General features: G+C 44.5%; 2 protein-coding genes, 1 long non-coding RNA gene and 1 pseudogene across 5 annotated transcripts; 3 read left to right on the top strand and 1 right to left on the bottom strand.

Moving 5' to 3' along the window:
* Positions 1 to 44,303: 44,303 nt before the first annotated feature.
* On the top strand, positions 44,304 to 284,513 carry palm2akap2 (palm2 and akap2 fusion). The gene is made up of 7 exons (XM_041186767.1): positions 44,304 to 44,409; positions 134,168 to 134,213; positions 170,703 to 170,783; positions 175,960 to 176,090; positions 263,540 to 263,654; positions 271,911 to 271,932; positions 283,744 to 284,513. Exons 1-7 carry the CDS (start codon positions 44,372 to 44,374, stop codon positions 284,511 to 284,513), a joined length of 1,203 nt encoding a protein of 400 aa, XP_041042701.1. The 5' UTR covers positions 44,304 to 44,371.
* A 44,416-nt stretch (positions 284,514 to 328,929) lies between these two features.
* On the top strand, positions 328,930 to 495,567 carry LOC121277372 (A-kinase anchor protein 2). Of its 3 annotated transcripts, none has more exons than XM_041186758.1 (4): positions 328,930 to 329,240; positions 461,633 to 464,183; positions 487,109 to 487,296; positions 495,074 to 495,567. In XM_041186758.1, exons 2-4 carry the CDS (start codon positions 461,741 to 461,743, stop codon positions 495,260 to 495,262), a joined length of 2,820 nt encoding a protein of 939 aa, XP_041042692.1. In that variant the 5' UTR covers positions 328,930 to 329,240; positions 461,633 to 461,740; the 3' UTR covers positions 495,263 to 495,567. The 3 variants fall into 3 exon arrangements, with proteins under 3 accessions (XP_041042692.1, XP_041042694.1, XP_041042693.1); XM_041186760.1 differs by lacking the exon at positions 328,930 to 329,240 and adding an exon at positions 356,986 to 357,028 and having other exon boundaries at positions 495,074 to 495,566; XM_041186759.1 differs by lacking the exon at positions 328,930 to 329,240 and adding an exon at positions 421,050 to 421,155 and having other exon boundaries at positions 495,074 to 495,566.
* Positions 472,271 to 506,644, bottom strand: LOC121277377. The gene is made up of 3 exons (XR_005942868.1): positions 506,443 to 506,644; positions 506,192 to 506,346; positions 472,271 to 472,698 (listed from the first exon to the last, which is right to left on the bottom strand). It is a non-coding gene; the product is annotated as an uncharacterized LOC121277377 (long non-coding RNA).
* A 284-nt stretch (positions 506,645 to 506,928) lies between these two features.
* LOC121276772 lies at positions 506,929 to 513,738 on the top strand (annotated as a pseudogene).
* The last annotated feature ends 16,009 nt before the right edge of the window (positions 513,739 to 529,747 follow it).

The raw sequence follows: 529,747 nt of genomic DNA on the forward strand, positions 1-529,747 counted from the left end.
TAATTTATTATAACTGAAGTGCTTTAGGATATTCTGAAAGACTAATAAGATGCAATGTAAATGAAAGCCTTTCTTTGTCTCCTTTTATTCAGATCGATCTCCCTGCTGTAATGATGGTTAGACGTTATAAAAGTACCATTCAATTAAACAGATTGATTGCATTTGAGTTTCAATTTTACCACTAATAAGGTGGTTAGCGGAATACAACTGTGTGTTGTCTTTACCCCTGCTTTAGTCCCCCAGCCATGGCTCAGTTGGTAGTACTCCTGCCTTGAAATCAGAAGGCTATGGATCCCACTCCAGAAACTGAAGTGCACAACTGAAACTGCCACTCCCAGTGCAGCACTGATGGGGTGCTGCATTATCAGAGATGCCTTCTTTTGGATGAATTGTTAAACAGCGGTCCCATCTTCTCTCTCAGGTGGATTTTAAAAATCCCATTAAACTATTTTGAAGATGATAGGGTGGAGTTCTTGCCAGTGTCTTGGCTAAAATTTATCCCTAAACCAAACACCTAGAAATAAATTTTCAGGCCATTTATCTCATTGCTGTTTATAGAAGCTGTTTGATGGATCTTGCTGTGTGCAAATTGGCAGCTGCTTTTCCTACATTACAGCAGTGACTACATGTGGTACCTTCACTAGAGCCTTACAGATGTTGTTCCTCTGTCCTTGAAATCTGCTTTCTTTAATCCCCTCTTCAAAAAAAACAACTCTTGATCCCACCATCTTTGCAAACTACTGTCCCATCTCCAACTTCCCTTTCCTCTCCTAAGTCGTTGAACACTCTGCCGCCTCCCAAATTAGTGCCCATCTTTCCTGGAGTTCCATGTTCAAATCCCTCCAATTAGGTTTCTGCCCCTACCACAGCACCAAAACAGCTTTCCTCAATGTCACAAATGCCATTCCCTGTTACTGTGACAAAGATACGCTATTCCTCCTTGTTCTTCTCAATAGATTTTACCATCAATGTCCTTAACCCCTTAAGCCCAACCAGAAGCTTGCATGCAGAATGGGTGAAATTAAGCAAGACTGAGCTCATTCTGATTTTTTTGGCCCCAGTGTACATTCTATTCCAATTCTAAGAGCAACAGTAACCAGAAAAGTGAAAATGTGTTGGAACATTACAACCAATTATAATAAGGAACTGTGAGTAATTTTACACACTAGGCACCCATCCACTAAAATCTAAATGGAAGCTGGCTATTAGAATAATTTTCCCCACCATCAAAGACATATTACTTAGTTTATCTCTTTGAACTAAAGTAGAGTTATTGGAACTGGCTCAGATTCCTGTGCAAAAGCATAGTGTGGGAGGGACACAAGGGAAAATTAGGAGCTGGGTCTGGATGGTGTTTGCCAATAACTGCACAGTTCAGATAACACAGTAGGTCAGAGGCTGGAAATTCGCTGGTGAGTAACTCACCTCCTGGCTCCCCAAAGCCTGTCCACCATCTACAAGTCAGAAGTGTGATGGAATACCCTTCACTTGCCTGGATGAGTGCAGCTCCAACAACACGATACAATCCAGGCCAAAACTGGTGGGCATCCCATCCACCACCTTAAACATTCAGTCCCTCCCCACAAATGCACAGTAGTAGCAATGTGTATCATCTACAACATACACTGCAGCAACAGACTAAGGTTCCTTTGACAGCATCTTCCAATTCTACAACTTAAGAGGACAAGGGCAACAGATACATGGAAACACCACCACCTGTAAGTTTCCCTCCAAGCAGCACATCTTCCTGACTTGGAAATATATCGCCATTCCTTCACTGTTGCTGGGTCAGAATCCAGGAATTTCCTCCCTAACAGCACTGTGGGTGTACCTACACCATATGGACTGCAGCGATTCAGGGGAGGAGGGTCACCACCATCTTCTCAAGGAGAATTTGGGATAAGCAACAAATGTTGCCCTTGCTAGCCATGTGTAATTTTTTGCCCAGCCTACCCCAGATTACCCTGGAAGGGTAAGGTGCCTCAGAAATTTGAGCAACAGGTGAAGCTAGCTGTTTCACACTGCTACTATGCAGTGGCAACGCAAGTAGTATGCTCCACAAACAGGATGCTGCCGACAAGCCAAAAAGACATTTTGCCTACCATACAAATGAGGTATATGATGTGGTATATGAATTTCAGTACTGGTGTGATGCCTGGCATGTAGGCCATGCATCCCAAAGACTGCTGGATTGTATCAAATGGTACGTCCCTTTGGCTGTTCACAACAGGTAAAATACAGACTGTACTCAACCAGCCTGTGCTTACAAAACTCAGAACATAGTGCCAATGTTAGATGCGATCCTGCGATTGGAAAACGCTTACTCAACAATCCGATTGTGCTAAGGATTACGCTATCAACCAATTTAAGTTTATCAGTCAGGCTCGCAGTGTGGCTCCCTTATGTGTGCTAGAAGCTACATATATTCCCACACACAGCCCTGTTCCTTGCAAACAAAAAGAACATGTCCGCCGATTGTGCCTTTTACATCTAAACAAAAGCTTGGGGAACAGCCATTCCCCAATTCATTACCTTTGGTAATGCCTTGACCAATCAAAGTCAACTTGCCTGCTTTGAATTTAAACAAAAGCTTGGCAGTTAACTGTTCCCTGCTGCATTTTCTATGGCAATGCTTCTACCAAAGCCCACTTGCCAACCAATCAGTACCTTCTTCTTATGCAATATAATTGTTTTTTGCCTTGAAATTTGGTATTCTTGCATCTGTCCTGATGAGTGCAAGATGAAAATCTTGATAGCATGTCTCTTTTTTCAGCAATGTTCAAGTTATCAAAGTGTTGAAGAGGGGGAGAAAAAGCTGTTTGACTGAGAGTCAATATTCAACCGATCTGGAAAGAAAAAGCCCAATCGTTTTCCAATTTTGTGGAACGTTTAAGGATAGACATGTCATACAATCAATGTAGGAGGCAGAAGAGGCAGGGGTGGGGTTAGAAGTGAGTTGAAACCTCCAGGACTATGACCAGAGTTGGCAGTCATGGATAAGCAAGCTACAGATGTACATGTAGAGAAAGGTTGCAATGTTAAGCCTCTGTCACTAGATGACAGTGCAGTGAAAATGTTAAGGTTATTTCTAAAGCACATTGGAGACTAGTGAATGATAAGAATTTGATTGAACTATGAACCTCCTTGTCTTTCTGTACTGGGCTGTTTCAATCAGTTCAATCAGAAAGCAAGATATATAGGGCAGGATTTTCAGGCCGTCAGATGGGTGGGCCTGGGAGCTGTCGGGAAATAGTCCGCCGCTTGCAATCGGCACCCGACCACAATTTCATGCTGGTTGGCTAATTAACAACCAGCCAGCCTGAAACGCGCGCTGAAAGGCTCAGCACTGCCAGGATGGGAGGAGGGTGACTGCTGAACACTGCGCTGGTGCGGGGGAGTGCTCAATGAAAGGTCCCTGAAGGCAGAGAACTGCCCCAGGGAGCTGAATAAGTTTAAATGCAAAAAGAGAGATTTTGAAATTCTGAAAAAAAAATGTCCCCACACAGGACTCACTCACCTGAACATATAGATTGTAAAAACTCTGTGAAAACATTTCTTAAAATTACTTTTGGAAACCCTTACCCGCCCGTGGATGAGGTTTCCTCAAAAATGCAAAGGCAGCCTGGCTGATTCACCCACCCGCCAACCGTAACATTGGACGGGCAGTGAAAAATCGCTCTTAATTAATTCTTAATTGTCGGCAGGCGCACTGCCGACTCTCACACGCACCCGCCGACCAAAATATTGCGCGAGTGCGCGATGAAGTTGGAACACTCGCCTGATGTCATCGCGTGCTATTTTACGCCCGATCAGTTCAGACGCATGCCCGTCTGCAGCACATAAAATTCTGCCCATAATAAACCCATTGGTTTATTTAACCTCTTTAGTATCTTTGGATCCTTTCATAAATGCTTTGGAATAACCCAGGCAGTGCTGCAAGGGTTTTTATGTATTGTTACCAAATATGTGGTTGCTTCTTCATGATAGAGGTCAGAGGTATCCTTTTGGAGAGCAGCAACATCAACAATAAGTTACAATTATATAAAGCCTTTAACATAGTAGAACATCCCAAAGTACTTCACATGAGTGTTATTGGTCACAATTTCACACCAAAAATAGGTATTAGCGCAGGTGGCCAAAAGCTATAGTCAAAAAGGTAAATTTTAAGGAGCAGTCTCAAGGAGGACAGAGGGATAGAGAATTAGGGAGGGAATTCCAGACCCTGGGGCCTAGGGAGCTGGAGGCCCGATTATGAAAACCAGAGATACGCAAGAGGCCATAGTTGGAGGAACGCAGAGATCTAGGAGGGTTATAGGAAGAGGCGGTTATGGAGATAGAGGGGCAAGCAGGCCATGGAAGGAGTTGAACATGAGGATGAGTAAGTTAAATGTGAGGCTTTGCTGTACATTTTGAAGAACTTCATCATATATTAGTGAAACCTGACGCAGCTGACATTCTGACCCTTAATGCTGCTGCACTTAGTAAGTGGTTGATGGAGCGAAATAAGCGAAAAGTTTCAAGTGCTCCCAGAAGAACTTCATGAAGAACTTTATTTTCTTTTCTCTGTTTTATTTCCCAGCGTGGTTAGTTTTGGTAGACTTTAGGTAACATGGCGCTAATGAATGTCCATTGAAATTCTGATCGGGGGAATTGAAACAAAAGTCTTTTCACTTCTTCTTAATTTTCTTTCTTCAGCCCTCTCTCTATCTCTGGGTCAGACATCCTGTTGAGCCAAGAAGCAGAGTTAGTGAATTTATTAGAGGTTAATTTTGGCAGGAAAAATATGGGCCTGAACCACTCCCAGGCATGCGATCGGCAGACCCGGGAGCTGTTGGGAAACAGGCTGCCAACTGCGATCGGCCTACAATTGTGGTTTCATGCTGGCTGCCCAATTAAGGCCCACCCGGCGTGAAACGCATCTTCTGGATGGTTGGCTGGGCAGGGGGCCTGTTTGGCACCAGGTCCAATGGCGACCCGGCAGCCGGTTTAAAATCGGCAGAGGCAGCTCCCTGATAGCTGCCAAGGGAGAACCTTCTGCAGTCTGGAGACTGGAGCAATGGTCTCAACAGTGTCTGGAGACGTCAGGCGGAAGGGCAGATTGAGTGGGCCCTCCACCCCCTGCCTCGCGGTCCTCATGGAGGAGGTGGGTGTCAGGTGGGACACCCTCATTCCCAGGAATGAGATGAGGAGGCCACCACACCAGACCAATAAAACTTGGGAGGAAGTGGCAGCCGAGGTCAGCAGCCACAACATCGTGAGGTGCATATGGGTGCAGTGCCGCAAAATGTTCAAAGACCTGCTGCGCTTGACAAGGGTGAGTACCGTGTTGGCATGGATCAGTGTGAAGACGTTTTATGGGCTGGTTGTCCCCCCCATGGAGCTGAGGTGTGTTAGAGTCAGAGTGCCAACTGTCAATGACGCTGGATCTGGTCAAACGGGTGAGCTCTGGCTGCTTGGACTGAGTGCCTTGCGGCTCAAGGGCCATGGCTCAGATGTGTCCTGCAAGGCGTTCCTCAGCTGTGGTTGGCTGGGCTGCAATGGCACTGCAGGTAGAGAGTGGACTAATCAATGCTCCTCTGTCCTTTCAGGAGGAGAGGAGCCATAACAACGTCGAGAGGTCAAGGACACACCAAGGCTTCCTAGAACCTCCTAATCATGATGAGGTTTGAAATGGATGCTTTGGAGCTGGTCTACCACCCGCCATCCACTTCAGTCAGCCGGTCGTGGAGAGGCAGGGGTCTCTGACGAAGGTAAGCAGGCAGTGCACAGAGAGTGAGACTGTCAGATTGTGCAAACATTCTTGTGTAATCTTATTAGTAAGGGGAGCCTCAAAACTGGATTCCCCATTGATCATTGAAAGACAATAGCCCCATGATGCAGATCTCCATTGTCTCCCCAGGGCGACTGGCATGCACAGTGACAGTGTGATGACTTAAACTAATGACATATCATTGTTCTCCCTTAGATTCACCATCACGCACTCATATGCAGGACCCCAAAGAGCCACACTTGACCCCAGAGGACTGTCAGGTTTCAGATGTTCCTGCATCACACATCCTCTCTGCACCAAGCACCAGCGCAGATACCAGCTCCTCAATGGGCATTAGATTGTCAGCTAGAATGCACAGCAGTGAGGGTACTTCACGCTTCATTGAGGAGCAGGCGGAGACATAGTGCTCAGGACTGCTGGAGACCAGGACAATGCTGATTCGAAGGCAGGTGATGAGCCTCTAGAGCCGTCCATTAGGCTGCTGATGCTGGATGTCCAGCAGGATGTGCGGAAGGATCTGGTGGAGATCCATGAGGGTATGCGTGCCATAATCTCTGTTGTGAAGAAGTCCATGCAGTGCATGACCACTGCAGTGACCCTCATCACTGAGTGCACTACCTCCTCCGTTGAGAGAGTGCTGACTCTCATGGAGAGGCAACTCCAGGGGAAGAATCAGGTGTTCCAGGGATTGCAATCGGACTGCAAGCCCTCATACAGGGAATGACGTTAGATGGTCAGTGTCAGTATGGGAGACAGATGAGGCACCCAGTATCCCAGCTAGGTGCCTGTCCATCAATAGTGAGCAGGGAGGTCCAGAGTGAACTTATGTCGGCGCACGAGCTGCTTGTCATCTCCGCTGGCTCCTCTCAGGGTGCTCTGGATGACGGCAGCAGCTCCTCCGCCCCTCTGCCAGTAATTGTGTCATCTGATGAGGCTGCGATGACTGAGGAGATGCCAGCTGTGGCATTGGCTGCTCCCTTCCAGGTGGGGCCAGCACAGGCCAGAGGATGACTGCCAAGGTTATCAACGCCAGCAAGACACCAGAGCCAGCAGGCTGCCTCCAATGTTGGTGCCAGCGAGGGGACGCACCAAGATGCAGCATTTGTAAACTTAAGGTTAAGGCACCATGAGCATAGGAAGGACTGTTCACGGGTGATCTTCAGTTCTGCCATCTTTTGTTTAGATGTTTACTGGTGTGCCCATTAATACCAGATATAGTTCTGTTCATTTGCTGGGAGTGTCAAAATTATACAAATTTTGCTTTTGTCTCAATGGCCTGAGTATGCTTCACTATTTTTTTGGTGCGGAGTACGCCAGTCTCTCATGCTGGACATGAGTGGCTCTAAGGTTATTGCACAGGCATTGAGTGGACTTTATGTTCAAATGACGGGGTCATTTCAGACATCCGGGGTGGAGGAGGCAGCCCTGGCATGAGGTGGAAGCAGATCTTTGGCAGCCGAGCTGAAGGAGCATTGGATCAAGGCGTACCTAATTTTTTCTGCCTCCCTGAAGGGTGAAGAGGTCTGACTCCATGTCTTCAGCATTCTCCTCACCATGCTGCTCTTTTGACTTACTACTGGATTCATCCTTTATGGCCTGGAGAGCTGCCTCAGGATCCGCTTCCTCCAGTGGGTACCCCCTTGCCAGTGCCAGATTGTGGAGAGCGCAGCATGCAACCACTATTAGTGACACCCACTCTGGGGGATATTGGAGTGCTCCCCCTGAATGGTCCAGTCACCGGAAGCGCATCTTCTGAAACCTATGGTCCTCTCTATCACCGCGCTTGTGGAGGCGTGACTCCTATTTGTAACGTTGCTCTGCTTCTGTTTTTGGGTGGTGGAGAGGCGTCATAAGACACCTTTTCAATACCTAACCCTTGTCACCCAGCAGCCATCCATCCAGTCGTGCTGGAGCATTGAACAGCCTTGGCACCTGGGAGTGACTGAGGATATAAACATAATGGAGCTGCCAGGGTACCTTGCACAGACTTGCAGAATCTGCGTCTTGTGGTCACACACTATCTGGACATTCATCGAATGGCAGTCCTTCCTGTTGATGAAGGCAACCGGCTAAATCGCTGGTGCCACGTGGGTGCAGTCAATTTCACCCTGGACATGGGGGAACCCAGCAATTGCTGCAAAGCTTCTGGCTCGCTCAGCCTGGCTGGCCTCGTCTGTACAGAAATGAATAACTGTCATTATCCACCTGAACAGAGCTGTCACCAGCTTGACGCAACTATGGACAGCTGATTGCAAAGATCCCCCACTGACCCCTGGAAAGAGCCGGGGGCATAGAAGTTGAGCGCCACTGTGACCTTCAGAGCCACTGGCATGGGGTGTCTACCCACACAGTCGGATCTGATCTCAGGCCCAATCATTTGACAAATGAAGGTCACTATCTCCTTTGAGAGGTGAAGCCTCCTTCAGCATTGCACCTCAGACATATTGAGATAGCTGCATCACTGCCTGTAAATTCTGGCAGCAGGATAGTGGTGTCTTCTGTGGCCTCTTCCACCTTGGACTACCTGTTGGCCCTGTGCCCCTTGTGCCTGAGCCTCTCCTCCCACAGTTCGCTCCCCTGGAAGCTGCATTGGGACACCTGGCCTCCTCTCCCTTCTGCCCCTCTCTTCCTTCTCAGAGGAGGTGCCACTAGTTGAGAGCACAGTCCCCATTACTAGGGTAATAGAAGGCTGTCTGATACCTGGAAGGGTCCACACGGTCAAAATCCTCCAGGGGCCTTGGAGACACCAGTGAGCCCTGAAATGAAGTCTGGAATTGATAAGAATGAAGCTTAGAACAGAGATGAAGCTGTCAAGTTCAAATAAGCCACCGACAACAAACTATCTCCTAAACACCTCACTATTCACACTGGCAATGCTGCTGACCCTTTTTATCCCACCCTTGGATGAGGTTTTGTAAAAAGTCGCACGGGCAACGTAAAATCATGAACAATTGCTTTTTTAATGGCCCAAAGTGGCCTTTTAATTGATGATGGACACAGCTTCAACATCCGCATGAGCCCGGTGACCTGAAGATTGATCACGTGCAGGATGACATTGGGACACTCACCCGACATCATCGAGCCTGATTTTAGGCCAGGTCCGGCTGGGTGCACGCTCACCCACACAACGTAAAATTCTTCCCATGGTGAGACAGTATAAAATAAAGAGAAGAACCACTAAAGTAGGTGCAAGAACAGAGGGATCTCGACGTGAACATACATAGGTCTTTGAAGGCGGCAGGGCATGTTGAGACAGCCGTTAATGAAGCATATAGTATCTTAGGCTTTATTAATAGGGGCATTGAGTACAGGAGTAAGGATGTCATGTTGAACTTTTATAAGACACTAGTTAGGCCTCATCTGGTGTACTGCATCCAGTTCTGGGCACCATACTTGAGGAAGGATATGAAGGCTTTGGAGAAAGTACAGAGGAGATTCACAAGAATGATTCCAGGGTTAAAGAACTGCAGCAATGAGGATAGTTTGGAGAGGTTGGGACTGTTTTCCTTGGAGGAAAGAAGGCTGAGAGGAGACTTATTAGAGGTATTCAGGAGGGGTATGGACAGTGTGAATAGTGAGAAACTGTACCCACTCAAGAAAGCATCAAGAACTAGAGGGCACAGATTCAAAATAATTAGCAAAAGGAGTAAACATGATGTGAGGGAAAAATTTTTCACCCAGAGGGTGGTTGGAGTCTGGGACAAACTTCCTGAAAGGGTGGTGGAGGCGGGTTCGATTGAGGTATTCAAAAGGGAATTGGATTGCTACCTGAAAAGAGAAAATGTGCAAGGTTATGGGGATAAGGCAGGGGAGTGGGACTAGCTGGAATGCTCTTTCAGAGAGCTAGTCAAGACTCGATGAGCTGAATGGCCCCCTTTTGCACTGTGTCAGGAAGATATAATAATAATGTTATTGGAATTTATTAGAAAATAGTCGTGTCTGTATTTATATATGTCTGTGTGTGTGAAAGAGAGATTTAATTTGATTAAAGGCAGCTGGTCTGAAGGCTTTGATGTAACGACAGATGAGCTAGGCTTGAAATGTTAAGTAGGTAAACATGGGGGAAGTTTAGAATGTAAAGTGTAAAAGGACACTTGCATTTTTAAATAAACCAGACTGGATTGTTTTCATATGAGGGGTGAAATGTATCTCCTAGCCTGGTGAATTTCAGAAACATTGTGTTTATTTTTCCCAAAGATTACTGATAAAATTGGTACTATGATAAGTTTTTATGATCAGGGAGATAAAGTCCAAAGACATAGTGAAACAATGGGTCTTTGCATTCAAAGGGGAAAATATATATAAAGGAGCCAAGGTTGTGTGTAAGAGTAGACAGTCTAAGATCTAACAAGTGTGAAACACCTTCAGCATCTACGCCTCAAGCTACTGTCTACAATGAACTGACGTTAAGAAAACTCACTTTGAATTGGATTGTTCAGGGTGTAATGTTTCTTTGCCTGGGTCTTTTAAAATCCATATGTCTTACTGTTGCCTTAACGAAAGTGTAACTGGGAGTTAGATTAATTAGGGGATTTAGAAGTTATCATGGTAATAATTTGTAGTCATTTGCATTTGCTTAAAATCATTTACCTTATTAATAAATATTTAATGTAGTTTTGTAAAAACCTGTAAGGCTTGGTGGTCTTATTACTATTGAATTCAAAGCCCGCATCTAGAAATTTATATAAATTGCAAATCAAGTTGTGGCAGTTGTCTCAAGTTTCCCTCTGGGATTTGACAACTCAGCATTTACCGTCAGCTGTGCCATAACAACTGTAAAGATAATGTGATACTCTAATTGTCCCTCTGCTTCTGCTACCGTGTAAAGTTGCTGCAAGGAGAGGGCCAGGGATCTTTCGCATCCAAATCTGTTTTCCTCTTCTTTAAGTGCCCTGCCCTGCTTAGCTCCCGCTGGGATCACTATCTCACTAAATAAGGAATCCTTGCACTAAAAATGATTGCCAATAAAATCCATATTGAAAAGTGCCACTGTTGTAATGTAGCAAAGCTCCCATGAACAGCAATGTGATAATGACCAGATAATATGTTTTTTAGTGATGTTGGTCAAGGGATAAATATTGGCTGGGACACAAGGGAGAACTCCCGATCTCTTTTCCGAAATAGTGTCCTGGAATTTTTTACCTGAAAGGGCAGAAGGAGCTCTGTTTAAAGTCTCATCTGAAAGACAGCACTTCTGACAGTGCAACACTCCCTTATTACTGCACTGGGAGTATCAACATAGATTTTGTGCTCAAGTCACACTACAGGAACCTGAACCCACATCTTCCCTCTCCGGTGGACACCAACGATCCGATAGCACTATTTCGAAGAAGGCCAGGGCCAGGACTTTTCCCTCGTCGGGCAGGCTCAGCGAGGGTGGGGGGACGGCAGGAGCAGTCGGGAAGCCGGATGCCGCCCGCAATCGGGGCTGGACCGCGATTTGACAAATAAGGCCCGCCCAGTGTGAAACGGGTGCTGCAGCGCTCAGCGCTGCCTGTGTGAGGGTGCGGGGAGGAGGACAAGCGCGCAACTTTGCACATTCACGCGGGTGCTCACTGGAAAAGCTCCAAACAGCTTTGAAAATGAAAAATAAAGAATTGTAAAGTATTTTTAAAAATGTGCCCTCATGTGACTCCAACATGTTATTAACGAAAGGTTAAAATTTTTATTTAATTTTTAATAGCTGTTGGAAACCTCATCCTGCCCGTGGGTGAGGTTTCCTCAAAAATCCAAAGGCTGCTTGGCCTTTTCGCCTGCCCACCTACAGTAAGGTTGGATGGGCAGCGAAAATTATCTTTCACTTGTGACTTTAATGGCCTTAGTAGGCCTTTTAATTGTCAGCAGGCGCACTGCCCACTCCCACGCATTGCTGACCAAAATATAGCACGAGTGTGTGATGACATCAGGACACCCGCCCAAAGTCAGCGCGCGCCATTTTATGCTTGTTCACGTCAGGTGCACGATCGCCCGACCAGCGTAATATTCTGGCCCAGGAGAGTTCGCCATGATATAAAAACAGAAAATGCTGGAAAAAACTCAGCAGGTCTGGCAGCATCTGTAAACAGAGAGAAACAGAGTTGACAGAAGAAGAGTTGTGTTAACTCGAACCCTTAACTCTGTTTCTCTTTCCACAGATGCTGTCAGACCTGCTGAGTTTTTCCAGCATTTTCTGTTTTTATTTTCTATTTCTAGCACCGGCAGTATTTTGCTTTTATGTTAGAGTTCTCCATGATGTCTGGCCAATGTTTAGCCCTTGAGAAATATCCCTAAAGCGGATTATTGGGTGCTTATCACATTGCTGTTTGTGGGAGTTTGCCATGCACAAATTGGTTGCTTCATTTCCCACATTAACCCTTCAAAAAGTACTTAATTGGTTGTAAAGTACATTGAGGTGTCCAGAAAGATGTTACATAAATCGAATTTTTTCTTTACTGCAGGCAAGTTAGCAAATCATGATAATTTACTGTGTCGGTCCAACAGCCTGAACATCAATGGTTGATAATCTTGTTAAAGACTCTTTGTTTATCTTCCTCAATCCTTAAGAATCATTTTATTAATGGAATACAATTTCATGCACAATACAATCCAGAGTAAAACCTATTGAGGCAATTGGTTCAAAAGCCCAAAGGTGAAATGAGGAGAGTACTGCTTACACAGCAAATTCCTTTCCTGAAGCTTTAAGATGACATGGTTTTCGTTTTGAAAAGCTGCATTGCAGTTGTCTTTAAATCAATGTGCAAAATACAAACATCTACTTTTTTCCCCCCACCTTCAATGGCCGGTTTAAATAACTCTTTCTTCTCTGGTCTAGTGTGTGGGAGGTATGTTGGAAGAGTTTCCCTTCAGTTTTTACTCTAGGTGTTGGCTTAGGTTTTTAGGACAAGATTAAGAATAATTTGTCATGAAAGAAGTAATTTTAAGACAGCTGGAACAATGGCAACAGGGGTTAACCTGTCAAGTATTTCACAGATGGAACAATTTAAAGGGAAATTGGATAGCCATGAGCATGGCCTTGGTGAGAGGTCACACAATGACAACTTGTTTGGAAATATACTGCGTCAGTATCACATGATGAAGGCAATGACAATTGATTAAGCAAAGTTTTCAAGACCAGAATTCCAAAGGTGTATAAAATAAGCAGCAAGGTGCCCGGTTAAAAGTCATACTGGCAAAAATGACTTTGTTCAGAAAGTTCAAGCTGTTGAAGAGTTTGAGGATTACTGCACCTCTAGAAAGTAATAACATCAATGCATGATTGATCACTTTTCTTAACTGTAGGGTGAACAAGATCGAATTTCTAATGAGGAGAGGCGGACTGAGATTAAGACAGTTGTATAGGATAGGGAGAAGCTTAGTAATACAAAAAAGACTTCCAATTATATGGTGCCTTTCATGACGACAGGATATCCCAAAGTGATTTAGAACCATTGAAGTACTTTTGAAGTGTAGTTACTGTTGTGCTGTAGAAAACCTTGTAGCTAATATACACACAGCAAGATCCCACAAACAGTAATGTGGTGAAGACCTGGTTATCCATTTTTAGGGAAATTAGCTGAAGAAAGAAATAGTAAAACCTGGAAATGAAGGGTACCAGTAAATCTTGCCCGTTCTGCTCTTGCATACCTCAGAATGGAACTCCAGTATTGCTAATTTTTGGGATTACTGGGATTTGACAATTTTGAACTGGCTTTTCCTTCAATGGAGAGAACTCCCCTGCTTTTCTTCAAAATAGTGCCACAGGAATTTTAAGCCCACATAAGAGGGCAGATAGGCGCTTCGACTTAATGTCTTCTCTGATTGGTAGCAGCTCCAGCAGTGCAGCACTCCCTGCTTTGGGGGTGTGAACCTAGATTTAATGCTCAAGTCACTGGAGTGGGATTTGAACCCATAACCTTTTGAGTCAGCAGTGAGAGTGCTACCCACTGAGTCACAGCTACAACACAGTAATTCACCAACCCCCACCCCCAGGGATGCTGAGGTTATACTAAGATGTACAGAGCTCCTATTCGTGTTCAATGAATTGAAAACACGATACTGGAGGGTATAAAGCATTATGTCAATCATAATAAGGTAAAACAAAGGAAAAGGGTTTGCTAAAAGAGATCATTGAGATCAGAGTTATTGAGGGATAAGTCAACACAGAAGCACAGAGGTTACCTTTCTCTTGAGAAGAGCTATCAACTGTCACATTTGGATAGGAGGCAGAGTATATTGGGTGATTCACATATTACAAGTTATAGCTTTGGCAAGACGTCAAAAGGAATGAGTACTGGAGGGACAGGAATTCAGCAAATGATGCTTTGCTTTAATAGAATAACAATCATTAGCTCTAATGTTGGAAGTACGTGAGGTTCAAGGAGAGATGGAGTCCAGATGCAAGAGGCAGAACTTTTATGAGACAGCAAACAGGAGATAGAGTGAAACAAGATGTAGACCTAACAGATGAGGCATGATTTAAGTGTGAAACTTTCCATGCAAACTAGAATAACATCAGTTCCACCCATCAGCAAAGGTAAAAGGATCAGGAGAGGGAAAATCCAAGAAACATCCAGGGAAAACAGCAATTCATGAACACCACCTCGGATGACCAACTTACAGCGTTAAGGAGGACAGGACCGATTTGCAGAATCCGATTTGTCACAGCTTATTCTGAAAGAGGCAGGAATAAGATATTGCACATTGTGCTTACGGCTGAGAAACAGCCCATTCAGCCCTTCAAATTGGTGTTTATGCTCCACACAAGCCCTCTCCTACTTCTTCATCTAACTCTGTCAACGCATCCTTCTATTCCTTTCTCCCTCATGGCCTGAATTTCACACTAGGCCTGCATGCCAAGTCGGCAGGAGCAGAAGTGGACAGCACAGTAAGCAAGCTGCCTCCTATGCCGCTGCCAGTGGTGGTTGAGGGCGGGGGAGCAAGAGTTTAAGACACTGTGAGCACAAGAGGGACAGTTCATGGGTGATCTTCTGTTCTGCCATGTTTTGTTAATCTGTTTACTGGTGTGACCATCAATGCCATATATTGTTATGTTCATTTGATGTGAGTGCCAACAATGATATAAATTTTGCTTTTGCCTTAATGGTCTGAGTATGCTTCACTTGTTTTGTAGGGTGCAGGGCACACCAGCATCTTATGCTGGACGTGAGTGGCTCTAAACTTTATTGCACAGGCCCTGAGTGGACTTTGGGCTCAAAGGAAAGAGTCATTTCAGACACCTGGGTTGGAGGCGGCAGCCCTGGCTTGAGGTGGAAGCAGATCTTTGGCAGCCTAGCTGAAGGAGTGTTGGATCAAGGCGTCCCCAGTGGCTCTGACACAATGAAGGATCCAGAGGTCTGTCTCCACATCCTCACCATGCTGCTCGCTGGACTCCTCTTCTGACTCATCACTGAATTTATCCTCTGTGGCCTGTGCAGCTGCCTCATGATACTCTTGCTCCAGTGGGTCCCACCTTGCCAGTGCCAGATTGTGGAGAACGCAGCATGCAACCACTATCAGTGACACCCGCTCTGGAGGAGTATTATAGTGCTTCCTCTGAATGGTCCAGGTATCGGAAGTGCATCTTCAGAAGGCCTATGGTCATCTCTATCACTGCCCTTGTGGAGGCATGGCTCCTATTTTAATGCTGCTGTGCCTCTGTTCTGGGGATAGCCCTTGTCACCCAGCAGCCATCCATCCAGTCGGGCTGGAGCAGTGAACAACCTTGTCACCTGTGAGTGACTGAGGATGAAAGCATCATGGGAGCTGCCTGGGTACCTTGCACAGACTTGCAGAATCTGTGTCTTGTGATCACACACTATCTGCACGTTCCTGAGTGGAAGCCCTTCCTGTTGACGAAGGCACCGGGCTGACCCGCTGGCGCCTTGATGGTCACATGTGTGCAGCCTATAGCACCCTGGACGTGGGGGAACCCAGCAATCGCTGCAAAGCCTCTGGCTTGCTCAGCCTGGCTGGCCTTGTTTGTACGGAAATGAATAAATGTCAGTACCCTCCTGAACAGAGCTTCTGTCACCAGCTTGATGCAACTGTAGACAGCTGATTGGGACACTCCACACAGATCCCCCACTGACCCCTAGAAAGAACTGGAGGCATTGAAGTTGAGGGCCACTGTGACCTTCAGAGCCACTGGCATGAGGTGTCCACCTGCACAATTGGACGTGATCTCAGGCCCAATCACATGACAGATGGAGGTCACAGTCTCCCTGGAGAGGTGGAGACTCCTTCGGCATTGCACCTCGGATATTTTGAGGTAGCTGCATCGCTGCCTGTAAACCCTGGCAACAGGATAGTGGTGTCTTCTGCAGCCTCTTCCACCTTGGGCTACCTGCTGGCCCTGCGTCCCTTGTGCCTGTGCCTCTCCTCCCACAGGTCCCTCCCTTGGAAGCTGCATTGAGACACCTGGCCTCCTTTCCCTTCTGCCCCTCTCTTCCTTCTCAGAGGAGGTGCCACCAGCGGAGACCACAATCCCCATTACCAGGGTAACGGAAAGCTGTCTGGTGGCTGGAAAGGTCCACACCGTCAAAATCCTCCAGGGGCCTTAGAGATACCAATGAGTCCTGAAATGAAGCCTAGAAATGCTAAGACTGAAGCTCAGAACAGAGATGAAGCTGTCAAGTTTAAATAAGCAGCCAGCAGCAAACTATCTCCTAAACTCCTCATTATTCACACTGGTAATTCTACTGACCCTTTTTATCCAGCCCTTGGATGAGGTTTTGCAAAAGGTGGGCTGCCCTCCTGCCCGTTTTGCCCGTGCGACGAGTGTGAAATCGCACGGGCAACATAAAATCAGAATCAGTTGCCTTTTTAATGGCTTTAAGTGGCCTTTTAATTGATGGCGGGCCCAGCTCCGACTCCCACACATGCCCGCCGACCTGAAGATTGGTCGTGTGCGGGATGAAGTCAGGACCCTCGCCCAACGTCATCTTGTGCTATTTCCAGTCCATTTGATTCAGGCGCGTGCCCGCCCATGGGACGTAACATTCTGGCCCATGTCTTTATCTAGTCCTCGCTTCAATGTATGTCCACCTCAACAACACCTTTTGGCAGCGAGTTTCACATTCCAACCACTCTCCGGAGAAAACAGTTTGCCCTGAATTCCCTATTGGATCTATTAGTGACTATCTAGGATTTATGGTTTTAGCTGTAACAGTGGTCAGGTGTGCCTGGAAGTGAGGAGGCAGACATATTGGGCTGGATTTTATACCCGCGAATTGGGCATGACGACATTTGGTCGGCATTGCAACCTCCGAAATGACAGAAGGTGAGCGGGTGCAGAAATGGGCAGCCTGTCTGCCATTTTGAAGTGTCTCATCAACAAGCTATTGAGCTTGTTAACGAACTAATAGTCAGCACTTTTACGTTGCCTGCTACGTTTTTCAGGCATCAGGCATGAAAATGTTTTTGAGTGTGTTCCGGCAGGTATGAGGCAGCACAAGGCGGCAAGTAAAGGCCTGGGATGAGGGGCCATAGCTGCATGTAGCAGCAGATCCTGCTGGCCAACAGAGGCAGTGTTTGTATGATTTCTTATCTCCTTTTTTTTTACTTTTTGAAGCCTACCGTAAGAGATTCAGAAAGATTCATAGAGCAAGGATATGTATCCTGTAATCTTTGCTATCTCAGCTTTCATTCAAGTGGGCATATTTGTTGCCACTTTGGTTCCAAACCGATTACTTCCACCTCACTTTTCCTGCCCTATAACCTGTCCTGCGCACGTTCTGCCATCCAGTCCTGCCACATTTCATTTGTCCTGCCTTGTAAATGTAAGCCTTCACATCCCTACCCCTACCTCTCCAACCCTCTTAATTTCCTCTCACCCTTCAAGTCTTGAATTTCCCCGTTTGCAACCAGCAGCTTAGCTCCTGTGCAACTCTCACCATTCTTTGAAGGACCCAAGAAGGCTCCCATAGTTTCTTGATTATGAACAGCGATGCCACATGCCTCATCCTTGTCCCCAGTCAACCCTCCTGCCCAGCATGCCTCACAGGCCTCCCTCCCCTCCCACGGGCCCTACATATCACTATCGCTTCAGATTCTGCCCAACAGTTCTGGTTGTTGTATTGTGAATTTGGAAGGAGTCAAACTGGAATAAGCTTTCCCTATGGGCTGGTTCCTCAAGCAAGGTATGAACCTGAGCCCCTCGTTACCTCCAAAAGAACTTGTATATCCTTTCAAAACTCGAGCCAAGGACCCAATCCACGGTGGGGGTCGGGGGCAGGAGGCAGCAGGAGGAGTGGGGTGGGGTGTTAGTACTTTAGTATTTTCATTTTAGGTTTATGGTCCTCTCTACAAAAGACACCCTTGATACTGATGGAATAATCTATCTATTCAAGAACTATTTAATCGCATTGATTTTGGGTTTGCTGAGAAAATGCCTATTTTCCAGCAGTCTGTTTAATTAGTAATCGTGATATGGTGCCACATCGTTGAAACCTCTTGCATGGCAATAAAAATAGTTTTTTTTATTCAGTTACTGATTCCGGTGTCTAACTGAGATCGAGGCGGGAAGGAGGGGTGCGCTAAGGGTGCTTGAAGAAAGCTGAATAAACACAGTGCAAAGCATCCAAACTACTCATTCCCCAAAAGATTTATGTTGTCTCTTCACTTTTCTCCATGTACATAAATGACTTTGGTATGAACATAAATGAACTAATATCAAGATTGGTTGATGTAAAACTTAGAAGAACCTATAAGGGAAGCATAGTTGGTTGGAAGATAACACATCAGCAGGTTAAGGGAATGATGGATATGTGTCCAAAATGCAGTTCAGCACAGAATCATGGAATGGTTACAGAATAAAAAGAGGCCATTTGGCCCTTCTTGTCTGTACCAGCTCTCTGCTAGATCAACTCACTCAGTTCTGGCCCCTGCCTTTTCTCCATTGCCCTGCATTTCTTTTCTCTTCAGATAATGGTCCAATTCTCTTTTGATTGCCGCAATTGAACCTGCCTCCATTACGCTCTCAGGTAATGCAATCCAGGTCCTAACCAATAACTGCATCAAATCTTTTTTCCTCATGTCACCATTGCTCCTTTTACCATGAATGAATGAATGAATAGTGCATTTTGGGAAAACAGAAGAGATTGGATATAGGTTAGCTGTTAAAATTCTCATGAGGAGCAAGAAACAGAAAAGCAGATCTTTCAAAGCAAGATTGCAAATAGAAGAAGCCTTAAAAAAGGACAATTTGGATCCCGCATCTTACATAGGATATTGACTACAAAATCAAGGAGAGTAATCTGTAGAAATATATTGGTTAGGCCAGTGGTAAGAGTACAATATACTGTATTCATCAGAAAAGGCTCATGCTAGGGAGGCAGGGGTGCGATGAGGGGGGTATAGTAGGGGTATCCAAAGATTTGGAAGGGTTCAAGAGGGTAAATAATGAAAGATCATTCCACTGGTCAGTGAAGTTAAAGTTAGGATTAGTTCCAAAAGCATAAAAGTTTTGAATTTATTTGTGATTCAGAATCATTAGAATACAAAACAGATTATTATAGGTAGCTATTGTTGCGAACTCAATCACAATGTTTGAGAGGGAATTAGGTAAAACACTGAAAAGAGAAAAATAAACATTAAAGACAAGGGAAATGGGGTTAGGGTAGATAGTTCCAAGAAGAAGTTTAGAATGTTTATTGATTTATTGGCACCACTATATCTACTAATGAGCTAGCGACTGAGTGGGATTTATGGCAAACGTGTAAAAAAAGCGTATTTAAACAGTGCACTGCAACAAACAGTCTACAAAGTCTATTTAAGTGGTAAACTACAGCAAACAGTCTACAGCGTCTATTGAAAAAGAGTTTCTATGAACATCTTCTGACAAAAGCAGTCTGTTTCCAGGTGTGACCAACACAGGAGTTACCCAATTATCTCTATTCTGGCCAAAAAATATTGGTGTCACTACACAAAGTTGCACTGGCACCAATCATCTGATGGCATTTTGCACGCAGGTTTCTCTGATTTTGTTGTCACAATGCAATAAACCAGTTTGTTTAGCTCAAAGGGACCATACTGTTAATTAACTCCAGGAAACAAACTAATTGTAACTTTTGATCAAATATGCAACCTAATCTTTTTTGTGTAAGCATTCAAACTTTGCTGTTAAGTCAAGAAAGCCTGGCATGTGAAGTGGAACACTTTCAAACTGTAATTATTATCCATTTGACTGTTTAAGCATTTCCTTGTGTAACAATTTTGGCTGATAAAGTTTGAAATAAATAGGTCTTTCCATTAAAGAAAGAAGGGCTTGTATTTGTATAGCACCCTCCCTGAACTCCAAGACATCCCCTAATGCTTTACAGCCAATGAAGTGCTTTTGAAGTGTAGCAATGTAGGAAATGCAGCAGCAAGCTTGCCCATCACAAGCTCCCACGAACAACAACCTGATAATAGCTGAGGGATAAGTATTGGCCAGGACACCAACGATAGCTCCCCTTCTTCGCAATAGTGCAACAGGATCTTTCATGTCCACCAGAGAGAACAGACAGGGCCTCAGTTTAACATCTCTTTCAAAAGATGACACCTCCAGCACTGGAGTGTTAACATAAACATTTGTGCTCAAGTCTCTGGAGTGGGACTTCAACCCACGATCTCCTGATGCGGACACGGAAGTGCTACCAATTGAACCACGTGGTTAGACATTTATTGGATTATTATTTCATTTCCAGCAGTCTCCAGCTGCCAGGAAATTAAAGGTTCTCTTTTTATCACCTCATGCAACCCGATCATCAATAAGTCTCAGTCTTTGTGGGACACTAAAAATCCAAAGGCATATTTTGGATCCTATTGTGACCCATTATCTTTCTGTCCTGGGGGTTGAGGACTGCTCATATATTCTAAGATGTGTCAAACAGCTCCCAAGATACGGTTACAATTTACATGGAAGCAATTGTCAAACTGAAGTAACATTTAGCATTCTGACCAGTTGTGTTGGTTGAATAATGTACGATTTCACCTCCACCCAGAACTGATCAAACAGACATATTCCATTTATAATCTTAGGATCGGACAGCACAGAAAGAGGCCACTCAGCCCATGGTGTCCATGCCACCTCTTTGAAAGAGGTATTCAATTAATCCCCTTTCCACATTCTTTCTGCATAGTCCTACAAATGTTTCTTTTCCTGTATAAATCTAATTCCCTTTTGAATGTTATTGAATCTGCTCTCACCACCCTTTCAGGTAGTGCATTCCAATTTGGAACAACTTTCTGCATGAAAAAATGAACTCAGCTCCTTCTTTGCTACACCATATATTAAAGGTCCAGCTCCTGATATGGAGGCTGGTCTCTCAAGTGATTGCTTCCTACATTATAACAGCAACAACACTTCAAAAGTGCTTCATTAGCTGTAAGGCACTTTTGGACATCCTAACACCATGAAAGGCACTATATAAATGCAAATCTTTTGTTTCTTTGTCGCTTGACTGGTAGGATAAGGTTTGTGTTCCTACAATACTAGCTGATAGTTGAGATGGGGTTGCTACATGTTACTGAGCCATATAAGCCAGAAAGATTGCAAGTTTGATGCTCTGTTTCAAGGCCAGACTAATATACATGCTTTGTGGGGACATTATTAAGGTACAATGGGAATAACTGATCAAAGAAAATCAAAAGATAGAAGGTTAAAACAACATTATGCATTTGCCTACATTGGAAAGTTTAATAAGGGAAAGAATTATCAGCATCACACAAGACAGTCACTACACCATGAATTTTGGGTAAATCATTAATGCTTTTTTCAATAATTGATCGTGAAATTCGTGAGTTGTTAACTTATGAAGTGAGTCTTTGTGAGTGTAGGCATTCTGATCAGCAGTAAATTTTCTTTACTTGATTCCTAAGCAACTAAGCCCAATAGTATCTTCCCATTTTTCAGTCTTCTCAATGCAATCTCTACATTTTTGGTTGAAAGTGCTTTGGCCCAAACAATTGGTTTGAAAGATCCGATCCATTGTTTGCTTACCAGTTTAAAATCAGGAAAGAATCCTTGCTTTATGATTCAAATGATTGTTTCTTGCAAAGGAATGGAGGGAATTAAATTGTTTCTGAATTCCATTTAAGTCCACTTGTGCTGAAAGATTTTTTCTTTGAAAATGGCATGAAGTGATTACTTTGGTGCCTTGATACCTACCTGGGAATCTTAGTCAAAGAGGATGGTTCGATATGCACAGCCTCAACTTTATGGCTTGCTATGGGCCAAGAGGGCATCCAATTCCAGGTCTACTGGGTCTGCACTCACTTAACTGATCTCAGCCAAGTGAGACAGCAGAAATGCTACAATTTCCCTAAGTGTCTTTGAAGTAGCAAGAAAGAAAAATTAGCTGGCATTCTTGTGCCTGATCCCTGTCAAATGGCCTGGCAACATTAGGCTCATACTTCAAGACTGATCACTTAGGGAAAGAACAACACAGCTTCATATTAGCGAGACGTATGCTCTTGGTCATTGGTGGTGAGGATAACTGTCAAATCCCATTTTCCCCAGCTGGATTCCAGATCTCGAGTAGATTATCCACCAACATTGATAACAGATGTGGAGAGGGCCATTAAATGAGAGCATGTAGCATTTAGGTGTACAGAGCAATTACATATGAATGAAATTTTTTGATTAAAAATCTCAATACTATTTAGAACTGAATGTATTATTGATAAAATGGGGCCTTTAGGAAGATGGATTTGGTACACTCTTTAACGATTTGAGCACATTTGAGCACCTTGTGTATTTAAGGCCCTGGTGTTGTTGCAGAGCAGACTTACAAGAATGGTACGAAGGACCTTTTTCCTTTTACGGGATGTGGTTGCCACTGGCAAGGCCATCATTTGTTGTCTGTCCTTAAATGCCGTTGAACTGAGTGGCTTGCTAGGAGTCACATGACCAGGTAAGGACAGTCATATTTCCTTCCCTAAAGGACATTAGTGAACCAAATGGGTTTTTACAACAATCAAATATCATTATCATGGTTACCATTACTGAGATGAGTTTTAAAGAATCATAGAAAATTATGGCACAGAAGAAGGCTATTCAGCCCATCGTGCCTGTGCTGGCCAAAAAGGAGCTGTCCGGCCTAATCTCGCTTATTAACTCTTAGTCGTAGCCTTCTAAGCTACGGCACTTGAGGTGCATATCCAAATGCTTTTTAATTGCGATGAGGGTTTCTGCCTCTACCACACTTTCAGAAAATATTTCTCTTCAACCTCCCTCTAAGTCTTCTACTAATTACTTTAAATCTATGCTCCCTTGGTTATTGACATCTTTGTTAAGATAAAAATAGTTCCTGTACACTTTATATAAGACCTTCATTATTTTATAAAGCTCAATTAAAATCTTCCCTCAGTCTCCTCTGTTCCACAGAAAACAACCCCAGCCTAACCAATCTTTCCTTATAACTGAAATTTTCCAGACAGGGCAGCATACTCGTAAATCTCCTCTGTGCCCCTCTAGTGCGATCACATCTTTTCTGTAATGTAATGACAAAAACTGTACATGGTTCTGTAACATATTCCAGATTTGTTAATTCCACCAGCTACTATGGTGGGTTTTGATCTCACGTCCTTAAGTATTAGCCTGAGCTTCAGGGTTATGAGTCCAGTGACATTTTCACTACACCACCATTTCCCCATAACTTCAGCTATGTGGAAAGTCCAGATAAAGTGGGATTGTACTCCGAGCATAGAAGGTTAAGAGGAAATTTTATCGATGTGTTCAAAATAATGAGGGATTTTGATGGAGTGGATAGAGAGAAACCATCTTCAGCAGCAGGAGGGCTGGTAGCCAAAGGACACATGTTTAAGATAATTGGCAAAGTAGCCAGGTAGAGTGGGGAGGGCTGATCTGGAGAATTCTTTGTACAAAATGAGTTGTTATGACCTGGAAATCACAATCTGAAAATTGGTCCTCATTGTCACACATTGCCATTGAAATATTTATTGATAAGCCAGTCACAGGATATACTGCTGAATATTTATTAAATTATTAATTTAGTATCCAAGTGTATATCAATAGTAATTATCACACACATTGTGTAAAATTATGCTCCTCCTTCATGTACCATGCCCTAAGAGGGCGTTGGTAACCATCGACTTCTATTAGATTGGTCCATGATTATACTTGGCAAAGTACTGCACTGGTTTGCTATTCCTTTCTGCAGTATGACTGACCAGGAAACTCTCTCACTCTTTACCACCTGCTATCAGGTATGTTGGAAGCATTTACAGGCTAATAATCAATCTGTTTGGCCCCATTATGAGCACAACTTCAACGACCATCAAGTCCTGAAGTGGGACTTGAACCCAGAAGTAGGGATGTTACTACTGCACTGCTAGACCTCCATTAAAATTATGCCAAGTGATATTAATACCTGAACGCTCAATGTGTTTGTATACTATTCCTTTGTCTTCCTTTTAATGGGGAATAATGCGGAAACAGCTAATAAGGGAAACTTATACAAATCCATTGAGCATTTGTATCATAATATCGTACAGGGCAATTTTACTCTAACTATTCACAACTCACTTCACTTTTCTTACAAATTCTTAATGAGAAAGGCAAACTCTCCTGAAAGATTTGACTCTAATTTTTAGACTAAGCCCTCCCCCAGTCCTAGACTCTCCAACCAACAGGAATACTTTCCCTCTACCAATACTATCTGTTCCCTAAGTAACTTGAAAACTTTGATCCAATCACAATTTAAGGGCAGGATCTTCGTGGAATAGGTTTGACTCCGCAGATCTTTAAAAATGGTGGGTGGTAAACTGATGCTAACGCAAATCCACATTTCTGACTTACCCAATTTTTGCTGGCAGGGAGAAGGGGGTGGGGCATGAATCACACAGGTGGGAAACCTGAACTCAGCAGGGCCATTTTGACTTATCCAAGGGCCCATGTTAATTCCACCCCTGTGTCTCCAGAGCAAAAACAGTATCTAATGGAGCCCTTGAAACCCAAGTGAGTCTGCCAGGTTGGGAAATTTTCAGCGGCGGAGAAAATCCAGCCCTAAGCTTTTAAATTCCAGGGAATACAAGCCTGGTTTGTGTAATTCCTTCCCATAATTTAACCTTTGGAACCCAAGTATCATTCTCTCAATCTGCACTGTACTCCCTCCACTGGCAATATACCCTTACTAAGGTGTGGTGCCCAGAATTGCTCACTGTACTCCAGGTGTGGTCTAACTATAACTTTGTGTAACTTCAGCCCTTTTGAATTATAGCCCTCCAGATGTAATGGTCAGCATTCTGTTAGCTTTTTTGATTACTTTCTAAATCTGTTCGTGAGGCACATTCATAACCAAGAACTATGGCAAGAGTCCACAGATCGTGGGGACTGGCCAAAACATTTTACATGGCTGGTCCACTTAAGTTTCTGGTCAATTGTTAACCCCAGATGTTGACAGTGGGCAATTCAGCGATGGTAATGCCATTGGATGTCAAGGGGAGGGGGTTAGATTCTCTCTTGTTGGAGATGACCATTTTCTGGCACTTGTGCAGCACAAATGTTATTTGCCACTTTGCTGCATTTGGTTCCATGTGCCAAGCAATTGTTCACTGCTTCTCTGACATTGGGATTGGGAGCAAGGGTGTTTTATCAAGTAAAAAAAAGTCCTCTTTGTCAGAGACCCAAGCCATTTCCCTTACATCTACCCACTGGCAGCCATTTTTTGCCCATCTGGAAGCTGGATTCACTCAGCGCAGACATACCGGATCATGACTAAACCAGGAAAATAAGGAGATCCCTATAGGGAGACCCCGTCCCTGGTTCTGCTCCATAACAACAGCTGTCTTAGAAAAGAAAGAAAGGCTTGCATTTATATACTGCCTTTCACAACCTCAGAATGTACCAAAGCAATTTACAGCCAATTAAATAATTTGTTTAAGTGTAGTCACTGTTGTAATGTAAAAAAAAACAGCCAATTTGCACACAGCAAGCTCCCACAAATAGCATTGTGATAATGGCCAGATAATTTGTTTTCATGGATGTTGATTGAGGGATAAATTTTGACCAGAACACCATCATGAACACTCCTGTTCTTCTTTGAAACAATGCCAAGGGATCTTTCATATTCGCCTGTGAGGGCAGACATCTTGGTTTGACATCTCATCTGAAAGATAGTACCTCAGACAGCGCAGCACTCCCTCAGTAGTGCATTGAGAATGTCACCCTTGATCAGTGTTCAACCCTCTCGAGTAGGTCTTGGGCACATAGCCCTCTGCTTTAGAGGTAAGAATACTACATAGTGAAGTGAAGAAGTAACTTCATGAAGCTTTATCCTTAATTAAGGATAGTCAATCCATTTTCAAAAAGAGGTCATTCCTTCATCCTGACATAAGAACAGAAAATGTTGGAAAAACTCAGCAGGTCTGGCAGCATCTGTGGAGAGAGAAACAGCGTTAATGTTTCAAGTCTATATGACCCTTCTTCAGAACTCGTTAACCCTGTTTCTCTCTCCACAGATGCTGCCAGCCCTGCAGAGTTTTTCCAGCACTTTCTGCTTTTATTTCAGATTTCTAGCATCTGCAGTATTTTACTTTTATTTTAGTGCTTCATCCTGTCAAGTGCCCAAAGGCCACTTTTATGATGTGGCACTGACCGCCTTTTAGCAAGTTGTGCCAGATAGTTGGTATAATCTACCACTTAGAATGTCAGCGGACAATTACAAGAACCACTGTCACTGTTTTAACCAAGACCTAAAACTGATGTTGCATGATGCTACTGACCAATAATCAGAGTAATCAATTTTGGCTAAGAAGAACATTGCATGAACTAATGAAGTATAATTGGACAAATCTCCCAAAGAACAACTTTAAGCTCTTCTTTAATTGTTCTTGTCAATGGGATGGAAGAAAATTGGCTTGCTATAGATTACAGTTCCAAACACAGTGGCTGTTCTTTTGTATTTTCCCCTTTATTCATGTATGATCAGTCTCAGCCATCTACTTGACCACATGAAGTATGCTTATCTAATCTACAGCTACACACGCTTCCCAGGCAGGTCAATGGTCAATGACCAGAATCAGGAACATTTGCCTATTTTATTTCCCGCTTAACCCTAGGGCTCACTGAGCTCTGTTGTGCAATCCCTTCAACAATACCCAGCTGAAAGCAACTAACACAGCATACATTGGGTTCAAACCTTGAGATTTTCTTAGGGTACACTCTGCCAGGCATTGATGGATCCCAAGCTTGTTTATTTTTTTAAAAGCTCAGAAGTTCGTACTTATGGATTTCAACAGAACTGGAAAAGCCATTGATGTGCAGAACCCTGAATAATGAATAGAAATTGCATGCTCAGAATTTCAATTTACCCTCGATACACTCAAACGTGCATAAAGCAGATCAGCTATAGCATTATTTTAAGTCTTAATTGCCTGGAATCTGTATAGGTTATGAGTGTATACAGATGGATTTGACTAGAATGATTCCCTAATCAGATCCTGCTGCTCCTTTACTAGCACATGGCACCATAATGAGAATAGACTGTGGTTTGAAAAATGCTGAAGTCCGTTTTCATTTAGCTGTCCATTGCTGAGCCAAGAATGAATGAAACTTTCCATCCAGAGGCAGTAATTTACTTCAGGATCTGGACTGGAGATATTAGAAATGGAAAAGAAAATCAGACAATGTCAATTTGATTTAAAATCAAAGGCAAAATCTCATAGATTAGATCGTGTAATAACTTCAATGACAGTATTTTGTTTAGGCCTTGGACATAACTGAAGTCTAAGAAGGTTAGCTTTGGACACCATGTAGGGTAGGATTCATCATTACTTAGCTCTCTCCTTCCACGTGCTGACATCAAGGGCGGGATTTTACACCAGTGGGATTTTATGGTCCCGCCGAAATCAATGGAATTTTGAATGGCTCGCTGCATTTTACAACCCCGCCCCCGGCTATGACAGGGCCGTAAATTCCACCCCAGGTGCTAATTGTTACCACTAGCTCAGAGTCTATCGACGCTCTGCTTTTAATCATCCTTGTGGTTGTTGGAGACAAGACATTGGCAAGCAGAGAAATGGGGTGGCTTAATGGGCTTCACTTCCTGCCCCCCTCCCGGACCCCACATCTGGCCTTCACCCATGATGGGTGGGGAAGAGACGACTGGTGGGTTAGGAGGGATGGTAATTGAGTTTGGAGTGGGGGAACAAAATAGGCCTCGTTATTGCCCTGAGCTCAGACACAGAACAGAAAAGAAATTCAGTCCTTGTGTGGGACATAGATCTTTTCAGATGCGCATTAAGGGAAAGTTTCTGATGTCAAAACTTTCAGTCAGTTAGAGTAGATGGAGCATTGCTCTGCATCCAGCCCTTGCTATCCCATACCTTGGTGAGCTTAAAATTAACTTTGGACACAAAAAGTGGGAATATAATCCATTCCTCAGTTGTCTTAAGGAGCACAATGGAAAACAGAGCCTTTCATGTTTGGACTCTGGGATATGAAGTGATGACTTTCAATATTCAGAGTTGAAATTACCATTTTGATCTATTCTTCTCATCTGATGTAGATCATCTATTTTCAAGTCAATTAAATGCAAAGCAAAATTTCTATCTCATGTGACAATCAGATAATGCACCACTTGTAAATATTACACTGATCAGCCACTTCTGCTTAAACCCTGAATCTTCACATCCTTAGGGATGAATTCTGAAGTCTTGTAAGTTATGTAGTTAGACTCCATGTGGCATACTGCACCTCAGGAAGGATATTATGACCTTGGAATGGGCACAGTGTTGATTCATCAGAACGACACCGAGGCCAAAATTGGGTTATGTTCTGAAGACTGGCAGCATCGGCCAAGCTCGTATTCCCTGGAGTAATAAAGATTAAGGTGTATTCTAATTGAGGTGTTTAAGATGGTTAAACAGGCTTGTCCAAGCTTTTTGCATTGGGGGGGGCCACATTTCAAAATTGTTCTCATTCAAAGGAGCCAATGAGCAAATTTCAAAAAGATCAGTTTTGTTGCAACCTTAAACATGAATTTCAAAAAAAAATGCTGAGATATGAAAGGAAAAGCTTGGGCTCCCTTGCACTGCACTCGGGCTCCTATGGGCCCCTCTCCAGCTTCCTCGCATCCCGCTCCGGCCTCCAGGTTCCCCCCTCCGGCTCCCTCACGGTGCACTCCGGCTTCCGGGCTCCCTTCCAGCTCCCTCCCAGCCTGCTCCGGCCCCCTGGTACTGCACTCCAGCTTCCGGGCTCTCCCCTCCTGCTCCCTTGGATCCTGTTCCAGCCCCCTGGTGCCCCGCTCTGGCTTCCTGGCTCCCTCCTCCACCTCCCTCGCATCCCGCTCCGGCCCCCAGGTGCCTCCCTTCCGACTCCCTCAAGCCACACTCTGGCTCACCTGGCTCTCCCGCACATCCTGTTCTGGCCTCCTGGTGCCCTGCTCGGGCTCCCTGGCTCCCGGCTCCGGCTCCCTTGGATTCTGTCCCAGCTCCCTCAGGCCCCACTCAGGCTCCCTCCCCACAGCCCCTCCTGCACCAACCCCGCGTCCCCCCAACTCACCAGCTCACCTGAGCCCCAGACCTGCTCCCTCACACCCCACTTCGGCTCCTTCGTTCTCCGCTCCCCGCTCTTGCTCTCCAGGCCCTGGAACTTACGTTAAAAACTTACCTTGCCACTGTCTGCTGCTCGTCCAATCACTAGTGAGCCTATCAGCAGCAAATGCAGGGAGGAACCAACCTGTGACTAGCCGATCAGCTTTGCAGCATTTTTCAAATATAAGTCAGTTGAATCTCCAACACATTTGGTGAGCCAAGGCCAAAGACCTCGGGGGACACAATGACGTCCACAAGCAGTGAGTTGGATAAGCCTGATGATTAAAGGAATTGATAAAGTAGGTAGACAGAAACTATTTCCACTGGCAGCGGGGAGTCCAAAATAAGGGAGAGTTAGCTTAAAATTAGAGCTAAGACATTCAGGGTGATGTTAGGAAGCGCTTCTTCACACAAAGGGAAAGCTGGAACTCATTCCACTTTCCCCCATCACCCCGCCCCCCGCCCCCCCAACACCCCGCCCCCCACCCACCCCACCCCCCCATCAAAAAGTTGAAAATTTCAGAAGCGAGATTAATGGATTTTTGTTAGATAAAGAGTATTAAGAGTTATGGAGCCGAGATGGAGTTAAGTTGCAGATCGGCCTTGATCTAACTGAACGGAAAATCAGGCTCAAGAGGCTGAATGGCCTCCTTCTGTTCCAAGTTCCTTAAATAGTTCTGTTGGCTCTTATGGATTTGGGCAGCAGTTGTTTGACTTTTGACAGCTGCACAGCCATATGACAGCAGCAATTTGCATCAAGCTATTTGAGGCCAGAATGTGGAGTAGCTGCTCTCATTTGCTGCTGTCACTCCTGAACGTGTGGCATGTGGCCAGAACGATAATACACCAGCAGCAAGCATCGACTTTGCCACTGCCTGGCCATTGAAGACCCCCACTCTCATTAAATGCCGTGAGGATACATGACAGTGAGGAATGGATTATTTAAAATATCCCATTGAGCAACTTCAGATCAGCTCTTTGAGCAAAGGCAACTGTTGCTGAGTCGGTAACACACTCCAAGTCAGAAGGCTGTCAGGTCCAGCTTTAGAGTATTAATTACATAGTTTAGATTGAGACCTAATGCTGAGGGAACACTGGACCATTAGAGGTGCCGTCTTTCAGCTAAGATATTAAACTGAGGCTCTATTGCCCTTTTAAATGGATGTAAAAGATACCATGGTACTATTTTGAAGAAGAGCTATCCTCGTGTCCTGGCCAATATTTATCTCTCAGCCAACATCTAAAAACAGATTATCTGCTCATTTATTTCATTGCTGTTTTTGGGGGCATAATTGCCTTCTGAATTTCCCTATGTTACAACAGTAACCACACTTCGAAAGCACTTCATTGGCTGCAAAGTGTTTTGGGGATGTCCTATGATTGAAAGGTGCAAGGGCAGAATTTTGCCCTTGGCGGGGGTGCTCAGTGCTGCCCACGATCAGCACCCCACCGCGATTTCATGCTGGCGGGCCATTTAAGGCCTGCCCAGCTTGAAACTTTAGTGGCAGCGCTGAGTGCTGCCTGTGCGGTGGGGGGAGGGGGGGAGGAGGGTGAGCAGGCCGAGCATGGACTTTGCACATGTGTGCGAGTGAGCTCTTCGTAAACTCCTTGAGGCAGCTCTGATGAAAAGATACTTTTAACAAATGTAATGAAACATTTCCCCCCATGTGACTCTGTCACACAAGCAGGGACATGTTATTCATATAAATTAAAGTTGTTACTTGTTTTTGGAAACCTCATCCCACCTGTGGATGAGGTTTCCAAAAAACGCAAAGGCCGCTTGGCATTTTCACCTGCCCAACAACCATCAGGTCGGCCGGGCAGCGAAAATTTTAATTTAATTGATTACTTAATGGCCTTAACAGGCCTTTTAATTGTCGGTGGGCCCCCTGCCAGCTCAGGTGCACGCCCGCCGACCAAACTATCACGCGACTGCACATTGACGTCAGCACACCCAGCTGATGTCATTTGGCGCTCAAGCGGTCGGACGCGGACTCACCCGGTGAGCGGAAATTTCTGCCCCAAATTCTTCTTTCTCTTTCTTAATGGCAAGAGGGGACAAATCTTATATGTCAAAATAACCTGTGACTTGGATTTTTATTCCATAGGAGCATAGGATTTAGCAGCAGAAGTAGGCCACTTGGCCATTCGAACCTGCTCCACCGTTCAATAAGGTAATGGCTGATCTGATTGTGATCTCAGCTCCATATTCCTGCTTGCTGACCCCGCCACCGCTCCCCACCCATCACCCCCATAACCATCAAAAATCAAAGCCTTGAATAAATTCAGTGACCCAGCCTCGGCTGCTTCCTGGGAAGAGAATCCCAAACACTGATGACCTTCTGAGAGAAAAAAAAATCTTCATCTCCATCTTCAAAGGGAAACGTCTTATTTTTAAACTGTGTCCCCTAGATCTAGTCTCTCCCATAAGAGGAAACATCCTCCCAGCGTCCAGTCTATCAAATCCCCCCAGGATCTTATATATTTCAGTAAGATCATTTCTCATTGTTCTAAACTCCAATGGGTATCGACCTAATCTGTTCAGCCTTTCTGCTTGAATCACTACACACACAACCTTGTGAAATTTGGCAAATGTCACATTGTATTCCTCACAATCACAGCTGATTTCATCCACCCAATATTTTGCTAAAGTCACTCTAATTAATATCCATTAATTTATAGCTAGGCCAGACTTTTCTCTGCAACATGACTCGGGTCTTCGTCGAATCTAAGTCACGTTCAAGGTTTGTAATAGGTTTCTTGACCTTCAAGCTGGGCGAGACACTAACTCTGGAGGCCAGTTGTGAGGTCAGGTGATGCTTCAATGGTTGCTGTGGCCAGAAAGGTGTTCCTCATTGGGAATGACAACATTGATTTGGTTATTGTATTCCTGCATGCTCTTGTCTTCATTTCAGTGTTTACTTGCAAAACATTTAGGACCTATTATAAAAGCAAAAAACTACAGATGCTGGAAAACTGAAATAAAAACAGAAAATGCTGGAAAAACTCAGCAGGTCTTTCAGCATATGTGGAGAGAGAAACAGTAAGAGTCATATGGACTCAAAACGTTAAATCTGTTTCTCTCTCCACAGATGCTGCCAGACCTGGTGAGTTTTTTCAGTATTTTCTGTTTTTATTTATGATCTATTGTTTTGCAAATTCCATTCTAGCTTTCTGCTGAGTTCAGTTCTTTGAGTGCAATTGCTTTTCCTATGGCAATGTCCACTCTGTCTAATTGGAGATGAGCAATATTAATTAGTTCTACTATTATAATTACCGAGATAGATAGGTTCTTGATTGGTAAGGGGATCAAAGGTTACAGGGGGAAGGCGGGAGAATGGGGTTGAGAAACTCATCAGCCATGATTGAATGGCGGAGCAGACTCAATGGGCCGAATGGCCTAATTTCTGCTCTTATGCCTTATGGTCTAATGGTCTACAATGCCATTACATTAGTCTTGGACAGGTCAGTCTGATTCCCCTTTGAAGTACTGTATCCACCTCTTGTTTGTCTTGTAGTGCCTTGAGTAGAGAATTATCTTCGGCTTTGACTAAGCCTCTGATGTTTTGTATCACATCAGACCTTCCTTCAGTACTTCTAACTGTCACAATCATTAGTCAATCCCCTTGTATTGAAAAAGAATAAAAGGCTACATATATGCTCGAGTAATGGTCATTCTTGCGATCCCCGAATTTTGGCCAAAAGATCCGAACACTTTGTATTTAATATCCTCTCGCCGCTGAAGTCAAACTCACCCAGGAGCAAACTTGTTCATTCATAGAATCGTAGAACAGAATTGAAGGTGGCTGATCAATTACTGCACACATCTCACGTGAGAGCTTGGCTGCAAATTTGGCGTGCTGTCAAGGCTAGCACTGCACTGGTCCACGCTGCGTTCCTGCCAATCTTGCGCTCTAATATGGGAACATAGCATCAAGAAGGAACGGCAACCCAGCTCAAACTTAAAGTCACTGAGTTGACAGGAGCTGACAAATAATTGTGCAGCAGCTGGAAAACTCAAGATAAGGGGGAGCGCATTGGATTAGAGGAAGCTCTCTGCACAGCTTAGCCAGATAACAAAGAATAGATGTGCAAACAGAGGAAAGCCTATATGTGGCAGCAGTTGGAAAATGAAGTTGCAAAATACATCAATAAATATTGCCAGAATTAACTCTGTTTCTCGATGATCAATCCAAATTTTTGCCCTGAAAATTAAGCATTGTAGATTTCAAAGTCAGCCCTGGATGGTGTACCAGGTTTATGAAGAGAAGCAATTTTGTACTGAGACAGAAGACCAAGATTTCAGTGTCTCCCAGCAGGACTTGATGACAGGCTTATTGCATTTTAGTCGTTTATAATCAGACACAAACAAAAGAACAGATACAGGTTGGCCTGCATTGGGAACATGGATGAGACTCCTGTGAATTTTGACATGCCAGTCAAATGGTGAGTAAAGTTGGAGAGAAAACAGTGTTGGTGAAGACATCTGGCCATGAAAAAAACTGAATGAAATTATATAAATTTGTATATATGGCTTTTGTTTGATGAATTTAGTATACCCTGTCTCCATGGAGGTTATTGTTTATTTATAAATAAAAATGCATTAATAGAAATACTTTTTGGCTCCTTTTGTGCTATTTTGGGGGGGGTGATTGGCGGGAACAGTCTCCAACCTGGCAGCTCTGCATTAGTGAGATGATGGGAGAGGTTGGGTTTGAAAATATTCCTCCTATATAAGTCGACCCCCTACTTTTTGGCTAAAAATTTAGTCTTTAAAAATTGACTTTTACAAGAGTTTATACATACTTGAGTAAATTGCCATTCAAATACCATCACAATCAAATGAGATTTCATTTCAGTACTTTTTTTTCTTTTTCCGGCTGGATTTTCAAAAACTGGGATCCTACACAGATAATTGAAAAACTGCCCAAACTGCTGCAATACATACAATTTCACAATCCACCAAATGGATGAAAACAGGCACTCAACCTATCAGGGGCTGTGAAAGACCCCCACCTCCTGTCGATTCATACAAGCATACAGGGGAGAATTTTCTGCATGTCAGGAGCGGGTGTGGGTGGGCATGGAGCCGATCGCCACCCGTGATCAGCCGCGCGCTGGCATTTTACACAAGCGAGCCAATTAAGGCCCAACCAGCATGACGCATGGCCGATGGTGCAGCGCTACCTGTGAGGGCAGAGGGGGAGATAGAGTTGGGACCTGCTGGAGGGGGCTGTGCACCTGCCGAACTGTCAAAGGCCTAGTAAAGCCATGAGGGAAGTAGCTTAGATTATTAACAGTGCTGTCCTTCCAACCTTAAGGTTGCCGGGCAGGCGAAGAGCCCAAGCGGCCTTCGCACTTTTCGGGAAGACTCACCCACAGGCAGGATGAGGTTTCCTGAAGGTTTTATTAAATAAATAAATAAGCTTTTCACAATTCATAAACATATCCCAGCTCATGCGACACTGTCACATGAGGGGATATGTCTAAATAATTTTTAAATTTATTATTTATGAACTTTTATTCTGTATTTCATCTCCCTGAGGCATGATGTGGCACCTTATCAAATGCCTTCTGTAAATCCAAGTACAATACATCTACAGGCTCCTCTTTAATCACAGCGCATATTATTCCTTCAAAAAACTCCAATAAATTTGTTAAAATGATTTCCTTTCATAAAACCATGCTGACTCTTCCGGATTACCTTGAGTTTCTCTAACCACCCAGCTATAACCTCCTTAATGATGATTCTAACACCTCCCCCATGACAGACGTCAAGCTAGCTGGCCTATAGTTTTCTGTTTTCTGCCTCCCTCCTTTTTTGAATAGAGGGATTATATTTGCTACTTTCCAGTCTGATGGAACCGTTCCAGAATTTAGAAAACTTTGGAAAATTAACACCAACTCATCTACTATCTTATTAGCCACCTCTTTTAAGATCCTAGGATGAAGTCCATCAGGACCCAAAGACTTGTCAGCCCACAGCTCCATCAGTTTGCTCAGTACCACTTCCATAGTGATTTTAATTGCAGCAAGTTCCCCTCTCCCTTCCACTTCCTGATTTACAGCTATGACTGGAATGTTTTTTGTATCCTCTATAGTGAAGACAGAAGCAAAATATTTATTCATTTCATCCGCCATTCCCTTATTATCTACTATTAACTCCCCATCATCATTCTCTAGAGGACCACATTCACTTTACTAACTCTATTCCTTTTTAAATACCTGTAGAAACACCACCCTGAGACTTTTCAAATGTTTCAGAGGTGAGACATCAAAGTACAATTGTGTGTGTGTGTGTGTGTATATGTGTGTGTGCATGCGTGTGTTTCAATAAACTTATCTTGTTCGTTGTTTAACCTAAGAAAATCTGTCTGAATGCTTCTTTACAATCTCAAAGCATAAATAGTGGGACTCTTAAAGAATTGACAAAGCACATCCTCTCTAAATTCTCTAAAAGCCCCTGTTACAATCAAACCTGGAATGAGAGAATAGGGGAGTTACCCCTTTTCACTTTGTCATAATAGTTGGGAATACAAATGCAAAAAATTTGCAGCCAATTCTTCTCCTTGCATATGTCCTTGATTGGAATCGTATGTAAAGCTGTAAAATCTTTTAATTAAAGCTCTAGTATTATATGCAAATTCAATATCTGTTAAAGATGTTTTCTGATGTTAATTACTGATTACTGTCAACTTTGGTCTCAAGATCGCATATCACAAAACCATCAATAATTCATCCCCAATTGTCAGTCTGACTCAATGGCTGGTATGAGGAGTGTGAGTGTTGTGCCAAGGTGTTACTGTAAAGATTCTCATCTCATCTTAAGATGCCTTGCTGGGATGGTGCACAGTGGGGCAATAATGATAAACTCTCATGTGGGATTTAAACCTGCTGTTTGTGGGGTCAGGGCAACTCCAGCAAGGAGAATTGTGACATTCCTGACCTCGATGACTATGGGACCTAGGCAGAGGAGGGAGTCATCCAGCCCCTCAAGCCATTTCCAACTTTCAGTTAGATTATGGCAGATCTGTACCTTAGCTCCATCTAATCACCTTGGACCCATAACACTTAATATCCTGAGTCAACAAAAACCTTTCAATTTCAGTTTTGAAACATTCAAATGACTGTGTTTAAGGGAGAGGTCTCCCGATCCCTTTGTGTGATGAAGTGACATCATCCCTGAAGAGCCTGTCTTTAATTTTAAGATTTTAGTCCCTTGTTTTGGATTCCTTCAACAGAGGAAATAGTCTCACTCAAACTACCCTATTATATTCTTCTCAAACACCTCAATTAGATCACCTCTTAATTTTCTAAACTCAAGGGAATTGTAATGACCATGTCAAAGGCATTTCCTTAAAATGGTCTGAGAGCTAAGAATTGAGATGTGTGTATGTAGCCCCCCTCCCTTTTAATTCATGAGTCATCCAGTTTAAACATAGCTCAGCAGAGACATGCTTTAGTCTTAAAATAAATAGGTTAATTTAACAATTTATTACAAAACTACTAATAAACGTTACTTAAGTAAAAGTGATAAAGTTATTAACTAAAATACAGATAAAAAGATTAAAATGCTGATGAAGGAAGAAGATGCCTCAAGATGAGATTTCAACTCACACTCTATGAGATATCATTGTGGGCCCCTTGCTTGAGTTCCTTCTTTCCAAAGTGAAGGGGTTGAAACTTGAGGCTCGGTTTAGCAGCTGTGATGGATTCTGCATTCGGCCAGTCGATGTTTGCCTTTTTCAGGTGGACTCAGCAGGTTTTATTTGGAAGCAAGGGAAGCTTTTCTATTCCTCACTAATTTTAAAGTTATGACACTTGCAGATAACCCGGACTCTTTCAACAGGACAACAATTGATTTCTTAGTACCTTTGTCTTTGTCTTCCCTTGGCCAAGAACCCTCTCTAATGTTATTTCTCAGAGTTCTTCCTGAGGTTCTACACAGAACTGCCTCCCAAGATGCCTTCTTACAGCCTCCTTTATACAGTTCAAAAAATACAAAAATGGCTATGTTAATTTTCAAGGAGTAATTGTTTCACCAGGCAATGAAATTAATTATGTTGTGGTCTTTTGAAGTCCCTTCCTGTCTCCTGTTCTCTCAGAAACCAAAGTATTTCCACATCTTCTAGAAGACTCAATGGACATCCCAAAAGGGGTCTTTACATTTTATTGATTCATCATAGCCAGCTCTAGAGATATGAGTCCAGTTAAGTTGTCTGTCCATACTTCCATTTTGAAAAAGGCTTTAAACTCAATGCAAAGGTTTGTAAACAGAAATGTGCCTTTAAAGCAGTGGTCCTTAAAATCTGTAACATCATTATTACACACTCATGGCAAAATACAAGTCTTGTCAATGCCACATGCCTACATAATTTCATTCCTTTCATCCAGATATCATTCTGGAGAACGACATACCCCCTACAAAGCCAAAATACCATTCTTGAGATAAGGCACCCAGAACTGAGTGTAGTGCTCTAAATGAGGCCTGACCAGAAACTTATACTTGCCTTTGTCACCTCTAGATTTGATTATTCTAACATGATCCTGGCTGGTCTCCCATGTTCCATCCTCCATATATTTGAGGTCATCCAAAACTCTGCTGCCTATCTCTTAACTCACACCAAATCCCATTCACTTATCACTCATGTATTTGCTGACCTACATGAACACCCAATTAAGCAAAACCCTGATTTTAAAATTCTCATCCTTATTTTTAAATTCCTTCATGGCCTTGCCTCTTCCAATCTCTGTGGTCTCCTTCAGCTCCACAACCCTGAAAGATCTCTGTGCTTACCTAATTGTGGCCTCTTGATCCTCTCCAGTTGTAATCACTCCAGCATTGGCAGCCGTGATTTCCGCTGCCAATGCCCTGAAGTCTGGAATTCACTCCTTAAGCCTCTCTACCTCCCTACCTTTCTTTCCTCATTGAAGAGGCTGTTTAAAACTAGTGCCTTTGAAGAAGCATTTGTCACCTGACCTAATATCACTTTATCTTGCTTGGTGTCACATTTTGTTTTACAACACATCTGTGAAGTGCCTTGAGATGTTTTATTCTGTTTAAGGTGCTATATAATTGCAAGTTTTTATTATTGTAACATAACTTTCATCCCTATGGGATAAAGTTGGGAATAAATAGCTTCAGGGTTTAAGGAGAAGTTGCTGCTCAGAGCAATATTTTAAAAATATTATCTAATCATTGCATGAGATAGAAATTTTGATTTTCATTAAGTTGGCTTGAAAATCAGTCATCTAAATCAGATGGGAGGAATTGATCAGTATGATAATTTCATCTCTGAGTTCCGAGAGTCATCAGTTCATATCCCAGAGTCCACATATGGAGGGTTCTGGAATTTATGCTCATTAAGGCAATAGAGAGCAGCATTGAAGAATGGAATATATTCCCACTTTTTGTTTCCACGTCCCATTGCAAGCATATCCAAGTATGGTACAACATGGGCCAGAAGCAGAGCAAGACTCCATCTACTCTGCCAGTGATATGCTCCAACCTCGGAAATATTCGCAAAATGCAACCTGACCTTTCCACATCAGTGGATGGATTTTCTTTGCTTCTCTACACCTGAGCTCTTGGAGATGGGATGTGTCCCCTCCCAAACTCAATTTCCCTCCTAACTCCTAACCTGCCAGTCATCTCTTCCACACCCATCACGTTTAATTTCAGCAGGGAAGTGAAGCTGATTAAGCCATTCCATTTCCCTACTCACCAGTGTCTCGTCTCCAACAGCCAAAGAGGCAATAAGGTGCAGGGTGTTCATATTATCATAGTTGCTTGCAGTAAACTCCTGATGTCAGTGCCTGTAGGGAGGGAGCCAGTAGCAGTCACTTCTACTTCTGATGGGTCCTCAACACTAACGTTCTTGGACCTCAATCCTTCCCAAAGCCTAAATAAAATATGGCCATTTTCTTAGAACCATAGAGCCATGGAAAAGTAACATCACAGGAAAAGGCCATTCAGCCCATTATGTCTGCACCGGCTGAAAAATAAAAAAACATTTTAAAAAGCTGCCCATTCTAATCCCACTTTCCTGCGCCTGGTCTGTAGCCTTGCAGGCTACACCACTTCAGGTGCTGATCCAGGTACATTTTAAATGAGTTGAGCGTTTCTGCCTCCAACCCCAAGCCAGAAACCCACCACCCTCTGGGTGAAGAAGTTTTCCTTCATGTCCCCTCTAATCCTCCTCCCAGCCCCCTCAAATCTGTGTCCCCACGGTAATTGACCTCTCCGCTAGGGGAAACAGGACTTTCCTGTCTACCCTATATAGGCATCTCATAATTTTATACACCTCAATTAAGTCACCACTCAGCCTCCTCTGTTCTAAGGAAAACAGCCCTAGACTATCCGATCTTTCCTCATGCCTGCAATTTTCAAGCCCTGGCAACATCCTAGAAATTCTCTTTGGGGTTCTTACTTCTCCTTTAAGTTTGTGGCTGTCTCTTTGATACCCAAGGGTTCTTCTGGATAGGTGAGAGTTCCATCTGGCTAACAGGAGGGCCCATCTCTATCAAATTAGCCCCATCCCATGAAAATTGGTCAGGGTTATGCCAGGTTCACAGCTCCAGGTGTAAGCCATGCCAAGAAGAGGAGAACCCAGCCCCAGATGTCTTCATAGCCTCTTCTGTGGACAAGATTGGTCCTTTTTCTCAATTTTTATAGAATAGTTTGAAGCTTTAGTCAGTCAGAACTAGGCTGGGACTCTCCAAACTCATTTCATGTAAGACCCTTATTAAGTGTTTCTTTTCAGGGTCACTCACTCTGTTATCATGGTTGTGGGTCTTTGATGTGGTAGTCGTGGATCTGGATCTACAAATAAGACTGGATTGTTGGCAAACTCTACCTCTTATTGAACATTACACTATGTGCAATACAGACTCAACAAAAGGACCTACATAGAACTAAAACAAAAACAGAAATGCCTTGAAAAACTCAGCAGGTCTGGCAGCATCGGCGGAGAAGAACAAAGTTGATGTTTTAAGTCCTCATGACCCTTCAACAGAACTAAGTAGAAATGTGAAAGGGGTGAAATATAAGCTGGTTTAAGGCGGGGGGGGGGGGTGGTGGGGGAGAAGGGGGGGCTTGTTGGGACAAGCAAGCAGAGATAGGTGGAGATAACCAAAAGATGTCACAGACAAAAGAACAAAGAGGTGTTGAAGCTGGTGATATTATCTAAAAGAATGTGCTAATTAAGAGTGGAGAGCAGGACGAGAAAGGTAGCTCTAGTGGGGGTGGGGTGAAATAAACCATGGGTGTAATACCTTTAAAGATAATGGAAATAGGTGGGAAAAGAAAAATATATATAAATTATTGGAAAAAACAAAAGGGAGGGGGAGGAATGGAAAGGGGGTGGGGATGGAGGAGGGAGTTCATGATCTAAAGTTGTTGAACTCAATTTTCGTCAACTTTGTTCTTCTCCGCCGATGCTGCCAGACCTGCTGAGTTTTTCCAAGTATTTCTGTTTTTGTTTTGGATTTCCAGCGTCTGCACATTTTTGTTTTTACCTACATAGAACTATCTCTCTCCATGTTCCATTATCATGTGATCTTCCATCACTGATGATATAGTCTATATGAGCTGAATAATATGCGGTGGGGGGAGAGCTGCAGGCAGTTTGCTCCCCCCCACCCCCGACCCTGGAGGTAAAGTCACATGGAGCCGACATGCTCCACGCCAACCCAAACCAAAGCCATAACGGGCTGCAGATCGTTTAAACAAGGGCTAAATGGTACTTCCGCCCGTCACTGGGAAGGAAGTCCTGCCTTCTGGAGCATTTTGTTATTAATTTCCAGGATGTGGGCCAATTAGGCCAGCATTTGTTGCCCATCCCTAATTGCCCTTGAGAAGGTGGTGGTGATCTCCTTCTTGAACCACTGCAGTCCCTGTGGTGTAGGTACACCCACAGTGCTGTTAGGAAGGGAGTCCTGGGATTTCGGCCCAGTGACAGTGAAGCAACGGTGATATATTTCCAAGTCAGAATGGTGAGTGGCTTGGAAGGGAACTTCTAGGTGGTGGTGTTCCCATGAATCTGCCACCCTTGTCCTTCTGGATGGTAGTGGTCATGGGTTTGGTGAGTTTCTGAAGTGCATCTTGTAGATGGTACACACTACTGCCACTGTGTGTCGGTGGTGGAGGGAGTGAATGTTTGTGGATGGGGTGCCAATCAAGTGGGTTGCTTTGTCCTGGATGGTGTCAAGTTTCTTGAATGTTGTAGGAGCTGCATTCATCCAGGCAAGTGGAGAGTATTCCATCACACTCTTGCCATGTGCCTTGTAGATGGTGGACAGGGTTTGGGAATCAGGATGTGAGTTAATCGCCACAGAATTCCCAGCCTCTGACCTGCTCTTGTAACCACTGTATTAATGTGGTTAGTGCAGTTCAGTTTCTGGTCAATTGACTCTATCAGCTGCCCGGATTGCAGGAGAAGAAAGAAGAAGGTCCATGGATCCCAAGAGCAGGCAAGTTCATTGTCTTCTGCAGGGAGTGTTTGGGTAGGTCAGGGAGGGGGGAACAGGGTGGGAGGGAAGGGGTGGGTTTAAGGCTGCAGGCAGGTAGGAAGAAAGGGGGGGGGTTCGATCTTACTGGGGTTGTCCCATGATCAGCAAAGGGAAACCTCCGAAGAGTGAACCCCTCCTTCCTTCCCACCCTTTGAAGAAGTTCCTTAAAACGGGCTGACCGTTCTTGCCCAGCAGCCCACGGCAATCTTTTTATGGCGTAGGCAGTATATTATCAGGATCAATTGGCTTGATAACAAGCCTAATTGACCCTTGATCACTTATTTGAATATGGCGGGAGGGCTGCTGATTTTGGTATTATGGGCTTGAGCTCACAGGTGGGCAGAAAGGTGGCAGGGTGGGCAGCTGCCTTACTTTACGTGTCACTCCCCGCCCAAAACACACCGGCACGGACACGTAAAATACAGCCCTATATTTTTAAGGCTGAATGCGATAGAATCTTGATTGACAAGGGAGTCAAAGTGAATTGGGAAAGTAGAGTTGAGACCACAAACAGTTCAGCCACGATCTGATTGAATGGCGGAGCAGGCTCGAAGAGCGGAATGGCATACTCCTGTTCCTGCTGCTTGGGGGTTCTGCAATGCTTCTTGTAGATAGAAACTATGGGCAGAATTTTTAGGTTGGTGGGCAGGCGTGATTGGCGGGCCCAGGACCAGCCAATTAACGGCCAACCGGTGTGCAGCTCGTGCTGAAAGGCTCAGCGCTGCTGGGTTGGGGGCGGGAAAAGGGCGGGCGCTGATGGCAGCATGGGCATGCGCTGAATGAAAGCCCACAGATGGCAGAGAGACACCATCCAGGACAAAGCAGCCCACTTGATTGGCACCCCATCCACAAACATTCACTCCCTCCCCTACTGACAAACAGTAGCAACAATGTATACCATCTGCAAGATGCTCTTCAGAAACTCACCAAGCCTCCTTAGACAGCACCCTCCAAACCCATGACCACTCCCATCTAGAAGGACAAGGGCAGCAAATAGATGGGAACACCACCACCTGGAAGTTCCCCTCCAAGTCACTCACCATTCTGACTTGGAAATATATCGCCGTTCCTTCACTGTCGCTGGGTCAAAATCCTGGAACTCCCTTCCTAACAGCACTGCAGGTGTACCTACACCCCATGGACTGCAGCAGTTCATGAAGGCAGCACCTTCTCAAGGGCAACTAGGGATGGGCAATAAATGCTGGCCCACATCCCGTGAATGAGTAAAAAAAAATCCCCCAGCAGACTGACTGGGAACACTGCAGATGAAATTAAGAACTTTTTTGGAAGGTAACAGATAAACAAATTGACTCACGGCTTGTTAACAAAAAGACTTCACCTTAATTTTTCAACCCTTAGGATATAATATTAAGATAGCAGCATGAAAGGATGTAACTTCACATCAATTATATCACATAATTTGGAAGACTCCAACACTCTTCAGCCAAATCATTTCCGTTACTTGTGTATCAGCTGTAGCTCAGTGGGTTGCACTCTTGCCTCTGGGTTGTAAGGTTTTGGGTTCAAGTCCCACACCAGGGGTTGTTCCCCAAAATGAGGATTGAAGCTCCAGTAGAACACTGACTGAGTGCTGCCCTGTCAGAGATGCTGTCTTTTGGCTGAAATGTTAAACTGAGGCTCCATCTGTCTGCTTGAGTGTGTGCAGGAGATTCCCGTGCCACTACTCTGAAGAAGAGTGGGGGAGTTATTTCCGGTGTTCTGATTATTATTTAACCTTCAAACATCAGTCAAAAACAAAAACAGATCATTATTACATTGCTGTTTGCGGAAGCTTACTGTGTGAAAAATGGTTGCTGTGTTTTCTACATTACAACAGTGACTATACTTCATTGGCTGTAAATTGTTTTGGAATGTCCGGTGGTGCTGAAAAGCGCTATATAAGTGCAAGTCTTTCTTTTTTTTAATCTGTACCAGCTCGGCATAGTTCATAGAGCAAATGAATTGTTCTTCAGTGCAAACAAGAGAATGATGATGCAAGGCTTCGAGAATGCTATCAATGTACTCTCTATTCAAGAGAATTACACACTGAGCGTGTTTTCATGTATTGACACTCTATTGATCAGCGAGAGGGCTGGCATTATTTTCACACTCTGTCAGGAACAGATCAGCATTTCTGTGAATTTGCGTGTGCGATGGACCGATTATACAGAGTGCGGCTGAGATGGAGCCAGTGACTCTTAACTTGGGGCATCGGGTTGGAGAAAGAGAATGCCCTAGCAGAGTACAGGGAGGAACTGTGGCACAACATACAGGAGAAGCTGTGATAATTGAGATGTAAGTGATGTAAGTCCAAAGCTCTGGCCGACAGCCGGGGAGTTTGGGCTTAGGCAGCTATATACTGTATTCCAAGGGAAGGGGGTGGGGGTGGTTCTGGGGCACTGCGGTGTCCCCTGTGCCAATAATAAGGCAAATTCAAACTGCCACCTTCTCTCCCAGGCATAGCTAAGTGAAGCTTAGTGAAAACCCACAGCCGTCCCTGTGGACGAAGGAAGCAGAAAGCTGCAATTAAAAAGGCTTTGTCAAGGCAACGGCAAATTAGCACCGGCAGCCACCAGAATGAACACCCGTCTGAGGAGAAAATCGCCACCACTGGAGTAAGTCCTGTTATTGTTCACTTTCTATCATGGCTTGCAGCTCGTGCCGCAGCCACCTTATGTTTTTAGCATTTGTTGCCAGGTTTAAATTGTTCTCGGTTGGCTGTGAGTGGTTTTAAAACCATCATGCCTAAATCATCCAGGTGTGGCCGATTGCAGCACCCAGTACTGTAATAACAAAACTCCTCTGGTGAATGTAAGACTAACAAAATCAGAGATATACAAAGACGAATTAATCAGCGGGTTAAGAAGAAAACAAAGTTCAATTTTTCAATCTGTCTTCCACTTCATAAATATGCAGGGGAATCGTATTACTGTGGCAGTTAAATTATCCTGAAGGTAAAATGTGTTGATTATTTGATAAGTGACCAAGGTCAGCCATTTGTCAGTCACTAATAAAATAAGCATTATTTCCCTGGCCATTCTGCTACTTGTCCTGACCGATAATCCCTGGTATTCCAGACAGAACTGTGAGATTATGTTGAATTTGTCAAACAACACCTTACAGGGATCTCTGATTGCTCAGTCAGCGCCAACATGTTCTCAAGGGACTGGGGCAAGATCGGAGGATCGGAGAATCATTTGGCACAGAAGGAGGCCATTCAGCCCATCGCTCCTGCACCAGCTCTTTGAATAATCTATCCAATTAATCCAACTCCTCTGTCCTTTCCCTACAGCCTTGAAACTTTTCTATTTCCCCTTCAAGTAGATATTCAATCCTCTTCAGAAAGTTATTGTTGAATCTGCTTCCACCACCCTTTCAGGCAATGGATGTCAGGTCATAACAACTCACTGCATGAAATGGAACAAATTCTCTTCACCTCCCCCTCTGGCTCTTTTGCCAACTAATTTAGTTGTGTGTTCCTTGGATGCCGACCCTCCTGCCAGTGGAAACAGTTTCTCCTTATTCTGTCTGTTAAAGCCTTTCGTTATTTTATTTAAGGCTTTTGGAATAACGGATGAAGTGATGAAAATTGAGGAATTTTGCTCACACTGTTTCCATGATTATTTAATAACGGATTATGATCCGATGAAGATTGAATGTCCACACAGTGTCAACTTAGCTGTACTGAATCCAAATCCAGCAAGTCACCAAGGCCGTTAAAACTCTTATGATTACCCGGGTTCCCATGTACGATTGTGTGGAATTGTCAAAGTTTGAGGATTAGCAAAGTGGATTTCAGAGGTTACCTGAGCATCTTAAACTCTAGGGGCTGAATTTTACGAGCCCCCAGTGGCCGCATTTCCCCACTACCTTCCCATCCATCCCATAATAAGAGGGGGGTGGGCGGGCACTGAAACAGGCAGTCCGCCCACCATATTTAAATGAATAACCAAGAGCCAATTAGGCTTGTTATCAAGCCAATTGGCACTGATAATACGCTGCCCACGCCATAAAATGTTTGGCACGAGCAGCCGGGCAGGATCGGGCAGTCCAATTTTTTCACTGAGATGTTTAAAGGGCAGGAAGGAAGTGGGGGTGGGTGGGTGGGGGGGTGTGTCATTCTTTGGGGGTTGCTCAATCCCGAACACAGGGCAGCTCCCCCTAAGGTCAAATCCCCCCCTTTCCTTCCTACCTGCTCCTTCCTCCCTTAAACCTACTCCCTCTCTCTCTCGCCACCCCTCTACCTAACCTACCCAAAGCCTCCCGGCCCAAGACCCTGAACTTACCTGCTTCGGAGAACCATGAGCCTTGGTTTTCGTCTTCTTCTGCCAACCTGGCAGCAGCCACCAGCGGTTGGGACTTCCTCCCCAGGGCCGCACTCGGTCCTGGTTAATCTGCCCCACGGTGCTTCCTGGCTGCGGGGCAGGTCGGTGTGGAGCGTGTCGACTCCACGCTGATGTTGTTTCCGGGGGTTGGGTGGCGGCGGGGGTGGGGCATGCCAACCCCACCCTATGCATTAAACTGTGTCTCTGTCGCAGATTATTCAACATCAATTATGTCAAGATTATCAATATTTCAGGCAGTTGCGTCTTCCTTAGTTTATATGTGAAACATCAATCCAAATCCAATCTTACGTGTGGAAAATCCCTGTTACACTAGCCTAGAAAATTTTCCCAAGCTCCATTATTCTTATGAAGTATGAGGTGATCTCTTCACTGTTGTCAAAACTTGCCTGGTGCTACTTATCATGCCAGAACTGCTGCTTCAGGGAACGTTGGAAAAGAATGGAGGCCATTTAGCAACTCAAGGTATAAAAAGAAAGAAAGAATTGCATTTATATAGCACTTTTCATAACCACCAGATGCCTCATAGCGCTTCACAGCCAGTGAGGTACTTTTTGAAGTGTAGTCACTGTTGTGATGTAGGAAACACAGCAGCCAGTTGGCACACAGCAAACTCCCACTCCTGTAAAGCGATAATGACCAGATGATCTGTTTTTTGTGATGTTGAGTGGTGGATAAATATTGGCCTGGACACTAGAGATAACTCACCTGTACTTTTTCGAAACTGTGGCATGGGATCTTTTACATGCTCCCAAGGAGGCAGATGGGACTTCAGTTTAACATCTTATCCAAAAAAAAAAGGCACCTCTGACAGTGTAGTGTTCCCTCAGTGCCACACTGGGGTATCAGCCTTGATTTTTGTGCTCAAACTCTGAACTGGGGCTTGAACCTGGAACCCAGTGATTCAGGCATGAGTGTGCTATTAACTGACCCGTGAATTTCCACCATTTCCACCACTCAGTTAGATCATAGCAGATCTGTATCTACAAACAATTATTCAGAATAGAATTAATAGTCACATGGAAAAATGTGGATTGATTTTGAAGAGTCAGCATGGATTTGTTAAAGGAAAATCATGTCCAACTAACATGCTGGAGTTTTTTGAAGAGGTAACAGAGATGGTTGATCAGGACAAGTCTGTTGATGTGGTGTATATGAACTTCCATAAGGTGTTTGACACAGTGTCACACAACAGACTTGTGAGGAAAGTTATAGGTCATGGAATAGAAGGGGCAGTAGCAACATGGATACAAAATTGGCTGAGAGATAGGAAACAGGGAGTAATGGCTAATGGGTATTTTTCAGGCTGGAAGCAAGTTTGTAGTGGAGTTCCCCAAGGGTCGGTATTAGGACCCTTGCTTTTCCTGATATATATAAATGATCTAGATCTTGGTGTGTAGGGAACAATTTCAAAGTTTGCAGATGACACAAACCTTGGGAGAATTGTAAGCTGTGAGGAGGACAGTATAGAACATCAAAAGAACATTGACACATTGGTGGAGTGGGCAGACAGGTGGCAGATGAAGTTCAATGAGGAGAAGTGTGAGGTAATGCACTTTGGTACAAAGAACATAGAGAGACAGTATAAAATAAAGGATACTATTCTAAAGGGTGTGCAGGAGGCAGAGAGACCTGGGTGTATATGTACATAGGTTTTAAAGGTGGCAGGACAGGTAGAGAGAGTTGTTTCTAAAGCATACAGTATTCTAGGCTTCATTAATAGGAGCAGAGAGTACAAGAGCAGGGAGATTATGATGAACTTATATAAGACAATGGTTAGACCTCAGCTGGAGTATTGTGTACAGTTCTGGGCGACACACTATAGGAAGGATGTGAATGCATTAGAGAGAGAGCAGAAGAGGTTTACGAGAATGGTCTCAGGGATGAGACAATTCAGATATGAGGAAAGATTGGAGAAGTTGGGACTGTTTTCTTTGGAGAGGAGAAGGCTAAGAGGAGACTTGATAGAAGTTTACAAAATCATAAGGGGTGTGGACAGAGTAGATAGGGAGAAACGGTTCCTGCTCAAATGGATCGAGAACCAGAGGACACAGTTTTAAAGTGTTTTGCAAAAGAAGCAAATGCGGGGTGAGAAAAAACATTTCCACACAGTGAGTAGTGAGGGTTTGAAATGCACTACCTGGAAGTGTAAAGGAGGCAGGTTCAATTGAGGCATTCAAGAGGGCATTGGATGATTATTTAAATAGAAACAATCGAAAAAGGGTTACATGGAAAAAGCAGGAGATTGGCACTAAGTTAAAATGCTCAGAGTGCCAGTGCGGACACGATGGGCCGAATGGCCTGCTTCCACAATGTAACAATTCTGTGAACTCCAACCACCTGCCATGGATCCATAATAATTAATACCCCAGGCAACAAAAACCTATCAATTTCAGTTTTGAAATTTTCAGTTGACCCCCCAGCCTTAACAGCTTTTAGGAGGAGAGAGTTCTGGATTTCCACTAGGGTTTGTGTGAAGAAGTACTCCCAGACATTTCCCCTGAATGGCCAGGGCTCTGAGGCACAGGTTAATACCCCCTTGCTCTGGACTGCCCCCTGCTGGAAGAAACAGCCTCTCCCTAAGCTACCCTATCAAATCCCTTCTTCATCTTGAATACCTCAATGAGAGTATCCCTTAATCTTCCGTACTGGAGGGAATACAAGCCCCGTCTATGCCCACCTGTCCTTATAATTTAACCCTTTTATCCCAGATGTCATTCTGGTGGATTTGTGCAGCACTCCCTTTCTCTCGCTTTTGCTGTTATACTGGGGGTCCTCAAGTTGGCGTACTTTCTGAAAGAACTGTTCCATCCACTATCTCATCATCCCAGATAAATCTATGCTGCAAATGATGTTATATAAACTAAAACAACAAGGAGTTGCATTTATATAGCACCTTTCAGAAAGTAAAACATCCCAGGGTGCTTCACAGGAGCATTGTCAAACAAAATTTGACACCAAGCCACATGAGGCGACATTAGATACAGGTGTCCGAAAGTTTGGTCAAAGGGGAAGGTTTTAACAGGCAGAGCGGGAACTCCAGAGCTTAAGGCCCCAAGCAGCTGAAGGCACAGCTGCCAGTGATGGAACATTGAGAATCAGGGATACGCGAGAGGCGAAAATTGGAGGAGCGCAGAGGTCCCCATAGGGATGGAGGAGGTTTCCGAGATAGAATAAGACGAGGCCATGGAGCAATTTGAAAAGAAGGCTGAGCATCTTTAATTGGGGATGGGAACATGAATGGGATTTGAACCCATCACCTTCTGACTGAGAAGGGAGTTATACACACAGAGCCACGGCTGACACTTTAAGCTATACAGTAATTGTAACAATGCTTTAATTACACTTGCACCGTGGTTTGTTCACTTCATGCAACCTCCATCCCCTCCACACACTCTGCTGCAAATGTAGCACCTGGCAACGTTCCAACCACAGCCTCTGCAACCCAAGCAACGTGAAGTAAACCCTTCAGTTATGAATGAATTGAATGTGGTCTGCTGCAGGTCAACAAGAGAAAAAAAGCACTTATGTGTAGCCTGTCTGGAGTCTTTACAAAACAGCATTCCATCTCCAAACAAAGGAGTGTAAGATTGCTTGTATTTTAGAAGCACTTGACTTCCCAAAAGGAATGGAATCTTGTCAGCTTAAGACCTGAAAAATAATGTCCCACATACCACAGACTGCGGCCCACTAACCTCTGATATTGTTATCACCTTGACTCAATCAGTAGCACTTGTGACTCCAATTAGAGGCTGCAGATTCAAGCCTCACTTCAGTGCTGTACTGAGTGAGTGCAGGCCACAAGAGGTGCTGTCTAGGGTTAACAACTCTGATTAAATATATTCCTGGAGGTTCCATCACATGACTTGTCCCCACGCTCCGGACATTAGTCGGTCAACACGTCCATCCTTATGACGCACTGTCTTACTACGCCAATTGGAAAGCAAAAAGTCTCATTAACCAATTGGATGATGCTTGACTCTCAGCCAAACAGCCTTTTTCCCCCCATTTTCAATAGTTTCATATCTGGTAAAGAGAAATGTTCAAAGAAAGTGGTAAAGAAAAATCTTTTTTTAATGTCCTTATGATTTTTCTCCAGGGTTGCACGCTGCAGTGTCCTGGAGATTGATCTTTAGATCCTGGAGACTGCAGGCTAATCCTGGAGGATTGGCAAGCCTAGCGCTGCTGTCCCTCAGATAATATCTTACATAGAAGGAATGTTGGCAGCTTGTCTCGCCAGCAGAGGCCCGAAAGTGAGCCTCCAATCGCAGCAGACAAAGCATTGGAAAGCCATATGACCAATCTGGAGTCAGGATGAGCACACATGCTCCTCCAGGCTCCACAGGAACGTTTTTTTTTTAAATTGTATTAAGAATACAGACCTTAGTGGGTACCTGCTGGTTATAGACCGCAGCGGTTGCTAATGAAGACATCCTGACTGGGACAGGCCTAAAGCCTGCCCAGACCAACACCCGGTGAAAAATGTAAGGGACACTTTGACATCGACGTGAATCTGTGAGAGCGAGAAGTGGGAGAGTCGGCGGGGTGGGGGGAGATGGGGGGCATGGGGAGAGGTGGAGAGAGGTGGGGGGAGGTGGGAGGGGGATGGGGGGAGATGGGGGGAGGTGGTTGTGGCCACAGCTGTGAGAGATGGTGGAAGGGGGAGTGGCTTCCAGAGCTATGACAGCAGGACGCCGCCAGATCCTCTCAGGCCACCGGAGAGAAGATCGAAGAGGAGAGCGCAGTGCACGTGTGCAGGTGCATACTGTACATAACGCAAAGCTCCAACATTGCAAATATGGGAAAAACAGCACCCCAGCCTCAGCAACCCAGGATATAGGACAACCAGCCCAACTACTGGGCGATCCCATAAAATCCAGGATGGTTGCTCACCTTGTGCCCTGTGTCCATGAAGAACCCTAAATCAGGCCCCATGCCTCTCAATTAAATATGTCAGAAACTGCTGAAAAATGCGACGTTCTTGGGAATCAATGCCCTAATTTGGGCCTTGTGGCACCTGTTTTAGGCTGTAAAGCAGACACAATGGCGTTCAATTTCTAACTCCATATTCTCTAGCCTGTGTTCAAAATGTACAAACATTACACTTGTAAAGGATATGACTGCCATTTTGGATCATGAAAAAGACCTCACAGTGAACAGCAGTGTGCCGTGGGATTAACCTAGCTCATGTGAAAAGACCAACTGGATACCGAGGTTACTCACATTCCCGCATAGCTAGTTACCTAACTTCCTGTTATCTGGATATTTCATCTTCACATCTGTATATCTTCAATCATTTGGTGCATAGGCTTTGAACGTGAGTCACAGGAACAGAATTCTGAGCATGTTGTTGTCTAGCTTATGATTTCATTCAAGAATGCATGGGAAATGGACTTAGCATGGCAATCATATAAGAATGTCTGAACTGCCTCAGAGATAAATAACCTATCCGCTGCTCAGTTCACAAAGCAGCAAATCACCGCAATGATATGGAATGTGTAGCTGGACTTGCATTCTGTTCAAACAAATAGTGGTTCTGTTGCTCTGCTCTTGAGTCCTGATTGGTCTAGATGTGGTTTCCTATTGCAAAACACAATAGTCTGGAGCCTTTCTGCTCTTAGTTTTGTCATATAGTATTTGTATAATACAGTATTAATTAATAATATTGCAGCATTAAAATAAAGAAAGAAGGGTGTACATTTATATACTGCCTTTCACATCTTCAGGACATCCCAAAGTGCTTTACAGCCGATGAAGGACTTTTTCAAATGTCTTCACTGTTCAAATGTAGAAAGAGTGGCAGGCAATTTATGCATAGCAAGGTCCCACAAACAACAATGGGATAATGACCAGAGAATCTATTTGTTAACGGAGAGATAATGGTTGGCCATAGCACTGGAGAGCACTCCCCTGGCATCCTTCGAAATTGGATCATGGGATCTTTTACATGTAGCCGAGGGGACAGGCAAGGCCTCGGTTTAATGTCGTGAAGTTTTTATTATTCATTCATGGGATGTGGGTGTCACTGGCTGGACCAGCATTTGTTTCCCATCCCTAGTTGCCCTTGAGAAGGTGGTGGTGAGCTGCCTTCTTCAACCACTGCAGCCCATGTGGTGTAGGTATACCCACAGTGCTGTTAAGAAGGGAATTCCAGGATTTTGACCCAAAGACAGTGAACGAATGGCGATATTTTTCCAAGTCAGGGTGGAGAGTGGCTTGGAAAGGAACTTCCAGATGGTGGTGTTCCCATGTGTCTGCTGCCATTGTCCTTCTAGATGGTAGCAGTCATGGGTTTGGAAGTTGCTGACTAAGGAGTGGGGGATTCAGCGATGGTAATGCCATTGAATATCAAGGGGCGAAGGTAAGATTCTGTCTTGTTGAAGATGGTCATTGCCTGGCACTTGTGTGGTACAAATGTTGCTTGCCATTTGTCAGCCCAAGCCTGGATATTGTCCAGGTCTTGTTGCATTTGGACATGGACTGCTTCAGTGTCTGAGGAATTGCAAATGGTGCTGAACATTGTGCAATCATCAGTGAACATCCCCACTTCTGACCTTATGATGGAAGGAAGGTCATTGATGAAGTAGCTGAAGATGGTTGGGCCAAGGACACTACCCTGAGGAACTCCTGCAGTGATGTCCTGGAGCTGAGATGACTGACCTCCAACAACCGCAACCATCTTTCTTTGTGTCAGGTAAGGTTCCAACCAGCGGAGAATTTTTCCCCTTATTCCCATTTTTACTAGGGCTCCTTGATGCCACACTCGGTCAAATGCTGCCTTGATGTCAAGGGCAGTCACTCTCACCTCACCTCGGGAGTTCAGCTCTTTTGTCCATGTTTGAACCAAGGCTGGAATGAGGTCAGGAGCTGAGTGTCCCTGGCAGAACACAAACTGGGCATCAGTGAGCAGGTTATTGCTAAGCAAGTGCCACTTGATAGCACTGTTGATGACCCCTTCCATTACTTTACTGATGATCAAGTGTAGACTGATGGGCTGGTAATTGGCCTGGTTGGATTTGTCCTGCTTTTTGTGTACAGGAAATACCTCAGTAATTTTCCACATTGCTGGGTAGATGCCAGTGTTGTTGGCTAGGGGCACTGCAAGTTCTGGAGCACAAATCTTCAGTACTATTGCCGGAATGTTGTCAGGGCACATAGCCTTTGCAGTATCCAGTCTCTTCAGCCATTTCTTGATATCACGTATCGTTAGTTGAATTGTCATCTGTGATGCTGAAGACCTCAGGAGGAGGCCAAGATGGATCATCCACTTGGCACTTCTGGCTGAAGATTGTTGCAAATATTCAGCCTTGGCTTTGGCAATATGTCAATCATTTCTTTGGCTACTAAGCCAGTGGAAAATAAATCCCAATCTATATATAGAAAATCAAGTCTCAACTCATCAGTGCACTAAGTGCAGGATTGGAGAGGACTTCAAACAAATAAAGACTCGAGTTCAACCATCTGTATGGGTACCTATAATAATGCAACTAACCTCAACAGGAACAAAAACCAAAAATGCTGGAAAAACTCAGCAGTCTGGCATCTGTGGAGAGAGAAACAGAGCTGTCTTTAGCTCTGAAGAAGTGTCATATGGACTTGAAACATTAACTCTGTTTCTCTCTCCACAGATGCTGTCAGACCTGCTGAGTTTTTCCAGCATTTTCTGTTTTCACTTCAGATTTTCAGCATCCACAGTATTTTGCTTTTACCCTTACCAGGAGCTAGATTTTGAAGACTTCCTGCATCTAGAGACACATGATTGAGGCAGACGAAGCACATGCTTACATCTAAGATAAAGACAAAACACTGCGGATGTTGGAAATCTCAAACAAAAACAAAAAGTGCTGGAAAAACCCAGCAGGTCTGACAGCATCTGTGGAGAGAAAGGCAGAGTTAACATTTCAAGTCCATAGCATACAGACTCGAAACATTAACTCTGGGCTGAATTTTGTCATTGGTGAGCAGGGGGCGGGACCTGCTCGCCGACACACAAAATGACATGGGATGACGTCAGGTGGAACCCCCAACATCATCCCACCCCATTTAAATTTTCAGGAAGGCAGGGGCACAACCAAATCAGCTGTGCTCCCACGGACCTGTCAATGGCTAATTGAAGCCATTGACAGGATCATTAAAACAATTAAAGGATCTGCCCATCCAACCTTAAGGTTGGCGGACAAGCCAGGAGCCCCGGCGGAGAATAGAAAAAACATAAAACCTCATCCACCAGCGGGATGAGGTTTCATGTAGGGTTTAAAAAAGTGTAATAAGGTTTTTGTGATATTTAACATGTCCCACCTCGTGTGACATTGTTACATAAGGGGGACATGTTAAGGATTTTTTTTTTCTATTTTTAATGTTTGTACAACTTTCAGCAATTTCCCTGAGGCAGCACTTAGCCTCAGGGAGATGTGCGCTTTATTGTGCGCATGGGCGAAAGAGCCCACTCTCGCGTTTGGGGAATCCCCCCCGCCCGCACAGGAGGCGCATAGCGGGGATCAGCTCCCCACTCGCTGGAGATTGGGTTGGGCCCTCCCGCCCATTAGGCAGAAATTTCCACCCTCTGTCTTTGTCTCCGTAGGCTTTGTCAGACCTGTTGAATTTTTCCAGCATTTTTTGTTCTGGTTGTTGTACATGCTTATGTCTGTTTTCTTTTGTGAAACAGGTTGCTAAGCCTGAAGCTAGAGGCACAGCACTTCATATTAAGCATGGCTGACCAGGAGTCTACCACCTGGCATCAGCATGTTGGAAGGATTTACAAGTTAATAATCATTCTGTTTGGTCATGTTATGAACACATCTTCCATGGCCATCAAGTCCCAGAGTGGGGCTCAAAACCAGTACTCCTGGCTCAAGGGTAGGGACATTGTCCACTGCACTACAAACCCCAACAGGAGTTAAGGAAGAGAAAAATGTCACCGAATTCCCACTGGTGTTCTTTCAGTACTTAAAAAAACAATATCTCCTTCTTGGCTGGATGGCACAAAGATATACTAAAATGCGTACAGATTTGATCTGAGGTGTTTGTAAGGGAAGGTACAGATTGATAGAGAGCTGTGTTAAAATACATGTGATTAAAGTCTCAGATTCAAGTTGGCCACGCGGTTAATTTTTGGAATGTGCATTTGGATTCAAAGATATGTAATTCCTAAGTTGTTACAGTTTCAACACAACTGAGAAGAATTCAAAACAAACAATGACGTTTAAATTCCTGGTTTTCAACAGAAAATAAAAGACTAAATGACAGAAATTCTTAATTATGAGCCAGCAGAAAGCAGAAAAATCTGCTTTGTGAACAAAAGATACAAAATTCGTTCTTTGAAGCTTGCATTTTAACGTATGCAAGTGAATTCCCCATAGTGTTGCTCATGGTAAGTCAAAGAATATGATCATTCTTTTATCTGTTTCTAAGGTTGCTGTATTGCTGTTTCTCACCATCTCTTCCTTTGTTCTTTCCTTTTGTGTGGGAGAATGTGAGTGGTATGATGTTATGTAGCAGAGAAAGAAGCCACCAATTGAGTTTGGGTTTTACTTTGGGTTTTTTCACAGAAATGTATTTTATTCATGAAAACATATAAAATTGCATTCCATAACAGGACCCTTCTTTTGAATTGACAATTAGAGGGGTAGGTGGCCCTCAATGGCTATTTTCTCATGCCCTTCCCTATTCACTCATCCTTCCTCCACCAAAACCTCTCATTCTCATTGTTTCCCTTGCCTTTTCACCTTTCCACTAAGCATTCCCTCTCCAATCACTCCTGCACTCACATTATTACTCATACCACTTCTTCTTTGAACTGCTTACTCAACCCCTTTATCCTCCCTTCCCACCTGTTCAACTTTCACCCACCTCACCCTTCAGCACTTTGAGACATCCCGTGGTTGTGAAAAGCGCTATGTAAATGCAAGTCTTTCTCTCTTCCTGTAGTAATTATGGTTTTATTTAGTGTGTAATGTACCTTTAACAATAATAATTGTTAGGAGAGATCACAGGATCTGTAGTAACTAATAGGAGAGTGGTGCGGGCTACCTCCACAGTCAGTGTAGAGTTAGAGTTGGAGTTGAAAGCACACGTGTAGCTGCTGCTGAGTGTATTGCAAATAAACTTTAAGTTTCCACCCAAGAAGTATCTGCAGATCAACTCTATTACTAACAGTACAACTCGGCCACCCTACAAAACTTCATTTTTAACCAACCATCCCATGCCCTCCACTCCCACTTGATTCCTCTTCACTCTCAAAGAGTTTCCTTCCTATCTTTCTATCTGCTTCCCTCAAAGAGGATTTGCTTGTTTTCAAAATTCAACTCTTGTTCTCTTATCCCAATCTCGCTTTCTCTGTCTCTCACGTCCTCAGCTTAATATGCTTTCCAAAGTTTTTGGAACACAAAAGAAAAAATTTAAACAGTTGTGCAATCAGAACGCTAATTTATCCCCCTCTCTTTCACTCGCATGCCAACATGCACCCAGCCTCAATGTAGTTTTAAAAGAAAAAATAAGAATTTGCACTTATATGGCACCTTTCACAATCTCAGAATATCCCAAAGTACTTCACAGCTAAGGAAGCATGATTGAAATGTACTCACTGTTGTAATATATGAACTACAGCGGCCAATTTGTGCACAGCAATTTCCCACAAACAGAGATAAGATAAAGACCAGCTAATCTGTCTTATTGATGTTAGTTGGGGGATAAATACCGGCCAGGACACCAGAGAGAAACCCCGAGCTCTTCTTCAAAATAGTGCCGTGGGATCTTTTGAGTCCTCCAGGGTTGCAGTAAAACTTTCAGACTTCATATTTAATCAAAGCTATTGAGCAGAAAGTTCTAAAACCCCAAGAAAAATATTTCATCAATAACTGCTTGTTTAAAGACATTAATGCATTCTGGGAAATTAGGTACACTGTGCACGCTAAGACAACAGAATCCAAATTATCCTACAATCCACTTCATGCAGTAACAGCTCTGGAAGACAAATCAAATTGAAGCAAGGATTCCAGGAGGCCTTCAAATAAAAGTCCTATGATTTTCATGGAGGAGGCTCCTCTAAAAAAGATCCCAGCCCAGCATTTTTTACAGGGTTTCTGAGTCGGCTTGATTCAGTGAAAATCCTGGCCAAGAGCTTTAGTCACAAGAGAAATGGCGGACGAAAAAGGAATCATAAAGCAGTTTGAGCTAATTATGACAACTCAGCAGCCAGGTTGTGTGGTAACAGCATTGAGCCCAGACAGGCTCGATCTGTTATAAATGTGGACATAGGAATTTATAATGTCACAGAAAATGTGACACAAACATGGCAACAGGAAGCTAATTATGCAGACAGGAAGTATACTCAGAGGTAAGATATTTTAATACATAATTGATAGATAATATATGATATCATGTCAGAATAATGGGCCCTCAAACCAATGTGAACAGTTTGCTCTTGTCTCATAGTTTAATTGATTTGCCTTTTCCATTCCAACACAAAACTCAGTAGATCGTTCACATCAAGGACCATTATTTTTTTCAGGGAGGACATTGTTTGTCAATCCTTTTCCATGTTTGTTGTATATAGTGACAGAAATCCTACAAAAATAATTGGCAATGATACCATCGTGCTCCAATCGCTGCACAGCTCTCCTGTTGTTTGTCCCTCTATAGGTAGTTATCACAATGACATTTTCGTGTGTTCCCATTCAGTCTGTCCATCATTTTTGCTATACGACAACAGCTACAAGCATTTCTGCAGTTGCTTTAACATAAGATGCATTTAAGTGGAAGCTAGATAAATAGATGAGGGAAAGAGGAATAGAAGGCTACGTTAACAGGGGGAGATAAAGTAAATAGAGGGAAGGCATAGACCAGTTGTGCTGAAAGGCCTCTTTCTGTTCTGTAAATTCCATGTAATTCAATGTAATAATACATCCCGAGACATTTTAGCTAGGAGAGTTGACCCGATGCTAATAGCAGGAATGGGGAGTGGTAACCGGATGTGGAATTTATAGGGTGAGAATTACTGTAACAATGTTGATGGGTTTCAGGAGGAGATGCAAAGGATAGGACAGAGCAGCTGAGCGAGAAGCACTAGCCTTAATCGGAGGACCATATGATATTGGCAGGGAAAGGATTACAGGGTAGAAATAAATCCGATCCCCCCCTTTTTTTCCCAATAATTTATATAGATTTTTCTTTTCGCACCTATTTCCATTATTTTTAAATGTATTTCCATCCATTGTTTTATCTCTACCTTTTAGCCTTTTTTGATTCCTTCACTCCACTCCACTCCCACTAGGGCTACCTGTACCTTACTTGTCCTGCTTTCTACCCTTAATTAGCACATTCCTTAGATAATATCACCACCTTCAATACCTCTTTGTCCTTTTGTCTGTGACATCTTTTGGTCATCTCCACCTATCACTGCCCTCTATCCAGCTCTATGTATCACCCCCGCACCCCCCCCCCCCCCCCCCCCCCCCACCCCCCCCCCCCCCCCCGCCCAAACCAGCTTATATTTCACCTCTCTTCTATTTTTACTTAGTTCTGTTGCGGGGTCATTCGGTCTTGAAACGTTAACTGTGCTCCTCTCTGCAAATGCTGCCAGACCTGCTGAGTTTTTCCAGGTATTTTTGTTTTTGTTTAGGAATAAATCCAGCTATGGAAGGATTTATAACAAGGACGATCCTTTTGAATTTAGATTGCTGGGGGAAATCATAATGTGTCAAGGCTGACTTAGACTGCAATAGTTCAAGATGGTGGCTCACCACCACCTTGATCTCATGAGGTAACTAGGGATGCTCAAAAGATGCTGGCCTTGCCAGCAACTCCCTTATCCCATGGGAAAATTTTCAACAATGTGCCAGACACCCAGCTAACTAAAGAAAGTATAGCCCCAGGGAGCACTGATGTCGAGTGTAGCAGTCCACCCTCATCTTTGCTGAGATCCATTAACTCAGAACAGGCTGGGTGACCAAACCAGAAATGTACATCGTCTGCATTATTGGAAACATAGAATGATACAGCACAGAAGGAGGCTGATCTGCCCATCGCCAGCTGATTTAATGGGCTCTCCAATCCCACTCCCACTCCCCCACAGCCCTGTAATTTTCTTTTCCCCCTTCAAAGTATTTACCCAATTCCCTTTTGAAAGTCGCCGTTGAATCTGCTTCCACTACCCTTTCAAGTAACACATTCCTGATCACAACAACTCACTTGGTAAAATTTTTTTCCTTGCGCTGCTTCTTTTGCTTATCAGTGCATTGTTCAACTCCAGACTGAATTTCCAGTGCGTTTACTAGGGAGCTATTAAGGGAGCCAGGGCCAGATATTGCTTTACCCCTTCACAGCTCTGCGTGCTGTGAGTTCAATTATAAGTACACTATGCTATTGTGCACATAGACTCCAGGCAACTAAATAAGGCCCACTGGGACCTCATTGAGACTTTCCGTCACCAGCCCCTTTACAATTGCTTACTCCTGACATGCCCAACATATTTGTTTAACTTCCAGCAGGATCGAGAAATTAATGGCTACAGACAACATTGTGCCCCTGTGCTACATCAAAAACCTTACTTATCGTAAATACCTTTAACTATAAAATGTTTTGGGCCTCTACGAAACCCTGGAGACAGCTTGCAAGCTAAAATAAGTGTGCTGACTGATGGCCTCAGTATCTGTTTTTATGTTATTCAAATGGTTTTGGAAAATGCTAGCAGTGCAGGGGTTTAGATTACGAAGAATGTCCAGACACAGCACATCCAATCACTTCAGCTAAGAGGTGGATTTCTGCCTGCCTTGTGAAATTAACTTCCAAATCAATACAGCTATTCCTCGTTTAGCACTTGTGATGTGTTTCGAAAACCAGCGTGCTAAACACAAATCTCTTTCCCATAAGAAAACATGTAATAAAGAGTGTGTTAGGTTCCTGACCAGTAATTTGTACATTGGCCGTGTTATGACCAGGTGACCAGGGATAAACTGGTTTCCCTCTGTTCCCACTCCCCGTTCGGTTAGAGGAGAGGTTTGCATTTTGAAAAAGGATGTTGTATTGCCAATTCAAGATGCACTGCCAGAACTCACCAAGCCTACTTAGGCAGCACCTTCCAAACCCATGACCATTACCACCTAGAAGAACAAGGGCAGCAGATACCTGGGAACACCACCATCTGCAAGTTCGCCTCCCAGCCACACACCATCCTGACTTGGAATTATATTGCCATTCCTTCACTGTCACTGGATCAAAATCCTGGAAGTCTGTCCCTAAAAACACTATGGGTGTACCTGCACCACATGGACTGCAGCGGTTCAAGGAGGCAGCTCATCACCACCTTGTCAAGGGTAATTAGGGATGGGCAATAAATGCTGGCCTAGCCAGCGACACCCTCATCCCATGAACAAATAAGAGAATTTTTTTTTGACTGTGTGCAGTTTGTAAGAATTAAGCCAGACAGGTATTCTCCAATTAAATACAAAAGGGGTTAGTTTTATTGTACTCAAACCAACCAGGCAAAAATATTTTTTAAAACTGTTAAAAATGTACAAATATATCCTACTTTCCACTAAGGCTTGCAAATACATACTCAAACCTCATGCATGAAGAAAAGATACAAGTTCACAGAGTCTCAAATATTAAACTTGAGCAAGTTAAAATGCAGACTAAAAAAAGGAAAGTCAATAAAGATTCACTGATTGTATCCGGAGGCATTGGTTCTTCAGCTGGAGTCGTTGGTTTAAAGTCATGCCTGGTATCTCCGTTTTCTCCTGGAAATACTGTTGTATAACTCCAATGTAGTAGGAGTCCCTGTCTGCTGTAGGAATGTAGATACACTTTCAACTCAGCAAAACAGGGTTCAAAGCTATATGGACTGTTGTAGAGAGAGCAGCTCTCTCCAGCAGCTAGAATATCTCTGCCAAATCCTAAATCCAAGCATCCACACAAGAGATTGGATCACGTGACCTCTCTCCATTTCAGTTGCACATTCTAGGTTGATCAGCTTATGTCTGGCACAGCCCCTCTTAGCCATTGTGATAGCCAAGATGGTTCATTTTTAATGTTCCAGCAGTTAACTCCCGAATTGTTATTTTTTTCCATTTGGATGAGACAGGAAGGAAGCTTTTCACACCTCCAGGGAGGTCCTTGCCTCTGTCGGGGCCTCTATAAGCCAATGTTGCCATGAAATGGAATGTGGCTACAGAGATGCAAACTGGCAGCCATTTTAAATCAATGTCTTTGCGTTCCAGTGAAATGTCCTTTTTAAAAAGTTTAATATGTGAAATCAGTCCATGAGTTATCAAATTAATCCCATATTGCACATCTTAGTGACAGCCGCCTTGAAGCTAACATGCCCAAAAATCCTCTTACTAATTCATGATAACCTATCTCCGAATCACAGCATCCCCCAACCCTTCCACCCGTCTTTTCCCTCCCTGACCCTCCCGCTTGACATTTCCGTCCCCCGAACCTCCTGCCCACCATTTCTCTGCTCCGAACCGCCAGCTCACCACTTAGGTCCTACTTGCCATTTCCCTTCCCCAAACCTCCGGTTTGCTACTTCCCTCCCCATTCACTTCCTCCCTCTCATCATCCCTCTCTGAGGGCTCAGGAGTCGGTCAGTGAGCGGGAAGCAACGAGGGTCTGGGAAGAGAAATGGCGGCTCATTTTTAAAAAGGACTGAGCAGGTGCAGTAACCCCGCTAAAATGAAAATGGAGGCAGCGCTATTTGGAGAATTTCCCTAATTTACAAACCATGCTAAACAAAAGCATGCTGCTGAAAATACCTGCACGAAATATTCAAAGTCAGAAATGGCTGTGCCTGAGAACAGCAGACAAACACAGCAGAGGGGGCTGTGACTGTGCGATAATGTAAATCAGATGATATCGATTCAGCTGCACATTATACACCTTCCCGATTTTCACTCCCATTGCCTTTAATGAGAACGGAAATTGGGAGAGAGATGTGCAACAAGTGCCGGAATAAATATTGCATGTTGTATCTTATCGGTCAGTCCAAGAGTGGGATTTTCTGGCCCTGCCCACTGCCAGGTTCACCCAGTCCCGCCGAATTGTCAATGGGCCACTGCCTAAGCCACGGATCTCGCCCACAGCAGGGCCGGAAAACCCTGGCCATAATTCCTCCCGATGCATTCAAATGAATTCCTTTGTCTGTTACTTTTATAAAGCTGTTATAATCCAGGTAAGATTCCCTAATTCCCGCAGTGACTACATTTCAAACATTATGTTATAGAACATTAACTATTTTGAGGTATCCTGAGGTTGTGAAAGGCGCTATATAAATGCAAGTTCCCTCTACCATCTGCCTACCTGGGACAGGTTAGTGCCTCCTGTTAAAACAAATGTCCCATGAACTCTTCATGCAACTGCATGAAGCAGCAATTATTTCTCATCGTATATGCTTCAATCATTCTTTCTCTGACAAGTGATTCCCTTTTATTAGGCCTTTCAATATGCTCTTGCACTGTTACTTTGGGATGTGCAATATGGTCTTTGATGCTAAGGGCAGGGTACATTCGCCATTTGCTGAGACAATAGATCACATGACTGACATTGGGTAAAAATATTACATTCCATTACTGATGCTGCAAGGTCCAGGCATCACCACAACAGCATTTGGAAAGCTATCACATTACAAAACTTACATGCTACCCGCATGTGCTAATCTTCTTTGCTCTAAGGAGAACAATGCAAGCTTTTCTACTCTCTCTACATGGCCATCTTGTAGACACAGGGAGAAATGTAGAAACAGGGCTAAATTCTATCGTCGGCAAGCGGGGCTGCAGGGCCCGCTTGCCGACATGTAAAGTGACTTGCGGTGACATTGGGCGTGCGTCCTGACGTCACTATGTGTCATCTAGATAGTAAGTTTGGCGAGCGCACAGCTGACTGGGCTGCACGCCTGCTGAACTGTCAAAGGCCTATTAAGACCATTAACAAAGTAATTAAAGTTATTAAGAATGCTGCCCATCCAACCTTAAGATTGGCGGGAAGGCAAAGAGCCCAGGCAGCCTTCACATTTTTCATGAAACCTCATCCATGGGCAGGATGAGGTTTCATGAAGGGTTTTTTAATTAAATAAAAACTTATGAAAAATTAATGGACACGTTCCAGCTCATGTGACAGTTTCACATGAGGGGACATGTCCTTACAGTTTTTTTCCACCTTCATTAAACTTTCCAACTCCAATCGCTCTTGCATCCTATCTCTCTTGGTCCTGGGTGAGATACACAAAGCTGTGTGCCCTCACAAAGATGGCATCCATGATCTCATGGATGCAGTTGTGGGTGGAGGCTTGTGATATTCCCCAATGTCACCTGTGGAGCTCCAAAAGGAGCCACTGGCATAGAAATTGAGCACCACGGTCATTTTTACAGCCACTGGCAGTGGATGCCCTCCATGTGTCCGTGGCACCAAATCCTGCAGAAACTGGCAAATGTGAGCGGCCAGTTCCCTAGACATTCGCAGTCTTTGGCGACACTGGTTCTCAGTCATCTGCAGGAATGAAAGGCGGGGTCTATAGACCCTAGGTCTACCTAGGTGCCAACCAATGATGGCTCGCTGTGGCTCTTGCAGTGTGTGCCCCTTCTTTTTGAGGGTGCTGCTCCTCCCTCTGCACAGCCCGGTGCCTCCATCTCTCTCTCTCTCTTCTTCATCGCCTCCACTCTCTGTAAACCACCAGGCAAGCAGGTAGTTCGCCCGGCTCCATGTTCCTGATGGACTCCTCCTGCAGGATGAAAGACAGATGCATGGGTTAGCATGGGTGTACAAAGAACCTCTCTTGGTTAAGTCTGAAGGCCCCTTAGCGCATGCTGGATTAGTGTTGGTCACCACTAGGATGGCCAGAGTTTACTGCACTGCATGGTGTTACCTGAGTGGGCAAATAAGCTAGAAGCCTGTCTCCACACATGTCAATGTGGCTGCACCTGAACTGTCTCAGCTGCAGAGGAATGGTCACCTTATGCAAGGTTTCCTTAATGCACTGCCGCTTCCCTCTCCCACCACCCACATGTGCTTGTGCACTACCTTCAACCACAGGGCAGCCCTTGCCCCCACCCCTAAGTCACCTCAACCACAGGGCAGCCCTTGCCCCCGCCCCAAGTCACCTCAACCGCGGGGCAGCCCTTGCTCCCACACCTCCAACGCGCTTCAACCTTGAAGTCCAGCAGGCAACCTGGGCAAAGCACTGCGCAAGGTTATTGTGTGCTCACCTCCGAGTTCCCCTCAAAGTGCAGATGCCAAGTGCACACCTTATATATGACGTTGTGAAATAAGTTGGCGGGGCTAGGGGGTGGGGTTGTTTCTGGGGTGCAGGCCCAGTAATGATATGCTGATGCATTACAATGAGGCTCCCGACATCCGATGTTGGGGAATGCGGCCCACCATCAAAGGGCTGGGCGGGCGATCACAAACTGGTTCCACAACGTCGCGAAACCGATTTCTGGCTTCTCACCATATTGTCTACTCACACCACCGAACACACCCGACACCAGCAGACATGGACGATTCCACCCTTGGAAAATTACAGCTCAGAGGAGGCTATTCAGCCCATCGTGTCAGTGCTGGTCGAAAAAGAGCCATCCAACCAAGTCCCATTTTCCAGCTCTCGGTCCATAGCCCCTGTAAGTTACAGCACGTCAAATGAATATCCAAGAATGTTTTAAAATGTGATCAGGGTTTCTGCCACCCTTTCAGGCAGTGAGTTCCAGACCCCCACCACCTTCTGGGTGAAATAATTTCTCCTCAACCCCCACCAATCCTTCTAACAATTACTTTATATCTATGCTCCCTGGTTATTGACCTCTCTACTGAGGGGAATAGCTCCTCCCTATCCACACTATCTAGGCACTTCACAATTTTGTAGACCTTAATTAAATCTTCTCTGTTCCAAAGAATCATTTCACCAAAGAGATTTCACTTACTTCAACCCTGGGTTTGGGAGGGGGGAAGGAATAGCCCTCAGTGTAGCTGCAGGGTAATTGAGGGCACCATAGGCAGGTTTCAAAGTGAGTATAGTGGCTATGGTACTGGACTAGTAATTCAGAGACCTGGACTAATGATCTGAAGATATGAGTTCAAATCCCACCATGGTAGCTGGGGAATTTGAGTTTAGTTAATTAAAGAAATCAAGAATAAAAAAACTAACATTGGTAATAGCAACCATGAAATAATGAATTGCCTTCAAAATCCATCTGGTTCACTAATGTCTTTTAAGGAAGGAAATCTGCCATCCTTACCTGGTCTGGCTTTCATGCGACTCCAGACCCGCAGCAACGTGGTTAACTCTGAACTGCTCTCTACAATGGCCTAGCAATCAAATGAGTTGTCTCAAGGGCAATTACAGATGGGCAATAAATGCTGGCCTTGCCACTGAGGTCCTCGACCTGTGAATGAATTTGTTTTTAAATCGAAGGGCTACTCATTTCATGCTGGTGTTACCAACAGCACCATCCAGATTCCACAATGTTGACCCCAAGTTTACTGAATGACTAAAGCACCTACGATATCTATCATAGCCCTTAACAGTTTTGCTATGCCCTTCACCCTTTTGAAATTCTTGACTTATAGTTTATCTCCTTAATTAATAGTTTGATTATTTTTTCAAACATTATTACACCATGGGCACAATTTTCAGCTCAGCAGGCGGGCGCGTGCCCAGCCCGCTCGAGTCTGAAATGACGCGCATTGACATCGGGCAAGTGTCATGAAGTCGACGCACAGTCTCGCGATAGTTTGGTCGGCAGGCGTGTGCCGGAGTCAGTAGCATGCCTGCTGACGATTAAAAGGCCAGTCAAGGCAATTAAGGAATCAATTAAGTTAAATTTGTCACTGCCTTGGGCGGGATGAGGTTTCCAAAAGAAAATAAAAACAAAATAAAAGTTTTAAAATTTAATTAATAACATGTCCCTCCTCATGTGACAGAGTCACATAAGGGGATATGTTTTATTACATTTTTCATGTCTTTATTTTTTTTAGACTTTCTTCACTTCCCTGAGGCAGCTCTGAGCCTCAGGGAGATTCTCAAGTGCGCACTCACGTGCATGCGCAAAGTTCACGCTCGCCCCGCTTGCAATCGTCTGCAATCCCCCCCCCCACCCCCGGCCTTGATCCCTGGGGGCGGTCAGCTTCCCACCCACCCTTGCCAAGTCCGCCCGACAAGAGTGAAATTCTGCCCCTTATATGTGCATTCACAAAAAACAATATTGGAAACTTCTGCCATCACAACTTTTCTTGTCTCGTAAAATATTCCAATCACCAGCACAAATGGTGCTGAGGATCTGAAAAACAATTACCTAACAAACTTGCATTTATATAACACCATTCACAAACGCGGTATGTCCCAAAGTGCTTTACAGCTAATGAAGTATTTTAGACCAATGTTGTAATGCAGGGAAACGCTGCAGCTAATTTGTGCACAGCAAGCTCCCACAAGTCGCCATGTGATATTTACCATCTCGGCAACTGAGTCTTTTGGTTGTGATTTTAAACCAAGACGTTACTGCCCTCTCAGGTGGATATGAAAGATCCTGTGGCTCTATTCAAAGAATAACAGAGGAGTTTCCCTTGGTGTTGTGGTCAATATTTATCTCCCAACCAACCTCACCATAGCAAATTTTCTGATCGTTATGCCATTGTTGTTTGAGGGACCCTACCGTGCACAAATTGGCTACCATGTTTTCTTTATATGTTCATGGGAAGTGAGCATCGCTGGGAAGGCAAGCATTTGTTGCCCATCCCTAAGTGCCCTTGAGAAAGTGGTGATGAGCTGCCTTCTTGACCCGCTGCAGTCCATTTGGACATTCCTTACACCACAACGGTCAAAAGCGCTTCATTTGCTGATGTCAGGGCACCCGGAAATCATGAAAGGTTATATATGAACGCAGACCTTTCCTTTCTATAAATAAATTAGGATGTCGTAATGGGGTATTGTCAAGCTTTGATTTTAGAAGTTTGCTGATTGTATGATGATGCAACGATTGAACAGTTATAAGGAATTGCACAACTGTGCAGTCTGAGGAAAGAATAGGTTACAGTAAGAGGCTGCATACTGAAAATATGCAATAGGATTATTACTGTCCGCATCCACTGGCAAATGGAATTTTTTTTTAATATCTAGCCAAAGGACAACACCACCAATAATAATAATAATAACGGGTGTATGTGGACAAATCATTGAAGGTGGTAGAGCAGGTAGGGAAAATCGTTAAAAAGGCATATGGGATCCTGGGCTTTATAAGTAGAGAAATAGAGTACAAAAGCAAAGAAGTTATGATGAACCTTTATAGGACCCTGGGCGGAATTTTACGGCCCTGTTGCAATGTGGGTAGGGCCAAAAAATGCGGTGAGACATTCAAAAGTCCACTATCTTCAGCAGGACTGGAAAATCCCACCGGCCAAAGGGGCCATAAAATTCCACCCCCTGTTTCAGCTGCACCTGGAGTATTGTGTCCAACTCTGAGCACCAAACTTTAGCAACAAAGTGACAGCATTAGAGAGGGTGCAGAAAATGATTTGCAAGAATGGGTCCAAAGATGAGGGAGTTCAGTCATGTGGATAGAATGGAGAAACTAGGATTGGTCACCTTTGAGAAGGGATGGTTGAGAGGAGATTTCATAGAGGTGCTCAAAATCATGAGGGGTCTGGACAGAGTGGGTAGAGAGAAGCTGTTCCCAATTGGCAGAAGGGGCGAGAACCAGAGGACACTGATTAAAATGGAATGGTAGAAGAACAAAAGATGCTATGAGGAAAAGCTTTTTTACACGGTATGAGGTTAGAATCTGGAATGCACCGGCTGAGGGTATTGTGATGCATCTTCAGTTGTGGCTTTCAGGAGGGAATTGGATGATTATTTAAATAGAAACAATGAGCAGGGTTATGGAGAAAAGGCAGGAGATTGGCACTAAGTTTAAATGCTCAGAGAGCCGTTGCAGACACGATGAGCCAAAAGGCCACCTTCTACACCGTAACAATTCTGTGACTCTGTGATTCTGTGATAATTATTTGAATAGAAAATATTTGCAGGGGCTGTTAGGAAGACAAGGTAGCAGGACTAGCTGAGTTGCTCCTGGAGAGAGCTGGCAAGGACATGACGGGCAGAATGGCCTCCTCCTGTGCTGTAACCATTCAATGATTCTATGGCCAGGATTTTCTCGCCCTGCCTGATGCTGGGACCTTCTGGTCCTGCCGAAAGTTAATGGACTTTTGGCTGGCCCACGTAGAATAATACTTTAGTGCTCCAGTACTTAAGTATCAGTCTCGATAATGCATTTGAGTCCACTCCAGGACTGAGAGCCCAACCATCTAACTAAATTGGCACTTTGAGAAACAATAACTATAATATTACTGACAAAGTAGAGAAAGACTGAACATGATTATGATGCAGAGATAGAGGCTGAAGCTGAAAAAAATCCACTGTTATTGTTTTGTATCATGTCCAGGGGTGAGGGAGAATTTTTAAAGGGCTTCTCAGGTATGAGATCAGTAATGATGTTTTGAACAGCCTTAGGCTTTATAGAAAGCTCGGAGTTGTTAGAAGTGAGAATTAATGTTTGGCACAAAATGGGAAACTAATCCCCATGGACTTGGAATTGAACCAGTAAGGATCAATCCCATAAAGTTACCAAATTGTATTTTCTTTCAGATAAAGATCTTTTCTTGCATTTAGCCATTCAAATTAATTGTAAAGAATACAAGAGTCAGGGTCAAGAAATAATTCTTTCACATTGTGCTAAATAGTTTAATTCCAGTCAGTTTTCTAATCATAGTGAGAATAGTTAGGTGGCATGGAACAAACTGCTTTCTTTGTTTTTTTTATACTTAAGGTTAATTCTCCTGGTAATGGTAAAATATGTGCACTCATGAAAACTTGGGGAAACCAGGCCACTTGTGCTCACAATATATGTGCTTTCAATGCAGCAATAATGTGATAATTCTGAGCACCTCATGTGGAAGGAAATCCTGTTAACTAGAATTTAAAATGCCTCCAGCATTCAAGAGGTGAAGCACAATATTAATCATTGTTTCAACTTACGGTGGTGATTTTCAGGTATAAAATGTCAGCGTTCAACATGAGGGTTGAGTGAAAAGCCACCCATTAAACTCACACCCGTACATCTCAGGCCAATGTCGGTTAAGCTGAGGCTAAATAACGATGATTAAAATTACTTTGCCATCCTGCAGCTAAATGTCCAAATGAAAGCTTGGCTCCGTTTCAGCCTTCTACTTCACCTAATTACATGGGACCATCTTCTCAAAATTGTCTTAATTGCCACAGACGAACAAGATTCAGTTCAGTCTGAATTGTAGGAAGTATGGCTCCGAGCTGATGTACCAATGTACGTACAAACATATGAATTAAAGAGTACGAGTAGGCCACTCAGCACCTTGATCCTGCTCTGCCATTCAATAAGATTATGGGCTGATCTGATTGCAACCTTAACTCCACATTCCCGCTTACCCTTGATATTGCTTCATTCCCTTGCTTATCAAGAACCTATCTAGCTCTGCCTTAAAAATATTCAGACTCTGCTGCCTTTTGAGTAAGAGCATTCCAAAGACTCACCACCCTCTGAGAGAAAAAATTTCTCCTCATCTCTGCCCTAAGTGGGCGACCCCTTATACTTAAACAGTGACCCCCAGTTCAAGATTCTCCCACAACAGGAAACATCCGCTCCACATCCACTCTGTCAAGACCCCTCAGGATCTTAAAGGTTTCAATCAAGTTCTAAACTCCAATGGCTACATTCCTAGCCTGTCCAACCTTTTCCTCATGAGACAACCCATCCGTTTCAGGCAATAGTCTAGTAAACCTTCTCTGAACTGCTTCAAATGCATTTGCATCGTTCCTTAAAAAAGGAGCTCAATACTGTACAAAGTATTCCGTATGTGGTCTCACAATTGGGCTAAAAGTGTTAGATTATGAAGATGGGTTGCATAGACTAGTCTTTTATTCCCTTGATTATAGAGGATTAAATGATGATCTAATTGAGATGTTTAAGATGATTAAAGCATTTGATAGGGCAGACAGAGAGGAAATATTTCCTCTGTTGGGAGAGTCCAGAAGAAGGGATTATAACTTTAAAATTAGAGCTAAGTTGTTCGGGAGTGATGTTGAAAGAACTTCTTCACAGAAGAGGGCAGTGGAAATCTAGAACTCTTTCTCCCAAAAAGCAGATTCACCTGGGGTCTATTGAAAATGTCAAAACTGAAATTGATATGTTTTCATTAAGCAAGGATATTGAGGGTGACCGAGTGAAGGCAGTTAGATGGAGTTAAGTTAAAGAACAACTCTCTCTCTCTCTGGTAGTCCCTCGATGTGAGAAGGACACTTGCCATGGAGTGCAACCATGGCAAAAACCTGTGCATGGAGTCTTTTTCCCTGGGAATGCTGTTGTACTGCAGCTACCACACTTACTTCTCACCATTGACCATAAGATGTAGGAGCAGAAGCAGGCCATTCAGCCCATTGAGTCTGCTCCACCATTCAATGAGATCATGGCTGATCTGATAATCCTCAACTCCACTTTTCTGCCTTTACCCCTTGATTCCCTTACTGATTAAAAACCTGTTTAGCTCAGCCTTGAATACACTTAACGACCCAGCCTCTACAGCCCTCTGTGGTAAAGCATTCCACAGATTCATTACCCTCTGAGAGAAGAAATTCCTCCTCATCTCTGTTTTAAATGGGCGTCCCCCCCCTTACTCTGAGATTATGCCCTCTGGTCCTAGACCCTCCCACAAGGGGAAACAATCTCTCAGCATCTATCCTGTCAAGCCCCCTAAGAATCTGATATGTTTTAATAAGGTTGCTTCTCATTCTTCTAAACTCCAATGAGTACAGGCCCAACCTACTCAGCCTCTCCTCATAAGAAAATCCCTCCATCCCCAGGATCAGCCTAGTGAACCTTCCCTGGAATGCCTCTAATGCCAGTATATCTAGACATACCTGAATGATTTGTAAGTTAATAATTAAACTGTTTGGCTGCATTATGAATGCACTTTCCATAGCCATCAAGTCCTGAAGTGGGACTTGAACCCAGAGCTTCTGGCCCAGAGGGTAGGGACACTACCACTGTGCAACAAGACCTCCTCATTAACCACAGTCTAATTGAATGGTGGAATAGGTTCGAGGGGCTGAATGGCATCCTTATGTTTCTTTGCTGATCAAATCTGATTATCCGCACCCTGCATTTAATTGATGGAAAACTTAACATTGATAAATTGTGAACAATCATTTCTTTTCTTCATATTATTTGAAGTGATCTACACTGATTTCATTGTGTTTTGTCTTGGAGCTAGCAAAATTTGCATATGACCATATGAACCAAGAGCAGGAGTAAGCCACTCGGTCCTTCAAGCCTGTTCCGCCATTCAATAAGATAATGGCTGATCTGATTGTAGCATCCCACTTATCCCAATAGCCTTTCACCTCCCCCCCTTGTTAATCAAGAGTCTATCCAGTTCTGCCTTAAAAATATTCAAAGATCCTACTTCCACTGCGTTTAGAGGAGCCACATGTCTTAATCCACTCATCCACAGCACTCTTCAGAAGATGTAAATTCCATGGTTGGATTTAGTGCCAAGACACAAGCGTTAAATGACTATCACACCAGACAGCTACAAGATTCGTCTTCACATCATATGGAGTTTTCATCAGAAGGTATGAGATTGAGGATTAAATATTTTATATCCACTTGGCCCTCTTTTATCTCCAGCAATCTTTGGTGGTTTAACTCATAAACGAGCAAGGAAACAGAAAAAAATAAATTTTTGTAGGCAGTACATAATAGTTACTGTGAATTAAAGGTGCAACATTGAACAATACTTTACAATAACAGTCTAATTTATTTTGTTCAGAGTCAGAGTGTCTTACGACAGCAGCTTACATTTATGTTATATCCTTAATGAAGGAAAACATTCCAAGGGTTTCCGCGGGAGTATTATAATTCAAAATTTAACACTGAGCCACATAAGGACATATTGGGGACAGGTGACCAAAAACCTGCTCGAAGAGGTAAATTCTAAAGAATGTCTTGAAGGACTGAAAGAGATAGAGAGATGGAGAGGTTTAGGGAGAGAATTCCAGAGCGTAGGTCTTAGGCAACTGAAGGTGTGGATCTTTGTAAAATTCATAAAAAATTAAAGGTTACTCAGTGCATTTTACTTTCTGCTTCTCCGTCTGTGAGAATTCTTCAATGTGATTGGCTGCTTACCTTGTTTTGTGACATCACTGCTGTTGGACACCTGGAGATCTCCTTGGCCCGACACCAGATTCAAACTAACACTGGGAAAGAGGAAATCTACACCAAAGGAATCATTAGATCTTTGTAAGCAGCTTTCTTTAAGGTCAGCAGTGAGTAGCATCACTCCCTGCTGACTACGAAATTTAGGCCATTGTCTTTTGTCCCTCCCTGCCAACAGTCTGAGGCTGGACCAGACTGCCCTAACTTTGGTGTTATATTTGACCCCCAAGATGGCTTTCTGACCACATATCCACACCATCACTAAGACAGCCTATCTCCAGCTCTGTAACATCATCCAGCTATGCCCCTGCTTCAGCTCATCTACTGCTGAAACATTCATGTTTTTTTTACCTCTAGATTTGACTATTCCAATCTAGTCCTGTTGGCCTCCCATATTCTACCCTCCATAAACTTGAAGTCAACCAAAACTCTGGTATCCGCATCCCTATTCGCACCTCATTTGGTTCATCTGTTACTCTTCTGCGCACTGACTTACTTTGGTGCCCAGTCAGGCAATCCTTGTTTTCAAGTCCCTCCATAGGGTAGAATTTTACATCCCACGGGCCCGACCTGATCGGGCGTAAAACAGTGTACGATGAGTCAGCCGAGCATCCTGACGTCATCACGCACTCACACGATATTTCGGTCAGCGGGCACTGCGAGAGTCGGCAGAGTGCCTGCCGACAATTAAGAGGCCTCACAAGGCCATTGAAGTATTAATTAAGAGAGATTTTTCACTGCCCATCCAACCCTGCAGGCAGCCTTTGCATTTTTGAGGAAACCTCATCCATGGGCAGGATGAGGTTTCCAACATTATTTTTTTTTAAATTAAAATGTTTTAACATAATATTAATATGTATATGCTCATGTGAATGAGTCCAATGTGGAGACATTTTTATAGAATTTCCACGTCTTAATTTTTGATTTTAAAATTCTTCAGCTCCCTGAGGCAGCTCTCTGCCTTCAGGAAGCTTTCATATGCGCGCTCCAATGCGCCCGTGCTGACTTCAACACTCATATTCCTCCCGTCCCCACCCCAGCAGCGCTGAGGCTTTTCAGCCCTCGTTTAATGCTGGCTGGCTGGTAATCGGCCAGCCAGCATGAAATTGCGGTCGGGGGTCGATCACGGGCAGTGGACCATTTCCTGGCTGCTCCCAGAACCACCTGCTCGACGACCCGAAAATCCTGCCCGTGGTCTCATCCCTTCCTGTCTCTGTAATTTCTTCAAACCCCATAACCCTCTGAGATATCTGTACTTATTTAATTCTGGCCCCTTGAGCAACCCTAATTTTAATTTTCCTGCCATTGGCAGCTGTGCCTTTAGTTGCCTGAGCCCTAAGCTCTGGAATTCACTCCCTAAGCCTCTCTACCACTCTTTCCTCCTTTAGGACGCTCATTAAACCCTACCACTTTGACCTCGCTGGCTGTTCACCCTAAAATCATTGTTCAATTTTGCTTCATAAACACTTGTGAAATACCTTGGGATACTTTGTTATGTCAAAGACACTATATAATTACAGGTTGTTGTTGCAGCTCTCCCTCAGTGCTGCACTGGAGTGTCAACCTAAATTTTCTGCTCAGGCATGGGAGATGAACCCACAACAGTCTGACTCAAGGCAGGGTTCTACCCGCTGAGTCACAACAGACACTTAGAACAAATGTTGATTTGCACACAGCGGGGCCCCATAAACAGAAGTGGGATAAATGACATATTAACCGGTTTTGAAGTGACGTTCGCTGAGGGATAAATGTTGGTCAAGGCACCAGAGAAAACCACACTAATCTTTCTCATCACTGACTTGGAGGTGTATGATTTGACACTGACAGCCAGAAATGGAGAAAATAATGTTCCCATTGTTGGAGGGGAGGGGTCCACAAAGGAGTGCTTATTTTTCTTTATTCTTTCAAGGGATGTGGGCGTCACTGGCAAGGCCACCATTTGTTGCCCATCCCTAATTGCCCTTGAACTGAGTGGCTTCCTGGACCATTTCAGAGGGCAGTTAAGAGTCAGCCACATTGCTATGGGTCTGGAATCACATGTAGGCCAGATCAGGTAAGGATGGCACATTTCCTACCCTAAAAGGCATAAGTGAACCACATGGGATTTTACAACAATCAGTGATAGTTTCATGGTCACCATTACTGAGACTAGCTTTTCAATTCCAGATTTATTAATTGGATTTAAATTCCACTAGCTGCTATGGTGGGATCTGAACCCATGGCTCCAGAGGAACATAGGGGCCAGGAGGAGGCCATTTGGCCCTTTGAGCCTGCTCCATCATTCATTAAGATCATGGCTGATCTGGTTGTGGTCTCAGCTCTACTTTCTTGACTGCCTCCCCATAACCCTAGGCTCCCTTGCTGAACAAAAATCTGTCTAACTCAGCCTTGAATAAATTCAAAGACCCAACTTCTACTACTTTCTGGGTAAAGGAATTCAACACACCAATGACCCTTTGGGAGAAAAAAATTCTCCTCATCTCTGTCTTAAAAGGGAGGTCTCTTATTTTGAAACTATGTCCCCTAGCTTTAGATTCCCCTACAAGAGGAAACATCCTCCAGGTATCCACCCTATCCAGTACCCTCAGGACCCAGAGCATTAGCATGAGTCTCTGAATTACTAGTTCAGTGGCTATACAACTATGCCACCATCTCCCTATTTTATGGCTTGGCCTAACCAATTGATAACAGACCTATATATATAATAGGGTTATATTGGGGACTGTATCTCTTTGAACAGGTTCAGTGCTGGATGTGACATAGTTCCATTAATATTCAGAATAAGTTTCCAGTGCTTGCGTATTGACTTTTTTTTTCAATCCCACCAGGATGGATCATGAAGGCTAAAGGATTGTTAGTGCAAAGCTTGGTTTATAAAGTGAAACTAATCTGATGGTTGAAACAGCCACTCAGTTCAAAGTTCCTTAATCCCTTCAAAAGACCTCTGTACTTGGCAAAAAAGATTTGACTAGAGCAGTATCTGAACAAACAGCAGTCCTTTCTTGGAACGATAGTTGGAAATCCTTGATCCCTGGTTCTTTAAACTTGGGCTCGTTCACAAAGCCTTCATTATCTATATGAAATTACTTCATGGTGATGAAGGGAAAGCACTTCCTACTGCCTGACATCACCCCTTCAGTTCCTGCTACTGACACATATGGTTTGTATAAAGCCCAGGGACTGAATTAAGTAGACCTCCTGCTGCAACATTTTGATTGCTATGCACTCAGGTACAATTATCAAACTGATAATTTAGCAACTCATTTCTCTCCTTCCCCCTCAATGTTTCACCTTCATTATATTATGTTACGTTTATCCGATCTAGCTTTCAGTTCCATGTTACATTGTCGACATTTGTGAATTGAAATCTAAACTCTGAAGCCATCTGGAGGCAATAAAAATCAAACTGGTTCACTGTTGCCTTGCAAGGTTGTAATGGAAATGACACAGGCCAGATGTCAAGTGTTGAAGTAATATTAGAAACCCTGGTACGCACGCAGCCATAATTTGTTGAGTCTTTCTTAAAGTCTAACTTCATACTAAATTCAGTTATCTAAGCCGAGAAAATTAATGGCTTACATTTATATGACATTCCTCTGCCCACTATTTTGACAGAAATGCGAATAAAAGAAAGGTCTTGCATTTATATAACGCTTTTCCAAAGGTCAGAGCATCCCAAAGTGCTGGTCAGCCAGTGGAGTGCTTTGAAAGTGTAGTCACTTCTCTAATGTAGGAAATACAACAGCCAATATGCAGATAGCAAGCTCCTACAAACTGCAATGTGATAATGACCCGTTGGACTGGATTTTGCGCTTTGGTTCCTGGAGTGGGATTGCAACTCACTTCTGTCTTGGAGGCAACTGAGCCATGGTTAATCCAATTTACCCATTGATATTTAATACAAAATGGGGAGCTTGACCACATAACCTAGGCCGACACTGCAGTGCAGAATCAAGGGAGCGTGCTGTCGGTGTAATACTAAATTGAGGCTTTGATGGTCCGAGTGAATGTTTAAGATCTTGTGGGGTGGAACTTGCAGCCAGGGAGATATAAAGCAAACACCTGGCATAGAAAATCAAGCAAACTCCATTGCATGTGTGTTTTGCACATAACGCTAAAACCAATTTCCTCATTCTCTTCTGCTCTCTCTGAACCGAATCCATTTCAGCTCATCCCAGGCTAAAGATCTGTACATGCAAATGTTCTGCTGGTTCAAAACAGGTGTAAAATGAAGCCCAAAATCCCAAGCACAGCAGGCAATTTCCCTGGTGTTTTAATTGGGATTTTGAAGCTGTTTTCTGATCATTTATCTTCACTGGGACCTGCTCTGTATTTTCTGTTTCATTTTATGGTATCAGTATGAGCCATCAAAAGATGAAAAGTTTCTATATTAGCATATCCTTAAACTGTGTCAGATCCATGATTGCAGCTTTAATTTTCATGCATTAAGAAGGAACATATTGTGCAATTTCTATGCTTTCCTCTGGCAAATGTTGACCTGAATCTTCCCAAGACTACTTGTACTTATCTGTTCCACGACCGAGCTTCACATTCCTGACTGGGTCTCCCCCAATCCCAGGTCCTTCAGAAATGCTGAGCAGTCTTCCATCGAACTGCTTTCTCATAGCTCTTGGATCGCCAGGGGGAAGACAAGCCGCTCCCCCTTTTTTGCAGCGCCAGCTGCCGTATTCTGGTAAGTGTTCACTAACACACGGTAAAGCTTTGGGTCATTTAAACAGCTTTTGAGTGTGTTAATGCATAATTGAATTGAGTAAGTGGGTAAGTGGTTAAGGTGGGTGCGGTAAGTGGGTAGGGTGGCAGCTGGGTAGGATGGGTAGGTGGGTCAGGGGATAGTTGGGTCGGGTTGGGAGGGGTTGTCAGGCCGGGGCCTAGTCAGGTCATGTTGGGGAGTAGTCGGAAGGTCGGGGGCATTGGGGGTGGGAAGGGGAAGTCAGGGATGTCAGTTATATAGTTATCCAGAAGCTAGACTAGGATTTTTCTGTCTAACATTTCCTGGGTAACTGTTCAGGTAAGTAATTTGGAACCAAAGCCCCTGACACTAACTCCAAATCGGAGACTTTCCCAAGGGTCGCGGGGAGCAGGGGAATTGCCTGTCGGAAGTTCAAACTACCCAGCAATTCCCACGGAGTCATTGTATTAGACTTCCATTGTGAATCTTGTGGGGTACATCCGATTTCTGGTGATCCAGGGGATCTGGGCAGCTGATTTCTGCTCGCTAATGCAGATTTTTACATTCCAGAGTATGTTGATGAGTTTAGCAGGAAATTTAGGTGTAAATAAAGATGGGCAAATTGGATGCCAGTGAATGAAAGATTGGGTGTAATTTCCTGAGTTAGTCTCCACATGAGTGGAGTAACAAATAACAAAAGCACTTAACAGCCCTATAACAAAGCCCTTTGGCGATTTTTATATGTGGACCTAGATTGAATCATAGAATAGTAAAGCACAGAAGGACTCCATTCAGCCTATTGACTCTGTGGTGGCTCTTTCATCGTGCGATCCAGTTAGTCTGCAATCTGTTCTTTCCCCACATTCCTGCAACTTTTTATCCTTCAAGTTTTTATCTAAGCCCCTTTCATAAGCTACTATTGAATCTTTATTTCATCACTTTATCAGGCAGTGAATTCCAAAACTCTAACCACTTCTTGTGTAAAAAGCATTTTCCTTCTGCTGGCCCTGATTCTTTTGCTGATCACTTTATAATTGTGTCTTCTAGTTATCCATCCTTCAGTCATTGGAAACAGTTTCTCTTTAATTACTCTATCTTAACACTCCATGATTTTGATACCAGAAAGCCTTAGATTGCAGGGTGATATAGATGGGCTAGTCAGATGGGCAGAGAAGTGGCAAATGGAATTTAATCCTGAGATGTGTGAGGTGATGCATTTTGGGAGGACTCACACAACAAGGGGGTACACAATGAATGGTAGGACTCTAGGAAGTACAGAGGATCAGAGGGACCTTGGTGTACATGTCCATAGATCCCTGAAGGTGGCAGCACAGGTAGATAAGGTGGTTAAGAAGGCATATGGGGTACTTATGTTTATTAGCCGAGACATAGAATACAGGGCAGGGAGGTAATATTGAAGCTGTATAAAATGCTAGCGAGGCCAAAGCTGGAGTATAGTGTGCAGTTCTGGTCACCACAATATAGGAAGAATGTGATTGCACTGGAGAGGGTGCAGAGCAGATTCACCAGGGTGTTGCCTGGGCTGGAGCGTTTCAGCTATGAAGAAAGACTGGATAGTCTAGGGTTGTTTTCCTTAGAGCAGAGAAGGCTGAGGGGGGACCTGACAGAGGTATACAAAATTATGAGCGGCATAGATAGGGTAGATAGGAAGAAACTTTTAGCGGAGGTGTCAATAACCAGGTAAAGGGCAGGAGGTTTAGAGGGAATTTGAGATAACATTTTTTCACCCAGAGGGTGTTTGAAACTGGAACTCACTGCCTGAGGGGGTGGTAGAGGCAGGAACCCTCACAACATTTGACAAGTATTTAGATGAGCACTTGAAATGCCATAGCATACAGGGCTACAGGCCAAGTGCTGGAAAATGGGATTAGAATAGATGGGTTCTTGATAGCCAGCATGGACACGATGGGCCGAAGGGCATGTTTCTGTGCTGTATAACTCTATGCTCTAAATGTTTGGGCATACACATCAGGAAAGGTTTGAGAGACTGGGGCCAGGATTTTGCCCTCGGCGATTTGGGGGCGGGGCCCACTTGCCGAGGGGGAAATGATGTGGGATGACATCAGGAGGAACCCCCAATGTCATCCCGAGCCATTTAAATTTTTAGGAAGGCGGGCGAACAGCGAAATCAGCTGTCCGCCCGCCTACTTGTCAATGGCCAATTGAGGCCATTGACAGGCTAGTTAAAGTACTTAAAGACCTGCCCGTCCAACCTTAAGGCTGGCGGGCAGGCCAGGAACCCCAGCGGGTTCCTGATTATTCATGTAACTTCATCCACTGGCAGGATGAAGTTTCATGTCCGTATTTTTAAAAATTAATAAAGTTGATGTGGTTTTTATTAACATGCCCCATCTCATGTGACATTGTCACATGAGGGGGACATATTAATAATTTTTTAATGTTTCTATTTTTAAAGTTTTTCGGAGTGTTACTGGTCTGCCTGAGACAGCACTTAGTCTTAGGGAGCAGTGAGCTCTTTCTTGCGCATGCGCAAAAGAGCGCACGTTGACAGCTTGGGGATTCCTTCCCCCCACCCCCCTGCACAGAAGCGCATAGCGCTTCCCATCGGGAAAGCCACTGGGTGGGACTTAACTGGCCCGCCCACTCCCGCCGTTTCAGTGGCGGGAGTCAGCTGCCCGCCCGCCACCGAGCTGGTGGGACCTGCGCCCCCTCCAAGGGCAAGGTTCTGCCCCCTGGGTCTCTTTCCTCTTGCAAGTAAAGAAGACTGAGGGTTAACCCTAATAGAGACCTTTAAATTTATGAAAGGTTTTGATAGAATGGACATGGAGAGAATGTTTCCTCTTGTGGGGAAGAGATTAACTAGAGGCCATCAATATAAGATAGTCACCAAGAAATCCATTAGAGAATTCAGAAGAAACCTCTTTACCTAAAGTGTTTTGAGAATGTGGAACTCAATGCCACAGGGAATGGTTAAGTCAAATGGTATAGCATTTAAGGGGAAGCTAGATAAGCACAAGAGGCAGAAGGGAATAGATGGTCACACTGGTAAATTTAGATGAGAAAAGATGGGAAAAGGCTCGAGTTGTGTATTAACACTGGCATGGACAGGTTGGGCCGAATGGCCTGTTTCTGTGCCACATATCCATGGGCAGAACTTTTTTCTTGTCGTTCAGGCACGTGCCCAACCCGAACAAGAGAAAAATAGTCCGTGATGACATCAGGTGAGCGTCCCGACGTTATCACGCACTTGCGCCATACTTCAGTCTGCAGGCCCGCATGGAAGTCAGCAGCGCCCGCTGACAATTAAGAGGGCTGTTAAGCCCATTAATTAATTAATTAATTGGATTGAATTTGTCACTGCCTATCCAACCTTACGGTTGGCGGGTGGGCGAAAAGGCCGAGCAGCCTTTACATTTTTTGCAAAACCTCATCCACAGGCAGGATGAAGTTTCGACCAGTGATTAAAAAAAATAAAAACTTTTAAAACTCATTTTTGACATGTTCCTGCTCATGTGACAGAGTCACATGAGGGGACATGTTTTTCTTATTTTTCAATTATTTATTTTTGATGTTACCAATCTTCAGCTCCCTGAGGCAGCTCTGTGCCTTCAGGGAGCTTTCACTGAGCAGGCCCCTGCGTGCATACACTGACTTCCGAGCTTGTCCTCCTCCCCCCCTCCTCCCCTCCTCCCCCAACCCAGGCAGCGCTGAGTGTCTCAGTGTGTGATTCACACTGACTGGCCAGTAATTAGCACCCGACGAGGTAAAAATCTAGCCCTATGTAATGAGAGCCTCTCTCAAACCTCCTCTCTGCTTTAAAGAGCACAACCCCCAGTCCCCACTCTATCCACATGACTTTAACTCCACAATCCTGGAATCAGTCTAGAAATCTCTATGTTCCTCAGCTTTCCAGAGCTTCATGTCCTTCCTGAACTGTGGTGCCCAGAATTGGACGCTGTAGTCCAGCTGGGGCCAAACTAGCGTTTCATATTGGTTAAGTGGAACTTCCTGACTTTTGTATTCTGTGCCTCTGTTTGTAAAGCCCTGGATCTTATGTTTTCATGACTCCTCTGTTAACCAGTTTAAAGATTTGTAAACCAGCACCCCCATTTTTCTCTCTTATTACACCCCCTTCAAAATTGTACCATTTGGTATGTATTCTGTCTCCTCATTCTTCCGACAAAAATGTATCACCTCACACTTTCAACCGCCATGTGTACACTGTTGTTAGGGTGTTTCGTGTCTCATTAAGAGGTCTGGAGGCTTGTGTGGTTGAACACAAACTGTTTATTATTAACACACAGTTAAATACATATCTCCAAGGTATAGCCCTATCTAGGTGCTATCTTCATGCTGACTTCTCTCAGACTCCACAGCACACAGTCTACTATCATGTGACCCTGTACATCACCAAATGGGCGGTTCTGTTCTCCAGTCCCACATTTACCCTTGCTATGCCGAACACCTTTATACTACACACAGCCATTCCACCAATCAGTCCATATTCACTTTACTAACTTCCTTACTACACATCTGAGTTTTGTGTCCTCTGTGAATTTTGAACTTGTGCCCTGTTCCCCTTACCACCTAAGTCCACGTCATCAATCAACAACAGCACTGGTCCTCATACTAAAACGTCACTGTGTTTATCTACCTATAGCTTGAAAAAAAAGCCATTGACCACTGACCCACACTATTCCCCAGGGCAAGATCCTGCATTGTCTCCTTTCTAGTAGGACAGGCGTGAGGGGCCAAATGGCCTGTTGCTGTCCTTATTTCTTATGCTCTTAACTTTAAGATTAGAAAAGTAAAATGTTAAAGTGTTTCCAAATGGCAGACAGAGCTTAATTTCTGGGGGGAGAAAAAGAATCTGATGCCTCTCCCCAGGAAACTACTAATGGTCAAAGCAGTTCCACTTACAGATGAGGAAATACCAAAGCCAGAGTTGTTAAATGGCATATTATTCAGGGTAAGAAGAGCAAAGTCAATGATGGGAAGGTGTTGGAAGCTAATCAGTGTATTGTTTGAGAATCCATTTCCACAGTCACAGAGGAGTCAGAGGCAACAGCTTTGCTGAGATTACTGCATTAACATGATCTGACCAGCCCGTTGACATTGAGTTTGAGATTGCAGTGATGTTTGAAAAGCTTTCCTCTCTCTTCAGACTCATGGACTAATGTGCACTCTGGCTCTTACCAGGCATCGAGGAAACAAAAATGTTTAAGATCTCTGACGGATGAAACATCTTGTGGCATACAGCTTTTTTAATAGGTCTGCTAGAAATGCACGACGTTGCTGTGCATGGTATTTCTTTGATACACAACAGAGTATAGTATAGAACAAAAACAAAAACAGAATTACCTGGAAAAACTCAGCAGGTCTGGCAGCATCAGCGGAGAAGAAAAGAGTTGACGTTTCGAGTCCTCATGACCCTTCAGCAGAACTGGGTGAATCCAAGGAGAGGGATGAAATATAAACTGGTTTAAGGTGATGTGGTGGGTTGGAGGGGGGGTGGGGTTGGGTGGGGGGAGAGAAGTGGAGGGGGTGGTCTGGTTGTAGGGACAAGCAAGCAGTGATAGGAGCAGATAATAAAAAGATGTCACAGACAAAAGAACAAAAGAACAAAAGAACAGAGAGGTGTTGAAGTTGGTGATATTATCTAAACGAATGTGCTAATTAAAATTGATGGTAGGGCACTCAAGGTACATCTCTAGTGGGGGTGGGGGGGGCATAAAAGATTTAAAAATAATGGAAATAGGTGGGAAAAGAAAAATCTACATAAATTATTGGAAAAAACAAAAGGAAGGGGGAAGAAACAGAAAGGAGGTGGGGATGGAGGAGGGAGATCAAGACCTAAGGTTGTTGAATTCAATATTCAGTCCGGAAGGCTGTAAAGTGCCTAGTGGAAGATGAGGTGCTGTTCCTCCAGTTTGCGTTGGGCTTCACTGGAACAATGCAGCATGCCAAGGACAGACATGTGGGCAAGAGAGCAGGGTGGAGTGTTAAAATGGCAAGCGACAGGGAGGTTTGGGTCATTCTTGCGGACAGACCGCAGGTGTTCTGCAAAGCAGTCGCCCAGTTTACGTTTGGTCTCTCCAATGTAGAGGAGACCGCATTGGGAGCAATGAATGCAGTAGACTAAGTTGGGGGAAATGCAAGTGAAATGCTGCTTCACTTGAAAAGAGTGTTTGGGCCCTTGGACGGTGAGGAGAGAGGAAGTGAAGGGGCAGGTGTTGCGTCTTTTGCATGGGCCTGGGGAGGTGCCATAGGTGGGGGGTTGAGGAGTAGGGGGTGATGGAGGAGTGGACCAGGGTGTCCTGGAGGGAACGATCCCTACGGAATGCCACCGGGGTGGGGGGGGCGGGGGGTGAAGGGAAGATGTGTTTGGTGGTGGCATCATGCTGGAGTTGGCGGAAATGGCGGAGGATGATCCTTTGAATGCAGAGGCTGGTGGGGTGATAAGTGAGGACAAGGGGGACCCTATCATGTTTCTGGGAGGGAGGAGAAGGCATGAGGGCGGATGCGCGGGAGATGGGCTGGACACGGTTGAGGGCCCTGTCAACGAACGTGGGTGGAAAACCTCAGTTAAGGAAAAAGGAGGACATGTCAGAGGAACTGTTTTTGAAGGTAGCATCATCAGAACAAATGTGACGGGGGCGAAGGAACTGAGAGAATGGGATGGAGTCCTTACAGGAAGCAGGGTGTGAGGAGCTGTAGTCAAGGTAGCTGTTGGAGTCGGTAGGCATGTAATGGATATTGGTGGACAGTCTATCACCAGAGATTGGGACAGAGAGGTCAAGGAAGGGAAAGGAAGTGTCAGAGATGGCCCACGTGAAAATGATGGAGGGGTGGAGATTGGAAGCAAAATTAATAAATTTTTCCAAGTCCCGACGAGAGCATGAAGCAGCACCGAAGTAATCATCGATGTACCGGAGAAAGAGTTGTGGAAGGGGGCCGGAGTAGGACTGGAACAAGGAATGTTCCACATACCCCAGAAAGAGACAGGCATAGCTGGGGCCCATGAGGGTACCCATAGCCACACCTTTTATTTGGAGGAAGTGAGAGGAGTTGAAGGAGGAATATAGTATAGCCTCGTCAAGTATACATAAGAATATGTATTTTCTTTCACCCCTGTACCATCATCTGACTCCACCCTTGCTTCAGCTCATCTGCTGCTGAAGCCCTCATCCATGCCTTTGTTACCTCCTGATTAGACTATTCAGGCCAGCCTCTCACCTTGCGCCCTCAATGAACTTGAGATCATCCAAAGCTCTGCTGCCGTATCCTAACTTGCACCAAGTTCCATTCACCATTCAACTCTTCTGCTCGCTGACCTACATTGGACCGCAGTCTATTGATACCTCAATTTAAAATACTCAGCACTGTTTGCAGAGCCCTCCATGGCCTCATCCTTCCCCACCTATGTAATCTCCACCACCCCTCCAAGGTCTCTGTGGTCCTCCAATTCTGGCCTCTTGAGCACCCATGATTTTAATCACTTCACCATTGCAGTCGTGCCTTCAGCTGCCTAGACCTTGAGCTCTGAAATCCCTCTCTAAACATCTCTGCCTTTCTACCTCTCTCTTCTCCTTTAAGATGCTTCATGAAGCTACCTCCCTGACCAAGCTTTTGTTTGCCTACTATGTTACCATCTTTGTGCCTTTTTGCCAAATTTTGTTTGATAATGCTCCTGTGAAGCATCTTGGGATATTTTACAGTGTTAAAGATGCTAAATAAATGCAAGATGTTGTTGTCAAAGTTGCTTCCTGCAAGCATGTGACCAAGCTCTGTTAACAAATTTATACCTCCCATTTCTGTGTATTAATAAATGATTTTAATTTGGTAGTACAGAACTTGAGTATTGCTGAAAAAAGAGACATATTTAAGCTTTTCATCTTGCAGTCTTCAAGAATACCAATATAAGGGAGAAAACAATTTATACTGCATGTGAAGAGAGTGCTGATTGGCTGGTAAGTGGTGTTGCCACAGAGAATGCACCACTGATGGTGACTGACAGTTAACTACCAAGCATTGTTTGGAGTTTAAGCCAGGCAGCTTAACTCTAATTGGTCAAGACATTGCCCTGAGGAATGAGTCAGCGAATGGCTGTCACTTATTTCGTTCAGCTGAAACAGGCACAAAGTATGCATATGTTCTTTCTGTCTGCAAAAAGACATGGGCCGGGATTTTCCAGCCCCATTGCGGGTGGGACCTGCCGTGGGCGATGTGATGCCCTAGCCAGATGTCCATTGACTTGCGGCGGGACCAGAAGACCATGACAGCGGGCGGGTGCGGAAAATCCCGCCCATGGGCTATGAGGTAGTGAAAGCTCTTGTGTTTCTACTCTACTTCAGTGTGCAATCATTGAATCAAACATAAGGAGACCATTCTGGCCATCATACCCATGCTGGCTCTGTGAAAGAGTGCCCCAATTAGTCTCACTCACCTGCTTTTGCCCTTCAATTTTTTTTCTTTTCAAGTATTTATTTAATTCCCTTTTGAAAGTTATCATCAAATCTGCTTGCATTATGCTTTCAGACAGTGCATTCCAGACCACAGCCAACTGTTTTGTAAAATATTTTCCTCATCTCTCCCCTGATTCATTTGCCCAACTACCTTAAATCTGTTTTTTTGGTTACTGCCCCCTCGGCCAGTGGAAACAGTTTCTCCCTGTCCACACTTTTAAAACACCACATAATTTTTGAACACTTCTATTAAATCTCCCCTTAACCTTCTCTGCTCTAAAGAGAACAATTCAGTTTTCTATGCGTCCTCCACATGGCTGAAGTCCCTCATCCCTGCGCCGTTCTGATAAATCTCCTCTGCACCCTCTCCAAGTCCTTGATATCGAGCAGAAGTTTCCCGTTGGCGTGTGGGGGCGGGACCCACATGCCGACGCATAAAATAATGCGCGGTGATGTCAGGCAAGCATCCCGATGTCACTGCGCCCCATCGCGATATTTCGTTGGGCAGGCGCATGATGATATCTGATGCGTGCCCGCTATTAATTGACAAGCCAAGTAAGGCCCTTGAGGCATCAATCAACTGCAATTTTTCAGCGCTTGTGCAATCTTCGGGTCGGCGCACGGGCACAACAGGCAGTGGGGTAGGACACACTTGTATAAACCTCATCCACAGGCAGGATAAGAGGGCTCAGTGGGGTCGCGAGTGTGCTTTGTCAAATATTGACTTTTCAAAGTTACTGATACTTGCCTGTGTGATCTGCAACACTTCAAAACGCATTTCAGCTGCTTGGACTGGACTCACAACCTTCAGGTCAGCACTCTGCAGTGAGGAATCTTTTTTGGACCTGCAGGTTTCAGGAAGCCTTCCCTTAGTCTGGGAATGGGAGCTGAACTCTCCACTGGAGGTACCTCCTCTGAGGAGGAAGGGAGGGCCAGAAGCGGGAGGAGGCCAGGAGTACACATTCAGCCTCCAGGGGAGCCAACTTTGTCAGGACAGGCACAAGCATAAGGGATGCAGGGCCAGGAGGTAGCCCAAGGCAGAAGGGGCTGCAGAAGATGCCACTATCCTGCTGCCAGGGTATACAGGCGGTGAAGCAGCTACCTCAATATGTCCGAGGTGCAGTGCCAAAGGAGAGTCCGTCTCTCAAGGGAGGAAGTCAACTATATCTGTCAGATGATTGCGCCTGAGATCTCCGCTAACTGTGTGGGTGGACACCCCATGCCAGTGGCTCTAAAGGTCACAGCTGCCCTCAACGTCTATGCCTCTGGCTCCTTCCAGGGGTCGGTGGGTGATCTTTGCGGTGTCTCCCAATCAGCTGTCCACACTTGTGTCAAGCAGGTTACAGACGCTCTGTTCAAGCATGCATTGACCTTCATCCACTTCTGCTGGGACCAGGCAGACACAGCGAGCCAGAGGCTTCACGGCGATTGCTGGCTCCCCCCAAATCTAGGGCTTCCTGCTCAAAGTGGCTGAGAATCACTAACTGGGCCGACCCTCCACCAGTCCTTGCCTGCTCAGCGGTATTACGTGAGTTCTTCTCCTGAAAAGGAGAGAAGAGCATTGATTAGTGCTACTTGTACCTAGATTCTCTCCACAGACAGCCCACCCCAGCCAGAGTGGGACACTGCAGGACTCCAGTGCCCTCCTCATCCGGCTGCTGCCGAACACTCACACAAAGATGCTAGGCCTGTCCCCAACACCACCACCCACCGCCCCCCCCCAACCCCAAACCCACCCTCTTGGCCAAATGCTGCCTACATCACATTTGGCACCTTACAGTCTAACCTTCCATAGCAAGGAGATGCAAGCACATGGAGTGCAGAGACCACCTTGAAGCTCCCCTCCCAGCATCATCACCCTGACCTTGACATGTCCTGGAGTTCCAGCACTGCGCCTGGGTGCAGTTCCTGCCCCCAAAACAGTCATGTGGGTCTCAGTGTACCACATGCTGCAGGGGCAGAACCCATCTCTTCACCACCCTCTCAGGGTGACCTCAGCATGGGCAATATCTGCTGGCCCCACCCAGCGAAGGACACATGCTGTCAATGATTCAATGCAGTCACTACACTCAGATTTGGTTGGGGGGGGGGGGGGGGGGGGGGGGGGGGGGGGCGCCAGAGGGGAAAGTCTACCTGCTGGGTTAAATGACCAATGCCAACATGGCTCATTGAACGGGTCATTGAAGCACTTGCGACACTGGATCCAGGTGCACCGCACCACGTCACAGGAGCTCACGATCTCCGTCACCTCCTCCCAGGACGTTTGGTCATGTGGGGGGGCCTCTTCCTCCCGTCCTGGGGTACAAGGAACTCCCGCCATGCTGCCACCTCCTTCAGGAGGGCAACAAGGCAATCATCCAAAAAACGAGGGACACGGTGCCCCTCCTGCCCCACCCTCCTGCCCGGCCTGCTCACCAATAGCGCTCTGTGGAGCCCTTCCACTGGCCGTGATTCACAGCCTTGGAAAGGCTGCAGCAACTTTTTAAAACAGGCCGCTGGGTCGCCATTGGACCTGGTGGTCATTGCAGTCCCGCCACTGCCCACTCCCACTGTCCTGGGGAGCCGCGATTCACGCTCGGTGGGCCTTAATTGTCTGCCCGTGTAAAATGGCGGCACGGGCCCGATTACGCATTGCGGGCCCAACAGGCTGAAAATTCTGCCCTTCCTTCCTAAAGTGTGGTGCTGAGAATTGTATTTTTCTAAGTGTTACAATGAAATAATAATCAACTAATTTCACTATGTTAAACAAGTAAGTAATGTTTTAATTTAATATTAAACAATGTCACTATTCCAGTGTTGATTTATTTTACGGTGTATTATATACAAAGCCAAAATAGTTCAAGATGTCCAGAACAAGTCAAACCCATTTCCAACCTTCCCAGTGAAGTGCAAGATGACCGAACATCTGTTAGTGATTTGTATTTGATGCTTGACTGTTTGAGGTCACTATATAGTGATAACAGTATAGCTTTGATCAGGCAATAAGCACTTTTTGGTATCTTGAAATCAAGCAGAAATCTTTGCACCTCTCAGCTGACAGCTAACAAGAAAAAAAAGTCCAGACTTCAAATTGGTTAAGCTTCAAAGTATTGCATTCCTTTGTGCTTTTCCAATTATAGATGACTTAAGATTAAATGTGCCAAGATCCTTCCACTCACTCCTTTTTGCACAGAGTGTACCACTGATCAAAGCATGCATTGCTGAGATTTTCTCACTCATTGGAGCGACATAGCTAACTGTTCCTTGTGCAGGTTTCAGTTTGCACAAGGTGTTGCGCAGGGAGGTTCAAAGTGACTTGGAGTCCAGGTGTACAGATCATTAAAATGTCATGAACAAGTACAGGAAATAATCAAAAAAGCGAATGGAATGCTGGCTTTTATGTCCAGAGGAACAGAATACAAGGGGGGTAGATTGAGCTGTTCATAGCACTGGTTAGACCACACCTGGAGGACGGAGAGCAGCGAGTTCTGAGTAGCATACGTTCAGAAGGTTATTTTGGCCTATGGTGCACTGTAGATATACCAGAGTGATAACTGGGGCTGGATTTAATGCAGCCTGTTGCAACAGGAACCATGGCAATGGGGCCTACTTAATCATAGGAGAGGCCCTGCGTCGTGTCTCCCGGCAATGGCAAAACCCCCTCTGATTAATTCAGAACACGGAAGGGGTTGACGTGGGATTCCCAACCACTGGCATCAGGATGTCAGCCCAGCTTATTAATGAGCCAATTGACAAGCATTACCCCTGAGCTCACCGCAATTCAGTGGTGGCTCAGAGGTTAAATGGGAGCCGCATGACATTCCCATGCCTCCTGAAGACCGCCCAGCGAAGCCTTTCGGGTCTGCCTGCAACCTTCCAGGGAGCGTCTCTCATTATCAGGCCTAATCGAGGGACCCAGAATCGGGAATGGAGGTGGTGGCACTGAAAGCCAATCGCCTGCTCCCATCCTGCTACCCCCCCACTCATGTTTTGCCTGGGGTCCCTTGGGATCTTGGGCCTCTGGGGGGTGCATTGCCAGCAGCTGCCATTGCTCCTGGTGGCGCTGACGCAATTGAGAGTTGTTGGCCTTAGATTGGCTGGCAGTTCTCGATGAACAGGACTTCTGCTGCTCGGGTCCTGAATCCCAGAGAAGGCCCGACAGTGGCCATTTAAGTGCTTGAAGGGCACATAGTACCGCCTGGCCTCCCCCATCGAATTGATGGGGCTTCCCTGTTGGTTCTCCGACCGATGGGCAAGACCCCCATCAATCAGGTCAACCAAATCCAGCCCCTGGACACCAAGGCTTAAGGCACGAGGAGAGATGAAACAAAAACTAGGATTATATTCCTGAGAATCCAGAAGGCTGAGAAGTGATTTGAAGATTTCAAGTTACTAAGGGGGACAGATTGTGTAGAGTGGGAGAAACTAAAAACAACCAAGAATACTGCGGATGCTGGCAATCTGAAACAAAAACAGAAAATGCTGTAAATACTCAGCCGGTCAGGCAGCATCTGCGGAGAGAGAAGCACAGTTAACGTTTCAGGTCTGTGACATTTCATCAGAACTGATGCCTCCTGACATGCTAACTATCTCCAGCGTTTTCTGTTTTTACGTAGGAGAAATGATTTCCGCTGTTTGGGGAATTGAAGCCTGGGGGGCATTGTCAGAAAATTAGAAACAGACCTTTCAGGAGTGAAATTGGGAAACACTTCTATGCACAAAATGTGGTAGAAGTTTAGAATTCTCTTTTGCAAAAGGCAATTAATGCTAGATCAATTGTGAATTATAAAACTGAGTTTGATCAGCTTTTGTTAGCCAAAGGTATTAATGGATATGAGGCAAAGGCGGATATATGGGTTTAGGTCACAGATCAGCCATGAACTCATTGAATGGTGGAACAGCCTTGAGGGGCTGAATAGCCTCCTCCTGTTCCTCCGATACAATGTTCCTCAGTTCTGATTGATATTCAGCTACAGGGCTGCGAGATATTACGAATGAATGCTTCTTAACAAGTTGCAGACCCAAATCCTCATCTAGATGTGAATGGTTTCTCGTGACTCTACAGAGCAAACATTCAATATTTCAGCATTTATCTTCTTTGGGACAGGGTCACTCTCAATGAATGTGATGCATTTATGGGGAAGGTAGATAAACATGAAAGAAACAGAAGAAAATCTGACTGGATAGGTTGAAGAGTTAGGAGTGGGAGGAGGATCAGGTGGAGCATAATCACCAGCACAGACCAATTGGGCCAAATGACCTGTGTTTGTGCTGTACAGTCTACATAATATTGAGAGGGTGATAAAGTATCAGCCTGAATACTCAGGTGGATGTTTATTATGAATTTAGTGTTTTTGACTCAGCAAAATTATCCTTTCAAAAAAATGTTTAGCTATTATGCAGAAAGCAAATGGAATATTATTAGCGGGAACAAGGGATCACAGGACGCAGGAGCAGGAGCAGACCATTTGGCCCTTCAAGCCTGCTCCATGATTCAACGAGATCATGACTGACCTGGTTCTGGTCGCAGCTCCACTTTCCTGTCTGCCCCCCACCCAGAACCCTTGACTCCCTTGTCTATCAAATATCTGTCCCATTCTGCCTTGAATAAATTCAATGACACAGCCTCCACTGCTTTCTGAGGAAGAGAATTCCACAGACTAGCAACCCTCTGAAAGAAAAGAATTCTCCTCATCTCCGTCTTAAATGGTAAACCTTCTGATCTTAAATTGCGTCCCCTATTTCTAGTCTCTCCCACAAGGGGAAACATCCTCCCAGTATCCACCTTATCAAACCCCCTCAGGATCTTATACACTGCCGTAAGATCACTGCTTATTCTTCTGGGGTTGAGTGCATCCACAAAGTGAACACTGCTTGTCCTTTGACATTCTTATCATAGGTCTTCCAGAGAAATCAGAAATTACTTTGGCTTCAAGCTCTCTCCCTAAACCTCTCCATCTCTCTATCTTTCGCCTTTATTTTAAGAATCCTATTTAAAACCATGCTTGTGATTCATTTTTGAAAAAATTCCAAAACACTGTGATTGTAAAAGTTACATCTCAGCCCTGCATCTGCTGCCCTGTTGGCATTTGATATACAACAACAACTTTACATAGCACCTTTACTGTAGTAAAACATGACGGCACTTCACAATAACGTTATCCAAAATTTGACACCGAGTCTACATGAGATAATAAGACAAAGCGAGCAGTTTTAAATAGGATTCTTAAAAAAAAGGAGAAAGATAGAGAGGTGGAGAGGTTTAGGGAGGGAGCTTGGAGCTAAGGCCACCATTGGTGGAGAGATTAAAATCACAGATGCACAAGAGGCCGGAATTAGATGAGCGCCGATATCTCTGAAGATGGTAAGGCTGGAAGAGGTTACAGAGATAGAGAAAAGGTTGAGGCCATGCAGGGATTTGAAATCAAGGGTGAGAATTTTAAAATCTGGATGAACACGAGTTTCTGATCTACAAAAAATAAACTCCTGATAATATTCAAAGGATGAGTGCCAAATTCAGACTAGTTTGAATCTATGTATTTGATAAAACCTCTGAGTTTAAGTCCAATTTGTATAATAGTCAGGTTCGAGAATCTAATCCCTTCAGGAACTAACACTGCATTTCCACTAAGGCATTCATTTTGTGAACACACAACTCTTTTTCAAAGTTCTTTATCTAGGTTTGCCCTCTCGTGGATCCCTGATTTTCATCACTCCAACACTGGTGGCCATTCCTTCAGCTGCCTGGGCCCTAAGCTCTAGAGTTCTCTCCCTAAACCCCTCCACTTCTCTATCCCTCTATGTTATTTTAAAATGCTCCGAAAAACCTATCTCTTTCCTGAAGCTTTTGGCCACTCAAACCTGATTGCTCCCTATGTGGGCCTGGCGTCAAATTTTACTTGGTAACTCTCCTGAGAAGCCCTGTTTACTGAGTTAAGAGCAGTATGTGAATGCAGGTGGTTGTTGTTTCAAGGTCAGGTAGATTTCAGCTGCTAGGGAAGGGTTCAGTCCGCTGAGGAGAAGGGGAATTCATCCAAGTTCCCATGAAGCTGTGTTGATGAAGTCATTTGTGCATCTTCCCACTCAATAACTGACTCTCAACAGCAATCTGTTCCAGCGGCAAGGTCAGGGGCAGAGTCGGAGAAAACTCATGGAAACTATTTTGTTTGCCAATCTAAACACAAATTAGCAGAGTAATGGAGTGACCTAACATTAAGGGAACTGGAAGAAAAAGATTCAGTGTGGGAAATTCAGGATTTCATTATCACAACAATGTGCATGGAACAATGAAGCCGATGTGTAAATGCTTGGGAAAGCCAGTGGACTGCAAATCTCGGAATGTACTGGCAAATCCTGATCGTTACAGTCTGCTGCACATAGGGAGGTATCTGATTGCAGTAATCAAGCCTTGTGCTTTTCCACCCTTCGGTCCATCATACTTGAAACTTCCAGCGTCAAAGATTTTCTCAGCCTCCTTCAATCGTCAAGTCTGACTCCAGGACTTGAGCACAAAAATCTACACCAACGCTCCAATATGCTACTGGGGGAGTGCTGCACTGTTGGAGCTGCCATCTTTCAAATGGGACATTAAACCAAGTCAGCTCTCTCAAGCGGACGTAAAAGATCCAACGGAGCTATTCTGAACAAGTGCAGGGGAGTTGTTCCTGGGGTCTTGGTCAATATTTATCCCTCAGTCATCAAGACTAACACAGAATATCTAGTCATGATCACATTGCTGGGAATTTACTGTGTGCATAATTTGACGGCTGCATTTCGTGTTCTACAACAGCGACTACACTTCAAAAGTACTTCACTGGCTGTAAAGTGCTTTTAGACATCCTGTGATCATGAAAGACACCATGTAAATTTAAGTCTTTCTTTCTATGTAGCCTTCTCTCTTTTACACCTTACCTCTTCATACTAACAATGCGTGGACTCCAAACAGATAGCTGATGATCCTTAAAATAAAAAACAACAAATAAATAAGCAAAAATTTAAATCAACATTACAGAGTAAAATATACAGCTTGATGTTAACTGTTATACCATTGAATTGCAGGGACAAAAGGTAATTTTGTTCATTATTAAACTTGAGGAAATAACTTTTATTCCCACACAATCAAACTTTTATAATTCATTTATTGGGCTCATTGTGCCAAAAATATGCTCCAGGCAGAAACCATGGTTTGATCAAAAGATCATTTATGTCATGCCAGAAAAATAGAGACCGAGAATTAATCTATCTACAGTTTGTGCACAATTAGGAGTTTGGAAAGTTCAATATGTTATTTCTTGCTTTAATGAGAAAAGCTAGCTTTCTCAAACAAAAATGCAAACCCTTTATCAAGGAAGGAGGCCTTACCACAGTAAAGAAGGGTTTGAGTGTACTCAGGGTTGGCTCGGACTATGAGGCCCATTCTGGCCTTGTTGGTGTCTCAGAGCCCAAAAATAATACAATGGCACTTGTTCTCACTTCAAGGCCAGGAGGGAGCTGGTAGGCAGGGCGGAGAGAAGGAGCTCCCGTCACGTAGTCGTTTTATAATCCTTTTAGTTTTGTGGGGGGTTGGGGGGCTTCTTTTCCACTTGTTGGACTCTTTTTCTGGTTCTGAACCCCATTAAGGCCAGGATTTTACATTGGTCGGGCAGGCTTGGCGGGAACGGGCGGGGGGGTGGTTGCGGAGCCGAAAGGTGCCCATGATCGGCTCCACACCGTGATTTCAGGCGGGTGGGCCAATTAAGGCCCACCCTGCGTGGATCGCAAGTGGTAGCGCTGAGCTACCTGTGCAGGCGGGGGGAGGATCGAGAGTCATGTCCAGCGCTCTTTCGTGCATGCGCGCGAAAGAGTGCTTCAATATCCCTAAGGCACAGAGCTGTCTCTGGGAGATTGAAGTGATTTTAAAAAATATATATAAGGATAGTAAAAACTTAATGAAACATGTCGCCTCATGTGACTGTGTCGCATGAGTTGGGACATGTTTTTATTTTTCAAAGGAAGTTTTTATTTAATTTGTAATAGCTTTCGGAAGCCTCACCTCGCTCGCAGATGAGGTTTCCTAAAAAAAACATAAAGGCCGCTTGGCCTTTTCACCTGCCTGCCAACCGTTAGGTTGGACGGGCAGCATAAATTTAAAGTTAATTAGTTCATTAATGGCCTTAATAGGCCTTTCAATTATCTGTGGGCGCGCAGCTGACTCCAACGCCCGCCCGCTGAACAAAATATTGTGACGCACACCCAACATCATCGCGCAACATATTATATTCTGGCGTGTTGGGCTGCACCCGCACGCTGAATGTAAAATTCTGCACTAGGTGTCCAGGTGGACAAATCACTCGAGCATAGGGGCAGAATTTTCTTCCCGTTGGGCATGCTTGGGCGGGAGCAGGCGCAGGCAGGCATGCAGCCGATCGCGCCCGTGATTGGCTGTGTGCCACCATTTTACGTGGGTGGGCCAATTATGGCTCGCCCAGCGTGACGTGCACCTGAAGGCGCATACGTGCGGAAGAGCGCAGGAATCTCGCTGAGGCAGCTCCGTGCCTCAGGGTGATTGATTTCATTCTCAAATATTGAAAGAAAGAGTAAATAAAATTATTCAGACATGTCCTCTCAGTGCGGGCACAGAACTGAAGACCGGAATGATGCACGGTGACATCAGGACGCATGCCTGCTGTCACCACGCATCATTTTACATATCAGCGTGCGGGGACCAGAGGATTCTGGCCCAGACATGAGAAGTAATTAAAAAGGCTAATGCTACGATTACTTTTTATGTCTAAGGGATGGGAAGACAAGGCAATGGGGGAGGAAATTTTGAGGGGGCTATGGTGGTTATGTTACTGGAATAGTAATCCAGAGACCCAGCCTAACGATCCAGAAATATGAGCTCAAATCCCACCATGGCAGCCAGGGAATTTAAATTCAATTAATTAAATAAATCTGCAATTAAAAAAAACTAGTATCAGTGATGGTAATCGTGAAGCTGCTTAATTGTAAAAATGCATCGGCAAGAGAGTCAAGGGCTATGGGGAGGCAGACAAGAAAGTGGAGCTGAAACCACAACCAGATCAGCCATGATCTTATTGAATGGTAGAAACAGGCTCCAAGGGTCAAATGACTTACTCCTGCTCCTATGCCCCTCTAGACATGGGTTCAGATCCCACCATGGCAGCTGGTGGAATTTGAATTCAATTAATAAACATGAGGCAGAATTTTGCCCTCGGATGACGGGCCGGCCCCACTGGCTCGGCGGCAGGCGGACAGCCAACCCCCGCCACCGAAACGGGCCCGCCGCCATTTTAAGTGGAGGGCCAATTAAGGCCTGCCTAGCGGCATCCCCAACAGGAAGTGCTCTGCGCTTTCTGTGAGGGCAGGGAAGGGAATCCCCATCTGTCAAAGTGCGCACTTTTGCACACGTGCACGAAAGAGCGCACTGCTCCCTGAGACTAAGTGCTGTCTCAGGGAGATTAGTGACAGTCCAGAAAATGTTAAAAATAGAAAAATTAAAAAATTATTAACATGTCCCCCTCATGTGACAATGTCACATGAGATGGGACATGTTAATAAATATCACATAAAATGTATTAAAGTTTTTAAAAACAGACATGAAACCTCATCCCGCCAGTATTATTTCATGTATTATCAGAAGCCCGCTGGGGCTCCTGGCCTGTCCGCCAGCCTTAAGGTTGGACGGGCAAGGCATTTAATTATCTTAATTACTCTGTCAATGGCCTTAATTGGACATTGACAGGTCGGTGGGCGGACAGCTGATTTCAAAACAAAAACAGGATTACCTGGGAAAACTCAGCAGGTCTGGCAGCATTGGATGAGAAGAAAAGAGTTGACGTTTCGAGTCCTCATGACCCTTCAGCAGAACTGGGTGAATCCAAGGAGAGGGGTGAAATATAAGCTGGTTTAAGGTTGGGGGGGGTGTTGGGTGGGGGGAGAGAAGTGGAGGGGGGTGCTGTGGTTGTAGGGACAAGCAAGCAGTGATAGGAGCATATAATAAAAAGATGTCACAGACAAAAGAACAAAAGAACACAGAGTTGTTGAAGTTGGTGATATTATCTAAATGAATGTGCTAAATGAAATGGATGGTAGGGCACTCAAGGTATAGCTCTAGTGGGGGTGGGGGGGCATAAAAGATTTAAAAATACTGGAAATAGGTGGGAAAAGAAAAATCTATATAAAATATTGGAAAAAACAAAAGGAAGGGGGAAGAAACAGAAAAGGGGTGGGGATGGAGGAGGGAGTTCAAGATCTAAAGTTGTTGAATTCAATAGTCAGTCCGGAAGGCTGTAAAGTGTCTAGTCGGAAGATGAGGTGCTGTTCCTCCAGTTTGCGTTGGGCTTCACTGGAACAATGCAGCATGCCAAGGACAGACATGTGGGCAAGAGAGCAAGGTGGAGTGTTAAAATGGCAAGTGACAGGGAGGTTTGGGTCATTCTTGAAGACAGACCGCAGGTGTTCTGCAAAGCGGTCACCCAATTTACATTTAGTCTCTCCAATGTAGAGGAGACCGCATTGGGAGCAACGAATGCAGTAAAGTTGGGGGAAATGCAAGTGAAATGCTGCTTCACTTGAAAGGAGTGTTTGGGCCCTTGGACGGTGAGGAGAGAGGAAGTGAAGGGGCAGGTGTTGCATCTTTTGCGTGGGCATGGGGAGATGCCATAGGTGGGGGTTGAGGAGTAGGGGGTGATGGAGGAGAGGATCAAGGTGTCCCGGAGGGAACGATCCCTACGGGATGCCGCCGGGGGGGGTGAAGGGAAGATGTGTTTGGTGGTGGCATCATGCTGGAGTTGGCGGAAATGGCGGAGGACGATCCTTTGAATGCGGAGGCTGGTGGGGTGATAAGTGAGGACAAGGGGGACCCTATCATGTTTCTGGGAGGGAGGAGAAGGCATGAGGGCGGATGCGCGGGAGATGGGCCGGACATGGTTGAGTGCCATGTCAATGACCGTGGGTGGAAAACCTCGGTTAAGGAAGAAGGAGGACATGTCAGAGGAACTGTTTTTGAAGGTAGCATCATCAGGACAGATGCGACGGAGGCAAAGGAACTGAGAGAATGGGATGGAGTCCTTACAGGAAGCAGGGTGTGAGGAGCTGTAGTCGAGGTAGCTGTTGGAGTCAGTAGGCTTGTAATGGATATTGGTGGACAGTCTATCACCAGAGATTGAGACAGAGAGGTCAAGGAAGGGAAAGGAAGTGTCAGAGATGGACCACGTGAAAATGATGGAGGGGTGGAGATTGGAAGCAAAATTAATAAATTTTTCCAAGTCCCGACGAGAGCATGAAGCAGCACCGAAGTAATCATCGATGTACTGGAGAAAGAGCTGTGGAAGGGGGCCGGAGTAGGACTGGAACAAGGAATGTTCCACATACTCCATAAAGAGACAGGCATAGCTGGGGCCCATGCGGATACCCATAGCCACACCTTTTATTTGGAGGAAGTGAGAGGAGTTGAAGGAGAAATTGTTCAGTGTGAGAACAAGTTCAGCCAGATGGAGGAGAGTAGTGGTGGATGGGGATTGTTCGGGCCTCTGTTCGAGGAAGAAGCTAAGGGCCCTCAGACCATCCTGGTGGGGATGGAGGTGTAGAGGGACTGGACGTCCATGGTGAAGAGGAAGCAGTTGGGGCCAGATTTCGCTGTGCCCGCGCCTTCCTAAAAATTTAAAGGGACCGGGATAACGTTGGGGGTTCCTCACGATGTCATCCCGCATCATTTTGCCCTCGGCGAGCAGGCCCCACCCCCAAATCACCGACGGGAAAATTCAGGCCATGGAGTTGAAAGCTAATCTCATCAACTATCAGTGATTTGTTGTACAAACCCATCTGGTTCATTAATGTCCTTTAGGGAAGGAAATCTGCCATCCTTACCTGATCTGGCCTACATGTGACTCCAGGCCCACAGCAACGTGATTGACTCTTAACTGACCTTTGAAGTGGTCTAGCCAGTCTCTCATTTGTATAGGACTGGACAATGAACGCTGGCCTTGCCAGTGAAACTTATATTCCATGAATGAAGAGTTGCACAGAGGCTTGGTCAGATTCCACCTGTTAGGGTACTGTACATCTTTGACATGTTATATTATTCCAATATGATTGAGGAACTATATGTTCATGCAAATGTATACATAAGCACCCAGAATGCCACACCACCTACAACTGCACTATCGCCAGGTTACCAAGCAACAATGTATCAGTCCGGAGCACGTGGTGCGATCTGAGAAATACATTCGCTAGAGCTCCAGAATTTGTGTTTAAAAGGCTGGTTATTCCAAACTTCTGGGAACCATAAGACATAATAGATAGAAGGGTGCACAGTGCAGATTTGCCAGCATGAAACCAGGCCTTAAAGGGTTCAAAGATGAGGAGAGTTTGGCAAAACTTGGCTTCATTCACTTGACTTTTGAAGGGTGAGGGATGATATAATCAAGATGTTTAACATGCCAAAAGGTAGATGCAGAGGAATTATTTCCTCTATAGGAGGATCTAGTTTCAAAATTAAAGCTTGGTCATTTACCAGTGAAATCAGGTGACGGTTTCTCATATAAAGATTAGAGGGAAAGTGGAATTCTCTCCACAAAAGGCTGCACATGCCTGTGAAATTGTCAAGAGCGCCTCAGATAGAGTCCCGATAGAATGACAAAGCTTTATTCGCAGTTTAGCTCAGTTGGTAGCACTCATACCTCAAAATATTCACCCCATTTCAGATTGATGATCCCTCCTCAGTTTTTTATTTCAGGTCGACAACATCTGCCCTATTTTGCTTTTGTGTTATGATTTTCAACACCTCGTTTAAATCTCCCCTTAACCTTCTCTGCTCTAAGAAGAATATTCCCAGCTTCTCCAGTCTCTCCACGTAACTGAAAACCCTCAACCCTGGTAGTTTGCTACTGCAGCCTTGCAGCTTAGCAACCCCATTCACTTAACAGCTTGTACAGTTTGATTGAGTGGAGCTTTCACCCCACCCACTCACTCTCTTAATAATCACAGCTGGAACGCTGAGGAGAATAAAACATTATCAAAGTTAATCAGCAGGTATCAAACCAGTGCTTGAAATTAAATTGACAAGAGTGCAAAAATATAATGCTAATGTGGGGTTTTATTTAAAAATAAGTCAATCCAGAATTGGCAACCACAAAGAGCTTCTATTTTAGATCCTAGTGACTTCATATTCTCATTCCCTTGAGCTTAATGATTGAAGTTGCCTTGGTTTCACCAGTTCCCAGGAGTGCTGTTGTCAGAACTGCTGCACACAGAGGAAGGAGCAGAGAGAGAGGAATAAGCTCATCACAAATTATTAAGCGGGGAGAAGGTACGATGCTTGGGCACAGAGCGAAACGGTGAACACAGAAAGTGAAATAATGCTGGAAATCTGAAACAAAAACAGAAAATGCTGGAAGTACTCTGCAGGCCAGGCAGCGTCTATAGAGAGAGAAAAACAGAGTTAATGTTTCAGGTGGCTTGAAAGGCCATCGACCCGAAACGTTATCCTGTTTTCCTCTTCCCAGATGCTGCCTGACCTGCTGAGCGCCACAAAGAGTGTTGTTATATGGCACCAGTTTGCATTTCTGTGAGGTGTTTCATGTTCCACAGCAGAGCTAGAAGGTATTGCAGCTGAAAAAACAGAAAACCTTGGAAGTGCTCAGCAGGTCAGACAGCATCTGAAGAGAGAGAAACAGAGTTAATGTTTCAGCATTTCCTGTTTTTCAGCTCTGAAGAAGAGTCATATGGACATGAAATGTTAACTCTGTTTCCCTCTCCACAGATGCTGCCAGACCTGCTGAGTTTTTCGAGCATTTTCTGTTCTTATTTCATGATTGCCGTTAACACTTCCTCAAGACACATCTTTTGTTTCTTTATTTATAGCATCTCTGCTTTGCCTCTCTTTTGTCATTTAATCTTCCCTTTCTTCCGTCTTATTACAGAGCTTCCCTTTTGCCCTTTGCCTCCCTGTCAAGAAGATATATTATTTGCAAAATGTTATTGGAATTTATTATAAAATACAGTGATAGTGGGATGTTTATATGTGTCTGTATGTGTCTGTGTGTGTGTGAGATTTAATTGAATTAGAGGCAGCTAGTCTGGGTGCTTTGATCTAAGAAGAGAGGTTAGGTTTGAAATGTTAATTAGATAAACATGGGGAAGTTTAGAAACATAGATGTCAAGGGAACATTTGCATTTTGCAATAGACCAGACTAGATTGTTTTTGAAGGAGGGGTGAAATGTGTCACCTAGCCAGGTGAAGTTTAGAAATGGTGTGTTCATCTTTCCCAAAGATTACTGATAAAACTTAGTGCTATGAGAAGGTTTTATTATCAGGAAGATAAAGTCCAAAGACATAGTGAAACAATGGGTATTTGCATTCAAAGAGAAAAATATGTATAAAGAAGGAGCAAGGGCTATGAGTAAGGAAAGGTATTTTTAATATCTTACAAGTGTGTGAAAAGCCTTTAGCATTTATGCTTCAAGCTGCTGTCTTCAAAGGTCTGAAGCTTAGAAAACTCGCTTGGAAGTCGACTTGTTCAGGGTTTCTTTGCCTGGGTCTTTTAAAATCTATGGGCAATGTTTGATTAGAGGCTTTAGAAGTTATCATGTGCCAAAGAGGGCATGGGAGGGCATGTTCCCGATCGGCACCCCCAGCCACTTTACATGAGCGGGCCAATTAAGGCCCGCCCAGTGTGACATCTGCCAGGATATGCACTCCCTGTGCAAGCAGGCGGGGAGGGATTCCCTGAACCAGGAATGCGCTCTTTTGCGTATGTGCAAGAAAGAGCGCACAGATCTCCCTGAGGCAAAGTGCTGCCTCAGGGAGATCGGTTCAGATTTGAAACTTCAAATACACATGAGCAAAAAATTTCGCTGCCATGTCCACTCATGTGACACTGTCACGTGAGTTGATACATGACCATAACTTTTATTTTGAAATATTCTGAGATTTTTAAATCACTCTTGAAACTTCATGCTGCCCGTGGATGAGGTTTCATGCTTTTTCAGAAGCCCGCCAGAGCTACTGGCCTGTCCGCCAACCTTAAGGTTGGACGGGCAGGTTCGTTAATGATTTCAATTAGTTTTTTAATGGCCTTAATAACCCACCAGCCTGAATATCTAAATGACTTATGGTGACATCGGGACGCACACCCGCGTCACCCGGCATCATTTTACACATCAGCGAAGATTCTGCCCTATGTGTCTTACTGTTGCCTTAACAGAAGTGTAACTGGGAGTGAAATTGATTAGGGGATTTAGAAGTTATAGTAGTAATTTGTAGATCTATGAATGTAGTTAAAGTAATTTTTCTATTAATAAATGTTTAATCTAGTTTTGTAAAAACCTATAAGACCTGGTGGTCTTCTTACTACTGAATTTAGGGCACGAATCTCAAACTTTATACAAATTGCAAAACAAGTTGTGGCAGTTGTTTCAAGTTTCCCTTTGGGATTTGTAAAGCTCAGCATTTACCATCAGCTGTGCATAACATAGTTGGGGGCTCTTTGCGGGATGTATTTGAAATTCCTTGATTGAGTTGGAGTTAGTGAATCTTAAGTTTATGAGTAAGAGAAGCACTTTGAATTCAGGAGTTGGTGTGAGGTTTATTTTGTGGTGGTGAGGCTGCAATTTGGCTTTGGCAGTTGCTCAGACTTGTTTGGAAGTTAAAGTTATAACTTTGGCTGGTTTTCGAAAGGTAACTAAAGTTAAGTTACTGGAATTGGTGGATAAATTGCAACTGGGGTTACCTGCAGGGGCTAGGAAAGCAGATATAATTGAAGGTATTTAAATTTTGAAGTGATACCTGACACTAGTGAATCACAGCTGGAGGTAGTGAGACTTCAGTTAGAAATGAAGAGGCTTGAATTTGAACACGCAAAGGAACTGAGAAAACTTGAATTGGAGGCAAATGAAAAGGAACAAGAATTGGAAACGAAAAAACTGGAACTAGAGGCAGCAGAAAAAGAAAGGGAAAAAGAGAGGTTATTTCAAAAAGAAATTGCTATGTGAAAACTTGATCTCCAGAGGGAAAAGTTAGCAATGGAAGAGAGTATGAAGGAAAGAGACAGGGAATATCAGTCTAAAAGGCTGGAAGTTAAAAAAAGAGACCTCAGATCCTGAGGAAAGTTCTGAAGATGAAAAAACCATAAACCTAAAACCCACTGGGAGGATGTCTAAATTTGTACAAGCTCTTCCAAAGTTTGAGGAAAAGCATTCTTTATTTCATTGGAGAAGATAGCTAAACAGATGAAATGGCCACAAGAAAATTGGACATTGTTGTTACAATCCAGGTTGGTGGGTAGAGCACATGAGGTTTATGCTTCGCTGTCTGCAGAAATGTCAGTGAATTATGATGTGGTAAAAAAGACTATTTTGAGTGCATATGAGTTGGTTTCTGGAGCACGCAGGCAGAAATTTAGGAATATGAGAAAACAGCCTGGGAAAACTTAGATTGAGTTTGAAAGTGTAAAACAAAGTAATTTTGATCGGTGGATATGGGCATTAAAAACAGACAAAACATATGCAACTCTTGGAAGAACTTAAAGATGCAATCCCTTCGGTAGTGAGAACTCATGTGGAGGGTTGATTCTGTAAGACAAGCAGCAGAGGTAGCTGCAGGAGCAGGCGGGTGGGTTCCTGATTGGTGCCCCCCCCCACGCACCGCCCCCCCCCCCCTCCCCCCCCCCACCCCCCACCCCGGTCGGGGGCATGCCGCCATTTTATGTGGGCAGGCCAATTAAGGCATGCCTAACATGACGTCCGCCAGGAAGTACTGTGCACTCCCTGTGCGAGTGGGGGGGATTCCCTGAGCCAGGAGTATGCTCTTTCTTGCACATGCATGAAAGAGTGCACAGATCTCCCTGAGGCAAATCGCTGCCTCAGGGAGATCGGCTCGGGTTTGAAACATTGAATAAAGATTAGAAAAAAAATTATTGACATGTCCCCTCATGTGCCACTGTCACATGAGCTGGGACATGTCAATTTCTTTTATTTAGACATTTAATACAAATTTTAAAACACTCACGAAACCTCATCCCATCTGTGGATGAGGTTTCATGTTTTTTCGGAAACCCGCCTGGGCTCCCGGCCTACCCGCCACCCTTAAGGTTGGACGGGCAAGTCCATTGATTGATTCAATTATTAATGGCCTTAAGTGGCTGTTGACAGGTCAGCAGGCACGCAGAAAATGTAAATGACGCAAGGTGACATCTGGACGCCTGCCCGACGTCACCCCGCGTCATTTTATGCATCGGCGAGCAGGCCCCACGCCCCCGCTCACCGACCAGAAGATGCAGCCCTATGAGTTAACTCATGGAGCTAAAAATTTTTTCACCACCCTTTCAAAAGGATAGAAAGTGAGAAGGTGAAAGGAAGTTGGGTAGTCAGGGAAGAAAAGGAGTAGGTGGAAATTTGCAGGAAGTTTATTTCTCGGAATAAAAAGGAAGGTGCTGAGGGTAGAAATGGCATTCGAAAATTGAGGTATTTTCATTGCAATAAAGTTGGGCACACAATGTCAGTGTGCTGGAAATTGCAGGGAAAATCTGTTGGAATTATAGGGGTACAGGAAAGCTCTGGAAGTAAAAGTACTGTGGGTTCTGATGTTCAGGCACAGGAAGAACAAATAGTTTGTGTACGGATAAAACATGAAGAATCAGTGATAGGTAAAGATGTGGGAATGTGTTCACAATTTACCCAAGGGAGTTTGGAGGAGCAGGTTGCAGAAATGTTTAGAGATTTTGTATGTGAAGGGAAAGTCTTTCCATGTGTACAGACTGGAGTAGGTGAGGATGTTAAAATTTTAAGAGACCCAGTCAATGCTTAATGTTGTGGGATAGTGATATTTGTTGCTCAGAGGGAGTATCGCAGAAACAGGTGAGAATTAGTGGGGTTCATAGAGATGCTAAACCTATTCCATTGTGGAAGGTAAATTCAAAGGGTAAGTGAAAACCAGGCGAAGTGACTGTTGGAGTAATGGAAAAATTGCCCATTGCAGGGGTTCACTTTATTCTGAGTAATGATGTAACTGGATCACAAATGTGAGTGATGCCTATGGTAGTTGAGCAGCCTGTAGAGATGTCTTCAACAGAAGTGTTACAGAGAGAGCATCCTGGATTGTTTCCAGATTGTGTGAGAATGAGATCACAGGCACATAGGTTGAAACAAGAAAAACAGGAAGGACAGGCAGTTTAAAGGCAGGAAGAAGGTGTTGAAATCCAATTAGCTGACATTGTGTTTGATAACATTGTTCAGGAAGACAGAGCAGAGGACAATTCAGGTGAAGTGTTTAACTCAAGGAAGTTAGTGGAGTTGCAGAAAAAAGATTTGCAAATACAACATTTATATCAGACAGCTTACTCAGAAACAGAGACAAAATGTATTCTGGAATGTTATTACCTTAAGGGTAATATTTTAATAAGAAAATGATGGCTGTATCATGTTTTAGCAAATGAAAGCTGGAGGGAGGTACAGCAGATTGTTATCCCATTTGGGTGTAGAAATGAGATTCTGAGGGTATCACATAAAATTCCAATGGGGGGACATTTAGGAATTAAAAAGACCCAGGCAAAGATACAGGAACATTTTTATTGGCCTGGATTGTATAGGAATGTAGTCAAATTCTGCAGAACATGTCACAAGTGTCAGGTGATAGGAAACCACAAGCAGTAATTAAGCCAGCGCCTTTAATTCCATTTCCAGCATCTGAGGAGCCTTTCACTAGGGTCATAACTGATTGTGTAAGGTCCTTCCCTAAGACGAAAAGTGGAAATAAGTGTTTACTGACGATAATGGATGTGTCTACCAGATTTCCTGAAGCAATACCTTTGAGAAACATTACAATGAAAGAGATTGTGGAAGAGTTAACTACATTTTTTTAAAAGATATGGTTTACCTAAGGAAATACAATCAGATCAGCGTGCCAATTTTATGTCACAGCTGTTTAAGGAAGTAATGAACAGTTTGGGGGTAAAACAATTTAAGTCAACAGCTTATCATCCTGAGTCACAAGGGGCTTTGGAAAGGTGGCATCCAACTTTTAAAAGCATGATAAGAGTGTACAGTCAGGATTATCCATATGATTGAGATACAGGAATTCCATTCTTGTTGTTTGCTATTATGGATGCTCCTAATGCATCGACTGATTTTAGTCCTTTTGAACTAGTCTATGGTCATGAGGAAATTGATTTATGAGAAATTTATGAGAAATTGGTGTGTCAAAATTCAGAAACTACTCTCCTGGATTACATATCAAACTTCATAGAGAGATTAGACAGAGCATATGAGTTGGCTGGGGAACATTTAAAGATATCACAGCAAGTGATGACAGTGAAAGCAAACAGGAAGGCTACAGCTCGGAATTTTGTTGCTGGAAAGAAAGCGTTAGTTCTGTTGCCAATACCTCATTGAAGGTAAGGTTTAGTGGGCCTTACAGGATTGAAAAGAATCTGAGTGAAGTAAATTATTTAATAAATACTCCAGGTAGAAGAAAAAAACAGAGGGTTTGTCATGTAAGTATGCTTTAAAAGTACTCTGACAGGAAGGAGGACAAAAAGGAGGTATTAGTGGTAGTAGATAAAGATAGAGGTAGAAACGTAGGATTCTGAAATTGATTTTCCTCTAATCAAATTGGATAATGAGGGGGCACTTGAAAATTTAAGTGTAATATTGAGTTACCTTCCAGACAAGTGTCAATGTGATTTGGAAAAGCTATTCCAGTCACACAAAGGTATATGTGGAAATAAGTTGGGGAGGACAGATTTAGCTATACATGATGTGACTGTAGAAGTTGCATCTTCAGTAAGGCAACATCCTTATAGATTAAATCTGGCAAAGTTATCACAAGTACAGTAGGAAATTGACTCCATGTTTCAAAATGATATCATTGAGTCTAGTTCCACTAACTGGAGTTCACCTATTGTACTGGTACCGAAACCGGATGGAACACAAAGACTGTGTGTGGACTATCGAAAGGTGAATGCGGTGACAAAAGCAGATTCATATCCTATACCACAGTTGGGGGATTGCATTGAGGAAGTGGGACAAGCAAAATTTATCACAAAGATTGACTTGCTAAAAGGATATTGGCAAGAACCTTTATTGGAGAGAGCAAAGGAGATATCAGTTCAGTTTAAACTCATGCCATTTGGTATGAAGAATGCACCTGCGGCATTTCAAAGATTGACGAACAAAGTAATTGCAGGTTTAAGCAATTTTGCTGTTTATATTGATGACTTGATAATTTTCAGTCCTACGTCAGAGGAGCATTTACAACATCTTGAACAATTATTCACTCGATTACAAGAAGCTAATTTGCTAATGAACTTGGCTAAAATTGAATTTGCAAAAGTGCAAGTTACCTATCTAGACCATACCATTGGACATGGTAAGGTGGCTCCAAGAGATATGAAAGTTAAGGCTATCGTGGATTTCTCAGTGCCTACAACAAACAAGAAGTTCTGAGATTTCTGGGCAGAAGTGGGTTTTATCAGAAATTGGTACCAAATTTTAGCTGCGTGGTTGCTCCACTGACTGAACTATTAAAAAAGAGCAAGAAGTTTCAATGGACACTAGAGTGTCAGAAGGCATCTGACAGTTTGGAAACTGTATTAACTACAACACCAGTTTTGGCAGTACCCAATTACGCCAAGCAATTTAAGTTGGCCATTGATGGAATGATATAGGAATTGGGGCTGTACTGTTACAAGAAGATGACACTGGAATTGAAAAACCGATGGGATATTTTTCACGGAAGTTGAATGTGCAACAGAGAAGATATTCAACGATTGAAAAGGAGATGTTGGTTTGGTGTTCATATTGCGGCATTTTGAAAACTATGAAGCAAATGATTCGTCAGGAACAATTGTTTATACAGACCACAATCCTTCAAAGTTTCTGGACATATTTCGAGACAAAAGTGCAAGGCTATTCAGATGGAGTTTATTACTGCAACCATTTAATCTACAGAGTCTACATGTCACTGGACAAGAGAATCTGATGGCAGATGCTTTGTCAAGAGTTTGAAGCTTAAAGGGAAAATTGGACATGTAAAAACTGTGCCAGAATCTGCTGTTCAGCATGCGGGAGCAGGCCCCACTCACCAATATGTAAAATGATGTGCGTGCGGTGATGTCGGGCATGCGTCCTGACATCACTGCGCATCATTCCAATCCTCAATTCAGTGACCGTGCACCAGAGTCGGCTGCATGCCCGCTGAACTGTCAAAGACTTATTAAGACCATTTAAAAACTGATTAAAGTGATTAACTGAGCTACCCGACCACCCTTAAGGTTGCCGGGCAGGCGAAGAGCCCAGGCCGCCTTCGCATTTAACATGAAACCTCATCCACAGGCAGGATGAGGTTTCATGAAGGGTTTCAAACTTCAATAAAAATTTTTAATAAAATTCATAGACATGTCCCAGCTCATGTCACATGAGGGGACATGTTTTAAAAAGATTTTCTTTATTTATTTAAATTTTAAAAAATCAAACTAACCTCCCTAAGGCAGCTGTGTGCCTCAGGGAGGTTTCTGCACTCTTTTGTACACATGCGCAGGCTCCGACTCAGCCTCCTCCCCCTGCCCGCACAGGGACCGATCAGCGCTTCCGGGTGCGCGTCACGCTAAGCGGGCCTTAATTGGCCAGCCCACATAAAATGGTGGTGAGCAGCCGATTGCATCCCCTCCCACTCAGCTCCCCCGCACCCCCCTAACCCCCACCGATGGGAAGAAAATTCTCCCCATACATGTCAAGGGAACATTTGCATTTTGAAATAGACCAGACTAGATTGTTTTTGAAGGAGGGGTGAAATGTGTCACCAAGCCAGATGAAGTTCAGAAACGGTGTGTTTATTTTTCCCAAAGATTACTGATAAAACTTAGTGCTATGAGTGGGTTTTATTATCAGGGAGATAAAGTCCAAAGACATAGTGAAACTTTGGGCAGCAATTAAGGCCCGCCCAGCGCACCCAGAAGCGCAGAGCACTCCCTGTGCGGGCGGGGGGAATAAGCTGAGTCAGGGGGCGCGCTCTTTCGCACATATACCTCTGTGCCTCAGGGAGATTAGTTTCATGTATAAAACGTTGAATAAAGGGAGAAAAAAAATTGAAGGACATGTCCTCTCATGTGAAACTGTCACATGAGCTGAGACATGTCCATTAATGTTAATTAAAAAATTTCCAACACTTTAAAACATTCATGAAATCTCATCCCGTCTGTGGATGAGGTTCCATGAAGAATGCGAAGGCCTCCTGGGCTCTTCATCTGCCCGCCAACCTTAAGATTGGACGGGCAGCTCAGGTCAATGATTTAATTGATTGTTAAAACGCCTTAATAGGCCTTTGACGGTTCGGCTGCGTGCCTGCCGAACTGAAAATCTGAATGACACGCGGTGAAGTTGGGATGCACGCCCGATGTCACCCCATGTCATTTTATGCCTTGGCGAGCGAGCCTCGCCCTTGCTGACCGAGCCGAAGATTCTACCCTATGTGTCTTACTGTTGGCTTAATGAAAGTGTAACTGGGAGTTAGATTGATTAGGGGATTTAGAATTTATCACAGTAGCAATTTGTAGATCTACGTATGTATTTAAATGCATTTCTTCTATTAATAAATATTTAATGTAGCTTTGTAAAAACCGATAAGACTTGGCCAGAAAATTAGGAGGGCCTTAAATTGAACGAATCATGGCACAATTTGAGAGTCTTGCAATTTTAGCGCTTTTGTATATAAAGCTCAGGTAAAGTATTTGTCATTCACAAATTTAGCATCCTGACAAACCCACTGTATTTTGTCAGCAGTTTTGCCTAACCTCTTTATTTGCAGGGCATTAGGAACTCTTGAAAAGTGAAGGCAGAGATTGTGAGATTTAGCTCTATTTTAGCATTGGGTATTGTGGATTGAAGCACAGAGAGGCAAAGCTAGTGAGGAGGGTCGCACAATGGCCACAGAATCTGGCAGTGTTTCCTATGAAATGAATGGAGGGGAAAGCGAGCAGCTTTTGCAATCAATGTGCGATCCCACACACCTAAATTTCCTCTCTGCATTCAACTGAGGCTCTGCTTACTTAACACCCTGCCAGGCAAGACAAAAAACTATTCCTTACCTTTCTCAGGACAGAGACATGCTGAAAAGGGTCAAAGGATTCAAATGGGGGAGCAGGCTGGAGGGGCTGAATGGCCTCCTCCTGCTCCCATTTCTTATGATCTCATATAATTTCCTGAAGAAGAGGCTTCTTTTTGAAGATTGTCTTTACTAAACAGTGTCCGAGCAAACAGGATATCAAACTCATTGCCGAGGAAACGTATTTCTTATTGATGTTAACACCCCGCCAGCTTGATTGGTTTTTGACGCTGTGTGAGAAAGCAAATTACATTTTTGGACTGCTGTGACCAAGATGCATTCACTGCAGAGGAGCCCATGTAAACATGTAATGGGTTATGTTTTAGTCAGTCAGCCGTGTGTTTGACAAGCGATAAGAATCCATTCTAGGAGTGGCATTCTCATTGAATAAATTGACAAGGATAATTACCATGCCGCCAACCACATCAACTGGCCACCTGCATATTAATTATCAAGACAAAATCTCTCAAAGACCTGCCAGAGAGACAGTGGGCTGATGTTCTTTTTAACTTGAATTATCTTAATCTAACATCATGTAAAACAAAAGCAGAAGCACCTGTGCCCATCAAAGCAGACCAGTCCGTCAACATCGTTGACATAAAGGTTCAGGGCTTATGTAGAGATGGAAATCATGGCCAAATGTCTGCAGTAAAAATAAAAATGACTTAGGCTGAATTTTCTGGCCCCGTTGACATCGGACGCCATGGCAGGCCTGGGGGGGACAATATGGGGAGAAGGCCAAAAGTCGGTTTTACACTGTCGTGAAACCAGTTTGTGATCGTCTGTTCCGTCCCTCAGTGGCGTTTCCCACATTTACATCTAATTGTCAGCCCTGCGTGCCGGAATCATCCCCTCCACATCAAATTTACCATCCACATTGGCGTGACTTCAGAACGGCCTGCTTCATGGCTACCTTTAAATGGCATACGTCTGGTGACCTGAACTTCAAGGGGAACTCGGAGGTGGGTGCACACAACCTTGCGCAGCGCTCGCGAGCATCGCCCATAGGACATCGAGGAAGAGACACGGCACATTCGCGGGGGGCACAGGCAAGTCACTTTTTCCCAGCTGGCTTTCAGTGCGGTGCCAGGGCAAGGGCAAGTGCAAATCAGGCCAGAGGGGTTGGGGGCAAGGCAGCACAGGCTGAAGGAAATACTCAAGCAAATGCCAAGAGTGAGGGGAGGAGGGGAGCTGAGGGAAGAGGTCACGCACTTGGAAAAGTTTGTCAAAAGTGAGCACTCTTCCACAGCTGAGACCATTCAGCAGCTCCATTGACACGCTTGGAGTCGGGCCCCTGAAGCTTTTCTGCCCACCGAGACAACACAAAAGCATGAAGGTGTCACAAAATTATCCAGAACCTTTCACCCCTTGGGCGCAGACTGCAAATTATTGTGTGTTTTATGAGGCAGCAGAACAATTGGCCGACTGGACATGTACAATCCCCTTGCCATGGGGCAGTCACTACTGGAGGTGCTCACAGCCCCTTGCAATGTCTTTATTCAGGTTTGGACCAGTATCCCTCATGGTTGAAGCTAACAGTGCAGCCTTACAGTGTGGGTTTAGGAGAATGCCTGTGCCTGAGCTGAGAGCACAGCATGCAGTCCAGTGGGCAAAGCTGCCGTCAATCGATCCAGTTGAGAGGGATGGAGGTGGGTTGGGTTTTGGACAGCCAATGACGGCAATACACACTGGCCAACCAAGTGGTGGCCAGCACTCTCTTGCATGCGTGAAGGGGCCTTCAGACTTAACCAAGAGAGGTTCTTAGTACATCTATGCTAACCCACATATCTCTCTTTTTGATCCTATGGGAGGAGAACATTAGGATCATGGAGCCTGGTGATTTAGCGGTTTGCCTCATGACTTACAGGGACCAGAGAAGAAGAAGAAGAGAGCGGTGGAGGCGCCTGACTCGGCAATGGGAGGAGCGCTTCAGTCAACATGAATGTGTGGCAGGGCCCGCTGCGCACGCAACTGAGGATCCACAGGATCACCTGTTAGGTGCCATAGACCCAGGGTCTATAGACAGTGACTGTCGTTCCTGCGGGATGACCAACAACCAGTGTCGCCGAAGACCGCACACATTTAGGGAACTGGTCAGTCACATCTGCCAGCTGCTGCAGGATTTGAAGCCACAGGGTCCTGGAGGGAATCCACTGCCAGCGGCTGTGAAAGTGACTGCGGCGCTCAGTTTTTATGCCAGTGGCTCCTTCCAGGGCTCCACAGGTGACCTGTTTGGGATCTCACAAGCCTCCATATGCAAGTGTTTCCAGGAGGTCATGGACACCATCTTCGTGAAGGGACAGAGCTTTGTGATTTTGCCCAGGATCAGGAAAGCCAGGAAGCAATAGCACTGGGATTTGCGCAGATCTCTGGTTTCCCACAGGTGCAGGGTGCCATCGATTGCCCTCACGTGACACTTAGATCTCCATGGCAACAAGCAGTCAACTACGTCAACAACAAGGGCTTCCACTCGCTGAATGTTCAGCTGGTCTTTGACCACAACAAATGCATCCTACAGGTCTGCACATGATACCCAGGGAGCATCCATGACTCCTACATCCTTAGCAGGCCTCAGATCCCTGATATCTTCCAGGGTCCAGAGAGGCTGTAGGGTTGGTTCCTCAGGGACAAGAGCTACCCACAGAGGACGTAGCTGATGGCGCCTTTGCAACGACCTGGGACAGCAGCAGAGCGACGGTGCAACAAGGTTCATGCTGCAACCCGGACTTTGGTGGAGCAAACCATTGGCTTTTTGAAAATGAGGTTCTGGTGCCTCAACAAATCAGGTGGAGACTGCAATACAGCCCCCAGTGGGTGTCACACATCATCATCGCCTGCTGCGCACTCCACAAGCTGGCACTGTAATGGGGAGAGGACCTGGGTGAGGAGAAGATAGAGGAGCTTCACATATCCTCTATTGAGAAGGACATCAAAGAGGATGACAATGACGTGGTCCTCAAAGGTGAGGATGCCGGCGATGAGGCCATCGCACTGACCAGATGAGGCAGGGGTGCTCGGGAGGCCCTCATAGCTGCAAGATTCATGGAGGATGATGACAAGATGCAGTAAGGACAATCCTGACATCTTCACCTTGTATCTGTGAACATTTGACTCCTGTGTGGCTGATGGCAGCGCACATACCCTCAGTGCTCAGGCTCATGTTATGGAGACGCAGCAGAGGCCCTAATAGTTGCTAGATTCCAGGAGGATGATGACAACATGCAGTGAGGACACTCCAAAGATCCTCACATTTCCTCTATGAATGTCTGACTCCTGTCTGGTTCAGGGCAGCTAGCTTGTACTCTGATATCAGGGTCATATCATGGGCACCTGCCCATGACATTCTGGCAACAATGACAAGCACATTGAGATGCAGGCATCACTAATGTGTCCAGTGAGTGTGATGCTGGACCATCACTTTGGTCTGAAGGTTACAAAAAGCACAGGGAAGAGGCCCTGGACAGAGAGACCTGCCTTTATCTTGTGCGGGAACCAAGGTTTCACATCTAAATGACACAAACATTGCTCATCACAACAAGGAGCCATACACAAAGACATTCTTGTGAACATTAAGTACAAGTTATTAACACCCATGCCCAGGCTGTACATCTACATCTTCTTAACATTCCTAATCCTGCAGCTATGTCTTGGTGCTTCCCCAATATCCACAGTGGAGGTGGAGGCAGCCTGCTGACTGCTACGTCCTGTCTGTGATGACCTTGGTGGGAAACCTCTGGAGAGCCAAGACCTGGAGGGCCCTGGCCTGCTTTCGGGGCCCTGCTGTGAGGCAGTGGCACCTTCCTCAGCCTGTGGAGCTGGGGCTGCTGGGGTCACAGGAAGAGGGGATTCAGATGGACTGGACACTCCTGGAGTCACCTGGGTGTATGGCTCCCGGGTGCACACCTGCTGATCCTCCTCCCTTTAGGTGCCTGAGGACCCCTAGCTGACTCCTTGAGGAAAAGGCATAGCTAGAGCAAGATCAAGCTGCACCACACCCCTCTTGCGTTGACAGTGTTGGAGGACAACAATGGCATCAGCTCACGCAGCAGTGCAGGACCGATGTCCTGGACCAAGATCTCCATTGTGGCTGAAGCCTACCACTGTTGATCCCAGTGCGTTGGCATGCCGGCGTTATCACCTCAGACTGAAGGCGGACGGACTCCTCCATTGTGCCTTGTAATCTGAGGAGTGCAGCGGACATCCCTGCCTGATGTTCCCGAGCTTGCCTTTGCAGCTCCAGCAACTGAGGTATGACTGAGACCTGATCTAACTCAGACTCAGTAGATAGCTGGCCTCCAGCAGTCCTCCGAGTGCTGGAGACCTGGGCAGTTCCTGCCACCGCCTGCTGTGGATTAGACAGTGTGATATATTCACCAGATTATGACTCCTAGGCTACTCTAGAACTAGGTCCCACTGAGGTGTGTGTCTCTGCGCTGGTGCAGGGTGTGGGTTGGTGCTGTGACGGGTCTTCAATTAAGGTGTCATCAGATTCTTCTTCCGAGGTGTCTTCGGGGCTTAAGTTGAGGACCTGGCTTGTGGACCCCCTTGGCTGCTTCACAGATGTGCCTGCAAGAGCAAGGAGGGATAATTAGTGCATGGTAGGGGACTGCGGAGCAGGGGAACTGACTCACAGCAGGGTAGCCTGATGGATGTTACACTACTGGTTCCTTACTTGGTTGAGCATCGCCCACATCACTGTCAGCACAGGAATGGCCCAGATCCTCACCGGCCAGCTGGATGACTCTATTTTAAAAGTCTGTGAGGGCTTTGATGTCAGGCATTCCTCCACCAGTCTGCAATCTCTCCCTTTTGTTGTGTGCCAGCTTGGCCTGCATGAAGGCAGATGGAGAGAGTGTAAGCAGGACACCTGCCAGGGCAGATGAAAAGGATAAAAGCAAAATACTGTGGATGCTGGAAATCTGAAACAAAAACTGAAAATGTTGGAAAAACTCAGCAGGTCCAACAGCATCTGTGGAGAGAGAAAAAACAGAGTTAATGTTTCGAGTCCGTAGGACTCTTCTTCTTGGCTCTGAAGAAGAGTCAAACGGATTCGAAACACTAACTCTGTTTTTTTTCTCTCCAGAGATCCTGTTAGACCTGCTGGGTTTTTCCAGATGATCAGGATGCCTGGCATGTGTGGGTGGTCAGTGGTGCCATGGACAGGATGAGGACACGACCCTGCAGGGCAGATGAAGGTGTGTGTGAGAGACTGAATGGTGGTGTTCCTTGAACTGATAGTGAGTGTGATCCCTGTGGGTGTGTGATGGGTTTGTGAGTGTGTGAGTTGAGAGTGATGAGAAGAGTGACTTACCCTGGCAGAATGGAGGAGATCATTCATCCTCTTTCGGCATTGGGTGGCTGTCCTCTTTTGCAAGGCATTGGCGCTGACCACCGCTGCCACTGCCTCCCATGTTGACCTTGCTTGCTGGTCTTCACCCCAGAGTGGGGGTAGGGGACTTCACGGCAGGCCACTACTACATCCAGTAGGCACCTGAGGGAGGCATCACTAAATTTGGGGGCAGCATGTTTCCTCCCTTTGGCAGCTTTGACTTTGCAGCAGTTTCTGATCCTTTAGAGAGTGCTAGCTCTGTGCAGAGGCACTCTTTAAACATGGTGCCCAGTTTACTGAAGGTGTGAGGTGATGGCGGACTCTGATTCACCTGCCCCGCCAGCAATCTGGCATGTTTCCCAGGAATGCATTATTAATGAGGCAGGCCATGCCAGGAATGGGACAATATGGCACTATAACCTGCCATTGCAGCCAATGGGTAAAATGTCCTCTTTCCCACCCACTACCGCACTTTGTGCAAATCTGGGACAATTCTGCCCTTGGTAACAGAAATTCAAAATGGATGATGTGTGTGGGATTAAGCATGACTGTGCTTTCAAAGAGTCAGCATAGGCATGAAGGGCCAAGTAGCCTGATAAGTTTCTTTAATTCTATGGTGGATAGAAAAGGCTTTACCTGGGTGTGGGGACTGTGGCTGATGGATTTCCACCATGATCTGTAGCTGGTTTCCTGATCAACAAACTATTCTTAAGCACAATGAGGTGGATATACTTCTGGTGATGGTAATACTAGCTATGGCATCAAGTTTTTTGTATAATAGGTATACAATGGAATGGTTTCCATCAGCAAAGTTGGACATCTAAATAGATGCTTCTAAATGACTGGTTTCTCATTGTTAGGCCATATTTCAATTATTGTATACCATTTTCATACCATCCCCCATACTCCCACACCAACACCACTATCCTCCCCAGTCTCCCTCCCCCTCCTCCCCACCACTTAACCTCACTTTCAAAAGGACATTGAGGGGATTCAGAGAAAATTCCAGAACTCTTAGTTCGGAAGGGTGTCTAGAAGAGCTGGGGCTTGTTTTCAAGGGGGAGAGCAGACACAATTCAGTTTTTTCTTAAATGCTGGAAAGCCAAGGTGTGCATAGGTTGGTGAAATTAAATTGTGATCACAGAACTAGAGAGCACAGACACAGAATTAAGTCAATAGTCTGATGAGAGGGGTTAGAAACACATGCTACTTCTCTATAGAGTAGCCGCTTTGTGGACTCCCAGCATAGAAGTTAATCAGCTACATGGCTAGGAACGTGACTGAACATTATAAAGGTTGGATTACTCTGTGCAGATCATCACAACATTTATGAGACAACATAACAGATATACAATAGTCAAGCAGCGTAATACTGGCGAAAGATTGCTGCCTCTGCTGCATGGAAATGTACAGGGATGTCATTTTAACTGTACATGTGTAAGTTGAAATGTTAGAAAAATTATCTCACTTCAGTAACTTCCTTTGTTCAGAGAAACCATTCAGGATGGTTTAAGATATTCACCTTTCAGTTAGCTTGTGAGCCTCTCCTGCCAAGTGTCAGATGTGGCTCAGTGAGAAACATGCTTACCTGTGAGTTGGAAGGTTGTGAGTTCAAATTCAACCCCCATCACTGGGCACAACATAAAGATAAAAACAAAAAACTGCGGTTACTGGAAATCCAAAACAAAAACAGACTTAGAGGACTTGAAACGTCAACTCTTTTCTTCTCTACCGATGTTGCCAGACCTGCTGAGTTTTTCCAGGTAATTCTGTTTTTGTTCTGGGCACAACAGGTCAGCTGATGCTCTCAGTGCAATAGTTTCGCAAAGCTGTGCTGTCAGGGGTTTTGTCTTTCACATGTGATATTAAACTGAGTTCCAAGTTAAAACCTTGTGACCTTCCCTTGTGGTGGCAGGGGGTCACCTCCAGGTTAGGGAAGGCCTTTGGATGGTATTCACCCAGGGGTCGATGGGGAGCACACCAAGTAGGGACCATGATATGCTCACCCTGGCATGTTTGCTTGCCGGCTCCTGGGGGCTGCCCCATGTTCAAAGGCACTTAAAAAACCTAGTATTAGAAAGAAGGGGCCCAGCAGAGAGCCACCCACCTGCCCTTGCTGCTGGTCCCCTGTCAGTCCCTTCCCAAGAGCACCCCCCACACACTCTCCCCTTCCCCTATCCTCACAAAAGAAACAAACATTTTTTTTTGCCCTTTGAAATAAATACTGAGTCCTTTCTAAATTCACCATATCTTTACTCACTCCCTGCTCTCTATCTCCAATAGGGGGGGTGGTGGGCCTCAATATCTCCAAGGCAGCGGGCACACCCTTCACTAGGCATTCCCATTCTCCTGAACGCCAACAGGCACAGTTTGGTTGTGGTGACTGTCAAATCGATCCCAAGCCAGTTGGTAAAGTGTGAAACCAGACACTAATACTATTTTCTTGATAACAGATTTCTTTACAGAATGTAGCATTACAGATGTCTGTTTCCTACCTACCACCCCCTACGTCCCAGCAGTCTCTCTTTATAAATGCTCTAAGTACTTAATTAAACAATGCCTTTCACCTATGTGTCTTAACAATATAATTAAGATACCATTAACAGTGATGGGAGCTTGACAAGTCATTGATTAGTGTATGTCATTGAGGAGTGCGGCTGGCACTCATGGTGGTAGCCATGATGATAAGAAGCAGTACCAAAATGCCAGTTATGTTGGAGCTCTGTTAAGAGCCTATTTAGAGAACTGTGTTCAGTTCTAGGCACCACACTTCAGGAAGGATATACTGGCCTTGGAGAGAGTTCAGCACAGATGCACCAGACTGATTCCTAAGCTAAAAGGATTAAGTTATGAGAACAGGTTGCGTAGACTAGCCTTGTATTCCTTGAGCATTGAAGATTAAGGCGTGATCCAATCGAGGTGTTCAAGGTGATTAAAGAGTAGATAGCGTCGATAGAAAGAAACTATTTCCTCTGGTGGGAGTGTCCAGAACATGGGGCCATAACCTTAAAATTTAGAGCTTGGCTGTTCAGGGGCAATGTCAGGAAGCATCTGGATGTCTGAACTCTGACCTCTAAAAAGCTGTTGAGACTGGGGGGCAGTAGGGTGGTGGTCAGTAAAACAAATCCAAAACTTTGTTAGACAAGGATATTAAGGGTTGTGGAACCAAGATGGGTAAATGGAGTTAAAATACAGATGAGCCATGATCTAACTGAATGGTAGAATAAGATAATGGAGCTGAATGGCCTTCTCCTGTTCCTATGTTCTAAGCCAGCATTGCCAACATTTAGGACCATATTAAATTCAGGAGCAGGTTTAAATGAAAGAATAAAGGAAGTGTGGCTTCTGTGGAATTGGCCGTGAAAGCTGAACATTTAAAGCTACAAAGCCGATATTGTTTCAGCATGAGAGTTCTGTAAAATATGCTACCTCTTTGCCAGGAGCCTGCAATGAATTCCCAGTGGAGCTCCAGCACTGTGAAACACTTCAGTCTGCCCAGCAATCCTCTCAAGCTTTCCCTTATAAGGTAATTTAGTTCCTCCACAGTAAAAACGACAGCAAGATAAAGTGTCAATTCTACCAGCAACAGACGGGTGCAACAATTTACTCCACATGAGGCTTCGCTATTTACCACTAACGACTGAAGAAGCTCACATTAATAATTGCACAGCAACATCATAAACTGCTGCACAGCATATTTTCAGTTTGTACTATTCTTGCATATTAGTGTGTGGAAAGGAGTGATCTTTCCAAGGGGAAAAGTTATTTTTCATATGAATAGGTAAAGGTTGGTAAGGGGAGGAGTGGGGTTGATTTGAAACCAATGGATTTACACAGGGAGGCAGGGGGCATGGCTGAGGTATTAAATGAGTACTTTGCATCTGTCTTTACCAAGGAAGGAGAAGCCGCCCAGGCCAGGGTGAAAGAGGAGGTAATTCAGACACTTCAATGGTTGATGAGGAGGAATTGGATAGGCTGCCTGTACTTCAAGTTGATAAGGCACCAGGGCCGGATGAGACTTGCATCCAAGGATACTGAAGGAAGTGAGAATGGAAATTGTGGAGGTGCCAGCCATGATTTTCCAACCTCCCTTAGACTCAAGGCTCTTGGCAGAGTAGCAAATGTTACACGCTGTTCAAAGAAAAGGATGTAAAGAGATGCCCAGCAAAATTACAGGCCAGTCGGTTTAACCTTGGTCGTGGGGAAGCTTTGGAAATGATAATTCAGTTCAAGAATATTAGTCACTTGGGCAAATGCATGTTAATTAAGGAAAACCAGCAGGAATTGGTTAAGGGCAAATCATATTTAACTAGCTTGCTTGAGTTTTTTGATGAGGTAACAGTGGGCTTTGATGAGGGCAATGCTATATAGTACATTCCAAAAGGCAATTGATAAAGTGTTGCACAACAGACTTGTGAGCAAAGTTATATCTCAGGGAATAAACGGGACAAAGCAACATGGATACAAGACTGGCTGAGTGACAGGAAACAACGAGTAGTGGTGAATGGTGCAGATTGGAGGAAGGCTTATCATGGAGTACCCCAGGGATCAGTGTTAGGATCCCTGCTCTTCCTGATATATATTAATAGCCTAGACCGTGGTGTACAGGGCACACTTTCAAAATTTGCAAATCATATGAAATGTGGAAGTATTGTGAACCATGAGGAGGATGGTGTAGAACTTCAAAAGGACATAGACAGGTTGGTGGAATGGGTGGACAATTGACAGATTAAATTTAATACAGAGAAGTATGAAATGATTCAATCTGGTCGGAATAATGAGAGACAATATAAAATGAAGGGTACAATCCTAAACAAGGGTGCAGAAGTCGAGGGACCTGGGTTTAAAAGCGCATAAATCATTGAAGTTGGCAGGACAGGTTGAGGGAGCTGTTAATAAAGTATACAGCATCCTGGGCTTTATTAATGGGGGCATAGAATATAAAAGCAAAGAAGTTATGTTAAACCTGTATGAAACACTGGTTAGGCCTCAACTGGAAAATTGCATCTGGGCACTCCACTTTAGGAAGGATGTGAAGGCATTAGCGAGAGTACAGAAAATATTCACGAAAATGGTTCCAGGGATTAGGAACTTCAGTTGTGTAGAATGATTGGAGAAGCTGGGACTGTTCTCCTTGGAGAAGAGAAGACTGGGAGGAGATTTGATAGAGGTGTTCAAAATCATGAGGGGTCTGGACAGAGTAGATATGGAGAAACCATTCCCACTGGTCGAAGGATCAAGAATGAGAGGGCTCAGATTTAAGGCAATTGGCAAAACAAGCAATGATGACATGAGGGCAATTTTTTCACACAGCGGGTTGTTAGGACCTGGAAGGCACTGCCTGAGAGTGTGGTGGAGGTAGGGTCAATCGAGGCTTTCAAAAGGGAACTGGATCACTATCTGAAAAAGGAAAAATGTGCAGGCCTACAGTGGAAAGGCAGAAGAGGAGCAATAGGTGAATTGCTCCTTCAGTGTACAGCACAGATACAATGGACAGAATGGCCTCCTTCTGTGCTGTAACCATTCTATGATTGTTTAATATTTAATACATACTGCATATATATCATACTGAAAAATCTTTGCATTATACAGCACTTTACAGCAATGAAGAGCTTTTAAAGTATGGTCACTGTTGTAATGCAGGAAACACAACAGTCAATTTGTACAAAGTAGATTCCCACAAGCAGCAATGTGGCAATGACCGGATAACCTGTTTTTTGTGACGTTGACTGAGCGGAAAATATTCACCACGATGCGGACATAATGCCCCCGCTCTTTTTCAAAATAGCACCGTGCAATCTTTTATGTCCACCTAAGAGGGCAGACAGGGCCTTGGTTTAACATCACATCTGAAAGACAGTGTAGCACTCCCTCAGTGTTGCACTGAAGTGTCAATCTTCATGTTTGCATTCATTGAGTCCTGGAGTGGACTTGACCCTAGCACCATCTGACTTACAGGCAAATATGCTGACACACTGATGGAGCAATGCACTTTTAGAAGGCATGACTTTTGCATGTGGTATTCAACCAAGATCCCATCTGCCCTTTCAGGTGGGTGTAAAAGATCCCAGAGCATTATTTCAAAAAAGAGAAGGGGAGTTCTCACTAGTGTCCTGGTCAATATTTATCCCTCAACCAACATCACTAAAGTGTATCTGGTCATTATCAGATTGCTTTTGTGGGAGTTTGCTATGTACAAATTGGCTGCTGCATTTTTGCATTATAACAGTGACTACACTTCAAAAAGTAAAGCAGTAAGGACTTCAGGATGCCTTGGGGCTGTGAAAGGCACTATATAAATGTAAATCTTTCTTTCTTTACTATGTATTCTATTTAGGGAACATAAATTTGCCCAAAGCAAAAATACACTATATTGAATGAATCTGTGCCATCTTAATCTAGTTTTCAGTACATATTGACCCACAACTCTCAAATACCCAAAGATTGTACAATTTATACTACCATGGCAATTTCAGTCAGCGAGGCCCATGGGTGATGGGGATTTGAACCAGATGTTCCAAAGATAAAAGGACAACATACACCATAGGACATCACCCAAATTCCTTTCAAAAAATTAAACTTCTTATATAATGATATATTACGATAATCAGTTATGCTGGGGCTAGTCGCTTTGATGTTGAACGTCATGTACTACCTCATGTTGGCAGTCAATCCAATCTCTTCATCAGTACCACACATACTGCTTTCCCCTGGCTCAATACAGGAAGATTATTCAGGAACAGAACCTAGGCTTTTGTTCCCACTAAGAGACACTGATATCCAACCTTCTTGTCCCTATTGCTGTTTTGACACACGAACAAGGCTGTAGCTCAGTGATTGGCACTGCCAACTCTGTGTCACAAAGTTGTTGTTTCACAGTCCCACATTTCAGAGACTTGAGCACCTGAACTAGGCTGACACTCCAACACCAGTATGGAAGAAACGCTGCACTGCCAGAGATGCCATCTTTCAGGTGATATGTTAAAGCATAGTCCTGCTTACCTAACCACAACCCAATTAAGCAAAGTCATGTATGAATTTCATGCCGGTGTGATGCCAGAAGCCAGCGACTGGCTCATCAAATCAAACGTCATGTTCATTTCGTTGTTTATAATAGGCAAAGTACAGACCCCACTCAACCAGCCCACGCTTGCAAAACCCAAAACAAAATTGTCTACTGTCAGATGTGATTCCACAATTGGGCAGCACTTGCTAAACAATCCTGAGTGTGCTAATAGCTATACTAACAACTAATTTAAGATAATCAGTGTACTTTGTAACGTGGCTCATTTACGCTTGTTAGAAGCAACATACATTCATACACAGGGGCCCATTCTCTGCAAACGAAAGGAATATGTTCAAGCCTTGCGCCTCTTGGAATTACCCAGGAGCTTGAGGAGCCTATAGATCCCTATTGCTTTCTCCATGGAAATGGCCTGGCCAATCAGAGTTGACATGCCAACCAATCAGCATCCTTTTCTCCTGTAGTATAAATTGTGATGTTTGAATTTGGCATTCTTGCATTTGACCTGATAAGTGCAAGACGAAGAGCTTTGGCAACATGCCTCCCGTTTCAGCAATATTCAAGGTCCTATTTGCCCTCTTGGCTGAATGTAAAAGATCCCATAGGGCTGTTTTGAAGAAAAGCAGGGGCAGTTCTCTACAACATCTTCGTCAACATCCCTAAAACAAATGATCACATTGCTGTTTGTGGAGCCTTTTTTTCTTTATTCTTTCATAGGATGTGGGCATCACTGACAAGGCCAGCATTTGTCACCCATCCCTAATTACCCTTGAACTGAGTGGCTTGCAAGGCCATTTTACAATCAAACAGATTGCTGTGGGTCTGGAGCCACATGTAGGCCAGAAGATTTCCTTCCCTAAATTACACTAGTGAACCAGATGGGTTTTTATAGTTCATGGTTATCATTACTGAGATTAACCTTACATTCCATATTTATTAACTGAACTTAAATTCCACCAGCTGCCACAATGGGATTTTAACACATGTCCCAAGGGCCAGGGGCTCTAGATTACAAGTCCAGTGACATTACCACTACACCACCATCTCCTCTGTTGATGTGGTTATTGGCACATTTCCTACAGTGACTTCAGAAAGCATTTGATTGGTTGTAAAGCACTTTGGGATGGTTGAGGTTATGAGAAGCGATGCAGTGATGCAAATCTTTTTTGCTTTTCTTTTCAAATCAATGGCCTTCTGGTCTGTCTGGTTCAATCCCACTTCAGGAAGTACCTGCCAAATAAACCATCATTAGCAGAGCTTTTTATATTTTTGAGGGTTGTTTAGGACCTGTCTTATATTGATAGATTGAAGTGGTTAACACCCTGGTTGCTGATGCACTCCATCCAATGGACATGTGATTTTCCTCCTTATGAAGATTTATTGATTGCAATATATTCACAGCAAGTTAATCGAGTTATTTTTCTCATAAACAGACTGGTGTGATTTAAAGGTTGCCTTAGGATAGTTGTATTCTTAAGAGTTCATTTTTCTGTGAGGGATGAACTGGAACACATAAAGCTGCTTAGGGATTTGGTTTGCTTCTTCGGTAGATGGTCAGTCATCGGGTGGTGTCGCTTTGCACATTCAAAATCCAATTGGGTGAAGTTTCCCCGGCAAAATCTGTGCATTTTTGAAGCATTAATGGCAGTACATCTGTTAGATTTTAGCCAAACAACAACAAAAACTTGCTTTAATTTGCAGCTTTAACAGAATAAAACATCCCAAGGCAGTCCACAGCAGCATTATCAAATTAAGTTCGTTACCAGGTTACATAAGGAGACACTAGGACAGGAAATGTGCAGAGTGAAGAGATCATGATGTCAGTCAATGTGGAATTGATGCTGGACCTGCCTTTTTTGGGCCTCGCTGCTCCTGATAACGTCCTCTCTTAAATACAGGGAATCTCCGCCAACATTATCTGAAGGTGTCATCACTCAGTTGTGCTTTTGACCCATGACTTGCTGTTGTAGAGTTAGCAGTTGCACTGTGTGCTGGAGGAGTTGTGGGGAGTTGTCTAAGTCAAAAAAGGAGGGGTGCTGGATGTGTAGAAGGAGCTGAACCCCTCTGAGTACACCACATGCTCCAGTCATGGGGGCTAGGGTTGCCATTCCCCTCGGGCTGCAGCATCAGGGAGGGATGGAGCAGAGACAGGCTGTTTGCAGAGAGAAGAAGAGGAGGGCTCTCAGCAGGAGACCTTACCCGCCGAGAACTTCAGGAAATGCTTCTCCTTGCATCTAAGCTAGAAGCAGTGTTTTCAGTGGCTGCACTTCACCATGGAGGTGCAGTCACAGAATTGTGCCACCTCTTGGAGCCAGCCATGAGGCCACAGAGCAGAGCGAGGACTGCACTGCCAGTGGTCACCAAGATGACTGTGAACCTGAACATTTATGCTACCAGATCCTTCCAGCTTGGAACTGATGTCATTGTCAACACATCACAGTTCACCAGCCAGCACTGCATCCAGGAGGTCACAGGCTCTGTATGGCAGGAGAGGGGACTTCAATATCTTCTCCCTAAACAGAGAGAAGCAGACAAGCAAGTATGTGGCTCTGTCAGGATAGCAGGCTTCCCCTTGGTGCATGCATGTGGCCTTTTTTGCACTGCATATCAATGGGGGCCAATCTGAATTACAAAGGGTACCACTCACTTAATGTCCAGTTCATGTGCTACCACTTCCAGAACATCATGGCAGCAGTCATAATGTGTTCATCCTGCACCTGTCAGGTACTCCAGCCATCTTTGAGCCACCATGTCAAACCAGAGCGTGGCTGCTTAGCAATAAGTGCCATCCGCTCTATATGTGGCTAATGATTCCCTTCCATGGCACCACTACACTTAACCAACACTGATACAATGAGAACCATGCTGCAACGATGAATAGTGTCGAGCAGACCGTCGGTGCTCTGAAGCAACAGTTCCACTGGCTGGACCATTTAGGATCAGGCCTCCGGTACTTATCAGAGTGTGTCTCCTGGTTCATGGTACTCTACTGAATCCTCTACAACCTGGCCATCATCAGGGCACAGCCTTTACCAGCACTTAAGGGGCTGGAGGATAGGAGGAGTCAACAGGGACACCATTGTTCTGGGTGGACTGCCCATGAGCATCTCATCAGATCCCAGTTCCCCGAATGAATTCCCAGATCCCCATTGTTCAACTCCTCCCTCCCATTTCCCTGGTACAGATCTTCTCAGCAGCTCACAATCCTGAAATAAAAGCCACAGTGAAACAACCATTGCTTAGCAATGTTATCCAATAACACCATCCAATACACCGTACAATACTCAACTAACTGCCCTTGTACACCTCCTTAGTGCCTGCCTTGCGAGTGCCTTTGCCTGTGCTTGTGCTCATAGGCATCATGGCTGGTGGAACAGCTGACTTTCAGTGGAAGCGATTAGAGGTGACCATGCAGAACCCCCTTGAGCAACTGCAGCCCTACAAGGCCTGGCTTCAGACTGCACCTCCTCAACTTGGGTGGCAGCAGTCTGAGCTGGCTGGCTGACAGGCAACATTAAAGGCATTGCTGGAGTGGCAGTGGTGGAAGGACAAATGCTGTCATCCTGAGCAGCAGGTTTGTGCACCACACCATCTCCTCCATAAAGGGGTCAGCATTTCCCCCCCGCCTCCCACTTTGCTGCTGCTCCCATTACACATGGGCCACCTTGTCCAGCTGCAACAGAGAGGGAAGAGTGTCAATGAGTTTGTTGCTTAGTTTTTGGGAGATGGGCTTGTCATAGCTGAACAGCTGGCAGTATGTGGAAGCTGTGAGGTGTGGATGTGAGGCTTGCAGCAGTTGTAAGCATGTGAGGGTAAGTCTATGACTGTCTGGCGTGATCGTTGGAGATTCTTGAGTGATGCTTTTCATGTCATGCAGCTTTCGGTTTGTGGGAGAGCCGGTCAGTTTTCGGGAGCTGAACACAAACAGACAGTGCTGGGGGAAAACGTGAATTACAATCAGAACTTGGAGCTTTAGATCAATCAGTAAATAAGTATTGACTCAGGTTTGAAATTACTCATTATAAGTAACAAGTAAAAGGGAGGGGAATTCTAAGGGGAAAACAAAAACAGAATAATACAAATACTAGAAACCTGAAGTAAAAACCAAAAATTCTGAAATATAATCAGCAGGTCAGGTACCATGGGGGAGCTTATGGTGGCCCTCAGGAGAAGGTTGCGAGGCCACAGGGAGGCCAGATAATTGGGAGGAAAGATAGTGGGGGGGTGCCTGTTGCCTTCCCACTTCAGAGGCCAATTAAGGCTCTTGATTGGCTAATTAAGCACCTCTCAAGGGCCTCTTCCTGGCGCTGTTGGCATTCTGTCAGCAAGGTGTGAGGGGGTGGTAGCACCACTGCTTGGGAGGGCAGCCCTTGGGACCACGCTACAGCTTCAGGATCAGGGGTGGAGTTTTCTTGATCAGACACCCTGTGGCCCACAGAGGTCATCCACAGCTGTAAGGACTGCCCCAACAGTAAAACCACCTACTTCCCTCACCAGCTACCAACCACTCGCCAGGCCTGCCTGAGTGACCCCAACCCCACTTAACTTGGTCCAAGGCCAGTGTCCATGATGTTGTTCCTGGTTGGGAGCAGTCTTAGCAGTGGCCACCACTCCCAGTGGCGCTGCTAGGACTGAAGAGCCACTGGCACTCCGATTGCCTGGCAGCTCTTGGAGGCAGGATCTCATCCCTTAAAGGGACGGGAGCCCCAACGCCAGGCAGATAATTTGCCGAAAAATGGGATCGGGGTCCCCGAAACGGCCGAGGCAGGGTTATCCATGGCTTTCCAGCCTACCGTCAGGACCATCACGATACCATCAAAATTCAGTCCCACTGCGGAGAGAGAAACAGCATTAACATTTCAGGTCAATGAAACACCTGGCAAAACTTCTAACGAAAGCCTGAAATGTTAACTCTCTCCCTACAGAGGCTGCCTGACCTGCTGAGTATTTCCAGCATTCTAAAGGGGTGATTTTCACCCACGTCACTCGCTGCATTAAGGTTGAGTGATTTAACTAGAGCCGAAAAAAGATCATTTCTAACCGACTTGGCTGGGTCATTTGCAAAATCAGTCAGGATTTTGAATGTTCAAGTGCGATTTGGTAATATTATAATTGCTTGATATGTGTAGAACAGCACAAGCAATTCATCATTTTTATATCATTTATCCTTGTTTCTGCTAGGAAAATGGCCGGTGAATTAATCAATCACTTGTTTGAAAATGGCAGGGCTTCTGGGTACTTAAGAGCTCACAGTGTGCCATAGCAACAGCCTGTGCTTGATTCCGAGTTACTTAGCATAAGTCAGCCACTGCTAGGCACCTCCCTGTCTTCAGGGAAGTGAATACCAGATGGCAGCTACCACTTTCCGGGCATGAGTATAAAACAGAGCAGGTTTCTTATCTGTGGGCCATACAATCGCAGTGACATGTTTTCCCTTTCCCACTTCATGTCCCCTGTTCATGCTGCAATGGGACTTGTCAGGTCAGATATTTCTCTAAAGGATTTCAATAATTCCGGAGCAAATGCGATACGCAGTGGAGGGAGCAGTATGTCTCCAGTGGTTAAGCACACCAAACTGATAATCACTAGGTTATCAAGAGATGTAGAAATTCTCCTTCCACTCTCTTCCCCCTCTCCCGCAACCCCACCTCCTCGCCCCACCCCTCCCTCAGTGTAAACTGAGCACACATTAGCCAAATCCGTCTTCGGAATTAAATTCGGAACATCGTTAAATGGGATTTCTGAAACAGGGACCGGGAAATTGAATTCCTTCATCGTCTTTCAAGATTCTTCATTTTTTGGGGCCATCAAAACCAGCATACAGAAACTCAAAGCTGTGCAAAGCGACAAGAAGGGTTTAAATTTCAGATAAACCCTGAGTGGAAAGATTTGGTTCAATTCAAATAAATCTGAGGTTCCTCATTTGGATTTAACCAGGCTGCTTGCTGGTAAATATTCTTGGATGAATTGATGTCTGCCATCATTGTAAATGGACCTATTGCAAATTCCTTGTCAATAGCCTTCACTATTAAACCTGTTTTGCAGTATTGTTCCTCTCCTGTTTTAGTTTATTTTCAGATTTTCTGATCCTTCTTTAACGTTTCTTCCTATATTCCAGCTTTGCAATTTAAAAAGAGAGTATTCCTTCACTCTTTCTAATGCTGACATAGTAATTCCTCGGTGAGGAAGGTCACAATTTAGTGTGTGGGACTGAGGCCAATCGCTGGGCTCTGTCAAGCCCATGGATCTCAATTGAAGTGACAGAAGCAGCTGGATTTAACGGCTGCTAATTGGACCGACCCCTGCGCCACGCGAACACAATATGACATCAGGTCGGCAGTATGATGTAATCATGCCTGTCTCCCAAATTAAGGAAGACAAGCGTGCGCGGAAATCAGCAGCCTGCCTGCCATTTTGAAATTACTAATTAACAAGCTATTGAGTTTTTTAACAATCCAATTGTTGGCCATTTTTCCTTGCCCACTGCATTTCACAGGCACCATACATACAAACAAATGAATTAGGAGCAGGAGTAGGCCATTCAGCCCCTTAAGCCTGCCCTGCCTTACAATAAGACCATGGCTGATCTCATTGTGGCCTCGACTCCACATTTCGCCTAGCCCACTCCCAATGCCCTTTGACTCCCTTGTTAGTCAAGAACCAACTACCTCTGCCTTAAAAATATTCAATGACCCTGCCTCCACCGCTCTCCGGGGAAGAGAACTCCGCAGACTCGCGACCCTCTGAGAGAAGAAATTTCTCCTCATCTCCGTCTCCAATGGGAGGCCTCTTTAGAGGTGAAAACGTTTGGGAGTGTTTTACGGCAGCTGTGATGAGGCAACACAAGGATGCAAGCTGCTACCAGGACCATGGCTGAATGTAGTAGCAGAGTCTGCTGGTGCAAGTGGCAGCATCTGTATGATTTTTTTATTGCAAAGTTTTAAGCCTGCCATTTGAAATTAAGAAAGATTCAGAGAGCAGAGGGGCCTTTACAATTCTAGCCATGACCAACTTTCTGTTCACGACATTACCCCTCTGCTACATGACACCCTGGCAGACAATCACGATTGGATGTGAAGCTACCCCCTTTGCACCTCTAATTGGCCTCACTCACACTGGACGGCCACTAGTTAGCCTACAGATGCTTTATTCAGTGTGCTGAGATAGTGGGAATGCAAGCAAGTGAACTGCTCAGTTCCTGCTCCACCTTCCTGCACCCCACAGAGAGATGGAATATCCAGCCATCAACACTGTCACTGCCTCAGTATCCTCAGGTTTGAGAGGAAGAAGAAACAGCCTGCGTTCCCGTTCCCACTAACTATGTCCGTCAGCAGTGTTCAGTGGATAGGAGTCTCACCCCCTGAGTCAGAGGGTTGTGGGTTCCACTCCAGGGTCATGGGTACCAAGTCTAAGCCGACACTTCAGTTGCACTATTGAGGCAGTGCTGCATTATCGGAGATACCGTCTTTTGGGTGAAGTGTTAAACTGAGTCCCTAAATGCCCTATCAGCTGGACGTAAAATTTCCTGTGGTCCTATTTTGAAGAAGAACAGGGGAGTTCTCCCTGGTATCCTAACCAACATTTATCCCTCAACCAACAAGACAGATAATTTGGTCATTTACATTATTGCTCTTTGTGGGAGCTTGCTGTGCTCAAATTGGCTACCATATTTCCTACATTACAACAATGGGCTGAAGGGCCTCTTTCTGTGCTGTAAAATTCTATAACTATAATGACTATGCTTTAAAAGTACCTCATTGGCTGTAAAGCACTTTGAGACACCCTGGAGTCATGAAACACTATGAAATGCAAGTCTTTTTTTCTTCTTCCTGTACCAAGAATTCAGAAATGTTGATTACAAAGACAGTCAGAAGTCTACTTTGCAGGTGAAATGAACTCTGACCCAGAGGGCCCTTGGAGTGCACATGTTCACAGCTCCCTGAAAGTGGCTGGACAGGTAGAAAAGGTGGTTAAGAAGACATATGGGACACTTGCCTATATTAGCCAAGGCACAAAACATAAGAGCTGGAAGGTTTTGCTGCAACTGTGTAAAACACTGGTTAGGCCAAAGCTGGAATGCTGGGTGCAACTCTGGTCATCGCACTATATGAAAGATGAGGGACTAGAGTGGGTAGAGCAGCAATTTACAAGGATGTTCCCTGGAGTGGAGAATTTTAATTATGAGGAAAGATTGGATAGGCTGGCATTGTTTTCTTTGGAACACAGGAGAATAAAGCCAAGACCTAATTGAAGAAAAAATTCACGAGGGGCCTAGAGAGTGGATAAGATGGAACTACTCCTGCCGGTTGAGGGGTGCATAACACAGGATCTAGGGCAAAAAGTAAGAATTTTAGAGGGGATTCAAGGGGAATTTTTTCACTCACAGGTGATGGGGATCTGGAACTCACACACTGAAAGAGTGGTTGAGACAGAAGCTCTCATGATGTTTAAAAAGTACTTGGATATGCACTTGAAGTGCCATAACCTACAAGGCTTTGGACCAAGAGTTGGGAAGTGGGGATAAACTGGATGGTTCCTTGTTGGCTGGTGCAGACACAATGGGCTGAATGGCCTCCTTCTGTGCTGTAAATCTCAATGATTCCATGAGGTGGAAGTCTCAACCCAAACCATCGGCAATGGCAAAATGACCCAAGTGAAAAATGCTGTCCTTAGTGTTTCCATTTTCCTGATTTCTCACACTCTAAATATTAACAGGAATATAAATAAATGTTATCAGTGCTGGTATGTAGCCTTAGCAGTGCTTTCTCTCTAGCTTCCCTTTCACAATATATTTATATTTGCACTGTTAACATGCCACAGATAAATACTGAGGCATCTCTGGTGAATATATGGAGCAAGAAAGTATTCCTGAGCAAGTTATGGAAATGATGGTCCATTGCATTACCAGAATATGTTCCTGAAGTTGGTCCTCACCCCTTAGAAAGGAAAGGGGGATTACAAGTGTGTTGTAATCTTTAAGAAATGCAGCAGCCAATTTGTGCACAGCACTAGCAGTGAAACTAGACAACCTGTTTAGTGATGTTGGCTAAGGGATAAATATTGGGCTTCAGTTGAATGTCTCAACCATAAGACAGCACCTCAGTGCTCCTTCAGTACTGCATTGAAATGTCACCTTGGATTATGCACTCAGGTCTTTGGAGTGGAACTTGAACTCACAGTTATCATGCTCAAAGACAAGAGAGTGAGGATGTAAATGCATTGGAAGCAGTTCAGTGAAGGTTTACTAAACTAATACCTGATAAAAGTAAAGAACTGCAGATGCTGGAAATCCAAAACAAAAACAAAAATAAAAATACCTGGAAAAACTCAGCAGGTCTGGCAGCATCGGTGGAGAAGAGCACAGTTGACGTTTCGAGTCCTCATGACCCTTCAACAGAACTAAGTAAAAATAGGAATGGGGTGAAATATAAGCTGGTTTAAGGTGGGGGGAGGGGGGGTTGAGATAAGAAGAGCTAGGTAAAGGGCCAGTGATAGGTGGAGATAACCAAAAGATGTCACAGACAAAAGGACAAAGAGGTGTTGAAGGTGGTGATATTATCTAAAGGAATGTGCTAATTAAGGGTAGACAGCAGGACAAACAAAGTACAGATAGCTCTAGTGGGGGTGGGGTGGGGTGAAGGAATCTAAAAAGGCTAAAAGGTAGAGATGAAACAATGGATGGAAATACATTTAAAAATAATGGAAATAGGTGGGAAAAGAAAAATCTATATAAATTATTGGAAAAAAACAAAAAGTTGGGCGGGTTGTCTTATGAGGAAAGGCTGGACAGGCTAGGCTTGTATCCGATGGAGTTTAGAAGAGTAAGAAGCAACTTGATTGAAACATATAAGATCCTGAGTAGTGTTAACAAGGTAGACGTGGAAAGGATGTTTCCCCTTGTGGGAGAATCTAGAACTAGAGGTCACTGTTTAAAAATAAGAGGTCACCCATTTAAGACAGAGATGAGGAGAATTTTTTTTCTCTCAGAGGGTCGTGAGTCTTTGGAACCCTCTTCCTCAAATGGTGATGCAAGCAGAGCCTTTGAATATTTTTAAGCAGAAGTAAATAGATTCTTGATAAGCAAGGGAGTGAAAGGATATCAGGGTTAAGCAGGAATGTGAAGTCGAGGTTACAATCAGGACAGCCATGATCTTCTTGAATGGCGAAGTAGGCTCGAGAGGCCGAGTGTCCTACCACTGCTCCTAGTACGTATTATGTATGTAAGAGTGCTACTGTGTGACAAGTTAGAGGCAATCACATTAGCTTCCTAGCTGTCTGCCATCATATCCCTCCCTGCTTTGCCCCAGCTCCTCCCCTCTCTCATTCCCAGTAAGTGTTACCACCTTTTGAAACATCCCAACTATCCACCGATAGCTGTTACTGGCAGAGTAAGTGTTGGGCAAAGCTAAATTTAACAAATAACTTCAAACATGTGAAGAAATTATCCTAACTGCTGGGGGACTGGGCATCAAGAAGAAAACTAAAAAACAATACGCCACACATTTATGAAAGATTGTCATTTAATGCATAATTATTACATATCTTGCATTGTTTCCTTCACTAAATTTCCTACACAAATCTTTACAAACTGATTTCTGATCCATAAATGAGACAAACTATCTAGTTTGCCTATTGAATTTACTTAGATTAGGAAGGTTAAGGGGAGATTTAGTAGAGGCGTTCAAAAATGTGAAGCGCTTTGATGAGTCAATGCTGTTTCCACTGGCTGGAAGGTTGGGAAACAGACGGGAACTGAGAATTTTTTATGCTGCAAGTTGTTACAATGTGGAATGCACTGCCTGAAAAGTTGGTGGAAGCATATTCAGTGCTAATTTTCAAAAAGGAAAAGTGTGCGGAGCAATGGAGAAAGACGAGAAGAGTGGGACTAATTGGATAGATCTTTCAAAGAACCAGCAGAGGCATGATGGACTGAATGGCCTCCTTCTGCACTGTGTGATTCTACTTTCTACAATAATCCTCAGTGTGCTGAGAATTACGCTGACAACCAATTGAAGATTGTCAGTTGGGTTCGCAGTTTGACACATTTGCGTGTACTGGAAGCTACATATCTTAATAAACAGGGCCCTGTCCTTTGCAAACAGAAAAAACACGTACACACATTGTGCCTGTTTCAGCTAAACAAAATAAGTGACAGCCATTCACTGGTTCATTCCTCAGGGCAATGCCTTGACCAATCAGAGTCAAGCTGGCTGGTTTAAATTTCAAACAATGCTTGGCAGTTAACTGTCAGTCATCATCAACTGGTGTATTCTCCATGGCAATGGTTCTACCAATCAGATTCCACTTATCAACCAATCAGCACTCTCTTCTCACACAGTGTAAATTGTTGTTCCCTTTACATTTGGTATCCGTGCGAATTGTCCTGATGATTGCAAAACAAAAATCTTCGGCAAAAAAAATATTTTTTCAACAATACTGATTCTATTTTTCACAATTCTGAGGCTTGTTCAATAATTTATATTTTTTATTACGATATTTACAAAAAGGCATAATAACAGATATAACAAAAAGGCATGACAGATTATTTTAGGCTCTTGAACTCAGCGAGTGATGTCAACAGTAGGAGCTTGTCACGTCCAGAAAGGAGTTACCGACTTATAATCACACAGAAGGAGTTCTAACAAAGTGGAAGTTGGCAACAGATCTGGAAAATGAGCAGAAAAGATAAAGGGCTGACTGAATTATTTTTAGAGTGATTCCTCATGGGTGTTCATGTTCCCTCCCTTTCTCTTTTTCATACAAACTATAGCTGCAATCTCTTGCCTGCCATACATACTGTGGCACATTCCCACACGCGGGTCATTGCTACACACCTCCCAACGGCGAGGCCCCCTCTGCCATAACCCTAATCTAGGAGGAGCAAACACCCAGAGGCACGTCAAAGCAGAAAAATGATAGACATGCCAGCTATCCCTCGGCTCAGCTCCTTTTCATTGCACATACAAGGCTTGTGACAGCAGTGTGGAGAAAATGCCGTTACATTACAACTGAAGCAAGCATTGACCCAGTGATTGAAATGAGTCTTTACAGTACATCTAATCGGCAGTAACACCCAGCAGAAAGAACTCCTACCCAGCTCCCACACTCGCCCCCCTTCCCCTCCCCAACCCCCCACCCCCGCCTCCCACCTCCACCTCCCCTTTTTTCAATCTACCTGAGTGCTATAGCTACGGTCTGTTTTGTGACTACACTGTTCTGTATCCCTCTTCTAGGATGGCAGAGGCTGAACTGCAGAAGCAAAGACTCCAAGCCATAGCAGTAAGTCAATTCTCTCTTTCTCCTTTCTGGCAGATTTGTAACTTTTCAGCTCATTCAGCCCATGTGGCAAGTGCCTACCTTTTTGGGAGACAGAGCTGGGAGGAGGCAGGGCATTAAAAGAAGCCAGCTGGGACGTGAATGTGCCTGTATCAGGCACCTTCATTGGTAGGCCATAAGAATCTCTAACAATCTTTGTGTTAAAATGTTCTCTCGTCTGGCATGGTGAGCAGAAGCAGGTCGTGACTATTATTTGAGTGTTGCTGTTTGACTGCTCCTGCCTAGTTGTTGTTTTATTCTATATTAACGTTCCTTGCCCAGAGGTAATCAGAGCCTTTTCTTTGAAAGAGTTGTAAAAGTAAGCTCGAATCTGAGGAAACTCTTGTCACAAATTAAAGAAAAGAGATTAAGGCAGGGGCTCAAATTTTGAGCTGGATTGCTGTGTGTGAGCGACATTTCCGAACAGCATTTACCCTGCTGAGAACAGAGCTTTAAACTTCAGACTTAGCTGCTGAGTTTAACCCTTTGAGCGCACATCAGCAGCTTTCACTGCACTAATGACCTATCACAGAAAATCAGCAACAGTCAAACTAGGATTCATTTATTAGTTCTAAATATCAAAGACTTACAGGAGCTGCGTTAAACTTTAGACCCTGGATAAGTTTTACAAAATTGTAAGCCAGTTTTGTTTTATGTCCTACATTGATTTTTCCTTTATTCCACATTTTTGATTGGAGTGCTGTCATTTAAAACATGATTATCAAAGGGCAGTTCTTAGTTCACTGCACTTTCAGAATAAAGTATAAACTGTCATTTAGAACCTGGTTGTTAAAATCATCTTGGAAAATGATTTACTGCTACATGCCAATTGTCTCTAAATAATTTTATTACTCACTTTTTTTACAGTTTTAAGTTGTGCTGTGCTATTGTACATTTGTGTACATCGGTATGCAAAAGGTTCCTTTTGTTTGAGCACTATTGCAATGCTGAAACTGGAAACTATGGTTTATGGGGATTTTCAGGAAGGAACAAGGAAAGATAATAGTCCAAAAGTCGGAAAATCGAATGTTATCCACCAATGTTGGGCGGTTTCTTTATCAGCACTTGCTGTTTCTCCAAGATCCCTGCTCTCTGACCTCTTGCATATCGCCAATTTTAATCACTCCTCCATTAGTGGCTGTGCCATTAGAGGCCCAGGCCTTAAGCTCCGGAATTCCCTCAATTCGCCTCACTGCCTCGTGACCTCTCTCTCCTTCCAGACGTTGCTTAAAATCTACCTTTTAAACCAAGCTTCTGCTCATTTGTCCTAATATCTACTTATGCGGATTGGAGCTTGATGTTTTTCAGTATTGGCCCCGTGAAGCGCTATATAAATGCAAAGTAGTTGGTGCTGCTTTGGCTACAATTGGAAAGGCGCCGGTTTTGTTTCCCTTCAGCCGAGTTCTCATTGTGAGTCTGCAGTAAGCCTGTAGTTTGTAGGTGATAAGTGCTTTGAAGACAAAGGTTAACACTTCGCGTCCAAAATGATAGGCCTTGCTGGAGCTACCAGCCCTCCCCATTGAGAAGGGGCTAGAATCATTGTGAACTGGACCGAGCAGCGATCACTGAGGGATTGGACACTGGGGTAATTTCTCTTATGGTTCTTCGCCAGAAGAGAGAGCAGCCTGATTTTGATCTCCATCCTGAGATGTTGACACAGGTGATCTTAATTAAAAGCACAGCTACTTTGCGAGGATGAATAATCTCACTACAGAGAGAACGGGTTGGGTGGGAGGAGCCTTTGGGAATGTTTAATAATAGCAGCTTCTGTGATTGGGACAACTAGTTAGCAGGGGTGGAGGTCGAGGGCGAACGGGGCTGTAAAGTTGAGAGTCTTACCAAATGTCCTCAAGCTTCAGCTGTGTGACATTTGCAAGGCCTGTAGATGTGGTATCCCATGTCTCTAAGAATTCAGTTCTTGGGGCAAAGGTTTCCTGCAAAAACAGTCGATTGGAGGCCATGTGAAATTCCTTTGACATACAAATGTGGAAGCAGCGTTAGAGTATTTTTAACTAGGCTCAATTTTGACTTGTGTACAAAGTTGTCCTGAACTGTAAGAATCCAGCTGTTTCCAATCTTCAATGAAAAACAATAATGGCCTAATCACGCATCTCAACACCAAGCTGCCCAATATTCAATTAATATTTTGTTTTATAACACTCAACTCAAACTTAATGAAATTTTCATGATTTATTATAATAGATGATGTTGTCTCTTGAACTATCATTAGTATTTTCATGGCAGATGTACAACAAAATGGAAATGTATTTTGAAAAAAGTTGCACTTCAATTCTTACAAGGTTGTTGAAAACTAGATGTGTGATGACATTGTAGGCTAGAGGTTGTTGGCAATATAATCAAATGGTTAAAATATTCCTATGATTTTGCTGTGTTCAAGGACAATGTTGGGATTGTGTAACCCGTGCTAATACATGGGTTATGCCAACTAATCAATGATCCTGAGTGGATCCAAAGTGCTTATTTATATGAAGCAAAACAAATCATACAGCACAGAAAGGGAGGCCATTCAACCCATCTGGTTTCTGCCAGCTCTTTGGCAATGATAAAAAATAAAATATAAAATAGATAATGCACGAATCTCAGTAGTTTGCATTAATAAAAGTTCTGACACTGTAATACTCATCCGTATTATGGAGTAAATTGGGATGCAAATCCCATGCATGCACAATTAAAGATGGCTATCGGGAGGTTGCTGCCCCAAGTTGTGCTGCTCTTCCACAAGCATTACTCATCAATATCTTGCCGAGAGACTAGGGTTTGAAATCTTTATAAGGGCTTTAAGTTGCAGTACTTACCCAATAAACACACTAGAAAAAGTTAGGGCTCATCCCTTCAAGTTTAAGTTCATTTTTAATGGCATTGTAAGTCTTAATAACTGCCAAACAACCTCTCTTGCCCTGAAAATGTACTTTGGCAAGTGTGGAATTTTATTCTTTCCTATTTGAATTACTGGTAGGGATTTTAAAACATTTTTTTTATTTTCTCTCTCTTTTATCTCTCCCTCTTAATCTGATCTTTCCTTCCCTCTCTTCATTTAGCTTTCTTTAAATGATTTCACATTGAATTAAATATTTAAACTTACACTCCCTGGTTCAGGCTCTGCAAGCCTCAGCAAATTTGATCACTTGAGGAGAGCTGCATGGCTTGCACAGTTCATATGAGTCCCAGATCATCTGTAGAAGATGCTACACTATTTTGATTCTGTGTGTCAAGTTGCAGTGTAAAATCCCAAAGAAAGTCTGTAGTTTAAGTGTAACGAACGTTGAGTGACATTTGGTTCACATCTGGCCACTAAATCTGGCCACGTGTCAGAAAGAAGTAATCACTCACTAGTCCTGACAGTAGTCAGTAGATCACATAGTTTTGGGTGAGGTAGGGGGTGTACATATTGTGTAATGCAGATGGTAGCACAACTGAGCAACAGCCGACTGGTTAGGCCAGGGAGTCTTTTCCTGTCTGTCATCACTTGGATGTTTGTAAAGCTGTCCTCTTTTAATTATGCTTAAATTTCTGCTGGGGTTTCAGAAATTCAGTGCCCCTCTCCCTCCCCCCCTCTTTGCATTCCAGCCTCACTCTCAATTGTAAACAGTGCATGCTCTAACTGCACGTTCCTGAGCTTAATATTCTCGGATTTAAATTTGTTATCCCACTCGCTTTTAGGATAGAGAAGGTCCTTTCTTTGATGCCAAACGTTTCCCAAAGGAAAATTCCAAGAGGCCAGTTATATCTTATTAATTAAAACAGTTTCATGCCATAAATGTAGTGGGTTGCGTTGATGAACTTACTGTTGCCTCTGACCTGTGAATGATTGAAACAGATCCTGCTTGGTCTATAACATTGTGTTGATGACACACGCCATGATTAATGTGAAAATCAGATAGCAGCTCAGAGACATGTCTTGAGTTATGCATGCCTGGAACTTGCTGATCTATTCACACCTCTATGCTTCAGCAAATGGTATTTCACCCTTATCCTCATTATTTTTAAGAACTTGCTGGATTTGCATATTAATTGTCCATTTAACGCATCGCAGAAAATAAGGCCAATACTTAATAGCATTCACGTACCCTTTAAATTATGTCATCATTGTTAATACATTGTTGAAAAAAGAGACATGTTGTCAAAACTTCTACAGCATGCCTCTTTTTTCAGCAATGTTAATGTTAGGCTGCTTGCTGCCAATGCCACACATGTGAGTTGTATGTACGTCCACCATCTTTATAGGGGGCAATGTGCAGCCGGGCACATGCATGGCCGCCATCTTTATAGGGGGCAATGTGCAGCAAGGCCATCACTGGCCCTAGAATTACAAATATTGTAATGCTAGCAGAATCAAGTTAACACTTTTAACAATCCCCTCCATCAACAGCTCATCCCGAACCTCTCAGACAGGGCTGGAAAGAGCAAGGAGATGAAATGTGGGGTGAGAGAGAGAGAAAGCAGGAGAGACAGAGACAGGGAAGTGACTGCACCCCCGAGTGCTCGCCACCCCCATGGGGCTCAGGAAGCATGGTATTAGTTGAAATTTCAGACCAGCCATTTAATGAGTTCAGCGGATGGACTACCTGGCTGCATCTTTTTTTTTTGAGTGGCAAAAATCATTTTGGGGATACATGGGTAATGAAGTAAGATTCATTATTACAAGCTTGAAGCCTGCCGAAAAGAAGCTGTCACCATTTATAAGGGTGGATTTCTGTCTCCTGCAAATGATGTTATTGAATTCTGCGCATGCACTGACAAGTGCGCATGACCAGACAGGCATCAGTGGTCATCTTGCACTGCCATCTTGCTCTGGCAGGAGATACAATGTTAATGTAACTTTCCCGGTCCAGAAAAGGAACAAGCTAAGCTGCAATTGCTTTCCTGAATGGAGTAAATTTTGGAGATTTGTAAAATATCTAATTTGGTAATGCAGAACTTGAGTATTGCCAATTCCCTTTTGAAACTTGCTGTTGAATCTTCTTCCATTGTTCTTTCAGACAGGGCATTCCAGAACACAGCAAATAATTGGCATAGGAAGTTAACACAGATAAATGTGAGATAGTACATTTTGGCAGGAAGAATAGGGAGATCACTTATTACTTGGAAGGCATAAGTCTAGGTGGGGTAGAGGAACAAAGGGATCATGGAGTACAAATACATCAATCATTAAAAATTGTGCCACAGGTTAGGAAATCTATTAAAAATAGCAAACCAAGCACCAGGTTTTATTTCCAGAGGGACAGAATCGAAAAGTAGGGAAGTTGTGCTAGACCTATTGAACCTTGATTAGACCAGACTGAAATGTACTGTGTGCAGTTCTGGTAGCCATGTTATTAAAAGGGTGTAGAGGCACTGGAGACAGTGCAGAGATGATTTACAAAAGCAATACCAGAAATGCATAGGTATACATATCAGGAAAGGATGAACAGTTGGGTCTCTTTTCTCTTGAAAAAAGAAGGCTGGGGAAATGGCTTGATCATGGTCTTTAAAGCCGGAGCAAAAGCATAACTCGAGGTCGTCAAACATAAGATAGTCACCAAGAAATCCAATAGCGAGTTCAGAAAAAACTCTGTTACCCAATAAGTGGTAAGAATGTGGAACTTGCTATTACAGGGAGGGTTATGGCAAATAGTATCGATGCTCTTAAGGTAAAGCTAGTCAAGCACATGAGAAAAAAGGGAATAGATCATTACAATGATAGATTTGGATGATGAAAATCAGGAAGAGGCATGAGTGGAGCATAAATACTAGTATGGGCTGAGTGGGCTGAATGGCCTGTTTCAGTGCTGTATATCCTATGTAAACATGCAGTGTAAAAATGAATGTTGTGGGGGGAACATTTTTCCTGGCATCACCTTTGATTCTTTTACAAATCATTTTCAAAATGTCTTTATTTTAAACAAAAGTCTGGCAAATAAACAGGTGAAAAAGCACAGAACAGCTGATATAGGTACCGGATTAAGTCAGTCGTATCAAGTATCTTTGCATGGCAAAACAAACAGGTCTCAAACTGAACCTTTGCATGGGGCCCTCTGCAAGACAAATGCCACCCATATGTCTCTGTCAGCTAGTCCGACTGAAGTGTTCATCTCTCCCCCAGAATAGCAGACAAACGAATGTCCTACAGAGGAGTTTGTTGTTTTGTCGGCTAATACTGCTGATAGCAAATTTCAGCTGTACATTTCTAATACTGCAGAATATTTTGGTCATAGCTGTTCAAGGTCGAGGCCTAATTAATAAGTGTAATGGCAAAAATATCTCACTGAGGTACATTGCCTTAAGAAGCACCGAGGTTGGAAAGGAGCCGTGTAGGTTTCAGAGGGACTATCAGGGAATCCTTTTTTCCATCTTTCCATGATGGATTTATGCTCCATTGACCTTGAAGCAACTAAAGCAACATAAGCAACTAAATAAAGCCGCTCCAGCCATTTCTCTAGGGTTTACAGCTGGAGAGTAGGAAGGCCCTATAGAAATAAGACCATAAGACCATAAAACCATAAGAATAGGAGCAGAAATTAGGCCATTCGGCCCATTGAGTCTGCTCCGCCATTCAATCATGGCTGATAAGTTTCGCAACCCCATTCTCCCGCCTTCTCCCCGTAACCTTTGATGTCCTATCCTATCCAAAAATAATCTTGGCCACTGCCGCCCTGGGAAACCTCTGCCCTTGATCAAGCCCTACCACCCTGTGGTAAATATGATTTTATCTAACGTGTAATATACTTTTAAGAAGAATGCTGTTAAGGAAGATCACATGATCTTGAGTAACGAATAGAAATGTAGCGTGAGCTACCTCTGTAGTTAATAATCAATAGTATGGAGATAGGGTTTGAAGTGAAAGCACACATGTAGTTGCTGCTGAGTACCTTTGTAAATAAATATAACATTTTGCACCTAAGAATTGTCTGCTGATCCACTCTATCTATAGTACCAACTTGGCCACCACTTACAACAAGCGTGCGGCTAGGATCTACAAGATCCCACAAACTGGCGATGAGGATAAAGTGAGGATAAAACAAGTTAACGGAAGAAATCAAGAGAAATGAAACCAGGCTGTACCTCGCACAGTAATTGTAAGTAGGTTCCATTCAAATCGATGAAATAACCCCTCTCAGAATACCGCAATTCAGAAGAATTGATTCTTTCGATCCAGCCACGGACGATTGGTCTCATTACATAGAACACCTCACCTTTTTCCAAGCGAACGAGGTTACAGGGGAAGAGAAGAGGCGGGTGATCCTAAGTTTGACAGCACTCAGTGTCCCAGATTTGAAAAGTTTTGACTGGTGGACCTCGTGAAGGGTCATTGTCAGCCAAAGCCTTCAGTAATGATGCAACAGCTCCAGTTTAACTCAAGAAATAGAGCCCCGGGTGGACAGTTGCTTGTTGTGTGACAAGTTTGAAGTAATGGACGGAACATTGTGAGTTTGCTACATCTCTAAACGACATTGTCAGAGATCGTTTAGTGTGCAGCATGGATGAGGACACAATTCAGAGGAGATTATTGTCCGAAACAAGTTTGGATTGTAAGAAGGCACTATAGATAGCACTGGCCCATTGAAAGTGCAGTAAGAGATTCAAAAGCAACACAGGGGACACAAAATGGTGCCGTCCTCCACAATAAGCAGGAAACCTCAGCCAAAAAGGGCGCGAAAATGCAAGTCTCATCGAAGCAGCAGGAAACAGCCCCCACTAGCAAGAAAATTAGGAAAGATAAGTTAGCAGTGAAAACAAGGAATAATTTCAATAGAGGTGGAAACAAGCAGAATTTTAACAATTGGCAATTTAAAAAAATCGAATTTTTTATTGTCATAAAAATGGACAGATAATGAGACAGTGCAAGGAAAGAGTCAAGCAGACTTTCAAACAAAGGAAAACACCCCAGTGAGATCTCCAGTGTAGAAGAGCCTGAAACAACAAATTCAGATATTTATTCGTTGTTCAATTTGAAGGTTGGAAAGACAGAACCAATATATGTAACAGCAAAAGAAAATGGCAGCCATGTTAGAATGCAAGTGGACACAGGAGCTTCCACTACAGTAATTGGAGAACATACGTTCAGATGTCTGAATTATGCTGAACGTCAATTAAATTTAGAAGAAACTACTACCCAATTAAAAACATACACATTTAAGTCAAAGGCATAAGTAGGGTAACTGTCCATTACGGAAGTGAATCAGCAAAGATACCAGTGTTGGTATTCAGGCAGAGGACCAAGCCTTCTGGGGCGAAACTGGCTCAGGGAAATCAACCTTGATTGGCCACCAAGATTCCGAAAGGAAGCTGGAAATGTTCCTGTTTTTGAAGAGAAGTGTGTAAGCACTCAACAACCTTTAGAAAAGCAGGCTATCTTAATCCAAAACATGGTAGAACAGCAGGAGAAACTCAAAGAAACCCTGTTTGATGACAGAGTTCGAGACGAGGTGAGCAACCTTCGAAAGGAAAAAGAAAACCTGCTGAAAGACCTGCACACATGACAAGATTCCCTCAGGTCTAAATTTGGCTGGGGAAATAGGAAAAGAAACAGGAAGAATTCAGTACTTCTCTGAATAAACTGAAGGGTGAGTTGGCAGAGAAGACACAACGATGCTCAGTTTTCCAGGAGGCAGCAAAAAAATACAAAAAAAGAGATGGAAGAGCTGAAGAATCAGCTACGTGAAGCCAAAAAGGCTTTGGAGGCAAAAGTTGCAAAATTTTCTAAGAAGCAGACAGATGATGGAATTTTGGGTGACCCAACCATCGAGTTCACTCAAGTCGAGCTCGCAGCTGAGAGTAGTCTGACCAATATTGAAGTTGAAAAGAAGGATTTTCCGGTCAGCACTAGAAAGGAGACACAGAAACACAAAATAAGGCTTTAATCCTGGCAGCATACAAGTACACTTTTGTACATAGGCCTGGAAATCAAATTGCAAACGCCGATGCACTTAATCATTTGCCTTTACAAGGAAATGACGAGGATGTCCCAGTTCCACAAGAACTTGTTTTACTGTTAAATTTCTTATATCCCTCGCCGGTATGTGCTCGATAGATCAGGGACCGGACCAGTCAGGACACAGTCCTAGCTCAAGTATGAGAACAAGTGCTTCACGGTTGGTCACAAGAGCCCATATCTAATGAAATGAATCTATATTTCATCAGAAGACATGAAATAACCAGTCAGGATGGCATCTTATTCTGGGGAGCACAAGTGATAGTTCCTTCAAAGGGAAGAAAGCCATTGTTAATTGAACTATGCAGTGCACATCCAGGAATTTCCCGAATGAAGAGAATAGCACGCAGCTATCTGTGGTGGCCTGGGATGGATGGCGAAATAAAGATTTTAGTGAACAATTGTGTGCAATGTCAGCAACTGCAAAAGTTACCTTCAACCATTCTGTTACACCCTTGGGAGTGGCCAGGAGGGCTATGGGTACAATTACACATTGGCTATGTGGGATCTTTTATAGGAACAATGTTTCTGCCCATTGTTGATGCCAAGTCAAAATGAATGGACATATAGGAGGTGAAGTCACCACAATTCAGCTACAATTGAGAAGCTACATCAAAGTTTTGTTATTCATGGACTACGTCATTTCTAATAGTGGCACAGCATTTACAAGTGCTAAATTTCAACAGTTCAATAGCATCAATGGTATCGCTCATGTAAAAACTGCACCGTACCACCCTTCCTCAAACCGACTGGCTGAAATGGCGGTTCAAACGTTCAAGGCTGGCATGAATAAGTTAACTGGAGGTTCCTTAGCAACCAAGCTAGCATGCTTTCTTTTTCATTGTAGGACCACCCTTCACACAACAAGTGGCACACCTGCGGGATTATTGATGAAGCACTGTCTCAGGATGAGATTGAGTTTAAGAAGGCTGAATTTAGGGGGGAAGGTAGAAAGGAGTCAGGGAAATCAGAAAACTGGTCACAACTGGCATAGTATTAAGAGGAAGTTTACCGTGGGAGAGACAGCATACACAAAGAACTTTGGAAAAGGACCAAAGCGGTTACTGGGTGAAATAAGTGCACATGTTATGACATGGAGATAGAAGGCCGAGTCATACGGAGACATGTGGGTCACCTAAGGAAAAAATGAATCGCCAAGAAATGATTCCACCAGTGTTCACGGCAGGACCAACGTTTCCTGTTGAGAGAACTCAACCCAGTACAGACATGTCTGATGTGTCTGATGTACCTACAAGAGTTAAGGATATAGATCTGCAGGTGCCCACCAAAGCACCTGATGTTCAGGCAACTCTGGAAAAGGAGGTTCCTGACAAAACACCTGAAGTTGTAGAGCTGAGACATTCTACATGCATAAGGAAACCCCAAGGAAGAATGAATGTGTAAATTACTTAATAGTGTAAATAATTTGTTATCTTGAGAAAACTGTACTTGTAAATATAAAATGTATTTCTGAGTAAAGGGGGAGGGATGTGGTAATTATGGTTTATCTATTGTGTAATATGCCTTTAAGAAGAATGCTGTTAAGGAAGGTCACATGATCTTGAGTAACCAATAGAAGAGTAGCGTGGGCTACGTTTGTCATTAGTAGTCAATAGTATGGAGATAGGGTTTGAACTGAAAGCACACAAATAGTTGCTGCTGAGTACCTTTGTAAATAAACATGTTTTCCACCCTCCACCTAGGAGGTGTCTGCTGATCAACTCTATCTATAGTATGGGCCACCACTTACAATAAGTGTGCGATGAGGATCCACAAGATCCAACACACCTCAACCAACTTGCCTTGCTGTTGGCCCAATATTGGCCCATTTTATTCTGGCAGGCTCTCGCTTGGCATCCTTTACTTCATGGGCTCAGTGCAGTTAACGTATTCAGTAGGTTCAGGCCTAAGCACACGTAGAGATCTGAATACTGGTCCTCAGACCTCACTGCATTTAAGCCGAAATGGAGGGCAAAGATGAAGAGACATCTCCGGACATGTTTGAGTCTCACAAGGCCGAATTTAGTGGGGGAAGGTAGAGAAGTCAGGAGACCCAGAAAAATGGACACGATTACCACATCCATGAAAGAAACTTCACTGTTAGAGGCACAGTTTTTGCAAAAACCTTTGGAAATGGGCCCAAATGGCTATCAGGTGAAGTTGGTGCAGTGGTAGAACCTCTTTCCTATCACTTATTGGTTGAAGGTCGGATAATTAGGAGACCACCTCAGAAAAAGGGAAACAAATCTACAAGAAAGGATGCGCCAAGCACTCCCGATGGAGCCTACACCACATGTGAAAGGAACTCCACTTCGTTTCTAAAGGGGGAGGGCAAACAGACAGAGATTGTGGTACATATTGGTACTAGTGACATAGGTAGAAAGAGGGATATGAGGAGGATAGCCTTAGATTACAGGAGGATATAAACAGGCTGGTCAGATGGGTTGATCAGTGGCAAATGAAATTTAATCCGGGTAAGTGTGAAGTGATGCACTTGGGCAGGACAAACAAGGCATGGGAATGAATGGTAGGACTCTGGGGAGTACCAAGGATCAGAGGGAGCTTGGTGTGCATGTCCACCGGTCCCTTAAGGTAGTAGGACAGGAAGATAAGGTGGTTAAGAAGGCATATGGGATATTTACCTTTATCAGCTGAAGCATAGAATATAAGAGCAGGGAGGTTATGCTGGAACTGCATAAACCACTGGTTAGGCTACAGCTAAAGTACTGTGTGCAGTTCTGGAATCTGCATTATAGGAAGGATGTGATTGCACTAGAGAGAGTGCAGAGGAGATTTACCAGGATGTTGCCTGGGCTGGAGAGTTTTAGTTATGAGGAGAGATTGGATAGACTGGGGTTATTTTCCCTGGAGCAGAGGATTTTGAGGGGGGACATGATTGAGGTGTATAAAATTCTGATGGGCATAGATAGGGTAGACAGGAAGGAACTTTTCTCCTTGGTGAAGGAATCAATAACCAGGGCGCATAGATGTAAAGTAAGGGGATGTGAGGAAGAATTTTTTCACCCAGAGGGTGGTGGGAATCTGGAACTCACTGCCCGAAAGGGTGGTAGAGACAGAAACCCTCATAACATTAAAGAAGTATTTGGATGTGCACTTGCGATGCCATGGCATACAGGGCTATGGGCCTAGTGCTGGAAAATGGGATTAGAATAGTTCGGTGCTTGTTTGACTGGCGCAGACTCGATGGGCCAAAGGGCCTTTTTCTGTGCTGTAGACCTCTATGACTCTAAAATCCTGCAGTCCTGCCGGTAATGGGAAGCTTGCCAGATGGATTTGGAGTGAGGCCAAAAATCAATTTCCCGAAGGTGGGATGAACTTTAGCAATTATGTTCCTGGGACTTTAAAGGTGAGTCAAGCTTCCCGACAAACAATGTCGGGAAGCTCGTTAAAAGGCCACCTCACCGGAATTAAGTTTCCCACCAGCGAGAAATTAGAAAATTCACTTTTGCAATTGCACGTAAGTGGAATGCACCTGGCGAGGTAGACTTCTTCCATGATTAACAGTGAGCTGTCATCGCATTGTCCTCTTTGGGGAGTGTCTGTAAGTGCCAGCGTGTGTTTGAGCCTGGGTGGTGGCAGTGCAAGTTGCTTGGAGGATTACCAAGGAAGGGAGGAGGGGTTAGAGGGGAAGGGTGGAGCAGTGGCCGGGGAAAGGTGGAAGGGATAAGGCAGGCTGTCAGGGTGCCCTTTAATTATGGCACCTGGACATCCGACCCCGTGACTTAACAGCAGGAGCGGCCACTTCCTGCCTGCCCCCCGCCATGAGAATCGGTAGCTCCTCACAGATACATGTGCGATGAGCTGAACAACACAAGATCACACGTGGTCAGCCATCCTGACCCCTGTGAAAATCACTCCCACTTCCACTAAGGTCACAGAACGTAGATTCCAGAACAGATGATTTCGGCCACAGTGTGACAAACGGGTGATTTGTGGACTGATTTCAAGGCCTATTTAAATGCTTGTCCCACCTTGTCAATCCAGTTATCTTCCTTCTTCTCTTGAAAGTACATTTTGCAGGCACCTGTCACGTGAGCTGAGACTCATTATATTCAAACACAAGGAATTCATATCTACACAAGTGCATTTTCCAGGAGGTGTCAGTTAGGAATGGGATAATGGGATGAGTTTCCTCCTCCCTATCCCCTGGGCTCAAAGGTTAATTACAACATAACATCTTCCGCTAGGGTTGCCAACTCTCATTGGACATATTCCTGGTGGTTTCACCACATGACCGCCTTCCCCAAACTGCCCCGCCCCCACACTCCTGCCATTGGTCACTCAACATGCCCATTCACACGTCACCCCTCCTTCCCACACCAATTGGAAATTCATAGCCAAAGAATGGACAGAATCAGAGTATGGTTACAGCACAGAAGGGGGCCAGTCGGCCCATCAATTCCCTCTTGATGCCTCGATTGAACCTGTCTCCACCACATTCTCAGTCAGCGCATTCCAGGTCCTAATCACCTGCTGTGTGAAAAAAAATTTCCTCATATCGACATTGCTTCCTTTGCCAACTACACTAAACATTTCCCCTCTTGTTATTGATCTTCTCACCAATGAGAACAGTTTTTCCCTATTTACTCTGTCCCACCCCTCTTGAGTTTGAAATCCTCAATCTAATCTCCACTCAACCTTCTCTTATCCAAGGAGAACAGTCCCAACTTCTCCAATCTATCATTATAACTGAAGTTGCTCAAGCCTGGAAATATTCTCATGATATGGACGAAAGGGATTTGTATTTTTCAGAGCAGTACAATTTCCCATTTGCACTGATCTGGTGATTAATCTTCAATTCCAGGACAATCCTGGATTATTATCAATCCTACCCTCTTCAGCTTAGATCAGCTAACGTGAGACAGGCCAAGGATCAAACAGGGCCCTTGTCCTACACCTTACAGTTCAGGCCATAAATGGGCAGTGCATTTACACTTTGGACGTCCCAGAGGCAATGGACAGAGCCGGGGTTGAGGAGGCCCCTTCGTCGTGTTGAGTGGCACAGGCAGTCGAACACTGAAGTCTATTGCAGCCCCAGCTGAGTTAGAAGAATCCTGCTGGTGGGCCTAGTTCTCCCATCTTAACTCCTCCAACTCATGCATCCTCACTCATGTACAGAATAAATAAAGCAGCCATGATATGATAGTCACTGACAGTCACTTAGTTTTAGATCTGAACAGCCCCTCTTTATATCAGATAATGGAAAAGGCCACAGGATCATAAATTACCTGATAATTATAACCTCCTTGCTTGTCAGGGGAGTGCGAACCTGAGGGGTGGCCAAAACTAGAAGTAAGTAAAGTTAGTAACAGGAAGTAGTAGTGAGACTAGAAGGCAGGAGAAGCAAAGCAGAGCATTGAGTATGCTTCCAATGTGGAATGATGTCAAAAAGACAAAGTTAAGGGCACTCTACCTGAATGCATGCAGCATTTGCAATAAGGTAGATGATCTAAAGGCATAAATGGAGGTAAAAGGGTGTGATATAATTGCCATTACGGGAACATGGCTGCACGGTGACCAAGACTGGGAATTGAATATTCAAGGATATTCAATGTTTAGGAAGGACAGACAAGAAGGGAAAGAAGGTGGAGTTGCGCTGATAACAAGGGATGGGATCAGGGCATTAGTAAGGGAGGATCTCAGATCAGAAGAACAATGTGTGGGATCTATTTGGGTGGAGCTAAGAAACAGCAAAGGACAGCAGACATTGGTTGGAGTTGTTTATAGGCCACCAAATAGTAACGGTAATGTGGGGCATGGTATTAATCAGGAGATGAGAGAAGCATCTAGCATGGGCATTACAGTAATCATGGGTGATTTCAATCTGCATATAGACTGGGTAAACCAAATGAGCACTAATGCTGTGGAAGATGAGTTTCTGCAGTGTGTTAGGGATGGTTTTCTAGAGCTGTATGTCGAGGAGCCCACGAGGACAGACTATTTTAGATCTAGTATTATGTAATGATAAAGGGCTAATTAATAATCTTGTTGTAAAATCATCTTTAGGGTCAGTGACCACAATATGATAGAATTTTACATTATGTTTGAAAGTGAGGTGGTTCACTCTGAAGCAAGAGTAAAGGAAATTATGATGGCATGAGGGACAAATTGGCTGAGGTGGATTGGGAAAATACATTAAAAGATATGACTGTACATAGGCAATGGATAGTCTTCAAGGAACAATTACATAGCTTACAGTGCTTATACATTCCTTCAAGGTGCAAAAACCCAAAAAAGTCAGACAACCGTGGCTGACAAAGGAAGTTAAGGATTGTATATGATTAAAAGAAAAAGCTTATAAAGTTGCCAGAAGTAGTAGTAAACCTGAGGATTAGGAGGTTTTTAGAATACAGTAAAGGAAGACCAAGAAACTGGTAAAGAAAGGGAGAATAGAATATGAATACAATCAAGTAAAAAACATAAAAACTGACTGTAAAAGCTTCTATCGGTATGTAAAAAGGAAGCATTTGGCTAAGACAAATGTGGGTCCATTACAGGCAGAGTCAGGAGAATTCATAATGGGGAATAGAGAAATGGCAGAGAAGCTAAATAATTACTTTGTGTCTGTTTTCACTGAGGAATATACAGGAAATCTCCCAGATTTAGAGATCCAAGGGACTAGGGAGAATGAGGAGTTGAAGGAAATCAGTATGAGTAAGAAGGTTATATTGGAGAAATTAATGGGACTGAAAGTTGCTAAGTCCCCGGGACCTGATATTTGCATCCCAGAGTGTTGAAAGAGGTTGCTGTAGAGATAATGGATGCATTGGCGATCATCTTCCAAAATTCTACAGATTCTGGAATGGTTCCTGCAGATTGGAAGGTAGCAAATGTCACCCCACTATTTAAGAAAGGATGGAGAGAAAAAACAGAGAACTACAGACCTAAAAACAAAAACAAAAAACTGCGGAGGCTGGAAATCCAAAACAAAAGCAGAATTACCTGGAAAAACTCAGCTGGTCTGGCAGCATCGGTGGAGAAGAAAAGAGTTGATGTTTCGAGTCCTCATGACCCTTCAACAGAACTGTTTGAATATTAGGAGAGGGGTGAAATATAAGCTGGTTTAAGGTGGGGGTGGGAGGGGGGTGGTGGAGGGAGAGAAGTGGGGAGGTGGGGTGTAGTTGTAGGGACAAGCAAGCAGTGATAGGAGCAGATAATCAAAAGATGTCACAGACAAAGGAATAAAGAAGTGTTGAAGGTGGTGATATTATCTAAACGAATGTGCTAATTAAGAATGGATGGCAGGGCACTCAAGGTACAGCTCTAGTGGGGGTGGGGTGGAAAGAGTAGCAGGGCATACAAGATTTAAAACTAATGGAAATAGGTGGGAAAAAAAATCTATATAAATTATTGGAAAAACCAAAAGGAAGAGGGAAGAAACGGAAAGGGGGTGGGGATGGAGGAGGGAGGTCAAGATCTAAAGTTGTTGAATTCAATAGTCAGTCCAGAAGGCTGTAAAGTGCCTAGTCGGAAGATGAGGTGCTGTTCTTCCAGTTTGCGTTGGGCTTCACTGCAACAATGCAGCAAGCCAAGGACAGACATGAGGGCAAGAGAGCAGGATGAAGTGTTAAAATGGCAAGCCACAAGGAGGTTGGGTCTTTCTTGCGGACAGACCGCAGGTGTTCTGCAAAGCGGTCGTCCAGTTTACGTTTGGTCTCGCCAATGTAGAGGAGACCGCATTTGGAGCAACGAATGCAGTAGACTAAGTTGGGGGAAATGCAAGTGAAATGCTGCTTCACTTGAAAGGAGTGTTTGGGCCCTCTCCTCACCGTCCAAGGGCCCAAACACTCCTTGCTTGTCCCTACAACTACACCCCACCTCCCCACTTTTCTCCCCCCAACTGGGCACCCCCCCCCCACCTTAAACCAGTTTATATTTCACCTCTTTCCTAATATTCAAACAGTTCTGTTGAAGGGTCATGAGGACTCGAAACGTCAACTCTTTTCTTCTCCGCCGATGCTGCCAGACCTGCTGAGTTTTTCCAGGTAATTCTGTTTTTGAACTACAGACCTGTTGGCCTTACATCAGTCGTAGGGAAAATGCTAGAATCTATTATTAAGGATATGATAAATGGATACTTGGATAATCATGATCTGATTGGGCATAGTCAGCATGGATTTGCGAATGAGAAATCATGTTTGACAAACTTGTTGGAGTTTTTTGAGGATGTTACTAACAAAATTGATAAAGGAGAGTTGATGGATGTAGTATACTTGGATTTTAAGAAGGCTTTTGATAAAGTCCCTCACCGAAGATTAATTAGCAAAATAAAAGCCCACGGGATGGGAGGCAGTATACTGGTATGGATTAAGGATTGGCTAACAGACAGAAAGCAGAGAGTAGGAATAAATGGGTCATTCTCACATTGGCAGGCTGTGACTAGTGGGATACCACAAGGATCAGTAATGGACCTCAGCTGTTCACAAAATATATCAATGATTTGGATGTGCGGCCCAAATGTAATATTTCCAAGTTCACAGATGATACAAAGCTAGGCAGGAATGTGTGTTGTGAGGAAGATGTAAAGTGACTACAGGAGGATTCGGACAGACTTAGTGAGTGGGTAAGAACATGGCAGTTGGAATATAATGAGGAAAACTGTGAGGTTGGTAGAAGGAACAGATATGCAGAGTGTTTCCTAAATGGTAAGAGATTAAAAGTGTACATGTACAAAAGGACCTGGGTGTCCTTTTCCATAAGTCACTGAAGGCTAACATGCAGGTGTAGCAGGCAATTAGGAAGCCTAGTGGAATGTTAGCCTTTATCGCAAGAGTAGTGAAGTCTTGCTTCAATTGTATAAAAGCTTGGTTAAAGCAGTTTTGGTCCCCTTACCTGAGAAAGGATATTATTGTCATAGAGGGAGTGCAACAAAGGTTCACCAGACTTGTTCCAGGGATGGCGGGACTGTCCAATGACGAGAGATTGGGGAAAATGGGCCTGTATTCTCTACAGTTTCAAAGAATGAGAGGTGATCACATTGAAACTTACAAAATACTTAAAGGAATAGACAGGATAGATGCAGATAAGATGTGTCCCCAGGTTGGGGAGTCTAGAACCAGGGGACACAATTTCAAAATAAGAGGGAAGCCACTTAGGACCGAGATGAGGAGAAATTTCTTTACTCAGAGGGTTGTGAATGTATGGAATTCTCTACCCCAGAGGGCCGCGGAAGCTCAGTCATTGAGTCTGTTTAAGGTAGAGATTGATAGATTTCTGATTAACAATAACGTAAAGGGTTATGGGGATAGTGTGGGTAAAAGACATTGAAGTGTTCGATCAGCCATGATCGTATTGATTGGCGGAGCAGGCTCGATGTGCTGCATGGCCTTTTCCTGTTCCTATGTTCCAGAACATGCAGAAGCCAAAGGTCAACAACAACCATTGTCTACACACCACGCACTCATAAAAAGGAACTTAAAATACAATTTTACTTAAACAAAGAAAGTAAAAGAGAAATAATCAATGATATTTATTTTTTATGTGATAATGCATAATGAAAAATAGTGACTTGATGGTAAGTTTTACATCTTTCTCCATTTTTATTTTGGTTGAAGATAAGAGCTACCTCAAGGAGTTAAAAGGTTCTCTTCTCTCACCTGTTGCTACAGGCATGAACTCAGTCACAAATTAGTCACGAAGAACATCTGATATAGGAGCTACAGGGGGCTATTTGGCCCTACAAACCTATTCGGCCATTTCATGCAAACATATTCAGGAGTCACATCTAACAGTAAACAGTCCTGAGTGCACTAATATCTTCACTATCAAACAATTTTTAAAAATCAATCAAACTCATAATGTGGCTCATTTGTACCTGCTAGAAGACATATGCATTCATACACAGGGACCCGTTCTTTTCAAACAAAAGCAATATGTTCTAACCTTGTGCCTTTTTGAATTACCCGGGAGCTTAGCAGTAGTTGTCTTCTCTATGACAATGCTTCAGTCTATCAGAATTGACTTGCTTATCAATCAGCACCATATTCTCCTGTAATATAAATTGTGGTTGTTTGAAATTTGGCATTCTTGTATTTGTCCTGATGAATGTAAGGTAAAATGCTTGTGCAACATGCCTTTCTTTTCAAGTTCTGTGCTCTCAAGCGACTGTTTGCATTTCTGTTTGTCCCTACTTTCCTCTTGTGTGGTGGGAGTAAGGTTGCCAACTCTGGTTGGACATATTCCTGGATATTTCTTCACATGAGCACCTGCTGCCAAATCTCATGCTCCCTCCCCACCCCCATACACCCCTGCCATTGGTCACTGAACATGCCCATCCTCGTGATATACTATCGCCCTATGCCAATCGGAAAGTAAATAGACTCTTCAATACTCAATCGGATGATACGTCACTGTCAGTCAATAGCCCTGTTCTCCTACAAGTCTAAACTAAAGCAAAAGAGACACACCTTTTCGGAAAGCCCTTGTGATTTACTCACAGAAGCAGCCCAGAGAGTAATCATTAATTCCTGGAGGCTCCAGGGCAATCCTGGAGCGTCGGGAACACTTTAGGGCAGAGGGAACTGGATCTGTAAATATCTGAGAGAATCCAAATAGGATGCTAAGATCTTTGGTATGTGGAGTGTTCAACCTTGAAGAACAGTTTCATGTTCAGCAGCTCATTAAAGGTTAAGTAAAAGCTCCGGGGACAGTGGGGTGCTGAAAGTTGAATTTGTGTGCCACATATGGAATACATAAGCATTGCAAGAAATGTTAGATATCTTGCGAGCCACTTCATTAGCAAGCAATGTCCCTTTAAGCAGCAATAACTGGCATACGCTCTCTCAGCTGATTTATTGACATTTTTTTCTGCCCTAAAGCCTTGTATGATGGGGTCTCTCTCCCCCAAGACAATGCCTCAGGAGCCAGGAAAACTCCCAGACAGCTGTCAGCCCAGTTTCCAAGACAGCACGTAGCTATGCTACTCAGACAAACGTGTTAGCAATATATCACTCCTTTCAGTTGAACCTGAAGAAATATTGCAAGGGTGATCTCAGCCTTAAACACTCTCTATAAAGAATGATTTATGTGACCTAAACCTGTGTAACTTTTACAGTAAGGGTAAAGCCAGAAGATAGTTTTTGTTGCTGCCAGGTTGCTAAACCCATCACTTTAAACCTTGCAAACTGAGAGACAGCAACATTGGCGTCCAGGTTTAACACAAGCATTAACTAGATTTGTTTGAATGGGTTAACATCTCTGCTAAAATTGCATATGAAATGCATAGTGAATCCATCAGCACAAGGTACAAAGAAGGACAAGGAGGAGAGGATACTGCGGAACTTTGGAGTTGAAGGACAGAATGAAGGTATGAACCATCAACTGCAGCCGATATGGTGTGAAAGAAAACTATATAATGACATAGGAGTGCGTCGTATTTACTGCACAGGAACAGTCCATTCGGCCCAACTAGTCCATGCTGGCATTTATGTTCCACATGAGGCTCCTCCCACCCTACTTCATCTAGCCCTATCAGCATATCCTTCTATTCTTTTCTCCTTCATGTACTTAACTGGCCTCCCTTTAAAGGCATCGATACCATTCACCCCAACTCCTCCCTTTGGTAGCAAGTTACACATTCCAATCATTGTTGAGAAGTTTCTGCTGAATTTCCAGTTGGATTTATTGGTGACTGTCTTGTAATTATGTTTTGTTATGTAGATAGTTGTGAATATAGTTTTGGTGGGATGTTAATTTGTTTTGAAGTGCATTATATCTGTTGTCTAAGACAGTGATCGATTCTTCACCAGTGTTCCAGTGCAAAGACACCATGGGGAAGATTTGGGTTGGTGCCCCGATGTTGGGATCATTTGCGGGTCACAGCCCCCGTACAGTGTGAGTGCAACAAGTCCATAGAGATTTATGAGTAATAGCCTGAGGGTGCACTCAGCATCGAATTAAAGATGACAGGCAGGCTCCCTATAGCGAAGGCCCAATAGGAAACCCTCCAGCACCAAGTGAGTGACAGCCTCCCAATGCAGGCAAGGGAGAGAGAGAGAGGGCCCCTCAAGATGGAGACGTCCTCTTAACATTCTTAAAATCTTTGAGAATAACAGTGGCCACAGTTGCCTGAGCGTTTATTGTGGAGGGTAAACTCTTTTATGTTGCAGCCTGCGGCCATAACCATGGCCAATTTCCTGCTTCAACAGAGGTGGGGTGGAGGGAGGGGTTCTAAAGTGCCTCAAGAACACTTGCGCTTGCACCGCCGCCCACACATGACCCTCTGCTACTGGGAGGCTGCCTTCTTTCACTGGCTGTGTTTCGGCCACCATAGGGGGCCCACAGGCCCAACTGGAAAATTCCAGTCGCTGTGGCAAAGGGGTCTTTATAGGCTGGTCGTGGTCTCAATTTGTTATCTGCCGCTTACGGCCAGGTGGCTGTCTCACCCCTGACCTGGGCTCCTTAAACTGGCCAGTGATGGAATATTCTGGGCCCATCTACCTCCATCCCTGCCTCCAGGGGCTTCCCAAATTCTGGCCACAATATGTAGGCAACACGGTCACTAGTAAACAGTCAAACCAACTACTAGACTGGTGGTCAGGGATTACATGAGAACTTGGAAGTTGATGGATAATTTGAGTGTTAACTGCAACTTCCATAATTTGATAAAAAAAGCAGTGCTTTCAGGGAGCCCTGCAACATAGAAGGAGGCCATTTGGCCCTTCATCCTCACGCAGGGTCTTTGAGAGAGCTGTCTAATTAGACCCACTCTCCTGCTATTTCCTCCTATCACTGCAAGCTCTTCCTTTACTAATATGGATTGAATTCCCTTTTTGAATCCGCTCCCACCACCCATTCAGATCCTAACCATCGCGTAAAACTTTTCCTCTTCTCCCCATCTGGTTCGTCTGCCAATTACCAGAAATCTGTGTCCTCTGGTTACCATACTCCCTGCCAGTGGGAACAGCTTCCTCATCCTTGTGAAAATATCAAATGTTAAGATCTTAAAAAGTCAGTGAAGATTACCACCAGCAGAAGATTAATCACAGGCAAGAACCTAGTGCTAAGAGCATTAGTTAAACATTGTATTTGGCAGTATGCTAAGTAATGGACTAAGTATGTCACTATTTTATATTACTATCAACGTATATACATCTAAACCACTGTTGGGTATTAAGGAAATGTTGCAGATACCGGAAATCTGAAATTTAACACAACACAGGCAACGCCAAATAGGATCTAGAACCAAAGCATTCCACTTCCTTTTCCTCAAAGCACATGCTTTTTCATTCTTTCTTGTACATGGACATCGCTGGCCAGGCCAGTACTTATTGCTGATCCCTGGTTTCCCCTGAGAAGGTGGTGGCAAGCCACCTCCTGAACTGTTACAGCCTGTGTGGTGGGGGTACATCCATGATGCTGTTCAGGTGGGAGTTTCGGGATCTTGATTTAGCCACAATGTAGGGTGGAATTTATCAGCAACCCACCCCCTCCCCCCACACACCCCGTGGCGGGTTTAATGATGGGCAGGGGTGGGGGGAGGGCGCAATGCAGCAGGAACCAAAAAGCCAGTTTCCTGCCGGCATAAAATGATGGTGGGAGCGTTAGCTCCAGCCCATCATGGCAGGTCGCCAATCCCGCCAAAGGCTGCTGTGAGGCTGTTCTGCTTCCCATTATTAGGATACAGATGAAGGCCTGGCTAGAATCGTAAGCAGCCCCACTGCCACCACCCCCACCTCCGCCGTCCAATCATCCACGCCACCAGCGGGTTTTCATGCCAGTCCTGAACACGTCTGGGCCAATGCGGCATGCACATGTCGGCACTCACCTGAAGAAGGCCTGGGGCAGCCTGTGGAGATCGAGATTGAGGTTTCCAGTGACTGTAGGCCCCAGAACACCATGAGCAGCAGCTGGGGTGGGTGGAGCATGAACCACGTGGATCCTCCAGCAGCAGCTTCTCCCGGGAGGCGGATCGTCAAGCTGCAGGTGGACAGCTGCAGGGGATACTGTTGGGCGGCAATGATCTAGAAGGGGTGGGGTGGGGGCGATTAGACAAGGAGGAGAGGAATGAAGAGGTGGGTGGGGTGGGTGAGGAGGCCTAGATGTGGGCAGTGGAGGTTGGGGGTAGTAGGGGAAAGAGAGAGATGCTGCAGGGTTTGTGGAATGGGTGAGCTGGTATGGAGTGGGAGGGCGGGAAGGGCTGTGGTGAGCGCAGGCAGGGTGGGGACTGTGCAGGTGTGGGCATGGAGGGCCAAGAGGGGAAATGGGTTCAGAGGCAGGGGTCTGTAGTGTCAATTGATGAGTCCTGGGAGGCATACTGAGGGAACTGGTGATAGGAAGGGATGGTTAGGGTTAAAGGGGGCAGTGGGAGCCGGTAGGGTGAGAGGGTTCAAGTTCGACAATGGCAAGTGAAGTGGCGCTGAGGTTGTTGGTGGGGAGACAGAAGGAGAAGTGGATTCTGAGGGTTGTCAGAATGAGGGGGGGCAGATCCAAAGTCAAGGATGTGGGCTTTTTGGGAAGGTAGAAGATGCAACATTCACCTGCACAGAGCTGAGGGTTGAAGAGTAACTATCGGAAGGCCAAATGTTACAACTGTGGGGATCAATGGTTATGGGGGCGAGGGGGGTGTGGATGATTGGGGGAGGGGTAAAGGTATTTGAATCAACATGAAAAATCACACCAACCAAAAAAATCACGCTGCTCCAAACTATGCAAAGCCTCGTGACGGAGCTCTCGAGACGCTGTATGGGAGTTGGGACATCGGGAGGTGGGCGGAGATGCAGGTCATCTCAACTGGACAACTGAAGAGAAACCCCAGCATGTAGTATGTACAATGCTAGCAAGTTGGAACAGATAAGCATGTGAAGAGCAAAGGCTCAGTGTGCCTGGGAGATTTCTAGCACACAGCTCGCAAGGACCCTGGCAAATACCTGCACATGCATGATTCCGAGGGTCATAGACCCAGCCTGGGGTGTCCCTCTGAAGATGGGACTGTCAGAGAGGGAGGGGGTTTGGAGGGGTGCAGTTGAGGGTGGTTGTTGTGGTGCACAAAGGCTTAAGGATTACAAATCGCAATTAAAGTGCAAGTGGACGATATTTACAAAAGTGTCACGAGATTTACAATCACATGTGAAATCAAAACTTCTTAATCCTGCATTCCCCACCACTTCTTCATGATATTCCCTGACTTCCACAGCAGGGCTGGAGGCAGCCTGCTGACCAGTTTGCCCTGTTGCCTTGGATGACCTTGGCAGCGTCCTCTGTAGACCCGAGACCTGGAAGGCCCCGGCTTACTTTGACTGTCCTGCTGTGGGGTGGCAGCTCCCTCTGTGCTCACAGAGGACGAAGCTGTATGGGTCACAGGCAAGGGGGATTCGGAAGGGCCAGACACCCTCAGAGTCCTCAGTGGAGGACCCAGGAGTGACCAACAACCACTCCCCCCTCCCTTTAGGTGCCTGAGGGCCCCTGTCTGACTCCTTGAGGGGAAGGGGCAACTGGGGAGAGGTCGAGATATCCCACCCCCTCTTGCATAGCCACTGCAAAGGCTCACCCATAGCTACAGCAATGGAGTTCAGGTTTGTGCAAACCTCCAGTAGCAACTGGGCATTCTGCTGGACCATGTCCTCCATGGCGTCCACCACTCTCCCCATGGAGACCTCGGTGCAGGCACATGTTGGCACCACTTCATCAGACAACAGATAGACAGACTCCTCCACCTCATGTGCCACTCTGTTGAGGGCCTCCAACACCACTGACTGAAGATCCCCCATCTCTCGCAGCATCTCCAGCCTCACAAGCAGAGCCCATCCCAGAGGCTCATCATCCAACTCGGATGTCACCGATGCCTCTTCCCCAGCAGCCCTCTGGGTGCCGGTGGGCTTGGCTGACATTGCCTCCTCCAGCTGTGTGGTGACCACCAGAACGTGAGGCCCGGCCTGAACTCCATCTAGTACCCACCGAGGTGTGTGTATCTGCGCAGGTAGAGGGTACAGGTGACTGCTCTTATGCCTCTGCAGGTGCACTTTCCTCCTCCTCCCCAATGCCCTCAGTCCTCTGTGGGCTGGATGAACTGCTGGAGAGGACCTCTCTCTGCCCTCTTCCTGCTAGCACCCATTAATGAGAGAGGACAGCACGAGTGACCGCACTAGCTGCTCCAACATGGAGGAACGCATGACCCTTAGGTTTCTATGGAACACGCATTGATCCTTACCCGATGGAGGCCGCCCGCCAACCTCTCCATCTCTGCAAGCTTGGTCTGCTTCCTCCCCAGCCAGCTGGACTGCCTATTCCTCAAAGTTGGTGAGGTTCTTGAGGTCAGGCCAGCCCCCTCCCATCTTCTCGCTCTCCTATTGTGCTTCAATAGAGAGAAGAATGAGGTTGGGAGCAATTGAGTTTCATGTATCTTGCTCATGCTTCCAGTCTTACATATGACCCAGAGGGTTAAAAGCCATCCAATTGAGGCACTGCAGGTCACCCAGAGTGGTGAGCCCATGCAGATAGAAGGATTAGGCTCACAAAGGTATGTCATTCCCAGTGCTTGCTGGTGCCCGTGATGCCTTACGCTTCTCCCCCCACCAACTACCATCGCAAACCCCTCACCCTAACACCACCCCCCACTCCCAGACAGCATCTGGACTCTCCGAGTGGAAGGCTCAGGGGCCCACAGTGGCCTCTCAACCTGCAGACTAGATGGACTTCAGTGGAGCTGAGGCATCACCTTATCACGTTGAGTAGCACTTTTTATGCATGGGCCACATGGATGGTGCCCTTGTCACTGAGGCCCATGTCCCCTCTACCATTCAGTGAGGTGGGAGCGAGCAGTTGAGGGTTCACTTACCCTGGTGACCTGGATGAGGTCACCCATGCGTTTGTGACACTGCAGGGTAGCTCTCTGTTGGAGGTCCTGGGTACTGACCTCCCTGGAGACTTCCTCCCATGACGGGTTGGCCTGATGGCTCGGCCTCCTCCTTCCACCCTCTGGGTAGAGGATGGCCCTCCAGGCCCCCACCGAATTGAGAAGGACCTCCAAGGGCGCATCACTGAATCTGGAGGCCGAGGCTCCCTGTGATCGGTGGGCCATCTCCTCTTTCAACGGGTAAGCGTGCTGCCTGGAAGCCTTTTAAATATAGCGCCCGGATATGACAGTGGGGTGCACGCATAATTAATGAGGGCAGAATTGCACGATACGGCTTGAATACCCACAGGCGTCTATGGCGGGAAACATTCCCTGTTCCTGCCTACGCCACGATACTTCATCCCGGAATGGAAGATTCCGGCAAAGTAACAGCTGTTCTAAGTCCAAATCGGGATTGGGTGTGTGTGACTTGGAGAGGAACTTGGCAGTGGCAGTGTTCCTGTGCGTCTGCTTTCTTCTAAAGGGCGGAGGTGGTGGGTCTGGGGGGTGCTCAAGAGGCACTGGTCGATTCCCAACTTTTTCTGGCATTCAAATAAATACAAGTCTGAGAATTATCCGTGGTATGTGATCTATTTCTAAACCAGTTCCAGAATGAAATTCGTAACGTGACACTTTTCAGATTTTGGCTGATGCAGCATAACGTGCACCTGTGCATTCAAAAGGGAAAGTGCTGGAACGCTGAGCTCTGACATATTAAAAATGATGAACAGCCAAAAAAAAACAGTCCCAAAAATAATGACAATCTATATATTGGCTGTACAGAGCTCAGTGAAGTTCATCATTGTTCTTATATCACTCCACAGGCACATTGTACATAAAACTTGAACCATAATTTCCTGATTAATTCTAAATGGTCCCTTGCCAAGGACATGGTTGCACTGTGGATTAGATCGATGTTTTTCTAACTTTTCAGTACCTGGGTTCAAATCTAACCCAAATTGGTGATTTAATTATCAAGTAGAGGCCTGAGGGATAACATGCCTGAGAAATGAATTAATCACACAAGCATTTATACAACACAGGTAACAACCTCCACATGTCCCAAAGCACTTTACTGTCTATGGAATACTTTTGAAGTGTAATCGTTGTTCTAATGTAGAGAACACAACAGCCAATTTGCACACAGCAAGTTTCCACAATCAGCAATGTGATGACAACCATACCGATTATACTTTAGTGTCGTCAGTTGAGGGATAAATGTTGGGCCAGGACACTGAGGAGAACTTCCCTGAACTCTCCGAAATATCAGCAAGGGATTGGCTTGAGAGGGCAAATGGGGCCATGGTTTAATGTCTCATCTGAAAGAAAGTGCCTCTGGCAGTGCAGCACTCCCTCAGTACCTCACCAGAAGTGTCAGTTTAGATTTTGTGGTCAAGCCTCTTGAATGAGATTCTGACTCAGATGGGCCTGATTTTAACTCTGCATAAGTGAATAGGTTTTGAGTGGGTTAAAACTGGCCTGAGCAGATGAGTCAGTTGAAACTGGCACCTCCTGAGATTCTCTCTGGTACAAATTTGAGGCAACTTTGGGAAGGGTGGTGCGGAGTGGGTCAGGGCATTCCTCTTCTCAGTATCTTAACCAAAATAAACTGCTGCGTGTCTGAAATACTGATTTCTTTCCGTAAAATTATCGACTGAAGAAAATTTCACTGTCTTTGGGAGGGTCAAACATGCCTAACGTTCTTTATAGGAACATTGTAATATCAGGAAGCCACTCAGCGACTCGAGCCTGTTCCAACATTCAATTAAATTATGACTGATCATAACTCCATCCACTCGCCTTGGCTCCATAACCTTTAGTACCCTTGGCTAACCAAAATACTGCTCTTTTTTCATCGATACTGAGAGCACAGCAGGCTTTCAGCAGCTGGCACTTGCCCAACCGAGCAACAATAAAGTGAGACACCAGTCTGCAATGTTGTCTAACCTGAGGAACAGGATTCAAATTCCGTTCAAAGGAGATCCCTTTTTAACTGACATTTTAAGGTTTCTAACTGTTATCCTTCTATCTTTTACACTGTTTTATATTGTGCCTTAATGGTCAATAATCTATATGGTTTATCTTCAAGCTCTAATGTTTAAAAAGTGTGGGGTTTTTTTAGTTATTTGTTCATGGCATATGGGCATTGCTGGCAAGGTCAGGATTTATTGCTTTTATCACTAATTTACCTTGAGAAGGTGCTGGGGAGCCACCTTCTTGAACCCACTGTGATTCGTGTAGTGAGGGTTTTCCCACACTGCTGTTAGGTCGGGACTTCCGGGATTTTTCGAACTGCCTAACACCTACTTCAAACATGATTCTTGCTGACATTTTCCCAATATGGCGGGCGGTGCACTTCCTGCCAAGTGCATGTGCCCTCTTCCTGCCCGCCAATTTGGGCACACGGAGGCCATGGAGCACCTGAAAATCGGTCGCTACGTCACCCAATTTCTAAGCCAAGAAGCTGAACACCGCAAGTCTGGTCTTACAGTATATATATTTGTAAAGAGAGAGAGGGTGCTTGAAATGCTGTCTGAGGTATTGAGTGGTGTCACACTGAGTGAAGAACTTATAATGTCTGCAATTATGAATGATGTGAAGTAAATCACTAAAATAATGTAAAATTTGAAAAGATGTATCATCTTGCCAAAATATTTTGTCCTATAATTCTCTTATGGATATCTGCATTTGTCATATCCACTTTTTAAATACTTTTTAAATCATTCTCGAAAGGTGAGAATCTCCAGCAAGGCCAGCATTTATTGTCTATCTCTAATTGCCCTTCAGAAAGCGGTGTGAGTCACCATTTTGAATCACTGCTGTTTGTGCGGTGAAGATGCTCTCACAGTGCTGTTCGGGAGCGAGTTCCAGAATCTTTACCCAGCAATGATGAAGGAACAGCTGGACATAGGTTCAAGTCAACATAGCCTGTGAGGGGAACCTGGAAGCAATACCGTTCCCATAGCCCCCACTGTCCTTGTCCCTCTAGGCAGCAGAGGCCACAGGAACAGGAGTAAGCCATTTCATCCTTCCAAACTGTTCTGCCATTCAATGAGAACATGGCTGATACGTCACCTAACTCCAAACACATGCCTTTGCCCCTTATCCCTTAATACCTTTGGTTAACAAAACTATCAAATTCAGATTCTAAAATAATAACTGACCGAGCATCAATTGCCATTTGCGAAAGAAAATTCCAAACTTTTACCACCCTGTATTTTGTTTCCTAATTTCACACCAAAAAGGCCTAGAAACTGTGCCCCAAAATGTTTCTCTCTATCCTCCCAGTTCCCTTTAATATCTTGAAAGCTTTGATCAAATCGCTCCTGAACCATTTACATTCCAGGGAATACAAGCCTACTTTTTGTGATCTCTCCTCGTAGCTTAGACCTTGCAGTGCAAGTATCATCGTGTTAAAGTCACGCTGCACTCCCTCCAAGGTGTGGTGCCCAGAACTGCTCACTAATTATGGTCTGACCAGGGCTGTGTGTGGCTGGAGCATGACTTCTACTCTTTTGTATTCTAGTGCTCCCAATATAAAGGTCACACGTTACCTGAAAACATGGGTACCACGAATGCTAGACCTGGCCAAATCGTATGTTATTCTGGCTGCCATATGCTTAACAGGGTGTGTGATATTATTTATTACCCTGAAGATTAATTCATAGCGAAAGGAAATTCAACTTCAGAATGAAAAAACTTGGCTTAAAGGTCTTTTTGCAAGCCCACCTTTCGAAGTTGAATTTAACCCCCACTGAGTCAAATATTCATAGAGATCCTAAACAAACTAGAACCGAGGAACAAAAATGAAAAGGCAAAGTGGACACTGCTTGAAGAAAGTTCCAAACAGGACAGAGGCTCGGGGCCAGATTTTTGCAACTGAGGTGGTAGCTTGAGTTGGGGAATTTACTGGCTCACCCAGACCCACCTCAGTAAAATTATGTGTTTTTTGCTCTCGGGGGACAAGTGCAGGGCGGAGTCAGGCCCATCAGCCCCAGCGGCCATGGCAGTGGGCAAATGCTGAGGCAAGCTGATTAGAAAGCCGCCTCCGATCACTTTGACTTTGTCCCAGTTGTTTCAGGAGCTGTTAGGCTCTCTAAGCCCTCACCCTTCACGCTCCCTCACCCTCCCACTCACCCCCCACAACCCCCCTCCTGGTTTGGCCCCTCCTACTCTCCATGCCAACTCTATAGTCACTCACTCAGTGTACACCATGGGCAGACCTCAGCAGCCATGTGAAAAAAATCTTCTAACAATCTAATATAGCTCTCACTCACACTTGATTGTGAGAACAACTTCTATTCATAGAACTCATTCAAAGCTTTCAAATCTCGTGTTAATCTCCTACAAAAACAAACCTCTAGACTCTACATCAAAGACAGCTAATCCTTTAGTAGCCTCTTTAAACTGTCAGTCATACAGTGTGAACTCAGAACCCCTTGCTGAAATAATTGTAGTTTTTGAATCTCAGCCAAGCATCCATAATGACATAAGAAGAATAACAATAACCCTTGAGACATGTCAACAAAGAACTCTATTGAAACTGCATGACCAGGTGCTATTGGTTTTTCTTACCTTCAGCAGATGGCCTATCAATCAAAACAGTCAGCAGAGGGTTTTTTTAAAAATACTCTCAGTGATGGTTGTAGCCTTTTTTAAAATTTAAAGATCGGGGGATTTTAAAAAAAATTCAGGTCATCACCATTATAAAGACCTTATCTGACCTTCAAGATCATTAATGTCTACTGCATAAATTTGTGACTCCGACACTACTGGTTAAGGCCCTTGCAGCAACCAAAATGGGATTCATTCAAACTCAGCACAGAGTTAAAATGGCCCTGCTGAGTTTCAGTTGCTCACTTGTGTAAACCCTGCCCCCATTCACTACTGGCAAAAATTGGATTTGTTGGAAATGGGGGTGAGACTTCCACATACGGGCACCACTCCCCATTTTTAAAGGCCCACAGAGTCTTCCCGACTCAGCAAAACATCCCGCCCTTGGCATGACCAGGTCCTGCTCCCAAAGTCCGGCTGCTGCCCACTTCAATTTTCTCCCCAGTCAACATGAAAGGCGGCCGACGTTGAGGGTCATTGTCCCAATCCATTTCCAGTGACCCTTAACTGGGATGTTAGTTGGTAATGGTGCCAATTCTGTCTGGTTTATAGAACATCTCCTCCCTGTTAATCAAACTTATACTAAACCTTTTGAAAACATTTCATCGGCCTTGGCTGGAGTATTGTATTCAGATCTGGGCACCGCATTTGGATCAAGGCCTTGGAATGGTTGCATAGACTTACTGGAAGTGTACCGAGGATGAGAGGCGTCAGTGACATGGACAGACTGGAAAAACGGGGCTGAATGTTACCAACCCTTTGGGGGCAGGGTGGAAGGGGGAAGGCTGTAAATTGGCATGCAAAGGCATTGGGTGTCATGCCTGATGCCTTCCTACTGCCTCGCCATTCCACGAGTAGTGGAAATGGTAACAGGCAGCCTGCCCACCCGAAGACAAATTGAACCACCTCCGCATTCATCGTCCTATGAACAATCACAGGCAGGCTCTCAAGTCTGGGAGGCCAACAGGACAGCCGCCTCCAGCAGTGAAAGATCATCAGCTCCACAGTCAGAGATGGGCACTGCCCAGCTATTCAGGGATGTACAAGGGCGCCTCCATTCCTGGCGTCAGCCACAAATGGGGGAATATAAGAAAGGCCTAAAAGGAAGTTCAGGATTGTCAGACAAGAGGGGTAAAGCACTCCTCCTCCCCCCTCCCACCCCCCGCAGTAACGGGCACTGATGCACTGATGCAGTTGCAGCCATTTATTAACACAACACCTTCCATACCTCCTGAGCTGCCACATAGCAACTGCCTGCATTAAGCTGGTGGCCTCCACGTGCAGCATGGGGGCGCTTCACTGACAGCAAAATGCCAACGCATGTTATATGGCCCATAATTGGGGCCTTAAATATGCAAACTGACTGCCTGCCTCCACAGTGCGGATGGCCAGAATGTTTCCCCAAGCCACCCCTGGAAACATTCCCCAGTAATGGGAACTGTGTTGGGGAGTTGTCCTGTCACAGATCCTTGCTATTTTCCTGTGACCCCTCTCCCACCCCATCCTCCTACCCACCACCCCAGGGCCAAGAAAATTCAGCCATAGGTTTGTAGAGTAAAGCTTCCATGGAGGTCGTCACACCAAACTCTGTGTGGATTTGTGAATTAAGGTTAACGAGAACAAGGCAAGTTAGGTTGTTGTGGGGAGCTTTTAACACATTCTGTGACACTCTCATGCTGTAGAATAGATGGAGCATTCATGTAAAGAATTCTTTAGTTTTTAGTCGTTCGGTAGTACAGAACTTGAGTATTGCTGAAAAAAGAGACATGTCTCAGCTTTTCACCTTGCACTCATCAGGAAATTCATTGAACCTGGTTCAGCTAAACAAAATAAATGACAGCCATTTGCTGACTCATTCCTCAGGGCAATGCCTTGACCAATCAGGGTCAAGCTGCCTGGTTTAAATTTCAAACAATGTTTGGCAGTTAACTGATAGTCACCATCAGTGGTGCATTCTCCATGGCAACCCCGCTTGCCAACCAATCAGCACTCTCTTCACATACAGTATAAATTGTTGTTTTCCCCTTATAGTGGTATTCTTGCAAGTGCCCTGATGATTGCAAGACGAAAAGCTTAGATAAGGCTTTTTTTTCAGCAATATTCTTTTGTTTTTCTTTCTTTCAGGCTGGGAAAGCAATAACTAGAGCACTTTCTATCAGATTCATGACTGACTTGGCAACAGAAATAATCATCTAAGATAATATTGGCTCCAATTTTAACTGTAGGCAGCTTGTGGGTAGATGGGTAACAACTTGCATTTAATTAGCACCTTTAATGTAGTAAAACATCCCAAGGTGCTTCTCGGGAGAGTTATCAGACAAAATTTGACACCAAGTCACATACAGAGGTATTAGGCAGGTGACCAAAAGGCTTGGTCAGAGAGGTAGCTTTTAAGGAATTTCTTAAAGCAGGGGAGAGATAGAAAGGCAGAGGGGTTTAGTGAGGGAATTCCAGTGTTTCAGATCTTGGCAGTTGGTTAAACAGCTACCAATGGAGGGGTGATGGAAATTGGGGATGTTCAAAGAGAAAGGAGGAGTGCAGATAACTCAGAGGGTTGTAGTTCTGGAGGAGGTTACAGAGATCAGGACAGGCAAAGTATGGAAGGATTTGAAAACAAGCAGGAGAATTTTAAAATGGAGGAATTGTCTGACTGGGACCCAATGAAGGTCAGTGAGCCCAGGAGCGATGGGTGAATGGAACTTGGTACAAGTTGGGATCTGGGAACAGGAGTATTGCATGAGCTCAAGATTATCAAGAATGTAAGGTTCGAGATAGATATGCAGAAGCACTTTAACTCTCAGGCCTTATTCCCCCTGGTCCACTTCCTGCCCAGAGGATAGGCGGTGTATTGTTCAATTGTTCTGTATTTGATTTTGTGAGGCTGGTTGCTGATCTATGCTCACTGTGCTTGATTGGTTAAGCCTGGGTGTGGACTCAGAGCAAAGTAAACACACACCACAGAAGCTTCTAGAAGCTGAGCCGTAAGCATGGGTACAGGCGTTTTGTGATTGCAGAGATATTTTAAAACTCTTGTAAATAAACCTGTTGCAGACATAGAAACTAGTGTCATCTCTGCAATGCTTTGAGGTAAACCAAATACATAACGGACGGGAGGTGGGCAGGAAGCCTCGGACGATTCAAGCCACAAGCACCGACGTTGGTTGGGGCAAGAAGTTCCCAAGTGCTTCTCATAGGTGGGAAGGGCAGAAAGCCAGGGCCAGGGAGAAGACAATGTTCCTTGTAGGACCCACAAAAGCATTCCCATGTCCTCATGGCCTCACAAAGTTTGGGGACCTCGTCAACTTCCCAGCAAGGCACTGACGCTCCTTGATTTGACAAGAAAGGTATAGCAGCAGACAGAGCCTGATGATGTCATTAGTCCCAATCTCCACATTTAAAGAAGGACCCCAATGGCTATTGGAGGATGGGATAGCCGCCTGTTCAGAAATCTGAGTAAAAATCAGTCTGCGCTATTTGGCCAACTTTTCCGCAGATCGGGGGAGTTTTTACTGGCCACCTACCCAGTTCTTGCCAGGTGTCTGGTGTTAAAATTGCTCCCTTACTGTCTTTAATAATATGCTTTAAAACCCGACATTATTTACTGCCTTCAACTAATTGATCGCCTGTATCTCCAAGCCTCAGGACTCTGTAAGGTCTCTATACAAAGGGAATGGAAATCTGGACAGTGTTTTGACATTGCTTCTTCTTCATAATGTAAACATTGGCAAGTGATGGGGTGGGCTGCAGGGTTAGTTTATTTTAAGATCTACATTCTGCAATTTTCTGTTCTGCTCTTTATCAGAGATTTATCGGGTGTTTTGCTGTGACCTTTTATTCTTGAACTCAGATGGATTATTTACTCACTAAAAAAATTGTTGCTGGCACTTTAAAGGCTGCTAAAGGAACTTACAAATGGCATTTTCACAATCCAGAAATATCTATTTTTTTTTTACACTTTGACGGGATGTGATCATTGTTGACTGTAGGCCAGCATTTATTGCTCATCCCCAATTGTCCTTGTGAAGGTGGTGGCGAACTGCACCCGCAATCCTGTTAGGGAGGGGGTAGGCTCCAGGTTTTTCCTGTGTCAGTGAAGGAATGGTGAAATAGTTTCAAGTCAGGCTGGTGACTGGCCTAAGAGGAACTTGGAGGCGGCGGTTCCCTTGCGTCCATTGCTCTTGTCCTTCTAGGTGGTGGAGGTTGTAGATTTGGAAGTGGATTCCTCCAAGGTGGTCTTACCCACAACTTGGAGGCTCACATGGCACAAAACAAGTTATAAATCTTTGCACTTCAGACATCACCCTTTCCCTTGGCTTCCTTACCCTCCAGTGAGAGGATGCTCAGTAATGTCCCATGCCAAACATAATGAAAGGAGGTAATATTTGTTCGCAAAATTTCAGACTTTAAATTTTAGCAGAAGTCAATGTTTATTTTGATGAATGACTGTGTTAAAAATAGTGATTTTTTTTTTGTACATTCTCGGGATGTAGGCTTTCCTGTCTGGGCCAGCATTTATTGCCCATTCCTAATTCCCTTGAGAAGGTGGTGGTGAGCTGCCTTCTTGAACCGCTGCAGTCCATGTAGTGTAGGTACACCCACAGTGTTGTTAGGGAGGGAATTCCAGAATTTTGACCCAGCAACAGCAAAGGAACGGCAACATATTTCCAAATCAGGACGGTGAGTGGCTTGGAGGGGAACTTCCAGGCAGTGGTATTCTCATTTATCTGCTGCCCTTGGCCTTCTAGATGGTAGCGGTTCTGAGTTTGAAAGGTGCTGTCCAAGGAGCCTTGGTGAATTCCTACAGTGCACCTTGCCGATAGTGCACACTGCTGCTATTGTGCGACAGTTGTGGAGGGAGTGAAGGAAGTTATTTTGTATTTTGAAGTCTTGCTTTAAATGGTGGGATAGTATAAAATGGACAAATTGGCAGCTTGTTTTGTATCGCTTCGCCATGTTACTTCTGGGGACTTTGGTTCACAAAGTAAAGCTCTAGCCTATTTCACATTTGTCTGCCTCTCAGCCCTATTTCAGTGAGTAGCACTCTCCTCTGAGTCAGAAGGCTGTGGGTTCAAGTCCCACTTCACAGCTTGAACATAAAATCTAGGCTGACACTTCGGTGTGGTGCTGAGGGCGTGCTCCCTGTCAGATGCGCTACTTTTTCCGATGAGCCATAAAACCAAGGCCCTCTCAGGTGGGCATGAAAGGTTCATTTGGCACTATTCTGAAAAAGCAGGGGAGATTTCCCTGATGTCATGGCCAATATTTAGCTCCCAACCAAAGTTAAACAAAAGCAGTTCATTATCATATTGTTGTTCATGGGAGCTTGCTGTGCACAAAATGGCTGTCACATTTCCAATTGTGACTACACTTCAAAAAGTACTTGGCTGGCTGTAAAGCACTTTGGGATATCCTGAGGTTGTGAAAAGTCTTATAAGGATACAATTATTTCTTTCTTGCTCACAGCATAGCTTGAAGACAGTTTATTCTTTGATGGGATGTGGGTGTCAGTGGCAGGATCAGCATTTGTTATCATACCTAACTGCCCTTGGCTTGCTCAGCCCTTTCAGAGTCAACCACATTGCTGTGGATCTGAGTCCCATGTAGGCCAGACCAGGTAAAGATGGAAGATTTCCTTCTCTAAAGGACAGTAGTGAACCAGATGGGTTTTTACAACAATCACTGATATTTTACAGGCTAGCTTTCAATTCTGGATTTTATTAATTGAATTTAAATTCCATCAGTTACTGTGGTGGGATTTGAACTCACGTCCCCGGAGCATTAACCAGGATTTCTAGTCTAGTGACATTACCACAACACCAAAGTCTCCAAAGTTGTTTGTAGCATGGCTGGTACAATTTAATGTTCTTACCACAACGTTGCACTATTGAATTCTGCTCGTCATATTCCTTGATGATGCACATCGAAGGGAAAATAGAAGTATTTTGAAATAATTTTCTTTATAGATTTCTATTGGTTCACGCAGAGATGAACACAAAGAACTGGAAGCAGTCAACCTCCGACCTGTTTAATACATTCTTCCTTTCTCTCTTTGAAGGAGAAAAGGCGGAGACAGACAGAAATAGAAGACAAGAGACACCAGCTTGAGGATAAGATACTTCAGCTTCAGCATCATAAGGTAGGAATGCTGATATCAGAACCATGCGGCATAAACTCTTTCACAAACCCAACACAATTATGTTCATTCATTGCACGTGTGGCTGCTTGTTTTGTGTCATTAAATACTGGCAAAGTCCTCAGCCTAGTTCACATTGCAAATGTTGTTATGAAATCCCGCGTTGTTTCCTCTGTTGAATAGTTGCTTTATTCTGGGGCTTGGATTAGACTAATTTGGTGTTTCAATGTCAGAAATGGCAGTCTTCCAAAAATGAAGCTTTTTTTTACCCAGTTTGACTACAAAACACTTCTCGGTCTAGTGAGTACAGAAGTAGGCTCTCTCTCCACAATACTCTAACAATGTGCTTCAGCCCCAGGGGCTTCTCAACTCCATACAGCATCAACAGAGACTTTCCATTTCCCCGAGCAGACATCTTTGCAGTCTATTCGAGGTCTCCAATCCTGGCTTCTTGCACACCCCAGGATTCCTTCATCTTACAATTGGCATTTGTGCCTTCAGCTACCTGGGCCCTAGGCTCTGGAATTCTCTCCCTAAATCTCTCTACCTCCCTAACCACTGTTTTCTTGAACTATATCTTCTCCTTCAGGCTGTTCCTTAAAACCACCCTCATTGACCAAGCTTTTGATCACCTACCCATATCTCCTTAGTGGCATGGTATCCAATTTTATTTCATCTCCTTTGAAGTGCCTTGTAACATTTTACCATGGTAAGGCATTATATAAATACAAGGTTTTTTTTGCTGTATATCAATAAGATTTGCAAATTTAAGGCACATTTCGGATGAAATATGAACAGTTTTGAGCCAACAACGGGAAACTGGAATAAAATTACTCCTTTTCGCTGGAGCATTACCTTTACAACCAAAGGAGAGTGGACCTATTAGTCTACGATGAATATAGGAACCCAGAGGGGAAAGAGCAGAGGCTCTATTTTTAAAACAGTCAAAAAAAAATCCAGTGCAATATATCATGTATTGTAGAATCAGCCATGATCTCATTGAATGGCAGAGCAGGCTCGAGGGGCCATGTGACCTACTCCTGCTCCTGTTTCTTGTGTTCTTCATCCTTAACTAGTTCCACATGGCATTTTTGTTTTTCAAATACTTATATCAACTTCTTTACGGCAATATTTCACAGGCAACAGGAGGAGAACGTGACTACCAAACAAATATGTTACAAAATACTGCAAAATATGGATTTAATTCAAGTCCAATGAACACTCCAATAAATCTGTTGAGTGGAATGTTTGTGCATGCCAGCTGATGACATTTTGTATCTATAATTATTAACCAATGACCATTCAGGCGACGAAAGGAATCATTCTGCTGTAAAGCAGGGCCTAGCGCTGGTCTGGAAAAAGCCTTTTCAGGCCAGAGTCAGATCACAGGAGCAATGGCGATCGAGCTGTCAATGGCAGTTGTCGCTAACCTCAGAAATGTTGCTCGTATCAAACACTCATTAGCAACTCCTCGGGAAACTTTTACACTAACTGCTAAATTCAGACGGAGGAGAATTTTGATACCCTCCTGTTGTTGTCAACAAAATGGTTCCCTTAATGCAATCGCCACCCTGCTCATTGCCAGCAGTTACCTATAACGGGCGAACGGTGCCAGCATTTCACACAAGCATAGGCGCCAATTACAAAGGCACCACTAAGGTCGTATTGAGAGGGCCTGCTGTTTCGAGCAGTTTGAGCAGCTGTTCAGGTGGTTGGGGATTGTGGGGGGGGGGGGGGAGGTGGGGGGAAGCACAGGGTGGGGGTAGGGGGGTGGGGTGTTCACTTTCCATCCCGATCCACGTTCACCACTGTTAGCCCTGTGGTGCTGTGTTAATACATTTGGATCACCCCTTTACTGAGTTAAAATTTCTGAAAGATATTTAAACATGTGCAGTTGGGGCTGGTTCGGGAACCTTGACATTGATGGTTAGTATAGGCGGCAACTGGCTTTCAGTGAGAGAAGTAAGTGATTAAGCAGGCAGACAAATGGAGGTGAATTCAGCAAGCTTTGATTATTATTTCAGACCAGCATGTAAAGGTGCATGAGTCCACTGTGCAGACTTTTTTTCTGGATTTTTAACACCTTTAATTTTGTTTTTAAGAATCTTCAGCTCCCTGAGGCAACTCTGTCCCTTCAGCTCCCCAACGCATGCGTAGACTTCAGTGCTCGTGCTCCTCAGGCCCCCACTCCAGCAGCATCGAGGCTCCCAGCACGCGTTTCATGCTGGTTGGCCAATTAACAGCCAGCCAACGTGAAGTCACGGTTGGGGCCCAATCGCGGGTGGCGGGCCGTTTCCTGGCCGCTCCTGGACATGCCCACTGCGCCTGCCCGAGGGCAAAATCCTCCCCTATGGCATTTCTCCAGGGTGGCTCACAGCAGTGTCCTGGAGATTGATCTTCAATTCCTGGGGACTCCAGGCCAATCCTGAAGGCTTGACATGCCTAGCCTCACCTCACCCTACGTCATCTAGCCCCATCAGCAGAAGCTTCTATTCCTTTCTCCCTTGTGTACATTTTAAAATCTATTTGTTCACTGGATGTGGGAGTCACTAGCTAGGCCAGCATTTATTGTCCATCCCTAACTGCTCTTGAGAAGGTGGTGGTGAGCTGCCTTTGCATTAAATGCATCAGAAAAATTGTGTTCACTGACTGGGTATCAAACCCAGGCTGCAAACAGTGAAAGCACCAACATTTAACCACCACAACAACAGGGAATTGTATCAAGTGGTGCTACTGGGTGGAATTAAGATCCTGATGCATACTAGTGACTACGTTAGGACGAAGAGAGAGCAGCAACTCAATCTTTTCTCTTTGGGGCTTTCCCCTCCTCAAGACTGTTATTAGGGAGCCCGATGGATTAGCCATCTAGCACACACAGCAAGCAAACTGCATAGGCGCAAATGCACCCACTATACATTGTGCGGTCTGTACCATGGATTAGTAAAGATTCAGAAATGACATCCACATACAGTGGTTTGAATAAGATCACAACCTCCGAAGTTGCCATCCAAAAATAATTTATGCATCCCGGTGCTTTCGGAACCGCGAGGCTGTCGACCCACCCGGGCAACCCCTGAGTCACCGGGCGGGATTTTGTGCACCCACCCACTGCCGGGATCTTCCGGTCCCACCGCAAGTCAATGGATTCTGGCTGGGGCACCGCCTCACCCGCGGGGGTCCCACCCACAACAGGGCTGGAAAATCCCAGCCACTGTCAACGCCATGAATCACAGCCCAAGCGAGGAGGACAGCTTAGCCGTCACTGTCAGTAGATCGTCATCAGAATTCCGCAAATAAGTCAGGATACTGACTTTTTCCATTGTAGCTTGTGCCTTGTTTCTGCCTCCAACACTTTCTCGACTAAGCAAACATTTGAGTAAAATGCTGGGCAGGGAACATAAGAGCAGGAGCAGGCCATTCAGCCCCTCAAGCCTGTTTGGCCATTCAGTTAGACCATGGCTGATCTGTACCTCAACTCCATTTCTCTGCCTGTTTGATACCCCCAATTCCTGACAAAAATCTGTATCCGTGTTGAATTTTTCAACTGAATCCCAGCCTCGATAGCTTTTTGAGGAAGACAGTTCCGGATTCCCATTACCCCTTTTATGAAGAAGTGTTTCTGACCATCAACCTGGAGTGAGCCATTTTTAATTTTAAGGTTTTGACCTCTTGTTCCGAACTCCTCCACCAGATTCTCTGGGCCAGGTTTTCATGGGTCAATGAGGGTGGGATCAGAGGTGGGGAGGGGGGTGGGGGTGGGTCACGGTGCCAGCTGGTGTGCCTGTTTGCCAGCACCATCCTGCCCCTGTACCATATTCCCAAAGGCCAGGTCAGGGGAGGAATGGTGACCCACCATCAGGCAGCAGGCGACTAATCACTGTCAGCTATCAGAGGGTGACTGGAATTTTTTCAGTTGGTCTGCAAGGTCTCTTGTGACACTGGCTTTGAGACTCCACACCCCCTGCCTTCCCACCTGCCACCACAATGGTGGCCTCAACAGCTGTGGCCATTGTTTAACTCAAAAGGTTTAAAAATACCTAGAGGGCATCTCAAGATGGAGGTGCCCCTGCACCCCCCAACCACACACACACTCCTCCTCTCTCCCTCTCTCTTTTACTTGAAATGGCAGGCTGCAGTTCCTTCAAGTGCTGAAGGGCCTTCTATTTGGCCTCCAGCTTTCAGAACCCAGCTGTCATCCTTATTTGGATGGCAAGAGTACCCTCTGGCCACAAATCTAGGCAAAATCAACGTCGGGTGACTGCTCCCAACATAGCACGGGGTCAGGATCTGCTGTTGATGTCGGCGTTAGGGTCCCGACCCAAAACACAAAACCCTGTCCTCAATTGTTGTCTTTTAGAACGTTTCAACGCTGTAAAAGTTGCTGCATCAATGCGAGTTGCTGTTGTTGGTTGTTCCTCGTTTTATTTAGCCTGATCAGTGACCATTAAACAACCAAGTTGACAATAGTTGCGTCTGAGTGGAGTGTGCGGCATTCGCACTGCCAATGATATTTGACAGGGAACTTCACCTCTGATTCACGATAAAATAAGACACACGAGAGCGGGTTGTGGAAACGTTTGCAGATGTGCCGTGTGCTAAAGTGCAAAGTTGCAAAGGCATCCCTCCTGCAGAGTGACTTTCACAACTGGCGTCTCTTTCCCGTTCTGCCCAGAAAACTCCCAAATATAGGAATGTTGCCTGGTTAAAGCACCAGCGTCACGCCGAGCAGTGGACGGAACCACAGGACCATTCAGATCCATTCCTTAGCCCGTTTGAAAACCTGAAACCAGTCTCAGCTCGAGAAATTATATTCCCCGTGTGACTGAACCGTTGCAGAATTACAACAACGATGACGTGCATTCATGTAACCCCCTTTAGCGTAGTAGCATATCCCATGCGTCTCACAGGAAAGTCATCAGACAAACTTTCACACTCAAACCACATAAAGAGATATTAGGACAGGTGACCAGAAGCTTGGCCGAAGAGAAAGGAGCATCTCAAAGGAGGGGGAGAGGTGGAGGGGTTTAGGGAGGGAGTCCCAGAGTTCGGGGTCCAGGTGGTTGAAGGCATGGCCGCCAGCGGTGGAGATGTGGAAATTAATGATTGACACCACTGGTTTTTAACTTGTCTATTTTGCGGAGTAAAGTTTTCATCAGGTCTTTCTTCCCTTCCCACCCAGTCCAAAGCCATGAGAGAGAGATGGCTGCTGCAAGGAATCCCTGCTATGTCAGCCGAAGAAGAAGACGCCAGGAGTAAGCAGCTCCAGTCGGATGAGAACAAGGCAAAGAAGCTGGAGGAAGCCATCGGCAGGTCAGACGGGCAAGAACTAATAAAAGCCATTATCGTTTAATGATCCGCTTTGCCCCCTTAAAACAACAAACCAGGATCTCAAAGCTGGAGCAAGGGAGTGTGCATCACGAAGGGTGTACTCACATGAGAGATACATATCAGAAGTAAAAATGCTTCCCTACCTACACCCCCATGGGTCAGCTGATAAGGAACTCCCCACCCCCACACCCCACCCCTCCCAGTATTGAACCGATCCAAAGAGACAAGTGGCAGGATTTTCCAGCCCTGACATCGGCTGGCATCATTGCGGGCGGGCCAGGAAAATTTGGAGAACTGTGAATGAAAAGTCAGTGGGTGCCCACGACGATGCCAGCCGGTGGTAGGGCCAGAAAACTCCTGCCAAGGAAGGTGCCCAGGCGTAAAGCAGAGTACCATGGCGGTTGGAAACCTGAAATAAAAACAGGAAATGCTGGAAGCACTCAGCAGGTCAGGCAGCTTCTGGGGAGAGAGGAGCAAAGTTAACGTCATCAGCACTAGGAAAAGTTAGAGGCGTAACAGGTTTTGAGCAGGGCTTGGGTTGGACAAGGACAAAAGGTAAGTCCCTGGTTTGATCACCAGCCTATGCCAGGCTATTGGTAGAAAGGTTAAAATTGTCCTGTTTTAGAGAGGTCACCAGGATTCTGTAGCAAAGTGCAACCATGAAACCCTCCAAAGACAACAGTTGGCTGCTTTGCATTGCATTGCAATGGAGTTTAAAACCCTTTGACTGGGGGAAGTTAATATCAGCCAGGTCTTCCCCTCTCCTCACCGTTCTGGTGGAGATTGGATCAGTGCAGATTCATCAATGATTGGTCATGGCCATGGGATGCCCCGTCTCACCCAATGGAATCATCTGCCAACAACTGTGGTCCAGGTCAACTGCAAAGACCAGCCATTTGGCCACAGGACTCAGGGTGTTGAGTATGTGTAGAACCAAATTCCAGAAGGAGTCCGTTAATTTGGCAGAGGAAAGAAGGGGCAAAAAGTGGAGGTCTTAACACAAGAAGCTGGCTGTGAAAGAAAAGTCGTTGATTTTTTTTCCATTCATTCATGGGATGTGGGCATCGCTGGCTAGGCCAGCATTTATTGCCCATCCCTAATTGCCCTTGAAAAGGTGGTGATGAGCTGCCTTCTTGAAACACTGCAGTCCATGTGGTGTAGGTTCACCCACAGTGCTGTTAGGGAGGGAGTTCCAGGATTGAATGAAAGGTTTCTGATGACACAAACCCTAAGTGTAAAACCTGAATATCTAATATCAGAACCTTATGGCTGAAATACCTGTCTTTTATTTGAGGGTCAATTTCTGTTCTCCAAATTGCTGTTGGCAACTGAAAATTGGTTTAAGTTTTGAATTTGAGCGACGTGTCACTTCTGCTCAGACAGTGACCACAGTCTCACCACAATTACTTTAAATACTTTTCTTAAATTGATATCTGGGTCAGGTGTGCTCTCTAGCAACAACAGCTATGCAGTTAATGGAGATATTCTAACAAGAACTATTACCAAAACAATCCCATTTGTACAAGTAAGTTGGAGAAACTCCATATAAATCCATGTATGTATGCTCATACGTTCTAAATACAAAACTTCGGTTTTTGCAAAGTTATTCAAAAATCTTATCAAAAACATATTTCATCCCTAATTCTATCCTGGTGGTTGACGTTGAATTAGTGGTTTAGGTCCAAGACTATAGTGGACAGAGACACAAAAGCTAGCAACAAAGGCAGGAAACTAAAGGCCTGACTGTAATTCACATCCACCTGTCCAATACAGGGTCAGGACAATTGAATTGGAGAGGAGTTCACTTAAGTTAAGGAAAAACACTGTTAAAAAGAGCCCTTATTTTTCTTTTTGCAATCTCTGTCCTTTGACACTGTAAAATGGAGGGAATGTATTCCCAAACACACTGAGAATGAATTGGTGCTTTTCTTCTGATAAATGAGTCCTCATTGAAAATATATATGATTGCAAACAATGCGATTGTGGATAGCGTGAGGTGCTTTGCTGGGTTTCAATTCGAAGGGAAGTATCGCAATTCTGCTTTCAAAAGTAATTTGCTTCAGAAAATGGCAATCTTGGGTTTCCATGGGCTAAGTAAGGAGAAACTGTTTCCACTGGCCAAAGAGTCAATAATCAAGGGATACGGATTGAAGAATTGGCAAAGGCGAATGAGGAGAATTTGTTTTTATTACACACAGCGAGTTGTTATCATCTGGAATTCACAGTCTGAGAGGGCTTTTTTATCCATTCACGGGACCTGGACATCACTGGCTGGGCCAGCATTTACTGCCCATCCCTAGTTGCCCTTAAGAAGGTGGTGGTGAGATGCCTTCTTGAACCGCTGCAGTCCATGCGCTGTAGGTACACCCATAGTGCTGTTAGGGAGGGAATTTCAGGACTTTGACCCAGCGACAGTGAAGGAACGGCGATATATTTCCAAGTGACTTGGAGGGGAATTTCCATCTATCTGCTGACCTTGTCCTTCTAGATGGTAGTGGTCGCGAGTTTGGAAGGTATTGTCAAAGGAGCCTTGATGAGTTCCTGCAGTGCATCTTGTAGATGGTACATACTGCTGCCACTGTGTATCAGTGGTGGAGAGAATGTTAATGGATGTGGTGCCAATCAAGCGGGCTGCCTTATGCTAGATGGCATTTAGCTCCTTGTGGGAGCTGCACTCATCCAGGCAATTGGGAAGTATTCCATCACACTCCTGACTTGTGCCTTGTAAATGGTGGACAGGCTTTGGAGGGTCAGGAGGTGAGTTACTCATGCAGGATTCCTAGCCTCTGACCTGCTCTTGTAGCCGCAGTATTTATATGGATATTCCAGTTCAGTTTCTGATCAATGGTAACCCCCAGGATGTTGATAGTGGGGGCTTCAGCAATGGTAATGTCATTCAATGTCAAAGGGTGATGGTTAGATTCTGTCTTGTTGGAGATGGTCATTGCCTGGCACTTGTGTGGTACAAATGTTACTTGCCACTTGGCAGCCCAAGCCTAGATATTGTCCAAGTCTTGCTGCATTTGGACATGGAATGCTTCAGTATCTGAGGACTCGCCAATGGTACTGAACATTGTACAAATATCAGCGAACGTCCCCACTTCTGACCTTATATTGGAAGGAAGGTAATTGATGAAGGAGCTGAAGATGGTTGGGCCTAGGACGCTACCCTGAGGAACACCTGCAGTGATGTCCTGGAGCTGAGATGACTGACATCCAACAACCACAACCATCTTCCTTTGTGCTAGGTATGACTCCAACCAGCGGAGAGTTTTCCCCCTGATTACCCATGAATCTAGTTTTGCTAGGACACCTTGATGCCACACTCGGTCAAATGCAGCCTTGATGTCAAGGGCTGTCACTTTCATCTCACCTCTGGAGTTCAGCTCCTTTGTCCATGTTTGGACTAAGGCTGTAATGAGGTCAGGAGCTGAGTGGCCCTTACAGAACCCAAACTGGGTGTCAGTGAGCAGGTTATTGCTAAGCAAGTGCTGCTTGATAGCACTGTTAATGACCCCTTCCATTACTTTCCTGATGATCAAAAGTAGACTGATGGGGTGGTAATTGGTCAGGTTGGATTTGTCCAATTTGGACATCTCTTCCAAAGAGCCGGCACAGGCAAAATGGCCCTAATGGCCTCTTTCTTTGCTGTACGATTCTTTGATGTACCTTCACACAATTATATGCACACATGAATGGAGCTTGTCTTGTGAGATTCCATCAGGGGAATCATCTACTGATTACCTTTGATGGTAGCCTGACCACAATGGAAAAGGAAACAGCGGGATGGAGAGAGTCTATAGCTGGAGTTGATTAATGATTCATAAAACCCATAAGGCTTGCAACATTTCAGATTCTATAAGTGAGACAGGATAGGCCTGACTGTTCAGATGGTGTGTTTACATAAGTCAGAAGAACTGAAAATAATTCCAATCCATTATATGCCCTATTAAAGATGGTGTTGGATACATGGAATTGGTTTAAATAAATTATCTTAATTTATTTGGATTAGGAGTAGCAACAGCAAGTTTAATGCAATCTAATAGTGGCAGCAATGGAGAGGGAAAGAGTTTTGGGCCATTTCTTGCACAAGCTAACCAGATGAACTGTTTCATCTATTGAATGCCTGCATAAGAAGACTGACAAATAAAATGATTTAGCTTTAAGGTTAAACATCAATACATAAAGAATGGAAAAGGTAGTCTACTCAGAAGATCCATTACCCCCCTTCCAAAAGTCATGTACCATCTGCTCGACCATGAAGTCCGCTCCTTGTTTAATCATCAGGAAGAAAATGGAGAAGGAACAAACTTGCATTACTGTAGCACCTTTCACAGCCTCAGGACACTCCAAAATGCTTAACAACCAATGAAGTGTTTTTAAAGTGTAATCACTGTTGTGGCAGCCAATTTGTGCACAGCAAGCTCCCATAAACAGTAGTGAAATAAATGACCAGATCATTCATGTGCTAGTTGAAGGGTAAATGTTGGCCAGGACACCAGGAGAACTTTCCTGCTCTTCTTCAAACAGTGCCGTGGGATCCTTTAATTCCAGTCAAGAAGGCAGCAAGGGCCTTAATTTAACATCTCATCCAACACTCCTTTAGTACTGCAGTGGTACAACAACCTAGGTTACGTTCTCAAGTCTCAGGGTTGGAAAACGAACCTATGACCATCTGATCCAGAGGCGAGAGCATTACCCACGAAGCTGCAGCTGACACCTCACTGGGAACATTCAATAAACCTTCTCCTTTTCGCCAAAAGACAGGCAAGGAAAGTTCCATAATATATAGGGTAATTTGAGCTCCTGTTGGGGAGTGTGGTCAGAGAATCAGTGCCACAGTGTTCTAGACCCATTTCTGACCTAGGCTGCTTTCCACAGGTGACATTTCTATGGTCCCAGCAGCACAAAAACCACTCGGTTCCAAGAATTATTTTATCATGCCTAGCTAAACAGAAAAGAAATCTTGTGCAGTGGGTAATGTCCCTGCCTCTGAGCCAGAAGCTCTGAGGTTAAGTCCCACCCCAGGACTTCTTGGCCAAGGAAGGTGCGTTCATAGTGCGACCAAATAGGTTGAGTGTCAACCTGCAAATCCTTCCAACACGCATGCCAATGACAGGCGGTAAGAGCGGGAGAGATTCCTGGTCAGCCATGTGATGGAAAGAAAGTTGGAGCCTCTACCATCACTATCCATAGCTCCGGACCACAACATGCATGGAAAAGTATATGTTGCCATAGCAACTCGGACTCCCCGAGTGAACTGCAGCACCACCACCACCATCTAGGTTAATAAAAATACATCTTTCTCTGCTTAACCGCAGGCGTGTCCAGTTCTTCAAGCAGCCAATCCAAGCGATAGCAGCTACTTTTACCAAACAAGAATCCCACATATCTTTTAGGCTGCTCACTAAACTGAGTTTAGGCATCAGTATTGATATAATTCACATTGCGTCTTGCTCTGTCAAAAATGGAGTTGACCTTGTTTTGACACGGCAGCATGGAAATGCATCTCATAAAATGACATAGCATTACAGCCCAGGAACTGGCCATTCAGCCAAACAGGTCTATACAGGCGTTTATGCTCCATACATATCTCTTCCCACACCTCTTCATCTGACCCTATCAGTATATACTCTCCCATTCCTTTCTCCCTCAGATGTTTAGCCAGTATTTCCTCAAGTGCACCTATGTTTTTCACCACAATCACTTCATGTGGTAGCGGGTTCCTCATTCTCACCACTCTCTGAATAAAGAAGTTTCTTTTGAATCCCTTAATGGATTTATTAGCGATGATTTTATATTCATGGCCTCTAGTTTTGGAATCGCCCACAGTTGGAAACATCTCTCACTACTTTATCACGTAAAAAGGTCTAAAATGGGTGTAATACAGCTTGAGTATTGCTATCTGAAACCCTCAGGGCTGATTGCATTTTGGATTTCAGATAATTTCAGTTTTCGGATAGCGCAAATAAAGTTACATTACAATAGCCTAAGCCTGGGCTAGGTTTAGTCTAAAGTAAAGAAAATGGCTGGAAAAGTGAAATGTATCACTGAACAATAAATACAGGGTACCTGTAATAAGTTTCTTTTCGACATGTTTACCACAAAAATCACAAGGTAAACAGTGCAGACAAACCATGAGACTTCCCGCACTAAAGGTTGATGAGATTCAAAAAATGTATGGTTTTTGGACGTGTCTGTTTTTCAGATTTACCTATAAAGGATACGCAATCTGTACCCTATGATTATTTTCCACAGAGTTTACCTTGACACCTTTCCTATTTGACCTGCATTGTTTGACTTATTTTTATTTCTATGTCAGAAAGAGCCTAAATAAAACTCAAATGTTGAAAGCAAAATACTGCGGATGCTGGAAATCCGAAATTAAAACATAAAATGCTGGAAAAGCTCAGCAGGTCTGGTAGCATCTGTGGAGATAGAGGAGCTCTAACCTGAAACGTTAACTCCGTTTTTCTCTCCACAGATGCTGAAAGACTCAAATGTTGTTCATTTATGTGAAATGAATAGTTTGCACAGTGAGTTGTTACAATCTGGAATGAAAGCCTGAAAGGGCGGTGGCAGCAGAGTTGGTAGTCACTTTCAAAAGGGACTTGAGTAGATGATTGAAAAGGAAAGGTTTACTTGGCTATGGGGAATGAGCAGGGGAAGTGGAGTCAGGTCAGTTGATGGCAGGGGGCCAACATAACAAAACTTCCAGGGATCAGCCCAATCAGATTCATTTGTCACAGACTGCATCACTCCAGCCCAAACCATATCTGACCCAACAGATGTGCACAATGTAGCAAAGAATACCATCTTACCAGCTTGTATGGGGCATTTATAGAATTGTTTGTCAGCACCTCATTACTTCCATTGCAGGAAACCAGTGGTCATGGGTCTATGAAAAGACTTGCCAAAGATAGTTACTGAATATAGCATGATTCCAGTAAACAGTGCCGTGTAACAGTTATAGCCCAATAATGAGATTTAACCTCTTCTGGTGCATGGCTGACAGACAACACAATGCTATCATCTGATTTAGAGCCACAATTTGTGAGGAATTTGAGTGAGGTTTCATGGTTACTGTAAGTGCACTAGAAAGTAATAGATCTGCTGGAATAGGCAGCAATGGAATCAGAACAGCATATAAAACTGTCTGTGAAGAGATCTGTTGAGATTTCAACCATCTGACTTCAGTCATGTATTTTGACTAGATGCCTGTCAGCTTCCTGATGAAGGGAATGTTGGTTTGATGCCCTAAGGGGATAATTAGGGATAAGTTGGATGTGGTTCATTGGTATCAATAAAGATTTGAAAGCACTACATGACACCAGACCAGCATATTGGCTGTAGGTCAGAAGGAATGGGTTACACTAGCTGAGAGAGGCCATTCTGCAGGCACATCCTCAGGAATTGATAATAATATCAGCCAAAACAGGTGTAATTCTTTTCAGAAAGTAACGTGCTATACATATCAAACTTGGGGGACAAGCACAACTGGAGATGGATGACATTTTTTGTGTATAGATATCCCACAATCATGGAAAGTTTTGCAAAGAAACAGAAAGACTTGTATTTATTTATCACCTTTTATGACCTCAGGATGCTCAAATGCACTTTAGAGCCAATTGAATATTTTAGAGCACAAAATCTAGGCTGACACGCCAGTACAGTACTGAGGGAGTGTTCTATGTTGTAATGTAGGAAACACAGCAGTCAATTTACACATAGAAAGCTCCCAGAAATAACAATGTGATAAGGACCAGATAATCTGGTTCAGTGATGTTGGTTGGAGGATAAATAGTGAGAACTCACCCACTCATTTTTGAAATAGTATCATGAGAGCTTTTACACCTGCCTCAGTTTAATGTCCTATCCGAAAGACAGTGCAACACTCCCTCAGTACTGCACTGGTGTGTCAGCCTAGATTTTGTGCTCAAGTCACGGGAGTCGGATTGAACCCATAAACCTCTGACCTCATGTCAAGACTGCGGCCAACACAGTAAACAGATTACTTGCAGGTAGGAAAGGCAGTTGGCTGGGCCAGGGGTGGGTGCGGGTGCATGGAAGAATACAGCTGGCACTTGGCCAGTTTCTAACTAGTCCAGCATAAGTTTAATATTTACCACCGGTTGCTGGTTGATCATGGAATCATGGAATAATACAGCAGAGGAGGAAGCCTTGCACCAGCACTTTTATTGAAAAGTAATGCAATTAGTCCCACACACCACTCTTTCTCCATATCCCTAGTCTTAAGCAGCAATACAGTGACCATATTCTTGATATTGCACAGGAAAGATAACATAAAAAAAACACTATTGCTGGTTAAAGCTATCAGCTAGCAGCCAGTGGTGATTTGAAACACTAGTCAGGATGGTGGTAAACTAGCCAAGGCTGGCGACTTACTTTGTCAGGATGGTGAAAGCTAGTCAGGATAGTTAAAAAGCAACTAGTCAGGAGGGTGAAAAACTAGCCAGTGCAGTGAGTAAGGATGGCAAAAAAATTAGTCAGTGTGGTGATTTACTAGTCAGAATGGTGAAAAACTAGTCAATGTGGTGAGTAACTAGTCAGTGTGACAACACACTAATAGAAAGTAAATACCTAAAAATAGCGACTGCTAAAGTTAACAATGAAACAGGATTACAGACTAAATGGAGAAATGAAAAGCAATCGAAACAGTTCAGTTCTATTTTTAAGTTGTAAACTTTTCTCTATGCATTTGTGGTTTGATTAAATATTTTGCTCAAGGTCATTTAATGACATCGACAATGCATTCTTAGTCTGAGGACAATGCCTTTGCTTAATTGAAGCATTCTATTTTTAGTAGTATAATGGCTTGCAGATTGGTAAGGAATTGGAAACAAAAAAAAAAGAAGCAAAGTTATGGAAAAGCAGGATGCATACTCCAGCTCCATGAAGGCAGATTCGGTGACGTATTTAGTTTTTTACAGGGCTTAAGTGTAATTCAATATATGTTTTCCCTTCCATTCTCTAACCAAAAACCTTGCTGTGGATCTGTGTACCAACTCTCTGCTAAGAGTTGCCTAGATCAAAATGACTGACTTCCTCTCCGTTCTGAAGCACACTCATGATGCAAAGGGTCTAAATAACTTTAAATAGCAGCTTTGAAGCATTAAGAAACAAAGTACTTATAACATGCTTGCTAGCTTATTTTTTATTTTTGTTTGCCTGTCTTATTTTTACGCGGGGACTTCAATCCAAGAGTAATTTAATGTACATGTATTTAAATAGAATTATTTGGCTATTTTGCCCAATTGCGTTGGCCTTTATTGTCCATGGGAGCAAGGTAGTTCTAATTTACATCTACCCACTATGTTCTGAGATTTTTTATCCCTTTCACATCAGCCACTGATCCAATCTAACCTTGAATGTTGGAACATTTTCTGCCAAAGCCATTAACCCTGGAAGTGAATCACAACTCCCTGTGTACAGAAGGACTGCTTGTTCTGTTTCAATTCTCTTATATTTAATCTATGGACCCCTCGAGGTACAGAAAACGATCTACATCTTTCTATCCTCTCGCGCATTAATAACTTTAAATGCTTCTATTGTATCAGCCCGTAGTGTGTGTTCTGATAAAGAAAATGCCTCAGTTGATTTCAAATGATATTGGGCTGAGGACGAGAAAATTGGTGCCTCGTGGTTCTTGCTTTCTTTCTTCAGAATAGGAATGGAAAATAAAAAGTCATCCAGCAAGGTCAGTAAGAATGTAAAGTATGGTGTACTTGTGGCAAAAATGAGAATGGCTCTTACCTCTTTGAAAATAATCTGTGATGAGGAAGAGCTATACCGCAAATTACTGTACAATTTGCTGATTAATGACAGCCAATGCCACTAAACCCATTGCCATTAGCTTCACAAAGACAGCAACTTGCCTACGATTCTCCCTGTGAGATTCATAGAGCTGCTACATTTGCACGTTAATTGCCAACTAAACTAAGCAGAAAGTTTGGGGCAAGATTATCAGCCCATGTACCCTATTAATGAGGTGATTTATGTTCCTGCATTTTAAACTTTGAATTAAAAATTTATCTTACTTTTTCATGCTATCTGTTTCTTCTCTCTTTCCCAATCAAATCTTATTTTCCCTCTCTTTATTTCTCTTGCCATACCTGATTTGACATAGGGGTCTTGGGGCACAAGTGGGTAGCATCCCTTCCTCTGAGCAGAAGCTCCACGTTTGAGTCCCACTCCAGGACTTGATGGCCAAGGAAGGTGCATTCATAATAACATGGCCAAACAGGTTGAGTATCAACCTGCAAACCCTTCCAACACACGCCAATGACAGGCGGTAAGAGCGGAAGAGATTCCTGGTCAGCCATGTGATGGAAAGAACTTCGGAGCCTCTATCATCACTATCCATAGGCTCCAGGCCACAACATGTAAAAGTGTATGTTGCCATAGCGACTTGGACTCCCTGAGTGATCACCTGATTTGTATCTAATTCACCCTATTTCCTCCTCCGTTTATTCCTTTATTTTTAAATCTCCTTGGTTAAGGAAATAGACTGTTGACCCCATCATTCACTGAGGTCCCAGAAGCCCTGGTGCCCTCATGGCACTGCATCGGTTCCCACTTCCAGTAAGTTATAGCACCAAGAAACACAATGCTGAAAGGCGATGGCAAAAGTCTTGATGAAGAGAGAATAGCACAAGATGCTTCCAAAATGGAAAGCCTCGACTTTCTTCGATGAATTCAGGAGGAGCGGTGGGGGGGGGTGGGCTGGGGGGCAGGGGTGGACGCAATTTTAGTGGTGAGGAGCTGGCCAACTTGCTAAACAGCTCCGAGTTCTGATCAAATTAGGACAGCAGTTAACTCAATTGTGATCCTTCCCTTGGCTTTCACTGCTGAGGCTCAGCTATGACGGCAGATACCAGAGATTTGCTGTGGTCACCGACTGGCGTGAATCAGGAATTACAATCCGGAGTGAAGAACAGAATTTGAAGGAGAAAAAATTTCTCAGTTGGCCGCCCTCAGTTGGCAAACCTTTACTGAGGGAAGAAACGCCTCCCGAGGGACTGGATTCCTCAGCTCTCTGGACTGAGCGAAAAAGCTGCCGGAAAGCAGACTGAGGGCTGCAAGTCATTTCCAGAGCCTGTTCCTGCACCCTGAGCTGACAATAAGTGCATCAAACAGCAGAAACAAACAGTGGAGCATACGTAGTCTGCACAGCAGAACGCATGATGGCAAGCTTCCTGCCGGCCCTGAGATGTTGTTTAACAAACCTGTCTTAAAAAGACAATAAGCTGGCTGACTACAATTTCCTCAGGGGCTGAGGCCTCCTTTTGAAACCTATTACACTTTTTCAGCAGGTTGAATTCCACTGCAGAATGATGTTCCACAAATGATTCCAAACAGACACATGCCTGATTCAAGCATAAAATTCCTTTGGATTGAATCACTTTCCTGGTCACTTCCGCTGTCTGGAATTCCTGGCCAAAGCTTAAGACATTCCTTAATCCGCTCCCTAGCTTTTGACTCCATCCCTCCCTCTGACATTAAGCCAGTCTGTTTGCAACCTTGGTATGACAGTTGACCCCGAGATAAGCTTCCAACCTCATCTTCGCATCACCGCAAAACCATCTATTTCCACCTCCGCAACATCACACCTGTCTCAGCTCATCCACTGCTGAAACCCCTATCCATGCCTTTGTTACCTCTGGACTTGATGATATTCCAATACATTTTTGGCCAATCTCTCACATTCTTCCTTCCATAATCTAAAGGTCATCCAAAAACTCTGCCACCCGCGTCTTAATTTGCACCAAATCCTGTTCCCCTATCACTCCTGCATTTGCTGACCTACATTGGCTCCCAGTCAAACAATTTCTTGATTTTAAAATTCTCACCCTTGTTTTCAAATCCATCCATGGCCTCACCCTTCCCCATCTCTGTAATCTTGTCCAGTCTCATAAGCCTCCAAGACCTCTGCACCATTCTAATTCTGGCCTCTTGTGCATGCCCAATTTTAATTGCTCGATCATTGGTGGCTCTGCCTTCTGCTGCCTAGGCCCCTAGCTCTGGAATGCCCTCCCTACACCTCTCCACCTCACTTTCCTCCTTTAAGATACTCCTTAAAACCTCCCTCTTTTACCAAATTGTTGATCATCTGACCTAGCATCTCCTTATGTGACTTGGTGGCATACTTAGTTTTAAAATGCTCCTGCGAAGTGCCTTGGGTCATTTCATTACTTTAAAGCTGCTATATAAATATAAGTTGTTGTTGTTTTGTACTTCAAACGTTGTAAAATTTGATGCACTAAATTTGACTTGGAATCTTCTTAACGTGTAAAATTCCAATTTTTCTTCCAAATCAGTTTTGTCTGTCATTTGAAATGGACAAAACTGGTGATGGTTTAATGGGCCGTGGTGCAAAGATTTACAAATTTACTATTTTAATCTGCAATTTGTACAATTTCTCATGCCTCATATTATTTCTCAGAAAGCTTGATCAGCCTTTAGCTATGCATCAAACAACCCGAGTCAACCCATCAGCTGGCTGGTGTACCTGCATTAGAGTTCCTCCTACTTCTTAAATCAGTCCAGATTCCCCAGTGAGTTAAGTGAGCTACATAGGGAGCGAGCCCTTGTACACTGCACCAGGAAACTTTAAACCCCCCTACTTGGGAAGGGGGGTTTGGAGTGGTATGACTTGTGGGAGAAAGATTCTATTCCAGTTGTCTTCTCGTCCCTGGCCTTGGGCAGTTTCCCAATTAGCTTCCGTTGGCGTAAACATCACATTGCTGATGATTTACTTCTCACTACTTTGCAAGTGCTCCGTGCAAGTGGTAAAATGCTGCATTAATTGAGCCGCCCAGCGGGTAATGTCATCCCTTTATTTTGGACTGTGTGGCTCGTGTAATCCTGCTGCACAGAAAGGTATTTTCCCAAGAAGCAGGAGGAGTTTATGCGGTTGCTCATAAATGGGTCTGAGGCTTGGCAGAACATTACGATGGTGGAAGCTCGAAGTATTCATACAAAATCAAACCTCGCGGTTAGGAGCTGAATTGATGTAGCAGAGGTAAAGGCTAAATGTATTTAATGCAGCTCTGAGCAAAAAGGATGCGTGTCTTGTGGGGTTTTTAATTCTATCCTGCTTGAAGATTAATTATCTTCTGGTATTTAACTTCAGCGGCACGTGCATAAAGATAGAGCTGATAATAGATGTCCTTAATGCCTTAGGTGTCAGTGTGGATTCAGTGGGTAGCATTCTCACCCTGAGGCAGAACGATTTGGGGTTCAATCCCACTCCAGAGACTTGTCCATATAATCTAACCTATTACTCATGGTGGGGGAGTGCTGCTTTGTTGGAGATGTGGAATTTCAGATGAGGTGTTAAGCTGAAACCCTGTGTGCTCTGTTGGTTGGACCTAAAAGATTCCATAGCATTATATTGAAGAAGAGCAGGGGAGTTATCGCAGTATCCTGGCTAACGTTCATTCCTCAACTAGCATGACTAAAATAGATGACCTGGTCATTATCGTATTTCTGTTTATGGGAGCTTGCTGTGCTGAAATTGGCTGCCACGTTTCCTACATTACAACAGTGAGTACACTTCACAAAGTGTTTTGGAATGTCCTCAGGTCATGAAGAGAGCTATGTAAATGTGATTCTTTCATTACACACTGCAAGTAAAATGAATTATCACTATAAACTCCTGATCTCCCAAATGAATGAACACACAGGAGCACAAGGCCCGTGGAGCGTGCTCCACCGTTCAGTACATGACTGATGGGCTTCAACTCCATTTTCCTGCCCACTCCCCATGTCCCTTAATTCCCTGAGAGACCAAAAATCTGTCTATCCCAGCCTTAAATGTATTCAAAAATTGAGCATCTACAACCCTCTGGATAGAGAATTCCAAAGATTCACAACTCTTTAAGTGAAGTAATTTCCCCTCATCTCAGTCCTAAATGATCAGCCCCTTATCCTGAGACTGTGCCCCCGTGTTTTAGATTCCCCGACCAGTGGAAACAACCTCTCGGGCATCCACCCTATCAAGCCCCTTCAGAATCTTGTAGGTTTCATTGAGATTGCCTCTCATTCTACTAAATTCCAGCGAATATAGGCCAAATTTACTCAGCCTCTCATCATAAGGCTGACAGGCTGTACTCATAGACTTCTAACTGCAAATCGGGGTTATTAGGAGATAAAATTAAATCAAAGCAAGAGTAAACCACAGGTTTCGCCAGAAATTTAATTCACACATACTCTTGTTTCAAAACAACAATATATCTTTAAGGTCAGCCTTAAACTTCTGCTCTGGATGCAAAGTTTAACATGAAACCAAACTCCCACTGACTCTCTAATTAAATCCTGGCACAACACTGTGAAGGGAACTGGAAAATAGCTCTACCCAGAAGGAAAAAACAGTTCAGACCAGTGTTCTTATTTCCCAGTTTTTACTGGCATTCCATTTTAAGGTATACAAGACCAGTTTGGACCAGTATTCTTATTTCCTAGTTTTTACTATTTTTTTTACCTTCTGGGCACTATTAATTTTGTTATCAGACAGGGTCCCTGTTTTGAAATGCCAGTCCACACCAGCATCAGACACCCTGGATGTAATGCCTGCTAGAACAGACTCAACAATCTCAAGCAATTAGTCTAACATTTCTTCAGGTTTTACACCTTTCTCAACAGAGGGATCATGAATGTGTTTAGTCTTCTATTGACAGATGAAACAGCCTGGCTGGCTGCTTGCGTCTATCATTCCCTTAGAAACAACAAAGCTAAAATGTTCCACCTGCCATGCCCTTTCCGTGGCCGGCATCCGAAATGTAATTAAAGATCATCGGAGGGGAGAAGGAACTCAGCTCTCTATGGACAATAAACAATGGAGTTAACTCTGTGTATCGTACGGAATCAGCCTGAATGCAGTACTCCAGTTAAAGTGATCACAAAACAGACCAGGCACAAACGCGTATAGAGAATTATTAAAAACCTGGGGCGGGATTTCCACTCCCGCCCGTGTCAGACTTTTGGCTGCTGCCCAAATTTTCCCATCCCGCCCACGACAATGCCCACCGCTGGCAGGGCCGGAACATCATGCCCCTCAGCGTCTTTATTGGCTTGAAACAAGGGGCCGAATTCTTGCTTCGGGGGCAGTAAACAGGAATCGGGACTGTTTCCGGTTCCCCAACCGGCTGCCAGGGGTGGGGTTTGGGGAGGGGGGATGTTGGGAAACTGTCACACATTGGGATTTTGTGCCCCATTGCTTGACATGGGGACAGATTCCCTAACCAACTGGGGATAGCCGACGGTCTTTTGAAGCTGGAGGGCCAATCAGAGGCCTTCCAACTTGAGAGGAGCAGCAGTCTGCAATAGAGGGCAAGTGACTGAGAGGCCCTTTAGGCATCCTCTTACCAACTTATTTAAAAATTCCAGCAAAAGACAGAAATTTAATTATGAAGCAAAAAATGCAGCTAAGCCACAACCGCGGAGGTGGGGAGTTGGAGGAATCCCCTTCCACAGCAGCCTTTGGCAGAACCCATACCCAGGCAGGCAGGGGAGGGCCTGTCAGCTAACCTGGAGCACTGACCGCTCCCCCCGCCCCCCCACCCCCGGACCCAGCATTGAGGTCTCCCCACCCCCAACCCCTCCCCCACCTTACCCCCACCAGGCCTACTTTACCCCCCGATTAACAAGGCACTTAATGAGCATTACTGACGCCCTGCCTCGTGGGTAGGGCGGGGGGGGGGGGGGGGGGGGGGTGGTGGGGGAGTGTGTGTGTGTGTGGGGGGGGCTGGGGGAGAGACCTGAACCCTCCTCAGGCCAAGCTGGGAATACAGTCAGGAAACCGGCACACCGGCTACTGCGGCATTTTCAGGCCCCATCTGCCTCTGATCCCAACCTTCATGAGGCCCGAAACGTCTGTCCAAGGCCCCCAATCCATCAGGCTGCTACCCATCCTTATGATTTAACGCTCAGTAGATTGTTCTACTAAGAGCAGAGAGACTGGAGAAGCAGTTGTTCTCCGTTGAGCATAGAAGATTTAGTAGAGGCATTCAATATCATGAAGGGCTTTGATAGTGAAGAAGGGGAAACTGGCAGGAGGGTCAGTAACCAGAGGACACAGACTTAAGGCCATTGGCAAGAGAACCAAATGGAGATAAGGTGAGTTTTCTTTGCGCAACGAGTCATTGTGATCTGGAATGGTGGAACACATGAACATATTAATTAGGCACAGGAGTAGGCCATTAGGCCCCTCAAGTCTGCTCCACGATTCAATAAGATCATGGCTGATCTGAATGAAACCTCAACTCAGCTACCGCCCCCCCCCTCCCCCGCAATAACCTTTCGCTCCCCCCTCCTTGCTCATCCGGCAAATTCAATAGTAAAATGGAATCAGATAAATACTTGGAAGGGGAAAGAATTGCAGGGCAAGGGAAGGATCAGGGCAGCAGAATTAATTGGGCAGGATCTTTCATAGAGCTGGTACAGGCGCGAAGGTCCCTCCTTATGTGCGGCATGATTCTATAGGCAGGATTTTCCTGCCCTGCCAGCAGCGGGTATTGTCGGGAAAATTTGGACAAGGGACAAATGCCAATTGACTGTCAGCTGCTCTCCAAACGCCTGCCACTGGCGGGGCCAGAAAATCCCGGTCTGTGTTCATTGTTTCTGGTTTGCAGACGAGAACTCAACCAGAAAGGAAAAAAATACTTTTAACTCCGGTGATGCAATGTTAACCATATCGCACTGTAGGATACCTTCAGAGCTTAGTGTGCTTTTCAGATGGCTGAAGCCAAAAATTTAGCATTTAATTTTCCTTGAAATGAGGAACTTTCCATTCAGTGCAGCTTCCCGACTCACAAGTTTGCAGAAGTCAAAATTACCCCAACAAAAATTGGTGTAAAATATCAAGGAAATCTTATTTAGGCTATTGTGACTGGGAAAACGACTTCAGTGTTTATGGTTGTAACCTCTTTAACTATAAACTTCTGCAGCCTTCCCTCGAGGGGTAATTAGTTAAAAAGACTATTTTTCTGTAGCTGGGATTGAGTTACATGCAGCACGTCTATTGAACAATCACATCTCTAACTTAATTAGTTTGGGACAGTTTTTTTTTTAACATCCAAAGATAATTGCCCTGAAAATCATTGACGTCTTACAGTGTATTCCTCTCGCCAAAGTTGTAACTCATTCTCTGGATGTGGGCATGACTAATGAGGCTGGTGTTTATTGCCCGCAATGAGATGCCCAAGTTGCCAGGGTTTGAGATAGCTGAGTGGTGTGAAACGCCAATTTTTGTTTTATTATCCACTCATGGGGCAGAATTTCACGACAGCGGGGTTTTACGTTCCCGCTGTCGTCAATGGGATTTATCATGGCCCGCTACATTTTACCGCCCCCTCCCTGCCGAAACGGGCTGTAAAATTCTGCCCACGGGTCACAGGCGATGCCCAATGGCTCATCTGGTTTTATCCTTATTTGATCTTTCCGTAACAATTGGATACAACTGCTTGGCTTGCTCAGCCGTTTCTGAGGGTGCTTAAGAATCAAACATGTATTGTGGTGGGCCTGGAGCCACACATAGGCCAGACCGGATAAGGGTGGCAAATTTCCTTTCCTCAACAGCATTAGTGAAGCAGATGGATTCTTACAGAAATCCAGTTATTTCATGGTGGCCATTACTGATACCAACTTGCTGTTCCAGCTTTATTTAATTAATTGAATTTAAATTCCCCAGTCGCCATGATAGAATTTGGATTCGTGTCTCCAGATCATTCATTACTCCAAGCCTCAAGGTAACCGTCCAATAACAAAACCATTATGCTACCATAACCCTGAGTAAGTACCTCATAAGAGCTGGTCTGGGGGTGAAGTCTCACGTTTTTTTCCAAAAATTACTCTATTCATAAAATTAATAAGAGTACATTACTAAACATCTCAACTTGAAAAATTACAGAAAGTGCAATAAAGTTCAACATGCCTCCATACAGCTTGTTCCACTTTGAGGTGCCACAATACAATTTTTAATACTCTTGATATTTACAATATACATTCCATGTCAGACGTACAGCCAGAGGGCAAACCATTACAAATTGATAATTACAAAAAAATGCAATAAAATTCTACTTGCCTCCATTCATGTTGTTCCTTTCTAGACGTCTCAATGCTATAGGTCAGATCAGGTACGGGTGGAAGGTTTCCTTCTCCAAAGGACATGAGTTAACCAATTAAGGGCTTTGCAACAGTCCGACTGACACGATGGGCCGAAGAGCCTCTTTCTGTGCTGTAAAAACTACTTCTGGTTGCTATTATCTATCCTACCCTCCATGATTACCCTGGAGACTCCAGGAATTAATCTCCTGGACATTGCTTCAGGCAACCCAGAAAAAATATGAGGAGCATTAAACAACATAGTGTTTTTACATTACGTTTTATTTTGACACTTCTATTAATTATTAAAATATTAAAGATTTACGCAGCGGGGTGGTGAAGTTTTGACCAGACGGACCAGTTGGAGGAAGGAAGTGATGTGATATAACCTTGAAGTATATATTCAACCAAGCTGGTGGCCCTACATCAACTCTCCCCACCATTTCTCCCCGCACCCCACCCCCGCACCTTTGCTTCCCAGCCTGACACACTTGAGTTGAAATTTACACTCTCTTCAGTGTAATGACGGGAGCGAATGCCCCAGATGTGCCCCTTGTCTGCCTAAGGCACATCAACATTGAATCTCCCCTAACCGCATGACGTTTGGTCATCAACTGTTGGGGGGGGGTGGGAGCATGGGACAAGCACATCTGGGCACTCAGCCCTCCCCAAGCCACACCACCCTGCATCTTTATGGCACCATGGTGAATCATAGAAACTTACAGCACAGAAGGAGGCCTTTCGGCCCATCGTGCCTGTGCAGCTCTTTGAAACAATTAGCTAACGAGTCCCACTCCCCAACCCTTTCCCCTAGCCTTTTAAATTTCTCCCCTTATGGTATTTATCCAATTCCCATTTGAAGGTCACGAATGAATCTGCTTTGTTGCTTAGAAATAAAATTCACCTCAGAAGAGAGACACACGACATGAAACATTAACTCTGTCTCTCTCCCTACGTGGATGCTGCCAGACCCAGCACTTTCTGTCTTTATTTCACCTCATCTCCCTTTTGGTTCTTTTGCTAACTACCTTTAATCTGTGTCCTCTGGTTACTGACCCTCCTGCTAGTGGAAACAGTTTCCCTTTCTGTGCCATCACATCCCTTTGCGATTCAGAACCCCTCCATTAAATCTCCCTTAGATTTAAATTTTGAGGTACTTCTGTTGTTTCAAAGCAATTATGCCGTTTTGAGTTTTTAAAAATGTAATTAATTTTCTGGGGAGTGCTCAGGCCCTCAGTTTGTTTTTGAAGGCCCCAACTGAAAACTTCAATAAAGCGGGCTAAAAATGTCCCAGTCAATGTTTATTTCTCATGATAGTTTGTGGTAATTACTAAAATGAAGTACTTGTTCATGTTTCAAAAGGTTGTGCTGTTGGCTTTGCTTAAATCCTTTAAATTGAATGTCATTTTAGCTCCAAATAAAAATAATCATGAATGGGTTGTTTACTCGTTTTAGTTCCCCTCGACATCACCAATCTGTTCTTTGATACAATCAAAAGCATTGTGCTGTGCTCGACTTGCAACTGCCTGGGGTAAACTGGTCATTTGCTGTGCCGAGACTCAAATAATCATCCTCCTTGGAGAAAATGCAGACTTTTCTGAAACGGCCAAGAAAACGAGAGTCTCAGATCTCATTATTTCTGGAGCTGACATAAGTCACAACAGTGCAATTTGTTGGGAGTCTCGCTGGCAATCCTTAACACTTGGGTCCTCTCAAACAAAAGAGGGAACCCTTTCAGCACAGTTTGCTTTGTTGTGGGCTTTAGCAAGTTTTGCCAAACACACAGATTAAGCCCTATACAAAAAGACCATTGTTTATCCTTGCGAGTTTCTCTTCTTTTTCCCTTTAGCGAAACAAGAATGAGGGCTGTGGTTACCGGAGAAAGATTGTTTCTATTTTTAAAAAGAAAACAACTGGCAGGATTTTTATAAAAGCAAAAAACTGCAGATGCTGGAAATCCAAAACAAAAACAAAAATACCTGGAAAAACTCAGCAGGTCTGACAGCATCTGTGGAGAGGAACACAGTTAACATTTCAAATCCGTATGACTCTTCAACAGAACTAAGAAAAAATAGAAAAGAGGTGAAATATAAGCTGGTTTAAGGGGGGGGCGGTGGGACAAGAAGAGCTGGATAGAGGGCCAGTGATAGGTGGAGATAACCAAAAGATGTCACAGACAAAGAGGTGTTGAAAGTGGTGATATATCTAAAGGAATGTGCTAATTAAGGGTAGAAAGCAGGATGAGCAAGGTACAGATAGCCCGAGTGGGGTTGGGGTGGGGTGAAGGAATCGAAAAAGGCTAAAAAGTAGAGATAAAACAATGGATGGAAATACATTTAAAAATAATGAAAATAGGTGGGAAAAGAAAAATCTATATATATTATTGGAAAAAAACAAAAAGGAGGGGGAAAATCGGAAAGGGGGTGGGATGGAGGAGAGAGTTCAAATCTCTCACAGAGAGATGCCACTTTCAAAAACAGTTCCTCTGACATGTCTTCCTTCTTCCTTAACCAAGGTTTTCCACCCACGGTGGTTGACAGGGCCCTCAACCGTGTCCGGCCCATCTCCCATGCATCCACCCTCACACCTTCTTCTCCCTCCCAAAAACATGATAGGATCCCCCTTGTCCTCACTTATCACCCCACCAGCCTTCAAAGGATCATCCTCCACCATTTCCGCCAACTCCAGTGTGATGCTACCACCAAACACATCTTCCCTTCACCCCCCCGGTAGCATTCCATAGGGATCGTTCCCTCCGTGACACCCTGGTCCACTCCTCCATCAGCCCCTACACCTCACCCCCTCCCACGGCACCATCCCATGCAACCGCAGAAGGTGCAACACTTGCCCCTTTACTTCCCCTCTCCTCACCATCCAAGGGCCCAAACACTCCTTTCAAGTGAAGCAGCATTTCACTTGCACTTCCCTCAACTTAGTCTACTGCATTCGTTGCTCCCAATGCGGTTTCCTCTACATTGGAGAGACCAAACGCAGACTGGGTGACCGCTTTGCAGAACACCTTCGGTCTGTCCACAAACATTACCCAGACCTTCCTGTCGCTTGCCATTTCAACACTCCACTCTGCTCTCATGCCCACATGTCCGTCCTTGGCTTGCTGCATTGTTCCAGTGAAGCTCAACGCAAACTGGAGGAACAGCACCTCATCTTCCGACTAGGCACTTTACAACCTTCTGGACTGAATATTGAATTCAACAACTTTAGATCATGAACTCTCTCCTCCATCCCCACCCCCTTTCCGATTATCCCCCTCCTTTTTGTTTTTTTCCAATAATTTATATAGATTTTTCTTTTCCCACCTATTTCCATTATTTTTAAATGTATTTCCATTCATTGTTTTATCTCTAACTTTTAGCCTTTTTTGATTCCTTCACCCCACCCCACCCCCCACTAGGGCTATCTGTACCTTGCTCATCCTGCTTTCTACCCTTAATTATCACATTCCTTTAGATAATATCACCACCTTCAACACCTCTTTGTCCTTTTGTCTGTGACATCTTTTGGTTATCTCCACCTATTTCTGTTGAAGAATCATAAGGAATCAAAACGTTAACTGTGTTCCTCTCCGCAGATGCTGTCAGACCTGCTGTTTTTGTTTGGGCAGGATTTTTCGTTTGGCGGGCGCTCACAATCGGCTGGCCCAGGAACGGACCCCCGCCTGCGATCGGCCCCCGGCCGTGATTTCACGCCAATTTACGGCCAGCCCAGCGTGAAAGGCTGCCAGGGTGGGGGCGAGCGCTGAAGTCAGCTCACGGAAAGCTCCCCGATGGCAGAGGGCTGCTTCAGGGGACTGAACAATTTGAATGCCAACAATAAAAACTGTAAAAACTGGGAAAAAAATGCTCACTTAACCAGAATCAGTCACCGGGGCATATGCCAGATGAAAATTCTGCGCAAACATTTTTATTTTTTAAAATTTATGTCGGAAACCTCATCCCCACCCTTGGATGAGGTTTCCTCAAAAAGTCAAAGGCCACCTGGCCAATTTGCCCAGCCGCCAGCCATAAAATTGGACAGGCAGCGAAAAGTCCCGGTTGGTTAATACATTAATGGCCTCTTAATTGTCAGCGGGCACGCTGCCGACACTTGCACGCGCCCACCGGCCGATGTATCGCACAAGCGCGCGATGACGTCGGGATGCTCACCCTACGGTCTATTTCACGTTCACGCGTGTCGTGTGCATGCCCGCACGCTGAGAGAAAAATTCTGCCCAACAAATTCCATGAATGTTATTGAAAAAAAACTCCCATAAGTAAGACACTTTTCATAGGACATCCCAAATCACTCTACAGGCAATAAACAGTACTTGTTGAAGCATAGTCACTGTTGTAGTGCGGCCAATTTACGCAGAGCGAGGTCCCACAAAAAGCAATGAAATAAACAAGATAATCTGCTTCAGTGATGTTGATTGAGCGAAAAATAATGGCCAGGACAACTCTCCTGTGCTTGAATATTACTAAAAAGGGAGATGTGTTGCCGACGTACCAGCTGATCAATGCCCTTTCTCCTGCAGCATAAATTCTGATTGTTTGAAATTTGATATTCTTGTGTTTGTCCTGGTGAGTGCACGATGAAAGGTTCAGCAACCTGTCTTTCTTTTCAGCAATATTTAGGTTCTGTACTACCAAGCAACATTTTCCCCTGCTCCTCTTCAAAATAGCACTAGGGGATCTTTTATATCCACCTGAGAGGACACACAGGACCTTAGTTTGATATCTCAGCTGAAAGACAGCATTCCCTCAGTACTGCACTGGAGTGTCAACCTTGATTTTTATGTTCAGACCCTGAAGTGCTGATCAAGCCAAAACTTCCAACTCAGAGGCTAGACTGCTACCCACTGAACCACGCCCACTATCAAGTTGCAAGGCCCAAGTTACATACGAGTTTATGAAATGGAGGCTGCTGGAAGTCATTACAGCAACTTGCTCACTCTCACAGGTCAGGAATGATGTATTCATTATGGCAGAAACTAACCATGAAATATGTTTTTTAAAGATACTACACTGGAAGAAAGATTATTTTGGAATTTTCAAGGACAGGAAACATTTTAGTGACACTTAGATGTGATTCCACGATTGGGAAGCACCTGATGAACAATCCTGAGTGCGCTAATAGCTATGCTAACAACCAATTTAAGATAAGCAGTGAAGCTCGTAATGTGGCTCATTTACTCTAACTAGGAGCGACATACACAGGGACCTGTTCTCTGAAAACAAAAGGAATATGTTCAAGTCTTGTGCCTTTTTTGAATTACCTGGGAGTTCAGGGAGCCTATGATTCTAAGTTTCTTTCTCCATGGCAACACCTCAGCCAATCAATGTCAACTTGACAACAAATTAGCACCCTTTTGTTTTGCAGTATAAATTGTTGTGATCATTTGGAATTTCATGTTCTTGTGTTTATCCTGATGAGGGCAAGGCAAAAAGCTTCAACAACATGTCTCTCTTTTCAGCAATATGAGCAAAACTTCTTTACCCAAAGAGGAGTGAGAATGTGGAACTCACTACCACATGGAGTGATTGAGGTGAATAGCATAGATAAATTTAAGGGGAAGCTAGGTAGGTATGTGAGGGAAAAAGGAAGAGAAGTACATGTTGATAGAGTGAAATGAAGAACATGGAAAGAAGCTGCTGTGGATCATGCAGAGCTGTTGGGCTGAATGGCCTGTTAGGGTGCTGCCAAATTCCAGGCATAGTAATTCTATGTTTAATAAAAGATTTTTGGATCGGGTCAGCTCAGGATCAAGCTCAGCTGCAGAATAGCAACCATACATAAAGAACAGCCAGTTGCAGAACTGCCTGTTAGTGGGCAAAACTATGGCAGACAGGGTTCAATGTGGCTAAGTGTGGGATGGCTTTGAGAAAGATAAATTGAAATATTTTCTTTCTGGCAAGAGACTTGGGGGTAGGAACATAGGGGTTTAGATAGAATTACCTGGAAAAACTCAGCAGGTCTGGCAGCATCGGCGGAGAAGAAAAGAGTTGACGTTTCGAGTCCTCAAGACCCTTCAACAGAACGAGGCGAATCCCAGGAAGGGGTGAAATATAAGCTGGTTTAAGGTGGTGGGTTGGGGGGGAGGCGGTGGGGTTGGGTGGGGGGAGAGAAGTGGAGGGGGGGTGGTGTGGTTGTAGGCAAAAGCAGTGATAGAAGCAGATCATCAAAAGATGTCACAGACAGCAAAACAAAAGAACATAGGTGTCAAAGTTGGTGATATTATCTAAACGAACGTGCTAATTAAGAATAGATGGTAGGGCACTCAAGGTATAGCTCTAGTGGGGGTGGGGGGAGCATAAAAGATTTAAAAATATTTTAAAATAATGGAAATAGGTGGGAAAAAGAAAAATCTATATAATTTATTGGAAAAAAACAAAAGGAAGGGGGAAGAAACAGAAAGAGGGTGGGGACGGAGGGGGGAGGTCAAGACCTAAAGTTTTTGAATTCAATATTCAGTCCAGAAGGCTGTAAAGTGCCTAGTCGGAAGATGAGGTGTTGTTCCTCCAGTTTGCGTTGGGCTTCACTGGAACAATGCAGCAAGCCAAGGACAGACATGTGGGCAAGAGAGCAGGGTGGAGTGTTGAAATGGCAAGCGACAGGGAGGTTTGGATCATTCTTGTGGACAGACCGCAGGTGTTCTGCAAAGCGGTCACCCAGTTTACGTTTGGTCTCTCCAATGTAGAGGAGACCGCATTGGGAGCAACGAATGCAGTAGAATAAGTTGGGAGAAATGCAAGTGAAATGTTGCTTCACTTGAAAGGAGTGTTTGGGCCCTTGGACAGTGAGGAGAGTGGAAGTGAAGGGGCAGGTGTTACATCTTTTGCATGGGCATGGGGTGGTGCCATGGGTGGGGGTTGAGGAGTAGGGGGTGATGGAGGAGTGGACCAGGGTGTCCCGGAGGGAACGATCCCTACGGAATGCCGACGGGGGGGGTGAAGGGAAGATGTGTTTGGTAGTGGCATCATGCTGGAGTTGGTGGAAATGGCGGAGGATGATCCTTTGAATGCGGAGGCTGGTGGGGTGATAAGTGAGGACAAGGGGGACCCTATCATGTTTCTGGGAGGGAGGAGAAGGCATGAGGGTGGATGCGCGGGAGATGGGCCGGACACGGTTGAGGGCCCTGTCAACGACCGTGGGTGGAAAACCTCAGTTAAGGAAGAAGGAGGACATGTCAGAGGAACTGTTTTTGAAGGTAGCATCATCGGAACAGATGCGACGGAGGCGAAGGAACTGAGAGAATGGGATGGAGTCCTTACAGGAAGTGGGGTGTGAGGAGCTGTAGTCAAGTTAGCTGTGGGAGTCAGTAGGCTTGTAATGGATATTGGTGGACAGTCTATCACCAGAGATTGAGACTGCGAGGTCAAGGAAGGGAAGGGAAGTGTCAGAGATGGACCACGTTTTTTTCCAATAAATTATATAGATTTCTCTTTTTTCCACCTATTTCCATTATTTTAAAATATTTTTAAATCTTTTATGCTCCCCCCACCCCCACTAGAGCTATACCTTGAGTGCCCTACCATCCATTCTTAATTAGCACATTCATTTAGATAATATCACCAACTTCGACACCTATGTGTTCTTTTGTTTTGCTGTCTGTGACATCTTTTGATGATCTGCTTCTATCACCGCTTTTGCCTACAACCACACCACCCCCCTCCACTTCTCTCCCCCCAACCAACCCCACCGCCCCCCGCACCACCTTAAACCAGCTTATATTTCACCCCTTCCTGGGATTCGCCTAGTTCTGTCGAAGGGTCATGAGGACTCGAAACGTCAACTCTTTTCTTCTCTGCCGATGCTGCCAGACCTGCTGATGTTTTCCAGGTAATTCTGTTTTTGTTTTGGATTTCCAGCATCCGCAGTTTTTTGTTTTTTATTTTTATAGGGGTTTAGATGTCCAGGTACACATTTCACTCGCCGTGCATAAGTAGAAAAAGTAATCAAAATGGCTGATGGAAATTAGCTGTTCAGCAAATACCCTACCTCAAAATGAACCCCAAGGTATCAATGACATAGGACCATTGTTCCATCTACTTGTGATTGTAGGAAGGTATTGTCCCACAGCTATCAGGCACACTACCCAATAGGTGAACGCCAATGAATTTGCATTCCATGAACATTAGGGTATCAAACCACCTTTCTGTTCATCAGGAACAGACCTCAGATGCATGGTAATGATTTTTTGTCTGAACCATAATGTGTATGCCATTGGCTTAAAAGAAAACAGTTGGCATTAACTGACTTTAACCCAGATGTGCTGACCAGCATGCACATGTTCAATGTGCGTCAGCCAAGGCTGGGTACCTCTCTTCCCGTTAGGCCACAGGGCTTTGTGTAAAAGTCCCACCCCAGAGACTTGAGCACAAAATCTAGGTCACTCCAGTGCAGGACTGAGGGAGCATTGGAAACGCCATCTTTTGGGGAGATGTCAAACTGAGGCCCTGTCTGCCCTCTCAGGCAGATGTGAAAGACACCCTGCCGCTATTTTGAAGAAGAGCAGCAAGGTGTTCTCACCAACAGCTCTTACGAGACCTTGCAAGTTGCTGTGTTTCCTACATTATAACAGTGACAACACTGCAAAAATACCTCATTGGCTGTAAAGCCCTGTGGAAGGGCCTCAGGCTGTGGAAGGTGATATGTAAGTGCAAGGGAGCAGCAGACGTAAATGCTTCCTTTTTGGGCAATCAGCAAGGAGCCTTCCAGCTGATCTAAGGCCTGGGTACAATCGGGGTTTCTTCAAAAAAATTCCCTCCATCCTGAACACTCACCTCCACCACCCCCACCCTGCCCGCCCTATCGCTATCCCAGGCAAGACAGCTCTGGAGGAGCCTGCAGTTTAATCTCCCATCTCCACTCAAATCCAGATTGGGAAGCAGAGGAGAATGGGGTGGGGGGGGAGGGGAAGTTTGGTCATATTCCAAAGCACCCGCATTATAGAATACACAGTGGCAGAGGTGCTGAGTAATAAAGTGAGCTGACCGGATACCTGCGAATGCTTGTAAATCAGCGATCTTCACACTCAGATGGCATCAGCCGACACGAGAGGGAAGCTCAAGCTGTTAAATTCTCATTCCAGCCCTGTGGCTTGGATTGCTGCCTTGAAATCTGGTTTTCAAAATAAATCACATGTATGGTACTGCTAACCTAATGCAATGGTTTTATTTGCTTTTGTATCTCTCTGCTGACAGCTACGATCTCCTGGCAATGATGCTCATGCCGAGGGATTACCATTCGGCAAAACCTTTACTCCAATCTCATTGGGCCATCACTTACAACTGGTTGTGGGAAACTTCCATAGACACCCAGCATTTGCTCATTTTTTTCATGTGTTCCTCACCAGCCACGGCCCATGTACACACATCCTTGACTTCAGATAGCAACAGAGCCATAAAAAGCATGTTGAATTAAGTTCAATAGGAGATCCTGCCTGTGACCGTTAACCCCACAGATTTCTGCACATTCCCTACTAAATAATGGTCCAGATTTTGCCACCAAATTAATGGGGAGTTTATCATGTAAACCATCCCTAGCAAGGAAGATTGCAAATCGCCACAAGTTGTTGGACAATTTGCACCCACTCCTCCCTTAAGTTCGCAAAATAAACAGTTCACCCTTGCCCTCACCTTCACCCTTGCTGCGCCCATGAGTTTTAGAAAATTGCTGCAGTTGATCATTAATTGCCAATTAAACCCTTAATTTCTTAACCATTTGTAACTCCTCCCAACATTTAGCGACCACATTCGAAAATTTCTCCTTTTCTTTACATTCATTAAGCTTTATTTGATCCGATCCAGGCTCAGAGAGAATGGTGGTAAGAACCGATGTGTGTTAGAAATGCATCAACCAGCAATGACTTTAACACCATCTCGCCATTTACTTCAATCTTGACGAGAGCCTTAAGCACAGAATTGCTACAAACATCCTGTGCAATTGTGTAGTTTTTCTTTTAAGTGGTATGTTCAGCCATGTAATAGGAACATGAGTGAGCCATTGAAGCCTGCTCTCCCATTCAATTGGATCAAAGCTGGACTCCATTTACCTGCCTTAGCTCCATGTCCTTTGATCCCCTTATGTATTAAAGGGCAGTGCAGATTCAGCAGAATGAGACTGGTCCTAAAAGAGTTAAATTATATGGACAGGTTGTGTAGACATGGCTGGTATTCCCTTGACTATCGAAGATTAAGGGATAAATTAATTGAGTGCTTAACAGGATTAAAAGAGTCGGTAGGATAGATAGAGAGAAATGATTTCTTCTGATGGAAGAGCACAGAACAAAGGGGAATGGACTATGAAAATTCAAGCGAAGCCATTCAGGGGTGATGTCAGGAAACACTGCTTCACACAAAGAGCAGTGGAAATCGGGAACTCTCTCCCCACAAAAAGCTGTTAAGGCTGGGAGTGTTAAGGTGGTGGTGGGAGGTGAAGAGGGGGGTGAATCAATTGAAAATTTCAAAATTGAGATTAATAGATATTTGTTAGTCATGGGTATTGAGGGCAACAATACCAAGGTGGGTGGATGGAATTAACATACAGACCTGCCAGGAACTAATTGCATGGCAGAACAGACTTGAGGGGCTGAATGGTCTACTCTGTTCATAGCTTCCAGTGTACTAGCCTCACATGTAAAGAATGTTCATTTGAACAAGATCAGTGCCAGCAGAAACACATCACAGTACGCAGCACTGCATTCAGAACAGAGAGAACACTGAATGCTTTGTTACATCTAGACTTGACTATTTAAACGCACCACTGGCTGGCCTCCCACATTTTACCATCTGAAAAATTGAGGCCATCCAAAACTCTGCTGCCTGTGTCCTAGCTTACACCAATTCCCAATCACCCATTACCGCTCTGTTTGCTGAACTACATTGGCTCGCAGTTTTAAACAGCTCCAGTATAAAATTCTCATCCTTGTCTTCAAATCCTTCCATTGTCTCACTCCTCCCTACCTCTGTAATCTGCTCCTGCCCCATAACCCTCCAAAATGTCTGCACTCCTCTAACTCCACCCTCATTTTAATCTCTCTGCCATAGTGGCTGTTCTTTCAGCTGCCTGGACCCTACGCTCTGGAATCCCGTCTCCAATGCTTTTCACATCTCTACCTCTCTTTCTCCCTTTAAGCCACTCCAGAAAACCTACCTCTTTGACTAAGCTTTCTGGTCACCTGTCCTGGTATTTTTTTATGTGGCTCAGTATCACATTTGGCTTTATAAGTCTCCTGTGAAGCACCTTGGGACATAGGGGCCTGTAAACTCCGAGCTCCAGTGTGTCGTAACTGGTTGGGGAGAGGGTTTGCCGGGGGGAGTGTGAAATACCCCAAAGATGTGTTGGGGAGCCCCACCCTCTGGAAGTCCCCAGGTAAGGATTGCACAGCAATTGCCTAGGATGTTCAGACTTCCTGCAATGGAGGGGGGGAAACATCCAAAACCCCGATTCAAGTCGCAAACTTTGGATTCAAAATTCTCATCCATGTTTTCAAATCACCACCTGCATCAGGCGTTCTTAGTGATGACTTCTTTTCCTTGGACTCCTTTTGACCAAAAATGCCTGAGTGCCAGAATTTTACCAGAATAGTTACCCAGAAGAAGTTAGAAGAATTAAAACCACTTCTAACTCCTAGGTAACTAGAGTACTGGCACCACTCCACCCTCACCAACCACCCCTGCCCACAGGTTCCCCCCCCGACTAACTGATTACCCCATCCCGAACACCCCCCCCCCCCAACGGGGCTCTCCCCAGCCTCCTGATCCCCCCTTGGGACCCCCCCCCCCACTCCCACGGGACCCCCCATGACTACCTCCCATCACCCTCCCATGAACTCCCCCCTCCCCACCCACCCTGGACCCACATACACCAGCTTTGATTGCCGCTCTGCAGAAATTACGGGCCATTATATGTTAAAGGTGCTCTATAATTGCAAGTTGTTGTTGTTGAAAGATAACAAGAAATGCGCAGCGCTAACAATGCCCCGGATAAAGCTGTTCCAGTCTCAGCAACGTCACTGTGATCAGTGCAAAGAGGTGACTTGCCAGCTGGCCCAAATTAGACTAAACTTTAATACCCATTGACACGTTCCAAGAGGCACTGACTGGATCAGTATCAGAAGCTTCCCAGTGGTGGGGCTGCATCTTAATTCAGCCGGAGGGCCAATTTCACGCTGCACAAGGACAAAATAAAAGATTAGCGGCCAGTGAACCTTACCCAGCTCTGGATCTTCCTCTTTTATTTAAGTGCCATTTGGCGGTGCCCTGGACGTTGGAAGATAATAACTTAGGAACTCTGCGCGTTGGTTTATGGTACAATAACCTCAGATTAAAATGGAATGAACAGTGAATGCCAACTTTACAGTGATGAACTCTTTTGAAGGGGGCACTCAGGCATTTTTAGTTGAAAGAAGTCTGAGAAAAAGAAGTCATCACTAAAACCGTCCGATGGCAGGTGGCGATGTGAAAACGTGGATGAGAATTTTCAAATTGAGGCGTTGCAGGACCGGGAATCAACATAGATCAATTGGTCCAGGGATGATGTGTGAATGGGTCTCGGTGCGAGTTAGGATTCGGCTGGCAGAGTTTTGGATGATCTCTCGTTTACGGCGAATGGAAGGTGAAAGGCCGGCCAGGAGAGCAATGGCATAGCCAAGTATAGTCAGAAAGAGTATCAGAGACATGGAGCAGCATTGATGATAAAGTGGGGAAGGGAGTGGAATAAAATGAGTAGAAGGATGGGCAGAAAGGGAAAGAGAACGGACGGGAATAGAAGAAAGGATACTCGAGGCTGAAAAACGAGATGCAATCGAAAACTATCGGACACTTTTTCATGAGCCCTTTCAAAAACATCTGACAAATCAACAGGAAATCAAGAATAATCTTTCACATTTTAAAATAAACCTTGCATTTGATTGAAAATGCATCAAGGGAAGTAGGGGAACTGGTAACTTTTCATCTCTTAGTACAGTGGTTGGCAACTTTTTTGACCTGACAAACCTTTTCAAAAAGAAATACCTAACATAAAAACTATGTTGGGTGTCACAAAAAATCTGGCATTTCCAAACCAAACACATCTCTGGGTCAGAGCATGTTTTGCGTATATAATAAATAAAATACATGTATTGAATTCCCTCCGTTGGGAGGGCCCGGGAGGGGTTGGGAAAAGCTCCGCCGTCCGCCATCGGCCCCCGACTGCAAATTCCCACTGGCGGGCCAATTAACAGCCAACCAGCGTGAAAGGTGCACTGAGGATCTCAGCAGTGCTGGCCTGGGGGTGCAAGGAGGGTGAGTGCTGAAGTCTGTGCGTGCGCGGAGCGGGGGGTAGAGTGTGCTGAAGGCTCGCTGAGAGCACATAGCCGCCTCAGGGAGCTGAAGAATTGTGCGCAAAAAAAAGAGATTTTACAAATGGATGTAAATGATATAACAACTCGGTCACACGGAGAGGGGCGTGTAAAGAAGGATGTTCTAAAATTTTTACCTTTTTCTCGTAACCGTTGGAAACCCCTATCCCGCCTGTGGTTGAGGTTTCATAAAAAATGCAAAGGCCGCCTGGCCTGTTCGCCCAGGCAGTGAAAAATTCAATTTAATTATTTGCTTAAGGGCCTTAATAGACCTCTTAATTGTCAGTGGGCGCGCCGCCGACTCTCGGGCACACCCGCGGACGGAAATTTGCACGAGTGCGCGATGACATCGGAAACTTGCCCAACACCGTCACACACTATTTTACCCCGCGCTCCCCCCCGCCCCCCCCGATCGGGTCTGGCACATGCCTGCCCGTAGGACAAAAAATTCTACACCAAGTATCAAAGGAATAATCAAAATCAAAATTGACCCGATTGAATTATCGCATATTTTTACTTTTTTCAAAACCATAATTTTGTCACTACAGTCACCTTTAAAACAAATTTTAACTTAAGATGCATAGAATTAAGACAGTTTTTGAGCTCGGGATGTAAATAGCTTCTTACATGCATACAAACTAGGGGCAGGAGTAGACCATTCGGCCCCTCAAGCCTGCTCCACCATTCAATAAGATCATGGCTGATCTGATTGTAACTTCCCACCTACCCCCGATAACCTTTCACCCCCTCGTTAATCAAGAATCTGTCTAGCTTTGCCTTAAAATATTCCACTGCTTCCACTGTCTTTTAAGGAAGAGCGTTCCAAAGACTCAGGACCGTCTGAGAGAAAGAATTTCTCCTCATCTCTGTCTTAAACAAGCGACCCCTTATTTTTAAACAGTGACCTCTAGTTCTAGAGGAACACAAGAGGAAACATCCTCTCCACATCCACCCTGTCAAGACCCCTCAGGATCTTAAAGGTCTTATAGCACATTAAGAATCACTTATCATCTCCGCTATAATAGAAACAATAATGGCCACAAACATAATACCTATTGCTCATACCAAAGGCATTATCTATAACCATGACGTGGTAATGCCACTCGAACAGGTTTATTAAGAGCATGATTAAGTTTTGAGTTAAAATAATTATTTGAAACGGTAAAGTGCGGCATAAAGATGAGCATTTTATTCCCACGATAAAAACACAACTCTTACTTTTGGTGAGTTAAATTTTTGAGGCTACTTTCATGTTAATGCAAACCAACTGGAAAAGATTGGGAAAGCCGCAAATGAGATGTTAAAGAGCCGTGTGTGGCCCCAGAGCCACAGGTTGCTGATCCTTGGTTTAGCACACTTGCAGTCACTTGTAAACCCAGGGAATAAGCAAGTGGAATTTTATGCAGAATACTGATGAGGGAAAAAAAATCCTGGAATATTATGGATTCAAATTGGTGGAGGGGCTGGGGTGTGGGTGGTGGGGGAGTAGGGACACAAAGAATTTAAAAGCGTCAGTGCTTAAATGATAATGGAAGGCAGATTATCGGGATAGCCTGATCCACTTACCTGGATAAGTAGCCATTAGCATTGCAGGAAAAGCCTTAAATCCATTCAAATGTTACAGCTGCTTTGCAAATTAATTTAATCCATCCACCAGTGGGCGGAATGGAGATTCGAACCTGAAGGAGTGGATCAAAGTGAATCGTACGTAGCTGAATGTCTCAGCCCTCATTTCAGCATGAGGTGGCACATTGCCTGAATACTCATTGTAATTCAGTGAGAAGTTAACAATGAGATGACATACTGAACATAAATACGAATCTTATGAATTGGACCATACATTGAAAAAAGTACAATAGAGATGAGTAAGTTCCACCTTTTTTAAAGTCTCAAAATGCCTGCCCTGAGAAAAACAAAGCCATTTTACACACCTTTTCTTATGGCAATAACAACAACTTGCATTTAGGTAGCAACTTTAACGTCGATAAATGAAGCAAGGTACTTCACAGGAGTGTATTCAAACAAAAGCAGGCATGGAGTCATGTAAGGAGATATTCAGGTAGGCAAAAAGAATGTTGGTTAAAGAGGTAAGTCTTAAGGACGTCTTAAAGGAGGAGAGAGAAAAGAAAAGGCTTTTAGTGAGGAAATTATAGCGTTTAGGGGCCCAGGCAGCCACATGACCACCAATGGTAGTGATGAGGCAAACAGGGATGCACGAGAGGCCAGAAGTGGAGGAACACAGAGTTTTTAGGATGGTCACAGAGATAGGGAGGGGTGAGACCACTGAGGGATTTCAACAGGAGGATGAGGATTTTAAATTCAGGGTGTTGGCGGACTGGAAACCAACGTAGGTCAATGAATGCAGTGATGAAGGGCAAACGGGCCTTGGTACCAGTTAGGTTACTGTGCTCTGTACATCTCCAATTAACACTTATTCCCGGTTGCGGAACATTTAAAAATAACCTGCCAGTGCTTTCCAACAGACAGTACCACTAAGTATTCAGTTAGTGAACATTTTAAATCTCAAGTTGCTTCAGTCTGAATATATTGAAAGAATGTTGATTTGAGAAGGCTATTGCAATTTTCATTACATGTTCAGAAAATAACAAGAGCCAAAACATATGTTTTTATGAGCTCCAAATTGCTTATTTTTTAGAAGAATTTCACTCCCCAGTAGACTGTGTAACTTTTCTGTGATATATGCATTAACATTACACTGTTTGACTAGTGCACAATCTTAAACACCATCCAACACATTACAGTTAAGCTGTACACTTGTCATAATTGCAAAGTCGTTTGGGCGTTGCCTGAAAGGATGGTGGAAAGAGATTCAATAGTAGCTTTCAAAAAGCGAATTGGATTAATAAAGGGAAAAAATGTCATATAACTACAGTCAAGCCAGCACAAATCCATGTTTATGCCTAAATTTAAGAGTGTGGTCTCAGGCATTTTCAGCTTCATGTTGACTACAGTTTGGCAGCAGCTGACGCAAAGCTAACTTTTCAAAATTTAGGATGAGCATTTTAAATTGAAGACTTATGACAGATTAAATAGGGAGAAACTTTGTCCATTGGCAGGGAGGATCATTAGCCAAAACAAAAACAGAATTACCTGGAAAAACTCAGCAGGTCTGGCAGCATCGGCGGAGAAGAAAAGAGTTGACGTTTCGAGCCCTCGTGACCCTTCAACAGACTCGAAACGCCAACTCTTTTCTTCTCCGCCAATGCTGCCAGACCTGCTGAGTTTTTCCAGGTAATTCTGTTTTTGTTTTGGATTTCCAGCATCCGCAGTTTTTTGTTTTTATTTTTAGGATCATTAGCCAGGCGATTTAGATTTAAGATAATTGGCAAAAGAGCCAGAGGGGTGATGGAGAGTTTTATTTTATGCCACAAATTGTCCTGATCGGGAAAGAATGGTGGAAACAGATTCAGTAGTAACTTCCAAAAAGTGAATTGGGTTGATAAAGGGAAAAAGTGTTAGGCTATGGGGTGGGGGTGGGGTAAGGGAAGGCAGTAGAGTGGGATTAATTGGATAGCTCTTTCAAAGAGCTGGCACAGGCATGATGGGCTGAATGGCCTCACTGTGCTTTATGATTCAATGATTTGAAAAGTTAGCAAACCACACTGCGTTGCATTTTCAATGTCAGTGACAGAATCAATCATGCAGTCAATTAATTTCTAATTCTCATTTCTTGAAAATGTCACTGGTGTTTGGACAATGGTTAGCAGAATACGTCACGTATGATTAAACACAAAAACTAAGAGCTCTATTTCCCTTTGATTTGAGAGCGATGCTGTGCAGGGCTGACGGTATAACAGATGCTCCTCATGCTAATCTAAAAGTGGACACTTTATTGATTCTATTCAACAGCAGATGCAAGGTTTCTCAATGACCTGCAGACCCAAGACTCCATTGCATCAGCCTTGGCACATTGGTTTCCATTTGTGCATCTAAATCAGATGTTGATAGATTCAAGTGCCACTCAGAGACTTGCAGCACAAGATCCAGACTGATATGGTGGGAATGCTGCACTGTTGGAGGCGTTATCTTTTATGTACATACATACATACATACACCATTCAGCCCCTTGAGTCTGCTCCACCTTGTGATAAGATCATGGCTGACCTGACTGTGGCCTCAGCTCTACTGTCCTGTCTAACCCCTAAAACAAAACAGGCTTTCGGCTCGGTGTGGGGGTGGGGGCACATTTGCATTTTTTTTTCACTGAAGGGACCAATGAGCTAATTTCAGAAAGATCAGGTTTAGCACAACAATAAACTATTTAAAAAAAAAAGCTAAGGTATTAAGGAAAGAAATAATTGCTGAGCAAAAGTACAGCAATGTCATATAAGTAAATGGTTAAGCTATAAAAGAGTAATTAATAAAAATGACCAGTGTGAAAGGGTGAGTGGGTGTGTGTCTGGCTCACTCCCAGTCTCAGGGTGCTCACTCACTCACCCTCACCCACTGTGAGTGGATGTGTGTACGTGTTGGTGTGTGGTGGTAAGAATGAGTGAGAAACCTGAGACTGGGAGTTAGGCAGACACTCATTCTCTCACTTGCCCCTTCCCCACCCACCTACTCACTCTCTCACTACCCCCTCACCCACACTCTCACTCTCTCACACACCCCCACCCACCCACTCACTCTCTCACTACTCCCGCACCCACAATCTCACTCTCTCACACACCCCCACCCACTCACTCACTCTCTCACTAACCCCGCACCCAAACTCTCACTCTCTCACACACCCTCACCCACCCACTCACTCTCTCACTAACCCCGCACCCACACTCTCACTCTCTCACACACCTTCACCCACCCACTCACTCTCTCACTACCCCTGTATACACACTCACACTCTCTCACACATCCCCACCCACCCATTCACTCTCTCACTACCCCCGCACCACACTCTCACTCTCTCACACACCCCCACCCACCCACTCACTCTCTCACTACTCCTGCATCCACAATCTCACTCTCTCACACACCCCCACCCACTCACTCACTCTCTCACTACCCCCGCACCACACTCTCACTCTCTCACTTCCCCCCACCCACCCACCCATTCACTCTCTCACTTCCCCCTACCCACCCACTCCCAGTTAATCAAGAATCAGGTAGTATTGAGGAGGCGGGGAAGCTGCAGAAGGATTTGGACAGGTTAGGAGAATGGGCAAAGAAGTGGCAGATGGAATACAACGTGGGGAAGTGTGAGGTCATGCACTTTGGTAGGAAGAATAAAGGCATAGACTATTTTCTAAATGGGGTTAGAATTCAGAAATCTGGAGTGCAAAGGGACTTGGGAGTCCTAGTTCAGGATTTTCTTAGGGTTAACTTGCAGGTTGAGTCAGTAGTTAGGAAGGCAAATGCAATGCTGGCATTTATTTCGAGAGGACTAGAATATAAAAGCAGGGATGTGCTGCTGAGGCTTTATAAGGCTCTGGTCAGACCACATTTAGAATATTATGAGCAATTTTGGGCCCCGTATCTCAGGAAGGATGTGCTGGCCCTGGAGAGGGTCCAGAGGAGGTTCATGAGAATGATCCCAGGAATGAAAGGCCTAACATATGAGGAACGTTTGAGGACTCTGGGTCTATACTCATTGGATTTTAGAAGGATGAGGGGGGATCTGATTGAAGCTTACAGAATACTGAAAGACCTGGATAGAGTGGACGTGGGGAAGATGTTTCCATTAGTAGGAGAGACTAGGACCCGAGGGCACAGCCTCAGAGTAAAGGGAAGACCTTTGAGAACAGAAATGAGGAGAAACTTCGTTAGCCAGAGAGTGGTGAATCTATGGAATTCATTACCACAGAAGGCTGTGGAGGCCAGGTCACTGAGTGTATTTAAGACCGAGATAGATAGGTTCTTGATTGGGAAGGGGATCAAAGGTTACAGGGAGAAGGCAGGAAAATGGGGTTGAGAAACTTATCAGCCATGATTGAATGGCGGAGCAGACTCGATGAGCCGAATGGCCTAATTTCTGTTCCTATGTCTTATGGTCTTATGGTCTTAATCTATCTAGCTCAGCCTTAATGATTTTCAATGACCCATCATCCGCTGCTCACTGGGAAAGAGAATTCCACATACAGAACAGAAAGTCTCATCTCCTTCTTAAATGGGAGGCCCCTCATTTTTAAACTGTGCACCCAGTTCTAGTCTCTCCCATAAGGGCAAACATCGTCTCAGCATCCGCCCTGTCAAGTCCCCTTATATATTTCAATAAGGTCACCTCTCATTCGGATACAGGCCCGGTTTGCCCAACCTTTCCTCATGAGATAATCCTTTCATCCCAGGAATCAGTCAAGTGAACTCTCTCTGAACTGCTTCTCATGCAATCATATCCTTTCTTCAGTAAGGAGATGAAGATTGTATATAATACTCCAGATGTGGTCTCACCAACAACCTGTACAACAGTAACAGAATTTCCTTATGGTTATATTCCATTTCCCTTGCAACAAACAACATTTCCATTTGCCATCCTAATCCTTGCTCTACCCACATACTAGCATTTTGTGATTCACATAACAGGACACCATGATCCCTCAGCGCCTCAGAGTTCTGCAGTCTCTCCCCAATTAAGTAGTATACTGCTTTTCAATTCTTCCTGCCAAACTGGACAAGTGCACATTTTTCCACATTCTACTCCATCTGCCAATTTTTTTCCCGCCTCACTTGTCTATTTGCAAACTGCTTATGTCCTTTTCACAACTTACTCTCCTACCTATCTTTGTGTCATCGGCAAATTTAACAACCACACATTCTGTCCCTTCATCCAAGTCATTGATATAGATTGTAAACAGTTGAGGCCCCAGCACAGATACCTGTGGCACACCACTAGTAACAGCTTGCCAACCTGAAAATGACCCTTTTATCCCGACTCTCTGCTTCCTGTTGGCTAACCAATACTTTATCCATTTTAATATGTTACCCCCTACACCATGAGTTCTTATTTTGTGTGGAACCTTTGATGTGACACCTTATGAAATGCCTTTTGGAAATCTGAGTTTACCACATCTATAGCATCCCCTTTATTCACATTGCTTGTTTCTTCCACAACAAACTCGAATAAACTAGTCAAACATGATTTACCTTTCACAAAATCATGTTGACTCTGCCTGATTGCACTAAGATTTTCTAGGTGCCCTGCTTTGATCTCCTTAATAATAAATTCTAGCATTTTCCCTATGATAGATCAATTATCTCAAAGATTCCATTGTACCATTTAAAAAAGAGCAGACCGGAGCTCCCAGCTCAACATTTATCCTTAAACCAGCATCCCCAAAACTAGATTATCTTGTCACTTACCAAACTGCTGTTTGTGGGATCTAGCTGTGCACAAGATGGCTGTCACATTTTCCTATATCACAACCATCACTAAATGTCAGAAGTACTTCATTGGCTGTAAAGCACTTGCGACATCCTGAGGTTGTGAAAGATGCTATATAAAGGCAAGTCTTTCTTTGTACTCACTTCATAACACATCTCAATTTTCTTTTTTGTTTTAAAGTTATTTTCAGTTAATAGGTTAATAGGCTTCAGACACAGTGAGCATTGGTATTTCTTTGCAATGGAAAATGGTGGAAGTGGGGGGAGTGCTTTTCCTGAAAAAGCGGCCAACAGTCAGCCAGCATTTATTTTCCTGTCTGTCAATGGAACAGTGTGTAGTGACTTGTTTCAAACAGGATTATATACAAAGTTTGAAACCTGAACCTTTTATTGTGATTTCACTTAAACCATGACCTGAAGTTGTGTTATTCTTCCAGGAAACAATTACACGATGCATTAATCATGACCTTCATTGACTACTGATCCTTGCAATACCTCAAATTTAAAATGATCATCCTTGTATTCAAATTCCTCCATGGCTTCAACCCCTCTCCTGAAAGCCTCCTCCAGCCCTACAACCCTCCAAGAACTCTGCACTCTTCCAATTCCAGGCTCTGGTTGGTACATGTCTGATTTCCGTTGTACTGCCATTGGTGGCTGTGCCTTCAGCAGCCTTGACCTAAGCTCTGACATTCTTTCCTTAAACATCTCCACCTCTCTCTTCTTCTTTAAGACATTCCTTAAACCCAACATCTTTGACCAAGGTTTTGGACACCTTTCGTAATATCTCATTACGTGACTCGGTGCCAAATTTTGTCTGATAATCTTTCCTGTGAAGCACCTTAGGACATTTTGCTGCATTAAAGGCACTTTATAAACTCAAGTTGTTCTCCGTAGGACCATCCACTCAAGTGAATTAACACCATGGGCAGGATTTCTCCGGTGGCAGGGTTTCCCATCCTTGCTACCCGAAGAGCCAGCGGGGAATGCATCCCGACCCAGCACATTGGCCCCACAACCAATTATCGCTCCGAGGAGCACTCAGGCGGGGGGTCCCACCTCAGAAAGCTGCCAGTCAATCTGACTGGCCAGCAGCTCTGCAGTCCCAGCAGGGCCAGTGGCAACAGTGGCCACGACTGGGACTACAAGCAGTCTCCAGATTCTTTTATTGTGATTTCACTTAAACCATGACCTGAAGTTGTGTTATTCTTCCAGGAAACAATTACACGATGCATTAATCATGACCTTCATTGACTACTGATCCTTGCAATACCTCAAATTTAAAATGATCATCCTTGTATTCAAATTCCTCCATGGCTTCAACCCCTCTCCTGAAAGCCTCCTCCAGCCCTACAACCCTCCAAGAACTCTGCACTCTTCCAACTCCAGGCTCTGGTTGGGACAAGCAGTCCTAGAGTCCGTAGAACCGTCTAAGTGTTGGGCGGGGGGGGGGGGGGGGGTTGTTTTGATAGTGGGGAGGGGAGATGAGGCCCAGGGATGTGGGAGGGGTGGTGGATTTTGATGGGGTTACGTGTCTTGATGGAGAAGCCAGGGGAAAGGGGGCACCCTTGGGGGGAGACCTTGGTGTGGGGGTGGGGGGGCAGATGATTTGCAAAGGGGGTCCTTGAGGGAAGCGACCCTCATCCCAAACATTCCCACCTGCGCCCGAGCAGGGTGACCTGCCAGTCTTGCCCTCTGACCCTGAATCCCTCCCACCGGCCTCAAAATTGAGGCCACTTAATAATTTGCCTAAGTGCCACAATTGGGGCAAAGTCAGGCAACCCACCCAGGTTTTGCCTGCCCGACATAAAATTGCAGACAGGTTGGGGGGCAGCAGATGGGCAGTGGGAAGGACACCCAGGGAATTTTATGGGGCCCTTTAACCTGCACACCCGCCAATGGGGTCCATAAAATTTTTCCCACCATTTAGACCAAACTAATAACAATAACCAGCTTCCAACGGGGCTTGATTTGCATTGGGATGTATCACAAATTCTGCCAGCACCGCTCACATACCCGACAGGTAAAATGCAAACAATACGGAACTCCATGTTAGTGCAGAAATGGAAACTGTTGTACAGCTCAAAGGACTAGATACCACCAATGATCGGAGAGCCAGGATTATACTGGCTGACCAAAAGTGGCTGTTCTGTTGATGTAGCGAGCAGAACAGCGGAAAGCAAACTTTGAAGCAAATTGTTTCGTACACTGTATTGTCTACATGTTATGTCATGGTGAGGATTACTTTAGCTCCATAGTATTAAATGAGTCGGGATGTTTTCACTCTAGTGGCAGTGGTTCAAGTACAGTATGGAACAAACGTAGCTCATGTTTCAGTGACATTTTAGGGCTTGTGTCTATTTTAAGTTTAATTGGCCTCTCAATGCTGACAGAGTGGCTCATGGGTCTAAAAACTCACTTGGCAGCCACTGGCCGAGGCTCCTTCAATAGCACCTTCCAAATCCACAACTTCAACCACCTAGAAGGTCAAGGACATCAAGGAACACCACCTCCTGGAAGTTCACTTCCACATCATACACCATCCTGTCTTGGAAATATATAACCGTTTCTTCACTGGCAGTAGGTCAGAATTCTTCAGCTCCCTTCCTAAAAGCACTGTGGGTGCACCTACACCACATGGAGATTTTTTTTATTATTCTTTCACGGGATGTGGGCATCGCTGGCTAGGCCAGCATTTATTGCCCACCCCTAATTGCCCTTGAGGAGGTGGCAGTGAACCTTCTTGAACTGCTGCAGACCATGTGGTGTAGGTACACCCAAGGTGCTGTTAGGGAGGGAGTTCCAGGATTTTGAACCAGCAACAGAGAGAAGGAATGGTGATAAGTTCCAAATCAGGATGGTGTGTGGCTCGAAGGGAAATTTGCAGGTCGTGGTGTTCCCATGCTGCCCTTGACCTTCTAGGTGGTAGAGGCTGTGGATTTGGAGGATGCTGTCAAAGAATCACAGAATTGTTACGGTGCAGAAGGAGGCCATTCAGCCCATCATGCCTGCACCAGCTCTCCAAATGAGTATTATGACTTAGTGTCATTCTCCTGACTTTTCCCAATACCCTTGCACATTGTTTCTATTCAAATAATCACTTGAATGCCTCCACCACACTTCCAGGCAGTGCATTCCAGACCTGAACCACTAGCTGTGTGAAAAAGGTTTCTCCTCCCATTGCATTTGCTTCTTTGTCAAATCACTTTAAATCTGTGCCTTCTTGTTCCCAATCCTTTTACGAGCGAGAACAGTTTCTCCCTATCTGCTCTATCCAGCCCCCTCATGATTTTGAATACTTCTATCAAATCTCCACTTAGCCTTCTCTACTTCAAGGAGAACAGTCCCAACCTCTTTTCACAACTGAAGTTTATCATCCCTGGAACCATTCTTGTAAACCTCTTCTGCACTCTCTCCAATGTGTTCATCCTTCCTATAGTGTGGCACCCAGAAGCTTTTTTTAATTTATTCATTCTTGGGATGTGGGTATCGCTGGCCAGGCCAGCATTTTTTGCCCATCCCGTTGCCCTTGAGGGCATTTAAGAGTCAACCAAAATGGTGTGGGTATGGACTCACATATAGGCCAGAAGATTTCCTTCCCTAAAGGACATTAGTGAATCAGATGGGTTTTTAACAATGATTTCATGGTCTCTACAAGACTTTTAATTTCAGGTTTTTATTGAATTCAAATTCTACCATCAGCTGTAGTGGGATTTGAACCCTGGTCCCCAGAGCATTGCGCTGGGTCTCTGGATTACCCATCTAGTGACAATACCACTACACCACCACCTCCCCATATGCCACTTCCTCCCCATGCACAATATTGTACACAATACTCCAGCTGAGGTCTAATTCGTGCCTTATATAAGCTCAGCATAACCTCCATGCTCTTGTACTCTATGCTCCTGTCAAAAAAGCCAAGGAAACAATATGCTTTATTAACTCAGAGATAAAAGCAAAGAACTGCAGAAGCTGGAAATCCAAAACAAAGACAGAAACAGAAATACCTAGAAAAACTCAGCAGGTCTGGCAGCATCAGCGGAGAAATGCACAGTTGATGTTTCAAGTCCTCATTGTTTTATCTCTACCTTTTAGCCTTTTTAGTATTCCTTCACCCCACCCCACCCCCACTAGAGCTATCTGTACCTTGTTTGACTGCTTTCTACCCTTAATTAGCACATTCCTTTAGATAATATCACCACCTTCAACACCTCTTTGTGCTTTTGTCTGTGACACCTTTTGGTTATCTCCACCTATTATTGGCTTCTTGTCCCAACAACCACCCCTCCCCCCTTACACCAGCTTATAATTCATCCTTTTCCTATTTTTACTTAGTTCTGTTGAAGGGTCATGAGGACTCGAAATGTCAACTGTGCTCTTCTCCACCGATACTGCCAGACCTGCTGAGTTATTCCAGGTATTTCTGTTTCTGTTTCTGTTTTTGCTTTATTAACTGCTCTGTCCACCTGTCCTGCCACCTTTAATGATCTATGCACATATACACCTAGGTCCCTCTGATCTTGCACCCCCTTAAGAATTGCACCCCTTGTTTTATATTGTCTGTCCATGTTCTTCCTACCAAAATGCATCACGCCACATTTCTCCCCATTGAACTTCATCTGCCACCTAAGTGTCCACTCCATCAACTTGTCTATGTCCTTGGTGAGATGGCCTTGGAGAGTTGCTGCAATGCATCTTGTAGGTGGTACACACTTCTGCCACTGTGTCACTGGTGGAGCTAATGGATGTTGAAGATGGTGGATGCGGTGCCAATCAAGCAGGCTGCTTTGTCCTGGATGGTGTCGAGCTTCTTGAGTGTTGTTGGAGCTGCACTCATCCAGACAAGTGGAGAGTATTCCATTACACTCCTGACTTGTGCCTTGCAGATGGTGGACAGGCTTTGAAGAGTCAGGAGGTGAGTTACTCACCGCAAAATTCCCAGCCTCTGACTTGCTTTTGTAACCACAGTTTTTATATGGCTGCTCCAGTTCAGTTTCCGGTCAATGGTAACCCCCAGGATATTGAGTGCAGCAGTTCAAGAAGGTGGCTCACCATCATCTTAGAGCAATTAGGAATGAGTAATAAATACACCCACAAATATCCCAAGAACAAATTTGAAAAAAGTCTCTTGTTAGCGTTTCTACCATTTTAAAATCTGTACAAGCAAGATTTGTTGGGCATGGCTCCACATTAAGGAAGTCCTTAATGCAAAGGGAATCCAGGTTTGATATAGTTCCTACATCATGCTCCTTGCTCATTAGATAACACTACCAATGTAGTATCCTATTACACTACTATCCTAAAAAGCAGTGCTTAGTTTAGGAATCCTGTGGTATTTGGGTATCCCCTGCCCTGCCTTTACGAAATGGCAGTATTTCCTCATTCACCACAGTTAAGTTCGGTAAAGTTCACCTGAGGAGCACTGTGTAAACAGACTTGGGGGGGGGGGGGGTGAGGGTGTTGCCAGCTCATTTTTATATGGGTACTGAATTCCTCCAAATTCAATTTATCTTGTGGATATAAATGTTTCCTGGGCTGCTGCAATCCAGTTCAGAGCCTGCAGAGACAGCAGGGACTGAGTGAATCTTGCAGCGGATCTTTGCTAAACTATTAGTCATAAGTCACATTGAAAGAAACAACTATTTTCAGACTGGGATTGCTCCCCAGTTACTGAAAGCATCTCCACTCCATTTTCACTTGGTTAGGAATCTCAAAGCTGAGATTTATGACCTGCAGACTTGCAACGTGTCCTGGGCATTGCTTCAAATGAATGCCATCCTGGAATGTCACAGTAAGAGCTTTATTGTAGTTCAGGCATTACAATTTATTACAGCATTTTAACCAACACTCAGGCCCATAACTAAAACATCAATAAATCCTATAAAGAACTAAGATGAAATATCTTTACCCAGAAAGTGGTTAGAATGTGGAGCTCACTGACATGTGGAGTAGTTGAGGAAAACAATATAGATGTATTTAAGGGGAAGTTGCATGATGGAGGTAGGAATAGACAGAAGTGCTGATAGAATGAAATGAAGTCGGGTGGGTGGAGGCTCATGTGAAGCATAGGCACCGTCATGGGTCAGTTGGGCTAAATGGCCTGCTTCTGTGCTGTAAATTCTATGTAATTCAACCTAATCAGCTTTACAATGACTGAGGAAAACTCTTCTGTTTTTACGATGATGGAATTTTACCAGTATTTGAGGAATCGCATTCCATGAAAACATTGAACCAGCTGCTTGAATATGACTCTTTGCTTTCAACAATCTTCATACTCAAGCACTTGTAGCTAGCAGCTTGGGGTAAATTCACCAATGCCCCCAGTCACAGCGGAGCCCCATGTTGAAAAGGAGCGTAGGTCTTTGTAATGCCAATTCTCTGATCCCTGTTTCCCTTGAGCAAGGGATCAATGCCTTTCCATATAGACTGATGAGGCCATTGCCAAACTCCCATGTACTGCTGCAGTTGTGTTAATTGTTTTACGTGTTTTGAATGTTGGTCCCCTATTGTCTACCCTCCCATACCAGTCTAACTCCCACTTGACTCCAGTGCAGTACTGGGGGAGCGCCCCACTGACAGAGATGCCATCTTTCAGATGTCAAGTTAAACCTCAGCCCCCATCTCAAGTGGGCATAAGAGGTTCCGTAGTCACCGTTTCGAAGATTAGGGGGAATTCTCCACTAAAATAAAAGCAAAATACTGCGGATGCTGGAAATCTGAACGGAAAACAGAAAATGCTGGAAAATTTCAGCAGATCTGGCAGCATCTGTAAAGAGAGAAACAGAGGTAACGTTTCAAGTCTGTATGCCTCTTCTTCAGAGCTAAAGAGAGGTAGAAATGTGATGCATTTCATACTGTTGAAGAGAAGGGATGGAGCAGGTGGAGCAAAATAGGAGGTCAGGGAAAGGTGGGAGCTCAGGAGAGATTTGATGGAGATGTCATGGACACAAGACAAAGGGGGTGTTAATAGTAGTGTTAAAGGCTAAAGAAGGTGCTGATAGTGGCATAAGGTAAGATAGCAGAATGTGTTAATAGCAGAACAAGGGTCAGTGATCTGTGAGAGCAAAACATAAGAACAAGTGACAGATGGCTCTGTGAGAGGATGGGAGGAATGTTGGGGAAAGGAAAAAACATGGATTAAAAAAAGGGGTCAAGATGGAGGAGAGAGTTCATGGTCTGAATTTGTTGAACGCAATGTTACGTCCAGAAGTGTCTAATTGGAAGATGAGCTGCTCTTCCTCTAGTTTGCATTGGGGCTTCATTAGAACATTACAGCAGGCCAAGGATGGACATGTGGGCATGGGAGCAAGATGGTGTGTAGAGGTGGCAAGCGACAGAAAAGGCTGGGTCATGCTTGCGGACTGAACGAAGGTGTTCCCCAAAGTGGTCACTCAGTCTGCGTTTGGTCTCCCCAATATAGAGGAGGTCAAATTGGGAGCAGCAAATACAGTGGAACAAATTGAAGGAGGTGCAAGTGAAGCGCTACTTCACCTGAAAGGAGTGTTTGGGGCCTTAGATGGTGAGGAGGGAGGAAGTAGAGGAGCAGGTGTTGCACTTTCTGCGATTGCATAGGAAGGTGCTGTGCGAAGGGGGTAATGAGTTGGGGGTGATGGAGGAGTGGACCAGGGTGTCACAGGGGGAACACTCCCTATGGAATGCTGATGGTGGGGGGCCAGTGGAGAGAGGTGAGGAGAAGACATATTTGGTGGTGGAATCATGCTGGAGTTGGTGGAAATGGCAGAGGATGATTCTTTGAATGCCCAGGCTGGTGGGATGAAAAGTGAGAACAAGAGGGACCCTATCGTGGTTCTGGGAGGGAAGGGAAAGGGTGAGGGCAGAGGTGCAGGAGATGGGTCGGACATAGTTGAGGGCCTTATCAACCACAGTGGTGGGGGGGGGGGGGGCCGCCTTGATTCAGGAAAAAGGAGGAGGTGTCAGGAGTGCCGTTTGTCACTTGTTCTTATGTTGTGCTTTCACAGAGCACTGTCCCTTCTTCTGCTATTAACACATTCTGTTATCTTACCCTTATGCCACTATCAGAACCTTCTTTAGTCTTTAACACAACCATAAACACTCCCTTTGTCTTGTGTCCAAGACATCTTCGTCAAATCTCTCCTGATCTCCTACCTTATATTTTGATCCACCTGCTCCAATCCCTCTTAAACAATATAAAATCCATCCCATTTCTACCTCTCTTCAGCTCTGAAGAAGAGTCATACCAACTCAAAACATTAACTCTGGTTCCCTCTCTACAGATGCTGCCAGATCTGCTGACTTTTTCCAGCATCTTCTGTTTTCATTAGGGGGAATTCTCCCCTGTATTCTGGTCAATATTTATTTCTCAACCAACATCACTAAAATAGGTAATCTGATCTTCATCACATTGCTGTTTGTGGGAGTTTGCTGTGTACAAATTGGCTGCCACATTTCCTACATCACAACAATTACAATACTTCAAAAAGTATTTTATTGACTGTAAAGCATTTCAGGATATCCTGGCATTGTGAAGGGTGCTTCATAAATGCAAGTCTTTCTGTTCTTTTTTTTTCTATGATCTAGGAAGGTTGTAGTAAATAAATATTTTTCTTCACACTGCACAGTGCAATATCATTTATCCAATTATTAATCGAGTTATTTTTGATTTAAATATCCACTCATTGATTATATCAGTGATGGCTGGCTTCCGGAGCTACGCAGTATCTATCAGCAGCTTCAGCAAGACATGATAAGGTGCTATATAAATACAACTTTCTTTTCAATTTTCTTCCAATATTTAAGAAGAAAAAGATCCTGCATGAAAAGCAGAGACTGATTGTTTCTCTTATGGAGGTTCTTCCTGCACTAGTGAATATTAATTATAGTCAAGATGGTTAAAGCGGTTATTTTCAAACCATGGCTAGTCCACGATTTCTTAAAGCATCTCCAAATGCACATGAACTTCATTAGGAATTAAAGTGGAGAATTATAACCTACTGACTTGTGATATGTCTCAGGCACTTCTTTAGATTAATACAATATTTTTTCTCTTCTTCACCTCCCATGTCACTCCAACAAAGTGAAGGTTTTTTTTGTCAATACCTATTTTTCTGGTAAGTTCTTGTCATGTTTTGGGATTTCTGATGAGGCCTCCATGAGGGCTTTGGTGAAATGCAGGCTACAATGTTGCTAATCTTAGCTGACAAAAGATTAAAGTCAGAGGACTGGGACATGTTGATTATGGTTCAAGCTGGGCTGTCTGAACCAACTTGCTGCAGACAATGATCATTCGCAGGCTTACAAACATATGAATTAAGAGCGGGAATAGGCCACTCAGCCCCTCGAGCCTGCTCCGCCATTCAATAAGATCATGGCTGATCTGATTTTAACCTCAACCCTAAGTACCTGCCTGCCCCTGATAACCTTTCACCCCCTTGTTAATCAAGAATCTATCCATCTCTGCCTTAAAAATATTCAAAGACTCTGCTTCCACCGCCTTTTGAGGAAGAGAGTTCCAAAGACTCAAGACCCTCTGAGAGAAAAAAATTCTCCTCAGCTCTGCCTTAAATGAGCAACCCCTTATTTTTAAACAGTGACCCCTAGTTCTAGATTTTCCCTCTGCAGCTGAATTCAGAGACCATTGTCAATTTAGGCTACTGGATTCTATTTTGGGTAGTGGGATCATCACTATGCCTATAGGTTGACATTGGACCAAGGGTTTTTTGGAAACAGGACAGCTGAGAGGGCAGTGAGCTTGGCTAGAGAGAAAGCAATGATGGCTTTGGCAGATTGGAGCAAGCTAGGTTAGAGTTGCTTGAGGATTGTTGGAAATTGTTCTGCTTAAATCATGTAAAAGGAGCCTCTGATGTGAATGAGTGTTATCAAACCCCTCCATGGCCTTAGTCCTCCCTATCCCTGTAACCGCCTACAGCCCTACAAGATCTCTGCACTACTCCAGTTCTGGCCTCTTGCACACCAGGCATGAGTATGGGGGTAGGGAGGTTGACAACAAGATGTCCTGTGACCAAACCTCCAAGTGTCCAACCAGAGCTGGCAATCCTAGAGTCTTCTGATCACATACCCATGAGCAGGTCCTATACTGAAGGTTGTGTGGCCTACTGCTAGAGACTCATCTTGCCTACTGCCTGCTGCTCCCTGTTAAACCAGGCTGCTCTGGTCTGCTGCCTTTCCCGTCATGAACTCCCAACTTTTCTAACAGATCAGTCAGTGGCCTGTTCCCCAATGTAGATTGCCTAACCCCAGGAAAAGGATTAAGGTTAAAGGGCACAGCCAACATGCAAACTGAATCCATGCTCAAAAAAACATTGCCAAGAATTTCTAGGTTCCTATTAAAGACTAGAGGGACTGTTGACACCACCCAAGGAGTTAGAGCTAGGGTAGGACTTACAGCAAACAATCCAATTAAACAGTGCACGGCAGCTAACAGTCTACAGAGTCTATTTAAAAAGTGTCTCTACAAACTACAGCAGATAGAACTCTTAACCAGAACTGCAGCAACATCTCCCAATAAAAGCATGGTGATTTCTTCAGCAAAATTCACTGATTGGAAGACAGTATCATGAAAAAATTATGTGCATAAAAGCAATACCAGTCACGTACAGCAATGCAGTCTCCAAGGTGTGATTCATGGGAATTATGCAATAATTTCTGTCCTGGCCATGAATCATATCAAGATTATGCAGTCATAAATGATACAGTCCAGAAAGAATGAATTAAAGGCCCACTCTACAGATTTGAATGTAAAATTCAGGCTGACACTCCCAATGAAGCACTGAGGGAGTGCTGCACTGTCAGAGGCTCAGTCCCTCAGATGAGACAGCAAACTGAGTCCCTGTCTGTCCTCCCAGGTGGGCGTAAAAATCCAACTGCAATACTTAAAGAGGAGGAGGGGAATTCTCCCCAGTGTTCCGGCCAAAATTTATCCTTTGACCAACATCACACAAACAGATTATAAGGTGAGTGTCACATTGCAGTTTGTGGGAGTTTGCTGTGCACAAATTAGCTGTCGTATTTCCCCACATTATAACAATGACTGCTCTTCAAAAAAATACTTCATCAGCTCTAAAGCCCTTTGGGCTGTCCTGAGATTGTGAAAGGTGCTATATAAATGCACTATTTTAAGACATAGTCCTCACTGCCAGTCAAGGCCTCATCTAACAGCAGCAGGTGTGGTGAATTCTGACATGCAGACCAGATAGTTCCCTAGTTGTTAAAATAAATGGTTTGGACCAGCTTTTCGTTACAAACAAAAGGCAAAGTGTTAAGAGCAAAAAACTGCGGATGCTGGAAATCCAAAACAAAAACAAAAATACCTGGAAAAACTCAGCAGGTCTGACAGCATCTGCGGAGAAGAACACAGTTAACATTTTGAGTCCATATGACTCTTCAACAGAACTAAGGAAAAATAGAAAAGAGGTAAAATATAAGCTGGTTTAAAGGGGTGTGGGACAGGTAGAGCTGGATAGAGGGCCAGTGATGGATGGAGATTACCAAAAGATGTCATAGACAAAAGGACAAAGAGGTATTGAAGGTGGTGATATTATCTAAGATATGTGCTAATGGTGACATTAGGGGTAGAAAACAGGACGAGCAAGGTACAGATAGCCCTAGTGGGGGTGGGGTGGCGGGAAGGGATCGAAATAGGCTAAAAGGTAGAGATAAAATAATGGATGGAAATACATTTAGAAATAATGCAAATAGGTGGGAAAAGAAAAATCTATATAAATTATTGGAAAAGGGGGGAATCGGAAAGGGGGTGGGGATGGAGGAGAGAGTTCATGATCTAAAATTGTTGAACTCAATATTCAGTCTGGAAGGCTGTCAAGTGCCTAGTTAGAAGATGAGGTGCTGTTCCTCCAGTTTGCTTTGAGCTTCACTGGAACATTGCAGCAGGCCAAGGACGGACATGTGGGCATGAGAGCAGGGTGGAGTGTTGAAATGGGCAAAGTGTTGTTGGGTTTAAGTAGTCCAAACTTTTACAGAATCAACAAGCGAGCATATTCCATATTAACTTTCAAGAGAAAATTGAATAAATTCTTGAAGGCAGAAAATTTGCTGGGCTATGGGAAAAGAGGAGAGTGGAACTAATTGGATAGCTCCACCAAAGAGCCGACATGGGGACGATGGGCTGAGTGGCTTCCTTCTGTGCTGTATGATTCTATGGCTGGAATTTTCTAGCAAAACCCCGCCCCCCCCCCACCACCCCGGGATTCTAACATACAGATTGGAGGGTGTGAAGACAAACGTGAACAAGATGAAATGGAGCATGTGTGCCAGCATTACATACAGGTTTTGAGAGATGTGTATCTAAGTGCTGATCTCTGACCTGAGCACTGAAACATTTTTCTTTGCGACAGCAGTGGTCTTGCAGACTGATGGTGACGAGATTGGCAGAAGATTTAAAAAAATAATCTCACTAAATGTCATCAGCCAACATTGCATTTTAATAGTTTTACACTAGAATCAATTTCAGTGGGTATTTGAGTGAAGCTCTTCATTTAACTGAGTGCTGTTGACTTAATTAACAGCAATTGTGGTCAATTCTGTTTAAAGTAATTTGGTGAATTAAACAGCAAAGGAATGAGAATGAAAATTGGTTTTCCTGCTGTTTGGGGAAGTATAAAACTAGGACTATAAATATAGGAGATTGGCCAGTAAGCTCAATGAGGAATTTAGGAGGAATTTCTTTGTCCAGAGAGTGGTGAGAATGTGGAGCCGCTATCAAAGAAGTGGTTGAGGGGAATAACATTGAAGCATTTAAGGGAAAGCTAGATAAGTACATGTGGAAGAAGGAAATAGAAGGATATGCCAATAGGATTGGATTAAATAAATTGGGAAGGGGCTCATAGGGAGTATAAACATCAGCATGGATCAGCTGGCCTGTTTCCACGCTGGAAAATTCTATATGATGCGATTTGGAGTTTATCCACTTTAGGTTTTTTCAAATTTGGTCTTCAAACTTTGGGGATGAACTTCAGGGAATTTCTTCACATATCCACTGTAATTTCAGCGGTGGTGTCACAGAGACCTCAGGAATACAATTATGTTGACAGGCAATTGGGACCTCCTGATTTTCAATCGCCACCAACTAGAAGGCTTTGATCTTAAAGGCTCCACGTGCAAAAACTTTTAGTTTCTTTATTCGGAGGATGTGGACATCGCCGGCAAAACCGGCATTTATAACCATCCCGAACCACCCATGAGATGGTGGCAGTGAGCCACCTCCTTGAACCAGTGTGTACTAGTGTAGGTGCATCCACAGTGCAGTTAGGAAGGGAGTTCCAGGATTTTGACCCAGCCACTGTGACAGAACAGTGATACAGTTGCAAATCAGGACAATGTGTAATTTGAGAGTGAACTTGGAGATGGTGGTGTTCCCACATGCCTGCTGCCACTGCCCTTTGAGGCGGCAGAGGTCACGGGTTTGGAAGGTGCTGTCAATGGAGCCTTGGTGAATTGCTACAGTGGATCTTGTAGATGGTACACAGTATTGCCCTGGAGTCTCCAGGAATTAGAGACTCTTCTCCAGGATACTGATGCGAGCAAAACAAAAGCCATAGGGGCATTAAAAATCTATCATGTCTTTCTCAAATTTTCTTTGAACACTTGTAACAAAATATTGGAGATAATAATAGGTTTGTTTTGTGACAGCCAATATTCATCCAGTCAGCTAATGGAGAGTGAGTTTGTTTTCCAGTTGGGATGGGAAGGTGAGGCATCACGAGGATGGGCATGTTCAGAGACCAATGGCAGGAGTGTGGGGGTGGGGCAGTTGAAGGCAGGAGGTTATATGATGGCACCTCCAGGAATATATTTGGCAACCCTGCCAAAAGGAAATCAGATGCTGTTCTGAGTCAATGCAATATGGCAACATAGAGGGAGGAGGCTGCAGAGGCTGGCACAACTCCAGATAGAGGTGGATATGGAGTGGAGGAATAGGGGTACGGAACCTGGGGAGCCAACAACGTTCATTATTCTCTAGGAGCCCAGAGGAACATTAGTGTTTCTCCTGCCCCCTGCCAAAATAATTCTTGCACTCAGCCAGAAGGGGTTTTACTGAACAGATGTTCCAAGGTGGTTGGCCCACCCAGTTGGCAGTTAAAGTGACACATGTACATCATGGAACACCGATTTGCATACTTACATCCTCAGATGTAAACCTGCTGGTTCCAGTAATTTGTCCATTTTCAGTTTGCGTAACTTCCTTTGTACCTTTACTCTTGGAATAGGGATCACTGTCACCTCTTCCACTCCGATTTCTGATCGTTCCTACAATCCCATTTGCCACCTCCACAATGAAAAACTCAGGAAGAGTAATTATTTAGCATCTCTCTCATTCCATCACCTCCCCTCCAGGCTTCCCTCCATCCCCCAGACACCCCATCTCCAACATTAACAATTCTCTTCCAACTAGCATACTCATAGCGATTGCTAAATTTCCCATTATTTAGTTCCAAACTTGCTCCAATTGATCCATGGAATCCCACCTTTGAAACTCGCTTTTTTCCTGTCTCGGAAATATCCTTAAGTTGGCCCCTTTTACATTTCCATTTGCTGTTTAAATATTTCCTATTGCTGATCTGTGATTTTATTAGTTATATGTACCTTCCGTTCAATCAGGACAAAGTCATCATTTACTCACATTATAATTTCCTGTGTTTCAGTCAAGTATTCTGGTTCTTTGCCTTTTTTTTCCTGTGCTTTTCTTACCTTGCACCAAATAATATCGTTGCTCTTTCCCAAATATTCCCTTACTGATAGACCACCTTCTTGCTCTACTTCATTGCCTGGTCAAGTCTCCTGATTTGTTGCTAAGTGTGAGGTTATCTACTTTGGTAGGAGGAACGAAGGCGCAGAGTATTTCTTAAACAATGAGAGATTGGGAAGTGTTGATGTCCAACGGGACCTGTGTGTCCTTGCTCATGAGTCATGGAAAGCTAACATACTGATGCAGCACGCAATTAAGAAGGCAAATAGTATGTTGGCCTTTATCACAAAAGGTTTTAAGTAAGGAATAAAGATGTCTTGCTCCAATTATATAGAGCCTTGGGTGAAACCTCACCTGGAGAATTGTGCACAGTTTTAGTCCGCTAACCCAAGAAGAATATACTTACCATCGAGACAGTGCAGCAGGGGTTCATCAGATTAATTATTGGGATGGCGGGAATGTTCTATGAAGAGAGATTGAGGAGACCAGGAATGTATTCTGTAGGATTTAGAGGAACGAGAGCTGATCTCATTGAAAGTTAGAAAAGTATTAAGGGGCTAGACAGGGTATATGCAGAAAGGATGGTCCCCCCGGCTGGTGAGTCTAGAACCAGGGTACACCATCTCAGAATAAGGGGTAAGCAGTTTGAGACTGAGATGAGGAGAAATTTCTTCACTCAGAGAATGGTGAATCTTTGGAATTTTCTACCCCAGAGAGCTGTGGAGGCTCAGTCATTAAGTATGTTCAGGACAGAGATCAATAGATCTCTAGATATGAATGATATCAAGGGAAATGGGGATAGCACAAGAAAATGGTGCTGAGGTAGACGATCAGCCATGATCTAGACCAAGGGCAGAACATGCTCAAGGGGTTGAATGGCTTACCCCTTAATTTGTAGTTTATAGTTCCTATAACTGGAGAAGATAGAGATTTGCTGGAGCATTGAATCCGTTTATTGCTTCAAACACCTCAATCAGGTCAAGCTTCTGAACCCAATGGAATATAGGTCACGTTTTATTCAACCTGTTCTTGTAATTTAACCTGTTAAGCCCTGTTGTAGTTCACTGGTTTGTTGTACATGTTATATATCCCAGGGCAAGGCAGAGATGACACTAGTTTTTAAACATGCAACAGGTTTTCTTTGCAAGAATTTTAAATCTCTGCAATCGCAAAATGTCTGTGTTCATGCTTACAGCTCAGCTTCTGTGCTGTCTATTCAGTTTGCTCTGAGTCTACACCCAGGCTTAACCAATCAAGCACAGTGAGTATAGATAAGTTACCAGCGTCACATAATCAAACACAGAACAATTGAACACCACAAGCCATGGTATCATTCTGATAAATTTTCACTGTATCCCTTTGATGGCCAATATATCCTCCCTAAGGTGCATTGCACAGAACTGAATGCAGGACTCTGGATGGGATTTGACCAAAGCTCCATACACCTAAAAATTAACTTCCTTCACTTTGCACTCCTGCTCCCTTGAGATAAAGTCCAACAGCCATTTGGCCTTCTTCATTACAGGACAGATAGGGCCTTGGCGTAATGTTTCATCTAAAATACAGCACCTCCAACAGTACAGCTCTCCCTTAGTCCTGCACTGAAGTATCAGCATAGATTTTGTTTTCAAGCTTCTGGTGTAGGGTTAATGAGCCCACAACCTTCATATTCAGAGGCGAGAGTGCTACCAACTATCCCACAGTTAACACTTCTGTAGTCAGTGTTGCTATGGCATCAATGATGAGAAGTACATCATCTTTTGGACAAGATATTAAACTGAGACCCCATTTGCCCTCTCAGATACATACGAATTAGGAGCAGGAGAAGGCCACTCAGCCCCTCAAGCCTGCTCCATCATTCAATAAGATCATGGCCAGAATTTTCCAGCCCCTCGCGCTAGCAGGATCTTCCAATCCCACTGATGTGAACGGAGATTTCAAAGGCTTGCCAGCCCCGCTGCGGGGGAGCCCACCCCGGGGCCCCAGTGGCGGGGCGGTGGGTGGGGGGTGGGGGGGGGGGGGCGGTGGTTGTGAGGGGTGCTGGGAAATTTCGGCCTATGGCTGATCTGATCCTAACGTCAACTCCACATTTATGCCCACCCCCGATAACCTTTCACCCCCATGCTTATCGAGAATTTGCCTTAAAAGTATTCAAAGACTCTGCTTCCACCGCTTTTGAGGAAGGGAATTCCAAAGACTCATGACCCTCCAAGAGAACAAATTTCTCTCGTCTCTGCCTTAAATGGGTGACCTCTTATGGACAAAAAAGGTTCCAAGGCACTGTATGATAAAAGAGCAGAGGCATTCTCCCTGGTCTCCTGGCAAATATTTATCCCTCAATCAACATCACAAGAAAAGATTATCTGGTCATTATTGCATTGCTGTTTTTGAGAGCTTGCTTTGTGCAAGTTGGCTGCCACATTTCCTACATTACAACAATGACTACCCATCAAAAAGCACTTCATAGGCGCTTAAGCGATTTGGGATGTCTGGGTGGTAGTGAAAGGTGCTATATAAATACAAGACTTTTTTTTCTCTTTATATTTAAAGAGAGATGTTAACCTCTCTCTTGATAGAAAATTCTGGAAAGGCTCAGTGAAGTTTTTGGAGTTAGTGGAACCACTCCCACACAGATTCCCCACCCCATCTTCTAAAGTTACAATGAAAACCTGGTATTGTTTCTGCTGAAAATTGTCCCGAGCCCCCCAGTCCAAAATATCACATTATATACAAGTGAGACCTGACTGATGAATAATGCATGGTTTGAATGGTCTACTTCAACTTATAATTATTTGATTTCAGATGCTTCCCCAGAAGCTCGAATAGTCTTCATATCGACTGGAATCTTTTGTGATTGGCCAGTCGTTACACCCACATCCTTTTCCCTTTCCACCTTTCTTAATGGTGACTATTCATTGTGTGCACATAGCTCATATTTCCTGTTCCACTTTGTGAAGCATCTTGCAAAGCCATATTAGAAGCAGTTACCATTCCTCATGCTAGTTATTCGCTTTTTTGGAATTTCTTTGATTGGGAATGAACAGATTCAGAGAATAAATCCAAATTACTCGTGGGCAGAGAGCAGACGAAGACACCTGCAAACCTTTGTTGCCCTTATATGTAATCATTCACTGAAATAAAATTGCTTCCTAGAAAATAAGAACCCAACAGAAAATAGTGTTAGTCAGAAAGCCTGAGTCTTTGTATCAACGCAGACATGGAAATAATGGTGGCAAAGTTGTTATACATGTTACCTACATTAAAATGGTGGCTACTTTACAAAATGTGCTTAATTGGCTGTAAAGTACTTTGGCATGCTCTGAGCTTGTGAAAGGTGCTATATAAATGTAAGTCTACCTTTCTTTGTGGGAAACATTGGTTGTCGGATTCAGTGGGCCCTAGATGCCAAGTCATTTTATGATTAGCCAACATTTTGCCAACAATATCCTTGGCATCTCAAAAATTAGCCAACGATTGCAAATGCAATAAAATGACCATCGGCCTATTTTGACTGCAAGATTCATCTAAGTTTAGTCACATTGTCAGCCTTGTGCAGATAGGATCTCATGGGAAATCCTCAACCAAATCACTGGGGTTGAAGGCACCCAGTCCATGAGCAGGTCCAGGACAAATGTTGAGTGTCAACATGGAACTATATCATTCAAATTGGATCATCTGTCCATCACTGAATGGTATTTTTATATTTCGCTCCATAACAGTTGAAGAATGGCCCATGTATCACAGAATCACAGAATCACAGAATCACAGAATCACAGAATCACAGAATCACAGAATCACAGAATCACAGAATCACAGAATCACAGAATCACACAGTGCAGAAGAGGCCCTTCGGTCCATCGAGTCTGCACCAACACATGAGAAACACCTGACCTACCTACCTAATCCCATTTACCAGCCTTGAATGTTATGATGTGCCAAGTGCTCAACCAGGTACTTTTTAAAGAATGTGAGGCAACCCGCCTCCACCACCCTTCCAGACAGTGCATTTCAGACCATCACCACGCTTTGGGTAAAAACATTTTTCCTCACATTCCCCCTAAACCTCCTGCCTCTCACCTTGAGCTTATGTCCCTTTGTGACTGACCCTTCAACTAAGGGGAGCAGCTGCTCCCTATCCACCCTGTCCATGCCCCTCATAATCTTGTACACCTCGATCAGGTCACCCCTCAGTCTTCTCTGCTCCAATGAAAACAGATCAATTCTATCCAACCACTCTTCATAACTTGAATGTTTCATCCCAGGCAACATCCTGGTGAATCTCCTCTGCACCCCCTCCAGCGCAATCACATCCTTCCTATAATGTGGCAACTAGAACTGCACACAGTATTCCAGCTGTGGCCTCACCAAGGTTCTATACAACGCCTACATGACCTCCCTACTTTTGTAATCTATGCCTCGATTGATAAAGGCAAGTGTTCCATATGCTTTTTTCACCACCTCACTAACATGCCCCTCCGCCTTCAGAGATCTATGGACACACAAGCCAAGGTCCCTTTGTTCCTCAGAACTTCCTAGTGTAGAACTTCCTCCGTGTCTCATGGATAAAAGAAATTACTATTTCTGTCAGGTAACTCCCAGTCAGTGCTATGTTAAGTGACCAGAACCCAGAGCAAGACCACTTCAGTTGGCTTCAATACCCTTGGGAAGGGAAATCCACCACACTGGCCCACTCCTGCCCACTGGACAGCTGATCCAACGGACCCTGCCCATGTGGACACCAAGTGAAGCTAGGTTTGAGTTCAGTACTGGTGCCTTCTATGTTCAGTTTGTCTGCCAGAACTCACCAACCAGCATCATGCATGAATACAACAGCAACAACACCAACTTGCATTTATATAGCACATTTAATGTAGTGAGCCTAGGTCCTCGACAGGGGAGTTAAACAAATGTTGACACAAAGCCATGTAAGAAAACATTAGGACAGGTGACCAAAAACTTGATCAAACAGGTTTTAAGGGCCATCTTAAAGGAGGAAGGAGAGAGGTGGAGAAGCTTAGGAAGGGAATTCTAGAGAATAGGGCATTGTCAGATATGCATGAAACCAAAATTGGAGGAGCACAGAGATCTCAGAGGGTTATTGAGCTGGAAGAAGTTACACGGATAGAGAGGAACGAGGCAATTGAAAACAAGGATGTTAATTCAAAACAGAGGACCTGGAGCTAACTTAGGTCAGCAAGCAGGTGGGTGAATGGGACGTTGTGCAAATTAGGATATGGACAATAGAGATTTCCTCTGAAAGCTTCAGTTGTAAACGATTTCAGAAAGTAACTGTCATCCGGAAAACCATATCCCACAGGCCCCAACTTCACGTAATGAAGGAGGGGAGGAGATTGGATGAAAAAAGAATTAAAAACATATCTTTGCAGTGGTCTGTTGAAAAAAGAACAATCAGCTGTGTATGTTCTAGACCTCCTGTTATCTCATGCCCTCAGGATACTAGTCTTGATGAATGATAAGGCAGAACAAGCGATTCTGTGTTGGCTCAATTAAAAGACCCACCCGGAATAATATTTAGATAAACTTTCACATCCAAAATCATCTCATTAATAGTCTCAAAAAGATGGGCATTACTGATTTAAAAAAAAACATGAAGCCAAACTGAGGAAATGGTAGTTGGGCACTTGGCAGGGAATGTGGATCCATCTCTGGTCTTTTATTCTGAGCTCGTCACATTATTGTCGGAAGGGACCCTGTCAGAGGTGGGAAACAGGGAAGCCTTAAAACCTCGCTTTCCATTCTAAAGAGCACCCACATTATACAAAAGTGATAAAACACATCAGCTTTGTGGTTGTAATTTATTTTAGGTGATCAGTTGCCTTGCTACCAGAAGGCAAATGAGTTCTGTCTGCTCTTGCATCTGCAGAATGATTCCTGCCTAACACATCACAGCATCTCTGTGACCTGCCCCTACCCAAGACAGGAACAATTCTATAGTTGCCAGGCCAACAGGATGATAAGTGGTGGAGTTAAATGGAGGAACCTTTTAAAGGTGTGTTTCCATGGTAAAGTTCCTTCCAACAACACTTCCACACCATCCTATTCAATAAGGGTGTGATTTTATTCTAACACTTACACATATTTACACAGTGACCTGAACCAACAACAACAACTTGCATTTATATGTCACCTTTAATGCAACAAAATGTGCATCATAGTGCATCATGAAATCTGATTTGACACCGAGCCACGTGGGGAGATATTTGGGCAGAAAGAGGTAGGTTTTAAGGAGTGTTTTAAAAGAGGAAAGAGAGGCAGAGAAAGGGCAAAGTTTAGAGAGGAGATTCCAGAGCTTCAGCCCCAGGCAGCTCCTCCCGCCAGCCAGATCCTGCATTCCCACCAAAGTCAATGGAGTTTTGAATGGCTCGCCGCATTCTACAGTCCCACCCCCACTCTGGCCGGGCCATGAAATTCCACCCATTGGCTGCCAACATTGGAGTAACATAGGAAAGATATTGTCACTAGACTAATAATCCAGAGGCCCAGGGTCATGCTCTGGGAACCTGGGTTCAAATCCCACCACAGCAGAGGGTGGAATTTGAATTCAATGAAAAATATCTAATGACGACCATGAAACCATGTCGATTGTCATAAAAACTGGTTCACTCCTTTAGGGAAGGAAATCTGCCATCCTTACCTGGTCTGGCCTACATGTGTCCAGACCCACAGCAATGCGGTTGACCCTTAAATGCCCTCAGAAATGGCCTAGCAAGCCACTCAGCTGTATCAAACCGCTAAAACAAGTCAAGACGCACCACCCGGCATCGACCCAGGCACCAACCGTGCCAACGGCAACCTCAGCACTGCAACGTCCTCCTTACTTAGATCAGGGGGTTTGTGCCAAAATTGGGAGAACTGTCTCACACACCAGTCAAGCAATAGCCTGACACAGTCATACTCACTGAATCATACAGACAATCTCCCAGACACCATCATCACCATCCCTGGTTATGTCCTGTCCCACTGGCAGGATAGACCCAGCAGAGGTAGCCGCACTGTGGTATACAGTCAGGAGGGAGTTGCCTGGGAGACTTCAACATCAACTCCGGACCCCTGAAGTTTCACGACACCAAGTTAAACATGGGCAAGGAAACATTTTACTGATTACCACATACCACCTCCTCCTCAGCTGATGAATCAGTGCTCCTCCATGTTGAACACCACTTGGAGAAAGCACTGAGGGTGGCAAGCATGCAGAATGCACTCTGGGTGTGGGACATCAAAGTCCATCACCAAGAGTGGCTCAGTAGCATCACTACAGACCCAGTGGCTAGATTGGGTCTGCGGCAGTAGATGAGGGAACCAACAAGAGGGAAAAACCTACTTGACCTCATCCTCACCAACCTGCCTACCTGAGATGCATCTGTCCACGACGGTATCGGTTGGAGTTGGACCACCGCACAGTCCTTGTGGAGACAAAGGCCCATCTTCCATTGAGGATCCTCTCCATTGTGTTGTGTGGCACCACCATCATGCTAAATGGGATAGGTTTTGAACAGATCTAGCAACTCAAAACTAGGCAACCATGAGGTGCTGTAGGCCATCAGCAGCAGCAGAATTGTACTCGAACACAATCTGTAACCTCATGGCCCAGCATATCCCCCACTCTACCATTACTGTCAATCCAGGGGTTCAATGAAGAATGCAGGAGGACATGCCAGGAGCAGCACCCAACATACCTAAAAAGAGCTGTCAACCTGGTGAAGCTACAACACAGGACTACTTGCATGGCAAACAGGGGAAGCAGGAAGCACTAAACTGGCCTTGTCCAACACACGGCCCACAGCCATAACCCGGTCCGCCAGGCCTCTCTATCTGGCCCACGGCCCCCGTGTTCAAATTGTCAGTAAGTGAATTAGAAGATTCTTCAAACAACTGCTCCACCAATCACAAGCCATTTCTCTTACGCATGTGCTGTTGATAGGATCACGAGTGAGCCAATCAGCAGCAAAAATGGAAGAGAACCAGTATCTGATGGAGGGGCAGTGTTCTTCAGCCTAAGGCCTGAAAATATGACATGATGGCAGTGGCGATTCTGCTAGGGAGGGAAGGAGCTTTTCAGGGAGGGAGGAACGAGTCAAAGTGGTTGCCAAGTGGGGGGAAAGTGGTTGCTGGGCGGGCGGAGAGTGGCTGCCGGGCAGGGGGGAGAGTGTAACTACCTGGCTGGGAGAAGAGACTGGCTGCTGATGGAGGGGAGAAACTGGCTGCTGGGGTGTGAGAGTGAGAGAGAGCAAGAGCGTGTGTCTTTATGTGTGAGTGCATATGTGCATGTTTGTGAGTGTGAGTGTTTGTGAGCGTGTGCGTGTGTGTGTGTATGTGTGTGTGTGCACGAGTGAGTGGGTGTCTGTGAACGAGAGAGAGAGGCCGCGATTTTCTGTGCCTGCCGGCATCAGGCATGTTCAGTGACGCAATCGGACAATATGGCAAGAAGGCCAAAACTCAGTCTGTGTGAGCTGTTTGTAAGATCACGTAAATAGCGCTATCTCAGCCAGAAGCAGGTCCATTTTACGCCCACTTCTGGCTGTGCCGATCTCGGGCGCACCCCAAGGGCAAAATTCAGGCCCAGAAGCTTGACACCAACTTGGAAAAAGCAGTCGGCTTGATTGGCACCCCATTCACAAACATTCACTCTCTCCACAATCAACGCAGTGGCAGCAGTGTGTACCATCTACAAGATGCACTGTGGGAACTCACCAAGGTTCCTTCGACAGCACCTTCCAAACCCACGACCACTACCATCTAGAAGGACAAGGGCAGCAGATAGACGGGAACACCACCACCTGGAGGTTCCCCTCCAATTCACTCACCATCCTGACTTGGAAATATATCTCTGTTCCTTCATCGTCACTGGGTCAAAACCCTTCCTAACAGCACTGTGGGTGTACCTACACCACATGGACTGCAGTGGTTCAAGAAGGCAGCTCACTGCAACCTTCTCATGGGCAGTTAGGGATGGGCAATAAATGCTGGCCCAGTCAGTGACGTCCACATCCCATAAGTAAATGATAAAAAAGCTCAAGGAATCTTCTCTCCTTTCCTATGTTACCCCAGTGTTGACAGCCATGTCTTCAGCTGCCTGTGCCCGGGGTTCTAGATTTCCCTATCTAAACCTCACCACCTCTCTATCTCCCTTTCTTCCATTAAAATGTTCCTTAAAACCCAGATCTTCCCGCCGAAATATCTCCCCATGTGGCTCAGCGTCAAATGGTATTCCATTCCGCACTGTAAAGTGCAACGGGATATCTTATTGCAATAAAGGCAATAAATGAATGCAAGTTGTTGTTGTTGCTGTCAGGGCTCAAAATGCCAGTTCATGCCGCCATGTAAATATGTGCAAGTACTTCCAGAGTATCAGAAGGACAATAACCTCTGTGCAAAGTATTGGCCCTTCTGTCTTAGCCTCTTTTACAGAGACATGGGGGTGATACCAAGCATTGCAGTTCATGGGAATGTTAGGTATCTCCTCAAATGGTTCCTCCAGGTGGACCAGGCAAACTCGATGGATGATGAACAAACTGAGATGGGGTGAAAATTGGTCATGCTCCATTTTGGGTCCAAGACCAGCCATCGACCAACAGCCTGCTCTTAGAAGACCCATGGCCAGCCCAAAATCGGCTACATATTTTTAAAAATTTCTGTGAACTGCTGACACCCGCCACACCTCCGCAGGCAGCTTGTGCATCACAGGCAGTATCCTGATGGTGGGAACCGAGGGTGGGGAGAAGAGTCGGAGCAAGGGTTGAGGCAAAGGGTTCAGCTCGAGGGATGGGAGTGAGGGGTAGAGACAAGGGGAGGGGATGGGGATGAGGGACGAGGTCCGATCGGTGCCAACCATGAGGATTGTGGAGTTCCGGGGGGGAAAGAGAGCTCCAAACGAAGCTGGCCATAACCACTGGTCTGAGGCCACAGGTGCCATTTTGAGATCATTAACATCCCACTAGCGCCAGACACTACTCCGCATGGACCCTATAATCATATAAAGAAATAACTGACTGACAGCCACCACTCCGAATGGGGAGAGTAGCTCAATGTGCACAGCCGTTGAAAAGATTGCTCAACACAGGAAACCATGACTAAACCTTGGCTTCATTGAGTGAAGACTCGCTGTCTGCCTTAGCACTCACTGCGTCCAGATTTATGGTGTCAGCATCATCCCAAACCACTTCAGAACGTTGGCCCACTGAAAAATTCCTCAGCTCTTATTCTGCCTCTTGTGGTTTTCGTTGGACAGCCCACCCCTTCAAGGATGTTTCAGATAAGAAAACTAAAATGATGGCCAATAAATAAACAGCTGCAGCAAAATTGGGTTTCTCTTTGAGAAAATTTTGCCAATTTTCTTCCCTCCTTTCCCTGGCTGGCTGCAGTATGGTCACACTGGTGCCAAACATCTCCTCGTGACTCACCAGCGATAGCCAGCTTTTGCATGAAGAACCTTCAGCAAAATCTTTCGATGTTTATTTACAACATTGCATCAGTAATGTCAAGAAAGCCTCCTCCACCCATTGTGGTACAGATTTGCGACACCAATTTTCAAGATGGCAGTTGCCCTGTGGCTCAGTGAGTTCATCCTCCAAGACCAAGGATCACCTCAAGTTCAGTTGCTCGTCCTTTCAGGGCAGTTATAGGAGCCCTGCATTGATGTCACAGGACCCCCCCCCCGCCGGGTTGTAGAGAGGGGAGAAACCAACCAAGAATCCTTGCTCCCAGCTGCTGCCCAGGGTCTCAAATTGTGGTTGCCAACTCTGGTTGGACACATTCCTGGACTTTTCAACACATGACCTCCTGGCGTCAGACCGCCTCTCCCAGTCGAACAGCCTATTTCTCCCCATCTCCAAAATTTTTACATCTAACAAACAGACGTGTTTTGATGAACATTTTTAAAACCCACAATTTTTGATGCACCAATGGTTTTTTTTTCTTGGGTGTTGCTCACAGCAGTGTCTTGGAGATCAGTCTTCAGCCACTGGTGACGCCAGGGCAATCCTGGAGGGTTGGCAACCCAGGTGTATGTGAGTATTGGGTCTGGGTGGGGGCAGAATGGGCTGTTGGCTATAAATTTTCCCTCGAGGCAATTGCATTGCCTACAACAGCAAGACCGGTGGGTGTATATGCTGCAGGGCCCCCTCTGAAGTGCTAAAAGGGCGGAATCTTCCTCCCAGATGGGCACAGAAGTCTCGCCCTTCTCCAATTAATGCCCCGCCGAACATTAAATGGCTGTGGGAAATCCTGCCATCTGAAAAATCCTGCCCAGTTGCGTGTAATGTATTGTTGTGTATTAATCATCATTATATCTTGTATAAATCAAGGTTGATGAAGAATAGCACCATCCAATTCCATGGGCAGAAATGTCCCCCCCACCTCGGGGAGGTTGTGTGGGGGTGGGCAGGGGTGGGCGCGAAACTGATTGGCGCCCCCGATCAGGGCTGCGCCGCCATTTTACATTGGCAGGGTAATTAAGGCCCTCCCAGCATGACACACACCCGGAAGCGCTGTGGGCTCCCTGTGCGGGCGGGGGGCCTGGAGATTCCCTGAGTTGGGGCCTGCTCTCTTTCACGTATGCGAAATCTCCCTGAGGCTCGGAGGGACATGTCCATTAATTTTTTCAAAAATTTTTATTTAATCAATAAACCATTCATAAAACCTCATCCTGCCCGTGGATGAGGTTTCATGATAAATGCAAAGGCCACCTGGGCTCTTCACCTGCCCCCCGCCAACCTTAAGGTTGGACGGGCAGCATTCTTAACAACTTTAATTACTTTCTTGATGGCCTCAATAGGCCTTTGACAGTTTGGCAGCCTGCTCAGCTGCGCGCCCGCCAAACTGACAATCTAAATGACGCGTAGTGATGTCAGGACACACGCCTGACATCATCGCGCGTCATTTTATGCGTCAGTGAGCGGGCCCCACCCCCGCTCACCGACCCGAAAATTCTTCCCCATGCTGCACTTGATGGTGGCCTGGCCAACATCAAACCCTCCACCAACATCACATTGCTGCTTGGTAGCTTGCTGTGCGCAAATTGGCTGCCGTGTTTCCAACCTTACAACTGTGACCGCGCTTCACAAGTGCTTCATTGCCTGTGGAGCACTTTGGGGTGCCTGAGGTCTTGGAAGGCGCTACATAAATGCAAGACTCTTCTTTTTCATTTTAGTGCTGGTTGTCTGAATAGAGCCTGCACAGCCTATTGCTGCCACTTGATGTCTCACTCAAGCCATATGTTAGTGAAGAATGTGAATTCCAGATACCTGGGAGAATGGCAACAGAACATATAGGATTAAGCACAGGCCACAAGTACATGCCTTTAGAGAGGAGAAAATGGCGACGACAATGAAGGGAAATAATTCCTTAAATTCCACTCCTGTCTTCAAAGAAAACAAAACATTCTGCCGAAAAACAGGCACACAAATGGAGAAAAGCCATTTAATTGCCTGCAGAGCCTAAAAGTAGCAGAGAGTGGACCAAAGTGTCAAATAAATTTCTTTATAAAAATTAAGTAATTGGTGAAAAAGAACCAGGAAAAATATTGTGCAGTGATTTGTTACGATCAAGAATGCACTCCCTGATACGGTAGTGAGAGCAGATTCAACAGTAACTTGGCAATTGACGGGGGTGTAACATTTTGCAGGGTTGTGGGAAAGGACAGGAGAGTCAGACTAATTGAATAGCTCTGTTAAGGAGCCCGCACAGGCACGATGGGAGGAATGGCCTCCCTCTGTGCTGCATTGTTTTACGGTTCTTTGATAAAATTGTATTTTGCTACAATGCGCTTGTTTTCTACAAGCTGATTTGGGTGCATAATTCTTACCCCCAACCCCCCCCGCCCTAAATGTTAGTCAATGGTGCTGTGTAACAAGTCACTCAGAGGGGAGCATAAATAGTTTGGTCTTTCAGCTCGTTCTTGTGGAGAATCCATTGGCCTCCCCCTTCCAACCCCCCCTACCCACCCCTATGAAGCAAAATCTTAAATTTCTGTATCTCCTGCAGAAAGCTGTTTCAAAGCATTTCAAATGGGAGAGGAAAAACTGACTGAGCAAGAGGAAAATGGGGTAATTGTGGGCTGGACTTTCCCAGCCCCATGATAGTGGCCTCAGAGGACATGGGGGAGAGAGGGGGGAAGGGAGGGAGGGGGGAGGGGTTGGCGGGTGCTGCCAGGAAAATGGAGGAAGCCATGTTGGAACTGCTCCCCAATGCATTCCTGTCACCAGGGAACTTTCCGATGGGGGTGAGCCACGATGTGAATTGGCTGTTCACATCACGGGGAGAGGCCAATTAGCATAATTAAGGGTTGATTTTGTGGCCTCGCCAGCTTTTTCCAGCCATCAAACCAGCCTTGTCACCCTCTACATTAATGTTGCAAATGCTGTGACAATTGAGTGCATGATTAAGAGCAGCTGATACGAATGGGGGAAGGTTAGGGCACATATGTGTGGGGGAACAATGTGGAAGGGGAAAGTAGTCTGCACTTGGGTTTATTTACAAAACCTGTGCAACCTATGTTGAAGACAGGCTGACCCCAACGTCTTCCTTTGCCATGTGGATGTTCGCCAAGTTAACACCCCTGTCATCTGTGGAGGTTGCCAGCTCAACAGGGAGGTGGCCTCCCTGCGCCAGTCTGAGCGGGTGCCATTGGACCCAGTGGCACCATCCATTAATGAGGGGGCTGTGGGCTGGAAAGGCCACACCCGCAGCCCAAGCGTTTCTACCTGAGGATTTCCCCTCCACCCGGAAAAGCCTAACGGCGTCAACCCTGATCATTTTTTATTTGCATCCATACCTTCCATGTTGGGGCGTCCTCGTGGTCTGCGACCTGCCTCAGCAGCACCCACCTCCAGAGGGCCGGAAGCATCGGGAACCCATCCGCCACCCTTAATAGGATGGCCAGCTGCGGAGGCAACCAATCGTGAGGCCAACGCCCAGAAGACTGTGCCACCAGTCTCAGGATCCCCAGGTGGTCCCAGCCTCAGGGTCCCAAAGCCTGTGGGAAAATCCAGCCCAGAGTGTCGGGACTACAAATTAAGGACTTTTCAAAACAGAGCTGGTATGGCGGAGATGTGACGGGTGTTCTCATAGGGCAGGGGCATAGTGAAGTGGCTTCCAATACTGGAATGGAGACATCGAGGGTAAGCAGTCAAGTGTGGTATGTTGGCTAGTCCAGCTTCCATAACTGGGTGTTACACTGCAGAAGCCATGAACATCCTCACCCCGCCTCTCCTAGTCATGTGTTCTCTTACATCATCATTATGGGAGGTGCTATTTATACCATCCCACACATTAACCTAATACTGCATAAAGCATTTTTGCGGGGGTGGGTTGTGGTGATGGAGGGCGCATGCAGGAATATGGGCCACAATTTTACACCCCCACCCCCTCCCCCCCCACCCCCGGCAGGCTCTGAGTCCGGCGGGGGAACCTGAAATTGTATGGATGGGATTCCCTACAGGTTCTCGCCCGCCCTGTCCTGGTACCGACTTTACGCTGGGGCAGGCAGGGCCTCAGATTAGAAGGCCACCCTTGCCCCAGTTGAGACCCTTAAATGGACACCTGATGGCCACATAAAGGCCTTTTCCTGCCCACCCTCAATTTTTAGGTTGGCAGGTGGATGGCAGCTCAGGAGGGGAAACGCAAAAATAAAGTAAGTTCAATCTCGGGCGGGAAGGGGGGTGGTGCCCATCTGACTGGGAGCACCTTCCCCTTAAGGCCTAGTGACCTCTAGACCTCCCTCCCCATCCCTCCCCCTACTCCTCGGCCTATTCCCCAAGATATCAAATCGCGACCCCCCAGGCCTTCCCTACCCTCCCCGCCCTGGGACCCCTGCCACTTACCTGTCCTCCGGTTTCCAGGGCACAGCGCCAGGCAGCTACCTGCTGTGCCTCTTCCGGCCACTGCAGCGCTGTGTCTGATCAGCCAGCAGCTCTCTAAGGCGGGACTTCCTCTTGAGTGTGGTGCGGAAGTCCCGCCTTATGTCAATCAATGCTCATTGGGGCTGGAGTCGGTGGGGATGTGCTCCCAATTGACTCTTCAGGTGGGCTCGGCCCCCACCAAATTGAAAATTCAGGCCAGAGACTTCAAGGGGACGACTGAGATAGTTTGGTGGGAGGATGGAGAGTTGAACCATAGAGAGAATTGAAAGTGAGAGCAGGGAACTGTGCAGCAAATGTAGACAAGTCTCTTTAAGGCCCCACGACCCACTTAACTGGGGCCTCCTCTCCATAGGATGGCTGAGTTGCCTGAGCAAAGCCTTCAGTTTTTCCATTCCTATTGGAAATATGCACTGAAAAGGGACATTTTGGTGTGATTGAACAATTTATTTTTCCTGGCTGAACCTAACCTTTCTGTAGAACCAGCCAGATTCCCAACAGGTACAGGACTTGACCTCAAAACATCTCTGCTGCATTGGCATCACACTGCTTCCCAATGAAAGGCTTCGGTGCAACATTTTAAGAGTTGGCCAAACTTCCTATGCTCCCAGCTCAACATGATAGCACCTTAACATTAACACAATCAAATGACCTGATCTCATATCATTGCACATCATCAACTCATTTGGGACAGTGTGCAACAACGTGCTGTCTTATGCTGCCAGATGTGATCCAGAATAGAAAGAAATTTCCCTCATTAAATGTAATACATCCAGACAGGAATTGGTTATTCTTTGCTCCCAAGCCATGACAACAGTGTAACCCTTGATGCAATAAGGTCACCCTAAACATCCTTGCTACTGAGTCATAAGTTGTGGGTTCAAGCCCCACTTCAAAAATGTGAGTATGGCATCTAGACTGTGTAGAATCCTGGGAGCGCTGCACTGTCATAGGTATCAAATGAGAAGGTAAACATCTTTAATCGATGTAAAAGATCCCATGGCCCAATTTGCAGAAGAGCTAGGGAGTTCTCCCCGGCGTCCTGGCCAATATTTACCCCTCAACCAACATCAAAAGCAGATTACCTTGTCATTATCACATTGCTGTTAGTGGGAACTTGCTGTGTGCAAAATGGCTGCTGTGATTTTTATATTATGGGAAGGTTTTTCTGGTTGGTGAGCAGGAGCGGGGCCTGCTCACTGACACGTAAAATGACGCAGGGATACATTGGGCGTGCGTCCCGACATCACCCCGCATCATTCAGATTTTCAGCTGCGCGCCCACCAAACTGTCAATGGTCTATTAAGGCCATTAAAAACAAATGAACATGGTTAATGGACCTGCCTGTCCAACCTTAAAGTTGGTGGGCAGGCCGGGAGCCCAGGTGGGCTTCAGAGAAAGCCTGAAACCTCATCCATGGGCGGGATGCGGTTTCGTGAGGGTTTTTAAAATTTTAACAAATGTTTCAATAAAAGTGATGGACATGTCTCAACTCATGTGACAGTGTCACATGAGGGCAGATGGCAGGGAAATTTTTTTATTACCTGAAATTCAACTTTTTCATTGCAGCCGATCTCCCTTTGCCTCAGAGAGATGAGTGTGCTCTTTCGCTCGCATGTGTGAAAGAGGGCACTTCCAGCTCAGGGAATTCCCCCCCCCACCCCCAACTGCCTGCACAGGGAGCGCATAGCGCTTCCTGGCAGATGTCATGCAGGGCGGACCTTAACTGACCCGCCCATGTAAAATGGCAGTGTGCCCCCAACTGGGGGCGCCAATCGGAGACCCGCTCGCCCGCGCCTGCACTTCCCCCACCCTCCACCAATGGGGGGCAAGTGTTGGCCCAAGACATTACTCATTATGCACTTCAAAAATACTCTCTTGGCTCTGAATGTGAGTCTTTCTTTAAAACACGCTGAATTAGGCTAAAATTTAGACATTCTGAAAAAAAAGTTTTAAATTTTGGCCTCTGTAAATGTGAATTTTCATCTTTGTCAGAGATAGTCTGACAGGAAAGGTAAGGGTCTTCGGAAGAGTAATGTGCTGCAGTACGGAGAGGCAGGATGAAGCTGTGTGAATCTGACATTCCACAACGTGTAGCTTTAGGGATTTCCCACTGTCATCCCAGCTCCTAACCTCTTTTTCAGTCCTGTGCAAAACTTTCTTCATCTTTGCGGCATTGGAAGGTTTGACTTCCTCAATGTTCTCTTTTAAGACCCATCCTCAAATTTTAAATAGAACGTATGGGCCCGGGATCCTCATTCACACACTGTCTGGACTCTCCTCGCCCCTCAGAAATGGAAAGATCATTCCCTGTTATTTCGACTGATGGCATTTCTACATTTTAGGCCAATTTTGTGGAGTCAGTGCTGTTCACTAAGGAACGAACCTTGACCGCTGGCTACACTTATTGGAATGGTACAAGCACTTTTCCCACCACAAGCCATAGATGTGCAGACAGAATAATTACTTTAACCCCACTGCAATTTCCTAACTGACACATCCAGTGCTGGAAGTGGCAATTCGGAAAATTGCCCCCATATCTTTTAATTTAAATCGTAGCTGGGCCAGGGCACTAGAAGTTTCAAAAAAATGGCCACACTTTTCCTTTGTTTTTAAAAAGAGGCTTGCATTTGTATAGCGCCGCTCATGACCTCAGGACTCGCCAAAAAAGCTTTCCAGCCAATTAATTGCATTTTTGAATTGTAGTCATGTTGTAATGCATGCAGTGTGGCAGCCAATTCACACACAGCAAACTCCCACAAAGTGTAATGTGAAATACCCAATGTTGTTTAAAGGATAAATATTAGTCAGGAGACCAGGGATAACCACTTTCTCTTCTTCAAAATACAGCCAGGGGATCTTTTATGTCTACTCTAGAGGGGAGAGATGAGACATTGGTTTCACACCTTAACTGAAAGACAGCACCACTGGCAGTGCAGCATTCCCTTAGTACTTTACTGGTGCCAGCCTGGATTAAGTGCTCAATGCTTTGGAGTCAGACTATGAGCCCCTGACCTTCTGACTCAGAGGCAAGCGAGCGCTAGCCACTAAGCCACAGTTTTAAACCCAACACCACCAACATCCTTCCTCCCCACCTCCCACACACACAAACACATGCACAGAATCACTTCTGCTTACTGGTAGAATAAGTTAACGCATGTAATTACTTATTTACACTTTTGCAGATCACTGAGGAACTAGCACTGGATGTCCAGCAAACTGGACACAGCCCCCTCTGAGTGATCTCCAGCTTCAAGCACGGAGATTGTTTCTGAGGCAGTCACATCGTCCTGAGCACTGCTATAAGGATTGTGCTCAGATTGCTGCTGAATCCCCAGCTGAGCCCAGATCCTGACACCTGGGTATCTGGAGAATTTAACGCACTCACTCTGCCTTCGCTGACCCTGAACAGATTCTGTAGAAATGCAACAAAGCAGAAAGGAGTGAATGAGATTATGTGGGGTTGGGATTTCTCTCTTGGTTTGCACCAGGTTGCATTTTAAAACCAAAAAGCCAGCCAGTCGGAAGAAAGGCTTTGAGGAGAATAGTAGAAGGTAAGAAGGAACCATTGATATTGTATGAGTGGGTATTTTTTGGGGGAGATGGGCTTCAGGATTGATTTAAAATGAAGTGGTTTCTCCAGAACTGCAAAAACAAAAGAGCAAATAATGTTAAATTCCTTTTCTGTGCAGCTTCTGTTAGTAAGACGGCACTGTACAGTGGGCGAGGAAAGTAATTGTTTCAGTGAAATACATGAAGAATAATGGATGTCTGATCGATCCATTCAGGGTGTTCAGTGGAAGATCTGTACCAGGGAGATTAAGCACGAGTTGTATGTAAATACCGTTTGAACCCTCGAATTGAGCTAGTCTAGAAATTATTCTCTGCTGATTCTTACTGTTTCTGATATAGATGGTTTCATTTGATAAGGGCAGTTATTGCATTTCTGGTTGATCTTTAAGCTGCAAGTCAGTGCTAACAGCAGCTACTGGCACACTCCATGTCCTTGATGAACAATAATGTACAGACTAGAGGGTCTATGATAGGGACATCATTTTTGTAGATTTATCAAGAACACTCTTCATGTCCTTATTGGGAAATCATTCAGCTAGTGCATGTGTGATGAAGAAAATCTGGTTCTTTGGTGACTGGAATCCATTATTTAAAATATATTTCAGTGCAGAAATTCCTCGCTCCGTTAAAGAAAAAAATATTTCCTTCCTATTTGTCTCCTTTCTGACCTTGTCCTGGGTCTTATCCCAAATTGACTTTCAGCCTCCTTCCAAAGAGTTGGCTAGGACAAGGAAGGTTGGAGCTGCCCACACCCCTTGAATGGTATCTCTGAATCAACTTCAAGTGGGGAGATTTGCTCTCTGCACTCTGTGGGTGGGATTTTCACTGCCCCTGGGTGGTGGGCTGGGAGGCAGGGGGCCAGGAAAATAGCGGGGGAGTGAGAGTACCCCAATGGCCAGGTCGGATGTGGAGCGGCTGCCCGTCGAACAGAGGAGGGCAGCCAGTTTCAATAAATAAAGGCCTATTAAGGGGGAAATTTCTGGGCTGTCAACCATTTTGCTGGTATACAGAGTGGCCCCTGCCTCCCCCCACTCGCGAGGGCGGTGGGGGTTGGCGGGGGGTGTGTGGTTGGTGCTGCCAGTTTCATGGCCTGCCTGCAGTCACCCCTGGAGCCATTGGAGTGGGAGGCTCCAAGCACCAAAATAGGGGCTGCAAGCAAGGAGGGGCCATTCAAAGGGGACAGGTTCAAGTCCCATTCCAGATTCTTGAGCACTAAACCACATTCTAGTGCAGTTCTGAGGGAGTGCTGCCTTGCCAGAAGTACGGTCTTATGGACAAGATGGTAAACCAAGGCCTCCATCTGTCCTCTCAGATGGGCATAAAAGGTCCCATGGCACTATTTCAAAGCAGATCAAGGGAGTGATCTTCGATAGCCTGCCCAATATTTATCCTTCAATTAGCATCACTAATCTTTGGAGTTCTCTACCCAGAGAGCCATGGAGGCTCAGTCATTGAGTATGCTCAACACAGATGTCGATAGATTTCTAGCTGCCAATGACATCAAGGGATACTGTGAAAGTGTACGAAGATGGTGTTGAGGTAAAAGATCAACCATGATCTATTTAAATGGCAGAACCGACACAAGGGGCTGAATGGCCTACTCCTGCTCCTGTGTTCCTATATTCCTAAAACAGATGATCTGGTCCTGATCACATCACAGTGGGAGTTTGCTGTGCACAAATTGACCACCCTGCTTTTCTACGATACAACAGTGACTATACTTTAAAACTACATAATTGACTGTAAAGTACTTTGGGACGTCCTGTGGTTGTGAAAGATGCTACATCAATGCCAAGCCTTGCTTTTTTTAAATAAGTTTTGACTTTCTTTCCATGTGAATGCAATATCTAAGTCTATATCAAGGCCATTGAAGCTGTTCAAATGTCCATCTCAGATTCGGTCCCACATTTAAGCATAAAGACATTGGGCCTGCAGACTGGCAGCCCCTCTGATGTGCTTTAGCCTTACTTTCAGGGCAAGTGATGTAAAAAGGATGGAGGCCAGGTCTGAACCCAGATACACAGGCCCTGAATAGCATCAAAGTGCCAATGATGGCCTGTTATGTCTGGGGATCTGCCCACTCAACAGCAGAAAGTGGGCCCGAGTGTAGGGGTGAGGGCAAGGATCCCTAACTTGGGAGTTTGGCTCTCAAAGGGACTTGGCATAGCGTTGGCACACATAAGCCTGATGAAGACAGAATGTCTGCTGGTCAGAGAACCAGTGGGGAACTCCTGTCAGTTCAGTGAGATAGGCATGATGGAATCCAATACCCTTCAGGCACTTAATCAGCTGCCATCGGGCATTCCCCATGATTGAGGTCCCTGGCGGGAGACACCCACCCGCCAAGAGCTGCTGGCCAATCGGAGGCCAGCACCAGTGGGAGATGGTGGCTCTGCACCTATCCAAGGCCCAGGATCGAGGAAGGACCCCCAGGCCACAGGTGAATAAGGATGGGATGGGGCACATGGTGGGGAGTGGGGTCAGAAGTAAGGGCACCCCCTCTGGCCACCTCTGCCCAATGCCGGACCCCTTGATATGGCAATCCCAACAGGTTTTAGTGGGTGGCCTTCTGAGGTCGTGGGAACGATGTGCAGCCTCCAGTTAATCCCTGAGCCACCACTAAATTGTCGTGGGGTCAGAGATAACGTATATCAATTGGCTCATTAATGAACCTAATTGACATTCCACCACCAGTCCGGAATCTGGCCTCAGTCCTCTCCACCCTCTGACTTAATTGGGATGACAGGGAAGATTTTCCCGTTGCTGGGAGACTGATGTGAAGCCCTTCCTGTGATTAGGCAGATCTGCCCGCCGTAGTTCCCTCCACAGGCTGCATAAAATCCAGCCCATTGTGCCAAGCGGCCACTCCTGCCATGGTGGCTAGTGGAGGGACTTTCAAAAGGTTTCCATGGAAACCTCAGCAACACCTTCTCCCCAACACAGCCTTCTGCAGTAATCTGTGTTCTGCTGGGGAAGACTAGCACAAGCACAGAGGGCCGAATGGCCGTCTCTTTGACTGGATTCCTATGATTTAATGAACACTGAATGCTGAGCCAATGTTACGTCACGCTCTGCCCCCACATTCCAGGAAAGAATGAATGAACAAAAGGTTGGAATTGTCAATTTATCACAATGAATTCACATGAAAATGGGTGAAGGGGGAAATCCGCAGGGAGTTCCAAAGTTAATTACACTTAAAATTTCCTGGGACTTGGAAATTTTGGAGGCTAGAATCAATTCTTTTCTTGGAAGATTCAGGATAAATTCAAGACTTTGTATGGGAAATGTCAATGACCAATTAGTTAGGGGTGGGGTAAGGGGGAGTTTATGCAATGTTGCCTTTTGTTCGGTTAACTGTTGCAAGAACAGAGTACCTCGATGTTATCATTCATATTAAACAGTCTGATTGAAAACAAAAGTCTTCTTTTTGCGGGAGCTGGCCATGGAATGGGACCTAAACAATAGCAGGAAATTCTCGAGAGAGGCGGCAATGAAATAGGAACAGCCTCAAGTTTGGCAGCTTCCTGATTTTCTGACTGGGAACGTTCATGAATTTCTTTCTGAAGTGTCAAATTCGTCAAATTAACCTGAACCATATCTTGACAATGGAAGTGTTGTAAACCTTTAGATGTTAGTGCGATCAGTCGCATAATCGCCCCCATAAAGTGATAAGTTTATTTAAAAAAAGCACTGAGATAAAGTCAAATTTATTCTTTAGCCTCATCATATGGAATATGATCCCCAGCAATCAAAGCCAGCTTCTGAAGTCCTAATAGCATTTCCATAGCCTCTTTCTCCACAGGTGCTGGGTCATTCTCAGGTAGCCTCTTTCTCCACTAGCGATGGCCACTCTCAATTGTTTTTTCTTTGAGTATTTATCTGAGCAATGAATGTCAGTCAGCTATTCATCCACCTGGCGCATCACAGCGGTGTTTCATCAAAACCATGCAAGCTTGTACCACCTTTCGCATGGTAAATTGCCCCAAGATATTTTACAAGAGTATTATCAGTGAAAAATTGTCCTCAACAAATGCAGTGTTAGGACAGTGAGCAAAGATTTGCTCAACAAGTCAGGTTTTAGGCCACATCTTAAAGGAGAGGAGACAGAAAGGTTGATGGAGTGAGACTTGGTCCTATAGGCAGCTGAAGGCTGCTGCCAATGGTGGACTGAAGGAAATGGTAGATGTACAAGAGGCCAGAGTTAGAGAAAATGTTAGAGAAAAGAGCTCCTGGGGTTGCGCTATCCTTTGATGGGACGTAGGTGATGCTGGCAAGGGCAGTATTTGTTGCCCCTCCCTAATTGCCTTTGAACTGAGTGGCTTACTTGGCCATTTCAGAGGGCATTTAAGAGTCACCCACGTTGCTGTGGGTCTGGAGTCACATGAAAGCCAAACCAAGTAAGGATGGCAGATTTCCTTCCCTGAAGAACATTAGTGAACCAGATGGATTTTTACCGCAATCAACGATAGTTTCATGGTCACTATTACTGAGACTAGCTTTCAATACCAGATTTTATTAATTGAATTTAAATTCCACCAGCTGCCAAGGTGGGATTAGAATCCAAGGTGCCAAAGCAATAGGCTGGGCTTCTGGATTACTAGTCTAGGCATTACCACGATGCCATTGTATCCTGAAGGTAGTTATAAGGAGACGGATGCACAGATGTCATCTCCAAAGACGACCTCTTTCTGGTTGGGGTCACTTTCTTGTGATCAGTGACCCTGTTTTAAGATGAAACAATGGTCAACACAGGCCAGGGTTTAAATTTGCAACATCCCTACTCTGTATAGCTCCATTCAACTCAAATAACCGGTGCTTTTAGTCACTGAGTAATTGAGAAGGAAGCTACATTTTTTAAACCTAATGAACAACGCTTTATTTGAAACTGGTGATAAATATTGTGGTTGAAACTAACGGGGCCTGTGTTGTGAGATATTGAACATTAAGTCCAAGGACAATCTGTGCTGTTCAGCATAGTGACGATGGCTATATCACACCTGCTCCGCAGGGTACAAGACAGAAAGATTTTGTACTATATATGGCAGCTCTTACAATTTCAGGACATCCCAAAGGGCTTTGCAGCCACTGAAGTGCTTTCGAAGTGTAGCCACAACTGTAATGCTAGAAATGTGGCAGCCAATTTGTGCACAGCAAGATCCCACCAACAGCAATGTGCTAATGACCAGATAATCTATTTTTTTCTTATACTGATGTTGATTGAGGGATAAATGTTGACCTGCAGGATACTGGGAAGAACTCCACAGCTCTTTTTCCAAAATTAGTGCCGTGGGAGAGGACAGACAGGGACTGAGTTTGACATATCATCCAAAAGACAGCACCTCTGACAGTGCAGCACTCCATTAGCAGTGACAGTCTGGGCTTACTCTCTGGAGTGCGACTTGAATCTTACAGACTCAATGTCAGGAACTGGTATGCACTCAACTATGGCAACACTTATGCAGACAGACATCAGCACACTGGGCTGCTTGCTGTAACCTGTTCAAATACAATTCTGCCTCTTTTAAACTTAGTAGAATTCCCACATCTAGAGACACATGAGGCAGACAGAGCCCATGTTTACATCTGTTTTCCATAGCTTGTTTTTCCTGGAACAGGCTGCTAGCCAGAAACCAGAGTCTAAAGCTTGAGGGGCACCATTCTGCATCAAGCATGGCTGACCAGGAATCTCTCTCACTATTACTACCTTTCTTTGGTGTTGTTGGAAGGACTTACAATTTGACACTCAACCTGCTTTTTTTTATTCATTGATGAGATGTGGGTGTCACTGGCCAGACCAACATTTATTGCCTGTCCCTAATTGCCCTTGAGAAGGCGGTGGTGAGCTGCCTTCTTGAACTGCTGCAGTCCATATGGTATAACTACACCACAGTGCTGTTAGGGAGGGAGTTCCAGGATTTTGACAATGAAGGAATGGCAATATATTTCCAAGTCAGGATGGTGACTGGCGTAGAGGGGAACTTGCTGGTGGTGGTCTTCCCATCTGCCTGCTGCCCTTGTCCTTCTAGATGGTAGTGGTCATGGGTTTGGAGGGGGCTGTCTAAGGAGGAGCTGTCTAAGGAGGCTTGGTGAGTTCCTGCAGTGCATCTTGTAGATGGTACGCACTGCTATCACTGTGTGTTGGTGGTGGATGGAGCAGCAAATAGGGTAAAAGGGGGAAAAATGGTAAGGAGGCAAAATTAATGGCTCTTTACTTAACTGCGTATAGTATTTGGAACAAGGTAAATTAATTAATGGCACAAATAGAGATTAATGGGTATGATCTTACAGCCATTACGGAGACATAGTTACAAGGAGACCAAAACTGGGAACAAAATATTCAGGGGTACGTGACTTTTCGAAAGGATGGACGGGAAGGAAGGAGTGGTGGGGTAGCTTTGTTAGTACGAGTTGGAATTAGTACGATAGGAAGAAATTATCTTGGATCATAAGACGTAGAATCCATATGGGTGGAGGTAAGAAATAACAAGGGGAAGATGACATTGTTGGGAGTAGTCTTTAGGCCTGCTAACAGTAGCTATACTGTAGGACAGTAAATAAATCAGGAGATAATGAGGACATATAAAAAAGGCAGTACATTAATCATGGGTGACTTTAATCTTCATGTAGATTAGGAAAATCAAATTGGCAGAGGTAGCCATATGCAAGAATTCATTGAGTGTATTTGGGACAGTTTCCCAGAACAATATGTTGTGAATCCAATGAAGGATCTGGCTATTTTGGATCTGATAATGTGTAATGAGGCAGGTTTAATAAATTATCTCAGAGTTAAAGGTCCCCTAGGCAACAGTGACCATAACATGGTAGAATTTTGCATTCAGTTGGAGTGTGAAAAACTTGGATCAGAAACAACTGTGCTAAACTTAAATAAGGGTAATTACAAAGGCATAAGGGCAGATTTGGCTGGAGGGGACTGGGAAAGGAGTTTAGCAGAAAAGACGGTTGACGAACAATGGTAGATGTTTAAGAAAATAGTTCATGACTCACAACAAAAATATATCCCAATGAGGAAAAAGGATTCTAGGAAGGGGATAAACTAACCATGGTTAACCAAGCAAGTTAAGGATAGTATCAAATTTAAAGAAAAAACATATAATGTGGCAAAGATTAGTGGTAAGCCAGGGGATCGGGAGAGTTTTAAAAACCAACAAAAGATGACCAAATAAAAATAAAGAGGGAGGAAATAAACTTTGATTTATTTTACTTTAGCAAGTAATATAAAAATGGATAGTAAGAGCTTCTTTAAATGTATAAAAAGGAAGAGAGAGGCCAAAGTGAACATAGACCCCTTAAAGAATGAGGCTCGGGAAATAATAATGGGGAACCAGGAAATGGCGGAGGAGCTGAATTAATACTTTGCATCAGCCTTCATGGTAGAAGACACTAAAAGCATTCCAAAAATACTAAATAACCAAGGGGCAAAAGTGGGGGAGGAAATAAATACAATAACTATCAGTAGAGAAAAAGTACTAGGGAAATTAATGGGACTAAAGGCCAATAAGTCCCCCGGACCTGATGGGTTGCATCCTAGGACTTAAAGTAAGTAGCTACAGAGATAGTGCATGCACTAATAGCATTTTTTCAAGAATCCATAGATTCTGGAAAAGTCCCAGAGGATTGGAAAACTGCAATGTAACACCCTTATTCAAAGAGGGAGGGAGACAAAAACAGGTAACTGTAGGCCAGTTAGCTTAACATCTGTCATTGAGAAAATGTTAGAGTCTCTTATTAAGGATGTAATAGCAGAGCATTTAGAAATGCATAATATAATCAAGCAGAGCCAGCATGGCTACATGAAGGAGAAATCTTGCCTGACAAATTTATTGGAATTCTTTGGAGTTAACAAGCAGGATGGATAAAGGGGGACTGGTAGATGTAATGTATTTGGATTTCTAAAAGGCATTTGATAACGTACCGCACACAAGACTGCTTAATAAGGTAAGAGCCCATGGTGTTGGGGGTAGTATATCAGCATGGATAGAGGATTGGCTAACTAATAGAAGACAGAGAGGTGGGATAAAGGGGATATTTTCAGGATGGAAACTTGTAACTAGTTGAGTGCCACAGGGATCAGTGCTGGAGCCACAATTGTTTATAATATATATTAATAACTTGGATGAGGGAAGTGAATGTACTATCGCCAAGTTTGCGGACAACACAAAAGTAGGTGGGAAGGCAAGTGTTGAGGATGACACAAAGAGTCTACAGAGGGATATAGACAGGTTAAATGATTGAGCAAAAACTTGGCAGATGGAATATAACATGGGAAAATGTGAGATTATGCACTTTGGCAGGAAGAATAGAGGAGCTGAATATTATTTAAATGGAGAAAACTGCAGCACAGAGGGATTTGGGGGTCCTCGTGCATGAATCACAAAAAGCTAACATACAAGTTCAGCAGGTAATAGGGAAGGCATATGGAATGTTGGACATTATCTCAAAGGGAATGGAGTATAAAAATAGGGAAGTCTTGCAAAAACCATACAAGGCACTAGTTTGACCTCACCTAAAATACTGTGAACAGTTTTAGTCTCCGTATCTAAGGAAAGATATACTGGCAATGGAAATGTCTCACTCCCTCTGCACTGCCTTCCCCAACTCTACCTCCATATTAATTAATCTGAGTGACAATAATTATATAATTTAAATAAATACCTTCTAGTTTACCCAGACTATTAATTTGCACACAAATTCCATTGATAATGTCCCCATTCTTTTGCTATTGTTATTGTCTCAATAACATTGGAGAAGGTTCACTAGGTTGATCCCGGGTATGCGAGGATTTTCTTATGAGGTGATGTTGAGTAGGTTGGGCCTGTACTCATTGGAGTTTAGAAAAATGAGAGGAGACCTGAAACATATAAGATTTTTAGGGAACTTGACAAGGTAGATGTTGAGAGGTTGTTTCCCCTTGTAGGACAGTGTAGGACCAGGGGGAATAATCTCAGAGTAAGGGGTCACCCATTTAAGACAGAGATGAGGAGGAATTTCCTCTCTCAGAGGGTAGAAAATCCGTGGAATTCTTTACTGCAGAGGGCTGTAGAAGTTGGGTCGTTAAGTATATTCAGGGCTGAGATAGACAGATTTTTAATCAGTAAGGGATCAATGCTGATGGGGAAAAGGCAGGAAAGTGGAGTTGAGGATTATCAGATCAGCCATGACCTCATTGAATGGCAGAGCAGACTCAATGGGCCGAATGGCTTACTTCTGCTGCTACATCTTATGGTCTTATGGGAGTGAATGCAGTGGCCACATTATGAACACACCTTCCTCAGTCATCAAGTCCTGGAGTCCTGAGCTTCTAGCTCAGAGGCAGGGACACTACCCACTACACCACAAGAGCACCACAAGAAAACAGAAAAATCACACCTCGTCTTTCCCTGGCCCCCTACTCCTAAATGCCATACATAGATTAAAACAATTACAAAGGTAATGCAAACTTCAGGTGAGGGAACAATAACGTAAATGTTATGTTACTGGACGACTAATCCAGAAACCTGAACTAGCAATCGTGTGTCATGAGTTCAAATCCTGCCACGACAGCTGGGCAATTTAAATTCAGTTAATTAAATAAGTCTGGAATAAAAAGCTAGTCTCAGTAATGGTGACCATGTGACTGCTGGGCTGTCATAAAAACTGAGCTGCTATGTTAAAATGTCCTTCAGGGAAGGAAATCTGCTGTCCTTAACCCCTCTTAGCTGCCAACTGCCCCCGTGAAATGGCCTAGCATACCTCTCAGTTGTATTTAAGAAGGTAGCTCACACCACCTTCTTAAAGGTACCTGGGGAGGTGCGGTGGGGGCAATAAATGCTGGCCTTGCCAGCAACAGCCAAAGGTCGTGAATAAATAAGAAAAATTGCAGCTCGTTCTGCCTCTTTGAACATATTGAAGCATTGTTATTCTTTGATTGTTCTGCTCTCAGTACATCAGGCTAACTGTTTCTGTAGAAGGAGAAATGTCTCATCCCCTCCACACCCCCTCCCCAACCCCACCTCCATTTTAATTGATCTGAGTGAAAATAATTATATAATTTGAATAAATACCTTCTAGTTTACCTAGACTATTAATTTGCATACATATTCCGTTGATGAAGTCCCCATTCCTTTGCTATTGCTATTGCCTCAATAACATCCCTTGCACTGAAATAATCACTCACCCTGTAGCCATAATCTGCTTCACAAAGCACTTTTAGAAGGAGGTGAATTGCAAACATGGTTTTACATCAAATTGTACAGAATCTTACAGGACAGAAACCAGCCATTCAGCTCAACTGGTCTGATTTGGTGTTTATGCTCCTCACAAGCCTCATCCCAGCCTTCTCAATCCAACCTTATAACCTTAATCCTTCTATTCCCCTCTTTCTTGTGTGCTTTATCTCGCTTCCCCTAAATACCTTCATGTTATTTGCTTTACTTACTCCTTGTGGTAGAAAATTTACACTTCTGAAAGAAAATCTCAGATTGCATCAATTAAAATGGCAAAGTACAGTATAAAGCCTAGTGACTGGGTGAGCTGGTCTTGCGGAGAGCCAGCACAGATACTAGGGGCCAAATGTCCTCCATCTGAGCTGTAACTATTTTATGATTCTAATTGGGAACACATGTTATGAAAATTAAATAGACCCAAAAAATATTTGACCAAATTAGAACTTATACCAATTAACAAGTACAGGCTCTGTCATTCTGACCTGCTTAAAACCCTTCCCTTCAATAAGGTTATTTAGCAAATGCTGTTTTATTAGGATAGCTTTGGGGGACCTGTTCCTAGTTAACTCCCAAATATGATATGAATAGCAAACACATAGAGGGAAGACGAACAAGATTTGACATGCCCAGGACTGGCACAATTACTGAGCTGCTTCCATTGGATGCGGTTGGGTAGCATCAAAGGCTATAAATTTACATTGCTCAGGCATTCAGGATGAAACGAGATGACACCACATGCACAATTGACTCAAGCTGCTCAGTGACCAATTTAACTGTGATATTGAATGATCGGTACACCAATCTACCATGAAGGGTTTCGGAAATGTACCAAAACTTGTCTACACCTGACAGATGCTCATTTTCGAGTAGGGTTTACAAGCCGTGCATTTGACCCTTGGTGTGGCAGGAAGAAATTCAGCCTTTGTTTCTTATTCTAATCTAGATTGAGTTGTTTTACACAAGACAGATGCAGCGAAACATTCTGGAGCTTCATTGTCTCGTATAAAAATGCTGACGTATCTGGATATAATTTGCTGCTGTATTCAGTATTGAGTTACAGCACAGAAGGAGGCCATTTTGCCCATTGTGTCTGTGCTGGCTCTCTGTAGGAGCAGCTCAGTTAGTCTCACTCCACCACCTCTTCTCTCTATCCCTGCAATTTTTTTTTTCTTTAGCTAATTATCCAATTTCCTTTTAAAAGCCACAATTGAATCTACCCCCACTTCACTCTCAGACAGTGCATTCCACATCCTAACCAACCCCAACAAAAAAAGGTTTTTCCTCGTGTCGTCTCTGGCTGTTTTATCAATCACCTTAAAGCGATGCCCTGTGGTTCTTGACCCTGCTGTCAATGGGAACTTCTCCCCAACTTTTTTTTTAACTCATTTATTCATGGGATGTGGACTTTGCTGGCAAGGCCAACATTTGTTGCCCATTCCTAATTGCCCTTGAGAAGGTGGTGGCGAGCTCCCTTCTTGAACTGCTGCAGTCCTTGTGCAGTCCACAGTGCTGTTAGGAAGGGAGTTCCAGGATTTTGACCCAGCGACAGTGAAGGAAAGGCGATATATTTCCAAGTCAGGATGGTGAGTGGCTTGGAGGGGAACTTCCAGGTGACCATGTTCCTATGTATCTTCTGCCCTTGTCCTTCTAGGTGGGAGTTGTCATGGATTTGGAAGGTACTGTCTAAGGAGGTTTGGTGAATTCCTGCAGTGCACTTTCTGGATGGTACACACTGCTGCCACTATTTGTCGGTGTTGGAGGGAATGAATACTTGTGGATGGGATGCCAATCAAGCTGGCTGCTTTGCCCTGGATGGTGTCAAGTTCCTTGAATGTTGTTGGAGCTGCATTCAGCCAGGCAAGTGGGGAGTATTCCATCACACTCCTGACTTGTGCTTGTAGATGCCGGACAGGCTTTCGGGAGTCAGGAGGTGAGTTACTCGCCACAGGATTCCTAGCCTCTAACTTGCTCTTGTAACCACAGCATTTAAATGGCTAGTTCAGTTCAGTTTCTAGTCAATGGTAACCCCCAGGATGTTGATAACTACTCTGCCAAGACCCCTAATGATTTTGAACACCTCTAGCAAATCTTCTCTTAACTTTTTCTCCAAAGAGTGCAGCCCCAGTTTTGCCAATCTATCAACATAACTGAGGTCTCTCATCCCAAGAACCATTCCCGTAAATCTTTTCTGCCATTTCTGCTTTTGGGTTGCATGTGTTCTAGCTCGAGGTTAGGAATTATCAGCCGGCCATTTTGCCATTGTTTCTTTGTGTACTGAATGGCAGGAGGCTTTAAATGTTGGCCACAGTGGGTGTTGTAAGTATAGTTTATCATTTACTCCCTTCCTCAACTAGGGTCAGACACCCATCTAGAGCATTGGCCAAATGGTCATTCTTCATATGTGAGCCAATCATTGTGTATCATTTACCAGGTAGTGCATCGCAACTGAACCAAAACTTGTCTTCACCAAACATCTAGAGATATTCGCTTTTTAGCAGGGTTTGATGGTTTGATCACTCAGGGAGTCCGAGTTGCTATTGCATCCTGCACTTTTACATGCATGTTGTGGTCTGGAGCGATCATGAGGGTAGAGGGTCCAGCTTTCTTTCCAGCACATTGCTGACCAGGAATCTCTCCCGCTCTCACCGCCTGCCATTTGCATGTGTTGGAAGGAATTACAGGTTGGTACTCAACCTGTCTGGCCACATTATGAACACACCTTCTATAGCCATCAAGTCCTGGGGGTGAGAATAGAACCCAGAGGTTCTGGCTCAGATGCAGGGATACGATTCATTATACCAGAAGATCTCCCTAACAGGGTTTATAGGTCTGCAGTTGTCCTGAAGTAACCCTTGGTGCCTTATTCTCCAGATGACTGCCTTGTTTTTGCCAAGACAGATGGAAAAGCACTGACTTTGTCCTTCACCTCATGGAAAATGGTAGTTCCCACACAGCATGGACACTAAAGGCTGAATGGCTCCCTTCTGGGCTGTAACTATTCTACAAATACCAGGCTCCTTGGGAATGCAGTTGAATCTGATTATCATATTAATACAGGTGAAGGAGTGGTCTAGATTTCTATATAAAGCCGTTACTCCACCTAAGCAGAGGTGATTTCTGTTTAGTCAGCTTTGTTTGTGGAGGTTAGAACATGGGATGCCGGTCAGTATTGCATTGGAATGGTTAAATCTGAAGGTGACAAAGGCTGAATAAATGAATTCAATAGGGAATTCAGAAAGAATACCTTTATCAGAGAATAATGTGAATATGGAACTTGCTACCAAATGGAGTAGTTTAGGTGAATAGCATAGATGCATTTAATAGAAAACTTGAAAAATACATGAGAAAGGAATAGACAGTTAAGCTGAAAGGGTGAGGTGAAATAGTGTGCAAGGAAGCTCAAGTGGAGCATGAACACCAACATAGACCAGATGGACCAAATGGCCTGTTTCTATCCTGTATACTTTATGTGATGAAAATTGGGTGAGGGCATGATGAAGGTCAGCTGTGAACATCATCAAGTGACCTGTCTAAACTCAATTCAAATCCTAGAGCCAGCCATTTACTTTTAGAAAGCTTTAGTGGAGGAAATTGTGAACAAGAACCACCAGTTCCAAACTTTATCATTGTCACTGATGAGACACAAAAAGGCTTAGACTTAAACTGGTTTCAATAAAGTGATCACTGAATTATAGGATATGTCTCCCAAATAACCCCACTGTATATCAACATGTGTCATATTATTTAGTTATAATTTGGGCTTCTCCCATGTTCTGCACCTCGCACCAACTGTACTCTGTATCATTTTCACTCAACTGTAATGTAGTTTTTATATGTTTGTCGATGTGGGTGTTGCTGACATGGCCAGCATTTATTGCTTATCTTTAATTGCCCTTGAGAAGATGGTGGTGGATTGCTGAAGTCCATATACTGTTAAGGAGGGAATTCCAGGCTTTGACCCAGCGACAGTGACGGAACGGTGATTCAGCTCCAAGTCAGGATGGTGTGTGACTTGGAGGGGAGTCTGCAGGTGGTGGTGTTCCACCCATGTCCCCCATGCCAAGCTCTGCTCCTTCACCCACTCCCCATGGCTCCTCATACCCCCAATGCTAAGCTATGGCATGTCCATGCTCATTTACCCAATATACCAATTAACCTGACAATTGGATATATTAAAAAAGCTTTCAAAAATTCATTCATTCCTGAATATTGTTGAAGAGACAAAAAAGATGAAAAGCTTCAACAAAAAAAGTCTCTATTTTCAGTAATATTGAAGTTCTATACTACCAATCAACTATTCATTTATTCATAAAACTTGCTTTCACTATGGCCAAATGATATTGTCAATCATCTATACCCTTTAAAGTATCATTAACAGAAACTGCAAGCACTTGAAACCTCTTTATCTTGTGTAAATAAACATTGTGAAATTGACTGAAGTGATCAAAGAGCCAGAGATGTCAATATAACAATGTTCTCCCTGGGGTGCAGCTGTTTCAACACTATGATGAATGCCTGGGCTCTCAAATCAACTATCATAGAAGGGAAAATAGCTTGGCATGTTCGGTATGAGAGGCCATGGGGGGGTGCGGTGGGGGGGGGCAATTGAAGAGGTTTAGCATGGCATGGAAGATATGAGGGACAATGATGGATGTGTGGATGGGACATGAGGTGACATGGATAGGGCATGGGAATGTGAGGAGGTTTGGGTGAGTTGGTGTGAGGGTTAGACGATCTTACAGTTTTTATTGTAACTGGGGAAAAGTCCCAGAGCTTCAAGGTGGGAATTTTATTAGCCCACCTCGACACCCTGAAGCCCCTTTGGCTGCTTCCAAATTCTTTCAGGGTTGGCAGCGGGCCTGATTCCAAAACGCACCTGGCGTCCAACCCATCAAGCCCCTTCAGAATTTTATAGGCTTTAATGAGATCACCTCTCATTCTTCTAAACTCCAGAGAATATTAGCCCAATTTACAGTTTTGTGCTTGGGGAGATTGCAATAGAGTAGTTAGGATATGGCTGTGGCTATAAGTGCTATAAGAAGAGGTGTACGCCACTGGTAAAGAGATGTAAACATTGGGAGGGAGCTAGCCATGGGGAAAATATGGAGAGCAGAGGAGAACTGAGCCACATCGTGCCTATGATGGAGTGTTGGCTGCAATGCTGTCAGCCTTTACTTTGTGAAGGACAGGAATGTTCTTGTGGCCAAGAATGGACTGGAAAAATGCACACAATGACACATTTCTTTGGTTTCTTTCAGGCTCGAGGTGGAAATAGAACAACTGGAGAGAGAAGAATCCCAAATTGCTGCCAAGGAGCAAATCCTTCGGGAAAAGCTGCAGGAAGCTGAGAAATCTATCGAGGACTTGCAGAAGGTAAACATCAAGGAAACAGAGCATTATTTACTGGATAGTTTGGACATGCATTTGGCAGCTGATAGTCGCAATCGAAACCAAAACTCTGAAAAGTTACAATTGTAATAGAAAGTAAGAAATCTCGAAAAAGGAAATAATAGGATAACAAGACACTACTTACTTTAAAAAATATACAGGAGTATTTCTGTTTCAAAGGCCTTCATTATTGCTTGTACAAGAAAGTGTTGGGGTTCCACAGATGACACAGCATTACCCTGATATCCAGTCCCATCATTTTCCTGAGCCATATTCTTGGCTTCTGATGATAATATAGTTCCAGTCCCCACAACCCAGAGAAAGACTGGTGGGACAAATTTAAAAAATGGAAATGGAGACCAAAGATCCCAGGAAGAAAGAAGGGATAACTTGTTCATTATTTTACAGCAAGAGTGGTTTTTAAAGCTTGTGAACTTGCAATCATAGAATCTTAATATGATACAATGCAGAAGGAGGCCATTCAACCCATCGTGCTTTTTAAAAGAGCTATCCACTCCCCAGTCCTTTCCCCTTGGCACTATAATTATTTTCCCCATTCAGATATATATCCACCCTTTCAAAATTGCTAATGAATCTGTTTCCAGCAGCTTTTCAAGCATTCCAGATTACAATAACTCATCACTTTATCGATGCCAAGCCAATGAATGCAGGCCTAGCCAGTGACACCCATATCACGTGAACGAATTTAAAAATGTTGGTGAAGTATGAAACCAGATACTAATAATAATATTGATAATGGGTTTATTCATAGAGTGCAGCATTACATTTATCTGATTCCTACCTACCAACTCGGTGTCCCAGCAGTCTCTCTTTATAAGTGCTCTAAGTACTTAATTAAACAGTGCCCTTCATCTGTGTATTTAATAATATAATTAACATTCCATTAACACTTGCTACATTAAAAATATCTCCTCATCTCACCTCCGGTTCTTTTGTCAATTACTTTAAAACCCAGGTTAACTCCCTGGAAGGCCCCTTTGCAGTTACTAATCATAATAATGTGTAATCACATTCCCTGACTTCCACTCATCATGTGGATAAGGGAGGTCCTGCCTGAGTTGCACTCGATGCAGGATCCAGATGTCAACAGCCTTCTCCGTGAAAGCTGGGTTCAAGGAGGCCCAGCTGCTTCCAGACATCATCTTCAGCTGGAAAAAAGAGGTGAGGAATGGCCTGACATAGGTCTTTATGAGCAGAAAAGGCTAATAGGTGATTTGAAAGAGGCTTTTAAAGTCATGGAAGGTTTAGACAGAGTGAATAAATTGAAACTGTTTTGAATGGCTGAGTGGTCGATAACCACAGATTTAAGATGACTGGCGAAAGAATCAGAAGCGGAAAAATGTGGAAAAACCTAGCCCAGAAGAAGAGTCATATGGACTCTAAACATTAACTGTCTCTTTCTCTCCACAGATGCTGTCAGACCTGCTGAGTTTTTCCAGCATTTTTTATTTTTGTTTCAGATTTCCAGCATCTGCAGTATTTTACCTTTATCTTAGTGAGGAGAAACTTTGTTTTGCTATGTGTGCTTAGGATATGGACTCCGTTGGCTGTTAGGGTGATGGATAATGGATACAAATTGAACATTAACCTTTAAAAGGGAATTGGACAAATGTTTAAAGGAGACAAAATTGCTGGCATTTGGGGAAAGAACTGGGGAGTGGGACTAACTGAATTGCTCTTTGAAAGAGGCGGTTCAGACGCATAGGCCGAAGGCTCTTCCTCATTGAATGTACTATTCCATGATTATAGAATCCTATGATAGGGTTTGATGCAGTCGACATAGACATGTTTCCACTTAGGGGGAGACCAAAACCAGGGGCCTTAAATATGAGATAGCCACTAATAAATCCAATAAGGAATCCCGGAGAAGCATGTTTACCCAGAGGGTGATAAGAATGTGGAACCTGATACATCACAAAGATTGGTTGAGGTAAATAGCATAGTGCATTTAAGGGAAAGCTAGATAAGCACGAGGGAGAAAGGAATGCAAGGCTACGCTGATAGGATGAAATGAAAAGCATTGGGAGGAGACGCACATGCATGCATAAATATCAGTAAGAAGAAAATACCATTCCAGATTTGCACACACAGATGCCAAGACCCCTCTGATCGAACACCAAGATGAGGAGAATTTTTTCTCTCAGAGGGTTGTGGGTCTTTGGAACTCCCTTCTTCAGAAGGCGGTGGAAGCAGAGTCTTTGAATATTTTTAAGGCAGAGCTAGTTAGATTCTTGATTAACAAGGTGGTGGAAGGTTATCGGGGCTAGGCAGGTATGTGGGGTTGAGGTTACATTCAGACCAGCCATGATCTTATTGAATGGTGGAGCAGGCCCAAGGGGCCGAGTGGCCCACTCCTGCTCCTAATTTGTATGTATGTTCGTACATAAGTCAGAGTCATAAATCTGAACCCAGGTATACAGCCAGATTCAGTGAAGTCCATGTCAGGTGGATGCAAACCGCTGGAGGCGATCAGGAAGGTTACTCATTGCCTGTGTGCTTTCCATAAAAACGGATTACATTGTAAATTTGAAACAATATCGCAACCATTCCAACTCGTCACCATTTCCAATACAGATCTCAGTGGTCCAGATCCCCACTACCTGCATATACTTGGAAAATTACCCTCCACAAATTAACAATGACATAATGGAATCAGGGGCCATATTTTTCAACCTTTTACAAAGAACACCTTTGTAATAAATCCCTCTGTGCACTTTTGCATACAGGTATTAACAGATACATATTTTAAACAGCTTAGCACATTTTTTAAAAAGTGCAGAGAACCTTATACAAATGCATTCAAAAACAACATTCTGCATTTATATGGTGTCTTTAGGATATTCCTTAAAACTTATCTCTTTGTCTTTATCCATGTATGGTTCGGGGTTACATTTTGTTTTACAATTCACTTGTAAAGCACCTTGGGACATTAAAGGAACTATATTAATATAAATTGTTGCTGATGTTGTATCAAAATGTCACAAGACACTTCATAGGAGTAGTCGTCAGAGAGGAATATGATGCCGAGCCACATCAGCAGATATTAGGAAAGGTGACCGAAAGCTTGGTCAAGGCCATCGTTTTTAAGGAACATCTCAAAGGTGGAAAGGAGGGAGAGAGGTGGAGAGGTTTATATAGGGTAAAGGGTTAACATCAGAAGCATACATGATGCTGATGTAATAATGATGTGCAATCACTTGATGGAAGAATAAGAGAGATCTTGAAGAGAACACAAGCTCTTACCTCGTGTGAGGTCCAAATATGTAAATACATATGCAATGTATGCAAATGTTCAATGTTTGCAAATAAATAGTTCTGATTGTTATGACATGGCAGATGATGTGTGCCAGGTGGATCAAATCCATAAGGGAAACTTGGTCGCTCTATCACAACGGTTTTGCAATTTCTATTTATTACAAGATGTGTGCACTGAATTCAGAACTAATAAGTCCATCAATACCTTTAGAGATTTTAAAGATTAAATTAACGTATTTATTAACAAAATATAAAAGATTTCAAGGACATACATAAGACTACAATTACTTACTACTATAATAACTCCTAAAATTCCTAATTAACCTGACCCCCAGTTACACTCCCTTTACGGCAACGGTCCAAAATAGATTTTAGATTTAAAACAGAATCAACAAGTTAACACAATACCCATTTGACAGTGGAATTCCAAATGGCTTTTCCCCAACGTCAGTTTCATTATATAGCAGACTTATGCACACATGCTGGAGGCTTCATTAAGGCTACTTCATACACATCTGTTAGATCGTACATGACTTTCTGGCACATAACCTTTCATTCTTCTTTATATATGTTTCTCTCTTTTTAAGATGTAAATTTTATTGTTCTATACGCCTTTGAAACTGTATCTTCCTTATCATATAGAAACTTTAATGTTACCAATATTGTCAGTAACCTTTGTGAAAAATAAACACATCCTTTAGCCTTGCTTATCTGGCTAGTTGTAAAAATCCAAATTTATCTAAAAATGCAAATTCCCTTCACACCTTACATGCTAAGCCAGCATCCATGTTTTACTCATTAGCATGTCAAGTGCCTAGCTTCTTTTGATGATTTCAAACTTGCAGTCTACTTGAATCTAAATGAAATTAAATCACACACACAGACACAACTATACTTACCCACATAAACCTACTTCACAATAAACCAGAGAAATATTATGAAAATTATACTTTCATCACATGATTAAAAAGACAATGAACTTGAGCAACATATTTCTGGGAGACTAGACAACCCCCAAACCCCATCTAAACCCCTAACACACAGCAAAACAGCTTATGGAGGGAATTCCAGAGCCTGGTCCCCAGGCAGCTGAAGGCATGGCTGCCAATGGTGGAGCAGAGGAAATCGTGGATGCACAAGAAACCAGAATTGGAGGAACCCAGTGATCTTGGAGGCATGTGGGAGAGAAGGAGGAGGTTACAGAGATGGGAAAGAGCGAGGCCATTTGTAACAGAATATTGCTTCTTGTCAGGTTCACCCTCATAATCATCACACCTCCTTCTGAGGTATTGACTCCTGCTGAGATGCAGTCCTGTCATGGTCACCAACTTTGGTTGGATGAATTCCTGGACATGGCCACCCTCTTCTTTCTTTTCCCATCTCCAATACTTTTTATAACTAAAACACAAAGAACAGGAAAATAAAGCATTTTTTAATGCTCTATTGATTTTTCACTTGGGCTTTGCTCACAGCAGATGATTCATTTTTCATTGCTAGAGGATGCAGGACAATCCTGGGGCAGTTGGCAACCCTAAGTCACATGAGCATCAGCAGATCCTTGGTAGCACTCTGAGTCAGCCTTCAATGCATGTAAGGTCAGACAATAATCGGCAGAGGGCTGGACCACCTTGTGAGGTCACAGTGGAGTCTGCCCAATGTTCCTTCGCACATACCTAGTGGCAGGAAAATGTGGCAAACTGCATTAAAGCCAACTGGCCCTCCTCGTCTGATGTTCCTCTCTGCAATACAGCCAGGAGATGCTCCATGCTCAAAACATGCTCGGAGAAGGTGCAGAAGAGATTCACCAAAATGACACCAGGGGGTTGTGGGACCTCAGTTACATGGAGAGATTGGAGACACTGGGGTCATCCTCCTTAGAGAGGAGAAGGTAGTGGAAGCATTAACTTTCAAAAGGGAACTGGATAAAAACTTGAAGGAAACATTTTGCAGCGATATGGGGAGAGGGCACAGGAGTAGGAATAATGGTGGCTCTTTCAAAGACCCTGCACAGATAAAGTGGGCCACATGGTCTCTTCCTGTGCTGTATCATTCAATGATTCTATGAACCAGGTTACTTTTAGGGAGAAATTCATTATTATTTATTGAAATAACATCTGGAATAAATAGTTAGGTATAGTCTCATTAATGGTGACCATGGAGCAACCCTATTTAAGGAAAGATGTAAATGTGTTTGAGGAGGTTTACTAGATTGATACCTGGAATGAGCGAGCAGATTGTCTTATGAGGAAAAGTTGGGCAGACTGAGCTTGTTTCCACTGGAGTGTAGAAGAGTGAGGGGTGACTTGACTGAAGTATACAAGACCCTGAACAGTTTTGACAAGGTGGATGTGGAAAGGATGTTTCCTCCTGTGGGTGAGTCCAAAACTAGGGGGCACTGTTTTGAAATTAGGGGTCACCCTTTTAGGACAGAGATGAGGAGGAACATTTTCTCTCAGAGAGACATGCAACTTTGGAACTCTCTGCCTCAGAGGCAGTGGTGGTGGGGTCACTGAATATTCTTAAGACGAAGGTAGATAGTTTGTTGTTAGGCAAGGGAATCAAAGGTTACTGAGGGTAAATGGGAATGTGGAATTCAAAACATAAACAGAATAGCCATGATCTATTGAATGGTGGGCCAGGTTCGAAGGGCTGAATGGCCTAGTTATTATCCTAGTTCGTATATTTGTAACCAGTTTGTTGTAAAAGCTCATTTGGTTCACTAATATCCTTTAGAGACATTCCCTGGCTCCATCCAGCTCCTTGGCCATTAAGGTGGGAAGGGGGTGGGGAGGGGGTAGGGGGGTGGGTGGAGGGATGGTGAGAATAGCTGATACATTTTGTTACGGGATTATTAAAGCCAATTAAATTTCCAGTCAGCCTCCTGGTTCCCAGCAGCAGTGGTGGGAGCCATTTAGGGGCCAGAAGGCTGCCTCCAGGTGGCAGACTGGAGGTGGAGGGAAGGGTGACCAATGCTCTAGGCAGGCAGGCCTAGAGGCCTTCCCTGCCTTTCCAGGAGTTGCAGCAGCCACAAATACCTGATGGGGAGGGGTGTCCCTCCTCCCTCCCCCCAATGGCAGCTCACACAAAGCCCATTTTCTAATTTAAACTTTAAATAAATTGGAGAGAGGGCACCTCCATTTTGATGCACCCTCTCCCTCACTTAAATAAAAGTGAAATAATGCAGATGCTGGCAATCCGAAATAAAAACTGAAAGTGCTGGAAAAACGTAGCAAGTCTGAAAGCATCTGTGGAGAGAGAAAGAGAGTTAACGTTTCGAGTCCAATATGGCTCTTCTTTGGAGTTTCTGGAGGACTAAGCATCTACTGTTGAAATGGAGACAAGCTAATTGTTAGCACAGCCTAACTGTATAATCGCATGTGACCCTATCTCTGTAATCTCCTCCAGCCCTGCTACCCTCCGAGATTCCTGTGCTCCTCCAGTACTAGCCTCTTGTGCATTCCCAATTTTTATCACTCCACCATTGGTTGCCCTTCTCCCAATTGCTCTGTCCTAAGCTGTGAAATTTCCTCCGTATACCCCTCTCCCTCTCCATGCTTCCCTCCTCCTTTAAGACGCTTCTTAAGACCCAACTCCTTAACCCGGCTTTTAGTCAGCTTATCTCCTTGTGTGGTCCAGTGTCAAATTTTATTTGACATGAGGTTGATCAAAATGCATTTTAGTCCCCACTGAAAAACAACAACGTCTTGCATTTATATAGTACCTTTAACATAGTAAAACCTGTGCACTTCACAGGATCGTTATCAAACAATTTCAGGAAGTAGCAATTGTTCCAAAAAGTAGACTGGGCTTTGGTGCTGAAGTGTAGGAACGTCGGAACAGCAGGGGGCCATTCAGCTCCTTGAACCTGTTCCGCTATTCAATTAGATTATGGATGATCTGTTTCTTAACTTGCACCTACCTGCTTGGCTCCATAACCCATTGTATTCTTGCCTAATAAAGATCTATCAATCTCAGTTTTAAATTTTTCAATTGAGCCCCAGCCTTTTGGGGAGAGAGTTCCAGATTTTCACTTCCCTTTGGAAAGAACTGCTTCCTGGCATCACCTGTGAATGGCCTGGCTCTAATTTTAAGGTTGTTTCTTGTTCCCCTACCCGAAGAAATAGCTTCTTTCCATCATCCACTCCTTTGATCATCTTAAACGACTCAGTTAAATCATTCCTTGAATCTATTATATGCAAGGAATATAAAGCTACTCATAAGTTAACCCTTTTAGACCTGGTGCTACACCCGCCAGCGACCCCCCCCCCCCTCCCCCCTCCCCCCCATTCCGAGACCAGTATATCTTTCCTGAGGTGCAGCCGCCAAAACTCAATGCAGTTCTCCGGATGGGGTTTGACCACAATTCTGTACAGCAGCAGCATAACTTCCACCCTCTTTGTATTTAAGCCCTTGTGTTTAAGGATCTTGTTAACAGCTATTGGCATGGCATTGTTGTAGCAGAGAATGTCCCTGGAGCTCAAGGATGACCTTTCGTCCTCACTAAGTGGGCCCCACCAAAATACAATTGTGTTAGCTTTCCCGGCAGGAATGAAAACAAATGTGTGACATTTCTTTCAAAGCTACACGTCACACAAATTTGTGTTAAATGTCAATTGATGGATCGAGGCCACCATCGTTTCAGAATTGTTGCATTCCCATTTATCATTTTATGTAAAAAAAAAAGCATTCAATCTTCGCTCCCTTTTAAAAGCAGCAGAGTGCTTGTCATTCATAGTGATAATGTGCAATCATGTGACTTTTACGCACTGATGCTCCACTGCTTAGGTCTGTATAAAGAGTGCTGTTATCGTGCTTTATGATATTTGCAAGGGAAACCTAGAAATTCTTCAATCTCGGCAGTTACACAGATTTCAGTATTATAGCCAGGGTCTATGCCTTAAATCATTGTGTCCTAAAACTGCATTAGCATATTTATTATACTTCCGTTTTCTTTTCTCTTCACAGGGTTTCTCCACTCCTGATGGAGGTAAGTACGCATTTCATACAGGCTTTAAGATAGACTGGTTAGCAAGGCTGTAAGCTTGTCTGTGGCATAGATGGGGACTGCAGTTGTATGCGCCACCTTCACTGAGTGAGCACTCTTGTACATCACTGCTCTTAAAGGGAAATGGTCTGCCTCAAACAGATCAGCGGATTAACCCTTAAAATTGTGCATTGGTGTTTCCAAAATCAAAAAAAAAGAAATGCTATAGGATTATTCCAAGTATACTTCAAAATAAAGGAATAATCTTTAACTTTTTTGTAATGTCTTAATATTGTAATATAACCAGAGGCTGGTGAATCTTTGGAATTCTCTGTCCCAGGGAGCAGTGGATGCCCAGTTATTGAGTACTTTCAAGACTGAGATTGATAGGTGTGGGACACTAAGGAAATAAAGAGACATGGGAATAGGGCAGGAAAGTGCAGTTGAGGTAGAAGATCAGCCATGGTCTTATTGATTGGTGGAGCAGGCTTGAGGGTTTGAATGGCCTACATCTTCTTGTTCTTTATGCTCTACATGTTCTTATAGAATAATATATTGTGATTATTCCAGGGTTGGTGGCAGGGCATTCATAGTGATAATGTGCAATCATGTGACTTCATGTGCAATCAGGGCATTCAGTCGCCTCTTCACTACCCCATTTAGAGAATTACCCTCTGTCCTGGCGATCACTTCTTGTCTTCAAAAGCTTCATCATAAACTCTCCCAATTGATCTTGTCAACCACCCTTATATGTTTTCTATATTCACTGCAGCCCTTCCACTGTAAAGTATATTTGAGCCATTTCAGCTTTCAAACTGTATTTCCTGAACAGTTGCTTTAGTGTTGCTGTGGAATTTGCCCTGTACTATAAACTGGGCAGAAACAGTTCCTCAATATAAATGTTAAAAAAATAAAAGCGTAGTAATTGTAGCTTTAAGGAATATAATGACTGTAGCTTTAAGACTTAGTGTGATATATAATATGTGACAGTGTGAACGAATCAGCTCTAAGCGTGGGGAACCTTGGGGGGGGTTCTCCTTCTAGTTGTGGAGCTTGATGGAAACATGTAACTGCTGCTGCAGCCTGTAAATAATGAGAAATCTGCCTGGAAAATTAAGTCCATAACGAAAAGACAACAAAAATCTTCCGTGCTTTTGTTACCTTCCCCCCCATAACCCCCAGACTTGACTCTCTTGGCCAGCCTCCCATGTTCCAAATTCCACGAGCTTCAGTTCATCCAAACTTTCGTTGCCTGTATCCTAAATTGCAGCAAGCCCCATTACCCATTGTACCTCTGCTCACCAACCTACATCAGATCTCAGTCCGGCAATACCACAATTTTGAAATTCTTATGCTTGTTTCCAATTCCCTACATGAGCTTATTCCTCCTATCTGTTCAAACTCATCCAGCCCTACAACACTCTGAGGGCTCTGCAAGTTCTGGCCTCTTGTGCATCCCCAGTTTCCTTCACTCCACCATTAGTGGCCATGCCTTCAGCTAGGCCACTAAATGCTGAATTTGCTGTCTAAATCTTTCCACCTCTCTTTAATATGCTACTTAAAATATACCTCTTTGATCAGGCATTTTTCCTCATATCCCCTTATGTGGCTTGGTGTCAAATTTTGTTGGATTCTCCTGCGAAGTGAGGTTTTACTACAATAAGGTCGCTATATACATGCATATTATTGTTTGTGGGACCTTGCTATGCGTAGATATGGTGAGGTTCTAAAGAAGGCTCGCCATCAACTTCTCAAGAACAACTAAGTATGCACAATAAATGCTGGCCTTACTAGAGATGCCCATACCCAATGAATGAATTACGAGGAGGAGGTGGCTTAGTGGTAATGTCACCGGACTTGTAATCCAGAGGCCCAGGCTAATTTAAGATGAGTAAAAATCCATCTGCTTCACCCATATCCTTTAGGGAAGGACATTTGCTGTCCTTACCTGGCCCGGCCAACATGTGATTGCAGATCCACAGTAATGTGGTTGACTCTTAAATGGCCTAGAAAGCCATTCAGTTCAAGGGCAATTAGGGATGGTCAACAACAAATGCTGGTCTTGCCAGTGACACCCACATCCCATGAAAGAATAAAGAAGATATGTTTCAGCATAACAAACAGCATTTGTAATAGAGGGATAACATAAAAATTATGCATACATATATATGTACAATATATATATAATACAATAGATATAATCAGTGAGGACACAATTCTTTAGAGCACAGTGGTTTAAGCACATGGGACTAAAGAGTTTGGAATATAAGTATCTAATTTTTTTTAGTTGCCTTTTTTTATACTCAAGCAGTCAAAAGATCTAAAAAGCAATCTCACTCAAAGAGCCTATTTAAAGGGTTTGAGCAGTTTAAAGACCATAACTATTACAGTCAATTGCTGTTGATATTATGTTTTGGCATTTAAAGGAGAGATGATCCTTCATATGTCAGATCCTTACCCTGGGTGATGTAACTCATTTTGGTTTTCTAACAAATTTGCAAGACTTCCCAACTAGTTTGGGAGTAGCTAACCAATTTATGTAGTAATAATGGCAAGTATAGAATACTATAGCCAATAGCTCCAAGCTTTTTTGTCTGTACATAACAAAGGGGTGCAGGTTTTGTGGGCCTGCCTTTTTGCCAGAAACTCTTGTGTTCAAGTCCAACTCCAGGACTTGATGACCTAGGAAGGTGCGTTCATAACATGGCCAAACAGGTTGAGTGTCAACTTGTAAATCCTTCCAACACACATCAATGGCCAGCAGTAAGAGTGAGAGAGATTCCAGGTCAACCATATGATGGAAAGAAATTGGGACCTCCACAATCACTATCCATAGCTTCAGGCTACAACAATACACATGTAAAATTGTATGTTACCACAACAACTCGGACTGCTTGGGGGACCAGTTGGCTGGATGGCTGGTATGAATCAGATCGGCGCCAACAGAACAGGGTTACTGTTCTGGCCTGGGTGGATTCAGGATCTGCTTCTTTGCTCCAACCGTGATGGAGGTCATGATGTCAAGAGTTGAACCCCCTTCATTCAGAGAACTGAAGAGCAAATAGCCCTACCATGACTCCTTAGGGCCACATCTAAGGTTTACATCCAGCTTCTTGTTAATTAGTGGTGTCCTCGGCCCAACCATCTTCAACTGCTTCATCAATGACCTTCCTTCCAATATTAAGGTCAGAAGTGGGGATGTTCGCTGGTGATTGCACAATGTTCAGCACCATTCGCAACTCCCCAGATACTGAAACAGTCCACGTCCAATTGCAGCAAGACCTGGACAATATCCAGGCTTGGGCTGAAAAGTGGCAAGTAACATTCGCGCCACACAAGTGCCAGGCAATGATCATCTCCAGCAAGAGAGAATCTAACCATCGCCCCTTGATGTTCAATAGCATTACCATCACTGAATCCCCCACTATCAACATCCTGAGGGTTACCATGGACCAGAAACTGAACTGGACTAGCCATATAAATACTGTGGCTACAAGAGCAGGTCAGAGGCTAGGAATCATGCAACGAGTAACTCAACTCCTGACTCCCCAAAGCCTGTCCACCATCTACAAGGCACAATTCAGGAGAGTAATAGAATATTCCCCATTTGCCTGGATTAGTGCAGCTCCCACAGCACTACAAGAAGCTTGACACCATCCAGGACAAAGAAACCAGCTTGGTTGGCACCGCACCCACAAACGTTTACTCCCTCCACCACTGACAACACAGTAGCAGCAGTGTGTACCATTTACAAGATGCACTTCAGGAATTCATCAGGGCTACTTAAACATCGCCTTCCAAACCCATGACCACTACCATCTAGAAGGACAAGGGCAGCAGATAGATGGTCACACCACCACCTGGAAATTCCCCTCCAAGTCACTCACCATCCTGACTTGGAAATATATCGTTGTTCCTTCACTGTTGTTGGGTCAAAATCCTGCAACTCCCTTCCTAACAGCACTGTGGGTGTGCCTACACCACATGGATTGCAGCGGTTCAAGAAAGCAGCTCACCACCACCTTCTCAAGGGCAACCAGGGATGGGCAATAAATGCTGGCCCAGCCAGCGAAGTCTATGTTCTGTGAATGAATTTTTTAAAAATCTCGAGTGGTTGATCTTGGCTACTGGCCTGGAGTTTATCCACCAATGAGAAAGCAACGTTTGACCTTTTCAAACCAGTAGGTTCACAAAATCCAAATAACACAAACCAGGAAACAAGAGTTGTTGTCTGTGGCTTAGTATAGTACTCTTGCCTATGTATCAGGAGGTTGTGGGTTCAAGCTACTCCAGACACTTGAGTGGCAAATGCTCCCAGGCCACACTGTTGCAGGAGTTGACTTTTGGGTGAGATATATCAATGCAAGTGTTTCTTTCTCACAGCTGTGGTGGAGCTCAAAACTGTGAAAAAGACTCCTTCATAGATCCCATGAAATTTCAGTCAGTGGCTACCTGAATTCCATGAGTTCAGGTGCGTGCACCCAGTTCATGCCAGTTCCCTTTGTTATTCTGACAAATTTAGCCTGAGTTCCCAAAGAGTGTTTCCACTTGATATTCAGGTGCAAGCATGACATGCCAGGGTACCAAAGAGAGAACCCACTTCAGAGGATTTTGACAGCTGCCACTATCCTGCTCCTACAAAAGCAGCAGAATAACTCAATGTAAGATGGAGACAAAAATTAGCTAGGAACAACACACTGAGACCATATGAGAAACTACTCGTGTGCAGATGTCAAGTGAGAACAGAATCAGCCATGGCTCTGTTTCTGTGATCAGTTGTATTTCTTAACTCTGCACTCCTCCACTTTGCCCATCTTTGAGTCCCTTTGATGCACAATTGGGGGCTGTTCCTCTAGTTGCCAAGGCCCCAAGCTCCAGAATTTCCCCCCTAAACCTATCCACCTTTCTCCTCCTTTAATATGCTCCTTACAACCTACCTCTTTGACCAAGCTTTCATCTTTTTGTGGCTCGATGTCAAATTTTGCCTGATATCACTCCCATGAACTTCCTCAGGGTGTTTTACTCATTTGAATTGCCATTGGCACCATCGTCAACAACACTTGCTGTCCAGGCTGGCACATGGGAACCTGAACTAGATAGGACACGGCTGTTGGTGCTGTTAGACCTTACCTCTACAGGCATCAGCACCTTGTGAAAAGCATTAAGAGCATTGGTGATAAGATCATGCAACTGCATTAAGAGGAGAACTATACATACATTGCTGCATTACATATACTCTCAAAAAACAGTGGCAGGAAATACAAGCATTCCACAACACTAAAATTAATTCATTGTTTTGGAATGATGTCAGAGCCAATTATTTTCTAGCACAATTGTAACTGAGTCACATTGGGGAAAATGTTTTGTATGACGTTGATATGCACCAAAAGCTGACAGTGAGCAGCAGGTCAGGTGACCAAAACAGCTGCACGATTGGCATGATAAAAATTTAGAAGGAATAAACGAAAACTGTTGAGATGCAAGATGAATTATAAAAACGAGTTATAACTCGCACCATTTTCTGTGGTGATCTGGGGACTTTGCACTTTGAGATCACAGTGCACTCTCTTTCAATTAGCGTTGCTGCTGTCATCAGTGACCTACGATCTATGACAATGTTAGAAATAGAGTGAACCAGGACAAGCTTCAGAGTGAATTGAGAGCAGGTGATGCTCATTGAAGCCTGGACTTAAGAGCTGGGCTCCCTTGCAGTGGTGGGTTTTTGCTTCTAGATAGGGAGAGGATCCAGAAGGGAAACTGGTATTTGTATTAAATGATGGTTTACCGATTATAACAGTTGTAATTCACAAAACGTCTTCTGCTGCCTGATTTGGTAAATGGGTATCCACCTATTGAACAATGTGGGTGTGGCAGGGAGTCCTTTCAAAATCTTGAAACCCCGATTGAATTAAATTTTCAGCTGCTGGTAGGCGAGCCTCAATATTTCCTGCCTCAGCTACTCTGTTTAACACCAATCATGAGATTGCGAGGCTGCTCATTGTTCCCCCTGATCCAGCTGTTCAGTGCAGAAAAGCCTGGTGCTGGTGCTGCTTTTTATTGTTCTGGTTTAATACAGCATTCCCGGGAACTCTGCTGTATCAGCAGTGAGTCTCATAGTGCTACCAGTCATTTTGTTTTCCCATTTCCCACCACCAACAGTGAATTACAGTTTTTCTCAGATACCCGACCTTGCGACTCTCTGCTCACAAAGGACAGAGGCGATGATAGGGCAGGACGGCAGGGAGAAGGTGCAGGGTAAGTGACAGGGGTGTGTCAATGTAAAATAAATGGTACGATTTGAAAGAGGGTGTTGGAGCAGTGAGACTTGGGGATGTATGAATACAGAAGTCCTTGAAGGTGGCAGGACAAGTTGAGAATGTTGTTTTTTTTAAGAAGAAGTGTCCGGGCTCCTTAACTTTTTACTAATGGAGCAATCGAGTGCAAAAGCAAGGAAGTTATGCCAAACCTTTATAAAATATGGGTTAGGCCTCAGTTGTAATGTGGTGTCTGCCAGCTTTAGGAAGGATGTTAAGGCCTTGAGGTGGGTGCAGAGGTGAATTACTAGAACGGCACCAGGGATGTGGGACTTCAGTGACTTGGAGAGACAAAGCCGGGATTGTTCTCCTTAGAGCAGTGATGTTTAAGGGGGGATTTAATAGAGGTGTTAAACGTCATAAAGGGTTTTGATAGAAGAAGAAATGGTTTCCAGAGGCAGGAGGGTCAGTAACCAGAAGACATAGTTTTTGGCAAAAGAACCAGAGGCAAGTAAGGAGAGGGTGTTTTTATTTTTTTACACAGTGAGTTATTATGATCCAGCATGCCTGCCTGAAAAGGTTGAAGCAGATTCAATAATGACTTTCTAAAGGGAATTGGATGGGTGCTTGAAGGGGAAACATTTGCAGGGCTACGGGGAAGAGCAGGGGCAGTGGGACTAATAAGGTAGCTCATTCAAAGAGCCAGCATAGGCAAGGTGGGTTGAATGGCCTCCTTCCATGCTATACAATTGTAAAACTTACAAAGTCCTGATGGACCAGATATATGCAGCTGTTTTATCCACCCCCTCCAAATGTCTCCACTCTTCCAATTAACCATTGTCTACTGGTGAGCCTAAGACAGTAAGTGCCAGCCACAGTATCAATTCTGACCTAAGCCCCTGTTTCTTGACCAGGAATGATAGCTTAATTTTGTTTGCCCCTCTTTTGCCCTGTTGCTACAACCAATATTATCCTCCTGCAATTGCACTCCCACTGAGGTTAGCCACATTGACCAGGCATTGGACCTGGGATCCTCTGATCAGCAATGCAAAAGTGAAAAAAGACTACATTTATGTAGTGCCTTTCACAACCACCAGATGCCTCTAAGCACTTTACAGCCAATGAAGTACTTTTGAAGTGCTTTTATTCGTGGAATGTAGGAACCACAGCAACAAGTTTGCACACAGCAAGCTCCCACAAACAACAATATGGTAATGACCATATAATCTGTTTTTGTAATGTTGATTGAGGGATAAGTATTGGCTGGGATATTCGGGGTAACTCCCCCAGCTCATCTTTGACATGGTGCCATTGGACCTTTACGTCCACCTGAGGAGGCAGATGGGGCCTCAGCTTGGCATCTCATACAAAAGTTGGCACCTCCAACAGCGCAGCTCTCTCATTCCTTCACTGCTTTGATGCTTATGCTCAAGTTCTAGAGTCGGAATTGAACCTACAAGCTTCTCAGTTGGAGGCAAGAGTGCTACTCACTGAGCCACAGCTGCATACAGAAATTTTAATTCTTCCATTTTAAAAGAATATTCTGCTGCTGAGCCAATGTCTTAAGTGGGCCTTACTATCAGTCTGTGGTTCCATACGTTTGGTCACAATGAGTGCTCATCAAGTGCAAGAACACCGTACATTGAAGACAAGGTACAGCTTTTTGGAACAGTTGATATATAAATAACATAAAGCACTGAACAGACCCCTGCCTGCTGAGGCTTGCCCCTTTTTAGTATTCTAACTATCTCAGTCTAACATTCAAACAGCCTTTTAAAAGCTTGTCTTTCTACTACCTTGCTTGTCAGATAATTCCAATTTATCAACTTTTGAGTGAAGTTCATTTTAATCTAAATTTGAATGAGGGCTTGGGGGGTGGGGATGGAGGTGGTGGTGGTGGGGTTGGTGGGGGGGAACCTTATGTGCAGCACAAATGCCAAAATGGATTCATTGGGCCAAACAGCCAGTTTCGGTGTTGCAGACTCAACATAATTTCACTTGTTTAACCTTAACAAACTCTCATTTTTGTATCCTGTCTGATTTAAAAGTATTGTTCAGGATTTATATGATTTAAGTGTACAAGTGTGCTATATTGCAATATTTATTATGCCATTAGTTATCATTCAACATGCCTTCCCCATAGGGTGCAGTGATAAATCTTTTAACCTTTCTTGATAGGTCATCGATCTTTCACTTGAAATCATTCTTGCTACTTATCTCTGCACTCTCATTCCTTAAATTAAATAATCATAGATTCTGCCACCCAGATTAACGTTTAAAAAAATGTACATTTGTTCAACACCTTCCACAGCCTCAGGACATTAAAAAACACTTTTACAGCCCATGAAGTGCTTCTTTTGAAGTGTGGTCACTGTTATTATGCAGGAAACAGCCAATTTGCACACGGCAAACTCCCACAAACAGCAGTGTAAGAATAGCCAGGTATTTCCTTTTAGTGGTGTTGAGGGATAAATATTGCACAGGATGCTGGAGAGAAATCTCCGAGAGCATTTACATCCACTTTAGAGGGCAGGAGGCCTTAGTTTATCATCTGGCCTGAAAGACAGTATCTCCAAAGCACTCCCTCAATGCTGTACCTGCAGTGTCCACCTACATTTTGTGCTCAGGTTCCTGGAAGAAGAGGATTTGAACTCACTATCATCATGACTCAGAATTGAGAGAACTATCTACCGAGATACAGCCTAACCTTCATGCTGTTCAATTCATTTTTTTTGTTTGTTTATGGGATGTGGGGGACCCTGGCTAGGTCAGCATTTATTGCCCATCCCGAGTTGTCCTTGAGAAGGTGGCAGTGAACTGCCTTCTTGAACCGCTGCAGTCCATGTGGTGTAGGTACCCCAGAGTGCTGTTAGCAAGGAAGTTCCAACATTTTGACCAAGAGACAGTGAAGGAATTAAAGCTACAGATATGCAAATTTTATAAAACTCTTATCAGAATTTGAATGCCCAATTTAGCTCAGTTATGCACTGGCAGAATATTCTTCCCAGTGGCAAGGTGGATTAAAGCACCATGTGGTGTAGTATTGAAGACTCCACTTGGGCTGAGGCCACATTTATTTGCTCTTCCATCTTCCAGCTCCTCTGAGCTTCAGCTCATTTAAAACACTAACTTATGCCAAGTCCCCTTCATCCATTGCTCCCCTGCTTCCTAGCCTACTTTGCTCCTGGCCCACAATACCTCAGTTTCAAAATTCTCCTCCTTGTGTTCAAATCCCTCCACGGCCTCACCTTTCACCATCTCTGTAATCTCCTACAGACCTACATACCTCTGAGATAGCTGTCCTCCTCCAATTCTGGCTCAATTTCCTTAATTACACCATTGGTGGCTGTGCCTTCAGCTGCCGAGGGCCTAAGCTCTGGAATTCCCTCCCCTTCTCCTTTAAGACACTACTTAAAACCTATTTTTTGGTCACCCCCAACCTCTCCCCCGACCCCCCCCCCCCCCCCCCCCCCCCCCCCCAAAAACCCCGTATCACCTTACGTGGCTCAGTGTGCAATTTTGTTTGATAAAGTTCCTGTGAAGTGCCCTTGAAAGACCAGCACATCTGAATGTTGTAAAATTAGCCTGAGTCAGCACACCAATAGCCAACTGTTCATCCATGCTGAAAAATGTATGGCTGTCAGAATGAGGACAGTTTGTTGCTCAGCTATGATGCCCTACACAGTTAAATGCCTACTATCCAAACCCACACCATGATGAAATGCCACAAAGGTGAGCTGCTAATGGGAAAGAGCATTGTAGTAGAAAGATCTACTTGAAGAACCAGCTCGGAAAAAAACAATAAAACTTGGAAATGAAGGTTCCAGTTAAACTTGTCTGAACTGATTTTGTATACCTTAAAATGGAACTCCAGTATTACTGGTGTCAGTATTACTGATTTTTACTGGGATTTGAAAAACTTGAACTGGTTTTTCCTTCAACAGCCCAGGCACAATGGGACATAGAATTCAGTTTGTAATATGACTGCTATGGCACATCTTAAACTTGATATACCCATCTCAACCCGTTCTAACACTGGATACTTTTTTTTTATTATTTCATGGGATGTGGGCTTCACTGGCAAGGCCAGCATTTATTGCCCATCCCTATTTTCCCTTGAGAGGTTGAACCGCTGCAGTCCATGTGGTGTAGGTACACCCACAGAGCTGTTAGGGAGGGAGTTCCAGGATTTTGACCCAGTGACAGTGAAGGAACAGTGATATATTTCCAAGTCAGGATGGTGAGTGACTTGGAGAGGAACTTCCAGGTGTTGTTGTTCCCATCTGCTGCCCTTGTCCTTCTAGATTGTAGTGATCGTGAGTTTGGAAGGTGCTGTCTAAGGAGGCTTGGTGAGTTTCTGCAGTGAACCCTGAAGGTGGTACACACTGTTGCTACTACTGTGCATTGGCAGTGGAGGGAGTGAATGTTTGTGGATGGGGTGCCAATCAAGCAGGCTGCTTTGTCCTGGATGGTGCCGAGCTTCTTCAGTGTTGTTAGAGCTGCACTCGTCCAGGCAATGGAGAGTATCCCATCACGCTCCTGACTTGTGCCTTATAGATTGTGGACAGGCTTTGGGGGGTTCAGGAGGTGAGTTACTCACCAGAGGATTCCTTGGCTCTGACCTCCTCTTGTATCCACAGTATCCCTTTAATTTAGTATCTTTTGCCACTGTTTAAACTAGGAATTTCCATGAGACTGTATAGAATTTTTTTTTAAAGTTATGTAATAAAAAGTCTGGGTCAGGAGTTTCCACTTGCTTGCATTGGTTATTTTTCTGCATAATTCGCCCAAATTAATCCAAACCCGCACAGAAATCACAGGATGTTAAGTGTAAATTACAATTCGACTTTCCACGATCTCCTGCACCGGTTTGAAAAGCATTGTGCAATGAAAGTGGCCCCACCCACAAAACTGGCCACGTCCCAGGATCAGATTAATCGCCATGGCGAGGTTCCGCTAATTGCGCCCGTTTGCAGTTTTTGAACCTACTCCAAAAAAATTAAGCCAGTTCTTTCAGACACGAGGATATTAGGAGGAGCATTTTAAAAGCTTTCCAACAGATTTCTTTAAAATTTACTAAAGAAGCGATTACTGTACATAAGTGTTACATACATGTACATAAATGCAACAGTATGGTTGTTTTGTTTGTCATTTTCAGCTATTTAAAGTTGGATTACTCAGGTGGTGGATCTGACGCTGCTCCAGATGTTTATTTTTCTGATAAATCCATTTTCAGGCGCATTAGTCAAATCTCACCACTCTTAAATAGATCAAGGCATATTTTTTAAAGCAAAACAAAAGTTATGTTCTGAAACACCATCTGATTGCACTGGTTTGTGGCAGGTTTTGCGTTTAGCAGTATGCAAATTAGTTTGAGCAGAAACTCAGAGAAACAAAACTTCTTAAAACTAGCACAGCTTTGAGCAGAACTTGTGCCTGGATTGCGCCCAAAGTGGAAAACCCTACCCCTAGATTTGTAAGAACATTTAAGCTATTAAATCCTTGATTGGTTATAGTAAGACTATCAGCTCCTTTAACATGCATGTTTTTGATATTCCAGCAATGTATGCCATGGAATTCAACGTACAGAAGGACAAACTGACAGGAGAAACGAAGATCCTCTCCACAGCTCCCTTGAGTCCTGAGGAAGTTCACCACAGAGGGGTTAAGGTGTATGATGATGGCAGCAAGGTTGTATATGAGGTATGTTCTGGAGGTACAGTGGTGGAGAATGGAGTTCATCACTTAAGCACATCTGAAGTGGACCAGTTGATACACAAAGCGGGGAGAATAAATGTGAGTGGTAACAAGTGTTTGTCAGAATCACTGACTGTATCGGAGAGTAGTGCATCCCCTGACAACACAAGGAGCCCCGGAGATAGTGGACATAAGAAAGACATGGTCCACAAGGAAGCTAAGCTGGAAATGGTCCCTAAAGCTCATCATCCAGGTCACGTGGGGAAAACAATCCATCAGATTCCTACCGGAGCGGCTCCCAAGGCCAGTGCTGAGCATCCGGTGACAATGATCTTCATGGGGTATCAGAATGTGGAGGACGAGGAGGAAACAAACAAATTGCTGGGCTACGAGGGTGCCATCCAAGCAGAGCTGGTGCTGATCGATGAAGACGATGAGAAGTCACTACGAGAGAAGACGGTGACGGACATCTCGACGGTAGATGGCAACGCAGCCGAACTGGTGGCTGGCAAGTCCATGACCGAGGCTTCGGAGACACTCTCAGCGGAAGAGAATGAAGGGACGGACACTGGAACAGAGCCAGTCACAGGTACAGACAAGAAAAAGCGTTGTAAGTGCTGTACTATCATGTGACCGCCTCTCCAGCCTTTACGGTCATGCTATCTCTTACTGACTTTAACCTCATTTTCCTAATCACACTGCCAGTACTGTGAACTGGGAGGGACTGTCTTGTCTCTCCTTCCTTCCTTCACTAGAAATCCTCACTTTACTGCTCGACTAACTATGGCATAATCACCACCCAGGACAACATTACTATTTAGCCCTGTTTGAGTTTTACATAAAGTTTTACATCATGGAAACAGGCCATTCAGCCCAACAGGTCCATTCTGGTGTTTATGCTCCACATGAGTCTCTGCTCACCCTATTTCATCTAACCTTATCTACACTACCTTCTATTCCTTTCTCCCTTTTGTTTATCAAGCCTCCTCTTAAAGGCACCTGTACTATTTGCCTCAATGGCTCCATGTGGTTGCAAATTCCACATTCTAACCACACTCTGGGTAGAGATATTTCGCTTAATTTTTTTTATTGGATTCATTTGTGACCATCTTATATTTATGGCCCTTGTTTCTTTGATAAGCGAATATGACTTCAGCAGTATAAAGTATAAGTATTTAGAGAATTGCCATTGAGAAGGATAGAAGAGCAATAGCTAGTTAACAATACTCCTACATCATGACAAGACACAAGAATATTGCTTAATTTTGCAATCAGCAAGATCTGGGATTCAATACTTTCTGTGCTCACCTTGTCAGAATCCGATTCCAGCAAATACTGATTCATACCATCTCTGTCATTCACACTCCCTGCCTAATTCAAACTTTCTTTTCCTGGAGGCCAGATTCATTTTATTCCTTCCTGTTGAAATTTTTCCTATAAGAAAGTTAAATGCAAAAGAATTCTCAATTTCCTTTAAATGTCATGAGAAATTCTAAAAATAAATATTCATTCTGCGCCCTGCTGCCTCCTCCCACTTTTGCCATTGATGAAGTCATGTTGGTACATTGAGCATGTTTCCAACATAACAAAAGCACCGTGGGGTGGGTGGAATGAAAAACGAAGGTTCGTTCTTCATGTCACTATCCTCCATGGATGAGTATGTAGCTGACACGACACTGAGCTTACAGATAAGAGGGTTGCAGATATCAATGACTAGTCGGTGCGGAGCTGTCCGATCTCAAGCACCACTGTTTTGGTATGCTACAGTTGCGAGGCATCAGCCAGAATTACTACACCTGCTTGCTCTCAAGTGACCCTGCTGGGAAGTGCACAGGTGTGATAGGGCTCAGACCCATATGGACATTTCAAGTGGTTGTAAAGTGGGTGAGAGTGAGTCAGCGGCCAGTGGGAGTAAAAATCAGGAGAGATGTACGGGCTGTTGACTCTTTATCATGCATCTTACACTATTACAGAAAGGCCAGGCCCCATCCCACTGACTGAGGGTGACATGGTAACGCATGATGTATGAACTGTTGCCCAGCAGCGGCAGTTTATTGGCAACCCTTCATTTCTGAAAAGTCCTTAAACTAAATGAGACGTATTTTCTATTGGCCAATGATCATGTTTTTTTAATGTACAAAAAAAAGTGTGTTGCAAATAAGGGAGCATCATCAGGCACTAATTACACTGGATACATTTAACATAAGCAGGAGGGAAGAATCCATTCCTAAATCTCTTCTTGCAACAGACACATGAGTGAGTGACATATGCTGCAAATCTGTACCTATTATCAAAGAAAGCGTTCAGGTAAAATCCCAGGAAAATGAACATTTTGTTATAAGGTCTTTATGGATAATTACTGAACAGTTAATATATTCATCAGCAACTTAATAAAAATGCCACAAGCGGTCCTATATTTAATCAAGGTTTCATCCTTAAGGGCCACTAGATGGATATCTGCTTTCATATACAATACCAGAAAGGTACGAGCTAAAACTTTTTACAAGTTGTACTGTTTAAATTACATTCTTAACATGCTTTTCTGTAGAATTACATCGAATTTCAATGTGTTCAGAGACCACAAACAAAGGGCGGGGAAGAAGACGATTAAAAAGTGGGTTAGATTCTCATTCAATGTGCAGTTAGGACTTGATCAGTGTCATAGCAACTGAATAGGCAGAGTTTTGAGGAGGAAGGGATTCAAATTGGTGACCTGGACTTGAATTTTGAGTGAATAGGCAAAGAGCGGACAACAAAATGACTGGGGTAGCACTTATGCACAGAGATGTCTTTATGGTTATGGTTAAACTGGTCAATAAACTCTCCAGCCACAAACCTATGCCATTAAGGATAGTTGCAGCCCAGTGTAAAGTCATGGTGGACCATCTTGTAAAACCGGTGAAACCAAATCAGCTGTTGAATTCGTTGAAATAAAAATGGGGAGAGATGTCAAACAGACCACTTTACGCTCTGGCATAAAGTCAAAATCTACCCTCCAGCCCCCATCCCACCCCCAACCATTGCTATCTCAATGTACTCTGGTCGATTGGGTTCCTAGGATACCAGCTACCCATCCATTCTATGCAAGCTGCCAGATCCTAAAGGGTCTTTTTGTGTTTTCTAAAAGAATATTAATTTTCAGAAACTTGTTTTTTTTTCTTTTTGGATTACATTTAATAATTTGTGAATCAGCCTTGTACTTTTGTAGGGTTTTTCTATTGATAAGAAGTGGGGGGGAAAAAAAAGTCCAACTTTTAGAATCCCAGTGCCTTTCTCCAACAACCTCAATTGTGCCAACTGGTGTGCAGTGCTTTGCAGTGTGATTCCCAGGGGCCTGGATCAGTGAGAATGGATCAGCTGCCTATGTGGTTGGGATGGGTTTAAGTCTGCTTAAATCTGGCACCTTGTACAATCTGGTTGCTCTCCTTACCCCCGCACCCCCTCTCCCCCACCCCCCGCATCCCCTTCCCAGTTCACAGCACCTGGATTACAGAAGCTTTTACCAAGCACAATTGAGGAAGAACTAACAGTGAGAAGCGGCCATTGATTTTCTGTGATGCCTTTTAGTAACTGTGCCTATTTTCTTTCCCCCCCCCCCACCCCACACACAAAATGGATTTTGCCAAGTTTCAATTTTATTAAGGTAACCACTGTATTTGAATGTACAATTATATGACATAAAATGGTTGTTGACTAATATCTTGTTGAACAGATGGGTTTTTCCCCATCTTCACCTCTCTAAAAGTTGTGAATTTCCTACTTTAAAACACAATCCTGATTCAATTGTACGATTTTTTTTCTGGAGCATATTTGCATAGCGACTAACATGGTTGTTTTATCTAAAGGGTGTCTTTGAAGTGACCATTTTGTACCTTGTTCTATTGCAGTTTATATGATATTTCTACTTTCCATTTCTTTCCATTTTTTTAAGAAAGCATTATATTCCAGAGCATAACATAGTAACTATTGCTGTTTCTAAAAATTCAACGCAATGTGCAGTTATTGTCCTCTATGCTCTCTTCCTTTAGTGCCAATGCCAAGGAGCTCTTTTACATACACTCAGCCTTAATGCCACCCAGCCACCCACTGCAGCTCACAAGAACATCCCATCCTGTTCAATGACACCAATGAGGACTTAAAAGCAGCACCTCCCCCCCACCCCCAACCCTCCGCCAACTCAAATAATTAACCTTCAGAGCACTGCCTGAATTCACACATTCTCAAGGTTTGGCTTTTAATGTAAAATGTCATTTTGAACTGAGCACATTTTTAAAACTTGTATTTTTTTCTTTTACTCATGGGATGGAGGCATCATTGGCAATTAAGGCAAGCATCTATTGTCCATCCCTATTTGCCCTTGAGAAGGTGGTGATGAGTTGCTTGCTAGGCCATTTCAGAGGGCATTTATCATATAGGTCAGAAAGAACAGGTTTCCTTCTTTAAAGGACATTAATGAACCAATTGTGTTTCTTGCATTAACCCAGTAGTTTCATGGTCACCATTACTAGCTTGGTGTTCCAGATTTAGTGAATTAATTGGATTCAAATCTGCTGCAATGGGATTTGAACTTGTGTCACCAGACTTTTAATCCAACCCTGCTAGATTACAAGTCTACACAATGCTACCATATACTTCTGTAATGCAGAACTGAAGAAAACCCTGGAACCCTAACTTCAATATATACACCTGCATGCATGCGCAAACGCACACACACACATACATACACAGTCCTACACACACACACCCTACAAACTTTCTATCTGGGTACAGAAGTGTTAGTGCAGTCCTTGCAAAAGTTACTATAAGCAGTTAAAATTACTATCTTCACAAAGCTCTCCTGCCTTTAATGAGCACTAAAAGCCTTCAACTGAAATACATTATGAACACCCCATCAAAGATTAAATTTATAATATCTCATTGAATTTTATCCGAGTCTCTTCCATGTCAGCATTGGACCTCGTCCAAGTTGCACCTATCAAAATTTATCACCAGTCTTTGATGCCTTTTTAAAAAGAAAAGACATGCATTTCTATTGCCTCTGTCGCGGTGTCAGAACATCGCAAAACATTTTATAGTCAATTAATTACTTTTTTTGAAGTGCGGTCACTGTTGTAATGTATGAAGTGCAGCAGCCAATTTTCCCACAGCAAGCTTCCACAAACTGCAATGTCATAATAATCTGTTTTGGTGATGTCAATTGATGGATAGATATTGGCTAGAACACCAGGGATAACTCCCCTGCCTGTTTTCCAAGCAATGTCATTGGAATTTTTATGTCTGCCTCAAAGAGTAAAATGGTCTGTAGTTTAATGCCTCAACCAAAAGATGGCATTTCCGACTGTGCAGCGCTCCCTTAGTACAGCACTGGGAGTGTCAGCCTAGGTTTTGTGCTCAAGTCTCTGGAGTGGGACTTGAACCCACGATCTTCTGAATTAAGATACCCTGGACAAAATAGTATCCCAAACCTACCCCAACTTATGAAGTATTGGCTGGCATTGGGAAGAATTCCAGTTATCTTTAAAAGCCACTGTAAAACACTTGTGATTTTCCTCTGGGTATCTGCCTCCATTTGGCTAAAGCTGAGGTCTCCTGTTTAATGCCACCAATTTGAAGTATTCAATTGATTGACAAGGATTTAACTTTTGGAAAATGTCTTCACTCAGCCTTTATGACTCCAAATGACCAATATTGGCAAGTTTCTAGGCACACAGCAGACAGCTATGATTGTTCATTAGCTGGCTACTCTGGTGTTGCTCTGAGGAAAGCTACTCAGACATAATTGTGATCAAAATTAGGACAAGCAATAACACATTTTTATCTATAGAATCATGGAATCTTAAAGGAGAGAAGGAGGCCATTTGTTTTATCCTGCCTGTGCCAGCAATTTGAAAGAGCTATTCAATTAGTCTTACTTGCAAGCTCTTTCCCTGCATAAATTTTCCTTTTCAAGCATATATCCAACTCCCTTCAGAAAGTTACTGATGAATCTGTTTCCACCACCTTTTCAGGCAGTGCATTCAGATGTGCACTATGCACTTTCCCTTGCAAATTATAATGCCTTTGAAAAGAATGAAGGTACTATGGGCTGGAACAACGAAACCTCAATGGTCTGAAATTGAGTTCAAACCTCAGTCTGCGCTGAAGTTCACAAATTGGCCTACCAGGAGAGAAAAGTTGTGCCAGTTTTAGCCTGAGTCATTTACATGGGGGAGAATAAATAATTAACTGGGGGAATTTTTTCCCAGGTGCGCAAGCACACCTCCAACATGTCAACTAAAGAGCATTTTCCCTCTAGACTAGAGACATAGCGTGGGGGTTATCCTGAGGTGGAAAAGAGGAGAAAAGGACTGAATTCATGAAACTTTAGGAAGAATTTTACTTTGTGAATCGCTCCCATCAATAATAAACATGAAGTCATATTGCCATATATGATGACAGAGGAATTTATGAGATACAAAATATTGATTTATTGGGCCATGTTAATTGGTGGGAGCCATGAATATTAAAATATTCTGATGAAAAAAAATGTTGTAAGTGGAAAGACATAGGCAAACATATTTGTCAGTTCCTGTGTACAAGTGGAAAGGATAGTGATCATAGAGAATATACACATCAGGAGAAACCACAAACAGACATGAATTGACTTCACTTGATATGACTAATTCCAAATTCCATATGTACACATGGATTACCACAAGTGATTTATTTTTGGCTAGCCACTAGATTTAAGTCATCTGTCCAATTGTTGTACTAAAAATATGGGGGGTAGGTATTCCTGCTCTTTGATCCACCATCTGTAGTAGAAATAACTTTGTTGAACTATTTGAACTAAAAGGCTTTTCCTGTTGATCCCAAGGGAACTCCCAAACCATAGAAATGGAGACAGGTGCATTCTTCAAATAGCTTGGGGCTTAATTTTTTTGCCTGATGATCCTACCAAGCCTTATGTAACATGTGTTCTCAACATCACTATGTTGCCTTTATGGAGCTTAAGTTGACTTGCAAGACACACTGAGGTTTGTCAATTGACTAAAGCACCATGATGTCACTATATCACCAGTCGGGCGATACGTTTTTATTTAAACTTGATAAAAGTAAAATTTGGATTAAAAACTTTGCAAACCAAAATCCAAGGGCCATTTTTTGCAAAGGCAGGATCGGTTAGGGTGTGGAGCAGCAGAGCTACACACCCACATGTGGCAGGGGTCAGCCTTGGGTGTCTTGAGGTAGCCTCCCACTGTCAAACCTCAAGAGGCCAGCATTTCCATCAGGCCAAGAGGCCACCCTTGTCCTGCCTGGGTGCAGGAGCAGCCATAGGTTGGCTATAGACATCTCCCAAAGTGATAGCCTGGCTTCAAACGCCATTTTTTAATTTAAATTTCAAATAGTTGGAGAGAGGGTACCTCTATCTTGAAGCACCCCTCTCTCTCTCTCTCTCTCACACTTACCCTCTATTGCAACCTCTGCCTCCTTTCAAGCTGGAAGATTTCTGCCTAGCCCTCCACATCTGCAAGCCCAACCACTAGCTATCCATTATCGGACACGAACCTGTCTCCATGCCAATTAAGGGGAAAATTATATTGAGTGTCTCCCCTCACCGGGCATGAGTTCGGCACCTGAAAAGTGTCCTAACCTCTGTTTCATGCACTCGGAGCCAAAGTCCAGCCCCAAGCGTGTGTGCCTGCAGTGCAAATCCCATTTGCTGGCTAATGCAGGTAAAATTTGACTGTGTTTATGGAATCTCTCAAATGAAGGTCCTGGCACTCCTTTAAAGGTGCTTTTGTTGTTTAGTATCAGATTACTGGTGAAAATTATACAGAGGCACCCAGTTGCATCAAAATTGATCTTGGCTATTGTGACTAAATTAAAGAAGACTCAAGAGCACTAGATTTCAAATGCTGAGTGATTGCAAATATTTCCTAAAACCCCACTAATGGCAGTTGTATGAAAATTGGGGAGACGATGGCATAGTGGCATTGTCAATAGACTAATATTCCAGAGAATCAGCATAATGATCTGGGGAATCCCATGGCAAATGGTAAAATTAACAGCCTGATGATGACCATGAAACCATTGCCAATTGTCATTAAAAACCCTCTGGTTCACTAATGCCCTTTAGGGAAAGAAATCTGCCGTCCTTACCTGGTCTGGTCTAGATGTGACTCCAGACCCACAGCAATGCGGTTGACTCTTAAATGCCCCCTAAACAAGGGCAATTAGGGATGGGCTATAAATGCTGGCCTAGTAATGCCCACATATCCTGAACAAATTTAAAAAAAAAAATTTCCATCCAACTTTTACTAATGTACTCATTCGTGAGCAGAACACAGAATTTGCTTTACAGAAAGTTGTTCACCAAAAAAATAATGTTTAGAGTTCATGTTGCTGGGATATTTTCAGATGTAAGTTTGCAGTTGGGATTAGCGTGTGAGAGATGGTCCCAGGTTTTGCTTATATAACCCAGTTCAATATCCTCTAGGTACAATAGCTGAAAGATCTGAAAGTCCTCTTATTAGAATATAATCAGAAAGAGTAATCAGCTGGAAAGTAAGATTTCCACTAACATTATTTGAGATGTTATCAACTAGTGGACGGGCGGGGGGTAGAGTTTCATTTCTATGGCGCAAGTACCAGTGCCCTTAATATAATGGGCATTTCTAACACTGCCCCACTCAGGTGCGCTTGGAATGAACCATATTGCCATGCTACATTCAGTAAAATGAACATTATAGTTAACAAACAGAAACCCATGGCCAAATGCTTGAAAATTTGAGAAGCGCTTTGCAAAGATGAGACGTATCAAATTGCTTGCCAGCTCAATTTACTTAAACTGGAGTGAATCTCGATTTTCCACAGCTGACTAACATTTATTTAGTCAGGAGTGTAGGTATGTAAGTGAGTGTTTACTTACCTTAATTTTCTGCTTTATAGAAGCCACTGCACTTTAAAGTACTCCATTGCTGTAAAGTGCTTTGGGATGGACTGAGGTCATGTAAGGCGCTGTATAAATGCAAGTCCTTTCTTTTTAAGCTTGGTGAATCCTTAAAATTTTGTGGTTTTATTCATAATCAGATTTGGACCTTTTTTGCGAAGTAACTTTTTTTTATCCTAATGACCATAGTCAAAAAATTAATGACATCAATACACATGCCTTGCTCCCTACCTCTATTTTCTCCTGATCTCTTCTGCTGAAGCCTTGACGATCAACTGCCTCTTTGCTTAATTTTCCTTTGCCAGGTGCTTTACCGTGACCAGCATGTACAACATCAGTAACAGGTGCGGGTCCTTCAGGACTTTATGTGTAGAACAAAGGGGCTTTAGGAGGTGGGATTTATTACATGGAGGTGGGGGCTAAAGGTAGTGGATGGGGCTGAATATGTATTAGGTGGAGGTAAAGTGGTAATGGGTGGGGCTAGAGCAGTAGTTAGTGCAGTGAAAGATGTCATAGGCGGAGCTAATGCTGTAGTAGGTGGGGCTAAGGCCGGAGTGCTGGGGCTAAGGTTATAGTGGGTGAAGCTAACAGCAGAATCGGTGGAGCTAAAGCTGTAGCTGCCATGGTTTTCAGACTATTTCACATTTTGTTGTTAATTTATATAGTTAAAACATTAGACCCTTATTTGTTAATGCCAGAAGTCTGGTAAATACATATTTATTTACATGCTTGATTTATCCCTATTTTACAAGGACTCGATTTCATACCTTTTTAATGATTTTTATTTATTTATTTGACCCAAATAGCGGTAAAGAGTCTTCAGCCTTTAAAACAATTACAAAGTTAAATATAAGAAAACGAACAAAAGACTTGCATATTTATTGCATCTTTCACAACCTCCGGGCATCCCAAAAGGCTTTACAACCAATGAAGTACTTTTGAAGTGTTGTCACCATTGTAATGTAGGAAACATGGCAGCCAATTTGTACACAGTAAGCTCCCACAAACTGCAATAATTTGTTTTAGTGATGTTGATTGAGGGATAAATATTGACGGAGACAATGGTGAAAACTCTCCTATTCTTCTTTGAAATAGTGTCATGGGATCTCTTATGGCCACCTTAGAGGGCAGATGGGGCCTTGATTAGCATAGTATCCAAAAGACGACACCTCTGATAGCGCAGTACTCACTCAATACTGCATTGGGAGTGTTGTCCTAGATTATAATCTAGCTGGTAGCTCAGATGGGGATGTTTGTTAATGGTACAGGGTTGAGACAGACAGACCAGGAGGCCAGTAATCTCAATCAAGGAAACAGTAGAGGTTCTAGAGTGGGCAAGGACAACAAACACTCAGGGTCCCAGTTTCTTGATCATGTTCCATGGAGTCTTGCTGGAAAGGTCAGATGTGTACATGTCAGGTGAGAACAGGATTGGGCTCATCTGTGATCACCTGGAATAGTCCACCCTAACTCACCAATGAGGCCCACCCCTGAAGGATGGCAATTTGGCTAGCTATCGCAAGGCAGCTGACAGAAGGAGAGAATAAGAGGAAAAGGAAAGGAAGGTCAATGTCTTCTCAGGTCACTGAGAAGCAAACATTCCCTAGCCATACACCATCCTGTCTCCTTATGGGGAACATTGAAAATAAACTTGGTACCGATGTACGACACATCAGTTTAAATCGCCCCATTTGTTCAACCAATAATTAGCACAACATAGATTTCCATAGACAAGAAAAGCCTAGTCTTTTGCATGGCATGATATGTGTAATTATGCTAATAATAGCCAGATAATAGCTTTGAGCTCTACAGTCAGCATGATGGGATACCATCCGCTAATATTATAAGAACATAAGAAATAGGCACAGGGGTAGGCCATTTGGCCCCCCCGAGCCAGCTCGCAATTCAGTACGGTCGTGGCTGATCATCAGCCTCAACTCCACTCTTCCGTCATTCCCCATACCCCTTGATTCCCTGAAAGGTCAAAAATCTGTCTATCCCAGACTTAAATGTATTCACCAATGGAGCATCCACAACCTCTGGGTTAGAGAATTCCAAAGGTTCACAATCCTCGGAATGAAGAAATTTCTCATCTGCCTCCTCAGTCCTAAATAATCGACCCCTGATCCTGAGGCTGTGCCCCTGTCTTCTAGATTCCCCAGCCAGGGGAAACAATCTCTCGCTGCCTAACCTGTCAAGCCGCTTCAGAATGTTCATTAATATTTGGACCACAGATCTTAAGGCAGTACCATGAAACTTCTGAAAGATGCCAGTGCTAAGGAGAGCGAGTTGACTCCCTTTTCACCATTTCACACACCGCGTGTCCCTCCAGTGAAACTAAATCTTATGTAATAAGAGGATAGCATCAGAAGAAAAGTTCCACATTATTTTTCCAGCAAAATAATGCGGGAGCAGCACTTGGTACAAGACTACAAAAAAGCTGCAACTTGTTGATACTTCATGAAAGTTTTTTTTTTCAGTCATTCTACAATTCCACATATAATCAGGATTAAATCGACAAGTTAGTAGCATGTACACTAATTGTCCCTGACTGTCTCCTCCCATTATATCATCTAACATATAACCTGAGACACCTCTCTGATTAACAATGCTAAACGACGCAAAGCAAAATTGGAACATTTCTTTAATTTTCATCTACTACTCACTCTAAAAATAATTCCTACTGCAACCTCCCCCTGCCCCCCTCCTGTGAAATTGGATAATGCAGTGTCCGACTGTGTTTAAACAGTTTTCATATATATATCTTTTAAGTCATTTAACTGAGGGTTCACTTATTGAAGTTAGCTCCAAGGGAAATTTTAATGTGTAAACTGTCGGGTAAACGATTTAAGACCTGTAAGCAAATTTAAAAACTGTTGTCCAAAGGAGGGAGGAGAAAGGTTGACTGGGGGAGGAAGGCAATCACTGTGGCTTCATTAACAAGTGCTACGTCCAAACAAATGTAAAAGAGCTCGGTGATTGGGAATAGTGCTGTGCTAACACTAGAAAGGACTTGCTGCATTTTCTTCTGTACTCTGTAACCTGAAGTGTACTTGCGCTGTACTGTTCTGAGAAACTGCCACTGGCCAAGCTGTAAGCTGAGCTGCTCTTCTGTACAGAATTAATATGAATAAACTGGCTCTCCACAATGTCTACACAAGACAGTCTCTGCTACTTTTCTTTCTAACTCTCACTTTATCACTCCAGACTCCAAAAAAGGAGAGGCACATCACTCTGATATCACAGCTGTCACTAAAAGGTTACTAACCTTCTTAATTTCCACTCTGTCAACTGTTATCACTGCTTCTATCACAGCAACAGCCTTCATTATGAGCCTGTTTTACTTAGATTTTTGGGATGTTGATCTATATGGTGTTTATTCAGAGAAAGTGAAGAGCGGGTCATTAAAAAGGAAGAATATAACACCTTTTACAACTTCAGAATGCCCCAAAGCACTTAACACCCAATGAAGCACAGTTACTGTTATAATGTAGCAGCCAATTTGCACACAGTAAGGAGCCACAAACAGCAATATGATAATGACCAGATAAGCGGTGTTGGCAATGTTGGTTGGTCAAGGACATCAAGAAGAAACCCCCTGCTCTTCTCGTGCTCGGGGATCTTTTACATCCACCTGAGAGGGCAGACAGGGACAAGCTTTAATGCCAAATCTGAAAGACGGCACCTCTGTGTGTGGCCTTCCCTCAGTACTGCACTAATAGACCAGCCTAGATGGAGTCAAAGAGTCATTACAGTGCAGAAGACCATTCAGCCCTTTGAGTCAATGCTGGTTCTCTATAGATCATCTAAGTCAGTCCCATTCCACTCTATCCCCGTAGCCCTACAAGTTTATTTCCTTCAAGCACCTCAGGATTTATGTGCTCACATCTCGAGTGGGGCTCAAAACCCACAGCCTTCTAACTCAGAGCTGAGCATGCAACCCATTGAGCCACAGTCGACACTAGAAGAGTCCACTGTTGTCCGAATGCTGGCCTCGCATCGCTATCGTGTCGGACCCAAATTCTTTTACTTTGGCAGTCGCTCCCATCGTACAGCCAGGGTGGGGTCCCTCAGAATGGGACACCCCATATTCAAACAGAAGTGGGAAATCCAAACAAGTAAAATCACAAACAGTCTGCAGCACAGAAACATCCCAACAGGTCTATCCAGGTGTTTAGGCTCCATGCCAGCCTCCTCCCACCTTTCTTCATCTCCCCCTTTCAGCACGAGTAGAAATTAAAAAACAGGAAAAAATGAATGTACTATATTTAGAATAACTTTAGTCTCATGCTCAGGAGCAAGGTCATGATCAAGATCAAGTACAATGTTTAACTGAGGGCTAGGGTAATATAACAATTATATTACTGGACAAACAACCCAGAGATATGAGTTCAAATCCCACCATGGCAGCTTGGAAATTTAAGTATAGTTAATTGTATCAAAAGCTACTGTCAGTAATGATGACCATGAAACAGCAGGTTGTTGTAAAAAAGCCCATCTAAGCCCTCGTCTTTTAGGGAGCAAAATCCACCATCCTTATCCAGTTCTGGCCTTTTAAGTTACTCCAGACCACAGCAATGTGCTTAACTCTTGAATGCCATCTGAAACAGCCTAGCAATCCATTCAGTTGTGTTCAAGAGGACAGCTCACCACCACCTTCTCAAGGGCAATTTGGGATGAGCAACGTATGCTGATAATACCAGCAATGCCCAAGCCCATGAATGAAAGCTGAGGCATTGGGGTACCAGCAGTCAGCGAGCTCAGGATAGGTGAGCAGGACTTGGTGCGTGACAGAAAATAGGGAGGCAGAAGGTTGGGGTGAGCTGGATTTACAGAGGCTGGAAAATGGGAGGTTGGGCAGTGAACTATTAGAAGTGTCAAGTCTGGAGGTGACAAAGTATTTTTCGAAGATTGTAGATGAGCTGAGGGAGGGGGACGAAGTCCAACAATGTTATGAAGTTAAAAGTAGAGGTCTTGGTAAAGGAGAGGATAGACAATTGGAAGCTCAACTCGGAGTCAAATGGGATGCTGGGTTTGCAAACACTCTGGTTCAACCTAATATAGCGGCCAAAGAGAGCGAGAGATTGAGTGGGTTGATTAGTACGAAGCTTATGACAGGGGGAATAGACACTGGGCTGCATTTTATGGAACCAGGGCTCGGGTGCAGACAGCTCAGGAGGAAGTCCTGCCCTTGGGTGCTACCAGCCAACCCAATTGGCTGGCAGCTCCAAGAGTCCCAGCAGCGCCAAGAACTCAGTAGTGGGCATTGTTAGGACTGCGATCAGTCCCAAGAAGGAGGCCCAATGGATCCCGTCGTGATGTAAGTCCAGGATATTGGGGACAGGGCGTAAGGTGAAGAGAGGGTTCAGCCAGCTGAGGGAGGAAGAGGGCTGCAGGGGAGGTTTTGGAGAGCAAGTGGGTAAGAAGGAAGTGGATACTATCTTAGCGGGGGCTACCGAAGCACAAAGGACATGACCCCACCCCCCAAAGATAGCATCTCCCTTTCCTTCCCACCCTTTTAAAAGCTATTCTTTCAAAACGGGCTGTCCAGTCCCACCCGCCTGCTCACACCAGTCGTGTTATGGCGTGGGCTGTATATTATTGGGGTCAATTAGCTTGTTAACAAGCTCAATTGACCCTTAATCATTTATTTACGTATGGTGAGCAGGCTGCTGATTTCGGCACCCGCCCACCTATCATGTTATGGGGTGAGCTCAGGGTTGGGACAGGCTGGACACCTGCCCTATTTTACGTGCCGAAAACACACACCAGCTGGGGCACATAAAATTCAGCCCACTGACCTCCCAGCATTTGACTGGAAGAAATTGCAGCTCATCTGACATCAATCACCAAATTAAAGAAACACTACATAGCATCCAAAAATTCAGTTGTGTTATTTTGGCTCCTGGAGTTTATGCACAACAGCGCAAGTAGCAATGGAACAGCTACAAGCATCCCAGAGAAGTGGGGTGGGAGCTGGAGGGGCACCATGAAGAAAACATTTGCTTCAGTAAATTTCGATAACTGTTTGGGAAGTTGAACCAATAAAGTAAACAATGCCTGTGACATCAAATGACCTAGTAAGAATGGATGGTCATACATCATGGTCATACAGGCATGTACCAGATGTCAAGGAGTATTGTGGTTATTTGATTTTACATTTTTTAGCATATAACTCAACTCTCATCCCAGTTTTGTTTAGCCATCAACTCCACGAGCTTGCAAATAGCCCATTCCCAGGCTTCCGCCAATCCCCCAAGCCACTCAGTAGGAAATTTGGACAACAGTCACCTTGCAAGTGAATTGGTCTCCGCCCAATCCCTCTCAACAACAAGGATTCCATCACATGTTAGTGAAAATCGCACATCACACGATTAATGATTGAGGCAATTACTCTTTGACTGTTGAGCAAAAAAGCACTGGCGTAACCCTACGCAGTTACAAGAAGATACCAGGAAGTCATATATTATAAATATTAAGTCATCTGGAGTGCATATCAGAAAGAATGTGCAGTCAAATCCTTAAGGAAAGAGAGGAAATTGGGGAGGCTCTTCCAGGGAATTCTGTAAATGCCATGGCTGTACTGGAAGAGTGGATTGCAACCTTCATTCAAAGAAAGGGATGAGTTGGTAACTTAGGAAACAAAGACTGATGTGGCCCGTATTGGTAGTGAAAGAAATGCTCATTCGTGTTTGCTGAGGCATTAATTGGCCACCTAAAGGCCTCGATTAGCAATGGGGTTGTAAGGCCACCCATGGCCCCGATTAACAGGGAGGAGGCGGAAAAGCAGCAGGGTTCCCCATGCCACCAAACCCACCATAGGTTGGGCACAAGATTTTGTTTTTAATACATTCATGGACTGTGGATGTCGTTGGCTAGACCAACATTTATCGCCTTCCTTAATTGCTCTTAAGAAGGTGGTAGTGAGCTGCCCTCTTGAACTGCTGCAGTCCATGTGATGTAGAAACACCCACAGTGCTGTTAGGACTTTGACCCAGCGACAGTGAAGGAACAGAGATATATTTCCAAGTCAGGATGGTGAGCGGCTTAGAAAGGAACTTGGAGGTGGTGGTGCTCCCATCTGTCTGCTGCCCTTGCCCTGCTAGATGGCAGTGGTCGTGGACTTGGAAAGTGTTGTCTAAGGAGGCTTGGTGGTTCCTACTGTGCATCTTGTAGATGGTACACACTGCTGCCACAGTGCGTCGGTGGTGGAGGGAGTGAATGTTTGTGGATGGGGTACCAATCAAACCAGCTGCTTCATCTTGGATGGTGTCAAGCTTCTTCAGTGTTGTTGGAACTGTACTCATCCAGGCAAGTGGAGAGTATTCCATCACACACCTGATTTGTGCCTTGTAGATGGTGGACTGGCTTTGGGAAGTCATAAGGTGAGTTACTCGCCACAGGATTCCTATCCTTTGACCTGTTCTTTTCGTCACAGTGTTTATTTGGCTAGTCCAGTTCAGTGTCTGGTCAATAGTAGCCCCCAGGATGTTGATAGTGGGGGATTTAGCAATGGTAATACAATTGAATGTCAAGGGGGCAATAGTAAGATTCTGCCCTATGTCTCTGCATTATTAGTCTAAATCTCTGGATTATAATCAAGCAGCAGAAACATTATGCTACTCTAACCCCAATTTAGCAACTTTACCAATGGACATGCAAATCAGCTGACCCATGAAACTCTGATATAAACAGTTCTGTAATCCAATGGCAACAAATCTCATCTCCCACTGGCACAAGTCACTGTGTGGGCATTCTGGGCACTTACCTCAGATAAACATCTTGATAACAGCGTTAATGTAATAATAGGATGAAGAGTTTCAGAAGAAGAAGGACCTGCATTTGTATTGTGACTTTCATTCCAAAATTCTTTGCAGTCAATGAAGACCTTTCAAAAAGTAATTATCCTTGTCATCCAGGCAATATGGCAGCCAATTTGCACAACAGCAAAACACCAGAAGCAACAGTGGGACAATGATTATAAATGTTTTTTCGGATTGCAAGCTGATTGCTAAATATTGGCCAAGAAATCAGGAAGAACTCACCTGAAAAAAGAAAGAAAGACTTGCATTTATCTAACACTTTTCTCAGCCATTGGCCGCTCAAAATGCTTCACAGCCTATGAATTACCAGTGTTGCAATGTAGGAAACGTGGCAGCCAATACGCACATAGCAAGCTCCCACAAACAGCAATGTGACAATGATCAGAGAACCTGTTTTTGTGATGTTGATTGAGGGATAAACATTGGCCCAGGACACCAGGGAGAATTCCCCTGTTCTCCTTGGAAACAGTGCCATGGGATCTATTACACCCATCCAAATAAGCTAATGGGCCCTTAGTTTAACATCTCATCCAGAAGACGGCACCGCTGACAGTGCAGCACTCCCTCAGCTCTACACTGGGGGTGAAATTTAATATCACACCCCCTGCCCCCGGCCCAACCCTCAGATGAGGTCAGAGGCGGAGGGTGCTTGACGGCATGTGGGAATGTGAAGGGAGGAGATCCCACTGCCTTCCCACTTTCCCCCAATTAAGTCCGGGCAGGAAGGCTTGCAGGCAGCCCTCCCAACTTCAGGCCAATTGAGGCCCTTAAGTAGCCACTTAAAGGCCATTGAAGGACCTCATCATCCCACCATTGATGTTCAACCAACAACAAAGGAGTTTTGCCACAAACCCAGTTGGGTTTGCCTGCAGTTTTCTGAGGAGGTGGGATTCCTCTTTCAAAGGCACTTTGTGCCCAATCGAAGGACCTGGCATCAGGAAGAGGGTCCCGCAAGAAGCCAGACCCCTGCCTGTGCTGTCAGCCTTTCCTGAACTTGGCGCCCCCACCCCCCTCTCTGGGAACCCCACTCCAACCATTCTCCCCCTACTTGTCTCTGGAGGATCCATTGCCAATCCTCTGTGTAGGGCACAGTGCAATACTAGCAGTGGCCACCACTCCCAGTGGCGCTGCCACTGCTACATAGCTGCCGGCTTCTGATTGGCCAGCAGCTTTCTGCAACGGAATATCCATCTGACAGTGGGAGGTGCAGACATTTAATGAGCCGAGGGGAGCTGTGAGTCCTGGAGTGGGACTGGAACCTTGTGACTCAGAGATGAGAGTGCTACCAATTGAACCATGGCTGACACTATATCCCACTCTTTTTGAAAATAGTGTTGTGGGGTCTTTTATGTCCATCTGATAGATCAGAATCAGGCCTTGCTTTGACATCCCATTCAAAAGAAGGCACCTCCAAGAGTGTAACACCCTTTCAGAGGACAGCAGTAGGAGTGTCAACCTAGAACTTGTGTTTAAATCTTTGAAACAGGACTCCAAACCACAACTTTCTGATTCAGAGGCAATATAATCTTTCTTTAATAAGAATATAAGCAACCATCTGGGCTATAATGTTGCAGTGTGGATATTGGGGGATATTGAAGGCACATCGCCCCACTTGACCGTTTACTTCTCATTGAGAAATAAAATGATAAAATTCATTTTGATTTAGCATGATCCAATTCCCTACAAGACATATTTCCCTAATCTTTTGTGGATGTCATAGTCATACAGCACAGAAACAGGCCCTTCAGCCCATCTTGTCCATGCCGGCCATCAAGCACCTATCTATTCTAATCCCATTTTCCAGCACTTGGCCCTAGCCCTGTATGTTATGTTGTTTTAAGTGCTCATCTAAGTACTTCTTAAATGGTGTGATGTATTCTGTACTAGTTATAAATGAGCACCAGGCCACTGGCTAATGCTGTTTTACCAAATTAGAAACATCCTGGGCTCGTATTTAAGGCCTGCTGAGGCAGTAATCAGAGACAGGGGGACCCTTAAAATAGGACCACCGGCTGGGTTGCCGATCCCCTGGCTCAAACTCATCCTTGGACTATTTTTGAGGAGACAGGATGGGAGTTGGGGGAGGCGGCAGAACTGCCTGCCCACATGCAACAGGTAGTTGATTAAAGTTGTTAACGGCTACTGCAGGCCGATTAAAGAAGGTCAACTGGGATTGTCCAGTTGGCCTCCAGATTCCTGCGGGCAGGGGGTCCAGTTTAGGTGCCCGCTCCCAGCGGCTGACCGGGGGAGCGAGCACTCCAGGCCTGCTTACCTGCCTGGGCATTGCAGCTCCTGTAGAGGAGATTCCCACAAACCCCTCCCACCCCAAGTCCCCTTCCCCCTGCACCCCACCCACCCCCCATCCCCCCATCAACACAGTTGAGGCATGCTTGCAAAATCCATTTTAAACTTGAAAAAAGTTGGTGAGAGGGTGCCTCCATTTTGAAGTGTCCTCTCTCACACTTACCTCTATGGCATCCTGCAGCTGCTTTCAAGCCGGAAGGTCTCTGATTGGCATTGTAGCTTCCAGAGCCAACCCACCATCCTTAATTGGATGGCAAGCCTGGCCTTGGGCCAATGGGGCACCCTGGGAAAAATCACAATGAGTGACTGCTTTCCACACGGTGTAGGCTTCTGACCCATGTTCCAACCTCGGCAGGACTCGGAAGCCTGCAGGGAAAACCCTGCCCTCTAAGCTGTCGTTCGCGGGCAAATATGGCTCTTTTTCTACTGCAGCTGTCAGACCTGAACTCTTTATGTTTGTTTCCAGCCCTGGGGAAACCTTCAAACCGTTTTCATTGCTTATGCTATGTACATTTAAATCTATGTCAATACTGAATGCCATGTTCATTGAATCATACTGGACTGAAGAGGCCACTCAGCCCATTGTTACTGTGCCAGCTCTTTGAAAGAACTATCCAATTAGTCCCACTCATCTGCGCTTTCACTATTGCCCTGCAAAATTTTCCCACTCAAGTATTTTCCATTTTCCTTTTTGTAAGTTAGATTGAATCCACTTCCACCTTTCCAGGCTGTGCATTCCAGATCACAACAACTCACTGTGTAAAAAAAAAAATTTCCTCAACTCTGCTCTGGCTTTTTTGCCAATTATTTTAAACCTGTGTCGCTGCTTACCAACCCTCCTGCCAATGAAAACAGTTTCTCTTAATTTACTCTATCAAAAATCCTTCATAACTTCGAACACCTCGATTAAATCTCCCCTGAAACTCCGCTGCTCCAAGGAGAACATCCCAGCTTCTCTCATTTTTGTCCACGTCTTTACCATCCTAGTAACTCTGAGCTTGAGGGGGAGTTTTGACTTGTGAACAAGCAAGTGGGCCGAGTGAGAAGCAGCAGAGGCAACTGAACAGTAGGTCTCAATCTTATTGACAAAAGAAACTCATGAGATCATTCTTCTTTTTGGAGGTGAAGGTGGGTTCTCGAGGGGGGATTTACCATTTTGTTGCTTCTGTACGATAATATCACAATACAGTATTATTCCCTTCACAATACAGCTTCAATCCTCCATAATATGCAGAGATTCCCTGGGGTCAATCAGGGCTCTGGGATACAGCTTAAAATGGGCAAAAATGGGTCTGGAAGCCCGTGTTACATCATTCTCATTGACTTCAATGGAAAAAGATGTCAAACAGGCTCCCGGCCCGTTACCACTCACTTACACTACCACGCAAATTCAAGATCTACTCCATAGAGTTTGGAGGAGGAAGTTGTAATCTCCATTAAGACTTCCAGAAAAGAGCAATATCACATCCTCATGCAACTTGTTCTCATTGCTCAGACTGACTATCCCCCCTGTCCACATTGAACAGGCTGCATGGGCTCTTTTCTGTACAAAAGAGAAGACTGAGGGAATGATTTGGCAGAAGTTTTTAAAATTTTGGGTGGTTCAGTTAGGTAGACATAGACGAAACATTTTCACTTGGCAGGTTTGCAAGGGTGTGCAGGTGGGGAAGTCCAAAACTAAGGTCCATTAATTTCAGAAAATGACTAATAAATCCAATGGGGAATGCAGGAGAGACTTATTCACCCATATTGTTAAAATGTAGAACTCACTACCACAGGGAGTAATTGAGGTATGGATGCATTTAAGGGGAAGCCAGATAAGCACATGATGGAGAAACGAATAGAGGGATATGCTGAAAGGATTTGATGATGAAGAGAACTGGAGGTTTGTGTGGAGCATAAATACCAGCAGGTATCAGTTGGGCTGAATGGCCTGCTTCTGAACTGTAAATACTATGTTAAATCTATTTAATTCAATGTTACGTTTTCCTAAGCTCTAGCCCAGTTTAGATGCAAGAGTCTAGTTTGATCCTGGCAGACAACATGCAACCAATGTACTGATATAGCTAACACAAGTACAAAGATCCCAGGGCAGGTATTAACCAGCTTCAGCATTCAGACAAAACAAAAAGGGCCTCTGTTCGCTTCGGTGCACATCATTCATCTTGAGAGATCTCCACCTTTAGTTAACAGATGGTACAGGATTCTGCTTACAGCTCTGCTGTTCTGTAATGAGGGTGGGAGGTAAGTGTTGAGTAACAACATCCTGGGGAGGGATTAATAAGAGCAGGTGTTACGCCCGCCCCATCTGCTTACTTCTCCAAGAGCTGCTGGTACTAGATGAGGTCAAAGTGGATGACACAGCTCTAATTCACCATCTCTCCCTCCCTCTCTCTCAATCTCCACTTTTCCAGGGAAACCAGGAACTCAAATCTCTTCAGGTTACACATTTTCCATTCCTGTATCCCCTCTCTCCCAAAGCTGTTGAGTGGAAGAGATTCACTTGATTTTTCACACATCTACCTTCATTCAGTTGATGAATTTGGAACTCACAATTTCTCAAAAATCTCTTCCCAAATTCACATCCTGAGAGACAATTTCAAATCCTGTAAATTTTCTCAAAGTGTGAATGATTACTGCAAAAGACAGAACAGTAAATAACCAGAGGGTGATAACACGAATAAATACAAACCTGAAAGAAAGATTTAAGTTTCTATAGTGCCATTCAGGTCATCGCAAAGTGCTCCACTGCCAACCCAATACTTTTGAAGTGCAGTCCCCTGTTTTAATGTAGGAAATGCAGCAGTCGATTTGTCCCACAAACAGCACTGTGATAATGATTAGCTTAGGTGTTGATTGAGGAGTACATGTTCTACCAGTCAGTCTACAACAGACCCAGACATGACATGAGGAAAATCTCAGATGTAGAGTGTTTCGGAGCCCCAGGTCATATTGTGCCGCTATTACTCATGTGGTGGTGATATGTTACAGTTCATTCAGGGAGTCCCAGTTGCTGTGACAACTTATACTTTTTTACATGCATGTTGTAGCCTGGAACTATGGATAGTGATGGCAGAGGCTCCAATGTTCTTTCCAACACATGGCTGACCAGGAATCTCTCCCACTCTTACCACCTACCATTAGTGTGTGCTGGAAGGATTTACAGGTTGATGATCAACTTGTTTGGCCATCTTACGGGCGCACCTTCCTTGGCCATCAATTCCTGGGGTGGGACTTGAACCTGAAGTTTCTGGCTCAGAGGCAGGGACACTACCCCTGTACAATGATCTCCATCATGTATCATATCCTGAAATGTAATTTTCTATAAGAACTTCCAGGATGGGTAGGGAGTCAGAACCCTAGGCAATTCCTAGGACATTGGGGATGACTACCCTATTCTTCTTCAAAATAATGCTGGAGGATCTTCTACACCCACCTGAGGAGACAGACAGGGCTTTATTTCATGTCTCATCCAAAAGATGGCATCACCAACAATGCAGCCGTGTGCCAGCCTAGATGTTATACTCAATATTCATAATGGTTTAGGGAGGAGGAAATTGCCTGGGGTTCCGACTCCCTATCCATCCTGGAAATTCTTTCAGAAAATTACATTTCAGGATATGATGCATGAGTAATTATGTAGAGGTCTTGTGGTATGGCAGGTAGCGACCCTGGCTTTGAGCCAGGAGCTCCACATTCACCTCCCACCCCAGGACTTGATGGCCATGGATGGTGTGGTCATAACACAGCCAAACAAGTTGAATATTGACCTGTAAATCCTTCCAACACACGCCAATGGCAGAAGGTAAGGGTGAGAAAGATTCCTGGTCAGCCACACGATGGAAAGAACGTTGGTGTCTCTAACATCACGATCCATAGCTCCAGACGACAACATGCTTGTAACCATAGCAACTCAGATTCCTTGAGTAATCTGTAACACAGACTGCACCACCATGTGAGTAATTTGTGGCAAATATGACATTTGGCTCCTAAAACTCTCCACCACTGGAATCTTCCTCACGTCATGTCTGTGTCTGTTGTAGACTGGTGGATCGAATTCATTGGTATGATTGGTCAACAGCTCCATTATCATCATAACATGCGAGGAAATTATGAAGAACAGGATCAGGCTCATTAAGGCTCTCTCCTGCAATTAAACCACCTGCCAGCATTCACAGCAAAAGATCCAACATGAATAATGAACACTTATGCGACATGATGGCAAATCTCCTGGCCAGTGGGTTGGGGTATCAGTAGTCAACACATAGGGAGGTGGGCCACAGATTGAGACCCTGAGTCTACTGAGTCCGAAACATAGGAAGGAAAATTTAGCAGGTGGGCCAGCTCTAGTTTTTCTCCTCAAGAGTTTTGTTCCCACTTGCCTTCTTAAATGCAGGGAGAAAATTGAAGCCAGGGAGCTATAAATGACCTATAGATATTTTTTTTTAATTCTGACACGGGATGTGGGTGTCGCTGGCTAAGCCAACATTTATTGCCCATCCCTAATTGCCCTTGAGAAGGTGGTGGTGAGCTGCCTTCTTGAACCGCTGCAGTTCATGTGCTTTAGGTATACCCAGAGTGCTGTTAGGGAGGGAGTTCCATGATTTTGACCCAGCAACAGTGAAGGAACAGCAATATAGTTCCAAGTCAGGGTGGCGTGTGACTTGGAGGGAAACCTGCAGGTGGTGGTGTTCCCACGCATCCTCTGCCCTTGTCCTTTCGGTGGTAGAGGTCGCAGGTTTAAAAGGTCCTGTCGAAGGAGCCTTGGTGAGTTGCCACAGTGCATTTAGTTGATGGTATGCACTGCGGCCACTGTGCATCAGTGATGGGGGAAAGTGAACGTTTAAGGTGATGGATGGGGTGCCAGACAAGTAAGCTGCTTTGTCCTGGATGGTGTTGAGCTCCTTGAGTGTTGCTGGAGCTACACTCATCCAGGCAAGTGGAGACTATCCCATCACACTCTTGGTTTAAGTCTTGGACAGGCTTTGGGGAGTCAGGAGGTGAGTTATTCACCACAGAATTCCCAGTGCCTGACCTGCTCTTGTACCCACAATATTTATATGACTAGTTCAGATCAGTTTTTGGTCAATGGTAACCCCAGGATGTTGATAGTGGGGGATTCAACGATGGTAATGCCATTGAATGTCAAGGGGAAATGGTTAGATTTTCTCTTTTTGGAGATGGTTATTGCTTAGTGCTTGGGTAGCACGAATGTTATTCCTCAGAACCAGCAGAAAAAAACAAATGACTTGATTTGTGCCACCAGCAGCGATGTATTTTAGTTTGTAAGTTCTAATTGTTGCCTTATAGGGGAAGAAATAGACATCACATCCAAACCCAGAGAGCCAATTCAATTGACCGTGTGCGGCATCGCTGGAACAGAGCACACCACAGTGGTAAGTAACTTCCTGCCCAATACACTACCTGAAAATCTTTACAGCTAAAAACGCTGCCTGGGCAAAGGGAGATGGCTTATTTGGCATGACTTTTAGCATTTGTGTCCAGTCTAGCTGATCACAGTTGCTGAATGACAAATATAACAGAGAGCAGATATATCTACATTGGAACAGTAGAAGAGGAAAGTCCTTGTCCCATGCTTGGGAGTATTGAAAAAGTTCTATTTTAATTGTGAGATGCTGTCATCATAAGAACATAAAAGATAGGGACAGGTGCAGGTTCATTCAGCCCCTCGAGCCTATTCCACCAGTCAATAAAACCATTGCTGAATTTCTACCTCATCTCCATTCTCCCACCTGATCCTCTTAATTACCTTAGTGTTCAAAAATCAGTGGAATATATTCAACAACTGAGTATCCACAGCCCTCTGGGGTAGAAAATTCCAATGATTCACAACCATCTGAGTGTAGAAAATTCTCATTATCTCAGGCCTAAATGGTCAACCTCTTATCCTAAGGCTGGGCCCCTGAATTCTATACTCTCCAGTCAGGGGAAACAACCTCTCTGCATCTAACCTGTCAAACCCCACCAAAACTTTTATACTTTCCAATGAGATCACCTCTCATTCTTCCCAACTCCAAAGAGTATAGGCCCATTCTACTCAATTGCTCGTCACAGGTCATTACCTAGGACATCTCTCGGCCTGTGGAAGAAGTTAGTAGATTTTTTCTTGTATGTGACAGAATTCCAAACATGGGCCACTGAATTCCATTTGCCAAATTACTTAGCAAATCTAAAACAAAGCACCTCGCCTGCTTGTAAATATGTATGCTTCCCTGTCCATCACCAATCTTTCATCCAAAAGCAAAATACTGCAGCTGCCAGAAACCTGAGATAAAACAGACAAAATGCTGGGAACATTCAGGAGGTCTGGAGAAACCTTTCTGTCTGCTGCAGTGTTCCAGTGAAGCTCTACGCAAGCTCAGGGAACAATACCTAATCTTTCGACTCGGCACTCTACAGCCTTCTGGACTCAACATTGACTTCAACAACTTTAGATAATAACCTCTGCCTTCACTTTGTTCTATGTGCTTTATATTCATTTTTTTTGTGCGTTTTGCTGGGTCGGCCTTTGTCTTGTTTCTTTCTTTGTCCCGTCATGTTGCATTCAGATGTTTTTATGTAGCAATTCGCACCTCATTTAGACACAACCTTTGTTTCTTCACTATATCCATTACCACTCTCTTTTGGCTGTTGCATCATGAAACCTTTTGCTCTTTAATCTCCCCTGCCCTCCGCCCCTGTCACAGACGTTCTCCTCTGCTCTTCCTGCCCTCTTCCCACTTCCACAGGTCTAAAATCTCTTGCATTTCTATCTTTCTTCAGTTCTGATGAAAGGTCATCAACCTGAAACGTTAAGTCTGTTTCCCTCTCCACAGATGCTGCCCAGCCCGCTAAGTATTTCCAGCGTTTTATTTTAAAATTCTGATTTGTGGAGAGAGGGAAAGAGAGTTAAACATTTCAGGTCGATGATCCCTCCAGTCTTCCCTCACTCAATTTGTTGCCTTTCTGCAGTCTGACCCTACATCTAATCCCATGTTTAGAGATTTTCTCTACCTAATGGTTATTCTCCTTCCAATACCACCCATGAATTGTATTCCTTTTTAGGACTTGTATCTTCTGATTAAAAATCGAGTCAACATTTTTTTTTGTTGGCATGCCAACATTAGGTAATATTTAAAAAGAAACATTTCCTGTGGAAGATTTGCCCTCTATGCCCTGTACAATAAAATCATAACCTATTTGTAAAGAATAGGCTTGACATTTCATTACTTAATACTACATGGAGCCAATATTTCATGCTGCTGAATGGGAGCTTTAAAACCTTTACCCCTTAAAACCTTACAGCAGAGAAGATTAAGGGGAGATTTATAGAGATGTTTACAGTTATGAAGGATTGGTGACGGAGGAGTAGGGATCAACTGTTTCCACCTGCAGGAAGGTTGGTAACCATTGGACACAGATTTAAGATCATCGGCAAAAAAAACAATAGGGCAGATGAACAGAAGTTTTTTTCAGTCACCGACTTGTAGTGATCTGGCAGGCGCTGCCTGAAAGGGCAGTGGAAGCAGATTCAGCCATAACTTGCAAAAGGGAATTGGATGCCTAATAAACAATAAACAGTAATAATTTTCCTTAATAAAGGAAAATTTTACAGGGTCACGTGGAAAGAGCAGGAGAATATTTCAATAGCTCTTTCTGAGAGCAGCCACAACCATGATGGACCAAATGGCCTCCCTAACTGCGTTCTGCATGATTCTAACCTTCCATTCAAAGAGGCTATCTCTAACAGACAGCTGCTCTGGATACGATTTTATATCTGGTGCAGCAGCACATACTTTTCCAAAAGAACGATTGAACAATTTAATCCCAGCTTTTATTAAAATTATATGGAACAAAATGAATCAAATTGGAGCACTGCATGTAATATTATTTAATTTTAATTCAATAATAAGCCATTTACTGACTAATTCAGCAGCACTTGGTACAACTGATGGGGACTGATCTTTATTTCACCAATCTGAATCAAGGTTGCCAGCTGGCTTGAGCATAGAAGCATATCGTCCTTTTAAGTCATCTCACAGCTTAGCCTTTTAATCTTTGAACACCGCAAGAGCTAATAGAATTCAAGCATAATATGACAATTCAATGTACTTGAGATAAGCAATAGAAGCCATTGGGACACTAAAAATACCAACACACACAAATGATGCTGTATGAAATAGGTTAGATTGGATAACCTTTCAAATTAAGTTGTTTGTGCTCAGACCAACATGTAACAGATTTGAATATACCTGATAGTCAATGAAGTATAACTACTGTGGAAATGTGATATAAAGAAATCTATTTTTTTTACATCAAATGTATATCCAATTAGATTTCCTTACCTATTAAATGTGATCTCTTATTAAAACATTAATAACTCCTGCAAATTGTGTGTGAATAATGGTTTACTTTTATAAAAGATTAATTCCTGGGATATGGGCACCACTGGCAAGAGCAGCATTTATTGCCCACCCCTCCCCTAGTTGCCCTTGAGAAGGTGGTGGCAAGCCACCATCTTGAACCGCTGCAGTCTATGTGGTGTAGGTGCTCCCACAGTGCTGCCAAGGTGGGAAATACAGGATTTTGACCCAACGACGATGACAGCACAGTGATATATTTCGAAAATGATGGCATGTGACTTGAAGGTGTGGATTGATGATACTCCCAGGTGCCTGCTGCCCTCCTCCTTTCAGGTGGCAGAGGTCACCATGGTGTGGTCTGGCCCTCACTGTTCTTTCCACCAACAATTCTGCAATCATTAAATCATTTCAATTTTGTAGTTAAATTCTTTAGTATGCAAGAGAAAAAATTTTACAAGATGGAAAATTATTTAAATGTGTTTAGAGAACTTAAGTTACTTCTGCCAATTGAACATGGCTCACATAAATGACTGCAATCGATCCCTAGCTAACCATATGGCAGTGATTCTCCAGCATTGGGAACATATGAAGAGGAGGCCATTCAGCCCCACAAGCCTGCTCCACCATTCAGTTAGATCGTGGTTGATCTGAACCTTAACTCCATCCACCCATTTGGTTCTGTAACCCTTGCTACACCTGTCTGCATAGATTACATAAGATTACATAAATATTTGCAGGGGTATTAGACTTAATATCCTTGCCTCCTGATAGATATTTCCCTAAGCCTCCATGTAGATATTTGTGTTATTTAGTGAAATGTTGATTTCAGCAACCTTAGCATTAGAACCTCTGTGCATCCTCCTGTAAGCCTGTTGAGAAAGCTGGGACCTAACTATCACCAAGAGAATTATTGATTTATTTTGTGACCGTTGGGTGTTGTCCCTTTTTAATTGTCTGAAGTGAAGAGTGACACTAGGGTCCTCAATTCTGGATTTCATCCAGTTTGGTGATATCGCTTTAATATTATATCACCACTGGTGAGGTGGGCAGTGTCAGAACACTTGAGATTGTTTCATTCAGCTTCAAGGACCAGGCATTTGAAGAACAATACAGATATGGAAGATTCTTGCTATAGTTCCCCAAAGGGCTGTAGGCATCTGTCCATTAGAGAGAGAGACATCATTTAGGCTACACATGGCTTGAGGGACCCCACTCCACAAGAGTGGGGCAAGGTGAGGAGGCAGGGCCTCCATGAATTACCACAGCTGGTACAAGGATTGAACCCACACTGTTGGGGTCATTCTGGGTAACCCTGTAGCCAGCTGAGCTAACCAGCCCCCAAATGTAGAATTAAGACAATTTGAAATACATAGGGGCAGGATGTTATAACTGCAGGTTTAGGGATGTTATGTCTCAAGTCAAAGCCAATGCTAGAAACACTAGATATCGTTTCCAACCTGTATTACTCATCATAGATTCATCAGCAAAAGGTCTTTCAGCCTGTTGAGCCTACTCTTTGAAAGAGCTATCCAATTGTCCCAGTCACCTGCCCTTCCTGCAATTATTTTTTTCCTTTTTGAGTATTATGTCCAGAAGTTAAGATTGAATCTGCTTCCAGCACTTTTTTTAGGCAGTGCATTCCAGAGAATAATAACTTGCTGCATAACAATGGTATCTCAACTCTTTTAAGGGATGTGGGTGTTGTTGGCAAGGCCAACATTCGTTGCCCATCCATAACTGCCCTTGAACTGAGTCACTTGCTAGGCCATTTCAGAATTGACCATATATGCTGTGAGGTCTGGGGTCACCCACAGGCCAGATCAGGATTAGAATGGCAAATTTCCTTCCCTTATGGGAAACAGATGGGTTTTTACAATAACAGGTTCATGATCATCATTACTGAGCCTAGTTTTCAATTCTAGATTTATTAATTGAATTTAAATTCCCCCAGCTGATATGGTGGGATTTGAACCCATATCCCTCAAGCATTACCCTGGGCCTCTAGATTACTAGTCTAGTGACATTACTACTATGCCACAGTCTCCCCAGCAGATTGTGTAAATTTTCAAGCTAAATGCCATTTCTGATCCTTGCACCAGTCCATGATGCAGAGTTAGTCATGTATAGGGATGGGGAGTACATAGAGAATTGTAAAAGTTAAACAACAGCAAATGCTTTGACAGTGCAGGAAAAATTGGATAAATGACAGCTGATCGAGATCCACATCCAACTTACAACCCCACAAGATCGAATATGGCTAGAAGTCCGTTTAAACTTTAATGAGGTGAATCACTTTGCAACCAGTGCAGGAAGCTGATAATCTCAGATCCTAACCTGAGCTCTTCATTAACCCCAAGACAAAATCAGCATTAAAGTCACTTTGTACTCATGTAGCCTTGGAATATACTTTATGGTGAGACAGTGCTTTAATAGCCAGAACCATTTTCATGTTTATTCTCACCTCTGAGTCAAGCCTCACTCCAGGACCTGAGTCTGTGATTAAGTTAACCCTTCAGTGCACTGCTGATATAGAGCTGACCTGTCAGCGATGCCACCTTTCGGAGGGAATGCTTAGTGAAGACACCAGTTGCCTGTACAGGTGGTTTCGGTAGACATTAAAGATCTTATTAAAGACTGTGGAATTTTACCCCCACCACCAAAAATGTAATTAGTCATTTGCTGCTGATGGGATCTTTTCTTGGCACAAACTGCCTGTTGCATTTGCTTACATAACAATGCCAACTTGCAGTTATACAGCACCTTTACAGAAGCCCCAACATGCTTCACAGGAACATTATCAGACAAAATTTTGACACCAAGCCGCCTAAGATATTAAGATATGTGAAGTCATTTGATATGGAAAATAAACAAAAATAATCATTTTTGAATGGTGAGAGACTGGGATATGTTTGTATTCGGAGGGACCCAGATGTCCTTATACATGAACCACAAATAGTGTTGCCAACTACGATTAAATGTATTCCTGGAGGTTTCGTCACATGGCTTGCCCCCACACTCCAGCCATTAGTCAGCCAACACATCCATCCTTGTGACTTACTGCCTTCCGACACCAACTGGAAAGCAAAAAGGCTCATTACCCAATTGGATGATGTTTGACTGTCAACCAAACAGCCTTTTTTGCCCCCATTTTCAATATTTTTATATCTGATAAAGAGAAATATTCAAAGAAAATTAAGAAAAAAGCTATCTTTTTTTAAGTTCCTGTGATATTTCTCCAGAGCTGCACGCAGCAGTATCCTGAAGTTTGATCTTCATCTCCTGGAGTCTCCACACCAATCCTGGAGGGTTGGCAGTCCTAATCACAAAAAGTTAATATACAGGTACAACAAGCAATTAGGAAAGCAAATGGTCAAAGGAACTGGAGTATAAGGGTAAAGAAGTCATACAACAATTATACAGGGCATTGGTGAGGCTACACTTAAAGTACTGGATGTAGTTTTGGTTTCCTTATCACAGGGTAGACATACTTGCCCAAGAGGGAGTGCAATGAAAGTTCACTAGACTGGTTCCTAGGATGAAGGGATTGTCCGGTAAGGAAAGAGTGAGTAGATAAGGCCTTTCTTCCCTGAAGTTAGAAGATTGAGGAGTGACCTCAGTGAAACATGTAAAATTCCTAAGGGGCTTGACAGGGTAGATGCTGAGAAAATGTTTCTTCTGGCTGAGGAATCTGGAACACAGGGTCACAGTCTCAAAATAAGCGTCAACCATTTAAGACTGAGCTGAGGAAAAGTTTCTTGACTCAAAGGATTGTGATTTTTGTGTAATTCACTACCCCAGGCCGCTGTGGCTGCTCAGACATTGAGCATATTCAAGGCTGAAGCCAATAGATTTGTGGGTATTGAAAATACGGAATAGGTGTACAGTGTGAGAAGATAGAGTTAAGGTAGAGGATCAGCCACGATATTGTCGAATGGGTCAGTTCGAAGAGCTGAATGGCCTCCTCCAGCACCTATTTCATCTGTGTTTATGACAGGTGACCAAAGGTTTGGTCATAGAGGGATGCCTTGAGGATGTGATAAGATGCCATATAAATACAAGTTCTTTCATTCAACTTATTCACAAATATGGAGAATTTATTCTCTACTGCCTATTATAAATGAAGTTCCAAAGTATAGAATAGAGTGTCATCAACAGCAGCTGTGGTATTCACTCATCACCCTTTACTCCGCTCACACAAACACTGAAAAGTCTAATCAGGATGTTTGGAACAGGACCTGGAAAGTGTCGTCTTGGAAACCTTTCAGCAAGGTGGATCAAACCGGTGACATTAGCACTGCCAAGGAACACAACAAGCATTCATTGGACATTCCCGTGGCAATCAATCATGAGGGGGACTGAAAAGGTTGGCTTGAATGACATTTTGCTGTTGGGATTACCAGGTGACTTGTGACCCAGGGTGGTTTTACCTCACACTAAGTGATTTGTCCTAGCAGACGCCCAATAGGTGATCAAGACTGGTGCTTAATACTGGCTCAGCAGTTCCTCTGAGTGTTGGTGAAGCTTCCAGTCCAGGGTATTGAATAAGGTCACATCTTTAGACTGTGTAGTCTCGTAGTTGGCAGGTGTACCCTACAAATGTAGCTAACAGTATATTGCCCGGGTGAAGCTGCCAGCTGATATTCATGGCTATGGAAAACACAAATGAGTACTTCCTTCAGGACATTGCATTTGACAAACTAATGCTTTTGGAAAAATGGCAGTGAATTTACAGCACGGAAACAGTCCGTACAGCCCAGCTGGTCTATGCCAGTCTTTCTGCTCCATGTAAGCCTTCTTCCAACATTCTTTAATTCACCCCATCAGCACCTCTTCTATTCCTTACTCCCTCATGTACTTATCTAACTTCCCCATAAAGGCATCTATGCTATTGACCTCAGACACTCTATGTGATAGCGAGTTCTGGGCTCTCTCAGCTAAGCAGCAGCTGGGGCTCAGTGGGTAGCATTCTCACTTCTAAGGCAAGAGGATTTTTTTAATATTTGTTCATGGGATGTGGGCATCGCTGGCTGGGCCAACATTTATTGCCCATCCCTAATTGCCCTTGTTCAGAGAGCATTTAAGAGTCAACCACATTGCTGTGGGTCTAGAGTCACATGTAGGCCAGACCAGATAAGGACGGCACATTTCCTTCCCGAAAGTGCATTAGTGAACCAGATAGGTTTTTACAACAATTGATAATGGTTTTGTGGTCATCGTCATTATTGAATTCAAATTTCACCGTCTGCCGTGGTGGGATTCTGGGTCTCTGGAATGCCAGTCCAATGACAATACTACTACGCCACCACCTCCATTGCAGTTCTGAGGGGTACTCTACTGTTAAATGTGTTGCCTTTGGTATGAGATATTAAACTGAGATCCAGTCTGTCCGCTCAGGTGAATGTAAAAGATCCATTGGCACTATTTCGAAGAAGGGCAGGGAAAACAGCAAGCGCTAGGCAGAGCTAAGCGATCCCACAACCAACGGATCAAATCTAAACTCTTTAGTCCTACCACATCCAATCGTGAATGGTGGTGGACAATTAAACAACTCACTGGAGGAGGAGGCTCCACAAATATCCCCATCCTCAATGATGGGGGAGCCCAACACATCAGTCCAAGAGACAAGACTGCATCATTTGCAACAATATTCAGCTAAAAGTGCCAAGTGGATGATCCATCTCGGCCTCCTCCAGAGGTCCCCAGCATCACAGATGCCAGTCTTCAACCAATTTGATTCACTCCATGTGATATAAAGCAATGGCTGAAAGCATTGGATACTGCAAAGGCTATGGGAACTGACAACATTCCAGCAATAGTACTGAAGACTTGTGCTCCAGAACTTGCTGCACCCCTAGCCAAGCTGTTCCAGTACAACAAAACACTGGCACCTACCCGGCTCTGTGGAAAATTGCCAGTTATGTTCTGTACACAAAAAGCAGGACAAATCCAACCTGGCCAATTACTGCCCCATCAGTCTGCTCTCAATCATCAGTAAAGTGATGGGAAGGGGTGTTGATAGTGCTATCAACCGGCACTTACACAGCAATAACCTGCTCACTGACACTCAGTTTAGGTTCTGCCAGAGCCACTCAGCACCTTACAGCCTTGGTCCAAACATGGACAAAAGAGCTGAACTCAAGAAGTGAGGTAAGAGTGACTGCCTTTGACATCAGGGCTGCATTTGACATAGTGTGGCATTAAGGAGCCCTAGCAAAACTGGGGTCAATGGGAATCAGCGGAAAGTTCTCCACTGGTTGGAGTCATAACTAGCACAAAGGAAGATGGTTGTGGTCGTTGGAGATCAATCATCTCAATTCCAGAACATCACTGCAGTAGTTCCTCAGGATAGTGTCCTGGACCCAATCATCTTCAGCTGCTTCACAAGATCAGGAGTGGGAATGTTCACTGATGATTGCACAATGTTCAGCACCATTTGTGACTCCTCAGAAACTGAACCAGCCCATATGCAGTAAGACCTGGATAATATCCAGGCTTGGGCTAACAACTGGCAAGTAACATTCGCACCACACAAGTGCCAGGCAATGATCATCTCCAACAAGAGAGAATATAACCATCATCCCTTGATATTCAATGGCATTACCATTGCTGAATACTCCACCATCAACATCCTGTCAGTTACCATTGACAAGAACCAGAATTGGAGCAACCATATAAATACTGTGGCTACGAGAGCAGGTCAGAGGCTAGGAATCCTGCGGCTAGTAACTCATCTTCTGACTTCCAAAGCCTGTCCACCATCAATAAGGCACAAGTCATGAGTGTGATGGAATACTCTCCACTTGCCTGGATGAATGCTGCTCCAACGACACTCAAGAATCTTGACATATCCAGAATAAAGCAGCCCCTTGATTGGCACCCTATCCACAAATATTGACTCCCACCACCACCAATGTATAGTGGCAGCATTGTGTACCATCTACAAGATGCATAGCAGTAACTCACCGAGGCTGCTCAGACAACACCTTCCAAACCCATGACTGCTACCACCTGAAGGACAATGGCAGCAGATACATGGGAACATCAACACCTGCAAGTTCCCTTCCAAGCACACTCACCATCCTGACATAGAAATGTATCACCCTTCCTTCACTGTCGCTGGGTCAAAATCCTGGAATTCCCTTCCTAACAGCACTGCGGGTGTGCCTACACCACATGGACTTCAGTGGTTCAAGTAGGCAACTCACCACCACCTTCTCAAGGGCAATTAGGGATGTGCAATAAATGCTAGTCTAGCCAGCAATGCCCACATATCCTAAAATAATCAAAAAAGTGTTCTCCCTGGTGTGCTGGCCAATATTTACCCCCCAGTCAATGTCACAAAACAGATCGACTGGTCATTATTACATTGTAGTTGTGGGATCTTGCTGTGCATAAATTGGCTGCCATGTTTCTGACATTACAGGAAATAATGGCTGCACTTTGAAAGTATTTCATTGGTTGTAAAGTGCTTGGGAGTCTTCTGTGGTTATGAAAGGTGATATATAAACATAACTCTTCCCTTTTTTTTAACATGCTGGTTTGCCCTAAATTCCTCACTGGATTTTACAGTGATGAATATTGATGGTCCCTGGTTTTGGACTCCCCACAAGTGCAAATATCTGGCTGAATTTTCCCAGCACCTTGGAAATCGGGTTGGAGGGGACGGTGCCAGGAAAATAGTAGGGAACAACATTGGGACAGCCACCTGCTGCATTCCACCTCCCAGAGCCCCTCCCAGAGGCCCCTGTTCAGGGAATAGGACCAGCTGCCTGCTCCATGGAAGCAGGCGGCTAATTAGTGCAGCTAAGGCTCGCTTAAGGGACATTTTGTGATGATACCAGCAGTTTCCTGACATTGGAGCCCACTCCCATCCCCCCACCCATAACCCCCCAGCCATCTGCAGAGTTTCGGCTCATCGGGGGATGGCCTACCAGCAGCAGGCTGGGGGTTTCCGTTAGGGCCAGAGGCTCCATATGCCAATGACGGGGCCGCAGGGATCAAAGGGTGCAACCTTTGTCCAAAAGGAATCCTAAGAGAGGGGTGTCCCCTCCACGTTGATTGCCCTACTGGCTTCAGGCACCTCTCTTTGCCGAATTTTCTGCAGGCCCTCCTGTTCGCCTTTCTGCCCCAGCAGCGCCCACCTCTCCCAGTGGGGCTGCCAGCTGCCCTGTGCTTTGGGCCCTCCGACTGGGCCTCCAGCCTCAGGAACAAGTCTGCTGTCCCTAATAGGGTGGAAAGCAGGGAAGCGGCCAGTTAAGGAGGCCGCCTCCCAGAAGATTGTGCCAGCAGGCACGCTGACGACCCATGGGGGCCCGGGGTCATGGTCCTCACGTTCACAGGAAAATTCAACCCATCCTCTCCATGTCTACCCTATTGAATCCCTTCAATAATCTTAAAGGCCTCAACTTAGTTACCCTTCATCCTCCACTTTTATCATTTTCAGTGTATTTAGTTCATGAACTAATGTACTTGACCCAATTTGTGCAATTGCATTGTGCCAACACTTCCAAGACACTTTGTGAAGAAGACAAAGAAAAGGCCATATAATGCCTTTAACCACAGTATGCTTCATAAACATAAACCTACATGTTCCATTCTTGGCAAACTTTGCTGCACCAGGAAACAGAAGTTTTGCTGAAAAGAGAGACATGTCACCAAAGCTTTTCATCTTGCACTCATCAGGACAAATTCAAGAGTGCCAAATTTCAAATGCTCACAATTTATACTACACGAGAAAAGGGTGCTGATTCGTTGGTAAGCCAACTCTGATTGGCCAGGGCATCGCCAAGGAAAAAGCATTGAGAAACTATGGGGCCCCCAAGCAGTCGAAGTCGGAATATGGCTCAGTTACACTTGCTAGAAGCAACATTCTTTCAGAAACAGGGACCCGTTCTCCACAATCAAGAGGAATATGTTCAAACCTTGTCCCTTTTCTGAATTATCCAGGACCTTGGGGAGCCTAGAGTTCCCAACTGCTTTCTCCAAGGCAATGCATCGGCCAGTCAGAGCCAACTTGCCAACCAATCATCATCCTCTTCTCCTGTAGTATGAATTGTCGTGATCGTTTGAAATTTGGCATTCTTGTGTTTGTCCTGTGTTCTTGTGTTTGTCCTGATGAGTGCAAGATGAAAAACTTCAGCAACATGTCTCTCTTTTCAGCAATGTTCAAGTTCTCTAGCGACTTAATTGGAAGTGCTTGAGTTTTCAGATGACAGCACATTCGATACTAAAACTTTCAGAACATTTTATACAATTAAATGGCACCACCAATAATTTGAAAATATAAGCACTAGGCTGAGTTCAGTTAAAGTTCAGTGGCACTGATGTGTACTGAGTGCATCTCATCATAAAATGAAATTAATATTATTTATTCATTCCTTTCCTGCCAAAAAGCCTGCTGATTTCTTCTGAAATATTTATGATGTCAGCTGGTGCTGACACCCACAGCCTGTTCTTGAGGTAGCAATATTGGAAACATTGACCCAGCATCGTAACAGTTTTAGAAATATCTGTCAGTGAGATAAGCACTCAGACTTATCCTACGTGAAAGTAGGCCTGCAGGGAGATTGATACAGGGTTCAACAGGGGTAAGACGTAAACCAAGTGGAAAAGCTGGGACTTCCCAAGAATTCCTGAATAAAACTGAAACTACAAACAAACTGCCGGGTCAAAGTAAAGCTGTGCAAAATGCACATCAAAACTGGAACCCCACAAAATGAAAGCTCTACATAATGTGTGCAATAAAATTTTAATTGTGCACAATTGTCAGAATAATACCAGAACTGTAATCGGCAGAATAACACCGGAATTGTACACAACCTGTAGAATAAAAAGAGAAGTGTGCATAAACTGTACAATTATAAAGGAGTTACTTAATAGTACCGCACAGGAACAGGCCATTCGGCCTGTTGAGCCTGCACCAGGCTTTTCAAAGAGCAGTCATGTTAATCCCACTACTCTGCCCTTTCCCTGGATCACTGTCATTTTTTTTCCTTCAAGTATTTATCCAATTCCCTTCTGAAAGTGATTATTCAATCTGTTTCCACAACCCTATCAGGCAGTGCATTCCAGAATCTAACCACTTAAGCAAAATAAAGTTTTTCCTCAAGTCGCCTCTGATGCTTTTGCCAATCATCTTAAATCTGTGTTCTGCGGCTATCGACCCTTCACCCATTGGAAACAATTTCTCTTTATTCACCCTGTCTAAAAGCTTCATGATTTTAAATTCGTTTATCAAAGCTTCTCCTGGTTGTCTTTGCTCTAAGGAGAACAATCCCAGCCTCTCCGGTAATGCCTCATCCCTGGAATCACTCCAGAAAAATCACTTCTGTACCATCTCCATAGCCTTCAGGCCGTTCTTTAAATGTGGTGCCCAGAATGGCCACAATACTCCAGCTGCAGCCAAACTAGTGTCTCATGTGGGTTTATAAACCCAGTTTTTATGCTCTAGTAAGATTCTATTAGCATCAATATTTGTCCACTTAGTAGGCCGACCTGAATGATACTCTCGTCACTGACCGTACTCCCTCTCACTGTGCCTACTGTTTGAGTCTGAACCAGATTGTCAGCATTCTCAGCATCTTGTTAGACCCCAAGGCAAATGCTGCTAAATGTAATGTTTGGCTGTTTCATGACCCTTCTTTCAAGGAAGGCATGAGAAGCATTATAACTTGGATGCATTTAACAAGAAGCTCGATAAGCACGAGAGGGTGAAAGGAATAAAAGGGTATGCTTATAGGTTTGGATGAAATGGGGTGCGAGAATTCTCATGGGGAATTTAAATACCTGTATGGACCTGTAAGAATGTAAGAACATAAGAAATATGAGCAGGTGTAAGCCTGCCCCACCATTCAGAAAGATCATGGCTGATCTGCCCCAGGCCTCAACTCCTCTTTCATGCCAGTTCCTCATAGGCCTCAACTCCCCGATATTTCAAAATTCTATCTACTTCCTCTTTAAATACTTTCAGTGATCTAGGCTCCACGACTCTCTAAGGTAGAGATTTCCAGACATTCACTATCCTCTGAGAGAAGAAATTCCTTTGCATCTCAGTTTTAAATGAGTGTCCCCTTATTCTGTAACTATATCCCCTAGTTCAAGATTCCCCAACTAGTGGAAACATCTTCTCAACCCTGTCAAGCCCCCTCAGAATCTTGTACGTTTCAATAAGATCACCCCTCACTCTTCTAAACTCTAATGAATAAAGGCCTAGCCAGTTTAGCCGTTCTTGATCAGTCACCCCCCCTTCATCCCGGGAATCAGCCTAGTGAATCTATTTTGAACTGCCTCCAATGCCAATATATCCTTTCTTAAATATGGGGACCAAAACTGTATACAGTACTCCAGGTGTGGCCTCACCAACATCCTGTACAGTTGTAACAAACTTCCCTATTTTTAAACTCCAACCTCTCAACAATACCGGCCAAAATTCCATTTGCCTTCTTTAATTACTTGCTGCACCAGCAAGCTAAAATTTTGTGTTTCATGCACAATATCACCCAGATCTCTCTATGCTGCACTTTTTTGGAGTGTCTCTCTACTTAAATAATAGTCTGCCTTTTGACTCTTCCTATCAAAGTGCATGATCTCACACTTTCCTACATTAAACTCCATCTGCAAGTTTTTGCCCACTCACTCAACCTATCTATATCCCCTTGCAGATTCCTTATGTCCTCATCACAACATGCCCTCCCACCTACTTTTGTATTGTCAGCAAATTTGGATACATCACACTCTGTCCCCTCCTCCAAGTCATTAATAGACAGTAATAATTGAGGCCCTAGGAGTTATCCTTGTAGCACTCCACTAGTTAAGCCTTTCCAACTTGAAAAAAACCAATTAATCTCAACTCTCTGTCTTTTGTGTGTTAACCAATCCTCATCCATGCTAATACATTACCCTCAATGCTGTGAGCTCTTATCTTGTGCAATAACCTTTTATGTGGCACCTTATCGAATGCCTTCAGAAAATCCAAATACACTGCAACCACTGGTTCCCCTTTTTCAATTCTTCTTATTATATCCTCAAAGAACTCAAGCAAATTTGTCAAACATGATTTCCCTTTCACAAAACCATATTGACTTTGTTTGATTGTGTAAGCTTTTCTAAGTGTCCTGCTATTTCTTCCTTAGCAATGGACTCTAGCATTTTCTCAATGACAGATGTTAGGCTGACTGGCCTCTAGTTTCCTGCTTTTTGTCTCCCCCCTCTTCTTGAACAGGAACGCCACATTAGCGGTTTTTACAAATCACTGGGTCCCTCCAGGAATCCAGTGAGTTCTGGAATATTTCAACCAATATCTGCACTATCTCTGCAGCCACTTCCTTTAAAATCCTTGGATGCAGGCCATCAGGTCCTGGCAACTTGCCTACCTTTAGTCCCATTAGTTTCTCAAATACTTTGTCCCTCGTGATAGAGACTGTTACAAGATCTTTCCTCCCATTAGTTCCTTGTTTATCTGATATATTTGGGATGTTTATAGTGTCTACACCGTGAAGACCAATGCAAAATATTGGTTTAAGTTATCTGCCATTTCCCTGTTCCCAGTTATCAATTCTCCAGTTGCATCCTCCAAGCATCCCATGCTCACTTTAGCTACTCTCTTTCTTTTTATATACCCGTAGAAGCTCTTGCTACTTGTTTTTATATTTCTTGCCAATTCACTTTCATAATCAATTTTCTCCCTCTTTATTAGCTTTTTAGTCATCCGCTGCTGGTTCCTCAAAAATTCCCAATCCTCTAGCCTACTACTTGTTATCACTGTTGGGACTGAAGACCTCTTTCTGCATTGTATGGGGAAATGGCAGGGCAGTGGCACTAGATCATAATGCTCATTTGGAGAGCTGGCGCAGGCATAATGGGCCGAATGGTGGCCTCCTGTGCTGTTAAAATTCTGTGATATTCTATGTAAAGCAATGTTCACCTTGACCTGGTATTTCGTTAATGGCCCACAAGATGTACAGGAAATAAAATTTGTAGCTATGTGGCCACAGAATGATCAACATTAACATGCTCTGTAAGTCAAAGAACTGAGGGAACAATTAAAGCAGATGAATTGGGGAAGGCTTCAATCCGAGAAATTTTGGACTATTGTCAGAAAATTCTTCACAGGAAGTGGGATCTATGGAGAAGAGAGGCTTCCAGGTTGTGTAAAGCAAGTGAAAACCCTGAAATGATTTAAGGAATAATTGCCTTCTGCAATTGGGAAACTTTAGCATTTCTCTAAAAGGAGGGCTGAGTTAATATGGAGGAAATGGTAAGCTGTTTTTGTGATTATCTGAGTAAGGCACTACGGTCAGTCTTGATTTCAACACAGCAAGTGTGCCCCACAGGGAGGAGGAATTGCATTGAACATGGTGATTAGAGCATAGAGAGACGAGAGAGGAAAGTTCAGACAAATAGCATACATGACAGTGTCGACAAAACAGAACAAGGTTAAAAAACCTGGAATGCTCCACCCTGAAAAGCTTTTATAGCTCAGGGTTCAGCTGAAGATTTCAAAACTGAGACTTATAAATTTTTGTTCGGCAAAGTTATCAAGGGTTACAGAATCAAGGAGTGCAGATAGATTTAAGATATACAGGTCAGCAATGTTCTAATTGAATAGTGGAACAGGCTCATGGGGCTGAATGGCCTCTTCCTGTTTCTATCCGGAAGAGTAAGACCGGGGTCTGAATTTTACCTTTGGCAGGTGCACGCAATTGGCGGGCCCAGGATTGGCTGGGAAACGGACCGCGATTTCACGCTGCCTGGCCAATTAACGGCCAGCCAGAGTGAAACGTGCGCTGAAAAGCTCAGCGCTGCCGGGGTGAGGGCGGGAAGAGGGCGGGGGATGACATTCCCATGGGTGCGGGTGTGCGCTGCGAGAGAGCTCCTTGAAGGCAGACAGCTGCTTCAGGGAGCTGCAGACCTCCAGATGATCAAATAAAGGTTTAAAAAGCTGCAAAAAAATGTCCATGCATCACAATCAAGCACCTGAAAGCATAGTTCATAAAAATGCTGTCCACAGATATTTATTTTAATTTTATTTCATAACAGAGATTTCATCCCGCCCTTGGATGAGGTTCGATGAAAAATGTAAAGGCGGCCTGGCCGATTTGCCTGTCCACCAACCATAAGGTTGGATGGCCCACGAAAAATCGGAGACAATTGCGACATCAATGGGCTTAACTGCCCAAGCAAAATGTCGCGTGAGTGCACGATGACATTGGGACACTCGCCCGACGTCTTCTTGTGTGATTTTACGCCCGATTGGGTGGGGCGTGTGCCTGCCCACAGAGCGTAAAAGTCAGCCCTGGGTGTTTGAAAAGGATCACCTACTGGAGTTGAAGGCTTCAATTTCCTACAGTGAAGAAGCTGTTTACACAGCCTCAACATATCTCAGTATAGTATGCCGTTGGGATTTATTTCATCTGAACCAAGGAGTGAAAAGAGTAACTAATAGCCTTCAGAGCCAGTTTGCACAGGGAGGTCCCTTGAAAAAGATTCATTACCTGTTCACCTTTTTCACTGTTACATTAACATGCATTTTATAGCAAGTATGACTGGTTTTTGAATTGTTATGGTGTGAAATGTCAATATTCAATGATATTGACATTCAATGACAATACCATTGCTAAATCCCTCACAATCAACATCCTGGGGGTTACCATTGGCCAGAAAGTGAACTCAGCCAGCCATATAAATACTTTGGCTACAAAAGCAGGTCAGAGGCTGAGATCCTGAGACAAGTAACTCACATCCTGACTTCCCAAAGCCTGTCCACCTGTGCCTGTTCTACAAGGCACAAGTCAGGAGTGTGATGGAATACTCTCCCCTTGTTTGGATGAGTGCAGCTCCCACTTAAGAGCTCAACACCATCCAGGACAAAACAGTCTGCTTGATAGGCACCCCATCCACCACCTTAAACATTCACTCCCTCCACTACCGACACACAGTGGCAGCTGTGTATTATCTACAAGATGCACTGCACCAACTTACCAAGGCTCCTTTGGTAGTACCTTCCAAATCTGCAATTGCCACCGAGAAGGATCAGGACAGCAGATGTATGGCATCACCACCAGCTGCAGGTTCAGGTTCCCCTCCAAGCCACACACCATCCTGACTGAGAAATATATCGCCATTCCTTCACTGTGGCTGGGTCAAAATCCTGGAACTCCCTCCCTAACAGCACTGTGCGTGTACTTACAGCACAGGGACTGCAGCGACTCAAGCAGGCAGCTCACCATCACCTTCTCAAGGGCAGCTAGGGATGGGCAATAAATGCTGGCCCAGCCAGTGGCACACACATCCCATTAAAGAATATTAAAAAATAGCTGGAACAAAACCATACAAGATCCATCCGTCTTCTGCAGTGTGTTCCTAACTTATCTCTGTGAAAGATTGACTAGGCCTGAGCTCCTTTCTCTATAACAGAGGAAGCTTCATGGTGAGTTACCGGAGACCTTTAAAATAAGGAATAGGCTTGAATTAAAGAAGATGTTTCCACTTGGGGTGGTGGAGACTGAAACTAGAGATCATAAATATGAGATAGTCACTAATAAATCCAATAGGGAATTTAGGAAAAACCCAGAGAGTGGTGAGAATGTGGAACTCACTATCACATGGGGTAATTGAAGGGTCAATAGCATAAATGGATTTAAGTGGGAGTTAGCTGAGTACATGATGGAGGAAGTCAACAACACCACAATTGTAAAGTTCTCATCCTTGTTTTCAAATCGCTCCTCCCTGTCACTGTAATCTCCTCCAGCCCCACAATCTTCAGAGGTCTTTTTTTATTCATTCATGGGAAGTGGACTTCACTGGCTGGGCCAGCATTAATTGTCCATCCCTAAATGCCCTTGAGAAGGCGATGTTGAGCTGCCTTCTTGAACCTCTATAGTCCATGTGGTGTAGGTGCACCCACAGTGCTGTTAGGGAGGGAGTTCCAGGATTTTGACCCAGCGACAGTGAAGGAACGGTGATATATTTCCAAGTCAGGATGGTGAATGACATGTAGGGGAACTTACAGGTGGTGGTGTAACCATCTATCTGCTGCCCTTGTCCTTCTGGATGGTAGTGGTTGTGTGTTTGGAAGATGCTGTTGAAGGAGCCTTGGTGTATTCCTGTAATGCATCTTGTACACACTGCTGCTACTGTGCATCGGTGGTGGAGGGAGTGAATGTTTGTGAATGTGGTGCCAATCGAGTGGGCTGCTTTGTCCTGGATGGTGTTGAACTTCTTGAGCATTGTGGGAGCTGCACTCATCCAGGCAAGTGGGGAGTACTCCATCGCACTCCGGACTTGTTCCTGACTTGCTGACTCCTGACAGATATCTGTGCTCGTCTAATTCTGACCATCCCCAATCTCCATCGCTCCACCATTGGCGGCTGTGCCTTCAGCTGCCTGGGCCCCAAGCTCTGGAATTCCCTCCATAAACCTCTCTGCCTCTCTATCTTACTGTCCTTCTCTTAGACACTCCAATTGACCAAGCTTTTGATCATCTGCCCTTATATCTCTTTCTGTGGCTCAGTGTCACATTTATAATGCTCCTATGAAGCGGCTTGAGACTTTTTAACTAGCGGTAAGCTAAAAGTGCTATGTCCAAGTCGAGTGGAATGCCTCAGGTGGCAGCTGCAGCTAAGGCCCAGCAAGATGTCGAAGCAGCCACTGACAAATGTCACCAAGAAGCCGCCTGAGAAGTGGAGGAAATCTTGCAAGCGGAGCTATTCCATGTTCGTGTACAGGGCGCTGACCCAGATCCACCCTTCCACCAGGATCTTCTCCAAGGCCATGAGTGTTATGAATTCCTTCGTGGTCGACATTTTCGAGTGCATCGCCTCCGAGGCCTCGCACCTCATTCACTACAACAAGCGCCACACTATCTCGGCCGGGGAGATTGAGAGAGCCGTCCGCCACTTGCTGCCAGGGGAACTAGCCAAACACGCCGTCTCCGAAGGCACCAAAGCGGCACCAAATACACCAACTCCGGTTAGGTCAATCATTATAAAAATTATAAATCTTTAGTCCATCATCTACAGGGCATAAATCAGGAGTGTAATGGAATACTCTCCCCTTGCCTTAATGCATGAGTGCAGCTCCAACAACACTCAAGAAGCTTGACATCATCCAGGACAAAGCAGCCCGCTTGATTGGCACCCCATCCACAAACATTCATTCCCTCCACCACTGACGCACAGTAGCAGCAGTGTGTCCCATCCACAAGATGCACTGCAGGAATTCACCAAGGCTCCTTTGACAGCACCTTCCAAACCTACAACTTCTACCGTCTAGAAGGACAAGGGCAACAGACACACTGGAACACCACCTGCAAGTTCCCCTCCACTTCACCCAATTGACAACAATAGCTTGGGTGAAGTGGAGTGAGAGGAGCCTGATTTGGGTGTAAACAGCACAGGCCAGTTGGGCCAAATGGCCTTTCTCTGGTCTGTCAGATCTTATGTCCTTTGAACCTCGAATCCACATGGAGGGGAAGGGAGAGAGAAGGCGTTAACTGAAATTCCTAAAGCATGACATGCTTTTTAAAAATTTGGGCAGAGTTTTGATTGGCCGGGTGCTTTGAACTGGGTCCCTGCACAGGACAATAGGAGGGATGGGTGTTTGAAGTGACTGAACCGCAGTGAGTCAAGCTGACGACACAGACTCTGCGAGGCAGTTTCTTCCCCTTGTTCCTGCTGTGCATTGGGAGGCTTCAGAGGACCGAGAGGGAAGGAAACCATACGTTCGCGCACGCTGCCTGGAATTCATTCATTATTCAAAGGGGAAAGCGACACACACACACACAAGGATCGGAAATACAGTGGAGTGGTCAATTTCCTTCTCTCACTCGAGCTCTGCATTTGGCAACAAGACGTTTCGAGACATCAACAAACTTCACTGCATCGTCCCCACCACCACCGAGTACCAGGAGCTGGGAGTAAAGTTGCCTGGACACAACCAGGTAAGTGTGCGGGGTTCAAATGGGGCACAGAGGATGGACTAACTGCTTCGGATGAAGGGCTGAGGTGGGTCTATTAATGGGGCTTCACTAAATATCAAATGTAAATTAAAATGCAGCCTGCAGAGTCTCTTCTCCCACCCCCCCACCCACTGCAGTTAAGTATTAGGTTTCTGGAGGAGCCGCTACTGCAGCAGGCTGGGGCGTTTAGGTTTGACGTGCCCCCCTCCCCCCCATAGCAAGGACAAGAGGCAGCAAGACTCCAGATGACCACCCCCCGCCCGCAGATACTCTCAGACAGACACGAGGAGAGTGAAATGGGCACACGCACAGTGCTGGGCTCCGGCTCTATCCTGCCTCCTTTTTGATCAAGAAGGTGAGGGGGAGGGGGGTGGTTTTGGTGATGGGATGTGGATGGGCTGAAGTGAATGGATGAGAAGGTGGTCGATCACAGGAGGTGTATATTTTACGAGGGGTTTACAATGTTCAGCGGTTTGGACTGAAATGTGATCCTGGGCTCTGGAGGAGAGTTTCGTTGTCTTAGGGCTTCGCTGGAATAAGGTTAGATAATTAGCACAGCATCCGCGAAAATTAAAATCTGCGTGTGTATATATTGTGTGTGTGTATATGTGTGTATGGGCATTTAATATATTTATATACATATATATCATGGAATCACACAACATAAGAGTCTATTCGGCCCATCATGCCTGTGCTAGCTTTTAAAAATATTCATTCATTGAATGTGAATGTCGCTGGCTAGGCCAGCATTTATTGCCCATCCCTAATTGCCTTAGGGAAGGTGGTGGTGAGCACCTTGATTCGCTGCAGTCCATGCGTTATAGGCACACAATGCCGTTAGAGAGGGAGTTCTAGAGTTTTAGGCCCAGCGACAGTGAAGGAACGGCAATATAGTTCCAAGTCAGGATGGTGAGAAGCCTGGAGAGCAACTTGCAGGTGATGGTGTTCCCATGTGTCTGCTGCCCTTGTCCTGCTAGATAGTAGAGGTTGCAAGTTTTGAAGGTGCTGTCGAAGGAGGCTCAGTGAATTGCTACAGTACATTTTATGGATGGGACAGACTGTGCCACTGTGCACCGTGGTGAAGGGAGTGAATGTTTAAGGTGGTGGATGGGTGCCAATCAAGCGGACTGCTTTGACCTGGATGGTGTTGAGCTTCTTGAGTGTTGTTGGAGCTGCACACATCCAAGCAAGCGGAGAATATTTCATCACACTCCTGGCATGTGGCTTGTAGATGGTTGACAGGCTTTAGGGGTCAAGAGATAGAGTTACTTGGCCGCAGAGTTCCCAGCCTCTGACTTGCTCTTGTAGCCACAGTATTTATATGGCTGGTCCGTTTCTGGTCAGTGGCAACCCCCAGGAGATTGATATTGGGGAATTCAGTGATGGCAATCCTGTTTTATGTCAAGGGGAGAGGTTTAGATTCTCCCCAGTTGGAGATGGTTACTGCCTGGCACTTGTGTGGCAGGAATTTTACTCGTTACCTAGCAGCCCACACCTGAATGTTGTTCGGGTTTTGCTGCATTGTTCTTTGAAAGAACCATCCAATTAGACCCACCCTCCAACTCTTTCATCATTGCCCTGCAAATTATCCCTTTTCAGTATATATCCAACTCCCCTCTGAAAGTTGCTATTGAATATGATTCCTTTTCAAGCTTTACATTCCGTGTCTTAAAAACTTGTGTGAAAAAACATCTCCTCAGCTGTCCTTCTAGTTTTTTGCCAATTACCTTAAATCTTTGTCTTTCAGTTACCAACCCTGTGGCTGGTGGAAACAGTTTCCCCTGTTTACTCAATCAAAATTCTTCATTATTTCAAATATCTTTTGTTAAATATCCCTTTTACTTTCTCTGGTCTAAGGAGAACAACAACTTGTATTTATATAGCACCTTTCATGCTGTGAAACATCTCATGGTGCTTCACTGAAGTAATTATTTATGCATCCACCCTTGAATCCCTGACAATCAGGTATTGAACCAATGAAAAGTTGTGGCTATTCAGATTTTTTATGTCCTTTGGAGAAGATGTGCATTGTCTGTCTTCATTGATGAAATAATACTTGATATGAGAAAGCAAGTGATCACAGAATTTTAACAGCACAGAAGGGGGCCAGTAGCCTCATCATGTCTGCTCCGGCTCTCCAAATGAGCATTATGACCTAATACCATTGCCCTGCCTTTTCCCCGGACCCTTGCACATTGTTTCTATTTAAATAATCATCTAATGCCCTCTTGAATGCCTCGATTGAACCTGCCTCCATCACACTTCCAGGCAGCGCATCCCAGACCCGAACCACTTGTTGTGTGAAAAAGTTTTTTCTCACATCACATTTGCTTCTTTTGCAAATCTCTTTAAATCTGTGCCTCCTCGTTCTTGATCCTTTTAGAAGCAGGAACAGCTTCTCCCAATCTACTCTGTCTAGACCCCTCATGATTTTGAACACCTCTACCAAATCTCCTTTTAGCCTTCTTCTCTCCAAGGAGAACAGTCCCAACCTCTCCAATCTATCCTCATAGCTGAAGTTTCTCATCCTTGGAACCATTCTTGTAAACCTCTTCCGTACTCTCTGCAATGTGTCCACATCCTTCTTATAGTGTGGTGCCCAGAGCTATACACAATATTCGAGCTGAGGTCTAACAAGTGTCACATATAAATTCAGCATAACTGCTTTTGTACTCTATGCCCCTATTAATAAAATCCAGGATACGATATGCTTTATTAACCGCTCACACCTATCCTGCCACTTTCAATGATCTATGCACATATACACCAAGGCCTTTCTGTTCCTGCACCCCTTCAAAATTTCACCCCTTATTTTATATTGTCTGTCCATGTTCTTCCTATCAAAATATATCACCTCACACTTCTCTGCATTGAACTTCATCTGCCACCTATCTGCCCACTCCACCAACTTGTCTATGTCCTCTTGAAGTTCCACACCATCCTCCTCACAGTTCACAACACTCCCAAGCTTCGTATCGTTCGCAAACTTTTAAATTGTCCCCTACACACCAAGATCTAGATCATTAATATATATCAAGAAAAGCAAGGGTCCCAATACTGACTCCTGGGGAACTCCACTATGAACCTCCCAACAGCCCAAAAATATCCATTGACCATTACTCTCTACTTCCTATTTTTCAGCCATGTTGCTACTGTCCCTTTTAGTCCATGAGCAATAGCTTTTCTCACAAGTTTTTTGTGTGGCACTTTGTCAAACGCCTTTTGGAAGTCCAGATTTACCACATCAACAGCATTACCCTCTTCAACCTTTTCTGTTACCACTTCAAAAACCTCCAGCAAGTTAGTTAAACATAATTTCCCCTTTAGAAATTGATGCTAGTTCTCCCTTATCAACCCATGTTTTTCCTTGTGACTACTAATTCTATCACAAATAATTGTTTCTAGAATCTTGCCCACCACTGAAGTTAAATTGACTGGTTTGTAATTGCTGGGCTTATCCTTGCAACCTTTTTTGAACAAGAGCATAAAGTTTGCAATTCTCCAGTCCTCTGGCACCACCCCTGAGTCCAGGAAAAACCAAAAGATTATGGCCAACGCCCTGCAATTTCTACTCTCACTTTCTTCAATATCCTTGGATGCATCTCATCCAGTCCCGGTGCCTTGTCAACTTTAAGTACCGACAGCCTATTCAACACTTCCTCCTTAATAATTTTGAATCCTTCTAGTGACAGAGTTTCCTTGTCTGTCACCATGGCCTGGGTGGCATCTACCTCCTTGGTAAAATATTCATTTAATACCTGACCCATGGCCCTTTCATCCATATGTAAATTCCCTTTTCGGTCCCTAATCAGTCCTACTCCTTTTACCACCCTTTTACCATTTATATGCCAATAGAAGACTTTGAGATTCTCCTTTATATTGGCTGCCAGTCTTTTCACATAATCCTTCTTTGCTTCTCTTATGTGCTTTTTCATCTACTCTCTGAACCTTCTGTATTACTCTTGGTTCTCAATTGTAATTTCTACCTGACACCTGTCATAAACGCACTTTCTCTTCTTTATCTTAATTTCTATCTATAGGATGTGACTAAGTACTAGAGAAAGAAACCCCTTCCACTAGCTTAGTAGCTTTGGCAACAAATCCATCCACTCTCCCAAGCTGCTATCTCTAGTTGAACCAGACTGTTTGCAATCTTGCTGGATTGTTTGACCCCCGACCTCATCTTCCCTCTTCATATCCTCTCCATCACAAAGATTGGCTACTTCTATGCTTGTAACACTGTCCGTCCCTGCCCATCTCAGCTTATGGGTGACCATGAAACTATAATCGGCTGTCATAAAAACCCATCTGGTTCACCAATATCCTTTAGGGAAGGAAATCTGCCGTCCTTACACGGTCTGGCCTACATGTGACTCCAGACCCACAGCATGAGTGGTTGACTCTTAATTGCCCCTCTGTGAAATGGCTGAGCAAGCCATTCAGTTCAAGGGCAATTGGGGATAGCCAACAAATGCTGGCCTTGCCAGCAATGCCTGCATGCCCTGAAAGAATAAAAAAAACTTATCTGTTGCTGAAACCCTCACCCAAACCTAGACTCGATTATTTCAATGTTCTCCTGGCCGAACCTCCATCTACCACCTTCCATATCATTCAGCTCATTCTAAAAAGTTGCTGCCTGTATTATATCCATACTGTTCATCAATTACCTCCTATGTTCGGTGATGTATGTTGGTTCTTGATCCTGCAACTCCACATATCCACAAATTTGAAGTTTTCATCATTATATTTATCTTCATGTCCTCGCCACCCTATATTACTGCAACTTTCTCTAGCCTTACAATGTCAAGAATACACTCTTCCTCCAAATCTGCCCTCTTGCCTTCCTTCACCCTGCCATTAATGGTCCATGTCTTCGGCTGTTCATATATTCTTGAATTTCCACCTGATTTCTTCCTTAAAAAGCAATTCTCCACCCAATCTTTTAGTCATTGCTCCTAATACCTTCACCTTTGGTTGCACTTTTGCAGCTTTAGGGTGGCTATCTTGGCCTTTGAGAGGGTACAGTGCAGATTCACCAAAATGTATGATGGTTAAATAATGAGGACAGACTGCAGAGACTAGTTTTGAATTGCTTGAGTATAGAAGATTAAGGGGCAATTTAATTGAGCTGTTTGAGATGTGTGAAGGTTTCAGTAGGGTAGATAGAGGGAAGCAACTTCCTCCGATGAGGGAGTCCAGAGAAAAGGGGCATAACCATAACCTTAAAATTAGAGCTCAGCCATTCCGGGTGATGGCAGGAAGCACTTCTTCACACAAAGGGCAGTGGAAATCTGGAACTCTCTCCCCCAAAAAACTATTTAGGCTGCAGGGTCATTTGAAAATTTAAAAATGAGGATTGACTTTTGTCCAAAAATGATATTAAGAGTTACAGACACAAGGCAGGTGGATAAAATACAGATCGACAATGATCTAATCAAATGGCAGAAGAAGCTCGGGGGGGGGCGATGCTGAATGGCCTACTTATGTTCCAATGTCTGATTGTGCTTCTGTGATATTTTCCTACGTTAAAGTGCTACATAAATGCAAGGCATTGTTGTTGCTTCACTGATCTCCAAGCTGAAGTTGTGACATGGAATCAGCAGAATCCAAATTCAGGATCCTGCTACTGTTGATGGCATTGAAACATGCTTCAATCACAGATGAAGAAATAAATAAAAGGGCTTTGTAATTGTGATCCGTCATGAGCCGTGAATAAAGTAGGCTCTCCTATTCTAATATGATACGCTAGCTTTTGTATGTATTAGAGTTTATTGGAAAGGATGATTGTATTAAAAAGGACCAGAGTACCTGAAGGAGTTTGTGTTTCACGTAGACTGTAATACAAGATCGCAGTCGAACAATATATAGAGAAGGATCGTCCACAGTTGCAAGTTCATTTATTATTGTTTCTGTTAATTGCCTCTTCACACATATATGTCACTCCTGGTCTGTGAGAAACGATAGAGTGGTCACTCCTCCTTCCCTCCGTAAATTTCAATTTCTGTACATATATAAAAACAATTATCAGCATTGCACCTTGCACTATTTGGATTTTGCTTGTGCGAATTGCACCAGGAATTTTCTTGTAAGGGGTTCTTCCAATCGGCCGCCTTAACTCTAATTTACAGTACAGTAACAGGCTATTCGGCCTGGCTAGTTTGAGTCAGGAATAGAAGGAATTACTGATAGGCCGAATTAGAGTAAAGTGGGAGCTGACTTCTGTGCAGCATAAACACCAGGATGGAGCAGTTGGACCGAATGGCCTGTTTCTGTGCTGTAGCCTCAAAGCAACTTTGGGGCTCGCCATTAAGAGACTGACATCGGGATTTCTGTCAATCTTCTGCTGCAGTCACGCAGCCAATTGGCCAAAACCCCATGGAAATCTCCAAGGTGAGTTTAATTCTCAAACTAAGGAGAGTAATTATGGTAATTAATTCATAAATTGAGTTGCGCATGCATTAATTCAGAAAACTATTCAATTGTAAAGTCATTAATTTTTTTTAACAAGGAACAATCTGTGCTGATGGAGCATGAACCCAGAAAGGAATTGAAATCTCCAACACAGTTGAATAAAAAATAATAGACAAAGGATAGGGGAGTAAAATGAAGCTGATATCAGTGTGGACAAATGCGTGGGGTCTCTGCACCATAAAGATTCTAGCTTTGGTCAAGTGTGTTTGCTTCCAGGAAGGGATCCACAGTTGGCTACAAGGTTCTTAGGTGAGGAAAGAGGTTGATAGGCTAAGGCGCCCTCAACCTCTTCTAGATCTAGTGAACCCTACTGGTAAATTTGTGTGTGTACAGCAGGGGAGAACAGGTTTAAGACCAACTGTGACAATCCCACAGTCAAATCCTGCTGGCACTGTAGCCCAATGCAGGAAAACTTAGACCAAGATACCAGAGAATTTCCAACTTGCATGTAGCCATGAATCACTGATTAACTGAGGAGAAAATTAGTCAATAATTTTATTTATATTTGACTCATTTTCTTTCATTCTCATTTTCTTTTTTACAATTTCTGGATTGTCATTCATGTCTCAGTGGGTGGCACATTGCCACAGAGTAAGAAGGTTGTGGGTTCAAGAGCTCTCCAGGATCTTGAGCACAAACTCTAGGCTGGCATGGCAGTATGGGTCTAAATGAGTGCTGCACTGCCTTCTGGATGAGATATAAAACTGAGGTCCTGTCTTTCCTCTCAAGTTGGCATAAAGGATCCCATGGCGCTATTCAAAGGTGAGGAAGGGAGTTCTCCTTAAACGTCCTGTCCAATATTTATCCCTGAACTAACGTCTATAGTTGCAGATTCTGTGGCCATTATCACTGTTTGTCTAATCTTGCTGGAGACATATTGCCTGATCCATCTCCCTACATCACAGCAGTGACTACTCATCAAAAATGCGCGATCGGATATAAAGTGCTTTGGGATGTCATGAGGTTGTGAAAGGCACTATATAAATGCAAGTGTTTTCGTTCTTCGAATAGAAACATGAGAGAGTTTATAAAAAGTAGCAGATATACATATCTGTGTATGTGTGAGTATTGATGCGCCGCACCATCAAATCACATAAATAGATATGAATTTAGTATACATGTGAAGGCAGAAATCTATAATTAATGCCAATGATTGTATTAAAAAGGACCAGAGTAGCTGAAGGAGTTTGTGTTTCACGTAGGCTATAATACAAGATCGCAGTCGAACAATATATAGAGAAGGATCGTCCACAGTAGCAAGTTCATTTATTATTGTTTCTGTTAATTGCCTCTTCACACATGTATATCACTCCTGGTCTGTGAGAAACGATAGAGTGGTCACTCCTCCTTCCCTCCGTAAAGTTCAATTTCTGTACATATATAAAAACAATTATCAGCATTGCGCCTTGCACTATTTGGATTTTGCTTGTGCGAATTGCACCAAGAATTTTCTTGTAAGGGATTCTTCCAATCGGCCGCCTTAACTCTAATTTACAGTACTGTAACAGGCCATTCGGCCCGGCTAGTTTGAGTCAGGAATAGAAAGAATTACTGATAGGCCGAATTAGAGTGAAGTTGGAGCTGGCTCCTGTGCAGCATAAACACCAGCATGGAGCAGTTGTTATTGTAAGTGGTACATTACCCGGTATTTGAAGGCAGTTTTTCCTCATTGACCTGAGTTTCCTGGCAGATTCATTCAGTGCATTTTCAATCTAAAATATGAGTCGCAAGAAAGATCTATTAATTTGGCTGCTAGACACATGAGGGCTTGTGTCACTTTAACGATGTGTAGAACACGCGAGATGAAAAAAGCTGCCTATTATATACCTGTCCAACCTTCCCTTCCACTAGAGTCATTGGAAGGGAAAATTGTCAGGAATGAGCACTGAAGGGGCCATTCGGCCCAACCTGTTGGTGCTGGCTCTTTAGTAGAGCTGTCAAATTAATTCTACTCCCCTGCTCTTTTCCCCAGAGCCCTCCCAAAAATCTTCTCTTTCAAGTAGTTAGCCAATTCCTTTTTGAAAGTTAGTTTTGAATTTGTTTCCACCACACTTTCAGGCTGTGCATTCCAGATCACAACAACTTATTATATTTAGAAATGTTTCCCCATATTATCTCCAGCTCTTTTGCCAATCATCTTAGCTCTGTGACCTCTGGTGACTGTCCTTTCTGCCAATGGAGACAATTTCTCATTACTTATTCTATCAAAATCTTTCAAGATTTTTAGCACCTCTATGATATCTCATCCTAGCCTTCCCTGCTCTAAGGAGAACAAGCCCAGCTTCTGCAGTCTCTCCACATATCTGAAGTCCCTCATTCCCTAGTCTTATTCTGGTAAATCTCCTTGACACACCCTCTAAGTCCTTGACATCCTTCCTAAAGTTTAGTGCCTCATTTTTAGTCCCTGGAACTGTTGCTGGCATTTTACTCTATGCTGTTCATTGATCCCCTGGCTTGATGGTAATGTTAGAGTGAGGACATAAGGCTACAAGCTGTGGTTAAATGCAATTCTGCTGCTGCTGATGGCCCAAAGCGCCTCATGGATGCCCAATTTGGAGCTGCTCAATCTGTTTAGCATGGTGGTGGTGCCACACAACAACGATGGAGGGTGTCCTCAATGTGAAGATGGGACATCATCCCCACAAGGACTGTGCAGTGGTCATTCCTACCAATAAAGCTGTGGACAGACGCATTTGTGACTTGTAGATTCAGGACTATGAAGCCAAGTAGATTCTTTGATTGTGTTGGTTCTTGTTGCACTGTCACAGGCTCAGACTAGGAACTATGTCCTTCAGTCAGTTCGGTCAGTAGTGATGCTACTGTGCCACTCTTGGTGATGGACTCTTGGTGAAGTCCCCATCCGGAGTACATTCCTTGTAATGCTCAGTGCTTCCTCCAATGGAGGAGCACTGATTTATCATGGAAGGAGTGTGGTAGGTAATAATCAGCAGGAGGTTTGCTTACCCTCTTTTGAGCTACTTGCCCACATTTGGCTTGAAGATGATGACGTTCCCAGATGCAAGCTGCCTTTGCTCTTCTTTGTGGTAGAGGTCGTGGGTTTGGGAGGTGCCATTTTGTGTCTATATTTGCCTACCTAACAAACCAACTGGACAATATCATTTAGTCTGCAAAGTGCTCTGGAATGTTCTGAGAAGAGTGGACACTGTATAAACACAAGCTCCTCTCTAGGTGATGATCTCTGGATGCAGCAAATTAGGCAGAGAGGAAAGGAGTGGCCTGTTCTGCTGAATTCTAAATGAAGCCACTATAAGACAGTCCCCATTGGAAACAGTGTGTAAAATACTTTTGCCATTTCTATGTACGTGCAAATATTTTGGATTGTTACAGGATGTTAGGGTGCAGCTACCATAGATACTGAATTCTTGGCAGAAACATTACAGGATTGAAACACAAGGGGTGTGTGAACCACTTCCTAACTTCCTGTAACTACCCAAAACATCAGTAATGATTGTATGTTATTTAGTTTTTCAAATATTCGCAGAACTGCTCCCTTAATGTAGGAAAATATTCCAAGGTGCTTCACAGGAACATTAGAATACAACATTCAACACAGAGAGACATAAGGAGATATTGGGCCAAAAGTTTGATCAAAGAAGTAGGGTTTCAGAAGTGTCTTAAAGGAAGAAAGTGAGGTAGAGCAGTTTAGAGAGGGAATTTCAGGGCGTAGAGCCAAAGTAGCTGAAGATGCAGCCACCAATGGTGGAGTGATTTAAATCGGGGATACGCAAGAGGACAGAATTAGAGGAGTGCAGGTAACTCAGAGGGTTGTGGGGCTGGAGAAAGGAGGGGCAAGGCTATGGGAGAAATTGAAAACAATGATGAGAATTTTAAAATTGAGGACTGTTATAGCCTCTATCTATCTCTTTCTCTTTTTTCTGCATCTCTAAAAATATATCATTGTTTCCATCTCTATATATCTCTCACTCTCTACATTTCTCTATCTTTCTATCTCTCTCGCTATATATATTACTATTACGCTAAACAATGATTATGCTTCAAAAAGACTTTATTGGCTGTAAAGCGCTTTGGAACTTCCTGAGGTTGTGAAAGGTGCTATGTAAATTCATGTTCTTTCTTTTACGATTTCCTTTCACTCAGCAGTGATGAGGTTGAATGAATTCATTCCATTGTTGTCACTTCTGAACCAGCCTGGCTGCTTCAGTCATCTGTATCCCTTGCTGTAACAAGTCACTTAATATTGTCTACCTAGCACTTCCACTGCCTACATACCTCTGTATGCAGTGTTCTGAACAGCATTTGAACCATTTCCATTCTTGGGGACATGCTCCAAACCATCACAATCACCTATATTCAAACTTTAGTATAGGCCTGTTTAAGCCATGTTCTTATTATACCTATTCTTGATTCCTTGCATCCTCCCTAATCCTAGTATTCTTCCCATCCCATTCCACGTGTGCTTTGTCCAAAGGCAGTTCCCTGGCTCATCATCTGATGATGCTCCATCCTGAGCTGTTTTCTTGGCAGTTTGTCAATGATGGTGTAGCACTGACTTCCACTCTCGGGCAAGACGAGGAGGCAGGTCCCAAGTCTACCTCAGCCAGAACGGAAATTGAACCCACACTTGTTGGTTTTATTCTGAACCACACACCAGCCATCTACCAACTGAGCTAATCTGCCTCCCTCTTATTCCTCCCAGCCAACTCAGATTTTAGAATCTTTTGCCCCTCAACTCTTCTCATGCTCTGATACTCAGACCCATACAATAGGAAGCTATGAAACTGTGTTCATAAAGTTTGGCCCACTCTGCATTAAAGCACTGTTAGAAGGTTTGAAGCAATTATTACTAAAATTGAGGAACTGGCATAAAACCTGCCTTTAATAAGCATCATTGGGGATTCCTCCGGCAGATCGATGAATGATGTTGAATGACACTGAGTCACACAGGTTAAAGAGGTTTGAGTTACGATTCCTGTTTTGTACTGAGGGCAGTAGCGAAGAGCAGTAAAGTTTGGTGCCCCTAGGTAAGGGCATGAGGAAACCTCCCGCACTGCCAACTCCCGATTGGAGATGGGGCAGAAAAGATTTACGAGAATGGTTCCCAGGACGAGGGACTTCAGTTACATGGACAAGATGGCAAAGCTGAGGTTGCTCTTCTTCGGGAAGGGAAGGTTGAGAGGAGAAACAATGGTGTTCAAAATCGTGAGGTGTCGAGACAGAGTAGCTGGAGAGAAACTGTTCTCGCTGGTGGAAGGATTGAGAACCAGAGGGCAATGATGTAAGGTGAATGGTGAAAAGACCCAAAGGCAACATGTGGAAAACCCTTTTTTACACAGTGATTGGTTAGGGTTTGGAATGCACTGGCTGAGACAATGGTGGAGGCAAATTCAATTGTGGCTTTCAAAAGGGAATTGGATAAGCAATTGAAGGGAAAAAAATGCAGTTCTGCTATGAGGAAACGCTTGGGGAATTGGTCTAGTTAAATTGCCCTCGCAGAGAGCTGGCATGGACTCGATGGGCTGAATAGCCTCCTTCAGTGCTATAATCATTCTACGATACTATGGTTTTATGATCCAGTGACCTCCTTGCTGGAAAGGGTTGTCAGTTGAGGACATGTTTAGGCTCTGTTGAAATGCCCCGCCTACCCCCGACTGCTGAAAAACCCACAAACATTTCTGTGGGCAGAATGGCCATTTAGGAGAGTTATCAATGAGATTGGAACTGGACACAGTGTGAATCAGCACCACTGAAAGGGAGAGTTCGGGATAAAACTGGAGAGGGGTGTAACTAGCCATGAAGTGTTTGCTTGCAGCATATTTCACGGAAAATCTTTTTGTTTTTGGCTGATTCTGCTTTTTACAGCATCAGTCAAGGTGACCCCATTACTGATTCAATTTAGCCTTCACTGCATTCAGACCAGCCAACTCTAGTCAGCAAATTAACTGCAAATACAAACACATTCTTACAGCGGCCTCTGGAAGCTGATGGAAGTCTGTGTTTGGCTGTTTACCATTCCACTCGTGATGTGTGTTATTGTTGCACAGGGTGTGAGTGGTATTGTCAGCTCTGGCTCAGCGGGCAGCAATATTGCCTCTAAGTCAGAAGGTTGCAGGTTGAAATTCCATCTTTCAGAGACTTGATTACAATATCAAAGCTCAGACTTCCAGTGCAGTGTTGAGGGAGTTCCAGTGCCACAATTACACAGTGATTCTTTGTGTATATGTTGATCTTCTAATACTTAGCTCCAAGACCCAACATTCAGTTTGGATTATGTGTAGGCTGCCTTATTTTTGGAATTTATTTATGTTTCCCTGAAGACGGGCTAGAGAAAGATAGCGCATTTATAATGCACCTTTCACAACCTCAAGATGTGCCAAAGCACTTTACAACTAATGAAGTATGTCATGAAATCCATTGATCTGTGTGTCCCTGGGTGCTAAATTAGCCATAGGGAATTGGATAAGCAATTGAAGGGGAAAAAAATGCAGTTCTGCAATGAGGAAACACTTGGGGAATTGGTCTAGATAAATTGTGGAGATTGTAACATTTAAGGTACAGGATGTTCCAATGCTTGTTGCATTGGTTCCTGCCTAGCAACAAGGGTGGGACCCTCTGGGAGTGTTTTAATAGATCGTCAGAAGAGTTCAAGGGTTAGTGAACAACTCTTCTTGAGGCAGTCAGTTTTGAGGGAGTCAGCCAGAAGTATCACAGACACAGGGACAGGAATAGGTCCTGTTAAGTTAAAGAAAGAGTTCTGGGGAGTAGACTTTAAGTAAAGAGGGCCACTGGGGAAAAGGTACCCCTTTGGAGTAGTGGTGTTCTGCTTGGCATGGCCATAGATCTAAAAGTGTGCTTGTGAGCTAGTATTTGAATGTATTCGGGAATTCAGGGAAAAGGAATCTCAGAAGACAAGATTGAAACCCAGTGATGTGGGCCATTGTTAAGGCCAAATGAGTGGTAGTGACTTTTGGAAAGAATTCCAAGGAGAGATCTTCGAAGGTGAAGCTGAGAATCCCCCATGAGACAGAGTTTCAATGAGATTGTTTGACTTGGTGTTTACTGACATCTGGGTGGGTTCTTGAGAATCCATGGGCTCGTTGGTTGCATCTGCTGTTTACCTCTGTCGTGTCATGTGTTCGACTACAGTACGTCTAATTCACACGTGCTTCATCCTTATCCTAAATATTAGAGTATAAGATGCATATTGTAAATTGCTTTATCTTTCTGAACTTGGATGGTAAATTTTGTTTTTGTTTATCCAAAACCCGTGGAATCTTGTTTTATTTCAAATGCAGGTGCATTGAACCTCAAACTTTAACCAAAACGTTATTGATCCCTAACTAGATCTCCCCCCACATCCCGGGGTCTGGCCAAGGATCACAACAAGTACTTTTGAAGTGTAGTCACTGTTTATATAGGAAACATGGCAGCCAATTTGTGCACAGCATATCACCCAACAGCAACAAGACAATGATCTAATGTAATAATGTTAATTGAGGGATAAATATTGGGCAGGACACTGGAGAGAACTCCCCTGCTCTTCAGAGCAATTCCATTGGATCTTTTACTCCCCACTGCTCCTCTTCAATATAGTGGCCGTAGGTTATTTTACCCCCATCTGAGAGTGCAGACTGTTTAACATCGCATATGAGAGACAGTGCAGCATTCCCTTACACCAAGGTAGGCCAAGTGACCTCTCCTGTGTTGTTAAGGTTTAATGATTTTAAACTCTTCTGTATTCCATCATCTCCCATAAGATTTTTTTTTTATTCATTGGATGTGGGCATCACTGGCTAGGCCAGCATTTATTGCCCATCCCTAATTGCCCTTGTCCAGAGGTCAGTTAAGAGCCAACCACATTGCTGTGGATCTGGAGTCACATGTAGGCCAGACCTGGTAAGGACGGCAGATTTCCTTCCCTAAAGGGGACCAGATGGGTTTTTACAACAATCATGGCTATCATCAGGCTTTTAATTCCAATTTATTTTTATTGAATTCAAATTTCATCATCTGCCACGGTGGGATTCAAACCCAGGTTCCCAGAGCATTACCCTGGGGTCTTTGGAATGCCAGTTCCAGGGACAATACTACCATGCCACCGCCTTCCCACTGGGGAGATTGACACCAGTTGCCACCACCAAGCTTAAACGATCATTATATGGAGTTGGTTAGGAGGAGGGTCATGCGGAACATAAGCAGTGGCACAAAGCAGATGGGCCGAATGGTTTGTTGTAATGGTGGTGTAAATGCTATGTAAAGTTTTGGGGGATAATCATTGGATTTGACCCAGTTCTATCCAGAAATCAGAAAGATTTAGCCATCCTGTCATCCCTGCGGGGCTGTTGAAGGTGCACTAGAGTGGAGTCAGTTTCCTTTGCACTGGCGATGCTGATACACGTGTGAGGGAAAATCAGGACAAGCTGCAACCTACATACTTACAACCTGCAGCCTGAAATGTTCCATCAAATTTTCACCAAAGGAAAATTAAGAGCTGAGATGAACCAGTTCCTCAGTTGAGCTTCCACATCGTACTTACGGCAGCTCTGATTGTTGTGCCGAGCCTTTGGGATAAATGGACAGGTCTTGCTGCTTAAAGAGGAGTTTCTGCTGGTACAGCCAGAATCAGCAGCACTGACCCTCCGCACCCCGCTCCCCACCCCACACCCCCAACCCCCCAACAACAATACAAACATGGTCCCCAGATGGAGAGTCAATTGCTTTCCTCAGTGGGTAGTTGAGGGTACAGCCTCTCTGTGTCGAACGACATTGTGAATTTCTAGCTGCTGGTCCCAAATGACTGTCACTTGTGGCTTTGTGGGCAGCACCCTCACTTCTGTGTCATTATCAGTTCTAGAGACTTGAACACAAAATCCAGCCTGACACTCCCAGGGCCACACTGAGGGAGTGCTGCACTGTCAGTTGCTTGGTCCTTCGGGTAAGATATTAAACCAAGGCACTAAAGGTTTTGTCTGATAATGCTCCAGTGAAGCACCTTAGAATACTTTGCAACAGCTTTGTCCAGCTAACGGCTGGGTGCAGCCCCTGAAGCCAGTTTTCAACATGCTGGCCAAAAAGGTAAGTTTGAATGGAAGATCCTGCATGGAGCTGCTCCTCCAATCACAGGCCATGTTTCTCCCATGTTTGCTGCTGATAATGAGCCTGTCAGCAGCAAATGCGGGAAAGAAACGGTCTGCCATTGGAGGAGCAGAGACCTCCAGCAGCAGTGAGTTCTGGGCCCAATGAGCCCAGGGCTAGGGAGCCAAGGTGCCGGGGAACGGGGCCCAGGGAGCGGAGGAGCCAGGGAATGGGGCCCAGGGAGCGAAGGTGCTGGGGAACGGGGCCCAGGGAGCGGAGGAGCCAGGGAATGGGGCCCAGGGAGCGAAGGTGCTGGGGAACGGGGCCCAGGGAGCGGAGGAGCCAGGGAATGGGGCCCAGGGAGCGAAGGTGCTGGGGAACGGGGCCCAGGGAGCGGAGGAGCCAGGGAATGGGGCCCAGGGAGCGAAGGTGCTGGGGAACGGGGCCCCAGGCATGCCAGAGCAGGGCACAAGGCAGCAGGAGCAGGGTCCACTGGCGTCTGAGCAAGTGAGTGATTGAAGACTGTGTGTGAGAGAGAGAGTGTGAGGGGGGTGGTTGAGAGATTGTGCGGGGGGGTTGTTGAGAGATTTTGCGGGGGGGGGGGGTGTTGAGAGAGTGTGCGGGGGCTGTTGAGAGAGTGTGCGGGGGCTGTTGAGAGAGTGTGCAGGGGGGTGTTGAGAGAGTGTGAGGAGAGGGGAGTTGAGAGAGTGTGAGGGGAGGGGAGTTGAGAGAGTGTGAGGGGAGGGGAGTTGAGAGAGTGTGTAGGGGGGTGTTGAGAGTGTGCGGGGGTTGTTGAGAGAGTGTGCGGGGGGTGTGTTGAGAGAGTGTGCAGGTGGGGTGTTGAGAGAGTGTGCGGGGGGGGTGTTGAGAGAGTGTGCGGGGGGAGTGTTGAGAGAGTGTGCAGGTGGGGTGTTGAGAGAGTGTTCGGGGGCTGTTGAGAGAGTGTGCAGGTGGGGTGTTGAGAGAGTGTGCGGGGGGAGTGTTGAGAGAGTGTGCGGGGGGGTGTTGAGAGAGTGTGCGGGGGGGGTGTTGAGAGAATGTGCGGGGGGTGTGTTGAGAGAGTGTGCGGGGGTGGGATGTTGAGAGAGTGTGCAGGGGGAGTGTTGAGAGAGTGTGCAGGTGGGGTGTTGAGAGAGTGTGCGGGGGGGGTGTTGAGAGAGTGTGCGGGAGGTGTGTTGAGAGAGTGTGCGGGGGGAGTGTTGAGAAAGTGTGCGGGAGGGTTGTTGAGAGAGTGTGCAGATGGGGTGTTGAGAGAGTGTGCGGAAGGGTTGTTGAGAGAGTGTGCGGGGGGAGTGTTGAGAGTGTGCAGGTGGGGTGTTGAGAGAGTGTGCGGGGGCTGTTGAGAGAGTGTGCAGGTGGGGTGTTGAGAGAGTGTGCGGGGGGAGTGTTGAGAGAGTGTGCAGGTGGGGTGTTGAGAGAGTGTGCGGGGGGGGTGTTGAGAGAGTGTGCGGGGGGTGTTGAAATAGTGTGACTGAGGGTGTTGAGAGAGTGTGCGGGGGCTGTTGAGAAAGTGTGCGGGGGGAGTGTTGAGAGAGTGTGCAGGTGGGGTGTTGAGAGAGTGTGCGGGGGGAGTGTTGAGAGAGTGTGCAGGTGGGGTGTTGAGAGAGTGTGCGGGGGGGGGTGTTGAGAGAGTGTGCGGGGGGGTTGTTGAGAGAGTGTGCAGGTGGGGTGTTGAGAGAGTGTGCGGGGGGAATGTTGAGAGAGTGTGCAGGTGGAGTGTTGAGAGAGTGTGCGGGGGCGGGGTGTTGAGAGAGTGTGCAGGTGGGGTGTTGAGAGAGTGTGCGGGGGGGTGTTGAGAGAGTGTGCGGGGGGGTTGTTGAGAGAGTGTGCGGCAGGGGTGTTGAGAGAGTGTGGGGGGGGTGTTGAGAGAGTGTGCGAGGGGTGTTGAAATAGTGTGACTGAGGGTGTTGAGAGAGTGTGAGTGGGGGATGTTGAGATAGTGTGACGGGTGTTGTTGAGAGAGTGTGAGATAGCAGAGTCTGCCCATAAGTCTGGCTCACTCCCAGGAGCAGGGTTCCCATTCACCCTCAGCCACACACACCATCATGCCCTCTCATCCACCCTCACAGCGGGTGAGGTTAAGTGAGTGAGAACCGTGAGACTGGGAGTGAGCCAGAGACACACACGCTGATCCTATTGCACTCTAATACTCGTCATTATTTATTTCTCATTGATTATTTTGCTCAGCAAGTGGTTCCTTTTCATACCTCAGTGTTTTTTTTTTAATTCATGTTTAATGTTTACCTTTCTGAAATTCATTTACTGGCCCCTTGAGTGAAAAAAATTTTGAAATGTGGGCCCCCCCCAGAAGTGGAAAGGTTGGAGAACCCTTTTTACAACATTGAAGTTGCTATATGACTGCAAGTTGTTATTAAATCTACCTCTATGACTGAGGCTTTTCTTTCCCATCCCCACCCACAACATTTCTCACTTAGACTCAGCATCAGTGTATATCCCGTTATGCTTCTTGATAATCATTTTTCCAAAATTAAATGTGCCATATAAATGCAAGTTCTTGTCCCTAACAATAGGAGAGCGTGCTCTGCTGTACCAGTCTGACTCACCCATCGACGTAATAGCTAAACATCCCATCACACAATATTAACAATCACTACTCACCCTGATTACTCACAATACAATCGACATCCACACCACCCGCTCCCCCCATCTTATTAAAAGCTGGTAATGGAGGTGCTCATTTCCACTTGTCTGATTGTTTGCCTGTTTTACTGATTTATTCAGGATTCACTCCATATTCCTCGCCCCTATTTTCTAGGGTCCAGGGGGCTTGAATCATGGGGAATTCTCTGATTGTTTCCACTAAATGCTCAGACAGATGTTAGGTGCAATGTGTTTGCCCACTGATTCAAAGATGAAGTCATGAGAGGCCAGCATTCCATAAAAAGCAAAAGGAACTGTTCAGAATTCCATCTCGAACCCAAGGCCAGAAGAAATACAGGAAACACTGCCGGATGGACCTAAAGCTGGGTGGGAGAGTCGATGAGAAAGGAACAGTCAGGAAAACACTAAGAACATTTTTGAGGAGTGGGAGAAGAAGTTGGCACCCGAGCTAATTATTTTGTATTAACCCTCAAGAGCTGTCTTGTTTATAAATGCCACCATACCACTAAGTTCAAACTTAATGAAGAGAAGATCAATTTAGGGAAAGTGGCTGATGTGAAGACAATCCCAACACACTTGTCAACATTGGCTGTTGCCTTATGGCCCAATCACAACCAATCAAGGCTTTTCTGTTCAAAATTCCAGTTCAGAAAAGGACCCATTTGAGCCAATTAAACCTTGCTGCCGAGCTCCAGTAGAGATTAAAAAGTAATTTTAACTGATCCTGAAAGATTAACCAGGTTGGAGCATTTTTCTTTTGTAAATAAAACATTGAAAGGATACCCGATTAGAGGTTTTTAAAATTACGAATGGACTGGGAAGGGATGATGTGGAGTAAATGTTTCCACTTGTGGGAGGATACAAAACTAGAGACCATCAGCACAAAATAGTTATTAATAAATTCAGTGGGGAAATAAGGAGACATTTCTTTATCCGGAGAGTGGTTAGAATGAGAATCTCACTACCACAGTGTGTGGCTGAGGCCAATAGCTTGGATGCTTTCAAAAGGAAATTGGACAAGTACATGAGAGAGAAGGGAATAGGAAGATATGCTGAGATAGGCTAGATAGAATGGGAGGAGACTCATGGAGTGCAAACTAGTTGGGCAGAATGGCCTATATCTGTGCAGTATATTCTATGTGATTCTAAATGCATTGGGTGCAGGTTACATTCCTGCAGAATTCTACATTCACATTATTCAGCTGTTATGAGCCAATTATTAGCCTGCTGTGTAGCTGCCACTTTTTATCTTCCTATTTAAAGCCGCTAAACATAGACAACAATCCTTGTACAGATTTGATATTTTTCCTCTATTTTCATTTTCTTTCAAGAGCATGGGTCAAATTTCAAGGGCCAACGGGAAACCAATTTCAACAGCATCATCTCCCTCAAATGATGACTAGTAATTATGGACAATGCGCTGAGTCAATCGGCAGCATGTGTTAGACTCCATTTAATTTTTTGTTTCATTGTCTTTAGCGGGAATAAAAATTATGTGGGATATAACATGGGCTGACAATCCACTAGGCCTGTGAAACTGAAGTTTTGTCCTTACTGAAATGATGCCCCTACACCTGGTCGTAATGTTTCATCAGAACTGGGCTGCAATGGTTCTGACTGTTCAGATATAACTATTTTAACAAAGTATGGCAAAGACTTGGCATGGAGTATCCAGAGAGTCAATTAAGGCTGATAACATCCGTCATTTCAAAAGTGTCGAACAAGCATTTGGTGAGAAAATCAGTATCGCGATATAGACATTGAGCTTTCTTTATCTGCCAGATGGGCTGAATTGGTCATTCATCCTCATGTAGTTAAAAAAAATCATTTCCTGTTGCCATTACAGGCCAAATGCTTTATTTTCCAAAAGCTTCTCGCTATGAAATATATAAATAAAAATTATAATATTATAATAAATATATAAATATTAATCTAAGAACTGTATTAATGAAGTTAGTGGAGTCCAGGGCATTCAGAAATGTCCTTATATTTGTCCACCGCCAGCGGGATTTTCCGGTCCCGCCAAAGTCAATGGACTTCTGAACAACTCACTGCATTTTCTAGCCCCACCCTTGCTGAGACGGGACTGTAAAATTCTGCCCCATGCTTCCCACATTATAACAGTGCCTACACTTCAAAGTATTTAATTGGCTGTGATATCCTGAGGCCATAAAATAATGACCAGACAATTTGTTTTTGCGATGTCGGTTGTGGAATATCCATTGGCCAAGACATGGAGAAGAACTCTCCTGCTCTTTCTCCCTGTTTCAAACTATGAAAAAAATTGTAAAGATTCATTCTACCCACTTTGGGATATAGCTTCATCAGTTAGCGGAGGCTTGGCACAATGACATCATTGCTACATACTCATGGTTCTAACACTGTTGAATCAAGAAAAATGAAGTTGGGAGGTTATGTTTCAGCTGTGCAGGGCACTGGTGAGACCACGTCTGGAGTACTGTGTACAGCATTGGTCTCCTTTTTTAAGGGAATTTGTAAATGCATTAGAAATGCATCAGTTCAGAGAAGGTTCACTAGGCCAATACCAGGAATGGGTGGATTGTCTTATGAGGAAAGGCTGGGCAGGTTAGGCTTGTATTCATTGTAGTTTAGAAGGGCAAGAGGTGATGATCAAAACCTTTAAGAACCTGAGAGGTCTTGACAGGGTGGATGTGGAGAGGATATTTCCTTTTGTGGGAGAATCTGGAACTAGGGAGTCACAATTTAAAAATGATTCATTCATTTAAGATAAAGAGGAGGTGAATTTTTTTCTCTGAGAGTCATGAGTCTTTGGAACTCTCTTCCTCAAAAGGCTGTGGAAACAGGGTCTTTGAATATTTTTAAGGCAGAGCTACATAGATTCTTGATTAACAAGGGGGTTAAAGTTTATTGGGGGTAGATAGGAGGTTAAAGTCAGATCAGCCATGATCTTATTGCATGGATGAGCAGGCTTGAGGGGGTAAGTGGCCTACTCCCTCTCCTAGTTTGTATGTTTGTATCCCGTTTTGTGTAGAAATCTTTCCAGGTGGTCAACTTCCGCTGAGAGGTCAGTCTGAAAAAAGTTAATGACACAGGCTGTACTGCCTAATGCTCATGAGTTAATTCACCACAATTGTGGAGGTCTGAAGTAAAATTTCATTCACTTCAATGGATGCCAGCACAGCCAGTGTTTCTTTCCTCTTGTATTCTTGGAAATTCCACAATGGTGTTCCTTTTTGACATTTCCTTGTCAGATCCCTAACCTCCCTATCTGTAGCACTTGGCTATTTAAGAATTTCAGCCTGGTTCCCACCAGTACTCCAATTAGAGTTTATTTCCATCAGTCACGTTTGTATAGTTTGAACACAGAGAGATGGACAGACATAAATGAATTGTGATGTGTCACCCAAAATGAAACAGTCTGTTTAATTTATCTTGTGAAGCATACAGTGGTATGAAAAGGATCATCATAATTGTTTTAAAATCTTAATGGCGGATTTCAAGGCATCTTTTTAAATGCTGATGTGTTGATAGAGTTGGCGAGAGAATTTTTTTGAGGGGAATGCTTTAAGTATAATATACTCCTCCACACTTCTTTAATTCTTCCAGTGTGAAGTTTTCTTTAACTTACTGTTCAGATTCCAAGAGCCTTGTGAGAGTTTTGTGTATATATTTCACATGAAGCTTTCTGCATGGTTCCAAGAGGCTATTTTAGTTCAGATCTTTCGGGTGTGACGTTAAACTGAGGCCCCATCTGTGCTCTCAAGTGGTTGTAAAGGATCCCATGCCACTATTCTGAAAGTGTACGGGGGAGTTCTCCCCTGTGTCCTGGCCAATATTTATCCCTCAACCAACACCACTAAACCAGATGATCTGGTCATGATCTCACTTCTATTTGTGAGAGCTTGCTGTGCACAAATTGGCTGCCGCATTTCCTATGGGACAACAGTGGCCATCTTCAAAAAGTACTCCCTTGGCCGTGAAGCACTTTGGAACATCCTGAGGTTGTGAGACTGTTCTAATTTTAGAGAGAAGGGCTGCTGACAGCTTTGAAGGAGACATCTGTATTCGATGGTTTACTTCAAAGTATTTGCATTCTCAATTTAAAGTATAGTTGACTTGTACTTTGCAGCTTAATATTTTTTCTTTTCTATATTTGAAGGTCAATAAGATAGATAAATAGTTTTAGCTTGTAGGTTTAATGTGTGATATATTCTGCGATGTGAATAACTAGTGGGACTCTGACATCAATTCCAGTGCGCTTTATACCATAACCAGTTGTGGTCGGCCCAAGCTACACTTTCTCCAAAAAGGGCAGAGAGCCAAATGATAACAGCACATTGCTACAGGCCGTTCAGCCCATCATGCCTGTGCCGGCTCTTTGAATGTGGCGCCCAGTTAGTTCCACTCCCCTGATCTATACCCATGCCCCTGCAATTTTTCCCCTGTCAAGTATATATGCAATTCGTGAGTGAAACTGTTCCAAAACCATTCAGTCAGTGCATTCCAGATCATAACAACAAGTTTCCATTTTCACATCGTGAGGGGAACAGAACGCTTATTGAAACCATCGACAAAGTTTGAACGCAAAAACCCTACCTGTTTTCAGTGTCTCTTTCAGCAGCCAAAACCCCCTGTAAACCTTTCTGTTCATTTTTTGGAGACCTGCACTTCACACTGCATGTTACCAGAAACCAACCTGCTCAGCTGAAATCCTCCACTGGCACAAATGGTGAGAGGCTGAGCAGCCACAAGAAGTGGTTTAATTCAGGACTAACATCAGCAGAGGAGCCATGGAAGCCATGGGAACTTTTCCCTGGTCTATGTGAGCCTTCCCCCAATAGTACGACCCACGAGCAGGAGCAGGAGCTCCGGTTGCCCACGGCCATGGATGTTGGATGAGTCTCGAGGACCCAGCAATGAGTTATCACCATGTGGACATGGTCAAAGCCAGTGCATCCTTTCTGAAAGGGAGCATCACAAATCCCGCCTCAATCTGGCATGAAAAGCCTGAATGGTTTAACGGAGGGTCTTCCCCAGGTCAAAGGCAAAGTGCCCCCAAATCAAGGCTCAGTGAGTAATACTCTTGTGCCTCTAAGAACTAGGAGCAGGAGTAGGCCATTTGGTCCCTCGAGCCTGCACCACCATTCGATAAGTTCATAGCTGATCTGGTTGTGACCTCAACTCCAGTTTCCTGCCTGCCCCCATAAATCTTGACTCCCTTGTTGATCAAAAATCTACTTGAATATATTCAATGACCCAGCCTCCACTGCTATTTGGGGAAGAGAATTCCACAGACTGACAACCCTCTGAGAGAAAGAAATTCTCATTGCCATCTTAAATGGGAGGCCTTTAATTTTTAAACTCTGTAGCCTAGTTCTAAACCCGTCCACAAGGGAAAACATCATCTCAGCATCCACCCTCTCAAGTCCCCTCAGGATCTTATATGTTTTAATCAGATCACTTCTCATTCTTCTTAAACTCCAATGGATATAGGCCCAAACTGCTCAATCTTTCCTCATAAGATAAACTCTTCATTCCAGGAATCAGCCAGGTGAACCTTTGCTGAACTGCTTCTAGTGCAGTTATATCCTTTCTTAAGTAAGGAGACAAAAACTGCACACTGTACTCCATTGGTTTGAGCACAAGATCTCAACTGATGTTCCCATTACAGTACTGAGGGAGTGCTCCACTGTTGGAGGTGCCATCTTTCAGATGTTATGTTAAACTGAAGTTCTGTCTGCCCTCTCAGGTGGGCATAAAACATCTCATAGAACTATTTTGAGGAAGTGCAGGAGAGTTCATCCCTCTCTAGGCCAACATTATTCCTCAACCAACATGTAAAATAATGACCTTCTCTTGGTTTCACAACCTCTGGACATCCCAATAAAACTCATCTGAAGTGTAGTCACTGTTGTAATGTCAGAAACATGGCAGCCAATTTGCACAGAGTAAGATCCCACAAACAGCAGTTAAACTAAAGACCAATCCGAGAAGAGAGACACACTGTCAAAGCTTTTTGTCTTGTACTCAACTTGGCAGAATCAGAAGAATGCCAAATCTCAAAGAGTACAACAATTTATACTGCATGGGAAGAGGGCAGAGATTGTTTGCAAGTGGACTCTGATTGGCAGAGGTGATGCCATGGAGAATGCACCAGGGAACAGTTAACTGCTAAGCTTTCATTTAAATTCAAACCAGGCAAGTTGACTCTGATTGGTCAAGGCATTGCCATGGGGAATAAACCGCAGAATGGCTCTCCCCCAAGTTTTTGTTTAGTTGAAAAAGGTGTAATGTGTGGACATGTTCTTTCAGTTTGCAAAGAAAAGAGCCCTGTGTGTGAATACATGTAGCTTCTAGCACCTCCTGACAGTACAGCACTCTCTCAGTACTGCCCTGAAATGTCGACCATGATTTTTCCTCTCCTCTCCTGGGGCGGGACTTGAAGTCACAACTCTGAGGTGAGAGTTCCATTGCAGTGAGAGGAAGAAAATGATGTAATTGCCTGGGAACATTTTCCTTAAGCTTCGATTAACTTGTTCACTACAAGATTTTTTTTTAATGAATATTAATTCTGGTCTTCTGCTGCAAATGTACAAAGTATACTGAGAGGGCAGACTCATGGCCTACTCCTGGGCCTTTGGAACATTGCTTCAAGCCAACCACATGGAGGCTTCCAGGCCCAGCAAAGGGTAACTCCTCCTCTGATAATTCTCGGCTATACTTGCTGCCCTGCACCGTTCCCACTGTGATGTGGCTGCAATTAGGCATTCGACAGAATTGGCAACTTATATTATCCACTACCCCAGCAAGGGGAAGTAGAAACCTTGCACATGCCCCTCCAGTGTGTGGCAACTGCTAAAGATCCAATCTGTGTAAAATTGGAAGTGATGTGGTCTTGCAGAAAATGGCAAAGCATTCAAATTGGGAGTGTCAGCTGTGGCCCAGAGCTCAGAAGAAACAAGAGGCCCAGTACTGAGAGGGTGCTGTGCTGTCAGAGGTGCTGTCTTTCAGATAGGACATTAAGTGCAGGCCTCATCTGCCCTCTCAGGCGTATGTAAAATGTCCCACGGTATTATTTTGAAGATTACCCAAGGGAGTTCTCCCCGATATCCTGTCTTATATTTACACATGAACCCACATCACTAAAGCAGGTCATCTGGTCACTTACCACAGCGGAAAAGCTATAACTGGCTGAGAAGAGGGCCCAGAGAAAACAGAGGCTAGCGAACCCTGTACCTTCTCAGTCCACGGTCTTCCTCTGCAGCAAATGCCATGCCAGAGTGGGGCTCCTTGAGCCACACCAGGCAATTTATTGCCCGCTAAGATAAAAGCAAAAAACTGCAGATGCTGGAAATCCAAAACAAAAATAAAAATACCTGGAAAATCTCAGCAGGTCTGGCAGCATCTGCGGAGAGGAACACAGTTAATGTTTCGAGTCCGTATGACCCTTCAAAAGAACTAAGGGAAAATAGAAGAGAGGTGATATATAAGCTGGTTTAAGGGGGGGTGGGACAAGTAGAGCTGGATAGAGGGCCAGTGATAGGTGGAGATTGCCAAAAGATGTCATAGACAAAAGGACAAAGAGGTGTTGAAGGTGGTGATATTATCTAAGGAATGTGCTAATAGGTGACATTAAGGGTAGAAAGCAGGACGAGCAAGGTACAGATAGCCCTAGTGGGGGTGGGGTGAGGGGAAGGGATCGAAATAAGCTAAAAGGTAGAGATAAAACAATGGGTGGAAATACATTTAAAAATAATGGAAATAGGTGGGAAAAGAAAAATCTATATAAATTATTGGAAAAAAGAGAGTGGGGATTTATTGCCTGCCCCTTTTATCCCATGAACTGAGTGGCTTGTGAGGCCATACCAGAGGGCAGTTAAGAGCCAATCACTTTGCTATGGGTCTGGAGTCACATGTAGGCCAGACCAGGTAAGGATGGCAGATTTCTTTCCCTAAAGGACACTAGTAAGGCTTTTTTTTTTTTAAACACAACAATTGATGATAGTTTCATGGTTACCATTACTGAGATGAGCTTTTTTTTTAATTCCAGATTTATTTATTGATTGAATTCAAATTCTACCAGCTGCCGTGATGGAATTTGAACCTGTGTCCTCAGACCCTTAGCCTCTGGACTACAAGTCCAGTGCTGTTACCATTATGCCACCATCTCCTCCTACATTGCCATAGAAATACTGAATATGGAAGCTCCATTTTGATTTTTACTGCTTCGTGACCAATCGAACATAACTGTATTTCCAGCAAAAATCATGTGCTTGTGCTGGCAACTCCCCTTAAGCCCTGAAACTTGTTCAAATGTAGTCATTAATTTCTGGTATTCTAAGGGTTAAGGCAAGCCAATCTTTTTTAAAAGCTCAAACTTTAAGTCTCACAAAACAACATTGTCAATGACAATTCAACAAAGATAGGTGGTGAAACACTGGCAATTGACGTGGCATCATCAGCAAGTTCAGGCCAATTAAAACAGTAACACCTTGTGAAAAATCACTGGCGTAGACTCAGCACATGTTCAAGTGAGATATTTTGTGGAAGAACATTCTCACTGAATTTGAGTGAGACAGAGCAGGTTTTGTCATTGTGGAGGGGTGATTACCATGTGTCAATGACTCATCTTATCAGGAACTGTTGGGGTCTGTTGTCACCAGGATAGTGGCAACAACAACTTGCATTTATAAAGCGTCTTTAATGTAGTACAACATTCAAGGGGCTTCACAGGATTGATTTACCAAAAAAAATGTGATGCCACAAGAACACAAGAAACAGGAGCAGGAGTGGACCACACGGCCTGTTGAGCCTGCTCCGCCATTCAATACATTCATGGCTGACCTTGGGTTTCAGCTCCACTTTCCTGCCCACTCCCCATTTCCCTCGATTCTCTGAGACACCAAAAATCTGTCCATCACAGCCTTAAAATGTATTCAACGATGGGTCTTCCACAGCTCTCTGGGGTAGAGAATTCCAAAGATTCACAACCCTTTGAGTGAAGAAATTTCTCCTCATCTCAGTCCTAAATGACCGACCCCTCATCCTGAGACTGTGCCCCCGTGTTTTAGATTCCCCGACCAATGGAAACAATTTCTCGGCGTTCTCCCTATCAAACCTGTTCAGAATCTTGTATGTTTCAATGAAATTGCCTCTCGTTCTTCTAAACTCCGAACCACATAAAACGATATTGAGACAGGTGGCCAGATTCTTCAACGATAGGATAAGTTTTAAAGGGCATCTTGAAGGGGGAGAGGTTTAGGGAGGGAATTCCAGAGGTTAGGCAGCTGAACACACACCACCAATGAAATAAAAGAGTAATGGTGTGTACTGACTTATGGTATGATATTGCTGTGTAGTATTGCTGTATTTGACTATGTTGAGCTTCTTTAACTATGAGCTACAGTTCTGTAGATCACGGAGTGCCAAGCAGCTGCCAGGACCAACTTGTGTCGCTAGTTCCTCATTTCACAATTGCAAGCCACAGAGCTTGGTTAGCAGCAGCAGCATGCTGATTTGCAGGTTGCTAGACTGAAGCAGAAAACAGTTCTGAAGATCTTCTTCAAACTGAACCTACTCCACGTGTGCAAAAATCAAGTGATTGATATTTTCCACTCTGGAGCATTTTTGAAGCATTTCAGGTGAGCAATGTATTGGAGATGTACTTAACTAACTGTTAAATGTGTAGTTTCACTTGTCTGTCGTTTTTTGCCTCAGAGGAAGCTATTTACTTCAGCGACCTATTGCAGTCTGAAGCCTCTGCTATGCTCCTGTCAGTTATCTAGTAAAAAAACAGGCTTCCCCAGTTCTCCTGTTTCAATGATTCCTCCCCATCTCCATAACTTCCTCCAGTCCCACACCCCTCTGAATATTCCCACTCCTCTAATCCTGATCTCCTGTGCACCCACGATTTTTTTTTGATTCCTCCACCCTTGGCAGCCTTGCATTCAGCTGCCTAGGCCCTCAGCCCTGAAATTCCCCCTCCAACTCTCTACCCCTGACTCCCGGGAGTGGGGTTTGACAGGGTGGACACTAAGAGATTGTTTCTATTGGTCGGGAAATCTAAAACACAGGAGCATAGTCTCGGGATAAGGGGCCAATCATTTAGGACTGAGATGAGGAGAAATCTCTTCACTCAAAAGGGTTGTAAGTCTTTGGAATTCTCTATCCCAGAGGGTTGTGGATGCTCCATCATTGAATACATTTAAGGCTGGGATAGACAGATTTTTGGTCTCTCAGGGAATTAAGGGGTATGAGGAAAGTGGGTAGGAAGATGCAGTTGAAGCCCAAGATCAGCCATGATCATATTGAATGACGGAGCAGGCTCGATGAGACATGCAATGTACTTTTGCTTCTGTTTCTTATTTTCTTATAAGACGTTCCTTCTAACCGTCTCTTTGCCCAAGCTATTGGTCACCTGTCCTAATATCTTCTCATGTGGCTCAGTATCAAATTTTGTTGAATGATGCTCCTATGAAGCACCTTGGGATGTTTTGTTACATTCAAGAGGCTATATAAGTGCAAGTTGTTGTTTCTGATGGATCCCAGATCATTTATTTGTGATCTGGTTTGCTTCATCCCTGTCATACTTCGCCTCAGGAACAATGTTCCAGTCCCCTGTGTCAGCTGAGCTTTTTCCTCTTGTCTCCCTTCATGCATCAACATTATTTGAATTGGATTTTGCGATACAGTAATTTCCAGCTGTTCTGAATAACCGATTAACCTCCAAATTTGTGATGTTCATTCAGTGATTGGTTGGTAAATGCCATTCAAATGTGCAACCTGACAGTTTTTACTTCAGCACTTGGCTTATCAGGGGAAGGTGAAAGGTCGTGACAACTTTCCTTTCAATGTGCGCAATCTGATGTAAAAAACAGACACTGCTGGAAAACCTCAGCAGCTCTGGAAGCCTCAGTGGAGAGAGAAACAGAGTTAATGTTTCAAGTTCAATATGACTCTTTCTTCAGAACTATCTGATAGGTCGCCTGCACTGTTCGAGCAATGTATTGAACCTAGTGAGTGACCCAGTTCTGATTTAGGTCCAATATGAGGTTAAGTACAAAGTGCTCACTAGGAGTACAATTTATTCACTCTTATGTTCCCCCTCCTTCAAGGAAGAGCTAGCATCACCTATTTATGATTGCACAGCTTCGCTTTGTTAATCAGTCAATAAAACTACCAACTCAAGTCATTGAAGTGGCTAAGACTGACCTCCTCACAATCTACAAAACAATAAAAGCACTTTTCACGACCAGCAGATATCTCAAAGCACTTTGCAGCCAATTAAGTACTTTTGAAATATAGTCACTGTTGTAATGTAGGAAACACAGCATCCAATTAGTGCACAGCAAGCTCCCACAAACAGCAATGGGATAATGACCAGGTAATCTGTTTTTTGTGATGTTGGTTGAGGGATAAATATTAACCAGGACATTCAGAGAGGTAAGACCACTGTTCTTCTTCAAAATATTGCCACGGGATCTTTTACATCCACCCAAGCTAACAGAAGGCCCCTCGGTTTAAGGTCTTACCTGAGAGATGGCACCTCTGACAGTGCAGTGCACGCTCAGTATGTCAAGCTAGATTTTTGTGTGGATTCAATCCTGGGTGTGGGACTCAAATCTGGAGCCTTGTGACTCAGAGATGAGCCTCAAGCTGACACTGTTTGTTGCTGGCAGTGTGAGAGAAATGCGATGCGTTAGTGGAAGAATTGTCACAAAGCAAAATAAGTTGTGTCGAGATCTTAGTCAGCAGCTGTATGCGCGTCTCATTTCTGCACTGGATCATGATGGGCTATGAATGACCGCCTGCCACTTGAATAAGAAAGAAAGAAAGAAATTCTTGCACTTTTCACGACCTAAGGTCATCCCAAAATGCTTTGCAACCAATGAATTCTGAAGTGTAGTCACTGTTGTAATGAAGGAAACAGGGCAACCAATTTGTGCACAGCAAGCTCCCAGAAATAGCAATCAGATAATGACCGGATCAGCAGTTTTGTTGCCGGTTGAGTGATAAATATAGACCAGGATACCAAGGAGAACTTCACCACTCTTTCTCAAGATAGTGCCATCGATCTCTGGAGAGGGCAGACAGATTTAGTTTAACACCTTGGCCAAAAGATGTCACCTCCACATTTTGTACTGGGAATGCTAGTATAGATACTTGTGATCAAGCATCTGAAGTAGGGCTTGAACTGATGACCTTGTGATACAGAGACAAGAATGCTAGCCACTGAGCCAGCCCAGACAACATTCCATGCCCACTATTAAAGTTCACATGATGCATAATGGTTACTTGGTTGAGGCCCTGGAAGCTTTTCGATAGAGCTGTACTCCAGCAGGCATTCAGAGGACAAAAAAAGGAGCACAAAAGAGATTGTCCTGCTGTACATATCTCCGTTTCACCCCACATTGGATAGCTCTGAGCAGCAGGATTGTGTAGTCCCGGCCATACACGGTGGACTGGGCAGCTTCCCCAGACACTGTCGCAACATTCAATTGTCTTCCAGCTGCTGGGCTTTTTCTAATCTTTTACAATCTCCAGGGCTAGCTGCTGAGAATAAAGATACCAGCTGGACGGCTTTGTCAGTCCAGGTCATGACCCCGATCTGACAGGCTTCTGCAACTGGAGTTGACCAGAAGTTGACGGGAAGAGTGAAACGCCCTTAACCCGTTAACTGAAGGGTGCGTGGCATTTACACACTAAGCTCAGGTGAGAAGAGCCCCGATTCCAGCTTAATTCTGTCACCATGCGCTGAATTTTAGCAGCACTGTGTGGACAGGCTAAGAAGTGGTGGGCCTGGAACATGGCGAGGGAAGGTCCTGTTGTCACCATGCCATTTTTACAAGCAGTGGGGAAGGTGCAGGATGACACCCCTGCCGAGAGGCCAATTGAGCCACTTAAGTGGGTAGATAAGGCCCTTTTCCTGCCACTGGTGGCGCTTTACCAATGGCGGGTGGATCGACATAGGGAGACCGCATTGGGAACCCTGGCAGCCTCCCTGCAGGCCCTGGGTGGGAGTGGGGCCCTTCTATTTTGGCATTCTTTGGGCACTTACCCACAGATGGCTTCCCCCCCACCCCGGTGGCTACCCCTGCAGCAATTGCATTGCCTACCCTTATCAACCCCACCCCCCCTCCCTAACTGACCCCGACAGCCGCTAGATCCCGCCTACCTGGGTGGGAGGGCAGTGCCCTTCCACAGCAACCCCTTCTTCCAGGTGCAATCTCAGCATTGGCCACCACTCTTGATGGCGTTGTTGAGCTGCCAGCCCTCTCTTTTAAAGGAATAGCAGCCCTGAGGGCAACCAGTTAGTTGCCTGACCCCCATCAAATGCACTAGGGATCCTGCAAAGAACCAAGGTGGGGTCACCAACGGGCCCATCAATGGAACCCCCACAACAAGAATAAAATTCAGCCCAGTGTCCTAGCGTCATTATTTAATGTAAATCAAACCGCAGTGGATTTGCACTTTCTGATTTGTTATGAACAGGATTGCACTGTCTGAAAGTGTGGTGGAGGGAAATTCGATAATGGCTTTCAAAAGGGAACTGGATAAATATGTCAATGGGTGAAAATTTGGTGGGATATACAGAAAGAGCAGAGCAGAGAGACGAATTGGACAGCTCTTCCAAAGAGCTGACATAAGCAGTAAGAGCTGAATGGCCTCATTCTTTGATCAAATATGCTATAGCCTGAAGTTTTAGGATGACGGGGGCTCATCTCCACATCCCCACTGACTCCAGCTGCCTTGCTGAAAATTTACGCTCCAATGAGCATTGATTGGCAGCAGGCAGAGTTCCACCCCTCACTTGTGGTTGGGGGGGAAGCTCAGAGAAAGCTGCCAGCCAATCGGATTGACCAGCAGCTTTCCAGTCCCTGCAGCAATAGCACTGCAGTGGACGGAGGAGGAACTTCATGAGGAGGCCTGAGACCAATTCCAGGAACCTCAGTGTCCGGGGTCCCAGGGCGAGGAGGGTAGGGAAGCCCTGAGGGGCCACAAGGGTGGTGACTGGGGTCTCAGGAGTGAGGCTGGTGGGTGGAGGGAGGTCCTGAGGTCACCATGTCTTAAGAGGGGGGTGTCCCCAGTCAGAAGGGGGCATCTAATGGAGGGTGCCACCCTCCCCCTTCCCATCCAAGATCCAAGTTTGTCTATTTGCGGCCTTCCCCCACAGATGTGCAATGGGCCCGCCAGCTTAAAAATTGAGGCTGGACAGGAAACAACCCTTAAGGCGACCAAATTAATGGTCCCTTATTTGTAAAAAGATATAATTGTGTTAGAAGCAGTTCAGAGAAGGTTCACTCAACTCATTCCTGGGATGAGGGCTTATCTTATGAAGAAGGGGTGAACAGGTTGGGCCTATGCCCATTGGAGTTTATAAGAATGAGAGGTAATCTTACAGAAACATATATGATCCTGAGTAGACTTGATAGGGTAGATACGGTGAGGATGTTTCCACTTGTGGGGGTGACTAGAACCAGGGGATACAGCTTAAGAATAAAAAGAGGTCCACCATTTAAGATAGAAACTATGAGAATTCTTTTTCTCTCAAAGGGTTGTTAGTCTTTGGAATTCTCTTCCCCAGAAAGCAGAGGAGGCTGGGTCATTGAATTTATTTCGAGGCAGAGGTAGACAGTTTTTGATAGACAAGGGAATCAAGGGTTATTGGGGGGCACATGGCAAAATGGAGATGATACACAACTAGATCAGCCATAATCTTGTTGAATGGCAGAGCAGGCTCGAAGGGCTGAATGGCCTATTCCTACCCCTAAGTCCTATGTTCCTAATTGCCCTTGAAAGTAGTTTAGAGTCAACCATGTTGCTGTGAGTCTGGAGTTACTTGTAGGCCAGACTAGGTAAGGATGGCAGATTTCCTTCCCTAAACGACATTAAGTGAACCAGATGGGTTTTTACGACAATGGGTGATGATAGTTTCATCGTCACCATTATTGAGACTAGCTTTATATTCCAGATTTATTAATTAATTGAATTTAATTCCACCAGCTGCCCCATTTGAGCCCTCCGATGCCCCCTCTTAAGACTGACCTCTGGACCTCCCTCCCCCCCTACGACCTCTCCCCTGAGGCCCCAATCACCACCCTTGTGACCCCCAGGGCTTCCCTACCCTCCCCACCCTGGGACCCCTGACACTGAGGTTCCTGGAATTGGTCTCAGGCCTCCTCATGAAGTTCCTCCTCCGTCCACCGCAGTGCTGTTGCTGCAGGGACTGGAGAGCTGCTGGCCAATCTGATTGGCTGGCAGCTCTCTAAGGCGGGACTTCTCCCTGAGTGAGGAGTGGAACCCTGCCTGCTGCCAATCAATGCTCATTGGAAAGTAACTTCAGCAAGGCAGCTGGAGTCGGTGGGGATGTGGAGATGAGCCCATTTGAACCAGTTGCATAAAATCCAACTAAGTTCACTGAGGCATTGAACCTAGGCCCTGAATGAGAGGATAATGAGAATATGACAGATTGGGGAATAGTAGGCCCTCTGAGACATCCCAAAGACTTCCAAACACACTTGCTTCACGTTCTGCTCAGCGCCACCCTCGCACCTATCCACATCAGTCAGTATTAAGGGCAGAAAAAGCCAATAAATATGAGCAAGACATTGGTGTAAAGCCGCTTTATATTTCGATCTGAAAAATGGGCAGGAAAATTACCATTGGCCCCTGCGGAACCTCTAAACACTTAACCCTGATCCTACTGACTAATTCAGTGTTCTTTCTCACAGAGTTAGGAATGACAGATCTTTCCACAGAATTACCCAAGATTACATTTTTGTTGCTGGGATTTATTGTTAATCATTTTTCTTGATTACATCTTTACTTGAAAGACTGTTTCCTCCAACGCAGTTCGAAAAGCAAAGTGTTGGGTCTAAAGGTTCAAAACATGCAACGTCTCAAAGACAAAGTGACAGCCTTCCATGTAAGAGCCAACTCAATGTTTGACTTGGCTGTCTTAAATGAGAAAAAAAACAAAATATCTACTTTGTAAAATGAGTTACATAAGGGGCAGTCCACAGTTTCACCTCCTGACTTAATGATGACCTCTATTTGGGAAATGAGTGTGAAGCCATCCCATCTAATGTGATTAGATTGGAGTGAAAAACAACCTTTCTACAGGAATGCTAATTAAAAAGTGTCCGACAGTCACTCTCGGGTGGAATTTTCCAGTCCCGCCAGCAGTGGGAAGCGTGGCGGACGAGGGAAAAAGATTTGGCGGGAGGCCAAGAAACAGTTTCCCAATGGTGGCAAATTAGTTTGGAATCTTGTTCCCCTGACTTTCGTGGTGACTTAAAGCGGGTCGAGTGTCCCACAAAGCTATGTCGGGAACCCCCTTTGCATCTCATGAATGCTCGTTACCAGGCCAACACACCGGAACCTTGCTCCCCTTCCAAGTTAAGGAATTCCAGCAGGAATTTAGAACGTGCACTTTCACGGCTGTACATAAGTGGCGTCCACCTGGCAAGGTAGACCTCTTCTTGGGCTTTCAGGTCAATAGACATTGTTTCCGCCTTCCTTTCACACTATCACTGAGAGATGTCAGCTGCCTGTCGTCCAGGCCATGTCAAGGCTGGGCACGTGGGAGGGGGAGGGTTTTTTTTTTAATTCATTTATAGGATGTGGGTGTTGCTGGCTAGGCCAGCATTTATTGCCCATCCCTAATTGCCCTTGAGAAGGCAGTGGTGAGCTACTGCCTTGAACGGGGTGAGACTGGGGGAGGACTAGGGGGAGGGGGGGGCGGTGTCAAGAAGCAGAGTGGAAGAGTGAATGGCTGTACGGATACCGTCCAAATATGGTATCCAGACATCAGAGCCTATGAGGTGATGGCAGGGCAGGCTACTCCCTGACCACCCCGCCACGAGATTCATCATTCTCCTTGCGGATGCATAATTAATGAGCTGAAAAGCACAAAATCTCGCCTGTTCAGCCATCCCACTCCAGCAGAAGTCACTTCAACCTCCGCTCCCGCCACCGGACTTAGTCCCTGGAACAGAAAATGCTGCCCTCTTATGGAGTCTCACAGTGAGTAGTGGATCTCCAGCATCCAGTAACAGTCAAGCAGACTAGGCAGCCAAACATATTGAAGAATTCTCACAGACAGCAAACCAGGGAGTAACAGGCAGGTTTTGTCATTCACATTTCATAAGTTTACAGGGAGCAAAATATAAAATGGAAAATACATATGTTATTAAGGTTGAAGCTGAAATATCATAAGCATACAAAATTCTTTAAAAATCTGTGGAAATTTTTACTTGGAATGGCGAAATTTGACATTCCACAATTGTAAATACATTTTTCAGGGCCAGAGGCAGTGTTCAGCAGTAATTGTGATTTACACCACTAAAAACCTAATTATGCTTCATTCAATAAGGCTTAACTTTTTCAAGGGTTTTTATAGTGAGACTAATAGCCTATACATTAAAAATTCATGTTAAATCAGTGATTTCCAATTGAGTTCCACCTGCAAGGACTTCAGCAATGCAGCCTGTGGAGGGGCAGGAAATCACTGACAGCAAGTTCTGGGGTCCACATTTAATTGTGCATGTGCAGATGGCAGGAGTTGCAAGCTGTTTCACAGGGAAAATGCAAACAATGCTGACCATTTTGCTGTCATTACGGCTGCAAAATCCAGGACCATGCATAACTGGGGATCCACCCTCTGCTGCCCCGTAAAGGCATCTAAAAATAGTTTAGTGTTAAGATAAAGAATGGGATTTGAGGCTTTGTGTTGGGACACAGACATTGAGGTCAAATAGGAGTACCGTCCCCGCACTGTATCAGGAGCAGTCACCCAGACTTTCCCTAAATTGGCCAGTTAGCAAGCAGAGCACATGCTTTCTGTCCCATTAAAGATGGCAGGAAGGCTCTCCAAGCTGAAGGGTCAGTAAGAGGCCCTGCAGCTTGGAAGGAGCTGGAGACTGCCATTGTAGGTAAGGGAGGGAGAGGGCTCCTCCATCTTGAGGTGCCCTCTCGGCAACTTTTGAAACTTTCGAATTGAAAAAAATGGACACAGCTGCAGGACCACCACTGTGGCTGTAGCTATGGCCAAGAAGGTTGGGGGGGAGTGGATGGAGGGATGGCCCCAAAGCCTGTCTGGAGTGCTGGCCCCTCAATCTGCCACTGGGAAGTCATCTGCAGGCAGCTAGGCTGACCCCAAAGCCACAGGGGGGCCCGTGCAAGTGGCTCTAGAGACTAGAAAATTCCAGTCAACCTCTAACCTTTTAACTTACCGTAATTGCAGGCTGGTATCTCTCCTCCTCCAGTCCCACCACTGGGAAAATGGCCCTATCGGGATGAAAATTCAGTCCAAGGCCAAAAAGGCGGGTAAAGGAGGAAAAAAATAGAACTTCTCAAACATGACAAGGCACCCACAGGGTCTGGCACGTGCGTGTATCACCTTTTCTGTGGAAATACTGAAAGTTGTTCTCACACGGAAAAGATAACTCAGAAGAAAAGGAGCACAGGGCTGTCCGTTGTTTTGATGGACAGGACTTTATGTCCTGCAGGTGGGCGTGCACCCGACCCGATCGGGCGTAAAAACAGTGAGTGATGATGTCGGGCGAGCGCCCCAACGTCATCGCGCTCTCACATGATATTTCAGTCGGCAGCGCACCCACTGAACGAGAAAGTGGATATTTCAACAGTCCATGGCAATGGGAGAAGATCAAATGCAATTGTACCCATATCATTCAGTTTGGTTCAACTGCTGACCCTTTACCCCCGTTGTCTGAACACCAGGAAGTAGCAGATGGTCTTCAGGCAGAACTCCACAAATTCACAAACCGAGGGCATTTTCAAGATGAAAAATTTCCTGAATTAGTAACTGTTGTTTTCAAGATAAGGAAAGCACCTGGATAATCAGAAACCTTTTCATTCATGGGTTGATTAAATTCAATTAACGGGCCTATTAAGGCCCTTAACCAATTAATTGAAAGCTATTTTTCACTGCCCGTCCAACCTTACAGTCGGCCGGCGGGAGACTTGGCCAGGCGGCCTTTCAACGTTTTAGCAAACCTCATCCACGGGCGGGATGAGGTTTCCACAATTAAACAAAAAAAATGTAAATTTTTGGGCAGAATTTTTATTCTGCTTATGTTACTGTGAGTTAGTCCCATTTTTTTCCGATTTTAAAAATCTTTTATTTTTGATTTTAAAATTGTTCAGCTCCCTAAGGCAGCCCCCTGCGTCCAGGGAGCTTTCAGTGCACACTCCCAAACTCATGCGCAGGCTTTTGCACTCGCCCTCCTCCCAACCCCATCCCAGCAGCGCTGAGGCTTTCAGCGCGTCTTTCATGCTGGCTGGCCATTAATTGGCCCACCGGCACGAAATCACAGTGAGGGGGGCCAATCACAGGCTGCAGACCATTTCCCGGCCGCTCCCGGGCCCGCCCGCCCAACGACCCGAAAATCCTGCCCAATGTTACGTTTAATATCAAGAAAGCCAGAAGACAGAAGAGGAGAATTCTTCTTCATTCGACAGCTTGTTATGATCTGGGGTGAACTCTCTGAAAGGTGGAAGCAGGTTCAATATTAACTTTTGAACTGGAATTGAACATGTATTTGGAAAGAGGAAAAAAAATTCAAAGCCAAGGGGAAAGAGCAGAGAGAATGGGACTAAATTGGATAGTCCTTTCAAAAAGCTAGCACAGGACTGATGGGCAGAATGGCCTCCTTTTGTGTTGTATGATTCTATGATTTCTATTTTGTTGCAGATGGCATTCTAGTCAAAGCTTGCAAGGAAAAGACAGAATTATGTTAAAAGCGTTGTACAGATCTTTTTCCTGGATCAAGAGTGTGGTTTGTATTTTTCTCACAGTGCACAGTTGTCCTTTATAAATTGGGCTCTGTAGCCTGTCGCAGAGATCAGTGACAGTCCAGCTGGGAGTATATAAAGTGGAATTGCGATTAATTGTTTAAAAAGTGGCTGCTAGAAGCTTATATTTTCATTCATTTTATCCAGGAGTTTAAAAGAGTTTACACAACAGTGTCCGGGCCAGTAAAGGAGACTAGGCCCCCTTGGAATACTTCAAAAAGAATGAGTAGAGTTGCTGGAGTAGGGAATTTCTGGACCGGGCCCAAAGCCAAATATAGACTCCTCTCCTAACTGCTCTGAGCCTGACGTTTTGACAGCCAGTAACACACAATACACAGCCTAATTTAGAAGGTCAGCAGCTACAGAAGGTCAAAGGCATATTTGAGTGAAATATAAATGCTTTTTAATATTTTGAAAGATTTAACCAGCTCAAACTGCTGCCACCATTTTCCTTTACATAACACATAACCCAGTACTGACTAGTACTTCATCTTAGCATTATTTAGCCTTTCTCCTTACAAAGCCTAATTTTATCAGGTCAAAGGCCAGGAAATCCCACAGCCTAGTCTCTCCCACCATAGCCCCCAGGAAACTTTGCAGGAATTTCCTGATTGCTTTTCAAGTGGAGGAACCTCCACTTGTCACTTTAAGGAGGTAAAAAATGACCAAGGTCAGAGGTGGCGGTTGGCCTATGCCTGGAGCACCTGCTCCTTAGGCCAGATGGAAACCTGGCCTAAGCTGGTAGCTAACTGAGTGCAGGGGTAAGGGGGCCACATCAGGGTCCCAAAAATTTGGTCTAGGCTCAACGAGTGGCATGGGCCCATCCAAAGAAAGGTATCTTCCACGAGGATATGGGGATGGAGTGCAGTGGTAGGGGGCAGCTGGAAGATGAACAAGGGGCGTTTTCCTACTCCATGGTAACTCGATACTCTCCCACCAACCTCTTAACCTCCAGCCACAAAATTTACAACTTTCTATGTGGCCATGTTCACAGCGCCTATTGGGATGAAAATCCCCTGTGACTGTAACACTGCTGAAATCCTAGAGCGGAAAGAGTTTGCAGCAAGAATGTTCTGCACAATTTTACTTATGCCTGAGGGTAATAAATTATTCCAAGTGATTTTTTTTTTAAATCCTATTTATTCTATCTGGCGCATTTTCTTTTTCTCTCTTTCTTCATCTAAATTTTGTTTCTTTCTGCATGTGATTTGACTTTAATTCCCTCACTTTCCTTCTGTTTTGTTGTTCTCAACCCTTAACGCTCATTGGTTAAGGAGATACACTATTGGTCCAATCATTCACTAAGGTCCCAGATGCCCGATTGACCTCATTCTGATACAGCATCTCTGTTGACTGAGACACTGTGAGGACTGTTGACCCCAGTCATTGTCTGACAGGTGGAACCTCACCATCTAGTATGATTGGTGGAATCTCGTTGGGTGCAACCATCCAATTGATGATCACCCTGGCAATGTCTCGCATTTAAAATCCTCATCCTTGTTTTCAAGTTGTTCTGTGATCTCACCCCTTCCTTATCTCTGTAACCACCTCCAGACTTAGAAATGAATCATAGAATGGTTACAGCATGAAAGGGAACCATTTGGCCCATCGAGTCCGTGTGGGCTTTCTATAAGAGCAGTTTAGTTAGTTCCATTTCCCTGCCTTTTCTCCCTAGCCCTGCAATTTTATTTCCTTTAGGGTTTGTCCACCATAGAATCTCCCTCCCTCACAATCTCAGGCAATGCATTCCAGGTCCTAGCCACTTGTTGCGTGTGAACGTTTTCTCTCATGAGGCTTTTCGTTCTTTTGCCAACCACCTTAAATCTGCATTCTCTGGTTCTTGATCCTTCCGTCAATGGGAACATAAGAAATAGGAGCAGGAATAGGCCATTCAGCCCCTCGAGCCTGCTCCGCCATTCAATAAGGTTACGGCAGATCTGATTGTGGCCTTAACTCCACTTTCCTGCCTACCCTGACTCCCTTTGTAGATCAAAAACTGTCTGACTCAGCCTTGAATATATTCAATGACCCAGCCTCCTCTGATCTCTGTGGAAAAGAATTCCAAAGAATAAATGACCCTCTGAGAGGAGAAATTCCTCCTCCTCTCCAACCTAAGTAGGAGACCCCTTATTTTTAAACTGCCCACTTGTTCTAAATTCCCCCTCAATTGCAAACATCCTCTCAGCATCTGCCATGGCAAGCCCCCTCAGAATCTTATATGTTTCAATAAGATCAACTCTCAGTCTTCTAAACTTAGTACAGGCCTAACCTGCTCAATCTTTCTGCATAAGACAATCCCGTTAACCCAGGATTCAGCCAAGTGAGCCTTCTCTGAACTGCCCCAATGCATGTAGTACTTCATTAAGTAAGGAGACCAAAACAGTACACAGTACTCCAGGCGCAGTCTCACCAATTCCCTGTACAGCTCTAGCATGACTTCCCTACTTTTGTATTCCATTCCTCTTGAAACAAATGCCAACATTCCATTTGCCTTCCTAATCACTTGCTGTACTTGCATGCTAATTCTCTGTGGTTCATGTACAAAGAAACCCAGATCCCTCTGTATTGCAGCATTCTGCAGTCTCTCTCCATTTAAACAATAGTCTGCTTTTGTGTTCACCCTGCCAAAGTGGACAACCTCAAATTTTCTTGATCTCCTCTCTCCAGACCCCTGATATCAGTTTTGGAACCTGCCAACAACAGCAGCGCTGAACTTCGAGCAACCAAGATCTCTACGCCAGTGCCCCCAATACTGGCCTTTTGTGCTACCCGAGTTTTCATTGTTCCACCATTGGCTGCCATACCATCAGCTGCCTGGGCCTCAAGCTCTGAATTTATCTCCCTAAATCTCTCTGCCTCTCTCACTCCTTCTTTAAGATGCTGCTTAAACCCTGCAGCCGGAATTTTCCACCCCCACTGGTGTCGGGCATTACGGCGGGTGTGAGCGGCCAATATGGCAAGAAGGGCAAAAATCGGTTTTGCACCATTGTGAAACCAGTTTGCAACTGTCCACTCTACCTGTCAACAGCAGGCTGCATTTCCGCTGTCACACTTCGGGAATGTCATTTTAATACATTTGCATCTAATTAGAAGCCCTGCTGATCGGAATCATCCCCCCCCACTCTGGATCATGTGGGCATCACGCCAACATGTTTCACGACTGTACATAAGCGATGTGCACCTGGTGGGCTGCACTTCGCTCGGGACTTTGAGGTTTGTTTGCCAACCTTGCTTCGTGCAGCACTCGCATTCATCAGCGCCAGGCTTCACAGACAGCATCACACATCACTGTGGCTTGCTTAGGAAAGGGGGAGAAGTGGCCTCAGGCAAGGGAAGAGGCTGCAAGGCGAGAGCTGTACTGGGGAAGGGTGTGTGTGGGGAGCACATGTTGATCTTGCAAGTGGCCTCAAGATGATGAGAGCTGAGCAGGCAATCTCCAGAGGAGATGTGAGGGTGTGTGTGATAGAGTGAGTTATGATGTCCCTTGAGCTGGCGGTAAGTGAGATGCCAGTGAATGTGTGATGGATTTGTGAGTGTTTGAGTTTAGAGAGATGAGATGGTTGTTTTACCCTGGTGGCACGGATGAGATCATTCATCCGTTTTCTGCACTGGATGGCCGACCTCTTCTGTGCAGCGTTGGTACTGACCACCTCTGCCACCGCCTCCCAAGCCCAAGTGGTGAGACTGATGGGCCTCCTGCGGCCAGAGCGAGGGTAAAGGACATCGCGTGGGCCTCCAAGGCATCCAGAAGGCATCCCAGGGATGGGTCACTGAATCGGGGGGTGGGCTGCATTCCTCTCGGTTTTTGGGGTCATGTCTTCACCGATACCCTCCTGGGCTGCAAGCATTGAGAAGTCTGTGCACAGCTGCAGTTTAAAGATGGCGGCCTGGCTGTGGTAGCAATGAGGTACCGCCAAGGTGAGCAAATCAGCGGCTGCCGACCAGTGAGCGTGTTTCCTGCAGCTGCATAATTTGAGAGATGGGAATGGGATGATACGGCCCGAAAAGCCGCCATTGCGGCCGGTGGGTAAAACAACTTTTTCCCGCCGATATTGCACATAGTGCAAATCTGGGATGATTCCTCCCTACATCTTTAAGTCACTTGTCTCAATGTCTCCTTATGTAGCTTGGTATCAGATTCCTTCTGATAAGATTCCTGTAAAGCAATTTGGGATGTTTAACCACATTAAAGGCCCTCTACATAGAAGCAAGTTGTTGCTGTTATAAATGCTTCAGAATTCTGTGGGGTTTTGTTGTAAACCAGTTGTGGAGTGGGGTATTATTTTCCATTGGTGGATGAGCTGGTAACTGGTGTGTTGTACATCACTCAGGGAGTTCAAGTTGCTGTGGCAAAATGCAAGTTTACATGCACGTTGTAGCCTGGAGCTATGGATAGTGATGGTACAGGCTCCAACTCTCCCTCCATCACATGGTTGACCAGGAATCTCTCCCACTCTTACCACCTGCCATTGGCATGTGTTGGAAGGATTTGCAAGTTGATACTCACCTTGTTTGGCTGCATTAAGTACACACCTTCCTTGACCAGTTGGTTCTGGATTGGGACTTGAACCTAGAGCTTCTGACTCAGAGGCAGGGACGCTACCCACTGCACCACGAGACCTCCAGGAGTTGCTAAGTAGAGGGCATCAATTTAAGACCATTAGCAGAAGGGAGAGGTAAGGAGACATTTTTTAAGCAGAGAGTTGTACATTTACGAAATTCCTGACTAGCAATAGTGGATGATAGCAGAATCCAAAATAGCTGTTACTAAGGAGCAAGGAAAAATATTCGATAAAGAAGCATTTTAACAACTATTGGGCAAAAGCAGTGGGGTGGGATCAGGTGGAGAACTTTTTCTAAAAGCCAGTATAGACATGATGGGACAAATGGCCTCCCCCTGTACTGTAAAGTTCTATGACTGTGTTGACACCATGACAGCACTGTGGATATACCTACCCCACATGGATTGCAGCAGCTCACCACCACCTTCTCAAGGGCAACTAGGGATGGGCAATAAATGCTGGCCCAGCCAGCGCAGCCTACACCCCATGAATGAATTTTTTAAAAATGATATGGACGCATGGCTTACTCCAAAAAAGACATGCGGAACACTTCGTTGGTGCATTTCTGCAATAACAATTTAACCGTTCAACAGCATTGAGCAATTTTTCCTTCTGGAGGATAGGGGTAGAGGTTGGGGGAAGGTACAATAAGATACATAAGGCAGTGACAATGGTGCAGATTAAGGAAGTACAAAAAACATACCATAGGTTGCATAACATGAAAAACTGAGTCAACTTTGGCAGGCTTGTTGAACCGTTAAAATCATAGTTAGAAAACCTAGAGTTTCTTTTTATTTATTCACAGGATGCAGAGATTGCTGGCAAGGCCAGCACTTACTGCCCATCCCTAATTGCCCATGAGAAGGTGGCAGTGAGCCTCCTTCTTGAACTACTGTGTGATGTAGGTGCACCCATAGTGCCATTAGGAAGGGAGTTCCAGAATTTTGACACAGCGACTGTGAAGAAATGGTGATATAGTTCCAAGTCAGGATTGTGCCTGGCGTGGAGGGGAACTTGGAGGTAATGGTGTTCCAATGCATCTGCAGCCCTTGTTCTTCCAGGTGGTCACGGGTTTTGAAGGTGCTGTCGAAGGAACCTTGGTGAGTTGCCACTGTGCATCTTGTAGATGATACACACTGCAGCCACTGTGCACCGGTGGCACATGGAGTGAATGTTGAAGGTGGTGGATGAGATACCGATCCAGCGGGCTGTTTTGTCCTGGATCGTTTTGAGCTTCTTAAGCATTGTTGGAGTTGCACTCATCCAGGCAAGTGGAGAGTGTTCCATCAAATTCCTGACTTGTGCCTTGTAGATGATGGACAGATGTTGGGGAGTCAAGAGTTTCACCACAGAATTCCCAGCCTCTGATCTGTTCTTGTAGCCGCAGTATTTAAATGGCTGGTACAGTTCAGTTTCTGGTCAACGGTAACCTCCAGGGTGTTGATAATGGGGGATTCAGCAATGATGTTGCTGCTGAATGTCATGGAAGATGGTTAGATTCGCTTTTGTTGCAAATCATCATTGCCTGGCATTTGTGTGACACAAGTTACCCGACTTCAGAATTAAGAATAATGCCAAGTGATCGGCAATCTCCTGAGGCATTGCTCATTGGTGGATTGATGGCAGGGCCACAGGTGTGATGTTTAGCTGCTAAGTGAGAATTTTTTTCACAGCTGGGGTCTGTCCATTTAAGGCCTGTGCTGAAGTCTCCCCAGGGGAACAGCTGGAGCCAAGATGCCATCATATACCCAAGAAAGACAAAGATTAAATTCTGCTAGGCCCCCACAGTACTTATTTTTTTAAAATCTATTCATGGGATGTGGGCGTCTCTGGCTGGGCCAGCATTTACTGCCCATCGCTAATTGCCTTTGAGAAGGTGGTGGTGAGTTGCCTTCTTGAACCGCTCCCATGTGGTGTAGGTACACCCACAGTGCTGTTAGGGAGCTGGGGTTCCAGGATTTTGACTCAGTGACGGTGAAGGAACCGCAATATATTTCCAAGTCAGGATGGCGAGTGACTTGGAGGAGAATTTGCAGTGGTGGTGTTTTGATACAGCAGTTGGTAAAGGCTGAGTTGTCTAAATCCCAGAGGAAAACTTGAAACAACTATCGTATCCAATATTTTCAATTGGTATGTTTGAGATGCAGCTCTGATTCCAGAATAAGACCACTGAGCCTCAAGAGGTTTCTTATATAAAACTAAATTAAGTATTTATTAATTTACAACAAATTAAACACTTACACATGTCTCCAAATTACTACCATAATGACTTAACCTAATGCCCAAATTAACCACTCTCAGGTAAATCTCCACCAAGGCAACAGTAACCCATAGACTTTAAAAAGCACCAGGCAAAGCACGTTTGACCTTACAAATTCAAAATGAGGTTCCTTGCAATTTGGTTCCTTTGCAGACACAGCTGGAGGTTTACAGACTGCTTAGATCATAAATGCCTCTGCCTTACACACATAAACTCCTTTAAGTTTATACCTAGCTTTTCCTTTGAATGTAAGTTTTCCATAGTATCACTAGGCTTTAAACGTTACATCTTCCAACAATAATACCCTTTCATTCCACCAATTTCATTAACAAGCTGAAAAAAATAAACACATTGCTTGTCGTCTTCTAGAAAAGTGCAAGATTTCATCCATTCTTTTGAATGGTTTATTTAAAAATGCTAATTGCCCTCTTAACACCTATGTTTCTAAATTTCCCCATGTTTATCTAATTACCATTTCAAACCTACTTCTTTCTATACATCAAAGCCTCTTTTAATCCAGTTAAGACACGCAGACATAGTCCCCACTAGAACTCTATTTTCAAAAAAATAATTTCCAGTAACATTATAGACATTAATCTCTTCATGACAGTGGTGTTCCCATGTATCTGCTGCCCTTGTCCTTCTGGATGGTAGTGGTCGTGGGTTTGGAAGATGCTGTCTAGGGAGGCTTGGTGAGTTTCAGCAGTGCATCTTGTAGATGGTACTGCTGCCACTGTGCGTTGGTGATGGAGGGAGTGAATGTTTGTGGATAGGGTGTCAATCAAGTGGGCTGCTTTGCCCTGGATGGTGTCAAGCTTATTGAGTGTTGTTGGAGCTATACTCATCCAGGCAAGTGGTGAATATTCCATCGCACTCCTAATTTGTGCCTTGTAGATGGTGGACAGGCCTTAGGGAGACAGGAGGTGAGTTACTTGCCACAGGGGTCCTAGCCTCTGACCTGCTCTTGTAGCCTCTGTAGTTATATGGCTGGTCCAGTTCAATTTCTGGTCAATGGTAACCCCCAGGATGTTGGTAGTGGGGAATTCAGTGATGGTAATGCCATTGAATATCAAGGGGTGATGGTTAGATTCTCTCTTGTTGAAGATGATCATTGCCCGGCACTTGTGTGACACGAATGTTACTTTCCACTTGTCAGCCCAAGCTTGGATATTGTCCAAGTCTTGCTGCAATTGGGCATGGGACTACTTAATGAAACTTAATGAGACCTCGCAATACACATCGCACTTTTCTAATGCGCAGTGCTGGCTTCACATGATGCCAGTGGGGTGAAAGCTTCATGGCTTTTGTCAGAGAAATTTAGATGAGTGTCAGCAACCCAGGTCCCACTACACTTTGCATGATACCAGTACAGAACATCTAACTTTTAATTTGAACTAATACATGTTCATGTCCGTATGATTCTGTCTCCAATCAGTTGCACCAAAATTGCTGAAAGCTCAACTATCCTCCAACACGATGGGTGTCCAACTGCACCAATTACCAGAGAGACTTTGAGTCAGAAGGTTGGGGCTTCAAGCCCCACTACAGAGACTTGAGCGCAGAATCCAGGCTGACTCTCCCAGTTCAGTATTGAGGGAGTCCTATGGTTGTGAAGGGCGCTATATAAATGCAAGTCTTTCTTTTGTTCTTGCGCGTGAGCATTTTTGTTCTCAGGACTGTACATGATTCGGGAGTAATTATCAAAAGGGGCAGATATCTAAAACCCGACTGACAGTTTGCTTTTGTTTAGCTTTCGTTCGTCTTTCCCATGCCCAGTCTGTGTATGTGGCTCTGCGGCTCGGGGAACCAGTTGAAGCAGGAATGTATCCCGAGATATAAAGCATCAAGGTCATGTTAGGGGATAACATTACAATGCAAATGAGCGGGAGGTGTTTGTTTTTAAGTAAGCAGCCTCACCTCTGCACAGGGTTGCTGACTTTAGGAAAGCATATGACTGATTGGAAGCAAGCGCTTGGCTGGAGTCTTGGGGGAGTGAGAGTGGAGGTTACCTGGCCCACAAGCTCAGGAGAGGCAGAAGGGGTGCTGCAGTCAATCCCTACAGTCTTTGGAGTTCTTTTGCCACCTGAAAATAAAAACACATTTAAAAAAAAAAGTTTGTTTGGAGTGGGATTCTTTTCCACAGGAATTGACAACAAGAGAAAGGAAGAAAGCAATTACTTGCAAGATTTATTGGACAGACAAAGCATTGTCCTTCATTTTGACACTTCTGGGGGAACTAGACACCATGATTTCTTGGTTGCTCCTGTGCTCCTTGCTCTCGGTATGTATGTTGTAGATTGATTCAAGACACTCTACAAGATCGTTTAACGGGTTGTAATGAAATGAATGTACTTGTGTATATTTTATTTTAAACCGTGCTAAGTGTCTGAATGTCCTAGAAGAGAAATAATAAGATTTGAAGCGTGTTTACATAATTAACGCTAAAAACCCTCACTGATTGAAAAGCTAATTTTATATTTGCAGGTTATCAAATTTCTCCATTATGATAAAGCTACTTTTAAAGCTACTTTTATCATACTTTTATGATAAAAGTACTTTTGAAGTAGATTTTATGCAGTAAAGTTTGTTTATATTGGTATTTTAGCTTCTATCTAAATCCATACTTAATCACTTAGTTCGCTCTCTATAAATTTATGTAAACTTGAAAGATAGTCTTCGGTGCATTTTGATTATTAGTTTGCTGTCTGTCAGGCTACTTCAATGTGATTGGCTGCTTACTGCTGTGTCCTGGAGAATTTAGAACAAGGAGGCACAATCTCAGGATAAGGGGGCACTTATTTAGGACCGAGATGGGGAGAAATTTCTTCACTGAAAAGGGTTGTGAATCTTTGGAATTCTGTACTCAAGAGGGCTGTGGGTGCTCCGTCACTGAATATATTGAACGCTGGGATAGATTGGCTTTTGATCCCTGAGGAAATCAAGAACATCGCAAGCAAGAGGAGTTGAGGCAAGAGGTCAGCCATTATCTTACTGAACGAACAGACAAGAGGGGCCGAATGGCTTACTCCTGCTTCCATTTCTTATGTTCTCCCATCACTGCTCCTGCACACTTGACTTGGCACCAGATTTAAGTTGCTGTCAAGAAAGAGGAACTCTATCACAGAGATGATTACATCTTTGAGGTCAGCAGTGAGTGATGTTGCTTTGCTGCTAACAACAAAAGCCAGCCTAGTTACAGCACAGAAACAGGCCATTCGACCCAATGGGTCCATGCCTGTGTGTACAAAATAATCAGCAAATATGGCAAAGCATTGCCCATGTGGAAAAGCATTTTGGCCTTAAAAATATGTCCTGGAAAGCACTTGACTGCTTGCACAGTGAGGGAGTTGGTTCTGTCAAAGTTGCTTTATGTGTGTGGATACTTCCTGTTGGAGTCAGGTGATGCTCGACTGCTGAAGTGTGCACAAGGGCAGTGGAGCAACTCTTTGGTTTATTGCAGGGCGTGACAACGATGTCAGCTCCTGAGTGTGTCAACTTGGTTCAGGTGATTCAGGAGGTTGTAGGTTCAAGCCCCACACCAGTAGGGGAGTGTACAGTGGTGCAAGTTGTGCTCCAGTTGTGTAAAGTCCTGTTTAGACCACATCTGGAGCACTGCATCCAGTTCTGGGCACCACAGTATCGCTTTCCCCACTTTGAACACCTCAGTATAATTTGAGTTACATTGCTGGTGCTTACTGACGGCTGTTCATTTGCATAACATCCAAATTGAGACACAATGAAAATGCTTTCATTGGATACACGTTTAAAGATTAACTGCTTAAATTAGGAAAAGGTACTTGAGATCTCAGGAGCAGCCACAACATAGCCTCACCACATTCCCATTTCCATCTGGGGTGTTTGAGGCTGATCTGAAAGTCACTGACCACAAGACAAGTTTCACATTTTTGGTGTCTTTCACCGACATTATTTTCATTGGCACAACAGCCAGGAGTTGGGTGAGTGTGAACAAGGAAGTGGGGCAGCCAATTGCCTCATTGCCATTAATTTCATCTCCTGACCTACTTTTTGTTTGAGATAATGGATAATCACTTCTCTCCCCCACACATTGTGCATGTATCCAGCATGCCTTTACAATACCCATTGAAATTTGGGATTTTTGGCTAGAACTCACACAGGACAGGATTTCCATCTATTACAGTGTGATATTAATGGAAAACTGGCTCGTGTCTTACCTCACAAGAGAGGCTATATTTAAACGGTACTTCATTGGCTGTAAAGCACTTTGGGACATCCTGAGCTTGTGAAATGCTCCCTATTAACATGAGTCTTCCCCTTTTCTCCCCCAATTCAAAGGAGCAGAAGGGAAAACAAAAAGTTGTCATTAATTCAGCTTGAGTCACTGGCAGCATTCTGTACAAAGGAGCTAAATGCAGAAAATTACAAGCAGAATGCAATGCTGCATGTCTGACAATACGTGGGTTTATTTTAATGAAATCTACACACGGAGCATGAATACAATACAGCCTCCAACTTTACTAGCCAAGGATTTACTTAGCATGACTTTACTGTGATTGGAATTTTTCAACTTTCCTTTGCTTTGCAATCTCCACTTTCCTGACCTACTTGTGTATATATTTGTGCATTGGCCCCAAGAGTGAGATGAGCCGGTGGAACCTTTAATTTTCCTGAATGGTTTAAAAAGAACATAAACATGACTTGGTTGAACCTAAAGAATGGTAGTCAAAACTACTTCAAGTACTCTATGTGCTAAGACACAGAATGATCTCTTCTAATGATGCTTTGTTTGTATCATTGCTCCACTTCAGATAGGAATAAAAGAACTTTCCTCTTTGGCGCAGATTGACTTCATTGTCTCCTAGGTCACGCGAGGCAGATGCTTCCTTCTTTTGAAAATGTTCCCATCCCTTTCAGAAGTGGGAGGTTGCAATTGCTGCTGCCTGTCAGCTAACCCTCTAATGACAAAGTCGGCAAATTTGCAAAGGCCCCTGTGAAGTTATTCTTACCCATTCTCTGCTGCTATGTTTAATACCACAGACACAAGAACAAAACCACACACTGTGACCACACACTCATACAAATTTATCGTCACCTCTTTAGGCAGCACTTAGTCAGTAGTTCGTTCACCTCTGAGCCCAGAGATTGTTAACTGTATAAATTGAGGGTAAGGATAAACAGATGGAGGACATTCATTGTTTGAGTACATAGAAAGAGATGCATCCTCCTTGTTAACCTACTCCGGGGCCTGGCCAAGGTAGCCTTGAACTAGGTTCAGGCTGCAGGCAGTTGAGGGGGTTGTCCAACCCAACTGTATGCCCCTCTTCCGTGGCTACGTTCATTCCCAGGAGAGGGAGCATGCGGTGTTCACTGGTACGCTTGGGGCCTTTTGTGACCAGTGGACACCACGGGGGCTAGTGTGCAGCATCACCCCCGGGAACACCATTTTGATTTGACAAGTTTTCTTTGAAAGCTTTGTTTTTTGTTACAATGGCCCTTTTAAGAGGCTGTCAATTTTATTAGTTTATTTCTTTATTTTGTTTAATTGGTTTCAAAAGAGCATATGAAGAGATGTTTCCAACTGTCTGCCTCTCTCCTGCGGCTACCTTCACATCTGGGCGTCCCTGGAGAGGGAGCACGCAGTGTCCACTGGTCTGCTTGAGGTCTTCCACCACCAGTGGGCACCACAAGGGCTGGAGTGCATCATCAGCTCCTGAAACACTACTTCAATTTAATTAGATAAGTTTCCTTTGAAGTTTTGTCACTTGCTACAATGCTCCTTTAAAAGGCTGTCAATTTGTTAATTAGCTTATTTGATTTTATTCATATACTCAGAAGAGTATAGAAAGGCACTCATTGACACTGGGTGATGAGAAGGGGTTACGAGCTATACACTTGTAATGTTTCACTTTGTGAATAAATCTAAACTGAGTAAGGATTGACTTCTGGTCACCTTCGCCAAGTGGCTGACAGAGATTGTGCGTTCACATCCCACACCAGAGACTTCAGCGCAAAATCCAAGTTCACACTCCCAGGGCATTACTGAGAGAGTGCTGCACTGCTGAAGGTGCCATCTGTCAGGTGAGGCATTAAACCCAGGCCTTGCCTGTCTTCTCAGTTGGAAGGAAAAGATCCCACAGCACTATTTGTAAAAGGGCAGGGGAGTTCAGCCTGGTGCCCTGGCAAATATTTATCCCTCCGCCAACACTTAAAAACAGATTATCTGGAGGTTACCTCATTGCTGTTTGTGGGATCTTGCTGTGCAAAAATTGGCTGCCTCACTTCCTACATTCCAATAATGACTACGCTTCAAAAAGTACTTATTTGGCCTTGGGACATTCTGAGGCCTTGAAAGTTCTTTCTTACTTGTCTTTGCTCTTGTGTTTGATGCCCCCCCACTCTATAAATGACACTGTGCGGGAGGTGTCTCCCCTTCCCTAGTTGTCTCCCCTCTATGCCTGAAGGTACTGATAGTATCTGAGGAACAATTCCTTGGTACAAGTCCAGGTAAGCAGTCTTCATGTCCACACATGTTATTTTAAAGCCCACAAGAAGGGAAACCTTTGTTTCTTCCCAGCTGAGTGGTCGAGGCCAATTGTGATGCTGCAGCAGTTGTTTGTGTGAGTCTGCTAGCTCAGCAAGTACAGGGACTCAAAGCAGGGAACCTCTGTCAGTATAGGTTGGTACCATGCCACACAGTGGAATTCTCCATTAAACCATTGGAAGAGCTGGTGTATCCATGTTTAATGTCAGCTGACACAAAGCCATTCTATTTAAAGTTTTCAGGCCTGAGTTAATTGGATTTTGTGCTGACTGGTATGAGATGTTTCTGTCTAATACCAGCTCCTGTGATGAACCTGTACTGTCAGCTGGTTCACTGGGCAGAATCTTGTGCCCTCCGCCTCAGCAAGTTTGGTGGCTGGGGGGCATTTAATCAGGCAGGAGAGTGGCGGGTGGGGACCTCACTTCTACCTGATTATGTCGGAGTGGGAAGGCCATGGATGGCCTTCCCGCACCACTGCCAATTGAGGCCCTCAAGTGGGCAATTAACGCACACTTAAGGGCCTCATGCCCCGCCATGGGTACTACCTCAGCGGTGAGCAAGGGGGCTTATCATGCGGCGAGCATAACAAGCAAACCTTAATGTGTTTGCTTGCAGGCTCCCAGGTGGGGGAGGGGGGTCCCTTATTCAAAGGCACACAGTGCCTGAATGAGGGTCCCAGCACCGAGAAGTGGGAGGAGCCAAGAGCCGACCCCCTCCCGCCATTCCACACTCATGGCCCCCTTCCCGCGATCACTCAACAGTGCCTGGGCCCCTCCTTGATGTGAGACCTCAAGTGGGTGTAGTACTGGCAGCAGCCACTGCCTCCCTGGTGGTGTTGCTAATTGCAGAAGAGCTGATTGGCTGGCAGCTCTCAGCAGGCGGGGCTTCAACCCCTGGTGTCCTTGATCCCGGGGCAAGGCCTGCTGCTGGCCTATTATGTGCCTGGGTGGCTCAAAATGTGGCAGGCCTTCCCAAAGAGAGGCAAAGTGGAGGTTTTGCTGACTCTCCAGTCTTCAGCCAAGATCCGTGTTGCCTCCATAAGATTCCAGTCAATATCTCAAATGTCATATAATATGATATATATTTCTGTTTAATACTAGCAGGTGCAAGATATCTTTATTTGATATCAGCTTGCACAATACATTTCCATTTAATGCCAATTTATCACAATTACAAATACCAACTTATCACGTAGTTATGATACGTCACCATTTAATGCCAACTTATCACATAGTTACGATTCATCTGCGTTTAATGAAACTTATCACAAAATCATTTTTGAGCATGTGTTGAGCTAAACTCTTTACATTCATTTGTCCTTCAGTCGCTTCAACTCTGGATTAAATCAATGCGTGGGCATTGTCTGAACTTGTTTTCTTTTTCTCACACGCTACACCTGAACCAAGATTGACTCCCAGGCCTACCTATTCCTGGCATGTGGCCAATAGTGACTTCTGCTGCCAAGTTTCCACAGATCCCTCCTCTCCACCCACCCACCCCACCCTGGTTGTGGATCAATTCTCCCAAATGCCTTAGCCTGAAATATGGGAACCAAATATGTGGAGGATGACAGCACATAACCAGCCTATTCCTACATGATATCCTGTTGGTGGCTTCGGGGTGGGGTGGTGAAGAGTAGGTGTGGGGGGAGGGGGAGCGAGGGGGGAAGGGGGAGCAAGGGGGGTGGGAGAGCAAGGGGAGGGAGAGCGGGGGGTGGGGGTGGTAAATTAGTGTACCCGGCCACACAAAATCATCTCATTATCTTCTGGTTAGCTGAAGTAGGCCAGGAAGTAGATTTTGTATTAAAACATACCCAAATTCAATAGGAAGTTGCGTTAGTTCCTTACGTGTCCCTGTCTTTGGACTCTTGCGCATTCCTAATTTTAATCACTCCATTCTAAGCAGCTATACCATCAGCTGCCGAGACCTTAACTCTGGAATTCTGTCCTTAACTCTCTCTACCTCTCCTCTACTCCTAAGATGCTCCTTAAGGCTTACCTCTTTGACCAAGCTTTTGGTCATCTGGCTCTCCTTATCCTTCCTGGTGTCAAGTTTTGTTTGATAACTGCTCCTGTGAACTGCATTGGGTTGTTGTACTATGTTGAAGGTGCTTTTATAAGTAAAAGCTGATTGTTGCTGTTTCCTTCTCTTCCTCTCACTGATATTCAACTGCCAATGTACATCCAAACTAGTCTACATTGTCTACCTGTCAACCGGCGTATATCTAAACTAGTCCACATTCTCTACTAGTCTACCAACGTACACCTAAACTAGGCCACATTGTCTACTATTCTACAAGCATATATCTAAGCTAGCCCACATTGTCTACTAGTCCACAATGTCTACTAGTCTACCGGCTTATATCTAAACTAGTCCACATTGTCTACTAGTTTACGAGTATATATCTAAGCTAGTCTATATCGTAACCCTTTGCACGAATGAGTTAGTTGAAATTAAAGGGTCTGTAAATTTATCAGCCAGCTGGATGGGGAGTACTCACAATCTGACAGCTGCCTGGGATTTACAGAGGAGTCCTCCTACAAGAGTTCAGCAGGATTCCAGAGAAACGGTGTACATGGCTTAATAAACATCAGTTTCCGGCATTCCCCTGGAGATTCTGCTGAAATAATGCTGGGAGATCCAGAAAGCCCAATGGAAATTCAGCACCCAAATATCAATGGCAGTACTCCTCCCAATTGGTATGCCAAGGTTAATCACTTTCAAATAAAGTCTTCATGATTTATTATTGAGGTCCTCATTATCATTATTGGCCACTATCTGACAAACATGTCTGCACAAAGTATAAGCAGCTAGAGGATTTCTGGATCAGCATTATTGACCTGGAAGCCCAACTGCAGACACTTTGCAACATAAGGGAGGGGGAGAAATACCTGGACAATTTATTCCAGAAGACAGTCACGCCTCTTAGAATAGGGGCGTCTGTTTTGGTCAGCAGTGAGGGACAGGAGGATGCAATTGTCAGTGAGGCAGGTAATGGGATCGAGCAGGCAGTTGGGGAGGAGCCTCAGACTTTGCAATTGTCAAACAGATTTGAGGTGCTCACAACCTATGTGGATGAAAGCAAGGTCTGCAAGGTGGATGAGCTGGCTGGCCATGGCACTGCAGTACAGGAAGCCGTTTAAGCAGGGGAAGCAAACAGGTAGTAGGGGACAGTATATTGAGAGGGATTGACACTTTTCTCTGTAGCAAAGAGCAAGCTTCCAGAAGGCTGTGTTGCCTGCCTGGTGCCAGGGTTCAGGACATCTGCTCAGGGCTGGATAGGAACTTGCAGTGTGAGGGGAAGGATCCAGTTGTCGTGATCCATGTAGGTACCAACAACATAGACAGGACAAGGAAGGAGGTTCTGCATAGCCAGCATGAGAAGCTAGGCACTAAATTAAGAAGCAGAACCTCAAAGGTAATATTCTGGACTATTACCTGAGCCATGTGCATAGGGCAAATAAGATTAGAGGGATGAATGTGTGGCTCAAAGACTGGTGTGGGAGAAGTGGATTCCAGTTTGTGGGGCACTGGCACCAGTATTGGGGAACACGGGGGCTGTAACGTTCGCATTGACTACACCTGAACTGTGCTGGGATGCGTGTTCTTATGAATCGCATAACTAGGGAAGTAGAGAGGGTTTGAAAATAAACGAGGAGGGGAAAGGGATCAAGCTTGGGTAGGTGTGGCAAATCAAGGGGTTGATTCAAGGCAAGATACCATAACAGTAATATGGGAAATGAGGGTCGTAGAATAGCAGGAAGAGACAGAGAGATAAAACCTAAGAATACACCAATAGTCAAGACTGGATGTTACAAAGATAACAAAATGACAAAACTAAAGGCTCTGTATCTGAATGTGCATAGCATTCACATCAAAGTAAATGAATTGATAGTGCACATTGAAGTCAATAAATATAATCTAATAGCCATTACGGAGATGTGGCTGCAGGATGACAAGGATTGGGTCCTGAATATTGGGGGATATAAACTATTCAAGGAGAATAGGAAGCTAGGTAAAGGTAGAGGGGTAGCACTGTTGATCAAGGATGACATTGGTGCAATAGTTAAGAGATGACTTTAGTTCAGGAGATCAGGATATAGAATTGGTTTGGGTGGAGATGCAGAATAGTAGGGGAACAGTCTTCAATCCCCCTAACAGTAACCACAATGTAAGACAAAGTATACAAGAGGAAATATTGGGTGCTTGTGATAAAGGGACGGCAATAATCATGGGTGGTTTTAATCTACATATAAACTGGAAAATCAGACTGGCCATTGTAGCTGGATGGGGAATTCATAGAATGCTTTCGAGATAGTTTCTTAGAGCAGCACCTTCTGGAACCAACCAGAGAGCAGGTTATATTAGATTTGGTATTATGTCATGTGACAGGATTAATTAATGACCTCAGAGAGAAGGCACCACTAGGTAGCAACAACCACAATTTGATTGAATTTTTCATCCAGTTTGGAAGGGAGAAGAGTGGGTCTAATACTTGTATTTTAAACTTAAATAAGGGCAACTATGTGGGCATGAAAGCTGAGCTAGCTGAAGTGAATTGGGATACTAGGCTAGGGGATAGCTCAATAGAGAAGCAGTGGTAGATATTTCATGGGATTTTCAGAATACTCAGAATAATTATATTCCTACTACAAAGAAAAATTCTAGGGGAGGACCCACCATCCGTGGTTAACTAAAGAAGTTAAGGAAAGCATCAGACTTAAGGAATAAGCATGTAACTGTGCAAAGATGAGTGGTAGGTCAGATGATTAGTCAGAATATAAAGAATGGCAGAGAGATCAAAAGGTTAATCAGGAGAAAGAAATTTGAGTATGAAAGGAAGCTAGCTGGAGAAATGTAAAAGTAGATAGCAAGAGTTTCAACAGGTACGTAAAAAGGAAAAGAGTAAGTAAAGTGAGTGTTGGTCCTCTAGAGAGTGACAGTGGGGAGTTAATACTAGATACTAAGGAAATGGCAGAAGAAATAAACAAATATTTTGCTTCTGCCTTCACTATAGAGGATACAAAAACATTCCAGTTTAATAGCTATAAATCAGCAGGTGGAAGGGAGAGGAGAACGTGCTGAAATTACAATCACTATGGAAGCAGTACTGTGCAAACTGATGGAGCTGTGGGCTGACAAGTCTTTGGGTCCTGATAGGCTTCATCCTAGAGTCTCAAAAGAGGCGGCTAATGAGGTAGTAGATGTGTTGATGTTAATTTTCCAAAATTCTCTAGATTCTGGAAAGGTTCCATCAGACTGGAAAGTAGCAAATACCCCTCTATTCAAGGAGGGAGGGAGGCAGAAAACAGGAGGCTATAGGCCAGTAAACTTGACATCTGTTGTGGGGAAGGTGTTAGGATCGATCATTAAGGAAGTTATAGCTGGGCACTTAGAGAAACTCAAGGTAATTGGGAAGAGTCAGCATGGTTTTTGTTAAAAGGAAATCATATTTAACCAATTTATTGGAGTTCTTTGAAGGAGTAACATGCACTGTGGATAAATAGGAGCCTGTAGACATATTGTACTTGGATTTCCAGAAGGCATTTGATAAAGTGCCACATCAAAGGTTATTGCGGAAAATAAAAGCTCATGGTGTAAGGGGTAACATATCAAAATGGATAGAAGATTGGCTGGCTGGCAGAAAACAGAGAGTATGCATAAATGGGTCTTTTTCTGGATGGCAGAATGTGACGCGTGGAGTCCCACAGGGGCCTGTGCTGGGGCCTCAGCTTGTTACAATTTGCATCAATGACTCAGATGAGGGGAGTGAAGGTAGCTAAATTTGCAAATGACACAAAGATGGCTAGGAAAGTATGTTGTAACGTGGACTTAAGGAGGCTGCAGACGGATATAGATAGGGTGAGTGGGTGGGCAAAAATCTGGCAGATGGAATATAATGTAGGAAAATGTGAAGTTGTTCACTTTGGCAGGAAGAATAAAAAAGCAGAGCATTACTTAAATGAAGAATGGCTGCAGAATTCCAAGGTGCAGAAGGATTTAGGTGTTCCAGTGCATGAGTCACAAAAAGTTAGTATACAGATACAGCAAGTATTTAAGAAGATGATGGAATGCTATCCTTTAATTATAAGAGGAATCGAACATAAAAGTGAGGACGTTATGCTTTAGTTAGACCACATCTCAAATATTGTGTGCAGTTTTGGTCTCCTTAATTAAGGAAGGATGTAAATGCATTGGAGGCAGTTCGGAGAAGGTTTACTGGAATGAGCGGGTTGCCTTATGAAGAAAGGTTAGACAGAGTGGGCTTGTTTCCACTGGACTTTAGAAGAGTGATTGTTGATCTGAATGAAGTATATAAGAACCTGAATGGTATTGGCAAGTTGGACATGGAAAGGATGTTTCCCCTTATGGGTGAGTCCAGAACTAGGGGGCACTGTTTTAAAATTAGGCTACCCTTTTAGGACAGATGAGGAGAAATGTTTTTCTCCAAAGGTTGTGTGACTTTGGAACCCTTTGCCTCCGAAGACGATGGAGGCGGGGTCATTGAACATTTTTATGGCGGAGATAGATTCCTCTTAGTCAAGGGAATCAAAGGTAATCAGAGGTAGATGAGAATGTGGAATGTGAAACACAAACAAATCGGCCATGATCTTATTGAATGGCGGAGGAGGCTCGAGGGGCTGAATGGCCCACTCCTGCCCCTATTTCGTATGTTAAAGCCACATTCAACCATCTGTCTATCTGACTTATTTGGTTCTAGCATTCCTCTCAATTGGCACTATTCTTAAGTTGATGCACTTTGCTGGAATGTAGGCTAATAATAGCTGTGAAACAGTTAGGCAAGGATTTGAGGTATTGACTGTCTCTGCTAAATGCGGTCTTCATGAATTGTTCCTATTGATGTGTTATGCCCTGACAAGGCAAATGAGACAGAGACAGAAAAGTTTTTCAACCCAATTTTTATATTTATGAATTATATAGAAATTAATTGATCTCCACAAGGGATCACTTGGGTATGAATTAATACGTTGCAGAGAGATGAGTGCATAACTAGAAGTGGTTGTGGGGAGTCTGTTAAGAGTGAGTTACAAATAACCTGGACCCCCAATAGAGGAACCAAAGAAATTCGGGGATGCGCAAGAGGCCAGCATTCAGAGGGTTGCAGAACCAAAGGATATTACTGAGATAGGAAGGGATAGGGATCACAGAGTTGTTACAGTGCAGATGGAGGCCATTTGGCCCATTGTGTCTGTACCAGCTCTGCAAATGAACTTTCACCTAGTGCCATTCTCCTGCCTTCTCCCCGTAACCCTGCAGATTGTTTCTTTTCAAACAGTCATCTACTTCTATCTTGAATGCCTCAATTGAATCTGCCTCCACCACTCTTTCAGGCAGTGCATTCCACACCTGAACTATGTGAAGAAGTATTTCCTCATATCACTTCTGCTTCTTTTGCCAGTTGCTTTAAATCTGTGCCGTCTTGTTCTTGACCCTTTCACGAGTGGGAACAGTTTCTCCCTATCCACTCTGTTCAGACCCCTCATGATATTGAACCAGATCTCTTCCCAGCCTTCTTTTCTCCAAGGAAAAGTCCCAGCTTTTCAAATCCATCTTCATAACCAGAGTTCCTCATCCCTGGAACCATTATGTAGATATGTTGTCCTTTGCAGATGGAAGTGCAGGGCCACAGTTGAAGAACTCGACTCTAAAAGAAGGTTATTAAAATGATGGAAAGGATCAAATGAAGAATCACTATGGTGATACCAGGAATGTAGAAAGTTTCACACAATGATGGCTTTTCCATTGGAACAAGGACAGTAATAGAGGTCTCCAATAGATGTTCTCAAAGTTGTATGAGGTGTTGAGGTGAAAGATTATTTCCCTTAGGATCCTAGAATGATACAGCATAGAAGGGGCTATTGGGCCCATCCTAGCTATGCCAGCTCTTTAAAAGAGTTACCCAATTAGTCCTACTGCCCTGCTCTTGCCACATTGTGCTGTAAATCTTTTCAATGACTGATTCAATTCCCTTTTAAAATTACTGATGAATCTGCTTCTACCACCCTTTCAAGCAGGTGTATTCCAAATGATTGCATTAAAAAAAAGAGATTCTCCTCTTCTCCCCTCTGTGTCTTGTCGAATATTGACATCCTGCCTCCGCCAATGGAGACAGTTTCTCCTCATCTCTCTCACAATTAACTATTTGAGAGAGAAGGATAGAGGGAATTTGAGTAGATCACTCCAGTTAAGCCACTGGAACAAGCTCCATGGAATGAATGCCCTCCTGTGCTATGAAACCTATGGTTTTGTGACTGTTCCTGTGTTTGATGCTGTGCACTTAATTCTGCAGGGCTGTTGTCCAATGTAGTCCCTCAAGGCTAAAGCCACTGTACAGAATGAATCTTTGTAGTTTGCAATCAATTGTAATTATTGCCATTGTCAATTAACTATCTCTTGATAGACCCAAGCATCACAGAGATACATTGATTTTGAGTGTTGACAATACTGGACTATTTGTGTTGTAGTCATCAATGAGATGAGTAAAATTGATCAACAAAATTGCGAGTTTTCTCAATTTTTTGAATACCACATTGTGGGTGCTTACTTGCCACAGAATTAATATGTGTTCGTTGCAGCTGGTCGTGTTGTATGTGACTGTAACATGCTCTGTGTGGTAAATGCTAATATATTGTGAAAACCGTTATTACTATAGTAACAGTCATAAATGCATGATTATATTCATTATTGTCCTATTATAATTTCATCAACTTCACATAGCTGCTACCGTGATCACTGTTCCTGCTGCACAATATGAAAATAATTGACAGAAAAAATTAATAAATAGCCAAGAGTCAACTGAATGCAATAATTCAGTCTTAATGTCCTGCTGATGCTCATAATGATGCTTCATCTTCACTCTGATAGTTTAATGAGCCTTTCAACTGAATTATGGCCCACTCACTGCAGATCGTCCACTTTTCCATAATTGCATATAGTTCCAGTGGAGGACCATCAGGATCTTTCGTTATTTGGTCCATTCTGTCCAATACTAAGGGAGTGCTACGCTGTAGGAGGTGCCATCTTATCAATGAAATGTGAAACCAGAGCCCTCCGTTCTCTCAGGTGAATTTAAAAGATCCCATGGCACTATTTGAAGGATAGCTGGGGAGTTCTCCACAGTGTCCGAATCAACATATCTCTCAACCAACCTGCTTAAAAGAAATTATCTGGTCATTAGCAAATTGTTTTTAGTGGGAACTTGCTGTGCACAAATTGGCTGCTGCATTTCCTACAACAGTGACTGCACATCACAAGTACTTCATTGGCTGGAAATCTCTTTAGGACATGCAGAGGTTGTGAAAGGTGTTCCTTTCTTTTTTTCTAATCAGATAGTACAGCACAGAAGGAGGCCATTTGGCCCATTGTTGGTTTTATTTGTAAAGCATCAATTTCCCTTTAATCATTTGCTTGTGCTCTGTGCAGAGTTGCCATCTCTGGTTGGATGTATTTGTGAACAACCTCACACCTCCAACCACCCCACCCAATCAAACAGCCTTTTAATCCCATCCCCAATATCTTTAGGAACATAGGAAACGTAGGGCAGAATTTTACCCCGGCAGGCAGGATTTTACAGTCCCGCCAAAGAAAATGGACCTCTGATTGGCTCGCTGCATTTTATGGCCCCACCCTCTGCCACAACAGTCATAGAAACACAGGAGCAGGAGTAGGCCATTCAGCCCTTCGAGCCTGCTCCACCATTCAACTAATCATGGCTGATCATCTACCTCACTGCCACTTTCCTGCTTTATCCCTATATCCCTTGATGCCATTAGTATTTGGAAATCTGCCAATCCCTGTCTTGAAAATGCTCAATGATTGAGCTTCCACAGCCCTCTGGAGCAAAGAATTCCAAAGATTGACCACCCTCTGGGTGAAGAAATTCCTCCTCACCTCAGTCCTAAATGGCTTGCCCCTTATTCTGAGACTGTGCCCCCGGTTCTAGATCGCAACCACCCCCCTCTGCAGCCAGGGGAAACATCCTTTCTTCATCTACCCTGTCTAGCCCCTTAAGAACTTTGTAAGTTTTAATGAGATCACTTTTCATTCTTCTAAATCCTAGAGAATACAGACCCAATCTCCTCAATCTTTCCTTATAGGACAGTCCCACCATCCCAGGAATCAGCCTGGTGAACTCCCTCTATGGCAAGTATATCCTTCCTTAGGTTAGGAGACCAAAACTGTACACAATGCTCCAAGTGCAATCTAACAGAGGTTCTATACAATTGAAGCAAATCTTCTTTACTCCTGTGCTCAAATCCACTGGCAATAAAGACTAACATACCATCTGCCTTCCTGATTCCTTGCTACACCTGCACGTTAGCCTTCAGTGACTCACAAACAAAGACACCCAGGTTCCTTTGGACATCAGCACTTCCCATCTCCCACTATTTAAAAAATATTCTGCACCTCCATCCCTCCTACCTAGGTGGATAATCTCACACTTATCCACATTATATTCCATCTGCCATGCTCTTGCCCGTTCACTGAGCCTGTCCAAATCCCCTTGAAGCCCTTTGCATCCTCCTCACAACTCACATTCCCACCTAGCTTTGTGTCATCCACAAACCTGAAAACCTGGAAATATTACATTTAGCCCCCACATCCAGGTCATTGAAGTAGACTGAGAATAGCTGGCCCAGGTACCTACCGATCCTGGCAGTCCCTATGACTTAGAAACAGAAATGTTCAAAGAAAATTAAGAGAAAAGAAAACACAAGATGTTTTTCGTGCCCCTACAAGTTTTCGTTGGTGGGTTGCCTCAAGATTGGTCTTTAATTGCTGGAGTCTTCAGGACAATTCAGGAGGGTTGGGATCCCCTGCTGTGTATCATGTGATGGTAAGAGGTGGTACCTTATCCCACCAAATACTGAAAGATAAACAAACTCACTTTACTTAGCGTTAGTCAAACACCAGGATGTGTGGATTTGGGCTTGGTAGCTCTTGTCATTTTGGCTGATCGGGGACCAAAATGGCATCCACTGCATAAGCAATGGTCAGCTTTGCCTCCCCCATGGAGGTCAGGACAAACTGACAAACCCTCTCCGATTAGCTCCTTCCTCCAGTTGTACACCACCTTGTCCTATAAGAGAGAGAGAGAGAGAAAGACAAGTGTGTTAGTGAGTGTTGTGCAATCTGTGAAGTTGATGTGGAAGTCATGGAGTAATTGCTGGGAATGTGTGAAACCTGTGAGATGCAGGTGTGAGTCTTGTAGCAGTCCTAACTCTGCAATGATGAGGTGAAGCATATGAATGTCAGATATGAGTCCTGATTAACAGAAATTGCTGGTAGGCGAGTGATGGTGGTGTGGTGAATTGAGCAGTACCTGAGGTTAGTGGTGCAATTGGTAGTATGTGGTATTTGAAGATGTATTCCCCAGTCTTGACCACTCGTGTGAGGTCATTGAACTTTTTGTGGCACTGCATCCAGATCCTCAGGGTGTGTGACTCCTGGCATTAACTTCCACGGCAGCCTGCCCCCACTGCCTTCTAAGCATGTGTCTAGAAGGCATGTGGCTACTGGACATTGCTCCTCTTTTCCACCTCCTCCACCAACTTCTCTAGTGCAGCATCTGGAACCCTTGAAGCCCACTCTTTCCTATGTTGATTAATAATGTAAAGGCTTATGAGGATAGTGTGGGTAAAAGGCATTGAAGTGTTCGATCAGCCATGATCATATTGAATGACGGAGCAGGCTCGATGGGCTGAATGGTCTTCTCCTCTTCCTATGTTCCTATCAGCAGGCAACATGAAGCTGCCTGCATTCCAATTAACAAACACGGGTTAATAGCGCATGAATCTCCCTGCAGTTTTCAGGGGTCTGGAGGGGGGGTGGGGGCACGGGTTGGTGCTGTCCAGTTTAGTTCTGCGGGAGTCAATCAGACATCAGTATTAGTGGTGTAAACGCTAGGGAGTCTTTCAGACACCAAGATTAGAGGTTCAACTGCTCTGATTTTTGTGCAGTGTATCACCTTGCTTGGGAATGTTAAAAAAAATCCAATAATTTTGAAAAGAGGACAGCAGAACTACATAACTTGGCGCAGTGCTGCATGAAGGTCAACAAAAGGAGTGGAAAGTATGTCAATATCTCTCGGAGGAAATAAAGTCGAGCCTGACAAGGACATTTTGTGCTATTAATTTTCTCTCCACCTTCCCACATGCTTGCCTTGGGGCTGCTGCTACTTTGTCCAATTATACAGAGACATGTTACAAAGAGCTTAGTGGCAGGGGCAGGGGATGTTTCTGCAGCTTGTCCATTACCTCAGCTTTTTAAAAACAGATGCCACTTCACCATCACAGCCCCAACAACCAGCCCAAGAAAATTACTGTTGCAGTAATAACAGCACTTTCTGCATAGCCGGGTAGTTGCCAGTGTTGTAGCTGGACTGGAACAGCTTGGCTAGGGGTGCAGCAAGTTCTGGAGCACAAGTCTTCAGTACTACTGCCAGAATATTGCCAGGGCCCCTAGCCTTTGCGCTCACCAGTGCCTTCAGGCATTTCTTGATATCACGTGGAGTGAATCAAATCTGTGATGCTGGGGACCTCCGGAGGAGGGTGAGATGGATCATCCACTCAGCATTTCTGGCTAAGGATTGTAGCAAATCTATCAGCCTTATCCTTTACACTGATGTGCTGGGCTCCCCCATCATTGAGGATGGGGATATTTGTGGAGCCTTTTCTTCCTGTTAGCTGTTTAATTGTCCACCACTAATCACAAATGGCTGTGGCAGGACTGCAGAGCTTAGATCTGATCCTTTGGTTGTGGGATCGCTTAACCCTGTCTCTCATTTGCTGCTTATGTTGTTTGGTATGCAAGTAGTCCTGTGTTGTAGCTTCACCAGGTTGACACCTTATTTTTAGGTGTGCCTGGTGCTGTTCCTGGCATGTCCTCCTGCACTCTTCATTGAACCAGGGTTGATCCCCTGGCTTGACGGTAATGATAGGGTGGGGAAATATGCTGGGCCATGAGGTTACAGATTGTGTGCGAGTGCAACTCTGCTGCTGCTGATGGCCCACAGCGTCTCATGGATGCCCAGTTTTGAGCTGCGAGATCTGTTCTGAATCCATCCCATTTAGCACAGTGGTAGTGCCACACAACACAATGGAGGGATGCTCAGTGTCTCCACGGGGACTGTGCAGTGGTCACTCCTATTTATATAGTCATGGACAGATGCATCTGTGACAGGTGTTTGGTGAGGATGAGGCCTAGTATGTTTTTCCCTCTTCTTGGTCCCCTCACCACCTGCCGCAGACCCAGTCTAGCAGCTTTGTTCTTTAAGACATGGCCAACTTGGTCAGTAGTAGTGCTACCGAGCCAATCTCAGTGATGGACATTGAAGCCTCCCACCCAGAGTACATTCTGTGCCCTTGCCATCCTCAGTGCTTCCTCCAAGTGGTGTTCAACATGGACAAGCACTGATTCATCAGCTGTGGCGTGGGCAGTATGTAGTAATCAGTATTAGGTTTCCTTTATGCCACTATCAGCCACTATGCCACTACCTTCTTTAATCTTCACCACTACCATTAAGACTCCCTTTGTCTTGTGTCCATGACATCTTTGTTAATCTCTCCTTAGCCCCCAAATATTGCTGACCTTCAATCCAACTTCACCTGCTCCACCCCCTTACACAACATAAATTCCATCACATTTCTATTTCGCTTTAGCTCTGAAGAAGAGTCACACGGACTCGAAATATTGACTCTGTTTCTCTCTTCACAGATGCTCCCAGACCTGCTGAGTTTTTCCAGCGTTTTCTGTTCTTCTTTGAGGGTTCCTTGCTCATTTTTAACCTGATGCCATGAGACTTCATGGGGTCTGGAGTCAATGTTGAGGACTCCCAGGGCAACTCCTTCCCAACTATATACCACTGTGCTGCCACCTCTGCTGGGCCTGTCCTGCCGGTGGGACAGGATACACCCAGAGATAGTGATGGTGGTTATAAAGACAGAAAATGCTGGAAGTACCAGTTCAGGCAGCATCTGTGGAGAGAGAAACAAAGTTAACATTTCTGCTCAATGTGCTTTCATCAGGCTGTAAGGTATGATTCCATGAGTATGACTATGTCTGGCTGTCGCTTGATCAGCTCCCCCAATTTTGGCACAAGGCCCTCAGATGTTAGTGAGGAGGAGTTTGCAGGGTCCACAGAGGTGTGCTGTTGTCATGCCCAGTGCCTAGGTCGATGCCAGGTGGCCCATCCGGTTTGATTACTTTTTGACTTTTCTGTAGTGGCTTGGTTCAACCGAGTGGCTTGCTGGGCCATTTCAGAGGGAACATAAGAGCCAACCACATTGCTGTGGGTCTAGAGTCATAGGTAGGCCAGACCAGATAGGAATGGCAGATTTCCTCTGCTGAAGGACATTAATGAACTCAATTGGTTTTTACAGCAATCAATGCTAGTTTCATGCAACCATTACTGAGGCTAGCTTTCAATTCCAGATTTTTTTATTAATCAATTGAATTAATTAATTGAATTTAAATTCCACCAGATTTGAACTCATGTTTTAGCCTGGGCCTCTGGTTGATAGACCAGCACCATTACCACTACCATTACCACCATCTCTCCTGATGTCACTATTAGGTGCTGTATTGTAACATGGACGTGTTTTTAATGCAGTGATTCATCATCAGCACCTGCCCAGCAAAAGCAAGTTGACCCTTACATTGAGGTTTAGGGGGCCTTTAAACAATGCTGGGAGCTGGGCTTCTGCATTGGAGAACAAGGCGAGCCTTCTCACCAGCCCGCCTCTGCACCCACGCTCCTCACGCACTCCATTGCAGCCCACAAAATGCCCTGTGACCCCAACCCCTGTATGAAAGGGCGAAAGTCCCCGGCAAAGTCACAGCTGGGTTAGGTGTGCACTCTGGAAGGCGCAGAAGAACGCAAGCCAAGTTTTCCCGAGCTCATGGGAAAACCCAGCCCAAAGTATTTTTTTAACTGAAGTTCCATCGTCGTAGATTAAAGCACTCTGGCATTTTTTGGTGACATACTTTTTTGAGTTAAGAACGAGACACAGTAGAAAAGATGACAGCGTTCATTAATTCCTTAGTGTGGGCGAAGAGCACCATCTTTTTATAGCTTGGTGTCTGTTGGGAATCTCAAAGTTCTTTCAGAAGGAGTGTGTGAAGAAAGGATCAGACAGAATTGGCTGCAGCGTTTCTGACATTACAACAATGAATGCACTCACTTCAATGGCTGTAAAACGCTTTAGGACATCTTGAGATCGTGACAGGTGCTACAGAAATGCAAGTTCATTTGTTTCTGTTCTTTGTGAATTTACTTTTTTTTTCTTTTGGCACATCCTCTTTTTAAGGATGTGAAAGATCTGACTGTATTTCCCAATGCTCGGATGGAGAGGCAATAGTGTAGTGGTGTTGCTGCTGAACTAGTAAACCAGGGTAATGATCTGGGGACCTGGGTTTGATTCCTGCCACAGCAGATAGTGGAATTTGAATGCACTAAAAGTCTGATGATGAGCCATTGTTGAAAACCCACCTGGCTCACTAATGTCCTTTAGGGAAGGAAACCTGCTGTCCTTACCTAGTCTGGCTTACATCTGACTCCAGACCCATAGCACTGTGGTTGACTCTTAAATGCCCTCTGAATGAGAGCTATTAGAGATGGGCAATAAATGCTGGCCTAGCATCCCATGAAGGTATTTTAAAAAACGGATGGTGGGTACTGATTCAAGAATAAATGGCCAAAGGTGGAAAATATTGCAGGAATAGGGGGAAACAGCCAACGAGTGGGGGCTAACTGGATTGCTCTTTGAAAGGGCAGTGCAGACTCAATGGGCTGTTTTGTACTTATTATTTCATTTCCCGGGGCACTCCCTATGCAGCCAATTCTGTTGCCACAGAGCATCTTGTCTCCCTGTCTTGTGCAAATGACTGGTTTCTGCTTTGCGACTTTGCACAGAGTTACCATCTCACGAATGCAGCTGTGCGCAGTGTAAGGAAATGGCAGTTATATAGGGCAGGGAGTTGCAAAATAGCTTGTGTTTAGCCTGCCTGTTAACTGCTGGGTCAGCAGTTGAAACCGTGACAGTTGACCAGAGCCTGCTGGGCTAAGGAGAGAGAAAACGAAAAGCCATCAAGGCTTCCGAATCCTAATTGGTATTCCAGTGGTTTTAACATGCTGTAAAAATGTATGGCTGATGTCTATGCTGACATACACAGTGGCTCTGTGGGTAACACGCTCATCTCTGAGTCAGAAGGCTGTGAGGTCGTATCCACGACAGGGACTTGAACACAGAATCCAAAGTCACAGCCCAGTGCAGAGCTGAGGGTGTCGGAGATGCTGTATTTTGGATGAAAGGCCCTGTCTACCCTGTCAAGTGGATGTAAAAGATACCACGACACTATTCTGAAAAATAGCTGGTGGAGTGCGGGGAGCTGGGGGGGGTGGGTGGGGAGGTGGGGGGGATAGAGGGGGGGTGGGGGTGGGGGTGGTGGGGTGTTCCTCCCGGTGCCCAGGCCAAAACCTATTCCTCCATCACCTTACTTGAAAAGATTCTGGTCATTATCCTATTGCATTTATGGAAGCTTCCTGTGTGCATATTGACTGCCACATTTCCTGCAATACAACAGTGACTATGCTTAAAAAAACACCACTTCATTGGCTGTAAAGTGCTTTGGAATAGCCTGAAACCATGAAAGGCGCTATATAAATGCAAGTCCTTCTTTCTAAACAGCGTTTAAATGTACAAAGAGGCTCAGCATACACATTTTTTTTTCAGTCCACATAAATGCAATGTTGACATGAATCGGCTGTGAATCGGACCATGTCTATTATTCTTATGTATCACCAGGTGATGTGTCCCCTGCGTGAAGCAAACAAAGCCTCAGCTCAGCTCCGACAACGCCTGCCGTGGAATAGTCTTTCAGGCTGCACTGTTAGGTTACAAGTGAGGAATGGTTGTAAAGAGGGACAGGACGGCAGCGGGGTTGGACAGGGAGAGGAATTGAAGCGGTGGGGGGAAAGAAAATGTAAGCTCATCCACTCTGTGCCAGCTTTTCTTTTCAGCACTGTATCACTTTTACGGTGTAGTTAAGTCAGGCATGCCTTGCAACAATCCCCTGTTTCATCAAACACATTGTGCACAGATGGTGCAACACCACAGGCAGTGATATGCAAACTTGCTTTCCAGACATTCTGTAAACTGTGTTGATTTCTTTTATATTAAAAAAGAACCCAAACAGCATATCCATATTTGGTTTTTTCTCTCTTCTGGCATCACCCTTGCCTACATCCTCAGCTGTGCTCTATCCTACAGGAAAAAATTATTTCTGTACAATTATTGATTTGCATCGGCTGTTTGACAAACACCCAATTAAGATTTGGCTGAAAAAGCGCAGTATACGATGTCAAGGAAGGATTCGATAGGATCAACGTAGGGAAGATGTTTCTACTTGTGTGATACCCCCCAACTGATGGTCATTCATATAAAATAGTCACCGATAAATTCTATCGGGGATTCAGGAGAAATGTCTTTATTCGAGAGTGGTTAGAATGCGAAACTCTCTGCCATATGAAGTAGTTGAGGTGAATAACGTAGATGCATTGAAGGAGAAGTCAAAAATGTACACGGGGGAGAAAAGAACAGAAGGGTATGTTAAAAAGGAAAGAAAGACTTGCATTTACCTAGCACTACCACCAGACGTCTCAAAGTGCTTTGCAGCCGTAGAAGTATTTTTGAATTGTAGTCGCTGTTGTAATGTAGGAAACGGAGCAGCCAAATAGCGTGCAGCAAGCTGCCACAAGCAAAAATGTGATAATGACCAGATAATCTGTTTTAGTCATGTTGGTTGGGGGAGAAATATTGTCCAGGACACCGGGGAGAAATCCCCTGCCCTTCTCCGAAATAGTGCCCTGGGACTTTTCTGCATCCACCTGAGCAAACAGACGAGCACTCAGTCTAAAATCTCATCCGAAAGACGGAACCTCCAACAGTGCAGCACTCCCTCAGTAGCACACTGGAATGTCAGCCTGGATTTTTGTGTTCAAGCTATTGATAGGATTAGGTGAAATACGATGGGAGGGGGTGGGAGGAGGCTCATGTGGAGCACAAACACTGGCATAGACCAGTTGGGTCAAATGGCCTGTTTCTGTGCTGTAAAATTCTGCTTTTGTAAAACTAAAACTTTTGTAAAACTATATAAATCCATTGACTTTTTGATGTCTGCCTTTTAATAAGTTTTTTTTTTCTGTGACTCACAGAACCATACAGACCAGGAAAGCTTTGATTCTTTGGTCTATGTTGATGAAAGATCCACACCCATAACCTTAGCCCATTCGTTCTCTTCCACTGATGATCCCTGACCTGCTGAGCCTTTCTAGCATTTTCTGTTTTTGTTCCACACTGTCTTGACTGAGGCGTGTGCTTCCATTCCATCATAGTCCCCAGGGTCAATATCCTGGAATTCCCTCCACCATAGGAGCACCATCAATAGGTGCAACTTTACTGCCTTCAAGTGCCAGGTAACAGGGATAGAGCAGGGGAATGTGGCTGACTGTACTGCTCTACAAAAAGTAAGCATGGACTCAACCGACTGAATGGCCTCTTTCTGTGCTGTAATGACTTTATGAATTCAGAGGCTCAATTTGAAGTCCCACCACGACCTTCTGAGGATCACTGATGTTAACTATATTGTTAGGACGCATAGGTGAAGGGCATTGTTTCAATAAGTACTTTGAGTACATTTAAATAGGGGACAGCTGGGACACTGGGTTGTGTGGGAAGAGAACTGTGTGACTGAACAAAGTCAATAAATTCTCTTTATAAAGAAAAGCTCTTGTGTCTTGGTTTCAACTGAGGATGAGCAATGGCACAGAGTTTTTCTTTATAAAGAGAGTTTATTGACTTTGTTCAGTCACACAGTTCTCTTTCCACACAACCCAGTGTCCCAGCTGTCCCCTATTTAAATGTACTCAAAGTACTTATTGAAACAATGCCCTTCACCTATGTGTCCGAACAATATAGTTAACCTCAGTGATGCCCAGAAGGTCATGGAAGGGCTTCAAATTGAGCCTCTGAATTCATAGAATCATTACAGCACAGAGAGAGGCCATTCAGTCCATTGAGTCCATGCTTACTTTTTGTAGAGCAGTGCAGTCAGCCGCATTCCCCTGTTCTATCGCCATTGTCTGGCACTTGAGGGATGAGCTGCCATCATACTGAGCACAAATGAAGGAAAAAATGAGGAAAGGGACATTTGCTTCATCATGAATCATGAATCAGATACCATCAGAGCGTCCAGGTGTTCCTTCACAGGTTCTAGGGATTTTTCCCTCAACCTTGTCCAGCCACTTAGTTTGATTATTGATCACTCTTCATTGTGAATAGGTGTACCTTAATGCCAATCCAATGATTTGCCTTCCAGTTTGAAACTCTGTCCACTTGGCTTACTGTCACCATTTATGCTGAAGTAGCATTGCGGGTTTTACTTTCCCATACCTTTCATGATGTTACCTGCCTCTGGGAGAGTTTCTCTTCATTGTCCCTTTCTCGGTGGAAAGTCCAGGTTTTTTCAAATTTTCACGATAATGTCGGCGCTCTGAACGCTGGGAATCAGCCCTTTGATTCTTCTCCATGCAATTATTTTGTGACTTAGTTGACTAGTACATTTTGTAGGAAATAAATTAAATGAAGGGTTGTTGGTGAGAACACAAATATTCTCGGTCGAAAACTACCCAACCAATTGGGCCAGTTCTCATGCATTCAGGCTTCATCTTCGAAATGGAGGAGCTATGACTGAGTCTTTTCAGTTGGTGCTCAGAAGAAGAGCAGGAGGAGAAGGAACAGCATTGAATCCAGGCATTGACAACATTCCCCAACTAAGTGGGCAAGGGAAAAGGGGATAAGGGAAAGACACAAAAAAACTGCAGGAGACCAAACAAAGAAAGTACAGAGCAAAGATAAAATCTTCCCCTCTCGGCTAATTCATGGAACCTTCTGCTTCCTGTGCCCTGCCATGGTACATTTTCACCATCTAAGAGGACGGACTGCCAGTGTCATTCCATAGATGGCCACTAGAGGAAGCGTTGCACCAGGCAATGTGACAACAATATCCGCGCCAAGGTACATCATTGGCTACGATGCACTTTTGGATGTCCTGAGGTCATGAAAGGCGCTGTACAAATGCAAACCTTGCCTTTTCTCTTTAGCGTGATAGGTGGCCGTCTAATGTGCTCCCCTCCCGCTTAAATTCAGAGGTGCCAGGCTCATCGTAGAGACGTAAGGTCTGCGTCTAGCTAATCTGGAGAGAGTTTGTTGGAGCATCAGTAAAATTGGGGCTTGAGTAAAGCAGGATTTGTAACTACTGTCCTCAAAAATAAAAAATGTTAGTTATTGTTCGCAGCAAATATATGAGTGAGGAGGAGACTGTGTGCTGAGGTACTGCCTGTGGCAGGATCCAGATTTACACAGAGAACATGTTGTTGGCCTCTATAAGCAACCACAGACGGCTAATCACCACCATCACCAAAGGGAATGGTAAAGCAGTGAATGGAGACCTGCTTGCCAAACAAATGGAAAGGCCCATTTTTGTTGTGCTTTTCCGGACCAGCTTCCAGCAGTTTCCTGAATGGAAGTGTTGTAGAAGAATTTATTGTGATTCACTGTAATGGTTCCCAGACTGAAGCCAGCTGCAGGTGCAGGGGAAATGACCCAATGCAAATGCAAATCATTTTGCTACTCTCCTCTACTGAAAAAAACAAGAGGCATCTTCTGGCCTGGGAATCCATACCATGTGTCGCTTCAGTGGAATCCATGTGGAAGACCATCATAAGTGTTGGCGTAGTTCACTCAGTTTGAATATTTCTCTACAGGCTTGGCGTCACGTTGTAGGAACGGCAGCATTTTAGAAATTTGCTGCTTCCATATTTTGGCATTGAGTCTATTGGCAACTGAACTCAGTTAAGGTCGTTTTCTGATTCTTCTTGTGTCCAGTGGGTAGCACCTGCCCCTCGAGACCAGAAAGTTGTGACTTCAAGCCCTACTCCAGAGATGTGAGCACAAACTCTAGAGACTGGCTTTCCCAGTGCGGCACTCAGGGAGTGCTACACTGGCAGAAATGCCACCTTTCAGATGAGGCATTAAGCTGAGGCTGCGTCTGCTCTCTTGGGTAGATCCAGTGGTACTATTTGAAGAAGAGCAGGTGAGCTCTCCCCTATTTCCAGCATGGTTATTCATCGCTCAGCCAATAGATTAGTATGCAGGTACAGCAAGTAATTAGAAAAGCTAATAGAATGTTATCATTTATTGTGGGGGGAATTGTTTACAAAAGCAGGGAGGTTATGCTTCAGTTGTACAGGGCTCAAAGAACCTGGCATCAGAAGGCAGAGGGTCACAGAAAACCACCCCCACTTCCGCCCACCGCCCTTGCATTTGACCCTCCTCCCCAATCACCGGCACCCTCTCCTGCTGAACCCCATTCCACCCACACTCAACTCTCACTGGGGGGGTCCAGCGACGATCCCTGGTGAAGGCCTGGGTGCAATACCAAAAGTGGCCACTGCTCCCAGTGGCGCTACCTGTACTGGAGAGCTGTCAGCCTGTAATTGGCCTGCAGCTCTCGGTGGCGGGATTTCCTCCCTGCTCAGCGGGAAGCCCAGCACTGCCTGGGTGAGTGCCTAACCATCTTAACGTAGCGTCGAGCCTCCCAATAAAATGTGACATGGGGTTCCCACCAGTTTTCCAGCCAGTGGGCGGCTCCCTGCTGCCAACATGAACTTCACCCAAGGGCTTGGTAGCAGAGAGGGAAAGCCACAGAAATAATGAACAGAAGGAATCTCGGCTTCAACAACAGCAAAACTGTTATACATTCTGTGAGCTTTCAACGCAGCCAATCCGATAATTAGTTAATTGTGCAAAAGCTGCCAAAGGTGATAGTCGCTGTGCTTTGATCTATTGATAGAGATCATGTCTACCAAAAAGAATTAACAATGGCAATGTAATCACTGAAAACTATTGATAAGTAATTTACATTTAATGAATAAACTATAATAACACGGTCAACATTTTTTTAAATTTATTTTTTTATTCATTCATGGGATGTGGGCTTCACTGGCTGGGTCAGCATTTATTGCCCATCCCTCGTTGCCCTTGAGAAGGTGGTGGTGAGCTGCCTTCTTGAACCACTGCAGTCCATGTGGTGTAGCTACCCCCACAGTGCTGTTAGGAAGGCAGTTCCAGGGTTTTGATATCTTGTTTGTAATATGTATTACAAACTGAGGGAATTGAGCTGTGAGCCGCACCCTGTGATAAGGCAACTTGCATTTATTTAGCAGCTCAATTCTAGTAAGAAAAATCTCAAGTTGCCTCACAGGAGTGCTATCAGGCACAGTTTGATGCTGAGCCACATGAGGAGATATTAGGATGGGTGACCAATAGCTTGACCAGAGGCAGATTTTAAGGAGCATCTTAAAGGAGGAGAGAGAGAAAGAGGGGCAGAGAGGTTTAGGGAGGGAATTCCAGAGGGAGCTGATGTCCCTTTCCCAGCTAATCCTCCTCGAGGGCTTATTATAGTGCCATCTGAATGTATGGTTCAAGGATCTTCTCCATTCTATCTGAACAGTGGCATCCCATGCACCATTAATCCAATATCTTTCATCAATTTGTTAAGCGAACAAACATTAAGGGCAGCAGAACTACAGCCGCTGGCAACCAGAAGCTACATTTTGTTGTACAATAAAAGGTCTTGGCCTGCTGCACTTATGCTTCAATGATTGGGCTCAATCCATTGGGGTAAGTGATGAACACACGGAGAAAGGCTATATTCATTATTAGCACTGAGGAGCAGGCAGGGTCAAAGGTTCTCATTCTATAAAAACGACAAAGAAGCTCCAGAGAAAAGATTTACTAGAAAGATACCAGATTGAACGATTACAGACTTCGGGTAAGAATGAACAGGGTTGGGCTCTTTTCTATAGAAAAGCAAAAACATGATGGAGTCTTTCAAAACGATGAAGGGGCTGGACAGGGTAGATGCAGAGAGAATGTTTCCATGTGCAGAGGGAGTCCAACAAGATGCACCATAGATTCAAGATGGTTACTAACAAATCTGACAAGGAAAGCACCAGTAATTCTTTTACTCAGACAGTGGAACTTGCTACCACAGGAAGTAGTTGGGGCAAATAGCTTTCAAAAGGAAACTAGACAAGTATGTGAGAGCAAAGGGAACGGAAAGAAATATGGAAAGGTTGAGATGAGGTCAGTGGATTTTTTTTTATTCATTAGTGGGATGTGGGTGTCGCTGGCTAGGCCATTTATTACCCATCCCTTCAGAAAGTGCTGGTGAGCTGCCTTCTTGAGCCACTGCAGTCCATGTGTTGTATTTATGCCCATAGTGCCTTTGGGGAGGGAGTTCCAGGATTTTGACCCAGTGACAATGAAGGAACGGCAATATAGTTCCAAGTCTGGATGGTGTGCGACTTGGAGGGGAACTGACAGATGGCACTGTTCCCATATGTCCGCTGCCCTTGCCCTTCTCAGTAATAGATTTTGTGGGTTTGGAAGGTGCTGTCAAAGGAGGCTTGGTGAGTTACTGCAGTGTATCTTGTAGATGGTACACACTGCTGCCACTGTGCATCGATGGCGGGGGATTGAATGTGTAAGGGGATGGATGGAGTGCCAATCAAGCAGGCTGCTTTGTCCTGGATGTGAGGATTATAAACACCAGCAGAGACTAGCTGGGCCAAATAGTTTGTTTCTTTGCTGTACATTCTATGTAATTCTATGCTCACCTAATTGAGTTTGATGTAAGGCTTATCCCTAGTGAAAGAAAGCTTCTTACAGGCAGCTTTGGTCGGATTTTCATTGTGCCTAAGTACATTGGCTGTACACAGAACCCCTTTGGGTAGCAGATACCAATAGTCAGTCTTGAATGCTTTGTGAATCTATTGGAAGTAAAAGCCTTGACACAGGGATTTCTTCAGAGTTCATTGTTGCCGATGATGTTTAGATACACATCACCATGGCAGGTGCTTTGCCATTCAATGGAGCAAGAATCCAGGGTAAGAGAGCTAATACATTTATTAACTCATAAATAGCCGTTAAAGAAATTGTCGTGGATAATGGAAACCTATTGGTGTTGTAATTAGAAACTAAACTCATTATCAGTACACTGTGATCTGTTTACCTTAGTGCAGGCTTCTCAAATGCCAATTTTGCATTTCTGTCAAATTCACATTGAACATATCAAAGTAAATGTCGAAATTTAGTAGGAAGGACCAATTGGTCATGGTGTTGCTTGTGTTCCAATCACCCGCTGTGATCGCTGGAAACACCATGCATGTTTGAAAAAGCGGGGGGCGGGGGGGTGGGGGGGTGCCCTTTTGTGCAGAGGTGGTCTGTTAGCAGCAACACAAACCAACCAGCACAAATCAAAACAGAAACTGCTGGAAAATACTCAGCAAGTCTGAGAGTATCCGTGGAGAGAGAAACAGAGTTAACGTGGCAGGTCAGTGACCTGTCTTCAGAACTGAATGAAGCTAGAGCTTGGGCAGTGACAGGGAAAAACAATCGAGCGGCGAGGGGGCAGAGTGGGAAGGGGAGTTGAGGAAAGAACAAAAGGAAAATTCCGTGGTTGTAATGTGGAATATAATGGAGATAGCAGGGTGGAATCCGGGTGGAATAAATCAGAGCCGGAGACAGTTGTGGAGGAAGTAGATGTGGCTGTGAAAGTGAGTTCTGACCAAACCTCAGAACAGAAACTGAAAGCAGTGACAAACGGAAACCCTTGTCGGAGAAAAGAGCAGAATCTCTTCAGTTCCTGGAAGAAAAATGGCAGTGAATTAAACATTGAAACTAAATGCCAACTGACTAGCCTTGATGGCCAATTAGTTTACCTGTTGACCGGTCATTTTGCTAACGCATTTCTATAACTAGCCCATACAACTTGTCACATGGTAAATGATGATTATCTTTTGCCGCTGTGAATGTAAATCATTGTTTCACTGCATTATTCACTAATTATTCATTGTTTCACTGCAATATTTCACTGCAATATTCCCTCATTATTCATGCTGGTCACAAAACCCTTGTTTTCAGCTTTCTTTTGTGATTCATAACCATTATTCAGGATGTACATGTAATTAAGTAACAAAGCACAAAATAGATGAGGAAGTGGTTGCCACCCTACCATGTTGTAGCATGGCTGGTATAATGTGGGTATGCGTGCTCGCTATCTCTCTCTCCCTCGTGAGTCTCCACTCTCAACATGTTTGGAGTGGGTGTGATTGGAGAAAGAAGCCAAAATAAAATGCAGTTTGTTTTAAAAAGAAGTGCCTTCAGCAATATGGTTTTGGAGTTCCCTCCCTTAACCTCTCTGCCTCGCTACCTCTCTTTTTTCCCTTCAAGACACTCCTTGAAACCTATCTCTTTATCCAAGCTTTTGGTCGCCGCTCCTGATATCTGCCTATTTGGTTCAATGACAAGCTCTTTCACTGGTCACGCTCCCTGTGAAGTGCTTTGGGGTGTTTTTGCTCCATTCAAATGTGCTGAATCAGCGCAAGTTTATTCGTTGTTGTGCGAATGATCCCTTGATGAGAAAGGATGGCTTTGTGTCATTCAGCAGTCACTGGAAGTGGCAGGGAGGCACTAGACAAGGAAGGTAGGCCGCAGAAGCACTCCAGGAATAATCCAGGTTGGAAGGCAAACTAAGGAAACACAGTCTGTCTCCTCCACCTCCTCCCCAGCGTACCTGTAAGAAGCACAGAAGCACTCAGCTCCTAAACGCTGTGGTCATTCTCACTTGTCACCAGTTGAGAAGGAACTCTGGAAGTTGGCAGTTTCTGAATTTTCCTGATGCACATTTAACACCGAAGCATCGAACCACATCGAAAACCTTTCCAATAAAGCCAACCTTAAAGCTTGTAGCGCTGCAGTCATTGTCTACCCCTCATATAGACGCATTTTTACATACTCGCCTTTAATCCTTTGAGTGCCAGATATCTTTTCTATCTTTTAAGAGCTGTACCCTGTTGAAATATTGTAATCGTCATTTGTTTCCCAGCAAACAGAATCCTTTAAGCAGTCCTGGGGGCACAGCTATCATGTGAAATTAAGAAGGGCTATTTGCAGCATTCCCAATTATTACCATAGGATGTCTCTCTCTTCTAATTCATTCCAGGTAATATAACATCTATAGACAAACTGGCCTTGTGCTTCCCCTAGCTATGCATAGAAAAATGGTTTAACACAGAAGGTGGCCATTCAGCCCTTAGTGTCTATGCTGGCTCTCTGCAAGAGTGATTCAGCTAGTCTTACTCTCCCCTGCCCTTTCTGTATAGCCCTGCAAATGTTCCCCCTAGGGGTGTGTAGGCAAGTCCCTTTTGAAAAGCCACAATTGAAATCTGCCTCCACCACCCTCCAGCAATTGGCCAGTCATGCCCCACACTGTGCTGCTCAGGTGAGGTTCCCTCCAGGTTTTCATACAATTGTAAAGCTCAATGTTAAAATCTCCCATTAATTATCGTAATCAAGCAACATAACCAATTTGCAACTTTCATAGCTTCACTTGGATGATGGATTCATATAGCCTGAAGGAGGCCATTCGAAAAAGGTTTACTAGATTAATACCAGGAATGGGCAGATTGTCTTATAAGAAGAGGTTGGACAGGCTCGGCTTTTGTCCACTTGAGTTTAGAAGAGTAAGATGCAACTTAATTGAAACCTTTAACATCCTGAGGGTCTTGACACGGTGGATGTGGAGAGGATGTTTCCTCTTGTGGGGGAATCTAGGACTAGGGGGTCACTGTTTAAAAATAAGGTGTCACTCATTTAAGACAGAGATGAAGAGAAATTTTTTCTCAGAGGGTTGTGAGTCTTTGGAACTCTCTTCCTCAAAAGGCGGTGGAAGCTAAGTCTTTGAACATTTTTAACGCAGAGATAGATAGATTCTTGATAAGCAAGGGGGTGAAATGTTATTGGGTATAGGCAGGAATGTAGAGTTGAAGTTAAAATCAGATCAGCTGTGAAGCAGGCTTGAAGGGCCGAGTGGCCTACTCCTGCTCCTAATTCATATGTTCGTAAGTATGTCTGGCCCATTTTCTCTGTGCTGGCTCTGTGAAAGAACTATCCAACTGGAGCCACTCCCCCTGCTCTTTACCCATAGCCAATCAAATTTCTCTTTTTCAAATATATATCCAATTCCTTTTTACATTGAATTACGCAGAATGTAAATCGCAGCCACAGGCCATTTGGTCCAGCTGGTCTATCCCGTGTGGATAACACTGCAATCCTAGCAGTGTGTGCTGATAGGGCTCGATGATGGAGGGTGGGAGGAGGCTGGTGCGGAGCATGGAGCAGCTGGGCTGAATGGCCTGTTCCTGTGCCAGGAAATGAGCCATTCTTTAACATTTTCAATTCAGTTGACTGCTACTTACAATTAGCTAACGAATAGGGTACTCCTGCTTCGTCTTTTGAGAAACGTTGTGTAAATTTCTGCAGAACTCTACCACATCAATAAAACAGACAACCCCTTTCGCAATGGTGATATAGTCTCTGCTTCGGTCACCAAATCTGGGAGTAGATTCCGTATTTTCACAATTCTTTGTGGAAGCCAATTGTTTTTCCTGCTGTCTGTCCTAAATCTAACGCACTTAATCTTGTGTCCATGTGTCCCCACCCCACCCCAGTGGTCTGGAGGGACAAATTGGTTAGCACCCAACTATGGGCACAAAATGGGCAGCAACACTGCAAAGCCCATCAAAGACACCAGCTTTAATTTCTCCTGAAATTGGACCTTGCTGTCAAATGGTGCTCGAACATTATCATTATCAACCCTTAGACTCTATAAGGGTAAGCAATAGCTCATAGTGTTGAGCTGCACCTGTTCTCTGAAAATGTACCTCACTCATGTTAAGCAGCCTCTTGCAGTGCCATTGTGCTGCAGAGCCTGAGAAAACTACTCAGGAGTTTAGAAGCACGAGCTCCCCAACCATTTTAACCAATTTCAGAATGTGATCTTCAAATAGCCTTCAAGCTCCACAATAACATACGCACGGGGCCTTAATGGATGTTTCAGGTGACTGCCAGGAACGCCTGAATACCGCTTAAGTCACTACAGTGTCAGATGCATTTCAGCCAAGATTAGTCATTTTTACCTAAGTTTTACGCCCAAAAAAAGGATGAAACGAGGTCCGATTCCATCACCCCCTCCCAGTTTTTATCTAGTGTATCACATCCCTTCATAATTTTAAACACTTAGATTAAATTAGCCCATTACCTTGTCCGTTGAAACAAAGCAGCCCCAGTTTGGAGATTTTTTCTTTGCGTTTGTATTTCTACATACCAGGCAGTACCCTAGTGAATCTGTGCTGCACCTGCTTTGATGTCTCAGCATCCTTCCCATCGCCTGGATCCCAAAACTGCACACAGTACTCCAACATTAAGGCTTGATACAGGTTCACCATTAATTTTATATTCCTTACCTCTTGCCATTAAAACTCAGTGTTCTATTAGATTTCTTTATGACCTTATCCATTTAAAGTATTACTTTTAATGAGCCTCCAAATCACTTTTGCTCTTCCACATGACCCAGCTTCCTCACATCCTTAACGAAAGCATAATTATTACCTTTGAACCAACATGTACCATCTCACATTTATTGATGTTGCATTCCATCGGTCAATCTTTTGCCTATCATACAGCTTTAGCAATATTTCTTTACAGCACCTTTTAGCCACCGGGATTATTTACTGTGTGAAGGTTTGGATCTCATGCCTTTAGACCAATACTGAAATTATGAAATGCATGGTAATTAGAAGCAAGTGTCGAAACTGATATTTGTCCACAAGAGTTACAAACTACATTCGTGATTCTGTTTCCTATTTCTCTTAAGTACTATTCCACATGCCTATAACATCAATATTTGCCAATGTTTTTTTGCCAACCTGTTTCACATTTCAGAATGACCCAATTAAACAGTGCAAGAAACAAGCAGTGAATTCTGAACATGCACAATTGGTCAAGCCGTGTTACATTCACTCACATTTTCACAGGGTTTTGGATTTGCACCATCTTGAATTGCTTTTACCTCCATTAGAATGGAGTGCTACAGAGCACAGAAACAGGCCATTCGGCCCAACATGTCTGCATCAGTGTTTACACTCCACATGGACCTCCTCCCACCTACTTCATCTCACCCTACCTCTATGTCATTTGTTATATACGACTATTCCAATGCTCTCCTGGCTGTTCTCTCTCTTTTCTCCTCTAAACTTGAGTGAACTCCTTTAAAGCTCTGTTGTCCATATCCCAACTCGCACCAAGTCCCATTTGTCTTTTACCCTTGCGTTTGCTGACCAGTATTGACTCCTGATCCAGCAATACCACGATTTTAAAATTCACATCCTTGTACTCGAGTCCTTCCAAGGCCTCACCACTCCCAATCTCTGTAACATCCTCCAGCACTACAACCCTTCGAGACCTCTGCATTCTTCCAATTCTAGTCCCTTGTGCAACCCCCATTTTCACTGCTCCATTATTGGTGGCCATGCCTTCAGCTGCCTGGTCCCTAACCCCAAAAGTCACTTCCTAAAAGTCACTTCATAAACCCACAACTCTCCTAATATCTCTTTATATGGCTCCGTGTCAAACTTTAGAAACATAGAAACTAGGAGCAGGAGTAGGCCATTCGGCCCTTCGAGCCTGCTCCACCATTCATTATTATCATGGCTGATCATCCAACTCAATAGCCTGCTCCTGCTTTCTCCCCAAACCCTTTGATCCCTTTTACCCCAAGAGCTATGTCTAACTCCTCCTTGAAAGCATACAATGTTTTGGTTAATAACACTCTTGTGCAGTGCCTTGGGTGGTTTTACGATGATAAAGACACTGGATAAATCCAAGTTGTTGTTTTTGATGTGCAAAATATCGCTCACTTTTTAAAATATACTGATGATCAGTACTTGGCTTAATAAAATAGACACATTTTGAAATTGGACAATGTGGGGGGGTAACATTCTCCAGATTTCTCTTGATATTTCAAATCCTGAGTGCGTGCTGATGATCAACACTGGAGGACCAAATGCGAAAGAGTTAATGGCTCCAATATTGGCTGGAAATGTGGGTGGGGAGTGGGGGGTGGTTGCTCTGGGGGCAAGAAGTTTAGTTTTAACTTTGCAGCCTGTGCCTTTTTTACAGCAATTTTCCTGCCTGGAAGCCAGATTGACAGGCTTGGTTCCCTGTTTGGCAGTGAATGCCCTAGGGGAGATCTCAGTCCTAGGAGCTGCTGGGGAGCCTGAAGCTGTGTTAGTATGTGTTTGTTGGGGAAGGGACCATATTTTAATAAATGATTATCCCTGTGCCATGGGTGGGGAGTTGGTTCCGATCACCGATGCAAGGACTGTCAGATCCCAAGAGGCTTTCCACTCCATATCCCAAGGGAAGGGAGGAGAACAAATCCCAGATCTTGTCAATGGATGTAGGGGAGGTGGGGTAGTTGAGGGGTTCTGAGGGCAAGCATGTTAAATAGATCCCAAGCCAGATGATGAAGTAATAATCTAGATGCTAATCCTTTCCTTGTTAATAGGTTTATTTACAGAGTGTTCATACATATGCCTGCCTTTTATCTGCCATCCCAGTGTCTCAGCAGTCTCTCTTTATAAGTGGTCTAGTTAATTGATTAAATATTGCCCTTCGCCTATACATCTTAACAATATAATTAACATATTATTAACAGGCAAAGAAGGCAAGCTGGGTAGATTGGGGTGAAGCACTCCTGCTCCTCTTGGCCCATAAGCAGTGCTGTAAAGGCACTTACCTTTTCCAGGCAGAAGTCCTTGCCTGATTCTGCTGACCGGTTTCCCAAGGCCTCAGAAACCTGGCTGGTCAGGGTTAAACCTGGAAGGCAGGTTAAACCTGAGACATACAGCTTCATTGTCAACCTGCTTCCTGAGAGCAGTTTGGTTGTCCATTTCTGTTAAACATGGAAGCGGGAGAGTTGGAGGCAGGCTGGGGTCAAGTTTGAGATTTTTAAAGTTTTGTGATTAAAATCATCGCCAGTAAGTTTGTTCCATACAAAGATTCCTAGCATTACAATTGTGTACATTTTAATTTGGCTCCACCCCACCATCAGGATGACTAACTGCTGGTAGTCAATTGTACTGATGAGCTCAGCGTAGCATTCTTTTAAGGTATGCAAATTTGTATAAATTATGTATAAATCAGTCCAAGTAAACAGGAAATCAGGCAGATAATACTAATCATAGTTCTTTTCAAGTGTGTGATTTTTAAAAACATTATGAGGCTCCCTCTTTGTTAATGCAAAACTCTCGGTTTTATCAAGTTCATTTTTGATATTATTTCTTTGGCCAACACTTCCTGACTACTACAGAGATAAGGGATGAGGTGAGTCTCCATTAACACTGGAGCAATTTAATGGGATACGTATCATTCCTGTCATTCTGCCTTTTGGTATGTCATCTGAGGGTGAGTTACCAGGTTTGAGTTTTCGGTTAATGGGTTTACACTAGCCACTCAAGGCAGTCTCTGCAGGAGTCTACTGATCTACCTCTCTCCCCCTTTAAGACCCTCCTTAAAACCTACCTCTTTGACCAAGCTTTGGATCGTCAGCCCTACTAACCCCTTAACATGGCTCGGCATCAATTCTTGTTAGCTGCTCCTGTGAAACACCTTGAGGCATTAAAAGGTGCTTTGCAAATGCAACTCGTTGTGCACAGGAGTTTTTGCAAATACAAAAACCCTCTGATTTGGTTTGTCCTGCCATTATGAAGGTTAAAAAGGGAGCTTCGCTGGACCAGTTCCATCTGGAACCCATTACAAATGATCCTGTCTGCCTTGCACCATGTAGCTATTCATACTGAGGTACATCTGAGGGCAGCCTGAAGTTTTGGTCCCTCGGTGTTGGTCATGTGGAGCTTATGCCAACTGCAGTTTAGAAATTTCCTGCTGGCCCAATTAAGCCCTGGACAGTAATTCAGCACCAGAAATTAGAAAAGGATTTGGGCCAGCATGCTCCTTGTGCTTCTTGACCAATGCTGTAGCTGTCCTAGGTCATGTGCTCAGATCAGGTGACTCATGACCATGGGGTCAAAGTGAGCTTTCAAACGCATTCTACGTTGACGTTTATTTGAGCAAGATAAATATACCATATTTTTCCTTGAAGAGAAAAACTAGCTAGAATCTAATGAGATGGCTAAAGCTCTCTGTAACAAACCATTGAGAAACATTTCAGGATTGTACTCAGGAATTCCAGCCAAGCAGCACTAACTAAAAAACAAGAGCATGAAAAGACACTGGCCCCCATTGTTTTCTTCCATATGCTAGAATGGAAAAATAAGTCAAAGGTCAGGAATCAAAGCTACACATATGCATTTCAATAAGGTTCAGCCCTCATACGAGAGGTGAGCTGAAGGCTTGATTGCTTGGATCCCCTGTGTGCACAGTCTCTTTATGCCTGAAGTTAAACGCGATGACACACTTTCCACAGGTTCCTGTTGGACTGTCCTGTGTGCATCAACCTCATTATAAAATGTAGAGGTGACACTATGCTATAGCATCCATAGGAGCTTTGTACCTCTGTAAAATGTGGTGTGTTATTTCTCAATGATACCTCTGGCTGGTGATGTTATTTTTTCAAGGTGTGCTGGGGGAGGGCACATGGTGGTACAGTGGGCTAACACACCATCCTTTCATTGATGGGGGTCTAGGTTTGGAGCCAGTATGGATGGAATGAAAACCTCCTTTTTCTGCAAACACCAAGGCTTCTATGTGCAATGACTTTGGACAGCCTTGACACTATTCTGAGAGTGATTCCAATCAGAAGCACTCAGCCAGCGAGGGAATAATGTTTGCTGGGATGGAAAGTGAGAGAAAATAATGTTGACGGAGTTGCAAAATTCTACTCAAGTTGTATTAGACGCACATCTCACCAGTCATTTTAGACGGAACTTTACCCTTCAGCTGCTTTAGATTGTCCAATATCATTGAACTTAGATCATTCAGAGCCAGTAGTGAGACATCCAAGATTCAAAGTCATGTGTCATGTGGTGAAGAGACAGTATTGCTTGTTAAGATTCCAGAAAGCCAAGTGGTGAAGGATCAAATTAGACTCTAATTTTTTTCCACCTTTAAAAACATTTATTTACAGAGATAAACATTACAAACATGCACCTCCTAACAACCACTGTTGTTTTGTCTGTTCCTATTTACAGGGGCATAAGTGAATCCCCAGTTAATGCCCACCAATTAAATATAACATTGCTAACCCAATTCTCCACTCAAATTCTTTCTTTCCTTGAGGGAGATTATAGGGCTGCACTAATACTGGGGATCAGGTCAATTCATTCAACCCTTATTCCTTCAGAATAGAGTGATGAAAAGAGACTGAAGGAAGTGCAGCAGAAATAGAAGAAAGGGAAAAGCCAACAGTATTGCTTTGCTCTATATATAATGAATCTGCGTCATGTATCCTGGATTTGCAATCAGCAGCGAAGCAACAGTACTTGCCACTAACCTTAAAGAAAGTTACCTACAAAGATCTAGAGATCTCTGTGGCATGGATTTCCCCTTTTCCTGATGTTAATTTGAATCTGATACTGGAATAGGGGGATCTCCAGGCATCCTGCAGCAGTGATGTCATCAAGCATGGTAAGCAGCCAATCACATTGAAGTATTCCCACAGACAGGAAACCATGAAGTAAAATACACTGATTTTCCTTCAACTTTTAATAAATTTTACGGGGAGCAAAATAAAAATTGGGACATACACATTGGAAGCTAAAATATCATAAGCATTAAAGAAATAGCAAAAAGGCTATAGAATTTTCACCATAATGGAAAAATTTGACAGTACACAAATATAAAATTAGTTTTCCAGGTTGGGAGAGGTTCCTCAGCAGTAATTATGATTTAGTATGCCGCTAAAAACCCCATTACACCTCAATAACAAGACGTAACTTTTTGGAGGGTGGGTAACGCCTCTATAAGAGGTAAAAATGGAAGTTCTCGTCAGTTCAGTGATTTCTACTTGATTGCAGTCTACAGAGGCTTCAACAATACACCCTCTGGGAAGTGTAGAATCACTGACATAAGCTTTTGGCTCTCCGCATTTAACTGCATATGTGTGGCCTCCAGAAATTGCTGTCTGTTTCAGAGTTGTAATGACCGTGAATGCTGACAGTTTTGCCATCATTACCATCGTGAAGTCAGAACCTTTGTATTTTTCAGTCTGAGTAATTCTCCAAAGTGCACAATATACAATAAAACTGAGGGCAGTTCCTAACATAATATATCAGACTGCCTTGTTATTTTTTATGCATTAACATTATTACCCTGTTGGCTCAAGCGTATTTAGATTTATAGATTGTATTGGTTGAAAATTCTGAAAATGTCCCCTGATAATTTTTTTGATATTAAGCACAGCTGATGCACTAATAGTTACTACATCACAGTGATCACATCTCACCTTCTGCAGCTGAACTACATTGTATCTTTATATAGGACAATTGGGAGGTCTTGTGGTGCAGCGGGTAGCGCCCCTGCCTCTGAGCCAGATGCTCTGGGTTTGAGTCCCACCCAAGGACTTGATGGCCAAGGACGGTGCGTCCATAACATGACCAAACAGGTTGATTATCAACCTGTAAATCCTTCTGACACATGCCAATGGTAGGTGATAAGAGCGGGAGAGATTCCTGGTCAGCCATGTGATGCAAAGGACGTTGGAGCCTCTGCCAATACTACCCATAGCTCCAGACTACAACATGCATGGAAAGGTGTACATTGCTGCAGCAACTCAGACTCCTTGGGTAAACTATAAAATACCACAACCACAGTAAGATGAATAATATGCAAACACTGAACAATTGGACATTTCGCAATGAATTTTTGCCACATCTTGAAGCGGCAGGTATCAATGCTGGAGAAGGGAACCATTCGTCGAACCAATTTCTATATCAAACACATGGGTCAGCTAAAGCACAGTGAAACGCAGAAGAAAGATGTGCATTTATATAGTGCCTTTCCCCACCTTGTTTTGACTCAGAGCACTTTGCAGCTATAGAAATAGTTTCAAAGTGTAGCCGCTGTTGTAATGTAGGGAAAAACAGCAGCCAAATTGCATACCGCAAGGTCCCAGAAATAGCAACGTGATGACAAGATCATTTGTTTTTTTATCGATGTGTATTGAGGGATAAATGTTGGCCAAGACACTGGGAATATTCCCCTGATCTTCTTTTGTGTCCACCTGAGAGCGTAGGCGGGGCATTGGTTTAAACCTCTCATCTGTAAGATGCCACCTCAAACAGTGCTTAGCACTGGAGATGGGTGCCAGCTAAGATTATGTGATCAAGTCTTTGGAGTGGAATGCAGAGTACATTTTCTTTAATCCTGTCCCCCAAACCCCATGTAGAAGAACAAGGATAAAATGGCAACAACAGGAGAACAGAGTCTGAGAGGTTGGGGGCCTTTGGAGGTGCATTTATAGGATGTGCTGCTACCCAAGGCAGCGTAAATATGTTCTCCATGCTTTCATTACCTCCAAACTTGACTGTTGCGATGCTCTCCTGGCTGGAGAGCATCCCCCTCTATCCCCCTCCATAAATTGCAGCCCATCCAAGATTCTGCTGCCCATGTCCCAGCTTGCACCAAGTCATGTTCACTCATCAACCCTATGTTCACTGACTTACTTTGGCTCCCAACCTAGCAACTGTTCAAATTTAAAACTCGTGTCCTTGTGTTCAACTCCTGCCAAGGCCTCACCCCTCCCTAACTTTATAACCTCCTACATCCCTCCAAGATATCCTCCAATTCTGGCCTCTTGCGCAGCCCAATATCCTTTGTACCATGCCTTCAGCTGCCTCAGCCCTAACTTTCAGAATTCCCTCCCTAAACCTCTCTACCTCTCTCCTCCTTTAAGATGCTCCTTAAAATTTGTCATATGAGGAGAGATTGGGCCAACTAGGCCTATATTCCCTGGAGTTTAGATGAATGAGAGGAAATCTCATTGAAATATATAAAATTCTGACAGGGATGGACAGACTGGATGCCGGAGGATGATGTTTCCTCTAGCTGGAGGGTTTAGAACAAGGGGTCATGGTCTCAGGATATGGGGTAGGCCATTTAGGACTGAGGTAAGGAGAAACTTCTTCGCTCAGAGGGTGGTGAACCTATGGAATTCTCTACCACAGAGGGTTGTGGAGGCCAAGTCACTGAATATATTTAAGAAGGAAATCGATAGATTTTTGGACTCTAAAGGCATCAAGGGGTATGGGGAGAGTGCTGGAGTATGCCGTTGAGATAAAGGATCAGCCATGATCATAGTAAATGGCGGAGCAGGCTTGAAGGGCTGAGTTAACTACTCCTGCTCCTATTTTTCTGTTTCTTTTACCAAATTTTTGGGCACCTGTTCCATAATCTCTTCACGGGGCTCGGTGTTGGATCCTGTCTGATAACACTCCTGTGCAGGCCCTTGGGATATTTTATTATATTAACGACACTATGTGGGAACAAGGGTGGTATAGTGATAAATTTCACTAGACTAGCAATCCAGAGGGCAGGCCGTGCCCCTGGACTGTGGGTTTAATTCATATCACAGCAGCTGGTGGAATTTAATTAATTATTAAAAAGCAAATCTGGAATTGAAAGCCAGCCTCAGTAATTGTGCCACAAAACTATCATCAATTGTTGTAAAAACCCATCTGGCTCACTGGTGTCCTTTAGGGAAGGAAATCTGCTGTTCTTACCTGGTCTGGCCTACATGTGACTCCAGATCCCAATGTGGTTGACTGTTAACTGCTCTCTGAATGGGCCTCGCAAGTCACTCAGTTCAAAGGAAGTCAGGGATGGGCAACAAATGCTGGCCTTGCCAGCGATGCCTACATCCCATGAAAGAATAAAAGAAAACCACAAGTGATATTCTTGTTGTTGTCCACCTGGATTTCTGTGAGGGACAATGTGCAAGGAAGCAGCACCTAGATAGGGATGTAATTTCAAACCTATGTCAATTTCTGCAACTTCAACCACAGAGCACATCAGAGCAGTGAGGAGGTGCAAGTGACCCCTTCACAATTAATGCATACATTCAGTGACAACGTCCAGGCACCACAGGACATTAGCACACGGGTAAGTTGGTATGCAGTTCACCACATCATCACTAACGGATATAGCTGATGTTCCCTTCTACTACTTGCCAACATCCATCGATTTTAACTGTGGCATGCAGGAGCAGAAGAAGAGGCAAACAATGATATGGTATTCCCTGTGTACAAAGTTCCATTGATTTTGTTCACATCACTGTTCAACAGAATGAGTTACAGCTGCATTAGTGCTCAGATGACATATGAACATTGCAACAATGACAACCTGTATTTATATAGCGCCTTTAACGTAGCAAAACATCCCCAGGTGCTTTCCATGAGGCACTATAAGAGCAGGTGAGAGGTAGGTTTTAAGGACTATCTTGAAGGAGAAAAAGGGATGGAGAAGTTTAGGGAGAGAAATCCAGATCTTAGGGCCCAAATAAATCAAGGCTCGGCCACCAAAGGTAGAGCGTTGAGAATCAGGAATGAACAAAAGGCCGGAATTGGCTGAGCGTAGATATCATGAAGCTGTGACATTACATGTCCAACTGCAATCTCCAACAGATCCCATGACTTTTGCCAACAGCCCGCCAGTGATCACTGTGAGTCACAAAAATCCTTTAAACTCTTTCTTCCTCATGAGGGATTTCAGCCCCTCTCCTTTAAGATTTAGCCTTTCGTTTCCTTCAACAGCAGCTCTAACCCAACCTGGAAGCCTTCGAGACATGGAAGAGAAGAGCAAAGGTGTCACGTAAGTTGGACATCTTTCATCAGCGCTGCCTACACAAGATCCTGGGTATCACATGAAGAGACATCATCACCAATGAAGAAGTGCTACAGAGGACTGGTCAGAGGTGCCATTGGGACAACGTGATGGAGTGATGACTTAGGCTAGCAGGACACATATTTCGCCTCCTGGACTTATGTCAGAGTGGCCATCGAATGGACATCACCAGACGGAAGAAGAAGGTGAGATCAGCCAAAGAAGACCTGGCAAAGTGCATCTAAGGAGAATCTCCAAGAGCGGGACATGACCTGGGCTGCAGGGAAAGAGACCACGATTGGCCGGGGCCAGCGATGGAATCTTGCTGCCTTTGTCCCTCATGGGACCAGAGGAACTAAGTCTAAGTAAGTAAGCTGGAGGAGGTTACAGAGATAGGGAGGTGGTGAGGCCATGAACGGATATGAGAACAAGTATGAGGATTTTAAAATTGAGACGTTGCCCTTCCGGGAGTCAATGTAAGTCAATGAGCACAGAGGTGATGGGTTAGTGGAATTTGGTGTAAGTTAGGATGTGAGCAGTGGAGTTTTGGATGAGCTGAAGTTTACAAAGTGGGTATAGTGACGCATGTGGCCAGGAGAGTATTAGAATAGTCGGGTGTGGAGGAAACAAAGGCAAAGACATGGATGAACCACCAGAAAAAGTACTAAGACCGAAGCATTTTTAAAAGCTTTTCTTTGTGAGGAGTTTGATTTAGGATCATAGAATCATTATAGCACAGAAGGAGGCCATTCACCCCATCGAGCCCATCCCATCTCTCTGTAGTGCAATCCAGTAACTCCCATGCCGCTGTTCTATCCCTGTAGCCCTACAAGTTTATTTCCCTCAAGTACCCATCCAATTTCCCATTGAAATTGTTAATCGTTTGCGCTTCCATCAGCCTTGGAGTGAGAAGTTCCAATTATGTGAGACATGCGCCAGTTAGCTCATCCCTAGGGTTTTGTAATTAGTTTCTTAATGCAGATTATGTCCATGGCCTTAGCTTCATCCTCCCTCCTATTTGCTGTGAATCAGTTCCCTGACCTTCTCACAAGGCCCATCAGTATTTCTAGTTGATGCAAATGTGACACCCCTCTTCCATCACCCAGCAGCATAACGAAAATTTACTTCCTTTCCACAGATAACAAAGAGCAATGAAGTTCATCCTTATTTTTAGCATTCCAACATTGTAGTGACTGGGCATGTCCATGAAAATCTATATAATGTTACAATTCAGTTAGGGACCAGTAACTTTTTGTCTAAAGTAGCCGAAATTTGAAATCCCAGTTACTTACTATGAGAATAAAACCACACGATTCCACGGTTTGAAACAAACAGAAGAAATGTTACTGTGCAAGAGACAATAAAGCAAATATCAACATTATCTATCTTATATTCTAACATCCAAAATTAACCTGAGGTAAAAATGAATTAACAGGAAAACTGGTCAAACACACCACAAACTGAACATTAAATGACAGACACAAACAAGAAAGCTCCCACAAATTTTCTCAGCAATCCATCCAGATGTCAGTGATCACTGTGAGTCACAAAAACCCTTGAAACTCTGTCTTCCTCACAAGGGATTTCTGCTCCTCTCCTGCAAGGATATAGTCTCTGATTTCCCTCAACAGCAACTCCACCTCTGCCAGAAGCCCTCTTACTTCTTCTGTCTGCAATGAGTTGTCAGGCAACATGGCTCCAACTCAGACTGCCCCAACAACTGCTAACCTCCCAGCCACTCAATCACTTCATCCAAGACTGCGTCCATGGTATCTTGACAGGCTGCACTTCTGGGGTCTATGTTCATGCATAGTTCCAGCTCCCCAATTGCTCTGGTGCCAACGACTGCTGCCAACCTTCTTTTGGGAATTTCTTTGCCCAACTCCCAGCAGCACCGAGCAACTCCTGCCCTTGGGCTTTTCCTGAACCCCAACTGCATGGAGCAACTATGCCCCGGGCTGCTCTGAGCCCCAACTCCCCACAGTGTCAAGCAACTGCTGCTCCTGTCGCTTCCTCAGGCTGGACTAACCTAGCCACATGGGCTCATTTTTGCACCAAAACCCTGGTCACCTGGTCAACTTTACACGCCATCTCCCCAGGTCCCATCAAAGGAAACTTGGAACCGAGCACGTGGGCCCACACCCCCGCCCCCCACGCAACCACCGCTCTCCCCACCGCACACTGCACCCAAGCCCTGAGAACATTGGCAGTTATAATCCATGGCCTCCACCCCAAAAACACACAAGGTCTGGAAAGATCTATTCCCTCACAATAATCAGTATCGAGAATTTAGGGACTTTTTGTGTTCATTCTTATAGATTAATAGTGCTTAAAAGATAGAGTACCAGGGGTTCTATAAAATACAGAGTTTGGGTGGCGGGGGTAGTGGGGTACAGGGGAGGGAATTCACTGCTTAAATTTCAAGTAACGTAAACCAAATTCATCAGTGCTAACCTAATCCTCATAACGTTAAAATAGAGTCATTGTACAGAGGGAGGGTGGGAGGGGCAAGGGGTGTGGTGTCAGCGCTGTCAATCTGAGGAGTTGCGATAGCTTGAGGAATAACACCGCAAGGACTCAAGAGATTCTTTGTGTGAATAAAGTGGGAGGAGGACTGGGTTCGTCACACAATCCCAGCTCACTGACATCACTCACTCCAGAAGGCAGGAAAGGAATGTGTGAGGAGAGAGAAAAGAGAGAGAGAGAGGGAAGCATTGTGGCACAGATTTCTGCCATCAGGCTGTAAGAACTACAGAGTGGGTCTGCTCCACAGATCAATGGAACCCTGGTGAGGATTTCTTTCTGCTGTGTGTCAGTGAGTAGTTATGAAAGAAGGTTAACTCTTCAAATGTGAAGCTAATGTGTTTTTCATTAATGTGCATCATGAGAGGTAAAAGCAATTGGGGTAGTTCGCAGATAGTCAGTGAGGCTATCATTCCAACCTAGTGCAGCAGCACAAACATAACTAAGGGAGAGTTAGAAGCATAAGAATTTAACGGTGTCTAACTGTTTTTGCAAGCCTATGACTAACTTTCAACAATCCACTGAACACATCTTAGTTAAAGGCGGATGAGTGCCTTGACAGATCGTGAGTCTGAAATGGGTGGCTTCATATTTTTGTTGAGGTTCTCTTGCTCATCAGCTAAGCTGTTTCACTGTTAGTGAACAGGACTGACCACCAGTGGCAAATGCTTTCGAGGGTACAAGGTCACATCTGCTTCACGTCTGGAACACACTCAGAAGCTGAGTATCCAACGGGTTCAGGAAGCTCCCCTGTTTGATAGCCCGACTGTGTGTGTGTGTTTGTGTGTGTGTGTGTGTGTGTGTGTGTGTGTGTGTGTGTGTGTTAATCCCAGCATCGCACTGTGTTCAAATGATATGAATTCACACAAGAGACCGTCTTATATCAGACTAAACACAGGTGCTGAGGGGAGAGGGGAGATGTCTGGGTACCTGGCTCTATTCAGGTCAACTGTACAGCTTCGTGTTTAAGTGTTCCAAGATCATCAGTCAGCAGAGGGCAAAGATTGAGGAAGCTTGTGCTTAGGGTGTACTGAATTATCTTGCCTAAGTCATGGATCAATGATACCACTCACTGGACTATGCCGTGATATCATGCTTCAGATCAATAATAGGGACGGTCTCTTCAAAAAATAACCAATTTGCCCAACTACAGGTTGCAAATCACATTGAAACATCCTCAGTGCCTCATGTACAGGCAACACCATTGATGTAAAACAACATTTCTGCTTCCCAAGTTAGCCAAATGTTTCCAAACCCTAATGTGTCAATCAATACAAAAGCACAACACTGTGGTAACTGGAAACCTGAACTAAAAACAGAAAATATTGAAAATACTCCACTGGCCTGGCAGCATCTGTGGAGAGAGAAACAGTTAACATTTCTGGTCAATGTCAGAACTGGCAAAAGCTAAGAGGTATAACAAGTTTTCAAGCACTTACAGAGGCTGGGAAAGGCAGAAGGGGACAAACGGGAGGGTCTATGATAGGGTGGAAGGCTAGAGAGATTGGACGGTGAAAGGAATGATAGTGCAAGGCAAAATGGGATGGTAACGAGACAAGTAAAGAAGCAAAAGATGGGTTTCGAGGAGGCGTTAATGGGAAATCGGCTTTACTGACAATAGGTCATTGACCTGAAATGTTTCTTTTTCCACTCCTGCATCGACAGCTTAATTGGCCTGGTTTAAGAATTGCCTTTGTCTGACTGTGGTGTCACAATCTTTGTATCAGAAGCAAGGCTATATTTTCTAAACACATTCGGGCTTAATGAACTATGCTTCAGTTTGGCTTTGTCTATGCAACTGTGAAATGATAATAAACACTCCCTTTTAAATATTTAGCTTGGTTACTGTGACTCCCAGCACATTAGCAGCAGAGGAAATGTCTGTTTACCATATGAGGAAGCATAGGAATAGGAGGAGGCCATTCAGCCCCTTGAGCCAGCCCTGCTGTTCAATTAGATCATGGTTAATTTGCAACTTAACTCCATCGTATCATGCTTGATCCATAATCCTTGATACCATTACTCAACAAATTCAGTCTTGAACATTTCAAGTGATTCACCCCAGTGTCCTCAGGGTTTTGGGGGAGAAAGTTCCAGATTTCCTCTACCCGTTCTGTGCATTATGTGAAAGAAACTCTTCCAGATTTCCTGAATGGCCTAGCCATAATTTTTAAGATTGTGCCTCCTTGATCTGGACTTCCCCCCCACCAGTGGAAATAGTTTCTCTGTATCTGCTGAGAGGAGGTCTTGCGGTGCAGTGGTAGTGTCCCTATCCCTGGGCCAGAAGCTCTGGGTTCAAGTCCTACTTCAGGACTTGATGGCCATGGAAATGGCATGCATCACATGGTTAATAATCAGCCAGACAGGTTAATTATCAGCGTATAAATCCTTCCACTGTGCCTGATGGCAGGCAGTGAGAGTGGAAGAGTTTCCTGGTCAGCCACACTGCAGAGGGCAATAATAAACTACTGCAGTACTTTGCCAAGATAATCAAGGATAAAATGGAAGTCCATGGTTTTGATGCCCTCTCTGGGGCATGGTACCTCAAGGGGATATCTACCCTATCAAATCATTTTAAGCATTTCTATTAGTTCAGCCCTCAACCTTCTCAAGGAACCATGGACCAAGTTTATGCAACCTGTCCTTGTACTTTAACCCTTTAAACACTGAGATTATTTTAGTGAATTTGCATTAGATTTCTTCCACCTTTCCTGACGTTGGTTTTCCAAAGCTGAGCACAGTATTTCAGGTGAGGGTGTCATCAAAGCTGGGTCCATCCGCAGCATCCCTTCCTCACCTTCTGAATTCCAATCTTCTTGAGATAAAGGCCAACACTCCATTAGCCTTCTTCATCACTGTTTGCACTTATCCACTCGCTTTTAGTGATTTGCATACACGGTCACCCAAAACCTTTTGCTCCTCTGCAGTTCCTTGTTCCTCACCATTAAGAAAATATTCTGATTTGTCTTTCCCAGATCCAAAGTGGTTGAGCTTACACTTCCCCACATTGAACTCCAATCGGTCACTGTTCTGCTCACTCACATATCCTGTCTATGACTTTTCGATAAATTCCTGCTAACACCTTTCCTTTCCTTCAACCAAATCATTGCTACGAATGCTAATAAACGAAGATACAGTACAGTTTCCTGAGGAACCCCAAATGTTGCATCTCAGCATTTGAGAGCAAACCCTTTGTCCCTACTCTCTGTTTCTTACTCCCAGCAATTACTGATTCATGTCATAAGATGAAAGGCCCTTCAGCCCATCGAGTCTGCACCAGTAAAACAAGTACCTCACTATTCCAATCCCATTTTCCAGCACTAGGCCCATAGCCTTGTATGCCATGGCATCGCAAGTGCACATCCAAATACTTCTTAAATGTTTTGAGGGTTTCTGCCTCTGCCACCCTTTCAGGCAGTGAGTTCCAGATTCCCACCACTCTCTGGGTGAAAAAATTCTTTCTCACATCCCCTCTAAACCTCCTGCCCCTTACCTTAATTCTATGCTCCCCAATTCCATGTGTTCACATTTCTGCCAAGAGTCACTTGTATAGAACCTTATAATATGACCCAAAGACAATGCCCATAGCCTCCCTACTTGTCCACCATGGTGGTGACCTCCTCAAAAAAATTCAACTAGATTAATCAGATGTGACCTACTCTGTGTGGACTGAGACAACTAGTGTCAACGGCAATTCCACCAGGGAAGGCATCATGACTCAGCCTCATCCAGTCCATGCCCGATGCCATCACGTACACTTTTCCCAGTAGGGGAAGCCACATAATGGTCAGGAGCAGTAATTGGCTTTCATTTTCTCGCACCCAGGTTAGGAGCATGGCTCTGCTGCCCATAACTCCGTCCTACCTCACCCCAGTGCCCCCAGCCAACTGTTGTCCTGTCTGAGGTCAGCCCAGACTTGGAGTCCCCAGCTCATGTCCTTGCAGCCCTTGCGGCTCAGAACTTTCAACTGATTCACCAATGTGAGAAGTTGTGTGGAGGAATGGAGGCCCTTTCTCATGAGAGGGTGAATTTTCGCCTCTGTTATCAGGCTTTAGAATTTTTAAAAGCACGCCATTTTTATGGAGGTGGAACCAGGGGCAGCAGCCAATCCATTCCTAAGAGACGGGGCAGGCATTTAAATACCCACCCCAGGGGCTGGTCACCTCTGATTTGTTGGCCAGGACAACGGGGGTAACTCGCCTGCTCTTCTTCAAAACAATGCCGTAGATTATCATTCAAATGATTTGCTAATAACAAAACTTATTGGGTAAATGACTTGCAATAGTGCACTTTGCACAGTGAAAGGATCAAACGGTGCTTTAAAATAGATGAGTAGTTATTGTGCATGATCAACTCTTTATTCAACAAAAATGGTCAGCTTCTCCAAATTACAAATTTAAATGGCTCTGTTACGCCAGCGCTAAAATATTCAAACTCACACTTAAATATTCCTGGGTTCTTTGCTTATTTAAAAAGGGAGGGAAAAAGAAGTGAAACAAGTGGGGCCTGTTTTGAATTTTCTGCCATACACTTTCTGCTGTCTTAATGAGTTCACCAGTGGAGCAGTAACAATGGGCGGAATTCAGTCACCTTTGATGGGATGCGATTCCCTCAGGCCTAAGGCAAAGACAACATACGGCCTTTGGCAGGAAAGTATTCCACAGCCTGTGCAAATTTACTTTACCTTTCCTGCCTTTGGTGCTCTACAGTCTAAATATGGCAGCCTTTTCTTCGTGAATAGAAAAAGAGACTTGCATTTACATAGCGCCTTTAGTAACCTCAGGACATCCCAAAGTGCTTTACAGCCAATGAAATATTTTTGAAGTTGACGGTAGCCGGCACTGTAGCGCAGGAAATGCAGCAGCCAATTTGCACATAGCAAGGTCCACAATGAAATAAATGAGCAGATCATCTGTTTTAGGTATTGAGCGACATCAGGAGAACTTTCTTCAAATAGCGAGATCTTTTGGTTCCTCCTGAGCGGGCAGGCAGGGCCTCGTTAGTTTAACATTTCACCCAAAAGACAGCACCTCTGATAGTGTAGCACTCCCTCAGTGTGCAATTAATTGTCAGCATACATTTTGTGCTCAGGTCACTGGAGTGAGAATTGAACCTACACTCTTCTGACTCAGAGGCGAAAGTACTAATGACTGAGCCATGGTTGACCTCCTAGAAGTTCTACCAGAACTTAAAAGGAACTATTTTACCTGATATAAATAAAGGGCACAGTGATGTGGTTAGTAAATTAAGGCATTGTTGCAAATCCAATTGTGTTTGCGGGTCCTGATTTATTTCTTTAACGATGAGACAAGACTTCTTCTTCTGAAGCAATTCTGTCCTCTTCCCCTCCCTGTTCTAATCTCTGACAGTGTGAGTGAATTCCCTGCCCCAAGCCATTCTGCCAATGCCATTCTGAAGCTAAGAATTGAAAGTGAGCTGCTACTTTGTTATTGGGATTCCCCGCCTCGCTGTCACTGGGACTTTCTATCAGTGATGTGTTTTCAACTAGTGTGTGTGTGTGTGTGGGGTTCGTGTATCATGTTGGCCGACAATCCTTTAGGGTCGATGATTTCCTCCAATTTTGACCTTGTGCGCATCCCCAATTTCCTTCACTCCTTCAGCAGCAGTGGGAGAGACGGTGCGAGTGCTCAAGCAATCCCGAGGCCCAGGCTAATCCTCTGGCAGCTCTGGGGTTCAAATCCCACCAGAGCAACTAGTGGAATTTAAATACAATTAATAAATCTGGAATATAAAATTAGTCTCAGTAATGGTGACCATGTCAACTATCATTGATGATTGTAAAAACCCATCTGGTTCACTAATATCCCTCTAAGGAAGGAAATCTGCCGTCCTTACCCATTCTGACCTACATGTGACTCCAGATCCACAGCACTGTTGTCTTTTAATTGCCCTCTGGTCTAGCAAGTCACTCAATTCAAGGGCAATTAGGGAAGGGCAAAAAATGCTGGCCTTGCCAGCGATGCCATCATCCCATGAAAGAATAAAAAACTGTACCTTCAGCTCCTTTGGTTCCAAGCTCTGGAATTCCCTCTCTAACCCCTCCAGCTCTCTCTGTCTCCTCCTTTAAGAGGTTCCGTAAAACCTACCTCTTTGACCAAGATTTTGATCACCTGTCCTATTATCTCCTTATGAGGGTCAATTTGAAATGTTGTCTGATAATGCTCCTGTGAGGCAGCTTGGAACATTTTACTGTCTTAAAGGTGCTACATAAATACAAATTCATGTTATTAAAAACTGCTGCTGCAAAAGCCAAAATAATAATGGAGCATCATTTTTTTTAGCTGGTTGGCCCAGGCTAAAGATCGCGAATTGGCCTGTAATTGAAAATTCCTGAATTTTTCCAATTGAAAGCCAGAGCAGAATTTTACGGCCCCATCATGGCAGGGGTGGGGCTGTAAAAGGCAGTAAGCCATTCAGAAGTCCGTTGAGTTGTAAAATCCCATCAGCATAAAATTTCACCCCCAGTGTTACTCAGTTCCGTTTCTAATTGTTTTTGAATTCATACTTGGGACGTGAGCATCGCTTGCAAATCCAGCATTTGTCGCCCACCCCCTAAACACCCTTGAGGAGGCGATGATAGGCTGCCTACCTTGAACCACCGCAGTCTGTCTGATGAAGGTGCCCCCACACTGCTGCTAGGGAGGGAGTTCCAGGTTTTGACACAGCCACAATGATAGAATGCTGCCACATGTTCCAAGTCAGGGCGGCGTATGACTTGAAGGAGAACTTGTTTATGCTTTAAATGTAAACACACTACATCCTGACAAATGATTTTATTGTGTACATAGGACATCTGACCCAAATATTTTATGTTCTAACACTCCGTTATTAAGACTCATAGAGGTCAAGGATCCCGTTATCCAGATAAGTAAGGTGAACTGATAATTTATCTATGTCAGTGCTATGTATATACATAGAATTAATGTGTCCTCAAGAGATTTGCGCAATAACAACAACAAATTACCTTTATATAACGACTTTAACACAGTGAAATGCCCCAAGGTGCTTCACAGGAGGGTTGTCAAACAGAATCTGACGCTGAGACACACAATGAAATATTAATATAAAATAAAAAGAAAAAATGCAGGAAAAACTCAGCCGGCAGCATCTGTGGAGAGAGAAACAGAGTGAATGTGTTGAGTCTGTATAACTTCTTCAAAGCTAAAGAGAAGAAGAAATGTGATGGATTCTATACTGTTTAAGTGGAGGTGGAGCAAGATAGGTCAGGGATAGGTGGGAGAGATTGACAAAGATATCATGGACACAAGACAAAGGGAGTGTTAACCATAGTGTTAAAGACTAAAGTAGGTGCTGATAGTGGCATAAGGTAAGAGTAGAATGTGTTAATAGCAGAACAAAGGTCAGCGCTCGGTGAAAGCACCACATAGAAACAAGTGACAAATGGCCCTTTGGAGGTGGCAGGGGTGATGTTTGGGAGAAAAGGGGAAAAAATGAATGAAATAAAGAAAAATAAATAAAGAAAACATTTTAAAAACAATGAAAAGCAATTGGATTTAAAAAAAGGGGTAAAGATGGAGGAGAGCGTTTATGGTTTGAAGTTGAATTCACTGTTAAGTCCGGAAGGCTGTAAAGTGCCTAATCGGAAGATGAGGTACTGTTCCTCCAGTTTGCATTGGGCTTCACTAGACCATTGCAGGGGTTCAAGGACGAACATATGGGCATGAGCAGGGTGGTGTGTTGAAACGGCAAGTGATAGGAAGGTCTGGGTCATGCTTGTGGACTGAGCAAAGGTGCTCCGCAAAACGGTCACTCAGTCTGCGTTTAGTCTCTCCATTGTAGAAGAGACTACATTCAGAGCAACGAATACAGTAGACAGTGAAATATTAAGACAGGTTGATCAATGAGGAAGGTTTTAAGGACTGTCTGGAAGGGGGAGAAAGAGCGAGGGAGGGAGGTTTGGGGAAGGAATCCAGAACTTGGGGCCGAGGAAGCTGAAGGCATGGCCACCAATGGCGGAACAGTAAAAAGTCAGGGACACGCAAGAGGCCAGAATTGAAGGAGGGCAGGAGGAGGATATAGAGATAAAAGAGGGGGTAAGTCCAGGGAAGGAGTTTAAAAATAGGATTGAGAAACTTAAATGGCAATAAAATGTAACCCCAAAGTAAAAAGGAACTGCAGCTCATGGCAAGTTAGCTAACTGGTTCCATAATCCTTAATACCTTTACCAACTAAAATCCATCAATCTAATTTTTGAAATGTTTTACTGACCTCCAGCCTCAACAGCTTTTATAACGAGAGAGTTCCAGATTTCCACCACCCTCTGTGCGAAGAAGTGCTTCCTGGCATCACCCCTGAATGGCCTGGCTCGAATTTTAAGATTCTGCCCCCTTGTTCTGGACTTTCCCCACCATAGGTAATAGTTTCTCTCTATATACCCCATCAAATCCTTTAATCATCTTAAACGTCTCAATTAGATCACCCCCTAATCTTCTATATTTAAGGGAAAAACAAACCTGGTCTATTTTCCATATAGAAATGTCACTGGGATATAGTGTAGACTGGATAGAATATAGTCACTGGGATTTATTTTGCAAAGGGGTTTTGTTTGCCGGAGAGGTCAGAGGTCAGCAGCCATGGGACTTCATTCCTTCTATGCCTGGAGGTCAAATAACATTTGAAAAACAGCAATTGTGGAGATGTAATCAAACAGTAGCTGGATGAACGCCTCGGAAATGGCCACATAAACCAATCATCTAAATCTCGCAAGCTAAAGACGCTGTTTTTTGGAAAGTTATTGAAAAAAATGTAAATAATGTAACATGGCATTTGGTCACTAATTTATGCCTTCATTACCTCCTGGCATCCCCTTTCACAAATTAATGGTCTACAGCACTATTATCTTCAGAGCTTTGGGGAAAGGCTTACTAAAACAACAACATGCATTTAGATATTGCCTTTCACATAGTAAAACGCACCAATGTGCTTCACAGGAACATTATCAAAAAAATTATGACAGTGAGACATGAAAGGAGACATTAAGACAGGTGACCAAAAGCTTGGTCTGAGGGTTAGGTGTGAAGGGGTGTCTTTTGAGAAGAAAGGGTAGTGGATTGGCATTTGAGAGGCTTAGGGAGGGCTGAAAGGTCAGGGTATGGATTTTTTTTTATTCATTCACAGGATGTGGGCTTTGCTGGTTGGGCCAGCATTTATTGCCCATCCCTAGTTGCCCTTGAGAAGGTGGTGGTAAGCTGCCTTCTTGAACCACTGCAGTCCTTGTGATGTAGGTACACCCACTGTGCTATTAGAAGGGAGTTCCAGGATTTTGACCCAGCGACAGTGAAGGAACGGCGATATATTTCCAAGTCAGGGTGGTGAGTGAATTGGAGGGGAACTTCCAGGTGGTGGTATTCTCATCTACCTGCTGCCCTTGCCCTTCTAGATGGTAGTGGTTGTGGGTTTGGAAAGTGCTGTCGAAGGAGCCTTGGTGAATTCCTGCAGTGTGTCTTGTACCTGGTACATACTGCTGCTACTGTGCGTCAGTGGTGGAGGGAGTGAAAGTTTGTGGATGTGGCGCCAATCAAGTGGGCTGCTTTGTCCTAGACACTCAAGCTTCTTGAGTGTTGTTGGAGCTGCACTCATCCAGGCAAGTGGAGAGTATTCTGTCACACTCCTGACTCGTGCCTTGTATATGGTGGACAGGCTTTGGGGAGTCAGGAGGTGGGTTACTCGTCACACGATTCCTAGCCTCTGATCTGCCCTTGCAGCCACAGTATTTATTTGGCTAGTCCAGTTCAGTTTCTGGTCAATGGTAACTCCCAGGATGTAGATAGTGGGGGATTCAGTGATGGTAATGCCATTGAACATCAAAGGGTGATGGTTGGATTCTCTCTTGTTGGAGGTGGTCATTGCCTGATACTCGTGTGGTGCGAATGTTACTTGCCACTTGTCAGCCCAAGCCTGGATATTGTCCAGATCTTGCTGCATTTGGACATGGACTGCTTTAGTATCTGAGGAGTCATTAAAGGTGCTGAACATCATGCAATCATCAGTGAACATCCCCACTTCTGACCTTATGGTGGATGGAAGGTCATTGATGAAGCAGCTGAAGATGGTTGGGCTAAGGACACTAGCTGAGGAACCCCTGCAGTGATGTCCTGGAGCTGAGATGACTGACCTCCAACAACCACAACCATCTTCCTTTGTGCCAGGTATGACTCCAACCAGTGGTGAGTTTTCCCCGATTCCTATTGACTCCAGTTTTGCTAGGGCTCCTTGATGTCACACTCGGTCAAGGGCAGTCACTCTCACCTCACCTCTAGTTCAGATCTTTTGTCCATGTTTGAACCAAGGCTGTAATGAGGTCAGAAGCTGAGTGGCCCTGGCAGAACCCAAACTGAGCGTCAGAGAACAGGTTATTGTTAAGCAAGTGCCACTGCATAGCACTGTTGATGACCCCTTCCATTACTTTACTGATGAGGGAGAGTAGACTGATGGGGCGGTAATTGGCTGGGTTGGATTTGACCTGCTTTTTGTGTACAGGACACACCTGGGCAATTTTCCACATAGCTGGGTAGATGCCAGTGGTGTAGCTGTACTGGAACAGCTTGTCTATGGGTGCAGCAAGTTCTGGAGCACAGGTCTTCAGTACTCTTGCTGGGATATTGTCAGGGCCCATAGCCTTTGCAGTATCCAGTGCCTTCAGCTGTTTCTTGATATCATGTGGAGTGAATCAAATTGGCTGAAGGCTGGCATCTATAATGCTGGGGACCTCCGGAGAAAGCCAAGATGGATCATCCTCTCGGCACTTCTAGCTGAAAATTGTGGGAACTGCTTCAGCCTTATCTTTTACACTGATGTGCTAGGCTCCTCCATCATTGAGGATGGGGTTGTTTGTCGCGCCTCCTCCCCCAGTGAGTTGTTTAATTGTCCACTACCATTGACGACTGGATGTGGCAGGACTGCAGAGCTTAGATCTGATCTGTTGGTTGTGGGATCGCTTAGCCCTGTCTATCACTTGCTGCTTATGCTGTTTGGCACACAAGTAGTCCTATGCTATAGCTTCACCAGGTTGACATCTCATTTTAAGGTATGCCTGGTGCTGCTCCTGGCATGCCCTCCTGTACTCTTCATTGAACCAGGGTTGATCCCCTGCTATGATGGTAATGGTAGAGTGGGGGATATGCTGGGCCATGAGGTTGAAGATTGTGTTCGCGTACAATCTTGTTGCTGCTGATGGCCCACAGCGCCTCATGGATGCCCAGTCTTGAGTTGCTAGATCTGTTTGAATTCTTTCCCATTTAGCATGGTAGTAGTGCCACACAACATGATGGAGACTATCCCCAATGTGAAGGCAGGATTTGGTCGCCACAATTTATTGTGTTGGGCGGGGGGAGGCAGAGTAGCCAAATGAGGAAAAATAAAAGGAGGGATGATGACAGGAGGGGTAAAGAGGAAAGAAGGATATCAAAGTGAAGGTGGACTTGGGTCTGGACAATGCATGAGTTTACAGAAAGAACAGAAATGCAGATTGTGGCTGGCAACTGAGTCATCAATCATGCTTTGGAAATGCAGAAAGAAATTCCAAAATATGTTTCAAATGGATCCCTTTGGGGATGGAAGGCCTTAAGTTCATGAAAAAGCAGGTTAGTCTATGTCATGTATAATTTTAGTAACCTCACTGAGAGGCACTTGTCTCTACATCATGAATGCCTTTTCAGTATTCCAAGCTGCATTCCAGCGTTCAAGATACCTCATAGCTCTGGCATACAGGAGGAAGGGAAGATAAAAGCAACAAAGAGTAATATGACCTAGTTTTTCTTATGTATAAATCAGTTCAGACTTAAAGGAAGCAGAATGTCCTCTGATTGGCAATACATATTTGTACTTTGAGCATGCCTTCCAAGGCATTGAGAATGTGGAACTCGCTACCACATGGGGTGGTTATTTGGTGTGGCGTGTGAAGAGCTTAGATGCAATTAAAGGGAAGCTAGACAAGTACAGGAGGGGGAAATGAATGGAAGGATATATTGATAGGGTGGTGACGTTTGGAGTCTAAACTCTGGTATACGAATCAAATAAGCTGTTTCTGTGCTGTAAATTTCTGTGTGATTCTATGAGTTAGCCAGAGAAAGAGGGTATGAATAGGAAAGTCTCCATGACATTATAAAGCATTAAAACAACTTGCATTTGCATAGTACTGAACCTAGTAAAATATCCCAAGGCCCTTCACAAGAGCGACATCAAACCAAATTTGGCACCGAATGACATAAGGAGATGCTTGGGCAATCGATCAAAAGCTTGAACAAAGAAGTAGGTTTTAATCACAGAATCACAGAATTGTTACAGTGCAGAAGGAGGCCATTCAGCCCATGGTGTCTGCACTGGCTTTCTAAACAAGCATTATGATTCAGTGCCATTCTCCTACCTTTTCCCCATAACTCAGCACATTGTTTCTATTCAAATAATCATCCAATGCCCTCTCGAGTGCCTCGATTGAAACTGCCTCCACCACACTTCCAGGCAGTGCATTCCAAATCCAAAGCACTCACTGTGTAAAAACGTTTTTTCTCACATTGCATTTGCTTCTTTTGCAAATCACTTTAAATCTGTGTCCTCTTGTCCTTGATCCTTTTATGAACAGGAACATTTTCTCCCTAACTACTCTGTCCATCCACCCACCTCATGATTTTGAACACTTCTATCGAATCTCCTAGCCTTCTCCTCTCCAAGGAGAACAACTTCTCCCATCTATCTTCATAACTGAAGTTTCTCATCCTTGGAGCCATTTTTGTAAAGCTCTTCTGCACTCTCTCCAATGTGTTCACATCCTTCCTATAGTGTGGTGCCCAGAACTGTACACAATGCTCCAGCTGAGGTCTATCTAGTGTCTTATACAAGCTTAGCGTAACCTCCTTGGTCTTGTACTGTATGCCACTATTGATAAAGCCGAGGATACTGTAAGCTTTATTAACTGCTCTCTCCACATATCCTGTCACCTTTAATGATGTATGCACATATACACCCAGGTCCCGCTGCTCCTGCACACCCTTTAAGAGTTGTACCCCTTATTTTATATTATCTCCCCATATCCTTCCTACCAAAATGGATCACCTCACACTTCTCCCTATTGAACTTCACCTGCTACCTAGATATCCACTCCACCAACTTGTCCATGTCCTTTTGAAATTCTACACTGTCCTCACAGTTCACAGTTTTTATCATTCACAAACTTTGAAATTGTCTCCTGCACACCAAAATCTAGATTATTAATATTTATCAGGAAAAGCAAGGGCCCAAAAACTGACCCCTGGGGAACACCACTACCAACCTTCTTCCAACTGAGAAATATCCATTAACCATTACTCGCTGTTTCCTATTACTCAGCCAATTTTGTATCTGCATTGCTACCGTCTCTATTCCATGAGCTATAGCCTTTCTCACAAGTCTGTTGTGTGGCACTGTATCAAATGCCTTTTGGAAGTCCATGGAAACCACATCAACAGCTTTACCCTCATCAACCCTCTCTGTTACCTCTTCAAAAAACCCCATCAAGTTAGTTAAACACGATTTTCCCTTAAGAAATCCATGCTGGCTTTTCCTAATCAAACCATATTTTTCCACGTGACTATTAATTCTATCCCAAATAACTGTTTCTAGAAGCTTCGCCACCATCAAAGTTAAACTGAGTAGTTTGCAATTGGTGGGCTTATCCTTATAACCTTTTTTGAAAAAGGGTAATTCTCCAGTCCTCTGGCACCTGATAGATTATGGTCAGTTCCCCTGCAATTTCCACTCTCACTTCCTTCAATATCCTTGGATGCATCTCATCTGATGCCTTGTCAACTTTAAGTACCAACAATTTATTTAATACCTCCTTATCAATTTTGAATCCTTCTAGTGACAGAGTTTCCTCCTTTGTTACCATGGCCTGGGTAACATCTGTTTCCTTGATAAAGACAGATTCAAAGCATTCATTTAAAATCTCAGCCATGCTCCCTGCCTCCTTGTGTAAATCCCCTTTTTGGTTCCTAATTGGCCCAACTCTTCCTTTTACCACCCTTTTACTATCAACATGCTGATAGAAGACTTTGTTAATGTTGGCTGCCAGTCTTTTCTCATAATCCCTCTTCACTTCTCTTATTTGCTTTATCACTTTCCTTCTGAACCTCCTGTTTTCAGCCTGGTTTCCTGTTTTCTACCTGACACTTGTCATAAACATATTCTTTCTTCTTTATCTTAATTTCTATCTCCTTTTTCATCCAGGATTTGTTTGCCTTGCCTTTCCCCTTTGAGGGAATATGATTTGACTGTGCCCGGACCATTTCTTTTTTAAAGGTAGCCCATTGTTCAGCTACAGTTTCTCCCACCAACCTTTGTTTCCAGTCTATCCGGCCTAGCTCCATTCTTGCCCCTTTGAAGTCAGCTCTCCCCCAAGTTAATTATTCTTACTCTGGGTTGCCCATTGTCCTTTTCTACCATCATCCTAAACCTTATGATACAATGATCACTGTCTCCTAAATGTTCCCCCACGGATACATGATCTACTTGGCCCACCTCATCTCCAAGAACCAGGTCTAGCAGTGCCTTCTTTCTTGTTGGACTGGACACATACTGCTGTAGAAAGTTCTTCGTAAGGAACATCTTAAGGTTAGAGAGAGAGAAAGACAGAGAGGTTTAGGGAGGGAATTCCAGAGCTCAGGGGCTAGGCACCTAAAGGCGTGGTCACCAACAGTGGAGCAATGAAAATCAGGAAGGGGCCAGAATTGGTGGAGTTCAGAGATCTTGTAGAGTGATGGGACTGGAGTAGGTTACAGAGATAGGGAGGAGCGAGAACATGGATTTATCTTGGATTATCTGTTTTCTCCTTTTCAACAATTGCATTCAAACACATAATTAGTAGCATCAAAGTCTCAAACGATTATTACTGTGGCCAAAACATGGCTTAGAATGGTTAGACAGATCAGGGAGGATTCTGGTGCCCGGAGAACAGTGGCTTTATTCCAGAGAGATTTTGATTTTGTTTTGCTTTTGTGAAGCAATAATCTTGATCTCAAACACTTTGACATCAGGCGGTACAGAGTCTTTGTCGGGTCAAGTGTTAGTTTCCACTTAAGCTTGCTCAAGAGTATGGGATTTTCACTGCCTTCAACACATTTTATAGAAGAGGGATGTCTTTTGTTGATTTCAAATGTTCCACTGCCACAGTTCCTTCTTAGCTGCAGCCTGGTGTGTTGACATCTCCAATACAGCTCTCCATGCCTTTCCAAATCTGCCGATAAACAGAAGGGATAATGCCGACAGTCCTGTCTTGAAGGAAGGGTGAAATAAGCTTCCACAGCTGCCCAATGGCTTAGTTAACCCTCCATGGTCTCACCCATCCATATCCCTATCACCTCCTCCAGCCTCACAACCCTCTGAGATCTCTGTGCTCCTCCAGTTCTAGCTTTTTGTACATCCCCAATTTCACAGCTTCACCATTGGTGGCCATGTTTTCAGTTGCCTGAACCCTAAGCTCTGGAATACATTCCCTAAACACCTCTGCCTCTCTAACTCTCTCTTCTCCAATAAGACAATGTTTAAAAGCTACCCCTTTGACCAAGTTTTTAATCAACTGACCTAATATACAAACAAAAAAACTGCGGATGCTGGAAATCCAAAACAAAAACAGAATTACCTGGAAAAACTCAGCAGGTCTGGCAGCATCGGCGGAGAAGAAAAGAGTTGACGTTTCGAGTCCTCATGACCCTTCGACAGAACTTGAGTTCGAGTCCAAGAAAGAGTTGAAATATAAGCTGGTTTAAGGTGTGTGTGTGGGGGGCGGAGAGAGAGAGAGAGGTGGAGTGGGGGTGTGGTTGTAGGGACAAACAAGCAGTGATAGAAGCAGATCATCAAAAGATGTCAACAACAATAATACAAAAGAACACATAGGTGTTAAAGTTAAAGTTGGTGATATTATCTAAGCGAATGTGCTAATTAAGAATGGATGGTAGGGCACTCAAGGTATAGCTCTAGTGGGGGTGGGGAGAGCATAAAAGATGTTAAAAAAACAAAATAAATAAATAATTTTTTTTTTTTTCTCTTTTTATAATGGAAATAGGTGGGAAAAGGAAAATCTATATAATTTATTGGAAAAAAAAGAGAAAAGGAAGGGGGAAACAGAAAGGGGGTGGGGATGGGGGAGGGAGCTCACGACCTAAAGTTGTTGAATTCAATATTCAGTCCGGATGGCTGTAAAGTGCCTAGTCGGAAGATGAGGTGTTGTTCCTCCAGTTTGCATTGGGCTTCACTGGAACAATGCAGCAAGCCAAGGACAGACATGTGGGCAAGAGAGCAGGGTGGAGTGTTATAATGGCAAGCGACAGGGAGGTTTGGGTCATTCTTGCAAACAGACCTCAGGTGTTCTGCAAAGCGGTCGCCCAGTTTACGTTTGGTCTCTCCAATGTAGAGGAGACCACATTGGGAGCAACGAATGCAGTAGACTAAGTTGGGGGAAATGCAAGTGAAATGCTACTTCACTTGAAAGGAGTGTTTGGGTCCTTGGACGGTGAGGAGAGAGGAAGTGAAGGGGCAGGTATTGCATCTTTTGCGTGGGCATGGGGTGGTGCCATAGGAGGAGGTTGAGGAGTAGGGGGTGATGGAGGAGTGGACCAGGGTGTCCCGGAGGGAGCGATCCCTACGGAATGCCGATAGGCGGGGTGAAGGGAAGATGTGTTTGGTGGTGGCATTATGCTGGAGTTGGCGGAAATGGCCGAGGATGATCCTTTGAATGCGGAGGCTGGTGGGGTGATAAGTGAGGACAAGGGGGACCCTATCATGTTTCTGGGAGGGAGGAGAAGGTGTGAGGGCGGACGCGCGGGAGATGGGCGGACACGGTTGAGGGCCCTGTCAACGACCGTGGGTGGAAAACCTCGGTTAAGGAAGAAGGAGGACATGTCAAAGGAACTGTTTTTGAAGGTAGCATAATCGGAACAGATGCGACGCAGGCGAAGGAACTGAGAGAATGGGATGGAGTCCTTACAGGAAGCGGGGTGTGAGGAGCTGTAGTCGAGATAGCTGTGGGAGTCGGTGGGTTTGTAATGGATATTGGTGGACAGTCTATCACCAGAGATTGAGACAGAGAGGTCAAGGAAGGGAAGGGAAGAGTCAGAGATGGACCACATGAAAATGATGGAGGGGTGGAGATTGGAAGCAAAATTAATAAATTTTTCCAAGTCCCGATGAGAGCATGAAGCAGCACCGAAGTAATCATCGATGTACCGGAGAAAGAGTTGTGGAAGGGGGCCAGAGTAGGACTGCAACAAGGAATGTTCCACATACCCCATAAAGAGACAGGCATAGCTGGGGCCCATGCGGGTCCCCATAGCCACACCTTTTATTTGGAGGAAGTGAGAGGAGTTGAAGGAGAAATTGTTCAGTGTGAGAACAAGTTCAGCCAGACGGAGGAGAGTAGTGGTGGATGAGGATTGTTCGGGCCTCTGTTCGAGGAAGAAGCTAAGGGCCCTCAGACCATCCTGGTCATCAAACCCGCTGACAAGGGTGGTGCTGTTGTTGTCTGGCGCACTGACCTCTACCTCGCAGAGGCTGAGCGTCAACTCGCAGACACTTCCTCCTACCTCTCCCTGGACCATGACCCCACCACTGAACATCAAGCCATTGTTTCCAGGACTGTCACTGACCTCATCTCCTCTGGGGATCTTCCTCCCACAGCTTCCAACCTGATAGTCACCCAACCTCGGACGGCCCGCTTCTATCTCCTACCCAAAATGCACAAACAGAACTGCTCCGGTAGACTGATCGTCTCAGCTTGCTCCTGCCCCACAGAACTCATTTCTCGTTATCTTGACTCCCTTCTCTCTCCCCTTGTCCAGTTCCTCCCACCTACATCCGTGATTCCTCTGACACCTTACGTCACATCAACAATTTCCAGTTCCCTGGCCCCAACCGCTTCCTCTTCACCATGGACGTCCAATCCCTCTACACCTCCATCCCCCACCAGGATGGTCTGAAGGCCCTTAGCTTCTTCCTCGAACAGAGGCCCGAACAATCCCCATCCACCACTACTCTCCTCCGTCTGGCTGAACTTGTTCTCACACTGAACAATTTCTCCTTCAACTCCTCTGACTTCCTCCAAATAAAAGGTGTGGCTATGGGGACCCGCATGGGCCCCAGCTATGCCTGTCTCTTTATGGGGTATGTGGAACATTCCTTGTTCCAGTCCTACTCTGGCCCCCTTCCACAACTCTTTCTCCGGTACATCGATGATTACTTCGGTGCCGCTTCATGCTCTCGTCGAGACTTGGAAAAATTTATTAATTTTGCTTCCAATCTCCACCCCTCCATCATTTTCACGTGGTCCATCTCTGACACTTCCCTTCCCTTCCTTGACCTCTCTGTCTCAATCTCTGGTGATAGACTGTCCACCAATATCCATTACAAACCCACCGACTCCCACAGCTATCTCGACTACAGCTCCTCACACCCCGCTTCCTGTAAGGACTCCATCCCATTCTCTCAGTTCCTTCGCCTGCGTCGCATCTGTTCCAATTATGCTACCTTCAAAAACAGTTCCTTTGACATGTCCTCCTTCTTCCTTAACCGAGGTTTTCCACCCACGGTCGTTGACAGGGCCCTCAACCGTGTCCGCCCATCTCCCGCGCGTCCGCCCTCACACCTTCTCCTCCCTCCCAGAAACATGATAGGGTCCCCCTTGTCCTCACTTATCACCCCACCAGCCTCCGCATTCAAAGGATCATCCTCGGCCATTTCTGCCAACTCCAGCATAATGCCACCACCAAACACATCTTCCCTTCACCCCGCCTATCGGCATTCCGTAGGGATCGCTCCCTCCGGGACACCCTGGTCCACTCCTCCATCACCCCCTACTCCTCAACCTCCTCCTATGGCACCACCCCATGCCCACGCAAAAGATGCAATACCTGCCCCTTCACTTCCTCTCTCCTCACCGTCCAAGGATCCAAACACTCCTTTCAAGTGAAGCAGCATTTCACTTGCATTTCCCCCAACTTAGTCTACTGCATTCGTTGCTCCCAATGTGGTCTCCTCTACATTGGAGAGACCAAACGTAAACTGGGCGACCGCTTTGCAGAACACCTGCGGTCTGTTTGCAAGAATGACCCAAACCTCCCTGTCGCTTGCCATTATAACACTCCACCCTGCTCTCTTGCCCACATGTCTGTCCTTGGCTTGCTGCATTGTTCCAGTGAAGCCCAACGCAAACTGGAGGAACAACACCTCATCTTCCGACTAGGCACTTTACAGCCTTTCGGACTGAATATTGAATTCAACAACTTTAGGTCGTGAGCTCCCTCCCCCATCCCCACCCCCTTTCTGTTTCCCCCTTCCTTTTCTTTCCAATAAATTATATAGATTTTTCTTTTCCCACCTATTTCCATTATTTTTAAATATCTTAAAATCTTTTATGCTCTCCCCACCCCCACTAGAGCTATACCTTGAGTGCCCTACCATCCATTCTTAATTAGCACATTCGTTTAGATAATATCACCAACTTTAACACCTATGTGTTCTATTGCTGTTGACATCTTTTGATGATCTGCTTCTATCACTGCTTGTTTGTCCCTACAACCACACCCCCCTCCACTTCTCTCTCTCTCTCTCTTTCCGCCCCTCCCACACACCTTAAACCAGCTTATATTTCAACTCTTTCTTGGATTCGAACTCACGTTCTGTCGAAGGGTCATGAGAACTCGAAACGTCAACTCTTTTCTTCTCCGCCGATGCTGCCAGACCTGCTGAGTTTTTCCAGGTAATTCTGTTTTTGTTTTGACCTAATATCATCTTTGTTGAACTCATTATTATGTCCAGAAGAGAAAAAAAATGAGTTCAACAATTTTAGATCTTAAACTCCCTCCTCCATCCTCACACTTTTTCCGTTTCTTCCCCCTCCTTTTTGTTTTTTCCAATAATTTATATAGATTTTTCTTTTCCCACCTATTTCCATTATTTTTAAATGTATTCCATCCATCATTTATCTATACCTTTTATGCCCTTTTAGTCTTATTTCACCCCACCCCCACTAAAGCTATCTGTACCTTGCTTGTCCTGCTATCCACTCTTAATTAGCACATTCTTTTAGATAATATCACCACTTTCAACACCTCTTTGTTCTTTTGTCTGTGACATCTTTTGGTTATCTCCTCCTATCACTGTTTGCTTGTCCCAACAACCATTCCCCACCCGCCACCCCCCACCACCCCCCCCCCCCCCCCCCCCCCCCCCCCCACACACCCCCCCCCCCCCCACCACCCTTAAACCAGCTTATATTTCACCCCTTTCCTATTTTTACTTAGTTCTGTTGAAGGGTCATGAGGACTCGAAACATCAACTGTACTCTTCTCTGCCTATGCTGCCAGACGTGCTGAGTTTTTCCAGGTATTTCTGTCTCTGTTTTTGTGTTGCTAATATCATCTTATGAGGCTCAGTGTCACATTGTACCTGATGAGACCTTTGTAAAGTGCCATGGGACAGTTCACTGTGTTAAAGGTGCGATATAGATGCAAGATATTGCAGCAGTTTAAGCAAGAATATCAAAAGTCATCTAGTGAACATATGAACATATGAATTAGGAGCAGGAGTCGGCCTTTCAGCCCCTTGAGTCTGCTGCGCCATTCATTAAGATCATGGCTGACCTGATTGTGGTCTCACTCCACATTCTGCCTTTCTTCAATATCCTTTGACTCCCTTGTTAGTCAAGAATCTATTACCTTTGCCTTTAAAATATTCATTGACCCTGTCTCCACCGCTTTCTGGGGATGAGAGTTCCAAAGATTCACAGCCCTCTGAGAGAAAAAAATTCTTCTCATCTCCGTCTTAAATAAGAGACCCCTTATTTTTAAATTGTGTCCCCTAGTTCTTGTCTCTCCCACAGGGAAAGCACCCTTTCAGCATCTGCCCTGCCAAGTCCCCTCAGGCTCTTATATGTTTCAATAAGATCACCTCTCATTCTTCTAAACTCCAATGGAGACAGACCCAACCTGTCCAACCTTTCCTCAAAAGAAAACCCCTTCATCCCAGGTATCAGCTGAGTCTACCCTCTAGTGAAGATAGATTCTACTGCCACTTGAAGTCATGATTCAATCTTGATTTCTTATGTTTTGCAAGTTTATTTCCCCAAATGAAGTGGGGCTAGGGAATTCTTTTCTGCTGTAAATTAAAATGACCGGAAAGTGCAATTAGAGCTTTGATATTGCCTCCCGTTTTCTAATTCCACTTTAAAGCCTGGATTAACATTATGCTTTTGCATCATAATGCCTGTGTGGGTCTGTAATGTAATACAGGCTTATGTATTTGCTGATTCTGTGATGTCAGGCTGCAGGGACATCAATTTTAGCTCTGATTAGTATGAGCAATGACTAGGCTGATGGACTAATTATTTGCTCGTTGAAAGCAAAATCATTAAGCATGCATGATTCTACCTTGTCATCGAATCAGCCCGTTGCTCAAATTTGTCTGTTTGTTGTCCGTCTGTTCTGCAGACAGCAGCTGGCATTGCTGCAACAAAGCAGCCAAAAGTGAAACATATTTGTGGCTTTACTCATCAGCTGGGCACTTGACAGGCAGCGAGTGTTGGCTGACTAAAGCAATCCGAGCAAGCTTGAGTTCATTCAGTGTGACTTTTTTTTAAAATCGTTCATGGGATGTGAGTGTCCATTCTTAATTGTCCCTGAGAAGGGGGTGGTGAGCCGCCTTCTTGAACTGCTGAAGTCCATGTAGTGTAGGTACACCCACAGTACTGTTACGGAGGGCGTTCCAGGATTTTTACTCAGCGACAGTGAAGGAATGGTGATATATTTCCAAGGCAATCCTGAAGGCAGGATGGTGTGTGACTTGGAGGGCAATTTGCAGGTGGTGGTGTTCCCATGTGACTGCTGTTCCTGTCCTTCTAAGTGGTAGAGGTCATGGGTTTGGAAGGTGCTGTGAGTTGTGGCTGTGCATCTTGTACACACTGCTGCCACTGTGCACCAGTGCTAGAGGGAATGAATGTGTAAGGTGGTGGATCAGGTGCTGATCAAGTGAGCTGCTTTGCCCTGGACAGTGTAGTTGGAGCTGTACTCATGCAGTCAAATGGAGTGTATTCCAACACACTCCTAACTTGTGACTTTTAGATGGTGGACAGGGGAAATGGCAGCATAGTGGTGATGTCACTGGAATAGTAATTCAGAGGCCCAGTCTAATGCTCTGGGGACAAGGGACCACAGCAGCCAGAGGAATTTAAATTCAATTAACAATCTGGAATTGAAAAGCTAGTCTCAGTAATGGTGACCATGAAACCATTGTCGATTGTCAAAAAAATCCATTATGTTCATCAATGTCCTTTAGGGAAGGAAATCAACTATCATTACCCGGTCTGGCCTACATGTGAGTCCAGACCCACAGCAATGTGGTTGACTCTTAAACTGAGCGACTTGCTAGACCATTTCAGAGGGCAGTTAAGGGCAATTAGGGATGGGCAACAAATGCTGACCTTGCCAGTGAGGCCCACATCCCATCAAAGAATAAATTTAAAAAAAGACTTTGGGGAGTCAGGAGGTGAGTTATTCACTGCAGAACTCCCAGCTTCTGACATGCTCTTGTGTATATAGTGTATATAGTCTATGGCCTCCCAGCCTCTGACCTGCTTTACAGTATATAGTCTATTTAAATTTCTGGTCAATGGCAACCCCCAGGATGTTGATTGTGGGTCAGCGATGGTAATGCTGCTGAATGTAAAGGGGAGATGGTTAGATTCTCTCTTGTTGGAAATTGTCATTACCTGGCACTTGTATTGCTTGAGTGTTACTTGTCACTTATCAGCCCAAGTCTGAATGTTGTCCAGGTCTTGCTGTATGGTTGCACGGACTGCTTCAGTGTCTGAGGAGTTGAAAATGGCACTGAACATTGTGCAATCATCAGCAAACATCCCGACTTCCAACCTTAAGGTGGAAGGAAGATCATTGATGAAGCAGCTGAAGTTGGTTAGGCCCAGGACACTACCCTGAGGAACTCCTACAGTGATGTCCTGGGGCTGAGATGATTGACCTCCAACAACCAAAAATGCTTTCTTTTGTGCTACGTATGGCTCCAACCAGTGAAGAGTTTTCCCCTTGTTTCGGATTGGCTCCAATTTTGCTGGGGCTCCTTGATGCCACACTCAGTAAGTTGATAGAACTGTCAGTGACATATTCCATCACTCTGCTGATGGTTGAGAGTAGATTGATGGGGTAGTAATTGGCTGAATAAGATTTGTCCTTTTTGTGGACAGGACATACCTGGGCAATCTTCCACATGCTGGGTCGATCCCAGTGTTGTAGCTGTACTGGAACAGTTTGGCTAGGGATGCAGCTAATTCTGGACACGAGTCTTCAATACTACTACCATTATGTTGTACAGGGCCTTTGCTGTACCCACTGCCTTTTGCTGTTTCTTGAAATCATGTGAAGTGAATAAAATTGGCTGAAGACTGGCATCTGTGATGCTAGGGACCTCAAGTGGAGGCTGAGATGGACCAGCCACTCGGCATTTCTGGCTGAAGATGGTTGCAAATGCTTCGGCCTTGTCCTTTGCACTGACATATGGGGCTCCCCCAACATTGAGAGTGGGGATGTTTGTGGAGCCTCCTTCTCTGGTTAGTTGTTTAATTTTCCACCACCATTTGCAACTGGATGTGGCAGGACTGCAGAGCTTAGATCTGATCCTATGGTTATAAGATCACTTTCAAAACCATTTGTTCACACTCTCACACCATTGGGTAAAGTTCCCTTGCCGGTAAGTTTTGTGAAAAGTTTTGTTTTTTGCACGCTGATCTTACCCCCAACAATTAAAAATAATGAAGTACCCCTAATTAAATATTGGGAACCATGTACTAACACAGTTAGCTAGCCACTAACCCCATCTCTCCTTTTGGCCTTTGTCTTATGTGGAACCAGACTTTTTGCAGCCTCACCATCTTTTTGACCCTAGGCTGAGCTTCCGATTCCCCATATCCTCTCTATCACCAAGACCTTACAAAGGGGCAATGGAGGTTAACTCATACTTCCACCTCTGTAAAGTTGCCCATCTCCATCCCTCCTTCAGCGCATCAGCTGCTGAAATCCCCATCCATGCTTTTTGTTACCTCAACATTCGCCTGTGTGAATTCCCTCCAGGGAGGTCTCCCATCTTTCACCTTCCAACTTCCACAAATTCAAGCTCATCCAAAATTCTGCTGCCCCTTCCCTAACTCACAGCAAGTCCCTTTCACCCATCACCCCTCTTCTCGCTGACCCACATTGGCTCCTGGTCCAAACAGCTCATTTAAGTTTCTCATCCTCTTGTTCAAATCCCTCCAGGATCTTTATCATTGTGATGCCCTCCAGTCCTACAACCTTAAGACACCTTGCCTGTTGCGCTTCCCCCATTATCTTTACCTTCAGCTGCCAACTCTCTAAGCTCTGGAACAAAAACAGAAATTGCTGGAAAAACTCAGCAGGTCTGGCAGCAATGTGGAGAGAAAGACAGAGTTAACATTTCAAATCCATTATGACTCTTCTTCGGAACTGTTCCCCCAAGCTTTATATGCTTTATGCTCCCTTTATGACCCCCAAACTTTGCACCTTTTTTGAATTACCCAGGAACTTGGGGAGCCTATAGCTTCCCACTGCTTTCCTCATGGCAACAACTCAGCCAATCAGCGCTTTTTTGTCCTGCAGTATAAATTGTTGTGATTGTTTGAAATTCGGTTTGTCTAGATGATTGCAAGATGAAAAGCTTCAGTTACATGTCTATCTTTTCAGCTATAAAGAAAAAATAAAAGAATAGAAGTAAGGGGGTAGGCTTTGACTGTGTATAGCCCATTGAGCACCTCATGTTAAAACCACCATTATTATGTTTGTACCTTGGTATCACAAAATGTATTTTCAGAGGGTGAAGACTTAGCAAAAGAGCCAGTCATGTAGGGGAAGCTGGCACTGGAAGGGTTAAATAGTCTCGTTCTTTCATTCATTTAAATGTTGCCATGACTGACCTTGCAAAAGAAAGCTGGGAAATGCCGGCAGGAAATGTTGCTGTGATTGAAGCTTAAAATCTTCAGCAAACAAGACCTTCTGCCTTACACTGCAGAATGGGCTTTCCAAAATCTCAGCGTTCCATGCTGCCACAATGCAGTGTTATGTAGTTATATACTAACCTCAATTATCCTTCCCTCTGAGCTGAAAAAAGATAACACCGTGCATTGGGAGTAAAGTTGGAATTTTTCTGGTTAAATTTAGTGAACAGCCAAGCAGTCAAGATAAAGGTGAGTCTTCATTGTTCTTTAGTACTCCACTTCTATGCAATGCAATGCCTGGCACACGTTTTGACCCGAGTGTGGGATCTCACAGCCTGGAGTTGGGTGCAGCCCAGAGGTTAGGTTCAAACAGGGCAAATTTAGCCAGCTAGGAAACTCATGGGATCATTTGGAAAGTTGATTTTACATCCTGCCCGTGAGGTAGAAATTATACCACTGAAGCAGGCCATTCAGCCCAACCAGCCTGTGTTGCCCTTAATATTTCCTTTTATTTATTCTATTTTGCTTCAACCACCCATCCTAAACTATTCCTAAATGTTAACATGCTGTCTACTTCAATCACTAACTCCAATAGTGCATTCCGCAGCCTCACAACGGTTTCTCCAAGGCTTAATCTTATATCCTTGGATACCACAATCACGGAAAAACCTGTCCCTATCCATTCTGCCTCATCTTTTCATAATTTTAAGCACGTCTATTAAATCACAACAATTTCCTATTTTAACAGAAACAACTCCAGCTTTCAAGAATTTCTTCATATTGCATTTCCTCATTCCAGGCAGCATCCTCACCAATTTATGGTGTACCCTCTCTATTGCTTCCATGTCCCTTTAGCACAGAGCCCACACTACTTTAATTCTAGTCTTATTAAGATTTTACATTGACTCATGATCAAGGGCAAGGACATGGGGCAGGGGAGTGGCCAGTGACAGCAACCCCCCTGCTCTTACTGCCAACCCCCATGGCCCCCTCTCTCCCTGAGCCTCCTATCCCACAAGACCCCCACACCCCTACAGCATTTACCTTTTTTCCTGGTCGCTCTGTGGATCCTGGGACTCCAGGGGTGTTGTTCCGTCAGCAACCACAGCCTCCTGCTGAGGGCAAGAGCTGCCGGCCTCTGATTGGCTGGCAGGTGCAGGCAGGTCATCTTCCGGGGTCCTCAGTCAGGAGGAAGGCCAGCCGCTGTCCTCTTAAGTGCCTGATGGGCAGAAGATACGACAGTCCGTCCTCCTAAGGGAGAGTGTGGGTGTCCTGCCATTTTTTCAGGTAGCGCATGAGACACCTGTCAGAAATGGAAGATTCTGTCCCCTGAGTTTGAAGATTGTGGGTTCAAGTCCCACTCCAGAGATCTAAGTACAAATCTAGGCTAACACTTCAATGGAATACTGATGGGAGTATGAGATGCAGTGTTTTGAATGAAATGTTAAGCCAAGGCCCTATATGCTCTCTCAGGTGGATATAAAAGATCCCATGGGACTTTTTCAAAGTACTTCATTGGCTGTAAAGTGCTTTGGAACATGCTGAGGTCGTGAATGAGGCTACATAAATGCAAGCTCTTTCTTTATTTCTTGAGCTGCATGGTAGATCCACTTCACACAGATAGAATTCTTCTGAACTGTTGCTCAGTGCTAGCTCCTGAAGTTAGAGTGTAAATTAAAATGCAATGATTCAAAAGAGAATCAAGCTGGATAGATTCTTGCTGATTTGTAACATTTGGTTCAGATGTGCTTATGGTGTGTGATCTCTGCATTCTGTTGTGAAATGTAGAGTGTCCATTGTTATGGTATTAATTACACTTCAGTCCCACTGTCCTGGAATGAATATGACACATTTTTCCCAGTTGTTGATGTCAGTGTTTCACTCCAGATTGCATGATGAAGAAGTCATTTCCACACTGTGCAGGCGATTCTGAGTGAAGGCATAAGATCGGCATGTTATTTACGAGACAGAATACACAATTGTCTTTGGCTGGGATTACTTCATCACTTTATTTAAAGTCCCACAGCTTAGAAGACAAGTCAAGGTCAAAAAAGAAAGTGATGCTGACTTCCTGGACATTCTGTCTCATGCCCTTTCCCGTTAAAATCCCTGGATTTTCCTGTTAGGTTCCACACCCACTATGTTTGATCTGATGTTTTAATGCCATAGTTACAGCCCCCTTCCCTCAAAATATTACAAAAGCAAAACTTACAATGTCTGAGTTGGCAGCGTTTTTTTTGACTGGATCAAGTTCGTCATTTTCCTGTAGGATCTACTTAGTTCACTGGATTGCTCTTCTCTGAGCAAAGTTGAAAATGTTTAGTTATTTGTTACAACCAGATGGGAAGAGGTGGATTGGTTCAACCTCTATTCAACCTCCTCGGTTGGTCACAACAAAAATTTAAGTTCCTTTTTCACAAGAATATGCCTTTTCCAAATCAGAATGTATTTAACTAGTTAAGCTGTGAGCAATAAGAAGCCAATCAAACAAGGTTTTCTTGAGTCAAAGAAAGGGCAAATTTATTAACCACTAAACCCAAGAACAATAATAAAAAACCCAACATCGAGCATTCAGCCCTCATGTAGTCAATTGCGCCCACACACACACAAAAAAAACAGGTATCAGAAATAAGGGGAGTTAGAGTCCAATAAAGAAAAGATAAGATACTATACAGTTAAGTGTCCTCTGATTGTCCTTGAGGTATAGATTTTAAACACTACAGCCGATTTGGGTTAGCTAGTTTCTCGGATGCACTCAGATGTAGAAGATATTGTAATTATTACAAGACCTTGGTTTGCCGGTAGGTTTTGGGTAGAGTTAGCTTCTTGCACTGGGTGGCATTCTTATTTCAAAAGAAAGAGAGGGAGAGAGAACAGCCTTCAACCTGTTTCCTTTGCTGAAGACTTTCTTCACACTGCCTGTGACACTTGCAATCTCTCTCAAATGGCTGGGCAGCCTTGCCTTGAAATACTTCACCCATTGTGTATTTCCAAGAGATTTTGGGTGTGTCTTTCTGTGATAGCTATCATCTCATTATCCAGTACTTTGTATTGTTGATGTCTCTTTGTTAGATAGTCATAAGTTTTAATGGCTGTCTGGATTATAGGAAATGTCTCTTCTCTTCACACTGCCCTAAGGGTGATTTGTTTGTTTCTCACCTTCACCCTGGAATATGGCCTTGCATTTTTAAGCAACTTGCTCTGTCTCAGTTCAAATTGCAAAATTTCCAGTCAGTTGAAAGTTTAAAAATCATATTTTCAAAAATAAGGCGACCTAGCATTATGACACCTTGCTGTACTCCCCTCATTAATGCTTTGATCCATGCAACACCGAAAATTAATTGACACCTAAAGAGTCCAGCCTTTTGCACTGCTGGTCTTTCTGTCTTTCTTTCTGTTTGATTGAGGCCTTTTGGATTTTGAAAAGACTTGATATTACAGATAAGAGAAACCTTTTCTGCTGTGGGTGAGGGTAGGAGAAGGGAACATAACCTTAAAATCAGAACCAAGCCATTCAGGAAAGAAGTTAGGCAACACTGCTTCACACAAAGGGTGATAGAATTGTGGAGCTTTCTCCCACAAAAAGCAGCAGATGCAGACTCAAGTAATAATATTAAATCTGAGATCGAAAGATTCTTGCTCAGTAAGGATGAGGAGCCAAGGTGAATCAACGACATTAAGGTACAGATCAACCACTGAATGATGGAAGAGCCCGAGGGGCTGAATGGCCTATTCCTGTTCTTATCTTCCTCAGTCATAAACCGGAAGCTGTAGAAATTTCAAGTAGTGAACAACTAGAGAGCAGTGGATGGCTTTGGTTTTCCAGAATTGAAGAGATAATGTTGATAGGAGCATACGAACAATGATGGAGAAGGAAAAATTAAAGCAAAATACTGCGGATGCTGGAAATCTGAACTAAAAACAGAAAATGCTGGAAAAACTCAGCAGGTCTGACAACATCCATGGAGCGAAAAAACAGAGTTAGCGTTTTGAGTCCGTATGACTTTTCTACAGTTATAGGCTCCTTCTGCCCTGTTAGAAGAATTATAATTCTATCAGTCAAAACTCAGCTACTCGCTCAGTTTGGAGGCATACATGATAGGTGAGGGTGACTGCCAGGTCCTCAAGAGATTGAATTGTTACCCAAATGCAAATCGTTGTTATTATTGTAGCATTCAAGCATTCAACTTCCAGAATGTTCCATTGCAGCAATCTCTGAATTCTGCCCTAGGCAGCAGATGAAATATATATATTATCTATTTCAATTTTGAAGGGCTTCTAGGTAATCCTTAAAGTTCATATCAACTGGATTACCAGACATCGTGCCCATGTGTTTTTTATTTCCAATTGAGCTGAAGGACCAGAACATATACTGCAGGACACCAGTGAGTTTGATAAGTGTAGGACAAGAGGACCAGAGGTAAATCAAAAATTTGCGATTCGATGATGCACAACCTGTGAATTGAAGGGAAAGTAAAAGCTGATCAAACCAAGGAAACAACAGCTTCCAGGAAAGAATGCGTCAGAGCAGGCAACAGTAGAGTGAATCTTGGTTTCATTGCAACAACAACCTCCATTTATATAGCCCTTAAACAGAATAGGGCTGCCAACCCTCCCAGATTGCTAGGAGTCTACTGGAATCGGCACCTATCTCCTGGTGATTATTAGAAGCAATCCGAAAGATTTTAATCGGATATGCAAAATGCTAATGGCTGTTGCGTGACTGAGGGGATGAGGTGGGGTTGGCAGGCAGCTGGAACTTTTGTCTAGGGGGGGCTGAAGGCAGCCTGATGTTTGCAGAGCACGGTTCTACCTCTGGTAAAGGTGGCAGCCCCAGAGTTGAGATGAGGCCACCTTTGGAGCCTGGAGATTGGTTTGGATCTCCTCACCAGCCACGTGACTTCTGAGACAGAAGAAGTGCAGGTGGGGAGCGCCGCGCCGCACCGCGCCACAGGGTTAGTTCTCACCAAAAGAGCGCCCGTTCCCAGGCGGGCTGCTCTCGCTGAAATATAGTGAGGGCCTGGGTCTGGGAGAAAGGGGCATCCCCGAGCCCCGCGGCTCTCAACCTGGCTGAGAGACCAAGGACAGGAGAGTGAGGAAAGGGCAGTTGAAGGTAGGAGGCCATGTGACATCTCCTGGAATATGTCCAGCTAGAGATGGCAACCCTATAACAGAATGAAGCAGCCCAGTGAGCTTCACAAGAATGTGATCATACAAAATTTGACAAAAGAGCCACATAAGATAGTAGGTCAGACGACAAAAGGGCAAAGAATTAAGCTCTAAGGAGCATGTAATAAGGGAAGGGAAGTTCGGAGAAGCTTAGGGAGGGAATTCCAGAGCTTAGGGCCTAGGCAGCGAAAGCAGGGCCGTACATGGTGAAGCGATCAAATTCAGGAAGGAAGGGGCCAGAATTGGAGGAACACATGGGGCAGAATTTTACAGTCCCATTTCAGTGGGCAAGGGGCTGTAAAATGTGGTGAGGTATTCTAAGCCTCATTGACTTCAGCGGGAACTTAAAATCCCGCTGCAGTAAAATTCTGCCCACAGTTCTCAGAGGATTGGATGAGGCTAAAGTGATGGGTTGGAGGGGGTGGAGGGGAAACAAGGCCCATGGAGGGATTTGAACATAAAGACAAGACTTGGCTGTGAGTTAGGATACAGGGTTTGGATCAGTGGAACTTTACAGAGGGTAGAAGATGGGAGGCTGATTGGGAGAACATTGGAATATCCACACCTGGAGGTAACAACGGCATGAAGTTAGGCTGCTTACTAAGTTGCCATTAAACACGTTCTGTGCTGCTAAGTCAGTGATGCTGCCACAATATCTTATTCTGTGAGGTAACACAACTTGTGTCGCTACTGCACATGTGGTTAGTCAATGGAAGACAACTGAAATTGTAACGTTAGCACTTCACAAACTCCGCAACCTTGCAACGTTTAAATGAGCCTGTGGTGTCAAAAATAGGAGTAAATGAATCTGAAGTTTAAGCATTTTTAGCCCAGGGGCATAAGAAGACTAAGTGATGGATGGGGCCATGGGGCCTAGATTAAACTTCACATTGCAGTTGAAGGACATACAGCAATCCAAATGATTGTTTGAACATTAGTTTCCTGTTGATATAAATCAGAATGTTAACACTGCTGTCTCCAGCTGCTTCTCACTCTCATTTCTCTTAAAACTGCACTTAAGCAAAGTTAAGTATAACAAAACTGCTGTGTTTCTGAAACCCCTGTATAGGGCCTAAACTATGCAGAAACATTCCCTTTTGTGAAAATTGTTATGTTGATTCATTTTTTTAATTTTCCCACCCCCATCCTTCTGCAGCCATTTCTGAGAATCCATTGACTTCCTTTGCCAAAAACACGTATCTTCTTTTAAAAAGGCAGCTTCTGACATCCAGCTAACTTAACTGAGGTTCAGTTTCAGCTTCCTGAAGACAGCAAGACAACAGCTTACTTTCCCAAATTCCCTGACAATGTGCCAGAGTCTTACTGCACAGAATAGGGCAGCTCAATTCAACATTGCAGCACCATTAAGCTAGACAATTATTCCATAATTCTTAAGGCTGCAAGGTCCTGCCTAGTCCTCTTGGATCAATGGACTTCTACTGGTGTGATTTAGCTCTTACCCTTATGCTCCAAATTAGCTAATTGCCTCCCATTTTTCCATTCCCACAAGACCTGTTCTAGAATGCCTTTGATGAATGCCTTTGCCTGGGAGACTTCTCACTTGTTCCTGAGGCAGAAGATGGTGGGTTCAAGTCTGTCTCCAGAGACAAGCACACCTTCTAGGCTGGTACCTCAGTGCCGTGTTTTTGGCATGGTTGGAATTGCTGTCATTCAGTTGAGATGATAAACCCCCCCTGGACTTGTCTTCCCTCTCAGATGACTCTGCTTCCCACTGTGGGGGAATCTAGAACTAGGGGCCACAGTTTCAAAGTAAGGGTTCTCCCATTTAAGACGGAGATGGGGAAGGATTTCTTCTCTCACAGGGTCATTAGTGTTTGGAATTCTCTTCCCCCAGCGAGCAGTGGAGGCTGTATCATTGAATATATTCGAGGCTGAGTTAGACAGATTTTTGATTAACAAAAGAATGGAGGGTTATGGGGGACAGGCAGGAAACTGAAGTTAAGTCCACATCAGATCAGCCATGATTTTATTGATTGGTGGAGCAGGCTCGAGGGGCTCTCCTGCCTCTATTTCTTCTTTCTTATTTTATCCCTCAACAATCAAAAACCAATGATCTGATCATTTAATTCACTGTTGTCTGTGAGAGCAGTGAAGCCCAACGCAAACTGGAGGAACAACACCTCATCTTCCGACTAGGGACTTTACAGCCTTCTGGACTGAATATTGAATTCAACAACTTTAGGTCGTAAGCTCCCTCCTCCATCCCCACCCCCTTTCTGTTTCCCCCTTCCCCTTTTTTTTCCAATAAATTATAAAGATTTTCCTTTTCCCACCTATTTCCATTATATATAAAAAAAACCCCACTAGAGCTATACCTTGAGTGCCCTACCATCCATTCTTAATTAGCACATTCGTTTAGATAACATCACCAACTTTAATTTTAACACCTATGTGTTCTATTGTACTATTGTCGTTGACATCTTTTGATGATCTGCTTCTATCACTGCTTGTTTGTCCCTACAATCACACCCCCCCACCCCCCCCCCACCTCTTTGTCTCTCTATCTCTCCGCCCCCCACACACACACCTTAAACCAGCTTATATTTCAACTCTTTCTTGGACTCGAACGCAAGTTCTGTCGAAGGGTCATGAGGACTCGAAACGTCAACTCTTTTCTTCTCCGCCGATGCTGCCAGACCTGCTGAGTTTTTCCAGGTAATTCTGTTTTTGTTTTTAGAGCATTGGCTGCCATGTTTATCTCCGTAACAACAGCACTACACCTTAAAAGTAATTCACCAGGAATGAGGCACTTCATCTCATCCTGATGCCATGAATGGTCTTATATTGATGCACATCATAATATTCCTGTGATGAACCGCAACAAGCATAATGAAAGAAGGGCTTATTGAGATTAAAAATAGGGCTGTGGCATTTTGTACCCTCCAATTCTTTGCAACAGTTTCTATGTTCAAGTATGTTTGAAAAATATAGCTAATGCTTCCCCATCCCATCGCCCCTGAGTTGTCGAGGAGGGTTTCCACCTGGGTTTGGGTATTTTTTGCTCTTTCCTTAAAATATTTATTTACAGCGATGTCTCCTGCACATTCTTCCCAGGGACTCCCACAGACCTGCTTTCACTTCTCTCTACAAAACTGAGGAAAGGCACCCTTCGTTCTACGTTACAAGATGCCACACCTCGCCCCACCTCTACTCAGGCATTTCATTTGCTCCTAGTGTGTTCATATAATCATTTGCTCCTCCTCTCTTGCTCATCACTTTTCTGCAGCCTTTTTCTACACTCTACACAAACAGCATTTCAATAAAACGTGAGTTTTGATGAGATAATCAAGGAATTCCCTTGACAAACCTGGTCATGTGAAGGAGCTACACTGCCAACACCACCTAATAATGGTCATCTGGTTCACTAATGCCCCTTTGGGCAGGAGTGCTGCCATCCACACACAATCTGGCCTATGTGTGACTCCAGACAAAGGAAAATATGGTTGACTCTTAACTGCCCTTTGAAATTGTCTAGGAAGCCATTCAGTTGTGTTCAGGAAGGCAAACGAACATCCTTCGACAGCACCTTCCGACTCCGCAACTCCTACCACCTAGAAAGACAAAGTCAGCAAACGCATGGGAACACCACCATGTTTTTCTGCGTTACAACTTACCTTCCAAGTCACGCACCATCCTGACTTGGAAATATATCGCTGTTCCTTCACTGTCGCTGGGTCAAAATCCTGGAACTCCCTCCCCAACAGCATTGTGGATGTACCTACACCATGTGTATTGCAGTGGTTCAAGGAAGCAGCTCACCACCACCCTCTCAAGGGCAACCAGGGATGGGCAATAAAAATGCTGGCCTTGCCACTGAATTAGGAGTGGGAGTAGGCCATCGGTCCCTTGAGCCTGCTCCGCCATTCAATAAGACCATGGCTAATCTGATTGTGGCCACAACTTCACATTACGTCTACCCCACTGTCCCCCTCACTGACCAATGCCCCCCTCCCCCCCACCCCAATAACCTTTGACTCCCTTGTTAGTCAAGAATCTATCTGCGTTTGCCTTTAAAATACTCAAGGCAGTCCCCTACTACCTTCTCGAGGGCAGTTAGGGATGGGCAATAAATGCTGGCCTTGCCAGCGATGCCCACATCCCATGAATGAATGCAAAAAAATTCAGATTCCTCATGCAGTCAGGTCCTAGCCAACTCTCTCAGTGATGTCACTGATGCTATTTAAACAAAAAGATATTTTTTAAACATGAAATATAAAAAGAAATAAATGGTGTTAGAATAAGACTTTTTTGTTTATTTTTATTTTTTGTTTATTTTATTAGGGGGTATTGACAGTGCAGCTCCTTGACACTACCAAGTTTGTCAAGGGATTTCCTTGACTATCTCATCAAAATTCTCGGTTTATTTTCTCTCAAAGAGCTTCACCTAATTCAGAGCTTTATGTTCAAATGGGTTACTACCTGTGTTAAAATGGAAAGGAATGTTGCAACATGGTAAGATCACCAATAATATTTTGTTGTCTCCCGTGGTTTATAATTTATTTTGTGCTTGATGTGTGCGTTCACAATTATGTTTGAAGCTAAGGCAAAGTGAAGTAAGACAGACATTGTAGTCAGGGTTGCCAACCCTTGTGGACTGCCCTGGAGTCTCTGGGAATTAATCTCCAAGACGTTGCTGCAAGCAACCCAGGAGAAAAATCATCAGCAGCATCAAAACAAGTTTCTTTAATTTTCCTTGTGCACTTGTATATACACCAAGATCGGACTTGGGGAAGAGGGGGTTGTTTGACTGACAGTCAAGAATCACCCAACTGGGTAATGATGAATCTGTGTGCTTTCTGATTGGCCAAGAAGGCAACAGGCAACACATCACAATCATGGACGTGTTGGATAGCCAATGGTGGCATGTGTGGGTGGGGCTTTTGGAGGTCAAGTCATCACACCTCCAGGAATATGTCCAACCAAAGTTGTCAAACCTAGAATTAATGGGTGATCATAGCTTTTGAGCTAAGGGATTACGGTGTCTTAAGACGAGTACTGATGTGTTCCTCTTGCACCACCTATCAATATTTGTACTTAATGTATACATATGGTTGCCAACTGTGATTGAATGTATCCTGGTGGTTTTATCACACGACTTTACCCCATGCTCCAGCCATTAGTCAGCCAACATATCTGTCCTTGTGATGTACTGCCTCCCTATACCAATTGGAAAGCAAAAAAGCAAAAATATTTGTTACTTAATTCAATGCTGCTTGACTGTCAGCCCAAACAGCCTTTCTCTGCCCCATTTTCAATATTTTTATACCTGCTAAAGAGAAATGTTCAAAGAAAATGCCAAAAAAATCAATATTTTAAATGTCCCAATTTATTCCTAGGGATTTATCAATTCCTGGTGACTCCAGGCCAATCCTGGAGGGTTGGTAACCACATATATATAGATATCAGCACAGTATTGTTCATCCAAACACTTTGGAACTGGGTACATCTAGATATACCTACACTGGCTCCGTTGCTTTTACTATCCTAGGAGACAGGACTTATAAACCTCAGCATTTATGGAGTTTTGGACTCTGATTACACAAAGTTTGTTAGGGCTGGACAATTACAAACACTGTTGCTCCTATCCTCGCACCATTGATGCAGTGTAATGTTGGAACCTTCAAGAGTTACTGTCTGAAATGTAAATTGAGCAATTGTGATGGAAGAGCTTTGCCATCAGAACCGTCACTAAGCTTAGAGTTTTAAAATGTGTTGCCAAGGCACCACATTTCTATCAAGACAGTCAGATTATATCTTCAGTGTGTATGCTTTATATTCTGCCATATTAAGGAACACCACTGTTGATGCAAGTGGTTTTACTGGAGCATGCGATAGTCACATTTACAATTTGGCCTCAATATTTCAAAGTATGGCACTCACAGCCGATTTACTAGCCCCTACAATCATAAACTCTGCTCATTAACTATTGTTATACTCCTTTGTTATGCATCATACTGCTTAAGGACAGCTGTTTCCATTTTTGAGAGTATGTTTTTAAGCCAGGAGAATGACCACACAAGCTCACAGCGGAGTCAGTGCTCTGTTAACATACGGTTGCCAATTTTAGTTGGACACATCCCTGGAGGTGACCTCACACTAGCACCCCCAACCCCCCAATTTCTGCAGCCTCACCCAATCCATCAGCCTATTTTTCCCCATTGACAATATTTTTATAACTAGTGAAGGAGGCTGTTCTAAGAAAATGTAAAAGGCACCTCGTTTTTTTATATGCCTTTTTGGTTTTTTTCTCTGGGTTACTTGCAGGTGATTTATCTTTACCCTGAAATCTCCAAGAATTAAACATGGAGGGTTGGCAACCCTTAAACGGCATTAGTAGCATCCTACTTTTATCAGAGAGTAGAGGCTTTCTAGCTTGGGTTCCCAGTCTATCCTCTAAACAAATTCCAGGAAATCTGCAAGATTCCTTTCAATTTGTTTTTTTCTCTGTATCGCTTGAGCGTAACCTGTTTACACAAATTACTTTACTGCAATCGCTTCACTGTTATCTGTTGAGTAGCGCATTTTGTCGTTTGGCAGATGAGATTGGGACACTCCAGGAGTGTGACCAGGGGATCCCTGGGGTCTATCAACGTTTGCACGGCATCTCCCATACAAAAATTGTTGAAAACTGGTGCCAAATTTTTCACTGGGAGATAAAATAAGTTCATCAGCGTAGATTAGCGTCACAATGCGTGTGTTCACAATACTTCACGCAAAACCAGAAGACACAAATTTGAGGCCCAAACAGAAAGTGCTGGAAATACTCAGCAGCATCTGTGGAGACAGAGACAGAGTTAACATTTTGAGCCCAATATGACCCTCTTTCCGAATGAGCCATACTGGACTCAGAATGTTAACTCTGTCTCTCTCTCTCTCTCTCCACAGATGCTGCCAGTTCTGCCGAGTATTTCCAGCATTTTCTGTTTGTGTATTCAGATTTCCAACACCCGCAGTATTTTGCACATATTTGAGGTTATTGGTTAAAGAACCAGATGGAATGTGAGAATTTTTTAAATTACATGGACGAGTTGCATTGTGCTGCCTGAAAGGGTGGTGGCAGCACGTTCAGGAGTGACTTTCATAAGAGGATTGGATAAATACTCGAAGGGGAAAGAAATGGCACATGGGGAAAGGACAGCAGAGTGAGACTAATCAGACAGCTCTTTCAAAAAGCTGGCACAGGGTATTAACAGGGTATTATGGTGGGATTTGACCCTGTGACCCCAGAGCATTAGCCTAGATTTCTGATGATTCAGTGATGTTACCACTATGCCACTGTCTCCCCTCAAAGAATGGATGGTTGTGTTGGTTGACTAATGGCTAGAATTGGAGGGGGGGTGGGGGAGCAAGTCATGTGATTAAACCTCCAGGAACACATTTAATCACAGTTGGCAACCCTAGGCCTTGAGCTGGTGGGGGTGGGGGAAAGTGAAGAGCTCAATGGAAGGCCATTGAGCGGGGGAAGGCAGGCTGATGGTGGAGGCTCCTTAGGCAGGCACCTGAATCCAGGGGGAATCCTGAACATGACGGGCCAAGTGGCCTCCTCTGTGCTGTGAGATAAAATAAATAAATAACATTGGGTCTATTCCACTGAGAATTATGAGTGCGAGCAAGGTAACTCCAACAGCTCCACTGCTAAACCTGGATTAAAGCAACAAGACTTGATGTCAGCAAGGCGTAATACGCAACAGTCATGTTCCTAATAAGGTCATCCTTGCTGTGGTTCTCTGCTCAGTCTACTGGTATCCGATAAAAACACAGACTTTAGTGGTTTGGAGCAATTATGGAAGGAAATGTGCTAAACTTAGGCTTGGGGAAAATGCTATGTAGAGAAAGTGATGTAAAAAAAAACACCATGTCAAAAAACAGCATCCAGCTATTAACCAGGGTCTAACAACACATGCTTGGTAAAGCCAAGGATAATGTTCTTATTGCCTGCTATAAATAACCAGGAATAACCTATTCAAGGTCCTATATTTAAAGGCTCAGTTTATTTTCATGTCCCTTGTTGGAAGTGAATATGCTACCTTAGCTTCTCAATGGCCAAAATTGCTTCCTGCTACTCTGGCAGAAGTGCTATGTGGACCGTCAACCGTGGAATTAAACCAGTAAAAGGCTTGTGCCAGATTTAAAAGACGGCTCAGTGATTTCTGTTGTGTTGAGCTGGCGAGCGAAATATGTCAATAGCTTGCTGAAGGAAATATAGACTATTGAAACCAAGTCACCTTCTGGAGTGAAAGGGGCAAATTTAGGAGGGCTCTCTTATTAGGAGAAAATAGAAGACAGTCAAGGGCATCATAGCAAGGAACAAAGGAACAGGAGGAGGGCATTCAGCCCTTCAAGCTGCTCACCTATTCGATTGGATCATGGCTCATCTGTATCTTAACTCCATCCATTTGCCTTAGTACCATAAACCTTAATACCCTTGCTTAAAAAAAATCTTTCAACCGCAGTTTTGAAATTCTCAGTTGACACCCAGCCTCAACAGCTTTATGAGGGAAAGAGTTCCAGACTTCGATTAACCTTTATGTGAAAGAGTGCTTGCAAGATTAGTGCCAGATGGGTGACCAATCCCTACTGAAGGAGGCGGGTTGCAACTTAAAATATTTTTTATTCCACTTTTGAATTAAGACTGTTGTCAGCCGTGTTTCCCAAGCATTGGGGAATCCAGCAACTACAAATGGTTGAGGACTAAGTGGATTCAGGAGATGAGTGCCTTTACCCACTGGATTCAGGTGCCTGCCTGAGGAGCCTCTGCAATCAGCCTGTCTTCCCCCACTCAATGTCCTTCTATTGAGGTCTTCACTTTTCCCCACCCCCAGCCAGCTAAGGCCTAGAGTTGCCAAATGTGGTTCAACGTATTCCTGAAGTTTCAACACATGCCTCGCCCCTATGTTCCAATCACTAGTTAGTCAACACATCCACCATCCTTTGAGGGGAGAGGGTGGTGTAGTGGTCATGTCACTGGACTTGTAATCCAGAGATCCAGGCTAATATTTTGGAGTCATGGGGCAGAATTTTCTGCCTGTCAGGCGGGCGGGCCCAACCCAACCTCCGGCGGGTAAGGAGCCGATCCTCGCCGGAGAAGCGAGCCCTGCCGCCATTTTACCCCGCCGGTGGATGAGGTTTCATGTTTTCTCTATTTGCCGCTGGAGCTCCTGGCCAACCCGCCATCCTTAAGGTTGGATGGGTAGGTCCTTTAATTGTTTCAATGATCCTGTCAATGGCCTCAATTGGCCATTGACAGGTCAGCGGGCACACAGCTGATTTTGCTGCGCCTCCACCTGACATCATCCCATGTCATTTTATGTGTCGGCGAGCGGGCCCCACCCCCTGCTCACTGACGGCAAAATTCTGCCCATGGGTTCAAATTGTAGCTGATGAAATTTAAATTCAATTACTAAAAATCTGGAATTGAAAGCCAGTTTCAGTAATGGTGACCATGAAACTATCATTGATTGTTGTAAAAACCCACCTAGTTTACTAATGTCCTTTAGGGAAGGAAATCTGCTGTGCTTACCTGGTCTGGCCTACATATGCCTCCAGACCCACAGCAATGTTGTTGATGCTCAATTGTCCTCTGAAATGGCCCAGCAAGCCACTCAGTTCAAGAGCAATTAGGGATGGGCAACAAATGCTGGCCTTGCCAGTGATGCCTATACCCCATGAAAGAATAAGTTTTAACACACCGCCTTACTACACCAGCTGGAAAGCAAAAAGGCTCATTACCCAATTAGATGATGCTTGACTCTCAGCCAAACAGTCTTTTTTCCCATTTTCAATAGTTTTGTATCTGGTAAAGAAAAATGTTCAAAGAAAATGACAAAAAAGACAATCTTTTATCATGTCCCTATGAATTTTCTCCAGGGTTTCACACAGCAGTGTCCTGGAGATTGATCTTTAATTCTTGGAGACTCCAGGCCAATCCTGGAGAATTGGCAAACCCACCAAGGCCTCCAATCTCCCTGACCATGAAGCCTCTGACCCTCCCTTCCCCTGCCCCCCAGGAAGTTGACAACCCCCCTCCCTTTCACCTCCCCACCCCCCCCTTCCCAAACACCCTGGAATCACCCCTTCCCATCGATTGACTCCCCACATTCCAAGCACGGACATGCCTGCTGCTGTGGCCTTCACTGACCTGCTTCCACCCGCCAGACTGTCAATCAGAGACATGGAGTGGAATTAAAACTCCAGGGTGTTTGGTGTTGGGGGGGGGGGGGGGGGCGAACCCAAATTGCAGGCTCCCCTTGAGTTTCTGACCGACACGATCTTTGTGGGACAGTAAAATCATGCCTTCTGTGTCTCAGCGAGGATTCTTCAATCTGATTGGTTGAGGCAATGCCAAGTTGCTTGTGCTGCTCACATAGGCCCCCTCTTGAGGGAGCTGCATTGAAATGGCTCCCTAATTACCATTGCTGTTGCACAAATGCCCAATGAAAAGTCTACGGCAACTGTAATATAAAGCATGTATTTTTTCAAGCTATTTGGATATTTGAGATTCTAATAGTTTTCACCTTTTCCCTTTGTGTAGAAATCCCCTCCCAGCTTCCTGGAGGATGAGACTGAACTGAAGGGAAAGCACAAAAGAAGGACTGATTCCTCGAACTCTGTTCGTTTGTCTCCTGGGCTAGAGAGAAGGATGGAAATAGACAACCAGCTTCATGGTACGAAGAGTGTGAGTGTGGTGACGCCAAAGGGCCCGGCCTCTGAGTCGGCTGTGGTGGACGGTCAGCTGAACCACTTAGTTGGGAAAGGCCACAATGGCATCCAGAGTCAGCATGAATCACTGGACAGCGATGTTGCGCAGGAGATCAGGTACCTCGATGAAGTCCTAGAAGCCAATTGCAGCGATTCTAACCTGGAGAATGGGTCAAACATGCCAGCTTCTCCTGAGCCATGTACAATTACGGTGGGCGGGCAAAGCCCGTCTGATCCCAAGACATCCGACCCTCCAGTCTCACTGGCCAATTCCTTAACAACCGCGGCGAGGCAAGAGCCTCCTCTCACTGAGCAACAGGAGCCCGGCGATATGAAGAAAGATGAGATTAAGCTGAATGGCCATTCCCTGGGCGCCACCGTGGAGGAACCTCTTCCCGACCCAAACAGCGTGGGGGGAGAAGAACAGCAGGCATCAAATTCTAGGCGGTCCTCGAGGGACAGCGAAGCTGCTCTCATCCCCCTGAAGAAAGAGGCCAAATTTGAACTCCGGGCCTATCATGAGGACAAGAAGCCCTCCAAACTTTTTGTGGACGATGATATAAATGAAGCCTACAGGGTTAAGAAAACGCGAGCGTCCGATGAGATAGCAGAGCTCGAACGAGCCAGACTGGAGGTCATTAAAAGCCAAGTGGTAAAGAAGAACCCCAGTATTGCAGAGAAATGGAAGCCACCACAAGAGAAATCCATTGAGGAGCAGCTGGACCCGGATAAGCTGGAATCGCACAAAAAATACGCAGAGCGAAAGCAGAAGAAACAGGGCGGGGGCCTCTCCCCAGTGTCTCCAAGGCAGAAAGCGCATGTTTTTGTAACACCGGACCCCATCATTGTAAAAAGAGAAGACGTTGTCACGGAACAAATAGATTTTTCCACAGCAAGGCAGCAGTTTTTAAAAATGGAGAGTAGATCTGAACCCAGCACTCAGCCCAGTCAGAAGCGGCCGGTGAACACTAAGGGGACTCCTGTAAGGCCAGGGTTAAGGGTGGCGGAGGCACCTAAGAAGGAAAATGCTGCAGCGCTAGTCGTAGTGACTGAGCCGGCAGAGGTTCAAGGCCAGACAGTGCATATAGGGGTCAGTGAAGTGGCTGTTGTGAAAGCTTCCAAAGTCAGCTTTGTGCCTGAAGAAGGGCAAAGGGATGCAGTCCAGGAGACACCACCAGCACTACAAGCCGATCGGCAGAAAGAGGTATCAGGCCTGGCGCCACCTCGACAAGCATCTCCTGACCAATTTATCAGTGACAGCACAAAACAAGAGATGGTCAACAAGGTCTACGTGGACGATGAAGGGTTCACTCGGGTCAGGGCGGTTTTGACGGTGCTGAGTGAAGATGGCGACAATGACATTTCAGACCAATATTTTAAGTGTGTTGATCTTCCTGCCACTGCCGAAGAACTGGATTCCGGCTTGGATGAATTGTCCCTTCGATCCCAGGACACCACAGTGATGGAAACTCTTTCCAATGACTTCAGTATTGATAATGTGAGCGACAGTGGTGCCTCAAACGAGACCATGAACGTTTCCCTGGACTACTCCCTGGGTGGATCTCAGGAGTTTTCCCAGCCTCAGACACCCCATGCATTAACGCCCGTTGACAGAGAAAGGGGTGAAAGCTCTCTAAAGAGGGAAGGAATCTTGAGCTCGCTCAGCGACGATGACTTGTACCAGCAAACATATTCGGGACTGTCAGAGACGGAACGAGAGCTGCAATATCGAGCAGAAATGCTGGTGCAAAACGCCATTCAGTTGGCACTTGCGCAGCAGAGCCATGCAGACGCTGGGACGGGTGAAGGTCGTCAAAGGGTGTTGCAGCAGCCAACAGCGTTGGGTAGTGAGCGAACGGGCATCGACCCTGTGCCTCTGCCAAAATCATGGACTGCAGTTTTGGAGCCATCACAGGGACCGCCGCCTTTAGCTCAGGAGCAGGGATCCTCTGTGCCAAAGGGTTCAGCTGATGCCGAGACGGAGAGTCGCAAGGGGGATTCCTTCCAGTTTCCCGCAGCGGAGGCTAGACAGTGCAGCACCACCGACGTCGCCCGGGCTGGGTCACCTCCTTCCTTGTACAAGCCCGAGTTCAGCCCTTTCAGCGACAGCGCCACCTACCTGGAGCCAACGGATTATTCCCGAAACAATGTCTTTGCCAGCCACTCTCAGGAGCCGGAGGTCATTGCCCAAACTGGGCCGTTTAAGCTGCGCTCACGCAAACAGAAGACCCTGTCGATGATTGAGCAGGAGATCCGCGCAGCCCAAGACCGGGAGGAGGAGCTGCGGCGCCAGAGGGAGGTCCTCAGGACTGTGCAAAGACCCACCAAAGTCAGCCAACCCCTGCGACCAGCACAGACTCACTCCCCCAGAACAACGGCCCCAGGTAAGATCCTACAACTCTTTACAGATATTGCACTCGATCTTCCGAAGAGGCAGGCTGAGACCTTTTGGCATGCGTTACATTCTTGGTTGGAATTCATGAGCCTAACCATTGAGGAGAAATGTAGACCAGGGTGTCAGAAGTGAACTAGCTCCAACTTTGATTCAAGGAATGTAAGCAACAGAATTTTGCAGGTCACATGGAGAGAGCAGGGGAGTGGGACAAATTGGCTGTTTCAGAGTCAGCACTGGCACGATGGGTCAAATGGCATCCTTCTCTGTTGTATGATTTAATGGATTGCATTAGAATTTACAGCACAGAAACAGGCCATTTGGCCCAATAGTCCATGCTGGTGTTTCTGCACCATACAAGCCTCCACTCGCCCTCTTCTATCTCACATGATCAGCATATTTTTCTAGTCCTTTCTCCTTCATGTGTTTATCCAGCTTCGCCTTAAACAGTATCTCACCGAATCTTTACAATGCAGAAGGCCATTTGGCCCATCAAGTCTGCACTGGCTCTCTGAAAGAGCATTCCGCCTAGTCCCACTCCCCTGCCTTATCCCCGTAATCTTGCACATTCTCTTTTTTCAGGTAGCAATCCAATTCCCTTTTGAATACCTCGATCGAACCCACCTCCGCTACCCTTTCAGGAAGTTTGTTCCAGACTCCAACCACCTTCTGGGTGAAAAAAGTTTTCCTCACATCACACTTATTTGTCTCTAAACATCTAAATGTCTCTATACCATTCACCTCAACCACTCTCTGACAGTCAGTTCCTCATTTTCACCACACTCTGTGTAAAAAAAATTCTTGGCAAAGTCCCTATTTATTGACAATATTATATTTCTAACCTCCAGTGTTGGTCCCAGCCCCCACCATGTGGAACCACCTTCTCCATGTCTACCAGTTCAAAACCTTTCAGAATTTTAAAGACCTCTATTAGGCCAGCCACCCTCAGCCTTCTCCCTTCTAGAGATGACAAGAGAGTTCATCAGAAAAAATACTGACCCAGAAACCCATGGCTGTTCAATATTCTAGGCTTTGGACCATGCATGCAAAATCACGGCCTTTCACTCTGGCAAGTGGGTCAATAACCAGAGTTCATCAATTTAAAATCATTGGTTAAAGATCTAGAGGGGGGAATGAGGATAAGTTTTTTTTTACTCCAAGTGTTGTCAGGACCTGGAGCGTTCTACCTGGAAAGATTAGGGGAGCTAATTCTTAAATAAATTTAAAAGGGAGTTAGGCAGGTACCTGAGTATGAGAAGCTTGAGCATTATGGTCTTCGTTGTCTATGAGAGTGCTAGAAGCGGTGATAATTTTGAAAGGAAATTGGACGGGCACTTGAGGGAAATGAACTTCCAGGGCTACGGGGATAAAGCTGGGGAATGGGACTGACTGGATTGCTCTGCACAGAGCTGGCATGGACTCAATGGGCCAAATGGCTTCCATTTGTGTCATAATGACTTCAGGACAAAGCCTGGGGATGTGGGAATAAGCACGATGACTCTTTTGAAGAGCTAGCATTGGTGTGATGGGTCCAATGGCCTCTTTCCGTGCTGTAAGTTTCTATGATTCTGGGATGTCTTCAAAGAGTTGGGCCCAGTTGCCAATCCTTACCAGGCTCTTGGACATGAGATTGTGCAGCCTGGTCAGAGCTACCTTACTAGCTGAACCACCTTAGGGTCAGGTCAAGATCAAGCCTGGGCTACTCAAAGGCATTAATATTTTAAAGAGGAGACATTTGAAAAGAGAGCCATGGAGACAATTTCTTGTTTCTTCCAGGCAAGGGGACTTGGGTCTCTGAGCTCTCCAGCTTCTTTGGTCGAGATGGCAGGAGATGCCCCAATGTTCCCAAGAACACTGAAGGAATTTAAATCATGGGGTCTGACCTCTGATCCCATGAACTTTAGCAGGGTCATTGCCAGATGTCTGGGGCACCTCATGAACTTTTTTATCTTCATTCTTTTATGGAATGTGGGCATCACTGGCAAGGCCACCATTTGTTGCCCATCCCTAACTGCCCTTAATCTGAGTCCAGAGAGCAGTTAGAGTCAACCACATGGCTGTGGATCTAGCCACATTGGCCAGACCAGATAAGGATGGCAGATTACCTTCCCTAGAGGGACATTAATGAAGTTGATAGGTTTTTACAATAAACCACCATCTGTCATGATGGAATTTGAACCCAGGTCCCCAGAACATTACCCTGGCTTCTAGGTTACTAGTCCAGTGACAATACTGCTTCGCCTCGCCCTCCCCCATTGTCAGTTGTCATTAAAAACCCATATGGTTCACTAATGCCTTTAGGGAAGGAAATCTGCCATCCTTACCTGGTCTGGCCCACATGTGACTCCAGATCCACAGCAATGTGGTTGACTCTTAAATGCTCCCTGAACAAGGGCAATTAGGGATGGGCAATAAATGCTGTCCTAGTCAACGACACCCACATCCCATGAACGAATAATATGGGAAAAAGGATTGTGACCCAAGATTGCTGGTATATTGTGAAATGATCAGGTAGATAGGCAGAAACTGTAAAACTAAAAAATTATTTTTCATGGTATTTTGATATTTCAGTTGTTACACTTTCACTTTCATCGTTCAAGGGTTGATATTCTGACCTTTCCACCAACCCTTGGCCTATCTATAACCTACCATTGATGCAGTTATCACAGGCTTCATTCCACATTACAGTCTTATAAATAATGACCACAAAACTACTGGATTGTCATAAAAATGCATCTGGTTCATTAATGTTCTTTAAGGAAAGGAAATCTGCCACCTTACCTGGTCTAGCCTACACGTCATTCCAGACCCACAGCAAAGTGGTCAACGCTTAACCGTTCTTTGAAAAGACCTAGCAAGCCAAGTTGTATCAAACCACTACAGATAAAAACACTGCGGGTGCAACTACACCACAAGTACCGCAGTGGCTCAAGAAGCCAGTTGAACACAACCTCCTCAAGGGCAATTAGGAATGGGCAATAAATGCTGGCCTTGCCAGCAACACTTACACCCCTAGAGTGAATAAAAAGAAAAATAATGTTAAGGAGCCACTGGGGTGTTTTGTCTCTCTCCACTGTAGTGAAATAAATGAATTGGATCTGAATAGAGACCAGTTATCTGTATGGACCTTACTGCTCCTGTAACTGTCAGTAGTGCAAGTTGATGAAATGATGCTCACTCAGCTGGAGTTATTCCACTCTCACCTCGAAGCATTGACACTTCACGGACGCTCCAGATTATGAGTGTAATTGGACAGAGAGACTGAGCTGGGCAGAGAAACTAGACATTGTTCCTTGTGTACGACATATTTTCACGGACAGGAGCAAAACAGAATCAAAGCATAGAAGGAGGCCATTTGGCCTGCCAAGCCCATGCTAATTCTTTTTGAGAGTAATCTAGTTTATCCCACTCTCTCACCTTTTCCAGATAGTATTCATCTAAATTCCCTTTTGAAAGCCATGATTGAATCTACTTCCGCCACCCTTCCAGGCAGTGCCTTCCAGACACCCTCTGCATAAACATGTTTTCATCATGCTGCCTTTTGCCAAGCACCATAAATCTGTGTTGCCTGATTCTCAACCCCAGCAACCATGTTACTCTCTGTCTGGATCACACATGATTTTGAAGACCTGTATCAAATCTTCTCTCAACCTTCTCAAAGGAGAACAACGTCATCAACCTATCCACATAACTGAAGTTCTTCATCTATGGAATCATTACAACAATCAATGATAGTTTTATGGTCACCATTACTGAGACTGGCTTACAATTCCAGATTCTATTAAATGAATTTAAATTCAACCAGATTGTGTGGTGGGATTTGAACCTGTGTCCCGTAGGCATGAGCCTGGACCTCTGGATTACTAGTGCAGTGACATTACCACTGTCTCTGCTAAAGGGAAGCTGCTATGTTCCTGTCAGTACTCCATATAAAAACAGCAAATGATGCAGAGCAGAAGGAGCCCATTCAGCCCATTGCATCCGTGCTGGCCCTTTGAAAGAGCTGTCCAATTAGCACCACTCTTCTGCTCTTTAACCTTGGCCCAGCAGATCTTTTCTTTACAAATTTATATCCAGTTCCCTTTTGGAAGTTACTATTGAATCTGCTTCCAACACCCTTTCAAGCCATGCATTCCAGATTATAACAACGCGCTGCGTTAAAAAAAAAATCCTCATCTCCCTCTCTGCTTCTTTTGCCAATTATTTTAAATCCCTGTCTTCTAGCTGCTGACTCTCCTGCCAATGGAAACAGTTTCTCCTTATTTACCCTATCAAAACCCCTTTAATTTTGAACATAATTTGTGTTAAATCACGTCAACTGTTCCAGCCACACTGAAAATAATCTTATTCTTAAAATAGTCAAGGACCCTGGTCGCAGGTCATTCTCCATGTCGGTGTAACAATGAAGCAAGAAGCTCTTACATCCTGATAACACAAATGACATGATGCAACAGATGTCTGTGAGAAAATGGCATTTTTCACAATTTTTTTCTCCTTGGCCAAAGGTTTTCAGTGTCACTTGTGGGTCTCTGGCTAGCACCCTTACCTCTGAGTCAAAGAACATACACACGTATGAATTAGGAGCAGGAGTCGGCCATTCAGCCCCTCGAGCCTGCTCTGCCATTCAATAAGATCATGGCTGACCTGATTGTGGCCTCAACACCATCTTTCTACCTACCCCCGATACTCTCTGATTCCGTTGTTAGTCGAGAACTTATTTACCTCGGCTTAAAGATATTCAATGACCCTTCCTCCACCGCTCTCTGTGGAAGACAATTCCACAGACTCATGGCACTCTGAGAGAAAAAACTTTCTCCTCACCTCCGTCTGAAATGGAAGACCCCTTATTTTTAAACTGGTTCCAGTCTCTCCCACAAGGGGAAACATCCTCTCAGCATCCACCCTGTCAAACCCCATCAGGATCTTACATATTTCAATAAGGTCACCTGTCATAAACTCCAATGGATACAGACCCAGCCTGTCCAACCTTTCCTCATAAGATCACCCCACCCACCCCGCCTCCCATCCTAGGTATCAGATGAGGAGTTCAAGTTCCAATCCAAAATCTGCAGCACAAAATCTAGGCTGACACCCCAGTGCAGCGCTAAGGGAGTGCTGCACTGTTGGAGGTACAATTTTTCGGCTCCTCAAGCCTATTCAGACATTCAGTGAAGTATCTTAACTCCATATACCCACTTTTGTTCCATGTCCTGACTGAACCAATCAATCAATCTCTGCTCTCCTTCAGTTCCGGCCTCTTGAGCATTCCTGATTTTAGTTGCTCCACCAGTGTGACCATGCCTTCAGTAGCCAAGGCCCTAATGCTCTGGAATTCCCATCCTAAGCCTCTCCACCTCCTCTCTCTCCTACTTTAAAATGCTCCTTAATACCCACCCCTTTAAACAAGCTTATGGTCACCTGTCCTAATATCTCCTGACTTGGCTGAGCATCAATTTTTGTTTGCTAACACTCCTGAGAAGCACCTTCGGACATCTTGCCATATGAAAGGTGCTATATAAATGCAAGTTGTTGCGGTTTTGAAAATTGGCCCCTCAGCCTCAACAATCCTGCGGAGAGAGTTCCTGAATCCCCCAACCTTTTGTTTGAAGAAGTGCTTCCTGCCATCACCCCTGAACAGCCTGGCTCGAAGTTTAAGGCCTCCTTGTTCTGGACTCTGTCAAGAGGAAATAGTTTCTCTCGATCTGCCCTATCAACTCCTTTAATAATCTTAAAGACCTCAATTGGACGCCGTTAATTTTCTTTATCCCAGGAATATGAGGCTGGTTTATTTCCTATATGGAAATGCTGCTGATATACGGGCCTGGATAGAATAGTGTGGCTGCCTATAGCTCGGCCTGAATTTTACACTTGGCAGGCGCACGTGATCGGCGGGCCCGGGAGCAGCCAGGAACTGGACCCCCTGACTGCGATCAACCCCCGACCACAATTTCACGCTAACTGGCCTATTAACGGCGCTGAAAAGCTCAGCGCTGCCAGGGTGAGGGCGGGCGATAACATCACCGTGGGTGTGGGTGAGTGCTGCAAGAGAGCTCCCTGAAGGCAGGACAGCTGCTTCAAGGAGCTGCAGACCTTCAAATTATTAAATAAAGGTTTAAAAAAGCTGCAAAAATGTCTATGCATCACAATCAAGCACCTGACAGCATAAAAATGCTGTCCCCAGATATTTATTTTAATTTTATTTCATAACAAGAGATTTCATCCCGCCCTTGGATGAGGTTTGATGAAAAATGTAAAGACCGCCTGGCCAATTTGCCCGTCCGCCAACTGTACTTTTCGGGTTCCCCCACCACCACCACCACCCCCTCCACCCCCCCCACCCACCACCACAAAAAATCGGAGACAATTGCACCATTAACGGGCTTAATTGTCGGCGGGCACGCTTCCGACTTTTGCGCGCACCTGTCGAGCAAAATATCCCACGAGTGTGCTGTGACCACTGGGACGCTCGCCTGACACCATCTCGCGCATCTTTACGCCCGATCGGGTCAGGTGGGCGCCCGCAGGGGCGTAAAATTCTGCCCCTGGTCCATGCAACCTGGCCTCGCAATCAGTGCAAGTCTGGTGGGTTAGCGCCGCTCCTCCTCCAAGGTGCTTCCTTAGATAACCGAGAATCACCCTAGGTATAGACTGTCAACTTGACTTTTGTTTTGTTTAGCTTAGTCTGCAGCATTGTCCCATCAACGTGTTCAAGCAGTTGAGTTTAATGTTTGCCAGACAAGGCTTGCGTGTTAACTCTGACATTGCCCTTCCCCTTCTTGGCACTCGTACAATCCCACTCTTAGGACACTGTCCTCGTGCCAGGATGAAGTCACCAGCAGTCAACGTCTGTTTTCTGTTAAAATGTCGCCAGTTCCCTTTTTTCCCAGTCCAAGGCCACAGGAAATGAAATATCAAAAGGTCATAATCTTGTGAAAAGAAACCCTCCATTCACTCGTGAAAGGGGGAAAGGGCCGGTGTCACTGGTTTCCATTACTGAACCGAACAACTCTTGCAGCAACGACGGCGCTTCACTCGGACTCTGTGGGTGGATGTTTATGGACAAGTAAAGAGACAATCTCATAGTGGATTGACATAATGGGAATTTTACACTCCCCCTCTCCGGTGGGATTGTGGGGGGGTTGGGAGAGAAAACTGCAAAATTTATCGGACAGCCTTCCCACGGGTCCCCGCCCATCCCGACCTCTCCGCAATTTTACGCTTGGATCGTTGAGGCCTAGGCCGGCCACCCGCCCTCGCTTCAGTTGAGGCCCTTAAGTGGCCAACTATCGACCGCTTAAGAGCCGTTTCCCGCCCAGCCTCAGATTTCAGGCTGGCGGGAAAAGTTCAGGGCCAGGGGGATGCCTGGAAAGTAACTGCGTTCAGACCTCAGACGGGAAGTAGGGTGGGGGTGCACCCTCAGCAATCTCCTTTTAACATCAGGCACCACCCCACCCCCCACCCCCACCCCCACCCCACCACCAACCACCACGTCAGAAAGTCCGGCCCCTACAGGTCCTCCCTCTCCCCCAGGCCTTACCACCAACACCTCCACCGCCCTTTGTTCACTTCTCTGGGCCTCGCTTCTCCTCCACACCTGGACACTCCCCAAAACTTGCCTGGTCCTCGAATCCCAGGACTTAAGACCCTGGAGGCTGCTTGCAATTGCAATCCAGACCTGTCCACTGAAGATCCTGCTGCTGCAGGGAGTAGACAGCTACTGGCCACTCAGATTTGCTGGCAGTTCTCTGAGGTGGGACTTCCTCCCAAGTGAGGAGTGGAAGTCCCGCCTCCCACCAATTACCAATTCTTGGAGCAATAAATGGCTGCGGGGCAGGCAGCATCGGTGGGGATGTGTTCACCACCAACTCCTCTGGATGGTGGGAAGGGAAACCCCACCATCTAATTAAATCCCGGCCTATATTTTTCTGTTGGTCAGGAGGGGTCGAATGGCTCCTCTCTCTTACCTCTCCTCATTTTTTTTGAAAAGGACGCACTTGCCGATTCAGTGAGTGCTTAACTGTTTCCGTTCTATGATCACAAAATACACAATCAGACAGGTGTTCTTAAGTTTTTAAAAAGAAAAGAGGATACTTTTAATGGACTAAGCCCAGTCTAAGTAAAATGGTAAAAAAACTCTCCGACTTTCACACACACACACACTTGAAGACCTCACATGTACATGCACAAATAGATTACAGAGTGGGAGAGTAGATTAAGCAATTTAGAGCCCAGTAAAATTAAAGAGGTATATGGCTCTTGAAGGTTGGTGACTTGGCTGGCTTCCGGTTGAAATTGGTGGTCCCACTGCTTTCAGCATCAAGGGGGTTTAAAGACATGATCAGATCATTTATTTGTTCTTCTGGAGACAATGGCAATGGGTTTTTTTTTAATTTCTGTCTGCTGCACTTGAATAGTCAATGTTGGCAAACAGGGTTCAAAACTTGCAAGTTGTCTGGAGCGAGGAAAAGGGAATCTACTCAGTGTCTTGCGCCTTTCAGTTGCTTGTCCTGTTCGGCAAAGAAAACAAGTTCTTAAATACACAAATGGCTAGTTGGCTTGTCACATGATCTTCTCCCTACAAGTGACCAGTGACTCAAATATGAACATGGCTAGTGCATTCCAGTTGCCTGGTTTACATGATGAGATTATGTCTGGGCACATTCTTTTCATAGCTAGAGTCCAATAGTCAAAGTAGTTATGTCTAATGATATGTCTCCACCCAGTTGAGTACCCAGGTGATTGGCCGGATGCTTTCTAAAGATGTAGGAGATGGTCCCCATTCATATTCCTTCAAGGCAATTGTTCTTGATGCGGCTTTGCAGACAGGTTATAGAGTCATAGCGGTCAACAGCACAAAAACAGGCCCTTTGGCCCATCGAGTCTGTGCCTGTCAAACAAGTACCTAACTATTCTAATTCCATTTTCCAGCACTAGGCCCATAGCCTTGTATGACATGGCATTGCAAGTGCACATCCAAATACTTCTTAAATGTTATGAGGGTTTCTGCCTCCACCACCCTTTCAGGCAGCGAGTTCCAGATTCCCATCACCCTCTGGGTGAAAAAATTCTTCTTCTCATCCCCTCTAAACCTCCTGCCCCTTACCTTAAATCTATTCCCCTTGGTTATTGATCCCTCCACCAAGGGGAAAAGTTCCTTCCTGTATACCCTATCTATGTCCCTCATAATTTTATACACCTCAATCATGTCCTCCCTCAATCTCCGCTGCTCCAGGGAAAATAACCCCAGTCTATCCAATCTCTCCTCATAACTAAGACTCTCCAGCCCAGGCAACATCCTGGTAAATCTCCTCTGCACTCTCTCTCATGCAATCACATCCTTCCCATAATGCGGATTCTAGAACTGCATGCAATACTCTAGCTGTGGCCTAACCAGCGTTTTAAACATTTCCAGCATAACCTCCCTGCTCTTATATTCTATGCCTCTGCCAATAAAGGCAAGTATCCCAAATGCCTTCTTAACCACCTTATCTACCTGTCCTGCTGTACCTGAAGGGACCAGTGGACATGCACACCAAGGGCCCTCTGATCCTCGGTACTTCCCATGGTCCCATTATTCATTGTGTATTCCCGTGCCTTTTTTGTCCTGCCCAAGTGCATCACCTCACACTTAGCCGGATTAAGTTCCATTTGCCACTGATCAGCCGATCTGACTAGCCCGTCTATATCCTCCTGTAATCCAAGACTATCCTCCTCAATATTTACCATCACACCAATTTACATGTCGTCCACGAACTTACTGATCAGCCCTCCTACATTCAAGTCTAAATCGTTTATATATACCACAAACAGAAGGGATCCAACACCAATCCCCGTGGAACTCCACGGACACAGGCATCCATTCACAAAAACACCCCTCAACCATCACCCTCTGCTTCCTGCCACTCAGCCAATTCTGGATCCAATTTGCCAAATTGCCTTGGATCCCATGGACTCTTACCTTCGTTATCAGTATCCCATGTGGGACCTTATCAAAAGCCTTGCTGAAGTCCGAGTAGACTACGTCAAGTGCATTGCCTTCATCTACACACATGGTACAATTTTAGATCATGAACTCTCTCCTCCATCCCCACCCCCTTTCGGATTTTCCCCCTCCTTTTTGTTTTTATCAATAATTTATATATATTTCTCTTTTCCCACCTATTTCCATTATTTTTAAATGTATTTCCATCCATTGTTTTATCTCTACCTTTTAGCCTTTTTTCGATTCCTTCACCCCACCCCACCCCCACTAGGGCTATCTGTACCTTGCTTGTCTTTCTTTCTACCCTTAATTAGCAAATTCCTTAGATAATATCACCACCTTCAACACCTCTTTGTCCTTTTGTCTGTGACATCTTTTGGTTATCTCCACCTATCACTGGCCCTTGATCCAGCTCTACCTGTCCCACCCCCCCCCCCCCCCTTTAAACCAGCTTATATTTCACCTCATTTCTATTTTTCCTTAGTTCTGTTGAAGAGTCATATGGACTCGAAACGTTAACTGTGTTCCTCTCCGCAGATGTTGCCAGACCTGCTGAGTTTTTCCAGGTATTTTTGTTTTTGTTTTGGATTTCCAGCATCCGCAGTTTCTTGCTTTTATTTATTTTTAAGCCTGCCAGACCACTTAGAACCTCCTCCCTTTCTATGCTAATTTCTTTAATTATATCACAGTCCTTCTGCCTGATTTCCATACCCACGTCATCCCTCACAAAATATTCATTTAGAACCCTACCTACATCTTCCAGCTCCACACACAAATTACTACTATGGTCTTTAATGGGCCCTACTCTTTCCCTAGTTATCCTCTTACTCTTAATGTTCTTGTCAAATAACTTTGCATTTACCTTTATTTTACCTGCCAATGTTTTCTCAAGCCCCCTATTTGCTCTCCTAATTTCCTTTTTAAGTTCCCCCCTAAACATTCTATACTCCTCTAGGGCTTCCGCTGTTTTGAGCCCTCGGCATCTGCCATAAGCATCCCTTTTTCTGCTTATCCAATCCTGTATATCCCTCGACATCCAGGGTTCCCTGGGTTTGTTGGTCCCACCCTTCGTCTTTACTGGAATATGTTGACCCTGTACTCTCCCTATTTCCTTCTTGAATGAGTCCCACTGCTCTGATGCAAATTTATCTAAAAGTAGCTGCTCCCAGTCCACTCTGGCCAAATCAAACCTGATCTTGTTAAAATCGGCCTTCCCCCAATTTAGAACTCTGATTTCTGGACCATCCTTGTCCTTTTCCATCACAACTTTGAATCTAATGGAGTTATGATCACTATCTGCAAAATGCTCCCCCACTGATACCTCTACCACTTGTCCGGCTTCATTCCCTAAAATTAAGTCCAGGACCGCCCCCTTTTTTTTAGGGTTCTTATGTACAGGCTTAAAAAGCTCTCCTGAATGCATTTTAAGAACTCCACTCCCTCTAAACCTATCACACTATGACCAGTCCAGTTAATGTTGGGGAAGTTGAAATCCCCCACTATTACTACCCTATTATTTTTACACTTCTCTGAAATTTGCCTACATATCTGCTCTTCTATTTCTCTCGGACTGTTTGGGGGCCTGTGGTGCACTCCTAGCGATGTGATTGCTCCTTTTTTGTTTTTCAGTTCATTTGAGGAGCCTTCTGAGATGTCATCCCTTCTCACTGTTGTAATTGATTCCTCGATCAATATTGCGATACCCCCTCCTCTTTTACCTCCTTCCCCGTCTCGCTTGAATACCCAATATCCTGGAATATTGAGCTGCTAATCCTGCCCCTCTCCTAGCCATGTCTCTGTGACAGCAACGACATCATACTTCCATGTGTTAATTTGTACCCTCAACTAATCTGCCTTATTTGTCAGACTCCTTGCATTAAAATAAGTACCATCCAACCTTGCCGAGCACCCTTGTGCCTTAACTGGCCTATAATTTCTATGCCTTCCAGACTCACTTGCTCTCTCTTCTAAATTTGGCTGTACATCTCCCCCTGCTGAACCTCCTCTCAGGATGCCATCCCCCTGCCAAGTTAGTTTAAACCTTCCACAGCAGCACTAGCAAACCTCCCTGCAAGGATGTTGGTCCCAATCCAGTTCAGGTGCAACCCGACTCCCTTGTACAGGTCCCACCGCCCCCAGAAACGGTCCCAGTGTCCCAGAAATCTAAACTCCTCCCTCCCTCCTGCACCATCTCTCCAGCCACGCATTCATCTATTTCTATACTCACGAGCGTGTGGCACCGGAAGTAATCCAGAGACTACCTGTGAGGTCCTTTTTTTTAATCTGTTTCCTGGCTCCCTAAATTCTACATGCAGGACCTCATCCCTCTTTCTGCCTATGTCATTGGTACCAATATGTACCACGATCTCTGTCTGTTTGCCCTCCCCCTTTAGAATGCCCTGCAGCTGCTCAGTGACATCCTTGACCCTGGCACAAGGGAGGCAACATACCATCATGGAGTCACATCTATGGCCGCAGAAACACCTGTCTGTTGCCCTTACTATCAGGTCTCCTAGCACTATTGCTCTTCCCGTCTTTTTCCTCCCCCCTGTGCAGCTGAGCTACTCACAGTGCCATGAGCATAGCTGCACTCCCCAGAGGAACCATCACTCTCACCGTTTTCCAACACAGAAGAATGGTTCTCAAGCGAGATGCACCCTGGGGATTTCCTGACTACCTGCCTGACACCTTTCTTCTGAATGGGTTGGTCACCCATTCCCTCTCTGCCTGGACTTCCGTAAGCTGTGGGGTGACCACACCTAAAAACGTGCTATCTACGAAACTCTCAGCCTCGCAGATGCACCTCAGTGTCTCTAGCTGACACTCAAGCTCCGAAACTCAGAGCTCAAGTAGCTGCAGCTGGTGGCACTTCCTACACACGTGGTCGGTCAGAGCGCAAGGAGCATCTAGGACTTCCCGCATGTTGCAGGTGGTGCATAAGACAGGACTGAGCTGCCCTGCCATGCCTCCAGTTGAAAAAAACCCTTACTTTAAGTTAAATACAGGAAAAAGAATCATTAACTTATTTATGTACTTTGAATAAAATCTAGAACCCTTATCTTTCCTTAGCTTAATCTATTTTAAGCTGGAGAAAAACTAGAGAAAAAAACTGGAGAAAAACACATAGCCACTGCTCACCAATCAGCTCTCACCTTTGGTTGTCTCCATTTCAATGGTGTTGGAATGTGTAAGGTACAGTGATGGAAAAGTGTAGCCATCTTTGGCTGTGATCCCAAGTCACTGGAATGTGGCATTAGCCTTTTATTAAAAAAAAGTTCCGTTAGGGGTTTCCAGTCAGTAAATTCAAAAATCATTTTTTTTATATAAAGCAGGGTTCCACAACATGTGCATGAGAAGTATCAGCCCTATAATACATCTGCTGCAGGCCAACTTGTCGGGGGAGTGGATAAAAAGTATTGACAGTCTGTGAGGCAGAGCTCAGCTGGTAGCGTCCTAGCCTCTGAATCAGAAGGATGTGGGTTCAGGCTCCATTCCAGAGATTTATGCACCAAATTTAGGCTGACACCACTAAGATAGATTATCAGGTTATCATAATGTTCCTGTTTTTGTTTATTTCCCTGTGCATAAGTTACACTGATTTGGCTGTAAAGCCTTTTGGGGCATCCTGATGTTGTGAAAGGCACTATATAAATGAAAGTTCTCTCTCTCCTGGGTGTGGTTCTGCCCATTAAATTCAGCAATGAGCCCAACTTGAAGGAGGCAATCTGAGCCCAAATTGACAGGATCAGGTGCACTTAACGCACCATCGGCAATTTTATTCCCCACCTGATGTGTGTTCCCTCAATGCCACACTGAGATGTCAGCCCGGGTTATGTTCCCAAGGACGGAATTTTACAGCCCCGTCACAGCGAGCCGTTCAAAAGCCCATTGACTTCAGCAGGACCGGAAAACCCGCCAGCGGGAGGGAGAGGCCATAAAATTCCGCCCGTGGGGATGGGAGGGGAGGTAAAACTTACTTGTACCCACAACCTCCTGAATTAGAGGTGGGTGTACCACACACTGAACCGAGGTTGGCATCTGTTCAGTGCAGCGCTACATCCTATTCTATAATTAACATTAATAACACACATCAAACAATGATAATGCACATGGCCTGCCATCTCTGGACTGCATCACGCTAGGGATTATGCAACATAGATTCAAATACACTGACAAAATCCCTTTTATGTACAATATTAATTAGCCCTTTCACTGCAAAAATAGCACACACAGTGGTGCTTAGCAGCATGATCTAATGCTTTTAGCAACCAATGGTTGTGTGTTATACAGCAAGGCCCCATGTTGTATACTAATGTATCATGGAAATATATTGAGTTGCCCCCTATTGAAGAGATAAAGAAAGTTAGAGGAACAGAAATAATGCACAGCATTATGAAACTCTATCCCTTGGAAATGTCACCACATCAAAGGATTAGGATATTTCAAAATTTGCCGATTATACCAAACTTTGAGGCTGTGCCAATCAGTGGCAACAGAATATGGGTAGACTAGCTGGATGGGCAGATGGGATTTAATGCAGACAAGCATGAGGTAATACATTTTTGGAGAAGGGATAGGGAGAGGCATCTTAATGACACAGTTCTAAAGTGTGTACAGGGACAGAGGTACCTGAGGGTTTATATGCATCGATCTTTGAAGGTGGCAGGACATATTGAGAGAGAAGTTAGCAAAGCAGATGGGATCTTGGGCTTCATAAATAAAGGAATCGAGTACAAAAACAGGGAAGTTATGTTAAACCTTGAAAAAGCTCTGCCCCCTCCCCACCTCCCTCCCATCCCCATCTAGAGTATTGCATCCAGCCCTGCTCAGCACACTGTAGGAAGGATAAGAGGGTCCTTCAGAGGGTGCAGAGGAGATTTACCAGAATGGTTCCAGAAATGAGGGAATTCAGCGACAAGGTTAGGCTGGAGAAGCTGGGATTGTTCTCCTTGACGTTAAAGAAATTGAGGGGAGGTTTGACAGAGGTGTACAGGATTATAAGGGTTGTAGAGGACCTAGATGAAGAAAAGGCTGTTCCCCTTAGCTCATAGTTCAAGGACTAGGGGACATAGTGTGAAGGTTTTGGGCAAGAGACACATGGGATGTGAGGAAGAACTTTTTTACACAGTGAGTGGTAATGACCTGGAACTCGCAGCCTACGAGGGTGATGGAAGTGGAGACAATAAATGATTTCAAAAGGAAATTGGGTGGGCACTTGACGGAAATGAATTTGCAGGTCTACGGAGATAGAGCGGGGGAAAGAGACTGACTGGATTGCTCTACAGACAGCCAGCATGGGCTCAGTGGGCCGAATGGCCTCCTTCTGTGTCACTGTGACTCTGAGTTGCTGACACCCAGTACAATTAACGTATATAATACACTCTAACACTGGCGACAAGATTGGAAAATGTAAAATAGACGTTTGACTTTCTGCAGAGCTCAGTTCTATTGCTATTGGTTCTTGACTGCCCTCTGGTGGCTACAGTGAAAAGGTACATCACTACAGAAGACAGTGAGATCCTGAGCCCACTTAAGTCTCAAAGTGCCAACAAACCAATCATCCTCCAACCTTCCCCACTCCAAAAGCAAAATACTTGCTCAATCCCAAAATCGTGCTTGAATTCTTCAACACCAATGTTCACATCCATCATTGCCGCACCACATGTGGATGAGAACAAAAAGGATTTGCATCTACAAAACACCTGTCCCAACCTCAGGACGTCCCAAAGCACATTACAGCCAATCAAGTATTTTTGAAGCTAAAACTATGAGGGGTTTTGACAGAGTAAATAAGGAGAGACTGTCTTCAATGGCAAGAGAGTCACAAGAGCTTAAGTAATAGGAGCAGGAGTATACCACATGGCCCATTGAGCCTTCTCCGCCGTTCAAAATGATCATGGCTGATCTTGGGCTTCAACTCCACTTTCCCACCCTCTCTCCATAATCCCTTGATTTCCCCCAGAGACCAAAAACCTGTCTAACCCAGCCTTAAATGTCTTCAACAGTGGAGCATCCACAACCCTCTGGGGTAGAGAACTCCAAACATTCACAACCCTTTGAGTGAAATCATTTCTCCTCATGTCAGTCGTAAATATTCAGCCCCTTATCCCGAGACTGTGCCCCCATGTTCTAGATTCCCCAACCAGCACAAGCGATCTCTCAGCATCCACTCATCATAGGACAACCCCCTTATCCCAGGAACCAATTTAGTGAAGCTTAGCTGTACTGTCTCCAATGCAAGGATATCCTTCCTTAAATATGGAAATCAAAACTGCACACAGTCAATAACCAGAGGACATAGATTTATGATAGATGCTAAAAAGGCCAGGGGGAGAAACGAGGAGAATGTTTCTTCACACAGTGAGTTGTTACAATTGGGAAAGCACTGTCTGAGAGAGTGATGAAAGTAGATTGAATTGAAACTTCCAGTACCTTTAGGTACCTCACTCACTTTTCCAGAACTGCTTCATCCAATTCAGGGTCGTGGGGAGTCACAGCCTATTCCAACAGGCAATGGACACCAGGCAGGGCACCAGTCCATCACAAGGCACACACTCACCCACACTGGGGGACAATTTACCTTAGCCAACCCAGCACATCTTTGGACAGTGAGAGGAAACCTGAACCCAGCAGAAACCCACATCGGGGGTACCAAACTTCACACACACAAACCCAAGGTCAGGATTGAACCTGGGTCCCTGAAGCTATGAAGCAGCAACACTAACCATTGCACCATTGTTATGAAACAGCCTTTCAGTAAAGCTAAGTTATTTAAAAATCCCAGAGGGAAACTTTAAACAACTGTCATAACCTATTTTTTAAGCTTTATGTTTGAGATGCAACTGTAAATTCAGGAATCAGACCACCAGTTCTCAAGAGGTTTTATATTAAACTAAATGAAACATTTTATTAATTTACACAAGTTAAATATATACACATGGCTACAAATTACTACGATCATAACTTTTAACAAATTCCCAAACTAATTTCCATTAAGGCAACAGCAACTCATAGACTTAATCAGACAGCAGGTAAAGCATTTTTACCTTACAAATTCAAAATGAGGTTCCTTTCACTTTGGTCCCTGTGGAGACAGTTGTAGGCTTACATCTGCTTTGATCTTACATTGCTTCTGCCCTGCACACATGAAAACTGCTGAAGTTATACCTAGCACAGCTCATTGAATGTAAATTCTCATTGTATCGCCAGCCTCTTTGAGCTCTGCCTCTTCTAACAATAAAACCCCTTTCATTGTACCAATTTTATTAGTAATATAAACATATTGCTTGGTCTCTGCTGGCCAGGTGCCAGATTTCACTCCACTTCTTGAATGCTCTATTCAAAAAATGCAAATGCGCTCTACCTCTCTTACATCTCAAAACTAGTACATATCAAAGCACCCAGACTAGTTGGCTTTAATCCAATTAAGACACACCCACAGACTAAACCTCTAGTTTAAAAGAAAAATATTTTCCAATAATATTATATAAATTTATAGCTTAATGACAGCTGCTGTGCTGCCACCTTTAGGCACATGACAGGGAAAAACATTGCAGATCTATGGCAAAAGAATAAGGGAGTGGGATTAATTGAATAGCCCTTTCAAAGGGCCGACACAGGCCCAAAGGGCCAAATGATCTCCTTTTGTGCAGTATCGTTCTATGAAATATGGTCACTGATGTAATGTTGGTTGGTCCAGTGGGCCTTCTGTTAGCCATCAATGGAGTGACACTTTGTGAGTCCACCTCGATGTGGGGGTGTTGCCAATGCATAATGTGCTTTTGGGGTTAGATTTTACCAGCTCCCTTGGGGTGGGCTGGGAGGTGGGCTGGCAGGTAAAATGGCGAGCAGAGGTGGGGGTTGGGATGGCATCCCGTTTCCATGGCACCCTCTCAGCTGGATGCATTCTGAGCAGCGTCTACCACTGTCAGTGGCGTTGCTGAGCTACTAGCCTTCCAGTTGGTCGGCAGCCCCTGGAGACAAGCACCCTTGTTTTAAAGGGATGGAAGTCCCAATGCCGGATGGCCGAAAAATCGGTCAGGGTCCTGCAGACACCCGCCGAGGTGGGGCTACCCTTAGCTTTCAGGTCTGTCATCGCATGACCCTCCCCCCACTCCCCTCCCTTCCCCCACTAGGAGATATTCCGTCCTGAAGTGTAGTCACTGTTGTCATGGTGACATAATGGCATGTACGCAATGCATGTGATTTAACTATGTCCTAGGGACAAGCTTGGAGCCCCTGAGTCAGAAGATTGTGAGTTCAAAGTACTCTTCCAAACTCTTGAGCAGAAATCTAACCTGACCTCCAGTGCAGTACTGAGGAAGTGCTGCAGTGTCGGAGGTGTCATCCTTCAGATGAGATGTTAAAATGCGGATCTGTTTGCCCTCTCAGAGGGACATAAAAGATCTCATATTTTGAAGGAGAGTAGGGGCTTTATCCCTCACATCCTGGTCAAGGTTTATACCTTAACTGACATCACTAAAATGGATTGGCTGGTCATTTATGTAATTTCTGTTTGTGGGAGCTTGCTGTGCACAAATTGTCTGTCCCATCTCCCTAAATTACAACAGTAACGATACTTCAAAAGCAACTCACTGTCTGTAAAGTGCTTTGGGACATCCTTTGGTCACGAAAGGCACTATATAAATACAAGTTTCTATTAATTCTCCTAACTACTTCATAAAACGTAAACATCCTGACTTGCAGATTTCAATCTCTGAAAATCCTATTGTTTCTGATGACAGGCCACACCTGAAATATTAATCCCTCTCTTTCTAAACCTGAAGTTAAAAACAGACAATGCCGGAAACAGTCAGAAGGTCAAGGCAACATCTGCGGAGACCGGAACTTAGTTAACGTCTCAAGTCAATGACCTTTAGACAACCTGCATTCTTTACAAAAGAGCCTTTATCATGGTAGAACATCACAAGAGGCTTCGCAGGAGCATTAGCAAACCAAATTTGACAACGAGCCACGTAAGGATTTATTAGGGCACGTGATCTTGGTCAGAGAATAGGTTTTAAGGAGCCTTTTAAAGGAAGAGGACGAGATAGAGAGGTGGAGAGGTTTAGGGGAGGGGATTCCAGAGCTTAGGACCCAGGCAGCCGAAGGCACGGCCGCCAATGGTGGAGCGATTAAAATCGGGGGTATTCAAGAAGCACAGAGATCTTGGAGGGCTGTAGGACTGGAAGGCGTTACACAGATAAGAAGTGGGGGGCGAGGCCTTGAACAGAACAAGTGCTCTTAACTTATTCCCACACAACATGGAGATTTGGAAGATGTCACTGTTGCATAAACGCCTATGTTGAAATGGTCAGTTCCCTGGATTAGGAATAAATGTTGCTTTAGGACAAAAATCCAAACATGTTTAGTTACTTCATCCAGGGCAGAAGTGAGATATCCTGCATTTGATGCAGTTCCAACAGAGACCAAGTGCCTCTTAAAAAGTTAGTTGGGCCTCAAGGTTGTTCTCACAAGACGGGTGCAAATGGCACAACAAGGTGACCAGTTACCTTTTCTTTCTCCTTCTCCTAATTTACTTCGCCTTAACAATGGAGAATAGAATTTCTTAAATTTTATAGAAGGGCGCACCATGCACCAGAAGCAGAATTTAGGACAACATGAGCACATCCCGATGGTCAAGGTGACTGCTGAATAATGAACATTTCAGAATTCACTGCTCTGGGGATATTTCTAAATTACAGCAATTTAATGATGGAAATCGTGCGTTTTTTCTTGGCTGGAATTTTGACACTGATTTCTTGAAGAGTCATAGAGTCATTATTATTGCAGCACGGAAGGAGGCCATTTGGCCCATTGAGTCTACGCAGCCTCTCTGTAGTGCAATCCAGTCAGTCTCATTCGCTTCTCAGCATCCAACCTGTCAAGCCCCTCAGATCCTGAGGGGGGTTAATAGGGTGGATGCTGAGAGGATGTTTTCCCCTTGTGGGGGAGACTAGAACTAGGAGCCACAGTTTAAAAATAAGAACCTACTATTTAAGACAGGGATGAAGAGAATTTTTTTCTCTCAGAAAGCTGCTAGTTGTGGAATCCTCTTCCCCAGAGAGCAGTGGGGGCTGGGTCATTGAATAATTTCAAGGCTGAATTAGATAGATTCTTGATTAAACAGGGAGTCAAAAAGTACAGGGGTAGACAGGAAAGTAGAGTTCAGGTCACAATCAGATCAGCCACAATCTTATCAAATGGTGGAGCAGGCTCGAGGGGCCAAATGGCCTGCTCCTGCTCCTAATTAATATGGTCGTGTGTATATTCTATCACCGTAGACCTGCAAATGTATTCCCCTCAAACACCCATCCAATTTCCTTTTGAAATCATCGATTATCTGTTTCCATCACCCTTGTAGGTGTTAATATTATGTTAATTATATTGTTAAGATGCGCAGATGAAGGGCACTGTTGAATTAAGTACTCTGAACACATATAAATAGGGGAATCCTTTAATGTTTTGTTCGTTTTTTACAGCACCCCTTTAAGGGTCTATCACTTTAATTTAATGTGTTAATTAGCTTTACCTTTGGTTAATTTGTTTTGTTTCCAAAAAAAACGTAAATAGGGGACAAGGGAGTGCTTCAGCCCTGGAAACAACACTTTAAATTAATTATATAAGTTTCATTTAAAGTTTTGTCTTTCGCTACAATGCCCCTTTAAGGGGCTGTCAATTTGTTTAATGAGTTAATTTGTTAATTAGTCTATTTTATTGTTATACCCAAAAGAGCATAAATAGGGGACAGGTGGGGCACTGGGTATGTGTGAGGAGTGTTCAGGCTGAACAAAGTCAATGAACTCTCTCAGTAAGAAAAAGTTATGTGCCTTGATTTTTAACTTCACCAACCAGCTTGGATCCTATTAATAGTAGGCAGCAAGTTCCATAAATGGATACTTCAGCAGTTGGTGTCTAAATCTATATAGTCTGTTCTTCTGAATGTGATGGTTTATACTGTGATCCCAGTTAAGTTCATAAATTCTGTTCCAGAGCGGTGACTATTTCTTGTGATGACGAGTTCCACATTCTCACCACATCCGATTACTGTTTCCCCTTGCGGGGAGTCTAGAACTAGGGGACACAGTTTAAAAATGAGGATTCTCCCATTTAAGGCGGAGACAAGGAGAATTCTGTTTCCTCTCTCAGAGAGCCATTAGTCTGTGGAATTCTCTTCCCCGGAGAGCAGCGGAGATTGAGTCATTGAACATATTCAAGGCTGAGTTGGATAGATTTTTGATGGACGAGGGAGTCGAGGTTTTATGGGGACAGACAGGAAAGCAGAGTTGAGGTCACGATCAGATCAGCCATGATCTTATCAAATGGTGGAGCAGGCTCGAAGGGCTGAATGGCCAACTCCCGCTCCTATTTCTTGTGTCACTCCAAGGCCGGGATTAAAGTTTGATTTCTGGGGCATTGCATTCATTACCACCGCAGGAGAAAGATGGTGGGGCCATTTTAAAACAAAAAAAAATGTTCTTTTCCTCATATTTTATAAAGTTACAGCAGGTGGGAGTTGGAAAGGGAAAGGACTGAAAACTTGATGAACAGATAAGAGTCATCCAATCAGGTAACCAGAGATCTATGCTCTTGTTACCATGTGATGGACATGTCGGGCAACCAATGGCAGAATTGTTTGGGGGAGGGTGGGATGGTTGGTGGAGGGAACGTGAGATCAGATGACAAGCGCTTCAGAAATTCATCCAACCAGAATTGGCAACCTTTACTAACTCCTAGTTCAGAAAGCCCATGAAAGTCCAGATACTGAGCAGGACGCACATCAAAAATCAGAAGAAATAGGAACAGGAGGACGCCATTCAGCTCCTCGAGCCTACTCCATCATTCAATGAGATAATAGCTGATCTGATTGTGATCTTAACTCCACTTTCCCGGCCTGTCACCCATAACCCTGGATGCCCTTGTGGTTCAAAATTAGGGAGTGAACCAAGTTTACATCACACAGAAAGAATGGCTTGCATCTACATAGCACCTCGCATAATGCCCCACAATGTTTCACAGCCAGTGAAGTTACACTGTCACAATGTAGGAAACACAGCAGCCATTTTGCACACAGCAAAGAGCAATGAGATGATCTGTCTTAGTGATGCGAGTTAAGGGGTCAGTATTGACCAAGATACTGGGGTGGGGTGGTGCCGCTTTTCTTTGAAACAGGGCCCTGAGCAGGCAGGCAGGGCCTTGATTTAAGCAGCTCATCTGAAAAACGGTGTATGTTTGAGCGCAGCACTCACTCAGTACTGCACTGGGCACGTCAACCTAGATTTTGTGTCTGGAGTGGTATTTGAAATCCCAGCCCTCTATCTCAGAGGCATGAGCACCACCCACTGAGCCACAGCATAGCTGTCATTAGCAGAACAACCCAATGCTGAAAAATACAACATTACCAAAACCAGTATCCACAATTGGAAGAAGTGATGATCTTTATGATTTAACCCTCATGATTTAGCTTATTCTGAGAAACAAGCCCAGCTCTATATAAATGCAGCCCTCCCACACTTACATGGGAAAGCCATGGTCAGACCAAGGGCTATAGATTAGTATCCCTCGTTCTCTGACTTGCACTCCTTTTAAGGTGCAGTGACCCAATGGGAATGCGAGAGCACTAAATTTATATCTTGCTGTAACTGATGTAGAAGGTCACTCTCAATAGTGAGAGCACCTCGAGCACAGTTTCTTACCATTTACCATTTTGCAAACTTCATCTTCCATATTTCAAGTAGTCCTTTTTTGCTCTGATATTATTAACAGGTCTCAACCTGAAAGTTAGTGTAACCGAGGTGGTTCAGAGCGAATTCTAACATATATTCTCCGGCACCAGCAGCACCAGTCTGATTTTAATGGACTTTCACCCTTTTATCTTGGCATCAGGTTGGGTGCTGATGATACCTGGCGTTATTACTGAGCTCTTCTCATTGCAGGGAAGATTGAGAAGTCCAGCCCAGCGTCACCCTCGACAGAAAGCCCCACGCCCCCCCCACAGCCGGAGCCCATGCCGGCGGAACAGGAGGCTTCAGGACCGGGTCGTTCCAGGGGCCTGATGGAGACGCTGCTGGAAGACTACGAGATACAGAAGGTTAAACGGCGGGAGAGGCGGGATGAGCCCAATGTAAGCAGCTGAGTTCTGTGCCAGCAAGGCTGAAAGGTTCGGGGAGATGCCGGTGTGGTGGTAATGTCTCTGGACTAGTAATCCTGAGGCCCTTAGCTAAAGTCCTGGGGATACAGGTTCAAATGGCAGCTGGTGAAATATATATTTTTTTAATTTATTCATTCATGGGATGTGGGCAACAGTGGCTAGGCCAGCATTTATTGCCCATCCCTAAACTGACCTTGTTCAGAGGGCATTAGAGAGTCAACCACATTGCTGTGGGTCTGGAGTCACATGTAGGCCAGACCAGGTAAGGACGGCAAATTTCCTTCCCTAAAGGACATTAGTGAACCAGATGGGTTTTTACAACAATTGGAAATGGTTTTGTGGTCATCAGCAGGCTTTCAGCTCCAGATTTTTATTGAATTCAAATTTCACCACCTTCCGTGGTGGGATTTGAACCCGGGTCCCCAGAGCTTTACCCTGGGTCTCTGGATTACCAGTCCAGTGATAATACCACCTCCCCCTCAATGAATAAACTCTGGAATTGAAAGTTTGTGTCAGTAATGGTGACCATGACAACTATTCATTGTTGTAAAAATCCACCTGGTTCACTAATGTCCTTTAGGGAAGGAAATCTGCTGTCCTTACCTGGTCTGGCCTACATATGACTCCAGACTCACAGCCATGTGGTTGATTCTTAGCTTCCCTCCAAAATGGTGTGGGAAGCCACTCAGTTCAAAGGCAATTATAGATGGGCAACAAATGCTGGCCTTGCCAATGATGCCCATATCCCATGAAAGAATTAAAAAATAGTTAAAGGAGCTATATGGTCTATTCGGGAAACAAAATGGGAATATTTACCATGACTCCCAGCACCTTTGGAAGGATTGGCTCACCACCACACTGCCCGCACCTGCCCCAGCATTCACTGGTAAAGAGAATTTGCGAGTTTTCCTTTAAAATAATAGAATCTATTGAGGGGATGTTTTTATTAACAGGGGAGTCCAACCTGGTGGTCATAAATATAAGATAGTCATTAATAAACCCAAGAAGGAGTTCAGGGGAAACTTCTTTACACAGAAAGTGGTGAGAATGTAGAATCTGCGACCAGAGCAAGTGGTTGAGGTGAATAACAGCGATGCATCCAAGGAGAAGCTGAGTAAATGCACGAAGGAGAAAGAAGTAGCAGGATATGTTGAGATAGTGAGAGGAAGTGGGGCGGGGGGTGTGGGGTGGGCAGATGCTCAGGTGGACCATGGACCTGAAGGGCCGAATGGCCAGATTCCTTCATGTAAAGCCGAATATTTTATGTAGAGTGCCCCTAACACCTTGGGTGTGAGAGGAGGCTAATCCAGACTAAACTATATTGTGACAAACCTTTCCCAATCAATGTGCCCCCTACCAATTTTTCTGGTGCACACTCTTGACAGTGTCGCAGTGAGTCTCCATGGCTGGGATTTTCTGGCCCCGCCCACCACCAGGATCTTCCAGTCCCACGGAAAGCCAGTGGACTTCTGGCTGGCCCACCGCACCCCCCACGGCAAGCCCCACCATGGCGGGACCGGAAAATCCCGGCCTATGGCCGAGACAGCTTCATAAACACAATATTGAATAGGCAGTGAGTGCCTTTGTTTACAGGCGTTGAATCTTTAACCCTGGTGAGTTTGAACGGAATGGGAACATACGGGTGATTCCACCACCGGCCCAAGTAAGACTTGGGTGAGGATAAGGAAAGACTAGCCCTTGACCGCTGTAAAGTGATTCCAGCTGTTTTGGTGTGCTCGTGGGATGTGCATAGAATCAGACCCATCCTTGACCTCTCCCCATCTCTCACTGCACCACCCCCCTGCCCCCCAACACATGGAGAGCAACTCTCAAGTCAGTGAGTCAATGATGGAGGTGGGGGTGAGACTTTTAATGTGTTTGAGGTTTCCTGGAGGTTACCAAATCCTGCAGTTTCACACTTGTGGCCAAGTGTATTTTCTGAACCTGGTGTCTTTTTGATTTTTGAAATGTTAAAACGATTTGTTTTTTGACTGAAGGCCCATTAGTTCTGGACTAAGTTACAAAGTGAAAGTATCCTTTATCTAAGGCCTGATAGAAATCTCGTTCTGCCTTGTCACTGATAGAGGTGTGGGCATGGTAAAATGGTGGTCAATCTATTTCATTATGGTAGGCAGCTCTGGTTGGACACATTCCTGGACCTCTCACCAACAACTGCCCCATCCAGTAAAAGACTTTATTTCCCAATTTCCAATGTTTCAAAAACTAGTAAATTAAAAATGGAAAGACTTGCATTTATAAAGCATGACCACAGGATATCAACAAAGTGCTTTACAAACTAATTCATTACTTTTTGAAGTGTAGTCACTGTTGCAATATAGGAAATGCTGCAGCCATTAAGCACACAGCAAACTTTCATGGACAGCAGCACACAAATGACCAGATAATCTACTTTTGTTACTTTTGTTTTGTTAATTGAGTGATAAGTATTGACCAGAGCACCGGAGAGAACTCTTAAGATAAAAGCAAAATACTGCAGATGCTGGAAATCTGGAATAAAAATAGAAAATGCTGGAAAAGCTCAGCAGGTCTGACAGCAGCTATGGAGAGAGAAACAGAGTCAATATGACTCTTCTCCAGCTCTGACTCAAAGCATTAACTCTGTTTCTCTCTCTACAGATGCTGTCAGATCTGCTGAGTTTTTCCAGCTTTTATACCAGGGAGAACTCCCCTGCCCTTCTTCAAGATTGTGCCATGGGATCTTTCTGACCCAAAGGGCAGTACAGAACTCCCTCAGTTCAGCACTGGAGAGTCAGCCTCCATTTTTGTGCTCAGTCCCTGGGGTGGGACTTGAACCCACAGCCTTACTGACACAGAGGTGATAGTGCTATCCCATTGAGCCACAGCTCATACTCTAAATGCAGCATCAAAGATTTTTTTTAAGACTCTCAATTCTTTAATTGCCCCCGCCCACCACCACAGGATTTTTTGCGATAGGATTTACTAAATCTCTTTTATCAGAATGGCGAGGTGTCAGATCATGCTGGGTTGCCAATCCTCCAGGATTATCCCAGATCAGTGATGGGCAACCTAGGCTAGTGAGTGGGCCGCGGGAGTGGCCCTCCTTCATCTCAGCGGGCCACAAGGCTGAAATCAGGCATGTGTACTAACCATGACCCAGTGTCCACCAGCATCATAACCAACGCGGCCTCCCGGGGTTAGGGTAATTTTGCCAACTGCACTTGCATGCCTAAAATTTGCAGGAGGTGCCGATTGAACTGCAGCAGTGCTTTGATTGGACGCAGAGGGAGCGCACGACTCCCACAGTCACTGTTGTGTGCAACCAGCACACGCCTCACTTCACATGCCTTTGCTTTGAGTGTGTATCACTTTGGTAACACCAGCAGGAAAAAAACTCCGCAGATGGAGACCAGCCGAATCTGGCAACCCTGCGCGTGGGCAACAGTCAACAAAATGCCTCACGGGCCGCACTCAGAGCCCTGATAGCCTGCAGGTTGCCCACCACTGCCCTAGGGTCTCTAAGAATTAAAGTCAATGCTCCAGGGCCATACTGCAAACAACAGTCAAGAGAAAAATCGCTGGAGCAATAAAATGATTGTCTTTTTTTAAACACTTGCCTATGTTTACTAGTTATTAAAATATTGTACATGACAGAGATAAGAGCTGTTTCAATGAGAAGTCAAGAATCATCCAATTGGATAATGAAGACTCTTACCTTTCTGATTGGCTGAGGGATGACATTGATACATTGGTGTATCTTGAAGATGGATGTGCCTGGCAACCAATGGCAGGAGAATAAGGGCGGGTTTTTGAAGGAAGGCAGTCATGTGACAACAGCTCCAGGTTCACATGTTAATTTCTCCAAGCCTCACGATCTTGCATTTTCCTCTCCAGTTGCTTTTAAGAGCCTTCCATTTTCCAGGAATATATCCCACTGGAGTTGGCAACACTAGCTGTGTCACACATTTAGTGCTTGCACGTTTGCCTAGACAATTTCCCATCAGTTGTGCTGTAAGAAAGCCAACACTGAGCTCAGCTCCTTTTCTTTCCAATCCCACCACCGGCACTCCCCCACCCCTCACTCCCAAAAAGCTACACCCCCTCAGTTCCCATGGCAGCAGGATCCGAAGTTGCTTTGGGATAAAGGTCATCTGCCCATCCCCCAAACCAAGGGAAGAGAAAACAAAATCAGGTTTAAAAAAATGGCAGAGTGTAAATGAATGACTAAATAAATATTAAGACTAAAAGCCCACTAAAATTCAAAGCAGAGCACTAAGAATTTAAGCTGACACTCCAGCGCAGTGCTGTGGGAGTGCTGCACTGCTGGAGGTGCACTGAAACCACATGCAGCGTTTGCCTTCCCATGTAGATGTAGAAGGTCCCATTGCACAATTTCAAAGAGGAGTTCTAGCTAGTAATTACCACATAACTAGGTCATTTAGTCATTATCACAATACTGCATGTGGGAGCCTACTTTACTTGCCATTTGGCTGCCACATTTCATGCATTACAACAGGAACTACATTTCAGAAAAGTACTTCATTAGCTGGAAAGCAATTTTGGGACCCCATGAGTATGTTGGAATGGGCTGTGGAAATGGAAGTCTTTCTTTCCGTAGCAGATCGGTGGGGAGCCTCCTGCTGGGCAAAAGAATGTGGCGACTACACGAGGGAGAAGAAAGAGATATAAAACCAAAAACTAGATTATCGCACTGCTGACTGAAATGGATTGTGCGTACCTGCTCCAGTTATTTTGTCAAACTAAGAGGAAGTTTGGGAGCAGACCTGTTGAAGAGAAACACTTCTCTAAAGTTCAGTAGAATATGCATGTGTTTTCCACTTAAAGTAAAGGAGCAAGCTATAAGACTTTCTGCTATTGTAATGTTGCACTATTTTACAAGGTACAGATGGAGTAATCACCTTCACCAGATGGGGAATCCCAGGAAAGTGAGTTTGCCAAAGGCAACAGTTCAAGTATTGATTAATTGATCCACAACAGTTCCTCATTGGTTACGAATCCCTGTGACCGTTTCTCTTTCTCTCTCGCTCTCTCTCGCTGCTTCCTTTTTAACTCGCCTAATTGACCTTCACCATTTTCAATAACACCACCTCATGCCCAACTATGGTGGCGGCTCAGCCCGTCGCTGGCAGCTGAGGCAGTCCAAGGCAACAAGTAACGAGCTGACATCCCATATGCTTCCTGACTTCTGCGCCTCATTAACAGCGGGATCATCTTTCCTCAGTCTCGAGGATCCTCGAGAATAACCCTCGGGATGACTTGTTCAGACAGCGACGGTGAGCTGCTGATCTGTTGTGAGTGGGTTATTCTGGGGGTGCTCCTGCGACCCTGCACCCATATACCTAACGATTTTAGCAGCAGTGAATTACAAGGTTGAGAAGTCGTGTGCATTCATTACCATGAAACGACCTTGGGGTGGAAATTCTTAGTATCTTGTGGCTACATCCAATTATGGGTTATTTTTTGGTATCCTGGCAATGCCCCCAGCCAGCAGCTAGCACTTTTTCCTCACAGTTGCCAGCCTATGTGCTTATATTTTGAATTATTCTGTTACTGTAGGTATCTGCTGTATCCTTCACATGGTAAGGTGATGTATTTTGACAGTTTCCAATAGTATTGCTTCACACTCACCTGAGACCAGGGCTAAAAGAGCTGAATTATGAAGATCGGTCACATAGTGTGTAGTACAGTAAGGATCTGCCTAAGGGTGGGTGCGCTGTTCATTTCTCCACGCCTCTCGGTTTTGGCTTTCCTCCCTACTTGCTCTTAAGAGCCTTCCATTTTCCAATTCAATGAGCAATATGACTAGACAAAGGGAAACACGAGGTGGTTTCCCATTGCCTTCCTCATGTGGGCTTAAAGGAAACACAACTCCTTTTCCCGAAGGATCCATTGCCAGTAAGCAGCCAATGTCCCTTGTGGCACCAGCTCCTCTGCCATCACCATCGAAAATTGGTTGGTTCCGTTGTTGGCCGTGCCTCCTAACTCTGAGCATGGGACCCTCACCTGGGCTTTGGGCAGGGACGACCAGCCCCCCAAAGCTTCAAATGACCCTACGACCCTCAGGTTGCGTAGCCTAGGTCTGAATTCCCTTGAGTATAGAAGATTAAGGGGTGATCTGATTGAGGTGTTTAAGATGATTAAAGGATTTGATAGGGTAGATACTGAGAAACTATTTCCCTGGTGGGAAAGTCCAAAATGAAAGACATAAAATTAGAGCTAGGTTGTTTCAAGGGCGCTATCAGGAAGCACTGCTTCACACAAAGGATAGTAGAAATCTGGAACTCTCTCCCCCACAAAAGCTGATGAGGCTGGGGCTCAATTTAAATTTTCAATTTTGAGATTTAATAGATTTTTTTTTAGGCAAGATCATGGATCCAAGGTAGGTAAATGGAGTTAAGATACAGACCAGCCATAATCTAACTGAAAAGGCAGAACAGACTCCAGGGGTTGAATGGTCGTCACCTGTTCCTATTGCTTAAAGGGTAAGATTCAATTGTGGCTTCAAAAGAGAATTAGACAAGTGTTTGAAGGGAAAGGTTGTGCAGGGCTATGGGTAAAAGGGCAAGGGAATGGGACCAGCTGAGTTGCTCTTGCAGAGGGCAGGCACAGACAAGACTGAATTATGAAGACTCCTTATGTACAGCAACCATTCTATGATCCTAAGGACTTAGTGGCAGAGACTTGTTAATCTTGCCAGTTCTCATGGTGGTAGAGTGGAATGTTATGCAGGTGAAATGGATAAAATGACATGTTTAAAATGGGAGTCAGCTTAGAGCGCCAGGCCTCCACTCTGACCTTCCATCAGTTGGATGGAATTCAGTCTGATCCTCTGGGGTGGCAGTCACTTATCTCTCTGGAGGCTAGAACCCATGTAAAACATGTTCAGAGCACAAACAAGCTCTTAATAGTTGAGAACCAACAACACAAACCTTGCTTTCATTTGGCGCAAGTTTCAAGACAAACACTCCATAAAGATATCTTGTACAAATAATGGGAGATGTTGGACATGTGAATAGGGGATACATTTCCAAAGAACAAGATAACAGAAGGAGACCATTCAGCCCCTCAAGCCAGTTCCATCATCCATGACTGTTCTGAATCTTAATTCCATCAACCCAGCTTGGTTCCGTGACCTTTAATGCCCTTGTCCAACAATTAAGGCTGGAATTAAAGCGCATAGTTAGTGCAAGGGCAAAGAGATTTACTCTAAATCTGGCCTATCTTCTACCTGTCCTGGGAATCATTGCTGGAATTGCGCCTGACATACCTTGACCTGGTATTATAAATCCATGCAAAAGTGCAGCAAAAATATAATTGTCAGCCTACTATCCCCCAATTTGTCATTTTTCAAACTTGGAGAAGGGCCTATATTTACTTTCTGAAGAACAACACTGAAAAGTAAATATATTAATTTGAGAGTGCCTTGGAACAACCCAAGGACATTAGTGAGGTACTGAATAAATGCAATTTTTTTTCTTACTTTCCCGCTCCACTCCACTGCTGCCAACTTTTATTTGTTTCTCTATTTACCATATGGAGACTAGAGTTGATATGCACTTTCAAAATCAAAGTCAGCACAAGGTAAAAAGGTGGCTGCTGGTCAAGATGGGCTATAATCATTTGACGTGTAGTATTTCTGCCCCATGTTTGTTGTAGCCAGGTGCTGTGGATTTATACCCACAAGTGCTCCATCTCATAGATAACTGTTGTTTTCAAATAGATGACGCACAGTTTCTCTTATTTTACCTAGGCTGGGCTTGACCATGGTATCCAACAACAGCTGTGTTTGACGTTCAGTCTGGTGACATCCCATCCTTTACGAAATCATGCCTCTGTTCAAAAATGCATTCAAAAAGATTGCCTCCAAATAAGCCTCTGGGCGGTCCTGAAATTGTGTTTCTGTGCAAGAGAAACATTCTTAATTGTTTATCTATCCTAATGTCAAGAAGCTCGACACTATCCGAGATGGTGGTACCCAATTGCTCTGCACCATTTTATTTGTTCACTCCCTCCACCACCAACACACAGTGGTGGCAGTGTGTGTACCATGTACAAGATGCACCGCAGCAACTCACCAAGGCTCCTTTGACAATACCTTTCAAACCCAAGACCTTTATCACCTAGATGAACAAAGGCAAGAGAACACTACCAGCACCAAGTTCCTCTCCAAACCATACACCGTCCTGACTTGGAACTATATCGCTGGGTCAAAATCCCAGAACTCCCTGCCTAACAGCACTGTGGGTACACCTACACCACGTGGACTGCAGCTGTTCAAGAAGGCAGCTCACCACCACCTTCTCAAGGGCAGTTAGGGATGGGCAATAAACGCTGGCCTAGGACGAATAATAAAAACATCACATCCGACCAATCAATTCACAAGTTTATTGCAATTGGTCGCTGGTTGCTTAGAGCCCACAACCTCAGGCCATTCCTAAATCTTTTAGCCCGTTTCATTCAGGGAAAGCATTCCACCAAATTAATAAATATTCTCAGAGGCATGCACTGTTTTATTTGGAATTCAATGATACCGTATGGTTTATTCCAATTCATTTTGTTTAAAGTGTTGAAGTTTAAACGAGTAAAATGGCCATATTGAGACTTATAAGCTCCAGACACCCTCTTCTGCACCAGGGCTTCACACAAGAGGATGTCAGGAATACAATTTCAACATGTCGAATGGATACCACGATGTAACAATAGTGAATCAATCCAGCCTAGGTTAGCCAATGGTACCTTTAATTTCTGCCTTTTGTTTGTACACACAAATATATCTCAAAGTGACTCTCCCACTTGAGTGACTAACGGCAAGACACTTGCAATTGTGAGCGGCTTCTCAGTCCCTCACCTAGAACATTGAAATAGAGCCAAGGCAAAAAGGGGTAGGAAAGTTTTAGACTGTCTCAGCAGCCCACAAAACACCAGCGAGTGCATTGGAAGAAGCTGAGAGCTGAACCAGTCACTGCCAAGGCCGAGGCACCATTGTACCTGGTCCGTCTATTCTTTGTCACTGTTGAATCCAGTCCTTCATTCCCTAAATGTTTCAGTCAGCATTCCCAAATGAAATATTTTTAAAACTATCCAGCTTCAAAACATGGTATTTTAACAGAGAGTGCTGCTTAAAAATTCAAGTAGTACCACAAGAATCTAAATTGATACATGAATTTATGTTGTTAAGTATGTTTCTGCCCTACGCTCTCTAGGTCTTAGTGATCTGATCCATAGCTAATGTCACTCATCACAAACACTTGTTCATTTTATTCAATTGAACATTGGGTTTGATGGCGAAGGAGCAATGCAAAATAAAAAAAACCGGAGAGACATAGTGGACCGGGCAGCACCTGAAAGATTCATGTTCAAACTGTCACTGACAGAGGATCACTCACTCAACACCAGCCCTCTTCCCAGTACTTTCAGATTCCTAGCGATCTGTTCTACTGCTACCAAATTAAAAGGAAACCGTTCTGGGAATATTGTTAACGGTGTGGATTTAGGAACATACACCTTTTTGAAGAGCAAGGGTTTGGTGAAGAGGTTGCCCAGGGTGTCGAGGTTTAAAATGGCCTGTTAGCATGATAATGGGAGTTCACTTTGAAGAATGAATTTTAAATTCCAAACCTTTGTTGGTCTTTGATTTCCTTTTACTCCCTCGCTCACTTCTCTTGGGTGTTGTGACTTTTCCAGGTCCTTGAGGCTACCAGGGTGACCCGCCGAAAGAGTGCCATGGCTCTGCGCTGGGAGGCTGGCATTTATGCCAACCATGAGCAGAAGCAGTAAATCTTAACATCACCACACGAGGAGAAGGATGAAGAAAATCCTGTATTTGTTTTGTTGTTATTGTTGCTGGAGGACTGGTACAATGCAGCGTATTTATTCATTGCAAAGCCACACACTCTGCAGGAAGACCTTTGTGAGGACAATGGAACAGTAAATGGAGAGGAGCTTTCTGAGGTTTCAGATTCAACCCAGATGCTGCAAGAAGGAAAAGAAGCAAGGATTCCCTGACAGCGACTGCAGAATATGAAGAGCCAATCGTTTGTATATGTATAAATACTGCTAGTGTTCCTGTATCTTATTCTGCACAAGCTGTGTTTAATTCACAGTCATTCAGATTCCAATGGTGTTAGCCTCCGTGTACATAGCCATGGTCAGATCGTTTTTTGCGTATGCTTTTTATTTCCTGTTCTTGGGACGTGGGCATCACTGGCTAGGCCAGCATCCATTGCCCATCTCTAACTACCTTTGAGAAGATGATGGGTGAGTTGCCTTCTTGAACTGCTGCAGTCCATGCGGTGTAGGGACACCCACAGTGCATTTCTCCTGTAGTGGTTTGATACAACTGGGTGGTTTGTTAGGTCACTTCAGAGGGGAGTTAAGAGTCAACCACATTGCTGTGGTTCTGGAGTCACATGTAGGCCAGGCCAGGTAAGGATGGCAGATTTCCTTTCCTAAACAGCATTACTGAACCAGTTGGGTTTTTATGACAATCCTGTTGTTTCATGATCATTACTAATGAGACCAACATTTTATTTCAGATGTTTTTTGATTAATTAATTGAATTTAAATTCTCCCAGCTGCCTTGCTGGGATTTGGCTCTGCATCATTAGTCCTGGCCTCTAATCCAGTAACATTACCACTACGCTACCATTCCCCATATTTATATTTTATACTTCCTTTTAATTAAAGCTATCATTTCTCTTACCTACCTGAGTGGTGGGGAGGTGGGGGTGGGGGCGGTGGGGGAAGTGGGGGGTGGGGGGGCAGGGAATGCGGTTCAATGCAGCCCTTAAGAGTGGCAAGGAGCTTTATGTAAAGCAGTAAATTCCACTTAGATGCACTACAGGAAACCACAGAGTGTCTCAGTCGATTTGTTATTCCCTCTTTGAAGTACATCCTGAGCCTGCAATTTTATCATTCCCACATCATCCAAAGTTGGCAGCAGCTAAGAAACAGTCCACTATTCCATTTGCTAACTCTACAAGCAACACAAACAAGGTTTGGCCTTTATTTGTTTTTAATTTATTGCAGTGAAGTTAGTGTGCGCCATGATTGCAAAGCAGAGGGGTGATTGGACATTCTTGCTCATTGCGACAGTGGAGGGGAAGGTACGGAGAGGGGTAGCTGATGGGTGAGGAACCAAAAATGGGGCAGTTGATATTTTACAGAAAATAACAAATCATATTTTATTGGCAACCTGCAGCCTAAGACACCCAAACCAAGCGGTTATATTGAGGCACCCTCGATATTTTTCTAAGGGTAATCTTGGTTGAAGCATCAAGGTCGTGAAGCACAGGCTCTCTGCGTGCCCCTTGCTCTTGCAAATGGCTGAGCCAGTTGAAGTAAAGTCAAAATGTGTCTGTGTTGCATGCAGTTCATTTACCAGTGTTGAGTGGAGGGGTGGGGTGCCAGGGAACACAGCAGAAAACGGGACACCAGGATTGAACTGAACAGCACAGAACATTTGCATGAACACAGTTAGTCGCAAAGCCCCTGGGGTTTCTGCAGAAATTGTGTTGCATGCGCTCTTAGTTTTTTGCGGGGGGCGGGGGGCAGGTGGGCACCGAGAGGCACTGGACAAAAGAGTTAGGTGTTAATAGAAGCTGAGGAAACAAAAGGACCTGGCATAATAATTGCATGATATTGTTTGCTTTTTTCAGTGGCTGGTCATTTGAGACTTAGAGAAGATTTTTGGTGTTTATTCCCACGCTTTTGTATCTTTTAAAGATGGCTAGGGGGGCTGCCAGTTTTACTCAAGTTGCAGTGTTTTTATTGTCTCAATAAGGTGATGCAGGTCAACATTAAATTCCCATTGGAAGCATCCTGTGCTGCCAGCAGCATTAGAATGACATTATGCCAGTGCTGTGACTTCATGCTAAGTAGTCCCATGCCTTCTCAGTACCTCACATGCATGTGTTACAAGTGTAGCTAGGACAATATAAACATAGGCTGCAGGGCAACAAAGGAGCAGACTTTATCACTGGATTCCAACCCCACTTAAAACTGCTGAATGCCCTCATTGCAGCAGAAAGTATTGAGATACAGTATCATCAATTGTATTTTGCAGCCTATTATTATTAATTTCTGGGTTTGTTTTTATTCCTTTATTTGTGTGTGATATGCAATTTGTTCTGTGAAAAGTGATTCATCAATGATCCAACGAGCCAACAATTTTGATGGACAAATGATAATTACTGGACTGAGTTAGGAGTTAATCTTTCAGATAAGGGGAGGTACTAACCTATAACATATTTTGTATTCATATATATTATAATATATATATATACATACATATAGATGTGGATTATTGCACATTGAGATTATGCTCATGGGCCTGTGAGTTTACACAAGCAGCTATGTTTTCAGTGATGCTTTTTTCTTTATCATAACCTGTTTCTACATTTTAAGCTATGTCTTTATCACAGACCTGTACGTATTGGTTTATTTGATGTTCCAAAGGATGTCGTTTGACACCAATAATGCTACAGACTGACTGATGATTGACTTATTGTTCACCTCTAAGCCACAGAGAGCTCTTGGTACCATACGCCTCAAGAAGCCATTATTAAATCTCCATTTTCCTACATCCGTGCACTTTGCAATTAGTGAAGGTGTAGCAGGGAAGGAGTTTTTTTTTGCTGAACTGTACTCAGCATCTTGTTAGGGTTGCCAACTCTGGCCGGATGTATTCCTGGAGATTTCATCACATGACCTCCTGCGGCCAACTGCCCTGCTCCACGCTCCTACCATTGGTGAGCCGACAGGTCCATCGTCACGGTGCCTCACCTTCCACAGCCAATCGGGAAGCCAAGAGGCTTCATTACCTGATTGGATGATACTTGACTGTCAGTCTTACTTTCACCCCATCTTCAATGCTCTTTTAACAATCAGAGTGAAAAGAAACACAATTATTTTTATTGCCCATTTAATTTTGTTTTACCTCCTGGGTGTTGCTCGCAACAATATCCTAGTTACTAGCCTACAACTCCTTGAGATACCAGCCCAATACAGGAGGGTTGGCAACACCGGCTTCTTGTGTGGCCTGCTTGGGCTCACCCCCATTTCAGGAACCTCCTCAATCTAAAGACTGAAAAAGCCATTTTAAGAGATTGAAGTGAAGTTGTGCAGGGTGCACTACCTTATCCGAGAGTTGAGGCATGAAAGATTCACCAGTCCACTTGACAGCAATGTAATTGTTGGGCGATATAACATTTTCTTTATGGCAGCTCACTGAGAAGTTTGGCTCTGAACATTGGAAAACTTGTCAAGGGCAACATTAAAAAGGAAAGTCTGTTGGTCAGTACAATTTGATAGTCAGTTAATGGCTAGTTTATGAGGTTTCCCTTCCTGTTTTTATTTACAGAGCCCTACGCGAATCACTTCACTGAAACATTTTTGTAATTTCCACCTGATTTTTTTTTTATTATTTCACGGGATGCAGGTGTCGCTGGCTAGGCCATCATTTATTGCTCATCCCCTAATTGCCCTTGAGAAGTTCGGGGTGAGCTGCCTTCTTGGACTGCTGCAGTCCCTGTGCTGTAGGTATACGCACAGTGCTGTAGGTATACGCACAGTGCTGTTAGGGAGGGAGTTCCAGGATTTTGGCCCAGCGACTGTGAAGGAACAGCAATATATTTCCAAATCCGGATGTGGCTTGGAGGGGAACCTCCAGATGGTGGTGTTCCCATGCATCTGTTGCCCTTGCCCTTCAACTCTTTAAGAAAAGCAGTCAGATGAAAATTTACATTTGGAACCCTAACTAGGGATACGTCTGCATTAACTGTCTCACTTTAAAGGGTAGGTATTTTGTTTCTTTACCTTTCTTCGCACAACTATTTTTGCCAAACCAGAAGTACTTAGAATTCAGTGTGTTTTCATTGATTTTCATTTTTTCCCTTCAAAAAGTTTCTCCATTCAAACTGTAAAGGCAAATGATGGAAAGTATTGATCTTGTTTATGCAAATTGCACAGATTCTGGGGGGGCTGGTCAAAAACAGCTTTTGAGGACTTTACCTTGAAGAGTGCTGCAACCCTGGGATTAAATAACCTGTCACTCAGGTTAGCGCGGCAACTGATAGTACCCATGGGAATGTCAACCTCTCCAGCTTAATATCAGCTGAGATTGAATAGTTCTCGATAAGATGACAGTATTCTTTAGGTAGGGAGTTAAACTCCAGGATTTCCTGGACCTCGCAGGCCAAGATGTGCACAGAAAGGCCAGTACTCCTCAGTGGCGCACCCTGCTTATTTCCTGAACTTCGTACCAACTTATATCCTGGTCGTTTTTAGTTGGAGAAGCAGCTTCTGCTTGTTGTTTATGGTGCTGTGCGGATAATATAGTGTCCATTCACTGTAAATTGAGATTATGCCTGTCTACCTGTGAGTGTGGGGAAAGTGGAGTGTTTCAGTGAGGCCTTCCCATTGCCATGACCTGGTTCTGCATTTTATGTTGCGTCTGCTCTATATACGTGTGTTGGTTTAAGATGTAGCACAGAGAATAACCAGGAAGTAATTGGATTCTTTTCAATATTGTGGCATTCTGTTGGGTTCAGCAGAGAGCAATGAGATCACTTTTCCCCTGCATGAATTTATCACAGAATTCTACATTGAGTTACTCCAAGTCTACAAGCACCAAAAACAGGCCACTTTTTCCAATTGTTCTGTGCTCCACACCAGCTTCCTCTCATCCCTCTTCATCTAATTCTTTAAGCATGGCATTCTATTCCTCACACTATCATGTACTTATCTGGCTTCCTCTTAAATGCATCTATGCTCTTTGCCACAACTGCTCCTTGCGGTAGCAGGTTCCACATTCTAAACAATCTGAGTAAAAAAATTACTCCTGAAATCTTTATTGGATTCATTGGGCCGTACCTTCCGAGTTCCAGGGCAGAGTAACTGGGAGGTACCCCAAAGATGCACTGGGGAACCCCATCCCCCGAAGTTCCCAGGTAAGGATTGCATGGCAATTGCCCAGGAAGTTCAGACATCCTTTGGGCAACTGCCCTGCATGGGAACCATCCAAAAATGCAATATGAATGGCAAACTTTGGATGGTTCCGACTCTCATACAGTAATAGTACCCAGAACAAGTTAGAAGAACCACTTCTCTCTTCTCAGTAACTATTGTACAGAGCTCCCCCAACACCCCCATGGGACTCTCCCCATTTCCCATCCCCCCCCAACTATCTCCCAACCCCCATGGGACTTCCCCTAGTACCACCCCCCGACTCTTCCCCACGGAAGTTGGAAAGGGTGACTTGCCCTGTTCAAGAGACACACCTCTGCTATCCATCAATAGAATCCACAGAGATTTACAGCAGAGAAACAGGCCATTCAGCCCACTTGGTCTATGCTGTTGTTTATGCCCCACACCAGCCTCCTCCACAACTGTACTTCAGCTAACCCCAGCAACATGTTCTTCTATTGCTTTCTCTACAGAATATTACATCTATCCACTAGGCTCTAACATTAATTCTCTGCCCTCAGTTCTGAAAGATAGAAGGATATTGCATAGTTGATGCCAATACAGTCCCACTAATAGAAATTGTATTGATACTGGTGAGAATTAGGGTCCAGGTTAAGTGATAAGTTAGGTCATGTATGTTAAAATGAGGACAATGATAGTGTTGGATGTGTGGTATAATATAGAAAATATATGATAACATGGTGTGAATTAATGTAGGTGACAGCACGAGGTGTGATATGTTATTGGACACATAATGAAGTGAGGTGCATATAGGGTAGGTGTGTCATTAGCCATAGTTCACAAGGAACTATAGGTACCTCTCCCTGTTAGAGAAGGACAATTGGTTATTTGGCTTGAGGAGCGCCACTCACATCAAGCATGGGACGGGGCGAGAAGGCAGGTCCCATGTCTACCTCAGCCAAAGCAGGAATTGAATCCATGCTGTTGGTGTTATTCAGAACCACACGCTAACCAACCCCCTGTATAGGGTAGGTTATGTAATAACGTAATAACATTATAGAATCTAGTTCCACACAGCATTGAAAATGCCATAAGGTTTGGGTATATGTTGTAGCAAAACATGAATCATGAGAAGTATATGTGTGGTATATTTGGTATCATCTATTATGATGTAGGATGCGCTAAGTGTAGCGTAATGTAGAGTATATGTGATTGTGTAGGCAGGGTATCTGTGATAGTGTAGGATATTTGTGATAGTAAAGGGTACCTGTGATTGTGTAGGGTATATGTAGTGAAGCAGGGTGTGTTATATGGTGTGGTACCGACCATTGAAACAAATCAGTCTTCAGTCAGTCAGCGTAGTCAGGTAGGTGCTCCAGATCAATTAAAATTGTCCAACATGTTCAAAATGGCTCATTAACATAACTGGTGCAGCAGAATAGTGTGAGTGGTTCAGAGTTTTTTTTGTTGGTAACGCCAAAGGATTGAACCTTTATTTTCTCGATCTGATGTTATGAACTTTTATTATGTAGTTATCCAAACAATGCCTAAACTTTATGGAATTATAAATATATTTTAAAGTGAATATTGGCTCAGTATTTTTGTAAGGAGAGCTCCAATGGAGTATGTATATCACTATGCAGGACTATGTTGCAATAAAACCTGGCTTTGCGTAATCTTTCTCTTGTAATTATTCAGCCTTATGTGTGGAAATTCGTTGTGTGAGGAAAACCTTTGCAACTTTTTTGATGGCTTTTCTCATGCGGAACCAAGTTACACGGTATGTCTGAATTTTGACCATTTCTCCTTTTTGCAAACCTTTACCAGAATGAGTTCTTGGACTTCTTAACTGGAGGTTATTGGGTACAAGAGCAGGGAAGATATACTGAACCTGTATAAAGTTCTGGCTGAGCCACAACTGTCTTGACGGGCTGTGGGGAGTCATGATTCCCACATCTTTACAAGAGGTGGAATTGGCGACTAAGGGGATCCCAATAAGTGCAGTCTCCTGAGAGGTTCAGCAAACAATGTCCTGACTCACCAAGGAAGGCATTTCCACATGCTTTATATAAATGCAGTAGCTGAATACAACCTTTCTGCTAGAAAGTTTTCGTCCATTGCAACGTTAACCCACTCCAAAGACTTGAGAACAAAAATCTAGGATACCACCCCAGTGCAGTACTGAGGGAATGCTGCACTGTCAGAGGTGCTGTCTTCCATGTGAGATGCTAAACCAAGGCCTGTCTTCTCCTCCAGGTATAAGCTACGGATCCCATCGCACTATTCCAAAGAAGAGTTCTGCTCAGTATTTATCCCTCAATCCACACCATTAGAAATCACATTTCATGGTCATTCTCACACTGCTGTTTATGAGAGTTTGCTGTGTGCAAATTGGCTGCCAGGCTTTGCCACATTTACATTACATTACCCTTCAAAAGTATTTTATTAGCTCTAAAGAGCCTTGGGCTGTCCTGTGGTCGTGAAGGGAGTTAAATAAATGCAAGTTTTTCTTTGTCTTTACCTCAGCTGGTATAGACTTTTTGGGCGTGTTGGCTGGGAGATTGGGCAGTCACACTGAATGAGATTCTGAAGTTATATGACCTATCGTGATCTCTGCCAGCAGTGCCGTATTGGCTGTACAAGCTGTGTAGGGTGTGGAAAATGGACTAAGGCATCTCACTCCTGATCGCTATCAAGCAATCCCTTTTGGAAACGTGCATCAGCGGTGTCAGGTGAGTTTGGGTCCTTCCCTGTTGCTCTGCAGTTTGGAATGTGTGGGCACTCACATGGCTTGACCAAGAAGAATGGCCACCTGGTTAGGTGCTGAAGAGGGGCTGCTACCCCATGGAAATAGGACAGGAGAGAGGAGACAAATGGTAAAAATTAAATAAGCAGCCTTTTAGCATCTGAACACATCCAAGTGTCATCACAGGGTGAGTGTCATTATGACTCTGAAATTATCCTGTGGAATATTAAGAACATTAACACATTAAGGCTATCACACCACTAGCTGGTGAAAGGGGGAAATGGCGACATGTCCTGTGCATTACCATGACAACCAGTGGCTACAGCAGCTTGCAACAGGTGCCAATGCCAAACACAACAAATGTGTTCCAAAGAAGAGTCAAAATGGGCTCAAAATGTTAACTGTGGGCAGAATTTTTCCATCGGTGAATTGGGGGCAGGGCCCGCTCACCGATGTGAAAATGATGCGGGATGATGTCAGTGGGAACCCCCAACGTCACCCTTCCCCCATTTAAATCTTCAGAAAGGCGGAGGCACAGCACGATCAGCTGTCTGCCCACCAACCTGTCAATGGCCAATTGAGGCCATTGACAGGGTAGTTAAACCAATCAAAGGCCCTGCCCGTCCAACCTTAAGGTTGGTGGGCAGGCCAGAAACCCCAACGGGCTTCTGAAAAAACATGAAACCTCATTCACCGGCATTTCATGTCTGTTTTTAAAAAGTTTAATAAACTTTTTGTGATATTTATTAACATGTCCCATCTCGTGTGACATTGCCACATGAGGGGGACATGTTAATAATTTTTTTATTTTTCAATTTTTAAAGTTTCAAACAGTGTCAGCACTCTCCCTGCAGCAGCACTTAGTCTCAGGGAAATGCGCTCTCTTTTATGCGCAGCGCGAAAGAGCGCACCCTGGCACTCTGGCAGTTGGGGAAATCCCTCACCGCCCCCCCCCCCCACCCCCACCCCCACCCCCGCACAGGAAGAGCATAGCGCTTTCCATCAGGCAGCCGCCCACTCAAAATGGTAGTGGGGCCATTTCGGCAGCGGTGATCAGCAGCCCGCCTGCCCATGAAGGGCAAAATTCTGCCCTCTGTTTCTCTCTCCACAGATGCTGCCAGACCTGCTGAGCTTTTCCTGCTCTTTCTGTTTTTATCTCAGATCTCCCGGCATCTGAAGTATTTTACTTTTACTTACCCACAACATCACTTGGGCAACTTCATCAGCGGCAACTTCTTGTGGCAGAATTTATCTCTCAAGGATAGGCCTTCAAAGCCATCAGCAAAGGTGAGGAAAGTGAAGACACTAAGAAAAATCCTAAATGGATTGTTGCTGCCTTTCCATCGTCTCTCCTAGATGGAGGGATGCCAACACACACATAACACATTGCAAATTTGTGTTTTGTTTTAAATATTTTCAAATAAGATGCAAGTAAATTTTTTCCTTACAGTAAACATTTCCAGGTCTGATTAAAATCTTGAGACAGATGAAGATTTTTGCCAATGCCACAAGAACCACCATCTTTAGTTTCCTTTAACAATCCATTGCTGGAACCATCATTTTCACTCCACACCATCTCCTGCAGATGCCTCAACAAGGAAATCAGGAGCTCCAGTCCATGGCAGCTTTATATCTGATCTAGAAACTGGATTGACGAGTCCTGCAGCTAGCAACTGTAACAGACAAGTATCAGCAGATTCAAAGAGTTGATTTGATCCAGACAACCATCCAAGTGAGACGAATGATTCATTCAGAACGGGGGGAGTACTGTTCTTCCGTGTTCAAATTATACATAAGGCAACTCTTTCGAACTGTTCTGCAGGCTCTGAGAATCTTCCTGACTTCCTCAGGCCAATGAAAGGGGTCATTCTGGATGTTCTCTGGCTGTGATTTTTCTACAAAAGGAAATTGCCAGGAACTTGCAAAGAAAGAGAATGGAGATGTGTCAAAAGCTGTTCTCTTTCGTCAAGATCGTTGTAGGTTTGCACCAAATCGCCGGTGCTTTCTATGACACGGCTCTGTTGATGCTGGTCCAGGAACATTCCAATTTTACCTCTACCAACTCCACAACATCTGGAAGCTGAGACCAGCAGCAAGGAGCCATCTCTCATTTCTACATGATCCACAACCTCCCGTTGAAGATTTCCTCTCTGCTCCTCACCTACTACCTGGCAGATATTGGAGATAAAACATCCAGGAAGATCACCATTTGTGTCCCCCTGCTGGGGTACCTGGTGTCCAGGTCCCTGTTGGTTTTGGTGATCATGCTTGATCTGTCCTTGGAGGTGATGTTTGCAACTGCTCTGTTGAACGGTCTGAGTTGGGGTTCGCCTGCTTTCTGGGCTGGGGTCATGGCTTTTGCCTCGGACACCTCCTCACAGGAGAAGATATCAGGCTTAATGGAGTTAAGCTGACCACTGGCATGGCAGCGATGGTTGGAAGTGTCGTATCTGGCCACGTCTTCACTTATTTCAAAATCTCACATGACCAGGGGGCTGGGTTGGCGTTCTGTAGCTGTATTTTTTATGCTTTAAGCTTACTTTGTAATGTCCTGGGGCTAAAATCGTCCGCCAAACAAACAGAAACTCATTCTCATGGATACGGCAGCCTGTTAGATCAAGGGCAGCAGGAAAGTGACAATCGAGCTACCGATGAGGCTGGGCCAGGAAATATAACTCAGAAGGAAACTCAAAGTGAAAGGTCAAGGTTACTGGATAACCAGAATATTCCAAGGCCTCAAGATAATCCTAGAGGCAGCAGGCTGGTGGATACAATCACAATTGCACTGCTCTTCACAGCTGGGGTTTTGTATGAGTTTAGGATGAGTGGTGGAGTGGATGTCCTGCCCATACTTGTATTACGGTATCCACTGAATTGAAACGCTGTCTGGGTCGGTTATGGTAATGCAACAGGTTACATTATCTTCATCACCAGCTTCCTACGTGTTGTAGTTTTTTCCAGATGGTTGAAGGATACTTCCTTGATTGTGATGGGAATGGTATCATTTTCCATTGGGATGCTAATTATGGCCTTCGTAAAGTGGACATTCCTATATTTTATTGGTAAGTAATTTTATTGGCAGCATTCTGGGGCTTTTCTGAACCAAAGCTCTTTGCCTCCAAGTCCTATCCATTGTGTAATATGTGGCGGGGCAGGGTGGAGGCAGTGTATTTGTAGCTTTTACTATTAGCTACAGAAAGAAAAATGAGGAAACTCTGAAAGAATCACAGTTGTTACAACCCATCAAATTTGAGCTGCAGTTTCTCTTAAGCTAAGGTGTCTAATTGCAATCTCCTGCTCACTCCCTACATTTAAATATTCCTTTTTTTCAAGTATCTAATTTCCATAAACAGGATTTATAGAACACAGCTTCAAAAATAGCTTATGGCACAAAATTCCACATTATTCATCCTCTGTATGAAGATATTTTTTGTAACTTTGCCTTTACTTATGGAATTTTCTTCAATTTGTACCATCTCCTTGTCATCTCATCAGCCAGTAGGACAACCTGGAACTATTTCCCATGAACCTTCATAATGAGGGTGACCTCTATTACATCATCCTCAACCTTCTCAGTGCTATTGAGGAAAGCCTCAATTTCTTGTGTCTCTCCTCACAACCGTAACACGTGACCTCTGGTCACATCATATTGGCCCGTAACTTCCACGCTCCCCAGTGCCAAATTTGGGGGGGTACCCCAAAGATGCGCTGGGGAATCCTTCCGGCAGGTTTCCGGGGTAAGGTTTTGCATAGGCAATTGCCCAGAAGCTCTAACTACTTCTGTACAATTGCGCTGTGCTGGGAACCATCCGAAAAGGCGACTTAAATCACAAATTTCAGGTGGTTCCGCTGGGATTATACCAATAATTACCCAGAAAAACTTAGAAGAATTAAAACCGCTTCTAACTTCTGGGTAACTATTGTAAGGGCCCAGACTCACCCCACGAGACTCCCCCAATCCCCCCATCATCACCACCCCCCTCCCCCGACCCTGGACTACCCCCCCACCAACCCACCCGCCCCCCCCCCCCCACCCCACCCCCAACCGTGGACACGCCTCACCCCCTGACCTCAGAACCGACACCACCCACCACCCTCCAAACCTCAGAACGTTCGACCCCTCCTCCAACTCCCTCCTCCAACATCCCCGCCAACCTCCCTTTGGGCCACAAACCCCTCGGACCTCCCTTACCTCCCGACCTCGGAACCCCCTACCTTGGAGCCTCTGACCTCGGACTTACCACGACCTTGGATGCCCCCCTACCCTGACCTTGGAACCCCCCCACCACCCCTCCAACCTCGGACCTCCAACCTCCTATTTATTTCTTCTAATTTCTGCAGGCCGGCACTTTCTGACGCTAGTCGGAAGTTACGGCCCAATAAATCTACTTATAGTTTCCTCATTTCTTTTATATTATAGTATCATAGAGTTTACAGTACGGAAAGGCCCTTCGGCCCATCATGTCCGCACCAGTCATCAAGCCGCTATCCATTCTAATCCCATTTCCAGCACTTGGCCCGTAGCCCTGTATGCTATGGCGTTTCAGGTGCTCATCTAAATACTTCTTAAATGACGTGAGGGTTCCTGCCTCTACCATCCCCTCAGGCAGTGAGTTCCAGAATCCAAACACCCTCTGGGTGAAAAATATTTTTCCTCAAATCCCCTCTAAACCTCCTGTCCCTTACCTTAAATCTATGCCCCCTGGTTATTGACCTCTAATTGCGAGCATATTCAGGTCTGGTCCAAGTCTCTGAAGCTTGTCCTTGTATTCTACCTGTCAATACAAAACTAAAGATTCTGTTTGCCTTGTTAATGACCTTACCCACTTGCATTGCCCATTGCCACCTCTAAATTTGTACCATCTGTATATATGCAAATCAAAGCAATTGCTACTCCATTTAAAATCTCATCATTTAAGGAATAATTCATTTCCCTATTCTTGCTTCCAAAATGTGTCAACTTTTTTCCTTAGTTCTGTTGAAAATTCATACAGACTCGAAATGTTAACTGTTTTCCTCTCTGCAGATGCTGTCAGACCTGCTGAGTTTTTCCAGGTATTTTATTTTTATTTTTGTTTTGGATTTCCAGCATCCGCAGTTTTTTGCTTTTAACTTTTAATGTATTGTATCTGCTATTTATCTGCACATCCACATTAAAGATGCTTTCTAATTGCAAGTCATTGTTGTCTGATCCTATGACACCCGTGTGCTGCTGAACAGATGAAAGCATTTGAAAATAATATAAAAAGTGGTAAGAGTTCTGGAATAAGTTAAGTCACCACCTTCCTCTTACCTTGCAGCCCGAGTTGTGATGACGTTTGCCCTCATTCCGCTAGCTACAATACAGTCTGTGATTTCTAAGCAGATAAAGGACACTTCATATGGTTGGTATCTCAGGTCCTGCTAATCTTTGCCACCTTACAAAATATCAGCTTGTGCCGTAATTGCTTTTCATTCCCATTAATACGAGTGAAATAAAAACTTAGACAAGTTAATTTCTTGACGTGATGTGATGCTGCTTTTATTCATTATACAGGTTCCTCGAAACCATGCAGTATCTCTGTATATATGCTCAGCACAGCTACCAACAAAAAAATAGATGAAGCATAACATTTGAATCCTGCACTTGCACTTATGAAGGATACACTTGCCCTGGAGATGATTCAGTGGAGGTTCACTAGATTGATTCCTGAAAGAAATGCCCTATGATAGGAGGTTGAACAGAATGGGCATATACCCTCTGGAGTTTAGAAAAATGAAAGGTGATGTCACTAAAACATTCTTAGAGGCTTGACACCATATGTTTCCCCTGGCTGTGAAACCTAAAACCAGGGGTCACAGTCTCAGAATAAGGGGCTAGCCATTTAGGACTGAGATGAAGCGAAATTTCTTCTCTCGAAGACTTGTATATCTTTGAAATTCTCTACCCCGGAGAGCAGCGGATGCTCAGTTGTGAGATTCAAGAAGCAGAACGATAGCTTTTGGGTATGAACAGAATTGAGAAAGGTGGGAACTGTGAGGGAAGGTGGAGTTGAGATAGATCATCCGCCATGATCTTATTGAATGGCAGAGCCAGTGGGAGGGGCTGCATGGCCTACTCTTGTCCCTATATCTTATGTTCTTTATTTTTATTTTAAGGGAAACTGTTTGCCATACTTGAGAGTTTCCAAACATTCTTTGGAATCATTGTTTCAACCATCTTCTACAGTGCTTACGGTGCAATGCAAGGCTGGTACCCTTCCATCTGTTTCTGTCTGTCTTCTGCCATCAGTTGCCTGGTGTTCCTATAATGTAAGCAAAATAACACCATAAACATATTTGGAGTTCTACTACTGTAGTTGCGCTAAAGAATGTTGTTTTATCACAATGACAGCTTTAATCCACTGGGTTATGCAATAAGAATAAGAGGAAGTTGTGGCCGGTATGGGATGAGAATTCTAAATGGACATGGAGGCCACGGACTTTCACACAGCAAGTTGTTGTGACCTGGAATGCAATGGCTGAAAGGGTGACGGGAGCAGATTCAATAGTGACCTTCAAAGAGAACTCATTTAAATACTTGAAGCGGAAACATGGAGAGAGCTCTGCAGAAAGATCGGGGGAGGGGGAACTAATTGAGAAGCACTTTCAGAAGGCTGGTACTGGTGGCTGAATGGCCACCTTCTGTGCTGTACGTTTCAGTGATAAATTCACCAATCACACTCATCAGGGAACTATATTTTAAGGCAGCACATGTCACAGAAACAAGACAAGTTGCTGGAGCCACTCTTTCCCGAGAAGAGTTCCACACCATGTGGGGGATTGGTGAATATGCACTAATTTCAAAAGAGAAAGTGCAGGAGCAGCACCTAAAAATGAGGTATCAACCTGGTGAAGCTACAACACTCGGCTACCTGCATGCCAGATAGCACAAGAGACGTATTGGGACAATGCCACCTGCAAGTGCGCCTCCAAGTCACACCCCACCCTGAATTGAAACTATATCACTGTTTCTTCACTGTCATCGTATCAAAATCCTGGAACTCCCTTCCCAGCCGCACTGTGGGTGTACCTGCACCACAGGAACATCAGCGGCTCACCATCACCTTCTCAAGGGCAATTAGGAATGGACAATAAACACCAGCCTTGACCGCAAGACCCACATCCCACCAAAGAATTTAATTATCTCACTTCAGTTTCTGGCTCATTTTTGGGCTGTGGGAAATATCAAAAATAGACAATTGGCATGGTGAGCACGATTATCTTTAATTGTCAATGTGCTCAGAATTCACCTCATTATTTAAGTAGCGATGGGTCTGCACAGCCATGGGAAGCTCCGTGTTACACAACTGCCTTCACTGGAAGTGGCTGTGGAACATAACCTGGAATGTTGCACTGTTAGTTGGAAGAGTGCAACAGAGCATTAACCATTGGGGTTGAAGGAGTTAGGGAGGGAATGTGCTGTTGAGAGGAGTTTTAATTTCAGTTGATACCCGGATGTAGCCAAGAGCTACATCATAACCCATCATGCTAGTGTCACCAAGCAACTATATTGAATTTGGCACCTCATCTCCATTTCCCTGCTCATAAAAGAATTCTATCGGAATTCTATCTACAAATGAAGGATCATGAAACTGCAAATTTGACCTCCTCAGGGGAAGATAAACACTGCGGGAGCAAGGATAGAGGTGGCTGCATTATCCTAAGAAAAATATAGCTTGAGCTCAAATTATAGTGGGCAGCAAGTGCGTCCACAATACCTGCTGGAAATGCGCTACCCACCAAATTAGAAAACATAAAAAATAGATATCTAAGTAGCAGAAATCTAGAACCATCCCACCAAAAGGCTATGGATGTTTGTGAGGGGTCAATTTTTTTAAAAATTCATTTACGGGACGTGGGCGTTGCCGGCTAGACCAGCATTTATTGCCCATCCCTAATTGCCCTTGAGATGGTGGTGGTGAGCTGCCTTCTTGAACCGCTGCAGGTTCTGTGGTGTAGGTACACCCACAGTGCTGTTAGGGAGGGAGTTCCAGGATTTCCAGTGACAGTGAAGGAACGGCCTATATATTTCCAAGTCAGGTTGGTGAGTGATTTGGAGTAAATTTAACAATTACAAGAACAAGGTAAAGTTATCAAGGGATATGGAGCAAAGCTGGGTAAATAGAGTTGAGGTGCTGATCAACCATGATCTAAGTGAATGGCAGAACAAGCTAAAGGGGTTAAAAGGCTTCTTCCACTTGCTATGATTTACATTTGCAGCATCTTTTTATTTTCAAAATTCAGCCAGCTGTAGGGTTTCAATTACACAGGAAATAAGTAAATGCAGAACCGAAAGTTAGGATTTGCTCCTCCCGTAGATTTGTAACATATTCTATTTCTTTTGCAGCATTATGGAGAACAGATTGCCCAGACCATCTAGATTTCCAGAAAACTGATGCGACCCAGACACAAAAGATGTGAAAAAAAAGCATGTACATTGCTCAAAACTGTTGTAGCAAGAAAAAAACAGCGTCATCTCAGGAAGGGCTGGTGCATGTTTGTTAAGCACCCTGAGCGAACATTCAGCCTTACCCCTGCCCTGTGACCTCACAATTAATTTCTGAAATTATGAATGAAAATTGTTTATTTACAATTACAGATTAATATTATACGAGAAAGGAGAATATTATGAGACTGATTGTAAATTCTCATTACTCTACACTTTTCATAGGATATGTACTAGAAAAAATGCACATTATGATGTGTCATAAGTCTCAAATGATGTGTTCCTGCAAGTTACTCAATGATTTTATGCACCATTTACACAATTCATAATCATCACAATAAAGTGGGATAGATTAACTAATTGTTCTTTGACATTATTTACTGCTTCGCAGTTTTGGAGTATTCATGCAGATGTACAAATTTGTAAAGCTGTCGCACAAACAGAATGAGGGTGAAATTTTGGGAAAGCCTGCAATGTAAATACATGGAAACCTATATGTATGTGAGTCTGTGTGGATGTATATCAATAGATCTAGACCTTTCATTTCCACTGGGGAAGCCTGTTTGTTTACTTATGTAGCTTTGTCAATATTTCATACAGTTTTTTTACCACTCTCCAAATTTTGCCTCTGGAGGTGACCACCCAGTTTGCCTTGTGGTTGCACTGACCCTGACCTCGGGCTATTTTTGCCGAAAAAAACATTCTGCCCTATCACATTATATAGGACGTGACCAGGAAGCTTTGCCAAGCCCACTTCTGACTCATCATTTACTACTTCAATTTGCAGCCACCGTCACTTCAAAATCCTTGAAAGAATCACCTCCCACTGGTGTTCTATAATCATCTAAAAGTTTTTAGGCTGGTTTCCAGATTACCCACACTGCCAAGACCATCCTGACAAAGACATCAGTCTTATCTGCAGCATTTTTGCTTTTGTCATAGTATCACTCAATCTGTATTTGACGGGAGCCAATTCGCACATCTCTACAAGAGCTGGAATTGGAGACGAAGGTAACCCTATGACTGCAATCTTCTAGGAGGTGCAGCCAGCAATGTTCAGTCTCACCTTGATGCTTCCTTGAGTTTTATATAAGAGCAGCAGATGGATAGAACCTCTCCACTAGAAGCTCGGAGTGAGGTTTTCCAGCCCTGCCTATGGCGGGCGGGCAGGGGAAACATCGTGAGATCAGAAAAATCAGTTTGCTGTTCTCATAAAAGCAGTCGGGGATCACCAGCTCCAGCCGTCAATGGCAGGCTGCGTTTCCCTCCACAGCGTGTCGGGAATCTCATTTCAATATACCTGCATCTCATTATAAGGGCTGCTCGTTGGAATCGCCCTCTCCCCCAGCCCCCCATATTGGATCATCAGGGTATATCAGCATGCAACTAGACCGACGTGTTTCACCACAGAATATAAGCGACATGCACCTGGCAACCTGCACTACACTTGTGACTTCAAGGTCCATTCGTCCATCTTGCATCGTGCTGCGCTTGGGGCAACTCAAGGCTCAGTGCCAGGCTTCGCTGGCAGCACCACGTCGCTTTCAGAGGGCTGTCAAAGGCAAGTCTCTTCCCTCCAGGCCAGCGGTAAGGGAGGGGTGGCTTTTAATGTGCTGCAGGGCAACACCTCCACTGAGGGGTGAGAGTGTGGGAGGTTCCACTCAGACACGTGACTGGGAGGTGTGGGTGGTGGCAATGGGGGAGGGCCCTCAGCGCCAGGATGGGGAGAAAGTCGGTTACGGATTGACAGGAGAGACTTTCGGCCAGAAGGGGAGGATCACTGAGTGAGGAAACGCTTCAATGCTGAGCTTGCAAAGGCCGTCCTTGTCCCAGTCCAGGTAGGAGAGGGCATGTCAATCCAGTCTCAGGCGTGTCCCAGCATGTTGTGCACAGGGTGTTGTCCTGTGCGTGATGTTACACGCGTGTTAGTCCAGGAGGTTTCCGGCATCATACTGGGCCACAGTTGGCACAGTCAGTCAGAGTGGGGGCATCTGCAGTCTTTAGATGGGGAAAAGGTATTGTGGTGGCAGTTGAGGGTGTGGGAAGGGGGTTATCTATGTCAGACTATTCAAGTGCCCTCAAAATAGGGAGGGCTGAGGTCCACATGGGGCACAGGCACCATATTCCAGGGGTAACAAAGGAATATCCACCACAATAATGATGGGATCAAGGAATACAGGAGGAGGATCCCTCTTAAAGGGAGAGAAATCTGAACATTAAGCTCCTGCAGGATGATGGGAGGGATTTCCACATAGATATAGATCACATCACATAGAGAGGGTCAAAGTTGGTCTGGTCATGAGACCTCAGCACCACCATCATCCAACCTGCAGCAATGGCAAAGTACAAAATTAAAATGAGGAGATACTGTGCTGGTGAGGGTCCCGAGCACCAATTGGAGGGCAGGTGCACGCACTGGGGGGATGCCGGTTAAAGGGACACCCAACTGAACTGTGCTTTCACATATGAGGAGGGATGCACAGCTGAGACATGTTAGGAGCCTTTCAATGACAATGCAGGGAATCAGCAAAGTGAAGCTATGATGTGCATTCACACAAAACTAATCCTGCAAAGTGGCACTAATCGATCTCCTTATATTAACCCCTTGTTCACAGCATGGAAATTCCCCAGAGCAGTAATGCACTCCAGGGCAATCAGGCGACTGGACAGGCTTCAGATGTGTGTTACAGTCGTGGCGCTGGCAGCTTCACAGAAGAGAAACCCCAGGGTCCCACTCAAATAATCTCAGTTCTTCACTAAACATTTTCTCTCATGTGTATTCCAAGTAATATAGTATTAGTGTGCAGTTAATGAGGAACTCCACCACCTGGGCTGGAAGCAGCAGATCCAAGTGCCTGGCCAAGGCAATCTCAAAGCAGTCGATCTTGTAAAGGCCAGGCTGCGGAGGGAAGGTGCACCTGGAAACGAACCCTGCACCAGCCTAGGATTTTGGGGTGATTAGATTCCGACACTGGAATAAAGCCCTTGAACCCACATCCGTTGGCGAGGCATTCGACAGAAAGAGGACTTTTGCAGGCTGATGCTGACTCTTGTCTGCTTCTCATTGATGCTGCAGAGAGGAGACCGTCAGGAAGGTGGAGGCTGGATTTATCACTGCCTGCATAGTCGCATACAGGCAGGAGAGAAGGAGAAGATTGCAACGGAGGTGCCAGGCTCACCAAAGGGAGGAGCTAAACCCTCAAGACCAAGGGGCAGCGGGAGTCCCCTCCGGATGCAGAGGATGAGGCTCACAGACACGTCTTGCGTAGGTGCCTCACAAGACCGAGGGTCTATGGAACTCTGCAGATGAGCAAGACAGCGTCACCAACGCCTCTGCATGTCCAAGGATCTGGTGACTCACACTTACCACGTTCTCCAGGAATTGGTGCCACGTAGACTGGGAGGGCATCCATTGCCACTGGCTGTGAAAGTAACTGCTGCATTGAACTTCTACGCAAGTGGCTCCTCCCAGGGCTCCACTGGGGACCTCTGCAGGATCTCGCAAGCGTCCGCGCACAAATGAATACATGAGGTCTCAGGCACCCATTTTGCCAAGGGCCACAATCATGTCAACTTTTACAGAGAACAAGCAAGTCAGGACGCCAGAACACCAGGCGTTGCAGTGATTTCTGGTTCCCCACAGGTGCAGGGTGCCATTGACTGCACTTATGTGGCTATAAAAGCTTCCTGGCAACAGGCAATGCAATACATCAATAGGAAAGGAAGGCTTCCACTCACTCATTGTACAGCTGATCTGCAACCATAAGAAACTTATCATGCGGGTTTGTGCCAGATACCCTGGAAGTATCCACGACTCATATATCTTGAGTAGATTGCAAATCCGGGACATCTTCGAGGGGCCACACAGGATCCAGGGCTGGCTCCTCAGTGACAAGGGGAGCTTGAGGAAGTGGCTGATGATGCCCATGCAGCAGCCACAGAATCCTGCAGAGAGAAGCTACAACGAGGCACTATCCGGGCATTGCTGGAACAGACCTTGGGCATCTTAAAGATGGGATTCTGATGCCTGGACAGATCTGGTGGAACTCTCCAGTATAATCGCTAGAGGGTCTCAAGGATCACCGTGGCTTGCTGTGCGCTTCACAACTGGAGCAGGACATGCAGAGCTGCACATCTCCTCCAATGAAGAGGACATCGAAGGGGATGAGGGCGTTGAGTTGGAAGAAGCAGATGCTGCAAAGGAAGAAGCCATAGCATGGGCCAGATGAGGCAGGCATGCATGTGACCACCAGGTTCCACGAGGAGGATGACAAGTTGCAGTGAGTTTCCTCTTGGACAAGAGTCCTCCATCATGGGCCAACATGAACACCAGTGTTGCTATTCATCTCATTTCAACCATGCACTTCAATATGAGAGTGAATAGTTACACATCAAGCTCACATTGTCCTGATCCTTTGAAGGATGATGAAGCCTCAGGAACATCTGTCCTTGTTGAGATGAGGGAGCCCTGGCATCCGACGTCAGAAGATGCTGCCTGTTCAGCGAATTGCCAACAGCCCAGATGCAGCAGCAGCCTACAAGAGCCAGGAGCTGCCCCACTATCCTCAGTGGGCTCGTAGCTGTACGCCTTCAATCTGACAAAGCTCCTCAAGGGGATCCATCTCCAGCAATGGGACATCACATTCTGTGTAAACCTGATGGTGAAACAGATTGGTGACACTTGGGCCAAGGCAGCCGAGGATGTTCTGCAGGTGTGCATGTCTTCAGAGATGACTCAATCCTCTGTGTCACCTGCTTCTCTATCACAGTAACATCTTGCACTCTCAGTTAGGGATGCTGGCCTGCTTTTAGCCTCACCTGACTACGCATGTAGGCCACCTTAGGATGATGATGTTCAGACTCTTGCATGCCAGACCTTAAAATGCCTCCTCTTTAAAACACACATTGTGCCCTCATAGCCAACCCTGGCCTTTGCAAACACCAAAATTCTCAGATACCATGAGGCTCTCAAGGTGCCGATTTGTTGTTAATAAAGAGCAGACTTCAGCTCCAGTACAACCCCACTCCTATCCCATTGCTTCCCTCGATATTGTCTAAAGCTACAATGTGCACTTCCACAGCATGCTCAAAGGTTCCACTGACCACCAAAAATTACCATCACTCTTGTCAGCGCATGTTAGGGTGATGGGATGTGAGCACTGCCTCCCCACATTGTGACAAGAGCCTTGAGGCCACAATCTAGACAATTACAGGTTGAGAAACGCTGAAGGTTGTAACTTCGAGCACCAGGGCAATGATGTGGCTGAGAGGGGCAGAGATTCAGCACCTTGAGGTGACAAGGAGCTCCCACTTGTTGGTGAGATTAGCAGATGTACACTCAGAAAGTCATAAACACAATTGGCAGACAACCGTGCACACGAGCTCTGAGTGTGGACTCATAGCATGAAAAACCTACCAGGGAGCACATAGAATTGCAAAATATATGACCCTTCGCCAAGTGTAAACACATCTCTCCTTGTACACTACACCTCCACCTTTCAAGAATGGAGACAAGATAGGAGCACACCTCTGCCTCAACCTTACACAGCCAAAAATAAACTTGACATGACCCTGCAAAGCATGAGAACGACGTTCCTTCCAAAAGCACACTTAACATTAAGATCGAGGGATCACTGATGTCGAGAATGATTTGATAAGGGGGCACACTCTGTCGTGATATGGAAACACACTCCATAGACGAGAGGCCCATGATAGCAACATCTGCAATAAGTGAGGAAGGGACCATGATATCACACCTGATTGACAGCAACACACCTCATGAAATGGGTGCGATTCTATTTATATTTGTAAACATTATATACATGTTGTGAAAACTCAAGCCACCATTGTGCTCCTAAATTTTTGAACTTTCCTAACCCTACCTACATCTGGGTGCTTCCCCAGTACCCACAGTGGAGGTACTGCTACACTCTGTTGACTGTGATGACTTTGGCGGGCATCCTCCAAAGGGTCAAGACGTGGAGGACCCAGGCTTGCTTTGGGTGTCCCTCCTCAGCCTGTGGAGCTGGGGGTGATGGGGGTCACGGGAAGAGGCGATCAGGATAGGTTGGACACTCCTGGACATGGGTGGATGGTCCCAGGGTGTCTTTTTTCTGGTCCTCCTCCCTTTGGGTGCAGAGCCTCGCCATCTGACTCGTACTCAGCAGAATCCTGGCCTCCAGCAGTCCTCTGAGTGCCAGCAGCCTCAGATGCCCCTGCCTCCACCGGCTGTGGGCAAGATTGTGTGCTGTGCTCACCAGACTGTGACCCCGAGCGTGCTCTAGAGCTAGGTCCCTAGCTCTAGTGTGCCTGCGCTGGTGGAGGGTATGGGTGAGCACCATGAAGGATCTTCTGCTGGTTTGTCCTCAGGATCCTCATCCAAGGTGTCATCAAACCTCGAGCTAAGGGCCTGGCTGGTTGATGCCATCAGGCTCTTGGCTGATGATCCTATGAAAGAAAGTAGAGATAATTAGTGCAAGGCAGGCGACTCTAAAACAGGACAATGCACTCACAGTATGGTTTTCTGAGGTAAAAGCAAAATACTGCTGATGCTGGAAATCTGACAAAAACAAAAAATTGCTGGAAAAACTCAGCAGGTCTGACAGCATCTGTGGAGAGAAAGACAGATGTATGACTCTTCTTCAGAACAAAAGAGAAGTAAAAATGTGATGAAATATATACTATTTAAGGAGGGGGTGGGACAGGTGAAGCAGGATAGAAGGCCAGCGATAGGCGGAGGGAAAGGAGAGATTGCGAAAGATGTCATAAAAAAAAGTCAAAGGGGTGTTGATGTTGGTGATACTGCCTAAAAGAGGTGTTAATGATGACATTAAGGGTAGAAAGCAGAATGAGCAAGTAACAGATGGCCCTAGTGGGGGTGGAGTGGGGGGAGGGGACAGTGTGGGGGGGAAAAGATAAAATAGGCTAAAATTTGGGGATAAAATAAGGAATGGAAATACATTTAAAAAATAATTATAATAGAAAAAGGTTGGAAAAATATATATAAAAATTTAAAAATAAATATTTGAAAAAAGGGGATCAAAAAGGGGCGATGATGGAGGAGGGAGTTCATGATCTGAACTTGTTGAGCTCAATGTTAAGTCCGGAAGGCTGTAAAGTGCCTAGTCGGCAGAAGAGGTGTTGTTCCTCCAGTTTGCTTCACTGGAACGTTGCAGCAGGCCAAGGATGGACATGTGGGAATGAGAGCAGGGTGGAGTGTTGAAATGGCAAGTGACAGGGAGGTCTGGGTCATGCTTGCGGACAGACCGAAGGTGTTCCACAAAGCGGTCACCCAGTCTGCGTTTGGTCTCTCCAATGTAGAGGAGACCACATTGGGAGCTGTGAATGCAGTAGACTAAATTGAGGGAAGTGAAAGTGAAGCGCTGCTTCACTTGAAAGGAGTGTTTCTGAGGGTTGAGCTGGTGCAGGATCCTCATGGAGGTGTTCGCCGCCGACCTCATTGTCACCACAGGCGCGGTCCACATCCACTCCGGCCAGCTCAATGACTCAGTTTTCAAACTGAGAGAGGACCTTGAGTTCCAGCACTCCACCACTGGTCTGGGACCCCTCCCTGCGATCGTGCGCGATCTTGTCCTGCATAAAGATGGGTGGAGAGAGTGTGAGCAGGGTGCATGCCAGGGCAGATGACAAGGATGCCTGATATGTGTGGGTGGTGAGGGGAGCCATGGATGGGATGAGGACACGATCTCCAGAGGAGATGAGTCCAGATGGAGGTGTGAGGGTGTGTGTGAGAGTGAGTGGTGAAATCCCTTGAGCTGCCAGTGAGTGAGATGCCAGTGACTGAATGCCAGTAAGTGAGATGCCATCGATGTGTGATGGCCAGTGAGTGTGTGAGTTGAGAGAGATGAGATGGTTTACTGACCAAATGGGTTTTTTTTAGGGAACGTTTTGTAAGACTGTTTTAACTGTGTAATTTTAATCTAGTGTGTTAAGTTCTTTTTTCTTCTTGTTAATAAATCTTTTAGTTTTAAAACCCTAAAAGTCTTACTGGGACTCTATGCTTCTGGGATCAGCAGTTATCTCCTCATTTTCAAAACACAAAAAAAAGTTATGATCAGTAAGATAAGTTTCCTCCTGGGATTTGGCTTGCTCAGTGAATAACATCAGCTGTGGTCATAACAGTGGGCGAATCAGAAACTGCCCGCCTTCAAACTGGTGTGCTTCCCATGTATGCATAATTAGTGTAGCAGAAATCTAACGGTACGGCATGAAAACCCACCATTGCAGCCGGCGACTAAAACACCGCGTTTCACACCCGCCACCGCACTTGGAGTACCGAGGGGAATATCCCGCCCTCCTGGCCTCACACAATTGCTCCAGAGGCTTGTGCACAAACAATCGAGGCACGGATGAGACTGTTCATCCTCTTCCTGCAATGAGTGTCTGACCTATTCAGTGTAGCGTTGGCGCTGACTGCCGCTGCCACCATCTCCCAAGGCAGAGTGGTGAGGTTGGTGGACCTCCTCCAGGCTTCACAGTTGTAGAGGGCATCACGGTAGGCCTTCATGGCGTCCAGCAGGTGTTCCGGTGAGGCGTCACTAAACCTGCAGACTGCCGTCTTCTTGGCTATTGTCAGTGGAGCAGTCCTGGGCTGCACGCATTGAAAACGTTGTGTGCAACTACAAGTGAAATATGGCACCCAGAGTGAGGAGTGGTGAGTTCACAGTGGGGTGGGTCTGCATGTGAATGTTTTTTTTTTAGTATTTTTGAGATTTTTAAAAATATTTTTGAGATTATGGTAGCTGTGAGTGATTGTGTGTGATTAAACTGGGGGAAGGTTAATATAGACAGCTTGTCTGTAGGAGCAGAGAGATAAAAAGTAAAGGTGGTAGATACATGCATCTGTAATGAGAGGTTATGGTGAAATTGAATGTACAAGTAAATAGGTTGGGTTTGAAGTTTGCATTGTAAGATAAGTAGGAACTTGACTTTTCAGCCGTTAGGTTTCAAAGGGAGTTTAGAAGTGACAAGGGACCTTTACAACTTACAAAGGTAAACATAGGTAAAAGAGAGAAGGTTATTAAATTTTATTTTACCCAAAAGTGGAGGCAATAGGAAAGTATAAAAGATTTTTACATTTTGGAAAAATTGAGTTCAAAGAGGTGCTTGGAACAATGGAGTCTAAGATCAAAGGGGAAAAGGATATTTAAGGAAAGATGTTTAGTTGAGTTGCATTGGCTGTGTGGGAGAGATGTCCTGAGACCAGCTCTGAGCTGAGAAAAGTTGTGAATTTGAAGCAGCCATCCAGTTTCAAGCCAGAAAAGTCTTTGGGTGGAATCATCCCAGATTTGCACTAAGTGTGGTAGCAGGCCAGCCGCGATGGCAGCTTTTCATGCCGTATCATCCCAAGCCCACTGCGTTAGTTGTGTATTCCCAGGAAACACACTGTTTACATGGCAGGTGGGCTCTCATTCACCCGCCACGTCATCACCTCGCCATTTCATCACGCTAGACATCATATTTAAAATCCAGCCACTCGCACACAGCTCAGTGCTTCCAGCCCACGACTACTGCAGGGAACTACTACTGCATTCCACAAAGGGCAAAAAGACTGCAGCCCCCATTTGCACACCGTGGAGGCCCGCCTTGATGTCCTCCACCCCCACTCTGGCAGCGGCATCACCAATCCAGCATGGCAGGCGATGACAGCAGCAGTCAGCGCCAGTGCCCTGCAAAAGAGGACCACTACCCAGTGCCGAAAAAGGATGAATGGCCTTATCCGTTCCGCCAGGGTAACTCACTCTTCTCATCACTTTCAACTTACACATTCACAAGCCCATCACACATCCACAGGGATCTCACACCTGAAGGGACAGCACCACTAACTCTCACACACATCTTCACATCTCCATCAGGCTCATACCCTCTCGAGCTCACATCCTCATTCCTGTCACCACACAAACATTCCACGCAGTGCCACGTGTCCTGCTCACACTGTAGACCCTGCCTGCGCTGATGGTGAGGTTGGCGGTGAGCACTCACCTTGAGCATCCTGTACCACCTCATCTTCCTCTTAATGCAACTGTGAGTGCTCTCTCTCCTGCTTTTGACTCTGCTGCCATGCACTAATTATCTCTACGTTGGTTCACGTGGAGCTCTGCCTAAGGACCAACCACCCTTACTGTCCCTCCTTTCGCTGCCGTCAAACCCTCACCCTCCCACCCTACCGCCTCACGCTGCCCTCGGTCATTCTCACCCTTCCTCTGTACCACACCCAGCCTCAGTTCGCTCCCTGCGAAGCACACATGGACCTATCCGACCCTTCCCATGCATGTTCACCTGCACAGCACCCCCTCCCTTCCGTTCCTCTTCCTCCTTTCTCTCCCCTTGCCCCCTCGGACTCCCTCCCTCTCAGTCCTCCCGCCACAACCCCCCATGACTCCACCCCCCTGCTTAGTCCCTCCCCCTTCCTGGCTCCTTCCTCCACTCTTACTTCTTCCTACACCTTTACTCCCTCCCCTCTCCGTACCCCTTCTTCACCGCGGACACCCTCCTCTCTCCGCACCCATTCCTCCCCCCGGACACCCTCCCCTCCACACCCCTTCCTCCCCCTAGACACCCTCCCCTCTCCGCACTCCTTCCCTTACAGTTTCCACCCCTTACCTTCCCAATAGCCATCTTCTCTCCCATTAACTCTTCTCTTTCTCCCCTCCTAACCTCCCCCAGACACCTTCATTCCTCCCTCCCAATGTCACCCCTTCAACACCTTCATTCCACCCTCCCCCGTAACCTCACCCCTCCAACACGTCTTCCTCTCCCAGCTGATCCAAGGCCTTCCTCTCCCACCCCTCGACCATCAGCCATTGTGAGCATCAACGGTGACTTTCCAACTTCCATGCGCTGCTTCACAGCAGAGCCATGTCCATTAGAATCAACCCAGCGTGCCATGGACATTCCTCCAGTATGCCATTGGCATTGGGCTCCAGCATCTTCTTCTCCTCGGATGCCCGTGATGTGAGTAAGGGCCTGGCGGGTAAGTCTTGACTTCTGCACATCACGCTTGTCAAGACGTGTTCTACACCGGCGTGTTTTCCTGCCAACGTGGGCGGACAATCCAGCGGGGGGGGGGGGGGTGAACAATTCTAGTGGGCAGGCCCAATAATGATATCCTGATGTATTACAATGAGGTTCCTGACATCCAATAGTGGAGAACACTGCCCGCCATCGGCAGGCTGAGCGAACGATCGTAAACTGGTTTCACACCATTGTGAAAAAATCACGCCATATTGTCCACTCATGCCACCGAACACACCCGGCACAGAAAATCCTGGCCTTTGTTTCCAGAAAGCAGTCTGTTTCTGAACTTCCTTCAGTTTTCTACAACAGAGTCGAAGGGAGTGAGAAATTGTGTGATATACTTTATTAAAGTAGCAGCAGCTTTTGCCTTGGGTAATATTATTGGATTTTTATGGTTAAAACCTATAAGGGAGCTGTTGCAAAGTAGGTTACTTGTATATTCTGACCAAGTGGGTGTTTTTGGGGAATGTTTTGTAAGACTGTTTGAACTGTTTAATTTTACTCTTGTGTGTTTAAGTTTTTTCTCTTCTTGTTAATAAATCTTTTAATTTTAAAAGCCTAAAAGTCTTACTGGGATTCTATGCATCTGGGATCAGTAGTTTTCCCTTTGCTTACAAATGCAAAAAAAAAGTTATGATCAATAAGACAAGTTTCCCTCTGAGATTCGACTTGCTCAGCGAATAACATCAGCTGCTTTTGTGACAGCGGGCAAATCAGAGGCCACCTGCCTGCAATCCGTTATGTTTCCTGGGCATGCATAATTAATGCGGCAGGAAGCAGACACTATAGCGCAAAAACCCGCTATTGCGGCCAGCCAGTAAATGCAAATTTTCACATCTGCCACCGTACTTAGTGCACTGAGGAGAATAGCCTGCTCTTATTGTGTCACATAACAGCTCTAGAGACTTAAGCACAAAAGTTGAGGATGTCACTTGAGTGTAGTACTGAGGGAGTGCTGCACTGTCTGAGTTCAGTCATCCATATAACACATTAAACTGAGGCCCATCTTCATGGGTCCTATGGCACTATTTTGAAGAAGAGCAGGAGACGTTTCACCAAAGTCCTACCCAGCATTTATCCCTCAGTCAGCTTCACTAAATATTGAATCATCTGGTCATTCTCACATTGCTGATTGTGGGAGCTTGCTGTGCATGAATTGGCTGCTACATTTTCTACCTTACAACAGTGACAACACTTCAAAGATATGTCATTGGCTGTAAAGTGCCTTGGGATGTCCCGAGGTCATGAAAGACACTATATTAATGCAAGTCTTTTCTTTCTTGCCATGACTGCAAGACATGGATTTTTGGGTGTGTTGGCTGAAAGGCTAAACAATTATGCTGAATGTGATTACTTGAGCTTTCATCCTCTCTACCAGCAGTGCCATATCGGCTGTACAAGTTGTGTAGGGTGTGGAAAATGGACTAAGGCGTCTCACTGCTGATCACTACCTAGCAATCCCTGTCGGAAATGGTGGAAGTCAGCTGAGCTTGGCTGTCCTTCCCTGTTGCCCTGCAGTTTGGAATACGTGGGCATGCACATGGCTTGTCCTTGAATAATGGGCATCTGGTTAGGTACTGAAGAGGATTTGCTGGCCCATATGGAAACAGACCTCCAGGACAGGAGAGAGGAGACCCAGTAATAAAAATTAAATAAGGAGCAGTTTTAGCATCTGAACACATCTGAGCGTCATCATGGGGTGAGTATCATTGTGACCCTGAAACTATCCTATGAAATACTAAGAATACGAAGACATTGCAAAATCATGGTTGTGATTTTTTCAAAGTCTTCAAACATGGTACAAGAAACAGTAAGATTTTGTCTCACAATAAACATTTCCGGTCTGATTAAACTATCTAGACAGATGTAGATTTTGCAGATACCACAAGAACCACCATCCCCAAATTCCTTTGACAATCCACTCTGGGGGCATCATTTTCATTGCACACCCCCTTCTCCAGACGCCTGAACGAGGATATCAGGAGATGCAGCTCCTGGCTACTTTATCGGTAATCTGGAAACTGGATTGATGAGCCCTGCATTTAGTAACTGTAGCAGGCAAACATTTTCAGATTCAAAGAGTTGATCTGACATGGGCAAACCAACCAAATGAGGCAAGTGATTCAGTCAGGAAGGGGAGGTGCTCTGCTTCCGTGTTCAAGTTAGACATTAAGACAACTCTTTCGAACTGTTCCATAGTTAACAACAAACCTCCTGAATTCCTCAGGCCAGTGAAAAGGATCATTCTGGTTTTCCCTGGCTGCTGTTTTTCTACAAAAGGAAATAGCCGGAGACGATATAAGAGAATGGAGATGTGTCGAAAGCTGTTCTCTTTCACGAGATCGTTGTAGGTTTGCACCAGATCGCCGGTGCTTCCTATGTCATGGCTCTTTTGATGCTGGTCCAGGAATGCTCCAGTTCCACCTCCACCAACCCCACAACACCTGGAAACCAGGATCAGCAGCAAGAAGCCATCTTTCAGTTCTACATGATCTACAACCTCCTGCTGAGGATTACCCCTCTGTCTTCACCTTCTTCCTGACCAAACTCGGAGATCAAAAATCCAGGAAGGTCACTATTTGTGCCCCCCTTCTGGGGTACCTGGTGTCCAGGTCCCTGCTGCTCTTTGTGATCCTGCTTGATCTGCCCTTGGAGATGATGTTTGCTACTGCTTTGCTGAACGGTCTGAGTGGGGGTTTCACTGGTTTCTGTTCTGGGATCATGGCTTTGACCTCAGACACCTCCTCACAGGAGAAGAGATTTATCAGGCTTAACAGAGTGGAGCTGACCTATGGAGTCGCAGGGCTGGTTGGAAGTGTCACATCCGGCCATCTTCTTGTCCATTTCAGAATCTCACATGACCAGGAGGCTGGGCTGATGGTCTGTAGTTATATGTTTTATGTTTTAAGCTTACTTTATAGCACAATGGAACTAAAATCGTCACCCGAACAACCACAAACTCGTTCTCGTGGATATGGCAGCCTGTTAGATCAAGGGCAGCAGGAAAGTGATGATCGAGCTACCGATGAGGCTGGGCCAGGAAATATAACTTGGAATAAAACTCAAAGTGAAAGGTCAAGGTTACTGGACAACCAGAACAATCCAAGGTTTCCAGATAATCCTAGAGGCAGCAGGTCAGTGGATAAAATCACAATTGCACTGCTCGTCACAGCTGGGGTTTTGTATCACTTGGGGCTGAGTGGTGCACTGGATGTGTTGCCCAAGTTTGTACTAAAGGACCCACTGAATTAGAACGCTGTCTGGGTCGGTTATGGCAATGCAACAGGTTACGCTATCTTCTGTGGAAGGGCCATGAGGAATCGAAACGTCAACTCTTTTCTTCTCCGCCGATGCTGCCAGACCTGCTGAGTTTTTCCAGGTAATTCTGTTTTTGTACGCTATCTTCATCACCAGCTTCCTAGGAGTTGTAGTTTGTTTTCCAGATGGTTGAAGGATACTTCCTTGATTGTGATGGGAATGGTGTCATTTTCCACGGAGATGCTAATCATGGTCTTCCTGAAGTAAACATTCCTATTTTTTATTGGTAAGTAATTTTATTGTCAGTGTTCTCTGGACTGAACCAAATAGGGTTCAAGTATTCTCATTTATTGTATAATATTTGGTGGTGAGGGAGGCAGTTTGTAGCCTTTGCTGTTAATCACAGGGAGAAAAATGAGGAAACTGAACCACAAACATTAACTCGAACATGATTCGTTGCACAGTTCCTCTTAATCTAAGGAATCCAATTGCAATCTCCTGCTCATTCCCTACATTTTTAATATTCCTCTTTTTCCACGTACCTAGTTTCCATAAACAGGATTTATAGAACACAGCTTCAAAATTGCTTTTGACACAAAATTCCATGTTAATCATCCTCTATGAAGACATTTTCGTAACTTTACCTTTACTTTTGGAATTTTTTTCAGTTTGTAGCATCTCCTTGCCATCTTGCCAGCCAGGAAAAACAACCTGGAACTATTTCCCATGAATTGTCATAATATGGGTGACCTCTATTACATCACCCACAACCTTCTTAATGCTATTGAGGAAATCCTCAATTTCTTGTCTCTCATAGCAGTAACACGTGACCTCTGGTAACGTCATATTAAATCTATGTGTAACTTACTTATTTCTTTTATATTCTTCAAATTAGTGGCAAATTCAGGTCTGGTACAAGTTCAGCATCCTGCCCTTGCCATTGTATTCTACCTTTAGATACAAATCTAAAGATTCTGTTTGCCTTTTTAATTACCTACTTGCGTTGCTGTCTTTAGATGACCTGTATATCTGCAAACAAAAGTTCACTGCTCCATTTAAAATCTTGTCATTTAAGATATATCTCCTTTCCCTATGTCTTGTTTCTAAACTATATTGTGTCACATTTTAATAGAGACTGAATTTTTTGTGCTATTTACCCGTGCGTCTTTGTTTAAGGCATTCTGTATGTTATCTGATAATTTGTTGTCCGTGTGCTGTTGTACAGATGAAAGCATTCGTATAACAGTTTGAAAATAATATATACCATGCAAGTGGGCGCTGCCAGATGCTTCCTCCACCCATCTCAACGCACCCACATACCAACAACCAGATGGCACCATGGACGCTCGAGTCCAGTGCCCTGGAAGCTAAACTCACCTTCCTTAAGGCCAATCGCTCTAGCCTTGCTGCCCCAGCCTTCCCCGAGGGCACAGTACCTCAACCGAGCACTGCAGAATTCAGCCGAGACCTCAGCCTTATATACCTGACAAAGGCCCCTGTGCACTTGGTGCAATATTCAAAAGGGCCCATTCCATACCATTCAATTTCAACTTCAATTCCCGAGCCATCTCTTAATTGCTGTTTTGCCAATACTCAATTCAGCACCATTCACGACTCCGCAGATACTCAAGCAGCCTATGTCCAAATGCAGCAAGACCTGGACAAAATTCAGGCTTCAGCTAATGTGACAATAACATTTGCATCACACAACTGCCAGACAATGACCATCTCTAAAAAGAGAGAATCCAACCATCATGCCTTGGCATTCAATGGCATCGAGGGAAATAAATTGCAAGGCTACAGGGATAGATTGGGATAATGGGACTGACTGGGCTCTCTTTACAGAGAGCCAGCATGGACCTGATGGGCTAAATGGCCTCCTTTCATTGTATAATGAGTCTACTACCATCGCTGAATCCCCAACTATAACATCCTGGGGGTTATCATTGACCAGAAGTTAAACTGGACCAGCATATAAATACTGTGGTTAC

Source organism: Carcharodon carcharias, chromosome 4 (genome assembly GCF_017639515.1).
Source record: "Carcharodon carcharias isolate sCarCar2 chromosome 4, sCarCar2.pri, whole genome shotgun sequence".
NCBI classification, from domain to species: Eukaryota; Metazoa; Chordata; class Chondrichthyes; order Lamniformes; family Lamnidae; genus Carcharodon; species Carcharodon carcharias.

What these genes read in the sequence shown, in the direction of transcription:
- LOC121277372 (XM_041186758.1), top strand. Translation starts at nt 461,741, where the DNA reads ATGGAAATAGACAACCAGCTTCATGGTACGAAGAGTGTGAGTGTGGTG. An exon ending in CCCCAGAACAACGGCCCCAG is followed by an intron (nt 464,184 to 487,108) that starts GTAAGATCCTAC and finishes TTCTCATTGCAG; the next exon opens with GGAAGATTGAGAAGTCCAGC. An exon ending in AGAGGCGGGATGAGCCCAAT is followed by an intron (nt 487,297 to 495,073) that starts GTAAGCAGCTGA and finishes TATTTTACCTAG; the next exon opens with GCTGGGCTTGACCATGGTAT.
- palm2akap2 (XM_041186767.1), top strand. Translation starts at nt 44,372, where the DNA reads ATGAACACCCGTCTGAGGAGAAAATCGCCACCACTGGA. An exon ending in CTATCGAGGACTTGCAGAAG is followed by an intron (nt 263,655 to 271,910) that starts GTAAACATCAAG and finishes TTCTCTTCACAG; the next exon opens with GGTTTCTCCACTCCTGATGG. An exon ending in TTTCTCCACTCCTGATGGAG is followed by an intron (nt 271,933 to 283,743) that starts GTAAGTACGCAT and finishes TTGATATTCCAG; the next exon opens with CAATGTATGCCATGGAATTC.